This window comes from Mixophyes fleayi, chromosome 7, assembly GCF_038048845.1.
Source record: "Mixophyes fleayi isolate aMixFle1 chromosome 7, aMixFle1.hap1, whole genome shotgun sequence".
In the NCBI taxonomy this organism is placed as follows: domain Eukaryota; kingdom Metazoa; phylum Chordata; class Amphibia; order Anura; family Limnodynastidae; genus Mixophyes; species Mixophyes fleayi.
In genome coordinates this window covers 67,832,468-68,409,183 of record NC_134408.1, presented here as the reverse complement: position 1 = coordinate 68,409,183, position 576,716 = coordinate 67,832,468, and the positions used below count along the sequence as shown (strand labels likewise).

The following is a 576,716-nucleotide window of genomic DNA, read 5'->3' as shown; positions in this document are numbered from 1 at the left end:
ATTGCGAGTGTAGGTAAGCTCCTTCTCCTTATACTGGGTGTCATCTTAGCAATTGGTTTAGTTGTCAAATGTGTTCCTACTGTGTTGAAGTGTGGAAAATGGTCTAATAGGAGTGACACTGAGAAAGAGACTGAAAGGGTGGTACCAGATACCGAGATCATGGTCTGTGAAGAAGTATTGTATAATCCTGAACTTGAAACGGTGATTGGGTGATAGTTTATTACACTATCAAAGCGTGGAACTGTCGAAGTCAGCAAATTGGATAAAGTCATTTCAATTAAAGTCTAGCAAACTTGGTTGTCTTTGTTTGAAAAGATGCGTACGGTACGCATAGACGTACAAGGGCACGCTACGGCGTTAAAGGGCGTACGCATCCACTACACGTGGCAGCAACAGTAATTGGTCTTTTACCATACATTCGCACAAACACGCATACTTATAAAATAGTACACATTAATGGTAGTTGCAACACATAGTCAGTTATGTCGAAATATAGTAGTATTTATATGTTATATCTGAGTTACATGCATATTAGTGAAATACACGGAACGGGTTAAAGGAATAACATCATGAGTGGTATCATAATGAACCTTGTTACATATCCTACTGTTTGGTTCACTCTGCGAGGGAATCGCAGAGTGCATACACAAGTTATGAATGATAGGGAATTATGAACTACTTAAGACTAAGGAATCCTGGCGGGAAGAGCAGAGCATACCCCCTGCAGAGATGACCCCCTCCTTTGGATTCCTTAGGATGAACCAGCCAATGATTGACGACCCCTTGGACATTCCTGAGACCCGGACCAATAGATGCAAGCTATACCATCTTCATTGTATTACTGTATTTGATTGTGTATATAAGCAGCAGCTTGTGATCCAGAGTGCAGACATCTTGTCCCCAGACTTCAGGATTGAATGACTGCACTGGATCCAGAGCGCCTGCGATAAGTAACGGCTGTATTTACTATTACTTCGCTTGAGCATATACATATTCTATTATTTGCGAATAAATCTCTGTGCTTTGGAAACACAACTCGAGGTTCGACAATCGTTATTGGTTAGCGACAATACGCACATAACACTGGTCATACTTACCATGTCATTTTATGGATATTAAGTGATGTTATGCCAATGATGTAGTCATACAATTGTATATGCTATGTAGTCTCCTCTGATTATTGTCTCTATTTAACTCCAGTGTATATTGAAGCAATCTGCTTATTTTTATTGGGTATATTTTCCATATATTAAACTTTTATGCCGATTTGAATTCTGCACTCTTATGTTATTTTATTAGTTTCTATTCTACTCAACGGGTCCAGATCCCATTTAGACAGCAGCATCTTGATCCAGCATTTTAGGGTAACTAGCGCCCCGTATATGTGTGTTTGTTGTTTTAGGTAATGAACTTGCAGGTGTTTTAGGCTCTCTTGTGTTTTACATTTAAGTTTAACATGCCTCGAAAAAATTGTGTCATAAATGCTTATAAGCTCAATTATACCTAGAAAGTTTCCGTTATTATGGTCACCAGTGTGTTATGTACTTGTCCTTAGATTTGCCCTCATTCAAGATGGCCGTGATTGCCTCATGAAGTTTCCATCTTGGATCTCTGTTATGAACTTGCCCTTACAATAGCCCTTCTCCAAGATGGCCGGGACTGTCTCATGAAGATTCCATCTTGGATCCCATTTCCTGTTTGGGCCTAGAAAAGGCACTTCCGGTTATGAAGCCTTTGGACGAATATTGTGTTTGTATATGAACCAGATTCTTCCACAGAACCTTGCTTCCTTGTGATTTGGACTACAAGTACTTTATACTTCCACCAGACCTTTATCCTCTTGTGACTTTGGACTTTATTTGTTGGACACTGGAGATTTATTTATATACCAAAATAAATCCTGTTTATTTCAGAAATACCTGGCTATTGGGTTCCGTTTGTGATACCAGAAGTGTGACACAGTGTGAGAACTGGAACCAAAGAAAGCTAATCCCCACTCAGAAATATGAAGAACAACATGCAGGATGCACTCAAGAATTTGTTTTCAATAATTAGCTTTCGTAGTGACTTTGGTAAAGAGTAAATTCTCAGTTGAAGTTTCAGAAAATATTGCTCTGAAGGCTGACTTCCATGCCACATAATTTTCTTTGTGCAGCATTGAACTCTCGTGTCATGGTATTCAGTCGTACAATTTCTTTCCAACTCTACTGAAGGTCCATCCGGATTGAGCAGATAAAACCAAAGTGTTAGCTGCACTTTCATTAAAAATAAAGCAAGGCGCACATAGGAGATATTTTTTTTTCTACACTCCAGCATAACCAGTCTCGTGAGCAGGTTGCACCGTTCGGAAGGTTTCTCTTAAGTAGAAGATAAGGGAAAGCATGCTTACTGGCTTCTTGTGGAATGTTATTTGGTATTTCAAAACTAGGAATCTTAAGAAATTACTTAATTTGGGCAGCATCACTTTTGTTGATAATACTAGAGATGCTCACTGACCCCTGTGTTTTGGTTTTGGTTTTGGTTTTGGATCTGGATTACCGTCGTGTTTTGGTTTTGGTTTTGTTTGGTTTTGTTTTGCTATTTTGTTGAAAAATCAAAGTTTTTGGCCATAAAATAACCACATTTAATGCTCCACATGCTTCTTGGATAAGTAATGTATTGTAAAGCTAATAAATTATCCAAAAAACAGTTTAATTCCTGGTAGGTAGGCCATCATTAATTCTACACACAAACCAGATTGTCTTCCTCTCCATCTATGCATATTGGCAATGCAGCCATCGTCTTTGGGTATATATTACACCCTACACTTATAGTTAAATATGTAAAGAAATGGACAAAGGCAGTTTGGATTCTGTCTCTATATAGCCACCCCCCCCCTCTCCACTTGTAGTTGAATAGAAAAAAAGGAGCCTGGATAGACTGAACAATATAAAAAATAAATGGACCAAGGTAGTTTGGTATCTGTCTGCATCATAATCATCAACATCATCATTAGCGCCCTCATCGCCTACACAAATCTCCCCCTCATCCTCTTCTAATTCAGAGGTGGCATTCTCAATTTATGTATCACCGGCTACACTCGGGCTGTTCATGCACACATCAGCAGAACTGCTGAAATGGCCCTCCTTTATGGGTACATTATCAGAATGCTCACGATTAGACATACCACTGTTGGATGGACTCTCTACAGGGATTGGCCTTACTGTTTTCTTGCAACTCGGCTTTCACACGTAACAGTAGTTGTGCACCACTTTTGGAATTCAAATTACTTGGTATTGAAAATTCTATAGATGTCAGGTGCCGTCTCCGCGCTCTCCACAGGCGCCGCAGACGGACACCTTCTCTCCACAATCCTCGTCCTGTTGCCTAGCAGCAGAACTCTGTATCTACTCACCTGTCTGCAGCCAGCATGTCTTTACCGCCTAAATCTCCCTAACCCTATCAGGAGGCACCTTAGAGTACTTAAAGCAGCCTCTGACACATGTCTAGTGCCAGAGTATTGGTTCTAACCAGCTCCAGCATTTAGTTTGTATTCCTTTTCCTGACTTCCTGTGTATTTGACTCCTTGGCTTGTTTGACCTCTCTCCCGGATATCCCTTGTACTTCGCTGCCCGCACTGGTATTGACCTTTGGACCGTTCCTGACTACTCTTGCCTACTCTCCGTGGTACCTCGCTTCCTTGGTTTTGACTTGGCCTGTCTGACTACCCTCTAATCGCTGCACTGGTGACTTCCTGGGAGAACCGCGACCTGCACATCGCACGCAGCAATGCCAAAACCTCCTTGTGGGGGTCCCTGGTGAACACTGGTGGTGTGTTAGACTCCGCGCCTCTCAGGTTATTAGCGCTAATACCAGTCAGTGATATTCCTTGTGTAAAATTGTGACAGAATACTCTGGCCATGAGCGGACCGGACGAACCTTCGGCCCGTGACTTATTAATTAACCTGGGTCTAAGAGTGGAATGACAAGAATCCAACCAGGCCCAATTATTGCAATGTATTCAGGGAGTCATCTCCCGTCTGGACTCCTTGCAAGCATCACCATCTACCACTTCCTCGGCCGCCACTTCCTCTGCTGCATCAGATCCTACCATCCCCGCTAGGGGTACTACCGTCAGAGGCCTCCGTCTTCCTCCTCCCGAGAAATATGATGGCGATCCGTTGAAATGCCGTGGCTTCCTCAACCAGTTTTCGATTCAATTCGAGTTGGCTCCGGAGAATTTCTCGTCAGAAAGAGCAAAAGTGGCCTATTTAATTTCACTTCTCTCGGGGCAAGCATTGACCTGGGCTTCCCCTCTCTGGGAACGAGAGGACCCCATACTACAAAATTCTGTGGCCTTCATTGAAAGATTCTGCAAGATATTTGATGAACCCGGAAGAATCTCTTCAGCCGCCACTGGTCTCCTAGGATTACGCCAATGCTCTCTTACAGCAGGACAATATGCAGTACAATTTTGGACCCTTGCAGCCGAACTCCAATGGAACGACGAAGCTCTCATCGCTACCTTCTGGCAAGGCCTTAATGAGCGCATCAAGGATGATTTAGCTTTTCGTGATCTTCCTTCCAATCTGGATGACCTCATATATCCCTGTGTGTTATGGTGGACATCCGCCACAGGGAACGAGCTCTCGAACGGGACCGCACTCGCCGGCCATTTCCTCATTTGGCACCTAACTTTATTCCTCCTACTTCGCCTGCAGAGGAGCCTATGCAGATCGGCCGTTCCCGTCTGTCCCCAGAGGAACGTGAGAGACGTATAAAAAACCGCCTCTGCTTGTATTGCGGTGAACCAGGACATTTTCTCTCCGTTTGTCCCAAGAGGCCGGGAAACGCCACCTCCTAGGTGATAGTAGGGAGGTCAACCTAGGACCCCAGTCCCTTTCTCCCTACCTTCGGAAGGAGTCGGAGTTCTTGATGCCAGTCACCTTGGTTTTCCCTAATGGCCCATTTACTACCTGGGCCTTTGTGGACTCGGGGTCTGCAGGGAACTTCATCTCTTCCAAACTAGTGACCGAGATCTGTCTGGATACTATACCCTTGTCTCAACATTTGATGCTCACTGCGGTGGACGGAAATAGAGTCTCCAATGGCTCAATCTTTCTCTCTACTTCTCCTCTCCGGATTGAGGTAGGAGCACTTCACTCCTAGACTATAAGTTTCCTTGTGCTACCCCAATCCATTAACCCTATCATTTTGGGTCTACCCTGGCTGAAGCTCCACTCTCCACAATTCGACTGGCAGCGAGCTCAAGTTATCCGCTGGGGTTCATCCTGCAATAAAAGATGTCTGAGATCCGTTTTCCAATCTAAACCCAAGCTGGCCTGTCTCTGTACCTCTTCCTTGGTGGGCCTTCCTGAAGTTTACTCTGAGTTCGCTGATGTGTTCTCTAAAACCGCTTCCGAGATCCTTCCTCCCCATCGGCCTTGGGATTGCCCCATCGACCTCATCCCTGGAAAGAACATTCCTAGAGGCAGGGTATACCAACTGTCCTTGCCCGAGACACAGGCTATGTTGGAGTATGTTGCTGAGAACCTCATGAAGGGATTCATTAGGAAATCATCTTCTCCAGCAGGTGCAGGCTTCTTTTTTGTAAAGAAGAAGGACGGCTCTCTCAGACAGTGCATTGATTACAGGAGACAAAATGCCATCACGATTAAAAATCACTACCCCCTTCCTTTAATCTCTGAGCTCTTTGACCGCATTCGAGGGGCACGGATCTTTACTAAGTTGGACCTCAGGGGAGCCTATAACCTAATCAGAATTCGCAGAGGAGACGAGTGGAAAACCGCATTTAATACCAGAGACCGTAACTATGAATACCTGGTGATGCCGTTTGGGCTCAGTAACGCCCCAGCTGTCTTTCAGGACTTTGTGAACGCAATATATTTAGGGATTTTCTCTACCAATCAGTGGTTGTTTATTTGGACGATATCCTAATCTTTTCACAAGACCTGTCTACTCATCTCATGCATGTCAAAGAGGTGTTTTCCCGTTTACGTGCTAATCTCCTGTTCTGCAAGCTCGAGAAATGTCTATTCAATTGCTCTCAAGTACCCTTCCTAGGATATATTGTATCAGGCTCCAGTCTTCGGATGGATCCAAGCAAATTGGAGGCTATTCATAACTGGCCTCAACCTTCTGGGCTCAAGGCTACCCAGCGCTTTATTGGCTTCACAAATTATTATTGCCAATTCATTAAGGGGTTTTCTACGTTAATTTCCCCTATTACTCTTTTCACTCGGAGAGGCGGTCAATCCAAGTCTTGGCCCCAAGATGCTGTACGAGCATTTCTAGCAATCAAGGAGGCCTTCTTGTCTGCACCCATCTTATCTCAACCCGATCAAAATAAGCCTTATTTCTTAGAGGTGGACACATCCTCCGTTGGGATTGGAGCAGTACTGTCCCAAAAGAATTCTGAAGGCTTTCCTGTTCCTTCTGGTTTTTTCTCCAAAAGATTTTCGGCCAGTAAAGCCAACTATGGGATTGGGAATAAGGAACTTCTCGCCATCAAGAGCGCCCTGGAGGAATGGCGTTATCTGTTAGAGGGGGCACGCTTTCCCATCACAGTGTATACTGATCATAAAAATCTCACCTACTTACAGTCTGCACAATGTCTGAACCCTCGACAGGCCCGTTGGTCGCTATTTTTTAACAGATTCCAGCTGATACTAACTTTCCGGCCCGGAACCAAGAATTTGCGTGCTGACGCATTATCCCGATCTTTTGATTTCTCTGATGTCTCGTCATCCATGGTTGTCAAACCTATCCTCAACCCCTCTACAATTCTAGCCTTGACCAACTCCTCTTTCAAGACCCCTCCTTCTGGTCGTTCCTTTGTGCAAGAACATCTGCGCATTAAACTCTTGAGATGGGCCCACAACGCCAAATTCGCTGGTCATGCTGGAGTTAAGAAGACAGTTGCTCTCCTATCCCCCTTATACTGGTGGCCCTCATTATCCTCGGACGTCCAGAAATACATCCGTTCTTGCGAGGTCTGCGCCCAACACAAGATGCCTAGGAGATCCCCTGCTGGCCTTCTCCACCCACTGCCCATTACAGATCTACCATGGCTCAGTATTAGCATGGACTTCATTACGGATCTTCCTTCCTGCCAGCCATGGCTTTAACACCATCTGGGTAGTGGTGGACCGCTTTTCTAAACTAGCCCACTTCGTTCCCCTCAAGGGACTTCCCTCTGCTTCCCAGTTGGCCCACCTGTTCATTCGAGAGATCTTCCGCCTTAATGGCTGCCCGAGGGACATCATTTCTGATAGAGGAGTCCAATTTGTCTCCCGATTCTGGAGGTCCTTTTGCAAACAGCTGGGTATCAGTCTAAAATTCTCCTCTGGGTACCACACGCTAACGAATGGGCAAACGGAACGGACCAATCAAGACCTGGAAGCATTTCTAAGGTGTTACTGTTCGAACCAACAATCTTCCTGGAGTGAACTTTTACCTTGGGCAGAGTTTACTCATAATAACCACCAACACGAGTCTACAGGTAACTCTCCCTTTTTTACCATCTATGATAGACATCCTATTATCCCCACCTTCTCCGATCTATCTGATTCCTCCGTACCTGCCGCACAAGACTTGGTCTGCAATTTCTCCCAAATCTGGTCCCAAGTACGTTCCAGGTTACTACTGTCTTCAAATCGGTACAAACACTTTTCTGATCGTCACAGAAGAAACCTTCCAAGACTTTGGGTAGGAGATAAAGTGTGGTTAGCTACCCGTAACCTTAGACTCAAGGTTCCCACTATGAAACTGGCTCCACGCTATATAGGGCCTTTTCCAATCTCCTCTGTGATTAATCCAGTCACTTACAGACTTCATCTACCAGCTTCCCTACGGATTCATAATACATTCCATATTTCTCTGCTAAAACCACTCATTCTCAACGAATTTTCCAGTAAAACCTCTCCACCTCATCCTGTCAAGACCATTTGTGGTGAAGAATTTCTGGTAGAACGCATTCTGGAATCTCGGATCTCTAGAGGAAAACGTCAATTTCTCATCCATTGGAAGGGCTACGGCCCAGAGGAGAGATCTTGGGTCTATGAAGAGGATATTCATGCTTCACGTCTGTTGGCAAGATTTCTGCGGGATTCCTGCACCACCCGTAAGAAAGAAGGGGAGGATACTGTCAGGTGCCGTCTCTGCGCTTTCCACAGGCGCCGCAGATGGACACCTTCTCTCCGCAATCCTCGTCCTGTTGCCTAGCAGCAGAACTCTATTTCTACTCACCTGTCTGCAGCCAGCATGTCTTTACCGCCTAAATCTCCCTAACCCTATCAGGATATCAGGAGGCACCTTAGAGTACTTAAAGCAGCCTCTGACACATGTCTAGTGCCAGATTATTGGTTCTAACCAGCTCCAGCATTTAGTTTGTATTCCTGTTCCTGACCTCCTGTGTATTTGACTCCTTGGCTTGTTTGACCTCTCTTCCGGATATCCCTTGTACTTCGCTGCCCGCACTGGTATTGACCTTTGGACTGTTCCTGACTACTCTTGCCTACTCTCTGTGGTACCTCGCTTCCTTGGTTTCGACTCGGCCTGTCTGACTACCCTCTAATCGCTGCACTGGTGACTTCCTGGGAGAACCGCGACCTGCACATCGCACGCAGCAAAGCCCAAACCTCCTTGCGGGGGTCCCTGGTGAACACCGGTGGTGTGTTAGACTCCGCGCCTCTCAGGTTAGTAGCGCTAATACCAGTCAGTGATATTCCTTGTATAAAAGTGTGACAATAGACAAGCCTGCTTGTCTTCCTCTTCATCAATGACTCTTAGCAATTGAGCACTCGTCTTCGGGTGTATATTACACCCAAACCTTATTACTGCAAATTAGGAAAATACAGTTTAATCCCTGATAGGCCCTCCACCATCCTTTGCATGTCAATAGTAGGATTGGTTGGAGTTATTGTCAAGGTCACACATTTTTTTGACAAATCCTTCAAACCAGCCCAGATGTCAAACTGTTGTGGTTTGCCACCTGCGTCATCCCTGCTTGTGTTTGGAAAGTGTAAATTGGTGCCAGAACCTCACCTGCCACTGGTGCCACACTGCTGCAGGACTTACACAATGAAACGCATCCTCATCAGTGCCCTCGTCGGATACCCAAATCTCCCCCACATCCTCTTCTAATTCCAAAGTGTCATCCTCACTTGGTGTATCACAGGCTACACTCGGGCTGTTCAGGCACACATCATCAGAACTGCTGAAAGTGCTCACGATTAGACATCCCACTGTTGGATGGACTCTCCACAGGGATTGGTGTCATTTCTGATTCAGAGCAAACATTATCCTCTAATGCCTTACTGTTATCTTGCAGCTCGGCTTTGACGCGTAACAGTAGTTGTGCACCAATTGTAGGCTCGGTAACATTTTTGGATCTGCCACTAATAGAGAAAGGCGAATGTCTCATTCTCTCTTTGCCACTGCGTGTGTAGAATGGAATGTTGGCAATTTTTTTTTATCGGCAGTTAACTTTTCCTCAGTTATACTTCTTTTTCGCTTCAACACGGTAAAAAAAAAATTGGGTGTATGTTTTTTTGCCTGATTTTAAAAGACTGTGTAGTTTGACATCGCCTTTCACAGATGACATACTGGGAACACTGAAAACAGAGTAATGTTCGCACTAGGGAGGAAGCCTGCCTCCATAATATATCAAATGATAATTATATGGTATCACGAGTAGGGAGGGGTGCACCAACAACTCAAGTAATGAGTCCAAAAAAGGAAGGGGAGCAGAGAAAGTTGTAGCTCAAAGAGCAAGGGCACTCTGGTTTCCAAAATTTGAATAGTCAGTATATCATATGTAACTATTGCATCTAGGTTACATATGATATACTGACTATTTAAATTTTGGATACTGGGAACACTACCATCAGGACTGGTGACAGAACCTGGTTGCTGATTATGCTCATATGTGGACTACTTTGAATCCATTATAATGAGGCCAAAGCACTTGTAGTGCTACAAATTGTTTTTTATACTGCTGACAAATCTGACTTTTGACAGCCAGAACAATTAATGCAAAAGAATAGGGAACACCCCAAAAGCACTTGGACTGCTAAATATTTTTTTTTTACACTGCTGACAAATATGACTTTTGACAGCCAGAACAATTTATGCAAAAGAATGGGGGACACCCCAAAAGCACTTGGAGTGCCAGAAACTGAACAAAAACCCTCCTCTCTTCTCCTCTTACTGCTGTAACAACTGGTATTAAGATTACAATGGTATTGACTAGAAACAATAATGTGTCCAATTACTGCTCTGTCCCTGCGCTGATATAGCCAGTGTGACCTAACCCTGCTTTCTCCCTCTGTCAAATGGCGATGGATTGCTATGGAGGCTGGTATTTATGCTTTTCAAATCTCGCAAGAACCGAGCTCAGAAAAACGAATACGTCACGATGACGTTTTGCCTCGATTTCGAATCCGAAAGGGCGTGAGAGTACTGAGCATGCTCGGCTCGGTACTCGAATAGGCTAAATTCGGTAGGATTCGGTTCTCAGGGAACCGAGTCCGCCCATCTCTAGATAATACCAATATCGATCATGGTAAAACTTTCAGCAGCAATTAATTCTTCCTCATCTGGTTCTCGGCATTCTTGCTGTAGAGATTCTGTACTGTAAACTGGATCTTCTGCTGCTTGTCCCGTGTTGGTGTACTCGGCAGCATCACTGTAGGCACATTTCCATTTCAACAAATGTCTTCATTTGCATATTGTACTTCAGCCTCAGGCATTGAATTTAGAACAGAATTTTCCTCTTTTGCAGTTGCAGTGGTTTAACTGGTTTCACTTACAACTGGTTTTGAACCTGAAGTTTCTGATCCTTAAGTACTTGTTTATCGATCACTTGGGTAAGGAGCATTTTCCTGTACTGGTGATTTAAAACGTTATTGGCCTTAACTTTTTATATTTTCTTGTATTGATTGTTGCCATCGCCTTTTAGATGCCCCTCTTTCAAATTTCCACTACAACATCATATGGTTTCTTGTAATATTCTGAAACCTCAATTGTAGAAAAATTATTATTATTATTTTTTAATACACATATGCATGGGGGTTAAAAGCTTTATGTCACCCCATAGCTCACTCCCTCCCCCACAACTTACACTGCCCCATCACACCTCACTGCTCACCCCACAGCTCACTCACTCCCTCCACAGCTCCCACTTCCCCATCACTGCTCACCCCACAACTCAATCCCTCCCCCCACAGTTCACACTTTCCCATCACACCTCACTGTTCACCCCACAGTTCACACTGCCCCCCCACACCTCACACTGCCCCCCTCATTGCTCATATTGCTCCCCACATACCTCAAGCTGCTCCCCTCATGCCCTTGACATTTTCCAGCACCCCAAACAATTTCTCCCACTGCCTTAATTTAATTTATCCCAGCACCTCAATTGCCCCCCACACACACATATTTGCCTTAATTCTAGCCACAGGAGGGCTGGCAGACTTTAGCCCGGGGGGCAAGCACACAGCACTGGCCCATAAGTAGCGGCCTATCCTTATAAAAAGAGGCTATTTTAGTGTTTCATAAAGCATATATATATATATTTATGCCCAGGGCCAGAGCTGGATTAAGGCTCTGGGTCGCCTGGGCACTTTAGACAGGGTAACCCCCTATGATGTAGCATGGTTATCATTTTAGACAAATACACAGGCAATAACAGTAGTGCACACAGTTCTGCCTTCACGTGCAGTACACAGTGAAGCGGGACATTCCTCCCAACTGTCCGAAGCAAAACAGTCACCCAAACTCGGGACTGTCCCTCCAGATTCAGGACAGTTGGCAGACTGTCCTGTTTTCTCCTACCTGTTCTTGTCACTGTCATCACCTGTGGCTGCTGGTTACTTTAGCTCATTTGCTGGTTGTCTGGATCCTGGATCCTTGAATTTTGAAAAAAATGGCCACAGAAAAGTTACAAAAATCCAACCAGTCCCAGTGTTAAATCAATAGCACCCACGTTTTATAATTAGGCCTCCCTCCAGCCACAACATTAAAATAATATTCACATTTGCTAAATAGATCTTTCCCTCCAACCAACCCTGACATTAGAGATGAACAAGAGGGTGGGTTGCGCTATCTTAATATGTATAAAGCAGCCAAAGATTAGAACCTGCAAATGGACAGGAGGGAATCCCTACCCTCCCAAAAAGGGTTAATACATAGTATATCAGGTTCTGGGCGCTAGAGGTAAAGCATGTGTGGCAAAAAGGAGAGGTAATGTTATTTATTTAACATAATGTAAAAAATGGATGATCCGGCCGGAGCCGAGGTTGATATAACAAAGACAATATGTTGACAATAAAGTATATACATATATGGACAGATGGTGAAATAAGATCAGTCCGTGCACATAAATGTCCACTGGGTTTATAAAGCCCGTGTTACAGATTGTCCAATTTGTCGATAGACAGATGCCCTTTCAGCCCTGTTGAAAGAGATGATGTATCAAATGTCCCAAAAAGGTACTGACATTTAAATGAGTGCACTAAGCGGACCTAGAGGTCATGTCCATGGAGGTTTACATGAAAAGAAAAAGAAAAAGAAAAGAAAATGTCCCAAAACAATCTGTGTGGAAATCCAGGGTAACTTACTTGATGTCGCTCGATGGTAGATGTACGCTGAGCGGGGGTCCCTCCTATAGACTCACAGTGTCTCCTGTCTTTAGTATATACAGCAGTGCAAGGTGCAGACACAGAGCCTGTGTTTTACCGGAGGTAGCGTATGCACGCTAGGTGAATCCCTCGCAGACAGCGGTTCAGTGAGTTGAAGTTGATGTTGCTTAATAGTTGATGTGCGCTGGGCGGGGGTCCCTCCTACAGACTGATAGCGTCTCCTGCCTTCAATTTATGTAATGATGCAGGGCGCAGACACACAGCCTGTGTGTAACGGAGGTGGCGTATGCACGCTCTAAGTATCCCTCGCAGACAGCGGTTCGGTGAGATGAGATGAGCAATCTAGCATGCTAGAGTGAGGAGAATGAATAAGTAAGGCACTTAACAGTGCTGTATGGATAGGTGTAGGTGTGATCAACCAACGCGTTTCACTCGTGGCCAAAAAAAGCAGTGAGCTTCCTCAGGGATTGTTATGATGGAACTGGTCTTCCTTCTTTCACCCTACACCACAATTACTTTTGGTTTGGTGGAGGCTACTATGAACAGGTTTGCGGAACCGCTATGGGCGCAAAATTCGCGCCCAGTTACGCGAACCTGTTCATGGCTCATTGGGAAAACACAACTATTTGGCACAACAACCCATATAGTCCACACATTTTAAAATGGTATAGATACATAGACGACGTCCTATGCATATGGACGGGTACCATGGACATGCTCCAAGAGTTCTTGGGCTATCTCAACAATAATGACATCAACCTCTGGTTTACTGCCCAGATTAGTGATACCAGGGTGGAGTTCTTAGATCTGGACATAGCCATCGTAGACAATCATATCCAGACTAAGACTTTCCTCAAACCAGTGGACTGTAACTCCTATATTCCAGCAACGAGTGGCCACCTGAAAAGATGGCTCACCAACATACCAAAAGGCCAGTTCACCCGCATTAGACGAAATTGCTCTAACCTAGCGTCTTATGAGGATCAGTCCAAAATCCTGACTAAGAGGTTCCTCGAACGGAACTATGACAAGGACATCATTAACGTGGCTTTTGAACAAGTTAAAGAGTCAGATAGGGAAACTCTTCTCCTATCCAAAACAATTACCACGGATGCAGATGGCACATTACCACCAGCACTCATTACCCAGTACAGCTCCAATCATAGGGATTTTGAAAAAATCATACGGAGACACTGGCATGTATTACAAATGGATGACCGTCTGAGGGATATCCTTCCAGAACATCCAAGGATCATCTATAGGAAATCTGACTCCCTCAATACTAAGCTAGTGAAATGCTGTATCCCCACTGTAAAGGGGGAGCAAGAACAAAAACAGAAACAGAGCTGGCTTAAAGAGAACAATGGGGGCTTTTACTTTTGCCATAGGTGCCAGGCTTGCACTATGACCAACCAGAGGGGATTGAAACCCATTACCACTTTTAGATCTCATGTCACGGGGGAGTCATTTCAAATCAAAATCAAGGTTACATGTGACACCATAGGTGTAGTCTACTTACTGGAGTGCCCCTGTGGCCTCCAGTATGTGGGACGCACCATTCGGAAATTGCACATTCGTATCTCTGAGCACATACGAAACATTAAAAACAAGTCAGAGAACCATACCGTATCTACTCATTTTCTCAAATACCACAACCATGATCATACTGCCTTAAAATATATAGGGATCTGTAAAGTCACCAAACCCTGGAGAGGCGGAGACTATGTATCCCTTGTTTCAAAGGAGGAAGCCAGGTGGATATTTTACTTGAAAACCCTGACTCCAAAGGGACTCAATATAGATTTTGATTTGGGCTATTTCTTAAAATCTTGAGATTCCCACCTTTCCTCCTCCATTCTGCCTTCCTATTCACCCTATCGGGATGATTAAGTCATATTATTGTTAACTCTTTATTATTGTTATATCAGTATATATTTTATTTCATTGTATATAACTGACAGCCATGCATTGTCCGTACACTGTACAATATGTAAGATCAATACTAGACACCTTCAATTAGTGGTGTACTTCACTCCATTCCACTTTAAACATTCGGCAGCATTTCATCCTCTGTTCGTGCACAATCCAACTATCAGGTGTTCACACTTCAATGTCACCAGCCGAGCCTCCGCCCAGCTAATTGAGTTTGCTGCCGCCCAAATTGAAAAAACCTGGACACTATAAAAACTGGAAGGAAGACCAGTTCATCATAACAATCCCTGAGGAAGCTCACTGCCTTTTTTGGCCACGAGCGAAACTCGTTGGTTGATCACACCTACACCTATCCATACAGCACTGTCAAGTGCCTTACTTATTCATTTTCCTCACTCTAGCATGCTAGATTGCTCATCTCATCTCACCGAACCGCTGTCTGCGAGGGATACTTAGAGCGTGCATATGCCACCTCCGTTACACACAGGCTGTGTGTCTGCGCCCTGCATCATTACATAAATTGAAGGCAGGAGACGCTATCAGTCTGTAGGAGGGACCCCCGTCCAGCGCACATCAACTATTAAGCAACATCAACTTCAACTCACTGAACCGCTGTCTGCGAGGGATTCACCTAGCGTGCATACGCTACCTCCGGTAAAACACAGCCTCTGTGTCTGCACCTTGCACTGCTGTATATACTAAAGACAGGAGACACTGTGAGTCTATAAGAGGGACCCTCGCTCAGCGTACATCTACCATCGAGCGACATCAAGTAAGTTACCCTGGATTTCCACACAGATTGTTTTGGGACATTTTCTTTTCTTTTTCTTTTTCTTTTCATGTAAACCTCCATGGACATGACCTCTAGGTCCGCTTAGTGCACTCATTTAAATGTCAGTACCTTTTTGGGACATTTGATACATCATCTCTTTCAACAGGGCTGAAAGGGCATCTGTCTATCGACAAATTGGACAATCTGTAACACGGGCTTTACAAACCCAGTGGACATTTATGTGCACGGACTGATCTTATTTCAACATCTGTCCATATATGTATATACTTTATTGTCAACCCTGACATTAGATAGCAAACACATTTAATATATAAACTTATTTCCCTCCCTCCAAAAAGCCCCAGCAATAATTACATTTAACAAATTTTACCATTTCCCACAACAATCACAGGCATTAAAAAATACATAATCATATTTACTACATAGACCTCATTTTTCACAAACAGCCCACAATCAATAAATAGCTTTCAAACCACTCCAGCATTAAATTAAAGGTCTAATTACCCCATTATAAATTCATAAGCCCCACTATTAAATTAAATTGCCCCATCATCATCCCACAAATAATATAGCACTCCGCAATTAAATTAATAGCCTACCTCCCACATTATATTAAGACCCCCTCCTCCCTTCCACATTACATTCATTTACTGCCCCCCCCACACACACACACAAGCTGCATTCATTTACTGCCCCCCCCCCCCACACACACACTGCATTCATTTACTGGCCCCCCCACACACACACTGCATTCATTTACTGGCCCCCCCACACACACACTGCATTCATTTACTGGCCCCCACACACACACACTGAATTCATTTACTGGCCCCAACACACACACTGCATTCATTTACTGGCCCCCACACACACACTGCATTCATTAACTGGTCCCCACACACACTGCATTTATTTACTGGCCCCCACACACACATTGCATTCATTAACTGGTCCCCACACACACACACACACACACTGCATTCATTTACTGGCTCACACACATGGCATTCATTTACTGGACCCCACACACTCTGCATTCATTTACTGGTCCCTCACTCACACACACACACACACACACAATATACTGGCCACTCATTCACACACACACACACAAGCACAATATACTGGCCCCTCACTCACTCACACACACAATATACTGGCTCCTCGGTCACACACACACACACACACACACACACAATATACTGGCCCCTCGCGCACACACACACAATATACTGGCCCCTCACTCATACACACACACACACACACACACACACACACAATATGTTGGCCCCTCACACACACACACACACACACTATACTGGCCCCTCACTCACACATACACACACACAATATACTGGCCTCTCTCACACACACACACACAAAATCTACTGGACCCTCACACACACACACACACAAAATATATTGGCCCCTCAATCACACACACAATATATTGGCCCCTCAATCACACACACAATATACTGGCCCTATACTTATATATATATATATAAGTATCCAGATCCAACGAGAAGGTGGCTGGTCCCGGAGGGGGGGCCAGCCACCAAGTAAGTGAAATTAGGCATCGGGCCAGCTCAAAATAGTTTTTTTTGGTCCGTCCCAGCCCGCCCCTGATTCTAGCTCAGCACACACACACACACACACACACACACACACACACACACAGACACACGCACTTCAGAAAACAGTCTTTCTGGCTGTAGCTCCTCTTCCTCTCTGTGAGTCTGACAGTGGCTGCTCGGTATGCCCACATGCTCAAACATCACTCTCCCTCCCTCTCCTTTCCTGAAGTTTTGACAGCCCTGCAGAAGATAGAAGGAGACTGCAGACCTGGGCAAGCCGTTTATAAAAATATTGGCAAATGGACCCCGCCCTAGTTACGGTCCTGTAACCTATATTATTCTATTTACCTTTAAACGTGTTCAGTTGCTCACTTAAAAAAAGTTATATTTTAAAATGTATTAATAATAACAAAACCTGTTGAATCTACACAAGCATGAGCATTGTAATTATCAAAAATTATGAAATTAACTTAGCTAACAAACCAATTCTGCAATTCATCTATTCAACGTTAAACATCAAACAGCCCAGTCCAGTTTTGTAATTATAAACAAACTATTCCCTTGCGAAGTTGCAAGTCACCCATCCCGGCAAATCTCAAGGACATATGACGTTCTTATGTGTCTGTGTGTGAATAGATGCATCCTGCACAGAGAGAGCAATAAGCGCATGCACCACTACACGTTATGCCAATTTAAAAATGCTTATGTGCTAGGTCTAAACATGTATACACTTGGAAATTACCTTATTAACAAATGGATAATTCTAAATATATATATATATATATATATATATATATATATATATATATATATAAAATAGGAAAATAGGAACACGAAAACAATAAGTCCAAAAAAGTTGAGGCCCCCAGCCAGTCGGAGGCATGGGGAAATTTCCCCCCTAACCCCCTTCTGGTAGGGCCTGTGTGTGTTTACCATGTGCTTCTGCCCACCACTATGTTAAAGCAGAACAGCAACACTTTCAGGGAAAGCTGTGCACCTTAAAAGGCCCCCGCAGTGAGCTGCATCCTGACATTGAAAAGTTTTTTGACACCTAACAAGACTTTAGACTGACAGGAGGGAGCCGTTCACAGCATGCGGTCTTACACAAGGAGACCACGTGAGAATGACACAGATATTATTTTTCATAAAGTCTGCTGCCTCAGTTTTATGATGCCAATTTGCATATACTCCAGAATGTTATGAAGAGTGATCAGATGAATTGCAATTAATTTCAAAGTCCCTCTTTGCCATGACAATGAACTTTATGGCAAAAACAACATTTCCACTGCATTTATCGGATCATCAAAAACTTCAAGGAGAGAGGTTCAATAGTTGTGAAGAAGGCTTCAGGACACACAAGAATGTCCAGCATGTGACAGGACCGTCTTCTAAAGTTGATTCAGCTGCAGAATCAGGGCACCACCAGTGCAGAGATTGTTTAGGAGTGGCAGCGGACAGGTATGAGTGCATCTGTGCGCACAGTGAGGCAAAGACTTTTGGAGGATGGCCTGTTGTCGAGAAAAACATCAAAGAAGCCACTTCTCTCCATGAAAAACATTAGGGACAGACTGATATTCTGCAAAAGGTACAGGGATTGGACTGCTGAGGACTAGGGTAAAGTCATTTTCTCTGATGAATCCCCTTTCTGATTGTTTGGGGCATCTGGAAAACGCTTGTCTGAAGAAGGAAAGGTGAGCGCTACCATCAGTCCTGTGTGCTACCGTCAGTAACCATCCTTAGACCACTCATGTTTGGGGCTGCTTCTCAGCCAAGGGAGTGGGCCTACTCACAATTTTGCCTCATAACACAACAATGAATAAAGAATAGTACCAAAACACCCTCCAAGAGTAGTTTCTCCCAACCATTCAAGAACAGTTTGGTGACGAACAATGCCTTTTCCAGCATGATGGAGCACCTTGCTATAAGGCAAAAATTATAACTTAGTGGTTTAGGGATCAAAACATCAAAATGTTGGGTCCATGGCCAGGAAACTGCCCAGACCATAATCCCATTGAGAACTTGTGGTCAATCCTTAAGATTCAGGTGGACAATCAAAACCCACAAATTCTGACAAACTCCAAGCATTGATTAGGCAAGAATGGGCGACCATCAGTCAGTATATGGCCTAGAAGTTGATTGACAGCATGCCAGGGCGAATTGTAGAGGTATTCAAAAAGAAGGGTCAACACTGCAAATATTGACTCTTTGCATAAACTTAATGTAGTTGTCAATAAAAGCCTTTGACAATTATGATGCTTGTAATTTTACTTCAGTATACCATAGCAACATCTGACAAAAAGGTCTAAAAACACTGAAGCAGTAAACTTTGTGAAAACCCATACTTGTGTCATTCTTAAAACTTTTGGCCATGACTGTAAATGTGCAGGAGATTATGATTGGCTTATTAACAAGAGAGTTATGTTTCTGGGATATATCTGAGAAAAGTTAAGACAATTCAAAACTTAGGAATAGTTTTGAACAAACCCTAGTTGAAACCCAAGGGACATTTCCTCCCCCACATTCGCATCCACACTGCCCCTGTGAATGCCATCTCATTTGATTTTGCTTAAAAACCTGTGTTGTGAAGGGACAAACTGTCAGTCTTTTGGGAAATCACTCATTATTGATAAGCTATAAGCCAATTTCCCTTGGTGCAGAATATACCACTTATCTGTAAATTAAACTCTGGATTTAATCCCTTTATTTTAAACTGTTTTGCTTTTGTATGTACGTCAATTGTTTATTAATTATTTTTATAACCTGTAAGCATTATACTTTTTGTATATTAAATCAAAAAATTTACTGAGTGATGCCCTTATTGCTCTAAATGAATTCACTGCTTGTTTAGGAGAGAGATTGCTTGGCTGGTTTAACTCTTTAGATACCAGTGTGTGAAAGGTTGATTGTTTAGCTACTAGAGCACAGAGGGTGCGCAATTGGGTGATTAAGTCATAGGTATGCTACGGGTCTTATATGTAGTTGGTGGCAGTTGCGGAGATGTACGGAAGCATGTGTCTGTGTTGGGAAAGGGACCACCTAAATCTGTAGCTCAAAAGATAGTTGAGAGTGAGGATTAGGCTGAAATCCTGTGTGTTCCCTTACAGTTACCTTCTATGTCACAAGTGCAGTTTGCTACAAATAAAGGGGGTTAGGAGAGGTTTCCTGACAAACTAGAAGTGATATATTGTTTGACTATGATAATGTTAAGATTCCTAGTGAACTCAGGATGCAGATTTTCAGGTAGCAGCATAACCAGGTATAACTCCAAAACATAAATATGAACAGGTGTGATGAATGGCAGGAAAGTCCACAGAGCAACAGGTTCCAAGCAAGTGACAAATATAGTTAAAATGCAGGAACAAATATAGAGTTACCCTATTGCCAGGATGCACGAGTCTGTCCAGGGAAGCAAACAGAGTAGTCAAAATTGACCCTAGTCTCTCTCTCTCTCTCTCTCTGTATGTTAGGGAACTTAGACTGTAAGCTCCAATGGTGCAGGGACTGATGTGAATGAGTTCTCTGTACAGCGCTGCGGAATCACTGGCGCTATATAAATGGTGATGATGATGATGATAGAGTTACCCTATTGCCAAGATGCACTAGTCTGTCCAGGGAAGCAAACAGAGTAGCTGAGCCCAGTGACCAGGCAGAGGTCTGGGCAACAAAAGTTCAAGCAGAAACCAGTGTCCAGGCAGAGTTCAGGGTCACAAGCGAATAGGCATAAACCGGTAATCAGGCCGAGGTCACAACGGGAGATCAACAGCAGTAGAACAAACACTGGAACAGGGAGAAACAAGCAGCAGCCAGGGAATAATGATGAACTGCACAGAGAACAGATTGAGGCAGGTATTTGAAGCTGTGAGACAGGTGCAGTTCTAATTAGGCAAGGAGATTAACTCCTACAGCCATGGTGTACAGTTCAGGGGCAGGACAGCAGCACCTCTGGTGGATTTGAAGTACTGCTGCTACATAAAAAATATAGGCAGGGTTATAACAGATAAGATATTAAATCAGGGAGTAGCTTGAGGGGGCGATTTGTGACAAAATAATATATATATATTTATAAAAATATATGTTTGTGGGTTGGCCGGGGGAGGACTTTCCACTAAACACTTATTAGGTCCATCATGTCTGAAACCTGAGGAATGGCTAATGTTGCCTAGGTGTAGGGTATATTCCAGGTATGAAATCCACAATTTCTGATGACTACTCTTTAATGCTTGTCCCCCCATAACAAAAAATTACAAATATTGTTAACTCTAGATGCTTACATTCTTCAACAGCCTCCTCCTCTATGGTCGGCTCTGCAGCCTCCTCCTAGGCCTGCTCCTAGCCCTGCTACTTGACAGCACCCTCTTCGTGCTCCAGCTGCCAGACGGGTGAAATGGTTTGGAATACATATAACATTTTAGCTATTTACAAAATGGTGTTTCTGTTTCTCAATTATATCCAAACAGTCAGATAACGTAAGATATATCCATTAGAACCCATTGACAAGTTAGTGACGTAAAAAACAAAATTATACAAAACTTTTAGATGGACTTGTCCTGGGCCGAAAATATCAATCACATAGTGATTCTGACATATTATTAACACAGGATATGGTTGATGGCAGAATAATTGGCAGGTGAGGCAGACATGTTACAGCTAATGACTTGTAGTTCATCAAATGAAGCCTTAGCTAGAGCATAGCAGCAAACAAACCTATCAGTCAAGCTTGAAATTGAATTTTAAAAGTGCTATTACTAGAGAACTCACATCTGTGAATCTCAGACCAGAGATTTTGTAGGCGTTGCATTTTGAACCTTACACCGTTATTCTAAAATATTTGCAGACTGTTTAGGTATTCTCTTTTTACTGGTCAAAATTTCAGATGTATGCATTTGCATATGGTTTTGTTTTGAAAAATAATACACGGTTTGACTAATCACAAAAACAATTGTCTGTTTTGGATCTTAGAGACTTTAAATAGTAAGAATTTCACCAGATTCGAAAAATTAGTTACCTTAAAAATAGATCTCTAACACATATTGCCTGAAGTGGCCTGCCTCTACAGTTTCAGAAGGGATGGCTCTGCCTCTACCTCCTCCTCCACAGCAACCTCGATCTTCACACCTGGAGCACCACTCCTGATAGCAATGTTGTGGAACACCACACACAGAGCAATGATGTTGCATACTTTGCTCGGCATATACATCATTGCCCCACTAGACTCATCAAGGCACCAAAAGCAGTCCTTTAAATACGCCAAAAACACGCTCCACAACCTAACTAGTTGATATATGCGCCGAGTTGTATGTGACTTCATGTTCTGTGTGTGGGTTCAAAATAGGAGTAAGGAGCGTTATCTCCAACGCAGGGTGAGAAGAAAGACAAACGGCTAGATTTACTAAGCTGCGGGTTTGAAAAAGTGGGGATGTTGCCTATAGCAACCAATCAGATTCTAGCTATCATTTTGTAGAAAGTACTAAATAAATGAAAGCTAGAATCTGATTGGTTGCTATAGGCAACATCCCCACTTTTTCAAACCTGCAGCTTAGTAAATCTAGCCGAAAGTGACCAAACATTAGTCCAGACGTCAAATACAATTAAAAAAAAAAATGGAATATGGAAACATCATAGCGATGGACTGGTATAGTGCTAAATCTAAAATTTACATCTAAAGTTCGGATTCATTAGAGAAAGGAAAGTGAAAAATGATTACATATGCTCTATTGCCAAGCCATCTTCCATTTGTGGGCGAAGAAATTTTACAATGTGTTTTCAACTTTATAATTGTGAGAGGGCATGGCCACTATCTACTTCGTTAATAAATCCAGCCTTAAGTTCAGATTTTGTTTTTAAAGTAATTTTAAATATTGGGTTACTTGCACCTTTGCTTAGGCATGTGGGCTTGGAGAGGTAACAACCTTTAAAATGTGTTTACATATTGATCATGTCACAGACCATGTCAGTTTTATATATTTATAAAACATGGTAAAATAACATGAGTCTTGTTAGTTTCTAATCAAAACACAAGGAAAAAACATCTCTTGAATTGTAACATGCACTATATGACACAATGGTGAGATCTAGCATCCGAAGACAAACTTCTATTTCTGACTACAGTATATAGGAATATCATAAATGACATCAAAAGATTATTAATACATAATGTAAAAATATAATGTAAATTATCAAGAATCCACATGTCTTCATGCGGCCTTGCAGCCCCTTGCCTCTCTTGTAATCTGCTCCACATTCCTGATTATCTAAAAGCGAAGGAGTCATGGGTGCTCCCCCACCCCATATGGCAAACAGGTCATGAATGAGGAGAGACGGGTCACATATAGCCTGGACATTTATCGAGTGGAAATGTTTCCGATTCAAATAAATGGAAAAAATCCCACCCGACGGGAACAAGGCTACATGTGTCCCATCTAATGCCCCTATGATGTGCGGAAAGCTGACTATGGTGGCAAACTGCTGCTTTATGCGCACAAGGGACTCTTCGAGTGGCAAATGGATAAATTGCCTGAGCCGCAACAGGAACTCACTCTGCACAACCTTCAGTACACGACTGAAGGTGGCCTGGGACAACCCTGCCGTGACTCCCACTGTTGTCTGAAAAAAGCCAGTGGCGCAAAAGTGCAGTACCACCAACAGTTTGGTCAATGGTGGTACTGCTGTTGCGATGTGGCACATTTCTCTAGGCCACTCTGCACAATGCGCATGGTGTCCGTGATGACACGATGGAACACCTCAGCATCTGACATCCCAAAGAGGTTGACACATGGCCTGAAGATATGCTCCGTGGGCCGGCGAAGTTGGACCAGTCGCTGCTTTTGGAGGGGTGGACACCTCTCGTCCTCCTGAGGAGCAGCCACCTCCTGCTCAAACAGAATTATTCTAGTTCAAGAAGTGGTAATATGTGAGAAAGATGGATAAAGGTTGAATATATAAAAAATTACCTCATACCGTGCAATCTTTGTATTTGGCATTCTCACAAATAGCTCCCTCTAGCTACTCCCAAATTTAATGACTTATCCTATATTCACACAGTCAAACAATATATCACCTCTAATTTGTCAGGAAACCTCTGCTAACTACTGTTATCATTCACAACCCGCACTCGTGAATTGGAAGTGTTTACTGTATAGGGCTACACACGATTCCAGCACGCAATCTTCCTCTCACCTATCACACAGGTTACAGATTTGCTGAATCGCCCCCAAACTGTGCTTACACACATACTTCGGTTTGCTACCGTTTATTGAATAAGGGCAATAGGTCCCCAATATACTGACTCACACTGGCACACAATGAGAACTCCTTATACACAGTTAGCAAGGCACACACCAGCAATCAAAGGGTTAACACTTAACCCCTCAAGGCTCTATAACACAAATGTACATGCAGGCACACACTTGGCTTGGTACAGTCATGGCCAAAAGTTTTGAGAATGACACAAGTATTGGTTGTCACAAAGATTGCTGCTTTAGTGTTTTTAGACCTTTTTGTCAGATGTTGCTATGGTATACTGAAGTAAAATTACAAGCATTTCATAAGTGTCAAAGGCTTTTATTGACAATTACATTAAGTTTATGCAAAGAGTCAATATTTGCAGTGTTGACCCTTCTTTTTGAATACCTCTGCAATTCGCCCTGGCATGCTGTCAATCAACTTCTAGGCCATATACTGACTGATGGTCGCCCATTCTTGCCTAATCAATGCTTGGAGTTTGTCAGAATTTGTGGGTTTTGATTGTCCACCCGAATCTTGAGGATTGACCACAAGTTCTCAATGGAATTACAGTCTGGGAAGTTTCCTGGCCATGGACCCAACATTTTGATGTATTGATCCCTAAACCACTAAGTTATCACTTTTGCCTTAAAGCATGGAGCTCCATCATGCTGGAAAAGGAATTGTTCGTCACCAAACTGTTCTTGGATGGTTGGGAGAAGTTGGAGGGTGTTTTGGTACCATTCTTTATTCATTGTTGTGTTCTTAGTCAAAATTGTGAGTAAGCCCACTCCCTTGGCTGAGAAGCAACCCCACACATGATTGGTCTCAGGATGCTTTACTGATGGCACGACACAGTACTGATTGTAGCGCTCACCTTTCCTTCTTCAGACAAGTGTTTTTCCATATGCCCCAAACAAACTGAAAGGGGATTCATCAGAGAAAATGACTTAACCCTAGTCCTCAGCAGTCCAATTCCTGCTCCTTTTGCAGAATATCAGTCTGTCCCTGATTTTTTTCATGGAGAGAAGTGGCTTCTTTGTTGGCCTTCTTGAGACCAGATCATCCTCCAAAAGTCTTAGCCACACTGTGCGTGCTGATACACTCACACCTGCCTGCTGCCACTCCTAACCAAGCTCTGCACTAGTGGTTGTCACGGGCACTAGGGGTTGCAACCCGAGTTTCACCAGATGGCACTCTGCTGGAGAGGCGGGGATATGGCATGCACCTCAAAGCAGGCAGGTGAATGATTGGAGCGACACAACAGCAGGAGAGTAGAGATAGTCTGAGGAAATCAACGACTTGGAGTTGTAAACTGGAATCTGAAGATAATGTAGACACGAGGAGTGGACGTGGATCGGTGATGATAGGTAGAGGAGGAGTCAGTGGTCTGCGTACAGCAAGTTGTACCACTGCTCTGATGGGAAGAATAGGATTGGTGCAGGTAGGTAGCAGGGTAGTCGGTGGTCTGCGTGCAGCAAGTTGTACCACCGCTATGGTGAGGAAACGGGTCCAGGTGTAGGTAGGTAATAGGAAAGTCAGTGGTCTGCGAGTAGCAAGTTGTACCACTGCTGTGTGAAGGAGTGAGGACTTGTCCAGGTGCAGGAGAGTGAAGTTGAAAGGCAAACTGTGGCTGTATGGGAACAGCGCGAGTAGAGCAATGTCTTGGAAGGCACAATGAATAGTCTGTATATAGTTGGTGCCTTGCAGTGAGGAGAAGCTGATCACAGCAGATTATGCACAATGATGCCAAGTAGTAGCGTGAGAAGATATCGAGCTTGAGTGACAGCTTGTCCTAACTGGAGCAATGCGGAAACACAGTCTATATGGGTACCTGTACCCTGCGCAACAAACAACAATGGATGCAACTGGTATGTAAGCAGAATAGGTAATAGTCAATAGTTAGTAGAGCATACCCAGTTGTGTAGATCCGGAATCAGCTGAGAGGTGAAGCGTTGTAGCGGTCTTGAGAGAAGATTAAAATGTCGTCCAGATAGACTACAACGAATACGTATAATAAGTCCCGGAAGATCTCGTTCACGAATCCTTGAAAGACAGCAGGGGCATTACACAGTCCAAAAGGCATCACCAGATATTCGTAATGTCTATCCCTGGTATTAAACGCTGTCTTCCATTCGTCACCTGACTTGATCCGGATTAGGTTGTAAGCGCCACGGAGATCAAGTTTGGTGAATATCCGGGCACTCTTGATACGGTCGAAGAGTTCGGTGATAAGTGGAATCGGGTATCGGTTTTTAACGGTAATGGCATTGAGCCCCCGATAGTCAATGCAAGGTCTTAAGGTACCATCTTTCTTTTTAACGAAAAAGAACCCCTCTCCAGCGGGAGAGCTGGAAGGACGGATGAATCCGCGATGCAGATTGTCCTTGATGTATTCAGACATAGCCTGAGTCTCTGGTAAAGAGAGTGGATATACACGTCCCCTAGGAGGGTTTTTGCCAGGTAGCAGGTCTATGGGACAATCCCATGCCTGATGAGGTGGCAGACGTTCAGACCGAGCTTTATCGAACACGTCGGTGAACGGGGCGTACTGTGGAGGAAGGCCTGGAGGGCCAGGTGTTAAGGAAGATTTATTGATCTTAAGTGGAACCACTCGGGTTAGACATCTGTGATGACAATCCGGACCCCAGGATGTGACTTGGGGAGTATTCCAATCAATTTGTGGTGAGTGAAGCTGAAGCCATGGGAGACCAAGGACAATGGAACTGGTAGTAACCGGAAGAACCAGAAAAGAGATTTTGTCTTGGTGTAGCACTCCGACTTGGAGGATCAGCGGAGACGTACAGTGAGTGATAAGTCCATTGACAATATGAGAGCCGTCTATAGCGGTGACAGCTATGGCGGTTTTTAAGGGGACCACTGGTTGACTAGAGCACTGGAGATGAAGTTGCCGGCAGCGCCGGAGTCCAGGAGTGCTTGGGAACTAAAGGGTTTGGAGGAAAAAAGAATAGTCACATCAAACGCACACACTTTGACATCCATAGAAGATAGAGAGGAATCCAGGGCCCCTAACCTTACCTCTCCAGAACAGGTTAGGGCCTGGCATTTCCCGACTTCTTGGGGCATGAGTTCAAGCTGTGAGACGGGTCAGCACAATAGATGCAGAGTCTATTTTTAATTTGTCGATCCCTCTCTTGAGATGTTAATTTTGAGCGGCCTACCTCCATGGGTTCCACTGGAGGCGGAAGCTGACGAACTGGAGGTGATGGAGTAGTGGACCCTTTAGAGGTGCTGGTTCTTTCAGACTCCCTCTCACGGAATCTCTTATCTACCCTATGACTTAGGGAAATTAGGTCGCCCAAGGATGATGGTAACTCTTGTGTGGTCAGAGCGTCCTTGATCTTGTCTGCTAGACCCTGCCAGAAGGCAGTTATCAGGGCCTCTGTGTTCCACTGCAGTTCAGAGGCAAGTATTCGAAACGGAATAACGTACTGGGCCACAGAGCGTGATCCTTGGCGAAGTCGGAGGATGCTAGAAGCCGCTGAAACAACGCGGCCAGGTTCGTCGAATATTTTTCGAAAAGTGGAGATGAACAGTGCACTATCCTCCAATAAGGGGTCATTTCTTTCCCACAGGGGGGAGGCCCACGCCAGAGCCTGTCCGGAAAACAGGGAAATGAGGTAGGCCACTTTGGCACGAGGAGTGGAAAAATGATGAGGTTGAAGTTCGAAATGGAGAGAGCATTGATTAAGGAAACCTCTACAAGTTTTTGGGTCTCCGTCATATTTTGATGGAGTAGGCAGGTGTAGTGTGGAAGCTGTAGACACCTGGGATGGCACTGGGGGAGAAGATGGTGCTGGAGGTTCAACAGTCGCTGAAACATTTTGTGGAGGAGCTGCTCGGGTGGCCAGCGTTTGGAAACACTGGAACAGATGTTGCTGCCGGGCATCCTGTTGTTCTACCCGAGTAATCAAATGCTGCAGCATCTCCTTAGTTGTTGGTTCCAATCCTGGGTCTGTCATGGCCTGATCTTACTGTCATGGGCACTAGGAGTAACCCGAGTTTCACCAGATGGCACTCTGTTGGAGAGGCGGGGATATGGCACGCACCTCAAAGCAGGCAGGTGAATGATTGGAGCGACACAACAGCAGGAGAGTAGAGATAGTCTGAGGAAATCAACGACTTGGAGTTGTAAACTGGAAACTGAAGATAATGTAGACACGAGGAGTGGACGTGGATCGGTGATGATAGGTAGAGGAGGAGTCAGTGGTCTGCGTACAGCAAGTTGTACCACTGCTCTGATGGGAAGAATAGGATTGGTGCAGGTAGGTAGCAGGGTAGTCGGTGGTCTGCGTGCAGCAAGTTGTACCACCGCTATGGTGAGGAAACGGGTCCAGGTGTAGGTAAGTAATAGGAAAGTCAGTGGTCTGCGAGTAGCAAGTTGTACCACCGCTGTGATAGGAGGACTTGTCCAGGTGCAGGTATGTAGCAGGGAAGTCAGTGGTCTGCGTGCAGCAAGTTGTACCACTGCTGTGTGAAGGAGTGAAGACTTGTCCAGGTGCAGGAGAGTGAAGTTGAAAGGCAAACTGTGGCTGTATGGGAACAGCGCGAGTAGAGCAATGTCTTGGAAGGCACAATAAATAGTCTGTATATAGTTGGTGCCTTGCAGTGAGGAGAAGCTGATCACAGCAGATTATGCACAATGATGCCAAGTAGTAGCGTGAGACGATATCGAGCTTGAGTGACAGCTTGTCCTAACTGGAGCAATGCGAAAACACAGTCTATATGGGTACCTGTACCCTGCGCAACAAACAACAATGGATGCAACTGGTATGTGAGCAGAATAGGTAATAGTCAATAGTTAGTAGAGCATACCCAGTTGTGTAGATCCGGAATCAGCTGAGAAGTGAAGCATTGTAGCGGTATGGGAACCGCCGCAGAGTTGAGCAGGGAAGCAGCGTGGAAGCTGTAACACGATCAGCAGAGTGTCAGCGTTGAAGCGGTAAGAGGACCGCTGCTGAGTGGAGCCGGGAGCAGCATGGAAGCTGTGACACGATCAGCGGGATGATAGCGTTGTAGCAGTATGGGAACCGCCGCTGAGTTGAACTGGGGAGCAGCGTGGAAGCTGTAGTATGAGCAAGCTGCGCACAGTTTGGAAACTGTACAAACGAGTAAAGCTGGAAGCAGTTTGGGATCTGCACACACCTATCAAAGTTCACTGGGAATGAGACTTCAAGATCAGGCCCCTACCTAGGGTTGCAGGTGCCTCAAATAGGGTGAGGTGATTGATCTGTCAATCACCTCCATGGACAGGTGAAGTTAATAGCGAGACCTGCGCATGCGCAGATGGCAGGATAGCGAGCGGCCACGATTCCACACAGGTGTAGGTAGAAAAGATGGAGGACCTCGCACCAGAGTAGAGGCACTCACGGTCCGGTGAGTGACAGTGGTGCCCTGATCCGCAGCTGATTCAACTTTAGGAGATGGTCCTGGCATTTGCTGGACGTTCTTGGGCACCCTGAAACCTTCTTCACATCTATTGAACCTCTCTCCTTGAAGTTCTTGATGGTCCGATAAATGGTTGATTTAGATGCAATCTTACTACCAGCAAAATCCTTGCCTGTGAAGCCCTGTTTGTGCAAAGCAATCACTGCACATGTTTCCTTACAGGTTAACCATGGTTAGCAGAGGAAGAACAATGATTTCAAGCACCACCCTACTTTTAAAGCTTACAATCTGTTATTCTAACTAAATCAGCATGAAAGAGTGATCTCCAACCTTGTCCTCGTCAATACTCTCACCTGTGATAACGAGATGATCACTGACCTGATGTCAGCTGGTTTTGTGGCAGGGCTGAAATGCAGTGTGTCACGAATAGACTTGCTCTGAAGATCTCACCTGCCGATAATGGCACTGCTAAGCTAGGAGGCGTGGGTCTTCACCAGGGACCCCCAGTTTTAAATACATAATGGTTGTCTGTCATTGGTGAATGTGGGGTCAGCAGTCAGCTGTTCTAACCACCGACAGGAAGTACAGCTGGCGTCTCCGTTGCACGCGCCTGAACTTCTGGCAGGGAACCAGAAGTAGCGTTCCATTGCTTGGCAACGGGACGCCCGGGCAGCAGAGGAGGCGACCATCCCCTGCAGCTAGCGTGTGTGCGGGACAGCGCCTGACAGTACTCCCCCCCTCTCCACTGATAGATGCGTCCTTCAAGGATTCTATTTTGATGAAATCAGCCAGAAGACGAGGGGCATGGAGATCTTTCTTATACACCTAAGACTGTTCTACGGGTCCATAGCCCTTCCAATGGACCAAGTACTGGGAACACCCACGCAGGTCACGGGTATTCAAAATGTGACTGATCTCATACTCATTGCCAGATGCAGTTAAGAGAGGCTGTGGAGAAGGTTTGTGAGAAAATCTATTGAGGATCAGTGGATTCAGCAAAGACACATGAAAGGTATTGTGGATCTTCAGAGAGGTGGGAAAGCCCAGCCTGTAAGTTACCGGGTTGATGATCTCTATCACCGGATATGGTTCAATAAAACATTGAGCCAGTTTCATGGAAGGCACCCGGAGTCTCAGATTCCGTGTGTATAGCCACACTTTATCACACAGATGAAGAGTGGGAATCAATCTGCGATGACGGTCTGCAGCCAGTTTATACAGTTGTGAATCTTTTAATATTATTATTATTATTATTATTAATATTTATTTTTAAGGCGCCACAAGGCGTCCGCAGCGCCGTACAGAGACAACCAAAATTACAATACAATGGGAGACAGCACAGTACAGTAAACACAGCAACTCAGTAAGCTCAATGCACAGCTAGAGAGGGAGGGGTAGGGGGAGGGAGGATCCGCAAACGACGGGGCCCAAGAAGGAGGGCGCGGAAGACAGGGAGACCCCCAGGGGGGAGGAGGGAGCGAGAGTGGACGTGGGGTGGAGGACCCCTTGAGGAGGAGGACTAAGCAGCTGGAGAGCAGAGTTAGAAGTGGTGGAAACAGGAGGAGAGATGGCCCTGCTCAGAGGAGCGTACAATCTAAGGGGAGGGGTGGACAGACAGAGAGATGCAGGGGAGAGAGGGAGAGTAGGGGGACAGAGGCAGAAGATAAGGTAGGAAGTTAAGTGGGAGACAGAAAGGCTTTAAGAAAAAGGTGGGTTTTTAGGGCCCGTTTGAAACTAGTAATAATAGATTTTTTTTAGTTGAGGCCCAAATATGAGCAAAGTTTCGGACCAGAGAGTGGGCAGCCGGAACAGTAGGTGCCAAAGGAGGAGAGAAATCAGGTAGAATGGGGTGGGAGCCAGAAACCGTAACGAAGGGGCGGATCCAGTGGAATTATGCACATGATTATTATGGGCGAACTCAGCCCAAGGAAGCAAATTACACCAATCGTCTTGATTACTGGAGGAAAAACAGTGGAGAAATAGTTCAAGATCCTGGTTTACACAATAGATTTGGGGTCTCTCCTGCGCTCCTCTTTGGGCGGGGATAGGGTAGGGAATGCAGCCTTTAGATCCCTTAGGAAATACCTACTAGATTTCCACAATACAGAGATAAACATAAAAATATGCAATCTGGCGCAGATAGGGCGGTATTAGACAATGGGGTGCCTCAGTACCAATAGATGCCCGATTGGCATCAAACATACAAAAAAAAAAAAAAAGGTAAACAAATATGCTATATTTACAATGGCAGTTTTGATTTGTCCAACTTTCCAGTCCACCAGATAGTCTCAATGCAAACAAAATGATCGCGGGGTGTCCCTTCCTCAGTTTCTCCTGATTCACATATATATATATATATATCAGATGACAGAAAAGACAAATATCTCCAATGGTGCAATAGTCCAATTAAACACAGAATAAAGATCTACTTACATCTTGTAAGAAGATCTATGCATGTAAAGGTTTCTTTCACACATTAACTGCCAACTGTCTCCTCTCATCTCTCCTGATTAAAACGTGTATATATTCGGAAGATAAGAAGAATTTTTTTTCCAATGGTGCAGTACTTCAATAAAACGTTTATTAAACACAGGCTAAAAAAATCTACTTACATTTAGCAACGAGATCTGTACAGGTTTCTTTCATGCACTATGCTGAATATCTGACCGTCCTCCTGTGGCAGGTATATCCATACTAACTTCCGGGTTCCGTTGTCCTAGCAACCAATCTCGAGCTCTCATTGGAACCATACGCGTTTCGTCAGGAAGACTTCGTTTACACGTTCAGTCTGCCCATTAGTTTGAGGATTATACCCCAAGGAAATCTTTAGGTCAACTCCTAGATCTTTACAGAAGGCTCTCCAAATCGTAATATACATTTTACCCACGGTCCGATATAATCTCCTGTGGACAACCATGAAGCCAGAAAACTTCCTTAATAAAGACTTGAGCGAGCTTGGGAGCAGATGGAAGCCCCTTTACAGGAACAAAATGGGCCATCTTCGAAAATCTGTCTACTATTACTTAAATAGTATTTAAACCCTCGCTTGAAGGTAAGTCGGTAATGAAGTGCATGGAAACACTCAACCAAAGACACTCAGGAACTGGTAGAGGTAGGAGCAATCCTGACGGAGGGTGGCTAGGAATGTTGTTTTTTCGGTACATATTCCACAAGAGTCTATGAACTATTTAAGTTCAGTCCGGAGGGTGGCCACAATAGTGTCAGGGCAAAAGAGAGAATGACTTTTTGAACCCAGCGTGACCAGCAAATTTAGTAGCATTTGCCCAGCGGAGGACTTTGAGGTGAAGGTGACGTTCCAGATAGGAGCATCCAACTGGAGGTGTCCTGGAAGCACTGGCTAGAGCAATAATACTGGAAGGTTCGAGAATGAGAGGTGTATGGCTCCTTCAAGAAGGTGGCACCATTTTTCTAAAGCTGACTTGATGCAAGTAATTCCTTATCACCAATCCCGTAGTTGCGTTCCAAGATGGAGAATTTCCTAGAAAAGAATCCACAAGGACGAAGGAAACTGGAGAAAGATTCTTGTGAAAGGACAGTTCCGACCCCAACCGAGGAGGCGTCCACCTCTAGGAAAAAGGGTTTCCTTTGGTCAAGTCGAGTCAGGACGGGTGCAGACAAGGCTTCCTTCAAGGGAGAAAATTCTGAGATGGCCTATCCCAGACCTTAGGGTTCGCTGATCTCCGTGTGAGAGCTGTGATGGGAGCAATTAGTGTGGAAAACTGATTAATGAATTGTCTATAATAATTGGTGAACCCAATAAATCGTTGAATAGCTTTCAGACTCAGCGGTTGAGGCCAATTGGTGATAGCAGAAACCTTCTCCGGATCCATCTGCAATCCAGAACCAGAGACTATGTATCACAGGAAAGGAATTTGAGGAACCTCAAAAATACATTTCTCGAGTTTACAAAGGAGTACTAAAAGCAGTCTTCCATTCGCCCCCCTCACGAATCCGGATTAACTTCTAAGCACCCCTGTGACTGGATTAATTATAAATAACTTATGGTGTAAATTTATTTAAAGGAAATAGCGCAGGACGCTTATTTATATAATTGCCAATGCACTTATTTTTGATATTGTGTATATTTTGATACAGGAAATTGTTATTTCTGAGATCAGGGTAGAAAATTTGTTTTTTCTGTTTTAACCTTTCTAGAGGAAATGCCTTATTTCTGATGTATATATCTGATACAATAAGCCTTTGTTTTTTAAGCCTTTTTATATATCTTGGTGTAAGGAAATGTCTTGTTTGGGGTTTACAACTTTTACTGGGGAATTCTTTTCTTTGGAGGAAATGTGTATTCTGCAACTGTTGGAGGAAGGACTCATGCTAACCTCATGCTAATTAGACCTTTTGATGTCTGAGGGTCATAGGAAGATGTAATTAGACTTGCTGTCCACTGTAAGATGCAGGATATCACAGCAAGGTTTTAAGAATTTCATAGATAAGTGTAAATATTGTTGACTTTGCAATGCATGTAAATCCATGTTTGTGTAAACACATGGCATCCTGATTCTAAAAATAGACTGTGTCCAAATCAGTATAAAAAGCACTGTCTTGTACACCGAAATGTTTCATTCTGATGTTCCATCTGACCTGATCACCTGGTACCTTCAACCAGTGTGAGAGCAAATAAACATCACTTTGCTTCAAGACCCTGCTTGACAACTTCTTCAATATTGCTGTAATCCTGTGACCTGCAGATTAGGCCCTAAATCTAATCCGTTCTCCAGCTGTTTCTAAGGTTGGACCCATCTTTTCCGATACCAACACAATGCCTGCTACCCTGCAGCTCTGGTCAGTGTGATAGGCCAGGGGTGGATCCATCAAAAGGAACGTGGTTCTGGGTGCCATAAATGAGCCCAGTGGTGGCAGCAGTCTCCTCCTAGTGAGGCAAGAGGGATAACGAAAGAGGACGGTGGCAAAGTAAGCCCAGCCAGTTCCCAGCAACAACAGATAGGGTGGCATAGGCGGTCCATCCTGTCACAGATTTCTGGTGGAATAACCGCAGGCGGCTTTTCATGAACCAATCAGGAGAGCCGAGTTATTCAGGATAGGAATACCTGCAGCAATGAGAACACACAGGATGTCTGATTACACCAACGTGTCCAGGGCGGACTTCGAGACTCTGTGCAGTGCCAAGGGCATTGAGATCAGACATTCGCCAAACAGTGCGGAGATGAGAGAAGCACTGAGGGAATGGCACCGACGGCATGGTATCCCAGACGCCCAGACAGCGGAGATCCCTGCTCAACACCCTGCAGTGACCTCTACCCAGCAGACTGCACTCGCACAACCAGCCCCTCTATCCTATGATGAGTGCAGGGCTGCCGGGCTAAAGATCCAGCTGGCGGCCTTAGGGGACAAAGCATCTGCAGCTGAGTGGGCACAGGTCATGGTGCCAAGAGGGAAGAGCACCGGCCATGCAGCCCTGGGGGGAGGCACCAGCCTAAAGGATCAGGACTGTTATCTCTACCTTGCCCTAAATTTGAGGACTGTGTTGGTAATATTGATGAGCACTGCAGGTATTTGAAAGGCTACACGCTGTACCCAGAGAGGAATGGGTTAAGCAGCTGGTGCCCACACTGGAAGGACGTCCAGTGGAGGCCTACCGTGGGGTGCCCACAGAGGACTGTGTGAACTATAATATAGTGAAAAGGGCACTCCTTAAATGGTACACTATTACCCCAGAGACCTACCGTTTGAAGTTCCGGAATTTTACAAAGGACCTCCACGCCACCCATGAGGAGTTTGCCAACCTGCTGTGGGAGTCTGCCAGGAAGTGGGTGAGCGGAGCAGGTGCTCAGGTTCCCGAGATGAAGTAGTGGGTACTGAACCATAGCCCTGTAACCCTGAAAAAAACGGCTCAGTTGGCGGATCAGTATGTGGCAGTGAGGCCACACTGGCAGAAGCGCCAGGTTAACAGCCAACCCCAAAGGACTGTACAAACAGGGGGACACCCCTCTTCTACTCACCCCCAAAAGCAAGTACCTAACTCTTTGGGTAACATTCGCCAGCCACCGCCCCGCCCTGTCCCTGGGAGTTATTTAGAGGCCATCGGAGACCAGACAAAAGAAGAAGTGCTACCACTGCAGGAAAATCGGTCATTTAAGGATGGACTGCCCCACAGCCCCATCACCCCAGACTCGTGCCCCTAATCCAAGTCTTGGGGCCCGGCTGACTTGCTTAACTGGTGAAGGTGAGCCAGCAGAAACTGTTTTCACCCCTGTCAGCCCAATGGAGTGTGGCGTGTCTGAAGGTGACTCAGCGGACAGATTCACCTGTGTGTCCTAAAGACCCCCAAAAATATGTGGAGGAACCTGCAGCGGGTCCAAGTGGGACCCATGCAGGGTGAAGAACTGAGAGACTCAAGGACCTCAATAACTGTTATGAGTCCCCATCTTATTGATCCTGCTGCAGTATTGCAGGATCGCACTGCCAAAGTTACTGTGGCAGATGGACTGGAGAAAGAAGTGGCTGTAGCAAGGGTGTATCTGGACTGGGGAGATGGCCAGAAATTGCGATATTTTGCCGTTAAGGATGGCCTCCCAACTGATGTGATTTTGGGCAACGATGTTGGGGGTGGAATTGTGACCGAATTTTTCAACTCTATTACTCTGAGCCAAGCTGCTAAACTACAGTCTTCAGGATCTACACCTGCACAACCCAGCCCAGAGGAAAAGACCACATCTGCTATTTCTTCAGGAAACAGCCAGCCCTTTGCCTCTGAAAAGACTGCGTCCCCTAGCAATGCAGAGGATGTTGTCCCAAGCCAGCTTGATATTGTGGGGGTGCACTGCAATTCTCCTGTCCCTAGCAGTATGCCAGACCCTAGATTCCGAGCTCAAGTAGAACGATGAGCTACTCATGGCAACATTCTGGCAGGGACTTTCTGATCGCATTAAAGTGGAGTTGGTATCCCGTGAACTCACTGCAGAGCCTGATTCCCTTTTTTCCCTATGTAATAGGGTTGGCCTTTGCATCCGGGAACGTACTCAAAAGAGATCTTCTGCTAGACGTTTTGTTCCTCGCCTCGCTCCTCGCATTCAGAATCCGAACCCAGATACTTTGGACGAACCCATGCAGATAGGATGGTTTCGACTGTCCCCTGACAGGGAGAAACTATTTAACAGGCACATTACATTTGAAAATCTAGACTCCCAACAATTTAAAGTGTGCATCAACCAGTGTTTTAGAATGGTTTGTAATGAGAAAAGTGTATGAAGGTGTATATATGAAGGTGTAGTATGGTCCACTGTGGTATCAGATGACGAGACCTGCAGCTGTGTCTATGCATCGCTGTGTACTTTGCTGTGACCTAGTCATGACCCAGAGGTGAGATAAGTGTAGCGCATGGTTTTACTCAAATCGCTGTGCACATTTGAGCAATTATACGTATCCTGAGATAAACTCTTACTTTGAGTAGTTCACAGTGCTGTGGGCCCGTCTCACGCCCATTTTTACTTTGAAGGACATAGGGTGTCATAAGTGGTGTTTGCGCTTGTATACACAGGTACTTTGACTACTTATTTGTTCATTTCTCACTGTTTTGCGTACTTAACTCCCGGTTCTGGGCATGCGCAGTGTGGTTTTGTGCACCATACGCACAAAATCGGCAGATACGTTCACTAATGAATCAAGCCCACTGTCCTTATCTCATAACACAGAACAGCAGCATTGCATGCTAGCCAGTGCCGTAACTAAACATTTTAGTGACCTGGGCGAGACAGGACACCGGCGCCACCATCTAAGTGGGAGTGACATTTGTCAAGTGGGTGTGGCCTGTGTAATGTAGGGGTGTGGCTAGCACTTTACTGAAAAAATTCTGTTACACACATTTGCAAATACATTATATATATATATATACATTTATATATATATATATATATATATATATATATATATATATATACATATATGTCACGGGCACTAGGAGTCTTTACCCAGGGATCACCAGGTGATGGACTTACCAGAGCAGTATAGATGGTAATATGGTACTCTGGTAGCGGGGTGATCACGGAACAGGAGACAGCAGATGGTAGAGAATGCTCGTGGAAAGTCTATGACTAGCAGCACTGGTAATATATAGGTAGTAGTACACGAGGAACTGAATGGACAAAGGAAACATGAGGGTAGTCAGTGGTCTGCGGTAGCAAGTTGTACCACTCCTATAGTGAGGAGGAATGTCCAGAAGCAACGAGGAGGTGATGAGAGTCAGCGGTCTGCGTTTAGCAAGTTGTACCGCTGTCTAGGTGAAGGAATGGAATCCAGGTGGAGGTATCCGGGAAGTCAGTGGTCTGCGTTAGCAAGTTGTACCACTGCTATGTGAAAGGATACTGGAAACAGGTGACTCAGAAAACAGGGATCAGTGGTCTGCCTCTAGCAAGTTGTACCACTGAATATATATGTGAGGAGGAGCACGGGGGAGAGAATGCCATACAGAGTATACACGGGCACACTGAACTTGATCCCACGATGATATGCACAATATAGTAAGGACTGAACAGCACTGCACAATAATACAAAGTCACAGGAACTATCCGGGCAAAAGGTAACACAGTCAAATGATGGCAATAGTCTCAGCGGATAGTAAACTCCAGAGGAGAACAACTCAGTCCAGCAAGATATGCAATACACCAGCACAGTCAATGAGAAGTATGCATACCGTGGTTCAGGAGCAGGCTGTCAGACAGGAGTGCAGAGATACCTGAACGGCTGGAGGCCGGCAGGATGCGAAGTCCCAGGAGGGTAGAAGCGGTAATCAAGTAGGTGCAGCGCACAGATAGGTAGACCAGCAGAGATAGAAACAAATACTCAGGAAGCAGTAGTATATAGAACTGGACACCTGGAGAACACTGAAGAGTAGAGATGGTCTAGACGAGAGGCGTTGATCCGATGCAGACTGGCGAGTTGACACAGGCAGGAACACTGTAGAAGCACGGAGAGCTGATCAGCTGGCTGCAGACACGAGTAGAACTGAAGGGTAGCGGCTAGCAGGACACTGCAGGTACACGGAGGTAGCGGATAGGAATCAGCAGGTGCAGTCACGATGAAACACGGGAGAGTTGAGATGAGCTGGAACTGTTGAGCACGGAGGCAGCGGATAGGAATCAGCTGATGCAGTCTCGATGAAACACAGGAGAGTTGAAGTGAGCTGATAACTGTAGTGCACGGAGGCAGCGGATAGGAATCAGCTAATACAGTCACGATGAAACACAGGAGAGTTGAAGTGAGCTGATAACTGTAGTGCACGGAGGCAGCGGATAGGAATCAGCTAATACAGTTACGATGAAACACAGGAGAGTTGAAGTGAGCTGATAACTGTAGTGCACGGAGGCAGCGGATAGGAATCAGCTAATACAGTCACGATGAAACACAGGAGATTTGAAGTGGTCTGGAAACCACAGGAGAGTTGAAGTGGTCTGGAAACAACAGGAATCAGCTGAGCTGAATACACGAGGAAACACAGGAACACCTTCAGAGGCTCATGGGGAATGAGACTCCAAGATCAGGCAACTAGGTATGGAACTCAGGTGCTTTAAATAGGGAGTGTTGCCTAATCAACCAATTAACTAGAAGGAACATGAACAGAAGGTTTGAAAGGGCTGCACATGCGCAGACCCTCAGGATGGTGGACGGCCACGGTTCCTAAACACACGGGAAGAAGCACTCACAGTCTGGTGAGTGACAATATACATATATTGTGGCAAGAGCCCGCTACTGCTGAAGCACACACGAACAACTTCTTTTTATGCAGGTTTATTGTCAGGATGGAAAAATGTATATGACACCATATGAATTTCACAGCAATTCTGGAGGCCCTACATGCTAGCTAGACATAGACCAGCTCTCTAAGGAACAGCCAGCTTCCCCAGCGTTGGTCTCCCTGAGCAAATGATACAAGCAAGCTTTTATACATGATACTCCTCCCCCAGCCTTAGCTTGATGGGCAGGTGACACACCCACCTTCCCTTTAAGAGGAAACTCCCATCAGTGCTTCTTTTTGCACTAACAGACACACCCTGTATGTTTGCTATGAGGAAGTGTCACTCACCGGACCGTGAGTGCCTCTGCGCTGGTGCGTGGTTCTCTAGCCTTCCTGCCGGCGCCTATCCTGAGCCGCGGCTGTCCGCCATCTTGATGGACTGCGCATGTGCATCATCCAAGAACTCTTATGACCTTTGTGTCACGGGCACTAGGAGTCTTTACCCTGGGATCACCCGATGGTAGGCTTACCAGAGCAATGTAGATGGTAATAGGGTACTCTGGTAGCTGGGTGATCACGGAACATGAAATGATGGCCGATGAGATGCTCAGGAAAGTCTATGACTAGCAACACTGGTAATAATGAGGTAATGATACACAAGGAACTGTATGGACAAGGACACGTGAAGGTAGTCAGTGGTCTGCGATAGCAAGTTGTACCACTGCTATAGTGAGGAGGAATGTCCAACAGAAACAAGGAGGTGATGAGAGTCAGCGGTCTGCGGGTAGCAAGTTGTACCGCTGTCTGAGTGAAGGAATGGAATCCAAGTGGAGGTATCCAGGTAGTCAGTGGTCTGCGGTAGCAAGTTGTACCACTGCTATGTGAGAGGATAATGGAACAGGTGATACCGGAAACAGGGATCAGTGGTCTGACATCAGCAAGTTGTACCACTGAATATATATGTGAGGAGGTGCACGGGGGAAGACTGCAACACAGGATATACACAGGCACCTTATACACGATCCACAGTAATATGCACAATATAGATATATATATATGTAAATGACTGATCAGGTCTGCAATCTAGAAAGTCTCTTGAAGTAGTCCAGCACAATGATAACACAGTCAATGATGGCAATAGACTCAGCGGATAGCAGACTCCAGAGAGAACCAAACACAGTCCAGCAAGATATGCAATACACAGCACAGTCAATGAGAAGTATGCATACCGTGGTTCAGCAGTAGCAGTCAGATGGGATTGCAGCGGTACCTGAGCGGCTGGAGGCCGACTGGATAGGAAGTCCCTGGATAGGTGAAGCAGCGGTCTAGCAGGTGCAGCGCACAGGTGAGTAGACCAACAGGGACACGAATCCACAGGAGTCAGCAACACGTGGAACTGGACTCATAGGGGACCCAGGAGAATGGAGATGATCCAGCAGAGGGTAGTAGATGAGATACAAATCCAATGCTGACAGGAGGGTAGAGACCAGTGGAACACGTGAAGGCGTGGAGAGTGGATCAGCAGGAGATGGACGATAGCGTTGACCACCGCAGCAGGACTCAGCGGCACACGGAGGTAACCAGTAGCAACCACAGGAACCAACAGCGATGGGAAACAGGAGTGCAGCGCAGGGCAGGAGCTGTTGATCACGAAGTGTAACAGATGGTAATGAAAGCGGCAGTCTCGAGGAAGTCACAGCAAAGATGAGATGAGACTATAGTGCACAGAGGCAGCGGATAGTAATCAGCTGGCAGTCACGATGTTGAACACAGGCGAGTTGCAAGCAGGAGACTGTAGTGCACGGAGGCAGCGGATAGTAGTCAGCTGGCAGTCACGATGTTGAACACAGGCGAGTTGCAAGCAGGAGACTGTAGTGCACAGAGGCAGCGGATAGTAGTCAGCTGGCAGTCACGATGTTGAACACAGGCGAGTTGCAAGCAGGAGACTGTAGTGCACGGAGGCAGCGGATAGGAATCAGCAAACAGACTTGATGAGAAGCAGGTGAGTGTGGTAAAAGCTGGAGTGCACGGAGGCAGCGGATAGCAATGAGCAAACAGTCACATTGATATAAAATAACGTTGAAGTGATGTAGAAGACTGTAGTGCACGGAGGCAGCGGATAGGAATCAGCAAACAGTCATGATGATACAGTTGATGGTGGAAGTGGTATGGAACCACAGTAGTAGAAGTGGTTTGGAAACCACAGGAATCAGCAGCGCTGAATACACAAGTAATACAGGAACACCTTCAGAGACTCATGAGGAATGAGACTCCAAGATCAGGCAACGTGGTGGTGACCACAGGTGCTTAATATAGGGAGGTTGCCTGATCTGCCAATTAAGTTAAAGGAGTATACACTGAAGTATAGAAAAGGGCTGCGCATGCGCAGACCCTCAGGATGGTGGACGGCCACGGTTCCTAAATGTCCGGGAAGAGGCACTCACGGTCCGGTGAGTGACACTTTGCTTTTAATCTAATTGGTGGATCAGGCACCTCTCCCTATTTAAGGCACCTGTGCTCATTACATTGTTGCCTGATCTTGAGTCTCATTCCCTGTGAGTCTCTGAAGGTGTCTCCTGTGTCCTGCTCGTGTCTTCAGTTTCCTGCTGATTACCTGCTCTACTCATCAGTGGTTCCCATACCCGCTACTGACTCCTGTGTCCTGCTCGTGTCTTCAGCTTCCTGCTGATTATCTGCTCTACTCATCGGTGGAGCCCATACCCGCTACTGACTTCTGTATCCTGCTCGTGTCCTCAGCTGTCTGCTGGATTACCTGCTCCGCTCATCAGCGGTTCTCATACCCGCTACTGACTCTTGTATCCTGCTCGTGTCCTCAGCTGTCTGTTGGATTACCTGCTCTTCTCACCTGCGGTCCCCATACCCGCTTCAGCCGTTCAGCGCTCCTGCTGTGCCTGCATATCCTCGTGGACAAGCTTCTCTACTCATCAGCGGTATGCTTACTTGTTATTGACTATCAACTGTTACCTTGCATATCCGCTTAGGACAAGCTTCTCTACTCAGCAGCGGTATCCATACCCGCTATAGACTATTAGCTGATTCGCTGCATATCTGTTTGGAACAGTTCCTCTGTGCTTCCATTGTCTTCATACAGTTATTGACTCTTTTCATTCCTCCACTTATCCGCACCTGGACAAGTCTTCCCTACACAGCGGTGGTACAACTTGCTATCCGCAGACCACTGACGCCTCCTCTATCTACCTGCACCTGGACAAGCCTTCTCATCACAGCAGTGGTACAACTTGCTATACGCAGACCACTGACTTCCCGCTACCTACCTGCACCTGGACAAGTCTTCCCTACACAGCGGTGGTACAAATTGCTGAACGCAGACCACTGACTTCCCCACTACCTACCTGCACTTGGACAAGTCTTCCTATCACAGCAGTGGTACAACTTGCTATCCGCAGACCACTGACTCTCCCATTACCTTCCTTCACCTGCTCACGTCCACCCTGCTCTCCGTGGTTGAAACCTGCCTTCCACTATAGCTGCAAGTTGCTGACTCATCTACCAGTATAGCTGCAAGTCGCTGACTCATCTACCAGTATAGCTGCAAGTCACTAACTATGATCAATTCCATTGGCATCCTCTCTCCATCTGCTGTTATATATACGTTCCACTATTCACCCTGCTGCCAGAGGACCGCTGTGCAAACTCCGCCCCTCTGGTAAGCATAGTCAACTGGTGAATCCTGGGCAGAACTCCTAGTGCCCGTGACAGTAAGATCAGGCCATGACAGACCCAGGATCGGAACCAACAGCTAAAGAGATGCTGCAGTACCTGGTTACTCGGATTGAACAACAAGATGTTCAACAGCAACAGTTGTTCCAATGTTGTCAGGCTTTAGCCTCCCGAGGAATCCCTGTGAAATGTAGCAGCTACTGTTGACCCTCCAGTACCTCCTTCTTCTCCCCCAGTGCCATCCCAGGTGTCTACCGCTTCCACGCTACACCTGCCTACTCCTTCTAAGTATGATGGAGACCCCAAAACCTGTAGGGGTTTTCTTAACCAATGTTCCATTCATTTTGAACTCCAACCACATAACTTTTCTACTCATCGTTCCAAAGTGGCCTATCTCATCTCTTTGTATTCCGGACAGGCTCTCGCATGGGCTTCCTCTCTGTGGGAAAGAAATGACCCCTTATTGGAGGATAGTGCCATGTTTATTTCTATGTTTCGAAGAATTTTTGACGAACCTGGTCGTGTTATCTCTGCAGCTTCCAGTATTCTCCGGCTACGCCAAGGATCTCGGTCTGTAGCTCAGTACGTCATCCAATTTCGGATTCTTGCCTCCGAGCCCCAATGGAATACTGAGGCGCTGATAGCTGCCTTCTGGCAGGGGCTTGCCGACAAGATCAAAGACGCACTGACCTCACAAGAGTTACCTTCCTCCTTGGACGATTTGATTTCTCTATGCCATCGTGTAGACATGAGGTTTCGTGAGAGAGATTCCGAAAGAGTAATTTCTTCCAAAGCGCCTGTTCGCTCAGTATCCCAAGTTAGTCATCTTCCACCTCCAGTAGAACCCATGGAGGTAGGACGCTCTAAACTAACATCTGAAGAGAGGGAGCGACGAGTGAAGAATAGACTCTGTATCTATTGCGCTGACTCTACTCACATGCTGAACTCATGCCCTAGAAGGTCGGGAAATGCCAGGCCCTAACCAGTTCTGGAGAAAAGGTTAGGGTCCCTGGAGTCCTCTCCAAAATCTGTGCTTTTGATGTTACCGTTTCCTTTGCCGCCAAATCGTTTTTGTCTCAAGCACTTCTGGATTCTGGAGCTGCTGGAAACTTTATATCTAGTTCTCTAGTGAATCAATGGTCCCTACCAGTGATTCCTTTAAAAGCACCTGTAGCGGTCACCGCTATCGATGGTTGACGTATAATTAATGGACTCATCACTCAATGTACGGCTCCATTGACCCTTCAAATCGGAGTCCTACACTAAGAGAAAATTTCCTTGTTTGTCCTTCCTGTTACCACCAGTCCCATCGTACTTGGCCTTTCATGGCTTCAACTTCATTCTCCTCAGATTGACTGGAACACTCCTCAAGTCACTTCCTGGGGTCCGGATTGTCATCATAGATGTTTGTCTCAAGTCGTTCCACTCAAAATAAATCAGTCTTCCATTACACCCTGCCCACCGGGTCTTCCTCCACAGTATGCTTCCTTCGCGGATGTGTTCGATAAGATCCAGTCTGAACGCCTTCCTCCCCATCGGGCGTGGGATTGTCCGATTGACTTACAACCTGGCAAGAACCCTCCAAGGGGTCGTGTGTATCCACTCTCGCTACCAGAAACCCAAGCAACTTCTGAGTATATCAAGGAGAACCTCCAGCGAGGATTTATCCAACCTTCCACTTCTCCCGCTGGAGCGGGGTTCTTTTTTGTGAAGAAGAAGGATGGATCATTACGACCCTGTATAGATTATCGTGGTCTCAATGGCATTACTATCAAAAATCGGTACCCTATTCCACCAATTACCGAGCTCTTTGATCGCATTAAGGGAGCCCGGATATTCACCAAACTTGATCTTCGAGGCGCCTATAATTTAATCCGGATCAAGTCTGGAGACGAATGGAATTCAGCTTTTAACACCAGGGATGTTCACTATGATTATCTAGTTATGCCCTTCGGTTTGTGTAACGCCCCCACTGTCTTCCTGGGTTTCGTGAATGAGATCTTCCGGGACTTGTTGTATGTCTTCCAAATCATGTGAGTTAACCAAACTTTAAACTATTGTTTGTTACACATAAGTCTTTGCTTGCTTTTGCATCAATCTAGGTGCATAACTGCACCAATGTTTTGCTCTGCTTCCACGCTTTCTCTGCATATTGTCAGCTAAATGCCTTTCTTTGTTACATATCCCTCCCCCTAGTGTCTCCAAGTAGGGGGACGCGGACTTGGCGAGGAGCGCATATTTTCGTGACAATGCATCTGCATTCTTGTACAGAATTCCAGGTCTATGTTCTACTGAGAACCTGAAAGGTTGCAGTGCAAGAACCAGCGGGCTACCTTGGCATTTACCTCCCGGTTGTTCTGCATCCATCGCAATGGTGCATGATCTGTTATGAAAGTGAACTCTCTGCCTAGGACCTAGGTTCCCAAATTGTGCGCCGCAGCTCCCAGGGGTGCCGCGGCGCTGTCACAGGGGTGCCATGGACAGGAAGAAGAGGAAGGAAAAAGAAAAAAAACTACTTACCAATCCGGCGGCGCCCGGGACCCAGCATCCTCCTCCTTCCTCGCTTCTCAGTGAATGCCGGGCGTGATGTCACGCCCGACATTCAGTGAGAAATAAGGAAGGAGGAGGATGCTGGGTCCCGGGCGCCGCCGGATTGGTAAGTAGTTTTTTTCTTCTTCCTGTCCACGGTGGGGGCACAGCGAGGGGCAGAGGCTGAGGGGACAGAGCTGGCAGAGGCTGAGGGGACAAATGCTGAGTGGACAGAGCGGGCAGAGGCTGAGGGGACAGAGCGGGCAGAGGCTGAGGGGGCAGAGGCTAAGGGGACAGAGCGGGCAGAGGCTGAGGGGACAGAGCGGGCAGTGACTGAGGGGACAGAGCGGGCAGAGGCTGAGAGGCCAGAGCGGGCAGAGGCTGAGGGGACAGAGCGGGCAGTGGCTGAAGGGACAGAGCGGGCAGATGCTGAGGGGACAGTGGGCAGAGGCTGAGCGGGCAGAGGCTGAGGGGACAGAGCAGGCAGAGGCTGAGGGGACAGAGCGGGCAGAGGCTGAGGTGGCAGAGGGTGAGGGGACAGAGCGGGCAGAGGCTGAGGGGACAGAGCAGGCAGAGGCTGAGGGGACAGAGCAGGCAGAGGCTGAGGGGATAGAGCGGGCAGAGGCTGAGGGGGCAGCGGGCAGAGGCTGAGGGGACAGAGCGGGCAGTGGCTGAGGGGACAGAATGGGCAGATGCTGAGGGGACAGAGCGGGCAGAGGCTGAGGGGACAGAGCGGGCAGAGGCAGACAAAACAGAGCGGGCAGAGGCTGAGGGGACAGAGCGGGCAGAGGCTGAGGGGGCAGAACGTGGGGGCACAGTGTGTGTGTGGATGTAGGGGGCACTGAGTGTGTGGATGCAGGGGGCACGGTGTGTGTGGATGCAGGGGGCACGGTGTGTGGATGCACGGGGCACTAAATGTCTGAGTGTGTGGATGCAGGGGGCACGGTGTGTGTGGATGCAGGGGGCACGGCGTGTGGATGCAGGAGGCACTGAGTGTGTGGATGCAGGGGGCACGGTGTGTGTGGATGCAGGGGGCACAGAGTTGACTACTTATAAAACGGGACTGCTCGGTAATTATTTTGGAGAGGTGCCTTGAAAAAATTTTGGAGACTCTAAGGGTGCCGCGAACTGCAAAAGTTTGGGAACCACTGGCCTAGGAGATAATAGCACAGAGCTTCTGTAGCCCATTTTATGATGAGACATTCTTTCTCCAAAGTGGCATATGTTTGTTGCCTCGGAAGCAACTTACAACTTAGGTACAGGACAGAATTTTCTACTACATTCTTCTCCTGTGACAAGACTGCACCTAGGCCAACACCAGAAGCATCAATTTGAAGGAAGAACCTCTGGGTAAAGTCCGGTACTTGTAGAACTGGAGAGGAACAAATTGCTAACCCGAAGATCAGACCAGGCGACTTCTGCAGAGTCAGACCAGGTTAATCTATCTGAACAAATTTTTTTTAACATGTCCGCAAGTGGAGCAGCTCTAGTGATGAAGTGGCTTACAAACCACCTGTAGTAACCTACTAAGCCTAGAAAGCTTCTTAACTGCACTTTTTTTTCTGGCCTTGCCCAATTTTTGACTGACTCCACTTTGTCTAGCTGGGGGTTTACATGCCCTCGACCAACAACGTACCCCAAATACTTGGCTTCTCTCATGGCTATGGCACATTTCTCTGGGTTAGCTGTTAACCCTGCTGACCTTAATGAAGCTAAGACCGCCTCAACTTTGGCTAAATGTGATCCCCAGTCTGGGGTATAAATCACTATATCGTCCAAGTAAGCGGCTGCATAAGCTGTGTGAGGTCGTAGCAGTTTATTCATGGCCCTTTGGAAGGTGGCAGGGGCCCCATGCAACCCAAATGGTAGGACTTTACACTGATAGAGACCATCAGGGGTGGAAAATGCAGTCTTTGGCTTGTCCATGGAAGTCAGGGGAACTGGTCGATAACTTTTCGTTAGTGTTACGCCTCACGCCCCCAGGCATCAACTCCTAGAACTGCTTCACAGGTCTTCACCTATAGGAACAGTTTTTCCCGTAGAGCTAGTTGCGCTCACAAGTACTCTGATGCCCCCAGGTCTTGTACTCTAGTAGTAGGAACTGATACCTGAGAACGTAGCGCTGGTGTAACACAGAGGTGGAGTGAAAGTCCCGGCAAGGTATATATGTAGCCGGCAACGACAGCGTCTAAAGGTCACAGGCAATATAGCAGTGTCGAGGTCCAGGCTAAGGGATCAGGGTCACAGGCAAATACGTAGAGCCAGAATCCAGGCAAAAGGTCAAGGGACACAGGCAATCCACAAAGTCAATATCCAGGCAAGGGTTAGCAACGGTAATCAAACGAGGAATTAGGAAGCAATGAAGCAGAATATAGCAGTATAGTTTGCATGTAGCAGGGACTATAACCGGCAGGGGAGGATTGCCCCACCCTGCCTTATAAATGTGCACTGACCAATGAGAAAGTGACTGAGGGCAGGTCCTGTAATTAGCCACCTGGCTAAACTTTAACTAGTGCGCGCGCCCGGCTACCCTGAATTCCGGGACGTGGTGCTGCACCACAATAGCGTCCCAACCATTGCCTTGGCACCAGCCGGGGCAAGCCGGAAGTGACGTCCCAGTCGTCATGACGATGGCCGGCACACTGGGACATGGAGGGGAATGCCGGCACGGCTCGTAACAGTACTACCCCCTTGAGGAGGGGTCAAGGAACCCCGACAACCCGGTTTTCCGGGAAAATTTGTAAAGAATTCAATAAGCAATTTATCAGAATGTAGATTCCTTTGTGGTACCCAGGACCGCTCTTCAGGGTCGTACCCCTTCCAATGAACAAGAAAATGAGCTTGACCTTGAAACTTCCTTGAGTCCAAGATCTTCTCAACCTCGAATTCTTGATGTCCATCAATGGATAAGGGCTGAGGTTTAGAAGGCCGTCGGTGTCTGAACTTTTTGGAGGAGATAACGGGTTTCAACAGGGAGCAGTGGAATGTGTTGGGAATTTTTAATGACTCTGGAAGCTTCAGCCTGAAAGACACTGGGTTGATTTGTTTCAAGATAAAAAAAAGAACCAATAAACTTGGGCCCTAGCTTCTTGCACAGTTGTTGAAGTTTGATATTCCGGGTAGACAACCATACAAAATCTCCCACCTTGAAGGAAAATGCAGAACGGTGAAGGTCGGCAAAAACTTTGGACTTAAAGGAGGTTCGGAGTAGGGATTGATGTACCAATCTCCAGATCTTCCTAGGCCGGGTGGCCGTAGACCTAGGTTCAGCTGGTTTACCGGCAGACAAAGAGGACAACGAATTGGCTCTGGAATGATACCCAATATTGCAGTAGAAAGGGGAGTGTTGGGATGAAGAATGGCATGCATTGTTGTAGGCGAACTCAGCCCAAGGGAGAAGGTCCACCCAGTTGTCATGGCTTTTAGATATATATAAACGTAGGTATTACTCGAAGGACTGATTCACCTCTTCGGTTTGTCCATTTGAGTGCGGATGGTAAGCAGATGATAGGCTTAGACTAATACCCAGCAGGGAGCAGAACGATTTCCAGAAAGCTTCTATGAGCTGAGATCCTCAATCGGACACAATATTTTCCGGGAGGTCATGAATACGAAACACATGTTTAATGAATAGTGAAGCTAGAGAGCGAGCTGAAGGCAATTTAGTTAAAGGAATAAAGTGAGCCATTTTACTGAACCGATCCACGGTAACCCAGATGGTGTTGCACCAAGAAGATGGAGGTAGGTCGACAATGAAATCCATGGACAAGTGGGTCCAAGGTCTGACTGGGACTGGTAAGGGTAACAATAGGCCAGTAGGAGATTTCCGAGGAACCTTGTTTTTGGAGCAAAGATCACAAGATAATATGTATTCTCTGACATCCGCAGGCATAGATGGAAACCAGACAATTCGGGAGATGATTTCAATGGTCTTGGCAATACCAGGATGTCCAGAAGTCTGGTTGTCATGACATTCTGAAAGAACAGCTTTTCTGAGGTGAATGGGTACAAAAAGTTTGTCTTCCGGGGTTTCGGGAGGTGCCTGTGGTTGAACTTGTAGGAGGCTGGGATAATAGGACATGGCTCTGAGACAGGTGTTTGATATGAAACAAAACTACGGGATAGGGCGTCCGCCCTAAAATTCTTCGAGCCAGGCCGGAAGGTGATAATAAAATGGAAACAAGAGAAGAAGAGAGACCACCGTGCTTGTCTGGAATTCAACCTTTTAGCTGATTCAATGTAAGACAGGATCTTATGATCAGTGTAAATTGTGATAACATGTCTTGCTCCTTCAAGCCAGTGCCGCCATTCTTCCAATGCCCACTTGATAGCTAGTAGCTCTCGATTGCCCACGTCATAAATTTCTTCAGAAGCAGAAAATCTTCTGCACAAGTACGCACAAGGATGAAGGCGATTGTCCTCAAGGTTTTTTTGAGAACCGCTTCAGAGGTCTTCACCTATAGGAACCCCTTTTCCCGTAGAGCTAGATGCGCTCACAGGTACTCTGATTCCCCCAGGTCTTGTACTCTAGTAGTAGGAACTGATACCTGAGAACGTAGCTGTCACTCACCGGACCGTGAGTGCCTCTGCGCTGGTGCGTGGCTCCCTAGCCTTCCTGCCGGCACCTATCCTAAACCGTGGCCGTCCACTATTCTGATGGTCTGCGCATGCGCAGCTCCCAAGAACTCTTGTGACTGTTGCTTTTCATCCAAATTGGTTGATCCGGCAACTCCCTATTTAAGGCACCTGTGTGCATTACCTCATTGCCTGATCTTGGAGTCTCATTCCCTGTGAGTCTCTGTAGGTGTTCCCTGTGTTCTACTAGTGTCTTCAGTTTCCTGCTGATTCCTGATCTATTCATCGTTGGTTTCCATACCCACTACTATCTCCTGTGTACTACTAGTGTCTTCAGTTCCTGTGGATTCCCTGTGCTACTCATCACTGGTTTCCATACCTGCTACAGTCTCCTGTTTCCTGCTTGTGTCCTCAGCTGGACTCTGATTACCGGATCTACTCACCTGTGGATCCTACTCTCGTCTCTGCCGTCCAGCGTCTCTGCAGTTCCTGCATCTCCCGGTGGACAGACTGTTCTACTGAATAGCGGTATGCCTATCTGTTATTGACTTTCTACGTTTACTCTGCATATCCGCTAGGACAAGTTTCCATGCTCAACAGCGGTATCCATACCTGCTATAGACTGTTATTGTTACGCTGCATACCTGTTTGGAATTAACGTACTACTCAGTCGTTATATATGCATAACTGTGATTGACTATCCATTATTGGCCTGCATATCTGTGCTGAGCAAGTCTCTACCAAGCAGCGCCACACATACCGTTATATAGACTTTGTTGGATACGCTGCATACCTTTTGGGATCAATTTCCTCTGTGCTCTCAGTGTCTGCATCCTATTATAAGCAGTGGTACAACTTGCTATACGCAGACCACTGACTTCCCCGCTACCTACCTGCATCTACTCACGTCCATCCTGATCTCCGTGTTCAAATCTACCTTTCCACTATATCAGCTAGTCGCTGATTCATTGACCAAAGATTGCTGCAAGTCACTGACTTTCCAATTAATTATTGGCATTCTCTCTCCATCTGCTGTGATATATGTTCCGCTAGTCACCCTGCTACCAGAGGACAGTTGTGTGAACTTCACTACTCTGGTAAGCCCAGTCATCTGGTGAAATCCTGGGCAAGACTCCTAGTGCCCGTGACAGTAGCGCTGGTGTAACACAGAGGTGGAGTGAAAGTCCCGGCAAGCTATATATGTAGCCGGCAACGACAGCGTATAGGTCCAGGACAGAGGTCTAAAGGTCACAGGCAATATAGCAGTGTTGAGGTCCAGGCTAAGCGATCAGGGTCACAGGCAAATACGAAGAGTCAGAATCCAGGCAAAAGGTCAAGGGTCACAGGCAATCCACAAAGTCAATATCCAGGCAAGGGTCAGCAACGGTAATCAAAAGAGGAATTAGCAAGCAATGAAGCAGAATACAGCAGGGTAGTTTGCATGTAGCAGGGACTATCCCCCGCCAGGGGAGGATTGCCCCTCCCTGCCTTATAAATGTGCACTGATTAATGAGAAAGTGACTGAGGGCAGGTCCTGTAATTAGCCACCTGGCTAAATTTTAACTAGCGCGCGCGCCCGGCTACCCTGAATGCCGAGACGTGGCGCTGCACCACAATAGCATCCCGACCATTGCCTTGGCAATGGCCGAGGCAAGCCGGTAGTGACGTCCCGGTCGTCATGATGACGGCCGGGACGCTGGGACACAGAGGGGAGTGAGTCGCGGCGGTGCCCGGAGCCGCCACGGCTCGTAACTGTTAGATCAAAAGTTGTCAAATAGTTACAACCAGCAAGATTTTCTACCAGTTCATCCACACGTGGCATCGGATAGGCATCAAACTGTGACACACTGTTTAGGGGCCTAAAGTCATTGCAGCACCTAATTGTCCCATTTGGTTTTGGGACAAGCACAATGGGACTATTCCACTCACTAGTGGACTCTTCAATCACGTCTAACTGGAGCATTTTCTCGATCTCCTTTCTCACATCCACCCGTCTGGCCTCTGGAATGCGATATGGCTTCTGTTTTACAATGAATCCTGGCAGAGTGACAACGTCATGTTCGATTAAGGTAGTGCGTCCAGGAATGGAAGAGAAGCTATCCCTCTTCCGGCTAATCATTTCTTCAGTCTGTTGTCTCTGCTTAATAGACAAAGCTGGCTCTATGGGCACATCAGACTTTTCAATGGCAGTACTCACTACCTGAGGAGAGGTTTCCTCATCATGCCAAGGTTTAAGGAGGTTAACATGATATATTTGCTCCTCCCTTCTCCTACCTAACTGGCGGACTCTGTAATTGACAGGACCATCAGCTTCTAGAACTTCCTATGGACCCTGCCAATGGGCGAAAAGTTTGCTTTCCTGGGTAGGAACCAGGACTAGAACCTTGTCCCCAGGCTTGAAAGATCGAACAATAGCACTTTTGTCATAACTTTTCTTCTGTCGTTCCTGAGCCTCTTTTACATGTTGTTGAACAATGGGCCCTATTTTTTCCTAGCCTCTTATACATTTGGGACACAAATTGTACCAAATTTGGCTCCCTGGGACCTTGCTGCTCCCACCCTTCCTTTATCATATCCAAGATACCCCTGGGCTGTCTCCCAAACAATAACTCAAAGGGACTAAACCCTGTTGAAGCTTGAGGTACCTCACGGATGGCAAACATCAAATAGGGAATAAGAGTGTCCCAATGTTTTTTCTTGAGCCACGGCTTTCCTGAGCATGTGCTTTAATGTGCGGTTAAAGCGTTCCACCAAGCCATCTGTTTGTGGATGGTACACAGAGGTGTGAAGCGCCATCACCCCTAACAACTGGCACATGTCCTTCATCAGTTTGGACATGAATGGGGTGCCCTGGTCTGTGAGAATTTCCTCGGGTATACCGTAGAGTGTAAACATCAATACAAGTTATCTAGCTATGATGCTGGACTTTATGTTTCGTAGGGGAATTGCCTCTGGATACCTGGTTGCATAGTCAAGCACCACTAATAGATATTGGTGTCCACATACGGATTTTGCCAGTGGCCCCACAAGGTCCATGGCTATCCGTTCAAAGGGAACTTGTACTATTGGTATTGGAATGAGAGGTGCTCTGTACATGGGTTTGGGACAGGTTCTCTGACAAATGGGACAAGACCGGCAGTACTTTTTCACTGCCATGTGTACACTGGGCCAGTAAAACCTAAGTAGAACTCGTTCCCATGTTTTATCCTCCCCTAGGTGTCCCTCACAGACATGTGTGTGTGCTGCTTTTAACACTAGGGGTATATGGACCTGAGGAACAATTAATTGTTCTACTTTTTCACCCTGTACAATAGCAACTCTATACAGAAAATTATTTTTGACAATAAAATATGGTATACCTTCTGCAGGCTGGGCGGCTTTCGCTACCCCATTTACCTCAGTCACACTTTTAATAGCATGTTCCAAAGTGGCATCATTAAGTTGGTACCGAGCAAAGTCCTGCAAAGGAAACAAAATTGGTATTGCGGACCAGTCCGTATCCTCACTGACAGGCGGGGTGGGCTCATCTGCGACATCACAGACCAATGCTAGTTTGGACTGTCCATGTTTCCCCGCAGGTGGATGCTTTTGTGGAACTCCTGCTGTGACTCCCAGAATGGCATTCCGGTTTGGTGGTTCCCAAAGATCGATGTCCAGATGTTGTGGATTCTTAGGCGGTTCCTTTAAGACCGAGCTTCTGACCGTTGCATCAGTTGCCAGCATGTCCGGCCGGATCCGCTCACCGAGGACCTCATTAAACAGTGGGAAGTCTCGCCCCAAAATGAGTGGATATGGGAGTTTAGGTGCTATGGCAGCTACCACCATAATGGTTTTGTCTTTGAGTGTGACTGGTAGTAGTGTTCTTTCATACTCCTCTGTCGTCCCATGTACGCAAAGAACCTTCACCTTGGGCAACCGAGTAGTTATGGTTTCGGGTAAGGCAGAGCTGGAAACCAATAAAAGTTCACTCCCTGAGTCAACCAAGGCCAGGACAAGGTTTTGGTTGATTAGCACCGTCACCTGGAACAAACAAGGACTTCCTGACGTGGTACTCATGGTAAAATAGCTTGGGAAAGCAGGCCCAATATGTGCCACGGAACATTCCATGAGTTCCGGTAGTTTAGGACACTCTGTCTTAAAGTGGCCTGGCTCACCACATTCGAAGCACTTCAGATTAGACAAGGATTGTCAAACCTGGCTTTTGGCGTTGCATCGGCTTTGGCACGAACGCAGGTTCTTTAGTCATTTGCTGTAGCGCACAAAACCGCTCTACCACTGTGACAAGCTCTTCTTAAGTTTGTGGGTCTGATTCCAGCACCCACCTTTGCAAATCGCGGTTCAGCCCCCGGATGCAGTGATCTAACGCCAGAACTTCAATAATCCGAGAAGGCGAATTCTCCTCAGGCTGCAGCCATTTATTTAAAACTTTAGAAAGCTCAGCCAATTGCGCTCTGACCGGCTTATCTTTATCATAGCAACATTGGTGATAACGCTGGGCTCGGCCTGGCCCGGAAACCCCAATGTGAGCCAATATCTCAGACTTTAGACACAAATAATCAGAGGCCCAGTCCTCATCTAGATCCATATAATATCACTGATCTTCACCAGTCAGATATGGCGCCAGCCTCTCGCCCAATCTTTAGGAGGCCATTTTGCCTTTTATGCAAGTCTCTCGAAGGACACCAGATATGCTTCTATGTCATCACCTGCGACATTTTCTGCAGAGCCGGACCAGGTGGTTCATTTCTGTCATGCCTCACCTGGCTTAACTCTTCCCTTAAGAGCAGGCTGAAAATAAATAACTAAATGATATAAAACACTGAAAGAACACTCAAGCGCTTCCCTTTCACAATCATATATCTCAATACAATCTTAGTATATATAATAAATACATTGAACTTATCTATTCTTTATAGTGGAAGTCCTTTTCAACGTGTAAGTCTTGCAGAAAGAAATAATAAAACAGTAAGTTCCTCTGTGTCTTGTTTTTAGCATCACCGTATAATCCTCCCACCTATCGTTTCTCGTGTATGGAGTCTGTAAAAAATCTTTTCAATATATCTTCTGTTATAAAACCAGAGAATGGAAAACTCCTATACACGTCCTCATCAGCGGGCATATAAAAAACAGAGGGAGAGAACAAACATAGTGTAATTCCGTTTGAATCAACACAGGAAACTCGTGAGTAATAAAATTTAAACTCACATTTAATATATGAAAAAAAAAAAAAAGCTAAAATCCTCACACTGTGAGAGTAAACTCGTACCAGGTCTAAAATGGTATTAGGCATTCACCGCACAAAGGCTGACACATCCGGATTCTTGTCTTCCCAATGGGTGATTCCTAGGGAGTAACTCTCCAGGTGGACCTGCTCTGCACCAACGCGTTTCAACTATGAATAGTCTTTTTCAAGGTAGCCCTTAAGAGCCTGGTGTTTTCCGGCCACTTCCAGTAGCGGTGACACGCAAAAGTGACCTCAATATGGTTATAGGTTTGAGGTGATCCCGCTAAATAGTTTCTTTAAATGAGTGATTCAGATTATACCATGATTGGCAACCAATATGTTAGTAAGAAAGATTGAGAAAGTTTGCCGTCTTGCGCATGTGCAATGAGGATGTCCACTTTTGGGTACTTCCGGTTTGCGGACATGCTGATAATTGAACACACTATTTAAAGCAGCATGAGAGCTGCATCCATTATGAAATCCTCCTGAGGAAGTTTATTGAAATAGATTAAACGCATTGAGGTATTGTGCTGTGCTGTCCTTGTTGTCACTTAGGCTGCTATCATACAGATTGAGTCCACTGTGCCTGTATAGTGATAAAGACCAGACGTTTATTTATTGTTGCTGCCATTCCGCTGGGTACATTGATATGCTGTTTATTCTCCTGGCTGATGTGAGTGCAACCATTGCATTTTTATTGAAATAAATTTTGTTTGTACATACTTCACTATTTGGATTATTATTCCCTTCTATGCATCAACTGTGTGAATTTATGAGGAGATGTATGCAGGAGCTTGATGCAGGCATCCAGTTACAGATAACCACTATATGCTTATGAGCTTTGATTAAGCTTCTATCTGGTACGCATACTATGTTAAAAACTAGTCTCTATACCTTAATAATACTACACCATGAGGCGCCCTACTTTTCTATTGTTTTGGATCCATTCTCGTCCGGGTTGACGATCTGGTTATCTGAAATTGGACTGCCACTTGAACATAAGACTGTGTGTACTCTCATATTGCCGCCAATTGGATCAAATTCATTGAGACTGATATTGATTGAACTGGAGTTGGTGAAATAGCACCATTTACACCTCAGTGCTGTTACTTGTGTATATATATATATATATATATATATATATATATATATATATATCTCATGTGTATATAAATATATATATATATATATATATATATATATATATATATATATATATATACATATATATATATACAGTGGTGGGATTCAAATAAATTAACAACCGGTTCTCTGCCTTAATGACCATTTGAAGTATGCAAAAATATATACCGAAAGGTATTCTAATATTTCATGCACTTAATACTCAAATAAAAACAGTAAAAGAGATACACAAAACTATATTGTTATAAGAAAGAGATTTAAAATGTTAAAGAAAAAATATTAAAGAATACTTTACCTGACAAAAATCTGTTATTTAATATTATATTCATATTATGCCATAGTAATGGCTCTCTTCATCACACTGTACCATGTAGCCTTCCTTTGCCCCTGAAAATACTGCGTTGCCGCTTCCTTTACCCCTCAAAACTCTATGATGCAGCTTCCTTTGCCCCTCAAAACACTACGATGCAGCTTCCTCTGCCCCTCAAAACAATGCGATATGTAAAAAGGTGCTTTGGGCTATAGAGAATGCACTATTTTAACCATAAGGGGGAACACTAAAATCTAATTTCAATAACTACAATGTGCTTTTAGAACTAAATAGCTAACAATCTTTAGAACTGGCACTTGTATAAAATGTACCAGAAATGTAGAAGATAATGTTTAGACCATTTAATAAATATTCATATCAGTTCTACCTAAACAAGGTGTTTGTTCCATTGTCATTAATTTACAGAGGGGAGGAGTGCAATATTAGATCTCCCATAGAAATAAATATTGGATACGTCATATTAAAACGATAAACAACACATAACGAAACTTTCAGTCAAGCAAATAAAGTGACCACGAGAGAGAGAGAGAGAGAGACTAGTGTCAATTTGATAGCAGCCACTTAACCCAGTGCTGTGAGGCAGAAGTGATAACCGCTAAGCCAGTGTGCTGGTCGTATACAGTAGTGTGTACACATGAATTGGTATGATGATTGGGACTTTTTTTTTCTTCCTGTCATTGCTAAATCGCTAATCATTAGAATTTTGCTGCAGTGTGACCTAGCCATAATACATGCTGTACTTTGGTTTGTAGTGCTTTCCTAAATCTGTCAAGGACCACCTTTTACACAATCTGGGTGAATATTCTGATTTCAGACTCTTGTAATTGCTTGTCACTGTGGATCAAGTCATTTTTTTGTGAAATTAGTGGATTATTATCTTAAACACATCTGTTTGGTTTTCTGCTATGCTCACCCATGTGGGATCTCTTCTTGCATATCTTTGTACTTCTGGCCATCTTGTGTTCCTGAGGAATGACATTTTGCAGAAAAGCTTTCACCCTTAATGCTGGTGAGATAAGCTTAATAAGTGGAGTGTGGTCTTGCTGCATAAATATGAGAGAGAGAGAGAGAGATCAACCTATTACTTACTTCCGCAGTGGAACGCAAGTGCGCTCCACTGACAGGAAGTTCGGCATTTGGAATGCAAACTTGCATTCCAAATGCCGAACTTCCTGTCAGTGGAACGCACATGCGTTCCACTATCGGAAGTAAAAGCCTGCAGATACAGAGCAAGGTAGCGGGCAGCTGCTGTGCCCCCTTGGGCTTGTGCTCTGGGCGATGGCACCGCCCGCACATGCCTAGTTACAGCTCTGATGCTAGCTATACAACCAGAGACAGTCTTTTTCCAATTGTTAAAGCTCACACCTGAAACTCCTGCATTGGACATGGCCAGTCTACTCATATGTATCCAAAAGGTCTTTAATCTATAAATTGGTCTAATTACTCACACAGGTTTGACAAATACTAGCTCCATGCCATATTAGTGTCAGGCGCCGTCCCCGCTGAGCCTTGTCAGCCGGGGGAACGGACGCCCTCCTTCCTTCTGGCCGCAGTGGTCTGTTGCTAGGCAACAGACGCGCTGCGGCTTCCGCTGCAGAGTCCTGTCTCGTCCCATTGCCTAGCAACGGGACACTATCTGCCCCGCTGGATCCCCTCCTCCCGGCGCCTCCAATCCTCAGCTAGTCGCATCTATTTAAACCTGGCTCTGGCGCCATTAGGGTGCCAGAGTAACAGGTTATCCTAGTATCCTGGTTCCTGCTTCCTTGTTCCTCATTGTGCCTATTATTCTGCTCTCCGTGTGACCCGGCTTGGCGACCATCCTATTGTCTGTGACCCATCTTGTACTTCCACCTCGGCTTGCTGACCATTCTCCCGGATTCTCCCTGGTACCGTACATTCCTGATTGGCTTTGACCCGGACCGTCTGACGCTTCTACACTACACCGGCACCTGGCTAGTAGGACCGCGACCTGCATACCGTGTGCACCGAAATCCAAACCCCCTTGCGGGGGTCCCTGGCGAACACCAGGGGTACGTTAGACTCCGCACCTGCTAGTTCAGTGGCGCTAATACCGGTTAGTGTTCTGTTCCATATACTCCTCAGAAGGCCTGCGGCCTGACAGTTTACTCTGGCCATGACAGACGGCGCCGGTGAACCCTCCGCTCGAGATCTCCTCCTCCATTTAGGACAGCGAGTGGAACAGCAAGAAGCTAACCAGGTTCAACTCCTGCACTGTATACAAGTGGTAATGTCCCGCCTGGAAGCCCTGAACCTTCCCCAGGCGGCGTCTCCGGCTCCCGCTATCCCTCCTAGCGTGAATGTGGCTACTTCCCGGACACTACGGATTCCCACTCCCGAAAAATATGACGGGAACCCCAAGGAATGTCGAGGCTTCCTCAATCAATGCTCCATCCGAGAATTTCGCTTCTGAGAGAGCCAAGGTGGCCTACATCATTTCTCTTCTTACCGGACAAGACCTGGCTTGGGCCTCCCCGTTGTGGGAATGTAATGATGCATCCCTTTCAAATTCTGCCGTATTCCTCGAGAATTTCCGGAAAGTGTTCGATGAGCCCGGTCGGGTGTCTTCTGCTGCCTCCAGTCTTCTTGCCCTCGTCAAGGATCCCTTTCGGCTGGTCAGTATGCAGTACAATTCCGTACTTTCGCCTCTGAATTGGGATGGAATGATGAGGCCCTGACAGCTACCTACTGACAAGATTTGTCAGATCCCATTAAAGATGCTCTCGCTTCCCGGGATCTTCCGACCAAACTTGACTAACTGGTATCCCTAAGCATCAAGGTGGACATTCGGCACCAGGAACGCTCTTTGGAGAAGAATCAAGACCGACGCTCTATTCTCTTAGCTCCCCACTTTCAGTCTCCGGCCCTTCCGGTAGAAGAGCCAATGCAGATTGGGCGTTCCCGTCTGTCTCCGGATGAGAGGGAGCGCAGGATCAGGAACTAACTTTGCCTGTACTGCGGGGAGTCCGGTCACCTACTCTCAACGTGTCCTAAGAGGCCGGGAAACTCCACCTCCTAGGCAATAAAGGGGAGATTGTCCTAGGATCCAGTCTCCATACTCCCTACTCCCCTAAGGATAATAACTTTTTGATGCCATTCACCCTCAAGTATATGGATACCTCTTTGGAATGTTCCGCCTTCGTGGATTCTGGATCCGCTGGGAACTTCATCTCCGCCACTCTGGTGTCCAAGCTTCAGATACCCTCTCATCTTTTTCCGCAGCCCTTGGTCCTCACCGCAGTTGATGGTAACAGCGTCAGCAACGGCTCCATCACCTGTATCACGTTTGGTTGCAGGTAGGGGTTCTTCACCACGAGTGGATCAAGTTCCTGGTCCTTCCGCAGTCCGTTATCATTCTGGGTTTACCCTGGCTCAGAACGCATTCTCCACAATTTGACTGGCTTCATGCCCAAGTATCCTCCTGGGGCGCTTCCTGTTTCAACAAGTGTCTCTCTAAGTGTCACTCACCGGACTGTGAGTGCTTCTTCCCGGACATTTAGGAACCGTGGCCGTCCTCCATCCTGAGGGACTGCGCATGCGCAGCCCTTTCTAATCCTTCAGTGTATGTTCCTTTAACTTAATTGGCAGATCAGGCAACACTCCCTATATTAAGCACCTGTGGTCAACACCACGTTGCCTGATCTTGGAGTCTCATTCCCCATGAGTCTCTGAAGGTATTCCTGTGTTTCCTCGTTTATTCAGCGCTGCTGATTCCTGTGGTTTCCAAACCACTTCTACCTCTGTGGTTTCCAAACCACTTCTACTATTGTGGTTCTCATACCACTTCTACACTTCTGTGTATCATCGTGACTGTTAGCTGATTCCTATCCGCTGCCTCCGTGCACTACAGTCTTCTAACCACTTCAACTCTACCATATATTATTGTGACTGTTGGCTGATTCCTATCGCTGCCTCCGTGCACTACAGTCTTCAATCCACATCCACTCACCTGTTCATCATAGTGACTGTTAGCTGATTCCTATCCGCTGCCTCCGTGCCCTACAGTCTTCAACCTGCAACTCGTCTGTGTTTCATCGTGACTGTTAGCTGATTCCTATCCGCTGCCTACGTGCACTACAGTCTTCAACCTGCAACTCGTCTGTGTTTCATCGTGACTGTTAGCTGATTTCTATCCGCTGCCTCCGTGCACTACAGTCTTCACCCTGCAACTCATCTGTGTTTCATCGTGACTGTTTGGCTGATTCCTATCCGCTGCCTCTGTGCGCTTCAGTCTTCAGTTCATCTCAACTCTCCCGTGTTTCCTCGAGACTGCTGCCACTATTGCTATCCGCTACTCTCCGTGATCAACAGTTCCAGTTCAACTCTGCTCTCCCGTGTCCCATCGTTACTGCACCTGCTGGTTGCTATTGGCTACCTCCGTGTGTCCGCAGAGACCTGCTGCTGCTACTACTCAGCTCTACTCATCCATCTACTGCTGATCCGCTCTCCATGCTTTCCTGTGTTCCCGCTGGTCTCTACCCGCCTGTCAGCATTGGATTCGTGTCTCTCTATTTACCTCTCTGCTAGACCATCGCCATTCTCCAGGGTCCTCCAGGAGTCCAGTTCCACGCTCTACTGATTCCTGTATATTTGTTTCCCTGCTGGTCTACCTACCTGTGCGCTGCACCTACTAGACCACCGCTTCACCCATCCAGGGACTTTGCATCCTGCCGGCCTCCTGCCGTTCAGGTATCTCTGCACTCCTATCTGACTGCCTGCTTCTGAACCACGGTATGCATACTTCTCATTGACTGTGCTGGTGTATTGCATATCTTGCTGGACTGTGTTGGTTCTCCTCTGGAGTTTGCTATCCGCTGAGTCTATTGCCATCATTGACTGTGTTATCTCGTGCCGGATTACTTCAAGAGACTTTCTATTATGGCAGTGCTGTTCAGTCATATATATATATATATTGTGCATATTACTGTGGATCAAGTTTAAGGTGCCCGTGTATATCTTGTGTTGCAGTCTCTCCCCGTGCACCTCCTCACATATATATTCAGTGGTACAACTTGCTAGAGGCAGACCACTGATCCCTGTTTCCGGTATCACCTGTTCCAGTATCCTCTCACATAGCAGTGGTACAACTTGCTAACGCAGACCACTGACTCCCCGGATACCTCCTTGGATTCCATTCCTTCACTCAGACAGCGGTACAACTTGCTATCCGCAGACCGCTGACTCTCATCACCTCCTCGTTTCTGTTGGACTTTCCTCCTCACTATAGCAGTGGTACAACTTGCTACCGCAGACCACTGACTACCTTCACGTGTCCTTTGTCCATACAGTTCCTCGTGTATTATTACCTCCATATTGCCAGTGCTGCTAGTCATAGACTTTCCTGAGCATCTCATCATCTGCTATTTCCTGTTCCGTGATCACCCTGCTACCAGAGTACCATATTACCACCTATACTGCTCTGGTAAGCCTATCACCTGGTGATCCCTGGGTAAAGACTCCTAGTGCCCGTGACAGTAAGATCAGGCCATGACAGACCCAGATACGGAACCTACCGCTAAAGAGATGCTGCAGCATCTGGTCAGCCGTGTGGAGCAGCAGGATGCTCGCCAACAGCTGTTACTTCAATGTTACCAATCGTTAACCTCCCAAGGAACATCTGGACAGACTGTTACAGCTAATATTGAAGCTCCTGTGCTTTCCTCCGTTTCCCCAGTGCCATCCCAGGTGTCTACAGCTCCCATGCTTCACCTGCCTACTCCGTCAAAATACGACGGGGACCCCAAAACTTGTAGGGGTTTCCTTAACCAATGTTCAGTCCATTTTGAGCTCCAACCTCAAAATTTTTCTACCCATCGTTCCAGAGTGGCCTATCTTATCTCATTGTTTTCTGGACAAGCCCTGGCTTGGGCCTCCCCTCTGTGGGAAAGAAACGATCCAATACTACAAGATAGTGCCAAATTCATTTCCACGTTCCGAAGTGTGTTCGATGAACCAGGTCGTGTGACCTCCGCTGCTTCCAGCATTCTTCGTTTGCGACAAGGCTCCCATACAGTAGGCCAGTATGTCATTCAATTTAGGATCTTAGCCTCTGAACTTCAGTGGAACGCTGAAGCATTAGTTGCCGCCTTCTGGCAGGGGCTCTCCGATAAAATTAAAGATGCACTGACTACCCAAGAGCTTCCTTCGTCACTAGAAGATTTGATCTCTCTTTGCCATCGTGTAGATATGAGATTTCGTGAAAGAGAGTCTGAGAAAACAACTGCTGTTAAAGCACCTCTTCGTTCAACCCCTCAATTTCGTCCAGCTTCACCCTCTGTGATTCCCATGGAGATAGGACGTTCCAAATTATCTTCAGAGGAGAGGAAACGAAGAGTAAAGAATAGACTCTGTATCTATTGTGCTGATTCCACGCATATGCTCAGCTCTTGCCCTAAGAGATCGGGAAATGCCAGGCCCTAACTAGTTCTGGAGAGGTGAAGTTAGGGTCCCTGGAGTCCTCTCCATCGTCTATGAAATCTAAAGTCTGCGCTTTTGATGTTACGATTTCCTTTGCTACCAAATCCTTTGAGTCACAGGCATTGATTGATTCCGGAGCAGCAGGAAATTTCATTTCTAAATCACTAGTGAATCAATGGTCCCTACCAGTGATTACTTTAAAAACACCCATTACTGTGACGGCTATAGATGGATCACGTCTCATCAATGGTCTCATCACCCAGAGTACGTCTCCAGTAACACTTCAGATTGGTGTACTACACCATGAAGAAATTTCGTTTTTAATTCTTCCAGTTACGACAAGTCCGATTGTCTTAGGCCTTCCATGGCTTCAGTGTCACTCTCCCCAGATTGACTGGCGCACCCCTCAAGTTACGTCTTGGGGGTCTGAATGTCACCATCGTTGCCTTTCCCAAGTTATTCCTCTTAAAGTACAGCAATCTTCCATCTCATCTTCCTCCCCGGGACTCCCTCCTCAGTATGCTTCATTTGCCGATGTGTTTGATAAAGCTCAGTCTGAACGTCTTCCTCCTCATCGTTCTTGGGATTGTCCGATCGACCTTCTACCTGGCAAGACTCCTCCCAGGGGTCGGGTCTATCCACTCTCGTTACCTGAAACTCAAGCCACATCTGAGTACATACAGGAGAATCTCCAGCGTGGGTTTATTCGACCTTCCACCTCTCCCGCTGGAGCTGGGTTCTTCTTCGTCAAAAAGAAGGATGGATCACTACGCCCTTGCATAGATTTTCGTGGACTCAACGCCATTACTATCAAGAATCGGTATCCCATTCCGCTGATCACTGAGCTATTCGATCGCATCAAGGGAGCTCGGATATTTACTAAGTTGGATCTTCGTGGTGCCTACAATTTAATTAGAATCCGTTCCGGTGACGAATGGAAGACAGCGTTCAACACCAGAGATGGGCATTACGAATATCTAGTAATGCCTTTCGGGCTGTGTAATGCCCCCGCTGTTTTCCAAGGCTTCATCAATGAGATCTTTCGGGACTTATTATATGTATGTGTCGTTGTCTACCTGGACGACATATTGATCTTTTCACAGGACCTGCCTTCTCATCACCAACATGTGGCAGAGGTCCTCTCCAGACTACGGAAAAATTCATTGTTCTGTAAATTGGAAAAATGTTCATTCGAGTTGCCCCAGATTCCATTCTTGGGGTATATAGTTTCCGGAGTTGGCCTGAAGATGGATCCAGACAAAGTAAATGCTGTATTACATTGGCCCCAGCCAACTACTCTTCGTGCCATCCAGCGTTTTTTAGGTTTTGCCAATTACTATAGACGCTTCATTCAAGACTTTTCATCCATTGCATCTCCTATTGTGGCCCTGACTCGGAAAGGGGCTAATACTAAGCAATGGTCATCTGAGGCTCTCCAAGCCTTTCAAATTCTCAGAGTCCTTCTCGTCTGCTCCCATTCTTCGACAGCCTGATGTGACACTCCCCTTCTTCCTAGAAGTAGATGCCTCTAATGTGGGCTTAGGAGCCATTCTCTCCCAACGCTCGGAGCAACAAAAATTACATCCTTGTGCCTTCTACTCTCGGGGTCTTCTGCCCGCAGAGAAAAATTATACAATCGGGGACAAGGAGTTGCTGGCCATCAAAGCTGCATTAGAGGAATGGAGATACTTGTTGGAAGGAGCTCGCCATCCGGTGACGATCTTCACGGATCATAAGAACTTGTCATATCTGCAATCTGCCCAATGCTTGAACCCTCGTCAAGCAAGATGGTCTCTTTTCTTTTCCCGTTTTGAATTAATTATAACCTTCAAACCAGCCGCTAAGAACAAGAAAGCTGACGCTCTATCTCAAGCTTTTGTGACGTCCTCTGATGTAGAAGAGGTTCCCAACCATGCTATTCTAGACCCCAAATGTATTTCACTGGCTGCTTCATCCACCAAAATGCTACCATTTGGGAAGACCCTCGTGCCTCCTACTCTGAGGAGGAAAATCCTTTCGTGGTTCCATGCCTCTCGTTTTTCTGGACACGCCGGTGAACACAAGACCTTTGAGATTCTCTCTCGAAGTTACTGGTGGCCTTCAATGAGGAGAGACGTCAAAGAATTTATTGCTTCCTGTGATTTATGTTCTCAGTTCAAATCCTCCCGCAGAACTCCAGCAGGGTTGCTGCGACCACTACCCATTCCGTCCAAGCCTTGGACCCATATTAGTATGGATTTCGTTACTGATTTGCCACCAAGTAAGAATCACAATACTATTTGGGTAGTGGTAGACAGATTTTCGAAGATGGCTCATTTCGTCCCTCTGTCTGGTTTACCTTCCTCGTCTACTCTGGCTGAACATTTCATTAAAGAAATCTTCCGCATCCATGGATGTCCGTCTGAGATTGTGTCAGATAGAGGAGTACAATTCGTTTCCAGATTCTGGCGGGCCCTTTGTAAAACCTTGGGCATACGATTAGCACTCTCATCTTCTTACCATCCGCAATCTAACGGACAAACGGAACGAGTCAATCAAGATCTTGAGACTTTTATAAGGATGTTCTCTTCAGCCAATCAAGACAACTGGGTAGAATTGCTTCCTTGGGCTGAATTCGCCCATAACAACATGTACCATGAGTCATCATCCAAAACTCCATTCTTTGTGGTCTACGGTCACCATCCGTCTTTTCCGGAATTTCCTGCCCTCCCGCCCACCCAAGTTCCTGCTGTGGAGACTGCTTGTCAGACCTTCAAAAATATCTGGTCTCAGGTCAAAACCTGTTTAAAGAAGACATCTAACAAATATAAGTCTTTCGCAGATAAGAAGAGGCGGGCTATTCCACCACTAAAAATTGCAGATCGTGTCTGGTTATCTACCAAAAATATTCGTTTGAAGGTTCCATCTATGAAATTCGCCCCTCGTTTTATTGGTCCATATAGGATCATTCAAGTTATCAATCCAGTATGTGTTAAACTTCTTCTTCCTAAGAATCTTCGGATTTCCAATGCCTTCCATGTGTTCTTGCTCAAACCTCTCATCATCAACCGTTTCTCGACTCCTCCCTCAGCACCGCAGCCAGTTCAAGTTCATCAGGAGGAGGATTTCGAGATTACTGAGGTATTGGATGCAAAAATTTCGCGAGGACTTCTCCGTTTCCTCGTTCATTGGAAGGGCTTTGGTCCTGAAGAGCGCTCATGGATCAAAGCTGAAGATCTTAATGCTCCTGCCCTTCTGAAGAAGTTTTATTCCAAAAATCCGGACAAGCCCGGCTCCAGGCGTTCTGTGCCCACCTTTAAAAGGGGGGGTACTGTCACTCACCGGACTGTGAGTGCTTCTTCCCGGACATTTAGGAACCGTGGCCGTCCTCCATCCTGAGGGACTGCGCATGCGCAGCCCTTTCTAATCCTTTAGTGTATGTTCCTTTAACTTAATTGGCAGATCAGGCAACACTCCCTATATTAAGCACCTGTGGTCAACACCACGTTGCCTGATCTTGGAGTCTCATTCCCCATGAGTCTCTGAAGGTATTCCTGTGTTTCCTCGTTTATTCAGCGCTGCTGATTCCTGTGGTTTCCAAACCACTTCTACCTCTGTGGTTTCCAAACCACTTCTACTATTGTGGTTCTCATACCACTTCTACACTTCTGTGTATCATCGTGACTGTTAGCTGATTCCTATCCGCTGCCTCCGTGCACTACAGTCTTCTAACCACTTCAACTCTACCATATATTATTGTGACTGTTGGCTGATTCCTATCGCTGCCTCCGTGCACTACAGTCTTCAATCCACATCCACTCACCTGTTCATCATCGTGACTGTTAGCTGATTCCTATCCGCTGCCTCCGTGCACTACAGTCTTCAACCTGCAACTCGTCTGTGTTTCATCGTGACTGTTAGCTGATTCCTATCCGCTGCCTACGTGCACTACAGTCTTCAACCTGCAACTCGTCTGTGTTTCATCGTGACTGTTAGCTGATTTCTATCCGCTGCCTCCGTGCACTACAGTCTTCACCCTGCAACTCATCTGTGTTTCATCGTGACTGTTTGGCTGATTCCTATCCGCTGCCTCTGTGCGCTTCAGTCTTCAGTTCATCTCAACTCTCCCGTGTTTTCTCGAGACTGCTGCCACTATTGCTATCCGCTACTCTCCGTGATCAACAGTTCCAGTTCAACTCTGCTCTCCCGTGTCCCATCGTTACTGCACCTGCTGGGTGCTATTGGCTACCTCCGTGTGTCCGCAGAGACCTGCTGCTGCTACTCCTCAGCTCTACTCATCCATCTACTGCTGATCCGCTCTCCACGCTTTCCTGTGTTCCCGCTGGTCTCTACCCGCCTGTCAGCATTGGATTCGTGTCTCTCTATTTACCTCTCTGCTAGACCATCGCCATTCTCCAGGGTCCTCCAGGAGTCCAGTTCCACGCTCTACTGATTCCTGTATATTTGTTTCCCTGCTGGTCTACCTACCTGTGCGCTGCACCTACTAGACCACCGCTTCACCCATCCAGGGACTTTGCATCCTGCCGGCCTCCTGCCGTTCAGGTATCTCTGCACTCCTGTCTGACTGCCTGCTTCTGAACCACGGTATGCATACTTCTCATTGACTGTGCTGGTGTATTGCATATCTTGCTGGACTGTGTTGGTTCTCCTCTGGAGTTTGCTATCCGCTGAGTCTATTGCCATCATTGACTGTGTTATCTCGTGCCGGATTACTTCAAGAGACTTTCTATTATGGCAGTGCTGTTCAGTCATATATATATATATATTGTGCATATTACTGTGGATCAAGTTTAAGGTGCCCGTGTATATCTTGTGTTGCAGTCTCTCCCCGTGCACCTCCTCACATATATATTCAGTGGTACAACTTGCTAGAGGCAGACCACTGATCCCTGTTTCCGGTATCACCTGTTCCAGTATCCTCTCACATAGCAGTGGTACAACTTGCTAACGCAGACCACTGACTCCCCGGATACCTCCTTGGATTCCATTCCTTCACTCAGACAGCGGTACAACTTGCTATCCGCAGACCGCTGACTCTCATCACCTCCTCGTTTCTGTTGGACTTTCCTCCTCACTATAGCAGTGGTACAACTTGCTACCGCAGACCACTGACTACCTTCACGTGTCCTTTGTCCATACAGTTCCTCGTGTATTATTACCTCCATATTGCCAGTGCTGCTAGTCATAGACTTTCCTGAGCATCTCATCATCTGCTATTTCCTGTTCCGTGATCACCCTGCTACCAGAGTACCATATTACCACCTATACTGCTCTGGTAAGCCTATCACCTGGTGATTCCTGGGTAAAGACTCCTAGTGCCCGTGACACTAAGGTTCATCCACCTAACCACTTGCCTTGTCTTTCTATCGCTTCTCAAAGCAAGCTCCCTGTACCATACATGGAATTTCTGGATGTCTTCAGCAAGTCGGCTGCTGAGAGTCTACCTCCACATCGTGCATGGGCTTGTCCCATCGAACTTTTGCCTGGGAAGACCATCCCTAAGAGCCGAGTCTACCCGCTCTCTCTATCCGAGACCCAGGTAATGTCTCAGTACGTCTCTGACAATCTTCAGAGAGGAATCATCAGGAAATCTTCCTCCGTTGCGGGAGCTGGATTCTTCTTTGTTAAAAAGAAAGATGGCTCCTTAAGACCCTGTATAGACTACCGTCGCCTGAATGCAATCACCATCAAAAACCGCTATCCACTTCCTCTTATTACAGAACTTTTCGATCATATCCAGGGGGCCAAGATTTTCTCTAAGTTGGATCTCAGAGGAACTTACAATTTGATACGCATTCGGAAGGGTGATGAATGGAAAACTGCATTTAATACCCGCGACGGGCATTACGAAGACCTAGTGATGCCCTTCGGGCTCTGTAATGCGCCAGCAGTCTTTCAAGATTTCGTCAACGAGATTTTCAGGGATCTTCTCTATCGATCTGTAATTGTCAATTTGGACGATATTCTAGTATTCTCATCTGATCTACGTTCTCATCATTGCCATGTCAAGACAGTCCTCTCTCGTCTCAGGAAGCATTCCCTGTATTGCAAGCTCGAGAAATGTCTCTTTGAATGTTCTCAGGTACCTTTCCTTGGTTATCTGGTGTCTGGCACCGGTCTCCAGATGGATCCAGAGAAAGTAGAAGCCATCATCAATTGGACGTTACCTGCTAGTCTCAAAGCTACACAACGTTTTATCGGGTTTGCCAACTATTATTAAAGGTTTCTCTTCCATCATCGCTCCGATTACGGCCCTGACCCGCAAAAGGGTCAGCTGCAGATCATGGCCTGCTGAAGCGATAACAGCCTTCAAGACACTTAAAGAAGCATTCGTTTCGGCTCCCATCCTTAAACAACCTGACCAAGGGAGACCTTTTTTGCTCGAAGTTGACGCTTCTTCAGTAGTAATTGGAGCTGTCTTGTCCCAAAAATCTTCTTCTGGCTCTCTGGAGACGTGCGGATTCCTTTCTAAAAAAAATTCCAGCTGCAAACTGAATTATGGGATTGGAGACAAGGAGCTTTTGGCCATTAAAATAGCCTTGGAGGGATGGCGCCACCTTCTCGAAGGAGCATTACATCCCGTGGCGGTAATGACTGATCACAAGAATCTTACTTACCTCCAGGAGGCTTAGTGCCTCAACCCCCGCCAGGCTCGCGGGTCTCTTTTTTTTTCTCGATTCCAGATCATCCTGACTTTTCGTCCTGGTTCCAAGAATTGTAAATCTGATGCTCTATCCAGATCATTTGATAATTTGGATTCCTTGAGCTCGGAGGATAATAAAACCATCCTTAACCCCAATTAAGTGGTGGCAATCACCAACTCCTCCTCCATCTCTCCTCCTCCATCTCTCCTCCTCCTGGACGTTCCTTTGTAGACCCACATCTCCGGCCTAAACTTTTGTCTTGGGCACATGAATCTAAATTTGCAGGTCATGCCGGTTACAAGAGAACTAAGGAATTCCTTTCCAGATATTATTGGTGGCCTTCCCTAAGTGCTGATGTTCGCAAGTTTGTGTCAGCATGCTGTGTATGTGCACGTCACAAGACGCCTAGGAAAAGTCCTTCTGGTCTTCTACTTTCTACTTCCCATTCCTGACTCCCCCTGGACCAGTGTTACGATGGAATTCATCACCGACCTTCCCCAGAGTCACGATTATAATACCATCTGGGTCGTGGTAGACCGCTTCTCTAAGATGGCTCACTTCATTCCATGTAAAGGGCTTCCCTCAGCCACTGAGCTCGCAAATCTGTTTCTAAAGAATATCTTCCGTCTCCACGGGTGTCCTCAGGAGATCATCTCGGATAGGGGAGTACAGTTTGTGGCTAAATTCTGGAGAGATTTTTGCACCAAGATTGGAGTCAAACTCAAATTTTCTTCCGGATACCACCCTCAAACTAATGGACAAACGGAACGAGTAAATCAGGACCTGGAGTGCTTCCTGTGATGCTTTGCTTCTGACAATCAAGCTTCTTGGAGTGACCTCCTTTATTGGGCTGAATTCGCTCATAATAATCTCATTCATTCTTCTTCTGGATATTCTTCTTTCTTCATGGTCTATGGCAAACACCCCATTCCGCCTTTCTTGTCCGAAGCTCCAGCTTCTCCTGTACCTGCTGCTGACTCCCTCATTCACGATTTTTCACAAATCTGGACTAAAGCCAAGATGACACTTTCTACTTCTGTGCAACGACATAAGATTGCTGCTGACCGCCATCGAAAGAACCTTCCGATACAAAGAGTAGGAGATCGTGTATAGTTGTCAACTCGCAACCTCCGGCTCCGAGTTCCGTCAATGAAATTGGCTCCCCGGTTTATTGGTCCGTTTGCTATATCTCAAGTCATCAACCCTGTTTCTTACAAACTCTCATTGCCTCCTTCCCTCAGAATACATAACACCTTCCACATCTCTCTGCTGAAACTTTTAGTCCTCAACGAATTCTTCAAAGAACCTGTTTCTCCTCAACCCATCAAGACCTCTCTGGGGGATGAGTTTGAAGTAGAGAGAATTCTAAAGATTCGTTTTGTCCGAGGTAACCCTCAATATCTTGTGCATTGGAAGGGCTATGGTCCTGAGGAAAGATCCTGGATTCCGGAGGACGATCTTCATGCTCCCCATCTTCTTGCCAAATTCCTGGAGAGGACCGACCCTTCTTCGAGGGAGAGGAAGAGGGGGGGGTACTGTCAGGCGCCGTCCCCGCTGAGCCTTGTCAGCCGGGGAATGGACGCCCTCCTTCCTTCCGGCCGCAGCGGTCTGTTGCTAGGTAACAGATGCGCTGCGGCTTCCGCTGCAGAATCCTGACGGGCGCATGCGCCCTGTCTCGTCCCGTTGCCTAGCAATGGGACGCTATCTGCCCCGCTGGATCCCCTCCTCCCGGCGCCTCCAATCCTCAGCTAGTCGCATCTATTTAAACCTTGCTCTGGCGCCATTAGGGTGCCAGAGTCACAGGTTATCCTAGTATCCTGGTTCCTGCTTTCTTGTCCCTCATTGAGCCTATTATTCTGCTCTCCGTGTGACCCGGCTTGGCGACCATCCTATTGTCTGTGACCCATCTTGTACTTCCACCTCGGCTTGCTGACCATTCTCCCGGATTCTCCCTGGTACCGTACATTCCTGATTGGCTTTGACCCGGACCGTCTGACCCTTCTACACTAAACCGGCAACTGGCTAGTAGGATCGCGACCTGCGTACCCTGTGCAGCGAAGTCCAAACACCAGGGGTACGTTAGACTCCGCACCTGCTAGTTCAGTGGCGCTAATACCGGTTAGTGTTCTGTTCCGTATACTCCTCAGAAGGCCTGCGGACTGACAATTAGATGGGGAAGGGGAAACAAATTAATTTTGTTAATGGCTAACTATCTACTTGTTTGAATCTCTGAATGGAAACCGGAACACTATAATATTTTCCTGTAAATAAAAAAAAGAAGACATGGTTCTCACAGGTGAGATTGCTGAAAGCTCATGATATTTGAACTATTTTGCCTCTCAGAACGGAAAATAAAATAACTAAAAAAAACTTCCCTTGCATTGTCTACAAACTTTATTCAACATAAGGCCCGGTCCTTTAGGGTAGCCTGAAAGAATGAATGGCCCTCAAACCATTAGAGTACAGCCTAATGCTGAGCAACACTCCTGGTACTCCTGGCCAATGGGGCCAATAGGGTAATATTATGTCACAAAACCTTGAGAGCAAACAGTGTTCTTGCCTCTTGTGTACATATGTTTTTATAGGAAAAAAGAGAGATAGAAGGACAAAGGGCTCCTAATAGCATAGTAGTTTAGGAATTTATTTAAAAAAACAATATATGTCAATTAAAACTGTACCACATGTAGATATATCAAAGGCACATTAATACATCAGTCCTGGATAACTCAAGAAGGACCGTTTATATAGTCTTCAATCATGCATGCCCATAGGAACAAAGACAAGGATACCAAAGTTGGTGTAATACTTTTAAACAATTTGTGGAATTTATGACATCAAAATATAGGTATATGTCACGATCTGCCTACAGCTTATGCATTACATGCTGCTTTGCATGGCATCTCCTGCCTTTTTGTCCTTATTATTATGATATTTGTATTGGCAGTACCTCCATTCACCAGAGGTGCTGCTATTGTGCCTTATTGTGTGCATTAGGGGTTACCCTTCATGTTCGCCAATTATCCCATGCACCTGGGTGTGGTTTTCCCTTTATATACCTGTCACTCCCAGCACACATGGCTGGTTATTGTTGTCCTATTCTCATGTCATAGCCTGTGTTACCTGTGGATTCTTCCTCCTGCCTTGCTCCTCTGGTTCATGCTGCCTGGAGTCTGTTTACACCAGTGCTTCCCTGCATTAGCTGTATACCTGCTTGTTTCTGGACATTTATATTATTTCCTACATCAGCCTGCACCTGGTAATTACCACTACTCCTGACTACCTGTTGTTATACTTGTCTGCAAATAAACACAGAGTGTTTTCACCATACTCCTAGCTGTACTTCTGTTTGTAACCGTGACAGTATATGTGCGTACCAGAAATGATGTAAATATTAGCTTATCTGTACTGATTTTTGCAACTGCAGTGATATATCCAGGACACTCAGTTGCCAAATATAGAGAAAAAATGGTAATACCATATAGTGCAGTATGTTCTTAAAACCAGATTTATTACAGGAAATCTATCTATAAATCTATAAATTTTACACTTATACAAATTAAAAAAGTTTTAGGCTTATCTGTAGTCCAGGCAGGATACCATTGGAAGTCCCAGTTCATGTCCCATAGGTGAATGCATCCAGAACCACCAAATCACAAAGTGATTGTTAGGAACTCCCATGTCAGCACAGTGAAACTCGGGAACTACTCTGAAGGACAGGTGTTCGCTGGAGCCCCTAGTGGTGGGGACAGACTGGGCTGCGGGCCGACCGAGGGTCGAGTAACGTATACTGGCTTAAAGGAGTTCCCAGAAGTGGAGTGATTGGTGGACAGTAGTATAAGAAGAATCCTAGGTCAAAAGGTCACAGGCACAGATGCAATATCCAAGGGCAAGCGAAGGGTCAAACTCACAGGCAGAGAAGCAAAATCCGAATTCCAGGCAAAAGGTCAAGGTCAGAAGAGAAGGGTCACAGGTCCAATAACAAGCAGGGGTCAAAACACGGGTAGTCAAATCCAAGGTAGCAGGAACCAAAAATGGATAGCACAAGCAGGCAGCAGGACTGAGGACAGAACGCTATAACCGGCAGTGAGGCTGCAGACCTCACTGCCTTAAATACCAGTAACAGCCAATCAGAGCTTAGCTCTGATATCACATGAGCAGGTTCTGATAGCCACAACTAATTAGCCCATAGGCAACGGTCGGGTGGTTTCCGGAAGTGATGTCCCGGTCGCCATAGCGACGGCCGGGACGCCTGCAAGAGAAAGGTAAGAGTTGCGGCGGTGCCCGCGACTGCTGACAGTGATCCTCCAATTGAGTTGAAAAAACAGACCAGATAACTAGGAGAAGCAAGGTTCATAGTATTCAGAATAAACCTCAATGTGTTTCATCTGAAATAGACTACATCAGGAAGGTTTATAAAACACTGTAATTTACAAGCTTTTATAACAATGGCGGTCACCATTTTGCGCATGTGCGCACGGTGACTCTGCCGCAATTGTAAACAGCACATTAAACAGTAACTAGCACTACAAGGTAACTGGCACAACTAGAACTGTCTTGTGAGCACCATAAAAGTTTCCAAAACATTGTCATTTCCAGGTTTTTATAATAATGGCAGTCACATTTTGCCCATGCGCAGTAAGAGATGCACACTTATTGAAGATAAGCACTGAGATGCAGCGATCGCACTTATTGAAACCATTAAGAACTAAAAGGGTTTTGTTTGTTGTACTATTTGTATCAGATAGCATAGTGGGGGCCAATATATCTTTGAGTTTGTTAGTTTTCCTGAATAGATTCTCTGGTTTTCTGGAAGAGTATTAACAAGCACTGGGTCCATCCTTAGCATTTCCCAATGTTTAGTTATTGTTGACCTTATTCTATTTTCACAACAATTACATTGTGTGATGAATGGGATACTATCTTATTTTTTATCTCTGATCTCACCTTCAATCTTCTTAATGGCACCCATGATCATTTTCTCTGGGTATCCTCTATTTCTAAAATGTTCAGCATATAGTGACAATTGTTCCTTAAAATGAATCTCATTACTATAATCCCTCTTTACCAAACTGAGAGTATGGTATATTGGTTTTCCATCTTTTTACATGTCCACTTGCAGAGTAGAGATAGCTATACGTGTCCACTGTTTTAATAAATTCTTGGATGTCAACCTATTGCCTGTACCTAATAAAACCAAAACTAAGCACTTAATTTCTATGTAATCAAATTTAGCTGTAAATTTTAAATTGTATTCATTGATACTAATATATGCCAAGAAAACATTTATAATTATGGATTCTCAATCGCCCTTACAAACTATTAAATATCACCAATGTAGACTTTTATGTGATTAAAAAAGGGATTGGGGTCTAAAATATATTTTTGGTCCGAACTGCGATGTGGAGGATGGCAAATCTTGGCGCAAAAATTATTGCCATGGCAGTGCCACACACTTGTAAATAAAACATATTTAAAAATATAATGCATTAAAATAAAAAGAATCAATTCACAAATAAAATCTTTGTGTGCTGGAGATAGTAAAGAATCAGGACCTAAAAATTGTCTACAAGCGGCAATTGCGTTCAATTGCGGTATACAATTAAAAAATAAGGTGGAGAGTCATTTGGTTTCTAAACATTTTGTCCATAAACTTAATTCAAATCCAAGTTATATTACGTTCTAAGCAATAGAACATGCTTAATGATGCCAGAGAGGAGGGGAGATCCAGAACAAATGATCACAACTAGAAATGTTCTAGATTTACCAGCTAAATACTCTCACCCCACATGGTATTAATCAGGGCTACGATATTGCACCTTTTTTTTATATAAATGAAGCTATATTAATGGATCTTATCCTTTTCTTTAATTATATAAATTATTTACATTAGGAATAATGATTAAAAGTTTGAATAAGCAAAATGGACTCATTGCAATATATGATGCTTGGGAAACCATTGCCAGATTTTTATCTCCATTTCGTTTTTAATTGTTATTTCTCTTTAATATTTTTATTGTCAATTTCTATATGGGATATTATAGTAAAAACAAAATATTTTTGATTGTGGTTTAAACATGCCGTTTAGCCTAATTCATGCATAATGCTGATTATATATATTTTTATATTTTAGAAACATAGGAGTTTTATACTGTATGTGTATATATACAGTATATACTTATATGTGTATATATTGTGAGAAAGTACACCATTCACAGGAATCGAACACCGGTATGCTGAACTATTTAGCTGTTAATTAGCAGTTGTCAGGATGGTAAAACAGCTCTAATGCTGGTACAGTAGTCATATCCAGTAACAGTACATGAAAATTCCCACCACCTACATCTGGCTAGACCAGTGTTTCCCAACTCCAGTCCTCAGGGACCCCTAACAGTGCAGGTTTTCCAGGTCACAATTGACATAATTAGTACCACCGATGTATCTTTGAAAATGTGTCAGTTAGTAATGAATACACCTGTGCTCCAGCAAAGAGATATGGAAAACATGCACTGTTAGGGGTCCCTGAGGACTGGAGTTGGGAACCAGTGGGCTAGACATTACTTCCCTGTCTACTCACCGGCCACTTACTGGCATCGGTGGTCCCACCCACACATACAGACAGTTTCTTTATCCTCCACCCCAAACACTACAAACAAAACACAGCAAACCAATCATACCCATGTGGAACACACGTGTGTGTGTGTACCCTGTCTGCAGCCTGCTGTTGCAGACTATGTGTGTTCCTACCTGTTCCCTTACAGGGAACTGTGGCAAATATCCCTCTTTGCCACAATGTGTATATATATATATATATATATATATATATATATATATATATATATATATATATATATATATATATAGATATATGAATATATATTTTTATGCTCATGTGATATATATATATATATATATCCTTTCTATATATATATATATGCCTCATCTTTACTTTTGTATTGTTTTGCATTGTGAACTTGTTTCAGGAATTAAAGTGTGGTCAAAGTGTTATACACATATATAATCTATGTAATGGTCAGAGAAGAGAGTTGATTGAGCTGTCACAACTCAACCCACTTCTGCTGGTGCTCATGAGACTTAACTAGTAGTGCTAATCACTGTTTAATGTGTTACTTACAACTGCGGCAGAATCACCATGGACGCATGAGTACTGTTCATCTCTTACTGCGCATGCGCAAAATGGCAACCGTCATTATTATAAAGACTCATAAACTACAACGTTTTATAAGCCCTCCTGATGACGTGTATTTTAGACGAAACGCGTCCAGGTTTATTCTGAATACCATGAACTTTGCTTGTCCTAGTTATCTGGTCTGTTTTATCAACTTAATTGGAGTTTCACTATACTGCAATCCATCTGGTACCACATACAATATGGGATATACCGAGCGCGGGCTTGTTGCCAACCAGCTGGTACCATATATAATGTGGGATATACCGAGCGCGGGCTTATTTTTCTCTGGTTTTGTTTCAAAATATTGCCTTTTTGTCATAGCAACTGTCCATCAAGCCTATTTAAGGCACATTTGGGTGTGGCTCACAAGCCAGCCTTTGCTAGATGTAAACCCTTATACCTGGGAGGTGAGTGCATCTGCATTTTAACTGCATTTTAATAGTGTTTAAAGCATATATGTCAGTGTAGGACCTGCATATAATGAGGTACCCTTGACGTGGGATGCAGGCTTAAGTCTTTTGATCAAAATATGAACTAATACCTCATGTTTTCATTTTGCTAGACACACACAGATATGCAGTTTAAAGGATAAGCGCTGACAACTTTCTTTCTGTTTTGTATACATATATGGGCATTTCTATTGCCACGCAGCTGGTACCACATACAATATAGGATATACCGAGCGCGGGCTTGTTGCCAAGCAGCTGGTACCATATATAATGTGGGATATACCGAGCGTGGGCTTATTTTTCTCCAGCTAGTGTACCTCACTGGATTAATCTAGTTACTGAAGTATGGAGGCATGAGCGGTTCATGTATGAAAGTAGAAATGCCATACATAAATACCATAAGATGTGGCACCACTGGTATGAATCAAGTTATGGTATCCAGCCTCATCAGGATGATATGGTGGGTTTGGGCATTTACCAGGTGGATGATTAACTCTCAGCCCTTTGCAGCTTCAATTGATCTGACCTGGAGTGCAGTGAAAATGCTATGATGATATCATCACCCTAAAAATTCACTAGATACAGTGGCGGATCTGAAAGGATCTGCACATAGTGTGCAGCCGTCAGCAGCCTTAGGTGTCAAAAAGGGGGCGGGGCTAAATCGACCCCCCTAAATCGCCCCCGGTGCAATTAACTTCTGGATCCGCCCCTGACTAGATATCACTGTATAACGCTTATAGCGACATAGGCAGAGATAGATGTTAGTTAGATTAAATGTTAAATAATATATTTGTATGTTGTAACTAAAACATTTCAATAAAAATACTTTTCTTAAAATTTATATGATTTCCTGTAATAAATCTGGTTTTAGGAATATACTACACTCAGGGCCGGATTTACCGCTAGGCAACCTAGGCACCTGCCTAGGGCCTAGCGGCTCTCTGGGGGCCCAGATGGGGGGGACAAGGGAGGAAAAAAAAAATTGGCCCCTCCCCCAACTTGCGACCCCCCCCCTGCGTCTCGCTGGGGGGGGTTTCCACGAATTGGGTGAGGGGCACAGTGTTAGAGCTAGGAGTAGAGGCTGGGTAGTGGCCAGATCTCCTTCAGCGTAGGTACCCTGGCTCGTCATTATGACATCACAGGGTCATGTGATCGCAGCGGTCACATGTTACACACAGTGAAGGCGGGCTGCTGAAAGTCTATGTTAGCCGTGCAGGAGCTGCAGCATTTCTTTCGGTTCCTGGTTGTATTCGTGTAGAAAAATGTAAGAAGGGGTGCTAGTGTCTGTGTGATTGAATCAGTGCTGGCACAGGGGGCATGTGTGATGGAAGCTGCGCTGGCACAGGGGGCATGTGTGATGGAAGCAGCGCTGGCACAGGGGGCATGTGTGATTGAATCAGCACTGGCACAGAGGGCATGTGTGATGGAAGCTGCTCTGGCACAGGGGGCATGTGTGATGGAAGCTGCACTAGCACAGGGGGCATGTGTGATGGAAGCAGCGCTGGCACAGGGGGCATGTGTGATAGATGCTGTTCTGGCACAGGGGGCATGTGTGATGGAAGCTGCGCTGGCACAGGGGGCATGTGTGATGGAAGCTGCACTGGCACAGGGGGCATGTGTGATGGAAGCTGCGCTGGCACAGGGGGCATGTGTGATGGAAGCTGCAGGGCATAGGGGGAGTATGTGTGGCTAAAGGTGCTGGGCAGAGGGGGCATGTGTGAAGGTGCTGGGCAGAGGGGGGGCATGTGAGTTAGAAGTCTGTTTCTCACACGGCCCCTCCTCAGCCAACAATACCCTTACAACACTCACCAGCTTTTCTTTTATATTCCCCATGACACATGCTCATTATCTATTCCCTCACATGACCCGCTGCCTCAATCCTGACACTTCTTACCTCAAAATGAAAAGAAGCACCCTTTATATTAATATAATATGTGTGTGTGAGGGGCCAGTGTATGTATATTATGTGTGTGTGAGGGGCCAGTGTATTTATATTATGTGTGTGTATGAGGGGCTGATTGTGGGAGGGAAATAGGCTTATTTTTAAAATGGTAACACTATTAATTAAATGTTCGAGCTGGTTGGAGGGAAATAGGTATATTTTTTAAATGTGTATGCTATTAATTTAATGTTTTGGTTGGAGATAGGTCTACTTATAAAATGTGGGTGCTACATTGATTTAACACTGTGGCTGGTTGTAGTTTACTAAATTTTGTGTACCCTTTTTTTTTTTCCAAATAGGGCCTCCAACATTCCAGGATCCAGACAATCAGCAGCTGATCTAAAGACACCAGCAGCCGCAAACCGTGAAAGTGACGAGAACAGATAGGAGAGAGCAGGGCAGTCTGCCAACTATCCTGAATCTGGTGGGATTTATATTATGAGGAGGTCTGACTTGTTTAAATGTTGCACTATGGGATTCATGCAGAAGACTGACATATTAACATGATTATTGCATTCCAGTGCTTTTTCATGTTTCTGTAGGTAGATGGCTGCAGTCAGTAACTGTGGTGGCGGATGATCTGTGACGTGGTAGTTATAGGAGACTGCTGTTTTTATATTACTGGGCTTGCTAACCATGAACTGCAGTTTCTTGACATGTTAATTATGATTAATACCTAGGTTTAGTTAAAGATAAAGTACAATTTGTGTGAATTGAAAGGTAAGCAGTGGTGGAAGTGGGGTGTATATGGTAGTAGGCCATACCGCTACTTCTCGTACTGCCTTCATTGTAAAATAATAAATTTCCATTAAGTTGTTTACATTCTCATTACATTTTTCATACCGCCACTTCTAAACTTCCACTTCGACCACTGAGCTTAATATTCATTGTATGGAGCATATGACCAGCATAATTCAAAATTCTGGTAGATCCTTTTACAAAATATGGGGCCCATGGACATTATTCTTTAACTGCTGGGTCCACAGTGTGATGCAGTGTAATGATAAAGGAGGGCACAGTGTGATGAGAGGGACAATAATGAGGGGCCGCATGGTGATGCAGGAGGAGCAGCATGATGTCCGGCGGCACATAGTTTACCCTTCTACTTAACTATAGGAGTATATGCTATGCTAAAAAAAATATAATACTATGGATTGTTTCAGGGAGGCGGGGGGCGTGTGGGGGGCTGAGGGGGGCGTGTGGGGGGCTGGGGGGGGGCATGTGGGGGGCTTGGGGGGGGTTGGGGGATGTGCCCAAACCAATATCTTGCCTAGGGCACCATGAGGTCTAAATCCGGCTCTGACTACACTATGTGGTATTCACATTTTATGTCCGTAATGGAGTGTCCTGGATTTATCGCTGCAGTAGCAAGAACCAGTACAGGTAAGCTAATATATATGTCATTTCTGGTGCACACATATAACTATAGTTTGGTGTTATAGATTCCCCAAATTGGTTAAAAGTATTACACTATCTTTAGTATCCTTATCTTTGTTCCTATGAGCATTCATGATTTAAAACCATAGAAAACGGTCCTTCCTGATGTATCCATGACTCATGCATTGATGAGCCTTTGGCATATACACATCTGGTAAGCTTTTAATTGACACCTATTGGTTTTTGGAATAAATTCCTAAACTACTACACTATTAGACACCATTTGTCCTTCTATCCCCCCTTTCTCCTAGATTATTGCATGTTCGGATTTACCACCTGACACATTGAAGGAAGGCAGCCGCCTTATAAGAAGGCAGTGTTTCATGTATAAATGGGCATTATTTATTCATCATTTACAATATTGAATTGAGCACCATTGTTTTTTATGCACAGATTTTTTAAATATGTTTATATAGTCATCGTATCACCAACTACATGCATAAGTTCTAATAAATAATTTTAGGACTAGTATCTAGAAACCTAACTAAGTATTCCTAAGCAGTTTTAAAATATGCACCTGCTCCTTTTGATGCTAGGAGAAAATCATCCAATGTAATGATTATGACACTCGGAGCGTGTACCCTGAGCGAGACAGTTCGTTCTTCCATGCTGGGGGAGGGAGCGGGTACTAATTAATGGAGCCTGGGCATGCCAGGGGGCTCGGGCCTGCAGTGCAGACCACAAACTTTTTTTTTTCATTAATTTTTTTCCAATCACCCGGCATGGGGCGGGGATAATTGGGAGGGGCAGAACTAATTGGTTCAACCTGTCAGTGATTTGATGGAGACAGGCAGCCAGGCAATAAATTAGACTGCTGCCAGGCTGCCTCTCATTGCAGAGCACGGAGTGGAGCTATTATCCTCTACAGAGTATATCTCCAATGGATGTCAGCAGGTAAGTAGAAGGGGTCGAGGGGTGGGGGTGCTATCTGCCTGGCATTGTGTATGTATATTGAATTGTGTGTGTATGACTGTATATTACATTGTGTGTGTGTATATATGGCAGTAAATGTATGTCCATGTGTGTGTGTGTGTGTATGGCATTGTGTACGTGTGTATATATGGCACTGTGTGTGTGTATATATGGCATTATGTGTGTGTGTGTGTGTATAAATATGGCATTGTGTGTGTGTGTGTGTGTGTATATATGGCATTGTGTGTGTGTGTGTGTGTGTGTGTGTGTGTGTGTATATATATATATATATATATATATATATATATATATATATGTGTATATATATATATATATATATATATATATGGTATTATGTGTGAGTGTATATGAAAATTTCAAGAAGACATCTTGTGTTGGACGGTGCTGATAATTTTACATTCTTGATGTACAGACACAAGTGGGTTTTGTGTAAGTTTATTCACAAGAGGAGTACCACAGCTGCAATTTGACATGTGGATCACAAGAAAAAAGAAGTTTATTTGCACTAATTGTGAAGAACTTGAGTACATTTATATTTATACAGTGTTGCACTATTATTTGTTTTTTGTTGCTTTCTCTTTTATGTTTGTATCCAATATTGAACGGTCATTAGGAATATTCACTTCCCCCCCTTCACCAAATGTAAGTATTTTACTATTTAGTATTTTGTTTGTGTATGAGACATAAATAGCACTGGATTGGTTCTTAATACTTGTTTTAATTGTTTATCATACTAATTAGTGTGTAGTTGATTTAGGAATTTCTCAGCTTCAATTGATAAGTGAAGCGCTGAGGAAAATTTTAATGATTTGTTTTACACTTTGTCAAATAAGGTGTAGATACAAATGTTTCAGTTGATAATATGTTGTAAAGAAATCCTTAAGGGGGAATCAAATAGGAAGCAATGTGGCGCGTGGACATCGTGCTGCGCACATTGCGGCAATTACGGTAAAAATCTATATGATACACTGTCTGTGACACACTTCACAGCTATTTGAAATCCCCCCCTTAGTGTCCCCTTAGTGTCAATAAAGATCAAATTCAGTTTCACTTATACCACTTTCACATTGGCACCCCTGCAATTTCTTGGGTTTTTCAAGCTAGACTTTTGCCATGTCACAGAGCATCTGAGCTCAGAGACCCCGTTTAAACTGCACCTTGGACCCGGGCCGACCGGGTTCATACTGAACCCGGATCTGCCCTGTCAATAAGTGTGAGTCATCACAAGAGGCGCTTTGATTGGCTAAAAAATGGGGAGGTCATTTAAAGGGGACTTTTTTTTTGCACACAAAGATGAGGCCAAAGTGGGTGAAGACTGTTCACAGCATTGCTTTAATCATGTCATGTCGTATTGTGTAGCCAGGAGTTCCTGCTTCATTGCATTTTTTGGCTGTTTTATAAAGCGAATGCAAGCTTGATGCAACTGCTAACACTGTGCTACCTTGCACAGTGTCATTTCAGGAGAAAGGAGCAATTTATGGCGGAGAGGCAAAATACACAATGTCTTTATTTGCACAGAAGGGGAGCTTTTGTCAGGTCCAGCATTTCCTCCATATTGAGATTCAGTGCGGCAAGAAACTGAACAATGTGGGCCAGAGAATGCAGTCACAGAGAAGCTTTCTGGTCTACTGGGGAAGCTTTTGTGGACGTGCAGTGGATGGTACACTCAGGGGCGGATCTAGAAATTTTTTCTACCCCGGGCGATTAAGGGGGGGGGCGATTTAGGCCCCACCCCCTTTCTAACTTCTAAGGCTGCCGGCGGCTGCACAGTATGTGCAGGTCCGTTCGGCAGTGATAATGTGCTGTCCCGCTGCTCTGATTGTGTTTAAAACACAATCAGAGCAGCCGGGCAGCACATTATCACTGCCGAATGGACCTGCACAGTGTGCAGCCGCCGGCAGCAAGCCCCCCCTGGATCCGCCACTGGGCACACTAGATGACACCATCACTGGATTCCTGCAATGTGGATATCCACAGTGTGCAGGAGTCATAGACGAGACACACATCCCTATCATTGCACCCACAGACAAACCTGCGGATTACTACCACCGCAAAGGCTGGCATTCCATCATTCTGCAGGCTGTAGTTGACCATACCTATTGGTAAGCATCATTTTTTATTTTAATGTGACTATATCTTACGATGCGTATTGTAAAACAAAGTTAAATATATTATATTATTAGTTTCACAGATGTGTTTATTGGCTGGCCTGGACGTTCTCATGACACCAGCGTTCGGATCTGTACCAGATTGCAGAGGAGAGGCAAGATGGCTGGTTGTTCCCTAGAGAGGTAAATATCTATATATTTTTAGGATGTTTTCCTCAGCTAGCTAATACATTCATGTATTCATGTATTTGTTTGCTATTTGGTTACTGTCCCTGTCCATCTGTACATGTTTCGCTTTCCAAATTCAATTAAAACATATACCAACAGGTGTATTGTGCTCTGTAACCTACATTTTGGTAGCGTGTATATGTTTTTTTGGGTTTGTTTGGAGCTAGACATTATAGATTGCAAGATCTATACGTGTAGTGATTGCTGTTAAAGTTCCAATATTCTCTGTAAAGCACTACAGAAATTGAATCTGTTGTATTTCTTTACAGAAAACCAAGATTGTGAATGGTATGGAGATCCCAGAACACATCATGCCGCTTACCCTTTGCAGACTGACACAGGAATAACCATGCAAAAGTCCTGGGTCTTTAGATCCGATAGTTTGCACTGATCCCTTTTCACACTGAGTCACGACCCGGGTCGACGGAGCTTGCACTGGCAAAAACCCATGTTTTTTAGGCAGTGTGAATGGGGTATTACTGTGTTAGACAAGTAGATGGACTGTGTCGCATTAGCTCATAGAATTCTACTGTTGTACTGCTCCAATGAATCCTAGTCCTTAATCCTTATTGGAATCCAGAGGCTTGGTGTGTGTCCCATGTGGTAGTTCATTGCCCTAAATAGATACATCACTAGTGGAGTCATAGCTCCTACATGCATATAAGCTTCCTCGAGTCCATTTACTATAGTAGAAATGCACTTGGATAAATGTAAAGCAACGTGGATATATCGATGACGGAAGCAAGTAGAGGTTAACTTCCTTCAAGACCATCCTAAGAACGAGGTCCCCCATCCTAAGACTGGAAAAGGTGCCTGACACAGTTTTACAGAATATAAAGGCCTGATCTCCTGATTTATGACAATAAACCACCACACCTAGATGCTGGATAGTACAAGGATTTAGGATTAGGATTTATTGGAACAGTACAACAGGAGAACTTTAAGAGCCGTTCAACAGCTAACGGGACACACACCATCAACTTGTCTTACGCAGTAAATTAAAGACACTCTTATCTTTATTGACACTAAGGGGGGTATTCAATTGTTAGCGAGTTCCGCTAAATACTCGCGCTCTAAAAATATTACCGGTAATACGGTAATATGTGCGTAAATACCGTTAATACGGTAATTTACTTGCTGGATTTCAGCTCGCAGCTCCCTCTGCGAGCTGAAGTCCAGCGAGATATTACCGTATTAACGGTAATATTTTTAGAGCGCGAGTATTTACTGGAACTCGCTAACAATTGAATACCCCCCTAAGGGGGGTTTCAATTCACAGCGGGATCTCCGGAAAACGAGCGCTCGAAAAATATTACCGTTAAAACGGTAATATGCGCGTAAAAACCGTTAATACGGTAATTTACTCGCTGGATTTCAGAGCTGCGAGCTGAAATTCAGCGAGTAATTCCCGTATTAATGGTAATATTTTTCCAGCGCTCGTTTTCCGGAGATCCCGCTGTGAATTGAATACCCCTATAAACATTTCTTTGCAACTTAATATGGAACTGTTGTATCTATCACCTTATCTGACAAAGTGTGTCAATATCATCACATTGGATGATTTTCTCCTAGCATCACCTGTATTGTGTCTAAATGTTACACTACAGCAGAGAGTTTTCATTTGGCGTAATTTGGATCCAGAAATATTTTATGTTTAATAAAATAAACAGAGAGTTAGTGAGGCTATTTTCATTTATAAAATAGCAGTTGCTTTCTCTGAATACAGTGTTATTTTCTTTCAATCCTGGAGTGCCACCTGATACTTTCTGGATCCAGATTTAAGATAAAGAGAGGAAAAGTTGTATTTATTTTATTCTAGTGCACATAGGGATGACATTAAAACTTACATTTCATTGGTATAGTTTAAAATTATTCTTTGTGAGAATAACCCAATATAAAATACTCTATATAAAATTATAAACATAAAAGTGTGTAGGATAGAATGAACGTGGATAAAGGTATTAAAATACAGTGTAACCATGTAAAAATGTATGTAATTTAAGTATATGATTGAATTATCAGTCCTATGTTAAAGTATTCTCTTCAAATCATGACAGTTATGTGAATAAGCTTGATTATCTGTCAGTGATACTTATAGTGATTCAGACTCTCTGTGATAAATTTAATTGATTAATATTTTTTTTTATCCTCTGATAAGGTAGACATATTGGGTCAGTATGTTTTAATTATCTTGTTTGTGATATAATTATCAGCAACTATTAATGTTAATTATAAGAAGTATTCTCAAGGTTATCAAACATATAGAGAACACCATCATCAAAATTCCACTGTTTATTCGTATAGAAAAGCATTTTATTACATTCCAACAATTGTTATTGAAAGAGTATCTGTAAACATATATATATTAAGCAACAATACATTTTCAAGTTAGTTGTAAATATAGGTACTTCCTCCTGATCATCATCATCATCATCACCATTTATTTATATAGCGCCACTAATTCCGCAGCGCTGTACAGAGAACTCACTCTCATCAGTCCCTGCCCAATTCGGACTTACAGTCTAAATTCCCCAACACGCACACAGACAGACACACACACAGACTAGGGTCAAAATGTTAGCAGCCAATTAACCTACCAGTATGTTTTTGGAGTGTGGGAGGAAACCCGAGTACCTGGAGGAAACCCACGCAAACACGGGGAAAACATACCAACTCCTCACAGATAAGGCCATGGTTGGGAATTGAACTCATGAACCCAGTGCTGTAAGGCAGAAGTGCTAACCACTTAGCCACCATGCTGCCCTATCTATTTTTCTCTCAGTGTATCTCACTCAAGAAGTGTTCAATTTAAATAAAAGTCGTAGTTACTCCAAGATCATTATAATTAGAAATGAGGGTTATTGCGTAGGGTTGGATACACACTACAGTGTTTTCAGCTGATTATCGGGCCAATCAAACGATAAATGACCGTGTGGCCCGAAATATTACTGCAACAACGAACGATTATCGTTCCAAAGCACATCCAATTGTCTTATTTGATTTCTAAACCTGACTAAAAATGTTGTTTAATGATGGAACGATGTTGTTCCAATTCTGCAGTGTGTATGCACTCATGACCGGCAGTGCCCATAGATCTCTATTTAGTGTGCAGAGTCACAATCTTTTCAGCTAATGATTATGGCAGATAAAGAGCATAGACCTAAAGGTAAATCGTGTAAAATGTGTTTAATGTGTACACATGAATCGGCATGCTTATTGGGACTTTTTTTTAAATTGTTGGTAAAATCGTTAAGGGTATCGCATCAGTAGAAAGAGTGTGTACCCAACCTTATTGTTAGTTCGCTTTCACAGTGATTCTCTAATAGCAGGAATTCATTGACCCAATATGTACAGAGTTTTAGTAATCAAAGTCTGTACACTGACTTCTGCAACATAGATGATTCATTAATGGTTCAATTTTATCAGTGCCAATCACACTTTAGAGCTGTGTCCAATATAACTGTTACATAAGCTTGTATATTTGTTAGGAACCTCTCCAACCAGTACAACAAAACCCGGAGTCTGCTCTGAAAGTCTGGTGTTCACTGTTGCCCCTAGTGGTGTGGACAGACTTGGCCGCAGACTAACAGAGGGTCATGAGATGTGTACCGGCTAGGGAGAACCCAGGAAAGCAGAGTGAAGTTTAGGCAAGGGTTGAGGGCCGGCAGCAGACAGCGTATCCAACAAACAAGCCGAGGTCAGAGGTCACAGGCAAAACAGCAGCGTAAGAGTCCAGGCAAAAGATCAAGGGGCACAGGCAATCAAACGTGGTCAAATATCCAGGCAAGGGTCGGCAACAATAATCAGAATCCTAATGGTTAACAGAGAGCAAGGGATACAGCAGGCTAGTATGCAGCAAAGCAGGAACTATAACCGGCAGGGAGGGCTTGCCCCTTCCTGCCTTATATATGAGAATGGCCCAATGAGAATGCTACAGCCCCCAGAGAACTAATTAGCCACCTGAGGCTAAATTACACTAGTTTGCGCACGCGCCCGGCTCCCCTAGATGCCAGGACGCGGCGCTGCAGATAGAGCGTCCTGACCGTTGCCTTGGTAACGGCCGGGACAAAGCGGAAGTGACGTCGGCCGGGACGTGGGGGCAATGGAGGAAGCGAGTCTGGGCAACGCCGCGGCTCGTGACAATATTTCGTTTACCCAATAATATTATCTTAAGTAAACCATTGTTTAAATATATAGCATTCGTGGTTTATTAAAGTCAGTTTAGAGTGGGTCCTTATAAAATTGTTTTAAAGATTGCTTGTTTTCAAATAGACAATTAAAAGGTAATATAATATATAGTGTATTAACCCTTTTATTTTACTTATTATATTCCAGACTATATTGATCACTGGTGTATATATTCTCTGTGTGTAGTATCTAGGTTAAAACTAGAGATGTTCACTAACCCCGTGTTCTGGTTTTGGTTTTGGATCTGGATTAACTTCATGTTTTGGGTTTTGGAAAAACCGCCCTCGTGTGTTTTGGTTTTGGATCTGGATTTTTTACAAAAATTTGCTAAAATATGCTAAAATCTCATAATTTTGCTCTTTTTTTGTTTCTATATTATTATTAACCTCAATAACGCTAATTTCAAGTCATTTGCAGTCAATTTTGACCACCTCACTGGTCACAATATTATTTTCATACACTTTCGGACAAATACTGCAGCGACCTGGCTGGATGCTAAGCGACAGAGCAATGACTCAAACACACGGCAGTTCCTAGCACATCTAAGAAACACTGGCCCACAGCAGTGGCAGAAAAGAAAATTTGTGCAAGATGGAAATGTCCTTGGATCATGAAATCAGTTATGGTTCATTTGATCGCTCCACCCGTTCCTTGGATAACTGTGGTAATTCTACAGTTAAAACATGGACAGAGTGAAGCGAGCGGTCATGTACAAGGAGACCCTCAAAGGTGGGAAAGGAATCTTGGAAAGCATCTCTGGCAGAGTATCACTTGTTAGCCAAAAGTTAGTCACACATGTCCAGCTCCCAGGGTAGCCTCTTTTATCACCTCCTAATCCCACTTTGGGATCTGCCTGTCCAGGGGAGTTGCAAAAGGTCTCGATTGATGGTCTGCTTACACTATCCAGCCCCCTCTCCTACCTCCCCAGGTGTCTTCCCTCAAGTGACTCCTGCTGGGTTAGGCTCCTGGCTGTCTCTAGAGCTAACTAATGGACAATAGGGAGCAAACGGAAATAACAATGATAGCTTAATTCACTTAACTCCTGAGTGTTCCCTGTGGAGGTGGGATATAACCCATGAAGTACTTTCCAAGGAGATGTTCTAGTTCCATCATTGATACTTCCTGATAACAACATGGCTAAAAAGTGCAGTTCAGATATGGATTAGATTAAGGGGTTGTAATACCATACACCATGCCCGTTGCTTTACAATGACCATCCAGGACTGTCGCAGGCTGATCCACAGCCTGCTAAGAGATTATAATACCATTGACAGTTCTGCAGAAGAGGAAGATGATTCATTTCCTGTCTCCCTCTTCTCCTTCTCCCCCTATGTGTCTGTTTATTCAATAAAACCTTAGGCTTGTGTCTCCCCCTTCCTTACCCCCTCCAACCTATCTACACTGCTTTCATTCAGTTCCCACCAGGGCCGGACTGGAAATAAAAATCAGCCCTGGCATTTATAGCACACAGGCCCACCTGTTGTGGGCTCCATGCACTATATTGTTGCACACCGATGCTGGCGCAGTGCGCGTTGCTGGTGCAGTACAACATGATGTAGTATGAGTGTGTGTCTGTGGGGGGTATTTATTTCTCCTAATGACCCTCAACATTACATTGTTAGCACCCATATTACATCAATAAATACCATGACAATACATTATTAGTACCCGAATTACAGCAATAAATAACCCCCCCACACACACTCCTACTACATCGATACCCACCCACATTACAGCAACCGGCATCACCCTCCACATTACAGCAACCAGCATCACCCTCCACATTACAGCAGCGGCCTTATTCCCACATTACAGCAACCAGCATCAGCTCCCACATCACATTACAGCAACGGGCATCACCCCCCACATTACAGCAACCGGCATCACCCCCCACATTACAGCAACCAGCATCATCCCTCACATAACAGCAACCAGCATCACCCCCCACATAACAGCAACCAGCATCACCCCCCACATTACAGCAACCGGCATAACCCCCACATTACAGCAATACCCTCTCCTACTTATTAGCAATACTAAGCCCCAAACACACTACAACATTGTCACCACCACGCCACCCCATACTGCAGCAATACCACCAATTATAAAGGCGCCACTGTAGGAAACCAACGTTTTGCTTTTTTCAAATCTTCCACAAAATAGCAACAACAGAGTACTTACACACACATATAGGTAACAGGTACCCTTTTCCCTCAATTAGATAGTAATGGCAGAATTTTCATGAATCATTCCACATGAAATAAAACTAACAAATATATCAGAAAAAACATAACTATTGAATGATCATTTGAACCCACACGGCCGCATTACAAGTATTTCCATCTACAGCAAAATGTCAGAGAAAAATAGTTTTTATACTACAGTAACTGGATATGCGTCTTTTCTATTCATTTTTAAATAACACAGTATATTAAGGGGGATAGAGAAGGTGGGTGAGAGATAACAGGATTTATACTTACGATAAATCTCTTTCTCTGAGTCCATCTGGGGGACACTGCTTAACCATGGGGTTGAGTAGGGAGGGGAGGAGTCTGGCACCTAAAGAGTTAACTTTTTTCCTGCTGACAGCATATCCCCCCACCAATTCCCCACATACCTCAGTTTGATTACCAAAGCCCTAGGACGAGAGGCTAATCAACCAAGATACACCACTCAACAGAGGGGGGAGTGGAGAGAAAGAAAAACAATGAGAAGGGGGGGACCGCAGTGTCCCCCAGATGGACTCAGAGAAAGAGATTTATCGTAAGTATAAATACTGTTTTCTCTTTCATCCATCTGGGGGACACTGCTTAACCATGGGGACTTACTAAAGCAATCCTTCTGAAGGGTGGGACCGCTCTGATCTCCTTGCACGTAGAACACTATGGCCGAAGGAGGCGTCCCTAGATGCAAATAATACAAATAGAGAATATGTCTTACGTATCTTTGCAGATCTCTTAACATATATACGTAATGCCCTCACTATGTCCAAACATTTATTTGTTTTCGTTCCTGGAGTCTGAGGCTCCTATCTGAACACAGGAACAACTATTTCTTGATTAATATGGAAACCTGAGACCACCTTAGGGAGAAAGGACGGAATAGTCCTTAAACTGCTCTGTCCTCACGAAAGACCAGATAAGGTTCTTTGCAGGATAAAGCTCCCAGCTCAGAGACCCTTCTAGCCGAGGCAATAGCAAGCAGGAAGACTGTCTTCCAGGTCAAGAACCGCCACTCTGCTGAGAGTAGAGGTTCAAAGGGAGGCTCCTGCAACCTGCTAAGGACCAGATTAAGATCCCAAGGTTCCGCAGCATGAACATAGGGCGGCAGGATGTGAAGCACTCCCTGTAGGAAAGTCTTAACATCCGGAATTTCCGCCAGCCATCTGTGGAAATACACTGACAATGCTGATACTTAAACCATTAAGGTTCCCCGCTAAGACCCGCCTCTAAAGCACACAGTAAGAAGGCGAGAATCTAGCCAGACCAAAGGATTTTGAATTATAAGATTTCCTCTTACACCACTTTATATATCCATGCCAGATGCGGTGGTAGATCCTGGCCAAAACTGGCTTCCTGGCATTCCGGAGAGTGCCTATTACACCCCCCGAGAACCCTCTCGCTCTCCACAAACTGGATTCAAAAGCCATGCCATTAAATTCAGCCTGTTCAGATTTTAATGCAAGAACGGTTCTGGGTCAGCAGATCTCTTCGTAGGGGCAACCGGAACCTTCCTCAGAATGTCCCACTGAAGACATCTGGAGTGGATCCTTCCGTATGGCAGTGTCTCGAAAGATGCCACCAACTTTCCTAGCAGCTTCATACACCCGAGTAATGACAGCTTCTTGCTTGACAGGACCTTGCCTATCCACTCCATCAAGGACCTTATCTTGTCCTGTGGAAGAACACTCTGCTGCGTGCTGTGAGGAGCTGGCCCCATGAATTCTATCATGTAACCCCGTCTCATGATATCCTGGACCCACCAGTCCGCCGAGGACTTTGTCCACTGCTGGGCGAACCCAAGCATCCGTCCTCCCACCCCACCCTCTGTAACCAGAGGCGGGTGGTAGTCATGCTGCTGGTCTATCCGGCAGCTCAGCAGAAGAGGCCCTTCCTGCTGCAGCGGGAAGGGATGACCTTCCTCTACGGGACTGTCTCCTGCTTCCCACGGCCCTTAAACTGGTAGTCTGGCCTCTGCCAGACCCGCCCCCCGCGAAAGGGCTGTCTGAAAGAACTAAACCTAGGTCTAGGAGTATTCACAGGCAAGGACATATTCCTACCCCCTGAAGCCTGTAAAATCCAAGAGTCCAACTCTGGACCAAATAGCATCCCACCCGTATACGGGATGGATTCTAACGACCTTAGACTCTGAATCCGCATTCCAAGTTCTTAACCATAACGCCCTTCTTGCCGCTACAGCTGTAGCAGAAATAGACGATGATATGGAGGCCGAATTGTGGGCCGCTTCATATACATAACCCGCTGCCTCATTCAGGTGCATGGCCAGGGATAGTAGATCCGAATCCTGCTAAGCAGACTCTAACTGCCCTGCCCAGGCTTCCATAGCCCTAGCTACCCAGGTTGAAGACAATGCTGGTCTGAGGCTTGTACCAGCGGCCAAGAAGACCGATTTCAGCAGGATTCTAATTTACGGTCGGTCGCATCCTGTAAGGCCGCTGACCCCTCTGACTCTATTATGGACAAATCTGAATCGCCCAACAATTCCCCTTCCTCCTCCGAGAAACCCTCAGAATCAGACACAGACCACAGCGCATTAGCTGGTCTATGTCTTTTACTATGGCGTATATGTCTGGGATTCTCCAGTAACTGGCTAAGTCGGTCTAGGCCCCTAGCCACTGCCGACCATCCAACCTCCCCTATCTGGGGTGCCTCCTGGAGGGCCGGGGAGGGATTTTGTCCGACCCCTGGGAAAAAATTAATCCTCAGTAATTCCTCCTGTACACCCAGAGATGCCACCGATGTAGATGGGATCTCTACTGGTTTAGATAACAGTTTTACAAGGGTATTTACCCCTTGAGACAAAGCAGCCGCCTATTCAGGATGTTCTACCGTCAGAATGGAGCTGTCTTTAGGCTGTACCTTTGTAAATTTAGCATTGTATTTTGAACAGACAATATGTTTGGCACGTGTTGTTTTACTTTTATCAGTCATCACAAGATAAGGAAAAAACAAAATCACGTTTCATACGCACAAACACTTCCACAATGTCTATCAGAAAATACTGACTAGGTTATTTAACATATCATAGTATTTCTGATTAAATAAGACAGGTTGGGGAGCTTATAGTTTTCTTTAACCTAAAGCTCTCTCCATACATTATAGTCTTACAATACATATGCATACACAGAACAAATATAATGATTCTTAGTGGGGAAGATATGTGTCAGCAGTACACTTCTCTCCAAATAACTGCTGCATCTGTCCTCCTTTTGTATTTTGGCGCCATAAGGGATCTTCCACCTGCTCACTCAGCGGGGGAGGGGAATAGGTGCTTCTCAACACATTCCCTGGCATCTCCTTCTGTGTCTCTGCTAACAGCGATTTCCCCTTTCTACTTAGGTGAAATCCTGTTGCTTTATTTTTCTCACATTTTTAGTAGAGAACAAAACTACCACACCGCAAAATATAGGTACATATACAGAAGAATTTACACAGAACACTAATTCATCTATGAACCAGTAAAAGATAGTGTTTCTGTTCCTGAGAGAGAAATAATCTTTTATAAATATTATGCTCTTCTCTAAAAAATGCGGTCCGAATCTATACTTCTCTATCAATCCTTTATATAGAGAGTATATGGTATAATTAGCCAAGGAAAGGCTGCAGCAGGTTTTCCAGAATGACTGCAATTAGCACAGAGCACCTGGGCCAATGCTCACAAGCCAATTTATCATTACATTTGGAACAGACAATATGTTTGGCACGCCCAAACACTTCCACAACATTTATCAGAAAATACTGACTAGGTTATTTAAACATATCATAGCATTTCTGATTTGACTAAGACAGATTGGGGAGGTTATAGTTTTCTTTAACCTAAAGCTCTCACAATACATTTTGTTGTCTTACAATACACATGCATACACAGAAGAAAATATAGTGATACTTGGCGGGGAAGATATGTGTCAGCAGTGCACTTCTCTCCAAATGACTGCTGCATCTGTCCTCCTTTTGAACTTGGCGCCAAAAGGGATCTTCCACCTGCTCACTCAGCGGGGGAGGGGAAGAGGTGCTTCTCAAACACATTCCCCTACCACTGGCATCTCCTTCTGTGTCTCCACTAACAGCGATTTCTCCTTTCTGTATTTAGGAGAAATCCTGTTAGAATATGTTCCCCGTACAGCGCTAGTCACAAGTGCGCCATCCTTCATGTACCCCCTAGCATCCTATAGGAGGAGGGGACTTGGTATGCTCCAGCCTGGCTCCCGGGGAACGGCAGTAGTACTGGCGCTTTCTGCCTAATGGCAGCGCCTGACCCTGCTATCAGCGGGGAGAGTCTCTTGTCGAATGCTTCCCGCTGTGAGAAGCGTTTTACCTCCTCTGTCTGCGGGGCCGCCCCCCAGCTGACAGGCGCTTCTCCCACCAGTCAGCTCTGTTACAAAACAGAGCCTCTCGCCGCTATCAACAAAAAAAAACTCTGAAAAGAAAGAAAAAGCCTATTTAACAGTGAACAGTGTTCACCGTGGAGCTCTTCTGATGTGCAGCCCTTCTCCTAGGGCACCCAATTCAAACTGAGGTATGTGGGGAATTGGTGGGGGGGATATGCTGTCAGCAGGAAAAAAGTTAACTCTTTAGGTGCCAGACTCCTCCCCTCCCTACTCAACCCTATGGTTAAGCAGTGTCCCCCAGATGGATGAAAGAGAAAATTGGATGTGATCCATCAGTTTGACTAGATAGGAAACATTTAGATTATTTACCTGGAGACATCTACCCCCTTGACTCACAGGCAGGGCCGACAAGAGGAATTTTGGGCCCCACTACAGCAACTTCTTTGGGCCCCCGTCATATTCAACAATGAGAGCCTTTCCTTTGGCAGAAGTTCATATTATGCCACACCGTAGTGCCCCCAGGTCATATTATTCCACACCGTAGTGCCCCCAGGTCATATTATGCCACATAATATTACCCTCAATTCATATTTGGACATGCAGTAGTGCCCACAAATCATATACCATACAGTAGTGTCCCCGAATAACATTATGCCATACAGTAGTGCCCCCAAATAACATTATGCCTTACAGTAGTGCCCAGGCAAAAAACGCATTCACAAATAAAAATTGGTACAGCATATCAGATACTGAGAGTGTGAGTCCCAGGTGCAGCTTAATACACCTGTCGAAGTCAGCAAATTGGATAAAGTCATTTCAATTAAAATCGAACAAACTTGGTTGTCTTTGTTTGAAAAGAAGCGTACGGCACACTACGGCGTGAAAGGGCACGCTACAGCGTGGAAGGGCGTACGCAGCTGCAACACGTGGCAACAACAGTATTTAGTCTTTTACATACATTCGCACAAACACGCACACTTGTAAAATAGTACACATTAATGGTAGTTGCAACACATAGTCATTTATGTTGAAATATAGTAGTATTTATATGTAATAGTATAAGTTATATGCATATCAGTAAAACATATGGTACACGTTGAAGGAATCAAGTCATGTGTGTTATCATACTAATCCCCATCGCATTTCCCACTGTCCGGTTCACTCTGCAAAGGGATCGCATAGTGCATACGCAAGTTATTAATGTTAAGGAATTATGGACTATTAGGATAAGAAATCTTGGCGGGAAGATCAGGGGGTAAATGTATGAATCTCTGGATTCTTCATCTCCGGCGTGTTCAGCCTCTTCAGCGCTTAAATTTAAAACGGCGCTGCATTGTAAAGGGAAGTTTCCCCTGGACTCTCCTGATGCCTGGACCAATAGAAGCAAGCCACACCTTTGCATTGTTTTACTGTATCTCTGTTTGCATATAAACAGCAGCTCCTTATCCAGAGTTCAGTCACCTAGACCACAGACTTCAGGACTGAATGACGGTTCACTGGATCCAGAGCGCCTGCGATAAGTAACGGCTGTACTTACTATTATTTTGCTAAGATATATATACTGCTACTTTTTGAGAATAAATCTTTGTGCGTTGGAAACACAAATCGAGATTCGACAATCGTTATTGGATAGCGACAAAACGCTCATAACAATTTGGGGGCTCGTGAGTTTGGAGGTTTCGTTGCCGGACGATACACAAGACCAACGGATTTCGGTTCCGCAACAAAGGGTGGAGACGCGTCATATACGGGTAAGAGCGCAATGTGTTCAAAACCTGAATTTTACTCTGTGTTGTGAAAACGAATGTCCGTTTTGCATTATCTAAGGTACGCTAACTGAACCTAGGGACAAAAGAGAAAACTTTCTTTTTACTGTCATTGTGCGTTTTAACTGTATTACATTGCTTAGCGTATGTGTACTTCCTGCTTTGCGTACGCAAACTTCCGGTAGATTTTCCACGTGGTTAAACAATCGTTTTGATAGTTGTTATACATGCATAGTATAATTACTTGTTAAACCCTCTGGGACATTATTACTATTGTTGGGAACTTTGATTTTCTGCGCAGAAAAGGTGTATGTCGTGTGATTTGGTGACTTTAAATACACTGAGGTTTGATCTATTGTTGAATAGAGTGTCAGTTGCTGTCTGATGAGGCAGGTGCCCAACTGGTGTTAGGTATACAAGGCAGGTATACCGGGGGCGGAAACTGAATGAGTTTTCGCGATGTGCACCCAAGGGTAATCGCATCGCTTACGGATAAGCTTTAAGCGTTGCGATTGCACCGCACGGCAAGGAAAACCGTGATTGTGACTTGGGAGTAACCGGGAGAAATTACGTTGGTAAGGCTGGTAATTGACTTTACCGGATGCTGCCAGTTGTAATAAACTCAACAGATTTTGTTGGAGAGTCAGGGGTGATCGAGGAGCTGATAACCCTTTAGTCCGCATTGATATTTCTGTATTAGGGGTCCTCGTTCAATACGAGAGGAAGCGAGTGGACGCGGCTTGTAGCAAATACGTCCACGGGCCGGTAAAATATCTCTAGCGGTAGTGTTGAAATTAGTGGCAGGATATTGTGTTATTGCTGGAACCCTATTTTGTGGCAGGATATTGTGATATTTCTGGGACCCTATTGTTCAACATGGGTGCTAAGCAAATGCTAGAGATGGCCGAGGTACTGCCTAAGGAAGGGCCTATTGGTTCAGCGAGATTTCTCATGTGTAAGAAATATGGTGCATACGCAACTGCATATTGCGACACGTGGGTCAAGATGACCAAAGATTGTGATAGGCCTTTCCCAACAATAGGGAGTTTTAATGCAGAGGTACTAAATACTGTAAAAGATAAAGTATGGTTGATTAAGTCAACGAAAGTGAGGAATAAAAATAAGGATTGTTTGAAATTGGGGCAAATGGAAGGTAACACGTGGCAGAGTAGCGAATGCACAGCGGTAGTAGGTGTGGCGAAAAGCGTGCGTGCGGTGGAAGTATCCGTTGAGAAGCGTGGCGAACTCAGCGCAAGCGAGCCCCCGCCACCTTATGTGGCGGGAGGGGTAAGTACAGCCGTTATTAAAACTGAAAAAAGAGAAATTGCTAAGTTATATCCTGTTTTAAGTCAGTTTAAAACAAGTGTATCAGAAGATGAAGATGAACCCACTGTAATTTCAGCCATTGCTCATGCTGCTAATATGCTAGAGGTTCAGCGTAAGTATGGGAAAGGAGCAATGGCTGAGATAGGTGAGAGTAGTGTGACCACTAGGAGTGATAGCATTCATAATACTGAAACAGCAAATCCTGTAGTGTCTTCTGAAGACAGTGAACCAGTGGGTGCGTATCCAGTCCGCACAATATCAGTTCCCAATGGGAAGGCGGACAAGGATGGTGTAGTTCCTTTAAGGAATGTTACAATGCATTGTCCCTGGACTAGATCAGAATTACGTACTATTATGACTGAATTCTCAGATCCTAGAAAAGAGTTGGCTAAGTGTCAGAAATTTGTTAAAGACTTAGGAAATGCACACGAACCAACCGATAAGGATTGGCGTGTAGTGTTGAGGGCGTGTCTTCCTCCCAATACTGACATACAAAAATTTATTAAAGATTGTTTGTTCGATGAAGATGACACCTTGACGGATGAGATTAATCAAGAAAATATAGAACAAATTGTCAAACACTTAGCCATCTATTTTCCAGTAGTGGTAAACTGGAGTAAGATTTTCACCATAAAACAAAAAGATAGTGAAACTGCAGCGGACTATTTTGGTAGAGCTCTTGCATCAATGACACAGTTTACTGGGGTATCAGATATAAGGGAGAACCCACATCATAGGGAAGTAGCAGTGACAGTACTGATGGATGGTTTTAAGGAAAACCTAAAGACAAGATTACAAACCTCAAAACCTGGTTGGAGGGGCAGCACGGTAGATTCTTTTAGAGAGATTGCTGTGGAACATGACAAAAATATTTTTAGAAAAAGGGAAGAAAAGAGTGACAAGTTGATGACGGTGAGTATACAAGCATTAGAGGGAATGCATACACGACCACCAGCATTTAACCCACATGACAGGAAACGCAGAATGTTGAGATGTTATAATTGCAAAGAAGAAGGACATATGAGAAAAGATTGTACAAAGGGAAGACATAAATCTAATGAAGATAGATATCCTCCAAGGAGGAATTCACATAGACTAGAAGACTCATACCTGCCCGCGCATGTTACAGCAGCAAATGCTGCGCGGGAAAGCAATAGTCAGCGTTAGGGGTCAGGTCATACCTGTAGTCTACAGCCAGTGAGGTTAACTGAGAGTCTGAGAGAAGAACCAACAATGATAGTTGACATAGCTGGTAGGAAAAAACTTTTCTTGTAGATACAGGGGCGGCCAGATCTGTGATAACCTCTCCTTTTAATCTACAGGTGACCAGTAAAACTATTCCAGCTATGGGGGTAATGGGAAGAGTGTTACATTATCCTCTAACTAAACCCGCTGAAGTTACTATCAGGCCCCTGCATACTAAGCATTCGTTTCTCTTGGCTGCAGAGGCTCCTACTAACTTGCTAGGGACAGACTTGTTATGTAAAATGGGATGTGTCATATACTATACTTCAGATGGTGTATTCCTGGATATACCGGAGAAGGTCGCGCATTAGGTACAGGATATATTGGACACCCCTCAAAGGTTAATGTTACACTCTACTGTTATAGAACAAAGTCCATCTCAAGTAAAGGGGATGTTGCTGGAAATACCGGGTTCACTATGGACCAGAAATGGACAGGACACTGGACTGATGGCAAATGTAGCCCCTGTCATCGTAAATCTAAAAAGTGGTAGGATAGCTCCAAAAATCCCACAGTACCCATTAAAACCAGAGGTGGAACTAGGGGTATATCCTGTTATTGAAAGGCTGTTACAACAGGGGATTTTAATTCGTACATCAAGCACAGCAAATAGTCCCATTTTCCCTGCGAAGAAGAGTGGGGGGAGGGGCTATAGATTAGTCCAGGACTTAAGGGGAATTAATAAAGTTGTTGAGAGCAAATTCCCCGTAGTGCCGAATCCAGCTGTCATCCTCATGCAGATTCCACCGTCTGCTAGTCACTTTACTGTCATTGACCTAAGTTCTGCTTTCTTCTCAGTCCGTCTTCACCCTGACTGCCAATACCTATTTGCATTCTCCTACAGGGGATTGCAATACACATGGACCAGACTGCCCCAGGGGTTCATTGACAGCCCCAGTATTTTCTCCCAAGCCTTACATGACTGCTTGCAATCCTTTCAACCCTGCAATGGGTCTGTTCTAATTCAATATGTGGACGATTTGTTGCTGTGCTCTGATTCTTTTATGTCATGTTTACATGATACTAAATTGTTGTAGCTTCATCTCTAACAAACAGGGCACAAGGTGGCAAAGGATAAATTACAGCCATGTCAGACTAAGGTCAAATACTTAGGACACTGCCTCACCAAGGGGCTAAGACACCTGACAACCGACAGGATTGAGGCCATACAACACATGATTCTGCCGCAGAGCCAGAAGCAGATTCGTACTTTCCTGGGGATGTGTGGAAACTGTAGATCATGGATCCCAGGTTTTTCTATTCTGGCATTACCATTGCAGGAGCTAGTCTCTTCCTCAAAACCAGAACGTGTCGTACACACAGAAGAGTCAGAGCAAGCGTTCTTTAATCTTAATGATAGTCTGACTAGAGCACCTGCATTGGGAATACCTGATTATGAAAAGCCTTTTGAGCTATACTGTACGGAAGCTGATGGTTGTGCAGCAGTTGTCCTCACACAGAAACATGGTGACACTAGCAGACCGGTAGCATACTACTGTGCACAATTAGACAATGTGGCAAGATGACTCCCAACATGTCTCAGAAGTGTAGCAGCAACGGCTCTTCTGGTAAGTAAAAGCGAAGACGAAGTATTAGGACATAATTCAACTGTCTATACACCCCATGCTGTATCAGCTCTGTTAAATTCAGCCTAAACCAGACATGTTTCTTCAGCTAGATTCACAAAGTGGGAACTAGCGCTGATGGCACCCTCAAACATCACCATCAAATGATGTAGCACCTTAAATCCAGCTACATACCTTCCATATGTGTCTCTAGAGACACAAAGGGTGGGAGGTGAGGAGACCCTGGTTGATGATGAGTTAGGCAAGAGTATTGACACGCATGATTGTACCAGACCTTTACTGCAAGGCCCGACATACGTGACACCCCCTTAGAAAATGTAGATTTTACGTTTTATACAGACGGGAGTTGTTATAGACAGACAGAGACGGGAGAGCTATGTACTGGTTACGCTGTGGTAGACGATCAGGATGTGGCAGAAGCTGAACCCTTTGGCCCACCTCACTCAGCCCAAGTGGCGGAACTAGTAGCATTAAAGAGAGCGTGTGAGTTGGCAGAGGGTAAATCAGCCAATATATATACTGACTCTAGGTACGCCTTCGGGGTAGTGCACGATTCTGGGGCCCTTTGGCGTCTTAGAAACTTTACGACAGCAGCAGGTACGCCAGTGGCACACTCACAACACATAAAAGGACTTCTGACAGCGATACAATTACCCAGAACGGTAGCCGTCATAAAGTGTAAAGCCCATACCATTGAAGAAGACCCAGTGTCATTGGGCAACAACAGGGCAGACGAAGCTGCTAAATTGGCAGCAGGGCAACCTATGACTGTATCGACCGAGACTATGATGGTTTTTCAGACATTAGATATGCAGAAATTAATTGAAATGCAAGATTTGTGTTCCCTGCAGGACAAGGCGGTCTGGAAGGCGAAGGATGTGGTCGAGTCCTCAGGACTCTGGAGGGATGGACAAGGTAAGCCTGTAGCTCCCCGAACATACTATCCAGGCCTGGCTGAAGCAGCACACGGTCTGACTCACCTGGGTAAAGAAGGTATGTGCAAACTGGTGAGAGCATACAGGTGTGTTCCTGGATTTTCCTCTCAGGCTGGTAAGAAAGCAATGTCATGTCTTACTTGTTTGAGGAAGAATGTCGGGAAAACTATTCCAACTGAGCCATCCCACATCCCACCTACAGACGGACCTTTTCAGGTAATACAAATTGACTATATCCAATTACCACCGTGCAGGAATCTAAAGTATGTGTTAGTATGTATTGATGTGTTTTCCGGTTGGGTAGAAGCATATCCGGCAGCCACTAATACTGCTGTGTTCACTGCAAAGAAAATTGTACAAGATTTTGTGTGTAGGTTCGGTATCCCTAGAATCATTGAAAGTGATAGGGGTACCCACTTTACTGGTGATATCTTCCAGAACATGTGTAAGCTCATGGGAATCAGTAGCAGACTTCACACCCCTTACCGACACAAGCCAGTGGTAAGGTGGAAAGAGTAAATGGTACTATTAAGAACAAGCTTGGTAAGATAATGGCTGAAACTGGGTTGGCGTGGCCTGAAGCTTTGCCACTAGTCCTCCAAAGCTTATTCCTGGGTGACTCCGAGTTCCAAGGGCTTGAAACGCGTAGGTTACTGACTTTTAATTCATTTATTCATCGGACACTTTCTCTTATTGCATCCACCTATTGGAGAAGAATCGCTTATTATACTTCAGGCGCATGCGCGGACTCATTGCATCGCTTCAGCGGGTCCCGAGGAACAGTCCTTGACTGTGAGAGTTCTACACCCGCAAAGTGGATTTTGAAGCAGGAGCATCCGGACAAGACGACCTGGGGAGGAAGGTAAGTGCACTACCCACCCTTCCCAGATACGAACACGGACAGTTTCTTGCTTGTTTTCAACAGATGACATTTGATCTATCCAGTGACAGGCAGCTAGCATTTTGGCGTAGAGACTTTAACACCTCAGTTAGAAACTTGCAGCCTCCACTGGTATATTATTTATTGGTTTAGAAGTGTTTATTTGCACTATTTGCACATAATACTTTGTGTGGTTTGTTATTTGAATCAACTTCTGTTTAGTTTTGCCATAAATATAAGCAAAACCATATACCTATTTTGCATCTTAAAGTAATATATCCTTATAACCTTTCCGTTGCGCTGGAGAATTATGTGTTTTTGTTTCTCCCACACTTGTAACAACCCTGCCCCCCCCCCCCGCGCAAAAATCACGGTACCCCTGTGCGAAAATCGCGGCACTCCCGCGCCTCTCCATGCGAAAATCATGGTACCCCTGTGCAAAAATCACGGTACCTCCCGTGCGAAATTTGCGGCACCCCCTCCGTACGAAAATCACGGTACCCCCATGCGAAGATCGCAGCACCCCCCCCCCCCCCGCGATCCACTCCCCATTAAAAAAAAACAACAAATTGCAGGGCACAGTGCAGAGAATAAGGGGGAGGGAGCAGAGGAGCAATGGAGCAGTCCTCCGTCGCGCAACATAGGTGGCTGGTTCCTGGGGAGGAGCCAGCCACAAGAAATCCAAGAAGTGTCGGGCCGGCCCATCTAGCCATCGGCCCTTCTGGCATTTGCCAGAAATGCCAGATGGCCAGTCCGGCCCTGGTTCCCACTATTCAGTGACATGCTTTTTGTCTGAATTAGATTATCAACACTTTCTGGACCAAAATTAACTGAATTGAAAAATTCTCTGCTGAAGTGAAACATGCTGGCTGGGTTGGGGACACGGATGTTTCTGTCCCAACTTACTCCCATCTGGGACGGTCAAATAGTGGGCTTCCCTTGGCTGGGTCACTGGGCTAACTGCAATTTTTTTTTTCCTGTAAAATGTTCCTAATAAGACCCCAGGGCTAAATTTAGCCAGCCAGCCCCTGAGGACAAGATCTGACTTCCACCAGCTTTGAGCTGGTGTAAAATTTAATTCCTTTCACAGATTGGGAATTACCATGCACAGCAAGAAATTGCACATACAATGCACCTCATCATTTTACTTCAATTTCAATGATATCACTCCACAAAAAGAAATCTTGTGTCTGCACTACTCCTCAAAACCAGACACATGTACTGCAGGAGGGAAGCCTTTCTTCCTTTCTGGCCCTATAACTGTGAGAACAAAACATATATTTGATATCCGTAAACTCGGGTTAGCTGAATTTGCATACCTTGATGTGACAGCTTATCTCTTGTCTTTCACATTGTAAAGTCTATAGTTGCCAGGTATGAATTACTGTGTCAATTAATGGTTGTACCAAATCAAAACCTGTGTATCAGAGTCCAGACTGGAAGTAAAGTCATAGGGCCTAATTCATTAAGGAAAATAAAGCAAAAAAAAATGAGCAACTTTGTACTTTGGCAAAACATGTTACAATGCAAAGGGAGCAAATTAGTTTATTATTTTGCACATAAGGAATATACTAGCTGTTTTTTCATGTAGGACAGAAAAACTTGATAGCTTTGTGTTTACATACATTAAAGTTTGATCTTGGACATGCTCTACCACAATTATAAATCTGTTCCCGCATTTTAAATTTACCTCCTCTTAAAATGCATCAAGGTTTTGCCAAGGTTCAAAGTTACTCATATTTTTTGCTTTCCTTTCCTTAATGAATCAGGTCAATATTGTTTATAGTAGAAACATGTTGCTATGTAGTTATAAGTGGGAGAGCTAATATTCCTATTAAACAGCTAAAAGTATGATCCATACACAATTAATTTGGTATTTCTAAACTATGGAGTATGAACAACATACACACTTAACATTTCTACATCTGCTTCTACATAATGTGGCGTGGCCGAGTACATTACACTGTCTTCGTATTCAGCCAATGAGAAGATGACTGTCTCTGACCAATGAAGAAGAAGATGCTACTCACCAATCATAGCGTACCTTACATTTTTCCTATGCAACCCTGGTGACTGTTCCAGCATCTTAGACAGCAAATAATCTCACAGTGGAAATCAGGTTGTAGCCCAGGATTTCAGAAATCGGAGGTTTAACACTTGTATTTCAATTACCTTTTAGTCTGGATATTAAACGCTTAACAATACACGTTCTCTGTAAGGAAAAACAAGGTGCGAAGCTTAAACTGCAAGGAGCAACCCCATTTGTTTGCTGATTTTGCAGCTGTGTACGTGCACATCGTAGAATAGGTACGTATACGGCATTTCATTAGAGTCATCGTGCATTACTTATGTGTATGCTTCAATGCTAGATTCTATTTTTTATCCATCTAGTATTAAGCGAAATCGCCTTTATAGATAGATTGATAGATCTATCTATCTCTTTAAATACTTCGAGGTCAGTGGGCGCAGTATGATTATAGATGTACTTTTAAAATATTCTATTTTTGTTTAAGACGTTGTGAATATTTGTGTATGTTCCGTTCTTATTGTATTTTCATATTGATAATAAAACTGTATGTTAGGTGCTATTATTGCACATGTAATTGTCCCACAAAATGGGTATCAAAACTAGTGGAAATATCCGCAATAATGTTGTTGTTTGCACGATCTACAGTTGCATAAAGCATTTTAAATCATGCGACAGCGATTCTTGCCATCTGTTCAACAGTTACCAGTCGGTCTCACAGTGATGCTCAGGAATAGTTGCTCATACGATAGTATGACGACTTTGTTAACGGAGTATCACTCAGTATATGTTTAACTGGCATTCTGTGCAACCTGGACCTTCTATAAAAATGCATGCACTAATACATTGTTCACTTGTTATCTAAAACTGTTTACATGTGTGTTCTGATCTGGTGGCTTACTGCAATATACAGTACATGCTATTCAGCACCATAGGTCTTCAACAAGAGGGCATTAATGTACACAGATATGTTAATCTTACTTTCCTTTGACATATATATTGAATATGGCACACAGGCTGAATCCAGACTTATACCTGTCCGACAACCCTGATGTCTGTATTTTAAGATGTATGTTTATAAACATGGCATTGGTATTTAGAAAATCTCTTACACAAAATAAACATATTCGTTTTCCCCTGGAACAATAGTAGAGATTATTTAGCTACTCCGTAAAGAAGTTGTGTTTGAGTGTTCTAACTGTTATTCATAAGCAGTGCATGGTAATAAAGTGATCAATTGTGTATCTACATTGACTTTTATGAAAACTCATGTAAACTCCACCTATATGTGAGGTGTTAGATCAAGTTAAGATTTACTAAACTGAATCGTACTTTTTGTTTAAAAAAAATAATTGGATGCAATATAATGTTGACTACTTCTGCCCTACCACCAAGTTTGTATTCCTCTATATTATTTGTTTCAAACATGATACAATGGGGCATATTCAATTGTCCGGAAGTCCCGCAGCGTAAAAACTACTACCGTTCTGGATTCAGCGAGAAAATTACCGTAGTGACGGTTTTAGCGCGCACTATTACCGTAATAACGGTAATAGTGCGTGGACTGCGGGATTTTCAACGTTTCCTCCGACAATTGAATACTCCCCAATATGTTATAAAAGAAAACATTATTTGAGCTATGCCATCTGTGCATTGTACAGATTGCTCTGGCTACTTCATTTTAAAGTAGATCTCCTTCAGGCTCTGGATAATCAGTTGGTCACACTGTAGGTAGGGTATGATGTGCTTAAATATAATGTTTGCATACATCTACCTTATAAAGCTTACTGCTATTCACAAAGATAGGCCATTGCTGTTTACAAAATTGATTTCTTGTGGATTATTTTATTTATCAAGATAAAGTAATCATTTTACAACAAGTGTAAAGTTTGTTTTTTTATTATTATTTTAAAAGCATCAGTAGAGCAAAATGTGTATATTAGACAACAGAATTGGCAGATATGGCTATATTTTTTTTACTTAAATAACGTTAAGTTTTTAGTAGTTTGGACTTTTGAAATATCCCTCTCTTTAATTTAATGGTCCTAGAAACAAACAGTATCCTATCTATCTATCTATCTATCTATCTATCTATCTATCTATCTATCTATCTATCTATCTATCTATCTTCTTGATACCAGGTTGCCCTGGTGACCAATATATGTCCACTAGTATTTAGGGACAAACTCCAATAGTATCCCTCTTCACAGTCTTCTGTTTTAAATTATTGGTTGGATCAGGTTCCACTGCTCCAAGTCATTCCCACAGGGAACTCTGGTAGACAATCAGAGTAATAGTTTTCAAATTTGAAATGAGCACCCTGATATACACATAAACCATATTGCGGAATTAGTGACGCTTTATAAATAAATGATGATGATAACTTAGCTTTGTTACTATAGTCTCCACATTAACCTAATTTTACTAGTCACAAGAAGGGGTCTGATTGTTACACTTGTTATCAGGAAGTGATTTGTTATATATACTGGCCACCAGAAAGTTCTCAGTTTTGTATAATGGTTACTACAATAGGACTCTTTGTATGCTTGCCACAAATGGGCTCATTTTGTATAGCAGATACCAGAGTAGGCTCTACTTTGTTAATGGGTCAAGTGGGTACAGGCTGCATATTTGTACACTTGATTAATTGAGTTTTGCTAAGTGTTCAGATAATCCTGTGTATGTCAGTCCAAAAAAGTAAGTGTTACTTTAAATATATTTGTGGGTAAAGAATACACTGTTAGAGACACTTGTAATTGATTAAGAGACTTATGTATATTTTGTAAACGCTATGCAACTAATTTTTTTTTTTGGTTTCGACATTTTAATATTTTTGCTCATTTGCATAAACTGGAGGGACATTTTCCCAGGCATTATGAATACATCATGCAAATTCACTTGAAAGTTATGGTGGTAAAAGGTAGCGGGACAGAGTAACAGTTAGATTGACCGTTTAAAATTAATATAGTGTTAATTTGAACACTGACTCCTGCATACAGGCCTTATATCCTTAGTGAAACAGAATTAAAAACTGCACATACTAGCGGAACCACTGTTCCCTTTGCTATATGAATAGTTTATGAAAATGGTCTTTAGATAAAACACATGACATAGCATAGACTGTGATTCAGAAAGCTAGTTTATGCTCATAGAAACATAAGCCTTTCAGATGCTGCTAAATAATTCTCCTGTACCATGGAGCTTAAAATTACTTCGATAAAGGAAACTATATATCTTATGCATATGAATGTATTGTTGTGCTCTCTGTACTAGCAAAATGTGGGGTATTTCTATTCCTTTAGCATGTGCTGAAGCTTACAGTTATCTTGGTAGACTATTTATTAATGGCGGCAATCCCCCTACCCCACTTGATATTAAGTATCTCCTATTGTGATGATAAAGGATGATAAACTGCAGCCATTTATTAAAAAGTCATTCCGGGTCAACACATCCGATAAGAGGCTGTCCCAACAATGACTTTACTATACTAACAACTCCGGCATCTGACCTGGAGTCTTTAATGTGCAGGCACAGCACCATTTTTTTTATTTAACAGAGGCGGGAACACAAAGCCTGCTGGAGAGGAGTTAGACGGTCCCTCTCCTGCGATGCTCTCCCCATAGGGCAGAATGGCTAACACCCTACTACACCTAGCCTAGCTTTTCGAAGTTTGATAAGTTGTCCCAGACCGATGTCCCCATTGAGAATTATGGAGACTGCGGTTTAATGCGATACGTAGTCTAATGCAGGAGATATCTCCTGTGTTAGGCTTTTGTTAAATAGCGAGGATACTAAATTATGCCTAAACCATGGGGAAACAGTTAGGTAGGCCCCTTAATGTCTGTCTGTTTACATTAGCACTGTTTATGGGATGTGATTTCAGTTGTTTTTTGATAAAAGGATAGGGAAAATTCTACCACATCTGACTTTTTTCCACAGTCGCAATAAAAAGTCAAGCTAAGGCTGAACTGTACATTTCAACTTTTTTCTTTTAAATATGAAAATTAGCATTTTTGGATTTAGTTGTCCTGTAGTTGCTTGAGGTGTTCTTTTTTTTATTATTATTTTTTTATTTGTTTTTAAACATGGAGAATCTGATGTGTCCTAATCCTATGCTTCGTATATAATAGGCTTGATTTACAGTTAGGAGTAGATTTAAAGGTGCAATTTTTCACCTTGGCAAACCGTGTTATGTTACAGGAAGGGCAAATTTAACATGCGTGGACAGATTTAGATGGGCGGCGGGGGGGGGGGGGTGCATCTTAGCCCAACTCTTAAAATGGCAAGTATTTCTGTTTTGTGCTAAGTGCAGAAGCAGGCAGTATTTTCACTATGTGCAAATAAATTGAATTTGCATCCCTTGAATTGCAGCATAGATTGTCCTGGTGTTAATTTACACCCTTTAACTGGAATTGCTCCTAACACTAAATGATGCCCTATGTGTGTTGATCACTATTTTGATAAATTATGCCACTGTGTTCACCTCCTCTGCATGCAATATAGATAATGGAACACTGGTGGTTCTACAACTGACCATGAGTATTAGCCCTTTAGACAAGGACACCCCACTCGTACCATGAAACTAGAATTTCCAAGTGAAAGGTCTTAATTTACTTCTATTGGAAAACAGTTGAGGACATTTATGAAAAGTAGTGCACAGGTAAGAGTGAAAAAAGTAGCATATATCTGGTTGCTATGGTTACAGCTCCTTTTTTTGCATGCTTACCTAAATAATAAATGTACCCCAGTGACTGTTGTGTTGTAGATATTTTGCAAACTGGATTAAGTGGTTCCTAGTCACTTTAATGCAACTTTAATCTGTATTTGTAATGAATCCAGGGATGTGTACTTTAAGAACATATATTGAATATACTAACACTTTGAACAGAGTATACACAAATAAAACATGCATACACATGGCTATACAACCAGCGAAAAATGCATTTTAAAATCTACTTTAACTTTTGCTATTTTAAGCCATAGTTACTATATACTGTGTATATGGATACATATGATCCAGCTCTGTGGGTGCTTGAGCACAAACAATATTTTTGCTTTGTATGGTGTTATACTTTTATTTACTAATTTTCCTAAAGTTCAGTTTTACAAAAAAAAAAAATTTAAATGGCCTCACCATATTCATTTTCATGTTCCAAATTATGTGACATTGTCCCACATATATCTTTGATCTAACTATATGAATAAAAACTTAGCAGAATAGTGATTCCTTGTGTTGTAGGTGCATTGCAGTCTGAAAATAGCAGGTTCTTTTTGCTGAGTATTAACTGAATCTGTATCACGTGCATAACTGAGAAAGTGAGATCACATTATTAAAAAAACCTGTATAGTAAGGGATGAATTCAAACTAACAAAAAGATTCATACAGAAAATCAGGAGATACTTTTGTTCATATAGTGTATTTGGCCACACCTGTTAATTATTGAATTGAGGTGTTTCAATCAGACTCAATGCCAGAGGTGTATAAAATCAAGCACCTAGCCATGCAGTCTCCATTTGCAAATATTTTGTGATACAAAATGGGTCCTTCTGAAAAGCTCAGGGACTTCAAGCGTGGTACTGTGATAGGATGCCACCTTTTCAATAATGCGGTTTGTGAAATTTCATCCCTACTGGATATTCCACGGTCAACTGTTAGTGATATTATTAGAAAGTGGAAGCGTTTAGGAATAACAGCAACTCAGCCACAAAGTGGAAGACCACGTAAAATGAAAGCGGGGTTAACGACTGCCGAGGTGCATTGGGTGGAAAAGTCGCCAACGCTCTGCTGATTCCATAGCTAAAGAGTTCCGAACTTACACTGGCATTAATGTAAGCACAAAAACTGCCGCAAGAGCTTAATAGAATGGGTTTCGATTGCCGAGCAGCTGCATGCTAGCCTTGCATCACCAAGACCAATGGCAAGCATCGGATGGAGTGGTGTAAAGCACATCGACCCTGGACTGTGGAGCAGTGGAAACGTGTTCTGTGGAGTAACGAATCATGCTTCTCTGTTTTGCAGTCAGATTGGGCGAGTCTAGGTCTGGGAGAATGTCACCTGCCTGACTGCATTATGCCAACTGTGAAGTTTGATGGAGAAGGTATAATGGTATGGGGCTTTTTTTTCAGGGTTTGGGCTAGGCCCCTTATCTCCAGTGAAGGGTAAATTTAATGATTCAGCATACCAAGTCATTTTGGACAATGCTATGCTTCCAACTTTGTGGCAACAGTTTAGGGAATTACTTTTCTATTCAACATGACTGTACCCCAGTTTTAAGGAGGCGTCACCTGTGCAATGTTCTTTACAAAGCCTAATAGATTCTACAGGCGGCGCCTCCTTAAAAAGGCAGGTTAAAAGCCGCATAGTGTGCAGTTTGAAAGTGACGTCTTCGCTACCTGCCGGGTTCTTCATTCGTCGGCAGTGTTTCAGGTCAGTGTTTGAACGTGTCAGTATTACCAGTCTGTCGTGGAATACACTTTCGGTGTATTCCTGTCGGGGTATCTGTTGCCGAGGATCTGGTAATCGTTTTAATGAGTACCACCGCTCCATAGAACACTAGGCAAGAAAATAAGAGGGACAACGATTCCAGGGAGCAGGGATTATATAAAAAACTATAACATGTACAGAATACCTGTCACCTGCACAAAGGTGCACACTAATCAGGTATTGAAGCATAAAACATATAACTAATTTATGTTATATTTAATGTGTATTAAAAATTATGGATACTCCTGGCCAAATTGTATTATCAGCCTATAAGTAGATGTGAGCCAATCACGACACTCGCATCCACTTGTGACACTCATCATTCAAATACATAGCTTTTATTGCCGATACTCCTTAAAGATCACATTAAATAATGTATTTTATAATGCATTAATAATGTAAGTTTCTTAGAAATTGCTTGCATCATTTGGTACTCATTCTCATGAGTGGCTCAGGGCACTTAAGAGAGAAGGGCCCTTATGATCTAATATGGCTCTAATTTTAGACAAATACATGGGTAATACAGTGTGCACTATTGTTTGGTGCACACATCTCTATTTTCACAAGCAGAGCAGTGTCAGACCAAATCCTGACTAAGTAAGACAGTCACCCATATTTGGGACTGCCCGACGAGATTTAGAACAGTTGGCAGACTGTTCTGCGCTCTCCTACCTGTTCTTGCAGCTTTCTCTACCTCTGGCTGCTGCTGTCTTTAGGTCTTTAGATCTGTTGCTGCTTGTCTAGATCCTGGAATGTGGAGGCCTTATTTGGGAAAAAGACAGGTACATGAAATTTAAAAACCCCTACAACCAGCCCCAACATTAAATTAATATTTAAATATTTTTGGAATATTATAAATATTCAAATTTTATAATACAATTATTTGGCCCAACCAGTTGCAACATTACATTTAATAGCATACACATTGAATAAAAATACCTATTTCTCCTCATCCAGCCACAACATTTAATTAATAGTATTCCCATTTTATAAATTAACCTATCCTTCCTCCCACGCAACAGACCTAGCAATAAATAGCATCGGTACAAAGGGCGGCTTGATGTAGCAAGCAGAGTGCCAAAGGGAGTATCGTCTCACTATCAGGTTACAGCGGCAAAGTGCCAGGTGACTGCATCGGCGGGTGAAAAATGGCTTGCCGGAACAGGGAAAGTGCGGCATGCCCAGGGAGAAGTAGGGCATGTCGCTGCCACTGCTGCTTATGACACACATCATATGTGGCACTGTGTAGAGACAAACTTTGTTTACTTACTTTGATTATTGTGTAATTTTATTGCATTTTAAATACTCTTCTTTAATAAATATTACATATAAATTGCAGAGAATAAGAATTAATATCTCAGTATGAAAAGTGCAAATACACTCCAAGGCTGTAAAGTGAAGCTGCTTCTCACTGCTGCAGACCTAGAATTGTGACAGCCACATACATTAAGTCAAACAAAAGAAGATATAATCAGTATATTTATAAAAAAACATAAAGGTAGCAGAACATGGATGTTGTGATACCCCACAAATGTATTAATTAGGTGGTTGAATCCAGACAGAGCATAATTCTTGAGTCTGTACAGAATTTCTGTATGTCGTGAACATAGAAAACTTGCAGTTAGTTATAAGGGATAAATCATAACTGCAGTGTAAATAGGTTATATCAAATTAATCCATTGATAAGTTTAGTTAAAGTGTAAAATGTGAAGTCTGAGAGTCTGATGTAAATGTATTGGATGACTTTGCACATCCCAGTGTGAGAAGATAGAAGTGTCACCTTGGGGGCAGCTTCAAAGAGCTCACATGGTGAGATATAGCCTGGTTGTGACACCTGAATAGACTTTTAGGTACCGCTCGCTCAGCATGTGGTCTGGCTCAAAGAGGCCATGTGCTGACATAGGCTATATGTAATATAGACAAAAGGAAATCGGTTTTAAAATATGCCACTTAAAATCAATAAAAGTAGTGATCAACGACATATTCCTCAATAGCATGATGAAGAGCAGCTCATATATTGAATTAAGAATTCTGCCCCACAGAGAAATTAAAGAAATGTGTAAGCTCTGTGAATACACTGTATTTGATATCAAAAGATGGGCAGAGTCATAGGGGATTTATTAATGATAAAATTGGATCGATGTAACGCTCTACAAAAAAATTAGATCACATAGTATAATTGGTTAGTAAATCAGGCAACATGCAAATAGTGATGGAAAAAAAAAAAGTGTCCCAGGCCACAACCCACTATTAGCATTAAACATTGCCCCTGTGAAGACTATCCCATTTCATTTTGCTTAAAAACCTGTGTTTTGAAGGGACAAACTTCATTTTTGGGGAGTCAATCTGATTGAAGAGTGTCCGATTTTTCCTGCTTCTCCCAGCACCAGAAACTTGATTATAAGTTAGTTATCAATTCTGTGTTTTATCCTTTTTATTTTATAAGAAACAATTGTGTTATATTTCTATGCCTTTTATTACCTGTTTTATCTTAAGCATTGTGGATGTATTTTCCATATTAAATTACACTTAATAAGTTCAAGTCTCTGTGTTCTTACAAATTCACGCTACAGTTTGGTCAAGACGCTACATAATTGAAACAAGGAGAACATTTGGTGATTTATGTTAACTCTGATTAAAGTAAATTGTGCTAGATTAATTCTAGGGAGGACCAAAGGCTTCCTAAATAAGAGTGTCAGCTCTTCATAAAAACAACCTTGGTGGTGGCATAGTTGGTACAGCAAAGCTAGTGTGTGGCATAGATAGGGACAGATTTAATAATTTTAGACAGACCAGGTGGTTGTTTTTTGCTTAACCCTGTGTCAAACACGCGTCACACAGGCTCAGGTGAGTGCTCTTCGCGACAGTGTAGAAAGCTAAATCATAGAACATAAGAATACATTCTACATATGTGGCGTTGGTAGTCTGTCGGTGGATCAACGTTATTTGTGTGCTAGGAGAAGTTTGATCTGTGTAAATGTATAGTACTGGTTGTGCCTGAATGGGCTTACTTCACCACCCGGTCTTTTGGAGGAAGAAGGGTGAAGGGATGTTCTTCTTATGCGGGTTATCTGGGTTGTTTCTCAACATCAGTAGCCGACTATTACTGGCCACTCCTGATGGTGTCACCAGACACTTGCAAACTTGTGAATGCCAACTTCGCAATAGTTGTAGGACAATTCGGCTGCCACCACTAGGCTCATTCAACACTGCTTACTTCTGGGTAGCTGGTCTAGCTGTTAAAGTGCCTCTTTGCTGTGGGTCAGCTAGTACCTTCTGACCGCTTACTATGGATCAGGACTGCTGGGTAGCGGGCAGAGCATTGACACAGAGACATTGGGTTCAACACAGGACAGTTGGGTATGCATTAAAATGTAAGCTCTTATCTGTTGGTCACAGTATGCAGTAGGCATCAGTCAGAATCTTCAAGCAGTGATGTTTCTTTGCTCAAGGGGGTCTTACACAAGAGGGAGTTAGAGAGCAAAGTTACAATGGCTATTACAGCGACATGTACTAACTGAAGACTTACACAAAAAGTGACAGGAAACATTTCAGAGAGGAGTCTACAGTCTTATTCTCCACACAGCTAACTTACCAACATTCAGTTTGCTGCTCTTAAGGAGACGATGCGAGGACCCTGCGCCAGGACAAAGTAGAACTGTTACTCCAAAAGGTAAAAGAAAAGGTGTAGGGGGGCGGGGGGGGGGGGTGTTTTTTATAAACCGTATTAAGTTTGGCAGTGTTAAAGTTAATACTGTTTATAAAACAGACCCCTATGATTTTTATTTAAAGAAGACTGCTTCAGGACTCAATGATTGTAAGTCATTTAGGCCTTATTGCTGCAAATCAACCTCAAATCATCACTCCTCCACCACAGTGCTTGACAGTTGGCATGAGTTTCTTGTGGAGAAATGCTGTGTTTTAGTTTTCTCCAAACATAGACTTGTGCATTAAGACTAAACAAATACATGATTGGTCTCATCTGTCAAGAATATGTTATTTAAGATGACTTGAGCTTCATTCAGAGTCAACCTTGCAAACCTTGCAAACCTATGGTGTACTGTGATATGTTTGTTTGGAGAGAAGCAGCTTTCTCTGGGGTACCATTCCATAAAAACCATACTTGTTCCGTCTCATAGTCTCAGGTACTGTATCGATAGAGGCTTGTAGATGCCTTGAGTTGGAATCTGGGTTCGTTTACTATTCTCCAATCATCATGTGGTATGATCTGATCGGTACCATTTTATATACCATTTAATATCTTTTGCAATTATGTAACATTAAAACAAATTTTTGAACATATTATGGCGAATAATACTTGGAGCATGCTAGATAAAGAAAAACACAGCCTCCAATGGATCAAGTGCATGTTTCATTGTAGTAAATGTAAAATATCATGTGCACTTACAATTAGGAGAACATTTCATACTTCCAGACTATGCCACTATTTTCCTTTTATGAAACTACTTAGGGGGGGCATTCAGGAATGCCTCTTAAGCAATGTTCAGCACCCACTTCTGTTTACTTCTCTGTGATAAGCTGCACATCACATATATTGGGCCAACAGTGTTCTTGGCACTTGGCCTAGGTACATTTATGGCCAAGCTGTATACTCATTGTAATGCTTTATACATGGACACAGTTGCTAGATCTGTCCATGTATGGCCAGTATATGGGAAAGGTGTAGTATATGGGAAAGGTGTAGAGGGCTACAACTACTTTATCCATATAGATCATTACAGTTGTTCACCATAATACGAGGTCTAACTGGAAGTTAACAGGGCTATCGTTAACAGGGCTATCAATTGTTCAACACACAAGTCGTTTTCATTTGATGAAACAAATTGTTTTATTAGGTGCAGCTCAGGGGAGGGCTGCTAAATTTTAGCCAGGGGGCAAGACTTTACTCAGCAGCCTAATAGGAACATTTTAAAAGAATAAAATGTAGGTGGTCTAGTGACCCAGCCCTAGGTAGTTCACAATACACAATAGTACCGGCCCGGGGAGCAAATGCCCCCCAGCCCAACCTGCCCCTGGTGCAGTTTGAAAGAATACATTTACTTTGTCTATGGGATTCTAAATAATTGTCTTACCAGCCAGGTCTCCCACACCAATCAGTCAAAACTAGGAGAACTATTTATATAGTCAGGGAAGGGATATATTCATTGAGATCTAGAGAAATTACCTCTATAGGTTAGGCTCCAGTAGTATATATCTTTACTGGGTGAGGACAGATTTCTATTATTTGTCCAGCCTTGGTGAGTTTTTACTCTGATTGCTTCCCCTCCCCCCCCCCCCCACTCCCCTTACTTATACTGTATGTCATTTTTCTGTATCTGGCTAATTGGTTTGTTTTGATTGCAGTTTGGTTATGTTAATGTAATTTTTATTGCTTGAGTTATAGGTTGTTTGCTAATGGTAATAGTCATAAATAAAATATGAGTTAAAAGTATGTGGCAATTTTTATTTATTGAACAATCTTTTTTCCCAAAACTTGAGTTACACTTTTTCTATTTTGGAAAATGGGAGTCCTAAATTTTAATTAATATGAAAAAAGCACATACATTTGGACTGGCATGTTTTTATTTATTTACATTTACTATTTACATTTTCTCTTTCATCCATCTGGGGGACACTGCTAACCATGGGGTTGAGTAGGGTAGGGAGGAGTCTGGCACCCAAACAATTAACTTTTTTAGCTGCTGACAGACCATCCCCCCGCCAACTCCCAATAGAACTCAGTTTGAAGTAGGTGCCCAAGGAGTATGGGCTGAAGTTGAAGAGCTGCACAGTGAACAGGGTTCACTGTAATTAGGCTTTTTCTTTTCTTTAAAGAGTTTTTTTCTGTTGACTAGCACACGACTGGCTCTGTAATACAGAGCAGACTCGAGAACAGAGAAGCAGCTGTTAGCAGGGGAGCCGCGGCTCCCGCTGACAGTTTTTCACATGGAGCAGTGAGACTTCTCACAGTGTGATAAGGGCCGGATTAACGGAATGGAGGCCCCTGGGCTAAGGGGGCCCCCATTCCCCCATGAGCCCCCCCGTTAGCAGACTGGCCCCCCTGTAAGCCGACCGCCCCCTCCCCCCCAAGCACTTACCTTCTCCTGTCACTGCAGTCCTCCTTCCGCGGCGCGCTGTAAGCTGCTTACTGAGGAGATCTCGTGACACTCTCGCGAGATCTCCTCAGTAAGGAGATTACTGAGCGCCGGAGAAGGAGGACTGCAGTGACAGAGCTCAGCATTGATCGGGCCGGGGGCGCCCCCGCCCCTGTCCCGATCAATAATTTTGCTGAGCTCTGTCAAGGGCCCCCTGGATGCCCGAGGCCCCTGGGCTGTAGCCCAGTTAGACCTCGGGTTAATCCGGCCCTGAGTGTGATAAGCGGTCTACACAGACCGCTCTCACACTGCTAGCAGGGTCAGGCGCTGCCACAGGCAAAGAGCGACGGTACTCCTGCCCTTCCTTGGTGCCATGACAAGGAGTGGAGCGTACCAAGTCCCCTCCTCAGTGAAAAGAGGAGGTGGAACTTGGGGTAATGGCCGTGCTTTTCAGCGCTTTTCAGGGGACAGAGTAGCAAATATCACACGATTCCACTTACTGGAGAAGTGGAAATCGCTGATATTCTGGGCAGGAAATGCAGAGATCCAGCGGAGGGGAGCTGTGTAAGAAAGCCACCCCTCCCCCCGCTGAGGAAGCACGTGGTAGATTCCCTCTGGCGTCAAAATACAGAGGGAGGAAAGGACACAGCAGCCATTCGGAGGAAGTGCAACCGCTGACACACATCTCCCTGCTAAGTATCATTTATTCTCTCTATATATGCTGGATAGAGAAGTATAAGTATTGTGGGCACATATACGAAGTAGAGCTTAATGTTAAAAAGATTATAGCTCTCCCTTCTGAAAAGTATCTTGTGTATTTGTGCCTATTCTGTCTGTACGTGACTTTATTTTTTTGCTTCTCTTATGAGGGCTGATAAAAGTAAAGCAACACGTGCCAAATATATGGTCTGTTCCAAATGTAATGCTAAATTAGCTAGTGAGCATTGGGACCCAGGTGCTCTGTGCTGATTGCAGCCATTCTGGAAAATCTGCTGCAGCTGACAGCCTTCCCTTGGCTAATTATATCTTATACTCTCTATCAGGGCCGGACTAGGACTAAAAATCAGCCCTGGCATTTGAAGTCCACAGGCCCACCTCACCCCAACGCGGCACCGAAAAAGGCGTGACCACATTGTATTGTGGATGTGGCCAGTTAAAATAAAACATTACATTTATCACGCCACCCCCAAGGCACATTATGACACCCCCAGCCCACTGTAATTATCTATGCTTCTGGTGCTGCTGACATCCATCAGGGTGGGAACTTCCTGTAGAGTGAGCAGGGAAGCTCTTAGTCTCACAAGATTACCAAATGTTGTGAGACCTAGAGCTCATCGACTTACTCTGCAGGCTGTGTCCTATCCATAGACTTGGAGCAGCTATCCGCTCCCTCTTGCTAACCAGACTTGGATTAACACTTGGGGATCCTGGGGTATTTAAGACAGGGAGCCCCTATTATGCAACATGGCTATTATTTTAGACAAATGTTAGACAAATACACAGGCAATACTGTGTGCAATACTGTTAGTTGCACGTAGCTCTGCCTTCACAAGCAGTACAGTGTGAAGTGGGACATACCTCCCAACTGTCCTTGTAGTCGGACCAAATCTCACTAAACAAGACAGTCACCAAAATTCTGGACTTCCCCACCAGATTCAGGAAAGTTGGCAGACTGTCTTGCTCTCTCCCACCTGTCTTGTTACTTTCACCACCTGTGGCTGCTGGTGTCTTTAGTTCAGTTGCTGATTGTCTGGATACTGGAATGCTGGAGGCCCTATTTGGGAAAAAAATGGGTACTTGTAATTTAGAAAACTCCAACCAGCCCTGGTGTTTAATCAATACAACCCATGTTTTATAATTAGGCCTCCCTCCATCCCCAACATTAAAATACTAGTATTCACATTTAATATAAATAGCTGCTGCTGATAAATACACCTATTTAGAGATTTGGAGTAGGGTTAGGGCTTGTCTTAGTATAACTGAACATATTTTAGCTTTGTACTTTGGGTGGGCTACGTGAATATATTACCTTTTGTTTTTGTTTTTTATTAAATAAACACCTTATTTCATTCTCCCTTTCTATTGTGACATGGTTGTGCAAAGTTTCACATTGTCAGATTGGTAGTGCTTTCCTTTCCTTTACAACTCAGTCCTTCTAGGTCACAGCATGGCCATACAGTCATGGCATATTCCTCACCTAGTAGCAGAGCCGGATTTACACCTCATGGGGCCGTAGGCAAGATATCGGTTTGGGCCCCCCCCCCCCTCACACACACAGTGGCCCTTCGCACACACATAATACACGCACGCAGTGGCCCCTCACGCACACATAATACACGCACACATAATACACGCACACATAATACACGCACACATAATACACGCACGCAGTGGCCCCTCACGCACACAGTGGCCCCTCACACACACACATAATACACACAGACAGTGGCCACACACACACACACAGACAATACACACAGACAGTGGCCACACACACACACACGGGGCCTGATTAAGGGTTCTGGCAGCCCTAGGCTAATACGGCCGCAGCGCCCCCCCCGAATATATATGTGTATAGGAACACTCCTGAATATGAATGTTCAGGTGTATTCTCCAGCATTCAAATTTAGACAGATTGTGCCATTGTCTCTTACCTGTTCTTGCTCTTCTCTTTTGCAATTTTGTTATCCTCTCGCTGGCTTCTGGAAAGTTGGCGTCCTGTTTTGAAAAAGCAAAAATTTATTAAAATAAAATAGGGGCGTGGCCTGGACGAGCATGGAGTAGCAAGCACAGTTACAAGCTCTCCATCCCAGATATCCTGTTGATCTCCGTTATAGTGGAATAAAGAAACTTTTGGACCCAAAACTGTGCATCCGAATAGTTGCTGTACATAGTGTACCTGTTTTGATAGTGCTCTTGCCATTTTACCCGAGACTGGGAGAGAAAGAGTTGAGCATCTGGGTAGAGGAATACTACAGGCAGTCTGTGGCAGTTTGTGGCAGTTGACTGCTGGGATATAGCGCCTCTGTAATACCACATACTGGCCTAGGTGAACACAGCCTGTGATATCCATCTCATACAGGTACATTTATATCCTTGTACAAGTGAGGAGTAACTGAATTGGGCTCTGGACTTATTTGATTATCATTATCAGTGTTGTTGGAGGAGATATACCTTTCTCTGTGAAGATAACTGGCTGCAATGCACTGCTAGCAATACAATCTGAGCTGTACACCTATATGTAATTAAAGCTATACAGGTTACAGGGTTGCATATAAGCTTATAGGATAAATATCATCCCATCTTTCCTGTGAAATTATGGGCAAACATAACCAGTCCACCGCAGCGGGAAAATTGGACCGCTTTGCTCGCTCCTCCACTACAGCCTCTGGTTCAGGAGATGCATCACATCCCGTTACCCCCCCTTTGTCGGCTCCACTGGCGGACCCTGAAGTTACATTACAGCAGGTCCTGCAGGCCATTGGGGCATCTGAAAAGCGTGTTATGGATAAAATAGGAGAGGTGCAGGTGGACCTCTCTCTTCTCCGGCAAGACGTGCAAAAAATCAGGGAGAGAGTGGGTGAAGTGGAGACACGTGTGTCTACATTGGAGGACACTTCTGCACCAGTTGCGGGCCGGTTGGAGAGTCTGGAGTCGCAAGCCTCTCTGTTTAAACAAAAGCTTACGGATATGGAGGGGCGTTTGCGTCGCAGCAACATTCGGTTGGTTGGATTGCCCGAGAAGGCAGAAGGTGTCTCCCCAGAATCCTTCTTGGAAAAGTGGTTAATCCAACTGTTTGGTACAGATTCATTTACAGCCCAATTCGCAGTGGAGCGGGCCCACCGTATTCCAATTCAAGCACCCCCTCCTGGAGCCCCCCCACGCGCCTTCATAGCCAAATTGTTGCACTATCGTGACCGAGATACCATTCTACGCTTGGCTAGGCAGAAAGGTTCAGTGGAATACAATGGTCAGCGAGTAGCAATGTATCCTGATTTCTCTCTGGATGTACAAAAGAACAGGGCTCAATTCATTCCGGTGAAGAGAAGATTGAGAGATTTACAGATCCCATATGCCATGATTTTCCCTGCCCGGTTGAGAGTGGTTTCGGAGGGCCGTACATCCTTTTTTGATACTCCCCGAGAGGCTGCAGTTTGGTTGGACCGCTTAGCTGATGCTGGATGAGTACTTTTTTATGTCTCTCCTGATAGTCCTTTGGACATTGCTGATTTGTCATTGATATTATGCATGGTATTTGCTATACATAATGTAATTTCTCTTCTGTGGTACAAAAAAAAAATGTATTTCGCTCAGGTGGGGTCTGTGATTTTCAAACTAATATTGAAAGGTCCACTGTAAAAAAAAAAAAAAAAAAATGTAATGGGCTGGAGAGCCCATGGCTTTAAGGCCGTTCTTTTCCTCTCTTGTCTCAATTCGCCCCTTTTCCTTCCTTCCTTTTCCTTCCTCTATCTTATGGTATTTTGCGGGTTGGCGAGTGACCTTTTTTGGTAGTGTGCTGGCCTGCTGAATATCTTAAGGTAATTTTAGTTAGGGTTTAAGGTATACTTAAGTTGGGTGGAGTATACAGGGTGGGGGTATGGGTTTAGTATTAAAGTTATTTAAGTTGTGGGTAGTTTTAATGTTATCGCAAATATATAGACAAGGATTATATGTGCTTATAAGTATGTCAATGTATGCTCTGCAGGGGTGTGGGATGCGCGGTAGTGAGATAAGAGGGACTACTATTATATGTATTCTGGTACATCTGATAAGGAGCTGAAAATTCTCTCCTGGAATGTGCGGGGCCTAAATAATGCTGTGAAACGTTCTCTTGTACTAAGACAAATTAGAAAAAATTATCCTGATATTGTTTGTCTATTGGAGACTCACTTACACGGTGATAGAATACTCGCCCTTAAAAAAGCATGGGTAGGTAGGGCATACCACTCTACGTACACGACTAATTCTCGGGGGGTCTCTATATTGGTACATAAACGTCTCTGCTTCTCCTTGGAAAAAATTCAAGTGGATGCAGGGGGAAGGTTTGCACTGATGAAGGCTGTCATTAATTGGGTTCCGGTGATTCTGTTAGCTGTATATATACCCCCACCGTATAATGGTGAGGTGTTAAGGAAATGTGGAGAATTCATGGCATTGTTTCCAGAGGTTCCAGCCATTTGTATAGGGGATTTTAATAATGTGATAAATGGAGAGGTGGACAGATGGCGAGAGAAAAATGCTGTAGTTGGCAACTCTAAGTCGGCTTTTTCTGCTCTGGTTGAGGAAATGGGGTTAGTAGATGTATGGCGTTTGAGGCACTCAGAAGATGTCCAATTCTCCTGCTTTTCTACATCACATAATGCATTTTCAAGAATTGATCTGGCTCCGGTTTCACACTCTCTGGTACCGCTGGTAAGGAGCGTGGAATATAGGGCTAGGGGAATTTCTGACCACTCGCCCCTCTGCCTATCTATTGATTTTGCAATTGATAGAGGCCAGTCCTTTTGGAAATTAAATCCCTTCTGGCTCTCCTTGATGGGTACAGGAGCGACCTTGGTGACACAGTGGGAAGGCTTCTTTGTAGATAATCTGGTAACAGCAAGGCCACCTATAGTTTGGGACGCTTTTAAGGCTTTCCTAAGGGGGACATTAATTGCTGGCATAGCTGAAATTAAAAAGTCGTCCAGACAAAAAGAACAGATATTAGAGAAAAAGTGTAAATCCTTAGAAGCACAATACATTGCGGACAAAACTGAGGTTGCAAGGGGAACATGGCAGTTGGCCCAGAGAGAGTGGGTAGAGTATGTATTTGAGAAATCCAAAACGTAAATTTCTGTTTTCTAAGCATGTACGATATGCAGAGGACGATAGAAATGGTAGCTTCCTGGCTTATCTGACAAGGGCAGAGAGGGCAGATGCAGCAGTACCGGTTATCTGTGATGACAGTGGGGTTAAGAAGTATCTGATGCCTGATATTGTTGAGGTATTTCATAAATATTACACGAATACATATACATCACAGGTCAGATATGACATGGATACGTTACAGCAGTATTTGAATGGTATCTCCCTTCCTGTCCTCTCCGATGATAGTAGGGAGTTTTTGGACTCACCCTTTACTCTTGAAGAGATTGATATAGCTATTATGTCATTCCCTAATGGTAAAGCCCCTGGAGTAGATGGAATCCCAATTGAATTATATAAAAAACACCGGCCCTTTTTTGTGTCTAGGTTGTTGGATACATTCAGCGAGCTGGGTGAGATTGGCACTCTTTCCCCTTCAATGGCAGAGGCAATAGTGGTGGTGCTGCCTAAGTCAGGGAAAGATTTGTTGTACCCTGAGTCCTACCGCCCGATTTCACTTTTGTCAAATGATGTTAAGATTCTAGCAAAATTACTGGCTTTGAGGTTAAGTAGAGTGGTGCTGGAATTAATTCATCCGGATCAGACGGGATTTATGCCGGGCAAGTCAACGTCTATCAATCTTAGAAGGCTGTATACTCTCCTGCAGGTGCGGTCACCCTCTTCTGAGAGCGAAGTTGTGGTGTCCTTGGACGCAGCCAAGGCGTTTGACTCGGTGGAGTGGCCATACCTGTGGGAGGTATTGTCCCGATTTGGAGTGGGCCCGGAATTTATAAAATGGGTTAAACTTTTGTATTCACATCCAGTGGCGCGGGTCTGTGTCAATGGGCATCTTTCTCAACAATTTCAATTAGAGTGGGGTACTAGACAGGGATGCCCGTTGTCTCCGGCCCTGTTTGCATTAGCAATAGAGCCGCTGGCCTGTAAGATCCGGCATGATAGAGAAATTGTGGGACTTAGATCAGAGCACAGAGAGGATAAGGTGGCATTATATGCAGATGATATGCTGCTGTTCCTTTCAGATCACGACACTTCCCTAAAACATTTGCTGCGGGTGGTTGATGGATTTGGGGTTTTTTCCGGCCTAAAAATTAATTGGGATAAATCTAGCGTGTTCCCTCTGGGATGGGAGTGTCCTGTGACAATGCCAGAAGGCTTACAGTTAAAATGGGCATCGAAATTCAAATACTTGGGAATATGGATCTCTAATACCCCCGCTAAATATGTAGAACTTAATTTGCAGCCCCAGATCAAATACATTAAAGAAAAAACTCATGTATGGAAGAAGCTCCCACTTTCTGTCTCTGGTAGGATAAATTTAATTAAGATGATGGTGCAGCCAAAGTTTTTATATATACTCCAGCAGTCACCTGTATATATTCCACCCTCCATTTTCCGATGCATTGATAGCTATTTGATTTCATTGGTTTGGGGAGGGGGAAGGGCTAAGGTCAAGCTCAGCTCGCTGTATAGATCCAGATCTTCTGGTGGATTTGCACTTCCTAACTTGAAATTATATTATTTTGCCTCTCAATTGGTCCACCTTAAGGCATGGGTTTCGGACCCCGATTACCATGAGCTACATTGGGTGTTGGTACACCAATTTAATTCTAATCACACTCCCTTACAGTCACTGCTGGCGGGGCGGCTTGGTATGCGGGCTCCTCCGCTTCTGATTCAGGCAGTTAAGATTTGGACAATCTGTAATAAAATAGTGAAACAAACTGACCATGAACCATATACTCCTATCTGGGGGGCAAAGAAATTTGAGAAGTTGAATACAGTGAAGAGGGCCAGGAAGTGGTCTCAGTTGGGTGTGGTGTCGGTAGGTCAGCTTTATGATACAAATGTATTTAAATCCTTCGAACAGTTGGTTGGGGAATTCTCTGTACCCAGAACAATGTTTTATTCTTACCTTCAGTTACGACACGCCCTAAACACACAATTTAAAGGGGAGACTTTGGTGTTTGGGGTGGATCCACTGAGGAAACAATTACAGGCCTTGGGTTATAGAGGTCTGATCTCTCGAATGTATTCATGTCTTCTGTATGAATCCACTGCAGATGATTTGGATGGTTTGAGGAATCAGTGGGAAATAGATATTGGCCCTTTATCAGACAAGGAGTGGGAAATGGTTACAGACAGTACTAAAGGTTATACTTCATCATTAAAATTTCAACAAATACAGGTGTTTATCTTACACAGGGCCTACTTTACCCCTATTAGATTGGCAAAATTTCGCCCGGATGCTACCCCTAACTGTCCGAAATGCAATTCGATCAGTGCTAACTTTTGGCACCTTCTATGGGAGTGTTCATGTATACAAATCTTCTGGCGAAGGATCAGGAGATGTATTCAGGTTACTGGAATTGAAGTGTCTCTTAGTTCACCGGCCACTTGTCTCTTTGGGCTCCGATTGAAGGGGAAAGTTAATAAACTGACAAAAATGTACATTTCACAGTTATTGATGTTGGCTAAGGTCTGTATAGCGAGGCTGTGGTTGGCCCCGACGAGTCCCACGGTTAAAAATTGGAAGGCACTGGTCAATACCACCATAAGGCACGAGAGATTTGTTTGTACTAGCAGACAGGCTCTGAAGGAATTTGAGAATATATGGTACAGATGGTTAGTCTCCATTCTATCCTATGTCATCTAGTACAGATGCTCTATCTACTTAAATGTATGGCTACCACAGTTCTTATAATAAGTATCTGAGTCCATGTAATAAACCCTGCAGGTGTAACATACTTATGTATGATGTATTATGTATGATGTATGATCATATGATGTACGATGTATGATCCTGAATGAATATAGCACATTTATTATTATTATGCTTTAATGTAATCTAGTAAATTCCGTCATTTAATTCCGATATGTATGTGATTTGTTTTTCTTTTCTTTTTGTTGTTTAGTATGTTTATATCTTAAAAAATTTCAATAAAAATACTGGATTAAAAAATAATTTTTTTTATTAAAATGCAAAATGTTAACAAACCCTGAATGATTAGGCCCTTTAGTTAAAACAAAACACCCCATTATGGCAAGCTAAAAGTACCCCATTGTACAGGCATATATAAGCAATATCTAAATATTTGTGGTCAATCAAATACAAACCTCTACCAGCCTCATCTCACTAATATTTAGTATTCTAGTGATTGCTGAGACCACAGAGAGCATCCATGTGACAATCATGAGATTATGCCCTCCAAAGCTGCTCTATTTTTTAAATAACCCCTGCAGCCATTTTCCTTAACCACCCCCCCGCAGCCATTTTCCTTAACCCCACCTACAGCCATTTTCCTTACCTCCCACCCTGCATCCATCCCCCCTGCAGCTGTTTTCCTTACCTACACTCGGTAGCTATCTCCCGTCACATCAAAACTCGCCCAGTCACATATATCAGCCCCCCTCCTCTGCCCTCCTTCACACATATCTACCTCTCTCCCTCCCTATAGATTTTCATGGCAGCCCCCCCCCACTCTATAGATATGCAGGGCAGTTCCCCCCCCCTCCCTATAGATATGCAGGGCAGGTTCCCCCCCCCTATAGATATGCAGGGCAGGTTCCCCCCATCACTTACCTGTAGTTGAGTAGTGCTGGCCAGCGTCGCTCCTCTGCTCCTCAGATCAGCAGACAGGAAGTGAAGACGTCCTGCTTCCTGTCTGCTGCACAGCAACAAGCAGCCTAGCGATTGGCTGCCTGTTGCTAACCACTGACCACCAATGCATTGAGCACCAGTGAGTCGGGGGAGGGGCCGAATTTTTTTTTTTTATTGCTCCTGTGTCCCCTGCTGGGCCCCCCGAGACCCGCTAGGCCCTAGGCAGGTGTCTAGGTTGCCTAGCGGTAAATCCGGCCCTGCCTAGTAGTACTAGTGCTACTTAGGTAAAACCCTCCCATCCTTGGACCTAGACTGCACCAGTGTGAAGTTTCATTATGATTACATTATTTTGCCACACACACACACACACACACTTAGTGGAGGGAGATATTTTTAAATGCACATGGGTGGAAACCCCTATGTGTAGGGGTGGTGGAGGTTTCCCATCTCCATAGGGAATGTGTTGCAGTGGCGAGTACTCAGGACTTGTTTGCCATTCTGGAGGGTGGACACTATGCTATGTGAGGACACTTAAATTGTTGTATGAGAGTGCAATAATGGTAATCAGTTTGCAAGTTGCTTGCAAACTTAAAATTTGCACACATGTTGAAGCTGGGTTTCGAATTCCAATGGTAACATGTGGCCCTAACTATTATTTACAAACACAGTTTCAGCTGCTGCTTGCAGATATTAACATCCAGATTCTGGACTGAGTGAATGCTTTGATATTTCACTGGACAATCTCTATGTTAATTTGAAATAAGATCCATTTCCACTACTGGCAAAAAGATCCTATCTAACAGCTGTGTTTATTTACATTCAGATTGACCTAATAAACTGGTCATGTGATCCTGTATAAACGTTAACACTGTATATTCTGGCTGGTAAAATCCTTTCCCCTCTTAACTACAAAATAAACAAATACAAGGGACACCCAATACAAGCAGACCAGACCATAATTGCCTTTGATCACGTGGGTAATTATATCTAATAATAAATTACTAAATGTAAGAGACAAAGTGCAGTTTGGTTGTGATTTCATGTGGTTTACCATGAAAATATTCACCAAAATGCTAAGGTCACCTGTAACAAAGACTTTTTCCCACCAAAACACAGTTAAACATATGACTGGTGTGTGCAAGTGGTGACAGATAACGATCTGTCTACCCAGGGCCGCCGAGAGGGGGGGGGGGGCGGGTACTAATTACCCGGCCCGGGCATGTCAGGGGACCGCCCCGGGCCCTTGCGCCGACAATTTTTTTTTATTTTTTTTTCAAACTACATTTTTTTTCTTTATCTTTTCTTCTTTTTTTTTTTGCGGGGGGGGAGGGGGGCTCGGTCGTTGGTGGGGGTAGCAGGGTAGTTAAAAAGAAAAAAAAAACATACTCACGTGATCGCGGCGCCAGCGTCCCTCCTCTCTGCTGCTCTGTGCTCCATTCAGACTGTCTGAATGCCGGGTGTGACATCATCATGTCACGCCCAGCATTCAGTCAGTCTGGAGCAATGGAGCACAGAGGAGCAGAGAAGACCAAGAAAGTAGAGAGAAGAAAAGGTAAGTGAAGGGAGGAAAATGGGGGGAGGGGGGCACAGAGGGGTTAAAAAGCGGGGGGCAGCTTGACACAGAAGGGTAAAAAAATGGGGGGGGCAGCATGACACAGAGGGGTTAAAAAACGAGGGGGGGCATGGCACAGTGGGGTTAAAAAAACAGGGGGTGCATGTCACAGTGGGGTTAAAAAACGGGGACAGCATGGCACAGTGGGGTTAAAAAACGGGGGGCAGCATGGCACAGTGGGGTTAAAAAGGGGGAGAGGCATGGCACAGTGGGATTGAAAAAGGGGGGGAGCAGCATAGTATAGTGTGATGAAGGGGAGCCAGGTGAAGGGGGCAAAAGCAGCATGGAGGGCGCAGTGTGATCATAAGGCATGGCGATGATGAAGGGGCACATTATTGTAATATTGGAGCTGGAGGAAGGCCTAATTATTAATCGTGGATGCTATTGATTTAACGCCAGAGTTGTTTGGAATTATCTAAATGTAGCCATTTTTTTCCAAATAATGCCCCCAGCATTCCAGGATCCAGACAAGCCGTAACTAAAGAAACATGCAGCCACAGGTGGTGAAAGTGAGAAGAACAGGTAGGAGAGAACATGACAGTATGTGAAATGTTGTGATTCTAGTAGGGACAATGTCAATTTTTGGTGAGTGTTCTGCCTAATGTAAGGTGCAGGCCAAGACTGAACTCTTTGTGTACACACTGCATTTTTTTCTATACTACACTGGTGCTAGATGTCCTGAAAGTCAGGAGTGCTTGGACATAAGTGACGCTCCGGCGAATTGAGAGCCTAGTGATTTTGATGTGTTAGCCATGCCCCAATGACGCATTTCCCACGCCCCCAAATGCATGACCACACGTCCGAAAAAGGCGTCGCAATTTTTTTTAGCATACTCGACTATAAGGGGGGCCCCATGAATTTGTTGTACCGGGGCCCTGAATTTCTTTTGGCAGCCCTGTGTCTACCACCACCATTTAGTATGTTTCGAAGTGTGTATTTATGTGTGGCATAAATGGAACATTGCCTGAGCATGCATTAATCATTATTGCAGATGTTGAGAAATTATCTATTTTATGAAGCAGGTAGAATAAGAAAAGGGTGGATAGTGTCAGTGCTTTACTGGTGCACTCAACTGGACTGGCAGCGAATCTGGATGTGAGGAATTAAGTAGAGGGTTGTCTTGTGTATGACACAAAGGTTTTGGACTTGATTGTGTGTAGTTTGTGTTTTGGGTTGTTGGCAAAGTGCTGATTGTAACAAGAGTTACAATATTTAAATGTGGTTTTAACATGTCCAGCCCTAGGAAGCGTTGCCACATACAATTCTAACATTTACAGAGGTCAGGTGAAGATAGATAGATTTGACTAATACCAGCTGTGTAATATGTGGGAGTAGAGACAAATTCACCTAACGCGTGGCCCAAGAGAAGAGGGGTTAAATACTAACATAAAAAATATACCTACTACAAGCAGATTTGGAACCAGAAAATATAGTGTAAGTTAAGAGGTGTCTGTTGCTGAGGCCAAAACAATAAAGGATGTGTAAGACAGATAGTAAGTCTAAATGTGTCACAAAGGACAATGGAGTTAATGGTGTGTATGAGAAAAGGATGAACAGTAGCGTACTAAGCAGCAGAGAGATCATTAGGAATGATTGATGAGACTATTGCAGAATAATTTTAATTTATATGATACATTAGTAAATAATTAAATCACAATACATAGAAACTAAGACAGTGCTATTTGTGATTTCGTTTCTTGGGTGATGACCAAACAGTAATGGTTAATTCTCTTACATTTATTATAGATTATCTTTTATTCAGATAATAACACATGTATGATTTGCTAAACGTTTGTGTCCAAATTCAGTTTTTTTTCATTTTGCTTTTGTCATTTAAAATATCGTATAGCATTTGTGTATTCTACATTTGACATTTTGAAAGGGAACACATATGATAAATTTGACTTACCTTAAAAATATGTGTCAATCCTATACTGCCTGAAGTTGGCATCCTCATCTGTCTCCCGGGGTCTGTGTTCAGGCTCCCCCACTTCGTCCAGTCCCAGCAACCTAGTCCTCCACCCCTGGAGCCCCACTCCAGATAGCAATATTGTGAAACACCACACACACATCTATGATGTCGCATACTTTACTGGGCCCATACATCAGTGCACCACCAGACCGGTCCAGGCATCTGAAACGTGCCTTTAGAAGGCCAGAAACCCGTTCAATTACCGATCTGGTGGCTGTATGAGCCGAGTTGTATGCAACCTTACGCTCTGCGTGTGTGCTCAACATCTGAGTGAGGAACCAAGGAAAGGGATAAGCGTTATCTCTTATGTAGGGTGAGAAGAAATACATAAGAACCACATGTTAATACACTCTTAGACAAACAAATGACCACCCTCCAAATGCTAACATAGAAATATGTAACTAGTACATTATAGCAAAGGCAAATTGACAGGCAAGTCTGGAATATTTGCTACAAGAAAGAGTACATTATTGTTTACTAAACACATTTGCCAACCCACAACGCATAGGTGGCTGAAGGCTTTTTACAATGTGCTTTCTACGTGATATTGGAAGGATGTCATGGGCAATATCTAACTTACATGTAGAGAATACTTTTAAAATAGCTGCCTCTTTAACAATGTAACTACCAAAATATTATATTACATTTAGAAAAGACACTAATTTAACGAAAACTTGACTTAGGCATATGGCCTTCTTGAGTTTTATAAGTCTACATTGCGGTTCAAAATTGCTATTTTCAAAATATCATGTAACCTTAGATGTGATTTATCTGTTTAGTAAATCATGCTACATTAACTGGAGCATTTGCAAACATGTGCAAACAAACCAACCAGTGGGTAAATGTATCAAGCTGACAGTTTTCCGGCGGGTTTGAGAAATGGAGATGTTGCCTATAGCAACCAATCAGATTCTAGCTATCATTTTGTAGAATAATAAACAAAAAAGGGTGGTTCGCGCTCCCTTGTAGGTATAGCTGATGGGGGGCTGCCTGGGGGACCAGAAATGATAAGGGAGGTCCCAACCCTTAATAGATGAATAAATAAAAAATTGTGTGTGGGTCCCCTTGGTGCACAAAGCAAATTATAAGGTAGAACTTCAGTAGGAAAAAAACCTTTGTAAATTTATTTACAGTTGAATCAAACTTCCAAACTCTTGTACACAGAGATATTACAGACAAAGGTTGCAACCTTGCTATAGTACAATAAAACACATCCCAAACATATGGGTGAAAAGGACAAATCATTGACAGGGCATATAGGCACAACTAATAAGGACTTGTATTGTCTACGAATGACAACTACTGCAAACAAATGAAATGTCCAGTGAGGGAGGTAAACAAGCATCAGTAGGTGGATGTGGCAGAAGTGTCACCACAAGAGTTCAAAGGAATAGTGCCAATATTCGATACAATTCCGCCGTGGCTTTCCAAATGGCATGTAAACATAGGTGGCACAAAGCGGGGATAAAAATCACCATTCGCGGCTCAAAGCACAGTTTAGTAGTATGCACCAATGATATGCCTGTTCCGATATAGAGGCACAGTGAAAGTCTGTGATAGTGGGACGCAGAGAGGATAAGGACTTACCCTAGGCGGGTTTCTGTATAACCTCTTGCTTGTGGTGTCCCTCACGACGCTGTCCTCACATGGAGAGGTAAAAATGCTGAAGACGAGAGACCGCGGTCGCGGCTCCTTCGTCGTTTCGCGCATGTGGCTGAAATGGAAATGTGGAATGGTCCGGCACAGCGGGACAACCAACGTGTTTTGCCGGCGGCTTCCTCAGGGATAATAAGACGTGGGAAAGGAACAGGCATTTGAAGGTGCTGGAGAAGACGGTCCGCTCCATGATTGGTGGGTGGATGATGGTAACTGGTTGCATTAGTGATTGATGGGCAACGGAGCTATTGGTTTCAAAGTCATAATAAACAATGAATCAGTTCATTGATAAATACATAAAGTCCAAATATAAATCACAGGTTTGCAATCCTTTGATTACTATAACAGAAATAGAAATATGGAGAATATTCTATTTCTTTGTAAATGAGTCCTCAAGCAAATAGTGTAAACTAAACTAGCAAAATACGGTACCAGTAATTAAGAGCAAATGCAAAAGGGATCGTAGATAAAGGGTGAGTGGTAACAAACCACAAACGAACATGAGTGAGGAACTAAACTCATAAAAACTGGTTCATTTCAAAATCTATATTTAAACCCTGTGGGGTCAGGGTTTTGAGGCTGAAGATACATCAGACTCCTCTCACAAGAGGAATCTAGATTTAACCCCCCCCCCCTTTCCCCACCTCCAAGGCTTGTTAACTTTTTTGATTCCTATAAAATGGAGTAGGGAGGGATCCTGATTGTGATGGATACGGAAATGTTCTGAAACACTATGTTTTTCAAACCCATTCTTAATGTTTCTCTGATGTTCAGCAATTCTTGTGTGAAGCTTTCTAATTGTTCTCCCTACATATTGTAAACCGCATGGGCACTGTAGCAAGTATATGACCCCAGAGGTGTCACAGATGATCCTGCTGTCGAGAGTAAATTTCTCACTAGTGGAATGGCAGGGAAAAGGAGGTTAAAAAAAAGGAGGTTTGGTGTTGCGAATATAGCCTATTTTGCAAGCATGCACCTATTGCAATAGTAGAATCCCTTTTCTTTTTCTCCTAACCGGGTGCTCATCTGCAGGGGGTATAGTACTGCTAACCAGTTGTTTCTTGAGATTGTCAGCTTTGGTGTAGACAAATTTGGGTTTTTCAGGGAGTAGTTTTTTCAATTTGTCATCTCCTAATAAAATTTTCCAATGCGTTCTAAAAATGTGTTCAACTTTCTTTGAATCACGACTAAAATCTTGAGATGAAAGGAATGGAGGGAGATTCTATCTTTTTATCTTTTTTATCCAAGAGCAGTTCCCTATTGGTATTTCTGACGGTGCAGATGGCACCATCCACTCTTTCCTGACTGTAATTTCTTTCTAGAAAGTGACCCCTCAGGATTTTGGCTTGTATCTCATGCTGATCTAGTTTGGAAGAGTTTCGTCTAAGTCTTGTAATTGCCTTTCTAGGGTAAGTCCTTATCCTCTCTGCGTCCCACTATCACAGACTTTCACTGTGCCTCTATATATCGGAACAGGCATATCATTGGTGCATACTACTAAACTGTGCTTTGAGCCGCGAATGGTAATTTTTATCCCCGCTTTGTGACACCTATGTTTACATGCCATTTGGAAAGCCTTTACCACGGCGGAATTGTATCGAATATAGGCACTATTCCTTTGAACTCTTGTGGTGACACCTCTATCGCATCCATATACTGTTGGTTGTTTACCTTCCTCGCTGGACATTTCATTTGTTTGCAGTAGTTGTCATTCATAGACAATACAAGTCCTTATCAATTGTGCCTATATGCCCTGTCAATGATTTGTCCTTTTCACCCATAAGTTTGGGATGTGTTTTATTGTACTATAGCAAGGTTGCAACCTATGTCTGTAATATCTCTGTATACAAGAGTTTTGAAGTTTGATTCAACTATAAATAAATTTACAAAGGTTTTTTTCCTACTGAAGTTCTACCTTATAATTTGCTTTGTGCGCCAAGGGGAACCACACACAGTTTTTATTTATCATTTTGCAGAATGTACTAAATAAAAATGATAGCTAGAATCTGATTGGTTTTTCAAACCTGCCGGAAAACTCTCAGCTTGATACATTTGCCCCCAAATGTTTTTAAAAAACTAAAAATAAATGCCACATGCACTATATGACCCAATGTTGAAACATAACATCCCAAGACAAAGATCACATTCAGAGTGCAGTCACTTTGAAATTAATGATTGTGGAAAAAAAGGTTAGCAATAAATTGAGTTAATGCATTACTCCAATTACCAAGAATCCACGCGTCTCCATGTGGCCTTGCACCCCCTTGCCTCTCTTGCAATCTGTGCCACGTCCCTGATTGCCTAAACGCAAAGGAGTCATGGGTACTCCCACCTCATTTGGCAACCAGGTCTCGAATCTGGATAAACGGGTCACAAAGAGCCTGGACATTTATCGAGTGGAAATGCTTCCTATTCAAATACAGAGAAGCATCCCCACTCAATGGGACCAAGGCCACATGCGTCCTATCTAGTGCCCCTATGACGTGCAGAAAGCCGGCTATGGTGGCAAACTGCCGCTTAATGCGCACTCATCAAGTGGCAGTTGTATAAACTGTGAGAGCCACGACAGGAATGCCATGAGCGCAACCTTCAGAACACGACTGAAGGTAGCCTGGTACATACTTGCCGCGCCCCCCACTGTGGTCTAGAACGACCCAGTTGCACAGAAGTGCAGTACCGCCAACAGTTTGGTCAAATTCGGTACTGCTGTCGGGATGTTGCGCATTGGCTCAAGGTCGCTCTGCACAATGCGCAGGGTGTCCAAGATGACACAGAAGACAACGACATGAGGAGTCCAACTGAATAGTTCACCGACCTGCAAAACAACTACTTACCGGAATGCAGATTACTTCAGATCACGACTCGCTGTGTTGCCGGCTGGAGAAAATTATGTCATCACCAACCGCGAATTGGCTTAAAGCGGTGATGGATGGATCCGCCTGTCATTTATGTCATGTAAGTACTATTTTAGGGGTTAGGGGTGTTAGGGATATTAGGATTAGGGTTCCTAACCCTAATATCCCTAAGACCCCTTGACAAGCCCTACTATCCCTAACACCCCTAACCCCTAAAATAGTACTTACATGACATAAATGACAGGCGGGTCCGTCCATCGCCGCTTTAAGCCAATTCGCGGTTGGTGATGACATCATTTTCTCCAGCCGGCAACACAGCGAGTCGTGATCTGAAGTAATCTGCATTCCAGGAAGTAGGTTTTTTTGCAGGTCGGTGTACTGTTCAGTCGGACTCCTCATGTCATTGTCTTCTGTGTCGAGTAGTCAGTACAGTGATACTGACTACCACCGAAATGCTGTTTTAAACTGATTCATAATTAAAGAAGTGTCTGCAGGTGTACATGCTGTCGTGAATCAGATGATGAAAGATGCATATGCGTTAAGAGAGCGCAGTTAACTTGTATATTTGAAGAGTATCAAATGCATAGCTTGTATTCCGATAACTAAGAATGAGATTGTAGTAAGTGTCTGTGTTCATTTATTTTGTACTTTTTGCTCAATATTTAGGTGTTCCTTATGTGAAATGTATCAGTTCTCTCACTTGCAGACATGTATTTTTTTTTTAGATCAGTCTAGTCCAGTGGTTCCCAAACTTTTGCAGTTCGCAGCACCCTTAGAGTCTCCAAATTTTTTCAAGGCACCCCTCCAAAATAATTATTGAGCAGTCCTGTTTTAGAAGTAGTTGGGTCAAAAAATTGTAATAAGTATTTAGGTCAGGACAGAAATACTTATTTAGTTGTATGCAAAAAATGCCCCCTCTGCATCCAGACACTCTGCCCTCAGGCACTCTGCCCCCTCTGCATCCAGGCACTCTGCCCCCTCTGCATCCAGACACACTGCCCCCTCTGCATCCAGACACACTGCCCCCTCTGCATCCAGACACACTGCCCTCTCTCACACTGCCCCCTCTGCCCTCTCTCACGATGCTCCCCCCTCCTCTGCCCTTTCTCACGCTGTCCCCCTCCTCTGCCCTCTGTCAACCTCCTCTGCCCTCTGTCACGCTGTCCCCCTCCTCTGCCCTCTGTCACGCTGTCTCCCTCCTCTGCCCTCTGTCACGCTGTCCCCCTCCTCTGCCCTCTCTCATGCTGTCCCCTCTCACGCTGTGTCCCCCTCCACTGGCCCTCTCACGCTGTGTCCCCCTCCACTGCCCCTCTCATGCTGCGTCCCCCTCCACTGTCCCTCTCACGCTGTGCCCCTCCTCTGCCCCGCTGTGCCCCTCCTCTGCCTCGCTGAGCCCCTCCTCTGCCTCGCTGAGCCCCTCCTCTGCCCCGCTGTCGCACTCCTCTGCCCGCTGTCACACTCCTCTGCCCGCTGTTACACTCCTCTGCCCGCTGTTACACTCCTCTGCCCGCTGTTACACTCCTCTGCCCGCTGTTACACTCCTCTGCCCCTGTTACACTCCTCTGCCCTGTTGTGCCCCGCTGTCACCCTCCTCTGCCCCTGTTACACTCCTCTGTCCCCTGTTACACTCCTCTGTCCTGTTGTGCCCCGCTGTCACCCTCTTCTGTCCCCTGTTACACTCCTCTGTCCTGTTGTGCCCCACTGTCACCCTCCTCTGTCCTGTTGTGCCCCGCTGTCACCCTCTCTGCCCCGCTGTCACCCTCCTCTGTCCTGTTGTGCCCAGCTGTCACCCTCCTCTGTCCTGTTGTGCCCAGCTGTCACCCTCCTCTGTCCTGTTGTGCCCCGCTGTCACCCTTCTCTGTCCTGTTGTGCCCCGCTGTTTGCCCCACTGTCCTGTTGTGCCCCGCTGTCTGCCCCTCTGTCCTGTTGTGCCCCGCTGTCCTGTTGTGTCCTGTTGTGCCCCGCTGTCCTGTTGGGCCCTGCTGTCCTGTTGTGCCCCGCTGTCATCCTCCTCTGTCCTGTTGTGCCTTGCTGTTACCCTCCTCTGTCCTGTTGTGCCCCGCTGTCACCCTCCCCTGTCCTGTTGTGCCCCGCTGTCACCCTCCCCTGTCCTGTTGTGCCCCGCTGTCACCCTCCTCTGTCCTGTTGTGCCCCGCTGTCACCCTCCTCTGTCTTGTTGTGCCCCGCTGTCACCCTCCTCTGTCCTGTTGCGCCCCGCTGTCACCCTCCTCTGTCCTGTTGCGCCCCGCTGTCTGCCCCGCTGTCCTCTTGTGCCCCGCTGTCCTCTTGTGTCCCGCTGTCTGCCCCGCTGTCCTCTTGTGCCCCGCTGTCTGCCCCGCTGTCCTCTTGTGCCCCGCTGTCACACTCTGTCTGCCACGCTGTCATGCTCCCTCTCACTCCTCTGCCACGCGCCAGCCATAGAATAAAAAGAAAGAACACAGAAACTTACCAATCTGTCGGGCGCCGGGACCCAGCAGACTCCTCTCTCCCGCAGCAGCTTGTTACTGACGTCGATATTCAGTGACAGCTGCCGGAGAGAGGAGTCTGCTGGGTCCCAACGCCCGACAGATTGGTAAGTTTCTGTGTTCTTTCTTTTTTCAATGCTTGGCCCACGGCACCCCAGTGACAGCGCCGCGGCACCCCTGGGAGCCGCGGCGCACAGTTTGGGAACTGCCGGTCTAGTCTATATAATGTATGTAATTTTCAATCTGGATGTTACCGTAGTGGTTAGGCATTCCACCTGCGAACAGTAGGGTACTGAGTTTGAATCCTGAGTGACAAACGTATCTATGTGGACTTTGTATATCCCCATGTTTCTGTGAGTTTACTTCAATGTGTCACTTATAGAAGAGTACGTTAGTATGTGTTTTGGTGTTGGCTCTGTCTTTTACAGTGTTGGATCGTGCATTTATATTTATGATTATGCTTTATTAGCCGTTGAATGCGCATCCACATTTACAAAAAATTACAGATGACACATTGTTCATGTCAGAGAACAACACAATGTGCGTTTAATTCATTATTGTTTATTATTAAACCTTCATGTTGCCAGTAGTGCCTGTGTTGTGTTGTATGATATTTAGTTGTGTTGTATGATATTACCTTGGTTTCTGTACTCACATGTTATTATTTTACCTAGTAGGATTTTCAGCATGGTGGTTGTCATTCAAGTCTATATAATGTATGTAATGCTCAATCTGCATGTTGCCTTAGTGGTTAGACAATTCACTTTTCATCAGTGCGGTCATGAGTTCGATTTCTGATCCAGTTTGTGGAATATGTCTAAATTTCATGTTTAAATTTGTGTGCAGCTACAACACAGACAAGCAGCTGTTCCAAATAACTTGAATCCAAAGAAATAGAAAATATCCAAAGATAAAAGCAATAACCACCTAAGTGCTAAAAAAAAGAGAGACAAAAAATTTCAAATATTTTTAAGTCCTATTATTATTATTAATAGTAATTATTATTATATTATATATCAGTGAATTTCCATAGCAAATTATTTAAACTGTACATCTACCAAGGATTTAGGGCTATAATATTTCATTGTATAATTATTGACATTAATAAAAATTAGAAAAGAATAAAAGTTTGTTATGAAGTTCATGCTCAGCTTTTCGTTGTAGTCTATATCATGCACATAATGTTGTCACTTGCACGTTAGCTTAGTGGTTAGATAATCCACCTTTCAACAGTGGGGACCTGAGTTCTATTCCTCACTCCCGGGCTTATCTGTGTGGAATGTATATATCTTTCCCATGTTTGTGTGGATTTCCTATATGTCCCTTATGGAAGAGTATGCTTGGTTTAAGGTCGCACAATTTATTTGCATAATGTTAACAAATTAAGCTATGTCTTTTCATATTATTATCAGGCGTCTTTTAAAAATATCATAAAAGGTATAGGCTAATTATTTATAAATTACACATCAACCACTGTACATTGCAATTTTTTACAACTGTGCATCCACCATGGTTGTTTTTAATAAATCGTACAATGTTTAATGTTTGACATTAATATAAAATTATACTAAAAAAAGAAAAAACTAAATTTTAAGTGAAGTGTATTAAGATGTATGTTGTGCATATTTAGTTGTGAGTGTTTTAAACGAACAATGCATTTTGAACAGTTTAGTGTTATGCAGCGCTGCTGTTATAGCTGTTTTGGGACTTAAACATGACCCCGAGCTTCCTTAAGTGTTAAACAAGAAGTTAAGAAAAAGGCTAAGCATTTCTTCTTATCTATCCAACGGATCCGGAGGTAAACGCCTACTCTTAAGTCAGTACAATCTCCGCCCAATCTCTGTGCATTCCCTTCCCTTTCACAACCCTTTTTTCTTAAGTGTTCGGAGAACTTCCTAAGTGCAGTTAAAGAGGATTTTCTTAACTTAAGAAATTTTTAACTTGAGCCGCAGATTTTCCTTCTAAACTCTCTTTTCTGGACATGCGCAGAGACGATATTTGTAAGATCCGCAAAAAACGGCAGATAAGATCGGCTAATGAATCAGGCCCACTACGTCCACAACAAGGCATAGAAGGGATGCTAGCACTCCTTCTGTAGCTCTCCTTGTGATTTTGTACAGACAACTCTGAACAGCTGCCTGAGAAACGGATAAGGCATAGGACATTTATTAGAAAAGATTCAGGCAGTGTGCCTTGCTCAGAAGATAGACAAAATCATAAACAAGCCAGGTAGTGCATGCAGTGAACAACACAACCATCAGAGGATAGTACAGTAAAATCCTCAGCCAAAGAGGGCACATCAGCAGCATCTTTTATCAGATAAACCAGGGCAATAGCATCTGCCCAACTATTACATTGCTTTGTATGGCAAACTGGATGGAAAGACCATCTGGTACATAGTGTGGATAGCTGGCACGCCACATGGAATTGCTGGAGAGCATTTTGAAATGACAGGCGTTGTGGCTGGAACACCTACTGACACTAAAGGCTTGACAGATGGAGCATGGTCTTTCATGATCTGGGCTAATCCGCTAGAGCCTCCTCTAGCATGATAGACTGGATGGTGACACACCTTCTGGCAATGTAGATAGCAGTCCTCTTACACAACAGCGTGGGTGGCTGAAGCACCTTCTGTATGATGCATAACATTTTTGTATTAACCCCTTTGTTAAGTGCCCGCCACAGCATAGAATGGAGTACCAATAAATACATATGATACCTTCATAAATACATATGATCAGTCCATGTGAAGCAGTGAATCGCTTGACAATAAATAACAATGCTTCACGTAAAAATGGCATACATAAACAAAAACTCAAAGTTAAAAGCAGCTATAATAAAAAAAAAACTGTCAATCGAAAGTTACAAGCATGCACGTTGTACAAAGCATCAAGTGAAATTACAATGAATACAAACAACTGGTGGTGAAAAGCAAAGAATACCATAATATAAAATATCAAACTCTTCCTTCAGACCCATTTGTATAAATACATAGTTTATTAAACCATTTAAGTTCATGTTGGATAATTTCATCAAATTTTATCCCTCTGCTTGATTGTGCAAAAAACTATCTGTAACATTATCCAGTGTAACTGGAAGATAGCCAGTTTTGACTTGCACTGTCCTGACAAGCTTACATTGTCGAATAGTGCAGAAACCATACATTTAATCCCTACAATAAATAGCAATTGGAAATATTAGTTTTGTGAGGTTGGGGTATACATTGATAAATGGGTCTGTAAGTGTTATAGGTCATAACAAAATGGATACATTCCTGTTTTGAAATTTTATCATTGGAATATGTTTTAAGAACGAATGCAATTCAATTTTAAGATCCTTTTTTATCTTTCTCAACTGATTTCTTTTTAGAGTAACCCTTTTGTGTAAATTTAATTATTTTGTTAAGTCTCAATTCACAAAGTAAGTATTGTAAAACTACATACTCTTTGGCTGTACATCAGACTATGCATTCTAGACCTTGATTGGAAGCTACAATACAAATAAAAGATTATTACAGTCAGCTAGTTTACTATAGATGTTAGTTAAAATATTAAAATTATTTAATACGCTTCACGTCATCTCCATTTTAAGGAGTATCATTTTACTACCATGCCATGAAAAGAAAATGGAACTATTTAAATGGCTCTGTAGTACTGAAAATCACATTATAAACATGAATGTACACTGTTTATATATTAATAATCTGGATCATAATCAATAAGGTTAGAAAATGTACCACAACATGTGAGGGGAAAATGAGGATCACACTGTTATACCTTTCTGGATTCCTCATGTGCACTATGGTTACATCATTAAGTAGAGTTCTCTATTTTCATTTGCATGGGACTGTAGCCAATGCACAACAGAGCTGCGTTGTGTCTTCGAGTAATCTAAAATAATGAACTGTGTCTAAATGATATGAAGGTCTTGGTAGAAAGTACAGAAGGTTGTCTGAAGACAGAAAATCCCTTTGGTAACTAGGTTCATTTGTGTGACTGTTTCTATTTTCTGTTTTTTTTGGCAGGCGGCAGATAAATTGCAATCGTTATTCGCCCATGCTTTAATTTATATTCTAGTCTAAACATGGAGCACATTATTATGAGCAGAAGGGACTCCATTGCTAAAAACTAATTAGTAAAGCTACAGCTTGATAGCATGTCTAAAACCATGTTGCAAGTAAATCTATTCATTCTTTAGCAACATATAAGCTAAGGCGGCAGAAAAGAGCTAAATAATATGCCCTAATTTGTAAGATATGCAAACTGCAAAACATTGTTTAAACTCCTTTAAAATAATTGATCTAATGGGGAATCTATACCAGGATTCATATAAATTCTTAACTCTCCAACCATTCCTTAAAGGGAAAAGAAAGACACTATTTCACATTAATATTTATCAAGTGCTCTGTTTTATTACGCTGAAATAACAACATACATGAAATAACTGGAATTTTTGTACTTTAATAAATATATCCATCATGATGTCTTTCACTTCTATACAGCAGGCTGCCATGTTTGAAGTTAGGGGATTACTTTTTGGGAAGGGCTGCAGTATATTGTCAGGTTAATACATACTTGATAACATTTGAAAAATCATTTCAAGGAGATGGCAGAAGTAACAGGTAGGCGCAGTGCGTTGTGCTATACAGGTTTTACACAATTTAGTGTTCGTGCTGTGATTTTTGTCTTATAGCCATCATCTCAAAAAATCGTGACTTCGTACACACTTTACAGATATATAACCTCCCAGCAGCCATATGCTAAATTAATTTAAATAAATGCTGAACCTCAGCGCACACAACACACACAAACATAGATTCAAGAAAAGAAAATACATCATCGTCATTCATTCTATTGTACAGCTCTGTGTATAGTGTATGTTTGTCAACTTCGTTCAGAACTGCACACTTATTATGATCTATTTTAATATGACGGCTACAATAAATCACCAAAAAGCTTGTGGTTTCTTACTTCTCGCTATGGCAAGAACACTGCAAACACAGACCTGGAGAGAAAGAATCGGACTTGTTGGACAAAGGAGTGGTGAGGAGAGACTCTTTTTTTCACATATGCCCCTACTACAGGAGATATGGAAATACAATCCAGATGACTTCAGGATTTTCCTGCAGATGAATGATCCCATATTCCATGAGCAGCTCCAGCTCGTTACCCCTTTCATCCAGAAGGAGGACACCCATTTAAGACCCATATCTGCAGAGTAGAAACTGGTTGCTACCCTATGATTTTTGGCCACTGACAGGACACTGGCTGATCTCAAATACAGCACAGCAATTTCACTGCAAGCTCTGGGTTTGATCATAACTGAGACCTGTGAGGCTATCGTACAAGTTCTGCATGAACAATATATGAAGGTTGGTTAAAGCAATAGACTGATTTCAAGCATTTTTTTTTTAATTAAAATAGAAACTAAACATTAACATATTAAAAACAACACAAGCAAACAAAAAAATATACATATATAATTACAAGTAGTAAGTCTATTTGGTCTATTAGCCTGTTTGGTTCTTCTTTGCTCTATTCCCGAAAAGGGAAATCGAGGGAGGGGTGTGTGTGCATTGACATCCGCTGGTTTTTTACATTTCTGTCTTTACCAAGTCATGTTGTCTTTGCTAACTGTCAATATTTGATTAAATCTTGGTTTCCATGAAAATGGCCACCTGTATAGGCCTCAGTTCATAGAAATAGGACACAAATTTTGAAGGCGGACCCAAACACTTCTCACACAGCTTTAGAATCACAGAGAATGCCAGACTCTCCCTGGAGTCCGGGAATCAACCAACTGTTTTCTGAGTATCCCCGACATTCTCGGAGAGTTGGCAAGTATGGGTTAACACCGACCAATGTATTTTTTATATGGTTGATAGTTAAAAAAAATGGGGGATTTATTGGCGAGTTTTTGCACACTGTGTTCTATTACCAAAGTACAACGTATGGTTTCATTTGATTTTATAACCGGACTAAAAAACACTATGAATGATGTTGGTCAAATTATGAAGTGTGAATGCACTCATGACCAGCAGTATAGGCAGATCTCCATAGAGTTTACAGTGTCATAATCTTTTCAGTAGATGGGTATTATGTAAGATCGTGTAAGTATGTTTCCATGAATCAGCATGCTGAACGGGACTTTAAGTAAAATCGTTAAAGATATTGCATTGTGAAAAATTTTCTGTAGTGTGTACCTAGCTTAAGGCAGAATCATTGAAACCACCAATTTGAAGCAGCAATTGGTGACTTGCATTTCTGTGCAGCTACCAGTAGTCTTGTATGGTTGGAATGACAGTGGAAACATGAAAGATGAACTCATTGTAGAAATCTTAAAGTAGTGAGCTAAAATATACAGCTTATATACTCTTAGGAAAAGGGGCAGGAAAAGTTTGGATTGCTTTTATTAAAATTTATAACAAAAATGTAATTATTTTTAAAACTTCAAACGTTTTATAGTAGCAAATCCTCTTTTTTAGTATATGAAAAGTTTAATTCTTTCTTTTGTAGAAGTCAGGGCCATCTCTCCCATTGGGCACAATGGGCAGGTGCCCGGGGGCCCTGCAGCCCAGGGGGCCCGTCGAGGCAGCACTGCAAAATAAAAAATCTTGCCCCAAAAAAAAAAGAAAAGAAAGGAAATACTTACTTTGTGGTCAGCTGGCGATCCGGCTCCGTCCCTGGTCTCCTCTTCCGTGTGGCGCTCGCAGTGCATGTTGGGCGTGACGTCATCATGCCCGACATCCATTGCGGAGCGCAGCACGGAGGAGTCCCCCGGCGAAAACAGCATTCAGCAGGCAGCAGCAGTGACTGAAGAAAAGTGAAGAGGAGAAAAAGCCGATTATTTTATTTACAGGGACGCTGATATGGCTGAAAGAAAGTGATATATATATATATATATTGTGGCAATAGCCCGCTACTGCAGAAGCACACGCGAACAACTTCTTCCTTTTTATGTAGCTTTATTGTCAGGATGGTAAATGTTTTGACACCGTATACTTTCACAGCAGTTATGGAGACCCTAAACGCTAGCTATACATAGACCAGCTCTCTCTCTCAGGACCAGCCAGCTTACCCAGCGTTCGTCTTAGTGCACAAATGATACAAACAAGCTTTTATACCTGATACTCCTCCCCCAGCCTTAGCTTGATGGACAGGTGACACACCCACCTTCTCTTTAAAAGGAAACGCCCCATCACTGGCTCTGTTTGTACTAAAAGACACACCCTGTCTGTTTGCTGAGAGGAAGGATTTCTCTATCAGGTAGGTTAACCAAACTTAAACTATTGTTTGTTACACATAAGTCATCAATCTAGGTGCAGTACTGCACAAATGTTTTACTCTACTTTCTTTCATATTGCCAACTAAATGCCTCCCTTCGTTACAATATATATATATATATATATATATATATATATATATATATATATATATATATATATATATGGGCCCGGTGCACTGCTTTGCCCGGCGGCCCATAATGTTGTTAAGAGGGCCCTGGTAGAAATAGATTACATTCAGTATTTCTTCTCATATGTTGTGAACTGTGTGTGATTGTTAAATGCTTTGAGATGTTAAATCATGTAATGAGATGTTATCTTGAGATTGCAATAACCTCAGATGGAGGGGTAGATTAAAACAAAACGTATTAGTATAATGGTAAAAAACACAACTTTTTTTCACTTTAGCTAAACAATATGAAGGGTAGGGTGGCACAGAATTATGATTTGAACTTGATTTTAATTTAAAGACATATTGAAACAGGATGGACCTCCTATTCCACCCTGTCCCTGTTGCTGGGGACTGGCTGGACTTGCCTTGCCACCTACCCCTTTCTTTATCCCAAATGCGTCCTTCCTGTCACAGTAGGAGCAGCCTTCTGCCACCACTAGGCTCCTACACCAGCGCCTAGACCTGATTCCTTCTGGGTAACTTTTTCTGCTGGTGTACCCCCTCACTAGGCACCTGGGCTGGTATCCCTGACCTCTTCCTTTTGATAAGGGTTGTTGTGGATGGTTCCCCCTGGCCTATCACACTGGCCAGAGCTGCAAGGTAGCGGGCAGAGTGTTTTTACGGTAATACTGGATCCCAACCTTAGAACAGTCAGATTACTTCTTCGATTGGTTTAATCCAGTGTTGGCTAACCTGTGACACTCCAGGTGTTGTGAAACTACAAGACCCAGCATGCTTTGCCAATAAATAGCAGCTTATTGCTGGAAGGGTATGCTGGGACTTGTAGTTTAACAACACCTTGAGTGTCACAGGTTAGCCAACACTGGTCTAATCTGTAGGTCACAGGATTTTCCGCAGGTAAGTAGGAGTCAAAGCAGGATCTTGAAGCAGTGATGTTCATTCAAGCAGTCCTAATAAGGACATTTACACATGCCAGTTTGTGGTACTAGCAATCTTTTCAGAAGTTACAGGTGGTATGATGATACATTACATGGTCAAACAGTCCTTCTTTTATACAGATTTACACACGTTTTCAGGGGGTAGCCCAGCCCCCTGATCCGCCCAGGCACCGAAACATCTCATGTCACATTAGATGTTTTAAGATCAGGATATAATCTAATCTTGCATCTAACACAATTTGACTTTCACACCAACCTGATTTCCTCAAATTTGCTGTCTATATTGTTAGCAGGTTTCCTGTCTCTAACAAGACAAGCTAACAGGTAGCAACCCCTTGCCGGGCCTACAGGCCAAAGCAGGTGTTTGTGACTTCTGAGATGAAAATAATTAACTTAATTTAGGATATCCTTTACTTCTTTCTTACACAAACACATTTCCTTCACCATTGCTACAGTACACTCCCAATACACAAATATAACACAGTATTAAAATCAATACATTTGCAATTATATAAATAGGCACACTGTGCTAATTTAAATATGTTTATACAATAAGTTATTTATAAATGATCCAGCCACACATATGTCCTAGTTTTATACCTCTGCATTTCTAAAGGCTTGTATGGAATATTTTTTCCCTTTTTTTTTGTTAATATTATCTTTGTGTTTATTAATATATGGTACAGAACCTGTATAGTACTGTATGTGATTCATACTGTACAATAAAACAATGTGCCCATGGCAAAACTTTGTGCGAGTTACAACCCCAAGTGCTGTGTGCTGGACAGTGTCCCATTCTAGAAAATGTACTGTATGAACAAACTGCACATTACTCTAGTGGAACAGCTTGCGCTCGGCCTACCCTCTAGTGGGACAAGGGGACAGACTGTGGGGCATGACAACTGCTTTGGAATAGTGCTTGCACATATTTAGTGCTGTTCTCAAGTTGGTGTCTGTATGGTCTAACACTAAAGGACCATTTTGTAAAAGAACTTATGCTATGCAGGGAAGGATGGCTCATAGCATATGAAATATAGTGTACAGTAGGATACAAAATGTAATCCCAATAACAAAAATGCAGTAATGCAGATAATGGTGTTAATGCTTTGGTAGTTTGATTACTTTAATGGTATTATCTGGTGGTAGAAAATAGAGATTTAAAAGGTTATTGAAACGTGGTGATTTGTGAAAACTGGTCACATGATGCAATATGTTTCCTTAAATGTTTTTGGGCAAGGATTCTGTGATCATATAAAAACACAAGACTGCAGGCCAAGTTCTTAAACTCTGGAAGGAAACTAGAGCTTGCTTCAGTCAGCTTAAGGATTGCATTATTCCTTGTAAAACAGTAGTAATTTTAAGAGATGCTCACTGACCCCCATGAGATGGTTTTGGCTTTGGCTATGGATCTGTATTTTTTTTTTACAAAAAATTATAAAATCACATAATTTTGCTCTTTTTTTTTTGTTCCTACATTATTATTAACCTCACTAACACTAATTTCAAGTCATTTGCAGTCAATTTGGACCACCTCACTGGTCACATTATCATTTTCATACACTTTTGGACAAATACTGCAGCGACCTGGCTGGATGCTAAGCGACAGAGCAATGACTCAAACACACGGTAGTTCCTAGCACAGCTAGGACACATTGGCACACAGCAGTGGCAGAAAAGAAAAGTGGTGCAAGATGTTGGATGTTAAAAAGGACATGCACAGTTTAGCAAACCAAGTACTTCAACCACAAAAGTGCCACTCCTTGTTGCTGAAGTGCTTGGTTTGTTTGGGCCCCCACAAAACAAGGTAACAATGGCCTTAAGCCACCTAAGGTAACAGTGGTGTTAATGAACTCTACTGTGGCAAGATGTTGTTGTCATCATCCTCAGTCCCATCCTCAGCCTCATCCTCACCATCATCAGTGTGTACATTATCCTCACACATTATTAATTCATCACCGCTGGAATCCACCGTTATTTAGTAGTAATTGGCGGAAAAGGCCTTATCTTTTCCACATTTTGAGGAAGTAGCCTCCTATGCCGATCGCTGACAAGGTTCCCGTCTGCTGACAACTCTTTCCGAGTACACACTGGAGGGTGAGCAGCTTAGGCAGTGCAAAACAAGTTGGTACATGGGTCTCCAAATTCCCTTTTTTTCCTCCCAGTATGTAAAGGGACTGTTTGATGTGTCTATTTCTATGCTGTCATGAAAATAATCCTCCACCATCCTTTGGATGTTGATAGTAGGATCAGGTGGAGTTACGGCAGAGGTGTCACATTTTTTGGTCAATTCTTTTAGACCAGACCAGATGTCAAAATTTGGTGCTGGGTCACCTGCATCATCCCTGGGTCTCTTGGGAAAGCTAGGTTTTTTCTTAGCAGCAGTTGAGTGAGAAACTGAAGGAGGAGACATCGTTCTGTCACATAACACTTGAGCTGTCTTCTTGCTCACCAGGAGCTCCTTGCATCTCTTCAGATCTCGGTCAGTTGGAAACAAAGAGAAGACATAGGTCTTAAACCGAGGATCAAGCACAGTCGCCAAAATGTAGTGAACTGATTTTAATATTTTGATAACTCTTGGATCCTGGCGAAGGGAATAAAGTACTTAATCTACAAGATACTTAGCGGAATTGCTTTGTTTAATCTCCTTCAGTTTCTCAAGCTGCATCTCCAAAAGTCTAAGGGAATCAATTGACTCAAGCTAGCAGTGTGTGAACTCCCTTCACAGATGACTACTTCAAATGGTTTCAGCACCTTGCACAACACGGAACGTATTCTCCACTGTGCTTGACTAAAATACATCCCCCCTCCTTTCCCAATGTCATGGCTTGTGGAGTAAGCATGGATGGCTTTTCGCTGTTCCTCCATACGCAGAAGCATATATATATATATATAGGGTGGAATTCCACCTTGTCACCACCTCTTGCTTCAGTTGGTGGCAAGGCAAATTAAATTGCTCCTGCAGCTTTTGCAATCTCCTACACGCTGTTGCCGAATGCCGGAAATGTCCAGATATTTTACGGGCCACTGACAGCATCTCCTGCACGTCCCTGTCATTTTTTAAAAAGCTCTGCACCACCAAGTTTATTGTGTGAGCAAAACAGAGAATGTGATGGAATTCACCCCAGCTGTAATGCTTTCACAATATTGGTGGCGTTATCAGAAATGACATATCCTGAGGAGAGTCCAAGCGGGATAAGCCATGTTGCAATGACATCTCTTAGTTTTTGTAACAGATTGTCAGCTGTATGCCTCTTAGTGAAGCCGGTGATACACAGAGTAGCCTGCCTCTGACAAATGTGACGTACTTAGGTACATGCTGCTGCTATTCCTGCTGGTGAAGGCGAATCACCAACCCAGTGGGCTGTCACAGTCCTATAATCTTTAGTTTGCACAGTTCCGCTTGTCCATCTGTGGTTAAGTGTAAAGTGGGTAGAATGGCATTTTGCAGCTTAATAATAACATTTTTACGAACCTTCTGGTAAAGGTGAGGAATATCTTTTCTACTGAAATGGTGTCATGATGGAATTTGGTAATGGGGACACAAGATCTCAAGTAACTGTCTAAAACCAGCTGTATTAATAGTGCATGGCGTCTGTGATCCGCTTTGCGACTGGGTGACAGCTTTCATACTTGCTTCCTCTTGCAAAGGATTGTTTAACAGTCAATTGTAGTAAACTACTAGTAGTCTTCTTCTTGAACTGCTTCTGGGATGAAGATTCACCCCCAGCAGCAGCAGCAGTGTGACGAACGCTCAATATTTCTTCTGAGGAATCCAGGATAGTGGAGAAGTCATCTAGCCTTAGCAACTTGGATGCAGGACTAACTCCGATTGCTAATGAGGATATTGATGAGGACAGTGTTGTGGGTATAGATTGCAGGCGTCGGGATGTAGGTGAAAGAAGGGTCCTAGCTGATGATGGACTGCTTGTTGTTATTTTTTTAGCATAACTTTCTGATTTTCCCAACACCTTGCCATGAACTTGCGTCAAATGGTGTAACATGGATGAGGTTCCTAGATCGTTAAGGTCCCTCCCTCGACTAACTAACTGTGGTTTTACATACACTACTGGCTAGACAACTGTTGGCAGGATTTGGGTAGAAATAATTTCTCACATAAGAAGTGGCTTTTTTGGTCTTATGTCCAGGCATGACAATGGCCTTCTTCTTATCACGTGCCACAACTGCTTCCACTGGTGCAGGAATTACACAAACAACATCATCCTCATCAACATCATCCTCATCAACATCCTCATTAGCGCCCTTGTCGGCTAAACAAATATCCCTCTCATCCTGTTCCAATTCCAAAGTGGCATCCTCAATTGGCGTATCACCGGCTACACTCGGGCTGTTCAGGCACACATCAGCAGAAATGCTGAAAGGGGCCTTCTTTATGGGTACACTATCAGAATGGTCTTGATTACACATAGCACTCGTGGATGGACTCTCCTCAGGGATTGGTGTCATTTCTGAATCTGAGCATACATTTTCCTCTAATTCCTTACTGTTTTGTTCCAGCTCGTCTTTTACACGTAAAAGTATTTGTGCAGTCTGAATTACTTGGTCTTGCTTGGTCACGAGTGATCTTACAAGAAGATCAGTAACAATTTTGGATCTCGCACTCAGAGAAAGGTGAAGTCCTCATTCTTTCTTTGCCACTGCATGTGTAGATTTGGCATGTTGTAAAAAAAAATTTTTTCGACAGATAACTTTTCCTGGATTACAGCTCTTTTTTTTTCTTCACCATAGTAAAAGGTGTTTCTTTTTAATGTTTTTTTTCCCTGACTTAAAAAGACTATGTACTTTTACATAGGCTTTACCAGATGATGTAGAGGGATTACTATCATCAGGACTGGTGGCAGCAGCTGCTTGTTGCTCCTGCTCTTCTGTGTGCTGTGAATCCATGTGGATAACACCCTACACTTTTTGGTGCAAATTCAGAAGAAAAGCCTGCAAGGACTAGTATTTGTATTTCAGCATTGACAATTAGCAATGGAGCTCTTGTCTTTGGGTGTATATAACACCGTACACTTTTTGGTGCAAATTCAGAAGAAAAAGAAGCAAGGGCTAGTATTTGTATTTCAGCACTGACAGTTGGCAATGGAGCTCTTGTATTTGGGTGTATATAACACCCAACACTTTTTGGTGCAAATTCAGAAAAAAGCCTGCAAGGACTAGTATTTGTATTTCAGCAATGACCATTAGCAACGCAGCTCTCTTTTTTGTATTACCTATATAACACTGTAGAATTTTACTGCAGAATTACACCAACCCTGACAGCAATAGTTTTTTTTATTTTTTTTATTTTTTTTATTTTTATGCAATGAGCATTACCAATGCAGCTCTCCTTTTTGTGTGTTACCTATATAACACAGTAGAATTGGACTGCAGAATTACATCAACCCTGTAAGCACGATTATTTGAATTTTTCTGCAATGAGATTTAACACAGGAGCTCTCCTAGCTGTGTGTTACCTACATAACAAAGTAGAATTGGACTGCAGAATTACACCAAACCTGCCAGCAGCAATAGTATTTGTAGTGTTCTGCAATGAGATTTGACACTGGAGCTATGGAGCTCTCCTGAATGTCACTGATTACTTTCTTTAACACTGCTACCACCCTCCACTTTCAATGCTCTAACTTTGCCTGCCCAACCGCTCTACACTCTATGCTACCCCTTCTGTATCCCTCTCTCAAATGGCGCTAGATCGCCGTGGAGGGCGGTATTTATTGATTACAAAACTCCCGAGATCCGACGACGTCACAATGACGTTTTGCCTCGTTTTAGAACCGAAAAAGCGAGAAAGTACCAAGCCGACTCGGCTCGGTACTCGGATCCCCTAAGTTCGAGTGTGTTCGGTTTCCGAGGAACCGAGCCTGAGCATCTGTACTAATTTGAAAACACGAAATAAGCAATGGCTATTTCTGTTATCATGTTATTAAATGTTTCTGTATGCTTTTCATTGAATTATGTATTTCCTTTAATACAAGGAAAGTTTACACAGAGCTGCATTTTGTAATAGGCATATGGCTCCGCTGACATGAGCACAGTGTACAAACTATAGTGAAATGAAATATACTGTTATAATTGCTTTACTCTGTCATCCTGAACAATATAAAAAGAGATTACATTACATCAGTAAGCCCCTAACACTGGATGAAGGCTATAAGAGGTGCGTATTGTCTTGGGGCCCACACTCTTCCTGCACAGAGGTGCTCTGGGGCAGTTCGACAATTTATACAGCTATACATTTTTTGAAATCTGTATGAATAACATGCCATGTAGGGCAACTGTAATTCTGAAAAAAATAAGTTTCCAACAAAAACCCACCCTTACTATTAATAGGAAATAAAATAAAAATCTCAATTTGATTGCTCTTGAATGCCTTTCATTGGTTTAAATATCTAATCTTTTCATTAGTGTTGTCTTATAAATGATTCAGCACAAGCAGCAGGAAAGCATGCATGATTCAAGAGGTAAAAGGGGATAGAGACAAAAGCATTGCTAAGTTTTAACCCTTTTCCTTGGTAAGGATAACAACTACTCTATTCAGTAAAGGTTTAGATGTTTAAAACTAAACAATGTTGCAAAATGGAGGTGGTAAGACTAACACAAACCATAGTACCCTTATCTACCCATAATATCATATCAAACTATGTTTTAAGATATGTATTGGGAGTGATTATTTCACTTTGCTTACCTTTAATATTGTATAAGTATAAAGGAAACAGTGAAGAGGGAAAGGTGTCCCTTCGGTATAATAATTTCATTTTTATTTCCTGGCAAAATGCATATTCATCATTATCAACAGAACTGAAAAACACATTATATAGACTAATACTACTTTATGTCTGGTCCCTCCAAAATGGAATCCGGGAAATCTGACAGTATGACTGCAGCAGTTAAATAGGAGGCAGTAGGGAATCTATCACTGGATACTGGGACACTATAAGCCTGCAGGAAGGAAGGGTGTACTAAACACTTTACCATCTTTTAATGAAAAAAACAGACATGCACAATTCCACTGGTTGATTTGTTTTAATCCATTCAGTGATGCTTGCTGTGGTTAAAAGTGGGTAGATCAAGGTGTGTTCAGGGCTGCTATGCATGATAATATAAAAATAAAAATATAGTGAGCGCTCAATTGTCCCTATTAGAATAAGATGTTTATTAAGAGGATATAGTGAGTGCTCAGTTGTTCTATTGAAATAAGATGAATTACTAAAATGATCTAAAGGGTATAAGTATATATATATATATATATAAAGGGTATAAGTAAATATGAAATGATCTAAAGGGTATAAGTAAATATGAAATTAGTTGTTGGATGGACTAATACATAAATGGGTAGGATAAACATACATTTAATGAATAAAACCAATAAAATGTAATAACAAGGTAGCAGCTGCAGATAGATAAAACACAATGCATTGAGTGACAAATATGTCACTGAACAAATTGATGAACAAATGACAAAATCTGTGAGTAAAAGTCCATGTACTGCTAAAATGAGGTTGCCCGGGACCTCAATAATAGGAAAAAGAGACTAGTTTGTAAGTCCGATATAGTATCAGTCTATGACAAACCTTGATGTCCTGATTCCACTATGGAACGCACAGTGCTTCCACCGGTGTGACGTCAAAAAGGGGTGTGACCCAACGAGTTTCATTCGCTGAGTGAATTTCCTCAGGGGAGCATGAACGTATAATGTGAAGTATAGGCTTATATAGTTGTCACGTCAATTATGCAGGACTGTTAGTTACGAGAAGTCTGGCACATAATGTTTAAAACCATATATTAGAGGTATTGCTTGAGTCGATTTGAATCATAAGTATAGAGTCAGTAATTGATTAATGCAAATACATGGATACATATATAAATATGAAAAAGAAATGTATATGACAATAAATGTTAATAAGCTAACAGAAAAGTACATCATACTTGATACAATAAATCAATAAAAATTATATAAATATATTGGATGAGTAGAACACATAACAATCAGAATATAGAACCTGTGTATCTGTGACAGATGAGTTGATAAGATCTTATATATAAATTGACAACGATACAGCCAGGCAAAGTATGGCCCTTAATTATGGAGACATAATTTATGACAAGTAAGTTGTTCAAATAACATCCAGAGAGAGAAGGGGGTTGCATAATCTAAATAATTATTTAATTAATATGTATCAGAAAAAAGGAGAGTTTGTTTGTCATAATCGGGGCAATGAAAGGAGACTAGTCAGCAAGTCCATTCCTCACTGATACACCCCAATTGGGATAGTTATTCTCAGACATGTTTTCCTACTAAACCAGATATTCTGAAGCGGTCACCCATCTCGGTACTGATCTGGCAACACCCTGCTTGGCTTCCAAGATCGGCGGAGGTTGGGCATGACCAGGGTGTTATGATAGTAGTGAACATGGAGATATCACCTATGGGGGATTGGTGTATCGTGGACTTAAAGGTGACAGTCACCCATCAAGTACATAGGTACATGGGTATGGACAGGAATTCTCAAATGGATAGTAAGACGTGAGGCCAGTGCTCATGGTTCTGTTATACTGAAAGATCAAAATCCGCATTCAGCCCTCTCGGTGTAAGGGTATTAAGAAGGAAAATCATCCTGGATTCCTCTCTGTTGATCATTTTAATGTTATTACCTCCTCTCCAGTTAATCTGTACAAGTTTAATGCCAATGAAGCTTAGACCTTTGGGGTCACAATTGTGTTCAAGTTTGAACTGATGAGAAAGATGGTGTTTTTCGAAACCATTTTTAATATTTCTGATGTGCTCACCTATCCTGGTTTTCAACGGTCTAATAGTTCGGCCCACATAGTGTTTGGAACATGGACATTGTATTAAGTATATTACGTTCTTGGTATCGCACGTGATAAAATTCTGGATGGGAAAACTGGTCTTATAGTATGTAGAGTGAAATTTTGAGATGGTATTGGTAGACCTGTAGCTTAAAAGTTTGCAGTTACTGCATCTTCCACAATGGTAGAAGCCAGGATTATGACTCATAGTGCTCAGCCAGTCGCTTCTAGGAATGGTGCTTCTGGTGTGGTTTCTGACAAGAGTTCGCTTAAGATCGGGAGCTTTCCTGAACATGACCTTTGGATGTACCATCTCAAAATTTCACTCTACATACAATAAGACCAGCTTTCCCATCCAGAATTTTATAACGTGCGATACCAAGAACGTAATATACTTAATACAATGTCCATGTTCCAAACACTATGTGGGCCGAACTATTAGACCGTTGACTAACCGACGATAGTTCCTCAAGCAGAGACTCCTTTCTGGACGTGTATATTTAAATTTCTGATGATGCCTCTACCTTTCCCATGTGGTGCGGTGTCAGATGTCAGTGAAATGGGAATAATGTGCTTTTGAGTAGCAATATTAAACCTATTTTACACACTCCATATGACATTTATCTGTTCCTGTATGCAAGTGTATACAATAAGTACTCTTACCACATGTGAAAATAAATATTCTTATTAAAGTATCATTTATTTCCTGATGTGACATGTGTCCATCTATTTGATTTTGCATTATTAAATTTAATTGTTTATAAAATACGAAGCCATAATATTCATATATGTATGTATATTGATTGTATATATTATGGCCAGTGAAACCTCTGTGTACAGAAATTTCTTACAGTAATGGGGGAGGAAATTGCTAGACAGTCCATCTGCAACATGGAGATGAACAGTAGTTCCACACCTGAACTTATACAAACAGATGACATATCACCAAATGGAACAGTAAGTGAAACATACAACATTGTAAATGTGTAAAATATATTTACTTATGTATCTCACAATAGAGTTTACAAGAATACAATGCTACTGGCCATACATTATACAATGTCATTCTGCCACGGCACAGCAGCCTCACCATTAAAATATTTGTGAATAGGCTTCCCTGTTTAATTTTGCCATGTGACTGGCATTTTTTACCTGGGATGACTCTAGTGGTGTCAACCTTTCAACTTCTGCTTCTTCAACTGTGTTATCCATATTGCTAAGAATTCTTTACACACCGGGGCTTTTAAGTCTAAGGAAGTTTTATAGGACGCGACAAGCCGTCACCACTTTGTCAACTTTGTCTAGGCTTAGATTTATAGCAGAATGGAAAATTCTAAACCTGTTGCTCAAAATGCCAAACGTATTTTCCACAATGCGCCTAGCTGTTGTAAATCTATAATTTAAGATCTTTCTTTCTGTTGACAGATTTTGTTGTGGATAAGGTTTTACTACATTGGTGTGTAGCACATATGCTTCATAAGCTTCATATAGAAAATGGAGTCCATCTTTTGTGTAACTTTGTGTTGGCAAATTAAATTCATTGTTATTAAGTTTGGCATAGAAAGGAGTCTGCTCTAATGTTCCACCATCTGACACCTTTCCATTTTTTTTCAGTGTCCACAAATAGGCATTCATAGTTGGCATCCACTATGGCCTGTCACATACCAGGCTCTCAGGTCCTGTTACTTACCTCTTTGCTGCCTTTCCAAGTTGCCCCTGCGGTCCTCAGACTCTGCTGGTTACAGACCTCTCTGGCCAGTCTGTCTCTACTCCAGAGATCCCTCCAGAATCAGAGTATGGGCGTGGCCATCTTGGATTCGGGCACATGATTCTTCTCAGCCAATCGGGTGATAATAGCCTCCATTCCAGGTTTCTCTCCAAAACCAGTTCATGGAAGCTGCCATTAACTGATCCATCCCAGCAACTCAGAGTACTGCTTAAGTCTAGCTGACCGCAGTTTTCAATCAGGAAACAACTTTCAATATAAAAGGACTTCCTGGAGCCCTTACCAGTTGCCAGTGCAATGTTGTATTTCAGATGCCAACCTGGTTCCCAGCATTATGCAGTCTTGCTATCTATCTTGCTAACAGTGCTGCTATTAATCCAGCTCAGACAGAGCAGTCTGCGTTCCAGCTCCAGTCTGGTTCCAGCACTCTGGTTGCATTCCGTTTACCGCATTTCGGTTCCATTCCAGCAATCCAGTTCCTGTTTGCTCTCCTCTGCTAGTGTAATCACCATCTGCACCTGTCCTTTCACTACATGCAGAGGAACATTATCTGGCCACCCAGCTTTGTCCACGTAGTCACCAGTCCAGCTCCAGAGATGCAACCCAGTCTGGGTACAGACAGACCCTCAGGTGTGACATGGCCATCAGAATAATGCTGAAGAATCCTTTATAGTTGTAGTAATAGGATCCACATTTTGAGGATGGCATATTTCTAACATGTTTGCCATCAATGGCACTGCCTCAGATTGAAAAATTCCAAAGAATTTCAAAATCTTTCGCAATAATTTGCCATTGCTCAGCCGTTGCAGGAAACTAAAAGGGAAAGATTGTTCAAATGTTATATTGGTGCATGCATGTAATGTTATACTAACATTCTGATTTCATTACACAGCCTGCTGTCGTATCTGAAGCAGCAATCTCTGATGTGGCAGAGCACCAAGGCACTCAAATGCATGCCAGCCAGCAAGTCTGCCAGTGTATAACAGATCTACCTACACAGCCACAAGGGAATCACAGTGACAGGAGGAAAAAAAGGTCCGCAATCTCGAGCAAAGTGATGCGCTCACACGAAAGAAGGGTCTGCAACCCAATTGATATCACAACAACGACAAGACAAATTTGATCTGCTAGGAGCAACTATTGCAAACAAAATGAGAAGTGCAAATAGAGATGGAATATTTGGTGTATGACATAATTTGTAAGTCAATAAGGGGGCATCTCTCACCAGACACTGTATTAACACAATTGCCCCGCACACAGGAGCATGGACATTTTAGGTCGGGCCAATCATATAACTTTTGTCCACTACCACTCCAAATGCAACAACTCATCAAGGGAGGACAATCTGTTACCTTGGCAGCCTACAGGACTTCTACACCTATGGGTAGCACAAGTATGCTACAGTAAATAGGGAGTCCGTCACCATTTGAAAACCGTGAACATTTTCAATACGAACAACTGTGACTCCTGTGTTTTTTTTTGTTGTGTTTTTTTATAAATGTTTTTAAAATATTTTTATATGCTTTTTGTGTGCCCTATTTAAGTTAAAATATTCATTCTGCTTTCCCTTCTTCTGCCCATCTCTGGTCTGCACACCTGATACGGGTCTCATATCCCCATAGTCCCAAATCATTGTTTGCCCTCAGTTCTCATAAATATTTGTTCTGCTTTCCCATCTTTCCTATCTTCAACCCATACATCTCTAAAGTTTTTTGTACTGTATATATGGTTTGTATGGTTTAAAATATATGAATATGTTTAGGTTCTATTTTAATAAAATTTTTTTTAAAAAAAACAGACTATTTCTTTTACCAACCTTCATACATTGTCCACGCAGAGCTTTTGCGATAACATCACAGGTCTCAGATATGATCAAACCCAGAGTTTGAAATTAAATTGGTGTGCTGTATTTGAGATCAGCCAGTGTCCTTCCAGTGGCCAAAAATCTCAGGGTAGCAACCAGTCCCTGGTCTGCAGATATGGTTCTCCTTAAATTGGTATCCTCTTTCTGGATGAAGTGGGTGACAAGTTGGAGCAGCTTCTAGAATGCGGGTTCATTCATCCTCAGCAAATTTCTGAAGTCACCAGGGTTGTTGTCCTGTATCTCCGTATCTTCTGTAGCAGAGCCATGTGAGAAAATAAGTCTCTCCTCTGGAACCACTCTTTGGTCCAACAGGTCCGAATCTTTGCACTCTTTTCCCTTCGGGTTTGTGCGTGCAGTGTTCTTGCCATAGCAATAGCGCAAAACCACACGTTTGTTGTTGTTCAAATGTGTACATCATTTTGAAATAAATCATAAATGTGCAGTTCCGAATGAACGTAGGCTATACACACAGATGTGTTTATAGAATAAATAGCGATCACGTATTTTCTTTTCCTGAATATGAGTTTGTGGGAGTTTTTGCTGCTGATGTTCAGCCCTTTATTTAAATTTCTTGGGTATATCGCTGCAGGGAGGCGAAATAGTCAGGATAGATATAGGCATTTCAGTGTGTATGGAATTACAATCTTTTGAGACAATGTTATGCCTGACAAATATCGCCGGCCAGGCGGTTAGTCGGGCAAAAATTGTTTCAAATGTGTATAGTGTGTACACAAAAATTTACCGACCGATCGGAAATTCAGTCTTATGTAAAATCGTTGTAGATAACACATTGGTCGGAAAATTCTGTAGTGTGTACCCAGCCTTAATTAGCATGATTAGCCTACCTTCAGAAGTTGCAGAAACAAATTACATGGCATATCACTACATTTCCAATACAAAAATATAACCCAATATCAGAAATCAGTACAATTGCAAGGATATACAGCGGCGCACTGCACCGCTAATTGAAATATCTACAATAAGTTATTTCGACGTGATCCAGCCACAATATGTCTTATGTTTAGATAAAAATATTTATAGGATTACATTCATACAAATATTTTAGATATGGATCTAACCGTTATGCTGCCTTTAGGTTGTGAATCAGATGACCAATTTCTCTTTCCTTACACAAACGAATACTAGCATTAGTGTAGTGTACACTATAAAAGATTAATATTATCAATATTGTCACATTATTATTTAATGCATTTGTCATTCGTGCAGAAACTCGTAATGTAGTCTATGGCTGTAAGAAAATTAGATCTTGCCTAATGAATTCTGTTAAACATTTATTTACAGAGATACAAAGGTTAGTAGGTAGCATGCCTACTAACTGTGTTGCTTGTTTCAACTTTATTGTTTACTGACAAAAGATATAAACCAACAAATGCTGTTAATGTAAAACCCATATGTGAATACCCGTCTCATTCTGTTTAGAGAAGAGAAGAAGTGTGACATCACATAAACTATGTACAGGAGAGCAGATCACATACACATACAGATATATTTATATATATATATATATATATATATATATATATATATATATATATAATATATATAGTTTGCCAATTTATACTAAACGTGAAAATAGCCGCTGGTTTTGGTCTGGCTTTGAAATAGCTTTTGGCTACACTTTGATACCTTGCATTACTAGTCTAAACACATTAATTGACATGAAGATCACTCTTAAGTTGTTTCACCCATTTCTTTCCTATATTGGTTCAAACCATGCTGCATTCATTTTTAAGTGTAAATATTGCACAATGCTCAAGGGCTGATATGTCAAGCTAAACTGAGATTTTTCATGGCACTATTGTATGATGTATTTTTAACAGCATCCAATTTGCAAAATGCTTGAAATATTTTATGTTGTGTCAAAGCACAGAAACGTTCATATGCAGATTTGTGAAAGTATCCAAATGCTATTTTTAATTAGTATTTGCTTGTACTTGGTATAATTTCTTTGTAAGCATAGTTTTTTCTATGTTTCAATATGAGTTGGGATGGACTACTACTCATAACACTTCCTAAATGTCATACACTCACTAGTTTGTACTTTTATTCATACATACCGACTTTCTTCAGCTCTCTTCCGGGAGCCTGCCAGTTGAGGTGGGCGTGAGGGGGCGGGGCGCCAAAAATCGCGTCATTTTGACCCCGCCCCTGTGCTGTAATGACGCGAATGCGTCATTTGACAGCGGCGGGAATCGCACGCGTTTTGGACCTAATTCTGCCCACTTCACTAGTGGAGTGGGCAGAATTCGGGAGATTGCCACAATCGCCCGGAAGTCCGGGAGACTCTCGCAAAATGCGGGAGTCTCCCGGACATTCCGGGAGAGTTGGCAAGTATGCTTTTATTGCCCTTGATCATTACAAAGCTACTTCATTGTCTTTTTCTTTTTTCCTATTTTTATTCCTCATGTGTTCAGACTCCTACTCCTTTCCTGTACCCCTGAGTAACCTGTAACCTTTCAGCTTATTTGTTCATTTTAGTCCTGTGGTTTTATTGTTTCCCTCTTGTGGCTTTGTTGTTCCACCTCATGCAGACTCCTTTCCATCCTGTGGTTTATTGTTTCCTATATTTATGCATTGTTCCTTCTCACTCTTGGCTGCACTGAAGCTTTCTTTCACATTTGTTTGCCTTGTCCGAATATAAATATGAGACTAAGGAGCATATTAATCAATGGGCACAGAGCCATATACATCAAGGAGACACTTCCAAAAACCTATGTAACAGTGCAGTAGAAAATATTGAGAGAAAATGAGCAGAGACAAGATGTCTATAAAAATTTTCTTTTTGATTCTAATGCATTTTGAGCTTTTTGCCATTCTTTCCTTCATTTTCTTCTATCCCTTTGGGTCTAGGGTCTCCGCCATGTCCCCATTCCTTTTGAGTTCTTGATTGTCTATGCGTAAGCAAAATATGATAGAGGGTCAAAATAAGGTCTTTGGAATACGTTCTGCCTAAACAAAGAACTTCTAGGGTACATGGGCAGCAATCATTCAGAAGGTGAGTAAGGAGTTGTAGAAGTGCCTGATTTACAAGTACTGATAAAAGATGGATGAGGGCAAGTGAAAGTGCTGTTTAACTACATGAAAATTTGCACTGCAAGGGTTTCAAAGGCTTGTGGAATATGGGGAAATGTTGGGTTATTCTAGATAGATTTTCAATCAGGTTATATGCCGATGATGCAGTGATCCCAGATTCTAATAGAGATGTTCACTGACCCTCGTGTTCTGGTTTTGTTTCGGTTTTGGATCTGGATTAACTTTGTGTTTTGGTTTTGACAAAACCGCCCTTGCATGTTTTCAATTTGGATCCCTATTTCTTTTGTAAAATCTCTATTTTTTTTTTGTTTTTGTTAAAATGACATAATTTTGCTCTTTTTTTTCTTACATTATTATTAACCTAAATAACACTATTAACCTAAATAACACTAATGTCAAGTCATTTGTAGTCAATTTTGACCGGGTCACAATATTATTTTCATACACTTTCGGAAAAAGACTACAGCAACCTGGCTGGATGCTAAGCGACAGAGCAATGGCACAAACACACGGCAGTTCATAGCACATCTAGGAAACATTGCCACTGTAACAGTTCTGTAATGAGTGTAACAATGCAGTAATGTAGGTAATAAAATACTCTAGATCAGCGCTGGCCGGCCGGTGGTGCGGAGTCTAACGAACCCCCTGGTGTTCATCAAGAACTGCCGCAAGGCGGGATGGGCTTCGCTGCGGAGGATCGCAGGTCGCGGTCCACTTGTCTTCCTCTAGAGATAAGGATGTGGGAGGTAGCTCACAATCACACTGAAACCGGAAGATAATGTAAACCACTCCATGGTCAGGATAGCCGGATCAGAATATGGAAATGCAGAGCAAGACATAGTCAGGAATAGCCGAGATCTGGTACACTGGAGCAGAGATATAGCGTGGTCAGCAAGCCTGGGTCTGGTACACTGGAATCACACAGAAACGCCAAGTCAGGAACAGGAAGAAGTTGCTCTGACGATGCCCAGGAGAGGATCGCGGCGCTGGAACGGGACTGGTGAAATCGTAACAGCCACAAAGCAGTGGCAGAAAAGAAAAGTGGTGCATGGAATTGTCCTTGGGCCCTCCCAAACATTCTTATGTAAGATATTGAAAAGGACATGTACAGTTTAACAAAGCATGCACTCAAGCGACAAGCAGTGGCACTTTTGTGGCTGAAGTGCTTAGTTTGTTTGGGCCCCCACGAAACAAGCTAACAATAGTAATTAGCTACTTAAGCCTAACAGTGCTGTCAATGAACTCTACGTTATTAAACCATGTTGCATCTTTAATTTCCTTCTCCTCTGTGAATATCTCCCTGTCATCCCTGAAGAACTGCCAAACTTATGTAGACACAGGAATGGATATTACAACTAGAGTGGCAATAGATCTGCTTCAGACAGACTGACACGGAACATGTTGGCAGCATGGAATCTGTTATGTTGGAATACGCTGCATTGAACAGAGATTTAAACCAATATATAGACACAGTTGAGGAGGCCGTACTTAAGTTAAAAATGTGACCCACCGGATGAAATCCCTGATTTAAGAGAGCTTGTACAGGAGAGATACACTGAGCTACAGAAGAATAATACAGAGGAGGGCCTGAGGCAGAACGATACATTTTAAAGTTTAAAGAACAGCTAAGAGACCTGAGAAAATAAATGGGTGTGTCACTGGCCCCTGCAGAGTAAGCTTTGGAAGATGATGACGAGGAGACTGCCGTCACCCTGAGCACATGGCCGGTACAGTGAAACTGAGAATGAATCATGAAATCAGTTATGGCTCATTTGATCGCCCCACCCGTTCCTTGGATAACTGTGGTAATTCTACAGCTAATACATGGACAGAGTGAAGCGGGCGGTCATGTACAAGGAGCTTTTCAAAGGTGGGAAAGGGATCCCGGATATTCCCACCATGCTGCAAGCCTTCTTTGTCTGCAGCTGCATCCGCAGAACTCTTATTGAAAAGAACATTTGCTCTGCTGGGAAGTCCGTGTCTTGCTTTTCCCTCCTGCCTCTTTGGAGGACCCTTTGTTGGGACAAGTAGGAAAGCTCCTTCCCTTACAACTGGACTACACCTTGGTGTTACTTGGATGTTGGACAATTTGGGAGGGACTTAAACCTGACTTGTGGAAGCCAAAAACTGTCCACAAGCTCATCAGAGCTAAAGACATTATGGAGTCTGTTCCAGGGCTCCCTGCTGCAACAACAAAACGTGTGGGGGAATGTGGTCTCTAAGAGGCTGATTAAAAGAGACAAAGAGATTGCATGGAAGGTTATCCGGGGGTTTGCCTCTCAAAACATTCATGCACTCCTGGAACCTGTGCCGATATGTCCACTGCCCCTTTCTGCATCACCAGAAGGGAAACAGCACAGCATATTTTTTGGGACTTCCCCCACTGCACAGGCACTGAGCATCTCTAGATTCTAAGTGAAGGTAGGGGGAAGGCTTATAGCCGGAGGACTCTGTGTAATGTGTAAGGTGAAAAGAGGACCATGCAATCATACCATATCAGCCATAAGGCCAACATATCTGCCCACCACTGTGCATGGGCAAAATGTTCTGCCAGGTAATACTTTTGTTGATTTGGGGAGGCTTAAAACCACCACTTCCTTGGAGACTCCGGGGTTTATCTGACCATACAAATTTGGAGAAGTTGTGCAATAGGTCTCCCAGAACATGAGATGGCAGGGTCTAGAACAGGTATTGCAGTCTGTGGAGGTTGTTCATCTTAACTGTCACTATCCTTCCAACACTTTAGAAAAAGTGCGTATCCCAGACATGTCTTTTTTTTTTTTTTTTTTAAATGTTCTCGAACATTCTAGAAAGATGTCAGCCAAAAAATGTTTCTTGGTAGAAGTCAGATAGTTCCACAGATACCTAATTTTCACTTATGTCATCTACACTTTTAATTTTTATTTAAGAAGTGCAGCAGGTTAAGTTTTAGATTTAGCGGCAAGATCTCAATTCATTTTGATGTTTGAGACAGACTCGTATAAATACAACTCTTTGAAAAGTGAGGGGAGAGTAGATTGAGGCTTGGTGAGTGTCAACAGCACATCATCTGCATACAATGCCAATTTATTTTCCCTGACAGAGCTATCTTAACGCAGGGGCACAAGTATAAGGGCCTCATGAGCTTGCCAACTTTTCAGTATATTATTCAGAGAGATTTATTCGAAACCTTCAAACCCTCTTTATTAAAACGTTTAGGCCAACTAATCACCTCAGTATCAACAGTTATCTGTACATGCGATCTTGCTGTTGTGAATACGTATCTTGACCTTGACGAAAACAACATACACGTACTAATTGTATGTAAGCAAGACACAATCAACACACAATTTTTTAAGCAATTCTCTGCAAACAAATTTTGCAAATGTTTGTGTTGAACTCTTGAATTCGCCCGAAATATGAATGAACTGAGTAATACCCACATTTCGCCAAGGGGAGGTGAAAGCAGAATTATTCTCTATGGGAATGCCGGGTGATGTCAGAGCGGCATGAGCGGAGAAGGGGATGTTGTGAGTTCCTTAAAACGAAGGGTTTTATTCCATATGTCAAGTGTAAACTGCAAAGTGGGGTACGAGTAGCCCGAGGCTGGTCTTTGATTTCGAGGAAGCCAAGGAAGGAATTGCAGGGTGTAATGTGGGGTTAGCGCATTTTCAAGATCCACCCTTTTTTATGCCCCGGGGGACTTTGCCACAAAATAATCTGACTAAGGTTTACTGCCTGGTAGTAGCGTTCGAAGAGTGGGGAGTCCATAAGCCCCTGAAACTGTGGCTTTGGCTAGACAGTATCGTTTCAGGCGCGACTTCTTACACTGCCAGATAAATCTACCGCAAATTGTTTGCAGGGGGGTTAGGAATGTCCCTGGCACCATGATAGGGAGTGTCTGAAATAAATTCAAAACCCTGGGCAACCTATTCATTTTAACAACACTTACTCTCCCAAACCAAAAATCTATAGAGAGGATCCCAATTAACGAGGTCCCTTTTAATTAGAGATGGGCGGGTCCGGTTCTCCGAGAACCGAACCCACCCGAACTTTGGGTATCCGAGTACCGAGCTGAGCAGCTCGGTACTCTCCCGCCCATTCCGAATCCAAATCGAGGCCGAACGTCATTGTGACGTCGTCGGATCTCGGGACTCGGTTCTCGCGATACTTCAACTTTATAAATACACGCCTCCACAGCAATCCATCGCCATTTGACAGAGGGAGAGAGCAGGGTGTAGTCATAGGCTAATTAGAGCAGGGACAGAGAATACCATATTGTTCTTGCAATTGCTCTAACCAAAATCGCTAGTGCAGAGAGGAGGATAGAGGTTTATTATTTTTTCTTCATATTTGGCACTCCCCAGCGCTTTTGGGGTGTCCCCCATAATTGTGCATTAATATTTCTGGCTGTCAAAAGTCATATCTGTCAGCAGTATCTACTAAATAATTTGTAGCACACCTCAGTGTTTTTGGGGTGTCCTCCCTAATTGTGCATTAATATTTCTGGCTGTCAAAAGTCATATCTGTCAGCAGTATCTACTCAATAATTTTTAGCACTCCTCAGTGTTTTTGGGGTGTCCTCCCTAATTGTGCATTAATATTTCTGGCTGTCAAAAGTCATATCTGTCAGCAGTATCTACTCAATAATTTGTAGCACTCCTCAGTGTTTTTGGGGTGTCCTCCCTAATTGTGCATTAATATTTCTGGCTGTCAAAAGTCATATCTGTCAGCAGTATCTACTCAATAATTTTTAGCACTCCTCAGTGTTTTTGGGGTGTCCTCCCTAATTGTGCATTAATATTTCTGGCTGTCAAAAGTCATATCTGTCAGCAGTATCTACTCAATAATTTGTAGCACTCCTCAGTGTTTTTGGGGTGTCCTCCCTAATTGTGCATTAATATTTCTGGCTGTCAAAAGTCATATCTGTCAGCAGTATCTACTCAATAATTTTTAGCACTCCTCAGTGTTTTTGGGGTGTCCTCCCTAATTGTGCATTAATATTTCTGGCTGTCAAAAGTCATATCTGTCAGCAGTATCTACTCAATAATTTGTAGCACTCCTCAGTGTTTTTGGGGTGTCCTCCCTAATTGTGCATTAATATTTCTGGCTGTCAAAAGTCATATCTGTCAGCAGTATCTACTCAATAATTTTTAGCACTCCTCAGTGTTTTTGGGGTGTCCTCCCTAATTGTGCATTAATATTTCTGGCTGTCAAAAGTCATATCTGTCAGCAGTATCTACTCAATAATTTGTAGCACTCCTCAGTGTTTTTGGGGTGTCCTCCCTAATTGTGCATTAATATTTCTGGCTGTCAAAAGTCATATCTGTCAGCAGTATCTACTCAATAATTTTTAGCACTCCTCAGTGTTTTTGGGGTGTCCTCCCTAATTGTGCATTAATATTTCTGGCTGTCAAAAGTCATATCTGTCAGCAGTATCTACTCAATAATTTTTAGCACTCCTCAGTGTTTTTGGGGTGTCCTCCCTAATTGTGCATTAATATTTCTGGCTGTCAAAAGTCATATCTGTCAGCAGTATCTACTAAATAATTTTTAGCACTCCTCAGTGCTTTTGGGGTGTCCTCCCTAATTGTGCATTAATATTTCTGGCTGTCAAAAGTCATATCTGTCAGCAGTATCTACTAAATAATTTTTAGCACTCCTCAGTGCTTTTGGGGTGTCCTCCCTAATTGTGCATTAATATTTCTGGCTGTCAAAAGTCATATCTGTCAGCAGTATCTACTAAATAATTTTTAGCACTCCCCAGTGGTTTGCGCTCATAATGGATTCAAAGCAGTCCACATATGATCTGAATGAGCAACCAGGTTCTGTCACCAGTCCTGATGTTAGTGTTCCCAGTACGTCATCTGGCCAAGGCGATGTCAAACAACAGAGTGTTTTCAAATTAGTGCAAAAAACAAAAACCAAAAAAAAATTTACTGTATTGAAGCGAAAAAGAAGTGTAACTGAGCAAAAGTTAAGTGACGATAAAAAAAAAATTGCAAGCATGCCATTCTACACACGCAGTGGCAAAGAGAGAATGAGGCCTTCACCTTTGGCTATTAGTGGCAGATCCCAAAAAGTTACCCAGCCTACAATTGGTGCACAACTACTGTTACGCGTCAAAGCCGAGCTGCAAGATAACAGTGAGGCATTACAGGAGAATATTTGCTCTGATTCACAAATGACAACAATCCCTGTGGAGAGTCCATCCAACAGTGGGATGTCTAATCGTGAGCATTCTGCTGATGTGTGCCTTAATAGCCCGAGTGTAGCCGGTGATACCCAAATTGAGGATGCCACTTTGGAATTAGAAGAGGATGAGGGGGAGATTTGTGTAGGCGACGAGGGCGCTAATGATGATGTTGATGATTATGATGCAGACAGATACCAAATTGCCTTTCTCAATTTCTATTTATATTCTAGATTATATAACGGCTGAATAGTTTTCTATTTTACTCCTAGTGGAGAGAGGATCTGATGCAGACAGATACCAAACTGCCTTTGTCCATTTCAATTTATATTGTACAGTATATAACGGCTGAATTTATTAGTATTTTATACAAGTGGAGGGGGGCCTAGAGAGACAGAAACCAAACTGGCTTTCTCCATGTCAATTAATATTGTACAGTCTATAACGGCTGGATTTTTTTGTATTTTATACAAGTGGAGGGGGGCCTAGAGAGACAGAAACCAAACTGGCTTTCTCCATGTCAATTAATATTGTACAGTCTATAATGGCTGAATTTTTTGGTATTTTATACAAGTGGAGGGGGGCCTTGAGAGACAGAAACCAAACTGGCTTTTTCCATTTCTTTACATATTTAACTATAAGTGTAGGGTGTAATATACATTCAAAGACGATGGCTGCATTGCCAATATGCATAGATGGAGAGGAAGACAATCTGTTTTGTGTGTAGAATAGGCCTACCAACGAAAAATTAAACTGTTTTTTTGGATGATTTATTACCTCAACAATTAGATTACTTGTCTCTAAAACAGTTGGAGCACTAAATTGGGTTAATTTAGGCCCAAAAACATGGATTTTCCCAAAAAATAGCAAAACAAAACCAAACAAAACCAAAACCAAAACCAAAACACGCAATGGCAGTTTTGCAAAACCAAAACCAAAACCAAAACACGACGGTAATCCAGATCCAAAACCGAATCCAAAACCAAAACACGGGGGTCAGTGACCATCTCTACTTTTAATCGACTTGTATAAGGGAGTATAATTTGCTTGAAAGAGATGGTTATATTCCTTAGTGATGTGCACCCCCAGATACTTCAGAGACTTAGGACGCCATTGGAAGGGGAACTTAGATTCAAGAATGGCGTTACGGGACCTGTGACCTGGAGGGCTAGGGCTTCCGATTTTGTACTGTTGATTTTATAGTTTGAGACCTCTCCATAGTCCGCCAATTCTGAGAGTAAATTAGGTTGTGAAATCCACATGTTAGAGAGTGTCAGGAGGACATCGTTCGCGAATAGTGATAACTTGAATTGTCGTGGTCCTTTCTGAATCCCAGATATATCAATTTTGTATCTAAAAGCTGCAGCAAGTGGTTCGTTACAAAGCACATATAATATGGGCGACAATGGACATTCCTGTCTTGTTCCGTTACTCAATCGGAAGGTAGTTGACGTCGACCCATTAGTGAGAACCGCCGATGAGGGGTTGTGGTAAAGCGCCTGAATACCGGTGAAAAAGGCCCTCCTAAGTCCGTAATGGCGGAGGGTGCGAAACATAAAGGGCCAAGAAAGCCTATCGAAGGCCTTCTCAGCATCCAATGCTAAGACTGCCAAGGGAAGTTTGTATTTGTTTACGTACACAATTATATTAATTGTCCTTCTAGTGTTGTCTAGGGATTTTCTAGTCGGGACGAATCCCACCTGGTCACGGAAGATCAATGTAGTCATATATTGATTGAGGCGTGTTGCTAATATCTTTGCGAAAATTTTAACATCCGCGTTAAGCAATGATATAGGACGGTAAGTAGAGCAGCTGGTATTATCCTTATTCGGTTTGGGGATTACAACTATGATGGTCCGTGTAGTCTCGTCATGAAACTTGCCCTCTTGCAGTATATCATTATATACCTGAGTCAACTGAGGCACTAATTCTTTATAGAATGTCTTGTAGTAAGATACAATAAACCCATAAGGTCCCGGGGCTTTCGAACTCTTCTGGGAACTCTTCTGGGATTTAAGGGCTAGTTTAACTTCCTCCTCTGTAATGTCACTATTGAGTGAAGATACTTGGGAGGCAGACAATGTGGTAAGAAACATTCTTCACACGTTGCTCTTCCAGGGTGAGGAAGGTTAAGCCGGTGGATTAAGTCTTTCCCTTCAGTAATATTACGAATAGCTACCTGGTGCCCTTCAACCTCCACCACCAGGCGAAATGGGAATTCCCAGTTGTATTTATAGCCGTTGTTCCAGAGGGTGCTAGTCACATCTCTAAGGTCTCTCCGTTTAGCAATTGTAGATGGAGCAAGATCCTGGAACACCTGTATGCGGCTACCTTCAAAAAGCATGTAAGAAATATTCCGGGCTGCAGATGAAATAGCATCTTTGGTTTTAAATGAGAGAAGCCGAAGAATAACATCCCTAGGGGAATCAGACTCCTTCGGGCGTGGCCTCAATGCCCTTTGTACCCTCTCAATTTGTATGGTAGAGGAAGCCGGAGTTGGGACCAGAAAGGAAAATAACTTATATACATATTGTTCCAGATCTCTTGGTTGCACTGACTCAGGGATGTTGCGAAGTCTCAAGTTGTTACGGCATTCCCTATTTTCTAAATCTTCTAGCTTCTCTTTCATAAATTCATTTTCCTTTAGAACAAAGTCCAGATCTTGAGCCACCTCATTTTGGAATTTAAGAGTAGTGTCCATCTTATTTTCAAGAGTCATGTTTCTTTTAGAGAGGGAAACCAGTTCTGTCTTCAGGTCCCCTATAGCCTTCTGGAGATCTGCCGAAAAAGAGTTTGTACGGACTACTATTAGGTTTCGAAGCTCAGCAAAATCCGCTCCGGTGGAGGGAGCCGAAGTACCCCCAGAGTCAGAGTCTCCGTGGGCACCTGAGGGGGAATAAGGCGGTGACAAAGAAGTTGCTTTATCCTGTCGTGAAAAATGCTGGGTAATCTCCCCCGTAGCACCTCTCCTCCCTCTACCCGCTGAGGATTTATGCATGATGACCAGATTGCAGCATATTTAGATGTAGGTCGGTGACTATGTAATGGACAGGTGAGGGTATGGAGGAAGTTTGAGGTCATCAAAATTTTTTATAGGTTGTCCGGCAGAAGGAGGAGGAAGGGGCTGCTTCAGAAATATAAATATTATCAGATGTGCACAGTACCTTTGTTTCCACTTCTGTGATGATAAGTTATTTGGTTAATGTTGTTTCTATTCAAGATCAATAAGGAGCACTCGTCCTCTGAATAATTAACTCAGCAACACACCTTTTCCTTGTAAACACCTTCGGAAAGTATCGGCGGTGCCGGTCGGGTCACTGGCTGTACAGGAGTATGGAACTTTAATCACAACCACGTACTTTCACAGCTCGGAGTAAAGTCGAGCAGAGACATTGATGGTAGAAGCTGGTGTGATAATTCTGGTGGCCGGATGAAATTAGAAGCCTTCCAGCTATTCAGAGGATTTATCACTCCGACCAGAAGTTAGAAAACCCGAAACCGAAGTGCGGCCGGTGGGCTACAAGTGGCACTCCAGGTCGCGGCTCCTACCCAGAACACAGGCCCCAGGTGTTGAAATCAACTGTTGGAGAGCCAAGCGTTTTAAGGTTAAAGTGAGGATGTGTGCTCATACAAGGCTGCCAAGGAGGAGGTCCTGGGGAGATATTGTATAGTCCTGAGAGGGGGCCAGCTCCAGAGGCAACAATAACAACAAACCCCGGTGATGATAAAGTAATCCCGACTATATCAGCAGGGTGCCGTTCCGGACACAAGAGGGCTCTACAGGTGCCTAATTGTGTAGGCTACAGTTGAAGATGAGTTGTAGATAGGCCAGATGAGCTTCAACTAGTGAGAAAAGCACTTTTATTACGGAGCCCACTAAGATGATGATGTTCCGATGTAGTAAACAGAAAGATAGTTATTTTTAATAGAGAGGGGAACAAGAAGGGTGCCCCCGTGCTTTGAGTTTATATGTGAGGCTCAGAATTGTGTTCCTTCTCCAAGATCTGTTGATTTTCAGCCGATAGTCGCCGACGGGAAGTCGACTGCTGAGGACCGGAAGTCAGGCGGGCTGGTTGTCTCCTGCACTGAAGACCGTGGTTGCGAGGATGCGAGCAGGCCGCGAATCTCGGAGATACCGCTGGAGGGTCCAGACCGTCAACTTCCGAATAGGGTGCGGTACTTTCTCTTTTTGAGGATCTAGTAGCGCCAGATACTAGCAGTGCGCTGGGACCTTGTGGAGTGTCGTCCCAGGGCGATAGCCAGTTAATGCAGCTGGGTGTAGAAAGCTCTATCTGTGGCTCGTCCCGTGTGGCTCCAAGGATCACTATCGATGCCTGGAAGGCTTAGCCTCCGTTCTAACAAGGGTTCATTAGAGTACAATCCCCAATTTATACTTTAAATAGGAATTTGGTGCAGAGCTCCGTAAAACTCCGACCTATTAAGATGGCGTCCAAGCCACGCCCACTATCCTTTATTTTAATTAACGGTCGTATCTCTGGATACACTTTCCCGCTAAATATTTGTCTAAACCTTTCTTAAACATATCTATTGAATCTGCCATCATAACCTTTCCTGGCAGTAAATTCCATAAATTGGCTGCCTTTACTTTAAAGAACCTCTTTGTCAGGCGCCATCTCCACACTCATCAGTGCCAGGGACGGACGCCTTCCTCTGGCAGCTTGGTCCGTTGCCAGGCGGCAGGACGCTGTCCTCTTTCTTCAGGATCTCTTCATGGCCATGCGCATGTATGTCCGCTCGCGTCTCCATTTCCTTGCAAAGGAACGCTTCTCTACACTTCCTGTCGGCGGTCAGCTCTTCAGGCCCCCTCCTCATTTGCCAGGGATCAGAGTATGGGTTTCACTATTTAAACCTGCCTCTAACACTAGATAGGCGCCAGAGTATCTAGATCTTTCTATGCTCCAGCGTTCCAGCCTCTTTCCCTTCTTTCTGACTGACCTCCTGTGTTTTTACCCGGCTTCCCCTGGCTCTGCTTCTGGATCTCCCTTTGGCCTGATTGCTCCCGCTGTATTTGACCTTTGGCTTGCTGATTCCGATTTGTTTTACCCTCTGATACCAGGTTTGCCAGTGCAGCTTGACCTCTGCCTGCATGACCTGTCTGTTCACCATCCACTCTGCTGATAGCTAACTTGTAGGGCCGCGACCTGCACATCCCTTGCATCAAATTCCCTTGCGGAGGTCCCTGGCGAAGACCGGGGGCGTGTTTAGACTCCGCGCCTCCTAGCTTAGCAGCACAAATATCAGAAAGAGGCTTTCAGTCCCTGTCACTCGTGACATCCTTCCTTTGCTGGTTGTGAAATTTCCTCTTCTCCAACCTTAGGGGGGACCGCGTGTCTTGTGTATAGTCCTCGGGGTAAAAAGTTCCTATGAATGTTCTCTGTATTGACCCTTAATGTATTTGTACATCGTAATCATATCTTCTCTCAGATGCCTGTTTTCTAAAGTAAACATGCCTACACTGACTAACCTTTCTTCATAACTTAATGACTCCATACCCTTTATCAATTTTGTCGCCCTTCTCTGAACCCTTTCGAGTTCCAAAATATCTTTTTTTATAGAGTGGTGCCCACAACTGTACTCTATATTCAAGATGAGGGGTTTACCAACGATTTATACAGCAGCAGAATTACACTGTCTTTCCTTGCATCTATGCCCCTTTTTATGCATGCCAATACTTTATTTGTCCTTGCAGCCGCTGCTTGACATTGAGCACTATTGCTAGGTCTACTTTCTACGAGCACTTCCAAATCATTTTCCATTATAAATTCCCCTAAATGAATTCCATTTAATTTATAGATTGCGGTTTTGATCCCTAAATGCATAACCTTACATTTATCTATGTTAAACCTCATATTCCATTTGGCCGCCCAATCCTCCAGTTTATTTAAGTCCTTCTATAGAGAAGCTTCATCTTGCTCTGATTTGATTACCTTACAGAGTTTAGCATCAACTGCAAAAATGAGAACTTTATTCTCATCATCAAGGTCATTAATAAATATATTAAAAAGGAGTGGCCCCAGCACAGAACCTTGAGGTACTCCACTTAAAACTTTTGACCAATTAGAAAGTATTCCATTTATCACAACTCTCTGTTCCCTGTTCTCTAATTAGTTTTCGATCCAAGTACAAATGTTGTTTCCTAGACCAAGTTCCCTTATTTTGTAAACCAACTGTGACGGAATGGAACGCCTATGCACCCTGTCTGTTGTTTGTGGGACCTGGCTGGGATTAATTTGCCACCGTTCCCTTTCGTTATCCCAAATGCGCCCTCTCACCGCAGTAGGAGGAGCTTACAGATGCTGCCACCACTGGGCTCCTTACCGGCATCCAGTACCGGGTTTCTTCTGGGGAACTGACGCTGTGAGTGTACCCCATTACTGGCGTATCTGTGCTGGTACTCCTGACCTCTCTTTATGGATCAAGGTTGCTGTGGATGGATCCCCCCTGGCCCATCACACTGGCCAGAGCTACTGGGTAGCGGCAGAGCGGTGGTACTGAATACTGGGTCCCAACCTCAGAAACAGCCGGGAGCGGATTTCATTTTGGGTCTAATCTGTAGGTCACAGGATTTTTAGCATGGAAGATGTTTTCAAGCAGGTCTTTGAAGCAAGTGATGTTTATTTTCAATCACACTGATTTAAAGGTACCAGTGCTTAGGTGAGATGGAATCAGAAGAACAATTTTCAATACAAGACAGGGCTTTTTATACAGATTTGGATACAGCCTCACAGGCTATTTTTAGAATCAGGATGCAATTTGTTTACCTAAACATGGATTTACATGCAATGCAAAGCTAACAATATTCACACTTATCTGTGATATCCTAACACTTGCTGGATCTTGTTTCAGACACAGAGAAAATCTAACAGCAATCTAATTAAATCTTCCCATGACTTCAGGCGCGAGACCCTTACACATCAAAAGGTCTAATTAACATGGGTCCTTTCTTCCAACAGTTGCAGAATACACATTTCCTCCAAAGAAAATAATTCCCCAAGAAAAGTTGCAGAACCCCAAACAAGGCATTTCCTTACACCAAGATACACAAATGACTTCTTAAACAAGGGCTTATTGTATCAGATATATACATCAGAAATAATGCATATTCTCTAGCAAGGTTAAAACAGTAAAAAATGAATTTTCTCCCCTGGTCTCAGAAATAAAGATTTTCTATACCAAAATATTACACAATGTCAAAAATAAGTGCATTTGCGATTATATAAATAAGCGCCCTGCGCTATTTCCTTTAAATAAATTTATACCATAAGTTACTTATATGTGATCCAGTCACTCTCCTCCCCCCTTTGTCCATGAGGGCAACCAGCGTGCCATGTCCCAATGATTTGGCTCCTGCTCCTGCAGTTCTTAGGGTTTCCGGGGGTGACCAGGGGGATCTGGCTCCTCCTCCCGGGACAGTCCATCTGTATTGCTGTGAGCCTTTCTTTGTGAATTATTTGAAACTCATAAATTTGAAGGGTAAGGCTCCAGCGCAACAAACAGCCATTTTCAACCTCAGGTGTATTGTATCCACTTTAAAGGATTATGATCAGTCACCACAGTAAAATGTCATCCATACAAATAAGGTTGAAGTTTTTTCACTGCCCAAACAATGGGCAAACACTCCTTCTCAATTGTGGCATACCCCACCTCCCAGTTTAGCAGTTTTTTGCTCAAATAGGCCACAGGGTGCTCCTACCCATCTGGCCCCACCTGGCTCCCAGTCCATACTGTGACGCTTCATTTTGCACAATAAATTCCTTGTCATAATGTAGCGCCAACAGTACTGGAGCACAAACCAGGGCTTCCCTTAACGACTAAAATGCCAGCTCACAAGGGAGTGTCCAGTCAACTACTTTGGGGAGTTTCTTCTTAAGTCTTGGACGAAACATCTGTAGTAGCCTGATGTCCCTAAGAAGGCCAGTACTTGTCTTTTGGTTGTGGGTTGGGGCCAGTCTCTGATTGCCTCTACTTTAGCTGGTTCTGGCCTTCCTCCCCCCTCACGATGACCCAGGTACTGCACCTCTGACATTCTCATTTTACACTTTTCTGCTCTGATGGTCAGACCTACCCACTGAATTTTCTCCAACACTTGCCCTACATGTTTCAGATGGTCCTCCCAGGATTTACTGAAAATGGCAATGTCATCCAAGTACGCCTGAGCAAAACTTTAACACCCTACCAGCAGGTAATCAACCACACGCTTGAAGGTGACTAGCACATTCTTCATCCCAAATGGCATGGACTTCAGCTCGAACCAAATAGGGTGTTGAATGCCGACCGTTCCTGAGATTCGGGGTCTGCGGTATTTGCCAATACCCCTTGCTCGAGTCAATGGTGGAAATATTCTTTGCTCCAGCTAACTTGTCTGACAGAGCATCAATTCGGGGCAGGGGATAGGCATCAGAAACGGTCACCTCCTTCAACCGGTGGTAGTGTACGCAAAACCGCGTTGTCCTGTCCTTCTTGGGAACCAATACAACAAAGGACGCCCACGGACTATGCAATGGCTCGATCATCCCTAGCTCAAGCATTTCCTGTACCTCCTTGTATATACTTTCCTTGGCCTCTGTTGAGTTCCGATAAGCGGGTTGCCTGACTGGCCTCTTGCCATCAGTGTCCACATGGTGCATCACCAAGGAAGTCCGACCAGGCTTCCTACTGAACTGAGTCACAAAGGGCCAAAGCACTGCCCCAAGCTGCTCCCTCTTGCGGGCACTCAACTGCTCATCCCACTTCCTCTACACCACCTTCACCACTGGCATTCGCGAGGAGGTCAGGTAGTGGGTCACTTCCTGGTTCCTCAGTTAGTAAGCAGCAAACCGCTGCTACTGACTCCACACACTCGTGGTATGCCTTCAACATATTTACGTGGTAGATCAGATGCCGCCTACCTTCACTATCAAAGGACACCACGTAAGTGTTGTCACTCAGACGTTTTGAGCCCGTGTACGGTCCAGCCCAGGCAGCCTGGAGTTTGTTCTGGTACGTGAGCATCAGAACAAGGACCTTCTGCCCTACCTCAAACACTCTGGCATGCGCGCCCTGATCATACCAAGTCTTCTGTTGCGCCTGCGCTAGTTTAAGCCTGCACGAGACCAATGACATTCTATAACCGATCTTTGAGCTTCCACACATACTCCATCACAGACACATCCTAAGTGAGTAGCTCCCCTTCCCAAGACTCCCAGGACAGGTCAAGAGGTCTATGGACTCTGGGGCCATAAAGTAGTTCAAAGGGGGAGAAATGAGTAGACTCCTGTGGCACCTACTGAGAAGCAAACAGGAGGTGCGGCAGGTAGCGTTCCCAGCCCCCCCCCCTCTGAAGTTACAAATGCCCATAGCATGTGCTTCAGAGTGCCATTGAACCGCTGTGGCTGGTAGGTGCAGTACGGAGCTGCCGCACGTCGCACTTTGCCCAGAGACACTGGACCAGTTCACTCATGATCAGTGTCTCTTGATCTGCTAGGATCTTACTAGGGAACCATACTCTCCTAGCAGCGCATCCTCTATCTTTTCCGCAGTTATGGAGGACAGAGCTACAACATCTGGATATCGGATAGCGTAGTTCACCCCGGTGAGGATGTATCTCTTCCCCGATCTACTTGGCACAGGTAGGGGGCCTACTATGTCCACAGCCACAGTAACTTTGGCAGTGCGAGCCTGCAATACTGGGGGGACTCACAACAGTAATTGAGGCCCCTGAGTCTCTAAGTCCTTCACGCTGCAAGGGTTACACTTGGACCAGCTGCAGGTTCCACATGTTTTTGGGAGGTCTTTTGGACACACACAAGTGACACTCTCTGCTGAGTTAACTTAGACACGCCACACTCCGTTGGGCTGGCAGGGGCGGAAACTGTCTCTACTGGCTCACCTTCGCCAGTTAAGCAAGTCAGTCGGGTCCCAGGACTCTGATTAGGTGCACGAGTCTTGGGTGCTATGGCTTTGGGACAGTCCATCCTTAAATGACTGGTTTCCCGCAGTTATAGCACTTCTTCTTCAGCCTGGGATCCAGTGGTCTCTGATAACTCCCAGCGACAGGACGGGATGGTGGCTGGCGAATGGTACCCAAAAGGTTAGATGCTTGCTTTTGGTAGAAGAGGTGATTGTACAGTCCTTTGGTGTTGGCTGTTAACCTGGCACTTCTGCCAGTGTGGCCCCACTGCCACATACTGATCTGCCAGCTGGGCGGCTGCTTCCAGGGTGCCTGGCTTCCTGTCCAGCACGCATTCTGTCACCTCCGATGCGCACCGGCAGCGTAATTGTTTTCGGCACATCAAATATATTACCTCCTCCACGGTCTGGGCACCTGCCCCGCGCACCCACTTCCTGGCAGACTCCCGCAGCAAGTTGGCAAACTCCTCATGGGTGGAGTGGAAGTTCTTGGTAAGGTCCCGGAACTTCAGATGATGGGTCTCTAGGGTAATAGTTCACCGTTTTACAGAGTGCCCTTTTTACTATATCATAGTCGTACAGTCCTCTGGTGGCACCCCACGGTAGGCCTCCACTGCATGTCCTTGCATTCTGGGCACCAGATGCTTAACCCATTCCTCTCTGGGTATAGCGTGTAGCCTGCAGAAAAAAAAAGATAATAAACACACAGAAAAACAAATCCCCTTCAATAAGCACTCAGAATAATTCCCCAATGTATATCACTCTCTCAGCACAGCTCAGCACAGCACTTTTTACTGAATCTAACTCCACACTTGAAATCAAAATGCAGTGGAAATTACAACCTGTTGGTGAATAGTCAGATAATTTGGAATCCATGTTTCAACATTTCAGGATTCCTACCTTTGTTGATCACAACTACAGTCATGGCCAAAAGTTTTGAGAATGACACAAATATTGTTTTTCAAAAAGTCTGCTGCCTCAGTTTTTATGATGGCATTTTGCATATACTCCAGAATGTCATGAAGAATGATCAGATGAATTGCAATTAATTTCAAAGTCCCTCTTTGCCATGACAATGAACTACAACATTTCCACTGCATTTCAGCCCTTCCACAAAAGGACCAGCTGACATCAGGTCAGTGATTCTCTCGTTAACATAGCTGAGAGTGTTGACGAGGACAAGACTGGAGATTACTCTGTCATGCTGATTGAGTTAGAATAACAGACTGGAAGCTTTAAAAGGAGGGTGGTGCTTGAAATCATTGTTCTTCCTCTGTTAAGCATTACAGGCAAGGATATTGCTGATAATAAGATTGCACCTAAATCAACCATTTATCAAATCATCAAGAACTTCAAGGAGAGAGGTTCAATAGTTGTGAAGAAGGCTTCAGAGTGCCCAAGAATGTGCAGCAAATTCCAGGACGTCTCTTAAGTTGATTCAGCTGTGGGATCGGGGCACCACCAGTGCAGAGCTTGCTTGGGAATGGCAGCAGGCAGGTGCGAGTGCATCTGTACGCACAGTGAGGCGAAGACTTTTGGAGGATGGCCTGGTGTCAAGAAGGCCAGCAAAGAAGCCACTTCCCTCCAGGAGAAACATCAGGGACAGACTGATATTCTGCAAAAGGTACAGAGATTGGACTGCTGAGGACTGGGGTAAAGTAATTTTCTCTGATGAATCCCCCTTCTGATTGTTTGGGGCATCTGGAAAAACGCTTGTTCGAAGAAGGAAAGGTGAGTGCTACCATCAGTCCTGTGTCATGCCAAAAGTAAAGAGACCATTCATGCGTGGGGTTGCTTCTCAGCCAAGGGCGTGGGCTCACTCACAATTTTGCTTAAGAACACAGCCGTGAATAAAGAATGGTACCAAAACATATTCCAAGAGCAACTTCTCCCAACCTTCCAAGAACAGTTTGGTGATGAACTATGCCTTTTCCATCGTGATGGAGCACCTTGCCATAAGGCAAAAGTGATAAGTAAGTGGCTCAGGGAACAAAACATTGACATTTTAAGTTATGGCCAGGAAACTCCCTAGACCTTAATTCCATTGAGAACTTGGTGTCAATCCTCAAGATTCTGGTGGACAATCAAAACCCCACAAATTCTGGCAAACAATAAGCATTGATTAGGCAAGAATGGGCGGCCATCAGTCAGTATGTGGCCCAGAAGTTAATTGACAGCATGCCAGGGCGAACTGCAGAGGTGTTCAAAAAGAAGGGTCAACACTGCAAATATTGACTCTTTGCATAAACTTAATGTAATTGTCAATAAAAAAAACCTTTGACACTTATGAAATGCTTGCAATTCAATTTCAGGTTACCATAGCAACATCTGACAAAAAGGTCTAAAAACACTGAAGCAGCAAACTTTGTGAAAACCAATACATGTGTCATTCTCAAAACTTTTGGCCATGACTGTATATCTTCTCTGGTGGAAGACATTTCAAATTCCTTGCCCCTCAAAATTTCTTCATATCGATCAAGAAGCATCAGAGCAAGCACAATTAAAAAATTTGATAGAATAGACTAGAGAGTAAATATGTGGACACCATGCCACAGCACTTTTAAGTGATATGATGACCCGAAGAAGTACTTCAAAGGAGTTCTCCTTCCCCAGAAAGGCTTTTTCTGATAGCCGTGTAAGATGAAATGAGGACCATTAGTTTTTAATATTGTTGTTAATTTGACTGCGGTTGTGGGAGTTAATCTGCAAATTGTACTGCTCATTGTAAAAATGTTGGAAGAATCAGCAATACCCTGGGAATCACAAATCCAATGCCCTGCATGGTGATACAATTCTATTCCCAGCCTGCTTACCTCATAGACACTGAGCTACAATAGCATCTGCCTTCTCAGCAATCTCATACATTTTCGACATCAATTAGAGTAGGCTTTTTCCTTCTTTATTGGAAATGTAACTGATTGAGTTGTACCTTGACACCAAGGAACTGTAGTTACGGTTTGCTTTTGGGTTGTTGCTGATGCTGCAAGAGCCATTATCTGACTCTCAATCTCTCTGCATTTGAAAGTTCATTGTTGCTGCTAAGCTAATGAGATTTCCTCTGCCACTTGAAGAGCTACCTATCTGTTTGTAGACTCTTTGTTTAGGGCAATTAAAACTCATTTAAGATATTAGCAGTCAAATCCCTATTTTGTTTCTTTAGACGCAGGCTAATGTTGTTTGCTAGAAACTAGGTGTAGGGGGCGGCAAAATAAGATCTAGTTCTATGATGGCATGCTGAATGGCCCTACCAAGACACAGAGGAGACCTCAACCTCCAGGAGCTCTGAGCAAAAACATATCCAGACAAGTGTTAAAGCTATGTGGAACCAAATATTGCATAAAGTAGGTATGATTGGTGTACGGCCCTCCAAGTATTATAGACATTGTGGTGTCTAAGCCATGAGACCAGTTTATGCTCTGCATACATACTTTGGTAGTTAATGAGCGATCTAATTTGGATCAAACATGACATTGAAATTACCTTTCACCAGTATGACTGGATCACTGATAAATAATTTTTGGTATAAATTTATTTAAAGGAAATAGCACAGGGCGCTTATTTATATAATTGCACGTGCACTTATTTTTGATATTGTGTATATAGTGAGATAGGAAATCGTTATTTCTGAGACCAGGGTAGAAAATTTTGATTCATTTTGATTTATACATGTTCACTTTGTAGCCTGAAAAATAGATGAGTGCTTTTTACAATTGTAACAGCAGTTATAACATGTCCACACCAAATTGGGCAGTTTTGTTTGGTTTGTCCAATTTGTATTCATGAGTAGAAGGTCTTAGTTCTGAGTGCCTGGGCAAGTTGTTTTAGTGATAATTTGTAAAGAAGGGTGTGACAGGATGGACCTCCTATGCCCCCCTGTCTGCTGGGGTTCAACTGGGCTTGCCTTGCTAACTGTCCTCTTACTTTATCCCAAATTGTGCCCCTCTAAACTCAGTAGGGGGAGCATGCTGCTGCAACCACTAGGCTTCTTCGTAGGCACCTAGAACCAATTCCTTCTGGTTAACTCTCGCTGCTACTGTACCCCCCTTGCTGGGCACCTGGGCTGGTACACCTGACCTCTTATTTTAGATCATGGTTGCTGTGGATGGTTCCCCCTGGTCTATCACACTGACCAGAGCTACATGGTAGTGGGCAGCTCGTTGGTACTGGATGCTGGGTCCCAACCTCAGAACAGCCGAATAACAGATTAGTCTAATCTCTAAGGCAGGATGTAGAAATAGTGATGTTTTTGTTTTTGTTTAGCTCAAGTAGCCCTTATAAGGACCGTTACAGCCAGTTTATGGTACTACCAATCTTTCCAGGAGTTACAGATAGAATAATACATTCCAGGATAAAACCGCTCTTTTTATGCAGTTTTGGAGACCTAGCTTGATAGGGATGTAATCCAGCCTCTTTAACCAATCCAGACTGATTCATGCAGCCTGCACATGAATCAGCCTGGAGGAGTTAACACCTTTTTTCATTGAAGCTAGTGGCAGGCGGGAGTGTACTTCCTCCCAGTCCACGAGCTGCCAGAAAGAGGGGGACGCAGCCTTCTCTCCTCCCTGGTGCCAGAATGTCTAAAGCAGGAGATTTATCTTTTAAATCTCCCACTTAAAATACTTCCAGGAACTCTGCATTGGCATCTCGCTCTCCTCTCTGGCTGAAAATAGTACCAGAGGGAGAGGGACCAGATACTGGGGAAGCAGCCCTGTGAGCTCCAGTATGCAGTTTAGCCTGCTGGGTACCTCAGTGAGGCGCTGCACCTCTTGGATTCATTTGAATCCAGGAGGCTGCACTACAAGACTCTTCGACAGCCTCTGGAAGCTGGCTGCCGAGGGATCAACTCTGCGGTTGCCCCCTTGGCTTCCGCTGGACCTGGACTGGTTCTGCAAACCCCACTGGACCACCAGGTACCTGGACCTCAACCAGCTTTCCTGCACTCCGGTCCCCAAAAATGGGAGCCAGAGTGGAGGGTTGAGGGGTACAAACACCCCAGCGGAATGTGGATCGCCATTGGACCACCAGGGAGGTAAGAGCATATTTTATTAACTATACACTTAATTTACACAGTTAAACATTTTACATACCCCTAGTTACACTACCGGCACTTAGTGCTGAGATTTAACCCTTTCTGCGCTGCACGCTGGTTAACTATTGACACTGCAGTGCCTATACATTATACATTTTCATTAATTGCATTAATAATTTAAATACATATTTTTACACTCACCGGAGTTTAACCCATTCACTACTGCAGCGCTAGGTATTCCTTCCCCAGTGCCGCAGCACACATTTAAATATAGATTTTTACTTTAATAAATACATTTTATGCATAACTTATGCATGTAGTGCTGGTGTTTTAACCTCTCCGGTGCCGGGCATTAACTCTCCCGGTGCCGGAGGGCATTTAAATATAGTTGATACACATGTGTGGCGGTCGGACAATACAGGGACCTGGCCACGAAGGGGATATTGCGTGCATTCTTCACGAATCCCATGCTCTATATGTTAGATGCTGCGTCCACCATTATAATTTTTGGTTGTGGTGAGTTACATTTAGATAGAACTATGTTGAGATAGTTACCATGTATGCTGAATTTGAGAAGAGTGAACGTGAGGTGGTGCCAGCAGACATTATGAAAAGTGTCTTGTGTGAGATATGTGCGTATTCTGAAAATGTTTTTTAGATGTATGGAGCATGATTTAGATATACAGTTGATGTGGCGAACAAGGATAGTTCTTAGTCAAGAATCACGCCTAGGTAACAAGCTTGTGGGGTGGGACCTCATGTCATTTGTCAACAGAAATAGAAATGTTGGGTAGGTAACTTCTGTGGGAATATTATTATCTTGGGTTTTGAAATATTGATTTTGAGTTGGAGATTGGACATCCAAGATGAAATGGCAGAAAGAAAGTCAGTAACGTGGGCCAACACAGATTGTGATAGATAAATTTGGTTATCATCTGCATAGAGACAATACTGAAATCCAATGGTAGTTTATTAGTTTTCCAAGAGAAGTGGTATAGAGCAGAGCAGAGGGGCATTCAGAGAAACTAATACTGAAAGAGCAATTAGATATGTAGGATGAGAACCAGGGGTCTGATTCATTAAGAATCTTAAATGAAGAGGATCCTTATTTCAGTCTCCTGGACAAAACCATGTTACAATGGAAGGGGTGCAAATGTGTGTTCTGTTTTGCACAAGGGTTAAACACTAACTGTTTTTTCATGTAACACACGAAAACTTGATAGCTTATTTGTACACTGAAATTTAAAGTTGATATGTGTGTGTTACATGAAAAAACAGTCAGTATTTAACTTATGTGCAAAACAGAACACACATTTGCACCCCTTCCATTGTAACATGGTTTTGTCCAGGAGACTGAAATAAGGATCCTCTTCATTTAAGATCCTTAATGGATCAGGCCCCAGGAGAGCACAGTGTCTTGAAGACCTAGGGATTGTAGTGTTTGTATGAAAAGAGAGAGGTCAACAGTGTCAAATGCAACAGAGAGATCCAGGAGAATTAGAAGTGGCTAATGGCCTTTAGATTTAGCAGTGATCAAATCATTGACATCCTTAGTCAACAAAGTTTTTCAGGAACGTTGAGAATGAAAGCCTGATTGAAGGGGGTCCAATAGATTGTGTGAGGAATTAAAGCGTGTGAGGTGAGTTTAGGCTACTCTCTCGAAGCTTGGAAGTGCATGGGAGCTGAGATATAGGATGGTAATTTGAGAGAGATTGGATCAGAATTTGAAGCCTGAGCAGAGATGAGAGATTGGAAGTATGTTTGTTTAGCAGTGTTCAGAGCATTTCGATATGAGTGGTAGCAGTATATGTGAAGAAAACATAGGGATATGATATTTACAGTAGTGACATTTTGCATCACTAGTTTTTGAAGATTTCATTTTGCTTTAGCGTTCCACTGCTGACATTAAAGTCAACATGGAGTATGAAGATTCGCTGGAGCCACTTAATCAAGAACTTTTGCTAGGGTTTGTTGAAAATGAGCTAATGCCATAGCAAAGGAGAAGAATATAGAAATTGAGGAGAGAAGGTGTTGGAGAGAGCTGGAAAACTGTTGAAAGTTTATAGAGTTGAGATATCAAAATGTAATAACTAATAGGAAGGATAAACACTCACTACACAAGTATAAAATAAGAAAAGAAAAAAACAAGTATTTATTGAAGCAATAGCAATTATTATCATAATTATTATATTTATTTATAAAATGCCATCATGGTACTCAGTGCTGTACATCATCAAAAGGATTGTAATACAAACAATAACATACAGTGAAACAGTCACTGCTTTCCAAATTTTTACCCTGACAGCTGGGACGTCACTTCCGCCCCCTCATCCCGGCTGTTGCCCTGGTGACAGCCAAAACACTCTCTCATTCAAAGCCGCGTCCTGGCCAGTTTGACAGCCGAGCACGTGCTCACCACACTTTAACTAATTAACAGCATGTGACTGGTTGCAAGCTCCCCTGACTCCGTCCTTCTGATTGGCCTATCTGTGTAGTTAAGGCAGAGAGGGTTTAGCCTCACTGCCTGTTACAGCATTCTGCCTCACATTGCTGACCAGCTCCTGTCCTGTGGATACTCTGCTTACTGATATTGATTCCTTTTGTGACCATTGGCTTGTTTCTGGACCTGCTTGAATTCTGATTGCCCATGACCTCTGCCTGTCTTTTGTACTATCTTTGCTCGCAACCTGCCCTGACCTATAGTCTCTTCCTGTTTATAGTGTTTGCTACTGACCCACGACCTTCGGACTGCTCCTGGTATTATCTCCTGTATTCTGGAATATCCGCCTCATCTGTGTTACTGTTGCCATTGATTAAACTTTTACTATGCTAAAAGTTAAAGTCCAGTGAACTCAGGTACTCAGATGCGCCCAGTGAAGTCCTGGGCACATCTGAGTACCTGCTAGCTCTAACAACTCTACAGGAAAGGCAGCTGCTATAGGGAAAGACCTCTAGCCATCTGTTTCAAAAGTTTGACTAGTTAGCCATTAGCCGTAACCTACAAAAGGTAAAGATGATCCTGCCCATACAATGTAAGAGGTAGAGGAATCACTTGATACGTAAGGTAGCAGAACAACAATGGCTGCTGTTGGTGGTAGCTGTTAAGTCTGTGACTTAAATTTCAGTATATGTGTTCAGTAGCCATGACACAGTGGTTTATACATGATTCTTTACTTGAGAATTGCAGGAAACACACTACTCAGAATGATAGATTCAGACACCAAATATATATGGTACAAAATGAGATCTGGTGTATTCCTCCGCCAGATGCACACACAGTAACTGGGACTATATGCACCACGGTATCCTTGTATGTGCTTTGCGACACATTTTGATGTTCAATTTACATCTGAAACCTGAGGAACAAGTATTGTTCTTTAAAAGGCTTCATAGGACACATACTGTAATCTGTTTTCTTCACTGTTCATAAGCCCCAAAATGCTCTATATCTGCAAAAAACTCTAACCTGCATCCAGGACAGTTGGACAAGTTATCCAAACAGGGAAGTTGATTGCCAAAGTGCCAAGAGACTGCTTAATTTTGCATAGTTCTATCCTGCATGCAGAACAGGGGACAAGTTACCTAAAGAGATGAGGGAACTGACAAAAGTCTACTTTATAGATTTTGTAAAGCAGTCCAATTTTATTATTTTTATATGTAAATATTGATCTAGTAGATAGTCCAGTATTTCAATGAATATCCAAACGCAAAAGGAGGTTTTGTGTGTTGACATTAGATATGTGTAAGATGATCAAAGTATAGTCAGAAAGTTGAACTATATCTGATAATACTGTTCTGTTTAGCAGTTTTTTGAGGCATGGATATAGTCCATTCTAAATGTAGATTGATGGGCATTATAATAGAAAGAGAAATCCTAGTTATCCGATCTAAGCTTGTGGCATAATTTGTAAAGGTGTAGGAGGTTAGAAATTGTGTTGTATCTTTACATTTCACCTGTCCTGACAAATGTCTATGATCTCACCCCCTTAGATGATATTTCTCTGTGGGAGGGCTAAAAGTGTGTTAGCAGTAGATGAGAAGAACACCTGTTAGTTGCTCTATAAATACTGCTGATATAATATTTGTTATTAATGTTAATCCATTCTACTTAAGTGTTATGCCATCTCTGATGGATTCTTGAGGGATCAATTATGCCTTTATTTTTTTGTTGGTTAAAATAGATGCATCTCTATTTAGTGTCTTGCTGGAAAATAAAAAAACAGGTCCAACCATGACCTCATTGATTTAAAATTTTCCCTAGAACCAAGATGTGGTTTCAGCAGCATTGGCACTGCTTGTAGCAATTGGAGATGCTGTAGGAAGTGTGTACATTTACATGGAGTATTCACAAATACTTATTCATACATAATTATCTGCTTTGCTTATTAGCTCAATGGAATATTTTATAATATTGAAACATATTTTTATATATATTTTAGTTCAACTGAAGACTAGAAGAGTACTGGATCAGCATAGGCAAACAATTTTGAGTTCTTCAAACAGCACAAAGGACAGCAAGACCGAAGGGAAAAGGTATTCTGATGCCTTGCAAAGGTATTGTAAGCCCATAGTTTTATTTGATTTTATTAAATTATACAAAGCAAATGATAAATAAAAAAATGATAAATAAAGAACATGTATTAAAAAAGGGTAATATGTGACCAAGAAACATGGATTCTTGGTCATGGAGTTCACAATTATGCTGCATAATCTTTTTTTAGGCATGCACACTATTGCATCACATGCTATTATTTACTCCTAAAATACTGCTCATTTAAACTTTATTTATGTGTTAAAACAAGCCACGAGAGTGAGAGATCAACAACACTGTTTTTATTTAATGTGTCACATTTATATAACTTAGTGATTTTTATTAACATTGGTATTTGTGGGCATATAAATGTGCTTTCTTGTATAAAGTCTGGCTAAATGATGCAAAAGGGCGACAAAATTGATAAAGGGTATGTATTCATTAAGTTATGGGAAAAAGTTAGCCAGTTTAGGCATGTTTACGTTAGAAAAAAGGAGTCTAAGAGGGGACATGATTACTATGTACAAATACATTAAGGGTCAATACAGAGATCTTTTATGGGAACTTTTTCCCCAAGAACTGTATACAGGACATGCGGTCACCCCTAAGGTTAGAAGAGAGTAAGTTTCACAACCAGCAAAGGAAGGGGTTCTTTACAGTAAGGGCAGTCAAGATTTGGAATTCACTGGCAGGAAAGTTTGTGATGGCACATTCAGTTGCTATGTTTAAGAAAGTTTTAGACAAATTTTTAGCTGAAAAGGGTAACCAGGGTTATGACCGTTAATTAAAATGAAGGACAGTAGTGGATCCAGGGAGAAATAGGATTGAAATATTGGGTCAGGAGGGTTTTTCCAGATTGAAATAGATTGGCAGTTGCTTTATCTTGATCAATTTCAAATATAAAAGAGGGATTGCAGGAGATATAAATAGGTTGAACTTGATGGACTAGTGCAGTGGTTCCCAAACTTTTGCAGTTCGGGGCACCCTTAGAGTCTCCATAATTTTTTCAAGGCACCCCTCCAAAATAATTACCGAGCAGTCCTGATTTAGAAGTAGTTGGGTCAAAAAAACGAATTAAGTATTTAGGTCAGGACAGAAATACTTATTTAGTTGTATGCAAAAATAATACGCATAGGAAAAAATATTTTTATATATTTTTTTCAATTATTTTTCTGTCAAAGAATAATTAACAACTAACTCACACTGTGACCTCCTTCATCTCCACACACTCTGCCCCCTCTGCATCCAGTCACGCTGGTCCTCTGCCCCCTCTCACGCTGCCTCGTCTGCCCTCTCAATCTGCCCTCTCTCACGCTGCCACTCTGCCCTCTCTCACTCTGCCCCTCTGCCCTCTCTCACTCTGCCCCTCTGCCCTTTCTCACGCTGCCTCCTCTCACTCTGCCCCCTCTCTCTCATGCTGCCCCGTCTGCCCTCTCTCAGTGCTGCCCTCTCTCATGCTGCCCCTCTGCCCCCTCTCACGCTGCCACTCTGCCCTCTCTCACGCTGCCTCCTCACACTCTGCCCTCTCTCACACTGCCTCCTCACACTCTGCCCCTCTGCCCTCTCTCACGCTGCCTCCTCTCACTCTGCCCCCTCTCACGCTGCCTCCTCTCACACTGCCCCTCTGCCCCCTCTCACGCTGTCCCCGCTGCCCCCCTCTCACTTTGCCACTTTCACTCTGCTCCTCTCACTCTGCCTCTGCCTCTCTGCCACTCTCTCTCTGACAGTTTCTGGCCCTTTCTCTATGCTCCTCTCTCACTCTGCTGCCACTCTGCCCCCCTCCGCCACACTGCCCCCCCTCTACCATGGCCAGTCAAAGGAAAAAGAAAAAAAAATCCAATCCGCGCGGCGCCGGAACCCAGCATCCTCCTCTCTCCCGCAGCTTGTCACTGATTGTCGGGCGCGCTGTAGGAGAGAGGAGGATGCTGAGTCCCGGCGCCGCGCGGATTGGTAAGTTTTTTTTTTTTTTTTTCTCTGGCTGGTCGCGGCACCCCAGTGACAGCGCCGCGGCTCCCAGGGGTGCTTTGTTAACCGCTGGACTAGTGTATTTTTTTTTCAGCCTCATCAACTATGTTACTGTGTAAAATAAATGTCTTCCCGTAGGGGTAAATGTATCAGTCTGAGAGGGATTTTTAAAAGGCAAATTTTCTGCAATTTGCCAGCGGTATTTAAATTGCTGTTTTAATTACCACCGCTGTAAAATCGATTTAAATCTACAATTTAAAAAAAAAAATGCAAATTTATACATCTATAACAAAGTCTAATTTTTGCATTTGGTGTAATAGGTGTATTACTGTAGATAGCTGCATTGAAAAATAAATACCATGAACATCCCTGTTCCTTCCATTAGAAAGAAAAAAAAAATTACCTGCTTTAGCTTTTATTTGCACAACTAGACACACTCCTGTAAGCAGGTTAATTTCCAGAACAATGGCCAGAGCTGAGCCAGAAGTCAGAATCCAGAGAAACTAGTATTACCAACTAGTATTACCAAATTGCAGGACAAGAGAATAGTCAGGAACAAGCCAGGAGTCAGAACCGATACAACAATAGCAGGAACAGGGAACAGGAGACAGGATCAAGTATAGGAGAAACAGTATGCTAATGTGTAGAGAATTGGGTAATTAGAAATAAACATATTCAAAAGTTAGGTCATACCACCAGGGCCTGCGCCATCATTAGGCAGCTTTAGGTAGCTGCCTAGGGCTCCGGCCTCTGTGGCCGAGTAGACATTAATGTCTCAGAATGAGACATTGTTATTTAAATCAATGCTGACGGTGTGATCGCCCAAGGACGACTGCCCGCCAACAGTATGGCTTATCTGCAGACCATAGGTCTGCATTGTGTTGCTGCTACAGTGCAGCACCGAATTTTCAGATCTGCCCGGAGGATGCTACAGAAAACAGGGAGGGGGAGTGGAGGCTACCAAAAATAGTGGGGAAGACAGGATGCAACATAAAATGAATGGTGTGGTAGAGGAAGCTACAAAGTACGAGGGGGTGGGTGGGGTGTAACTACATAAAACTGGGGAGGGAGGCTGGAGAAACTGGGGTAAATGTGGCTGGAGAAAATAGGGGGAGGCTGGGGGAATACACTCAGATATCCCCATAAGTTGACTATGGGGTCTATATATTAAAATAGTATAAACCTTATGAAGCACCACTGTAATTCATCATACCGGGACTACTCTAGGAGCCCCGGCAAAGTCCCCCCTCCAGCACAAACTCTTTTTACTGAATATACAGAGTATTATAGCCTACAACCATACTATTAATTGAATGTTATTGCAATTGTTGAATCATGTTTGCACAAAGCATCCCAACTTGGAACTGTGGTTGGAACCCATTATGGGAGTAGGGACAAAAACAGAAGGGGAGGTGTAACAAGGTGGGTATGGGTGAGATGACCATCATCCCATGAAAAAGAGATTGATGTACAGACTCTCAGATCACTGGTAAAACTAGAGATGGTTAGGAGGCCAAAAAATTACCACTGCACCAGGTGATCGCTATTCCAATTCACCAGTTATCTTTAAGGGGATAATTATCTCCCAAGTAACATTTCTATTGAATGGTGTACCCACACATAGATATATATATATTATAAAAGAAGATGGAAAGGAGAAAAATGTGCGAGTGCCCCAATTTAGCACAATTTCCAGAAGTTGATAACTCTTCGATCCTGGCGAAGTGATTAAAGTACTTCATCTACAAGTCCGACATACTTAGCGTAATTTTTTTGTTTCATCTCCTCCTTCAAATTTTTCAAGGTGCTTTTCCAAAAATCAAATTAAGGGAATAAATTTGCTCAAGCTATAAGTGTCTGAACTCAGTTCACAGATGACTACTTTGAATCGTTTCAGCACCTTGCACAACACGTAAAGTATTTTCCACTGCGCTGGACTAAAATACATTCCCCCTCCCTTCCCAATGTCATGACTTTTGGAGTAAGTGTGTATGGCTTTTTGTTGTTCCTCCATCCTCACAAACATATAAAGTCTTTAATTACACCTTTTTACCACCTCTTGCTTCAGTTGGTGGCAGGGTAAAATAAATTGTTCTTGCAGCTGCTGCAATTTCCTACATGCTGTTGCAGAATGCCGAAAATGTCGCGAAATTTTTCGGGCCACAGACAGCATGTCCTGCATGTCCCTGTCATTTTTCAAAAAGCTCTGTACCACCAAGTAGATTGTGTGAACAAAACAGGTAATGTGATGGAGTTCACCCAGCTGTAGTGCTCTTACAATATTGGTGGCGTTATCATAAATGACATATCCTCAGGAGAGTCCAAACGGGATAAGTCATGTTGCAATGACATCCCTTATTTTTTCAAACAGGTTGTCATCAGATGGCTGGTAGATTGCTGCATTAGTTGCCAACTTGCCCCCCCCCCCCTCCCTTTTGAAAACAGTCTTTAAACTGTAATAGTAATAGATGAAAAGCCTGTTTGCATAATTTAGCACCGCTGAAATTCTTCACAAACACAAAATCACAAACTGTTATGCATAGACTCTTTAAAGGTACCATTTAATAAATAAATTGAACAAATTCTGTATGGAATTTTTTAGCATTGCCTTGGACTTTTCTATATACTTGCATGGCTTGCTTGTAGTGCAAGAACTACTATTTGACATATGAACTTATTATCAAGTACTGTCTGGCGGATATCTGTGCTATAATTATTGTTCCCACTAAGCTAATTGGTCTTTATATTATTAATTTTTTTACATCAATACATTTTTATTGAGTTTTTTTAAGTTAAATGGGGTACAGAAAAAAGAAAGGGCGACAAATACAAATGACGGAACAAACAACAAGGAAAAAAAGGGGGGGGGTCACTCCATTGAGACAGCATTCTTATAGCATGCACATTACTTTATAAGCAAAAGTAAAACATACACATTGGTCTTACTCATAGCGCACCAAAGGGGAACACAGTAAGTCCTAAGCAGCTCAAATATCACACAGGCAGAACCTATTCGTCATTAGGCTGGGGTTCCTCTATGAGGGCTTCTGGGAAAGAAGAGGGTGAAAGATTTGAGGCAACACGAACTCTACCGGAGCCCTCTGTGACATATTCATGCCAGCTAAACCATTTGAAAATTGGGTTGGAGGCAGATACCGTATAGGGCACCTCTGTTGTCTCCATCTCAAAACTATATTGAATTTTAGACACAACTTTAGCGATGCTGAGGGGAGTGGGGGACTTCCAATTTTGAGCTATTGCTGCTCTAGCAGCTATTAGTATGTGTCCTAATAGGTAACAGTTATGTCTAGGGATCACTGACTGATACATATGTAGGAGGGCTACACCCGGGTCAAGAGTGATAGAAGCCCCCAAAACCTCCGAAATCAAGGCGGATACCTCACCCTAGAACGCCTGAATCCCCGGGCAAGTCCAAAAGACATGATAAACATCTGCTATCTGACCACATTGACGGCAGCAGAATTTAGACTGATTTGGCCATATCTTATGAAGGCGATCCAGGGTGAGAGAGAGCCGATTGAGAAGCTTAACGTGCATTTCGGTGTGATTAATGCATCTGGACATGCGGTGTAAGGATATGAAGATATTTTCCTACTGTTGGAGAGTGAGAGGTAGGCCAATATCTGCCTCCCATCATAATTGGGTCGAGGTCTTGGATGCTGGAATCAGTGACTGGAAATAACGGTACCAGAATGTTATTCCCCCCCCTGACACCCGCCTCTGTTAATCTATCAAGAACCTGAGCCAGTAGTGTGGACAGAGCATGGGGGGTTTGGAAGCCGCCCCCAAACAGTGTCTAATTCGCATGTATTTAAACAGCTCGGATTGAATTATATTTGTCCCTAAGTACGGCGAAGGGAAGGAAAAGGGTCTGAGAAAACATATCTGCCAGAGAGACTATCCCACTGTCTTTCCATATAGTAATATTAATATCTGGCATAAGTTTCGACAATGCTTGAAGGGAAAGGTGGCGGGAGGGGAGAACAAAGTCCTTGTGTAGCCTAATATATTTATTTCAAACTCGCAGAGCATCAGAGATGGAGTAATTTACGGACACCCAATGGAATATCCGACTTGGAAGTCCAGAGGAGATCCAGCAAGGGGTAACCTTTATATAAGGCCCTCTCGATATCAACCCATGGTTTAGCTGCATGGGGTAACGACCAATCTCGGAGGCAGCTCAATATGCAAGCATCATGATAATGTTAAGCTGGGAAGCAATAGGCCACCTCTCGACTTCGGTAGAGACATGCGCTTGTGTGTTGTGTGCGGATGGGGCGTTTCGGCCTCCAGACATATGACATCATTAAAGTATGAAACCTATCCGTCATCCGTTTTGGAATGATGTAGGGTATAGTAGATGTACATAAGTTTTGGTAGCAACATCATCTTGAAAGCCGCTATATGCCCCAGCCAGGAGACCTCAAAATCCAATTCCTAGCCAGGGAAGAGAGGTGAAGGTAGATCGGGGAAAAAAATTATCTTCAAATACCGCAGACATATGGGGGGGAATATGGATAACTAAATATGACAAAGAATCTTTAACTCACACAAAAGGAAATTTCTTTTGTAGGTTTCTAAGGGAAGATTGCGGTATATTAATAGGGAGGGCCTCGGATTTTGTAATGTTCAATTTATAAAATGATGCTTCGCTATACCTATCTAAGATATGCTTCAGAGTAATCAGCGAGGTCTCCGGGCTGGTTACAAACAAAAAACATGGTCAGCAAATAAGCATACTTTCTGACTATGTAAATGGAAAGTGATACCTGGAAAGTCAGCCGCTTGCCGAATAGTATGGGCCAGGGGTGTTCTATTGCCAAGACGTATATTAAAGGAGAAAGGGGACACCCCTCCCTCGTACCATTAGTGATGGAAAATGAAGGTGATATAAACCCGTTACTGTAGACTTTTGCGGAGGGACCCTAGTAAAGAGCTAAAATAGAATGTAGAACCCTACACTGTAGGCCAAACTTACACAGTACCTCCTTCATGTACTTCCATTGGAGTCTATCAAAAGCCTTTTCTGCATCTAAAGAAAGTAGAATAACTTCCTCCAGGAGCTCAGAGAGGAGGTCCATTACATTTATTATGCGTCGTGTGTTATCCGAGGCCTAATGGCCTACTACAAAGCCTACCTGGTCCGTGTAGAAGTCGTATAATTGGATGAAGTAAAGTATATTGGTTTAATATTGGTTTGCCGTGCGTATTGCGAAGCGTACGCCACGTAACATGTGGCGTGATGCGATCGCACGCTAAAATACGCACGCACACACTAGCATTACAACATTTAGTTATTTATATAAATTCATATTGGTTCCGTTACACTGTAATTTATGAGCAGATAGCATTTGGTTTATTATTAGTTTATAGAATATGATTATATGTACATTTTAGAGTTATTAAAGGTTTAGGTTATAGGAAAGGTGTCATGCCTGATATCATATTGAAGCCCTAATCATCAGCAGCTGTCCGGTGCAGTCGGTGAAGAGATCGCACATTGCATACTTTAGTTATTGATATTAGGAAATAAACCTTTGTATGATGCTGCTATGAAAGGAGCAGACCCCCTGGAGAGACGACCCCCTCCTTTGGATTCCTTAGATTGAATCAGCCTATGAACTGTTTACCCTGAAGCCACCCTGTGCCTGGACCTATGGAAGCAAGCTACGTCATCTCTATTGTTCACAATGAAACACTGACTGTATATATTAGCTGCATCCCCCACCAGGGTCAGTCAACTCTGACCACAGTTATCTAACAGATACACTGTTCCATTGGGACCCATGGAAGTGCAGCGATTGCAGCGGTATGTATGTATGTAACTTTTGGTATTGGCTGTGCTGTACTGTACTTTATTACAATATAATAATGTATTGAATTGTTGACTATTTACATCTGCTAAAATAAATAACTTTGTGCTTTGGAAACACATACAATTGATTGGGCAATGCTTATTGAAAACGATAAAATTACTTTAATATCCGGATGGATCAATTGTGGTAATAGGGGATTCAGACGGTCCGCAAGCAATCTGGTGTATAGTTTCAGATCAGTATTAAGCAGCGCTATAGGTATATAATTCTTGCAATCTGCCTGATCCTTGCTGGGTTTTGGAATAGTTATAATCTGTGCTTCCAACATTTCTGATGGGAAACCCTCCCCCTCCGGAAACGGTATTATACAAATTGGTAAGAAGGGGGGAGACCTCGGTCCTGAAAACAGTATAAAATGCGTTAATGAAACCATCCGGACCGGGGCATTATCTTTTGGGAGAGATTTAATAACTCCTTCAACCTCCCCCTGAGTCCAAGGAAGATTAAGCGATTCTAGGCTATTTGCATCTTACACGGGAAGGTCTAAGTGTTATGCACGTTTTGTCGCTATCCAATAACGATTGTCGAATCTCGATTTGTGTTTCCAACGCACAAATATTTATTCTCACAAAGTAGCAGAATAATTCAGGCGAAATGATAATAAGTACAGCCGTTACTTATCGCAGGCGCTCTGGATCCAGTGAACAGTCATTCAGGTCTGAAGTCTGTGGTCAATGTGACTGAACACTAGATGAGAGCTACTGCTTATATGCAAACAGAAATACAGTGAAACAATGCAGATGATATGGCTTGCTTCTATTGGTCCAGGCTTCAGGAAGGTCCAGGGGGTTGCAGATCATAGGCTAGTTTAAACTAACGAATCCAAAGGTGGGGGTCATTTCTCCAGGGGATGTACTCCTTTCTTCCCGCCCAGACTCCAATTATTATTATTATTATTATTATCATTTATTTGTTAGGCGCCACAAGATTTCCGCAGCGCCGTACACCATACAAACAGTACACTATACAGGGTGAAACAGTACAAAACAATAAACAGAGATACCAGTACTTCAGGAGCTCCAGGCAGGTTAAAGCAATAAACACGGAGCAGAAGAGCAGGTGAGGAGACAGGAGGAAAGAGGGCCCTGCTCAAGTGAGCTTACATCCTAAGGGAGGGAAAACAGAACAGGCACAAGGGGAGCCAGATGAGGCAAGGGAGAGAGCGAGTGGAGGAGATGAAGGAGTTATGCGGATGGTTGGTAGGCTTTAAGGAAGAGGTGGGTTTTCAGTGCACGTTTGAAGGAGCACAGAGTAGGAGAGAGGCGGATGGAACGAGGGAGGTCATTCCAGTGAAGGGGGGCAGCACGGGAAAAATCTTGGATTCTGGAGTGGGAAGAGGTGATAAGAGTGGAGGAGAGGCGTCGATCATTGGCTGAGCGCAGGGAGCGGGCAGGAGTGTGAATGGAGAGGAGGTTAGAGATGTAGGGGGCTGTAGAGTGGGAGAGAGCCTTGTAAGTGGTGGTGAGGAGTTTGAAAAAGATTCTGTAGGGGAAGGGAAGCCAGTGTATTGATTTTGAGAAAACGCGCAGACATCCAGGAGGAGATGGCGGAGAGGCAGTCAGATACACGAGAGAGGAGGGTGGAAGAAAGATCAGGGGAGGAGATGTAGAGTAGAATGTCGTCAGCATAAAGGTGATACTGAAGACCAAAGGAGGAGATGAGAGCTCCAAGGGAGGAAGTGTAGAGCGAAATAAGTAGAGGGCCGAGAACAGAGCCCTGCGGGACTCCTACAGGGAGAGGGGAGGGGAAGGAGGAGGAGCCGGACGTGGATACAGAGAAGGAGCGGTTAGCAAGGTATGAGGTGAACCAGGTGTGGACAGATCCAGAGAGGCCGAAGGAGAGAAGAGTTTGCAGCAGGAGGGGGTGGTCCACGGGGTCAAAGGCTGCGGAGAGGTCAAGGAGGATTAATAGGGAGAAGTGACCCTTGGATTTAGCCGATAGGAGGTCGTTGGTAACCTTGGCCAGGGCAGTTTCGGTGGAGTGAAGAGGACGGTAGCCAGATTGGAGGGGGTCGAGGAGAGAAAAGTCCGAGAGGTGTCTGGCGAGGCGGCAGCAGACAATCCGCTCCAGTAATTTGGAGGCATAGGGGAGCAGTGAGATAGGGCGATAATTAGCGAGAGAGGTGGGGTCAAGATTTGTTTTTTTAAGGATAGGAGAGATCAGAGCATGTTTAAAGGAGGAGGGGACTACACCAGAGGAGAGTGATAAGTTGAAGAGGTGTGCAAGGTAAGAGCAGACGGTGGGAGAAAGAGAGTGAAGGAGGTGGGAGGGGATGGGATTGAGCGGGCAGGTAGAGGGAGGAGAGGAAAGAATAAGGGAGCGAACTTCTTCCCCTGTTGTGGGGCAGAAGGAGCACCAGAGTTGGTTGCTGGAGGGAGGCGAGGCGATGAGGGTGGCTGGAGACGGGGAGGAGGAGGTGTTCAGTCTGATGGCCTCAATTTTGGATGAGAAAAAGGTGGCAAAGTCAGTAGCGGAGAGGGAGGGCGGGACAGGAGGGGTAGGGGGAGAAAGGAGGGAGTTAAAGGTGGCAAAGAGGAGGCGGGGGTTGGAGGATTGAGAAGAAATGAGGGACTTAAAGTAGGATTGTTTAGCGAGGGAGAGGGCGGAGCAGAAAGAGGAGAGAATGAATTTAAAGTGAAGGAAGTCAGCCAGGGAATGAGATTACCTCCAGAGGCGTTCAGCGGTGCGAGAGCACCTTTGGAGGAAGCGGGTGAGTTTGGAGTGCCAGGGTTGAGGAATAAGGCGGCGCCTGCGGATAGCGGAGGCCGGGGCAACAGTATCGAGGGCAGTAGTGAGGGAGAGGTTGTAGAGAGAGGACGCCTGGTCAGGGCAGACCAGGGAGGGAAAAGGTGATAATAGAGTTTCAAGAGAGGAGGAGAAAGAGGTGGGGTCGATAGCATCAAGGTTGCGCCTAGTGAGGGTGGCTTTAGGCGGGGCGGGAGTAGGGGAGGAGGACAGAGTGAAGGAGAGGAGATGGTGGTCAGAGAGTGGGAGGGAGAGTTGGAGAAGTCAGAGAGATCACAGAGATAAGAGAAGACAAGGTCGAGGGAGTGACCAAGACAGTGGGTGAGGGAGGAGGTCCACTGAGTGAGGCCAAGAGAGGTGGAAAGGGCGAGAAGTTTGATGGTGGCGGGGTCGGAACGGTTATCAATGGGGATATTAAAGTCGCCAATTATTATGGAGGGGAGGTCAGAGGCGAGGTAGTTGGGGAGCCAGGCAGCGAAGTTGTCGAGGAAGAGGGACGTGGGGCACGGGGGACGGTAGATGACAGAGACACGGAGGTGGATAGGAGAGAAGAGACGGATGGAGTGAACTTCGAAGGAGGAGAAGGAGAGGGAAGGTAAAGTGGGAATTACCCGAAAAGTACAGTTAGGGGACAAGAGGAGGCTTACTCCACCACCTGGGCGCTCATCCGGTCTGGTGGAGTGAGTGAAGGAAAGGCCCCCGTAGGAGAGAGCAGCAGGAGAGGCAGTGTCAGAAGATGTAAGCCAGGTTTCAGTGATGGCAAGAAGATTTAGAGAGTTTGAGATGAAGAGGTCATGGACAGAGGATAGTTTGTTACGGATGGACCTGGAATTCCAGAGGGCACATGAGAAAGGGAGGGTGGGAGCGGTGGAGATTTGGATGAGATTGTCGGGTTAGTGGAGCGGGGGGAGGGTGAGAGGAGGGGTAGTGAGAGTAGGGCAAGAGAGGGGGGCTGGGGGAGAGGATAGGTATAGGAAAGGAACGGGGCGGCATTGTACAGTGCAATATCAAAGGCAATGGCAAAGACAATATGAAATATGAATTGCAATAAGAATAAGAATGCAGTAAAATACGGTGCAGTAAAATTAAGATAAAGTGCAGTTGGATGAAATAAATAAATGAAGATGAGATGAAATGAACTAAAAGCGAATAAAATTAAAATAAAAAATAAAATAAGGTGATAAATTAAAATAATACTAAATAGTAATAAATAGGATAAAATAAAATTACAGTGCAAATAACATTAAAATGAAATACAGAACAATAGGATAAAATAAAATAGAATACAATACAATGCAATACCAGTTGTGGGAAACAGAAGAGTCCAGGTAGGAGCGTCCAGAGACCAGGGAAGGGGAGAGTCCAGAGATAGGTCGCTGTAGCCGTCCAGAGGGACCGGAGAACAGGAACAGGCAGCGGGAGACGTGGCAGACAGGCAGGCCAGTAGTGGGGGACAGGAAGAAGACCAGGCAGCAGGAAGATGAGATGGCGGCAGACTAGGCGGCTGGAGTCCAGAGGAAATGGGCGGCAGACCAGGCGGTGGAAGAAACGAGGACGTGGCAGGCAGCAGGAGGATGTGTGAGGAAATGAGAAATGCCAGAGAACAAGTAGCCGTTAATAGAGCCGGGGATCCGAGCAGGGGAGCCTCCAAGCGGGACACAGCTGGCGGCGCCGAGACATCTGGAGCCAGGGATGGCAGAAGGCAGCAGACTGGAGGTGAGAAGCCAGCAGGACAGGTGGTTGGAGGTCAGAGGTCGAAGGCTGGACCGGAGGTAGGCCCAAGCCGCGGCCTGTAGTAGGTGAACGTGGCGGCGTGGGCGGGAGCAGAGTCAGTGATGAAACACGTGTTGAGCATGTGGATCGATGGGGCAGACGAAATTAGTGGAAGGCAGCACCACCCGACCGGAATTAGGGGCCAGATGGCCATCCAAGCTGAGTTCCAGGGGGAGCAGAAGAGCACCACCACACGTAGAAGATCCGCGATGAGGAGATCCAGGAGGGAGCGGTGGAAGCAGCTGGGCCAGGGCCGGAGCCGGAAGGTGAGCCAGGTAGGAGCAGCGGGCCAGAGCAGGGGGCTCGATTTGGAGGCACCGCGGGAGGCAGCCATTCAGAGGATCGCCGACGGGGCTGGAACCAGGAGTGAGTGGAGGTAAGTGAGGCGGGTGGAGGAGGGAAGGAAAACGGAGAGGCGCCGGGCTGCTCACGGGAAATCAGGAGCCAGGTGTAAGACCCCAGTGGAGCGCTCGCGTGGCACGTCCGTCCTCCTCCACAGCCGGATGCTATATACAATGCTATTACAACAAGTCTATTAGCATTTTATAGTCAGTATCATATTAAAGATTTATTCCCTAACATCAATAACTAGAGTATGCAATGTGCGATCTCTTCGCTGAATGCAGCGGACAGCTGCTGATGTAAAGGGGATTAATATATCAGACATGACACCTTTCCTTTAACCTGAACCATATGTATCACTAATATGCATATAACTTATAATATTACACATAAACTACTATATTTCGACATAACTAACTATGTGTTGCAACTACGATTAATGTGTACTATTTACAAATGTGTGTGTTTGTGCGAATGTATACTAAAGTGAAAAAACTGTTATTGCCACGTGTTGCGGCTGGATACGCCCTTCCACGCCGTAGTGTGCTCTACGCATAATTTCAGACAGACAATCCAGTTTGCACGATATTAATTGAAATGACTTTATCCAATTTGCTGACTTCGACATAAGTGATGTAGAAATGCGGAGATGGAGGCCTCAGATGGTTTAAAGATGTCAACATCATCCTGGAGGTTATAAAGTTTAGTGTAGAATTTAGCTTAGTGATTAGCTATGGCCGCCGGGTTGTATATCTTATTACCTCTGGAACCATGTAATACCTTGATGCGGTTCCTAGCTTGCTTACCTCTTAATTTCCGGGCTAAGAGACGACTGGCCCTATTGCCCATTGTATAAAATGTTTGCCTTAAGTAAGGAGGATTTCATGCTGGATATGAAAATATCACCTCATTTATTTATCTTTGTAAGGCTTTGCAAAGGACGTGTTTGGTTTTGGAGCTCTAGTCTTGCTAGATCAGACTCAAGTGTTCGTTGGCGTAGGATGTATTGCTTCTTTAATCGGGCCCATATTTGGATAGCAACGCCTCTAACAACCGCCTTCAGGGCACACCAATGTGTCGAAAGTGAAGTGTCAGCTGGGATATTTAACTGTATATATTGTGATAATGCCTCAGAGAGAGCAGCCCTAGCCTCCGGCGAGGAAAGTAGATAGGCTGGCATACGCCAAGGTCTTGGAGGCGCTCTGGCGAGGCACAGGTTCCAGGACCACTCTATCAGGGCATGATCAGACCACGTAATAGTGAGGATATTGATAGTCAGTGGGCTGAAGTGTCCACTTATGTGACAAGATCATATCTATCGTAAAATAGGTATTATGAACCATGGAATGGAAAGTATATTCCCGTGCACCTGGAAACTGCGCCCGCCAGATATCGTAGAGGTCATATTCAGTTAAGAGCTTGCGGAAAGCCGTAGAGGGACCAAGGGTGGGGTCAGGACCAGATGACCTCTGAGGCCTGGATTTATCAACCTTCGGGTCCAAAGTCAGATTAAAGTCTCCCAATAGGACCAGTTGGCCCTTCCGAACTTTTTGTACCTCCTCACACAAGGCCTTCAGGAAAGGAATATGACCGGAATTGGGCGCATACAATGAAATTATAGTTATTGGTTTATCCTCTAGGAGACCTGTCGGAATAATATACCTCCCTGACTTATCCTCTAATTTTGAGTGAAGTTGAAAGTGTATTTGGACACTAAAGAGAACCGCCACTCCATTTCTTTTAAAAGGACCATTTGCAAAGAATCCTAACGGGTATCTCGAGTCCCTTAGCTGTGGTGGGGCGTGAGAGGAAAAATGGGTTTCCTGGAGAGCTACAACGTCTGCTTTATGTTTATGAAAATTGGTGAGCGCTAAGCGCCGCTTGTTAGGGGAGTTAAGACCTTTAGTGTTTAATGTATAAATCTTAACCATAGTCTAGGGGGTCATGGTGAGACGATTTAACATACAAGGATACATATTGTACTTGAGATCTAAATCTGGAGTGACTGGGTGGAAGAAGGAGGGGCCTAGAAGGGGAGGAAAAGGGGGAAAGAAAAAAATGGTGGTGGGATAGACTGACCTGAGAAACTGGGTCAGAGTATTTGCCACATGGGTAAGAGTTTGACAAATTATTTAACATGTGGAGGGGTGGTTGGAGCAAAACCCCCACCTGCGGAACACCCAAAAAACAACAAAAGGGGATATAGAAATATTGCAACAGCCACATCAATAGTTTTAACCCAAGCTCCTTGAGACTCAGCCACCGCCGGACATCCACAGAAGCAGTCCGCACTTGACCCATCCCCCCGCAAAAGGACCAGCCTCCCGCGAACAGACGGGCCACCCCTGGGCACAACTGGCCCCGGGTACAAACCAAGACCACCACCTCCAAGGGTGCCCTGGCAGCTACACCCCAGACTAACTAAACCGGCTAAAACATAGCTGGTCAAAACAACATAACTGGTATTACTTATGATTATACTTATCAAGTCAGAATTAAGTCCCCTGAAACTTCAACATAGAGAACAGGAATGGAGCTCAGTCTCTGGTAACCTGGGGCCCTTAGCCTGAGGGGGAGGCCTGCCTGCAGAAGATCCAGATGGTATGACACTCCTCTAGCAGCTTGGTGCCTGCCTTAACGGAGAAAATAACATAGGTAGAATCTTCGTGGCAAGCCAACAGTTTCACCGGGAAGCCCCATCTGTAGGTGATGTTTTTCGCCCTCAGTGCCGAGGTGATTGGATGCAGACTTCGTCTTTGATTAATAGTGGTAATTGAAAGATCCTGGAAAAGCTGAAGGTCTCCAAGGGATGCCACGCTGCTGGGGTCCTGAGCCGCACTTAGGATCTCCTCTTTGACATGGTAGAAGTGGACCCTAAGCAGAGTGTCTCTTGGAACATTCCCTGGAGCAGTACTTGGACGTGGAAGACGATGTATACGATCAATAAGAAAGTCTTTAGCGTCCAGAGATGGTAGTAATCTGCTGAATAGGGAAACAGCGTAGCTCTGGAGGTCAGCATTTGCTATAGATTCCGATATGCCCCTAATCTTAATATTATAGGACTTGTACATCTTAGGAAAGCAAGCGCTCAAGCAACAAGGCATGCCACTTTTGTGGCTGAAGTGCTTGGTTTTTTTGGGCCCCCACAAAACAAGGTAACAATGGGCTAATAATAAGCATTCCAGCATCAGCTAGCTTCCTTCTCTCAGCTAGATCCCAGCACCTGCAGTCTACATTGTCATCATCCTCACCCTTATCAGTGTGTACAACATCATCACCCAATAGTAATTAATCCTGGCCGGAGTCCATCATTAAAGAAGTCTCTGGACTTTGATCTAAATGCCAGTAAAAGCCTTCCTTGTTGAATTTGTAGTTCATTTTACAACAGAGCTGTCACAATTTTTTGCCAATTCTTTTAGACCAAACCAAATGTCAAAATGTACTGATGAATCATCTGCATCATCCTTGGGTCTCTTAGAAAAGCTTAGTTTTTTCCTAGCAGCAGTAGCCTGAGAAACTGAAGGAAGGGACGCCATCATATCAGGTACCACTTGAGCTGTCATCTTGCTCACCAGGAGCTCATTGCATCTCTTGTCATCTGGGACAGTGAGAAATAAAGAGAAGACATATCTCTTAAACCTAGGATCAAGCATAGTCGCCAAAATTTGGTGATACGATTTCCAGAAGTTGATAACTCTTCGATCCTGGCGAAGTGATTTAAGTACTTCATCTACAAGTCCGACATACTTAGCGTAATTTCTTTGTTTCATCTCCTCCTTCAAATTTTTCAAGGTGCTTTTCCAAAAGTCTAATTAAGGGAATCGCTTTGCTTAAGCTATCAGTGTCTGAACTCAGTTCACAGGTCACTACTTTGAATCGTTTTAGCACCTTGCACAACACATAAAGTATTTTCCACTGCGCTGGACTAAAATACATTCCCCCTCCTTTCCCAGTGTCATGGCTTTTGGAGTAACCATGTTTTCTTTCCCAATGTCATGGCTTTTGGAGTAAGCGTGTATGGCTTTTTGTTGTTCCTCCATCCTCACAAGCATATAAAGTGTTTAATTTCACCTTGTTACCACCTCTTGCTTCAGTTGGTGGCAGGGCAAAATAAATTGTTCTTGCAGATGCTGCAATTTCCTACATGCTGTTGCAGAATGCTGAAAATGTCCCGAAATTTTTCGGGCCACAGACAGCATGTCCCTGTCATTTTGCAAAAAGCTCTGTACCACCAAGTAGATTGTGTGAACAAAACAGGTAATGTGATGGATTTCACCCAGCTGTAGTGCTCTTACAATATTGGTGGTGTTATCATAAATGACATCCTCAGGAGAGTCCAAACGGGATAAGCCATGTTGCAATGACATCCCTTAGTTTTTCAAACAGGTTGTCATCAGTATGACTCCTAGCGTAGCCGGTAGAGAATACTTTTTGTGTTGTGCAAGGTGGTAAAATCACTCTAAGTAGTCACCTGTGAAGTGAGTTCAGACACTGTTAGCTTGAGTCAAGTGATTTCCCTAATTAGACATTTTTGAAAAGCATCTAGAGATTTTGAAGGGGGAGATAAAAATAAGCAATTCTGCTAACTATGTAGGACTTGTAGTCGCTTCTCCAGGATCCGAGAGTTGTCAACATCTTGAAATCAGATCACTAGATTTTGGCAACTGTGCTTGACCCTAGGTTTAAGAGCTATGTCTTCTCTTTCTTTCCAGCTGACCCAAACCTCAAGAGATGCAATGAGATCCTGGTCAGCAAGCTTACAGTTCAAGTGGTACATGACACGACGACTGATCCTCCCTCAGTTTCTTTGGCAACTGCTGCTAGGAAAAACTTAGCTTTCACAAGACACCCAATGGTGATGCAGATAACTCAGCACAACATTTTGACATTTGGTCTGCTGTAAAAGAATTGCCCAAAAATCGTGACAGCTCTGTTGTAAAATGAACTACAAATTCCATGGGGAAGGCCATTACCGGCTATTACATCAAAGTACAGAGACTTCTGTAATAGATTCCAGCAGGGATGAATTAGTATTGTGTGAGGATGATGTACACACTGATGAGGGTGAGGATGATGTCAGTGTAGATTGCAGGTGCTGGAATCCAGCTGAGAGATGGGAGCTAGCTGATGCTGGTATGCTTGTTAATATTTTGGGTAGAATGGCATGTTGGCAATTTTATGTTCTTCTACAGTAAACGTTCACCTTTATTAGAGAGATTTTTTTTAATTTTTTTACATTTTTGTTTCCCTGACTTAAAACCACTGTACACTTGAACATAGGCTTTAGCACATAACATAGAGGGATTAGTATCATCATGACTGAGACTGGAGAGTGACAAGAACAATGTGACTGAAGACTGGAGAGTGACAAGATTCATAATGATGCATTTATATTCATATTACATTTTATATAGTAGAGCACTTTTACTTTCCATGCCTTTCTAAAGAGTACAATACTAATACTCAACATTCACTGTTATATTGAAAGGAGATTTGAACAGCCATTAACGTTAAATACAGGTTAAATATGTTTATCCAGCGGATAGGTTTTGTTTCTGTTATTTCAAAATGCATGCTGTAACACATTTTGAGTAATATTATGTTGCTCACATCAGAAGTACTTAAATGTGCTAAGCTGCTTACATGGAATTATATTCTGAAATTTGGATATGTTACACAATTAAATTAAGCCTACATGGAGGTTCACAAAAATATAATTAAATTGAATTGCTGTGGTGGCATTTGAAGCAAATAGGACAAATACTGGTTTATGCATTAAGTCAAAACAGGGAATCTCTATTACTATGAACTGTATTATGAACTCAAAACAGTGAATGATATGTAAGACACAGTGGTAAATGTAGTGGACAATGCACAAACAAGGATTTCATATCTGTAAAACTGCCCAGATAAACATTAACCTGATATTATGAGTTATACAACTGTTGTAGCGCCAAACTTCAAAATATTTGAAATATGATTTGTCCTGTAGTTTAATTAGCGTTAACTTGCATATCCAAAACAATACATACATAAATATGCAGCCAATTGAAAGGTAGTTTTGCACCATATCTGACACCAGTATGGTGCCTCTGCCACCGAAAATCAAGTACCAACTTATACTGTACTATCATTGACTGTGGAAACATGTTCTTAAAGGTGGTTACCCACTGGCATTACGTTAAATACCAATGACACCATATGTGATTATGGTCCGTAGTCAAAGTTGACTGGTGTACGGTGGTATGCCATTTCCCCATTTCCATACCTCCAATTTAAAATTCCAATTCAACCACTGATTGTACTAATGGTCCTATTTAAATGGAATAGGCGACTCCATTATATAATAGTTGTCACTCGCCGGGTCTCTGGCTCCTCTAAACCTAGACCGGTTCACTCACCCCTCTGCCGGCGTCCGTGCAGCGCCACACCCGTCCGCCATCTTAGGTATGGTTCTGCGCATCTGCAGACCGGAATGAGTTTTAAATACTTTCCTCACTCCTCATTGGCCCTCTGTAAGCCTCTCCCTATTTAAGGCACCTTCGACCTACTCCCAGTGCCTGTTCTTGGTCCTCAGTCTGCTGAGGTAGCTGTGGTTAACTCACCTCCTGGTTCCTGTTACCTACTCAGCTTCTCAGCGTCTCCTATCACCTCACCTGCTTCCCGGATAACCTCGTCTCCACGTCTGTGGTAACACCTGCTTCCTCTGATCATCTCCACTACTTCGGTGCTATTGCCTGCACCCCTCAAGTGCATCTCTACACCTCCTCTTACCTCATTTGCTACTCGCAGATCATCTCCAATACTACGGTGGTAATACCTGCACCGCAGAGCATCTCCGCACCTCCTCTTGCTTCACCTGCTATCCGGAGATCATCTCCGCTACTCCGGTGCTATTACCTGCAATCCGCAGAGCATCTCATCACCTCCTATTACCTAGTCTGCTCTAACCTTCTCCCTTAATAGCTGTAGGTCCGTTGACCCTGCCATACTCTCCTGAGGGCCGCGACCTGCACAGTGGAAGCCGCTAAACCCATACCCTCTTGCGGGGGTCCCTGGAGAAGACCAGCTGCTGCGCTATACTCCGCGCCTCTAGTGAGTAAAGACAACCATTGTCAGAACTTGGGTTGAGAATCCTAGTGACCGTGACAATAGTACTTTTGTTGGGGGTCTATAGACTATATTATATGACATTTTCTATAATAGTATTGTCACGGGCACTAGGAGTCTTGCCCAGGATTTCACCAGATGACTGGGCTTACCAGAGTAGTGAAGCTCACACAACGGTCCTCTGGTAGCGGGGTGACTAGCGGAACAAATATCACAGCAGATGGAGAGAGAATGCCAATGAATAATAGGAAAGTCAGTGACTTGCAGCAATCTTTGGTCAAAGAATCAGCGACTAGCTGATATAATAGAAAGGCAGATTTGAACACGGAGATCAGGATGGACGTGAGTAGATGCAGAGAGGTAGCAGGGAAGTCAGTGGTCTGTGTACAGTAAGTTGTACCACTGCTTATGGTGAAGAGACTTGTCCAGGTGCAGGTAGGTAGCGGGGAAGTCGGTGATCTGCGTATAGCAAGTTGTACCACTGCTTATGGTGAGAAGACTTGTCCAGGTGCAGGTAGGTAGCGGGGAAGTCAGTGGTCTGCGTATAGCAAGTTGTACCACTGCTTATGGTGAGAAGACTTGTCCAGGTGCAGGTAGGTAGCGGGGAAGTCAGTGGTCTGCGTATAGCAAGTTGTACCACTGCTTAATAGGTGAGGATGTGTACAAGTGTTGATGAGTGGAAGCATACAAAGATAATAGGATGCAGACACTGAGAGCACAGAGGAACTTGATCCCAATAGGTATGCAGCGTATCCAACAAAGTTTATATAACGGTATGTGTGGCGCTGCTTGGTAGAGACTTGCTCAGCACAGATATGCAGGCCAATAATGGATAGTCAATCACAGTTATGCATATAACGACTGAGTAGTACGGTTAATTCCAAACAGGTATGCAGCGTAACAATAACAGTCTATAGCGGGTATGGATACCGCTGTGGTGCGTGGAAACTTGTCCTAGCGGATATGCAGAGTAAACGGAGAAAGTCAATAACAGATAGGCATACCGCTATTCAGTAGAACAGTCTGTCCACAGGGAGATGCAGGAACTGCAGAGACGCTGGACGGCAACGACGAGTGTAGGAACCACAGGTGAGTAGATCCGGTAATCAGAGTCCAGCTGAGGACACAGGCAGGAAACAGAAGACTGTAGCAGGTATGGAAACCAGCGATGAGTAGCACAGGGAATCCACAGGAACTGAAGACACTAGTAGTACACGGGAGATAGTAGCGGGTATGGAAACCAGCAATGAGTAGATCAGGAATCAGCAGGAAACTGAAGACACTAGTAGAACACAGGGAACACCTTCAGAGACTCACAGGGAATGAGACTCCAAGATCAGGCAATGAGGTAATGCACACAGGTGCCTTAAATAGGGAGTTGCCTGATCAACCAATTTGGATTTAAAGCAACAGTCACAAGAGTTCTTGGGAGCTGCGCATGCGCAGTCCATCAGGATGGCGGACGGCCACGGTTCAGGATAGGTGCCGGCAGGAAGGCTAGGGAGCCACGCACCAGCGCAGAAGCACTCACGGTCCGATGAGTGACAAGTATATAGCCAGCAAGCACATAATTGTATTATACAACATCTTCATGTACCTACTTGGACAAAACTGTTCTACTGTTCTAGTATAACTAAAATCTTTATTAATATTGCAGTGATTAAAGAAATAGAGCCATAGATAAAAGTATAATGTTTTAACAAGTTGTTTACAGTAGATTTGCTACAGGGGTGAGTCTATTATTATTATTGTTGTTGCCTTTTTTTTATAATGCTAGCATACTTCTCAATAATTATAATTAGAAAAAAACCACAATAATAAAAAAGGATGGGTATTAACAGAAACCCGAAGAGGTAAGAGAGCCCTGCTCACAAGCTGACAATCTATGGAAAAATTGGCGTTTGATGCATATGGTGAAGGGGCCTTTTTATCAAGCCTAAAATCAATGGTCGAAGAGTGGTAAGCCATACCAACTCTTTTTCCCACTGCTCACCAACTCACCACTTGGTGGTCAATTGCCACAAACAAATGTGTCTCCAATACAGAAGCTATAGTGGCTGAGCTATTTGCGTAGACGTCAATGCATTTTGTTCTTAAGAAAAATGGCTGCCTGCTGATCTATTTTATTTATTATTTTCCTGTACATCTCATGCCTGGAGTTTGCAGGGATGGAAAAATTGGTGCCCTACAGTTTGTAAAAGATAAAACTAACATTTCAATTTAGCATTATTCTAAATCTGAGACTTAACTTTCAGTACCTTACACTGTAGTCATCAGCCACAATTGTAAAGTTAGAGGGAATAAAGGTAGGTGAAGCATCAGAGCAACAGCTGCTGTACTATTTGAGAGATTTTGGATACAAAGTAGAACAAAATCAGGCGCTAAATGATCTAAATATATTGTTAATAAAAGATCAGAGGACCGCTGCTCCCTAAGGACAGATATCTGAATCTAACCAATAAAGCATATAGTGAAAAAAATAGGGAAGCGCTGGTACAACTGCAAATGTATTTAATAAATATAAACAAAAAAGCCTTAGGTGGTCAATGCAAATATGGTTATACAATATGCAAGTGATGTTTATTTGCAGTCACACTGATTGAAGGTATCATTGATGAGGTCAGATGGAACAAGAAGAACAATTTTAAATACTAGACCGGCGGTTCCCAAACTGTGCGCCGCGGCTCACTGGGGTGCCGCGAGCCAGACATAAAAAAAAAAAAAAAAGACAGAACCTTACCAATCAGCGCGGCGCCGGGACCCAGCAGCTTCCTCTCTCCCGCAGCAGCTTGTCACTGAGAGAGGAGGCTGCTGGGTCCCGGCGCCGCGCTGATTGGTAAGTTTCTGTCTTCTCTTTTTTTTTATGTCTGGCATGGGGCAGAGTGAAAAGGATGGTGGCAGCGGAGGGGGACAGTGTGGCAGCGGAGGGGGACAGTGTGGCAGCGGAGGGGGACAGTGTGGCAGCGGAGGGGGACAGTGGACTGCGGAGGGGGACAGGGTGACAGCGGAGGGGGACAGGGTGACAGGTGGCAGCAGAGGGGGACAGTGTGGCAGCAGAGGGGGACAGTGTGGCAGCGGAGGGGGACAGGTGGCAGCGGAGGGGGACAGGTGGCAGCGGAGGGGGACAGTGTGGCAGCGGAGGGGGACAGTGTGGCAGCGGAGGGAGACAGTGTGGCAGCGGAGGGAGACAGTGTGACAGCGGAGGGGGACAGCAGGCAGCAGAGGGGGACAGTGTGACAGCGGAGAAGGACAGCGGGCAGCGGAGGGGGACAGTGTGGCAGCAGAGGGCGACAGTGGGCAGCAGAGGGGGACAGTGTGACAGCGGAGGGGGACAGTATGACAGCGGAGGGGGACAGCGGGCAGCAGAGGGGGCAGCGTGACAGAGGGCTGCAGATGGGGCAGCGTGACAGAGGGCTGCAGAGGGGTCATCGTGCCTGGGGGTAGAGGAGGGGGACAGCGTGGCAGCGGAGGGGGACAGTGTGGCAGCAGAGGGGGACAGTGGACTGCGGAGGGGGACAGGGTGACAGCGGAGGGGGACAGGGTGACAGGTGGCAGCAGAGGGGGACAGTGTGGCAGCGGAGGGGGACAGGTGGCAGCAGAGGGGGACAGTGTGGCAGCGGAGGGGGACAGTGTGGCAGCGGAGGGGGACAGTGTGGCAGCGGAGGGGGACAGCAGGCAGCAGAGGGGGACAGTGTGACAGCGGAGAAGGACAGCGGGCAGCGGAGGGGGACAGTGTGGCAGCAGAGGGCGACAGTGGGCAGCAGAGGGGGACAGTGTGACAGCGGAGGGGGACAGTAAGACAGCGGAGGGGGACAGCGGGCAGCAGAGGGGGCAGCGTGACAGAGGGCTGCAGATGGGGCAGCGTGACAGAGGGCTGCAGAGGGGTCATCGTGCCTGGGGGTAGAGGAGGGGGACAGCGTGGCAGCGGAGGGGGACAGGTGGCAGCGCAGGGGGACAGGTGGCAGCGGAGGGGGACAGTGTGGCAGCGGAGGGGGACAGTGTGACAGCGGAGAAGGACAGCGGGCAGCGGAGGGGGACAGTGTAGCAGCAGAGGGCGACAGTGGGCAGCAGAGGGGGACAGTGTGACAGCGGAGGGGGACAGTGTGACAGCGGAGGGGGGCAGCGTGACAGAGGGCTGCTGATGGGGCAGCGTGACAGAGGGCTGCAGAGGGGGCAGCGTGCCTGGGAGTAGAGGAGGGGGACAGCGTGGCAGAGGGCAGAGGAGGGGACAGCATGACAGAGGGCAGAGGAGGGGACAGCGTGACAGAGGGCAGAGGAGGGGGACAGCGTGGCAGAGGGGGCAGCGTGAGAGAGGGCAGAGGAGGGGGGACAGCGTGACAGGGCAGAGGAGGGGACAGCGTGACAGAGGGGGCAGAGTGCCTGCATGCAGAGGGGGCAGAGTGCCTGCATGCAGAGGGGGCAGAGTGCCTGCATACAGAGGGGGCAGAGTGCCTGGATGCAGAGGGGGCAGAGTCCATGGATGCAGAGCGGGCAGTGTCTCTGGATGCAGAGGGGCATTTTTGCATACAACTAAATAAGTATTTTTGTCGTGACCTAAATACTTATTACAATTTTTTGACCCAACTTTATTTTGGAGGGATGTCTTGGAGACTCTAAGGGTGCCGTGAACTGCAAAAGTTTGGGAACCACTGTACTAGACGGTGCTTTTTATACAGATTTGGACACAGCCTCAAAGGGTAAGCCAGCCCCCCTGAGGTCTGAGCTATTTTTAGAATCAGGATGCAATTTGTTTACCCAAACATGGATTTACATGCAATACAAAGCTAACAATATTTACACTTATCTGTGATATCCTAAAACTTGCTGTGATTTCCTGCATCTTGTTTTTGGACACAGAAAATCTATTAATACGTCCAATTAAACCTTCCTGTGATTTCAGGTGCTGGACCCTCACACATCAAAAGGTCTAATTAACATGCGATTAACATGGGTTCTTTCTTCAGACAGTCGCAGAATACACACTCCCAAAGAAAGTCACAATCCCCAAACAAGTAATTTCCCCACATCAGGATATACAAAAGATTTCCTCCACAAAGGCTTATTGTATCAGATATATACCTCAGAAATCATGCATTTCCTCTAGCAAGTTTAAAATAAATGAGTTTCTTCCCTAGTCTCAGAAATATAAAGATTTCCTTTACCAAAATATACACAATATCAAAAATAAGTGCATTTGCAATTATATAAATATGTACCCCGCGCTACTTCCTTTAAATCAATTTATACCATGAGTTACTTTTAAGTGATCCAGTCACACTCCTCCTCCCCCTTGTCCATGCAGGCAACCAGCGTGCCATGTCCCAACGATTTAGCTCCTGGTCCCGCAGTTTTTAGGGCTACCGGAGGTGACCCGGCAAATCTGTCTCTTTCTGCCGAGACAGTCCATCTGCATTGCTGTGAACTTTTCCTTGCTTGTGAATTATGTGAAAGTCATAAATTTGAAGGGTAAGGCTCCAGCGCAACAATCTGCCATTTTCCCCTGAGGTGTGTTGTAGCCACTTTAAAGGATTATGACAAGTCACCACAGTAAAATGTCGCCCATACAAATAAGGTTGAAGTTTTTTCACTGCCCACATAATGGACAAACATTCCTCATCAATTGTGGCATACCCCACCTCCCGGTTTAGCAGTTTTCTGCTCAAATATGCCACAGGATGCCCCTGCCCATCTGGCCCCACCTGGCAAGTACTGCTCCCAGTCCATACTGTGACGTGTCAGTTTGCACAATAAAGTCCTTGTCATAATTGGGCGCCAACAGTACTGTAGCATGAACCAACTTCCTTTAACGACTGAAATGCCAGCTCACCAGCGGGTGTCCAGTCAACTACTTTGGGGAGTTTCTTCTTAGTGAGATCTGTCAGGGGCTTCGCAACAGTACTAAAATCTGGGACAGAACGTCTGTAGTACACTGCAGTCGTTAAGAATGCCAGTATATGTAACTCTGTCGTTGGCTGGGGCTAGTCTCGGATTGTCTCTATCTTAGCTGGTTCTGACCTAACCCTACCTCCCCCCACACGACCCAGGTACTGTTCCTCTGACATCTCTTTCTGGCACTTCTCTGCCCTAACAGTCAGACATGCCCACCCAATCTTCCCTAACACCAGCCCTATTTGCTCCAAATTATCTTCCCAAATCCTACTGAAAATGGAAATGTCTTCTAGGTTACTCTGAATTCTGTCTTCCACAAAAGCGTTAATACAGGGCAAGGGGTAGGTGTCAGACATGGGCACATTATTCAATTGGTGGTAGTATACGCAAAACCGAGTTGTCTTGTCCCTCTTGGGAACCAATAGGACAGAGGACGCCCACGGACTATGTAATGGCTGGATCAACCCTAGTGTTTTCTTTACCTCCTTGTATATATTTTTGTTGGTGTGACCCGATAAGCGGGTTGTCTAACTGGCCTAAGCTCACCAGTGTCCACATGGGGCTTCCTACTGAACTGAGTCGCAAAGGGCTACAGCACTGCCTCAAGCTGCTCCCTCTTACTTGCACTCAGCTGCTTATAGCATCCCACTTCCTCTACACCACCTTCCTTTCTGGCCTCCGAAGGGGGTCAGGTAGGGGGTCATTTCCTGGTTTCTCAGGTGGTAAGCAGCAAACCTCTGCTACTAACTCTTCACACTCGTGGTATGCCCCGTCAACATATTTACACTGCTGCCTACCGTCGCTATCAAATGACGCCACTTAAGTGATGTCACTCAGGCGTTTTGAGACCGTGTACGGTCCGGCCCTGGCAGCCTGGAGCTTGTTCTGGCGCATTGGCATCAGAACGAGGACCTTCTGCCCTACCTCAAACACTCTGGCATGCACGCCCTGGTCATACCAAGTCTTCTGTTTGGCCTGCGCTTCCGCTAGGTTAGGCTTTGTGAGCCCCATGAGATTCTCTAACCAATCTCTGAGCTTCAACACATACTCCACCATAGAGAGGGTAGCTCTGGTATCCTGGGTCGGTAGCTCCACTTCCCAAGACTTCTGGAACAGGTCAAGAGGTCCACGGACTCTGTGGCCATATAGTAGTTCAAAGGGCCAGAAACCGGTAGACTCCTGCGGCACCTCCCGAAAAGCAAATAGGAGGTACGGCAGGTATTGTTCCCAGCCCCCCCCTCCGATGTTACAAATGCCCATAGCACGTGCTTCAGAGTGCCATTGAACCGCTTGCACTGTCCATTAGTCTGGGGATGGTAGGGGGCAGTACGGAGTTGCTGCACTCTGCCCAGAGACACTGAACCAGTTCACTCATGAACTGTGACCCTGATCGGTTAGGATCTCACTAGGGAACCCTACTCTGCTAAACACTCCTAGCAGCTCGTACGCTACCTTTTCCACAGTTATGAAGAACAGAGCTACAGCCTCTGGATACCGAGTAGCATACTCCACCACGGTGAGGATGTGCCTCTTCCCTGATCTACTGGGCACAGGCAGGTTACCTATTATGTCCACAGCCACTTGCTGTAAAGGTTCCCCAATTATTATCAAGGACCTGAGGGGTGCACGAGCACTGGGACGCCCAAGACGCTGACACAAATCGCAGGATCTAAAGTAGGCCCGGACATCAATCGACATTCCCGGCCAGAAAAAGATCTGTGTCAGGCACTTAAGTGTTTTGGTCTCTTCCCTAGTGTCCCTCCATAGGGATTTCGTGAGCAACTGACATCCATTGCGTGCGAAATCCCTGTGGTACCAACAGTTGATCTTGTTCCCGGACTGGTCTATCCCCTTCTACCTTCCTAGCTACACGATACAACAGCCCTTTACGCCAGGTGACACTCCCCACCTCCATCGCTTTAAGACTGCCGCCAGCCTGGCGCCTCATGCCTTCCAGTGAGGGATCAGAGATCTGAGCTGCCCTGAACTCTTCCCTGCGGCCCTCACTATCGTCTAAGTCAGGATACGCTGCAGGGGGGTCTAGTTTGGGGTCACTAGGGTCAGTTAAAGTGGTTCTCAGTCAAAGGGGGGGTCACTGTGGTCTGCTATACTCACCACTGGAGCTGGCACACTGCTAGCGACAGGAGCATCACAGGGCACCCCCACAAGATCAGGTTGGCAAGAGACAACATCCTCTGCGTTGCTGTTTCCTGAAAAAATACCAGATTTGGTCTTTTCCTCTCGGCTGGGTTGTGCAGGTTTAGATCCTAAAGACTGTAGTCAGGCAGCTTGACTCCGGGTAATAGATTTGAGAAATGCGGTCACAATTCCACCCCCTCACATCTTTGCCCAGAATCACATCAGTTGGGAGACCATCCATAACGGCAACATCTCGCAACTCCTGGCCATCTCCCCAGTCCAGATACACTCTTGCGATAGGCACTTCCTTCTCCAGTCCATCTGCCACAGTAACTTTGGCATTGCGACCGTGCAGTATTGTAGCAGGATCAATTAGGTGGGGACTCACACCAGTAATTGAGGCCCCTGCGTCTCTCAGTTCTTCACCCTGCTGGGATCCCACTTGCACCGGCTGCAGGTTCCTCCACATGTTTTTGGGGGGTCTTTTAGACAAACAAGTGACTGTATCCGCTGAGTCAACTTCAGACACGCCACACTCTGTTTGGCTGGCAGGGGTGGAAACAGTCTCTACTGGCTCACCTTCACCAGTTAAGCAAGGCAGCCGGGCCCCAGGGCTCGGATTAGGGGCACGAGTCTGGGGTGCTGGAGCTGTGATACAGTCCATTCTTAAATGACCAGTTTTCCCGCAGTTGTAGCACTTCTTCTCCAGCCTGGGCTCCGGTGGCTTCTGATAGCTTCCAAGGACGGGGCGGTGTCTGGCGAATGGTACCTGAAAGGTTAGGTACTTGCTTGTGGGGGTGAGTAGAAGAGGGGTGTCCCCCTGATTGTGCAGTCCTTTGGTGTTAGCTGTTAAACTGGCGCTTCTACTAGTGTGGCCTCACTTCCACATACTGATCCACCAACTGGGCGGCTGCTTCCAGGGTGCTTGGCTTCCAGTCCAGCACCCATTCTGTCACCTCCGGTGCGCACCACGGTCTGGGCACCTGCTCCGCGCACCCACTATCTGGCAGACTCTAGCAGCAGGTTGGCAAACTCCTTATGGGTGGCATGGAGATTCTTGGTAAGTTCCCGCAACTTCAGACAATAGGTCTCTGGGTTAATAGTGTACCGTTTAAGAAGTGCCATTTTCACCATAAAGTAGTCCGCACAGTCCTCTGTGGGCTCTCCACGGTAGGCCTCCACTGCACGTCCTTGCAGTCTGGGCACCAGATGCTTAACCCATTCCTCTCTGGTACAGCGTGTAACCTGCAGGTCCTTTCAAATAACTGCAGGTGCTCATCAATATTCCCAACACAGTCCTCAAATTTAGGGCAAGGTAAATAAAACAGTCCTGATCCCCTAGGGGGCACCTCCCCCCTAGGCTGCATGGCTGGCGCCCTTCCCTCTTGGCACCATGCCTCGATAACCTGTGCCCGCTCAGCTACAGTCGCCTTGTCCCCTAAGGCCAGCTGGATCTTAAGCCCAGCTGCGCATCATAGGACAGAGGGATTGGTTGTGTGGGTATAGTCTGTTGTGTAGAGGTTGCTACTGTCTGGGGGTCTGGTTCACCTCGTTCCTGGTCGTCAACTGGGCCGCTGCCTTGGCCACTGCCGCCATCAGTTTCCTCCACCAGAGTACCGTGCTGTCGGTGCCATTCCCTCAGCGCCTTTCTCATCTCCGCCCTGTTTGGCGAATGACTGATGTTAATGCACTTGGCACTGCACAGAGTCTGAGATCCACCCTGGACACGTTGGTGTAATCAGACATCCTCTGCATTCTCCTGGCTGCAGTTATTCCTCTCCTGAATAACTCTGCTCTCCTGACTGGTGCATGAAAAGCCGCCTGCGATTTTCCTGGCGCTTGCCACCAGAAATCTGCGACAGGATGGACCGCCTATGCCACCCTGTCTGTTGTTGCTGGGAACCGGCTGGGGTTTTTTGCCACCGTTCCCTTTCGTTATCCCAAATGCGCTGTCTCACCGCAGTATGAGGGGCTTACAGATGCTGCCACCACTGGACTCCTTTACCAGCATCCTGAACTGGGTTTCTTCTGGATAACTGAAGCTGCTAACATACCCCGTTACTGGTGTGCCTGGGCTGGTACTCCTGACTTTTTCCTATAGATCAAGATTGCTGTGGATGAATCCCCCCTGGCCTGTCACACTGGCCAGAGCTCCTGGGTAGCTGGCAGAGCGATGGTGCTGGTAAGCAAGGTCAAATTCTCAGACAGCCGGAAACGGAATAGATTTTGAGTCTAATCTGTATGTCAGGATTTTCAACACGGAAGACGTTTTTTGCCAAGAAGTGATGCTCTGCCAGAGAGGTGCTGTGGAACCTATCTCACTGGATTTATTTGAACTGATTTCCTCACTTCTTGGACCTGCTTTTGTTAAGGGGACCATGCTGTACCTCTCCCACTGGATTTATTTGTACTGATTTCCTTAGTTGTTGGACCTGCTATCGTTAAGGGGGCCATGGTGTATTTAATCCTGTTCTGCAGAATAATTCATCCTTCTATTTTTCCTCTAATACCGTGTCTGAGTGATTTGGGAACCATCACATTTGGTGGCAAGCGGTGGAATCACTCAGTGACAAGCACGGAATTGTAAACGCGCGACAGAATTGAGGCAGCAGCACAAACATACGGCAACACCAAGAAAGGAATCCTGCAGGAACTTTGTCGAGAAAGAAAATTTGAAATCTACTCAACGGATCCCTAATCGAAAAATGAGCTGAGTGGGACATAGAAAACCCTGGTGAGGTGGAGGAGGACGAGGTTCAGGACCCGTCAGGGGAACCCAGTAATGGAACCAGGGGGATGACAACCCAGGCAGCTGCAATAACCGTTGGCAACATGGAACAGCTGCAGATTTGGTTGGACGTACTTGGACCACGAGCTGCTGCACATGAGGGCATCATTATTGGCAACATAGCTGGGTAGACCGGTCATGGTACCTGCAATGACATCATTGTCAGTATTGGAAGAAAGACAGATGCTGCGATTGGGATATCACGATGTACCACGCTTTGTGGAAACAGCCACGGACATTGACACTTACCTTCAGTTATTTGAGTCCATGATGGCAATGCATGATATGTCTGTGGTAGAGTGGTCGAAATATTGATACCTAGTTTGATGGGCCAAGCGCAGGAGGCATACCATGCCCCTGAGCACAGAGCAAGGAAGAGACTACCAGGAGATTCGTAAAGTATTGTTTTCTCGATATGCGGTCACGGTTCAGAACCATGGCAAGAAGCATTGACTCTTCTTATGCGGAATTTAGCAGTTTATTGCAAAGAAACTGTAATCAGTGGCTAGAAGGAAAGCAAGCCACAACCGTAACGGACACAAAAAAACATCATTATATTGGAGCAGCTACTGAATAAAATGGCTCCAGAAATTACAGATTGGGTGGTGGACAGAAATCCCAGTACCCCAGAGAAAGCAACAGCATTAGCCAATGAATGCCTGACAAACCGTCCCCGATGGAGGGGACCTAGCGGAGATGAGTGGGTGACTATTTGAAGAACCCCACCCAATTGAGATACACTACCAGCTAAATCACGCCCCATGTCGCATTCTAGTTTGCCCAGACCCCGTAGTCCAGCAGTATCCGACCCTAAGAGGTGCTACACATGCCAACAACCGGGACACATACAAAGAAATTGCCCACGGGTAGGAAGACCGTTCCCTAGATTGAGACCAGCTGTGCCCCGAGTTTGTGTGCCAAGGAACATGAATTGAGGGTGGGGAGGGGTACTACGATCCTGATGCGCCAGATGCGGAGGAAGTAGTCTATCAGGTGGAGGTGGTAGCGACAATTGGGAAGGCTACCCCTGCAAATATGACGCGACACCTGCACCCTTTAAAAGTGAATGGCCAGAAACTGCAAGGACTCTGAGATTTGGGGACTTCTATTACTCTGATACGGCCCAGTTTAATCCTACCTAATCAATGACTAAAGAAACAGAAAATCTAAATTTCGATGACAGGAGGCCAGGTTACAGTTATCTTCATGACCAGGGTTAATTTAGATTGGGGCCAGGGTTTGGGGGGAGGTGAATGTTGGGACTTTTGGATAGATTACCCACCCACGTTATTCTGGGGAATGATCTGGGGGGTGGATTGGCTAGTTACTTTGTGGGCTCACATGGAGTCGAGCACGGGCTTTGGAGAAAGCTCCCGAGGACCCACCCATACCAGCACCAGAAGTCCCTGTTGGATCAGCTGCCACACAACCTGAACCACTGTCAGTGAGTAACGCTGTAGCAGACTTACCTGACATTGACATGAATCTGGGGGAGGTAGATAGGACTGCATTTAGGAAAGCCGAACCGACTGACCCATCTTTAGCTGGTCTCCGCAGTGCGGTGGAAAGGACAGATTGGTAACCTCAGGAGGATATGATCATGTGGGAAGAAGGGAGGTTGTACCAGGTGCCCGCCAAGGCTGATCCTCTAGAGCCAGGAGTGGCTAGTAAACAGCTGATTGTTCCCCAGCAGTACCGTCGCCGGTTACTAGCACTAGCCCATGACATTAGCTGGCCACTTAGGGGTTCGTAAAACCCGTGATCGGTTGCTGCGACATTTCTTCTGGCCTGGAGTTAACCAGTAGGTCAAACACTATAGGTCCTCATGCGATATATGCCAACGCCTCAGGGGACCCCCATGTCGGGTCCCCCTACAGTCCATGCCAGTCATAGGTGAGTCATTTAGGAGGGTAGCCATGGACATTTTGGGACCTTTTAAGAATCTAAGGGACAAACTAGTTCAGAGCCACTTTGGAGGTAGAAAACCCAAAGACTCCATTAAAGGTTCCTATCGATGTGGAGGCTGTAAAGCCTGTTACCACATGGAAAAAAACACTAATGTTACGGATAGATATGGAACAATACACCCCATTGATGGGTATATAAATTGTAATACCTCAGGGGTTGTTTATGTATTGGAATGTCCGTGTCCAAAAATTTATGTGGGAAAAACTAAAAGGAAACTAAAGTTGAGAGTCTTGGAACATCTGGAATCAATAAGGAACGCTCTGAAAGATAAGGAGCGGTTAAAACCGCTATCACCTGTGGAAAAACATTTTCTCAATGAGCACAATTGTAATTATGAAGGTTTGATGTGCTATGGTGTTGAGAAATGCAATCTAGGAATTAGAGGGGGTGATGTTGATCAACATCTGCTTCAACGTGAAAACAAATGGATTTTTCTATTGAATTCAATTTCCCCATGGGGACTGAACGAATATAACAGCTACGCCAGTTTCCTATAAATAGGGAATAGTAATTGAAGTCTCTTGCTCCAAATGACATTTCTGGATATGAGATCTTATGAACACCCTATATCATTGAACAATACATCTCCTGGTATTTGTAAGGTTCTATAGAACTGAAGAAATAATACTACCTACAAATCCTGGGATATATATGAATTCCGCTTGCTGTCTAATCACTCATATGGATGACAATATGTAGCCCCTCTATAATGATTGACTTTGGAACACTGTAGGTTTATTTAGATATATTTAGCCTTTTTTGCTCCTTGTTTTTTGGGTTTTTTTGTTTCTTATTAATTTTATTTTTGTTATGTCCTGTTTTGCTTTATTCTACTTTATTTACCTTGATCTTCTAAAACCTATATAGATGAGATTGAAATTAATAGATTTTCTCTATTTGATGGAGAATGAAAAATACCTTTTCTCCCCCTATCACCTGTATTAATATGAGTATTTGTCATCTATAGAGGCATCTTTATTATTATTCATATTTTTTCCACATACTTACCTTTCTGGATTGAGCTTTGGATCCAATTGATTATCATTTGGTGATATATGGTGTTTTACTGTATATTTAACTTAGTTATGGGACAGCTATATGAAGATGGGATGAGAGAAACTCGATCATGCACTATAATTTATTAGACTTGATGATCATACATTATCTGATTGGTGAGATGTTATGTCACTCACAACGCTATATATTATCTGATTGGTGAGATGTTGTATCACTCACAGCGCTATCTTTGATCCCCTTAGGCGTACCGTGATTGGAGAGGGGTCTTCTCAATCAAGATTTTCCTTGACGTGATTGGATGGGCGGGCTTTATAAGTAACCAGGGAGCATTACCTCTGGTTACTCCCTTTGAAAAAGCTTTATGCGAAACGTACGTTAGGGGAAGTGACGTCACCAGTACCCGACAAGTGGCACCGAACTCCGGCGTTTTGCCGGGGATGGGAGCTATGTATGGACAGATATGCGGGGAAGGTATCTGTTCCTTTTTCTATGAGATACCTCTCTGTATGATAGGTCAAATATGCGCTAAAGATCTGGTCTGTTTGGTACTAGCTAGATAAGCTTTGATGGATAATACCCGATATTGGTATCCATACTATTTATAGGGGGAGATATTTGTGTCCTTTGGCCTCCCCCCTATATGCATTGGCAGTACGAATTTCCATTAGGGGCTCATATTTATCCCTGTTTCCACCTATTTGGTTTTAATATTCTTTTCCCTATAATATTAGTAAGAATAGTTGGGGGCTTTGTCTTACTGACGATTATATAATCAGATTTTCCTCCATATATATGGTAGGCAGGGAAAATTACTATTGGTATATATGATCACCATAATATGATCCTTTAAGGTTAGAGGTGTATTCACAGATGATATGGTGATAACCTAAGGATTGTCCCCTACGATACCTACTCTTTCAATAGCAATAGTTACATTATTTTGTTGTGCATGTGCTAAATATTTCAGGTGACAAGATTTTCAGGGGCTCCATAATAGACCCCTGACACTTTTATAACTCATTTCTATGTAAGAAAGCCTCTTTATCATCAAATAAGACTCTATTTTGAGATTTAAGTGGGAATTTATCTTTTTAGGATAGTCACTCTCCCCTGTGTGTGTATCATTATAATATGATAACCCTCTTTTTGCCGTTTGTCGGGTACTTGTGATTTTAATACACAACATTTACACTTTTTATTTTAATATTTCGCTGCTTTTTAATAGGAAATTAATAAAGATTGAAGTATTAATATTTGTTATTTTTGTAAACTTCATAACTATGAATAATCTTTCTGGGAACTGGAGTGCCTCTTGTGTTCTTTTTCTTGTCCTTATGTGTTGTTGGTAACATATGAGAGTGCACCATGCCTATCTTATGGGAATGATATTTTATCACCCTTAAATAGAGCGAGGATTCCATAGCTGTGTGCAACTATGTACTTTTCTCTTTTCAAATTGGGATCATGGCAGTCTGCTGCCCACCTATGGACAACCCAGAGACTTACCCCATATCCGACATTCTCGCAGCAACCAAAAAGGACTTAGGGGTGGAGGCGGTGCCCATAGGCCAGCAGTTAACAGGAGCCCAGACTCAACAGATGAAGGGAGTATTCGAGGGAGATCGGCCTCAGTTCACCAGCAGGCCTGGGCACACTCATGCAGTGGCCAATCATGTCGACACCGGGGAGGCTCAGCCTATTCGGCAACCCGCGCATCGAGTTAGTCCCGAGGTGCTTCACATGATCAAAAAAGAGGTTGAGTAAATGCTGGCACTGGGAATCATTATACCATACAAAAGTCCCTGGGCGGCCAATGTGGTGTTAGTGCCCAAGAAAGACCGGAGTACACGCTTCTGTGTGGATTATAGGAAACTGAATGAAGTGACGGTGACAGACACGTTTCCCATGCCCCGGGTAGATGAGCTGTTAGACAGGCTGGGGGTGGCTCGCTATGTGTCCACGCTGGACCTTAGTGTTAGTCGCTGCGGCCGCGGGCACTGCCGCGACTCCTACCTGCCTCCTGTGAGCGTTCCGGCTGTCGCTATGACGACCGGGATGTCACTTACGGTTTCCGCGTCCCGGTTGCCTGGGCAACAACCGGGACGCTCCAGGCTTCCTGTCGCCACTCCCGGCCATCTGGTTAACAGGCGGGCACGCGCGCACAGGGCTAGTTAGTTAATAGCCAATCATGGCTATTCAGGTGTCCAGTAGGCAATTTTAGGTTTGGCTTATTTATTATGCAGCTGAACACTGTATTACTATTGGCCACCAGTACTAATATCAATTAGGCCACTCCTGTGAATGCTTGTAGGTCTCTATTCTGATTGGCTCCTTGTACTATTTAAGGCAGTGAGGACTGAGCCTCACTGACGGTTATAGCGTGCTGTTCCAGTACTGCTGCCTGCTCCTGTTCCTATCTTTGGTGTTGAAACCTGTGATTGATTACCCGTGTATGACCTTGGCCTGTTCCTGGATTCTGAACCTGTGCTTCTGACCCTGATCTTTTGCCCGTACCCGGATTCTGAACCTCTGCTAGTGACCCTGACCCTTCTGCTTGTACCTGGCATACCCTCTGGTGCTCTGTCCAGTCCGCTGATCTCTGGCCTGCCGCTACTCAGTGTGCAACCTCTTATACCTGTGTACTGCCGTGTTAGCATAAACTCATACTACTCTGAGCATAAGACCTGTGAGCATAACCAGTCTCTACGGGAAAGGCGGCTGCTAAAGGTGAAGACCTCTTCTACCTGTTCTATGAGTTTATGCCGCACTGGTGGCCATAACACTTAGTAAGGAGTACTGGCAGATACCCCTTACCAGGGAGGCACAGGAGCGGTCCGCATTCACCACTTCGTTTGGGCTATTTGAGTTTACTGCCATGACCTTCGGAATGCCCCGACCATCTTTCAGCGTACAGAAGATTGTTTGCTTTCAGGGTGTGAGGAGTTTGCCCAGGCATTCCTGGATGACATAACTATTTTAGTGAGACCTGGGAGGACCACCTACAACATGTGACCCAAGTATTGGCCCAGACTAGCCAGGCAGGGTTGACAATCAAACCGGACAAATGTCAGATGGGGATGGCGGAGGTATTGTACCTTGGGCACTGGGTTGGTGGTAGAGATAATCGACCGGAGCCAGAAAAATTTATGCCATCCTGAATTGGCCTCACCCCACCAACCAAATACAGGTATGCGCCTTCCTTGAGACGGGTGGGTGCTATTGGATGTTTGTGCCCCAGTACAGCACCAGTGCCAAGCCGTTGACTGATGTGACGACCAAAAAGTACTCCCGACAAATTGACTGGACCTCTGATTGTGAACAGGCTTTTCCCAGCTTAAGGATATCTTGTCCCGGTCCCCAGTATTAGCAGCCCCTGACTTCCTACGGTAGTTCATTATGCAATCAGTTGCCTCGGGCTGTGGAATAGGAGCTGTCTTGAGTCAAGTGGGGAGGATGGTTGTGAACAACCAGTGGCCTATGTCTCCCGGAAACTTGTTGATAACGAGATAGCATACCCCACTATTGAAAAGCAGTGCTTGGCCATAGTTTGGGCTCTCAAAAAGTTGCAGCCGTACTTATATGGCCACGAGTTTTTGGTGGTCACAGATCATAGTCCCCTTAGTTGGCTACAATGCACCCGCAGGGGACAATGGAGGGTTGCTGAGATGGCGCTTGGCCTTACAACTGTTTAGGAATGTAAAGAAACGGGCATGGTGTATGTAACCAGTATTACAACCCCTTAATCCAATCCATACCCAGACTGAACTTTTTAGCCATGTTGTTATTCGGAAGTATCAGTGATGAAACTATAACATCTTGGAAAAGTACTTCAGGGGTTAAATTCCACATCCACAGGGAACACTCAAGAGTTGAGTGAATTAAGCTATCATTGTTATTTCTGCTTGCTCCCTATTGTCTGCTAGTGAGCGCTACAGACAGCCAGGAGCTGGACCCAGCAAGGGTCACCTGAGGGAAGACACCTGGTGAGGTAGGGGAGGGGGTTGGATAGTGTGAGAAGGCCACCAATCGAGACCTTTTGCAGCTCCCCTGGGCAGGCAGTTCCTAAGGTGGGATTATGAGGTGATAAAAGAGGCTACCCTGGGAGCTGGACACGTATGTGACTGACTTTGGCCAAGAGGTGATGCTCTGCCAGAGAGTTGCTGTGGAACCTATCCCACTGGATTTATTTGAACTGATTTCCTCTCTTGTTGGACCTGCTATTGTTAAGGGAACAGTGCTGTACCCAGAGCCAGATTAACAATAGGGCTAAAGGGGCTACAGCCCAGGGGCCTCGGGCTGCTGGGGGGCCGCCGACATTTATTGGGTCTCTGTCTGTCACTTGTTCAAGGAAAATGGTAGGCAGCTAACAGCAAATGTTATGCTGTTAACTGCCTGCTGTCACTGTAGGACTTACCCCGTAATTGCTACAGGGAGTGGAACAACAGAAGGAGGTAAGTTCACGGGGGGGCCTCACAGTATCCTTAGCCCGGGGGCCTCCCTTCCCTTAATCCGACCCTGGCTGTACCTATCCCACTGTATTTATTTGAACTGATTTCCTCATTTGTTGGACCTGCTATCGTTAAGGGGGCTGTGCTGTATTTAATCCTGTTCTGCAGAATAAATCATCCTTCTATTTTTCCTCTAATACTGTGTCTGAGTGATTTGGGAACAACGTATCTTTACAGATAGCATGGCAATGGAAAACAGCCAGATGAATTCTAACAGGTACAGACCATGCAAAATACTTGCAGGCCAAGTCAGAAAGGATGGCTGTCTGTTAAAGACAAAATTGCTGTTGGATGTACTTTTTTGCAAACACCCAATTTCCAGCAAGATCTGGTTAATTTACATACTCAGCAATTAAGGAAGGAACAGATGAAAAGCCGATAAGCGAGTCAGGTATTGCTGGAATAGACTTGGCTGTGGTGAAACTGGATATGTATTAATAATAAATATGTAATGGGAAATGTATTAGCTGGAAAGTTATGGGGTTAATATCAGAAGTTTGTGAAGGCTGGTATTTTAAACTTTATTTTGGCCTCATTAAAAGGCAAAATATATGTTGCCTTTTAATGGTGACCCTTTCAAATTAAAATTATGTTCTTTCTTCATGTGATATTGCATTGCTTGGCCATAATCCTGAGTCCTAGCAATCACTTTTCATCCTCACTTCAATACAATTATCTTGCATTAAAGGAGGTTGTGCTTCTTCTGCATGATCATAATGTTTAATCCCAAACTGCTTGAAGACACTAAAGCAATGGGTGTGTCAGAGTGCAGAGTCAATTGTGACACCAAGTGGTCTGTTTGATTTATCACGCCCAGTCTCTCACATGGCATTATCCTCACCGTTGTATCCCTACTTCTGTCCTCGTTAAATCCACAGCAAGACTGATCTTCCTCTTTCACTGCTCCACATCCACAGCAGCAATCTGCAAATCCCTACACTGGCTCTCCATGTCTTCCAGAATACTATTCACATTACTCACCACCTTTTTATACATATCATATCTCATCTTGAAATCTCTCCTTGAGACGTTTTGCCTCATCTCTGATAATCACTCACTCCCGCCTGCATGCCTTTTTTTATGCTCCTACTTATGGAATTCCCTACCACATCCAAGCAGACTCCTCCACAGCCTTCAAATCTTGAAACACTCTGTTAGTATTTTTTCTTATCCCACATATACTTCTCACACTGGTGCACACTCCCAACTGTTTCAGTCTCCACTGTGAACCATGCTTACTCATCTTGTAACGTTTGTAAGCACCCTCTCTATGAGCATTTCCCTCCCTACCCTTTGTTTTCATGTCTGCATTTATTTTTCCTACATTGTATGTCCCTGTTTTATGTATGCCCTGTTTTCCCCACTGCCTGACACTACAGAGCACTGTGGTGGCTTCAAAATTGATGATGATGATAATAATTAATAAAGTAAACTCAAGGGAATTATTAAGGCTGACCGATTACAGCTCGGCATAGATTGTGAAGTAAAAATAGAAGATTTCATTACATTATTAATACAAATAATCCAATTATACAAATATTATTTTTCCAATAATATGGACTGTTTTCATACATTAGTTGGTTCAGCTTTAAATGCATTAACTCACTCTGGACAATAGGTGGGGCTCTTAAACAGGTTTGGATTTAGATATCTGATGTAAAGTTTGTGTTATAAATGGAAATGCATAGATTACATAAAACAAGCAGCTTGCCATCATTCATTTTCTAACATGGATTTTAAGATTTTACATGAATTCTCTCTTTTGTTTGTAGTATGTTCTGTATTTTCTTCAGTTTCTGTTTTTCCTTGTACAATATTTCCAAATACCTATAGACATTCAGGGCCTGAGTCATTGAGGAGAACAAAGCATAAAAAGGGTAACTTTGCACCTGGGCAAAATCATGTTGCATTAGAGGGGGAGATAAATTTAAAATGTGGGGACAGATTTATAATTTGGGTATGGCTTGTCCTAGATTAACTTTAAATTTCAGTGTACAATTAAATCTATCAAATATTTGTGTGCTGTCTGAATAAACAACCAGTATTTATCTTATGTATATATAGTCGTGCAAAATGACCAAGGAATATTGCTCATCATGGGAATACAACTAAATAAAAAATATAGTTGCCTTTTTTTGTGTGGAAGACACTGGACATTTGAAAGCCTCTTCATACCATACAGATAAACAGAGAAATTATCTGTTATCATTAATAGGTAACAAGTTGTGAAATTACATATAACCTTTTATTTTACAAATTCACCTCAAGTTTTACTACTTAAAACAAAAGGTATGCAGTATTTGCAGTAATTTTCAGATTTGTTACTGAGGATTAATATGTACCACAAACTGCTCCTCCAAACTCGATGAAGTAATGCATTTTCAGCTATTTCTTACTAGTGGCTGGAATAATATTCACATTGAATATAACTCTTAGTTAAAATGCAACTGAACAAAAAACATTAATATTAAAATCCCATGTGTGGGGCATCCATTTATGCCTTTGAAATATAAATAATATATTCTAATGTATATAAATATTGGTTCAAGAGTGCCAGGGTCTGTTAAATGTGGGTTGTGTGTGTCTTAGAATAAGGACAACTCTGTATTAATGTTAATTAATTATCCTGCTCCAATTGTGTTTTTGTTTTGTTTTCATGTTATTCAGAAACACTTTTCTCCCTCTACACCTTCTCCCTTGGTGTCCTCATCCGCTCCTTTGGCCTTCAGTACCACCTCTATGCTGATGATATCCAAATCTATCTTTCATCCCCTGACTTCTCCCCTTCCCTTATGTCCTGTGTCTCCTGCTGTCTCTAGGCCATCTCATCTTGGATGTCCCAACGCTTCCTTAAACTCAATATTTACAAGACTGAACTTATTGTCTTCCCCTCTTACAGGACTCTCCCACCGCCCCCCCCTCTCTATTTCTGTTAATATCACTACCCTCGTTTCTGTCCCTCAAGTCCGATGCCTTGGGGTCATCCTTGATTCCTCCCTCTCCTTCAAACCTCACATTCTGTCCCTCTCAAAATCCTGCTACTTCCACCTTCGAAATATATCCAAGATACGCCCCTTTCTCACCACGGAAGCTGCAAAAACCCTCGTTCACTCGCTTGTAATCTGTCGCCTTGATTACTGTAACCTTCTTCTCTGTGGCCTACCTGATTCTCACTTTGACCCTCTTAAGTCTATCCTCAATGCTGCTGCCCGCCTCATATTTCTCTCCCGCCGTTCTACCTCTGCTGTCTCCTGCCAACAGTCACTACATTGGCTCCCCATGGCCTACAGAATTAAATTTAAACTCCTCACCTTTAAACCTCTTAATCAATCCTCCCCTCCCTACATCTCCAATCTCATCTCTACCTACACTCCTAGCCGCCCCCTTCCCTCTGCCTATGACCACCGCCTTTCTACTTCACTGATCACCTCTTCTCACTCCCGTCTCCAGGACTTTGCCCGGGCTGCTCCCCAGCTGTGGAACGATCTTTCACGTTCCTTCAGGTTAGAATCTACTCTCAAAGGCTTGACGGGTGCCCTTAAGACTCACTTATTTTATCAAGTCTATCAGTCCTCCTCCTAACTATTTGTGTGTCCCCCTTTCCTTTAGGATGTAAGCTCTCAGGAGCAGGGCCCTCTTTCCTTGTGTGCTCCTTCTACTATTCCATCACTCTCTGTACCTCTTGGCCTGCTTCCCTAGCCCTATTTTCTTAAGCTTCGGCCTACTTCTCGCTGATTTCTACCATCACTTCCACTCATTGTCCCAGAAATAATTTGATTTGCATTACCATGTTACCTGTGTCTGTGTGTGTGTGTATGTGTGTATATATATATATATATATGTTTTTTTGTTCTTCCTGTATCTGTCACGAGTCGCGGCGGTACTCACAGCCGTCGCAGCTCGCTTCCTGTGCCCCCTGACGTCCCGGGCGTCGCCTTGACGGCCAGGACATCATTTCCGCTTAGTGCCCGACCGCTTACCACTGTAGCGTCGCGTCCTGGCAACAGAGGACAGCCGAGCGTGTGCTCATAGCTAGGTAATAGCCTGTAGGCTATTAGGATTAATTTTATTAGTTAGCAGGGGCCTGTGTGCAACTTCAGAGCTAGGCTCTGATTGGTTGACTGGCTGACTGGAGTATTTAGGGCCGTGAGGTCTGTAGCTTTACTGCCGGTTATAACTTGCTGTTTCAGTTTGCTGACTTGCTCCTGGTTCCCTGTGCTGTCCTGTGAATACTTTGTTTGGATCTCTCGTGTATGACCCCCTGCTTGGATTTTGACTCTGCCTGTTTGCTTGTGACCCTGACCCTTCTAGCTTGTACTTTGGACCCTGCTACTTTGTCCGTGACCCCGACCTCTGGCGTGTTAACTCGAGACAAAGTGGGATTCGCGCTTTTCTACCTATATATGTAGTGCAGCCATGGGAGTCTGACGGGGCTCGTCCTACTCTCTACCTCCACCATTATCTGGCGTGTTAACTGACTACCCTGCTTGCCTGTGACCCTTGACCTTGGCTATCGTTTGACTACTCGCTGCTTTCTACCAGTCTCCTGGCCTGCCGCTGTGGTCCTGCATTACCAACCCACACTACATCTGGAGCTAAGTCCTTGGGGCATCTCAGTACCGGAGAGCACATCAAGCGCTAAGGGAAAGGCGGCTGCTAAAGGTGAAAACCTCCGTCATCTAGTTCTGTGGGTTGGTGATCAGGGCCAGCAGCCTAACAGTATCATGTTGTGTTATGGCTCTCTGTTTTCTGTATATGTCATGTACAGCGCTGCGCACCCTTTGTGGCACCTTATAAATTAAAGATAATAATAATAATAACAACACAACCAGGTAGTTAAGATTAATAAGTCTATAAAACAAGCGGTGAAGAGACAAAATGCTGGCGGAAACGCTAGCAAAAAGCTCTTTCACTGCTTTTTCTTTTTTAACAAAGTGTTAATGCCTTAACCAATTTACCTGCACTTACTATGGCCCCCATAGACCTGTATGGGGACAGTGATAATAGGCAATTTATTAAGCTGCGAAAAGCAAAGTAACGCTGTCGCTGGATCCCTGCCAGGTCAAAGTGGTATGCATATGCGCAGATATTATCTGCGCATGCACATAACACTTCCTCCATTCACCAGCAGCATTAGACTGCAGATGAAGTAAAAATGTCTCTGTGGAAGAGGGGGGTCTTTGCAGGGGCTCCCAGAGCAGCCCCTCCATGGTAAATAGTAGCAGTAATTTGTAACGATACAAAATAATAGTTACCACCCCAATCATAAATAGACTGCTATATAGTACATATTTGTAAATACAGTATATGTCCACTTCAAGGTTTAATTAACCATTGTAATGCAGTATCAATATAATTAAATACCAATAATTGCAATTTTTATATTTGGTTTGTGTTTGCAGATCTCTGAGGTTAGCTTTACATCATGGCCAATTCCACTCGTGAACATCTTCTTTTTGTACGACAGCGAAACCCTCAGCTACATTATATGCTAAGTCCGGAGAATCTTGAAAGTTTTGCATCTCAGAACACAATGACAGAGAATTTGAACTTTCAACGGGCCAACAGTGATACTGACTTGGTGACCTCCGACAATCGTTCAAGCCTGACAGTCAGTATGTATGAGTACATACTTGGTCACTCTCAGGAACTTATTATCTTCTGGGATATAAAAGAAGAAGTGGACCCCACTGATTGGATTGGGCTTTATCACATTGGTAAGTCTATGTAATAGCTTATTTTACAAGTGTGCAAGGCACTACTGTTACTCCACTGTTCAATGGTCTGATTGTTTGTTTATACATGTGTTAGAGCTAAATAGAAATACTGTGAAGCTAAATGTTTGACTTTCTCAGTGGCTCAGGAAATTTTCATTCTAACCATAGGACCTACGATAACCTGGATTTTCTATCGCTGCTTGTTTCACCCCAATTTAACAAAAAAAATTGGACGGTTCAACTGAGTGATAATCAGCTTCTTGGCCATACTGGATGGCAGTGGTAAGAGGATTCCTAATGCTTTGGCCCAGTCTTCATTGCCTGTGCACATGCGTGACCCATTTTTAGACTTCCAGTTTCACTTTCCCAGAAAAATAAAATAATGATATTTTAGTACTATTAAAAAAAAAAAAAAAAAAGGAAATAATTATTCTTTGTAAAACAACATTATTATTTCATTTGGTACGCAAACCTGAAAGCCGGCTCCCGCATGCACAGATTGATTCCAGACTGGCCTGGCAAGCGGTAAGACTCTTCTTAGTGCTGCCAGCCGGTCTCGCCAGTGAGCTGATCATTGCTTGATAGGCATAGATAGGAGATCTTCACTATCATCAGAAATAGAGGACTTGGTGCTTGTTTACAGAGTTTCGTTTTTGTTGCTTCCTGGTTTCCTAGTGGACAAACAGTGATGCTGGAATCCCTAATAGAAAAGGTACTGAATGGCTCACGGACGTACAATGACTGCTTTCTTGGGCAGCTGTTTATAGCTTAAAAAGTTAAGTCTCTCCACATGTATTGTCTCATGCTGCATTAAAAATGCCAACTTTCAGGGGACCAACAGTAACACAGAATTAGTAGTATTAAAATGTCCATATAATAGCTGCAATACATTGATTTATTTTTTTTACAGGTGTTAATGAGAGATGAAATTTTATATCGGATAATGTTATTTAAATGAAATCTTTAATGTACGTTGGGTTACAGTATGTTATAGATTGAATTTCCTGTCATATGTCATATTGTATAAAATGATTGCGGTTGATAACATAACCAATAGACCTCAGTCTTAACCTTTAAGTTCTATAATGAAAGACACCACACCTACTTGTTGGCAAATAACTCTTATTTATTTAAATTAAACCGTAACTGTTATGGTGGCGGGAGAACACTGTACTCGACCTTGTCCATCCATAAGCACACACTGTTTCTTGAACTTAATGGAAAATCCGTCCCCAGGCATCCCGGAACCCGCACCCCTCTGGGCTAATCGTATCGCACCGCAAGTCAGCCTAAATGAGCTGTACTTGCACTGAACCTAAGCCAACTATTCGAAGGGCACGGGTTACAAACGCCTGTCTACCATGAATGCGCTTTACCCACTTTGCTTATCCTGTACAGTGTTCTCCTGTCACGCAAGGTTCCCTCCTGAACCTAACACCTTATAAATCTCTGCTATAAAGGTACCTAGCCTCTCATCTGTTAGGTGCACTGCATCAGACCTGTAGAGGCCTGGGTTCTGAAACCTAATTCCTGGGTGCTTAGTTCACAGTCCACCAATTGACCGTAGATACTTTGCCACGACCGCATGCACATTCTTGCATGCACGGTCTACCATTCTTCTGTCTGGAAAAGATCTCAGGCCTGATTCATTAAGGATCTTAACTTGAGAAACTTCTTATTTCAGTCTCCTGGACAAAACCATGTTACAATGCAAGGGGTGCAAATTAGTATTCTGTTTTGCACATAAGTTAAATACTGACTGTTTTTTCATGTAGCACACAATAGACCGATTTCCCTCCAACCAGCTCCAACATTAAATTAATAGTGTTCCCATTTAAAAAATAAACCTATTTCCCCTCCCACAAACAGCCCCTCACACACTTGCATAATATAAATACACTGGCCTCTCGCACACTCACATAATGTAAATACACTGGCCCCTCGCACACTCACATAATTTATATACACTGGCCCCTCGCACATACACATAATATAAATACACTGGCCACTCACATAATATAAATACACTGGCCTCTTGCACACTCACATAATATAAATACACTGGCCTCTCACACAATCACATTATATAAATACACTGGCCCCTCGCACATACACATAATATAAATATGTGCAGTCTTCTTTCTCTGCATACACGGGACGGCACCTGTCACGTGGTGCGCGTCCCATGTGACACTGAGCAGGCCACACATAGTGGAGGAAGGGAGGGGACCAGCCACCTAGCAATATAAACCCCCCCATCCGAGCAACTCACTGCTTCCTCCTGTGTCATAACACCAGCAAGCACCAGCCCCTCCCCCAACTCGCGGCACCCTGGCGTGACTCGTGGAGGAAGTGGAGTCCCGGTCGCCACTTCCTCCACGAGTCACGCGTGGGGGGTTTTTGCGCGAGTCGGGGAAGGGGATGGTACTTGCTGGTGTTATGACACGGCCAAAATATATTTTTTTTCTTGGCTGGCGCCCCCCCATCTGCCTTGCTGCGGGGCCTCCTGAGGACCCCCCCCTGGGCCCTAGGCAGGTGCTTAGGTTGCCAAGCGGTCAATCCGGCCCTGCGTATCGCTGATATGCAGTGGACTTCCAGCCTGACTGGGCCTGACACCCCGTCTACAGCTGCAGACGTGGCCGCACCGATTCTAAACGAATGTGTGCCAAATTAACTGGTATTCAATCCAACGGCTTCTAGCGTGCACTTAAAGACCACTGTAAACTGATACACTGATACTTCGTGAGGGGGGACCCGTCACTATGCACCAGCCAATGCAACGCATCCTTTGGCCACAGTCCAGAAAAGCTAGCGGCCACCTGCACCAGGCAAACCGAGCAACCGCACCGAGGCGACAGTGTAACCCATCGCCCTTTACCCAGCTGATCCATTTTGGACCGCCACACCTTGCAAGATAGTGAATGAGGGGTATAACAACATCTTTAGCTAACATACTGGAGAGCAGAGCTCCCCGCCCGGAGGCAACCAACTTGCTCACCCTCCAAAGAAGATCATCACAAAGACTTAGCTAAAAAGACTGCTCTCATATTGATCACCAGAGATCGCACCTAGAAAGTCTTTCAATATTCCCTGACTTATAGGTGTCCTGCCATCAGGAAGAACGGGACGCGTCCTTGCCCAGCCACTCAGCACTTTAGAAATTAAGAAACCCCTGGTCACATCAAACTAAACCATGCAGTTTAGAGAAATAGGAGATGCCTGCCAGTGTGGCGGACATAGCTGACTTAGACTTACCACGTTATAGCCAGCCCACACAAAGTCTTGCATTCAGTCGTCCCCATCTCTACTACCAACAGGAACTACATTCCGAAAAGTGAACCATTCCCGCCAAGCATCCAGATATCTACGCAGCGTAGCAGAAGCTAACAAGGATTCTGCCAGGTTCCTTATTCAGACTCACAATCTTCCAGACATAAGCGGGACAGGGAGAATCGTTGAGATCCGCCTGCGGGGCAAGCATCCGAAACTTGTCTTAATTTCCCCTAAACAGAGCACCCTCCTGACTGTTTTTAACACCAGGCACATGTCGAGCAATAAAGGAGATGTTACATGACAGGCAGCGCAACACCAGTCTTCGGAGCAAGCTGATGACTGGGGAAGAAGAAGTGATTTGCTTATTAATTGTTTGCACCGCTCCCAGGTTCTTACACCAAAAGACAACCTGCCTGCCCTGGAATCTAGCTACCCATAGCTCTAGCGCAACTGATGGGACACAGTTCCAGCAGGACCAAATTAGCCATCCAACTGGAATGGACCCAATCACTGGGCCAGTATGATATGCACTAGTCACTGGCGAAGTAGGCCCCAAACCCAACTGCGTATGCGACATCTGTGAACAGCTGTAACTCCCGACTTAAAGTCAAACACGGACACCATTGAAATCCTGGAGAAACAGATTCCACACCTGCAAGTCTTCCCTAACCTCATGGGACAGAGGAATATGACAGTTGGGCCAAGAGATGCAGTAGGGTGAATTGGCCACTTAGGATAGTTACCTCAGTCCAAACCATGTTCTTCATGATACCCATTCTTACCAGATAATCACTGCTGCTTCCTTTGCTTCTATATAGGAGGATAGTCAAAAGGCGAAAATGGAGGGGAAAAACGGTCACAAGGACTCAGGTCAGGGTAAGTACCTGCATTATATTTTAGCTAGTTACTGTGCAGGCTGATATTAGTCTACAATATTGTCTGTAGGTAATAAACCCAGACTGGAAGTGAGAAGGTTGAAGAGAAAAAAAACCCAGAAAATTCATAGTTGTGGGATTTGTGACAAAAAATTGCCAGAAGGATTTTCTGGAAAGATGTGTATTAAATTTTCTCGTGAACAGCAACAGCCTCCCCCTCATATAGTTGAAATGTTAAAATGGATTAATATTGCATTAGCTTTTAAAACCTTTATTATTAAGAATGATTGACAGCAGCTAAGATTTAAGAGGTCAAGATCAGTAATTACTGTTGCTTCAGAAGTTTTTGAGGCTGGTGTGCAGCAGGTGAAATCAAGAATGTCTGGACTACCAGCTGTGTGTGAAGAGGATCTTAATTTCAGCATGGATTCGTTGGAAAAGCTGATCACAAGGTGATGGAAATTGAAAATGTTTCAGAGGGGCAGTCTCTGCAGGAAGCATTGTTTGAGGGGCCTAAAAAGAAGGGTCGCCTTTTCCATTAAATAAGGTTATCAGCAATATCATATCAGGAGATCGCAACTTCCCAGATAGACGTTTTCTTAAAATGAATAGATTTTGTAGAATGTAACCCCCTTTCTCCTGAGGAGACTATGGTTTGAGATACACCCACTGGGGGGGGGGACACAGCAGTAGATGCTAACTCCTTAATGGATGCTATGGATTGAAGGATGTGCTTTCTCAGTTGTTATACCGACCATGGTTGGTGTACTTGCAGTCTAAGAATAAATTGAAGGAGATTATCTGTTTGCACAAATATTCAATGCCATTATTTCAAAATTGTCTAGGGAAAATCAGACTGGCTTCCCCAAGATAGACCTATCAAAAAATTACCCATCAGGCTTTTAAGGAGACTAAACCCACGTTCAGAGTATAGCAAGCTTTTATAGACCTGGAATAAGATTAACAAGATGCTGTCAGCCTGGCACTTCAAGGCAGTTTTTTGCACTAGCAAAAAGACAAGGAGCTGTAATGATCTCCAAAAATGTTTTTTTCCCAATGATGCCAGAGAGACCCACTTGATGGTAGATAGATAGGAGGAAAAATTATATATATTTTTTTTTTTGCAGAATGGGCATTAACCACAACAGATGAGTGGGTATTATCTACACTACAACAAGGTTACAGACTGGGGTTCCTATCACAACCTCCACTAGGGGGTAAATGTATCAAGGTCCGATTTTGCAAATCCATCGATTTTCTCGGGAGAGTTGAAACTCGCAGATGTATGAAGCTGAGATTGCATGCAAAATCACCAGAATTGTGCTTCTGTCAAAATCGCTATTTGCAAAATGGCTAGAGATCAAATTCGCGACTGTTTGCCACTGCAGCTATACAAGTCTCAAATGTATGAAGCTGCGATTAAGCAAACTCAGAAGAGTTTGCTTTCAAAGACGCCAGATACAACACGCTGCTTGCTAGCAGCGTGTTGTATAAACCCATCACTGTTACACTGCCTGTCAGCTCCGGCAGCTGTAAAAACTGTAAAGAATAGATAAAAGTAAAAAAAACATGAGGTCCCTCTAATGCAATGAACTAAGTTAATTGCGTATCGGAGCTTCTACACAGTAGGAGCTCTGATGCGCAATGGGTTTAGCTCATTGCTTTTGTTCTATTTATAGTATTAGGGGATTTTTCCACCAACGTGGGAAAATCACCTAATACTAGAAATAGACATAGCGCAATGAACTAAGTTCATTGCGTATCGGAGCTCCTACTAGGTAGGAGCTGTTTGCGGCGGCTCCTCCCTTTTTTATTTTTCTTCGAGCAAGCAAGAAGAATCTTGGATCTTACAAATATGGGCCACCCCTGGGCAGAAGATGTGAACAGATTTCAAGCAGGACTTTTGGAAGTACAAATTTGTTTTGGACTTTGTCAAGCATGGACTTTGGATACAAATTTATTTGGGACATTAGTGACAGCCATTTTTGGATTGAAAGCTGCTTGACAACAGATGAAAACTTCATTGGTGAGTATAAGGTATTTATTATTTTTAATAAAATTATGTGGTGTAAATGAGGGTGTTTACTGTATTTATTGTGGGTTTATTAAATGTATGTGGTTTTAACAAGGGTGTTGTGGATTTGTAAACATTTTCTTTTGTGGAACTACAGGTCCCAGCCAGCCGTGGATGTCAGTGCATGTTGGCACTTGTGGTTCTCCAAGTGCCAACATGCCCTGGCTGCCATGGGTATGCTGATGCTTGTAGTTATACAAGTAGCAGCATGCCCACACTATTTAAGGCAACCTGCCTGGCTGGCACTTGTAGTTCCATAAAACAAAATGGCTTCCTTTTGTTTTTTTAACTCTTTGTCCGTTATTACTCTACACCCACCGCCCAGGGGTGTAGGAAGAGCCCTAGTGCTATCAGCACTGGGCTGGATGTCCCTAGGGGGAGGGCCCGTTCATTTTTTTCGGCAGACCCCACTTCCTAGGGAATCCAGCCCAGCGCTAAACAGCCTGGGGTTGGTTAGTCATTATGGCAGGGGGACCCCTGCCGCGTGTCCCCCTGCTATAGTGCCTCCAACCCCGGCTGGTTTGGCCTAGTGCTGGTTCCATGAAAATCGGGGGGACCCCACGCAATTTTTTCCCCCAATTTTCACAGAACCAGCAGTAGTCAGGCAGCACTAGTGTTAAGTATGAATAGAGGGGGGACCTCACGCTTTTTTTTTTCTTTAACTTTGATCACTTCTTTACAGTATTTACAGCTGCCAGAGCATAAAGTGACCATTTAAGTATGGGGATATGAAAAGAATGGAACAGACTGCTGGATTTTTTTATTTATTTTTTGTTATGGGGGAAAAGGACTATAAAGGGTGGGGGGGAGAGAAAGACTCTCTATCTTCGGTGTTCGTCTCTATACATAGGGCACTCTTACCCATGTAAAATGAAGAAGAGAGAAACGAGGGGAGGGGGTAAAGAGAGAGTAGAGAAAGAGGAGAGTCTCCTTGGCAGAAAGAAAAGAGGCTCAAAACCAAGTAAGAGCCAAAAGGTACAGTCAGAAAAAGAAAAGAAAACATGAACGGCTTACAGATAACCTGGTACATTGCTGCTATTAAAACTATACCAAGGGCCCCACACTTTGTGAAAAGCGGTAACTGTATCATGAAGGAGACTTGTCACATATTCCATAGAGGCAGTGTGCCAGATTCTATTTATAACAGCCTCTCTAGAGGGCTGTAGAGCTTTCTTCCAGTCACAAACTAACTGTCGCTTAGCTGCATTATATATGTATCGAACAAGTTTGTCCGATAACTTAGAGATCCCTTTGGTAGACTGGTACTGGAGCACAGATGACGGGTCCTTAGGCATATTAATAGAAGTAATCTGTTTAACCAGTTACATTACATCATCCCAAAATCGTGATATTAGGGGGCAATCCCACCATATATGGAGGAAAGTGCCCACTGAACCACAATTACGCCAACATAAGTCGGAGGCGTGAGGGTAAATAGAATGCAATCTCACAGGGACCATGTACCATCTAGTATAAATTTTGTAAGTATTTTCTCGAATGGCTGTATTAATGGAAGATCCTGAGTTCCTTTGTCGTATGAGGGACCATCCCTCCTCATCCAAAGTTACTCCAAGATCCTGTTCCCAAGCCTGCTCAAACGGTTCTGTTGAAGGGGATGAGGAGGACACGAGAGAACTTACAGGCTTCATATGTAGCCACGACGACCCGGGCTATAAATGCAATAATGTTCAAAAGGCGTTGGTGGACGAGCTTAGATGATTGTGACTGGGCTTGTATAACATTTTTTGTTTGCATATAATGAAAATATAGATTGTTCGTAAGGTCATATCTCTCACTTAAGTCCATGAAGGAACGTGGTGCATGCTCACCCAAGAGGTGAAAAAAACGGTCAAGACCCGCTTTCCTCAAAGGGTAAGCAAAAGCCTTAATGCACCCTTTGGGAAACGAGGATGTCTCCACAGCGGAGTGCGTGGTGATGGATAAGGGGCCAGGGCGTATTGTTTGTTCAGTTTATCCCAGACTTCCAGCGTGAAGCGAATGGAGGGGATAGCAAAGGCTGAGGCTGGTCTGATACCCCTAGGAATCAAGGGCAAAAAACACACTCCCATATCAGGGGACAACAATTCCTCGATATCCACCCATTTTTTTAAGTCCTACAGGCAAGTGCCAAGAGATAAGGTGAGTCAATTGTGTGGCTTGGTAATATTTATCAAATAAAGGAAGTCCCAAACCCCCATTACATTTGGATTTGGTAAATAAAGCCTATTACGTCTGGGTCTTTTACCCTGCCACACAAATTTGCCACAGAGAGATTGAATAGAGCTCAGGAAGAAATCTGGAACTTTGACAGGGAGGGTCTGAAATAGATATAACAACTTAGATAGGACATTCATTTTAGTGGTGTTACTTCTCCAGAACCATGAGATATAAAGGGAATTCCAGGTGAGCAAATCTTGTTTAATTATATTTAGCAAAGGGGGATAGTAAGCTTGAAACAAAATTTCATAGGACGGTGTGAGGAAGCGCCCAGGTAACGAATAGCACGGGGGCGCCACTGGAAATCAAAGTTAAGTTCCAATAACTTCTTCGTATGAGGTGGAAGGTAAAATGCGAGGGCCTCCGATTTATAATTATTCACTTTATAACCGGAGAGAGAACCAAAATTCTGCAACTTCACAAATAGATTAGGGAGGGAGGTCTGAGGTGAGGATAGAGTGAGTAGGACATCATCTGCAAACAGAGAAATCTTATATTGATTACCACTAACATGGATTCCCTTCACATATAGGGTTCAGTCGAATCAGAGCAGCCAATGGTTCAATACATAGTGCATAGATGAGAGGGGAGAGAGGGCATCCTTGTCTCGTCCCATTACTATGCCAAACACGGATGAACTCAAGCCATTTGTCGAGACCGAGGAGGACGGGTTATGGTATGAAGCTTGAATGCCCTGAAGAAAATTACCAAAGAATCCAAAGGTTTTAAAAGTTTGAAACATAAATGGCCAGGAGAGCCTATCTCTGCATCTAATGCTACAATTACAGAAGGAAGTTTGGATTGATTTATGAAGGAAATCAAGTCTCTTGTCCTCCTGGAATTATCCAGGGCTTGCCTGTTAGGAACAAACCCAACTTGATCTGGGTCTATAAGTTGTGACAGATGGTTGTTCAACCTGTTAGCCAGGATCTTAGCAAATAGCTTAATGTCCGTGTTTAGCAAAGAAATAGGCCGATAATTGGCACAAATTGTGGGATCTTTATTGGGTTTGGGTATAACTATAATAATGGAACGTGTAGTGTCTTTATGAAATTTCCCACCATGAAGAACCAAATTAAAAGTAGAAAGTAAATGCAAAAGTAGTATGAAATAGTAAGTCCATCAGGACCAGGAGCCTTACACGCTTTTTGGGACTTAAGAGCTATTTTAATCTCATCCCCAGTGATATTCTCATTCAGTTTGGAATCTAAGGTTTTGCCTAGTTTTGGTAAATTACAAGTCTTTACAAATTGCTGTATTATGGTCGGTGAGGAAAGCGAAGGGGCCCCATCACTATTAAGTTTGTATAGGAATTTGTAGAATCTATGAAAAGAATCGTTGATAACTGTTGGATCATAATTCAACGTACCCTTTTTATCTCTTATTGCCACGACTGCCTGTGCTGCTCGTTTAGCTTTCAATTTATTTGCTAACATAGTGTCAGACTTATTGCTTTTCTAATAGAATCTTTCATTAAGCCAACGAAGGGTCCGTTCAGTTTTTTCTGCTAGCAGTGATTGGATTTCACCTGTAACAGAAAGAATTTGCTTATAAACTGAATTTGAGTGATCTTGTTTATGGGTGTTTTTCGAGCTGTTGCAATTGGGCATTAAGAGTATTTAATTTTAAAGATTGTTGCTTTTTGCGGAAAGATGCAAATTTGATAATAGACCCTCTAATGACTGATTTGTGTGCTTCCCAAATGGTAGAAAGAGAGGATTCAGGGGTCAGGTCAAGGTCAAAGTATTCTTGAAGGTGAGAGCATATCTGTTCTTTAAACAAGGGAAGCTTAAGCAGAGATTCATTTAATCTCCTGAACAAGCTACTTTTAGAATTATTCAGGAGATCTAACAAAGCTGTGACTACCGAATGATCCGACCAAGGGTTGGGGAGTATATCCGTATGGGTAAGAAGTTGAATAACTTTACTACGGCCCATTGTCATGTCAGTTCTAGTGTCGGATTTATGTGGAGGTGAGTAGAAAGTGTAGTCATGAGCTGAGGGATTAAGGGGCCCTCCAGGAGTCAAACAGACCAGCCCTAGCCTTATGTTTGATTAACGCTTTCAAATGAGTAGTAGGTGTGGGGCTATCCCGCATACCAGACCTGTCCAGTTCCTCTGACAAAATTGTGCTAAAGTCCCCACAGATCAAAAGAATACCCTTCTATATTTTATGTAATTCTAAAAAAAAATTGTTAAAGAAGCTAGATTGCCCTGTATTGGGAGCGTACAAATTTGCCATGGTAATAGTTTAATGTCCTACCTGGCCCACCAGTATACTGAAGCTGCCCTCACAGTCTAGACTAGAAGCTGTAAGCTGAAAAGGCACAGAATTCCTGATCATGACAGCAACTCCACATCTCTTGGCGGGCAGGGAAGCATATTCCACGGTGGGGAAACTATGAGAGGACAAAGAGGGATGTGTTTCCTGCAAAAATACAAAATCTGCTTTCAAATGTTTTACAGTTCTATGTAGCAAAGACCGCTATTGGGGATGTTAAGCCCTTTAACATTGATAGATACAAAAGTAAGAGACATAGCTCACTGTAAAAGCACTACGAGACTTACAAGAATGAAAGAAGGGAGTAAACACAGGTAGGGTTAGATTATCAAGAAAGGAAGAAGGAGGAGAAGAAGGGAAAAGGATATGGGTAGTGGTAGAGGGATAGGGGTAAATAGTGGTCAACTACTCCCCCCAAAAAAGAGAATGAGGGGAGGAGTGGTCACTGAGTTTGAACCCACGGAAAAATGGGGATTCGATCCGTCCTTGATGGAACGGGTCGAATGGGCCTGAAGATTGGGTTTGCAAGGATTTGGAAGAAAGGTTATGGTAACAAGGAAATAGTGAGGACTCTACAGTCCACACACTCTTAAAACCCAAAATGTGAGAGGGGAAAGGCCAGACAGGTAAATCCAGCCCGATCCACCCAGAAACACACAATACAAATAAAGATAAATGTAAACCCTGTAAAGTGTAACAATAAAACGGCAAAGTAAATGCAAGAGCGTACTGACCAATAGTAAAGACATGAAATAAAAACTATGAACCTGGAAAACCATACATTTCCCGCAACACGATGTGTTGAGATGCAGTCATGCCCTGTATCCGACCCTACAAAATCCCAAACCTTGGATGGGACCACAATCATTACTTGGATCAACCCGCGGTAATCGGATAAGCTAGAACAACGGGAGGGACAAAGGACATGACCACGTTCCAAGCTATGGTTGGCTACATTAGAAAACAAGTAAGAAAAGAAAAGAAAAAATAATTTTTTTGTATCAAAAGCATGAAGACACTAGACATATAAAAACAAGTTTAACTAGTGAATATATAAGCACCAAAAATGCTTAACAGTATTAACAAACAAGATAACTAAGCTATAGCGGGTAAATTTGTTTATTCAAATTAACTACAAAGAACTCCTCTTAGTAGAACTGCTGGATCCGAAAGTACTTGCCCGAGTAGCCATAACACGAGGAATATAACCACAACGAGTGCCAGGAAAACACAAGAAATTGAGTCCCAGCCTGGGGGGCTGACATGTAGAATGGTATGACAGAAAAAAGGAAGAATGTGTAGGATGCACAAATGCCCTGAAGATTGTAATACTAATGAGCAATATTAATATTATAGGCATCAGCAATAATTGATCCTAGAGATCGATATGTATCTGTTTTGTATATATCTATTGTTGTTACGAATGACACTATGGTTACAAGGAACCAATTACCAAACGATAGGATGAGTTTCTCAGTTGTGATTAGCGTCTTATTGCATACCTTCGCTGGTTACTACAAGAAGGTTATTGCAATTAGACATTTATATCATATATGATGTAGTGGTAAGTTGTATACTATCAGTATTTGCTTAAAATGTTATGGTCGTTTTCCTGTGTCTGCAATGATGATAACATATAAGCCAGAGTTGCTACCGGTTCCGCTGAGAATGTGGCAGACGGGTATTAATAGTCTTGATCCTCAGGTATCAGCAATAATTGATCCTAAGGATCGACATGTATCTGTGTTGTGTATATGACATTTTCTTCTATATAATGGGAGCATATATATCCCTGAATAACAATTGCTACTAAAGAGAAAACCTCTATTGTTGTCACAAATGATACTATGGTTACAAGGAACCAATTAGCAAATGATGGGAGGAGTCTATCAGTTGCGATTAGCGTCTTATTGCATACCTTCACTGTCAGTCACGTCTTGACTGTGTGATTTGCTGACAGCTTTCATGACAGACTGATTAGCCCCATACTGACGATATTTAACAGCTGTCAATTCAGTCCTTATATTTCCACGACTAAGCATACAGCGAAACGCGCGTCGGCGTTCCGCTGGTTGAAACCTAGCCTAAGATACTTTGAAGGAAATATATTTGTTTGCTCTATTTAGCTCCTAAGGTAGATAGAGCAATATATAGGTAGTTAGCAAGACATAATCTACAATCCCTAGCAGACTTAAATAGATGCGTATGCAGCACTTGCTTCAATAGAGCCACAGTCAGTTGAAGCATTATACAGGCAGAGAGCAATAGATTTTCTGCTACGATATCGATAGATAGCAAATGACCACCTTATTATATTATTAGGTTAAAATGTTTATTGCTGGCCAGCAATAGTAACTGTGCTATCTATTCTACAAAACTGTTATGTGAGATAGTGTACAATCTGGGGGTAAATGTATGAAAGTCCAGTTATTTCATCTCGCCGGAAATCGGCGACTTTGCAGCTAAAATTTAAAGTGGCTATTGCTTGTAAAGGCCATCGCCGCTTTAAATTTTAGCTGCAAAGTCGCCGATTTACAGCGAGATGAAAAAACTGGACTTTCATACATTTACCCCCTGGTCTTTTTTCAGAGCAATCCTCAATACATTATTGAATATATGGCTATGGCACAATCAGCGGATTTTAAAGCACACAGTTGTTTTTAAAGTTTATTTTATTTTATATTTCGCTGACAAAAAGAGCTAATAAAAGTTAAGTTTTATACCACAATTACATTATTGCTCATTAGTATTACAATCTTCAGGGCATTTGTGCATCCTACACATTCTTCCTTTTTTCTGTCTTATGAATTAATAATGTGATTGCACTCTCTGAATCATGGTACCATTTGAGCAATAAAGACTATGATATAGCAATAGCTGAGAATATGCTCTGTATCACTGGTGCGATAGTATTAGGTCTATCCATCTTTTTCCTTTCCCATTAGATATATATTAAACTATGTAGAATGGTATCCGAGGAGGAAAGAAGCAATGAAATAACTTCACGGTTGCGGGACCGGATCCAATGCCTTACTGTAAACTTCCTCTTTTCTAACCTTAGAGGGTGACTGCGTGTCCTGTATACAGTTCTTGGGGTAAAAAGTTCCCATGAAAGTTTTCAGTATTGACCCTTAACTTATTTGCACATAGTAATAATATCCCTTCTTAGATGCCTCTTTTCTAAAGTAAACATGCCTAAACTAGCTAGATTTTCTCATAACTTAATGACTCCATACCCTTTGTCAATTTTGTTGCCATTCTCTGAACCCTTTCTAGTTGAAGAATATCTTTTTTTAAAGAGTGGTGCCCAGAACTGTACTCCATATTCAAGATAAGGTCTGACCAGCGATTTATATAGGGGCAAAATTACACTGTCTTCCTTTACATCTATGCCCTTTTTTATTCATGTCAATACTTTATTGGCCCTTGCAGCTGCTGCTTAACATTGAGCACTATTTCAAAGTCTACTGTCTACGAGCGCTGCCAAATCCTTGTTCCCTTATAGATTCCCCTAAATTTATCCCATTTAATTTATAGATTGTGTGCTTGTTTTTGATCCGTATGTGCATAACCTTACAGTTATCTATGTTGAACTTCATCTTCCATTTGGCCGCCCAGTCCTCCAGTTTATTCAAATCCCTCTGCAGGGAAAGTTTGACATGCTCTGATTTTATTATTTTGCAACGTTTGGTGTCAGCTGCAAAAATAGAAACTTTGCTCTCTAAACCATCAAGAAAGGCCTTAAGGTATACAAGAGAGAACACAACTAAGCTACCACTTGAGGTACACCACTTAAACCCATTAAGCTTCAGTTAAATTATATGATGAGGCCCGCCCTAGGTGAAATGCAGCTTTGGCCCATAGTGTATACTGCCATGGAGGAGGAAGATGAAACGGCGTGTTATTATACTGGTTTCCTTTACTCCTCTATGGCAGCATTCTTTATGTGCAACCCAAGTTCTTTTTTTATTTCTAATATGAGATCAAGCTGGGAAATATCTTAGGGAAAATCAGAAGACAGAGAGAGAAATGAGATATGGCTCTATATTCCCTCCAGGTGTGTCTTCTTTTCAGTTCTGACTCATCTGCAAGGGGGGATTAACCCCCATAGTGTATGCTGCCATGGAGAAGTGAGGGAAACAAGTTTGAAGGCTAATAACTTGCTGTTATTTGTCACAAGAGAAGCTTGTCAGCATTGCAGCTGACACAACGCTGCATTTTTGGTGCAATCTTAAAACTCTTGTGTGTTACCAGATTTAAGTAAATCAATTTCTAGTAATGCCACATTTCATTAACTTAGGTGTGCACTGCACATTTTATTAGGGTGTGCATCCGGAGAAGACCTAGAGAAGAATGCTGTGTGCTGCAGCTGGCTGCTGGAGGGGTGTGTGTTTCACTGCCTCGGGGGTAGGGGTATCTAATCATGCCCCCTGATCATATTATGCCACACAATAGTGCCCCCAGTTCATATTATGCCACACAGTAGTGCCTCCAGTTCATATTATGCCACACAATAGTGCCTCCACTCACCTCTGGAATCCAGGTGACTTGCAGAATGAGCAGCTTAATACATTTACTACCAGAGCTCTTCAATTTGGCAAAGGAACTTGGGAGGAGCTGCTGCAGTTGAACATGCGAAGCAGCTGCATTTTCTGCCCAGTTGTATATTTTGCGTCTGCTTGACAGAAGCAAAAGCAGCGCAGTTGTTGTATATAGACCTCTTGTGCTCCAACCTTAACTTGGATGTGCATTAAGGTATGCCTGGACATTTCTGGCACACCCTGTGTGCCTTGAAATGTAATCTACATCAAGCTGTGCAAGATTTCTAAAAGGTTGAGGTTATGAATGTTCAAGAAAAATAGATTTGCCATTATATTGCCAAAATTGTCCATTTACTTCTTAGTGTTAGGCTGCTGGCCTGATCACCAACCCACAGAACTAGATGACAGAGTTTTTCACCTATAGCAGCCGCCTTTCCCTTAGAGCTTAATGCGCTCTCCGGTACTCAGATGCCCCCAGGACTTAGCTCCAGATGTAGTGTGGGTTGGTAATGCTGGACCACAGCGGCAGGCCAGGAGACTGGTAGAAAGCAGCGGGTAGTCAAAACGATAGCCAAGGTCAAGGGTCACAGGCAAGCAGGCTAGTCAATTAACACGCCAGAGGTCGGGGACACAGACAAGGTAGCAGGGTCCAAGGTACAGGCCAAAAGGGTCAGGTTCACGAGCAAACAGGCAGAGTCCAAAATCCAAGCAGGGGTCATACACGGGAAATCCAACAGAGTATCCACAGGACAGGTTAAGCAAACAGAAGCAGGTCAGCAAGACAGGGTCAGAACGCTATAACCGGTAGTGAGGCTCAGACCTCACTGCCTTAAATACTACTGGCAGCCAATCAGAGCCTAGCTTTGAAATCATCCACAGCCCCTGCTAATTACTGCCACACTGATTAATTAGCCCACAGGCTGGTGAGCACACTGCGCGCGCGCCTGGTTTCCCTATTTTGCCAGGAAGCGGCTCCGGAAAATTTAGCGTTCGACCGTTGCCTTGGCAACAGTCGGGTACTAAGCGGAAATTACGTCTCGGTCGTCAAGGTGACGACCAGGACGCTAGAGGGCACAGGAAGCGAGCCGTGGCGGCTGTGAGTATCGCCACGGCTCATAACACCCTTTAAACATCCCACGTTAAATTTAATTTGAATGTGGCAAAGAGGGATATTTGCCACAGTTCCCTGTAAGGAAACAGGTAGGAACACAGTTAGTCTGCAGCAGCAGGCTGTAGACAGGGTTAAGTTTTCCCTAGGTTCCTCTTTGAGCACACACACATACACATACACATACACACACACACACACAGGTGTTCCACATGGGTGTGATTGGTTTGCTGTGATTTGTTTGTAGTGCTTGGGGTGGAGGATAAAGACACTGTCTGTATGTGTGGGTGGCACCACCGATGCCAGTAAGTGGCCGGCGAGTAGACAGGGAAGTAATGTCTAGCCAGATGTAGGTGGTGGGGATTTTTGTGTACTGTTATTGGATATGACTGCTTTCACGATCTGCCTGCAGCATACTGCTTTGCCTGGCAGCTCCTAACCTTTTATGTGTTAGTAGCAGTACCTCTGATCACCAGAGGTGCTGCTATTGTGCCTGTTCCTAGTTCCTTAGGAGTTAACACTCCTCACTCATTATTCCATGCACCTGAGTGTGTTCCTTATATACCTGTCACTCCCAGCACACATTGCTGGTTATTGTTGTCATATCCTGATGTCACATCCTGTTATTACTTGTTCCTGCCTTCTGATATGCTTCTGGTTACTTGCTGCTTGGGATTTGTTCATATTACCTCCTGCTTTCTGCATCAGCTTTGCACATGGTACTTACTACAAACTTGATTACCTGCTATTTGTACATTTCTGCAAATAAACACAGAGTGTTTTCACCATATTTGTGGCTCCTAGCTGTATTCCTGTATGTAACCGTGACAACTGCTGTACCAGCATTGGAGCTGTTTTACCTTCCTGACAACTGCTAATAAACAGCTAAATGGTTCAGCATACCTGTGTTTGATTCCTGTGAATGGTGTTCTTTCTCACATGAAATACCAATAACAATAATAGCTATCTTTTTATCACCTGTTGCCGAAGCAATTTATTAATATTTTGGGGGCGTTGTTTTTCAGGCTCGTCACATCTATCTTTCTTTTCTATAGTAATGACTAATTTTCAGTATTCCACAGTGACTCAGGATGGAAAACTCAAATATGGTATAGTACAGTATGTCTGTTGTTGCTGTGCAGGAACTCAACTTATGTACTTGTGCATTATTCAAGAGCACCATCTGTGAACTTGCCTTTTTAAATGTTTAATATATCAGTAAAAACAAGACCTGCTATGAATCAACTGTTAGATAAGATAAGATAATACATCTTTACAGTTGATTGTGATACAATATAGATGTTAAATGTCCTACTAAAATCATAAACTGAATCAGGTGAAAGGCTTATAGCTAAATGGCTTTACAAAACTAGAGTGTTGAATTCAAATGCATCTCTTCATTGAATGAGCCACAGCACCCACACACTTAAATTGGTAAAAACAGGGATCCTGATACTTGAGAACAGTTGGTAAGGTTCCAGGGGACAGACTCAGACACTACATACACTAAATACTGTTAAGTAATAAATCCTCTTAATAAATAGAAAGGTACATTTTCTATTACCTTCCCGTTTTTCACTTAGCTATAGTGTCCTGAGAATTATTCTCTGAAACTAAAGTGAAGTCGGGATCCTAATGGCTAAAGAGGGGTACCTTGCAAAGGGGAAGAAAGGCACAAATGAATAGAGGATGAAAAAGTGATAAATTACTACAGTAAATATAAATTACACTATATGTGTGTGGGATTTTTGAGGCTAAGATAAATGATAAAAAATTCATTCTGACCCTGCTTTATTTGAATTATGTTATTTGCTGCTATATGTTACATGTTTTGTTTTATTTTTTTAACATATTTTATTGAAAGGTTTTTCAGGTTTTAACAGCATAATGGTTAGATTAGAAATCAGACAATTTTCAAACTTAAAAAAAAAATGTTATTAAGAACTTTGTTATAAAGCTAAATCAGGAAATTCAGAGTGGAAAAAAAGGTAAACCCTAGGAAGGGGATGAGGGGGGAGGAGGAGGGGAGGGGTCTTAATGTATGATGAGGAGAGAAGATCAGGCTTAAGGGGCTAAGAGAGGGAAAGGAGGAGAGAGTAAGTATGGGGCAAGGAGGGGATTGGAGAGGATTCAGCCTGGCATTCTGGGGCTTGTGACACATTTAACGTGTGACTTAAAACTAATTCAGTGATGTCAAACTCCGCTTTAATGTGCTCTTGTTTGATCTACTCTATAGGTGGCAAGCCAGGGTTGCCAGATATTTTGAAATTTGGTGGGCCGATCATTGATGATACTTGTAATATGCTCACAGCGATAAGTCTGCAAGATTCTATTGATCACTTCCGGTAATGTAGGAGGTTAAGGCTGTTTTCAGTTTGCAGCTACTGCGCGTTTGGCGACGTTAAGTATATGAGCACTGTTGTGTCGAAGTCAGCAAATTGGATAAAGTCATTTCAATTAATATCGAGCAAACTTGGTTGTTTTTGTCTGAAAATATGCGTAGAGCACGCTACGGCGTGGAAGGGTGTGTCCATCCGCAACACGTGGCAATAACAGTTTTACACTTTTGTATACATTCGCACAAACACACACATTTGTAAATAGCACATATTAATTGTAATTGCAACTCATAGTTATTTATGTCGAAATATAGTAATGTTTATGTGTAATATTATAAGTTATATGCATATTAGTAATACATATGGTACAGGTTAAAGGGAATAAACCTTTATTATGATGCTGACTATAAAATGCTAATAGACTAGTTGAAACTGGAGTCTACGGAGCACATCCCCTGGAGAGATGACCCCCACCTTTGGATTCTTTAGTTTGAACTAGCCTATGATCTACAACCCCCTGGACCTTCCTGAAGCCTGGACCAATAGAAGCAAGCCACACCATCTGCATTGTTTTACTGTATTTATGTTTGCATATAAGCAGGAGCTTTTCATCTAGTGTTCAGTCATATAGATCACAGACTTCAGACCTGAATGACTGTTCACTGGATCCAGAGCACCTGCGATAAGTAACAGCTGTAGTTATTATTATTTCGCTTATATTATTCTGCTACTTTTTGAGAATAAATATTTGTGCATTGGAAACACAAATCGAGATTCAACAATCGTTATTCGATAGCGACAAAGCATGCATAACAATTTGGGGGCTCATGCAGAGGTTACGTTACCGGATGATACGCAAGACCAATGGATTTTGGTTCCGCAACAATGGGTGGAGACGCGTCATATACGGGTAAGAACACAATGTGTTCAAAACCTGATTTTTACTCTGTGTTGTGAAACTGAATGTCCGCTTTGCATAATCTGAAGGTGCGCTTACTTGAATCTAGGGACAAAAGAGAAAACTGTTTCTTTTTATTGTCATATTGCGTTTTAATATATTGTATTGCTTAGCGTATGTGTACTTCCTGCCTAGCGTATGTGATCTTCCGGTAGATTTGCCACATGTTCAAACAATCGTTTTGATAGTTGTTATACATGCATAGGATAATCACTTGTTAAAACCTCTGGAACATTATTACTATTGTAGGTAACTTTTATTTTCTGCGCAGAAAAGGTGTATGTCGTGTGATTTGGTGACTTTAAATACACTGAGGTTTTGATCTATTGTTGAATAGAGTGTCAGTTGCTGTCTGACGAGGCAGGTGCCCAACTGGTGTACGGTATACAAGGCAGGTATACCAGTGGCGGAAACAAAGCAAGTTTTTGCGACGCGCACCCAAGGGTAATCGCATAGTTTACTGATAACTAGTATCTTTAAGCGTTGCGATCGGACCGCGCGGCTAGGAAAGCAGTGATTGCGACTTGGGAGCACAGGGAGGAATTCTGTTGGCAAGGCTGGTAATTGACTTTACCGGATGCTGCCAGTTGTAATAAACTCAGCAGATTTTGTTGGAGAGTCAGGGGTAATCGAGGAGCTGATAACCCTTTAGTCGGCATTGATATTTCTGTATTAGGGGTCCTTGTTTAAGACGAGAGGAAGCGAGTGGACGCGGCTTGTAGCAAATACGTCCACAGGCCGGTAAAATATCTCTAGTGGTAGATTGCGGGTGGCAGAGTGTTGAAAGTAGTGGCAGGATATTGTGATATTTCTGGAACCCTATTGTTCAACATGGTTGCTAAGCAGACGCTAGAGATGGCCGAGGTACTGCCTAAGGAAGGGCCTATTGGTTCAGCGAGGTTTCTCATGTGTAAGAAGTATGGTGCATATGCAACTGCGTATTGCGACACGTGGGTCAAGATGACCAAGGGTTGTGGTAGGCCTTTCCCAACAAAAGGGAGTTTTAATGCAGATGTACTAAATAATGTAAAAGATAAGGTGTGGTTGATTAAGTCAACGAAAATGAGAAAGAAACATAATGATTGTTTGAAATTGTGGCAAATGGAAGGCAACACGTGGCAGAGCAGCGAGTGCACAGCAGAAGTAGGCGTGGCGAAAAGCACGCGCACAACGGAAATAGCCGCTGAGAAGCGTGGAGAACTCAGCGCAAGCACGCCCCCGCCACCCTATGTGGCGGGAGGAGTAAGTACAGCCGTTATTAAAAGTGAAAAGAAGGAAATTGCTAAGTTATATCCTGTTTTAAGTCAGTTTATGTTACGAACCGCGGCTCTCCGACGGGCCGCCGCGGCTCGCTCCGGTCTTCTCGGACGCCCCGGCCGTCTCCATGACGACCGGGGTGTCACTTCCGCCTCGGACGTCCCGGTTGCCTAGGCAACAACCGGGACGCTGTTATCCAGAGGCCGCAGCGCCCGGCCAGCAGGCTGACACCCGGGCACATACCAGCAGGGAAAGGTAGGACTATTTATGTTATGATGTAGACTCTGGTGATAGTCTTTCTGATTTTTATTTATTGTGCTGTCTTGTGATTGCCAGTATTTCCTCGGGGCAGTGATTATGCAGTGGGAGGGGTTTTATTACTTTGACTCCTATTGGATCTCCTTGCTATTTAAGGCAGTGAGGACTGAGCCTCATTGCCAGTTATAGCTTCCTGTTTAGCTAGGCTCCTGTTCCTGTTTCCCTGCTCCTGTGCTTATTCTATTATTGGATTTCCCGTGTATGACCCCTGGCTTGTTTTTGGACTTCGTTGTATTGCCTGTGACCCCTGACTTCGGCTCGTTTTCTGATATCCCTGTCTGCTGCCGGCCCTTGACCTTTTGCCTGGATCTCACATCGCTGTGTTCTTCTACGCTGCCTCAGGGTTCTCCCCAGTCAGTGCACACTACACGACCCTCCGTTCGTCTGCAGCCAAGTCTGTCCCCACCACTAGGGGCTCCAGTGAACACCAGACATCGGAGCAGATTCCGGGTTCTGTCGTGCTGACTGAAGGAGTTCCTAACAGAAAGTTGATAATTGTGGGCAATGTTAGAAATGTCATGAGAAACAAGAATTATGTAAAAGAATTGATGTAAGTCATTGTTTCCAAGAGAAAGGGAGACAGGAGTGTAAAAAAGCGTTGTTTTTGGACGGCAATGAAGAAATGACTGTTTTGCGATTTTTCTTGCTCAGAAAGACTTAGAAAGTGTTACGAACCGCGGCTCTCCGACGGGCCGCCGCGGCTCGCTTCCGGTCTTCTCGGACGCCCCGGCCGTCTCCATGACGACCGGGGTGTCACTTCCGCCTCGGACGTCCCGGTTGCCTAGGCAACAACCGGGACGCTGTTATCCAGAGGCCGCAGCGCCCGGCCAGCAGGCTGACACCCGGGCACATACCAGCAGGGAAAGGTAGGACTATTTATGTTATGATGTAGACTCTGGTGATAGTCTTTCTGATTTTTATTTATTGTGCTGTCTTGTGATTGCCAGTATTTCCTCGGGGCAGTGATTATGCAGTGGGAGGGGTTTTATTACTTTGACTCCTATTGGATCTCCTTGCTATTTAAGGCAGTGAGGACTGAGCCTCATTGCCAGTTATAGCTTCCTGTTTAGCTAGGCTCCTGTTCCTGTTTCCCTGCTCCTGTGCTTATTCTATTATTGGATTTCCCGTGTATGACCCCTGGCTTGTTTTTGGACTTCGTTGTATTGCCTGTGACCCCTGACTTCGGCTCGTTTTCTGATATCCCTGTCTGCTGCCGGCCCTTGACCTTTTGCCTGGATCTCACATCGCTGTGTTCTTCTACGCTGCCTCAGGGTTCTCCCCAGTCAGTGCACACTACACGACCCTCCGTTCGTCTGCAGCCAAGTCTGTCCCCACCACTAGGGGCTCCAGTGAACACCAGACATCGGAGCAGATTCCGGGTTCTGTCGTGCTGACTGAAGGAGTTCCTAACATTATAACTGGCCCAAAAATAAAGACGATCCTATTTTCCACTGATGGAACCCAGTCCGGCTCAGGTCCTAGCAGGGCAGATCCAAGTTGTGTCGCAGATGGTTCAGGATCTTTCACACAGGCTTTCTGCTCAGGAAGAAGCCGCCAAGGCCTCACAAGCAACTCCGGCACCTGAGCCAAAGTTAAATCTTCCGGACCGGTTCTCTGGAGATAGAACCTTATTCCGAAATTTTAAGGAGGGCTGCAAGCTGTATTTTCGTCTCAGGCCCCGCTCCTCGGGCTCGGAGCAACAGAGGGTCGGCATTGTCATCTCCTTACTCCAAGGCGATCCCCAATCCTGGGCGTTCAGTCTGACTCCTGTTAATCCAGCTCTGCAGTCCGTAGACGCCTTCTTCAACGCACTTGGTCTCTTATATGATGACCCAGATAGGGTGGCCTCGGCCGAGTCCCACCTAAGAGCGCTGAAACAGGGACGGCGGACAGCGGAAGAGTACTGTGCCGAGTTCCGACGTTGGTCGGTCGACAGTCAGTGGAATGACCCCGCACTACGGAGTCAGTTCCGGCTTGGGCTCTCGGAGCAGATAAAGGACTCCTTAGTCCAGTATCCTTCATCATCTTCCTTGGAGGCCTTAATGCAATTGGTTATTAAAATTGACCGCAGGATCAAGGAAAGAAGGTCCGAGAAGGAGGCCGCCTCACCATCCTGGTCCTCTCCAGCCGTCTACCCAGTTCCTCAGGATTTACCAGAGCCCATGCAGTTAGGGGCTTATCGCCTGTCCCCTGAGGAGAAATCCAGGCGGCGGTCATTGGGGCTATGTCTCTATTGCGGCAATAAAGGCCATCTCCTGCGTAGCTGCCCGAACAAGGCGGGAAAAGACCAGGCCTAGGAGTAAAGGAGGAGGTACACCTAGGTCTCCAGATGGTCTCCTCCAAGAATTCTGTTTTAATCCCTGCTCGGATCATGTATGGTAATCAATCCGTTTCTATCCCTGCCTTTCTTGACAGTGGGGCAGCCGGAAACTTTTTGGATATAAACTTTGCCAAGACTCTGGGCATTCCGTCCATAAACTTGGACTCGGAGATCACGGTCTGCGGACTGGATGGCAGACCGTTAACTGACGGAAGGGTCTCATATCAAACGCCTCCTCTGCAGCTTACGGTGGGAGCTCTCCATTCTGAAGTCCTCTCGTTCTTTCTGATTCCTTGTTCCTCCGTACCATTGATCCTCGGGCATCCCTGGCTTCAACTTCACAACCCTCACATAGATTGGAGCACGGGAGAGATCATACGATGGAGTAAGGCTTGTTCCTCAACCTGTCTTGCTCTTCCTCTCCGGATTGTTCAGCCTTGCCCTGGATCTCTTCCATTGCCTTATCGTGAATTCCACGACGTGTTCTCGAAAAAAGAAGCAGACTCTCTACCCCCACACCGTAGCTACGATTGCTCCATTGATTTGGTTCCGGATGCCAAGCTTCCTAAGGGAAGATTATATGCCTTGTCTATTCCCGAGACCAAGTCTATGGATGATTATGTGGAGGAAAACCTACGTAAGGGATTCATTCAACCATCCAAATCACCCGTAGGAGCGGGTTTCTTCTTTGTAAAAAAAAAAGATGGGAGCCTCCGGCCGTGCATAGACTATAGGGGTCTAAATGGGATTACCGTGAAAAATACCTATCCGTTGCCACTCATCTCCGTGCTGTTTGATCAGCTCAAATTAGCCACAATATTCTCCAAGATCGATCTGCGGGGGGCATATAATCTGGTTCGAATCAAAAAGGGCGATGAGTGGAAGACGGCCTTCAACACTCACTCAGGCCATTATGAATATCGGGTCATGCCCTTCGGCCTATGTAACGCCCCCGCAGTGTTTCAAGATTTTATTAATGATGTCCTACGAGAATTCCTGGGGAGATTCGTTGTAGTGTATCTTGACGACATTTTGATTTATTCCCAGTCGTTGGAGCAACACCGTACTCATGTCAGACAGGTACTTCGGAAACTCCGCCAGCACTGCCTCTTCGCTAAACTCGAGAAATGCGAGTTTGAAGTCACTCAGGTCACGTTCCTCGGATATGTCATCTCTCCTCGTGGCTTCTCCATGGATCCCAGTAAGGTACAGGCCGTTCTCGATTGGATCCGGCCAAGCAATCTTAAAGCCATTCAGAGGTTTTTAGGATTCGCTAATTACTATAGGCGATTCATCCGGTCATTCTCGGTATTAGTGGCTCCAATTACAGCCCTTACCCGAAAAGGGGCCGATACCGTTAATTGGTCCTCTACTGCCTTAACGTCTTTTCAGGAGTTAAAAGAGGCGTTCATCTCTGCACCTGTCCTCCGACACCCCAATCCAGAGTTACCCTTTATCATCGAAGTGGACGCTTCTGACGTCGGGGCAGGTGCCATCCTTTCTCAGAAAGACCTCAATGATCACTGCCTGCACCCCTGTGCATTTTTCTCCAGGAAATTTTCCTCCGCTGAGACCCACTACGACGTTGGAAATAGGGAGTTGCTGGCAATCAAGTGGGCATTTGAAGAGTGGCGCCACTGGCTGGAGGGAGCTAATCATGTTGTTACAGTATATATCGACCACAAAAATCTACAGTACATTCAATCTGCCAAGATTGTTAACTCCAGACAAGCCCGGTGGGTCCTCTTCTTCTCCCGTTTCAACTTTACCATTACCTTCTGGCCCGGATCCAAGAACATTAAGGCGGACGCCTTGTCTCGCAGTTTTTTCGCCTCTCATCCTTCCCTCGCAGAAACCACTTTCATTATTCCAGCATCCAAAGTAGTCCTTGGCCTAACTCAGGATCTTGGCACAACTCTCCGTGGTCTCCAACAGTTGGCACCATCAGCCACTCCCAGGGGTAAATTATTCGTACCGGATTATCTGAGGAGGACGGTCCTCACCGAATGTCATGATAATAAAACCTCAGGTCACCCTGGAGTATCCAAGACTTTGGAACTTCTGTCTCGTTCCGTCTGGTGGCCTTCCTTGGCAGCAGATACCAAAGAGTTTGTGTTATCCTGTGAAACCTGTGCCAGGAACAAGTCTTCTCGCAAACGTCCTGCCGGGCCTCTTATGCCACTGTCCATTCCAGCGAGACCCTGGACCCACATATCGATGGATTTCATCGTGGAATTACCGCGCTCATCCAGCTTTAACACCATCTGGGTGATAGTGGACAGATTTAGTAAGATGGCACATTTCGTCCCTCTTGTAGGATTGCCATGTGCTAAAACCTTGGCATCTCTATTCATTCAGCACGTTTTCAAGCTCCATGGACTTCCTGTTAACATTGTCTCTGACCGCGGCTCCCAATTTGTAGCCACATTCTGGAGAGCATTCTGTGCCCAATTAGGAATCAAACTATGTCTGTCTTCGGGGTATCACCCACAGTCCAACGGACAAACGGAGAGGGTTAATCAATCCCTTGAGCAATTTCTCCGTTTATATGTAACTAAATGCCATAGTGATTGGGCTGCTCTGCTTCCATGGGCAGAATTCGCCTACAACAACTCGTGCCATTCGTCTACTCTGGTATCACCATTCTTCTGTAACCTCGGATTCCATCCTCGGTCCAACTCGCTGGAGGTCTGGAATCAAGCTAAATCTAGTTCTTCGATTTCTTATCTGTGCCGGATATGGAGAAAGGTTCACCTTGCCCTCAAACAAGCTTCATTTAAGTCTAAACATTATGCTGATCAGCATCGTGGACCATGTCCTTTCAAGGTCGGGGACAAGGTGTGGCTATCTACCCGCAACATTAAACTTAAGCAACCTTGTAGGAAGTTGGGTCCTAGGTTCATTGGACCCTTCGCCATTATTAAACAGATTAATCTTGTGGCTTTCAAGTTGAAACTTCCTCCTTCACTCAAAATTCCTAACACATTCCATTGTTCCTTGTTGAAAGCAGCCACATGGTCACATAAATTCAGACCACGTCAATTGCACAGACCTCGTCCTGTCTCAGTCAGAGGACACCAAGAGTTTATTGTTGAAAAGATCCTAGACTCCAAAAGGGTGCAAAGTCAAATCCACTTTTTGGTCCACTGGAAGGGCTACGGCCCGGAGGAGCGATCTTGGGTGCCGCAAAAGCATCTTCATGCTAACCAACTCATTAAGGACTTCTTCAAAAAGTATCCTGGGAAACCTGGAAGTCGGGGTGCATTGACCCCTCCTCAAGGGGGGGGTACTGTTACGAACCGCGGCTCTCCGACGGGCCGCCGCGGCTCGCTTCCGGTCTTCTCGGACACCCCGGCCGTCTCCATGACGACCGGGGTGTCACTTCCGCCTCGGACGTCCCGGTTGCCTAGGCAACAACCGGGACGCTGTTATCCAGAGGCCGCAGCGCCCGGCCAGCAGGCTGACACCCGGGCACATACCAGCAGGGAAAGGTAGGACTATTTATGTTATGATGTAGACTCTGGTGATAGTCTTTCTGATTTTTATTTATTGTGCTGTCTTGTGATTGCCAGTATTTCCTCGGGGCAGTGATTATGCAGTGGGAGGGGTTTTATTACTTTGACTCCTATTGGATCTCCTTGCTATTTAAGGCAGTGAGGACTGAGCCTCATTGCCAGTTATAGCTTCCTGTTTAGCTAGGCTCCTGTTCCTGTTTCCCTGCTCCTGTGCTTATTCTATTATTGGATTTCCCGTGTATGACCCCTGGCTTGTTTTTGGACTTCGTTGTATTGCCTGTGACCCCTGACTTCGGCTCGTTTTCTGATATCCCTGTCTGCTGCCGGCCCTTGACCTTTTGCCTGGATCTCACATCGCTGTGTTCTTCTACGCTGCCTCAGGGTTCTCCCCAGTCAGTGCACACTACACGACCCTCCGTTCGTCTGCAGCCAAGTCTGTCCCCACCACTAGGGGCTCCAGTGAACACCAGACATCGGAGCAGATTCCGGGTTCTGTCGTGCTGACTGAAGGAGTTCCTAACAGTTTAAAGCAAGTGTTTCTGAAGAAGAGGATGAACCCACTGTAATTTCAGCCATTGCCCATGCTGTTAATATGCTAGAGGTTCAGCGTAAATATGGAAAGGGGTCAATGGCTGAAATAGGTGAGAGTAGTGTGACCACTAGGAGGAATATCATCCAAGGTACTGAAGTAGTTAATCCTGAAGATAGTGAACCGGTGGGTACGTATCCAGTCCGCACAATATCAGTTCCCAATGGGAAGGCGGATAAGGATGGTGTAGTTCCTTTAAGAAATGTTACAATGCATTGTCCTTGGACTAGATCAGATTTACGTTCCATTATGACTGAATTCGCAGATCCTAGAAAAGAGTTGGCTAAGTGTCAGAAATTTGTTAAAGACTTAGGAAATGCACACGAACCAACCAATAAGGATTGGCGTGTAGTGTTGAGGACGTGACTTTCTCTCAATACTAACATACAAAAATGTATTAAAGATTGTTCGTTGGAGGGAGACGACACCTTGACAGATGAGGTTAATCAAGAAAATATAGACCAAATTGTCACACATTTATCCATCTATTTTCCAGTAGTAGTAAATTGGAGTAAATTTTTCACCATTAAGCAGAAAGATAGTGAAACTGCAGCAGACTATTTTGCTAGAACTCTTGCATCAATGACACAGTTTACTCGGATATCAGATATAAATGAGAATCCACATCATAGGGAAGTAGCTGTAACGGTACTGATGGATGGTTTAAACGAAAACCTAAAGACAAGGGTACAGACCTCAACACCTGGTTGGAGGGCAGCACGGTAGATTCTCTTAGAGAGATTGCCGTGGAACACGGCAAAAATATTCTTAGGAAGAGTGAGAGGTTGATGACCGTGAGTATACAAGCATTAGAGGGAATACATACATGACCACCAGCATATAACCCACATGACAGGAAACCTAGAATGTTGAGATGTTATAATTGCAAAGAAGAAGGGCATATGAGGAAAGATTGTAGAAAGGGAAGATACAATCCTAATGGAGGGTCACATAGATATTCTCCAAGGAGGAATTCACATAGACAAGAAGACTCACACCTACCCGCGCATGTTATAGCAGCAAATGCTGCGCGGGAAAGCGATAGTCAGCGCTAGGGGTAAGGTCATACCTGTAGTCTACAACCAGTGAGGTTAACTGAGAGTCTGAGAGAAGAACCAACAATGATAGTTGACATAGCTGGTAGGAAAAAACTTTTCTTGTAGATACAGGGGCGGCCAGATCTGTGATAACCTCTCCTTTCAATATACAGGTGACCAGTAAAACTATTGCAGCTATGGGGGTAATGGGAAGAGTGTTGCATTATCCTTTAACTAAACCCACAGAAGTTACTATCGGGCCCCTGCATACCAAGCATTTGTTTCTCTTGGCTGCAGCAGCTCCTACTAACTTGCTAGGGAGAGACTTTTTATGTAAAATGGGATGTGTCATATACTGTACCCCAGATGGTGTATTTCTAGATATACCAGAGAAGGTCGTGCATGAGGTACAGGATATATTAGACACCCCTCAAAGGTTAATGTTGAAATCTACTGTTATAGAACAAAGTCCATCTCAAGTAAAGGGGATGTTGCTGGAAATACCGGGGTCCCTATGGACCAGAGATGGACAGGACACTGGATTGATGGCAAATGTAGCTCCTGTGATGGTAAATATAAAAAGTGGTAGGATAGCTCCAAAAATCCCACAGTATCCAATAAAACCGGAGGTGGAACTAGGGGTATATCCTGTTATTGAGAGGCTGTTGCAACAAGGGATTTTAATTCGTACATCCAGCACAGCAAATAGTCCCATTTTCCCTGTGAAGAAGAGTGGGGGGAGCGGCTATAGATTAGTCCAGGACTTAAGGGGAATTAATAAAGTTGTTGAGAGCCAATTCCCCGTAGTGCCCAATCCAGCTGTCATCCTCATGCAGATTCCACCGTCTGCTAATCATTTTACTGTATTTGATCTATGTTCTGCTTTCTTCTTAGTCCCTCTTCACCCTGACTGCCAATACCTTTTTGCATTCTCCTACCGGGGGGTGCAATATACATGGAACAGACTGCCCCAGGGGTTCATTGACAGCCCCAGTATTTTCTCCCAAGCCTTACATGACTGTTTACAATCCTTCCAGCCAAGCAATGGGTCTGTTCTAAATTCAATATGTGGACGATTTGTTGTTGTGCTCTGATTCTTTTATGTCATGATATTAAATTGTTGTTGCTCCATCTCTCGCAAACAGGACACAAGGTGGCAAAGGACAAGTTACAGCCATGTCAGACTAAGGTCAAATACTTAGGACAATGTCTCACCCAGGGGCTAAGACACTTGACAACGGACAGAATTGAAGCCATACAACACATGACTCTGCCGCAGAGCCAGAAGCAAATCCGTACCTTCTTGGGGATGTGTGTATACTGTTGATCCTGGATCCCAGGTTTTTTTATTCTGGCATTACCATTGCAGGAGCTAGTCTCTTCCTCAAAACCAGAACGTGTTGTACACACAGAGGAGTCAGAGCAAGCGTTCTTTAATCTCAGAGATAGTCTGACTAGAGCACCTGCATTGGGAATACCTGATTATGAAAAGCCTTTTGAGTTATACTGTACGGAAGCTGATGGTTGTGCAGCAGGTGTCCTCACACAGAAACATGGTGACGCTAGCAGACCGGTAGCATACTACAGTGCACAATTGGACACTGTGGCAAGATCACTCCCAACATGTCTCAGAAGTGTAGCAGCAACTGCTCTTCTGGTAAGTAAGAGCGTTGACATAGTATTAGGACATGATTCAACTGTCTATACACCCCATGCTGTATCAGCTCTGTTAAATTCAGCCCAAACCAGACATGTCTCTTCAGCTAGATTCACAAAATGGGAACTAGCTCTGATGGCACCCTCAAACATCACCATCAAAAGATGTAGCACCTTAAATCCAGCTACATACCTTCCATATGTGTCTGAATAGACACAAAGGGTGGGAGGTGAGGTGAGGTGGTGTGGTGATGAGTTTGGCAAGAGTACTGATACACACGATTGTATGGAATATCTGAACCAGACCTTTACTGCCAGGCCCGACATATGTGACACCCCCTTAGAAAATGTAGATTTTACGTTTTATACAGACGGGAGTTGTCATAGACAGACAGAGACGGGAGAACTATTTACTGGTTATGCTGTTGTAGATGATCAGGATGTTGTAGAAGCTAGACCCCTTGGCCCACCTCACTCAGCCCTGGTGGCGGAACTAGTAGTATGGAGAGTGTGTGAGAGTTGGCAAAGGGTAAATCAGCTAATATATATACTGACTCTAGGTACGCCTTCGGGGTACTGCACGATTTTGGGGCCCTTTGGGAAACTTTAGGACAGCAGCAGGCACGCCAGTGGCACACTCACAACACATAAAAGGACTTTTGACAGCGATACAGTTACCCAGGATGGTAGCCGTCATAAAATGTAAGGCCCACACTTCTGAAGAAGACCCGGTGTCATTGGGCAACAACAGGGCAGACGAAGCTGCTAAATGGGCAGCAGGGCAACCTATGACTGTATCGACCGAGACTATGATGGTTTTTCAGACATTAGACATGCAGAAATTAATTGAAATGCAAGATTTGTGTTCCCTGCAGGAAAAGGTGGTCTGGAAGGCGAAGGGATGTGGTCCAGAGTCCTCAGGACTCTGGAGAGATAGACAAGGTAAGCATGTAGCTCCCAGAACATACTATACAAGCCTGGCTGAAGCAGCACATGGTCTGACTCACCTGGGTAAAGAAGGTATGTGCAAACTGGTGAGAGCATACTGGTGTGCTCCTGGATTTTCCTCTCAGGCTGGTAAGAAGGCAATTTCATGTCTTACTTGTTTGAGGAAAAATGTCGGGAAAACTATTCCAACTGAGCCATCCCACATCCCTCCTACAGACGGGCCTTTTCAAGTAATACAAATTGACTATATCCAATTACCACCTTGCAGGAATCTAAAGTATGTGTTAGTATGTATTGATGTGTTTTCTAGTTGGGTAAAAGCATTTCCGGCAGCCACTAATACTGCTGTGTTCACTGCAAAGAAAATTGTACAAGAGTTTGTGTGTAGGTTCGGAATCCCTAGAATCATCGAAAGTGATAGGGGTACCCACTTTACTGGTGATATCTTCCAAAATATGTGTAAGCTCATGGGAATAAGTAGCAGACTTCACACCCCTTACCGACCACAAGCCAGTGGCAAGGTGGAAAGAGTAAATGGTACTATTAAGAACAAGCTTGTATAATAATGGCTGAAACTGGGTTGGCGTGGCCTGAAGCTTTGCCACTAGTCCTCCATAGCATCAGAACTACTCCTAGACCTCCTCTTAATCTGTCCCCCTTTGAGATACTGTTCGGCCGACAACCTCATTTGATCGTGAGTCCGCAAGACGACTTAAAGTGTAATAATGAAGTGACTGTACAATATCTTATAAAAATGAGCATACAGCTAAAGCAACAACAACAAAAACTCAAAATGCTGTCACCTGGTATGCCAGAAGCGAATGATGTTAAATCTGGGGACTATGTTATGATCCGCAATTTCTTATGCTCAGGTTGTTTAACAGACCGTTGGGAAGGCACGTACCAAGTGCTGTTGACCAGTACCACATCACTGAAGGTTGCAGAGAGAGACACTTGGGTCCATTCCACCCACTGCAGGAAAGTCAGTAACCCGGAGAAAGTGTGAGATAAAACTGAGACCGATGACACTGATCTGTCACTCGTAAACCTGTTCCGGGAGACCTAAAGCCTGCAGTCAAGACACCTGAACCAGAGACGTGTCCTCAGAACTATCTTTCCAGCGATGGAGTGGCGGTTTTTTTTTTCTTTTGTTCCAGGATTTTCCTTGTTTTTACTTTTTCTAGGACACTCAATTTTTGTGAAGGAGGATGGAGGACATAGACAGGTTCTGGTAGTGATACCGATGAGATGGATATCGAGGAAAAGTTACTAGAATACCCAGAGCAGCCCATTATCAAGCTTGGTCCAAACGTTATGAAAAGGTCTGCTAGCCCTAGAACTCAGAGACAGTGTGAGGGGCTATTGTCTGATGAGTATTGTATCTGTAAGTTCTGTGACTCCCTAGTTGAAGAGAAGTGCATCCAGCGATGCCAGTCCACTAGTAATTTGGACGGGGGCGGGCATCCTCTGGAGGATTATCACTCCTTAGTGGGTAAGGTCCTAAACCAAACTGAGTGCTGGTTATACTCTCATGTGCCTCAGGGACGGCATAACATAGGATTAGTGCCGTTCCCACTAAACATCTCTGAGGTACTCGAATTAAGGAGAGGGAGGACCATAGAAGGGAAGTACAATAACACTAGGTCCCCTAGTCTGAAGCTTTGACAATACTCCTTAGACAGATCTTTACTGTGCCTAAATATCTATCATGCACCGCGTCTGGAGAATTGGGAAGCTGACCTATCAGATCAGACAATGGCTCGACACACTCATTTTGGAGGGAGACTTACAAGGTCACCAATAGGCAGGAATGTTGATGGACATCACAAATTAGGACGTGTGACCAAGCATAAGAAAGTGTCCATTGGGAAGGTCTCTATAGGTAATTGTAAGAATGTGATCCATGCTGACACACGTGTCTTGAACAAATGGAGACACTAGGCATGGGTAGTTTTGTCAAAACCTTATGTGAAATAATGGGCATACTGTTCCTTATGTTCTCCCTGATGATGTGAAATTGTTTTTGGGAGAAAAGCTTATTCCTGGGTGACTCCGAGTTCCAAGGGCTTGTGTTTCTTAGGTAAACTGGTTCCTGAAATCATGACTATTACTCATGAAGAAATGGTTGGTATTCACAAGACTACATCACAACCATAAATACACACAAAGTATGAACACCCTGGCAAGAGAAATATGATTCCTGGTGAGGAACCCATAGCTACAAAATTGATTAGTGAAACCGCTGGTTTTCAAGTTATGGTTGCTCTAGATCTCACCAGGACCGCTCGGGGACTTTAAATTTTAAATATATTCAAGACCTACCAAAATAATAGAGAATATCACTGAGATGTATGATGACACTTTCAGGTATACTGGAAGGGAGCTACAAGCGTACAAAAAGGAGTTGGTGCAACATAGTTTGGTACTGAATTATCTCACTTCTATTACTGGTGGATACTGTGTAACTTTGGCCACCCAGTTTGGTGTCAAATGTTGCACGTACATCACCAATAATACAGATGACTCCAAAGGGTTTATAGACCGGAAGATGGTTGAAATTCTGCAACTGAAATGGGAATTTCGAAGGAACCATAATTCTTCGTTATATGAGGTCATGGAAAAGGTGGCAGGTTAGTTCTCGTGGTTGAACCCTGTAAAATGGTTCTCTGGTCTAGGGGAGTGGGTACAGGAAATGGTTGCTAGTGTAGGTAAGCTCCTTCTCCTTATACTTGGTGTCATCTTAGCAATTGGTTTGTGTGTCAAATGTGTTCCTACTGTGTTGAAGTGTGGAAAACAGTCTTCTAGGGGAAACACTGAAAACGAGACTGAAAGGGTGGTGCGAGATACCGAGGCCATGGTCTGTGAAGAAGTGTTGTATAATCCTGAACTTGAAACGGTGATTGTGTGATAGTTTATTACACTATCAAAGGGTTGAGCTTTCGAAGTCAGTAAATTGGATAAACTCATTTCAATTAATATCAAGCAAACTTGGTTGTCTTTGTCTGAAAATATGCGTAGAGCACGCTACGGCGTGGAAGGGCGTGTCCAGCTGCAACACGTGGCAATTACAGTTTTACACTTTTGTATACATTTGCACAAACACACACATTTCTAAATAGTACACATTAATTGTAGTTGCAACACATAGTTATTTATATTGAAATATAGTAGTGTTTATGTGTAATATTATAAGTTATGTGCATATTAGTAATACATATGGTACAGGTTAAAGGAAATGTGTCATGTCTGGTATCATATTAATCCCCTTTACATCAGCAGCTGTCCGGTTCATTCATCGAAGAGATCGCACATTGCATGCTCTAGTTATTGATGTTAGGGAATAAACCTTTAATATGATGCTGACTATAAAATGCTGATGGACTAGTTGAAACTGGAGTCTACAGAGCACATCCCCTGGAGAGATGACCCCCACCTTTGGATTCTTTAGTTTGAACTAGCCTATGATCTACAACCCCCTGGACCTTCCTGAAGCCTGGACCAATAGAAGCAAGCCACACCATCTGCATTGTTTTACTATATTTCTGTTTGCATATAAGCAGGAGCTTTTCATCTAGTGTTCAGTCATCTTGACCACAGACTTCAGACCTGAATGACTGTTCACTGGATCCAGAGCGCCTGCAATAAGTAACGACTGTACTTATTAATTCGCTTGAATTATTCTGCTACTTTTTGAGAATAAATATTTGTGCATTGGAAACACAAATCGAGATTCGACAATCGTTATTGGATAGCGACAAAACGTGCATAACAGTTGTATGTTTGTCAGTGTCAGGTACAGGTCTGTGTAGAAGAGAGTAGGAAGGGCAAGGGGGATTTTGCAGCGAACTGACTCTAAGGGTTAGATTTACTAAGCTGCGGGTTTGAAAAAGTGGGGATGTTGCCTATAGCAACCAATCAGATTCTAGCTATCATTTTGTAGAAGGTACTAAATAAATGAAAGCTAGAATCTGATTGGTTGCTATAGGCAACATCCCCACTTTTTCAAACCTGCAGCTTAGTAAATCTAGCCCTAAGAATTAAGTTACCGTATATACTCGTGTATAAGCCGAGTTTTTCAGCACATTTTTTGTGCTGAAAAAAGCCCCCCTCAGCTTATACTCGAGTCCCACTTACCTGGTCTCCGTTTTCCAGTCTCCCCCGCTCATCTGCAGGCATCTGCAGCCTCTGTGGATCACTGTCAGCCACCATTTTATTGTAGCCCGTTTTTGTGTGTTCATTGCACATGGAACAATAAAGTTAAATGAAAAGAAGCCTGTCAGTCAAAGCTAAAGAACGGGACATTTCCATCTAGCCCCGCTGGACAGAGACACATGTGAGTACCCTGACTTGTCCACTGCAATTATTTGCAGCAGTTTTATAAAGTCCAATATTTTCATTTTTTGTCACCTATTAATAAGTGTCTGAAGATTCTTTTGCATAACTGAAATCATTGAAAAGTCTAAAAACATCCCAAACTTCAAGTATAATAAGGGTTAAATCACACAAAGCAAATTGTATTGTTCTGTTAAAATGTTTCTTCCAGCAAACAAAATCAAACTTATCTTTATCTGAGCTATTATATCAAATTCTATTTAGTGTATGTGCAGCATCTTTTGCATTACTAAAGCCTAAATTACTATACTGTTCTGAACACTTAGGAGTAACTGCTCATCACCTTCTAAAGGCGAATAAACTTAACTGGCACATGTATTTAGTATCCACAGACTGTCTCATTGATTTATATATTAATGATCTGAGTTGTCTTTAGTGAATGTTATTTATATCTGTGTTCACCTATTAGGCTTGATACCAAGTGCAGAGGATTTAGTTTAACCATTTGTGTACAATTTATTAGGATATGGGTATATATTATGTACTTATAAAATGTTATTGATGTTTAATAACAATAAATTTTGATATATTCATTTACAACCTCACGTTTGTATTATTGGGAGCCCAGTGTTAACGATATCCAGCACTGTTTTTATTTTTGAAACTTACCAGTAGCTGCTGCATTTCCCACCCTAGGCTTTTACTCGAGTCAATAAGTTTTCCCAGTTTTTTGTGGTAAAATTAAGTGCCTCGGCTTATATTCGGGTCGACTTATACTCGAGTATATACGGTATGTATCTTACCATCTTAGGGCTTGACCACCATATGTGGTGAAACGAACCTTCATGTCCACTGGATCTCCAGCATAGGCTAGATGAGTCAGGATAAATAGCTTTTAAACGGGTAGGGACTAAATACCATCTATAAAGTAGTTTATATGCATTCTCTTTGGTCTTCGCACAGATAGAGCTTAAGTGCTGGGATAGAGTGGTATAAATGTCTTTGCTATAGATATTGATAGAAAAGATTGTGAGGAATATCATATTGTTGTTGGAGGTCAGCAAAATCAGGGAAAATATGTGTAGGAGATATGTCTGTTAGGAACCTAAGTCCAAAACACGACCAGGTTCGGATAAAAGATTGTTGTCCAGAGGGGAAGGCCGGGTTGTTCCACAGTGGGAACATGACTTCGTGATTTGTCACCAAGTTGAACTATAGTCCTATATCTGAAGCGAAAAGCGGGTAGTGGGTGGGAGAAGGGAGAGTGGTGGGCGGTGTTTAATTGATATTCGTAAGAGGGGTGTAGGATGAGAGCAGATGTATGAGGATGCATGTTTTATATAGGGACCACCTACAAGTATGCATTATTTTCCCTTTATGGGGTGTTAATCATTTTGCAACCGTACACTATGTATATGTAAGGTGGATGATGGTCAGTTTTTTTTCTGCACTGCATGTGTGCCCATGCCATATGTTACTGTTACATCTGAAAAGAAAATACTGTAATATGTAGTAAAGTAGGTCAGTGTCTGTACTCTCAGTATTACTTTTTGTGCTTGTGCAGACAGGCAATTTTTTTTCATACAAAAAAGCATTGTTTCTTTAAACGTGTACAGTAAATATACACACATTTTGTTTGTGCTTAGTACTTCATTCTTTTTAAGGAACCAGTTGTGTGGGTTTAAAATAATAATAAATATATATATATTATGGTCCAAGAAATACAGTAGCTTATTTGTGGTATGAAACCTATAATTCGTAATCAGTTTTCAATAATATTAGAAAATAGTTATTTATCTTTGCTTAAAATAAAGCACTAATAAATTACATGGGGGTTTTGCATACTTGTCAACTCTCCCGGAATGTTCGGGAGACTCCCGCATTTCGCGAGAGTCTCCCGGACTCCCGGGAGAGTGTGGCAATCTCCCTGATCTGCCCACTTCCTAGTGAAGTGGGCAGAATTAGGTCCAAAATGCCGCTATTCACCGGAAATCGCTGCGTTCGACCCCAAAAATGACACGATTTTCGGAGCCCAGCCAACTGCACACACAATTTCCCCGGCAGGCTCCCGGATCATACTTGCCATAAGTTGGCAAGTATGGGGTTTTGGTAAAGAGTAAGAGTAAGAGTAAGAGTAAGCTTCATGCACCTCTTTTACCTGTACTGACATTTTTCAGTATGGAGTTAAATGCCTGTAGGAAAGTGTAATTAGGTCAATTAGAAAATGTCTTACGGAGCACTAACAGTAAATTGACCGGTTCTACACTTTTTACCTGAGGGGCAGTGTAGGTAACAATAGTTATTTTATTTTTTATACTTGTAAAGTATATGATAATTTTTTCTTCATAAATATTTTAATCACTATCCTCTTTGCCATTGTGTCTTGTCAAATATTTTGACCTATAGAAATATGTGAAAGTTTAACTGATATTATGTATTTTCACATTTTCTTATGCATTTTTAACTAGCATTTAATTTAATTGTTGTGTGACTAATATTTAGTCAAGTAATCTACAAAAGATCTTTCACACTTTGGAGCCTAAATTGTAGCAACAATTAGGATGACATATTCAATCTTTGTGGTCAGCAGCAATTGTATATATTTGATCTTGTGTTGGTTAATTTAAACGGGGCATCTGTTTTCGGCTGTAACCTGTAAATATGGTTTATAGTTTACTAAATATAAATCAGTCTGTCTCTGAGTTAAAACGGTTTATAAGAGAGATCTTGTGAGGCAAGTTCTATATAATTTCAAATTCTAATCTGTTCATACGTCAAAGGTTGTTTATCGTACATTTCATTCATCAACCTGTCGGTCCATATTTTGTAACTGATTGTCCAGTCCTGTGGAGTGTTGTGGTGCCTTACAAATAAACAATGATTTTGATCATTCTTGCCTACTCTCCCGGAATTTCCCGTAAGAGTAGGCATCCTCCCAGATTGTTGAAGAGGCGCGGCTTAATGATGCACTTGCACCCATTAAGTGAGTTTCAGCATTCCATAGCAGGGGATGGGACCATGGTGAAGTGATGGCATCACCACGCCCCCTCCAGGTAAGCAGACTGGTTGACGTAGCGGTAGATCTCTTCTTACTGCAGTCATGCAGTATCACCGGGGAACTGAATTTCACTCAGCTGTTCGCCTATATATTCTATGTAAATTACAGCAATACAAAATTTTCTGTCTGTGCAATAAGCAGCAATAGTCAACATAACTTATATGTCTTAATATATTTGCCTGAGCAATTTATACCTATTTTACTTAAACAAGCTAAAGTGTTTAAATTGCGGGCCATTATTCACTTTTAAGCACATGAAACAGTTAGAGGTCAAAAACAAGCTTTCATGGTTAAAAAGTGTCTGACTAAAAAAGAGTCACATTACAATTATGACTCACTTCCTAATATCTTCAATTCTGTGTTCATCTGAAAGATACAGACACTTCAGGAAATGAGCCAAAACATCCTGGAAGTCCATTGTGGACACTGAAAGAAACAAGGCAACACACTTGCAAGCAATGCACCCTTTCTGTGCTAGCTTCAGAAAAGAGTGTCCTACCTTCTATCAGCAGTAGCTTCTAGTATAAGCAGTGGGTGAAGTGTGGGTGTATATGGTGGTATGCCATACCGCCACTTCTCTCAATGCTTTAGTTGTAAAACTATCAGTTTCCATTTACTTATATTCCCATTACATTACATTTTCCATACGGCCACTTCTATTTTTGCACTTTGACCACTATATCAGTATATAAAATCTAAATACCTTCATGATACTTTTCACTCCAAAGTCCTAATGGTGAAAATGTTAGTTAAAGCATTTTTATTATTAGAATCATTATTTCACCCATACTTATTACTACCCATACTGACACCACTCCTGAACTCGCTACTTTCAAAATCTCAAACTGTCTTTCAGCCATATGCTTATGGATGTTTCAGAAACATGTCAAGTTAAACATAGAAAAAGTACAGTATCTTCCCTCCCTGACATTCCAAATGTATGCATGATAAATAGCAGTCATTAGCACCATCATTTTACCTATTTCCCAAATCTCATGCCTCTCAGTTACCCTCCACTGCACATTCCCCTTTTCCCACACATTCAGACAATCTCCAAGATATTCTGCTTCCACCTGTGCAACATGCCTTGACTATATCTTGAATGCTACCACAAGATTCATCTACATTTCCCATCTCCCTTATTTTGTGCCCCTCCCTGTCCCTTCATAAACTTCACAATAAAATTATAAGTCCTGAGCGTTGTCTACAAGTCCCTCCTTATCTCTTGCCACTCCTATCCCACCCATAAACTCTCTCCTAGCTGCTCTCTTTTTTTTCTGAATAAAGTATTTTTATTATTTTAGAAATACATAACATGTACATTTTGAATCTAACTAAATAAGCATAGCTCGTTTGACTAAGACATAATCAGGGTGTGAGAACTTGCTTATGCAACAGGACATAAACGCTATAAGCAGGCAAAAGTCTCCTGCTTTGAAAACATAAAATTCCACACATATATATATAAACTCAACAGATTTGTAATTTACTAGTAATCAGCAGAGTGACATCACAGAAAGGCTGCATATCAGCATTATAGCGCTGCGCAGTGCTGGCATATCCAACAAGAATAGTGTGAGGAATCATTGAAGGGGTCATCAAAACTGGCTCCCATCTCACCCCCCCCCGTCTCCTAATCGGCTTGATGAGGATGGTTAAAAAATTACCATTATACCAGGAATGCCAAATTAATGATATTTGCAGAGAGCCTCCCTACTCTCGTACATGAATCTTTCATGTTTCCAAACGTCATTCACCAGAGCAATCCAGTTTGGACACTGGGAGGCTCAGGCTGCATCGATACCCGTGCTATGTTTACCTTAGCAAGTGAGCTTAAATCGAATATATATTTAAACACTATCTTATTGAAGTATTTCTCTAATGTGAGACCAAAGCAACAAACTCGTGGACACAAAGCAGGGGTAACACCGGAGCACTGCATTTTGGACAATGGGAATTTTTATGACGTTCCAATTTCTGTAATTTAGTGGGAGTAAAATATACTTTATGGAAAATATAAAAATGCACCAGTTGGAATCTTAAGTACGAGGTGGCTTCTCTAGTGCTACTAGTCATGATACTCCAATCGGGTTTGGTAAAGGAAATGCAGCATTCAGAGTTAGTATCATTGCCATGATCTTGACAGGTTACTACTGTGCATCTGCATATTCACACTGCCTGTGTGAATATGCAGATCTCTTAATGATCGATCACTCAAATATGTTTACTCAATATCAGGCCCTTTCCAATCCAGTGTATTCAACATGGATTGAAGGGATAGCATCACAGACAGACAGCATACAAATCATACAAAATATAGTTGCACATAAAAAGAGAACAAGTAGAGACATGGTTAACCATGGGTATGCAGACTTGAGACAAAGGGTAGAGAGGGCCTTGCTCGTGAGAGCTTACAGTCTATTGTTGTTGTTGATTTGTAAGCTGTCACAGTGCCAGACAGAGGGGAAAACAGGACATTATATAAAACAAGGTAGACATAATAGTTGCAGAGTTGAAAACACAGGGTGGGTAGTGCTCTGGTCACAAGAGAGCTTACAATTTAATGGGAATAGGAGGATGAGTATAATGAAGTCACCCTTAAGTAGTTCATTTATCACTTTTGTGAGAGTGGCCTCAGTGGAATGGTATAGGTGAAAGCGAGTTGAGAACTAAGTGAGAGGAGAGATATTGCGATAGGCGGTTGTCTAGAGACAAAGGGGAGGAGAGAGATAGGGAAATAGTCGGAGAGAGTATCTCAGTCAGGAGATGGTTTCTTTAGGATTTGTGAGATAAGAATATGTAAAACCCCTTCAGTGCTAAGGACGACTGGGGCTTGGCACCTAGAAACTCATGGGCAGCCTTGTTTGAAATAGGGGGACCCTACTTAATGTTTTTTTATCTGGTGATCATCAGACAATAATACCCTATACTACATATGGAGTGATGGAGGAGGAGGACACAGATCTTCCCTATCCTGGTTTGAAAAACAAACAAACCACGGGCACACTTATTTGAAAGAGGGATCACATGTGAGCACCATACAATAACCGCTTACACTACAGAAAACATTAAGGAGTTCTGGGTGGGGCAGGTTTTAGTTTTGGTTTTTTTTAATGCACAGATCTCCCCTATACTGGCACCTAGAAATTCAGGGGTGCCATTGTTTGAAAGAGGGTAGGCCTCCCTCTTTAAAATAAGGTGTCCCCGTAGTAGCTATTTACTGGTGATCACCAGACAATAATACTACAGAAAGCATTAGGAAGTCCAGAGATGGGGGTTAGCCTATTTCATTAAGCTAGCATAAATAAATGCTTTTTCATTTTCAAGTGCAGGTTTTATTATGAAAAACTATGTGTAAAATCCTGAATTTTGCTGTTTTGGAAAGGTGGATTGATGCTAAAGCAAGAACTACAAAGTTTTTCTTGGTTTTGTTTAGTAAAAAACATACACACAATTGGTTTTAGTTACATTTCTTGCTATTTCAACAACAAAAAATAACTAATGGTATTTTCTGAACATCAAAGTCTTCTGAAAACAACAAGGTATAATTTATTTGAGTACCACACAAACAATTTACTAATATTCATGTTGGAATGTGACCAAGCCAAAAAATGCCATAAGCGGTGAATGTGTTAAGGGAGGATGAGACAGTGCGAGGGGAGAGAGACAGATTGAAGATATGAACTAGAGGTAGGCATACAGTGGTAGAGAGGCAGTGGATAATTTGGTGGGTCAAGGGTATAGGTTCTAATATGAGATGAGTTCAGATACTTCATCCTTCATTACTAGGTATAATGAAGAAGGTGCATTGTGGGGTGACATTGAGAAAAAATAGTTTGTTTCTGTGGTGCTCATACAGTCTCATATTTATTACTAATAAACTGAAAATTGTTCATCATTTTCTATAAAAATTACTTAATTATGCATTAGTTAAATTAAAACGTATAAAATCAGCAAATTATTAAAGTAATATGTGAAAATTAACGTGATGGTTAAAATCACTGAATGCACCTACAGTTCCTTTATTATCTATAGTTTATAATCTGATAAATGGATTATATTAGATTTCTACTTCTGTTAAATATTTTTATGTTCCTAAATTAATATATTTTCTGTACTCCTTATCTGTAATGCAATTTGCAAACAGTATTGGTGTATCTATATGCTTTTGATTAATAGCTATAATTCTTGTATTCATAGATGCACTATACCTAGTAGTAGTCAGATATGTTAAAAGATAGTGCTTGTGTTCACGAAATCATGTAGGGTTATTAATTCTACACTTCAAATAAGTAATCTTGAATCAAGTCACAAAAAAGGGGTGTCATCTCTATGCAGTTGAGAGCATAATTTAGCCCCTTAAGTAAATGATCGGGAGATCTCAGGTGAGAGAATTGTATTATACAATGCTTATCAGATATTGTACCTTCGATATGCATAGCTGTTAATTATTACTCTCATTCTATAGGTTGATTGTATAATGGTACTTTTTAAATATAGTCTATATTTAAACCACCTATCATGTTCACATGCAGTGAATTGCTACTACCTCTTGTAGTGTTACTCCACTAGTTTTGAAGGCTAAAAGGAGCTTATAACCCTGTATGTTACCCTGTATGTTAAGGCTGATATCTCAGGGTCACACTGCAAACTGGATTTGGGAGTGTAAGAGAAGGCTGGTGAGATGTGCAGGATCTAACATAAGGAGATATCCTGTTGATTTTGTCCTTGAGTCTAAGTCATGGGCTGTGAAGGAATAAGGGAGGTCATGTGTAGGTGTTCAGAGAAGCGAGTGGAATGTGTCAAGGAGATGTTAGAAAACTGGGTAGACATTCGAGAAAAGAAATAGGCTTGCTTGGTACGTGAAAGGATAAGTGGTATAAGATGAATAAATGAAAGGATAATTTATAGTGGAGAAAGTCCCCTTTAAAGGGAGACTTTAAAGGAACACTTTTGCAGATAGTGGGTATAGTTTATTTTTGGCTCAATGGAACTGTATTGTCTAGGGTTGAAGTGAGTGAGTTGTAGCAAATTTAGCCTGATCATGGCAGGACATGGTAGTTATAGGTGGGTGAAGTAGTTTTAATGAAGATGGAGACAGTGGCTGATCCAGGGGCTTGCTGCCGACAGCTGCACACTGTGCAGGCCCGTTCAGCAGTGACAGTGTGCTGCCCGGCTGCTCTGATTGTGTTTTAAACACAATCAGAGCATCCGGGCAGCACACTGCCACTGCTGAACGGACCTGCACATACTGTGCAGCCGTCGGCAGCCTTAGACATCAGAAAGGGGGCAGGGCCTAAATCGCCTCCCCCCCTAAAATCGCCCCGGGTAGGACAAATGTCTAGATCCGCCCCTGGATGTTTCAAGAGTATTTAAGAATTTAAGTCTGGAGGAGAGGAGGTTTTGGTTGAAGAGTGGGAAGGCCAAGTTGTTGTTGTTGTTTTTGTTTTGTGTTTTTTTTATTATTATTTATTTATAAAGTACCAACATTTTAATTAGCACTGTATAATGAAGGGATTGAGATACAGATAACATACAATGATATGAAACAAAAGGTAAAGATGACCTAATCCAAATGAGCTTAAAATGTACGAGATGTGGGAAACACTAGATGCATAAAGTAGTGGAATAATATATTCTAGCTGTTGGTGAAGATATATTTTCAGGGATACAGGCACTTTATTAATTATTGGAGTCAAGTAGTTGGTGTATATATGTACTATGTGTTAGGAACCCCTCTAGCCGGTACAGTGCAACCCGGAGTCTGCTCTGCCAGTCAGGTGTTCACTGGAGCCCCTAGTGGTGGGGACAGACTTGGCCGCAGACTAGCAGGGGGTCGTAAAGTGCGTACCGACTAGGGAGAACCCAGGAAAGCGGCGTTAAGTCCAGGCAAGGGTCGAGAGCAGGCAGGGCATCCAATACACAAGCCGAGGTCAAGGGTCACAGGCATGGTAGCAAGGTCCAGATACAGGCAGGAAGGTCGGGGTCACAAGAAACACAGGCAGGGTCCAAATCCAGGCAAGGGGTCATATACAGGCAATCAGTCCAACAGGTTTTCACCAATACAAAACAGGAGCAGGTTAGGCTGACAGGCAAACTGTACGCTATAACCGGCAGGGAGGCTAAGCCCTCCCTGCCTTATATACAGGCTGTGGCCAATCAGGGCTTAACCCTGAAATGCATCACAGGTAAGCTACTGACATTTATTAGCCCGCAGGCCATCCTAGCGCATGCGCCCGGCTGCCTCACTTGCCGGGGCGCACCGCTTGCTACACTCGGCGTCCGGCCGTTACCTCGGCAACGGTCGGGCCCGAGAAACCGGAAGTGACGCCCCAGTCGTCATGGAGATGGCTGGGACGTTCACTGACCCAGGAAGTGAGTCGCGACGGTGCCCGAGGCCGCGACGGCTCCTGACACTATGCTAGTTCTTTGCTCCGTATAGTTGATGACCATAAGAAGAGTGCCAGTTCCCGGCCAGTTGGTGATTATAAACACTCTGCTGGCTTCTCTTTCCAGGCATTTGGTGACTACAATAACTATACCAGTTCCTAACTCCAGGTAGTTGGTGATCACAGATACAATGCTCCTTACTGGCTCTAAGCAGTTTCTAGTTGCAGGAACAGTGCTAGTTTCTTTATCAAAGCAGTTAGTTATTACTGGCACTGTGCTAGTTTTTGACGATCACAGGTGCAGTGCTACTTTCTGACTCCAGGAAGTTGAGAGAAACTAGAGAAGGAGCAGAAGTGGGAGAAGGCAAAGTCAAGAAAAAGTCTGGGTGGATGAAATTCACTGGAAGATACAGAAAGAGAAAGAAAGCAAAACAAGATTTGTGGTAGCAGACTCTAAAAGGGTACATAATTTGGGGTCTGATTCCCAGAGAGTCCTCTACTGCTCTCTGTTAACACGGGGGTCCAATGGTGAGGTAAATATTTCAACACACTAATGAGCATTTAATATCTACTTTTCGATTTCTGCTCAATATACTCTGATTCCTACAGTATAATACAGGGAATAATGTATATCATATCAGGAAAGGTTTTCCATAAAGTCGTAATTTAAGGTAATATGTATTCTTATTAACAATATGTATTTTCAGTAAAAATCTTTACACATATAATAACACAGTGTAGAAAGCATAATATATTTTGCCTCCTTATATAAATGTGTCTTTCCTATCTATATATAAATGTAAGTATCTCAGATTTCAGTGTGTATGTGTGTGTGCGCGTGTATATGTTATTAGCAAGAGCTTGTGTGCAAGATGGAGGATAGACCACATAGCATAGGAAGATGGTGGACAGACAAAGACAACATTACAAAATGGAGGCACATGGCTCTGGTAGGCATTTTTATCCAAGACCCAGATACCACCCAAACCATTCCTCCATGTTGCCCTACACTTCAGCTCCTATATAATCCATAAATACTTGCTTGTCCATGGAGTCTTAGATGTGTGTGTGTAAAAAGAGAGAGCTAGCCTTGTGTGTGTGGGATTTTAACAGATTTCTAAGGGGAGGAGAGATCCATGTATCATGATGACTCATAATATTTGATATGAGTGATGTCAAATTACTTGTGTGAAATGGAAAATGTCAAATAGTATACTCTTTCTCATACACACAGTGGGGTTGTCAATGGGAATGTTGAAATCCCCTAGTATGAGAGTAGGCCATAGCTTATAAACTAAGTTAGCAAGACAGCTAAGTTGTCAAGGAAGTAGGAAACTAGACTTGAGGTGTGATGACAGCAACATGAAGGTGAAGTGATGGATGAGAATAGATGAATGGTGTGGACTTCAAAAAGGACAGAATGAGAGGGAGGTATCTGGGGTATGACTTCCAAGGTGCAGAATTAAATAAGTAGGTTATCTACTCTGTCATCTCTCTGTTACTGGGTCTAAGAGTGTGGCTGAGGATGGGGTACCCCATAGGCGTAGTGTCAGAGGAGGTAAGTCAGATTTGTTTTATGACAAGGAGAATTTTGAAATTAATAGATCATGGATAGATACGAGTTTGTTACAAATAAATATTGCTTTCCAGAGTGTGCAGGAAAAGGGCATTAAGGGTATTATTATTATTATTATTATTATTAATTTTTATTTATAGGGCCCCACAAAGTATCCGTAGCGCCATACAAGGACAAACAATGGCACAGTACAAGGTGAAACAGCACAGTACAAGTAACAGTAAGCACTATAACTCTGGGGGCTCAGGCACAGCATGAAAGAGAGGGAGGGAGGGGAAAAGTGAGTATAGGCAGGTAACTATGGCCCAAGATGGTGGGCATGGATGACAGGTTGAGAGTCACTGAGGGGAGCGGAGAGAAGCGAGAGGAGATAGAGGACAGAGGGACTGAGAGGAGGTGAGCTGAGCAGCTGGAGAGCGCAGTTAAAAGTGATGGAAACAGAAGGTAGGAGAGCCCCGCTCAAAGGAGCGAACAATCTAAAGGGAGGGGAAGACAGACAGACACATGGATGAGATGGAGAGACGGGAGAAACGGAGTCGAGGAAGGGGGAGAAGGGAAGAAGGGATGAGAAAGAGAGGTAGCCGACCGGTGGGAGTTTAGGCATGAGACTTGGAAGGCTTTAAGGAAAAGGTGGGTTTTTAATGTTCGTTTGAAAGAGGACAGATTAGGGGAAGTTCTGATGGAGCGGGGGAGCTTGTTCCAATGGAGGGGAGCAGCGCGGGAGAAGTGAGAGGAGGTAATCAGAGGGGAAGAGAGGTGACGATCATTGGACGATCGCAGTGAGCGGGAGGGAGTGTGAATAGAGATAAGGTTAGAGATGTAGGGAGCAGTGGAGTTGGCGAGGGCCTTGTAAGTCAGAGTGAGGAGCTTGAAAAGGATTCTGTAGGGGAAGGGGAGCCAGTGAAGGGCTTGGTAGAGTGGAGATACAGAGGTGGAACGGCGAGAGAGGAAAATAAGCCTAGCAGCGGCGTTAAGTACAGATCTAAGGGGAGCGAGATGAGAGAGGGGGAGGCCGATAAGGAGAAGGTTGCAGTAGTCCAAGCGGGAGATAATCAGAGAGTGGACGAGAGATTTGGTGGCATCCTGGGAGAGGAAGGGCCGAATGCGGGCAATGTTGCGAAGCTGGAAACGGCAGGATTTGGCGAGAGAGTGAATGTGAGGGGCAAAGGAGAGAGAGGAGTCGAGGATGACACCTAGGCAGCGGAGTTGGGGAACAGGGGAGATAGATGAGTTGTCAATAGTGATGGAGAGGTCAGAGGGGAAGGAGGTACGAGAGGGAGGAAAGACAATGAGTTCAGTTTTAGCAAGATTGAGTTTAAGAAATCTAGAGGACATCCAGGAGGAGATGGCAGAGAGGCATGCGGATACCCTGGAAAAAAGGGAGGGAGAGAGATCAGGAGAGGAAAGGTAGAGTTGAGTGTCATCAGCATAAAGGTGGTACTTGAGGCCGAAGGAGCTGATGAGAGCACCCAGAGAAGAGGTGTATAGTGAGAATAGTAAGGGTCCAAGGACAGAGCCCTGAGGGACCCCGACTGGAATGGAGGAAGAAGGGGAGAGAGAATCAGAGGTGGAAACAGAGAAGGAACGGTCGGCAAGGTAAGAGGTGAACCAGGAGAGGACGGTACCGGAGAGGCCAATGGACTGAAGGGTGTGAAGCAGGAGGGGGTGGTCAACGGTGTCAAAGGCCGCTGAGGGGTCGAGGAGAATCAGGAGGGAGTAGTGGCCCATGGCTTTAGCCGAGAGGAGATCGTTCGTAACTTGAGCCAGGGCAGTTTCAGTGGAATGGAGGGGGCGGAAGCCTGATTGGAGAGGTTCAGGGAGGGAGTGTTCAGAGAGGTAGGTGGAGAGACGGTTGCAGACAAGTCTCTTGAGTATTTTGGAGGCAAATGGGAGAAGGGAAATGGGGCGTTAATTAGAGAGTGAGGTGGGGTCAAGATTGGGTTTCTTGAGAATGGGTGAGACAAGAGCATGTTTAAAGGCGGAGGGGAAGATGCCGGTGGAGAGGGACAGATTAAAGAGATGAGCGAGGTGGGAGCAGGTGGAGGCGGAAAGGTAGCGAAGAAGGTTAGAAGGGATGGGGTCCTGGGGGCAGGTAGAAGGGGGGGAAGAAGATATGAGAGAGTGGACTTCCTCACCCGAGGTGGGGCGGAAGGAGAGAAGGAGTTGGTTTCTGGGGGGAGAGGGGGGGAGAGTGGAGGGGGGAGGAAGGGCGAGAGGGGGGGTGGCGGAAGAGTGGGTGGAGGAGGAGATTTCAAGTCTGATGGCTGCGATTTTAGAGGAGAAAAAGGAGGTGAAGTCAGTGGCAGATAAGGAAGAAGGGAGGGGGGGAGGTGGGGAGACAGGAGAGTGTTAAAGGTAGCGAAGAGGCAGCGGGGGTTGGAGGACTGGGAGGAGATGAGGGATTTAAAGAAGGATTGCTTAGCGAGCGAGAGGGCAGAGCTGTAGGAGGAGAGGATAAGCTTGAAGTGGAGGAAATCAGCCAGGGAGCGAGATTTTCTCCAGTGGCGTTCGGCAGTACGAGAGCATTTTTGGAGGAAACGGGTAAGTTTGGAGTGCCAGGGTTGGGGATTGGAGCAGCGAAGGTGGATGGGCTGGGCAGGGGCAACCGCATCAAGGGCAGTGGAGATGGTTTGGTTATAGAGGGAGGCCGCCTGATTAGGGCAGGACAGGGTGGAAAGGGGAGAGAGGAGAGTTTCGAGAGAAGAGGATAGAATAGCAGGATCAAGGGTGTCGAGATCGCGCCTGGACCGGGTAGATTTGGGTGGGGGGAGGGGTGTAGGAGTATAGGAGAGAGAGAATGAGAGGAGATGGTGGTCCGAGAGTGGAAAGGGGGAGATAGAGAAGTCGGACAGACTGCAACGGTGGGAGAAGACAAGGTCAAGGGAGTGACCAAGGCAGTGGGTAGAAGAGGAGGTCCATTGGGAGAGGCCAAGGGAGAAAGAAAGGGCAAGGAGTTTGACGGAAGCAGGGTCGGTGGGGTTGTCAATAGGGATATTGAAGTCGCCAAGGATAATGGAGGGGATGTCAGAGGAGAGGTGGTGTGGGAGCCAGGCAGCAAAGTTGTCAAGGAAAAGGGAGGAGGGCCGAGGGGGACGGTATATGACAGACGCGGAGATGGATGGGGTAGAAGAGACGGATAGAGTGGACTTCAAAAGAGGAGAAGGAGAGGGAGGGTTCAGGAGGAATGAGTCTGAAAGTACAGGTGGAGGATAGGAGAATGCCCACTCCACCGCCTGGGCGGTCTCCAGGTCTGGCGGAGTGGGTGAAGGAGAGGCCGCCATAGGAGAGAGCGGCAGGGGAGGCAGTGTCGGAATCGGTGAGCCAGGTTTTGGTAATTGCAAGAAGGTTAAGAGAGTTAGATAAGAAGAGGTCATGGATAGAGGGGAGTTTGTTGCGGACGGATCTAGCATTCCAGAGGGCACAGGAGAGAGGGGAGATGGGGATAAGGTTGGCAAGGTTAGCGGTGCGCGGGGTAGTGCGGGGACAGGAGCGTAAAGTTGGGCGAGGTGAGAGTATGGCAAGTGAACAGGGAGGCATGGTGAGGTGAAGGAGGGGTGGGGGAGGAGTGGAAGAAGTAGAGGGGACCGAAGAATCGTCTGAAGCAGAGGGGCGGGAGAGGAGGACAGGGGGAGTCAGAGGGTAGTTGAGAGATCAGGGTGGAGGTTAGTTTTGGGGGAGCATGAGCAGATAGTGGGCATTGCATGAGGCCCAAGGTGATATGGCATCAGCAGAGATAATAAAGGGAACATGAGAGGATGATTTGTGGGTGTGAGCTTTGGATCTGTTTGTGTAGGCTGGTGAGAGAAGTGGGTTCAGGAAACAAAACAGATTTTGAGTGCAGATTAATGAGGGATATAGTGAAAGGGAAAATATGATGGGGGAGTTTGAAATAGTATTCTTGAAAGAATTCACATAAGCAGCAAGGTAGCACCATGATCAGATTGGGCCTTGGGCCTTTTTCCAACCAGGATGTACGTTCTAATTGCATCATCATGAATTTTCTCATGATGCATCTCCCAAATATTTGTAAGTTGTTTGGCTTGTCACCAGGGCCTCCTGTCTTCTTGGTGGCTGGTTCCTGCCCGGGAACCAGCCACCTATGTTGCGCGCTCCTCAGCTCCCTCCCCCGTTATGCTGTGCACTGTCTCTCACCCCCTCTCCCAGCAGACCCTACCCTACTGGCTCTCTCACACTCATGATCCCCGCGACCCCCCTCCCCACAAAAATTGTGACCCCCGTGGGAAAATCGCGGCACCCCCGCGAACCCCCCCCCCCCCCCCCCCCCCCGGTTTCATGAGTGTAGGAGAGCCAGTGGGGTAGAGGCTGCTAGGAGAGGGGTTGAGAGACCCAGGGGGGAAGGGGGTGCTGGGAGAGTGGGTGAGAGAGACAAAGGGGAAGGGGGTGCTGAGAGAGGGGGTGAGAGAGCCAAAGGGGAAGGGGGTGCTAGGAGATGGGTGAGAGAGCCAGGGGGAAGGGGGTGCTGGGAGAGTGGGTGAGAGAGCCAAAGGGGAAGGGGGTGCTGGGAGAGTGGGTGAGAGAGCCAAAGGGGAAGGGGGTGCTGGGAGAGTGGGTGAGAGAGCCAGGGGGAAGGGGGTGCTGGGAGAGGGGTGAGAGAGCCAGTGGGTAGGGGCTGCTGGGAGAGGGGGTGAGAGACCCAGGGGGGAAGGGGGTGCTGGGAGAGTGGGTGAGAGAGCCAAAGGGGAATGGGGTGCTGGGAGAGGGGTGAGAGAGCCAGGGGGAAGGGGGTGCTGGGAGAGGGTGAGAAAGCCAAGGGGTAGTGTGTGCTGGGAGAGTGGGTGAGAGAGCCAAAGGTGAAGGGGGTGCTGGGAGAAGGGGTGAGAGAGCCAAATGGGAAGGGGTGTTGGGAGAGGGGGTGAGAGAGCCAAAGGAGAATGGGTGTTGGGAGAGGGGGTGAGAGAGCCAAAGGGGAAGGGGGTGCTAGGAGAGGGGTGAGAGAGCCAGGGGGTAGGGGCTGATGGGAGAGGGGGTGAGAGACCCAGGGGGGAAGGGGGTGCTGGGAGACCCAGGGGGGAAGGGGGTGCTGGGAGAGTGGGTGAGAGAGCCAAAGGGGAAGGGGTTGCTGGGAGAGGGGTGAGAGAGCCAGGGGGATAGGGGGTGCTTTGAGAGGGTGAGTGAGCCAGGGGGGAGGGGGTTCTGGGAGAGTGGGTGAGAGAGCCAAAGAGGAAGGGGGTGCTGGGAGAGGGTGAGAGAGCCAAAGGGGAAGGGGGTGCTTGGAGAGGGGTGAGAGAGCCAGGGGGTAGGGGCTGCTGGGAGAGGGGGTGAGAGACCCAGGGGGGAAGGGGGTGCTGGAAGAGTGGGTGAGAGAGCCAAAGGGGAATGGGGTGCTGGGAGAGGGGTGAGAGAGCCAGGGGGATGGGCGTGCTGGTAGAGGGTGAGAAAGCCAGGGGGTAGGGAGTGCTGGGAGAGTGGGTGAGAGAGCCAAAGGGGAAGGAGGGGGTGAGAGAGTCAAATGGTAAGGGGGTGCTGGGAGAGGGGTGAGAGCCAGGGGGAAGGGGGTGCTGGGAGAGGGTAAGAAAGCCAGGGGGTAGGGAGTGCTGGGAGAGGGGGTGAGAGAGCCAGGGGGTAGGAAGTGCTGGGAGAGGGGGTAAGAGAGCCATGGGGTAGGAGGTGCTGGGAGAGGGGGTGAGAGAGCCAGGGGGTGCTGCGAGAGAGCTGAGAGAGCCAGGGGGATAGAGGGTGCAGGAAGAGGGGTGAAAGAGCCAGGGCAGTAGAGGGTGCAGGAAGAGGGGTGAGAGAGCCAGGGGGGTAGAGGGTGCAGGAAGAGGGGTGAGAGCGCCAGGGGAGAAGGTGGTGCAGGAAGACATGTGAGAGAGCCAGGGGAGAAGGTGGTGCAGGGGTTTAAGTGAGAGGGACAAAGGAGAAGATGGTGCAGGGGCATAGGTAAAAGAAAGTGTAAAGGGAGAGACATCTTAAGAATGGGAATGTCAGGGATGCAGCCATCATAATACACAAGTAGTAATGAAGAATGGGAATGCACAGAGGGGACAAGTGTTAAAAAAAATAAAAAAATCAAGCCTTCATACTCCATTCTCTTATATTTTAAATAACCCCACTTCTAAATTTCCACTTCGACCACTGACCTCTGTTCCTGCTCCGAACTGCCTGTGTGAGTTGACAGCTGCGGATCCCTCCTCGCCCAGCGCACCCAGTAGGAGAACAGAACACAGAATGCCATAATCAGGTAAGTTCATATATTTTCTCGTGTGCAATAAGAACTGAGATCTGCATAGGAGCGAAGGATAATAAAAGCTTTGCTGTATATTTAACTGAACTATTCTCTGGAGTGTTAACAGTTAATTTGGTGATACACCCATCTGGTGTCATAGGGGAGGGGTTAGGACTATAAATTGGATGGGCGGAGTTTGCTCAGTCCTTTGCAGATGTGGAAGTTGCCCACCCACCCTCCCTGTTACGTTCGTGAGATAAGGAGGCGACTAGATGCTCTGAGGATGGATATCAGCGAAGAAGAAGGATGGAGTATGGCCGGAAAAGCAGTACAGTCGACGGCCAGTGGTTTGGGCGCACATTTACGGTATTGGGCATGGTGAACCCGCCTCCCTTCGAGTGAATCGGCTATTAGTCTCAGGTTTCAGGCACCGCCCTTGTGGGCTGCCCTGTGGTTGCTTTCCGTATAGCCCAGAGGAGGGGCGGGTTCGGTAGATTCAGGACGTGGTGCCCCGTCCAGGTAGATATCTGCGCCCGGGGTTTGATTGGTTGGTCCCCCACTTGAACCCAGGGGTTTGGTTGTTCCCCAGTGTGTAGTCCTAAGGATATGCTAGGACAGTTGGGTTTTGCCTGGCTCACGTCGGTCTGACTGCTTATTTCACCTCCACCATGTTTATGAATAAATCATTTTTATTTGTGCCCTATTTCAAGTCTCGTGTCATGATTTCAGGTTATAGTGATAAGATGAAGAAGGTAGAAGAGGTTAAGGTATCAGACATAAGACTTTTATGTGTTTTTAACCATCCTTTCATGAACTGGGGGCACTACTGTGTATCCAATGACGTTTAAAACACTATGTATTGCTTATTATTGCGCTGTAATGTTTCTTGTATATCTATCTGTACAGAGATTTTTGATTAAGAGGAAAAGACATTTCTTGTTACAAATTTTATCTGTGATTGTGTCAATATATCTATTTTTGTTTGCATTGTAAATGGTGTATTAAGCTGCTCCTGGGACTCACACTCTCAGTATCTGATATGCTGTACCAATTTTTATTTGTGAATGAGTTTTTGTCTGGGCACTACTATGGCATAATGTTATTTGGGGACACTATTGTGGCATAATATGACCTTGGGGCACTACGGTGTGGCATAATATGAACTTCTGCCAAAGGCAAATCTTTCATTGTTGAATATGATGGGAGCCCAAAGAAGTTGCTGTATCGTGGCCCAAATTTCCTCTTGTCTGCCTGTGAGTCAAGGGAGTAGACGTCTCCAGGTAAATAATCTAAATGTTTCCTATCTGTTTTCCATGAAACTGATGGATCACAACCAATTATCTCTCACCCACCTCCAATAAGCCCCTTAATTTATATACTGTGTTATTTAAAATGAATAGAAAAAACGCAAATCCAGTTACTAAAAAAAAGTTAGTAAAAAATATATATTTCTCTGACATTTTGCTGTAGATGGAAATACTTGTAATGCGGCCGTGTGGGTTCAAATGACCAGTCAATAGTTGTTTTTTTTTTAGATATATGTTAGTTTTATTTCTTGTGGAATGAGACCACAACGCGTGGGCCTGTGTGCTTTAAATGCCAGGGCTGATTTTTAGTCCCAGTCCGGCCCTGCTTGTCACTAAAATTGGGCCTAATGAGTGATTTTGTGCATTTATTGTAGCATATAGGATGTGGTAGGGAATTATATTCTAAGCTCAACTGGGGAACAAACTGACATAATAAACATTCTATGACTAATTAGTGATGTGACATATGTTGGCACTGTATAAAATAAATTACGTTAATATTCGAGACAGGTGGAGGGGGGTTTTGGTAATCAGTTGCCCTAATTCCTGTGTCCTGATAACATCAAAAGTAGTCATTTTAACCAGCCTAGTTCCAAATAATTCTTCCTGTATCAAAACTTATTTTGATTTACCATGAAGCTTCGACAGAATCAAGCTCATAATCATGATTATTTCTTGTTCTGTGATAAAAAGAAAATCAGTTGGTGATCGGAACATAAAAAGAAAATGGTCTACAAACTACCTATCAAATTTTCTGTAATGAACTAAATGAAAATATAGTTATGTAATCGCTGTTTTGCTAATGTTGAAAGGGAGTGTAAAAAGGATTTGGGAGACTTTTATGCTCCTCTCTAATGGCTTTTTACAAATAAGTAACTTCACTGCGTGACTTGTTACTTATGAGAATGCCATTTAATGCTGCACTTTCACCTTTGGTAGTTATTAACTGATTTGATTCTCCCCCTAACTGGAGTGCCAGGGCCTGCAACATGCACCTTTTTTCTCAGGGCTCTAACAGTTCTGTAATACATAACTGTCAAATCAATTTAGTCACCAACTTTAGATGGCAGCAGACAGGGGATGTGAGAGGACTAATCAGATGCCGCATTCTCTTAATTCTGGCTTGTTATTGGTCCTCCCGCTTACTTTCCCATCCCTAGGTGCTCCAATTACGGGTAGGAGCACATAATAAAATCTATTCTGTAGGTGTTAGTGCAGCTTTAAATGGTGGTTCTTTGACATGGTGCTTTACACATTTGCGGGTATATTTACTAAACTGTGTGTTTGAAAAAGTGGAGATGTTGCCTATAGCAATCAATCAGATTCTAGTTATCATTTATTTAGTACATTCTACAAACTGACAGCTAGAGGCATCTCCACTTTTTAAAACCTACAGTTTAGTAAATATACCCCTTGGTATTCGGCCAGTTGGGTCTAATCATATAAGGAACTTTTTGCTCCCAATATGGAATGATATAGAGACTCTGAGACAGTGAATTTAAGTGCAGGACTTCTTATTTCTTTCCTAGTGACAATGTGCAAATAAGCATGAGTGTTGCTGAGAATACTATTTAGTTCTATGAGTTGGTATGTTTCCCACAAATGCTCGTCTATGTCATTATTTGAATGCCCATTGAGTAAACTACTGACCCATTGGGTAAACTATTGATATAAATGCTGTTTTTTAAAAGTGACAACTCTTAAAATGAAGAGGCTTATTTGGGAAGTAATGACTGGAATAATTGAATAAATCTTTTAGCCAGTTCACTACTAACATACATTTTTAGGTTTAATAAATAACAGAAAAGCAGTTTGCAGGTATCTTCTCAAAAGTATAGGCATACAAAGTTTACTATAGGGCAGTCACAAAAACTGATTCACATAAGAACCAGCTCTGAATGTTCTCAGGGCAAAGGAAGGAAACTTCAAGAGGATGGGCTATTACATCCTGTACAAGCAATGAGGGATGCATTTAAGTCTTAGTCCATACATGTTTTATGTAAGGAAATTACATAGACAAGGTGTTCAGAAATGATGAGCATTACTTAATAGTATGTATAACTGATACATTTATTTTAATCGTTATTTTAAACATTTATTTTTTCCCTTCCTTTTAGACTGACTAGAGGAAGAGGCAGGAATACAGGGTTAACTTTGAAGTCGTTAGCCTACTGATTTTTTTTACAGTTCCTTTCCCAAACTATACTGGAATTTTTTGGCGGAACTGGCTCAGAGACTCAGAATGACCGTATGTAAACTTGAATCAAATCTTTACAGAGGAGATCAAAGTAAAATCAAGCAGATGCAAGCATAATAACTTAGAAAGTAGATAGAAATACATGAAGATGTTCATGTTAGGAGGATCCTAGGACTTTCTGTAAGATTTTCCTGCTTTAAATAAGACAGTGATAAACAAGTTTTATAGGCTTGCAAGTATAGAATCCAAAGTGAACCAAAGAGCCTGGATTGCTTTGGTAAGTGTAAAAAGCACTTAAATCAAGCAGTATTTTTTATATGTGTGATAGTTTTGTATGTCAGATAAAAAATAGCTTTTTCAAGGCCAGCTTTTATACAGTGTGTGTTTGTGCATGTAACTAGCGTAAACATATTTGCCTATATTTATTGATCCTAATATCTGAATATACATATATTTGTGTATATCTATTTATCAATCTATCTATGCTGTTGTACGAAGTGTATGTTGGGGTTGTGTAGTTTAATTGCTGTTTACTGTTCTGTGAGATTTCTAGGACAACCTTAGGAAAGATATTTCAAGATAACTTAGAAGATATTGTGTTACAAGTGACACTGAAGAATTTTCTGGCAGGATATAGTTTCATACGTGTGTAAGACTTCAAATATCCTGTACAGTAAGTGAGCCGTGTCGATTCTTTTTTTTAACAATGGTACATTTGGGTGTGTAATATACAGTGAATTGTTCTATAGTTGCTTATTTATTTTGAAACTCTATATCATCTTTGGTTTTTAAAGTTCAGTCAAAGATCATACAAATATTATCAATTTCCCTTCAAACACTGTTGAGTGTTACATCATGAAGTTGACTAATGTTGGTCAGAGAAGCAACAGCAAACACTACTAGGGTCTTCTGCAGCCACCCTCGCCATAATAACCACAATGCACTGTTCAGCATTTTGTATATATCTTATAATACTTACAAGAGGCATACATGTTTGAACGATTTATTTGAGTAGTATCAGTTTACATATTATTAGGATAGCTGTATCAGAAAGCACTTAGTTCAGTTTAATTTTAAATGAACCTCAAATGATACAAGATTTTTTTCAGATTTCTATTTTTAGAATCTGTAAGGATTGTCTCCCCTCTCTGACGCCAAATTGGCACATATCTCAAGAATTTGTCTTGCCTTCAACAACACAATTAGAATTTATGAAAGTTTTGAACTTTATGGCCTTTGTCTCTTTTCAGCCTTACTATGTAACAACTGTTAATACTTCAATATCACAGAGGTTTTACACACTTTATATATGTAATAAATAATATTAGGGATGAAATTAGAGATCATTGAGACAGGAGATTAGGATCTATTGCTAAGGAAATTAGGCATAAGAGCAAAACAATTATTAATTATTCTAGATAAGTGGTGTCCAAGTTTTGCTTGACCAAATCCCAATAATAGGAGAGTAACGGTAAAGCTGGTGGCCACAAAAAAAAAACCCCAAGCATTTGGGAACTACATCCTGTGTTACTGATGTTGATGTAATATTTAGTAGCCGTGAGAAATGTGTGGTTAACAGAGTTTAGGTAATGCAAACAATTAGTAAGAGATGTGTGTTGCAATGTGTGCAAATAGTGACATTTATTTTAAGGATGATGTACCTGCATGGTTTATGGGAAAAAGTATACACAGTTTTAAGAGGGTGTAAGCAGTACAGTAATACAGTCTAAAGTCATAGTACCTAGATTTTTGCTGCTTTTATGTAAAACCAAAGCCATGTCTCACAACTTTACTGGTCCTTGAATCAGGACAGACAGTGAAAATCCCCCAGAAGCATTAGAGTGGCCTTTATCTCTCTTCCCTGCAAACACCCATTAATTTACAAACACACCAGTGGCAGCTGCGTATGGCACCTAATCACCACTGCTCTGCATCAGGCCCCCAACTAGTTGGCATGGACTCCATAAGAACTCTGATGGAGTCCTGTGGTACCTGGCATCAAGATGTTAGCAGCAGATTCTTTAAGTCCTGTAAGTCGCGAGGTGGTTCCTCCCATGGCTCTTGTATTTCCAGCACATCCCACAGATGCTCAATCAGATTGAGATCTGGGGAATTTGGAGGTCAAATCAACACCTTGACCTCTGTTATGTTCCTCAAACCATTCCTGAGCAATTTTTGCAGTGTAGCAAGACGCATTATCCTGCTGAAAGAGGCCACTACCATCAGGGAATAAAGTTGCCATGAAGGGGTGTACTTGGTCTGCAACAATGTTTAAGTAGGTGGTACGTGTCAGAGTAACATCCACATGAATGTCAGGACCCAAGGTTTCCCAACAGAACATTGCTCAGAGCATCACACTGCCTCCCCCGGCTTGCCTTCTTCTCAAAGTGCATCCTGGTGCCACCTCTTCCCCAGATAAAGGAGCAACACACATCTGGCTGTCCACATGATGTAAAAAAAACCGTGATTCATCAGACCAGGCCACATACTTCCATAGCTCCATGGTCCAGTTCTGGCACTTACGTGCCCATTGTAGGTGCTATCGATGGTGGACAGGGGTCAAGCTTGTTGCACTGTGTATTCTGACACCTTGCTATCATTGTTCAGGCACCACTGTCTGTATACATATAAGAGACTAATATAGATACCTCGGCTGAATATATATCTTGTGCAGCAAGGAAATGTTGGATAGTTTGTCTAATGAAAATGAAACTTGAGGGAATGAAGGACATGATTGCTACAAATCTATATTCTAACCCTAGATTGGACTATGACTGGTGCAATATAAGTGAAGGTTAACGTCATAAGAACTGTATCTAATAGTAGACTCAAGTCCAATTAATATAAGCAGTTATCCTTCAGTTATTTCAGTTATTCAGGAGTTATAAAGTAAATGCATTCAGCGATTTTAACGACTTTTTAGCGACTTTTGTCTATTTTATTTTTATTTTGTTTATTCACGAGCACTTTTATATTTCGCTATTTTTATTTACTATTGTATTTTAATTAAGTCAATAAAAGTTATATTTTATTTTATTTATCTTTATGACGTCCGCTTATCAAATAAGATTTCTTGATTGAGGATTCTTGGGATTCTATGTGCACCTGTTTTGCAAACAAATTTATCGTCTTTTTTATGCACATGTATAGTCAAGATTTTTGGTTGCACCCCTTATACAATTAATCAGAGGACTCTTGGAAAGATGTTAAAATAAGGGTAACTCCCTACAATCAGTGCAACAGAGCAATTCTCTTTTCTCTTGTTTACCTTGCTATCATAGCCAGCATTACCCTTTACAGCAATTTGTGCTTCAGTAGCTCTTATGTGGGATTGGACCAGAAGAGATAGCTTTCACTCCCCACGCAAATCAATGAGCCTTGGCCGCCCATGATTGTTGCCGGTTAACCTGTTGCCTTCCTTGAACCACTTTTGGTAGGTTCTACCCTCCCCTTAGATTGTACGCTCCTTCGAGCAGGGCCTCCTCTCCTCCTGTTCTCCAACACCTTAACTCTGCTCTCCATCTCCTTGTTTCTTCCGTGAGGCCTTTCTGCCCTTCTACCCCTCTAGCTACCCCGCTGGGGCTCTCGTCTGTCATCTAGCTGTACTTTGAGCTTCCGAGTTACTGTGCTTTTTGTTAACTGTTCCGTGATGTCTCACCCTGTACCGTATTTCTGTCTGTCCCTGTACAGCGCTACGGATACCTAGTGGCGCCCTATAAATAAATAATAATAATAATAATACTAACTGCTGCATTCTGGGAGCACCCCACAAGTCCTGCCATTTTGGAGAGGCTCTGACCCAGTCGTCTAGCCATCACAATTTGTCCCTTGTCAGTGTCACTCAGATCCTTAAGCTTGCCCATTTTTCCTGCTTCCAACACATCAACTTCAAGAACAGGCTGTTCACTTGTTGCCTAATATATCTCACCCCTTGATAGGGGCCATTGTAACAAAATAATCAATGTTATTCACTTCACTTGTCAGTGGTTTTAATGTTGTGGCTGATCAGTGTATATATGTGTGTGTATATACACACCTTCAGCTCTACAGTGCTACTCAAAGCGCTTAGAGGAGACTGCCAGCGATACCTGAGGGTAAGAGGGGCACTTGAGGAGGGCTGCCAAAAGAGAGAAGTCACTGCCCTAGTGTACCAGCTACAGTGAAAAGGAGAGATTAGTGGCAGACAGATTGCCAGTAGAGAACCCATCATAACCATAATACACATTTGCTCTGGATGTGAGAAGTGTTTTGCCTGCAGCTCAGAACCTGTCAGAGACCCGAGAAGCAGCAAGCAGATGGATTAAAGATTTTATCAGTGTACAGTGCAGAAAAATAGTTGAAGTACTCACCTGAGTCCCTCTCAGTGATTTCTGCTCCCAGCACTCGCCGATGTGCCAGGTGAACACAGACCTTCAGTCTGACTGCTTCTCTCTCTCACTGATGCCCGGTACAACACAAAATAATAATAAAAACAAATCACTTATACTCAGAATATACTAAGTATAGAAAATTTTCCCTCACATTTTACTTCTTCGCACCATCTTTTCTCATGTTCTATCCGATATGCCCTCTAGATTTTTTCTCAAATGCCACTCCATATGTCCACCAGCATTTCTCTCACATGTCACCTCTATGCACCAGCTTTTCTCACATGCCACCCTATATGCCCTACAGCTTTTCTCTCACATACCACTCTATATGACAGTAGGATTTCTCTCACATGCCGCACTATATGACCAAAAAGATTTCTCTTCCACCATCTCTACCCACCAGCTACTCTATCACATGCTTCCTCTTATGACCACCAACTACGTCATCCATGCGCAGCAGCTTTTCTCATGTTCCACCACACTTGCCACAAGCTTTTTTCTCACATATCACAGCAGGTGACTGATGTGTTGTCCCTGTTCTACAATCATCCCATTTGAGTTCTACAGCTGAGTTTTACAGCACTGTGTTGGCCGCGGCTACTGTGGTTCTGTGTGAATGGAAGTTCAGAACTTACACACACATATAGTATAGCAGAGGAACTGTACTGCAAGTCACTTGCACACAAAAGAAGAGAGCTTTTTCAAATGTCAGTGTTTTGGACCTTGGCCAGACTTTGAGTTCAGTTAGTACTCCAGGAGCAGCACAGGCTTTGGATCAGAAGTGTAACTCTAGCATTGAGCAAGCTGCAAGAATCAGTCTTATGGTAAGGTAGAGGAAGTGACTTCAGTGGGATGTGTTTTTCAGCCTCTGGACACTAGGAAACTGACTGCTGGCTCTGTGCACAGTGCTGGGCCCACAGTGATGGAAAAAGAGGACTGCAATCCTTATAATGTATATAATGAATTAAAAGTCAGTAACCTACACGTTTCACCCCGCTGGGGGCTTCCTCAGGGATATTATGATATTATTTGCTCTCATAATATCCCTGAGGAAGCCCCCAGTGGGGTGAAACGCGTAGGTTACTGACTTTTAATTCATTTATTCATCGGACACTTTCTCTTATTGCATCCACCTATTGGAGAAGAATCGCAGATTATACTTCAGGCGCATGCGCGGACTCATTGCATCGCTTCAGCGGGTCCCGAGGAACAGTCCCCGGCTGTGAGAGAGTTCTACACCCGCAAAGTGGATTTTGAAGCAGGAGCATCCGGACAAGACGACCTGGGGAGGAAGGTAAGTGCACTACCCACCCTTCCCAGATATGAACACGGACAGTTTCTTGCTTGTTTTTAACAGATGACATTTGATCTATCCAGTGACAGGCGGCTAGCGTTTTGGCACTAGAGACTTCTGCACCTCAGTTAGAAACTTGCAGCCTCCACTGGTATATTATTTATTTGTTTAGAAGTGTTTATTTGCACCATCTGCCATAATACTTTGTGTGGTTTGTTATTTGAATCAATTTCTGTTTAGTTTTGCCATAAATTTAAGCAAAACCATATACTTATTTTGCATCTTTCAGTAATATATCCCTATATCCTTTTCGTTGTGCTGGGGTATTATGTGTTTTTGTTTGGCCTTTCTAGGAGTTTTAGACCATCTCCTCTATTTTGTTCCCCTATCTTTTTCTATTCCTTACAAGTGTGGTAGAGCCAGGGGGAAGGGGGTGCAGGAAGAGGGGTGCGAGCCAGGGGGGAAGGGGGTGCTGGAAGAGGGGTGAGAGAACCAGAGGGGAAGGGGGTGCTGGAAGAGGGGTGAAAGAGTCAGAGGGGAAGGGGGTGCTGGAAGAGGGGTGAGAAAGCCAGAGGGGAAGGTGGTGCTGGAAGAGGGGTGAGAGAGCCAGGGGGAAGGGGGTGCTGGAAGAGGGGTGAGAGAGCCAGAGGGGAAGTGGTGCTGGAAAAGGGGTGAGAGAGCCAGAGGGGAAGGGGGTGCTGGAAGAGGGGTGAGAGAGGCAGAGGGGAAGGTGGTGCTGGAAGCGGGGTGAGAGAGCCAGAGGGGAAGGGGGGTGCTGGAAGAGGGGTGAGAGAGCCAGGGGGAAGGGGGTGCAGGGGGTTAAGTGAGAGGGACAAAGGAGAAGATGGTGCAGGGGCATAGGAAAAGATAGTGTAAAGGGAGAGACATCTTAAGAATGGGAATGTCAGGGAAGCAGCCATCATAAAACACAAGTAGTAATGAAGAATGGGAATGCACAGAGGGGACAAGTGTTAAAATAAAATAAAATATCAAGCCTTCATACTCCATTCACTTACATTTTCCATACCCCACTTCTAAATTTCCACTTTGACCACTGCCCTCGGTCCCTGCTCCTGACTGGCTGTGTGAGCTGACAGCTGCTGATCCCTCATCGCCCAGCGCGCCTAGTAAGTAGGAGAACTGAACACAGAATGCCATAATCAGGTAAGTTCATATATTTTCGTGTGCAATGTGTTTTTAACCATCCTTTGTTGAACTGGGGGCACTAATGTGTATCCAATGACATTTAAAACCCTATGCATTGCTCATTGTTGCACTGTAATGTTTCTTGCATATTTATCTGTACAGAGACTTTTTAATTAAGAGGAAAAAACACTACTTGTCATAAATTTTATCTGTGATTGTGTTAATATATCTATTTTTGTTTGCATTGTTAATGGTGTATTAAGCTGCTCCTGGGACTCTTAGTATCTGATATGCTGTACCAATTTTTATTTGTGAATGAGTTTTTTGTCTGGGCACTACTGTATGGCATAATGTTATTTGGGGGCACTACTGTATGGCATAATGTTATTTGGGGGCACTACTGTATGGTATATGATTTGTGGGCACTACTTCATGTCCAAATATGAATTGAGAGTAATATTATGTGGCATAATATGACCTGAGGGCACTACAGTGTGGCATAATATGACCTGGGGGCACTACGGTGTGGCATAATATAAAATTCTGCCAAAGTCAAGTCTCTCATTGTTGAATATGACGGGGCCCAAAGAAGTTGCTGTAGTGGGGCACAAAATTCCTCTTGTCGGCCCTGCCTGTGAGTCAAGGGGGTAGATGTCTCCAGGTAAATAATCTAAATGTTTCCTATCTAGTCAAACTGATGGATCACATCCAATTATCTCTCACCCACCTCCTCTATCCCCCTTAATATACTGTGTTATTTAAAATTAATAGAAAAGACGCATATCCAGTTACTGTAGTATAAAAAATATTTTTCTCTGACATTTTGCTGTAGATGGAAATACTTGTAATGCGGCCGTGTGGGTTTAAATGATCATTCAATAGTTATGTTTTTTCTGATATATTTGTTAGTTTTATTTCATGTGGAATGATTCATGAAAATTCTGCCATTACTATTTAATTGAGGGAAAAGGGTACCTGTTACCTATATGTGTGTGTAAGTTCTCTGTTGTTGCTATTTTGTGGGAGATTTGAAAAAAGCAAAACATTGGTTTCCTACAGTGGCGCCTTTATAATTGGTGGTATTGCTGCAGTATGGGGTGGTGTGGTGGTGGCAATGTTGTAGTGTGTTTGGGGCTTAGTATTGCTAATAAGTAGGAGAGGGTATTGCTGTAATTTGGGGGTTGATGCTGGTTGCTGTTATGTGGGGGCTGATGCCGGTTGCTGTAATGTGGGGGATGATGCTGGTTGCTGTAATGTGGAGGGTGATGCCGGTTGCTGTAATGTGGAGGGTGATGCCGGTGGCTGTAATGTGGAGGGTGATGCCGGTTGATGTAATGTGGATGGGTATCGATGTAGTAGGAGTGTGTGTGGGTTTTTTTTATTGCTGTAATTTGGGTACTAATAATATATTGCCATGGTATTATTATTATTATTATCATTTATTTGTTAGGCGCCACAAGGTATCTGCAGCACAGCACACAGTACTAACAGTAGACTATACAGGGTTAAACCATATAGAGCAATGAACAAAAAGTACCAATACTTCAGAAACTCTGGCTAGTCATATGCAGTAAAGACGGAGCGGAAGAACAGGTATGGAGACAGGAGGGGAGGGGGCCCTGCTCATACGAGCTTACATCCTAAGGGAGGGTAAACAGACCAGGCACAAGAGGAGCCAGTTGAGGCAAGAGGAGAGAAGGGAGGACAAGCAAATGGAGGAGATGGGGGTTAAGTAGATGGTTGGTAGGCTTTGAGGAAGAGGTGAGTTTTGAGTGCACGTTTGAAGAAGCACAGAGTAGGAGAGAGACGGATGGAACGAGGGAGGTCGTTCCAGAGAAGGGGGGCTACACGGGAAAAGTCTTGGATTCTGGAGTGGGAAGAGGTGATGAGGGTGGAGGAGAGGCGGCGGTCGTTGGCCGAGAGCAGGATCGGGCAGAAGTGTGAATGGAGAGGAGGTTAGAGATATAAGGGGCAGTAGAGTTGGAGAGAGCCTTGTAAGTGGTGGTGAGGAGTTTAAAAAGAATTCTGTAGGGGAAGGAGAGCCAGTGTAAGGCAAGGCAGAGAGGGGAGGCAGAGGAGGAGCGGCTTGAGAGGAAGATGAGTCTTGCGGCCGCATTGAGTATAGAGCGGAGGGGGGAGAGACGGGAGTGGGGAGGCCAGTGAGGAGGAGGTTACAATAATCAAGGCGGGAGATGTTGAGTGCGTGGATGATAGTTTTGGTGGCATCCTGAGAGAGAAAAGGACGGATGCGGGCGATGTTGCGTAGTTGGAAGCGACAGGCTTGGGCAAGGGAATGAATGTGGGGGCAAAAGAGAGAGAGGAGTCGAGGGTGACACCCAGGCAGCGAAGTTGGTTGACAGAGGAGATGGTGGTGTTGTTGACCACAATAGAGAGGTCATCGTGGGATTGGAGTCTGGGCGGGAGAAAAAACAATTAGTTTATTTTTAGAGATATTGATTTTGAGAAAGCGCTCGGACATCCAGGAGGAGATGGCGGAGAGGCAGTCGGATACCCGAGCGAGGAGGGTGGAGGAAAGATCAGGAGAGGAGATATAGAGTTGAATGTTGTCAGCATAAAGGTGATACTGAAGACCGAAGGAGGAGATGAGATCACCAAGGGAGGAAGTGTAGAGTGAAAAGAGTAGATGGCCAAGAACAGAGCCCTACGGGACTCCTACGGGGGGAGGAGGAAGAACCAGACGTGGATACAGAGAAGGAGCGATTAGCGAGGTATGAGGTGAACCAGGCATGGTCAGAACCAGAGAGGCCGAGATAGAGAAGAGTTTGCAGCAGGAGGGGGTGGTCCACGGTGTCAAAGGCTGCAGAGAGGTCAAGGAGGATAAGTACGGAGAAGTGACCCTTGGATTTGGCTGATAGGAGATCATTAGTAACCTTGGCCAGGGCAGTTTCGGTAGAATGGAGGGGGCTGTAGCCAGATTGGAGAGGGTCAAGGAAGGAATTGTTCGCCAGGTGCCTGGTTAGGCGGCTGCAGACAATCCGCTCAAGTAATTTGGAGGCATAGGGGAGAAGAGAGATAGGGCGATAGTTAGCAAGAGAGGTGGGGTCAAGATTGGGTTTTTTGAGGATAGGAGAGATAAGAGCATGTTTAAAAGAGGAGGGTACTACACCAGAGGAGAGTGATAGGTTGAAAAGGTGTGCTAGGTAAGAGCAGGCCGTTGGAGAGAGAGAGAGCGAAGGAGGTAGGAGGGGATGGGATCGAGAGGGCAGGTAGAGGGTGGAGAGGAAAGAATAAGGGAGCAAACTTCTTCACCGGTTGTAGGGCTGAAGGAGCACCAGAGTTGGTTGATGGGGGGAGGTGAAGCGATGAGGGTGGCGGGAGAAGGGGAGGAGGAGATGTTCAGTCTGATGGCCTCAATTTTGGAAGAGAAGAAAGTGGTGAAGTCAGAAGCGGAGAGGGAAGGCGGGGCAGAGGGGGAGGGGGGTGGAGAGGAGGGAGCTGAAGGTGGCAAAGAGGCGGCAGGGATTGGAGGACTGAGAAGAAATGAGGGACTTAAAGAAGGATTGTTTAGCGAGGGAGAGGGCAGAGGAAAAAGAAGAGAGTATGAATTTAAAGTGGAGGAAGTCAGCCAGGGAGAGAAATTTCCTCCAGAGGCGTTCAGCAGTGCGAGAGCATCTTTGGAGGAAGCAGGTGAGTTTTGAGTGCCAGGGTTGGAAAATAATGCGGCGTCGGCGAATAGAAGAGGCCGGGGCAACAGCGTCCAGGGCAGTGGTGAGGGAGTGATTGTAGAGAGAGGCCTGGTCGGGACAGGCCAGGGAGGGAAGGCGTGAAAGGAGAGTTTCGAGAGAGGAGGAGAAGGAGGTGGGGTCAATAGCATCCAGGTTACGTCTAGTGAGGGTGGCTTTGGGCGAGGCAGGAACAGGGGAGGAGGACAGAGTGAAGGAGAGGAGGTGGTGGTCAGAAGGGAGAGTTGGCGAAGTCAGAGAGATCACAGAGATGAGAGAAAACCAGGTCAAGTGAGTGACCAAGACAGTGGGTGGAGGAAGAGGTCCACTGAGTAAGGCCTAGGGAGGAGGAAAGGGCGAGAAGTTTAATGGTGGCGGGGTCTGAACAGTTGTCATTAGGGATATTAAAGTCGCCAAGTATGATGGAGGGAAGGTCAGAGGAAAGGTAGTGGGGGAGCCAGGCAGCGAAGGTGTCAAGGAAAAGGGGGAAGGGGCCTGGGGGACGGTAGATGACGGAGACACGGAGGTGGATGGGGGAGAAGAGACGGATGGAGTGTACTTCAAAAGAGGAGTAGGAGAAGGAGAGGGAAGATAAAGTAGGAATGACACGAAAAGTGCAGTTAGGGGATAGGAGGAGGCCCACTCCGCCTCCTGGACGCTCGTCTGGTCTGGTGGAGTGGCTGAAGGAAAGGCCCCCATAGGAGAGAGCGGCGGGTGAAACGGTATCAGAAGAAGTAAGCCAGGTTTCAGTGATGGCAAGAAGATTAAGAGAGTTGGAGATGAAGAGGTCATGGATGGAGGAAAGTTTGTTGCAGATGGACCTGGAGTTCCAAAGGGCACAAGAGAAAGGGAGGGAGGGAAGAGGGGAGATGCGGATGAGATTATCAGGGTTAATGGAGCGAGGGGGAGGGGGAGGGTGAGGGGTGGGGCAGTGAGAGTTGGGCAAGAGAAAGGGGCTAGGGGAGAGGATGGGTATTGGAAAGGAGCGGGGTGGCATGGTGAGAGACAGGGGGGACTGTGAATGAGAGAAGGGGCAAGAAGAGGGTAGGGGCAATTAGCGCTGAGGTGAAGACAGCAACGGGAGCCAGAAGTGGGCCAGAGTGGTCGAGTAGGTATTTATTGATGTAATATGGGTGCTAACAATGTAATGTTGAGGGTCATTAGGAGAAATAAATACCCCCCACAGACACACACTCATACTACATGATGTTATACTGCACCAGCAACGCGCACTGCGCCAGCATCAGTGTGCAACAATATAGTGCATGGAGCCCACAACGCGTGGGCCTGTGTGCTATAAATGCCAGGGCTGATTTTTAGTTCCAGTCTGGCCCTGTCCTTCATACTCTTTATCAATACCTGCACAGAACCCAAATCATTCCCCCCAATTAATACCTCAGTATCCAAACAACTTTAACCCACATGTTAATAATAATATACATTCATGGCCAAAAGTTTTGAGAATGACACACATATTGTTTTTCACAAAGTCTGCTGCTTCAGTTTTTATGATGGCAATTTGCACATACTCCAGAATGTCATAAGGAGTAATCAGATGAATTGCAATTAATTTTAAAGTCATGACAATGAACTTTATCCCCAACAACATTTCCACTGCATTTCAGCTCTGCCACAAAAGGACCAGCTGACATCAGGTCATAGATTCTCTCGTTAAGACAGGTGAGAGTGTTGAACGAGGACAAGGCTGAAGATCACTCTGTCATGCTGATTCAGTTAGAATAACAGACCGGAACCTTTAAAAGGAGGATGGTACTTGAAATCATTGTTCTTCCTCTGTTAACCATAGTTACCTGCAAGGAAACACGTGCAGTTATCATTGCTTTGCACAAAAAGTGCTTCACAGGCAAAGAATCATCTTTCAGAGATCCCGGATTGTGCATGGGTGTTCATCATCAGTTTAGAGGTGTGTTGATAGGTTCTGACTACAGTCCACATTGTTCCCTTTCTGGGCTTGTTCCCTGGGGATTATTGGTGCCAAGTGGGCATACAGAGCAGAAAACATTTCATATATCTTATTCCCACAGTGATCACTGCTCCGTATGATGAGTGCAGGAAACGCAGAGCAGTTTTAAATTTTCCACCCCCAGCTCAGTGCAGTGAATAAATTAACTGTCGTCACTAACAGACACGAAGTTTAAAATGAGCTTTGTAACAGTCGCCTCTTGCACCACACTGACCCATTAAACTTTATTATGACAGCAGTGCCAGGGCTAAAAATATTAGTGGGCATCCACCACAGCCCCAAAACCCCAGCCATCTTCCCTGTAGCCTGCAGATATGGCTAATTCCTCCAGCTTACAGAAGGAAATCAAGAGGAGTCAGCCATGTTTGACATGTGAAATTCTATGAAATCCCTTACTTTTAAAATTGGCATAGTTTACCAAATTGTAAAAAAAATTGTAACTTTCTCAAAATTGTCACCCCTCAAAAGCAGTCCAAATTATTCCTCATTTTTTTTTTTAATCTTTTTGTTCTGAAATTTGGCATGCAGCACCCGTAGATGGTTCTCCATTGTCAAGCCGCATTTCAGTTTGATAGCTTTGATACCTTTTAAAATGTAGCCCCTCAAATACCATTCCCCCCTCTCACAAAATTAACATGGCGGAATGCGATTTATTAGAGACAACCTTAATATAAGGACATGACTGTGTATATATGAGAGTGCATTGAAATGGTTACTTACAAACTACACTTTTATAACATGCTTGCTTTTTGTGTTATATTTTTATGAAATTATTTAATACTGATACACTGTACTTTAATTTTTAGATGAAAATTGTCCAGCAAACTTCTGGGATTCCAAGAATAGAGGTGTAACGGGAACACAAAAAGGGCAAATTGTCTGGAGAATTGAGTCTGGCCCCTATTTTATGGAACGTGAGTACAATTATGAAGTCTGTTGTTTTTTCTAAAAGAAGATGTTTCGAGAAGTTTATGTACTAACCTGTTAATTATCATGATGCTTTTTATATGCGCATCAACATATAATGAAACATATGAGTCATGATGGCTTTTGATTAGACCATATATATCCAATTCAATATATATTTTGGGGCATATTCAATTCTCGGCGGAAATACCAAAAATCTCGCGCTCGTCGCGCTTTTACCGTTACTACAGTAATAGTGCGCATAAAAAACGTTATTACGGTAGTTTTCTCGCTGGATTTCAGCTCGCGGCTCAGGGAGCTGCGAGCTGAAATCCAGCTATTACCGTAATAACGGTAGTAGTTTTAACGCGCCGCGGAAACTGCACAATTGAATATGCCCCTAATAGAGTTCTATAAATAACTCAAAGCATCTCTTTTTACCCTTCTAGTTAGTAATGTATTTTTATTCCCAACAGGTTTCCTATTTTTGTTTGAAGTACTTTCTGTTTTAAAAAAGTCTACTTTAGAAAAAATTGAAGATTTTATGAAATTAGATTTTTTTGCTTTCAAAGTCCAATGATTCACTCTATATAAAATGTAATATATTTAAAGTAAATGATTTTTTTAGACTTGTGGCAACAAACTCGTTTTAACTTATTGTACCTTATCAATTTTATTCTAAAGTAGATCACAATTCAATTGATACTACTCAGTATTTGTGTGTATAAAAATGTTTAGGATATACCAATTTAAACGTTTATTTCTTCATCTTTTTATTCCAACAATGTGTTTTCATATTTTTAGGGGGAGGATACAAAAAGTAAGTGTTAATAGAAGAGAATTACATTAAACATGTTATAAATAAAACAAACAAGTAAAAGTAAAATAGAAGAAGATAAACAGTATAATTTATAGCAGCATATTTTTCGTACAACATACACTATATGAACAAAAATATTTGGCCATACCTGTTAATCATACCTGTTAATTATTGAATTGAGGTGTTTCAGTCAGACCTATTACCAGAGGTGTATAAAATCAAGCATCTAGCAATGCAGTCTCCATTTGCAAACATTTGTAATGCAAAATGGGTCGTTCTGAAGAGCTCAGTGACTTCAAGCGTGGCACTGTGATAGGATGCCACCTTTGCAATAACACGGTTCGTGAAATTTCATCCCTGCTGGATATTCCACAGTCAACTGTTAGTGATATTATTAGTAGTGGAAGCATTTAGGAACAACAGCAACTCAGCCACGAAGAGGAAGACTTCGTAAAATCACAAAGCGGGATCAACCACTGCTAAGGCGCATGGTGCGTAAAAGTCGCCAACACTCTGCTGATTCCATAGCTGAACAGTTCCCAAATTCCACTGGCATTACTGTAAGCACAAAAACGGTGCGACAGGAGCTTAATGGAATTGGTTTTTCACGGCCAAGCAGCTGCATGCAAGCCATTTTGGACAATGCTATGCTTCCAACTTTGTGGCAACAGTTTGGGGAAGGCCCTTTTTTTTCCCAACATGACTGTGCCCCAGTGCACTAAGCAAGGACTACAAAGACATGGTTTGATCTGTTCGGTGTGGAATAACTTGACTGGCCCGCTCAGAGCCCTGACCACCATCGAACACCTTTGGGATGAACTGGAACGGAGAGTGCGAGCCAGTCCTTCTCATCCAACAACAGTGCCTGACCTTATAAATGCTCTACAAAATGAATGAGCACAAATTCCCACAAAAACACTCCAACGTCTTGTGAAAAGCCTCCTAAGAAGAGTGGAAGCTGTTATTGCTGCAAAAGGGAAACAAACTCCATATTTAAGTATATGTATTTGAATACAGTGTCATTAGAGTCCCTGTTGGAGTGATGGTCAAGCGTCAAAATACTTTTGTCCATATAGTGTATATAGGGTAGTACACTGGTAAAGTGCAGAATAGCAGGGATGGTGCTGGGTTCTCCGACACCACTCTGTCTGGGATTGGTACTTCACTGAATAGTCATTGTGCATGCTTATTCCAATGGCAGACTCGGAATGTGGAAAGGCACTTTCTTACTGGACCACGTTGGAAAATATTTTTTATCGGCACATACAGGCCCAGTGGGGTGCCCCAATAGTGTGGCACCCTCCTGCCACGCTTGCCAGGTTTACTGTGTTCCATCATTCCTGTCCTCAAGGTAGATGAGATTCTGCAGGTCTAGGAGTGTGTAGAGCCTGATTGCAGAAATTAAATCATAGTAGAAGCCCAGCTCAGTGCTAGTTTATATATAAAGCTTAGAGAGGGTAGCCAACTACCAGACATGTTGACATATGTGAGTGTATGAGAAAAGTTATCCCTATCCCTCCAATATTGGGTCCTATGTGAAAAAGGTGAGTTCACTTGCAAATAAATATTTTCCATAGATTGGCAGAAGTATACTCTATTAAAATTTTTAGATAGAGGCGACGTGGTATGTTTTTAGTGTTAATATGGAAATTATGTGGCAGAGCAATCATATAATCTAGCGGTGTGCTAGAGCTCATAAATTTTTATATAGGTGTAATTACACATTGCCACATCGGCAGCACCTTTGGACAGTTCCCCAAATTGTTTCCACCACAAAGGGAAGCCCCTAATTTTATGCAGCCTTGGTGGTTAAGTGGACCCACAGATGATTAAAGTAATAAATCCTTCAATGTGTTATGAGCAAAAAGAGGCATGACCACATTGAAGAAAATAATTTATACCCAGTTAAAGTGGACAGGAAACATTGTAGGCACTCTTCCCATTTTATAATTGGAGCTGTTTTACTGAACTCTAATGGATCTAATATTGGCCAGAGGGATATGTATCCCTTTTTTGTGTAGTAAAAACTACTGATCTGTTATTTTTCAGAAGACGGTCTATCAACTTGTAGAGGTTACCATAATATTTTGCTACTGCATCTACACTGCGAGAGGGGTTATTGTCCTTTTAGCCTCTTGGGGTATTAATGGTGCATATGCACACTAATCAGTAGCCTCTGCAATATTAGAGGAAGAACTTTCTAGAAACTGTTGTTGCAAACTTTTGTGCAGTATACAGGCAGTGTGAGGACTTGTTAACAGGGACTGTAGGAATATATTGTAACCAAAATGGACTAGCAGCCTTAAGTGTATTCAGTAATTCTGGCTAAAGGTTTTACTTGTTCTCTGGTATGAGGTGGAGCTATCTCTGTGTAGAAGTTTAAACCCTCAGTTATTACAGGTAAACCTTGTTTACATGACTCAGTTCAACAAATCACTTTTAGTAGCCAAGGGATTTGTATAGCAATATACAGTATACAGTGTAGCTATAATGAACACATGAGAGTTCACCTGCCCATCTTATGTTTGTTTTGCTTTCCTTAAAAGGGGTAACTGTTTTAAAAAATAGAGCCACTCCTTTATGTTTAATGTTTAATTGCAATTAACTGAAAAGCATTTTGGGTAGTTCTTATTGTAAAACCTAGGAAGCTTCATGGATGAAAACTATGGTTTCAAGAATCAAACCACATAGGCTTTATATAACTTTAAAACTAGCCGTCCGAATTGAGTTCCTTAGAACTTAGGAAGACATTTTAGAGAAATGCTCAAGGCCCAACTACAAGGACTCTAAGATCCTATTGCTGTATGAATGAATGATTAAATGATTTTACCGAGTGAAAAAGGAAGCGCTTGGGAGATTAATTAAGTTAATTAAAAGTTGGGAGATTGATTAAGGTTGGGAGTGATTTTATTGTACCTATACCTGGACAAAAAGGATGAGGAGGAGGGTGGAGACAATAGAGATAAAGGGGGACAGAGAATTAACAAAGAGAGAGCTTTTAAACACAGTACAAACTGCTAAAAGAATGCTTAAAAAACAATTAAAAAAACAGTGTTCACCATGATACAATCAACCCACATGGAGACATAATTATAAGGCACACAAATTGTCAACTCATGACCAGGCTTCGTTACAACAAGGAACTATAAGCTGCTGGAAACAAACTGTAGTCCTATTAACAGCATACTCAGCAGGAGGCTAGCTCTGCCTCTCTGTTTTCTACATCATTTTAAGCTAGGTGGTACATTTATATGTTTGTGCCACAATGCGTAGGCATGTTTGTTGGCTGAAAACTCATTTCAGGCAACTGAATGAAACACTGGATTATTTAGCTCTGAACTGTGGATGCAAGAAATCAGCAAATGATAAACAATGCCCTTAGGTCACTTAGGTCACCATCACTTACAAGGCTCTCTCCCAGTCTACTGCCCCCTATATCTGTAACCTCCTCTCCATTCACACTCGTGCCTGCTCCCTGAGCTCGGCCAATGACCGTCGCCTCTCCTCCACTCTGATCGCCTCTTCCCACTCCAGAATCCAAGAGTTCTCCCGTGCAGCCCCCGTCACTGGAACGACCTCCCTCGCTCCATCCGTTTCTCTCCTAATCTGTGCTCCTTCAAACGGGCACTTAAAACTCACCTGTTTCTCAAAGCCTACCAACCTTCCACCTAACCCCCTCATCTCCTCCGCTCGTTCTCCTCTCTCTCCTCCCGGCTCCCAACATACTTCAACTGGCTCCCTTTGTGCCTGAGTTTTGTTTTCCTGTTATCCTCCCTTAGGATGTAAGCTCGTTGAGCAGTGCCCTCTTCCCTCCTGTCTCCATACCTATTCTTCTGCTCCGTCTTTACTGCATTAGCCTGCCTAAGTTTATGAAGTTTTGGTATTTTTTGTTTATTGTTCAGTAATGTTTCACCCTGTATAGTCTACTGTTTGTGCTGTGTACGGCGCTGCAGAACTCTTGTGCACCTAACAAATAAAGGATATTAATAATAATAATCGGTCGAGACAGGAAACAGCACCGCACCCAGGTAATTTATAGTGCAGTTTTATTCCCTGGCATCTTTGAGAGATTTCCCAAGTTGCTCCTGGAACATAAAAACATAAACATATCGTACAACATGGGTGGGAATACCAGGCTGCCATGTAAAAAAGGAATTAATGTTAAATATAAATAAATATAATTTGCTTATTTTCTTCTCGATCCTAAATGGTGGCTTTAACAATGGGATGTACCCAAATAATAATAGTGAGGGCCCAAAAAAAATCATATCAGCCAGGTATGCTGCATAATCCAATTTCTATTAAGTAGCTGTGTGAAGAATTTGTCTCCAAAACTAGGCATCAGTAGAGGATATCACATCCAGTAGATAATGTGTGGTAAGAGTAAGAATAGATGACCATCCGCTGTCTTGCAAATATCAGCTGTTGAGGCCTGAGCCTTATGTGTCCAAGAAGTTGCAACTGCTCTTGTTGAGTGAGTTTTAAGAATTGCTGGCACTTGCGTCCTTTCCTCTAATATACCTATATGATGACTTCTGTAATCCACTTCACGATGGTCTGTTTGGATGAAACCTGTCCTTTCCAGGGTCCTGTCGGAATCAAGAGCTGTTCCTTGTTCCTAAAATAGACTGATATTGCTCTACAGGGTGAATTTATCAAGCTGCAGCTTTGAAAAGGTGGAGATCTTGCCTATAACAACCAATCAGATTCTAGTTAGTTATTTAGTGCATTCTACAAAATGACAGCTAGAATCTGATTGGTTGCTTAAGGCAACATCTCCACTTTTTCAAACCCGCAGCTTGATAAATGTATCCCTAAGTGTATGTAACTTTCTTTTCTTTGTCATCAGCTGATTGCAGACAGAAAGCTGGGAGTAAAATTTCTTAATTAATATGGATGGTGGACATGACTTTATGCCAGAAAGTTGGGTTAGTCCTTAGTACCACTTTTAGAATAGTATAGAAATAAACAGGTTCTGGGCGCTTGTAAAAGAGATATGTTACAATTTAATATTGGTAAGACTTGGTATACGATGCGTTCCGGCCGGAACAAAACAACATAGGTTGATGTTATAAAAACAATAAATATACAAACATATAATTGCAGTGCCAAAAAACAAATGATGAATCAAACTCCAACTGATTGCACATAAGTCTATGGTTCGCTTGTAAGCCGGTGGAGTATGCAGTGCAACAATGGATGTGTCAACAGATTGCGCAAAAAAATATATATAAATCCAACGGTGTTGATTGGCACAAATCACTCTAGGCCTTTGAGTGTTGTCGTACAGATCAATCTAGGACCGCATAATGAATCACAAATGCGGGAATGTAGATGATCTGTGATTGGGTGACAATGATCCCGCAATAATGCTTAGTGCTGTTGTGTGATGATGACGTCTGAATGCTGTGATTCATTATGCGGTCCTAGATTGATCTGTACGACAACACTCATATGCCTAGAGTAATTTGTGCCAATCAACACCGTTGGATTTATATATATTTTTTGCGCAATCTGTTGACACATCCATTGTTGCACTGCATACTCCACCGGCTTACAAGCGAACCATAGACTTATGTGCAATCAGTTGGAGTTTGATTCATCATTTGTTTTTTGGCACTGCAATTATATGTTTGTATATTTATTGTTTTTATAACATCAACCTATGTTGTTTTGTTCCGGCCGGAACGCATCGTATACCAAGTCTTACCAATATTAAATTGTTACATATCTCTTTTACAAGCGCCCAGAACCTGTTTATTTCTAAACTATTCTATCTCTGGTTGGAAGTTTAGGGGTCTCCCACACATTCTCAGGTTCTCATTTGGCTGCTTAACATATTTAGAGGCAGCGCAGCCTATTCCTTTTTTCAATCTTAGTACCACTTTATCTAAATAGACACTTAGGGGCATATTCAATTAGCCACGTTACTCGCAAAAGTAACGGGGCGTTAAAAGTATTACCGTTATTACGGAAATTCTAACCCGGCAGCAAAAAGTCGGCGTTAAAGGTATTGTAATAACGGTAATTCCACGCACTATTACCGTAATAACGGTGATAGTGCGCAAGCCGCATTACTTTTGACAGTAACACGGCCAATTGAATATGCGCCTCAGAAGAGCTCCTTCAACGTAACACCCGTAGTTATTCAGTGTTGGCCCAGAAGATAGAACATGAGGAATCGCTGATGATGAACTGCAATTGGGATATGAAAGTAAGCATCCTGAAGATTTATGGATGTCATAACATTTCCTTCACCTTTATGGTGGCACTATATAAATAAACATTATTATTATTATTATTATTATTATTATCATTATTATTATTATGAAGGGAAAGTATTTACTAAATAACTAGTAATCAGTGATGCATCCACCAAGACACCCATAATTTAGGGGATTACCTGGGTTATATGTTCTTTGGCTGTTTAGTGGTGGATTCAGGCTTCAGGAATATACTCCTCTGCACCAGTACCCTCTCATGTGGCATTCCACATGACTTTATCCTATCTCCCATACTATTTGGCGTATCATACTACTACTGGGTGAAATAATCAGACATCATGGCCTGGACTACCACTGCTATGCAGAAGACACTCAACTGTCCTTTGCTCCAGGTACTAAGAACCCAATACTAATCCTAAATGACTGTTTAGCAGAGCTCCAGGAGTGGATAAGTGGCACTTGACTGAGATTGAATTCTCCTAAAAAAAAAAAGAGGTCCTTATGACAAGAGCTCAATGCCAAACAACAAGATTTTTGGCTGTGCTTGGGGATTTGGAGTTGCAAATCTCTGATTATGTACGGAATATTGGTGTTATACCTGATTGTGTCTTCAAATGTAGACATCTGGTTTCAGCCATGATCAAATCCTCATTCTTTCATCTAAAGAACATTGCCAGAATAAGGCATTTGATTCCCTCATAAGATCTTTTTACACTCATACATGCATTTGTATCCTCACTCTTGGATTACTGCAATGCACTCTACTTGGGTCTCCCAGAAAAATAGCTGCACCACCTGCAGCTGGTATAAAATGTAACAATTAGGCTGTTAACTAACCAGGCCCATTCTTGACACATAACACCTGTTCTCCATTCCCTTCACTTGCTGCCTGTAAGATGTGATTCTGTTTTAAGTTTGTCTGATGCACTATCAAAGGCCTACATAACCAAGGTCCTAGAAAATTGAAGCAGCTTCTGTGTACTTTATTCTCCCACGTGCTCACTTTGATCCACAGATGAAGGACTATTAACAGGTCATAGAATTTCCTATACTTCATTTGAGGCTTGAGCTTTTAGCATTGCTGCTCCTATTCTCTGGAACTCGCTGCTTTGTACAATCTGTGATGCCCCCACTCTAGAAATCTTTAAAAACAGACTAAAGACATACCTTTTTTCTCAAGTATTTCATTAGCGTCCCTTCACTTTCTAATATTAACAAATTCTTAGCTTTCTTTATATGGTTACTTTTGTGTTTTTTTAATCTGCAAATGTAAAGCGGACAATGGGAGAAAAATCACTATTTTAATACATTTCTTTTTCCTTCTATTTTTTTGGCTATCCCTGTAGAGGTTTGTAAACCTCTACTTTTTTATTTCAAGTTTATTTTTCATTTTCAACTATAATACAAAACAGTTACATATAATATTCATTTATTAAGGATATGATACTCAAAGAAAACACACCATGAGCGCAAAGTTTTTTGCAATCCCTTATGACGACAATACAGATAACCAGCTCAGCAATTTCTAACCATATGTTTCATAAATAACAGAATAATTAAACATACCAAATTATCTACAGTATTGTTTGATTGCTGGGCGCCCACAAATTCAGTCATAAAATGCATTTGTCACGGCAATAGGGTTTCTGGGATCCGTCTCGGGACCCGAGGGAGTAGCTGTGGCAGGAGTGTAGTGGAAACTGGGGGGCTGGATAAATGTCTTGCTCATAGAGCTTGCTTGCAGGTGCAAAGAAGGTGAATCCACACGAGGAATAACTACCAAGGTATTTATTTCAGCAGTAGAATGAATCTGAATTCACACAAATGGTTAATGGTTGTAATTCAGATAACAACAAAAGATGAAGTTGAATTCACACGAATGGTTAATGTTTGCAGTTCATATAACAGCAGCAGATGAAGTTGAAATCACACAAATGGTTAAGGTTTGCAGTTCATGTAAGAGCAATAGAATAAGTTGAACTCACTGAGAGAAGTACATAACACAGCAGCAAGCTGAGGTTGAATTCACTCAGAGGTAATGGTGGAAATCTGTACAGGGCGTGAGAATAGAAGCATTAATCCGGATGAAGCTGAGTACACATGAAGGGTAAATCTCTGTATTCAGCAGGTAGTTTGGAGCAACAGAAACAACAACAACTGTAGATCTGGAACTAGGAAGTGTTGCACTGGCAACTTGCTGAGTGTAGGAGGGGACTCTTATAGTCTGCAGAGGAAGCCAATTGGGGAATGGGATCAGGTGTTCAGACTCAGCAGGAAGCTTAGCAAATGTCTCACCCAAGATGGCAGCCTCCAGTGCTGCAGACAGAAGTCACGATAGTCCCAGGATAACATGCTGCATACGACCAGGAAGAAGATGTACGGTAATATGGTACCGCCGAGTGGTGTAAACAGGTCTAAGACCCCGATTTGTGACAGTACTTCCCCCCCTCGAAGGGTGGCCACTGGCCACCTAATATGGGGCTTAGCATGAAATTTCTGATGGAATCTTTTGACTAAGGCGGGACCATGAACATCAGAAGCTTTGATCTAAGACCTCTCCTCAGGACCATAGCCCTTCTAATTGACCAGATATTACAGATGAATTTGTCGAAAGCGAGAGTCCATAATGGCCTTTATCTCATATTCCTCGCTCTGTTCAGTCAGAATGGGGAGTGAACCAGCTTTAGGAGAATAAAATCTGTTCAACACCAGCGGTTTTAGAAGGGAAATGGGAAAAGTGTTTGGAACCTTGAGATACTATGGCAACTGAAGTTTGTAGGAAACAGAGTTAATTACCTTGGAGATTTTGAATGGACCGATGAAGCGAGGAGCGGACTTCATGGAAGGTACTCTGAGACGGAGATTGCGGGTAGATAGCCAAACTCTGTCCCCATTTTTCATGTCAGGAATGGCTCTACGTTTCTTATCCGCTCGAATGTTATAGTTATGAGAGGCTTTGAGTACGGACTCACGGACCTGGCACCATTTGTTTGCCAATTTTTTTTCAGGGCTGTTTCAGAGGCTGGAACAGAAGTTGCAGATAACGGGGAAAATACTGGTATTCAAGGATGAAGTCCATAAACTGTGAAGATGGAGTAGAAGAAGACGACTCATGATAGTGAGAGTTGCGAGTGAATTCTGCCCAGGGAAGCAGAGTTGACCAATCGTCCTGAGAGGAGGACACGTAGAGTTTGATGAAGGGTTCTAGATCCTGATTGATTCTTTCAGTCTGACCATTGGACTGTGAATGGTATGAGGAAGAGAAGTTCAGTTTAACTTGGAGAGCCTTACACAGGGAACGCCAAAATTTAGCTAGAAACTGAACTCCTCGGTCAGACACAGTCTCCTCAGGACATCCATGCAAGCGGAAAATCTCCTTGATGAAAACTTGGGCAAGTATAGGAGCAGTTGGAAGACTTTGGAGTGGGATAAAGTGTGCCATTTTTGAAAATATGTCAACCACTACCCATATAGTGTTAAAGGTGTTAGAACTCGGCAGATCACTAATGAAATCCATGGATATGTGGGTCCATGGACAGTAAGGAATCGGCAGGGGTAGTAGCAAACCGGCTGGCGCTTGCCTGGAATTCTTATGTTGGGCACACTTGGAACATGCTGCGACAAGCAGTTCAACATCTTTAAGAAGAGTTGGCCGCCAATAACTCCTTTGAATAAGAGCATGAGTTTTCCGCACACCAGCATGTCCTGCAAATTTAGAACAATGCGCCTAGTTGAAAAGTTTCTTGCGTAGAGGTTCTGCCACAAAAGTTTGCCTTGAGTAGGGATTGGCTCAGGTTTGGTGGCTGCGATGCACGTAATACTGATAATAGGTCATAGTTCAGAAGGATTGGGATCCTCATTCTCTACTATTGACCGTGACAGGGCATCTGCCTTACAGTTCTTAGAGCCCGGACTGTAAGTAACATGAATGTCAAACTGAGAGAAGAACAGCGCCTAGCGAGACTGACGAGGGTTCATACACTGTGCAGTCTTCAGATACAATAAGCTCTTATGATCTGTATAAACTGTCACTGGATAACGAGCCCCTTCCAGCAAATATCGCCATTCTTCTAGAGTCAACTTAATTGCAAGCAATTCTTCGTCTCCAATGGCATAATTCCACTCAGCAGGGAGAAATTTCTTAGAGAAGAATCCATATGGATGCCATTGTTCGCGCAGAGACTTCTGGGAAAGTACGGCCCCCACACCAACCGAGGAAGCATCAACCTCCAAATAGAATGGGCAGTTAATGTCAGGTTGCAAAGGATAGGAGCCAAAATAAATGCTTTTTTCAATTGCTGAAAAGCTGTCTGTGCTTCGAGAGACCACTTAGAAGGGTTGGAACCTTTTCTTGTTAAAGCGGTAATAAGCGCTACTACCATAGAGTAGCCTCAAATAAATTTCCGGTAATAATTAGCGAACCCAAGGAATCGTTGTATTGCTCTCAAGGTAGTAGGTTGAGGCCAATTTATAATATCTTATACCTTGTCTGGATCCATGCGTAGACCACTTCCTGAGATGATGTAACCCAGGAAAGGAATGGTGTTAACCTCGAAAGTGCATTTTTCCAGCTTACAGTACAACTTGTTCTTACGGAGGCGTTGAAGGACCTCCTTGACATGGGTTCTATCAGACTTGATATCTGGAGAGAAAATAAGAATATCATCCAGGTAAACTACTAAGGTGTTGTACAAGAGATCTCGGAAAATTTTGTTCATGAAGCCTTGGAAGACCGCGGGAGCATTACTGAGTCCGAAGGGCATAACGAGATACTCATAATGTCCATCCCTGGTGTTAAATGCTGTCTTCCACTCATCACCTTGTCTAATCCAGATCAAATTATAGGCGCCACAGAGATCAAGCTTGGTAAAGATGGTAGCTCCTTTGACCCGATCAAAGAGTTCTGTGATAAGAGGCAGCGGGTATCTGTCATTAAGTCCCTGATAGTCTATATAGGGGCAAAGACCACCATCCTTCTTTTTAGCAAAAAAAAATCCGGCTCCAGCAGTTGAAGAAGATGGGCGAATGAAGCCACTTTCTAAATTCTCCTTGATATATTCAGACATAGCCTGTGTCTCAGGAACAGAGAGAGGGTAAAACCCGTCCATGGGGTGGAATCTTTCCTTGTATCAAATCTATGGGGCAGTCCCAGATCCGATGAGATGGCAAAGTCTCTGCAGCCTGCTTACTGAAGACATCTATGTAGTCTCGGTAGGGCACAGGAATAAGTGGAGTCTCTTTGTTGGAGGTTTTGCGATGAGGAAATATCTTCTGAAGACAAGTTTTAGTGCATTCCGGGCATCAGGAGAGCACTTGGGGAGAAGACCAGTCGATACGGGGGTTGTGGCGTTGGAGCCACAGGAAACCCAGAACAATGGAATTGGTGGCCTCGGGAATCACTAGAAATTGAATGATCTCAGCATGTAGGACCCCTGCAAGGTCACTGGAGATGTAAAGCAACAGATGGTGCCACCAGGGATACAACTCCCATCTACAGCTTTTAGAAAGATGGGTGGAGACATCTGGTCCAGAGGAATGGCTAACTGAGCCGACATGAAGTTGCCTGCAGCTCCTGAGTCCAAGAGAGCAGAGGTGCACACTGAATTTTGACACAGTCTCAAAGTCACAATGGAGAACACAGTCTCTAGCTTGAGGAGGACGAACAGTAACTCCGAATCCCAACCTCCTCACTGTTGGTTAGGAGGTGGCGTTTCCCCACCTCTGGGAGCAAGATTTCAGAGAGTGGCTGGAAGCACCACCCTAGATGCAGAGTTTCAGTTTAACCCTCCGCTCACGCTCGGTGGGCGTGAACCGTGCCCTGCCAATTGCATGGGTTCTTCTTGAGGGGGAGAAGGAGACTGTATTCGAGGAGTCTGACATGGCTTGATATAGTCTGAACCCCTTTTCTCTAAACTTCTTTCTCGGAACATCAGATCTATTCGATTGCACAACGATCAGATCATCCAGATTGGTGGGCAAGTCTCGTGTGTGTCTAACTCATCCTTGATGCGGTCAGAGAGACCTTGCCAAAAGGCTGCCACTAGTGCATCATTGTTCCATGAAAGGGATCTGAATTGGACTACATATTGACCCACAGATGATTGGGCTTGTCGCAACTTGTAGAATGTCAGCAGCGGCAGATAATGATCTCTCAGGCTTGTCAAATTTTCTCCGGAATAGGGTTAGGAACTCATTGACGTTGGACAGAATGGGATCAGACTGCTCCCAGAGGGGAGATGCCCAAGCTAAGGCTTGCACTGATAGAAGTGAAATAATATAGGCAGTCTTAGTTCGATCTGTAGGAATATTAGCCGGCTGTAGCTCAAAGTGAATACTGCATTGGTTCAGGAACCTTCTACATTTCTTTGGGTCTTCATCATATTTGGCTGGCATAGGAAGAACCAACCGGTACGGTGGACCTGGTACAACATTGGCGATGGTACTCTCTGAAGGGATTTGGGTAGGTGTCCGTGTCAAAGCAGTCCTAAATTTTGCCATACAGGCAGATAGCTCCTGCAAATATTTCATCACTTGCTCCTGAGTAGTTTCCTGCTTTTCCATGCGTTCAACTAGACTTCGGACTAAGTCTTGGGGTATGTTCCCCTGCCGGATCCATTGGGCCAGTTCAAACTGTCACGGCAATAGGGTTTCTGGATCTGTCTCGGGAACCCAGGGACTAGCTGTGGCAGGAGTGTAGTGGAAACTGGGGAGCTGGATAAATGTCTTGCTCATAGAGCTTGCTTGCAGGTGCAAAGTTGGTGAATCCACACGAGGAATAACTACCAAGGTATTTATTTCAGCAGTAGAATGAAGCTCAATTCACACAAATGGTTAATGGTTGTAATTCAGATAGCAACAAAAGATGAAGTTGAATTCACACAAATTGTTAAAGGTTTGCAGTTCATGTAAGAGCAATAGAAGAAGTTGAACTCACTGAGAGAAGTCCATAACACAGCAGCAGGTTGAGGTTGAATTCACTCAGAGGTAATGGTGGAGATCTGTACACAGCGTGAGAATAGAAGCAGTAATCTGGTTGAAGTGGAGTACACATGAAGGGTAGATCTCTGTATTCAGCAGGTAGTTTATAGCATCAAAAACAACAGCAACTGTAGATCTGGAACCAGGAACTAGGAAGTGTTGCACTGGCAACTTGCTGAGTGTAGGAGGGGACTCTTATAGTCTGCTGAGGAAGCCAATTGGGGAATGGGATCAGGACTCAGCAGAAAGCTTAGCAAATGTCTCACCCAAGATGGCAGCCTCCAGTGCTGCAGACAGAAGTCATTATTGTCCCAGGATAACATGCTGCATACGACCAGGATGAAGATGTACGGTAATATGGTACCGCCGAGTGGTGTAAACAGGGCTAAGACCCCCATTCGTGACAGCATAATTTTGCTCCATCACATATCTAGAATTGATTCACTTACCCCATATTTGGTCACATTTTAAAACCCAGTTTTTGCTAGAATACACAAACTTCTCATGTCCAACCGTCTCATTTACTAAGGTTATCCAGTCTTCTATTTTAGGGAGACTGTTGGCCATCTAAGTACGAGCTATGCATACTTTGCCAAGTATTAATATATTTATCAGATATTGACTAGTTATTCTATCTACAGCTTGAGTCAAGAATAGACCAAACAAACTGGATCTGCAAGTAGAATAGAAATACAAGTTCCCACAATATAGCTTATAACCTTTTTACGGAACTTTTGTGTCATAGGGCACTCCTATAGCAAGTTCCAGAAGGAGCCTGACATAGATTGACATTTAGGACATAGTGAACTCCTATTTCCCCAAAAATTACCCAGCCTTAAAGGGGTAAGATATACCTTATGAATTATATATAATTTGTAGAAATCTAATCAAGGTGGTAAACTCATTATAACTGCACAATATGCTGTCCCTTTCGTCGTATCTCGGGGCTCGGTTCACGCGATACTTGAAGATTATAAATACACGCCTCCACAGCAATCCATCGCCATTTGACAGAGGGAGAGAGCAGGGTGTAGTCACAGGCTGATTAGAGCAGGGACAGAGAATACAATATTCTGATTCCAACAAAAATCCTTAGAGAAGAGAGGTGGATAGAGGAGGTTTTTGTTTTTTTCCAATATTTGGCACTCAAAGTGCTTTTTGGGTGTCCCCCATTATTTTGCCTAAATATTTCTGGCTGTCAAAATTACTATCTGTCAGCAGTATCTACCAAATAATTTTTAGCACTCCCCAGTGCTTTTGGGGTGTCCTCCATAATTGTACATAAATATTTCTGGCTGTCAAAATTACTATCTGTCAGCAGTATCTACCAAATAATTTTTAGCACTCCCCAGTGCTTTTGGGGTGTCCTCCATAATTGTACATAAATATTTCTGGCTGTCAAATTTACTATCTGTCAGCAGTATCTTACCAAATAATTTTTAGCATTACAAGTGCTTTGGGCTCAGAATGGATTCAAAGCAGTCCACATATGATCAGAATGAGCAACCAGGTTCTGTCACCAGTCCTGATGTTAGTGTTCCCAGTACGTCATCTGGGCAAGGCGATGTCAAACTACACAGTGTTTCGAAATCAAATAAACAAATAAAAAATTTACTGTGTTGAAGCGAAAAAGAATTGTTACTGAGCAAAAGTTAAGTGCCGATAAAAAAAAAAATTGGCAACATGACATTCTACACACGCAGTGGCAAAGAGAGAATGAGGCCTTCACCTTTGGCTATTAGTGGCAGATCCCAAAAAGTTACCGAGCCTACAATTGGTGCACAACTACTGTTACGCGTCAAAGCCGAGCTGCAAGAAAACAGTAAGGCATTAGAGGATAATGTTTGCTCTGATTCACAAATGACACCAATCCCTGTGGAGGGTCCATCCAACAGTGGGATGTCTAATCATGAACATTCTGCTGATGTGTGCCTTAATAGCCCGAGTGTAGCCGGTGATACACAAATTGAGGATGCCACTTTGGAATTAGAAGAGGATGAGGGGGAGATTTGTGTAGGTGACGAGGGCGCTCATGAGGATGTTGATGAGGATGAGGTTGTTTGTGTAAGTCCTGCACCAGTGGCAGCAGTTCTGGCACGTGACAAGAAAAAGGCCATTGTCATGCCTGGGCATAAAACAAACAAATCCACTTCTTATGTGTGGAATTATTTCTACCCAAATCCAGACAACAATTGTATAGCCATTTGTAGTGTATGTCAAGCCACAGACAGTCGAGGGAGGGACCTTAACCATCTTGGAACCTCGTCTATGTTACACTATTTAACGAGAGTTCATGGCAACATGTTGGGAAAAGCTGAAAGTTCTTCCCAAAAAATTGCAAGCACTCCATCATCAGCTAAGACCCTCCGCTCACCGACATCCCGACGGCTACAAAATACACCCAACACACCATCCTCATCAATATCCTCACTAGCGCTCGGAGTTAGCCCGGCATCCCACCTATTAAGGTTGGATGACTCCTGCACTATTGATTCCTCTGAAGAAAGCGTTAGTCCCACTGCTGTTGCTGCTGCTGGGGGTGAATCGTCAGCCCAGAGGCAGGTCAAGAAAAAGAGCAGTCCTACATTTCAGCAATTAACTGTGAAACAATCATTTGCTAGGGGAAGCAAATATGACAGCAGTCACCCAGTCGCCAAGCGAATCACAGACGCCATGGCTGCAATGTTAGTGTTAGATCTGCGTCCAATCTCCACAATAAACGCAGCTGGTTTTTCACAGATAATTGAGGTTTTGTGTCCGCGTTACAGAATTCCATTGCGACACCATTTCTCCTGTAAAGCAATTCTACAACTATACCAAAAAGTGTGTAAAAATGTAGAGATTGCGCTGAAAAATGCCATTCTGCCCACTGTCCACTTAACCACAGATATGTGGACAAGTGGAAGTCGCCAAACCAAAGACTATATGACTGTGACAGCCCACTGGGTTGGTCATTCACCTTCACCAGCAGCAACAGCAGCAGCATTTACACCACTACGTAACATTTGTCACAGGCAGCCCACTCTTTGTATCACCGGCTTCACTAACAGGCATACAGCTGACAATTTGTTACGCAGACTGAGAGATGTGATTGATACATGGCTTATACCACTTGGACTCTCCCCAGGGTATGTCATTTCTGATAACGCCAACGCTATAGTGCGAGCATTACAGCTGGGTGATTTCCAGCACATTCCCTGTTTTGCTCACACCATCAACTTGGTGGTGCAGAGCTTCCTACGAAATAACCGTGAGGTGCAGAAGATGCTTTCGGTGGCCCGTAAAATTTCAGACCATTTCAGGCATTCAGCCACAGAATGTAGGAGATTACAGCAGCTCCAAGAGCAGTTTAACTTGCCCTGCCACCAACTTAAGCAAGAGGTGGTAACTAGGTGGAATTCCACCCTGTACATGTTTTAGAGGATGGAGGAACAGCGCAAAGCCTTCCAAGCGTATTGCACAAGCCATGACATTGGGAAAGGTGGGGAAATGTATTTCACTCTTGCACAGTGGGGAATCCTTTCAGTGCTGTGCAAGGTAACATAGTAACATAGTTGATGAGGTTGAAAAAAGACACCAGTCCATCAAGTTCAACCTATTTTGGATCTCCTGCGATCCTGCACTTATATTTGAAATTAATCCAGAGTAAGCAACCGCCAATCTGTTTCAATTGTGAAAATCCCCCCAGACTCAATATTGCAGTCCTATTTTTACCCTATATCCACTACTATCCTTCATTTTTAATTAACGGTCGTATCCCTGGATACACCTTTCTGCTGAAACCATTTGAAGTTGTGACGTGTAAGGTGAGTGCAGACTCTGCTAGTTTGAGCCAAGTCATTCCTTTAATTAGACTATTGGAAAAGCTGCTTGAGAAAATGAAGGAGGAGCTGAAAGCAAGCAATTCAGTATGTTGGCCTTGTCGATCAAGTACTTCATTTGCTTCACAATGATCCTCGAGTATTAAGATCTTGAACTCGGATCAGTACGTTTTGGCCACTGTGCTTGATCCAAGGTTTAAGACCTACATTGAGTCTTTACTTGTAAATGAGCGAGATGTGAACTTTTGCAAGGAGCTATTGCTCAGCAAGTTGGCCGCTGAACTGGGCCTCTGCTTGAAGACGTGTCCTCCTTCACTTTCTCAAGCTGCTGCTGCTCGTAAAAAATTAAATTTTCCAAAAAGAAGCAGGGAAGATGCAGAGGGCAGACCAGAACAATTTAACATCTGGGCTGGTTTGAAGGATTTTTCAAAAAAAATGTGTCACTTTGCCCATAACTCCATCCAATACGAGTAAAAACATGCAAAGGATGGTGGAGGATTACTTTCAACAGGTAATTGATATGGAAATGTCAGACAGTCCCTTTCCTTACTGGGAAGAAAAGCAGGCCATTTGGAAACCCATGTACAAACTTGCTTTGCAATACCTAAGCTGCCCACCCTCCAGTGTGTACTCTGAACGAGTGTTTAGCACAGCAGGGAACTTAGTCAGTGATCGCCGTAGAAGGTTACTTCCCAAAAATGTGGAGAAAATGATGTTTATAAAATGAACTACATCTTCCACGAGGAATGCCTTCACCATCCAAGACATCCAAGCACTGACTCTAATGGCGGATTCAAGCGGCGATGAATTGATAGTCTGTGATGATGACGTACACACTGATGAGGGTGAGGATGAAGCTGAAGATGATGATGATAACATCTTTTTAAAACTTTCTATGTAAGTGTAGGGTTCAATCTACCCCCAAAGAGGAAAGGGACTTGTGGCATTTCCATATCACGTACCGTCTTGAAAGGCTGCTGTTTGGGCAATTTCTCCTTAAGGTTGGGTTGGGTGTCATAGACAGAGTGACCCCAAACTGGCTTTGTCCATTTCTCTTAATATTGTACAGTCTATAACGGCTGAATTTTTTTGTATTTTCGACAAGTGGAGGGGTGCCTAGAGAGCCAGAAGCCAAACTGGCTTTGTCCATTTCAATTAATATTGTACAGTCTATAACGGCTGAATTTTTTGTTTTTTTCAACAAGTGGAGGGGGCCTATAGAGACAGCAAGCAAACTGCCTTTTTCCATTTCTTTACATATTTAACTATAAGTGTAGGGTGTAATATACATCCAAAGACGATGGCTGCATTGCCAATATGCATAGATGGAGAGGAAGATAATCTGTTTTGTGTGTAGAATAAATGAAGGCCTACCTACCAGGAATTAAACAGTTTTTTTGATAATTTATTAGCTTTACAATTAGATTACTTATCTATGAAACAGGTGGAGCACTAAATTGGGTTATTTTAGGCCCAAAAACATTGATTTTCCAACAAAATAGCAAAACAAAACCAAACAAAACCAAAACACGCAATGGGGTTTTGCAAAACCAAAACACGACGGTAATCCAGATCCAAAACCGAATACAAATACCAAAACACGGGGGTCAGTGACCATCTCTACTTTATAATGACGAAAGGAAAATTGTCAATAAATGTGCTTGGTGGACCCCCTGGCTTCAAAGGGTAAGAGGGAAGTCAGACTTTCTTCTGTGAAATGTAGGGTAAAAGCATTTCTTCCAATTTCCCTAACCAGCCAACTTTCCAGAAAAGTCTCAGGGCTTGATTTATTAAAGGTCGGTTTGGTGAAACCGACGGTTTTCGGCTATTTTTCCGGTGGTTTTGAATCCGCCTGATTTACTAAAGCCCAAACTGCCGTTAAATCAGCCAGAATTGAAATTTTTCAAAACCACCACTTTACGAATCCCAATTTTAACAATTATGAACATACAAACCTGCATATTTACTAAGCTAGGGTTTTCAAAACCGCCGCAAAACAGCCATCCAAGCGGCCAAAATGAGAGAGGTGGTTGTGAGTGGCAAGATTGCTTAAACTGTATGCTGTTTAAGCTATTTTGCCATTCAGAACAAAGAGGAAGTATCAATCATGTATAAATTCTTGAGGCAATCATTATTTATTGATTAAAGTTCAAAATTAATTTATAATTTACTTTACTTTTTTTTTTATTATTTAAGGGGGCAAAATTATGAATTATTATATTATTTTGGCATTTAATGCCAAACTGCAACAAATGTAATATTATTAATAATATTAAGTGATTGCTAGTGGTGAATATTATTGTTTTGAATGCACAATTTGGCATTACATAGTGCCAGATTAATATAATAATTCAATAATTTTGCCTCCTTAAAATTAAAAGAAAATTGTTTTCCTCATAAGTAAATTATGAACAGCCTTGGGTTGGTTTGTCATTATGGCAAGCCTGCAGCTTGTCCTCCTGCTATAGTGCCATCCACCCCGGCTGCTTTGCCTGGTGCTGGTTATGTGAAAATCGGGGGGACCCGAGGAAAACTTTTCCCTGATTTTCCTGCAACCACCAGTAGGCTGGCAGCACTATGGTTAATAGTGGTCGGACCGGGGGACCCCACACATTTTTATTTTATACATTCATCTATTTTTAATCTTATGACAGCAGCCGGGACCTGCGGCTGTATAGCCCTGCAGTGTAACAGTGCTGTGTTTACTAATCTCGCAGCTAGGAAGCAGCGTGTTGTATCTTGCGAATTTTACTGCAAACTCGGGAGAGTTTGATTAATTGCAGCCTTATACATTTGGAGACTTATATAGCTAGAGTGACAAACAGTCAGGACTTCGATCTCTAGCAATTTTGGAAATGGCGATTTTGACAGAAACACACCTCTGCCGATTTTCCATCAAACCTCAGGTTAATACATCGGCAAGTTTCAACTTGCCCGAGAAAATCAAGGGATTTTCAAAATTGGAGCTTGATTCATTTACCCCTAGGAATCTCAGAGCAATGAACGCGGCTTTTAGAAGGAATATGCATATGAATCACTAGTGAACAAGAGTGTAGGATTTTTATATAAATTATATTTAACATGTTATTTTAGGATTACCAAATCGGATTGTTCACATTTCACTAGGAAGATAAATCAGATATGTGAACCGTTTGATGCGGTAGTGCTTGTGTTCCTCTACGGAATTTCTGCACAGTATAGCAGAAGAGAAGGAAGGAAAGGTTGTGTAGTTAACAATAAATATTACAATATGATTTAGTTGTTATTGCTTTTTATAATAAATGCCCAAAGATCCCATAGATTGTAAGCTTTCGAGCAGGCTTCTCTTACCTCTCTTTCTGTATGTATTACCCAGTATTGACTTATTAATGTTTGTTTCCAATTGTAAAGCGCTACGGAATTTGCTGGCGCTATATAAATAAATGATGATGATGATGATGAAAGATCTATTTTTATCATGCTTTTCCCTTGCACAAATTCTAAATGAGAATATCTAATAAAAATTGTCAGATGGGGCTAAGGGGTGAATGGGAACGCCCTGCTGTTTGCAGAATAGTCATGCATAATAGATATAGCTTTTAAGTTGAAGAAAAGAATGCTGGCAATGAATGGTTGCATACTGAGCTCTTAACAGTGTAAAGGCTCTAAAATTATTGACTGCATGATCATTATATTTGTTTCATGAATGATAAATTATTGCGATACTTTAGTAACATTAATTCACCCAATTGTTAAACTGTGCATTAAGGGGTAGGCAACCAGCTAAACTATGTAGGCTGCCATGATAAAACAAAAATCTATTTAAACTTGCATACTGTTTTCTTGTTAACAATGCTAATGTTAAGAACTACATAGTGAATTATCTTAGTTTATTAATTGCAAAGGGAATTTCTTCACCAGACTTGACGTCTGCAACAGCTCAGTACTGGCATACAGATCTGGTTCCATCCTATAATTTTAATGAGACAAATGTGGAGAGAGCTTGGGTCTCTGGAGCTGGTATAACACAGAGAGAGAGTAGTATCAAGTGGGGTAGGTTAGTCTATAGTGAAGAGATGAGTTTTGAGAATGCATTTAAATTACTGAAAATTGTGGATGCGTTTGGTCAGGCTGGGTACAGAGTTCCATAAGAGGGGAGCAGCATTGGAGATGTTTTGGTGGCAGGTGTGAGTGGTTTTTACCAGAGAGGTGGTCAGAGGCAGATCAAGGAGGGAGTGTATCTCGATGTGGAACGGAGGAGTTGGTGAGGGCTTTGAAGGCGAGTGTGTGAAGATTGAATTGACTTCTAGAGGAAATAGGGAGTCAATGAAGGGATTTGCAGTGTGGCACAGTGGAGGTGGAGCCACAGTAGAGGAAGTTCAATCTCGCCACGTCACTTATGACAGATTGTGGAGGGGAAAACTGGGCCAAGATCAGAGCCTTTAGAAATTGCAATAGATAGGAGTGGAGGAGAGGATGGGTCAGTAGTAGAGACACAAAAGGAGCATTCAGAAAAGCAAGACAACACCACACACTCTGTTGCCCTTGATACTGCAGCCACAGCCACCCCTACTCGTTTCCTCCAAAAGTGCTCCCAATTCTCCGAATGCCATTGGAAGGTCTTGCTCCATTTCTGACTTTATCCACTTTAAATTCATGCTTTCTTCCTACTATTCTGCCCTCTCTCTTGCCAAACAAACCTATTTCACATCCCTCACCTTCTTCCTGTCCAATAAACCCCAACGCCTCTTTGCTACCATTAATTCTCTATTGTGTCCTCTGGAACCTCCTCCACCCTCATCCATCACCACTCTAGACTTTGCCACCTACTTCAAAAACAAATTGACTCTATCCACAATCATATCTGTTCTCATCAGACTTGCCTCCATCCACCTGTCCTCTCTATCACTCACTGCCAACCTTGGCTCCTACCATCCTGTAACTGTGCCTGAGATCTCTCTCTTCTCTCTTCCTTGTCTTCTACAACCTGTCCTCTCGATCCTGTCCCCTCCAAGTTCCTCCGCTCCTTCTCTTCCAATGACTGTTGTCACTTTGCTCACCTCTTTAACATCTCTCTCCCCACTGGTATCTTCCCCTTAGCTTTCAAGCAAGCTCTCATCTCTCCTATTCTCAAGAAACCTTCCCTTCACCCTTCCTCTCTCTCTAACTATCACCCCATATCTCTGCTTCCCTTTGCTTCTAATATTCTCCAACAACTTGTCTTCAATCGTCTGACTAACTTTCTCTCTTTCCACTCTCTTTTTTACCCTCTCCAGTCTGGCTTCCGTCCCCTTCACTCAACTGAAAAGTAACAATAGATTTACGCTAAGCTAAGTCCAAAGGTCACTTCTCCTTTCTCAGACTACTCGACATCTCTGCTGCTGTTGACACCATCGATCATTCTCTTCACCTCACCACCCTTCACTCCCTAGGTCTTCACAATTCACAGTTCTCTCCTGGTTTGCCTCCTACCTCTCTGGCGGCTCTTTTAGTGTATATGCTTCTGACTCTTCCTCCCCTCTCTTCCCCTTTCTATTGGAGTCCCACAAGGATCTGTCCTTTGTCCTTTGCTCTTCTCTCTCTACACCACCTCGCTTGGCGATCTCATTCAATCATTTAGCCTCCAATACCACCTCTATGCTGACGACATGCAAATTTATCTTCCCTTCCCTGAACTCTCTCTCTCTGTTCTAACCCAGATATCTGTCTGTCTCTCTGCTGTAACTACCTGGATGTCACATTTCTCCCTGAAACTCATCATCTCCAAATCTGAGCTCATCATCTTTTCTCTTCCCAGTGTTGCTATTCCTCCCTCTTGATTGACAACATCACTCTTTCTCCTGTCACCAGGGCCGGATTAACCCAAGGTCTAACTGGGCTATAGCCCAGGGGCCTCGGGCATCCAGGGGGCCCTTTAAAGTCCTCAGCAGCATTATTGATCGGTCCAGGGGCGGGGGCGCCCCCGGCCCGATCAATGCTGCTGAGCACTGTCGGTGCAGTCATCTGTCCCCGGCGCCGCTCAGTGATCTGCTTACTGAGGAGATCTTGCGAGATCTCCTCAGTAAGGAGCTTACAGTGCACCGCGGAAGCAGGACTGCAGTGACAGGTAAGTGCTTGGTGGGGGGGCCTCACGGGGGGCGGCGGGCGGCTCACATTGGGGGCCTCACGGGGGAATGGAGGCCCCCTTAGCCCAGGGGCCTCCATTCCCTTAATCCGGCCCTGCCTGTCACCCTAGCCCGCTGCCTTGGAGTCACCCTTGGCTAAGCCCTCAGTTTTACCCTTCATATGCAGTCCCTCATCCTCCTCCGTAACATTTCAAAATCCGTTCCTTCCTCACTCATGAAGCAACCAAAATCCTGGTCCATTCACTCATAATTTCTTGTCTCAACTATTGCAACTTCCTTCTTATTGGCATTCCTCACTCTCGCATTTTTGACCTTCAATACATACAGAATGCTGCGGCTAGGCTCATCTTTCTCTCGCACCACACCTCTTCTAATTCTCCTTTGTGTAAATCCATTCATTGGCTCCTTATCCATTTCAGAATTTAGTTCAAGCGCCTTACCCTCACTTACAAAACCCTTACCAACACTTCCCCCCTATACATCTCTGACCTTGTCTCAAGGTACATACCAACCCGGTCACTCCGCTCCGCTTATGACCTCTGCCTAAATTGACCTCTCATTACCTTCTCCCATGCTTGCCTCCAAGACTTCGGCTGTGCTGCCCCTAATCTTTGAAACTCCCTATCTCGTCTCACTCGACTCTCTCCCAACATATAGTACCTCAAACACTCACTCAAAACTCGCCCTATCCTACCACTTCCCTACCATTCTATCCATCACCTCTTCTTCTTCTACCATCTCCATTTTCTCCCTGCTGGTCCTACTGTCTGTCACCACCCCTCCCTTTAGAATGTAAGCCCCCGCGGGCAGGGTCCTCTCTACCTATTGTCTCACGTCTGTCTACTGTCCCTCATATGTACTGTCATGTCTTTCTCTGCCCTCTGTGTAAATCCACATAACATTACTCTCACTCATTTGTGCTACTTTCGTGTTACTTTCATTACCTCATCTATTTGTGTCTTGGCTCTGTATCCGGCTATACGGAATCTGTGGCGCCAAATAAATAATAATAATAATAAAAAGAAAGCCATTAAGAAAAAAACTTAAAGTGCCTTTGTTCAGACAAATGAAAGTCACTGACACATGGATTGTCTGTTTACTAACAGAAAACAATTGCAGGCAGTCAGCTAATAAATCCAACACCTCATATCTACAGTTCTGTCAAGGTATGAGAACTTTAGCATAGTGGTTAGTATGGTTGCTTACTGTTGCTGTCTGAATTTAATTCAGAGCAGGTGCTGTAAGCATGGCATATGTGTGATCTTTCCATGTTTGCATGGATTTCCTCAGTGTACGTTGGTTTTCTCTCCTGGTCCAAAAACATACTGGTAAGTTAAATAGCTTCTGACTAAATTGAGAGCGTCATGTAATATATCAAAACCATTTGATTTTTAAGAATCTTTTAAGAGAAAGTAATACCAGGTGAATTCTCACCTTTCATTACAATTTGACTTTTTTTTATTCATAGATGAGTGTACTGTGAATTTACTATTTTACAATTTTTTTTTATGGTTGTTACGCCTGTTTTAGGATATAGATATAAAATATATATATATATATATATATATATATATGCTGTAACAGAAGAACAAGCAGGGAGACTCTGAGTGTATTATCAATTGTATAGTGTGGAATAGAGCAATAACTTGCATACCATGAAGTTGTAGATTATAAACTTTACAGAAGATAATGGAGTAATCTGTGCTTTGCCTTTAGTCCTCCAGATCTCCACCGATCCATACAAAATACAGGAAAACAGCAAACATAGTGTAATACTACAAAAATCACAGCAATATCACCAGGTTCCCCACAATGCTATGGGGTATATGGGATAACTATCCCAAAATAGTAATAGGACACCACCACGAGTGCACAAAATAAATATTAAAATCTGCGTACCAGATATAGTGATATATTCCACTTCTGAAGGGTATTAAAACATGTCTAACACCAATGTCTTCACGATCACAACCTCATCCATATGGCGAAAATGCCAGTGCAGTGAATGGAGAGTAGTCAAACAGGCCGAGTCGAAACCAGAGGAGCACAGTACAACGGAGAGAAGGCAAATCGTAGTCAGGAACAGTCCAAAGGTCAAAACCAGTGCGGGCAGCGAAGAAGGGATGATCCGGAAGAGAAGTCAAACAATAGCCAAGGAGTCAATACACAGGAGTAACTTGAACAAGCATGCTGGAGCTAGAAGAACCAATACTCTGGCCTATATATATATAAAACGTGGGGTATTAAGTACCTATTTAGGCAGCACACCTACTTTTTTCTCTAATATACTATTATTGATTTATAGTTCATTTCAATAAGGTATCCTTAATTGCATTTTTGTGTCAGCATATACTGGTGTAGTGCTAACTTTACTATATGTCTTAAATTGTCCCGAGTGCCTTTTTGTTATATTTTTTTTTTTTGTGCCAAAATAAACTTCTGTAATTGTACAATGTACAGGATATTGCTACTAGGGGCCGGAACATACCAGTATATACCAGTACAGGCCACCGTGCTGCAAGTGGCCTGTACTGGTATATATCTGGTGGCTGCTGTGTGTAATGAACTTATCCAAACTACAATATATACTTCCAAAAGTGCTCAAATCACATATTTTTAACTGATTTATTTTATTTTATCCTTAGTTAATGTGTTGTCTAAAACAATTAATATTATGTCAGCAGCTCCTCTGTATCAAAATTGACGATACTAATAAATTGCAATAATGTAATATTCTAAAGTGGTATAGAGAATCATTGGTGATATTAATACCTTTGGTCACTACACAAAATGTATTTCTCTTAAAAAGTCCAACACATAATTCCACTTAAACAAAGTCGCTAAACCGTATAGTTCACATTCTAACTCCTGTGGATATATTTATTAAACATTCTAAGAGGAAAAAGTGGTGGTGTTACCATTAGCAATCAGATTCTAGCTATGATTTATCTAGTACATTCTGGAAATGGGCAACACTTCCGCGCTTCCTTTTTAGAAGGTTTGATAAATCTGTTCCCTGGTCTGGAAAAAATCACTCAGTAAGTATTACACCACTTTAATACCTCAAATATGGAGTTCTGTTCCCTAGTCCTGCAGGGCCACCTTAACAATAGTATGGGCCCCCGGGCACAGCAGTGCACCAGGGCCCCTATATATAAATATATAAGTAAAAATAAATAAAAAAAAGGATATATATATATATATATATATATATATATATATATATATACCCAACTTAAACGATCCATACAATTTCAACTATAAAAGTAAAGTCCTTTTTTTTTTTTTTTTTAAATCCCCCTCTTAACTTACCTCCATGCTGTGCTCGCAGTAAATGTCTGGCGTGATGACGTCATCACGCCCGACATTCACTGCAAGCGCATCACGGAAGAGAGGACCAGGGAGTTAGCTGGATCGTCACCTGACCCGAACGGTCAGGTGACCGCAAAAGGTAAGTTTTTTTTTTTTGTTTTTTTTTTCTTCTTTACAGGATTTTTTTACAGCAGCAGACCTGCCAGGGCCCCCTTTCCCCCTGGGCCCCCGGGCACCTGCCCATCGTGCCCAATGGGAAAGACGGCCCTGTAGTCCTGCATTGGTGTTCTTAATTGTATCTACTCAATATGCTCATTGTTTCTCCACTTGGCTCTGTGGTTGTGCAACGCAATTTGCATGTAGTTGTGAAAAACAGTGAGAGAGTATATAACGTGTGTAATATTTTATTTTTATTGATAAAAGTACAGACATATTTTTTCGTGAATATTAATAGTTCTTAGTGATACTTTAGCAAATTGAGCTTTCTTAATTACTTAACATTATGCTGCATATGCTAGGTTGTTGTTTGCTTAAATGCAGCAAGCTGCACCAATGTTAAAGTAAAAAAAAAAATGGATATATTTATAGCAGAGGTTCTTAACCTTTCCTTTGGGACCAAAAACATAAGTTGCCATATCTTTAATGTGAATTGATAATCTGTTTGCAAATTGTTTGTTTAAAACCATTCAATAAACTAATTATTAATATTGTCTTAATATTTTAAGTCTCAAAAAAAAATTCATTTTGTAGACCGACGGTTCCCAAAGTGTGCGCCGCGGCTCCCAGGGGCCAGACATAGAAAAAAAGAACACATAAACTTACCAATCCACCGGGCGCCGGGACCCAGCAGCCTCCTCTCCCCGCAGCAGCTGTCACTGAATATCGACGTCAGTAACAAGCTGCGGGGAGAGGAGGCTGCTGGGTCCCGGCGCCTGGCGGATTGGTAAGTTTATGTGTTCTTTTTTTTTTTTTTTCTATGTCTGGCCCGTGGCAGAGGAGTGACAGGGATCGTGGCAGCGGAGGGTGACAGCGGGGCAGAGTGAGAGTGACAGCAGGGGCAGAGTGAGAGTGACAGCAGGGGCAGAGTGAGTGTGACAGCAGGGGCAGAGTGAGTGTGACAGCAGGGGCAGAGTGAGTGTGACAGCAGGGGCAGAGTGAGTGTGACAGCGGGGCAGAGTGAGAGTGACAGCGTGAGAGGGGCAGTGGAGGGGGACACGGCGTAAGAGGGGCAGTGGAGGGGGACACAGCGTGAGAGGGGCAGTGGAGGGGGACACAGCGTGAGAGGGGCAGTGGAGGGGGACACAGCGTGAGAGGGCAGAGGGGGCAGTGTGTCTGGATGCAGAGGGGGCAGAGTGCCTGAGGGCAGAGTGTCTGGATGCAGAGGGGGCATTTTTGCATACAACTAAATAAGTATTTCTGTCCTGATCTAAATACTTATTACAATTTTTTGACCCAACTACTTCTAAAACAGGTCTGCTCAATAATTATTTTGGAGGGGTGCCTTGAAAAAATTTGGAGACTCTAAGGGTGCCGCGAACTGCAAAAGTTTGGGAACCACTGTTGTAGACCATTTTAAATTAATTAAAAAAAAAATGTTATTATTTAAATCAACCATAATGAACAAAGCAAATTCAGACACATAGCCTAGGTTCCAGTAAAACATTTAAGAACTGCTGTTTTATAGTTTCTGTACTATTAGTAAACATAAACACAAGATTTGCTTTGTTATATAACACAAATTAAGGATGTGTTGTGTGTTTCTGTTTTTGGAATGCTCATTTTTTTCTGTGTAAGTCCACAAAACCAATAAGCACTATTGTTGTGCAATTTTAATTTGCATTACTGTTAGAAAGATAGAAAACGGTGCTATTTATACAAGGTTATGCTTATTAGAATTTACAATAAACTGGTAAAGGGAATGAATAGGGGATCTAATATTCCAACTTTTACACTACACACAGAGCTGAGAGGTAATCCAGTAATAGAGTGATAACAGATATGGCTGTTGACCTTTTATTATAATATTGATTGTAGTATACTTTAGCTGAGTGATCATTACACGTTCTCTAACCTAAGAGTAATATGATTTCCTGAAAACATGACCGTATGGGACTTTAGGTCAGAGTGTTTCTGCAGGATGCTAGAACATATTAATCTGGAAGCTATTCTGTTTTGTACCAGAGAGTAAATGTAAGACATTTATACATGCACTTTTTATACTTAATGTGTAGGTGACACTTTCACCATAATTTAAAATAAAATCATGGATTACATGTTTCAGCATGGAAAGTAATTAAGACTTTACAGTGTTAGGTTGATGACTGCATTACAATTAAATGGATTTGATGTAAAATAATGGTAGTTGAGCTTTAATCAGGTGGCATAGAAGTTGCTGCTAGGCATTAAAATATAAATACGGCATAGCTGCCAACTGTCCCTAGTTTCCAAGAAATTTTTGTCCCTGAAAATATTTCCTTACCAATGTATCCTTCTTTAACTATCCTCAAATTCCGACAAGCACCTGAGATAGAAATCAATGCTTCCACACTTTACCTTGCTACGAATCTTGGCTCCATGATAATCCCTGCTACATTTCCTTTGTTTGTCAATACAATGAAACACAAGTGGGCTGATAGGGACTGTTGGTGCCCTGTGTAATAATAAATATCTAATTTTAAAAAAATGGTAGCAATAATCCCCTTCCCAAATCCTTAACCAGGATCAGTACAAGACAGCTTGGACTATGTGCAGTATTACAGGGAGACCACGTGTGTGGGGTTTCACTGTTATAGTATATTTTTATAAGCAAGTTAAGCGTCCTTCAGTAATTGAAAGATTGAAAAAGACTACAGAGAGCAAAAAAATAGCTGATAACACAGAATAATAGCTTGCATGAAGCAGCATTGCAAATGTAAATACAATGTTAGATAGCTCACGTTTTGTATAAGGGGACATTTATCTTTTGTTTTGTGACCCTCTCTTGTGTGTCGTAGGAACAGACTTTTATTTACTACATCTTAATTTCAGGTTTGTTGATATTTATGTTCCTGTAATTGTATTATAACTAATCTGACCTTGTCTTTTCAGCTGAAATAAAAATTTGTTTTAAGTATTATCATGGTATCAGTGGATCTTTGAGAGCTACAACACCCTGCATCACTGTGAAAAATCCTGCTGTAATGGTATGTTTAGTTACATTAAAAATGTGTTGTAACCTGAAACTTGTCTTTTTTAAGCTCCATTGCTTAAAACTTAGTACAGGGTAGCAGGAATTAAAATGAGATCTTACTAAAAATATAATCTCAAATAATTAAAAAGTAAACCCCTGTTTTGTTTATTTTTTTGCATTATTGGTGCCATAAATCTGTAAGTTAGACTACTGTGTATGTACACTAACAATACCAAAAGTCAGGCAAAGTAAAAACAATGTACAAAGTAAAATCAATGTAGGGAGTCATATGTAACATAGGGCTATATCATCATCATCATCACCATTTATTTATATAGCGCCACTAATTCCGCAGCGCTGTACAGAGTACTCACTCAATTCAGTCCCTGCCCCATTGGGGCTTACAGTCTAAATTCCCTAACATACACACTCAAGCACACAGACTAGGGTCAATTTGTTATCAGCCAATTAACCTACCAGTATGTTTTTGGAGTGTGGGAGGAAACCAGAGCACCCGGAGGAAACCCACGCAAAATCGGGGAGAACATACAAACTCCACACAGATAAGGCCATGGTCGGGAATTGAACTCATGACCCCAGTGCTGTAAGGCAGAAGTGCTAACCACTTAGGCTCGTTATTGCTTTGTCCAATACAAGAAAAGATTTACCGCTGACAATAAGATTGTTCTCCCTGCTGGTAAGTTGCATGGGGTTTGACTGGCTAAGGCTTACACTGCCTTTGCATGGGGAAGCCTGTTCAACAAGTATTGCGGCTGTACTTGTAATGTTGCAATAACTCTTATGTTATCGCAGTCGCAGGATGATGATAGCAGACCAAAAGCATTAAGAAAATGCTTTGTTCATAGAATAATGCAATACAATTTAAAACTATTTAATTTTTAAATAAATTGGATCTATTTTTAAATTTAATTAATTAATTTCAATTAGTGGAACTGAAGCCCGAATCTGGCAAGAAGGCTTATGCACACGCACATCCCCAGAGTCTGACCCACCAGTAAATTAACTATTACTGTTCGGGGCCAGTATTCCTGGGGCAGCCGAATATCACTACAATCTATATTAATATCTATAATTATAAATATGCCCTTAGATCTCAATAAATTCAATCCTTGTACATGCTGTGTAGGATTGGTTATTTCACCCATGGGTTATCCCACACTTTTTTCCTGCATGGTTGCAGATATGAACATATGTTCAATACCCCAATATATGTACTAATATTCTCTGAGATCTACAAAGGCTTCAATCATTGCACATTTGAGGGGCTATTTAATGACAGAGAGTCATTCACCACCTGCTATGTTAATCATTTAAGTAGCACAGCTGTAATTGTTATACTATGGGGTACTTTAAGAAGAGTTGTTATGGTGGAAACCATTCTCGGCTTGTTAAGTTGTAAGACTCCACATTGCTCTGCAGCACCAGGCAGTGAAGAAACTATGAACATACAAGGTAAACAAAATAAATGCAGACCTGAAACCCTGATCCAGACAGAGCTTGCAATCCAATGGGAAAAGGGCATAGCCAGGGCCACCTTAACTATATTATGGGCCCCCCGGGCAATGCAGTGACCGGGGCCCCCAAATAAATATAACATATACATATATATATATATATATATATATATATATATATATATATATATAGTGTGTGTGTGTGTAAAAAAAAATATATATGTATGTAAAAAAAAGTGATTTTGTATATATAATCACTTTCTGTTTACACATATATATATATATATATATATATATATATATATATATATATATATATATGCCTCCTTAACTTACCTTAAGTCCGATCCCCTTCTCTTTTTTTTTTTCCGCACCGTGGAGTCTCTTCTGCGCTCCTCCATGCTGTGCTTGCAGTGAATGTTGGGCGTGACATCACGCCCAACATTCACTGCGAGCACAGCACAGAAGAGGGGACCAGAGAGGGAGCCGGATCGTCGCTGATGTGACCACAAGGTAAGTATTTTCATTTCTTATTTTTTTCAGGATTTTTTTTTTTCAGTGCTTCCTCGGACGGGCCCCCTTGCCCGCAGGGCCCCCGGGCACCTGCCCATTGTGCCCAATGGAAGAGACGGCCCTGGGCATAGCTGAGAAAAGAGGCGTGTGCATAGATTGAGTGAGAAATGTGAGGGTAAGTAGTATAGCTGGTGGAAGGGTCCGTTTGAATAAAGAGATGGGTTTTGACAGCGCATTTAAAGATTGCAAGGCTGTGAAAGAGTCTGATTGGGCATGGTAGGGAATTGCATAAGTGGGTAGCAGATTGTGAGTAGTCGTGCAGGCGGGAGTGAATGGTGGTTACCAGAGATGAGGTGAGATGCAGGTCAGAGGTAGATCTAAGAGGGCATGGGAGAATAGATGAGATTTGAGATATATGAAGTGGGCTTTGTAGGTAAGGACAAAGCCTTGTGGGACACCAACAGATTGGGGGAGTGGAGGGGAGGATGTGCCAGAAGTAGAGAGATTGAAGGATTGGTTTGATAGGTAGAAAAAACTGTGTCACAAAGGTGAATGAAGTGAAGGGTGGCAGGAGAAGATGGTGATCATCCGTGTTGAAAGCAGCTGGTTGGTCTTGGAGGATGAGTATGTATGAGTATGTAAAAGTGACATTTAGACTTTGCTGAAAGTAGATCATTGATCACATTTGTGAGGGTAGTCTAAGTAGGATGCTGAAAGTGAGATAGGAAGTTGTACTAAAGTTGTTCAAATAGTATGGAGGTAAAGAAGAAATAGGGCAGTAGTTGGAGAGAAAGTCTGGGTCAGAAAAGTTTTTTGGGGATTGGTGAGATGAGTGCATGTTTAAAGGAGGCTGTAAATATGCCAATAGAGAGAGACTGGTTGAAGAGATAAGATGAGTTAAAGATGGTCATGCAATGGTGCTGAGAGAGCTGAGAAGTTAGGAGGGAAGAGTCTAGGGGGCAAGCTGTAGAGTCAGATGATGATATGAGTGCAGTAATTCATCATTGTTTATCAGCTCTCTGCAATAACAAAGTTATTTTTCTAGAAGTCATATGGTCAAGCACTCTTTCTCATTGCACCTCTTCTGGAAATGTGCACACCCCACTTGTGGATTACATTACAATAAACTTGCTTAGCAAAAATAAGTCTCGGTTCTGCAATACTCCGTAAAAGGAGGTGGAGTAGTGCCCCTTTTATACTTGAGAGCAGTCCCATTTACTCCACTCACTGCTCCCTCTTTGTCTATGCATACTTCAGCTCCTCCAGAAATCGAGGTATACTGCAGGTGCAAAGCTGTATTTGCTTTGTAAAGTGCAAACACAATACCAGGTGGGGGGCAGTGTGTGAATATTGTTCAGCCATATAGCTGTGGTCTTTGTGATCAAGAGAAATACACAGCGCTGAGAATGGCAAACACTCTAAAAAATGAGTTTGTGGAAAAAGTATACAGTATAAATAGAAATTTATTGGTACACCATTAATTAAAAACATGAGCCTATTCATAAATAGAGATTCTTAATAATCAGTGCACTGATATGCTATACAGCTGGATAAACAACTTAAACCACTATAATGACCATTATAGTGGACAGTGCATTAGTTAAAGAACACTCCGTATGCTAGAGAGAACAGAAGTCAGATTATATTCAAGATATCATCATCATCATCATTTATTTATCTAGCGCAACTAATTCCGCAACTCTGTACAGAGAACCCATTCACATCAGTCCCTGCCCCATTGGAACTTACAATCTAAATTCCCTACTATAGACACACACTCACAGACAGAGAGGGAAAGACTAGGGTCAATTTTGATAGCAGCCAATTAACCTACCAGTATGTTTTTGGAGTGTGGGAGGAAACCGGAGCACCAGGAGGAAACCCACGCAAACACCGGGAGAACATACAAACTCCACACAGATAAGGCCATGGTCGGGAATTTAACTCATGACCCCAGTGCTTTGAGGCAGAAGTGCTAACCACTAGGCAACTGTGCTGCTAAGATATGGAAAAAGGAAGACCGGTAATTTTTTATTTATAACAAGAAAGAAAGAAACTGCAGGAGACAGAAGAAGAGAAGAGAGAAATAGAGAGCTAGGAAATGAAAGAGGTAGATAGAAGGGTGGTGTGGCAGGGACCACCCCAGGGTTAGGGGGTAGAAAGCATAGATGGGGAGAGGGAGAGTGGGAGGAGAGTGTGACCTAAGTAAAGGGGGAGTGGTACTGAAAGAAGGACATCCATGGATCCCAGACTTTGTTAAAGGATTTGGAGGAGTTATGTAAAATGCTGGTCATGTACTCCATGCAGTGGGTATGCCAGATCCTGTTAGTCACAGTGATGAGGGAAAGGGGAGTGGACTGCCTTCATTCAATGGCGATTTGACATGTGGCAGCAGAAATAACATGGCGAGCTAATTTATTTTGGTGTCTAGTGGCTGAGAGAAACCCAAGAGGAAGAAGGAAACATTTTGTATCAAAGAGTAGGGAAATTTGAATCACAGTTTCTATCTGGGATTTAACCTTACGCCAGAAGGGGATACATTTTGGGCAATCCCACCATATGTGTAGAAATGAGCCTATGCCAGAGCATAAAAGCCAACATCTGTCGGAGAATTAGGGTAAAATCTTATGAAGGCATGTAGGGACGTAATACCATCGATATAGAATTTTATAAACATATTCTTTTATTCAAACACAAATTGAACTAGAGGCGCAATTTTCCCGTATTTCCAACCATTCCTCTTCATCAAGTGGGTAGCACAGGTCACGCTCCCATGCCCCCTCACAAGGGTCATGAGGAGGAACAGAAGGGAAGATCAAATCGGAATAGATAGCGGAGACGAGATCTGATGATGCTCGGCGCAGACACAATGCCTCGATGGTAGTGAGTAGGCGAGAGATAAGGAGAGATTTGAGGGTAGAGTGAAGGTTGCGAACTTGTAAGTATTGATAAAACTTCTGTGTAGGCAGACCAAATTTTGCTTGAATGTCGGCAAATTGGGGGAATAATGCGTTGTAGGTGATGTAATTTAAGAACCGTGTCCCTCGGGTGTGCCAGGGAGAGAACGAGACATGGAGCAGGCATGGAGGGAACTCTGGAGAGTTTAAAAGGGAGACTAATGGGGAGGGGTATGAGGAAATACCATGCAGCCTGGAAGATGAGTCCCAAATCGCCAGGGAGAGGGAAACTGTGGGATGAATCAGGGCTTGTTTGGGACAATGCGCCCTTGGGAGTTGCAAAAGAGAAGCAGGTGTCAGCATTCCCAGACCCTCTAGAGTTATCCAGACCCTAGTAGATGTGGGACCGTTCCATAGGACACATTGAGTGAGTTGGGCTGAAAGGTAGTATCTTTTGAAGTTTGGAATACAGAGACCTCCACTTCTCGAGAACCTCTGGAGAACTCTAAGAGGTATATTTACTAAACTGCTGGTTTAAAAAAGTGGAGATGTTGCCTATAGCAATCAATCAGATTCTAGTTATATTTTATTTAGCACATTCTACAAAATGACAGCTAGAAGCTGATTGGTTGCTATAGGCAACATCCCCACTTTTTCAAACCCGCAGTTTAGTAAATATAGTCCTAAGTCTTATACGTGAACATCTGTCTACCCAAATAAATTTGGATGTCTTCTGTTGAAGAAATTGAAATACATAAATAGGAATGCAAATGGGAAGGGTTTGGAAAATGTATAATAATCTATCAAGTATATTCAGTTTGACAGCATTAATGCGGCCTATCCAGGAGATAAACTGATGCGACCAAATGTTCAAATCTGCTTTTATTCAGGATAGAGTGTGGGGAAAGTTAGCTTGGAAGAGGTGGGATAGATTTTTTTGTCAGAAAGACGCCCAGGTATTTTATTTTGTGCCGGTGCCAGGTAAATGGGAATACATGATCTAGAATTATTTTGTCTCCCTGAGGGATGTAAAATTCTAATGTCTCAGTTTTGGTAGGGTTAATCCTATAGACTGAAAAGTGTCCATATGTGTCTAGCTCAGTCTATTGTGTGCTTGCAAGGGGAGTTGAGGCCGTTAACATTGATTGAGAGGAGTTTCAAGTCCATTGAGGTTGAGGAGGGTTGATCGCTGTTAAAAAGAACGTACTGTAATAATGGAAAGGATTAGTCCAGATGTGCTTAGAGGGAAAGTAGAAGAGAGGGGAAGGGGGGAAGGAGAGAGGAAACCACAAGAAAAGAAAAGAAAAAAGAGAGAGAGAGGAAGAAGAAAGAATGAGAGGAGCCCAATTGGGCTATAGACTGGATGTGGTAATTGGCAGTTTTAGTCATTTACAACAGGTAATTATCCCACTGCAAAAAAAGGTTGTGCAATGGGAGGAAGGAAGGGGAGGAAGGGAGTGGAAGAAAGGAAGAATGTTAAATGGGGAGGAGGGAGTTGGAGAAAAAAAGGGGGAGGTGATATATGTAGAGATATAATACGAAAACTTTTTCTTAAAGCTATAAATGACAAATAACAGTCAACCAGAATTTATAATCAGGAACTAGAGGTTCTGATCTGATGGTTTCAGGACTTTTGAAAAAAGGACATCTAGTTGGTTGTAATTAAATGGCAAAAGGAAGTTCCAAAACCGATATCCATCATGAGGTGCCAAAAGAAATGCCAAAAGACAGTTAAGGCTAGCAGACAGGTGCGAGAAAAGTAATCTCTGCAGCGGCAGTCTGCTTGACATAGGAACTTTAGGAAAAGTGAAATCAGGAAGGAAGGTATGTGAGGACATTTGAGCACATCAGGTTGGGGAAGTGTCTCTAGTTCGACACCGGGAAACTTTAGACCACTCAGGAGCTGGAGGTGGCGAACGACCTTGCCTTGATGTAGGATTGGGGAGTGAGACGGAATCAGGGAGAATGTCAAGCTTGGCTAGGATTTCTTGGCCTTGGTCTAGGGTTTTGACATAGTGAGTTGTGTTTGCCGCAAATATTTGAAGTTGAAAGGGAATTTCCAAGGGGTAACGAATATTGTGTTGGCATAAAATCCTGGTGACAGGTTGAAGAGCTCCTCTTTTCTGAATAGTGGAGGGGCAAGGTCTTGCAATAGTTGTATGTCTGTCTCTAAAGGAAATTGAGGAAGAGTTCCTTGTAGATGCTAGGATGCACTCTTTGATGTGGTAGTAATGGAAGCGCACAATAATATCACGTGGAGGTTGGTCTGCCGCTGGTCTGGCCCTGAAGGCACGGTGTGTGCGATTCATCATGCGGTCGGAGTCAGACTGGTCTGGGAGTATTTACGTGAAGAGGCCTTTAAGGAAAGGTTGAATCTCAGATGGTGAAATATCTTCTAATACATTATGTACACGAATATTGTTGCGCCGGGAGCGAGTTTCTTTCACCCCTAGATTCATCATAACAGCTTGAATCTGGGGGTCGAGATCAGAGGCTGGAGATGGAGAAGCTGGCAAAGTGTCTAAATGATCAGAGGAAGGTTGCAAGCCTTTTTCTCCCAAAGAAGTTGGGACTAGAGTTGCGGGATTTTTTTTGTTCTTATGAGACATGCTGATGACAGCGGAGGAACATAGGATGTAGAAGGCAAACAGGGAGCAATGAGATTGTAGGAAGGAAAAAAGGGGACCTGCACAATAGCGCTTGGAAAATCAATCAGGGCACATCGGGCCCCGGGTAGAGGGTGAAGGCTTACTGCATTGTGTACTCTGAGTATTCAGGGGGAATTGTGAGGGTACTGTTTTTGTTTTTTTTATAACTCAAATTTTATTCAAACAACCTGGGTGACAGCCAGTATACAATGAGATAACAGTAACAGAATACACATACAAAACAAGGCAAACACTGTCACAATACATGTTAGAAATTGCTGTACATAGCAACATGTAGCACAAAAACTGGAAAACTGTGTTGACACAAGCAATATCCTTATTATTAAAAAGGGCAATGGGTGGGGAGGGGTGGGTGGGCAGGAGGGGGGGTGGTCGTCTGTGCTAGTAAGATAATACCGGCCGACGTCTCAAATCTCAGAAGGAGTAGCTTTCTCTCTATCTATAGGGTTATTATGGATAGAATTATCTAGGACATACGAGACAACCTCTAGGAGGGGGAGTATTAGTGGCTTCAGTGATGTAGCCAGGGGGCCCAGATTTGGTAAAACTTGTCGTCTTTATCCCGTAGGTGAAAAGTGATTTTTTCCATGCTCGCAATGAACCAAATATAGGATTTTAGAGAAGAGACGCTGGGAGGAGCTGCACTTTTCCAGGATTTGGCTATCAGGCACTTAGCGGCTGCCAAGACGTGCGAAGCCAATTTTGCAGAGGGGACGTCAGCATCTTGTATAGGGTAGCAGAGGATGAAGGACCAAGGATCCTTCTGGATAGGGAACTGAAGAAGGGAGGAAAGGAAAGTAGCTACTTTATCCCAGAAGGAGGAGATGACAGGACAAGACCACCAGATATGGAAGGAGGTACCTCTATGTCCGCATTCCCGCCAACAGGCCGGGGAGGCAATTGGGTACATTTAAGCTAGCCTGTCAGGCGTAAGGTACCATCTGTAGAGAATCTTGTATGCATTCTCTTTAATTAAAGTGGAGATAGAACTAGAGGCTACAATCGATCTGATGGTCTCCCAGCAGTCCTCCTCCGGGGGGGGGGGGGGGGGACCCAAATCTCTCTCCCACTCTCTTTCATGGCTATTCCCGGAAATCAATAATTTGTCTAGAAGTAAATTATAGATTGAGGAGATCATGCCTCTCTGCAGCGGAGAGGAGAGACAGAGGGTCTCAAAGGAGGAGGCCAATGGAGGTAAATTGCCCGACAGGAGAGAGAGGACGAAATGTCTGATTTGTAAGTATTGGTAAAATGGTGGGTTTAGTGTGGGAAATTTGGAGCAGAGAGTATCAAAGGTTATAAATCCTCCTTGGTCTAAAAGGTCACCGACAAATCGGATGCCCACGGCGGTCCATGGCAGGGAGAAGGACTGAAGTCCGCCGGAGGGGAAAGCAGTGTTGTGCCATAAGGGCATGATATTCAAAGAAGTTGAGGGGGTAGAGAGGTGGCATTTGCAGGTCTCCCAGTTGCGGGCGGCAAATAGTAAGGTAGGGAATCGTTTGATCCGTGCAAGCCTAGCTTGTTTAGGTAGTCCCCAGATACTAGATAGGTTTGGTAGGGAGAGGTGAGCTACTTCTATATCTGCCCATGCGTGGGAGGCCGGAGGAGCAAAGGAAGTGACAATAGAACTGAGATGAGCTGCCCAGTAATACACCTTCAGATCCGGAAAGCCCCTACCTCCGCATTTTGTAGGTTTCTTAAGCTGGGCTAGTCAGACCCTGGGAGTCCTGCCCCACCAGACAAATTTAACGAAGTGTCGTTGCATAGCAATTAATTCAGAAATGGGGACCCTAACGGGGAGTGTCTGGAATAGATAAAGAATTGGAGGGAGAATAGACATTTTAACAGCAATGATCCTGCCCAGCCACGAGATGATCAGGGACCTCCAAGAGAAGATGTCAGATTTAAGTTTGAGGAAGAGAACCGGGTAATTCTCTTGATAGAGGGACTCATAGGTGGTGGTGACGTAGATCCCCAGATATTTTAACTTCTTCTTTTGCCATTGAAAATTAAATTGGGAGGTGGTATCGTGACAATCACGGGGAGGGAGATTAACTAAGAGTGCCTCAGATTTGGTGATATTAATTTTATAGCTGGAGAGTACCCCGTAGTGGGACATGATGGAAAATACATTGGGCAGGGATATTCTTGGCTGCAGAAGGGTCAAGAGCACGTCGTCGGCAAATAGAAAGATCTTGCTCTCTAGGTCCCCCGTGTGCACCCCCCTCACATCCGGTGAAGCTCGGCTCGTGACCGCCAAGGGTTCAATAACAAAGACGAAAATAAGGGGGGAAAGGGGGCACCCCTGGTGTGTACCATTGTTGATCGTTATGTAGTCCGAAGGAGAGCCATTGACCATAACCATAGCAGAGGGAGAGGAGTATAAGGCTTGCACTCCCTTCCGAAAATCTCCAGTCAGGCCAAAATGCTTCAGTGTATGGGTCATGAACTGCCAGGAGATCCTGTCGAAGGCCTTTTCGGCATCCAGCGCCAAGACAATCGAGAGGGTTTTCCTTGCATTGAGTATATGGATAAGATCAACGGCTCTCCTCCTAAAAACCCACCTTTTTCTTAAAGCCTTTCTGTCTCCCACTTAACTTCCTACCTTATCTTCTGCCTCCGTCCCCCTACTCTCCCTCTCTCCCCTGCATCTCTCTGTCTGTCCACCCCTCCCCTTAGATTGTACGCTCCTCTGAGCAGGGCCATCTCTCCTCCTGTTTCCACCACTTCTAACTCTGCTCTCCAGCTACTTAGCCCTTCTCCTCGAGGGTCCTCCACCCCATGTCCACTCTCGCTCCCTCCTCCCCCCTGGGGCTCTCCCTGTCTTCTGCGCCCTCCTTCTTGGGCCCCGTCGTTTGTGGATCCTCCCTCCCCCTTCCCCGCCCTCTCTAGCTGTGCATTGAGCTTACTGAGTTACTGTGCTTACTGTTTACTGTACTGTGCTGTCTCCCATTGTATTGTAGTTTGTTTGTCCCTGTACGGCGCTACGGACGCCTTGTGGCGCCTTATAAATACAAATTAATAATAATAATAATAATAATAATATTAATAATAATAATATTGTCCCTAGCTTGCCTGCCGGGGATGAAGCCCACCTGGCCGTAATGAATTAGGGAGGGGAGTACAGAGTTAAGTCAGTTGGCGAGAATTTTGGCGTAGAGCTTGACGTCATTATTAAGTAGGGATATTGGACGGTAGCTAGCACAATTATGCACGTCCTTTCCCTCCTTATAAATCAGGGAGATCCTTGGACTCCTTGGGCCAAGGGGCTCCTTTAAGAATGGAGTTAAAGAGGGTGCACAAACGGGGAACCAACTGCCGAGAACCCATCAGGTCCAGGTGCCTTGCCGGCTTTCTGCGCCTTTACCACCTGCTCAACTTCCTCCGAGGTAATACATTCACTAAGACTGGAAGCCGCCTGACGGGAGAGTTTTGGGAGATGAGCATTTGCCAAGAAATCCTCTATACATTCTTTTTGCCTCTGGCGGGCAGCATCATTAGAAGGTTGTGGCAGGTTATATAGTTTTAGATAGTATTTTTGGAAAGCGGCCCGGATCAATTTTGGGTCATACACCATCACCCCGGAGGAGTCCCTAATAGCCAAGAGATTACGAGCTGAAATTTTGGTGCAAAGTCGGGTGGCTAAAATTTTGTCTGCCTTGTCACCTTTTTCATAGTACTGTTGGTTTAACCAATTTAACTTATTGGCCACCTGGTGTGATAGCAAAAGGTTAAGCTTGCCTCACGTTTTAATAATCTGTTGGAGAAGCAAAGGATCTGAGTTGGCCTTATGCTGCGCTTCTCTAGTTGTTTAGGGAATTAGTGAGATGAATTGTTTTAGCGAGTCTCTCTTTCCTGGCACTAGAAGCTAGGGTTAAAGATGCCCTCTGATAACAGCCTTATGGGCATTCCATAGAGTTGTGGGTGAGATGTCTGGGGAATCATTAGTTTTGAAGTATTCTTCTAGAAGGGAGTTGAGATGAGCCACCGTGTTACTGTCGTGAAGCAGAGATTCATTCTCCACGTAAAGGAGGAAGGTCGCAGGGCCAGCTAGGACAGGTCAGAAGAAATCGGGGCATGGTCCGACCAGGTGATTGGGTGGATGTGCGAATTAAGGAGTTTAAGGGTGAGGTCATGGCTGAGCAGGATCATGGATTCTGGAGTATGTGTTATGCACAGGGGAATAGAAGGAGTAGTCCCTGGCTAGGGGATCGAAGATGCGCCACGAATCATATAGGTTGTGCAGTTTTAAAAAATCTTGTAGGGCCTTAGAGTTCAATCTGTCTCTCCTGTCGGGTAGGGTGGTCGGGAAAGTGGATCTATCTAAGGAAGGAGTGAGGACCGCATTAAAATCCCCCGCGACAATCAGTTCCCCTTTACGAACCCGAGATAGTAGCGTACCCAGACGTTTAAAGAATTTGTGCTGGTCTTGGTTAGAGGCGTAAATATTGACCAAGGTGCAGGGCAGATTGTTCAAATTACCTACTGGGATGAGAAATCTACCCTCATTGTCGCTATGTGTATCCTGTAATTCAAAATTAAGGTGGCGTGCAAATAGAATAGCCACCCCGCGTCTCTTCTGGGTATAGTCACATGCATGGAAGGTGAGAGGGAAGCGTTTAGAAGGAAAATTAGATCTCCCTTGAGGATCTGCAGGGATGTGAAGAGTTTGCCTCGTTTTTGGGGGGGAGTTAAGTCCCTTTATGTTGTAGGATAAAAGGCGGAGAGTCATGAGAAAGTTAGGGGTGGTGTATTAAATAAGAGACACAGAAGCTGAATGGCTTGGAGCACATGGTCTGAGGAGATAGAAAAATATGACGACCCGGTTAGGACGGGTGTGGGAGAGATGGTGAGGGATAGAGGAGGAAAGGCTGGGTGTGGTGAAGCTATGAAGCTGGTAGGGAGAAGGGTGCAATACTCTGGGTATCTGGGGACCAGCTGAGAGCAGAGACCTCTGAGGGGAACATGACTAGCCGGCATAAATCTGGTGACGTGAGGAAGGGTGCCGACAGGGGGTGGAGGAGACACAGCATGTCTCCAGTGGGCTCAGGGGGGGAGGGTGCATGTCCAGAACCTTTCTGTGTGGGATAAAAACAAAACAACAGGAATATATGACAGTGCATCTACTAGACATACCAATAGAGTTCCAAATTTCAAATGTAACAGATAAGAAGAACAGAAAAGCACATGGCCTTAGGTAAAAATAGAGACCAATAACGTACAACCAAATGTAGTGGAGAAATAAAAACAAAAATAAAACATCAATAATAATAGATACAAACAGGCCTGAATGTTGGTGAAGCAGGAGTAATTGGAAGGCCTGAAGAGGCAGCATACTTGAAGGGCCGCATTCTCAGTGTACAACCTATAAAAAGGAACAGGAAGAAGAGAGAAACAGCCACACTATAACATCTATACAAAGCAACATGGAACCAAAACTAGTAAGTCAGTGACAGGACAGGACAGAGCGGGCCCGTTGCATTTTTCCTATGCCTGCTCATGGGGTAATCCAATGGACTACAGGAGTCTATAGGGACCCGCTCTTATATAGAATTGCCTTCTCTGGTAAGGAGACAGAAATACTCAGCTTTAAGAGGCAGGTCTGTGTGAGGTGGACGGTCTTCTGGACGTGTGCCATTCGCTTCTATGAGCTCTTTGAAGTCGAGGGGCAGCCGAGGTAGTTTCTGATCCAGATGCTTGCGAGGCTCCAGAGGAGGACCCTGGGGCAATGCCCAGTCGCTGGAGAAGTGCCTGAGCTTCAGGTAGGGATCTTGCAGAAATCTGGCGTTCTTCATACCAGAGAAAGAGACGGAAAGGGAAGTCCCATGTGTACCTAATATTACGGGCTCTCAGGATCTGCGTCACTGGGGCCATCTCCCTGTGCCTGCCTAGAGTAACCGGCGAGAGATCCTGAAAGATCTGTAGAGTGTGACCTTCATACATGAGGTTGGGCAGCTTTCTGGCGCCTCGCAGGATCATCTCCTTTGCCGTGAAGAAATGAAGGTGCAAGATAACATCTCTGGGTTGTTTTTGATCGGGTAGCCTTGGCTTTAGTGCCCTATGGGCTCTGTCCAGTAGCAAATGTTCCTCCAGGACCTCAGGGGCAAGCTGAGAGAAGAGCTTCTTGAGGTATAAGTCGAGTTGCGGAGGCTCAACTGATACGTAGATTATTCCGTCTGGCCCGGTTATCCATGTCCTCCTGGTGCTCCTGAATTGAAGTTAAGTCGTTACGGATAAGTCGGATGTCTTCCTCCATTCCAGTCTGGAATGTCACCACCGGCTCCAATCTCTTTTCCACCTCATCGGTATGATTCCCTATGGGGGCCACTTCCGCCCGCAGTGAATGCAAGGCAGTTTGTACCTCCGAATGGACGGATGACTTGAGCTCCTTCATTTCTTTAATCAGAGTAATTAAGTCCCACCTAGTAATAGGAGCCGTGTCATCTTCTTCGTCAGAATCAGATTCAGCAGAGAAATGTGGAGAGTCCGTTCTTTCCTGGTGAGAGGTGGGAGTCTTTTGCTTTGCGAAATACTGGGGTAGACCTTTGGAGTGGGTCTTTTTGCCCTTAGGCATAGTGAAGCAGGGTATGATTAGAAGCAATAAGGTGTTCTGGGCCGCCGCCTCGGGCTAGAGTAAAAGAGTAAAATGCAGTAGACGAGCCCACGTAGATGGGGAGACTCAGAGAGATATAGAGTAGTACATCAGCATATAAGAGGCTCCTCCCCCTCTCAGCATGTAGTAGGTGATTAGATCATTTCAGGCTTGCAGGGGCCAGTGGCCCGCGGCTCCTTTTAGACAAATAGCAGAGTGATCCCAGTGAAATCGAAAACGCAATGCAGTGGGAATATAGTGGGGAACAGGCTTTTGCACAGGGGTGAGAAAAATGACTATGTTGATGAAGGCTGCAGTATATGTAATCGACCACCAGGTGGCAGTGATTCCACAGTTATATGGGAAAACTGACAGTCCGCATACAAACTTCACTCAGTGTAAACTGCAGAGTAACGAGATGTCCCAGGACTCTACTAACTGCAGAGACCAGTAGAAGAAAGTGCTCACCTGAGCTCCAGGCACAGCAGACCCAGGATCGATCTGGCAGGCAGCTTACAAGTGGACCACAGCGTGTACCCTTCTGGGCTAGGACCACAGGCTTCCTAGAAGGCACAGCTTCTGATGGGGGATGCAGTCGGCAGACAGGCAGCTCAGCGCCTAGCTGAACGCAGGTAATGGGGCACAGACGCGGCAGCCAGCTGAATCAGGTACTCTGCAGGCGCAGGCAGCAGCAGGTGTGGGTCTCCGCCTCCACTGGGCCAGCGAGCAGCCGAGCTGACACTCTGAGCGGCGGCTCCCACTTTCCACTGCCGCAGCTCTGTGGGATCTGATGACCGGAAGTGCGGGCCGGGCACTTCCGGTTCGGCGGTCGGGAAGAATCTCCGCAGTGGGGGTCCTCAACTTCGGTGGAAGCACTGCCCAGCCTCCCGGAGGCTGTCAGCGCCCAGGTAAGATCTCGTAGAGGCTCCAAAGGGGGGGGTCCTTCCCGGCGGATACCTGCGGAATGTAGCGATCGGAGAACCTCGGCGAGGAATAGGGTGATTGGTGTTGTGAGCGGGCTGATCTGATCCCCTGGTGTTTCTGGGGTCAATACCGGGCTGCAGCTGGTGCGGAACCGGTCCAATATATCCCGGAACTGCCAATTCAGGGCCAAAATATCAGGAGCTCCTGTATCCCACGTCTGCCAAAGATGGCCACCAAGCCACGCCCCCTCAATGTTCGTGAGGGTACTGTTTTAACTTGCCCGAATATCACAGGTAGAAGTTTGAGAATACATCTACCAAGTCAAGAGGCGCTATTTGTACAGGGAGCAGGGTCCAATCAGCAATATGAGCGCCAAGCTTTTGCAGTATTCAGAGCCTCCGTGAGTGCGGGAGACCTGAGGGGACCACAGAATCGGCTGCGTCCTGGTGAGTGTTAGAGGGATTCACCGTTGCTGTGGGGGTGACCGCAGAAAGTAAACTGCCATTGGCAGCTAGGCGGGTTTAACCAAAGCAACACTTTCAAATATCGAGGAGTGATGAGTCCTGGCATTTTCGCGCCCTAGTTGCCCACGTTTAGATGTCTAAAGCAACTGCAGATTTCAAAGTGGACTCTAGGTGTCAGCAGTGCTTAGCACAAAAGAGAACAGCCAGCAAAAAATTATGTGTGACAGGGATTGTGCAGTTTAGGGAAAATACACACCTGGCCACGAGCAGTATCAAGTATGAAACCTGAGCAGGCTGAGATAGGTCAAAGGCAGTTCTTATCCTCGGTGCTAGTGAATACTGGAGGACGTACTCAAGGCACGGGCAGTCACAATCCGCTATACGAAGGAAGACACAGTCTAGCAAGTGACAGCTGGATTTATGCCTCTTGTGTCTGGTTACAGAAGACTGTCTGTTACCTTATGTACAGTCCCGACTGCTGTGAAGACGCATCGGCTGTCAAAAGCTGTTGCATGTTATAGCAGGTATGTCCGGTAGAAAGCAGTTCATGCAATCTGCTGGGAGTATGAGCTGGTTGTGACCTCTGTCTGTGTGGCATTTGAGCCAAAACAGCATTCCTGACAGTTAGTTAGTTAGGTTCTATGGCTTTTCGGACGTCTATGATCCCCTCAAATAAAAGCTCTGTTGCTCCTATAGGACAACCTGCAGGTTACACTGAGAATAGAAGCCATCTGTAGCAGATATCATCAGATTAAGGCATCAACTGCAAGGAACCATTAGAAAGTTCATGTGACCATCTTGGCTGCCAACTCACGCCCCACCTATTCTAATTTTTATGTAATCATGCAGACATGCAAGGACTTGTAGATCTACAGCAGCTGAACATCCACAGGTTGACAGTTTTGATGTATACACTACTGCTTCAGTCCCACCCATGGGTCAGTCTTGCCACTTGGCTCAAGTGCCGAGAGACAGGACCAGTGGACCCGCACTTAGCACAAAATATGGCCTGATGCAGCTTGAGCAGTGCCTGTTAGGGCAGATGATAGATAACTTTACACACAGGTAGTAGCATCAATCTGCAATCATTTTCTGATTGCATTTTTTAACATGTGCATTATTAATTTGATTGATTTCAATCAGATAATTATTGGGCATTGCAATACATTTTGTCCAAACATATCACATTTGTGGCAGCATTAGGCAAAGGAAAATATTTTGAGTCAGTTTCTAACCACATGTATACAACAATAATGAAAAGGAGCACCTTGACAGGTTAACCAAGATACACTTGTGTAATGGTGAACATGACACTGAAAGCAAGTGTAATTTGTATTTTGTTAATCAGTAAATGTTCAGTATGTTAAGTCTTCTCTCCAGCATTACCGACTGGGGTTTCCATGTTGTAGTTTAAACCAGCCCGGGCTGTGTAGCCCTTGGGCTGGTCAAGGTTTTTAGAAATGGCCATACTTCCCTTTTCCATCCATCTGACATGTGCAGTACATGTCTGTCAATTTGCCATCTAGTGGCAGAAAAAATAAATTGTATGGAATTTCAATAGTACACTTTGGAAATCACAATCAATGCAATGTGATTCCTTAAAGAGTCAATGCTCATTGCGTGGATGAAATTATGGCATTTTAAATTTTAAAGTTCTTCCTGTGTGAAGACAGATTAAAAAATATATTTGTAAAAGATGTCTTTTCAATTTATCCACAACAATTATTTCTACTAGTTTACTAGTTAATTTATTGGTTTTATTTTAATTGCTGCTTATTTACTTGAAAAACATTTTGGCATTAGAAGTTTTTCATCTTCAGTCTTTACTAGCCTCATTTCATTTTAACATATTTTGCTACATAACTTGCATTTCCTTTCCTTCGATCTACATCGAGAGGGAGAATAACTAGAACCATTCCTCATTTGCAAACATGTAAATAACCACATTTTAGTTTTTGTTATGTTGTATAGCCCATTGGAATACGGACACCTGCAAATTAAAATATGACAACATTAAAAATTGCCACTGAATCTACAAATATATACATATGTAACAAAATTAAATAGGAAATGTGTAAACAAACTTGGAGCATAGCTGCTGAGACTGCCATGACTAGAGTTTCCTTACAATATTGTAACTTACAGCAGAGTATACGATGGCTATCATATCACAAAATCCTTTCATCTTTCTTTTCTTTTTAGATGGGAGCAGATGGTATGGAAGGATTTTCTCCTGCTCAACAATGTCGAAAATTAGCTGGCTTCACTTTATCAGGTATTGCTATGTTTTTACTATGAGCTGCTTATGTAGCCCAACATTAATATGTATTTGTTAGACTATACAAATCTTGCCCAAAATCATATTTTGGGAGAATTACAGTACATTCAACAAAGATATAAGTGAAACATACTGATATATGACAACGTATCATTATAAAATAGATTTAAGAGACTAATAGGGATAAACAAACAAACAAAAACAAATCAAGAACTGAATATTTCAGCATGTCTTAAAAATGTAAATTAAATGTTTGAATGGCAGGATTCAGTATTGAGTTGTCAGTGCCATGGTTGCTTTTCCAGATATATTTGAATAATGTTTTTTACAATATGGATCCCTCAAGAGCAATATTGTATAAATCATATAACAAAGTTAAATACTTTCTTGAATTTGTTGTCCTCAAATAAAAGTTTTTACTATGCTTAAACTACTTGTGTTTTCATATCAAACTAGCGGATTAAATGGCTCTTTCCTTTTTATAGTGCAATGTGTCATGAAATAACTTATGTATTAGTCAATTAATTCATGGGAATCTTTTTATTTGGGAAGTGGAGAAATGATACTTTCTTTTGGTAGCAAATTACAGTATATATAGTTCCCTTTTTATTTGGAAACATGAAGTGGGAAAAAATTAATTTGTTCAGCCCTTTCTTATTTTCACATATTTTTCAGAGGAATCACATAGATATATTCCTATATTTATTCTACAATTGTATCCTGATATATGTTTGATTTCTAGGCTGTGCTGAATTTCTTGTATACCAAGCAACCTATTTTACAGGCACTCTCTTGAGTAGCTTGGGTCACCAAGATACAACTGGTTTTGCTCATTCTTGACTGGTGACAGGTTCTATGTAACTTTCAGCAGTACTCCTCACAGTAACTGGAGTATGAGCCGATCTGATAGGCAGGCGCGGGCTGGCATATATCAGCCCGGGGGGAGCACAGGTGGCCGCATCACATGACAAGCGATGTGGCCGCGTCCAATGACGCGGCCGCATCGCGTGTCATGTGATGCGGCCGCATCCCGTGTCATGAGATGCAGGCGCCGCATCTCATGACACGGGATGCGGCCGGAATCAGGAGATTTTGCAACTGAGGGGCAGCCCTAACAGCGCTGAATCTGAGCGGCCCGGGGGACCGATGCCCCCCTGCCACCCGGGCCAGCCCGCCCCTGCTGATAGGGGGTCATGTCCATGGGTGTGGCATTATTACTGAACAGCAGCAATTTCTTCTTGTTTCTAGATTTAAGATATTTCTGGATAGTAGGTCTCTGGATAAAAACAAGTTGTATAAATGTAAGAAAAGGCCACCTCAATAGCAATATACAAAAAAAACACAGCTCTGGGACTGACAAACACTGATCAATATAAATTTGTGGAAAGGATTCAGATCAAGTAAAAACCTTTAATAATAAACAATGTTGATACAGGCCCATAGGGCAACATACATGTAAAATGCCAGAGCGTATTGTAGAACCGAGAGAGCTGTAATACTCTCCACTTATATCTAAAAAGGTATATAGAAATCACATGCAATTAAGCAAATATCTGAAATAAGTCAAATGACTGTGTAATAAACTGTGACCCCACACATGGATATTGACCTATATAGGGCTCCAGTGTAACACTGCTAAATAATAGTTATGTATCAGCTAGTACAGAGATCGGTGTGTTCTCTATACAAAACGGCAGTGAGTGAGCTCCATAAGTCTTAATCAAATTATCCCAGGTGGTAGGCTCATAGAAATACAGAGAATCTCTATTCTCTGTCTTCAAACAGTACATCTCTTAGCTAAAATAGTATGTGCACAATTAAAAAAACCAGATAGTAATTGGATTCATGGTAAGTCCACTTCCGTGATCACTCAGAGAACTGTGCTTATAAAAGCAGGTAGTGGTATAAGTAGGTTAACTCACGATACCACACCTGGTTTATTGGAAATCCGGAATCCGGTAATTAGCGTCTTTTAAGTTCCAGCGTTGTTCTATTAATAGTGTGAGGGCTCCCGTGTATAACCCGCTCCTGCCACTTTCAGCAGTTCTCCTCACAGTAACTGGAGTATGAGCCGATCTAATAGGGGTCATGTCCATGGGTGTGACATTATTACTGAACAGCAGCAATTTCGTCTTGTTTCTAGATTTAAGATATTTCTGGATAGTAGGTCTCTGGATAAAAACATGTTGTATAAATGTAAGAAAAGGCCACCTCAATAGCAAAGTCAACTAAGAATTCAGAGAGTTAAAGGATTTATAGTTGAGAAATTGACTATAATAAAATATTATTGCTGATAGATGTGTAATGGTACTTTTAGGAATTGTCTTCAATTTCAATATTTAAAAACAATAATATATTGGGGGGTCAATTAGATCAAATTCTTTGCATATGGAATTTAATGTACCCACCTGGCATCCATTCTTAATATTATACTTCCTTCCATAATCATTAGATTTTTGAATGCTTGTTATATGAATTCCCAGAAAATGTAAATTACATAAATTATAGATCTTCTCGACTCAACATAAAAATGTATTTTAATGTCAATCTGGCACACATGGATCTTTGAAGTGTAATCTTGCTTTCCTACTTATGTAACCCAATCTGCATATCAAAAGAAATCTTTTTATTGTCACATTCCAAATAAAGAGTATTAAAAATCTTGTAGTGAATAGAGAAATAATTCAAGAAATGCTATAATAACACAAGTTTTATTTTTAATATGTCAGAAATATTATTCTAAGGGATAAATAATATTAAACAAAAAGACAGTTGTCAGCGCTTATCCTTTTCACTGCATATCTGTGTGTGTCTAGCAAAATGAAAACATGAGGTATTAGTTCATATTTTGATCAAAAGATTTAAGCCTGCATCCCAACGTCAAGGGAACCTCATTATATGCACATAACATCCGAATGTGTTCTGGCCTTATGGTTTTATTCATTTGCCTTATGCTTTTATTCATTTGTGTTCATAAATGTATTTGTCCTAGCGAATGTATATGTTTGACTGAATCCAGACCTTTTATAGAATACTTGGATGAGTTTTGACCATTTAAAATTGTACTTTGAAACTTAACCTCTTTATGTCAAGGATGGGCTAGATGATTAACCATGTCACTGCTAAGTAATGACAATATGTAATATTTATGCCAAAGTTAATAAATATAATACCCCATTACAATACACAGTACAGAGTTGGAAGGAGATAATGTATTGTGTGGTGATAGATGAGAATTAGTATGGTAAGTTCAACAGAAGCATGGTTGTCTTTGACCTTACAGGAAAGCTCTTTATATTAAATTTAAGACCGTTCTGTAGGTTTGTGAATTCACTTGATTACCTCCTAAACAATGTATTCAGGCATATTTTTATTTTAATTTTTTTGCTTAATCTCCTTAATGACCATGTTTCATGGTTCATATAGCAAGACCACCTTTCATATTCTCTCTATAAGTCATGTAAGGGGGCAGGCACATGCGCAACAGTGTAGCCCCTTTAGGTTTCTCAGTTGTACTATGATAAATATCACAGACCAGGGGCTTCTGATGAGGTAATTAAATTTATTATTTCTTATTATTTATTTATTTTATATTTATCTATTTATATATCACCACTACATTATGCAGCACTTTTCATAGAATATATAATCATTCACATCAGTATTCAGGTCCCTGCCCAATTGGAGTATACAGTCTAAATTCTCTTCCATTAAACTCACACATACTACGGTTCATTTTGTTACCAGCCAGTTAACCTAGGGGTGCAAATTAGGCTATTTTGCACATAAAGTAAATGCTAGGGGATATGTGTGCTAAATGCTAGCACACATATACCTCAACACTTTATTTTTACAAGTATAAATCTGTCCCTACATTTTAAATTTACCTCCCCCTCCAATGCAACATGGATTTGCCAAGGTGCAAACTTACTCCTGTTTTTTGCTTTGCTCTATTTAATGACTCAGGACCTGTGTGTATATGTCAGTATTTTTTTAATATATTTTTTACCTTTTTAACTGCATGTAAACAGTTTGGACCTGATTTGTTAAGGAACGTAAAGCAAAAAAGTAACTTTGAACCTTGTATTGGAGGGGGGGGGGGGGGGTTTAAAATATGATGGCAGATTTATAGTTGGTATAGGGAATCAGGGGTGGCCAACCAGACAGTGACAAAGAGCCCAAAAAACATAGGTACCGCAAAGAGCCAACTTTACCTTCTATATATGTGTGCATATACATATACCCAGTATAAACGCGTGCTTACATACCGGACACAGATACATTGAAAATATAACATAATTTACAATATCGTGCTAAGCAAAAAAGAAAATATCGAACACATTGCAAAATTTTCGGAATAATTATCAAATTAGCACAGTTCTGCATTGTACAGCTCTTGCCTCCCTACTTTGTCCAGTGGAGGAGGGTTCACAGGGCTACTAGTAGTCTCTTCACAGTAGCTCACACTGCTACTGCATCCACAATACCTTAGACTTCTTTACATGCCCATCAGATCTGCCCACATGCCATGAGATCTTCCCACATGCCTATCAGACTACTCCAAATGCTTATCAGACCTCCCCACATGCCCCTTACACACCCATCAGCCTCTCCACATGCCATCAAATCTACCCACATGACCCAGAAATGATTGTCAGATACTGTCACATGCCCATGAGACCTCCCAACATGTCCCTTACATGCCCATCACACCTCCCCAGATGCCCATCAGCCTCCCCACCTGCCACCAGATTTCATCATATGCAATTTATATGCCATCAGACTTCCCCACAACCCCTTACATGTCCACCAGATCTCACCACATACCATCAGATCTATCCAAATTCCCCACACATGCCATCAGACCTCCCCACGTGCTCCATTCATGCCAATCAAACCCCCACACATGCCAACAGACATCCACATATTCCATCAGTTCTTCCCAAATGCCATCACATCTCCTTTAAAGCCCTTTAGCCTCATCACATGCCATCACATCTCACATGCCCCTTACTTACCTCTCCCACCTCCAGCCCTTAGCCACTGGAGCTCGCGCAAACGAGGGAGAAAGAGCACACTACACTCTCTCTACCTCCTCCTTCCCAGATTTAATTGTCTGTGACACTGTGACCTCCCTACATTGTGCAGAGGAGGTTACCAGACATGGCTGCTCTCGGTCAGTCAAGCAGGTGAATGATTTCCAATCTGCCCCTGCCGGAGCCTGGAACGCTGTACTTTGTTGATGTTCTCGGCCAGGAGCCACATTTCAAAGCTCAAAGAGCCACATGTGGCTCTAGAGCCACGGGTTGGCCACCACTGTCCTAGATCAACTTTAAAAGTCAGTTTGGAAATAAAGTTATTAAGTATTTGTTTCCTACATAAAAAAAATCAGCCAGTATGTTCCTTATGTGCAAAATAATAAGCTAATTTACACCCCTTACATTGCAGCATGGTTTTGCCAAGGTTGTTACTCATTTGTTGCTTTACTCTCAGTAATGAATCAGGCCCCTTATATTTACATGTAAAACAATTAATTTATATGTCCCTGATATCTAAACTAATTTTAACACATGCTATAGAGGTAGAGTGTAAAAAGCCTCTCTGTATCTTACTAGATCCAAGTGCTTTTCCACCTGTGTGGAAACACTGTTGATGACATAGACGGGGGACCCTCACTTCTCGGGTTGGGTACGAATTAATGACGATGATAGTACCGAAATCATGTATGTAGACAAAAAAAATGTCTATTACGAAAAAGACGACATGAAAAATATATAGACTTACTGGAACACCTACAGTCAATATTTCTGGCACAGATGATATAAATTCCGGCAGCTGAAAATGATGGCAAGTGGCATTCCCGTTATTTACAAATCCGGCAGTGAATTTTCTGATTTTAAAGCGGTAACCAGTCACTTATATTGTGTCCAACTCCTAACCCTAATCCTAACCCTTCAATGAGATAATATATGCGGCGGGATACGGCTGGTCCAACAACTGCCGCTAGTCTCAGTGTCGCTCTTGTAAATGACGTCCATCCCAGCGGCTGTGATTTTCAGCAGGTGGAATTAATGTTAGCAGTGTCGGAGATTTTGTCTGTGTGTGTTTTCTTAAGTCTATATATTTTGTCTGTCAGTTTTATTGTAATAGGGTTTTTTATGTCTACACAGGTTGTTTCATTATTATCAGCGACGCTATAACGACTACCACCGCACTTCACATGCACATCATTATTTATTGAAAGCTGTGCATGAGCGTAACTGTACTGCATGATGTGCAAAGGGGTTACTCCTCACTTTTTATCTTTCAGATCTCAGAGCAGTGGGATTAAAGAAGGGGATGTTTTTTAATCCTGACCCTTATCTAAAGATGTCCATTCGACCTGGGAAAAAAAGCACATTTCCAACATTTGCCCATCATGGCCAAGAAAGAAGATCAACTATTATTGCAAACACAACAAATCCAGTATGGCACAGAGAGGTAAGATGCAAAAAGTCAACTATATATTCCAACTCTTTGCATTTCAGTTGCCCAGGTTTTTCATGAAATGGGAAGCAAGTGTTGCAAATTCACCACATCATATAAATAAAAACACTAGCCCAATTTTTTTGCCTTTGTATTTGTCTAATGTATGTAATAAAAGTTTAATGCTTAAAATATTAATGTCTTTGAATATTGACACACCTGCCACCATTGTCCTGAGGGTAATCAGGAAAACTTGAGCCAAAAGAGGTATGATTTTTCAATACATTGGGGTGTTCTCAGTATTTCCAAAGAGCTAGGCCACCCCTACCATCCCTGCAGACCCCCCAAAAAGCTTTCAATTGCCACACACATATGTCACCTGCCCATTCACTATTGTGATGTCCACATCACCATCATCAGCTATACCTCCCAACTTCCCTGGAGTTGGGACAAAAATGCTGTCTGGTGGTATGGAGGGACAGTCCCCACATATCAGGACTGTCACTTCTAGATCAAGATAGTTGGGGAGTATTCAATGTCCTCAGTAAAAATGCTACTAAACCTGCTTGCAGATCATGTAATCCAGTAATAAGCTATTATTAATCGGACCTCCTCCCAAAGACCTTTTGTCAGTGTTATTAAGTTTAATAAATCTCTAACAGTACAATGGCAAGTAAGAGGTATAAAAAAGCCTCGTTAAGTCTGGAAAAAATAAGAGAAGGTAGTAGAGCATAGAAAAGGCTGTCACAAATATCTACACTTGCTCATGGGACCTTATTTACACTGGATGAACCTTAAGTATTTGTGTGCTACATTAAAAAAACATCCAGTATTTAACTTATTTGCAAAATAATAAACTACCGTATATACTCGAGTATAAGCCGAGTTTTTCAGCACATTTTTTGTGCTGAAAAAGCCCCCCCTCGGCTTATACTCGAGTGATGCTCCAGGACCACACTTTTTTACTCTACATCCCCGAGTTTCACATACCGCGCATGCGTGGCCAGCAGCGCTCATTGGAAGCAGTCAGCAGGGAGGTCACACTACGCCCGGCGTCCAACCACGCAGCCTGACCAGAACACCAGCGCCCGCCTGACCCCATCATCGGCAGTCGTCCACGGGCAGACCGCACGCAGCCTCTACGGGACCCTACACAGCATCCAAGGCATCCCGCATGATGGTAGCTTTAACGCATTTACCACCATCTAAAGGTAATTGTACAATATCACCACATCTGCAAGTCTGGAAGTCACTACCTTTTGAACATTATTCCACTTTGAACACTATTCCACTGTGCACCTACCTCGCAGACACAAGTGCTGCAGATCCATCTGTTTATCGGCACATCCAATTACTATTTCAGTAGCAGTATTACTTTTTTGTTTTCACATACTGTTTTACTGTATACCACTGTATTTATCCAGTGTATTATCTATTTCCTTGCCCATCACCTTAACCCCCAATCCCGCTGCTTCTAATGAATGTGCTTCCACTGTAGTGGAAGCATGGGATCTCAGCTGAATGTATAAAAGTAAAGTAAAGTAAAAAAATTTACCAGTAGCTGCTGCATTTCCCACCCTAGGCTTATACTCGAGTCAATAAGTTTTCCCAGTTTTTTGTGGTAAAATTAGGTGCCTCGGCTTATAATCGGGTCGACTTATACTCGAGTATATACGGTAATTTGCACCTTTTGCATTGCAACGTGGTTTGTGCAGGAGAAAACTTACTTTCCTTAATGAATCAGGCCCTAGAAGTCCTAAAACACTAATTTAGCCTTATTTATGGCTAAAATAATTTAAGTGAGTGAGAGGACATCTTAAAATTACAGAAAATTACATGATCTCTGTCAACTCTGATGTAAACGCCTCCTTCTTGCAGCAAACTGATGTAATTTGGTGGAAACGTACAAATTTAGATGTGCAATGTCTCCAAAGAAGATTTTGCTTTGTTATTTAGCGTGTTGTAATTTAGGCCCATAGTTTGTACAGTGAGAAAACATAAAACTATTTTTGATTTATGCATTTCCTTATAATAGACTCAAATAAGCAAATTCATTTTTCATTTTATAGTACATGTAAAATGATTTTATGCAATAGCGTCCATGAGTCACAGAAAAGTGTTTGTGTACAGCTCTCCTCTATAGATTGCAAGTCTGTGTTCACTTGGTTGGGCACTGAAAAGAATGAAACAAATGTGGAAGATCCCCTGTCTTTTCCCCTAACTACATTACTATTATGCTGCATGAAAGGGCACCATGTGTTTTTACTCTATTTTTGATGTGTCTAGTTTATGCAGTAAGCCTGGGGACTTTAACTTTTGTATATATATTCTTTATATATTAAAAATATACTTTATATATTCACAATGTTTTTTTCTAAAGTTGTATTTACGTGGTTTTCTATTATTATTTATTATTAATTTGTTTCTAAACCACCATGTTATGGACCTCTGTACAGAGTAAGTAATACATACAGTAATGAAAATCCATAAATAAAGAGCTTACAATCTAAAGCAAGAGGAATAAAAACAAGATTTGAGGAAACATTGTAGCTGACAGAGTTTGTATGTTTAAATTAGTTAGTGGTGGGGAAGAATAGATAAGGTGAATGGAGATAATTATTTTGCAATCATATTCTATGCTTTTCTTGAGAAATTAGTTTTGAAAGTTTTTGAAAGAGCTTCAGCATTCTGAGAGTGCCTGGCGACATAAGGAAAAGATTTTCATAGAGTAGGCGCAGCATGAGAAATATCCTGGAAGTGTATAACACTGAATTAAGCTATAATTTATTTATCTGTTGATTTATTGGATATCTGACATACTAAATGTCACGAACGCCCAGCCAGTCCCAGATACAGCAATCTGAACAGCTGGCCGTGGCTGGCGCAACCTTAGTCACTTAGCAATGAATACACCTTTTCTGCCACCACAAAGGATTTATTATGGTGTTCTTCCATTCACCAAACCACTTATTAATGTTTCACACTTAAATCACATACACATGTAACATGAGCCTCCCTGGGCTTCGTAAGTTCACAAAGAATCACGGAGAACACGCTAGATTAAATTTATTTAATCTAAAAGATGTTTCCAAGGCTTAATTGCAAAAATGAATAACAAGACATACAATATATTGCACAAGTAAGTTTCAGAAATAAAATAGAAAATATAATCAGAATTACTACTTACTAGTTAGGATCTGGTGTGTAAGGGAACACAATTGAGAAGGATAGGACATTTCAGTCTTGATAGACCCCTCATGAAAATGCACACATTATTGCCTAAGTCAGGAGATTTTAAACCTTTTCACCACATAGCTTTCACCCCCCACCTTCGAAGTTTAGCTGTCAATAAGGACATATTGATCTCCCAAATGTCACAGGGCTTTCAAAGGGAGCTAGGAATGTCCTGAGATCGGAATGTTCACAGGACCTGATTTCCCACCTTTGCTCATTCTGCTTGGCTAGATGGTTCACAACTTTGGGGCTTCAAACTCCTCCATGATCCTATCTCTCTCTGGTCTGGCTATTGTTCAACAGATTAATGACACTTGCATAACTTTAAACTCATGTCATCTAGCAAAGCACACGTTGAGATTACATTACAAGAATACATACAATATACATTAATTCAACAGAAAATAACAATCAATCATTAGATATACTACATAATCATCACACTAAAGCATACCAATCTATATAATATGGGTATTGATTAACAGTATGTGAATTGGAACTGTGACATCATCACTAGCTACACAATATATCCTTTTTCTTTTGAAACATTGTATTTAGGACATTAGAATTAGACTATATGGTCAGTCATATTGATCGGTGACTACCACCTATGCCTTTCTTCTCCCTTTTTATTCTTCCTTTTTAACGATTCCAAAAAATCTGTTTGAAAATGACAACCACCAACCTACCAAAATGTGCCATTATGTGAAAAAACATGACAGTAATTTTTATTTTGAAATCATATTCTATTTAGAACTTGCACAACACAACCAAAGTTTATAATATGACGATTACATTGCGGTAATGCAGAACGGTAATTTGTTTCATAATGTATTAAATATTAATGTTTTTTTCATCAAATATTTTGAACAATCACCAAGTTTACTTTGTCACTTCGATAATGATCTCTTGATGGCAACAGTTTTTGTTGGCGTGCAGAACTTACTGCAATGCTCTTCCACGACCTGCAAAAGGAACTGCTTCTGTTCCTCGTTTCGTGTTATCAAAGCATTAAATTTTTGGATTAGCGCCACACCTCTGTCAGCAAGATTATTTACTACCTTCACTGAGTCTGAAATATTCTGACTGTTTTGGTATGATTCAAGGTTTTGCCATTCCGCCGGGCCATACTCCAAGAATTTTGAACAAACTCAGCGTTGATCTTGTGACAAAGTTATTAAACCCTTTGTTGCTGGCTGAAGAACTGGTGGAATATGTTTCAGAGGATTGTCAGATCCATCTGAGTGTTTGGTAGCAGCAGACATAAGTTTTTGTTTTCTGTTGACAGTTCATCATCAAAGAAACTGAAACCGACCAGTATTTCTGAAAGATACTAGTAATGGTTGTAAAATGCCTTTTTGACTACTGTTGCAACTTCTTTGGATACACAGACAGTGCATGTAGCAAGGCAAGGTCATTCCTTGGAGCTGCAGTTGGTGATGAGCTCTGGAACCAATATCTCACATAAATGGCAGTAATGAACAGACAAACTTCCTGCAGATGATGCCAAACTTTGTCACATACGATATCCTGCGAGTCTTCCGTGACTCGCTGAACCCTGGCTGCTGTGGATTGTTCTGGTTGCGGAACAGCCACATCTTGATAGAGTAAATGGCCTGGGCCATTCAGCGAACCCGATGGATAGCTCATTTGCTTGGGAGGCATTCCTCCACGTGGAGTACATTTCATATTTCCTATATGAAATGTACTCCACGTGGAGGAATGCCTCCCAAGAAAATTATGGTGAGTTCCAATAGCTCATGGTAATCATATCTCGGTTGGATTTTCTCCAAATGAGCAACTGCAAACTTAATGATGTCAACTTTCCAGGGAGCAACCACAGCTGATGTCTTTTCATCTTCAATTGCTGTGCTGAATGAAGCTAGATCAATTATAGGCCAAAAGTCTCGGAAGTGTACGAAAAGCTCCATGTTTGGAGATTTAGAGACATCATGGATACTGAAGAACTTTTCCAGCATTATTTCAGAGATGTGATGTCGACAGGCCACATTTAGTAGTAGTCGGCCAATCTCAGACTCCAGCAGCACACTGTCACGAGCCGCGGCGGTACTCACAGCCGCTGCTGCTCGCATCCTGTCGGCCCCAGTTCCCGGCCGTCGCTATGACGACCGGGACGTCACTTCCTTCCAGCTCCCAGCGTCGCTGCAGCCAGGCGCGCCTGCGCATTAGGGACTAATAGTTAGATTCAGCCTGTGGCTGAATTAGCAGTCTTTAGCATGCAGGTGTGAGATTCAGGGCTAAGCCCTGATTGGCCTTTTAGTATCTGGCAATTAGTCTGCAACTGTGGCTCTGTTTGTGATTGGCTCTGGGCTGCATTTAAGGCAATGAGGGCTGATGCCTCATTGCCGGTTATAGCGTTCTGTCCTCAGTCCTGCTGCCTGCTTGTACTATCCGTTTAGGTTCCTGCTACCTTAGATTTGACCACCCGTGTTTGACCCCTGCTTGTTATTGGACCTGTGAACCTTCTCTTCTGACCTTGACCTTTTGCCTGTAATTCGGATTTTGCTTCTTTGCCTGTGAGTTTGACCCTTCGCTTGCCCTTGGATATTGCATCTGTGCCTGTGACCTTTTGACCTTGGATTTCTCTTATATACCGTCCACCAATCACTCCTGGGAAACTCCTTTAAGTCAGTATACGCTACTCGACCCTCGGTCGGCCCGCAGCCCAGTCTGTCCCCACCACTAGGGGCTCCAGCGAACACCTGGTCTTCTGAGTAGTTCCCGAGTGTCACTGTACTGACTTGGGAGTTCCTAACATTATAACCGGCCATGGACGGAGAGGAGTCGAATCTGTCCCCAGCCCAGATTCTGGCCAACCAGATACAGGCGGTTTCCCAAGTGGTGCAGACTTTATCCCAGCACCTGGCAGTCCAAGAAGAGGCTTCCAGAGGCCGCCAGCCCCAGCAAGTTCTCGCTGGTGACACACCGGAGCCTAAAATGAATTTGCCTGACCGATTCTCTGGAAGCAGGTCAGCCTTCCGTAATTTCAAAGAGAGCTGCAAGTTGTACTTTCGACTGAGACCACGTTCCTCTGGTTCCGAACAACAGAGGGTAGGGATCATAATCTCATTACTCCAGGGCGACCATCAGTCTTGGGCTTTCTCCTTGCCTTCCACAAGTCCAGCCTTACAGTCTGTGGATGCCTTTTTTCAAGCTCTAGGGTTATTATACGATGACCCGGACAGGGTAGCCACAGCTGAGGCTCATCTCCGTACGCTAAGGCAGGGACGTCGCTCAGCGGAAGAGTATATTGCGGAATTTCGGCGATGGTCCACTGATAGCGCCTGGAACGACCCAGCATTGCGAAGTCAATTTCGCTTAGGACTTACCGAGCAAATTAAGGATTCCTTAGTCCAGTATCCGATATCCGACACGTTGGAGAATTTGATGCAACTTGTTATAAAAATTGATCATCGGATCAGAGAGAGGAAGGCTGAACGGGAGTCCTCTGCTCCTATGGACGTTTTCGCTAACCTCGATAACACTTTGCCCGATTCCTCTGAACCCATGCAGTTGGGCGCTTACCTCCGGAGGAACGCTCCAGAAGACGCTCACTAGGCTTGTGTATGTATTGTGGTCAACCAGGCCACTTAGTTCGTTCATGTCCCAACAAGCCGGGACACTCTAAAGCCTAAGTGCAGGTGAAGAGGTGCGCTTGGGTCTTCAGATTACCTCTTCAGAAAATTCTTTATTAGTCCCTGGACGTCTAACTTTCCGTGAGCGATCCATGGACTTGAAAGCTTTTCTTGACAGTGGTGCGGCCGGTAATTTCCTGGATATACATTTGGCTCAGTCGCTTGATATTCCGCATATCAAGTTAGGATCAAGCATCACCACATGTGGTTTGGATGGTAACCCCTTGCCTGCGGGAAGGATTCTCGCTAGGACTCCAATGGTTCGGTTGTCTGTAGGAGTCCTCCATACGGAGGAGCTCTCCTTCTATCTTATCACTTGTCCCTCCGCTCCGTTGATATTGGGGTATCCCTGGCTTCGCAGTCATAATCCCCTGATTGACTGGAAAAGTGGAGAGATTACTCGTTGGAGTCCCGAGTGTTCCACGTCTTGCTTGACCCTGCCGCTTAGAATCCTACAGCCTAGTCCAGACTTGTTGCCGGTACCTTAACAGGACTTCACTGATGTGTTCTGCAAAAGGAAAGCTGATTCCCTTCCACCACATCGAGAATATGACTGTGCCATTGATTTAGTCCCTGGTTCCAAGTTGCCCAAAGGGCGATTATACTCCTTGTCCATTCCGGAGACTCAGGCCATGGAGCTATATGTGGAGGAAAACCTGAAAAAAGGATTCATACGTCCTTCTAAATCTCCCGTAGGCGCAGGTTGTTTTTTCGTGTCAAAAAAAGATGGCAGTCTTAGACCATGCATTGATTTCCGTGGACTGAATAACATCACTATCAAGAATATGTACCCGTTACCGTTGATTTCGGTCTTGTTTGATCAATTAAAATCTGCCACTATATTTTCGAAGATTGACCTCAGAGGGGCTTACAATCTTATTCGAATCAGGAAGGGGGATGAGTGGAAGACTGCTTTCAATACCCAGTCGGGACATTATGAATATCTCGTGATGCCATTTGGGTTATGCAACGCTCCGGCAGTTTTCCAGGACCTGATCAACGATGTCTTACGAGAGTTCCTGGGTAAAACAGTAGTTGTGTATCTGGATGATATTTTAATCTACTCTGAGTCTTTACTCCAGCACCGTCAGCATGTTCGCCAGGTTCTGCTGAAATTACGGGAACATCACCTATTTGCAAAAAGGGAGAAATGCGAATTTGAGGTGGCCACTGTGTCATTCCTAGGATATATCATCTCCTCATCAGGATTTACAATGGACCCTGCCAAAGTTCGAGCAATCCAGGATTGGGTCCTCCCTACTAATCTGAAGGCGATCCAGAGGTTCCTTGGATTTGCAAATTATTACCGTAGGTTTATTGACTCTTTTTCTTTGTTAGTAGCTCCGATCACTGCCCTCACTCGAAAGGGAGCTAACCCAGCAAAGTGGCCTTCGGAGGCATTGGCAAGTTTCTCGGCACTCAAAGCTGCCTTCATTTCTGCTCCAGTGCTGAGACATCCTGATCCGGAACTTCCGTTCATTGTAGAGGTGGACGCTTCAGATATCGGTGCTGGCGCCATCCTTTCTCAGAAAGGCCAAGGAGCAAAAAATTACATCCTTGTGCATTTTTTTCTAAGAAATTTTTGTCTGCCGAATGTAATTACGATGTCGGCAATCGTGAATTGTTGGCCATTAAGTTGGCACTGGAGGAATGGCGACATTGGTTAGAGGGAGCTACTCATACCATCACCATCTTCACGGACCATAAAAACCTCCAATACATCCAGACCGCTAAAACCCTGAATCCTAGGCAGGCCCGCTGGGCCTTATTTTTCACCAGATTTAACTTCATTATTACATTCCGTCAGGTTCTAAAAACGCTAAGGCCGATTCCTTGTCTCGAAGTTTTTTGGCCCATCATCCTCAGTCTCCTGAACCGTTGCCTATTGTTCCTACAACTACTGTTCATCTTGGACTCACCCAGGATCTAGGGGCAACTATCCGGCGTTTCCAGAGAATCGCTCCAGTTCAGACACCGGTCAACAAATTATTTGTTCCAGTACATTTAAGGAAATCTGTTCTCATTGAAGGTCACAACAACCACTCTGCTGGCGATCCGGGAATCCGTAGGACTATTGAGGTTCTTTCTCGTTGGTTGTGGTGGCCCACTTTGTCAGACGATGTGGAGAATTATGTTCGGGCTTGTCCTGAGTGTGCTAAAAACAAAACGGATAGGAATCGTCCTTCTGGGCTATTGTTACCCTTGCCGGCGCCGAGCAGGCCTTGGACTCATTTGTCGATGGATTTCATTGTCGACCTAACAGTATCCGCAGGACATAACACCATCCTGGTAGTTGTCGACCGGTTCAGTAAGATGGCACATTTTATATCTTTGCCCAAGTTGCCGGATGCCAGAACCCTGGCCACCTTGTTTTTGACGCATATTTTTCGTCTTCATGGGACTCCGGAAGATATCGTATCAGATCGAGGATCCCAGTTTATTGCCCGGTTTTGGAAAGCCTTTTGTAATTCCATTGGGATCTCTATCAGCCTGTCCTCAGCATATCATCCTCAGTCGAATGGACAGACAGAGAGGACAAACCAAGCTCTGGAACAGTTTCTGCGCATCTATGTGTCTAAATTCCACGACAACTGGTCCTCTCTCTTGCCCTGGGCAGAATTTGCGTACAATAATTCCTGCCATTCCACTATTCATACATCCCCGTTTTTCTGCAACTTCGGGTTTCACCCAAAATCCAACTCATTTTCTACTACTGTTCCCTGTGGGGATTCCGGAACGCCTGCTTTTACGGCCAGGTTAAGGTCCGTCTGGAAAAAGGTGCACGTTGCACTAGGTCACGCTTCTCGAAAATCCAAGATCTTCGCTGACCGTCACCGTAGACCTTGTTCACTGAAAGTGGGAGATCAGGTTTGGTTATCTACACGGAACATCAAGTTGCGACAACCTTGTAGGAAGCTGGGGCCCCGATACATTGGACTGTTTCCAATTGAGAAGAAAATTAATCCAGTGGCATTTAGATTAAAACTACCCACTTGCTTAAAAATACCGGCGACCTTTCATTGTTCGCTTCTAAAGAAAGTCGCTGCTCCCAGCAAGTTTAATCGGTCTCGCTCTAACAGGCCCAGGCCTCTGATGGTGAACGGGGACCACGAATATATTATCGAAAAAATCCTTGACTCAAGGAAGGTTCAAGGCCAAGTTCAATTCCTCGTACATTGGAAGGGTTATGGCCCTGAGGAGCGTTCTTGGATACCACAGAGGCGCCTTCATGCTGGAAGGCTCATCAAAGAGTTTTTTAGAAAGTTTCCTACAAAACCTGGATGTCGGGGTTCCTTAACCCCTCCTCAAGGGGGGGTACTATCACGAGCCGCGGCGGTACTCACAGCCGCCGCGGCTCGCATCCTGTCTGTCCCAGCGTCCCGGCCTTCGCTATGACGACCGGGACGTCACTTCCTTCCAGCTCCCGACCGTTGCCAAGGCAACGGCCGGGCAGCGTCGCTGCAGCCAGGCGCGCCTGCGCATTAGGGACTAATAGTTAGATTCAGCCTGTGGCTGAATTAGCAGTCTTTAGCATGCAGGTGTGAGATTCAGAGCTATGCCCTGATTGACCTTTTAGTATCTGGCAATTAGTCTGCAACTGTGGCTCTGTTTGTGATTGGCTCTGGGCTGCATTTAAGGCAATGAGGGCTGATGCCTCATTGCCGGTTATAGCGTTCTGTCCTCAGTCCTGCTGCCTGCTTGTACTATCCGTTTAGGTTCTTGCTACCTTAGATTTGACCACCCGTGTTTGACCCCTGCTTGTTATTGGACCTGTGAACCTTCTCTTCTGACCTTGACCTTTTGCCTGTAATTCGGATTTTGCTTCTTTGCCTGTGAGTTTGACCCTTCGCTTGCCCTTGGATATTGCATCTGTGCCTGTGACCTTTTGACCTTGGATTTCTCTTATATACCGTCCACCAATCACTCCTGGGAAACTCCTTTAAGTCAGTATACGCTACTCGACCCTCGGTCGGCCCGCAGCCCAGTCTGTCCCCACCACTAGGGGCTCCAGCGAACACCTGGCCTTCTGAGTAGTTCCCGAGTTTCACTGTACTGACTTGGGAGTTCCTAACACACACATACTCCACCTTTCACTCCAGTGTTAGATGCTGTGGTATCAAAATATAGCCCTTGGATGTTGTCCTGCAATCCCCACTCATCTATTGCTTCCACTCATTGTCTTAACCATAGTTTTTGCGGTTCCATCCTGAAGTTTCGGAACTGAGAGCAGCTTTATTACATGCTGTCCTGAAACCGAAATAGGGAGCCTGTCAACCCGTTTTTGGGGAAACACGGTAATAACAATGAATATCTCCCATATTATCACTCATTGACATGACTGCAGTGCATTAGGTTATTAATGTTCATTTCTATTTGTTCCTGTAATTATACAGCATTAATTTAAATATTTATAATGCATATACTTAACATAAATTGGGTATTGGCAAAATCACTGCATCTGATATTGTGGAAAATTGTATAACATCAAACTTTGACTATCTTGTGCAAGTTGGAAATATGCACTGAATAAAAAATATATGTATGATTCAATGTCAGTATACCAAGTGGAACCGAATGATGGGTTGGAGAAGTATGAAAAAAAATAATTAACCATTTGAGATGGAATCACCCTAATATACATATATATTTTTTGTTCTATTTACTCATATATTTCATCAATACTTTTGCTATTAACCTTTAAGGCTGCAGCAGCACCTGATTCTATCTGTTTCGTTTGCTTAATTACTGTAAAGGGCTGAAAATTCCCTTATAATTTGTCATTAGGCAGCAGCTGGAATATTTTCACTCTCTTCCCTCTCTGCCCACTCTTCCCTCTCTGCCCGCTCTCCTCTTAATGAAATAATATGTGTTGATGTGATTAACAATGTCCCCCTAAATAAAGTAACCAGCACCAGTATTATAGACTGGACTGGTTACTGCTAAAGCCCCATGGGGGACATCCCCCTGCAAAAGAATCAATCTGCAAAAGGCAGGGGAATAGAACATATAGAAATTATAATAATAATAATAATAATAATAATAATGGAACATATATTATTATTATTATTATTATTATTATTATTATAATAATAGAAAATATTAATAATAATAATAATAGAAAATATAGAACATATAATAATAATTCTAATAGTAATAATAATAATAGACCATGTAGAACATATAATAATAACAGAACATATAGAACATTGACTATATGATGTTGATGACCACCAAGCAAAATGCAATCATATCTAGAAATTCAGCATATTACGTAAAATAGCAAATGCAAGGTATAGAACTAATAAAAGGCATAATACAAGGACACATAGGTGTATGTGGTAGGAACGGGCAAGAAGTCAGGAGTAGAAAGGGTCCTGCTAGTGAGAAGTTAAAATAATTGAAAATATGAATTACCTACAGCAGCTGGGGTGTCAGAGTGCCATCTTGACAGCCGCACTTATTTGGTTTTTTTGACACTGGTTTTTTTTCTATTTCCACAACGTTCGTGGTCAGGGCTTTAACTTCTTTCTTTTTGAGGTTTGGTTGCCTTTTTTTCAGCAGCTTGGGCCCCGCTTCTTGATTAAGAGCTAGTGCCCGACTTCAAATGGCTAGACAAAATAACCGTATGCTTAGTACGGTTGGATGAGGCAGAGAATTTAAGCCAAAGGTCTGTACTGTAGAACAGACAAGTCCAAGAGATATTGGGAAATCACACACAAATAATTGCTTGATTAAAGGCATAAAGAGCACACTAATCTAGCAATGATGGCAGATTCTTTTCCACTGTATATTATTTTTTTGCACACGGGAAATTTTACATAAGGAAATTTTTCATGTCAATTTTGTATTTCTCGTGTAAATTGTGATGCATTGTGCAACAGCATGGTAAGTGACTTTATGATTTTGCATTGGCTCTCCACCTCTGTAGAGGTGGACGCTTCAGATATCGGTGCTGGCGCCATCCTTTCTCAGAAAGACCCAAGGAGCAAAAAATTACATCCTTGTGCATTTTTTTCTAAGAAATTTTTGTCTGCCGAATGTAATTACGATGTCGGCATTTGTGAATTGTTGGCCATTAAGTTGGCACTGGAGGAATGGCGACATTGGTTAGAGGGAGCTACTCATACCATCACCATCTTCACGGACCATAAAAACCTCCAATACATCCAGACCGCTAAAACCCTGAATCCTAGGCTTCGAGGCAAGGAATCGGCCTTAGCGTTTTTAGAACCTGACTCCTACTAATTAATAACATCACAAATACTTGTTGTGACACTTCATCCAATCTTTGTATTGTGTTTTTAGATGTAAATATGAGGGCAACTAATTTTTCATAAAATATATGGATAAATATATCCTTCCTCGTACCCTTAATCCAGTAAACACACAGAAATGCATAGAGGGTGGCTAGGAGGAATATCCTTCACAAACTGCATATAGCGTGATCTCAATAGATGGCAGCTACATGCTATAAGAAGAAACAGGAAGAGGTGTGCAAGACACATGCTTTAATATTCAGAGGTGTAGATAGGATCCATGCCCCTCCTCCCAAAGATTGCAGAGGACACGTTGTAGCCAGTATGTAGGGGCAAATTCAAAGTACACTAAAATATTAACCAGCAAAAAAATACTTTGTGATTCTTGATTTGGCACCAATCCAAACGGCAAAAAGCAGGATTCTACACATCAGTAGTTACTAAGGGGGCACATTATTTGAAAGAGGGAACTAGCTGGCTCACATTGTAAAGGAGCTATCTATTACAAATAGATCAGTGGTATGAATGCACTTTTGTTTTCTATTTACTGAAATTCCTCTCATTCCCATCATTAATTAAACCATACATTATCAATTAATTCAATCATATTCATTAAACATCTCATTACTTCCCCAAGACTCATAAAAATAACTCATTCACCATAATTAACTCCATTACAATTTTGTACCAGTTCACCCTCATAATCAAAGCATCATCATAACTAAACCCCTCATGCTCAACATTAACTTCCCTCAATTATATTCCTTCCTTGCAGCACTAATAATCAGTCATTATGGTGGACTGGAGAACTGCTCCCATCGGCCACATATCGATGATACTTGAGGCTAAGAAACTTCCGGCGGCTGAAAAGCTCATATGGAACGGAGGAAGGGATTAAGGATGCTTTAAAGCAGGCCTGTCCAACCTGCGGCCCTCCAGATGTTGTGAAACTACAAGTCCCAGCATGCCCTTCCAGCAGAGCCGGATTTAGACCTCATGATGCCCTAGGCAAGATATTGGTTTTGCCACCCCGTCCCCACCACGACCCCCCCAGCCCCCCACCTCCCTGAAACAATCCATAGCATTATATTTTTTTAAGCATAGCATATACTCCTATAGTTAAGTAGAAGGGTAAACTATGTGCCGCCGCACATCACGCTGCTCCTTCTGCATCACCATGCGGCCCCTCATTATTGTCCCTCTCATCACACTGTGCCCTCCTTTATCATTACACTGCATCACACTGTGGTCCCAGCAGTTAAAGAATAATGTCCATGGACCCCATATTTTGTCAAAGGATCTACCAGAATTTTGAATTATGCTGGTCATATACTCCATATGATGAATATTAAGCTCAGTGGTCGAAGTGGAAGTTTAGAAGTGGCGTTATGAAAAATGTAATGAGAATGTAAACATATGAATGGAATTTTATTATTTTACAATGAAGGCAGTACAAGAGGTAGCGGTATGGCCTACTACCATATACAACCCACTTCCACCACTGCTTACCTTTCAATTCACACAAATTGTACTTTATCTTTAACTAAACTTAGGTATTAATCATAATTAACATGTCAAGAAACTGCAGTTCATGGTTAGCAAGCCCAGTAATAAAAAAAACAGCAGTCTCCTATCACTACCACGTCACAGATCGTCCGTCACTACAGTTACTGACTGCAGCCCTCTACCTACAGAAACATGAAAAAGCGCTGGAATGCAATAATTATGTTAATATGTCAGTCTTCTGCATGAATCCCATAGTGCAACATTTAAACAAGTCAGACCTCCTCATAATATAAATCCCACCAGATTCAGTATAGTTGGCAGACTGCCCTGCTCTCTCCTACCTGTTCTTTAGATCAGCTGCTGCTTGTCTAGATCCTGGAATGTTGGAGGCCCTATTTGGAAAAAAAAATGGGTACACAGAATTTAGTAAACTACAACCAGCCCCAGTGTTAAATCAATATAGCACCCACATTTTATAAGTAGACCTCCCTCCAACCAAAAAATTAAATTAATAGCATGCACATTTAATAAATAGACCTATTTCCCTCCAACCAGCTCCAACATTAAATTAATAGTGTTACCATTTAAAAAATAAACATATTTCCCTCCCACAAACAGCCTCTCATACACACACATAATATACATACACTGGCCCTTCACACACACCTATTATACATACACTGGCCCCTCACACACACATATTATACATACACTGGCCCCTCACACACTCATGTTATACATACACTGGCCCCTCACACACATATTATATTAATATAAAGGGTGCCTCTTTTCATTTTGAGGTAAGAGGTGTCAGGATTGAGGCAGCGGGTCATGTGAGGGAATAGATAATGAGCACGTATCATGGGGAATATCAAAGAAAAGATAGAGAGTGCTGTAAGGGTATTGTTGGCTGAGGAGGGGCCGTGTGGGGAACAGACTTCTAACTCACATGCCCCCCCCTGCCCAGCACCTTCACACATGCCCCTTCTGCACAGCACCTTTAGCCACACATGCCCCCCCTATGCCCTGCAGCTTCCATCACACATGCCCCCCCTGTGCCCTGCAGCTTCACACACACACACATGCCCCCCCTGTCTCCTGCAGCTTCACACTCACACAAGCCCCCCCCCCTCTGCCCTGCAGCGTCACACAAGCCCCCTCTCTGCCCTGCAGCATTACACATGCCCCCTCTCTGCCCTGCAGCATCACACATGCCACCTCTCTGCCCTGCAGCGTCACACATGCCCCCCCTCTGCCCTGCAGCATCACACATGCCACCTCTCTGCCCTGCAGCGTCACACATGTCCCTTCTCTGCCCTGCAGCGTCACACATGTCCCCTCTCTGCCCTGCAGTGTCACACATGTCCCCTCTCTGCCCTGCAGTGTCACACATGCCCCCTCTCTGCCCTGCAGTGTCACACATGCCCCTCTCTGCCCTGCAGAGTCACACATGCCCCCCTCTTAAACTGCAGCTTTCATCTCACACACACACACTAGCTCCCTGACACATTACCCCTCCTCTTACCTTTTTCTAGACGAGTGACTCCAGGAACAGACAGAATTGCAGCAGCTCCTGCACTGACATCCATACAGTTCCATTAGCCCGCCTTCACTGTGTACCATGTGACCGTTGTGGTCACATGACCCTGTGATGTGGGAAGGTGCCTAAGCCTCTAATCCTAGCTCTAACACCAGCCCCTCCCCCGATTGGGGGGGGGGGTGCCGTGAATCGGGGGAGGGGCCAATTTTTTTTTATTTTTTTCCCTTTCTTGTCCCCCCCCCCCATCAGGGCCCCCAGAGAGCCGCTAGGCCCCAGGCAGGTGCCTAGGTTGCCTAGTGGTAAATCCGGCCCTGCCTTCCAGCTATCGACAGGTTGTCTACTGGCAAAGCATGCTGGGGCTTGTAGTTTCACAACATCTGGAGGGCCGCAGGTTGGACAGGCCTGCTTTCAAGCAAAACTTACACCTAATTAAAAATGCTTTTTACCAAGGGTGTCTGATTCTATAGTTATCCTGTTGGACATTGGTATAAAACTCTTCAGAATGGTCTACACTTTATTTCTGCATTATTGTTATTTACTGCCCAGTAATGTGGTGCACTGTGCCATTTTTGGAAAATGTATACATTTTTTAAATTACCCACTCAATTACCCAATCAGCAGAAAATAGAAAGCAAAACAAAAATGTGTAGTACTGAGAGCCTCTTCCTGCATATAGCAATCATACTCTGCACATTAGTCTCGGCGCTAGCAAGGCAAGTTCTGTGAGTCAATAGGAAAACAGGAGGCAGGAGTTATAAAATTATGCAAAGTAATAAAATAAGAAACACTTCGAAACTTACACTACGCACATACTGCATTATACACTATCACACGGACGGATAGTTAGGGCCCTACTCTAATTTGGTCCACCTTGACAAAATAAGCAAGCTCACCATTATGTACCATAAGTTTGCCTTACAACTGTAAAAAAAATTGTGCTTCTGTTCAGCCAATGGGTAAGTTTATACTGATAATAAATTGGGTTAATATAAACACTACATATATTATCATTATTTTGAACAATTTGGACCCATATAATTTGTTTCCCAGAGAAGTTCTGATCCTAGGAGCACATGCCAGCTATTGAGTTGACCTCATTGAATTTTTAACCTATAAAAAACAGGCATATAAAAATCCCTGTGCAACAATTAAAAATAATAGTTTATTAACTGATCACTTATATATTATAAGTTTGTAATTAGGAGAGAGAATAGAAACTTATCATGGTTAATAAAAAAACCTCTACATCTCAACAATTGTTATAAATCTGTATTTCATAGTAATGCCACTAGCTGTCCTTGCAATGAAAAGTATTCTAGCACCTGTTGCTTCCACATATTTGCAAGCACAATAAAACTTCACTCATCCTCATCAGTTCATATACAGCTCACAAATTGATTCTTCTGTCATGCTTCTAATAAACTTGGTCGCTTTGTGAATATGTCATAAAGAATAGAGCATGCTGGGATGTGTAGTTTTCACAGTGTGCTTTAGGATGCCATGTCAATAAACCTGTGTTTCTCTATACCTCCCAGCATGTCTGTCCCTGGCAGCGGGACAGAGGGTTTGGTCACGTTTGATCCTCATAATCAAACCCCCTATACACGGAGAATAAGGGAGAGAGGTAACTTTGAATTCAAAAAGCCATGAGTTTCCTCCTCAAGGGAGGATAAATACAATTCAAGAATCAATAATAATAAAGATGTCCAAAAGAATCAATTTAGTGACTATACACATTAAAATAGGTACATGTTATTAGAAAGACAAGGGGGGGACATGAGGACTCTCAAAACTTTCAACAAAAGGGAGCAAGGCCAAAGAGATCAAAATTATTGGATGGATTATCTGGATGGCAAGATAATGATGTCTCTTGATTTTTTAGAGAAAAGTCGAGTTTCCATGTCAACATACCCCCAAAAAATTCATTGTCGAAATCCACCAATCATGAAAAGAAATCAAGAGCTAGAAGTAGAGGATGCAGAGGAGGGACCACCCAACAGATCCAAGAATGTAAGATTAATATAAATAAGGGAATATTCAATCTTTCCTCAAAGATACTGACCCCCTATGAAACTAGACTTCTAGAAAGGGATTTGAATTTGCCCCAGCACCTAAGCCTAACCTTTATTATTATTATTATCTTTGACTTATAAGGCGCCACAAAGGGTCCGCAGCGCCGTACATTACATATACAGAAAACAGAACCAAGACACAACATGATACAAAAATATATACAAACACAGGTGACAGGGTAAAGCAAATCAGATTATATATGGGACAGATAATGAAAGGGATGGTAGAAATCAGCGAGAAGAAGGCCAATGCTTATGAAAACAGGGCTAGCGATGCAGGCCAAGAGGTACAGAGGATGAAGCACACAAGGAAAGAGGGCCCTGCTCATGAGAGCTTACATCTTAAAGGGAAGTGGGAGACACAAATAGGGTGGTACTAACTGGGGGAGAGAGCCAGGACAAGGAAGTTAGGAGGAGGACTGATAGACTTGAATAAAGAAATGAGTCTTAAGGGCACGCTTGAAGCCTTTGAGAGTAGATGCTAACCTGATGGAACGTGGAAGATCGTTCCACAGTAGGGGAGCAGCCCGGGCAAAGTCCTGAAGACGAGAGTGAGAGGAGGTGATCAGTGAAGTAGTGAGGCGGCGGTCACAGGCAGAGCGGAGGGGGCTGGTAGGAGTGCAGGTAGAGATGAGATTGGAGATGTATGGAGGGGAAGATTGACTAAGAGCTTTAAAGGTGAGGAGTTTAAATTTAATTCTGTAGGGTATGGGGTGCCAATGTAGTGACTGTTGGAGGGAGACTGCAGATACAGAGCGGCGAGAGAGAAAAATGAGGCGGGCAGCAGCATTGAGGATAGACTTAAGAGGGTCAAGGCGAGAATCAGGTAGGCCAGAGAGAAGGAGGTTACAGTAGTCAAGGCGAGAGATAACAAGCGAGTGAACAAGGGTTTTCGTGGCTGCCGTGGTGAGAAAGGGATGTATGTTAGATATATTCCAAAGGTGGAAGTAGCAGGATTTTGAGAGGGACAGAATGTGAGGCTTGAATGAGAGGGAGGAATCAAAGATGACCCCAAGGCATCTGACTTGGGGGACAGAAACGAGGGTAGTATTATTAACAGAAATAGAGAGGGGGGGTGGGAGAGTCCTGGCAGGGTGGAAGACTAAGCTCGGTCCTGGAAATATTGAGTTTAGAGAGGGTTGGGACATCCAAGATGAGATGGCCGAGAGACAGGAGGAGACACAATGTATATTGCACCTGTCTGGCTGCAGACCATTACACTTGTGTAAAGCACGTGTGTTATTACCCTTTGCGTCTATGATGGCAATGTATTCATATTTACTCTTCATACACTTATACCTTTATAACCTATTAAAGCTATATTAACCTCAAAGAAGTGGATTCAAACAGCTACCTGCATTATGATAGCTGTCATCTTGTTAAGTGGAAAAATAATATCCCTAGATCTCAGTTCAACCGTGTCAAACTGAATTGTTCTGATGAAACTATATATAAAGAACAATCACGTGTTTATGTTGAAAGATTCAAAGAAAGATGTTATCCTGATCAGATTATCTTGGATGCGTTATCCAAAACTGATGATGTAGAGAGAAAAGATATGTTGGTATATAAAAATAAAAATGAAAATGAGAAAGGGAAAAATTATATTGTTCCATTCATTACAGAATTCAGTAGGGACGAAAAGAGGATTAAATCAGTTTTAAACAAGCATTGGAAATTGATTCTTATGGATCCAGTTTTAGGTTCTGTCGTTTCACAAAAACCGGATATTGTGTTCAAGAAAACAAAAAATTTGAAGTCATTTTTAGCACCTAGTCTTCTGAGAGATGCGAAGGGTACTAAGGGAACCTTCTTAGATAAATTAAGGAAAGGTGCTTACAAGTGTAACAACTGTAACATGTGTAGATTATTATCCGCTCAGAATAAAACATTCATGGACTCCTCACATCAAAGAGAATTTAAAATTCAAGACCAAATTGATTGTAAAACCACCTCGGTCATCTATTTGTTAGAATGCCCCTGTGGAAAGGCATATGTAGGAAAAACAAAAACGGCTTTAAAATTGCGCCGCCTCCAGGAACATGTGAGGGCTATTAAAAATAAGTCTGAATTACATACTGTTTCTAGACACTTCCTTACATCTCATAATGCAGACCCGAGTGGTTTAAGGTTTAAAGGTATTGAACACGTGGTGCTGGGTGCACGGGGTGGAGATTTGGCTAAGAAACTGAGTAGTAGAGAAATGTATTGGGTCTATAGACTTGACACTCTAGCACCGAAAGGCTTAAATGAAGCGTTTGAAATGACATCTTTTCTCATCTAATGTGTTTTTTATGAGATGTCCCTACTTGATATGTTACGAACTGTCTCCTCTCTTTGTAGGTAACTTCTGTTGTATGATGGGTAGTTAGGGATATCATGTATATGATGTGCTCTGTTATCTGATTTATTATTGGATTTATTATTGGTATTATCATTAATGTATATATTCCATCTGTGTTAGTAGTCATTATGACATATTTATATTACTGTTTTTACTCTCTATTGTAATTGTTACATACTATGTATGGAGTATCATTTGTATAGATAGGAGTTTCATGTATTAGATAGGAATGCTTGTGTTGTATGGTACTAATAACCCTATTGTGGTAGTCACACCCACTCTATTTGCATATGTATGAGATGTATGTTAAGTAATCTTTGCCTTGCATGCTGTTTCATTATTGCACGAGAAACTGGACAGATAAGCTGTTTTTTTCTTGTTTTATGTACGAGCATAATATATATAAGCCGCAGTGTGAGGCTTTGTTGCCTCTTTTTTATTAAAACTCTTATCAATTTCACTTCTTGTGATGGTATTATACTATATTGGCGTTTTCTGAGTTGTAGTTATTCCGGAGTGGTGCTATTATTTTGGGAGGTGCATCTGCCGGAGATAGGACGTTTTACTTCAGCGGTCCGCAACAGACAGCACCTAACTGAAGGTTTATGAGCACATATACCAGGCTATTGATATATGATCTTCTGGTACGGGAATTGCACACATGTGGAATATGTTGATGATATGCATTTAATGCACTATGTTGTCGCCCCTTTCTCTTTTTGTATTTTATTAGGCTGATACCTGCAGATAGGTGTTGAATGTATTGGGAGCTGCCATCCTATGTACTGAGTATACGAAATTTTCACTATTGTCACTTTTCTATGTTTTTTTTGCACTTAAAAGCGCCTGTAGAGCTTAGAAATTTGTTGGGACTATATTAACCTTTATTAACTTATAATTGTGAATTACCCAGAATAAAACACACAGTGTTCAAGCAACATTTTTATTGCAAGAAAAAGGTACAAAAATTTTAACACACACAGCTATCAGAAAGATCCGCATGAGAAGTGAGAGCGCCCATACCAATCAGAGAGCTGAATACTGCAGAGTATTATTTTTAAGGTATTCTTAAAGGTGCTACTGGTTTGTGGCAGAACAGGTCTTGATGTCGTCTCTATTCCATTTGATTTCTTTATCTACGAAACAAGGAAATAAAAAATGTTTATCATTTAACTTCGATATCTGTAATTTATATTCTACGACATAAATATTCTAATTTTCTCACCTTTCACACTGCTCGAGATCAGTTTATATTTATATTTTGGTCCCTGTGGCGAAATCGCAATAATAGCGGGCTTAACCTCCATACATTCTGGAAAACGGGCGCCAATTTGGTTATTATAACGGTACAGGTATGTGCCCAAAGCATTTACATGTCTACACATGTTCACTGAAATACCTTCGTGTAGAACTTCTTTAGTATATTTTTCTTGTTCAATTTTTCCTTGTTTGCTAACATTAGTGGTATCAGTGGTATCTAAACAGGCCTTCTCACCATTAAATCTTCGTTCTGACATAAAAAATTATATATAGTTATAAATTAGCATTTTACATTGCTTTATGTGACACTACATCTACACTACATCTGCTACTGACCTTTTTTAATGTCGTTGTCGTCCTGGTCCAGTACTTTGACCATCATCTCCACCTCTCTTGGGCTCATTGGATTTGCTCTTTCCTCTTCTCGAGTATCTCCATTTCCCACCTTAGCTTTTCCAACATTTTTTGGCCCTTCCAGCACCATCTCTGACTCTATCTCCGTCTATAATGACTATTATAAGACAATATAGATACTATAATCCAATACAATCATAACTATACTAATTTAAAAGGCAGCATACACTTTAGTTCACTGTAGGTCATTGTTTTCAGTTGGTGGTTTAAGAATTTATTTTAATCTCGGTCCCCTAAGGACCGTCTTTCCTAATTCAGTCATTTTTGAATTGTGTAGCACAATATAGGTCAATACACCCCAGTATTACTATCTTATTGTAATTTAATCACAATATTTATTTGGTTTTTTCACTCATGCCATTTCTCACGTATAATCCAAGCTATAGATCTTGGTCCAAATTTCCGCAACCCAACAATTTTTTTCATCACTTTACACCTTTAGAAATCTAATCATCACAAACCATTTTTCCTGACCCTAATTAACCAACAATACTATATTTTTTAGTTTATAAGTATATATTTGTACAAGTAGCAAGGGAATGATATGGGATAAGAGGTAATAGAATGCTAACCCTGAATAGATCTGTCATATAATATGAATTTATTACAACTTTGGTCCATAATATACTTTAATTTCAGTGTACAAACCTGATCTCAACAAATTGGGATCTTTAATTTTGAAGAAAGTGGCTGTATCAATAGAACGTATCTATATGGGACGATAATAATGTTGTTCTCTCAGTATATAAGATCTTACATACATGACCAATTATCTGATATTTTCTTAATATATAAGATCTCACGTATACGAATAAGCATTAATATATTTTCAATTGACAAGATTTTACATACAGAAATAATTTAGCAAGCACCTTTATATACATGCAAAGTTAACCTGTTTCCATAATTATGCATTTATTCCGTTAATAGTATGCTCTTAACATCATATGAATAATCCTCTAGATACTTACCAATTTATAAGATCATGAATACTCCAACAGCCTGGAAAATCCTTTTTCTGAGGAATGTTACTGATGCTGTAATTCTTTTTAATTTCTATGTATCTGTAACATAGCGGTTTTACAGTATCTTCCATTGAATAGGTTTTCTGATGTTTTATTTCCTTTCAACAATAGTATTATACTGTACATTCCCCTGTCCGTCAATCAGAGACGTATATCCGGTGGAGGCGTGGCAGCAATCCTGTTGCCACCAACGTTACTAACGACCACGTCATCAAAGGGGAGGGCTTCTCACTATAAACAGCCAATCAAGTCATATCCTCGGCTTGCCTAGAATAAGCTTTTAGCGAAACGCGCGTCGGCGGACGCCGCGTTCACTGTTCACACAATCGAATCCTGTTAGGTTTAAAATATGTGCCAATTTCTTTAGAAATGAACTAGTCCCTAATGCACTTAGACGCTGATATTTTAGGTCTGGTATAGCTAGGGGATTACTATACTGATCCCGTAAGAATTGCAGCCTCATACGGCTACTCTTTTACCAGCAGCCCTGTCATAATAGTTACAGCTGACAGCTTTAGAACAGGGTTTCTCCTCGTTGGAGAAGTGGTGTTCCTACAAATATCCTAGGTATCATTTATATGTTTCCCACTTAGTTGATATAGCTTAATGTGGTTTTGATACAGGATTTAAAGGGGATATGCCAATGGGATTAAACCCTTATACATAAGAGGAGACAAAAGTCACTGAATAAGCCTTATTAAGGACAGCTTATAACGGATCAATTTAGCCACATATGTTATGCCTCCTGGGCAATGAAACAATCAGTGTACTTTATGTAATAAACACACCTGTGTGCAGATTGGGGTTATTATGTTGGGAGCTACATTCTGTGCCCCAACAGTTGGGTAGATAATAAATATATTCAATCAAGGCTTAGATTGAATTGCCAAGTGGATAGACATATCATTGAAAACGGGGCCATTATGATTTCATCAAGGTAGTGATTTTACAACCTAGGAGGTTCAATACTTAGCCTACACTCCCAACATAAGAGACCAAATACATAGCACTGTTATACAATACAATAACCAGGTATTTGATTAACCACTGTAGCAAATCTTATAATTGATATTCAAGACAATAATAAAGATAAGTGGACATGGTGCAGTAACGCGGTTGGGCAATAGTTTTGTCCTTTTATCAGTTTATATATTCCATCAGTTTCATCCACTATTCACGTTTTATATTTTGCTATTAGAATGTTTTAATTAATAACAATAAAGAAGTATTTAACAGAATTTATAAATATCTATTATAACCATAATACTTAGTTCAATTGAGTGCCCCACTTGATCATTCTTTCTTTTCTCTCTAACTGTGATCTCTATCTCCGTCTCCGTCTCCATAGCTGCAACCCCCACTGACATCTTCTCCTCACCCGCAACCCCCACTGTCACTTTCTCACTCGCAATCATCTGACGCTCCACGGTGCCAAACAGGTTCCTCTGTCATTTTATACACACAGACATGGGCGTTTGTTTCTGCTGTGGACCAATCAGCGATGATGCACGCCGAGAATGGAGCATTCCATTACATACGAAGGGGTTTTATTATTAGGGAATATTCATTGCATTCCACTTTAGCAGTTAAATGTTTTTCTAAATTTAATGTATATTACTAAACTTCTATTTCATAGAAATTAAGGGAGTGAACTATAGCTAAAGCTCTGCCTCTTTATGCTAATGTCTTTGGTATCTCGTACATTTCCCGCAAATGTCGCTGCAGTGTGTACGAAATGTAAATCATTGTTCACGACAACATGGCTGTAAAAAGTCGCTAACCCTTTCTCGTCCTAAACAAGGCTAGTGTGTATGCAGTCCATGGACCGAGCGATCGGACCATCGATTGCATGTAAAATTGCTTGGCATAAAAAGTTGGTCGAAATTTCTGTAGTGTGTACCCAGCTTTAGAAATCTGAGTCGTAAAAGATATTTTGCTAGCAAAATATTGAAAAATACAAAGGATAAGATAATGGCAGTATTATTAGATAGAGATGACTGCATAGCTTTACAAGAACTTGAAAGCCTTGCCTCAGAATCTACAACTTCTCAATCTATAACAACTGTGGAGGTTTATAATGTTTAATCCTTTGCCCCAGTTAGGCTACTGAAAAATAAATCTAACTTCTACCCTCTCCAATATAAGGGCCCCTTTGTGGAAAGTTTCTACAAAAAAACTATGGAACATTTTAGATAGCTTTATGCTCGAGCAGAAAAAGAACTCTTTTGAGACAATTTGACAAGACAAGAGAGACTAGCTTTAAATAAACTAATTTCAGACAAAACTGTCATTATAAAACCAGCAGACAAAGGGGGTGGTGTGGTTTTGCAAAATATTGAACATTATGTCACTGAGTAATTCTAATTTTTATAGTAGATTGAAAACAGATCCCACCTCTACATACCAAGAGCAATTGAATATTCTTCTTGATGATGCACTTTTGAATGGAGTAATTACTAGAGATATCTCCAACTTTATATACATTAAATATCCGGTAATACCCACATATTACCAATTCCCAAAATTCATAAAAATTTGAAATTACCACCAGGCAGACCGATTATTTCAGGAATAGGTTGCCTTACAAGTAATTTATCGGCATTTGTAGATACATATTTACAAAGATTTTTATTTGCTTTAAAGTCCCATCTGAAGGTTACAACCAGTTTTTTACATCTATTGGATGGGTTGGAATGGAAAGATTCTGCTGCTCAGTAAGCTGAGCAGCATTGCTGAACTCACAATCGGTGACTGGATCTATTTGTTTGAGGACCTTGATGGACCATCAGACTGCCTTCGGCTCCTGTCCACACTACGCCTCTGTTAATATTTACATTGATGATTGCTAGTTCCTAGTTATGGTTTTCTAATAAAAATATTGTCATAATGATATCATGTAAAAATAAAATAATATTGTATGACAACTGTCTAGTGACATATGCGGCTATTATAGATAGTCTCACCAGAGGTCACTTATTCAACTTATTCTTAAACTCACCCTTATCCAAGATGTATTTACACAAAAAGATTCTGTTATGGAGGTACTCTATAGCTGCATTTCAAAAGTGTGCATGTGAATCTCAATATATTCTTTTTTTCTCTACCAATCTACGCTCTGAACCACACTCGCTCCTCTTGTTTTAGCTTTGTCCTCTTACAATTAGAATATAAGCTCTTGTGAGCAGGAAACTCCCCAGCCTTTGTTTTTTTTGTCTGCATTTATTTTGTCGATACAGTATGTCCCACTTTTATGTATGTCCTGTTTTCCCTACTGTACTGCGGAGCACTATGGTGCCTCCAAATCTACTATAATAAAAATAATAATGTATTAAAAAAATATTTTTCAGGCTGCACAATTAAACTCCTACATTTTCACATCTGAATTTTAAGATATCACTATGTTGACCCTCTGGGTATGCAACGCACAAGTTCCTCTTTCAGTACTGCTCTGGAAACATTTTCTATTAACAACTACATCAAATGGAATAAAAATGTCAGTGTCATAAAGCCCTATGTAACCTAACTATTTTTTTTGTATTCAGAAATATTCCTTTGTTGCTCTACTAACTGATGTTTTGGAAGTTGAAATAAAAGATAAATTTGCCAAAAGTCGTCCTATCATCAAGAGATTTCTTGGAAAATTAACTATTCCAGTGCAGAGGCTGTTGGAAAGACATGCAATTGGGTAAATATATCTCTTTAATTCAGACTTATGTTAAGAATTCCATGTTACGTATTGAGTTTTTGTTATTGAGAAAGCAAAATTGCTTTAATATTTTGGACATATTTAGGACCGGTGCTAGGGTTCTCAGTGCCCTAGGCAAAATGTCAAAATACGCCCCCCCCTCAGCCACCCAAAGACAAGCCAAATACCCACTTCCCAGACCCTCACACAATTCACTTTTGGTAAAAAAAAAAAAAAAGATAAGCCTTACCTCCTACAGCGGTCTGGCTGCCGTGATGTTTCATAGAGAACGTTGTCCAGACTCCACTGCTATCCAGGGGCAATCACATGATTTCTAGAGGGGAAGTATCCAAGTATCAGATATGGGAACAAAAACTTGTGAGAATGACCCATCACACTGCTCCCCCTGCAGCACACTGCCCCCCCCCCCACTGCTTGACCATGTCCAACCCTGCAGCATACTGCCCCCTGCTGCTTGACCATGTCCTCTGCCCCCCCCCCCCTGCAGCACCATGTCCTCTGCCCCCCCCCCCGCACCACCATGTCCTCTGCCCTCCCCCCTGCAGCACCATGTCCTCTCTCCCCCCCTGCAGCACCATGTCCTCTGTCCCGCCCCCTGCAGCACCATGTCCTCTGTCCCCCCCTGCAGCACCATGTCCTCTGTCCCCGTCCCCCCCCTGCTGCACCATGATTTTATTGGCACGTCATGCTCTATATTTGACTTGCAGAAAGTCAATAATAGAGCATAAGGTGCCAATAAAATAATTATTTTATCCACCATAGTGTTTAAATCAAAGATAGAGCATGAAGTGCAAAATTAGTCATTTTTCCACCGCATATTTTGCAAATCAAATATAGAGTTGCAAATAGTAATTTTTATACCATTGAAAAAATACTATTTTCCACCTCATGCTCTATATTTAATTTTCAAGCTATTTGGGAGAAAAATGTATATTATTTGCAACTTCATGCTCTATCTTTGATTTAAAAACTATGGTGGATAAAATAATTATTTTAACCACCATAGTTTTTAAATTGAACATATAATAAAAAATCCCACCCCCAACATTTTTTTTTACTACACACTTTAATTAATTAAATTAACTTAATAATACCCCCCAAAAAAAGATAAATACTTACTGTTTTGGATCCTGAAGGCTGGGAGGCTCTTCTTTAATGGCTGCCCACCGCTCCTCGGCTTCTTTACCACAAAGGAGAGGGGTGGAGCAGCCGATGCATGCTGGGAAGGGAGGGGGGTGTTGGGTATTACAAAACTTTATTTACACTGTCTGCCAGTGGAAGACAGTGTGATATATTGCAGCACAGGCGCCGCGGCCGCTGGGAATATTTGACACCTGATCACTGACGTGAGTGATCAGGTGATCAGCTGTACGATGCGCTGAGCAGCCCGGGCGGGCGGACATTGAAGAAACAGCACCTCTCTCACACTTTTCTCCACTGACTAGATTTTCAAATCTAGTCAGCGGGAGCAGCGCCCTGCAGGTCCAGGCGCCCTAGGCAACTGCCTAAGGTTGCCTAATGGGAGCGCCGGGCCTGGACATATTCAGTGCCCCCTCTCTGCTTACTGTCTTCCGTCACCCAAACAGCATGAATTTAGTTAGTGACAATCTCTTCACTTTGTGCTGTGTGAGACTGAGAGTTCTAAACTGGTACCACTTATATTCATGTTACCTGTTTTTTAAGCGTAGACAACTGTGTCTATGGTTAAAAATCTAAAGCCATAAATGGCCTTAATTGGGATAGTGCAGTACGTGCGCATGAGACGGGGTGTGGTTACATTACATGGGGGGCATAGCAATAATCCATGAACGTCCTGCCCCTCCCATAAAAGCAAGTCTTCAGTGCCATGGGTACCTGCCGCTGATATGTGCGGCATAACCTAACTGTCGTAGAAAAAGAGCAAAAGTACTGATGTGCTGTATTGCAGAACTATCCCCTCAAACCAGGACTGTCCTGTGTAAATCATAACAGTTGGGAGGTATATCTGCAAGCACACAGGAAGCGATTGGACATCTACAAAGTGATAGTGAAATAATATTTATTAGGAATTACTAGTGCACAATATTCTTATGTTGGCCGGTGATTTTCATAAAAAAATATATATTTTCATGATATTTTCTGGTGCTTCCTTTTTAACCACAATTTGAAGATATTGTCATTTTATACAGATCGAACCTCTGTAATCCAGGGGTCCAGCTATTTAGCCCCGGGTAAAGACATGTAAGGGGAAAATACAGTTCCCTGCATTGTGCCATGGAGTGCTTTTGGAACGCACTCTGCGGCAATGTAACATCACAGATTTTTTTCTTACACCCCTTAGAGGTACACAGGAAAATCTGTGATGTTCATCGCGGGGAATTTACTACTTTTATTGTTTATTATTATTATGATTATTAGCCATAATTTATATAGTGCAGTCATATTTCACAGTACTGTAAATATATTATATCAGAATACAGAAAATCCATTTTAAATTTTAGATTGCTGGACTAGAGAAATTATGTTTTGACATGTAGTAACCTACCAATATTTGATAGACAATTTGGGATAGAGTGCACAAGAAGGGGGCATTGTCATACTAGAAGGGCAATGTCCATGTCCCATTTGGGGCATGCCGCTCCCCCCACCCTGGGATGTGCGATGTTTTTCGAAGGCAGTAGGCCACCTCCAACCCCCTTCCCTAAAAACACCCCTTCAATACTGCGCACACCGACTGCTGGTACTCTGATTCCTCAGTGGGACATATCTCTTAACAGTCATAGAATATATGGGGACTGTCCTGTCTAAACCGGGACAGTTGTATCACATTTAATATTATGTAAATGATGTTTGAGATGGGTAAAATTATATATTGCTCAACTATACATTTTTCATGAAGGTCTGACATAACAAAGGGGCCTTTTAAAAACAGTCGTCTGCCCTGTCTGCATTATTTTACATTTAAAAGTGCATTATCCAGCTTATATGAAGGATAAGACATACCTATATTTTAATGTTGCATCTACATTATATCTGGCCAACTTGTGGCTCTCTAGTTGTCCTGAAACTATGTGTCACATTATACCTTCCCAGCTATCTATCGACAGAGCATGCTGGGGCTCGCAGTTTCACAACACCTGGAGAGACATTTTTTGCCCAGGCCTGATCTACACTATATAAAATCGATATTTGTGAAATAGTTTTTAGAAATAAGGGTAAAGCTGTTAGGAGCCGCAGGGGCCACGGCCACCGCCGCGGCTCTCTTCTGCCTCCTCCTGGCGTCCCGGTCATCATGGAGCCACTTCCTAACTTCGGCCCAACCATTGCCATGGCAACGGCCGGACACCGAAATGACTGAGCTTGCACCCCGGCAATACAGGGCAGCCAGGCGCGCATCTCCAAGCCTGCGGGCTAATTAAGCTTCCTTTAATTTAATCACCACTGCCTGGGGGTGTTTACAGGGCAAAGCCCTGATTGGCCAGTATCAGTATTTAAGGCAGGGAGGGCTTAGCCTCCCTGCCGTTTATCGAGTTCTGATACTCAGTTTGATTACCTGCTCCTGTGCTGTGTTGGTGTATACCTTTTGATTGCTTTTCTGTGTATGACCCTCTGCATGTTACCTGGACTCTGAACCATAGCTAGTTGCCCTGACCGTTTGGCTTGTATACTGGACTCTGCTATTTGCCTGTGCCCTGACTTTGGCCTGTTTCTGACCATCCGCCCCAGCCTGGGCCAGCGCCCCCAATTCCACCTGCGCTGAGGCCATCTTTGATAAACTTTTACTATTCTGAGCCTAAGACCTGGGGGCATCTGAGTACCTGTGAGCATATTAAGCTCTACGGGAAAGGCGGCTGCTATAGGTGAAGATCTCTATCCTATCTGTTCTAAAAGCTCATCTAGGTGGTCGTAGGCCATAACATTATAACCGGCCAGTGAAAACTCTGGAAGAATTTAATTCCATGGATGAATCCGTGACGAACCCATCTCCAGCTTAGGTGCTGGCTGGCCAAATCCAAACCTTACCCCAAATGGTCCAAAGTCTTTCTCACCACTTATCTGCACAAAAGGAAGCCGCCAGAAACCCGAAGATCCCTCCGGCAGCTACCGTGGAGCCCAAGTTGAATTTACTGGACCGTTTCTCTGGGGACAGAAGCTTGTTCCGTAATTTTAAAGAGTGCCGTAAACTTTATTTTCGGCTACGGCCCCGCTTCTCCGGCTCTGAGCAGCAGAGAGTAGGTATAGTAATATTGCTCCTTCAGGGTGACCCTCAGTCCTGGGCCTTCAGCTTGCCTACTGACAGTCCTTCATTAAGATCAGTGGATTCATTATTTACTGCCTTAGGACTCCTGTATGACGACTTGGATCGGGTGGCTTCACCTCCGATCATTAAAGCAAGGCCGGCGCTCTGCTGAAGAGTACTCTGCCGAATTTCGGCGGTGGTCCACTGACAGCGATTGGAATGACCCAGCATTGCGCAGCCAGTTCTGTTTAGGGTTGTCGGAACAAATTAAGGATTCCCTGGTACAATATCCTTCACCAACCTCCCTGGAGAGGCTTATGCAGTTGGCTATTAAGATTGATAGATGCTTCAAGGATAGAAGAGCTGAGAAGGAAGCACCTACTTCCAGTGCATTTCTTTATGTCTCTCCTCCTACTATGGAAACTGGGGAACCTATGCAGCTAGGGGCCTACCGCCTCTCCCAGGAGGAAAGAACTAAGAGACATGGTCTTTGTTTGTATTGTCAAACCAAAGGTCACCTTCTTCGTTCCTGTCCCAACAAGTTGTGAAAATAGGCCTAGAAAATGTGGAAGAGGTTCATCTAGGTCTGCAGTTAATTTCTTCCAAAGATGCATTGCTGGTTCCATTTGATCTTTTACGGTTACACATCATTATGTTTCAAAGGACCGCCCCTTGTGGGAAGTGTCCGATACACGCATTGAAGTTATCCAAATAGACTTGAGGTTTTTATTTTTAAACTTTGTATAGATTTAGGATCTCCACATTGATACTTTTTACTTATCGGATCATCATTGTGTATGCTTTGTAGCGTTGTTTTATGATGTTTTTATTTGTTTTTGGATCCGATCATGTGATTGGATATGATTATTTGACACGTCACCTTAAAAAAGATCCAATCATTTAGGATAGAAACGCGTTAGTGTGTTTGTGTCATCTTACTGAAAGGACTTCTTACCAGCCATATTTTCCATCTACGAGGACTTTCATCAATCGTCCGCTGACATTGATATTATGCTGATTGTCTTTTCCTATCTGGTAGGAGTACCTTTTGTTAAGCGCTTTGTTTATTAAAAGTTTTTTACATGCTACCTTAGAGAGATTTCTATTTTTACTTTCATTACACTGCCTTGGCTGTGGCTGGAAAAACCAAGTATATCGTGATGGGCAACTGTTAAAGAGAGCAGTTTGTGAGTAGAATCCCTTAGGGGGCGTTGTCACCATTATAAGAAGGAACCTCCATTACACTGGGTGAAGTGCTGTTATTCTTCATTTGTCTGACACTGACTTTGAATATACATCAGATTGGTGAAGGTTCTATCCAGGAACACCTTGCTATATTCCTTTGGTGGATGTCACATCTCATTCTGCTATAAAGATTGTCTATTATACAGCATTATGCTATGATCTTTTTTTCTCTTTTTTTGTTTTGAGATTCAATAAGAAGAAAAATTTGGATTGACATGGTGTTTGTAGCGCTATAGGGAATCTGTTATCTTTATCTTTATTATTTTTTACTCGTTTTAACTTTCTCCTAACCTACAGACCAGGTTCTAAAATACCAAGGCGGATGCTTTGCCCAGGAGCTATATTCCTCATCAACTACCTGCTGGAGAACCGCAGCCCATTTCTCCATCTTCCATTATTCATGCTGGTTTGACCCAAGACTTAGGTAACACCGTGCATCAATTCCAGAAGTTAGCCCCTCTTGAAACACCTGCAGGACGCCTATTTGTTCCAGTGCATCTACGAAGAGCTGTCCTCTCTGAGGCCCATGAGAACAAATTGGCTGGGCATCCGGGTGTCTCCAAAACCCTTGAAATCCTTGCTCGCTCAGTATGGTGGCCTTCCTTGTCCTCGGATGTCAATAGTTTTGTCCTGACCTGTGAAGATTACGCAAAAAATAAAACTTCCAGAACCTCTCCTGCAGGGTCACTTATGCCCTTGTCTACTCCTACGAAACCCTGGACACATCTGTCAATGGATTTTATTGTAGATATGCCATATTCTTTATTCTTCAGGAAACAACACCATTTGGGTAATAGTGGACCGTTGTAGTAATATGCCCCATTTTGTTCCACTGACCAAGTTCCCCAGTACTCAGTCTGGCTGTGCTATTCGTACAGCATGTTTTTCATACTCATGGCCTACCTAGCAATATTGTTTCTGACTGTGGCTCCCAATTTGTTGCCCAGTTCTGGAAGTCCTTCTGTAGCCTCCTTGGGATTAACATCAGTCTCTCTTCAGCCTATCATCCTCAGTCTAATGGACAGACTGAAAGAGTTAACCAATCTTTGAAACAATTTGTAAGTTTTTATACCACTGAATTTCATGGTCATCTTTGCTCCCGTGGGCTGAGTTCGCATATAATAGCTCGTGTCATTTCTCCACTCAAACCTCTCCATTTTTCTGCAATTTTGGTTTTCATCCAAGATCTAATTCCCTCTCCTTTCTCAACCATTCTGGCCTCCCAGAGATGCGGTCCAAGGCCTCACATCTCAAGACTTTTTGGAAGAAAGTTAACGCTGCGTTACTTCGGGCCTCCTTCCAGTCTAAAAAATTTGCAGACCGTTATCGAAAAAATTGTTCGTTTAAGGTGGGTCAAAAGGTCTGGCACTCCACTCGCAATATTAAGCTCAAACAGCCCTGTAGAAAACTCGGTCCTAGATTTATTGGTCTATTTCCCATTGTCAAACAGGTCAATCCTGTTGTCTTCAGGCTAAGGCTTCCTCGTTCACTTAGGATTCCAAACACTTTCCATTGTTCTCTCCTGAAGCCTGCTATTCCTGTGTGTGTAAATCTAGGCTCCGGTACCTACAGAAAACTCAACCTGTCATCTTGGAGGATCCTCAGGAATTTGTGGTGGAAAGAACTCTGGACTCCAAAAAGGTCCAGGGGAAAATCCATTTCTTGGTTCAGTGGAAAGATATTGGCCTGGAGGAACGATCGTGGGTTCTGTGAAGACGTTTACATGCCCGCAAGCTCATTAGGGAATTTTTCAAACAATTTCCTGATAAAGCAGGGTGTTTGGGTTCCATAACCCCCTTCTCAAGGGGGGGTACTGTTAGGAGCCGCGGCCTGCCTGGATTCGACCTGACCATTGCCAGGGCAATGACCGGACGCCGAAATGCCTACGCTTGCGCCCCGGCAATACAGGGCAGCCGTGCGCGCATCTCCAAGCCCGCGGGCTAATTAAGCTTCCTTTAATTTAATCACCACTTTTTGGTAGGGGTGCACATTTGTATGTTTTTCCCAGAAAGTGAAAAGGGCTTAACTGTGTATAATCATTGTTCAGTAGACACTGCAGGTATAGGCAAATTGTGGTACTACATTGAACTAAAGTATTTGTTGGGGATTAAATAGTTTGAGGCACATTTTTGCTTTCTATACTGGGGCCCTATGCTGTCTTGGACCACCACTGATGGCATGTATTTTGCACTTTCCAAAACACATCTAAAATGTACGATGGTAACATACGAAGTAAATCAATACCAATGTCTCCTCACTTTCATGATTAATTTAAGGCATAATTGAGGTGTGTCAGTATTTTAGGATAAAAATAAAATGTTGTAGTGAATGAAAGGGGTGGTCCTGAAGTGACAGCAGGAATAGGTGCAAAGTGATTTTATGTGGGTAGTTACTAAAAATGGAGAGAGAGAATATCAATTTGGAATGCTTTTCAGTCCAATTTTTTTTACACTAATAATAAACTGGTATAAGCATTTAATAACGATAAACTAAACACGTAATGAACAAATTTGAGAACTTGATGTCACTGAATTCCTGACATAAATAGATCCAAAATCTCTTTTTTAAACAGTACACTGAATCCAGCCAGTAGGGACAACTTTCTGTAGTCTAATTTATTTGTTAGTGGTAACAACAAAATGTAGGATCTCATATCACTTTTCTTTAAATAGCATACTTGACGTCTAAAATTATGCATTGAATGCTAACGTTCAGCCTCCTTTCAGTGACCAGATTCTGAGCTATAACCTGGGTAGAAGACTCCCGACCGATCATGTCAGTGGATATTTACAGTTTAAAGTTGAAATAACATCATCAATTCATGATGGTAAGAAAATTTTACTTTGCTAACACACTATTCACATATTTGAGCTCATTGGAGTTGGACGTATGCCTTTTTTTTCCATAAGATAAGTTTTTCTGTACTGCACATGATATGCACTAAAGATATGTACACATAAGTCCAAATGTAGACTTTTGTGTATCATTGTCTTGCACCTCCTTACGCGTGGAGAGGCCAAACGGAGACAGGCAGGAGATAACAAATGTAGGTCAAGTACATAAGGGCATGCTTACGTAATTGCAACACAATTGTAAATGAACACATCAGCAGATACGTCTCTTTTTGAGACGTGTCTCTTGCGGACGTTGAAAGGCTGGTGCAACGATGCACAATGGAGACAATAACTTTTGGCAGCACTTTCTAGCTGCTTCTGTTTGGCGAATTGCGTATTGACCCTTACAGCACTTAATTATTTAGCAGGGTGGCTATATTATATGAAGCCATTGAGATCTATTTGCATTAGTTAATTGTCATTTCCATTTGTACAAGAAAGAATATTCTCATTTGAATTTTAAAGGTGAAAACTACAGATGTTTGTATTTAATTTCATATATATTTGTGTTTGTATTTAATTACATTTTATATGGAACATGCATTTTTCTCATCTATTAATTGCACTGTTAAGATAATATCTTCTCTTGTGTATATGGCACTTCATTGTATTATATTGTGTACAAATAGGTTAATGCAATTTATTTCCCTATTGACACTATTAGTCACATCTATATGCTTTCTCTATGCCATATGTATTATTGTATGGCACAAGTGTATACACTTGTTAAGCCTGATGCAGATGCTTCTGTTTTTGAGATAGACACGTCTTGAAATGCATCCGTATCAACATATACCTGTAAATACTTTTTTTTTCCTGCTTCTTTTATCTATGTATATACTGAGTACATATATGTACACCCCTAAGTAATCTATTTTTAGTTAGTAACTGTTTTCATTTGTGTCATTCACGAAAACATGTTTGTACATAACCACTATTTAAAATATCACTTAGAAGTTATTAATGGCAATTATTATTAATACAGAGATGAGAATGTTCTTACCTGTCGGTATCAGAAATAAGGACTCCTGATATAACTCCACATAGAAACATAATATGCAGTGGATCCAGCGCACAAGAACCTCAAATAGATACAGAAAGTCGATATGGTGTGTGTCAGGATCCCGAGTTTAACATAACCTTCTGCGCTACACAGCTGGCCTACCCAGTACCTACCCAAGGTTCAAAATCATCCAGGCAAATATCCAAAATAAAATAAATAAGTTTATTTAACAAAATGGTAGCACCAAACAGCAATAAACATTTTTAAATAATTACTTGAAACACTACAGTCTGGCACAGACAACATACAGGGTATAATGAAAATATCATACCAGTATCCTAGTCACTCTCAGGGACTGCTGTCTATCCATTCAATCTTCTCCCCCTCGCTCCTTTAAGGCTACCAGCAAATGTAGTGGCCCTGAATCACTGTCACTCCACTTTTGGCAGACACACAGTTCCCCAAGACCTGGAGAGGTAGCTCAGAGCAAAGGCAGTACTCCAGGGGCCAATTGTCAATTTCCTGTCAGGGGCAGAGATCTATATCTCAACGCCAGCCTGACTTAAGCTATCATTGGGTAGTGAATGCCAATTTGCTGTTTTTTTGTTTTTTTTTAAAGCTCTTTTTTTATTGAAAATTTAAACAGCTTTTACAAACATCCCTGTCTTGCATTGAGCAATAAATTGAAGGTATTACAGAGTAACAAAAAGAAAAGGTGGGGACAATAGTCCGGCATATAAAATACTATTTAGTATTCAGTAGTAAGACATGTAGGGATGGGGGAAAGGTAAAGATGGGTAGAGGGTGGGGAGGAAAGGCAAAGCTGAGGGCAGGTGGGGTTAGAAGGGTTCACTTATTCCACTGAGAGTATAATGGTGAATCCTTGAATTCAAGCCATTCAAACCATATATAGTAATATTCCCTATGTTTATCCATTGATGAATTAAGTATATTGTCTATTATCCTATAGAATTCTAATCGTGCAAACCACTCTTTAATGGTAGGGATATTCGGGGATCTCCAATGAACCGGAATCACGGCCGTTGCTGAGATTTTTAATTGTTGATTTTTTATATTGGAAGATGGTCATTTTATTGTCGTTTAATAGCCAGTATTTGGGGAAATTGGGTAGCTCGGCCCCAACTATTTCTTTAGCAACTAGAAGGACTGCATCCCAAAAAGTTCTAAGTGCTGTGCACTTCCACCATATATGTAATGGAGTACCCGGCGCCAACAAACATCGCCAGCACATGTTTGACACCCCGGGAACCATCTTACCCAACAGGCTAAGGGGAACGATACCACCTAGTCATCACCTTGTACTGTGTCTCAATTACCCGTATACTGACCGAGCTAGACTGAGTACGTAAAAAGATGTCATTCCAATCTTGGTCGGTTATTGAGCAGTTCAATACCCTCTCCCAGTCTCGCATGAAGGTCAGGGCCATCTTTTCCATTGGGCATGATGGGCGGGGGCCCCACTGGCAAGGGGGCCCCATAGGCAGGGCTCTTAATTAGAATAAAAAATCCTGCAAGAAAAAAACCTGCAAAAAAAACCTTCAAGGGTCACTGAGCAAGTACATATATCTATCTCTATCTCTATATATCTATATCTGTATCTCTATACATCTATATCTATATCTGTATCTCTATACATCTATATATATATATATATATATATATATATATATATATATATATATATATATATATATATATATATAGATAGATATAGGGGCCCCGGTGCACTGCTTTGCCCGGGGGCCCATAATGTTGTTAAGATGGCCCTGATTAAGGTGGGTTGTTTACTAAAGGCATGTTCAATGAGGATCCTGTAAATGAGCGATAAGCTATGTCTAGGATATAGTGGGGTGGTACATAAAGATTCAAACTGGGTAAGAGGCCGCCCCGCAGATTCCCGTATCCCCGATGAGCCTAGAAAGTGACAAAGCTATATGTGTCTCCAAATCTCCGCTGGAGCTGGTTTTTAATTAAAATAATTGCCTCCTTAGGAGTTTAAGGACCTGCCTGATTGGTTCTTTTCACAGGTTAACATACAGATAGCAGATGATCCACTCTTGAATTTATTAGGGACAGGTATTGTTCTGTGGCTATACAGCAGAAGTTGTTTAAACAAGTGAGATCACAATCCAGACACATTACATGTAAATACACAATGCAGTTCTCTGCAATTAAACATCTAGATCTGTCTATGGACCTTTTCCCTATGCTAGCACACACAAACACGCAGCATAGCAAAGATAAGAGACCCCCTGGTGTGATGTACATTCATACAGGAGGAGTGGACAATAATCCTTTTGCCTAGGCTGAGATAATGGACTAGTTTGCAAGATAAGAAAACCATGCTGGCAGACATTTTAACTACGTACAAAATAGAATATATACAAGTATAAATATGACTGGGAAATATGGGGAACCAGAGGGCTAGAAAAAGTATATGTTTTTATAGTTCACAGTTTGGATGAAACGAGGTGCAGACTGGTTGAGGTGAATTAATACTTCGTTTCACCACAGTGTGTAATGTTAAATTAAATATAACAATGAAAAAACGTTGTGTCACAAACTCATTCAACATAGGTGCTTTCATAGCATTTAATTAATGTGTACTCCAATAATGCCTTAGATATATAAATCCATTAAGGAAAGCAATACATATGTAAATTGTGTTTTTTAAAAACGCACGTAAATCGGGCATTCACAGCGGATCTGAAGATATATCTCTTGTTGAATGTACAACAAGTTTTTTCGACATGCACAGAGCAATTTATGCAAAATATGGAAATAATAATGTTTCATACTCCCCTTACTCAGGTGATAAATATAGACTTTTTCAAAATTCAGTCTGAAATTGTCATTTGTTTCAATCATCCATTTTATGTAAGTTCTCAAAAATATATAGCAAAAAAGTATGGTATGTACTGCAAAAACAGTGTAAATGAAACTGTGGGGTGTGGTTTGCACTCGCCTAAACCACATCTTGACCAAGGTTTTTCTAGTGAATTAACAACCACAAACAGTGCATTATATTCTAAGACCATAAATGTTGTGTAAAAAGAAGATCCCTGCTGAAGCAGGCTACTTGCCTTGGAAATGCATTGAAGTGGTGTTTTAGAGAATCATATCACTCTGCAAAGGCTAAAGTTGGGACTATTATTGAAAAAAAAAAAAATGTTTTATTTACTGAAATGTGTGTGTATTTCCTTATTATGCAAAATGTATGGTTTAAGAATGTATTGTGGTTTTTAGTTTACTTCATACTTGACAACTTTTGCTGCCTCCCCTCCAAGACATCCTGCAGGGAATGTCAGCAAGCAAGTTGTGGATTACACCATCATATCACCATAGCATCGCCTCAGACAGTGCTTCATTAAGCCCTACCCCTTCTGAGACCTGGGAGAGTACATGCTTGTCCAGGAGTACTCCACAAAACTCAGGAGTCTCCCAGACATTCTGGGAGAGTGAGAAAGTATGATAAAATAAAGGATTTACTCACAGAACATGTTCACCATATTGGCTTTATTTATTTATATGAGGTTCTGGTGTGGAAATTCGATTTAGAATAAAGCTAACTACTTAATATCATTATTTTATTATCATTATAATCTCAATATCTACGCAATACCATATCATGTGCTGTTGCAGTTATGGCTTTTACCAGTTCTTTGATGCAAAGAACAATGGTTTAGTGGAAAACCGAAAGAAATATAAAATGCTTTCCTACCTAGGCAAACTATTAATAACAGTTGAATTGTATTGGCTAAGACTGCCTGGAGATTAAAATGGGGAAAGCAATGTAAAGGTAATACAGGTATGAGATCGATTTTCCAGAATGCTTGGGAATTAGGGTTTTCCAGATAGGACAGTTTCTCTCATTTGAAGCCAAATGCCTGAAATATATTAAATTGCTCTCTTGCATTTCTCTCCTAACTAAATTATGACTGTTGATCATTGCTTCTGTACAGTTAGAAGTACATCCAGCATGAAACTACAATTATGGCAAAACCATGGTGCATATTGGGGGGTGGGAGATTTAAAATGTGTGAAAGGATTTAGAGTTGGGAGTGGGTGTCAATTCTAAATCGCAGTGTAAAAATAAAGTTGTCCTGTAGTTTTGTGCGCTACTAAGCAAAAGCAAGTAGTATAGTCACTGCAAACAAAAGCAAAACAAAAAATTGCATTTGGATTTGCTCCTAACTCTACTTATTAATTGGAGAAAATCCCCAACTCCTGCGAAAACAGATGTCTTCACGACATAGGACTTCTCCCTATGTCTTATCACTGCCGGCCAGTATGGCTGGGGCAGCTGAGTAATAATAAATTGCAGCGATAGGACTTTTTCTATCTCTCAATAAGTAGCAATAGAAAACTAGTCCTATTGCTGCTTAATAATAAATAGGCACGCAAATGAGGCCCGGTGACTGTAGGAGACACTTCATGATCATGTCTGCATGTATGACATTTTCACCAAATAGCATCAATAATTTAATTTATTTTTTTTCTCTGTTGTTTTTTGGGACTTTCTGTAAAATATTAATATACTTAATAAAGATATATTGATTTTGATATTGTTTTTAGATTAGTTTAAAAAAAAAGTTCCCCCAAAATATTTAGGTAAGTAATATTTAGAAACGCTGTTTAAGATCATAATAGCAACTACTAGCATATTAGCTTGCATTATTAATTATCCAACTAGTTCTGTTTGGATAATATTACAGATTTGTCTCATCTAAAAGACAGCTTCACTCTATTGTGAATAGCACATTACTGACTTCTGTTGTATTTTCTTTTAAAGCACATGTAGCCAACCTTTAGATTAAAAAAAAAGTATGATCATATATAATTAAATAACCTTATTTTATATATTTGTTTTTGATCAATATGCACAGATGCTTCTCCAGAGGCAGTTGGCACACTACTTGCAGCAAACAATATAAACGGAGATCTTGGTACTCCTTCTGATGATGAAGATAGTCCTGCTGGCCATGACACTCCTTCTACATTTTCCAATGGCCCATTCCATGCAGAGACTTTGCTAGATGGGGTAAGATCTGGCATAACTACTGAGACAGACTTTGAAGAGGTAGCTAGCACTGTTTCAAGGACATCGCCTATCCGTAATCGCCAAGACTCCCTTAATGACTACCTTGATGCACTTGAACAAAGCAACAATGCCAAAATCAGTGGTGCTGCCTCTGCTCCCAGTGATCATACATTTGGAGCATCACCAAAGCTAAGGAGCAGTTTCCCCACTGACACTAGACTCAATGCAATGCTTCACATTGATTCAGACGAAGAAGATCATGAGTTTCGGCAGGATGTGTTGTGTCATTCACCGTTAGTGGAGGAAGGTGGACTTGTATTAAGTTGTGGTACTAACAGAAAAAAAGACAGTTACTTTAATATAGTGTCAAATCAAGTGCAAGATAGCAATTCTGAAACACAAACATCTGGTATCGCGGGAGGTAATACTGAGATTTTTATTACAGATCTCTCACCTTTCGGAGCAGTCGGAGAGGTGGATGAAAACACTTTAGAAAGTAAAAGTGTTAATGAGGAGGTAGAAACTGAACTATGTGTTTGTGAGGGGGAACAGGAATCCTCACCCGTAATTGCTGAGCTACTTGAGCAGAGCAAAAGTAACATAGAAACAAATATAAATGAATATATGACAAGTACACCTTCTCAGGTAGATTCTGAAATGGGTGCATGCAGCTCTACATGTACACAGACTTTGTGCGAAGCTAGCAGTGTCGCTGAAGGAAGGACAAATAAAGATGGGGATGCCATCATTTTCAATTTTAATGTTACTTCTGGGGATTTTACACACACTACATATTCTTCATCTTTAGAAAGTTCAGAAAGCCCCATATTTTTGTCAAATGATGAGGCATGTGGGGCAAGTTTATTCAAACCTGGGAGTACCAGTGGTTCAGAGGTGCAAGCTTCTCTATGCAATCCTTGTTCCCTTCCGACTGTAAATATCAACAGGAATAAAGATGGAGACCAAGTTGGAACAGAAATGTTATGTGAAGGAGAAGGGACAGAGGAAATTTGGCAGAGAAGGAACATGCAAGCAACCTCAGGCAGTAGACAACAAACTCAGGAAGAGGAGACTGGTGGAGCCCAGGCAACATCCAGAGACATAATACAGACCACCTTGCAAAGCGAGGGCACCACAGCAAGTAAACAGTTCTAATTATTCTATAAGACACCACAAACAGTTGACTTATAACTTGTGATTCAATAAAGTAATTTATATGGCATGTATATATTTGTCTACAAACTTTTCACGTGAGTTTTAATATATTTCTGTGATTATGTCTTTAGTTGAGTCTTTGCTGCTTGAGCAGTCCGTGGCACTCCAGTTAATGATGAACTGAGCAAGCTCAGGCCATAGACTGCTAACCTTGTGAAGAAAATCTAATGTTACATACTACTAATTCAAAACACCCATGTCCATGCAGTGTTGCCTTCTGAATTATATATCCAATCAGTAGAAAATTAGACATAATACATGATAATTAGAAGGAGCTATTCTTATATAAAAAAGTAAAATAACCTTTAGAGTAGTTATAATTAGCTTTATTTATAAGCAATTTTCGTTGATGAAGTACAGGTTTTGCAGGAAAGATTAACTTGAAAAGAGACTTTACTTTTTCAACCTCACACTGGAAAGCCTTTTCAATGTGTCTGTATTGCTCGTAGGTTCTCAAGCAAATGGCCATCAACCATTACGGTCACTCCCTTCAGTCCGACAAGATGTCAGCAGATACCAGAGAATAGATGAAGCTTTGCCACCTAGTGAGACATTACTTCATTCAAAATACTAATTATTCAGTTTTTCACAATGTTGCTTTTCTAGCATTTGAACTATAAAAAAACATTACATTTTAATAACTGGTATATGAGGGATTGCTGTTAAAAGTCAATATTTTTGGTGTAATTAACTATTTATGGCAGAATACAGTTTAGAAATAGCTGGTTATAATATATTTTCATGGCTCTGATTTTGGGAAAAGCCATGGTCTTCCTGACCCACCCCTACCTGTTGAGAATGAGCAAAGAGACAAAAGTAACATGTGCCACAAACACATTGGACCTCTGATTTTTTTTTTCCTGTTACAAAGTGTTAGTTATTATCAATCAGCAAAAACAAGCTCCAAATAAAAATCCAAAGAATCAAAGCCAATACTTACTTTGAACAATGGACTGATGTAAGTGTAGCGCTGGACTGATATCCTAGTTGTACCTACCTCCTCATTTATACACTAGAAAGCACTACTAACTAAATTATTGAATCAATTTGCACCAGTCGCAGTTTGTTTTTGTACACTGGGTTAGAAACAAAGTAAGCAAAGCTTTTATTTGATTTGTAGATTTGACATTCCAGTGAACAAGTTTAGAAAATGTGCTGAACTCAAGCTTTGGACAGTAAACATTGTATTGCATACAGCCACAGATTTGCATTTTATTATTTACAGATTATGTCTTTATAATAGACCTAGGTTCAGCTTCAGAGTTTAATATTGTATAGTGATAGATTTAGGGATTTCTGAAACTGGGCATTGTGATACTTGTTTAACCTCAACAGGGTGGGAACATTATAATATAGTCAGTTTATTCACAAACAAATATACACATATGTTAAAATAACTTTAATATCTAGAATTCTGTTGTGTTAACCAATCTCTCCCCAAAATATGGATTTTGCACTTTTTAGCATTATTTCTAAGGCTGCATGCTAAAGAACCCCCCAAAAATTCAAAGATTTCACTTAGAGGTATCAAATCTGTTCACTTTATTTATTTTTTATTTACAGACTGGGAGGCACGAATTGACAGTCATGGAAGGATATTTTATGTTGATCATGTAAATCGTACAACAACATGGCAACGTCCTACAGGTCCTCCAGCTTCACAGATTCTACAGAGATCAAACTCTATCCAACAAATGGAGCAACTTAATCGAAGGTGAGAATTCTTACATTCGAATTTTATAAGCAATATTAAATGAAAAATGTACAAACTCTAGTGCCAATAAACATGTTGCCAACTTTTTGAAGAAATATATTTGTGTATATATTATTTTGTCTATAAGATCATTTTGTAAACTTATCTCAAGAGACTATGATGAATTTGTTGAAGTCATTACCACCCAAATGTCTTTCATATGTCTCTCTAAAACATAAAGGGGCATATTCAATTAGAATTTGTGGCTGTGATTACGCAAGGCTGCACGGGTCCCAGTACCGCAAAATCGCAGCCGCGAATACTAATTGAATACCCCCAAAATATTCAATTAGGATGCAGTTATAGCTACTTCTAAATTTGGGATATATTTATCAAATGACAAAAAGTGTGCTCTATACATCATGGGATTACCACCTTGACAGGTAAGATACGCCAGCAATAGCTTCCCCATGCTTTCCCTGGAAAAGCCTATTCAACAAGGATCACAGTGGTACATCTCAGGATGGCTATAAGAGGAGAAAATAATAATAAAAAAAGAAAATGAAATGTGTTTTTTAGTTATCCCCCCTCTATTTTTTAACTATTTGTTTGTTTGTTTTTAATTTCTTTTTCACCAAGTGGAACTGAAAGCTCAAGTCTGGGCTTTTTAGTGTGGTAACGTAACTCTTAGCACAGCAGGCCAGTGAGTCATGAATGTCAGATAGAATTGACCTCAAACCTACAAAACATGCCCTACCCTTCCTCTCTCCATTTTGTCTGCCAACCTCCTTTACACCAATGCTACGTTATTTTGCACACAGGTGCTTTGCACTTATGTATAGATGTGACATACCATCAGGACTTCATGTCTGAGAGGTTCCTCTATGTTGTGCTATTTTCCCTGCAGATGTTTTGCTTTCCTTTACGTTTTATAATAATGGAAACCAATAAACCTTGGTTGTCTTTTGGAGATCAGTTGGGTTACTTGATGCATATGCTAATGATTTGACCACATTTTTCTAAAATACATTTACAAAGGTATACACTTTTTGATGCGTCATGGATCAGTTTTCCAATGGTGTTCCTCAAATAGTATGATGAATTGAAGACCAAATGAAATTCCCAATGAGTAAGGATACTCGATGAAATGGATATAGGTTTAATCATATAGTGCAGTTTCAAACTGTGGTGCATTTATCAGATGTTCAACTGTATTTATTATTATTATCATTTATTTGTTAGGCGCCACAAGGTTTCCGCAGCGCCGTACATAATACAAACAGGAGACCATACAGGGTGACATAGTACAGAGCAATAAACACAAAGTACCAATACTTCAGAACTCCGGGCAGACATATGGGGCCTGAGTCATTAAGGCAGACAAAGGAGTAAATGTTCTCTGGGACAAACCATGTTACAATACAAGGGGTGCAAATTAGTTTATTATTTTGCACATAAGATAAATAATGGCTGTTTTTTCATCTACCACACAAATATTTGCTAGCTATATTATTACACTGAAATTTGAAGTTGATCTAAGACATGCCCTACCCCAACTATAAATCTGCCCCACATTTTAAATTTACCTCCCCCTCCAATGCAACATGGTTTTGCCCAGGTGCAAATGTTACTCCTTTTTTATGCTTTGCTCTCCTTAATGACTCAGGCCCATGATGTCTGTATGATCTTCTATATGATCTTCCTCTTTGCATAAAATGGCCCTAGACGGGGGTTATTGTAAGATAAAAGGCAAAAAAAAAAAAAGTTAATTTCAAAAATAAAAAAAGAGCTAACATAATACCTCTGTGTGATACCTGTATAGTGACATTTGACACAATTTTTAATTAGTTCATTTTAATTCATAGTGACAGAGACACTTTATTGCTGGCAACCAATATAAAGAGACACTTATCATCTGTTTACTCTATTGGCAATGTTAATTGGATTCCCAGTTGTGTGTAATCCTGTTTTAATAATGTCAGACACATGTTATTCATTGCAATCAGCATATTCTTGTATTTCTGCGCTAATGGTGTATCTTGTGTCTCGCTAAAAGATATAGATTTCTGTAGCTTGATATTTTTATGTACTTATTCCTTAAGGTTACAGGGGACGTTTCATGAAACAATATATGCATTTAATGTCATGTAATGTATCATAAAGGATTGGTATCTGGTTGCTCTGATAGTGGAATGCCAACAGAGAACAAACAATTTGTCCATCTCATTTCTCCTGCTTCTTGTAAGAGAGCCTTTCTGTTCCCAGGCCCTGTATGATGTCAGTAATAGCATGTGGTTTGAAGGAGGTTAGAGAAAGTAATTCACAGATCAGAGAATCCTGTGCATATTACATCCCTTTGGAGACACATGACTAGTTTACACAATCATCATTTTTTCTCTTTTACAAAACTTTATATACTGAAACATTGTGGAGGAGGTGAACCTTGAGCTGGAACTTTAAGGTTGTGATGTATCTTGCTTAGTTAACTTTCAGAAGAGCATAGAGAAGATAGGGTGAAACATGCCTCAAATGGAATAGAGCACTGGAAGTGAAAAGTGCAGAGAGGGTGAACTATAGGGTGGAGCAGAAGATTGTAAGGCTTTGTATGCCAGTAAAACATTGTCCTAAGATGGAGATGGGACAGACACAAAAAGGGAAGTACAATAAATAATTTTTTCAGTAGCATTTTAGGTGGATTGTGGGAGCAAGATGGGAATCGGGGAGATCAGATAGGGGAGAATTAAAGTAGTCAATGTGGCACAGAAATATGGTATGCACTAGTGTTTTAGCGGTTGGGTGTTAGAAAAATGGTGCATCTGAGCAATGTTTCAGAGTAAAAGCAGCATGATTTTGTGATTATTTGAATGTGGGAAGTAAAGGAGAGTCACAAATCAAATACAACACCAACACAACAAGCCTGGGAAAATAACTAGAAAGAAGAGATGTTAACTCTTATTTTTGATTAACCTTTTGGACCAGGGTTGAGGGGGATCATTAAGGCCTCTGTTTTATCCATGTAAATATTTAGGTGTCGGAGACCCATTTTCTTACAAATTCCTGATGAGCACTTGGTGATTCACATCAGGATCTTTGGAGCACACAAAGAAGCAACTTGGAAAAATCCTGAATAAACCATCAATAGTTGCTGGAACTTAGGAAATAATTTAATTCAGTCACAGAGTGGGGTGAGCAAATTGTTGTACTGCTGCCACCTTGAATTTGTGAGGTGTAACCACTCATCCATTACTTTATGACGCAACTACTTAATACTGGGCCACAGAATTGGCACTTACTAATTTTAGCCCATGGTTCACATGGTGGTGCTTTTATCCACTCCAGGAATTCTAAAGTAAAAAACACAATAACATCATTCAGGTACATCAAAATTTAGCTCCTTTAAGCACTAAAATGTTGCTGGAATGTTTGTTAAACCAAAAGGCACCTGATAAAATTGAAATAAACACATCTTGGTATGAGGTAGTTTTAGGTCAGTCTTTTGTGCGTACAGCTTGCCAATTGCCACTGGCAAGGGCGAGCATGGAGAAATATTTGGACGACCCTAGAATCCTCCCCTCATGGCAGTGAATAAGCAGTCCAAGCAGTGGAGACATTTGACTTTTGAGAGACCACACAGAAGTAAAAAAAAATTCTCAATTATTTTTTTTTTTTAACCAAAAACTATGAGCCTCACTCCAACTTTTCTCAATGTGGGCATACACTTTGAAATGTACAATTGCACATTTTAGCCACTAGCATTTACAATAGGGCTGCAGCAGTATACAGTCTTTGTCCTTCCATATCCATGGCTGTAGCAACTTTGGCTTGCATGCTGTACAACCAACCTAGAGAGCATGTGATCATGTGTTTCAATAGGAAATTGCAACCCCCGGGGCTACCGTCACCATTAATTAGGCTTTTTTTTATCTCTTAACTGCCGCTAGATTCAGTCTTATTTTCCGTTTAAGTCAGGGGTACAGAACTTAACTTTTAAGGTCTCTACCCATCAGCCATATGAACATTTCTTCAACTCTTCTTTGCTGCCTTGGAACATTATATTCTTTTCCTTCTTATTATTTCTTTCTGTCCTTTTTTACATTCACCATGTCTGATGTTTATTTTACCTTCATTTCTTACTCTCTCTCTCTCTCTCTCTCATTTTAATTATAACTTCTTCACTCTGCTTTTTTATGGCTGCCACTTCTCTCCTTCCACAACAACACACATTCCTCCTGCACCTGTGCCCTCCCCCTTGACTGCCTCCTTCCTCTCACACGCCCTTGAAAAACGTGTGCTGAATCTGCATTCTGTGTGTAGGACAAACCCACACACATAAAAATACACACCTGACAATCGCTACACACACACACACACACAAACACACACACAAACACACACACACACACACACATGAAGTTTCATATAAGTATTCATACATTTCTGACTATAATTATTTTTCAACTTTATATAACTATACATACAGTTCTTATTATCTAACTTAATTATGTTTAACTTTATATATAGTTCTTATTATCTGATTACCGTAATTATTTTTAACTATGGTACACAGGGACCACTTTCTCTTTAGTATATGGAAGAGAGGTGAGGAAATGACAAGTGGATTGTCTCCTTGAAACGGTTCTACTTTGTTTAGAAAATATTCTGCAAAATCATGGGGTGTAGTGAGAATTGCAGCTGTGCATACTTGCCAACTTTTCCTCGTTGGCTTCAGGCAGATCCTGGGGGTGGTGGGTTTGCAGGGACAGAGCTTGACGAATCGCATCATTTTTGCACCGCCTCCTAAACGATTGTCACAATTTTGGACAATTACAGCAGGGCTAAGATGACGCGACATTTGCGTTATTAATCCCTGCCCCCACCACTTATCTATTGCGGGGGCAAGAACTGCCAGGTTGCCCTGCTTTCCCAGGAGGTCTCCCAGAAATGCATGAGTCTCCCGGACATTTCGGGAGAGTAGGCAACTATGCTTTAAAGAACAGCAGCTAATGAATCTCTAGAGACTGAAGTGTCTTTTACATTTCTGTCTCCATTACTGAAGTCATGTTGTCTTACCTGTCAAGTCTTTGATAACATCTTGGTCTCCATGAAAATGGCCACCTCCATAGGCATCAATACATGGACATAGGACACAATTTCTGAACTGTGTCATCATGCCACAGATGGCGAAGCCAACCACGTCTTGTACTGGCTCAGCATAAGGGAGAATGCCAGACTCTTCAGGGAGTGAGGGAGATCACCCCTATTTCAGGGAGTCTCCCTGACATTCAGGGAGAGTTGGCAAATATGGCTAAGAGGTGGTTGAAATAGAAAATCAAAAACAGAGGTGATATGATTTTGTGTTTTTTGATAAGTGATCTCAAATATGTGTGCTTGGATTGTGAGAGAAAAAGCTTGACAGGAAAAATTGGTACAATAATGGCCAAAATTAGTAAGATTTGCAGATAAAGCCGAGTTATCGTTTCCTACCAGAATGAATAGGTAAAGTTGAAAGTGCATTATATCAGAGTTTGGAGACTTTGATCAATAGACTGCAAGTTATGAGTATAAAACCAGAGGAAACTGGTAAAGGACAATGTTTTCTGTCCATAAAAAGATAGACAACACTGTGGTCAAAAAGTGGGAAAGGAGCAATTGTAAAGTCTAATGATGATAAATGCTTAATGAATTACTGTAAGTAGCCATCCTTATACGTGTTGGAGTTGGTTCACTGTTGAAGACAAGAGGAGGAAGTGAGAATTAGTTGGTGATAGCCCCAAGACAAGGAGGGATCATCAATATTAGTCACTGACTAGCTGAGAAAAGGAAAAAGTTAGCTAGAACTCTGAAGGAAAAGCTGAGTGAGAAAATGTAGAGGTGGGTGGCCTTTAAATAACTTCTGGGGGAACATACAAAGTAAAAGAGTAATGATGGACCTCAAAAGAACTGAAATTGAGGTATGGGGAAAATGTATATTTAATATAAATAACCACACCATCTCCATGACCAGATGAGCGAGATTGATGTTAGAAGTACAGTCTGGCATAACAGTCAGCTTCCAGGGCAGTAAAAGTATAAATGCCAGTATGAATAAGCCCTTACAAACAAATGTTTGAGAGGTCTTTGGAGGGCATACCCCATTGCATTCACTTGCAATAAGCACAAGTGAATGGAGCAGGCAGCATTCAGAAAAATACAATGCTACTGTAACATTCCCAAGCTTGAGTTACATCACGAATGGGAATGAGTGTGTATATTTGGACTTGCTCTTATGTATTGTACTTGCGTTAAAAAACACTAGTACAATGCATGGAATTGAGTTGGTGTAGCACCTATATCCGGTCTTAGTGAGAACAAGGAGCTGTAGAGAATTTGTGATAAAAAGGTCTTGCAAAGCAACTGTCTTATTAGCTAATGATCTAACATTCCAGAGTGCACATTAGGAAAAGGAAATTATGTAACTCAAAATTAAAATATGATTTTTAAAATTAATGTAAAAATGACTTTAGTTTGATGGAAAATTTTAATAAACACACTCTTTTCTTGACTAACCTAATTAGTATACAAAGAGTTTAAGGAAAGGTTTCCTGGAAGTTATTAGTAAGCAAATTGACAAGAGGGGATACCAATTACTATCAAATTGAGAATTCAATAATGATAAACAATAGTGATGATTATTCCGCTGGGCAATGTCTAGAGCCGTAAAACACATTCTTTAAACATTTAATAGGCTCACACCCACCCTGAGACCGCAGCATCTGGCCAGATCTGTACAATTTCTTACCTCCCAACTATCCCAATTTAGTCTAGACAGTCCCAATTTGAGTGACAGCTTTTTGCTGATTGGGCTGAAAGAGTAGATTCTGTGTTTAAATCCATTCACTGCTGCTCTGCAGAATGGTTGCCCCATCCACGCAGCACTTTCATGCTCTTTTAAGGGATCAGTGGTTAGTAAGGAGTCCCCAAATGGCAAAACCACATGGCCATGCCCCATCACCCTCTCTGGCCCAATTTGCTTATCCTCATTGTTGGGAGATATGTAGTTTGGCCTCACTAAAGGCCTCACCCCAAATCTGCCAATGTATGATGACTTTTAAATGTATGCAGGTGATCTGTACTTAATAGGATCTGTCTTAGTATTTATGTAATTAAAATTACAGGTATCAAAGCATCCGACGAACAATGACTAACGATCAACCTGAGGAAGTAGCAAATCCAGTTGAGGGAGCTGTGGCAGGAGAGGATGTTGATTATCATCATTCGACTGCAGGTTTGTTAAAGATTTGGTAAACAATGTTACAGTGCAATGTACGTTTTATTTAGTCTTGCTATAAGCATTGGTGTCTATGTGACCCTAAATGCAGTCAGCAGTGCTCTTTATTGATCCTGTAGAGAAATTATAGAATAGTCACCAACTGAATATCATGTGCACTCAATCTTTGTCAAACACTGTGAAAAATGTATTGTACATGAGAAGTAATTGATTACAAGCTTTGAAATAGTGACTACACCAGAAGTGGTTTGTCTTCTCCATAGGTGCACTACCAACTATGGAAAATATTTAACTAATGTGCCGCACCACCTAACTTGAGCCCCAGGGGCTGCTACATCATCAGCTATTTATTTTGTCCTCCTGCTCACACAAGCCACCTCTGGTTTTTGACAGAGACTGTGAGCAAAACAATCAAAAGCCACAATCACCCCCTCCACCACTATTTAAAAGTAGTAAAGTAGTTTGACTTGCTGGTTCTGTATTAAAGAACCAACATAGCTCTTTGAAAACTGGCTGCATGTAACAGCTCCTCTGGATTCCATCTATGGAGAGTACGCATTATTAAAAGATTTTGTGTAGGGTGGTAGTGCAACTTGAAAGGATATTTAGAATATTTGGGTATTTTCCTGGCAACGGGACGCTAAGCAGAGGCGTCACCCTGCGGCCGGACCTAATGCCTGTTGAACGGACGCCCGTCCCTGTGCGGATGGGAGAGTACAGGGCGGCGCCTGACAAAGTGTGTTTAAATAGTTATATATTAGAATAATGTTTAGTTCATTCTACACTGGTTAGGAGAGAGACTACATTGGAGACTCCATCTGAATATGAATGGATTTTGCTACAGAAGGTATGTGTGCATTTAGTATTTATAGACTTGCAAATAACAATGTTCTGCAAAGCAGTTTCCATGGAGTTATGAGGGGTGCCTGTCCCTGATCAAATGTATGCAATGTATTATGAAAAATCTACAGCATTATAGCTCCCCTTGGTGAGAATTTTTGACATACCTGGATGGGCACACTGCAAGTGTTCAAAAAGCTACTTAAGTGCACAGCAATTAGCAACTATTTTATTAGGACATTAAGTTGTTAGATGGAAAATGTGTGTGATACTGTTCCTGTAGATTACAAGTTTTAAAGGCATTTTCCCAATTAATAATGCTGGTTTCACTTTCAGATTTCCGCAGAGAGAATGCACTTCCACATTCTACCTCAAGGTCCAGACTTAGTTTGCTGCTTAACTCCCCACCTGTGAAATTCCTCACTAGCCCAGAGTTCTTTACAGTTTTGCATTCAAACCCTGTAAGTAGACCACTTATGGTTATTTTTAAAAAAAAATTTAAACTCTTTTTTTATTTTCGTCAACAACATGGGTTCCAGAACAGTATATGTAGAAAATACTGAATAATTTATAATGAGATGAATCAAACCATGTGGGAAAAAAGTGATTCATATATTTATATTAAAACTCTTTGTTGTTGAGAATTACGATGGTGTTGTTTTTTTTTTTTTCATTTTTACTTTTCTGTTTTCCTTCCTTCAGAAGGAAGGGTGGGGAGGACGGGGAGAGAAGAAAAGTAAAAGAGGGGAGAAAAAGAATCAAAAAGGAAAGAAGGTAGAAAAAAGAGGCTCAATGTGATCCTGGGAGGGGATGCGACCGGCACGCCGATCCCCCAGGGGCCCATAGACCTCTAAGGAGATAATGAAGAATATTTTGGGGATGATTAGTATCCACCCCATGGGGTCTTTTAAGTACATTAATACCAGGGGTAAACACAACAAGAAAATGTAAGGACATATAAGACAAATAAATATAGGAGGTGCAGATTTCTGAGTAGCAGGAATTGGAGACTGGTGGAAAGAGTACCAGGGATCCCATACCTTGTGAAAATGTAGAATTATGTCATGGAGGAGACTTGTGATATGTTCCGTTGAGGCGATATATCAGACCCGAGAAATTATTCTTTGGAGGCCTGGAGGGCTAGGGGACTTCCAATCTTTAGCTATTTGCAAACGCGTCGCAGCACATACATGTTGCACAAGATTATTGCTGTGTTTGTTGAGGGATTTGATCGGAGAGCATAATAACATATCCATTGGATCCGGGGACACCTCAATCTCCAATATTCTAGAAATAAAAGCAGAGACCTGAGACCATAAATTAGAAATGCTAGAACACGTCCACCATATGTGATAAAAAAAAAGACCCCACGTCACCACAGGCCCTCCAACAAAGATCTGATGTACCTGGATAGATTTTATCAAGTCTCGCAGGCACCAAGTACCATCTTGTGTAAACCTTGAATGTGTCCTCTCTAATCGATGTGTTGATGGAGATCTTGGAGATCCTAGCTCTGAGCTGGGACCATCCCTCCTGATGCATAGTTTTGCAAGTGTCAAGTTCCCAAGCGGTCTCGAACGATTAGTTGAGGCCATTTTCTGGGTTCAAAAAAGCGTGGTAGACCAGACATATCAACCCTGGAGCTCCAATCTGGTCAATACAACTCCTCTCAAAGGGTGTGGGCTTATGTAATTTGGTTGACCTGCAAATAGTTTGTATAAAGCCTCTAATTTGAATGTAAGCAAAATACAAGGCCGAAGGGAGTCTCGCCTTCTCTCTTAGATCCGGGAAAGTCTGGGGAACAAATTCCCCTAGTATGTAGATAAACTGAGTAATACCCGCTTTCTGCCACGGTGATGCATACGACTTGGAGTTACCAGCCGGGAAATCTGGGTTATGCCAAAGCGGAGTGAGAGGGGAGGGAAACAAAGTAATTTTCCATCTCTTATTAATTTGTCCCAAATATCAGGTGGAAATTGTTTGGTAGGGTGAGAGTAAACTGCAGCCAGCCTCTGACTACGGGGGAGCCAAAGTAGAGAGTTCAGAGTGTAAACTGGTGTAAGTGAGTTCTCCAGGTCCACCCATCTCTTAATCCCCGGGGTCGACTGGCAAGAAATAATATGGCTGAGATTGTCCGCACGATAATATTGGTCAAAAAGCGGGAGCCCACATCCTCCCGATTGAGTGTGCTTGGCTAAACAAGACTGTTTGAGCCTCGATTTTTTTCCCCCTGCCAAATGAATCTGCCGCAAATTAGTTGAAGATTTGCTATAAACGTCCCTTGGACTGGTATGGGTAATGTCTGAAACAAATATAAAACTCGGGATAGAATATTCATCTTTATAACATTAATCCTACCAAACCAGGAACTAAAGAGCGAATCCCATTTTGAAAGGTCTTTTTTTATGGAATCGAGAAGCGGGGTATAGTTAGTGTGAAACAGCTGCCTGTATTCTTTCGTGATTTGGACCCCTAAATAACGCAACGCTTTGGGCCGCCATTGAAATTTGAACAAAGACTCTAGTATGCTTTTAACTGTGCTGGATGCTTGAAGCGAAAGGGCCTCCAATTTAGAGTTGTTTGTTTTATAGTCCGAGAGGGAACCATACTCCTTAAGCTCCTCAAGTAAGTTTGGGAGCGAAATTAGGGGGTCGTCAGCGAATAATGATATTTTAAAAAGACGGGGACCAATCCGAATCCCAGTGACATCTGGGTTTTGCTGATGGTAGCAGCTAGTGGCTCAATGCATAAGGGGTACAGTAAAAATGACATTACCCAGGGAGAAAACAGGGGACAATAATCCGTTCGTCAAAACTGGCGAAGAGGGACGGTGATATAAGGCCTTAATTACCGATATAAATGCCCAGTTCAGGCCATATTGGTTGAGGGTACGGAACATGAGGGGCCTGTTGAATGCCTTTTCGGCATCTAAGGCCAGGACAACTGTTGGGATTTTATTCTGATTGACATGAGCGATGATATCTATGGTGTGTCTAGTATTGTCCAAGGCCTGCCTAGAGGGGACAAATCCTACTTGGTCAGGAAACACCAGGGTTGACATGTAGGAATTTAGACGGTTTGCCAATACTTTAGCGAAAAGTTTTACATCCACATTAATTAATGAAATAGGGGGAGATAACTAGAACAACAGGTTGGATCTTTATTTGGTTTAGGGATGACCACTATAGTAGAACGTAGACTCATTGTGGAATTTGCCTCCCTGTAATATGTTGTTAAATATGTGGGTCAAATGAGGCACAAGCTCTTTAGAGAATGTTTTGTAGTATAACATAATAAAGCCATCAGGGCCAGGGGCTTTTTTTTGTGATTTCAAAGCAAGTGTGACTTCCTCATCAGTGATATCTTGGTTCAGGGTTGAAATCTGATGAGGGGACAGTGTAGGCAGTGAGCATTTGTCTAAATATAGTTTGATGGCCCGAGGGGAAGCTTCTGGAGTATTCTGAACTTTATGGAGAGTATATAGGTTTTCATAGTAGTTATGAAAGGTGTCGTTAATGACCCTGGGATCATAGGATATATTCCCTTTTTTATTTCTAATTGAGGTGATTGTTTGGGAAGCCCGTTTAGTTCTTACTCTATTGGCCAGAAGTGTATCGGTCTTGTCTCCCTTCTCAAAGAAGGATTGGTTAAGCCAACGGAGTTGACGTTCGGTCCTCTCCGCATGAATCGATTGAATTTCCCCTCTGATCTTTTGTATCCGCTGCATTAATGAGCGGGAGTTAGATTGCTTATGTAATGTTTCTAAGTTTTTAAGTTGGGAAGATAAATTGTTAAGTGTCTCATTACGCTCCTTTTTCCTACGGGAAGCAAGTTGGATAATGTCCCCCCGAATTACTGCTTTATGGTCCTCCCAGATTGTGGGAGTCGGGACCTCAGGGTTTGAGTTTATATCAAAATATCTTGTTATAGCCTCAGCTATATGCTCTTTGAAATAAGGAAGTTTGAGAAGGGTCTCATTAAGCTTCCAAGATGTTCTGCCCCGGGGGTTCTGAAAGAGGTCAACCAAGAGGGAAAGTATGGAGTGATCAGGGCAAGTGTTAGAAATTATATCAGCCTTCTTTATGTGTTGAAAAAGATTAGTGCATCCCATAAACATGTCTATTCGGGAATAGGATTGATAGGTAAATGAATCGAATGTATAGTCCCTGGATGTGGGATAAAGTGCTCGCCAAATGTCAAAGAGACCGGCCTCAGTCATTTGTTTTTGCAAGTTTTTTGTGTGCGAAGATAATGGAGAAGTGTGTCTAGATGCTGATCTGTCCATTAAGGGGGACATAACAGGAGAGACTGGCAGACGGAGCTCTCAGAGAACACGTCTATCTATCATGGCCCCCAAACCACCCACTTATGGTTATTTTTTTAACAACTATAAGTCTCGCATTTCCTGTTTGTAAAAAACTCACATTGATCCATGACTTATTCATTTCAAAACCCCTCAACCTCCTTGTCGTTTAATTTTATTTGTTTTGCTAGGGAAAAATGTACTCATCCTGATTTTTTCTAGACATACCTGGCCAAAAATGGCATCACCAGGATTGAATGTGAGTGGCATTTGATCCTCTTTGGCCAGGTATGCCTGCCTGCTGATGAATCCCCCAGACAGTCTCAATAAATATTGCAGTGTGGCTACTCTCTTCAGAGTCTCAGTGAATAACTGATCACTTAATGACAGGGCCGGGCTGGGACTAAAAATCAGCCCTGGCATTTAAAGTACACAGGCCCACCTGCTGTGGGCTCCATGCACAATATTGTTGCGTGCTGATGTGGCGTTGCTGGTGCAGTGCAATATAAAGCCTCAGCACAAACTTATTTATCACACTTTGTCTTCTGCCCACCCTGATCAATTCCCTTTTTGTGTAAAGCACCAGGAAAATGCACAAAACCACAATGTTTTTATTGTTTTAAAAAAAAAAATAAAAAAAAAATTATATATGGTTAAAATACAATGTATAGTGTGCCCATGCTACTTCCCACTGAACCATATAAGACAGTAATTTTTTGAGATGCAATGACCATAGTAATTTTTTGAATCATAATATACTATATGTAAGCCACAGCATCAAACTAAAAATAACTTAAGTATTTTATATAACTAAAATTAACATGTAAAACATAAACATTGCACAGAACTGAAATAATGTACCTAATTACAGCAATTTAGGCAAACCATAAGTCAGCAGACCCTCCAACATGACCCCTTCCACCAGGTACAAGAGGCTCTGCCCCTGGACTTCCCACATCATTTATGATTGCTATTACCTTTGCTGTAACTTTTGTTAGGTATATTTAGTATATACTGAAATATATACTGAAATTACCTTCAAGTATTAAAATAATAATTATTTGGAAATCAGACAGTATAAACAAGCTTAAGCAATATCTAAAGGATACAACATTGTACTGAATTATATAGCGGTATAGTTATTGATTCTAATCTCTCCAGTGTGGGCGAGGAGTGATATAAATGTTGTATCCTTTACATATTGTTTAAGCCATTTCCAAATAAGTAACGTTGGATCATTTTAATGCTCTAAGGTAATTAAAGTCTATGTTAAATATACCTAATGTAAGTTACATTTTACATTTACTGTTTACGACTCTATAAAATATAACAAAAGAGCAAATTCTGGTGCTGAGCTTACTTCTTACCAGTTGGAATATTAAGTTGCATCTGTAATAGAGGACCATGTTGTATGTCCCAAATCAAGACAGAAAAACTAATAAATACAGCTCTGCAAAAAACTGGTGCAAATAATTAAATACATTTGATTAAATTCACTAAGGCAGAATAAGTGATTTGAATGGTTCTCTGCAAAAATTAAACATATAGGGCTTGAGTCATTAAGGAGAGTAAGGCAAAAAAAAAGGTCACGGGTGATTAAGGGTTCTGCCCGCCCTAGGCGAATACACTGGTTCCCCCCCCCCCCCATCCTAATGTATTAGGAATACTCATGAATATGAATATGCAGATGTATTCTCCAGCATTCAAGTTTAGACAGATTGTGCTGTTGTCCCTTACCTGTTCTTGCTCTTCTCTCTTGCTTATTCATGCAGCTTTGTTGTCTTTTCGAGTTTCGATTTTGGAAAGCTGGAGTCCTGCATTGAAAATTGTATCATATTGTATTATAATGCAAACTATTAACAAACCCTGAATGATTAGGCCCTTTAGTTCAAACAAAACACTCCATTATGGCCCAATAAAACTACCCCATTCTACAGGCATATAAAAGCAATAACTGAACATTTGCGGTCAATCAAATATTAACCTCTACCAGCCCCATCTCACAAGTATTAAGCATTCTAGTGATCGGTAAGGCCACAGAGAGCATCCATGTAACCACCAAACAATAAAGAGATCATGCCCCTCAAAGCTGCTCTATTTCTTAAATACCCCCTAAGATATTTCATTACCCCTGCAGGGAATACTCTCCAGCGCTAATAAGAGTAAACCAACGTAAAAAAAAATAATAATGTAATAAACTCATCTATACACAAAAATAAATTGTGTACTTCCAAAAGAGTTAATACTTCCTGCTGCAGCTTTTAAAAGGGACTATTGCTCTTCCTCTAACTAAACCACACATCTAAACACAAGAAAAACAGCGCTGTAGGGAGTAAAGTGTATAAAAATGTATACAATTTATATATATATATATATATATATATATATATATATATATATATATATATATATTCTTGATTAATAATAGAAAAATTAATTTAATTACCCACCTTCGCCCATTTTCATTACCCTCCTGCAGCCATTGCCACCCCCTGCAGTCATTTTCCTTACTCCCCCCGCAGATATTTTCACTACCACCTCCAACGGTCATTGTCCCCTCATGCAGGTATTTCCTTATCTCCCCTACTACAGTCATTGCCCCGCCTGCAGTTATTCTTAGTTGCCCCCCCCCTCATTCATTTTTACTTACCCCCCCCCTGCAGGTATTTCCTATCCTTACTCCCCCTCCCACCCCCCCCCCCCTCAGTCATTTTGACTTACTCCCCGGCTGCAACTATTTCCTTAGCACCCCCTCCTACAGCCATTGCCACCCCTCAGTTGTTTTTATTTACTCCCGCCCCCACCCCCCAGGTATTTCCTTACGCTGCCGGCATTCACTCGGCGCCTCCAGAAGCCAGAACGCTCTTCTACGCTGCTCCGCGTGACGTCTGCATCAGGACGTCACATCGGGAGAGCAGGGAAGCGCCGGGAACCAGAACAAGGGGGACCCGGGAGCCGAATCGGTGGCAACTGAGAGTCGGACTGGCCCATCTAGCCATCGGTCCTTCTGGCAAATGCTAGAAGTGCCAGATAGCCAGTCCGACCCTGCTTAAGGATCGCTAAACCTTTCCCAGCCTGTCAACTTGTAAATATAACCTCGTGATCCAGCAAGATATTTGCAAATAAAAGTTTCAAACAACATAATGTAGCTAGTTAACTGGTCCCTGAGATTTTGCTATTACGTTTATAGTTGTCTCAATTTTTATAATAACTCTTGAAAGGGGCTAAGCTTCAGAACCTTTTTGTCTCACTTTTTACTATACATCCTAACCTCATTACATTAAAAATGTCATACTACAGAAGAAGCCTTTTGGCTTGGTGAAACCACAGTAGCAGCTACTGGTCAAAGTAAACAGTCACAAAGGACAAGTGTGCATGCTTTTTGCTATTCTTCAGTCCAGCACTCAGTAAGTGGACAGCACTCCAGGAAAAATATGAAGTTGGTGGAGATAGAAGCAAGTAACAGTCTTCTGAAAAAATATCTAATTATGCTCAACCATATATTTAGTTAAATTTTTTGCCTATAGTGTTCAATTAAGCTTTTAGACTAATTGTGTTAGCATTACATAATAGATGAGCAAGTAGTATCCATGTGGCAGTGATCTGTGTAACCATTTTCAAGGGGCATTATGCATTGTTATCGTTAAAGTGTTTCTCTATTGTACTCAGTTAGTGCTGAACTATTTTTTTGACTTTTGTCTTGTTGTTAGATTACTGACCGTTCATGTGTATGTTCTTGTATATCTATAGAGTGCCTATCGCATGTTTACAAATAATACTTGTTTGAAACATATGATCACCAAAGTTCGAAGAGACACGCACCATTTTGAACGCTACCAACATAATCGGGATCTTGTAGGATTTTTGAATATATTTGCCAATAAGCAACTTGAGTTACCAAGAGGCTGGGAAATGAAGCATGATCATCAAAGCAAGGTATTAAAACAGTAAAATGTATTAAGAGTTTTTTTTCAGTTTTACTGTTCCACAATGTGACGGTCTCAAATAAAAACAACTATTTATGTTTATTTGGTTTTGGAATTTATATATATTGTTTTAAAAGAATGTGTGAAGAATGTTATTTAACATTGCTATTTAATGCTGTATTAGCTAAACATGATACTGGGCTATAGCCTATTTATAAAATGTAAACCCATCAGAGATTTACAAATAGTCCTCGGCTGTTTCCAATATCTATTAACTTGTGAAAACCGCACATCTTTTTGTATAACCACAAAATAATACAGTTGGATCTCTCATTTAAGTGCAACTCCATAAATTTTAATTTACTTAGTCAAAATCAAAGAATAATATTAGCAAATGAGTACAAATAGCTATTGAATATGTTTTTATTTGTACCATAAATCAAGGCCATAGTGGCAAACAATATACACATAATAGATTCCCTAGTGTACAATGAATAAAAGAACTTCTGTTAATTAACTAAATTGTATTATTTGTCAATATCATATACTGTGCATTCATATTTCATCCTCAGCAACCTTTATTTTTTTTTTCTGTCTGGTTATAAGCAATTTGATTATTTTGCAACTGACCCTGCATTTTGTTTTATGTGACAGAATAGATCTAAATTTGGACTTCCCTGTCAGTTTGCACATATCTAGGTAAACTGGATCTAATATTGGCTTCTCAGTTACCATTCAATAAATGTCATACTTAATGCTAGTAACAGGGAATACCTATTGTAATGTGTTTTGACTCTGTGTGGTCTCCCCTGGTTTAACAAAAATCAAAAACTAAAATAGTAAAATTGTTTCTGGAACTATCACTGTTCAATTTTTTGCAGAGTACACATATTTTATATGTTTACACTCAGAAGTAGCTAATTATGGTTTTGTTGCTTTCTTTTTCAGCCTTTTTTTGTTGATCACAATTCTCGGAGCACTACTTTTATTGACCCTCGTCTTCCATTGCAAAGCAGCAGACCAACAAGTGCATTGCTTCATCGACAGCATTTAACAAGACAGCGCAGTCACAGTGCTGGGGAGGTTAGTCTGAAGTGTAATGCATGACACTATATAATTTTGCTTTAAATGAAATACAAGTAATGATGGATATAAATATGGATTCCCTGGAATACCAGATATGGATACCAGAAAAAGCAAGAAAAACTCCATTGAGGACTTTTTCAGTTAAAATGTAAAAAGGGCAAAATTTGATTGCTGGACCTCCTACACTTTCCACTAGCATTGTAGCCCTGTCCCCTGACCCCTTCCCTTGACTCCTGTAACCTGACATCCTGGGATACTGTCCTCTGACATCTATTTACCATCTCTGCTCTGCTCTTATACAGAAACCATATGGGTTTCTCCTTTATATGAGCAGTGCATCTGCTCCTTTTTCATCATCACTGCTGGTCGAGGTGGTATCAGGGCCTTGGGTGAATCCCAGACACAGCTGCAGATATCCCTGTCTGGATCCATATCTTTTTTGTTTTTAAAAAACGGCATTCACTTCCCAAAAGTAATGCAAGTACCAGCATTCATACCCAGTGTCGGACTGGGGCATGCAGGGCCCATAGGGGGAATATATTGGTAGAGGCCCACCAGAGGGGATGTGGCCAGCCACTAGAGAGGTGTAACCAAACTACTAGAGGGGGTGTGACAAGCCCACGAAGGACAGCTAGCACCATAGTGTAGTATATCAAGAATGCAGTGTATTTATAAAGATTACACAGTCTTGGCCTGCCCCTTAGATTGGGCAGAACAGTCACCAAAAATCAGGACTGTCCTACTAGAATCAGACCATTTGACAGACTTTCCTGCTCCCTCCTACCTGTTCCTATCACTTTCACCACCTGTGGCTGCTGATTTCTTTAGTTGCGGCTTGTCTGGATCCTAGAATGTTGGGTGTCCTATTTGGGAAAAAAGTAGTCACATTAAGAAAATGCCAACCAACACTGGTGTTAAATCAATAGCTTTTACGATTAATAATTAGAGATGTTCACTTACTGGTTTTTGGTTTAGATCTGGATTAACTTTGTGTTTTGGTTTTGGCAAAACCGTCCTTGCGTGTTTTGGTTTTGGATCCCTATTTTTTTTTTCTAAAATCCCTATATTTTTGCTAAAATCACATTTTTCTTTTCCCCCCCTACATTATTATTAACCTCAATAACACTAATTTCAAGTCATTTGCAGTCATTTTTGACCACCTCACAGGTCACAATATTATTTTCATACACCTTCAAACAAAGGCTGCAGCGACCTGGCTGGATGGATAAGCGACAGAGCAATGACACAAACACACGGCAGTTCATAGCACATCTAGGAAACATTGCCACACAGCAGTGGCAGAAAAGAAAAGTGGTGCAAGATGGAATTGTCCTTGGGCCCTCCCACCCACCCTTATGTAAGATATTGAAAAGGACATGTACAGTTTAACAAAGCAAGCACTCCAGTGACAAGCAGTGCCACTTTTCTGGCTGAAGTGCTTGGTTTGTTTGGGCCCCCACAAAACAAGCTAACAATGGACCTAAGCAAACAGTGCTGTTAATGAACTCTACTGTGGGAAGTCATACACCAGTGGAAGCAGTTCTTGCCGGTGATAAGAAGAAGGCCATTGTCATTCCTGGGCAGAAGACCAAAAAATCCACCTCTAATGTGTGGAATTATTTTTACACAAATCCTGACAACAGTTGTCTAGCCATTTGTAGCATTGTAAAGCCACAGTGAGTATAGGTAGGGACCTTAACCATCTAGGAACCTCATCCATGTTTCGCCATTTGAAGCGAGTTCATGGAAAGCTTTTGTGAGAATCAGAAACTTATGCTAAAAAATAACAACAAGCAGTCCAGCATCAGCTACCTCACTTATCTCAGCTAGATCCCAGCACCTGCAATCTACACCCCCAACACCTTCATCATCAATATCCTCACAAGTGATCGGAGTTAGTCCTCCATCCACATTGCTAAGGTGAGATGACTCCTTTGCTATCCAGGACTCCTCAGAAGAATCCATGAGCGTTAGGCCCACTGCTGCTGCTCCTGCTGCTGGGGGTGGTCCTTCAACCCAGAAACAAACCAAGAAGAAGACTACTAGTAGTTTACAACAATTGACTGTTAAACAATCCTTTGCAAGAGGAAGCAAGTATGAAAGCTGTCACTCAGTTGCAAAGCAGATCACAGACGCCATGGCGACTATGCTAGTATTTGATCTGCGTCCAATATCCACTATTAATGCAGCTGGTTTTAGACAGTTACTTGAGGTCTTCACTCCCAATTACCAAATTCCATCATGACACCATTTTACTAGAAAAGTTATTCCTCACCTCTACCAGAAGGTTTATAAAAATTTAATTATTGGGCTACAAAATGCCATTCTACCCACTGTACACTTAACCACAAATATGTGGACAAGCGGAAAGGGGCAAACTAAAGATTATATGATTGTGACAGCCGACTGGGTTGGTGATTCGCCTTCACATCACATTTTTCAGAGGCAGGCTAATCTGTGTATCATCTGCTTCACTAAGAAGTTTATTATTATTATTATTATTATTATTATTATTATTATCGTAGATTTGTAAGGCACCACAGTGCTCCACAGCGCTGTACAGTAGGGAAGACAAGAACATACATAAAACAAGACATATGTAAATGAAGCACAGACAAGTTAGACAAAATGAATGAAGACATGAAAACAAAGGGTGTGGAGAACCCTGCTCATTAGAGAGCTTACAATCTAAAGGGAAGTGTGCACAGCCGAAACAAGAGGAGAGAGTGTGGCTCAGAGTGGAGATTGGGATAGTTGTGAGAGTGCATTTGTGTGAATAGTATTATCATGTATAAGGTCACCTCTAAAAAAGAGATGGGTTTTCAAAGAGCATCTATGATTTGAAGGTTGTGGGAAAGTCTGATTGAGCGTGGTAGAGAATTCCATAAGTGGGGAGCAGCACGGGAGAAATTTTGAAGGTGGGAGTAAGAGATGGTTATCGGATACGAGAAAAGGCGCAGGTCAAAGTAATACCGCTGACAACCTGTTTGAAAAACTAAGGGATGTCATTGCAACATGGCTTATCCTGCTTGAACTCTCCTGAGGATATGTGATTTTTGATACCGCCACCAATATTGTTAGAGCATTACAGTGGGGGTACAGAACTTTTTAAAAAATGACAATGACATGCAGGAGATGCTATCTGTGTCCTGAAATATTTTGAGTAATTTTTGGGATTCTGCAACAGCATGTAGGAGAATGCAGCAGCTGCAACAAGAATAAAATTTAGGGGGAATGTACTTTAGTCCAGCGCAGTGGAGAATACTTTCCGTGTTGTGCAAGGTGCTGAAACCACTCGAAGTAGTCACCTGTGAAGAGAGTGCAGACACTGTTAGCTTAAATCAAGTGATTCCCCTAATTAGACTATTTGAAAAGCAGCAAGAGAAATTGAAGGAGGAAATTAAACAAAGCATTTCCGCTTATTATGTTGGACTTGTAGATTAAGTACTTTATTCACTTCGCCAGGATCCAAGAGTTATCAACATCTTGAAATCGGATCATTACATCTTGGCAACTGTGTTTGACCCTAGGTTTAAGAGCTATGTCTTCTCTTTCTTTCCAACTGACCCAGATCTCAAGAAATGCAATGAGCTCCTGGTCAGCAAGTTGACAGCTTAAATAGCACATCACACAATGACGTCTCCTCCTTCAGTTTCTCTGGAAATTGCTGCTAGGAAAAAACTTAGCTTTCCCAAGACACCCAGTGGTGATGCAGATGAATGCACAACATTTTGACATTTTGGGGTAAATGTATCAAGGTCCGATTTTTTCAGCGTGTTAAAATCGCGGCAAATCACGGGTGATAACCCTCGATTTTGGTCAAAATTTTCTCAAATGTATCAAGCTATGATTTTTACCCTGATCTTCAAAATCGCTGGTCATCTCTGGTGATTTGCTGCGATGTAAAACACTTCCGAGTTAGCTAACTCTCCTGTGTTGTAGCAGGGAGTTGTATAAACACATCACTGTTACACTGTCCTGTCATACAGCAGCCGGAGCTCCGGCAGCTGTCAAAAATGTTAAAAATAGATCAAAGTTAAAGAAAAAATAAAGCATGGGTTCCCCCTTCTATTTAGTCTTAACCCTAGTGCTGCCAGACTACTGCTGGTTCCGTGAAAATCGGGGAAAAAGTTTGCGTGGGGTCCCTCCTATTTTCACGGAACCAGCACTAGGCAAACCAGCTGGGGTTAGTGGCACTATAGCAGGGGGACACGCGACAGGGGTCCCCCTGCCATAATGACTAACCAACCCCAGGCTGTTCAGCGCTGGGCTGGATTCCCTAAGGAGTGGAGTCCGCCAAAAAAAATGAGCGCCCCCCCCCTAGGGACACCCAGCCCAGTGCTGATAGCACTAGGGCTCTTCCTACACCCCTGGGCGGTGGGTGTAGGGTAATAACGGTGATTTAAGTGTTAAAAAAGCAAACGCGCCATTTTGTTTTGTGGAACTACAAGTCCCATCCAGCCAGGTTGCCCTAAATAGTGTGGGCATGCTGCTACTTGTAAAACTACAAGCACCAGCATACCCACGGCAGCCAGGGCATGTTGGCACTTGGAGACCCGCAAGTACCAACATGCCCTGACACCCACGGCTGGCTGGGTCCTATAGTTCCACAAAACAAAATGTTAACAAAATCACAACATCCTCATTACAACCACTAACATTTATTAAAAATAATAAACCCACAAATTACTCACGAATGAAGTTTTCTTCTGTTGTCAGCAGCTTTCAATTCAAAAATGACTGCCACCAAGGTCCAAAATAAATTTGTAATTCCAAAAGTCCATGCTTGACCATGTCCAAAATAAATTTGTAATTCCAAAAGTCCATGCTTCACCATGTCCAAAATAAATTTGTAATTCCAAAAGTCCATGCTTGACCATGACCAAAATAAATTTGTACTTCCAAAAGTCCTGCTTGTAATGTCTTCTGTTCTTCTGCCCAGGTGGGGGGGGGGGGGGCATTGTTGATTGCAGTCTTCTGTTCTTCTGCCCAGGGGGGGCCCATTGTTGCTTGCAGTCTTCTGTTCTTCAGCCAGGGGTGCCCCATATTTGTAACATCCCCGAATCTTGCTTAATTGAAGGGAAATAAAAAAAAGTGAAGGACCACCGCAAATAGCTTCTACACAGTAGACGCTCCGATACACAGTGCCGTAACTAGACATTTTAGTGCCCTGGGCGAGACAGGGCATCGGCGCCCCCCATCTAAGTGTGAGTGGCATTTGACAAGTGGGTGTGGCCAACCTAATGTGTGGGTGTGGCTAGCACTTTACTGAAATAATTCTGTTACACATATTTGCAAATGCATGATATATATATATATATATATATATATATATATATATATATATATATATATACACACATATACACACACACACACACAGTGGTGGGATTGTTCCTGTCATTTCGTCCAGCTGCACAAAACATAGACCATGGATTAGAAAGTGTGCACACATACCTGTCGTCCTCTCAGGCCTTTGTACTGTTCACTAGAAAACACACTCAGGTTCTACGTCCACATAACTAGAGACAAGTACAGACTTAGGCAACGTCAGGCTCTGCAGCTGCTGTTTACAATTACAATTCACACATCACACCCTGTCAGGAGCTCATCAGAAATTAAGCTATTGAAGTTGTAATCATGGGGGGTGGGAGATATTCTTCCATGCACAGCAGACTTCCTGTCAGTAATCCTACTTGAAGGACACTGCCATCAGCCTCCCCTCAGCCTGAAATGACTGATAACATAAATCAATAGCTTGCACTGGTCAGAACTTGACACATTTCACATTGCATCTACAAGTTCTAGGACTTTTACTTATACATTTGAGAAACTTACTAGCAGCACTTTCATACAAGGCAACTTGGATATTAGGTTTAATGGTCTTGTGTTCAACCCAATAATTGAAACACCTCTCTTTGATTTGTGGGCTGCCTTAAAGCTAATGTAGTCATTGCTGGGCTTTGCCTCCTTCAATTCGACTTTAAGTGTAACATACTCTTGCAAGGAAATTATTATTGCAACCATAATTCGAATATTTTTGACAATATTGCCAAAAGTAATGTGCAGATAACCTGAAAAAAAAGCATAAATGAAAGAATGAAAAGAGCTATATTGTGCAAATGATGTTTGTATTGGATGTAGTTTCCTAAAGGGATTTATACTATACAGCATATCTCTGATAGTGGGAGTGACGAACGTTCTGGGAAAAATATACTAGTCTTGTGTCTGCTGTCTGAGCACCATTACAAAATACCTACTGACCTGAACTTTAACCCTGAACCGTGACCTCTGTCCTTGCCTGCAGCTGGTAGGTTTAAAGCACTACGGGGGACAGAGATGGATGATCTCCCCTCCTCTTTCAAATCCCTAGTCTCTTCTTACCTCGCTCTTACTGTCGTATATCTTACTAAAAAGCAACCACTGTACACATTATAGAGGGGCAAGACAAACTGGCTGTTTAACATCACAGAGGCAAAGAAAGTAAGTAAATCAAAGTTAGATGCAGTATTAGAACCAAACTGTCTCCAGCTCACCGACATCCAGCTCTGAGCCGTCAGTCGTGTAAAATATTACATACTGAACGGGGTATAATGACATTACAGCAAGTAACTGTGAAGTTACAAAAAAGGTAATATATCACTTATTGGGAAAATATACCAAGCAGTAATTAAGGTTTGTGTTATAAAGCACCATACATGTGCTAAAAAGTCAAATCATTTTAAAACAGACTTACAGTTACATTATCCTTTCCATCATGCTAGTTCACACAATTCTGCTTTTAAATAAAGTTTACCTAGCATTTCTCCCTACTGTACATGTCGCAGTGCTACTCACCCTACTTCCTTGTGAACTTCCTTTTCACCTCGGGATAAAGTGTGCGGGACCCTAACAACAGGAAGCCAGGTGCCGGAAACACACTTATAGCATGAGAAGGGCACACAGACTGAGCATAGAGGGAGAACGAGACAAGGGAGAAAGAGAGAGATATTCTTCATCCCCTAAGTTCCGCAGTGGAACACATATGCGTTCCAAATGCCAAACTTCCTGTTAGTGGAACGCACATGCATTCCACTGCGGAATTTAAGGGCTGAAGGTAGAGGCAGGTAGCGGGCGGCTGCTGCGCCCCCTTGGCCTTGCGCCCTGGGCGAGGGCACCGCCCGCACCGCCCTCGTTACGGCTCTGCCGATACACAATGAGCTTAACTCATTGCGCTAGGTTTATTTATAGAATTAGGTGCAACCTGGCTGGCTGGGACTTGTGGTTCCACAAAACAAAATGGCGTCTGTTTGTTTTTTTAACACTTAAATCGCCGTTATTACCTTACACCCACCCCCCAGGGGTGTAGGAAGAGCCCTAATGCTATCAGCTCTGGGCTGGGTGTCCCTAGCGGGGGGCCTGCTCGTTTTTTTCGGCGGACCCCACTCCCTAGGGAATCCAGCCCGGAGCTCCGGCAGCTGTATGACAGTGTAACAGTGATGTGTTTGTACAACACGCTGCTAGCAAGCAGGGTGTTGTATCTGGCGTGTTTGAAAGCAAACTCTCCTGAATTTGCTTAATCGCAGCTTCATACATTTGAGACTTGTATAGCTGAAGTGACAAACAGTCAGGAGTTTGATCTCTATTGATTTTGCAAATAGCGATTTTGACAAAAGCACAACTCTGGCGATTTTACATGAAATATCAGCTTGGGACATAGCTTCTTCATGTACATTTTGTAGTATGAAATGGAGAACCCATCCGGGCCAGGGCTCTTTCCAAGAGGGGAAGACTTGATTGCTTCATTATGTTTGTTAAGAGAAAAGGGGGAGTCTAGGAGATCTCTTGTCTCTTGTGAGATTTTGGGAAAATCAATATACTGCAAATACTTTTCTATTTCTTTACCAGAAAGGGCACTGTCTATTTCTGATAATTGAGGGCGGATGTGGTAAAGACTAGCATAATAAGAACGGAAGGCCTCAGCAATAGACCTATCAGTATGCATTATAGTTCCTCTGGTATCTTGGATACTATGTATATAGGTGCGGGTGCGTTGAGAACGGAGAGCTCTGGGCAAGAGACGACCAGGTTTATCACCCCTTTGATAAAATTTGTTTCTGCACAACGCCAGGCCTTTTTCATACGATCGTTTAATAGGGAATTAAGTAATTGCCGTTTATTATGTAGTTCCACCAGAGTCTCTGAGGACATGGAGCTTTTATTATTGGTTTATAATTTTTTAATGTCTGATAGACGTGCGTCTCAAACCACCTCCTTCTGCTTCTTAAGGTATGAGCCTAGCTGGATACATCTTCCTCATACTACACATTTGTGAGCTTCCCAGACTAACAACTTGGACGTCTCACCGTTATCATTAATAGATAAGTATTCATCAATCGCAGAACTCAATTGTGATTTACAGTATGGGTCCTGTAATAGCAGTTCATTAAATCTCCAGGACCACTGTCTAGGGGGAGGGGAGACCAATCTAATTGTCATATATATATAGGAGCATGGTCAGAGTCAGTTATTTGACCCATCCAAGAGTCATATACAAGGTCAGAGTACCTATGGTTAATAAAGAGGTAGTCTATGTGCAAATAAGAGGAGTGAGGGTACGAGAAAAAAAGTATAATCCCTGTCTGAGGGATGAAAAATGCGTCGGCCAGCTGGTGGTCATGAAACTCCCTCCTAACCTTGCAGGCGTCCTTAAGAGATGTCCTAGGGGCACCAGTAGAGGAATCAATCTGTGGAAATAAGGCCCAATTCAGATCTCCACCCAGAACCACCACCCTTTCGAGCTGATCCTCAATCTGTGACAGAGTTTTGGATAAAAAGGGAACCTGAGAACTATTGGGTGCATAAATATTAACCAGTGTGAATTGTTGGTGAAAAGTCTTATTTTTAAGAAGCAAAACCCTACCCTCTACAATTACACTTGAGGAAATTTCCGATAGACGTTGATGCTTATGTTATGTGCGTATTGTCGCTAACCAATAACGATTGTCGAACCTCGAGTTGTGTTTCCAAAGCACCGAGATTTATTCGCAATAATAGAATATATATATGCTCAAGCGAAGTAATAGTAAATACAGCCGTTACTTATCGCAGGCGCTCTGGATCCAGTGCAGTCATTCAATCCTGAAGTCTGGGGACAAGATGTCTCCACTCTGGATCACAAGCTGCTGCTTTTATACACAATCAAATACAGTAATACAATGAAGATGGTATAGCTTGCATCTATTGGTCCGGGTCTCAGGAATGTCCAAGGGGTCGTCAATCATTGGCTGGTTCATCCTAAGGAATCCAAAGGAGGGGGTCATCTCTGCAGGGGGTATGCTCTGCTCTTCCCGCCAGGATTCCTTAGTCTTAAGTAGTTCATAATTCCCTATCATTCATAACTTGCGTATGCACTCTGCAATTCCCTCGCAGAGTGAACCAAACAGTAGGATATGTAATAAGGTTCATTATGATACCACTCATGATGTTATTCCTTTAACCCATTCTGTGTATTTCACTAATATGCATGTAACTCTGATATAACATATAAATACTACTATGTTTCGACATAACTGACTATGTGTTGCAACTATCATTAATGTGTACTATTTTATAAGTATGCGTGTTTGTGCGAATGTATGGTAAAAGTCCAATTACTGTTGTTGCCACGTGTAGTGGATGCGTACGCCCTTTCACGCTGTAGCGTGCCCTTGTACGTCGATGCGTACCGTACGCATCTTTTCAGACAAAGACAACCAAGTTTGCTAGACTTTAATTGAAATGACTTTATCCAATTTGCTGACTTCGACAGCTCCACCCTTTGATAGTGTAATAAACTATCACCCAATCACCGTTTCAAGTTCAGGATTATACAATACTTCTTCACAGACCATGATCTCGGTATCTGGTACCACCCTTTCAGTCTCTTTCTCAGTGTTACTCCCATGAGACCGTTTTCCACACTTCAACACAGTAGGAACACATTTGACAACTAAACCAATTGCTAAGATGACACCCAGTATAAGGAGAAGGAGCTTACCTACACTAGCAACCATTTCCTGTACCCACTCCCCCAGACCGGAGAACCATTTTGCTGGGTTCAACCATGATAACCAACCCGCCACCTTTTCCCCGACCTCATATAACGAAGAATTATGGCTCTTTCGAAATTCCCATTTCAGCTGCAAAATTTCATCTTTCTTCCGGTCTATAACCTCTTTAGGGTCATCCGTATTATGGGTGGCCAGTGTCACACAGTACCCACCAATAATATAGGTGAGATAATTTAGTACCAGTCTATGTTGCACCAACTCCTTCTTGTACGCTTGTAGCTCCCTTCCAGTATACCTGAAGAGTGTCATCATACATCTCGGTGATATTATCTATTAATTTGGCTAGGTCTTGGATATATTTAAAGTTTAATGTTCCCCGAGCGGTCCTGGTGAGATCTAGAGCAACCATAACTTGGAAACCAGCAGTTTCACTAATCAATTTTGTAGCTATGGGTTCCTCACCAGGAATCATATTTCTCTTGCCACGGTGTTCATACTGTGTGTGTATGTATGGTGGTGATGTAGTCTTGTGAATATCAACCATTTCTTCATGAGTAATAGTCATGATTTCAGGAACCAGTTTAGCTAAGAAACACAAGCCTTTGGAACTCGGAGTCACCCAGGAATAAGCTTTTCTTCCACAAACAAAATACACATCCTCAGGGAGAACATAAGGGACGGTATGCCCATGAATTATGTCACACAGAGTTTTGATAAAACTACCCATGCCTAGTGTCTCCATCTGCTCTAGACATGTGTCGGTATTAATGACATTTTCACATTTATCTGTAGAGACTTTTCCAATGGATACCTTCTTATGTTTGGTTATACGCCCTAACTTGTGACTTCCATCAACATTCCTGCCTAGTAGTGACCTTGTGAGTCTCTCTCTAAAATGAGTGTGGCGAGCCATTGTCTGATCTGATAGGTCAGCCTCCCAATTCTCCAGGCGCTTTGCAGGAGATATGTTTAGGCACAGCAAAGATCTGCCTATGGAGTATTGTCGAAGCGTCAGACTAGGGGACCTAGTGTTATTGTACCTCCCTTCTATGGGCCTCCCACCCCTTAATTCGAGTACTTCGGATATGTTTAGAGGGAATGGCACTAGTCCTATGTTATGCTGCCCTTGAGGCACGTGAGAGCACACCCAACACTCGGTTTGGTTTAGCACCTTACCCACCAGGGAGTGATAATCCTCCAAAGGATGCCCGCCTATATTCAGAGTACTGGGGGACTGGCATCGTTGGATGCATCTCTCTTCAACTAGGGAGTTGCAGAACCTGCAGATACAATACTCATCAGACAATAGCCCCTCACACTGCCTCCGAGTTCCTGAGCTAGCAGACCTTTTCATAACCCCTGGACCAAGTTTGATAATGGGCTGCTCAGGATATCCTATTAACTTTTCTTCGGCCTCCATTTCATCCGTATCACTCCCAGAACTCTCCTCCGTCCTCCATCCTCCTTCACAAAAATAGAATGTCCTAGAAAAAGTAAAAACAAGGAAAATCCTGGAACAAAAGAAAAACAGAAACCGCCACTCCATCGCTGGAAAGATAGTTCTGAGGCAACGTCTCTGGTTCAGGTGTCTCAACTGCAGGCTTTAGGTCTCCCGGAACAGGCTCACAAGTGACAGCTCTATGTCGTCGGTCTGAGTCTTGTCTTGCACTTTCTCCGGATTATGGACTCTCCTGCAGTGGGTGGAATGGACCCAAGTGTCTCTCTCTGCAACCTTCAGTGATGTAGTACTGGTCAGCAGCACTTGGTACGGGCCTTCCCAACGGTCTGTTAAACAACCTAAACGTAAGAAATTGCGGATCATAACATATTCTCCAGGTTCAACATCATGACAGTTCGTTTCTGGCATACCAGGTGACAGCATTTTTAGTTTTTGTTGTTGTTGTTTCAGCTGTCTACTCATTCTTATAAGATATTGTACAGTCACTTCATTATTACACTTTGTCGTCTTGTGGACTCACGATCAAATGAGGTTGTCGTCCGAACAGTATCTCAAAGGGGGACAGATTAAGAGGAGGTATAGGAGTGGTTCGAATGCTGTGGAGGACCAACGGCAAAGCCTCAGGCCATGCCAACCCAGTTTCAGCCATTATCTTACCTAGTTTGTTCTTGATAGTACCGTTTACTCTCTCCACCTTACCACTGGCTTGTGGTCTGCTACTGATTCCCATGAGTTTACACATATTTTGGAAGATATCACCAGTAAAATGGGTACCCCTATCACTTTCAATGATTCTAGGGATACCGAACCTACACACAAAGTCTTGTACAATTTTCTTTGCAGTGAACACGGCAGTATTAGTGGCTGCCGGATATGCTTCTACCCAACCGGAAAACACATCAATACACACTAACACATACTTTAGATTCCTGCACGGTGGTAATTGGATATAGTCAATTTGTATTACCTGAAAAGGTCCGTCTGTAGGAGGGATGTGGGATGGCTCAGTTGGAATAGTTTTCCCAACATTTTTCCTCAAACAAGTAAGACATGACATTGCTTTCTTACCAGCTTGAGAGGAAAATCCGGGAGCACACCAGTATGCTCTCACCAGTTTGCACATACCTTCTTTACCCAGGTGAGTCAGGCCGTGTGCTGCTTCAGCCAGGCTTGGATAGTATGTTCGGGGAGCTACAGGCTTACCTTGTCCATCCCTCCAGAGTCCTGAGGACTCTTGACCACATCCCTTCGCCTTCTAGACCGCCTTCTCCTGCAGGGAACACAAATCTTGCATTTCAATTAATTTCTGCGTGTCTAATGTCTGAAAAACCATGATAGTCTCGGTCGATACAGTCATAGGTTGCCCTGCTGCCCATTTAGCCGCTTCGTCTGCCCTGTTGTTGCCCAATGACACTGGGTCTTCTTCAAAGGTATGGGCTTTGCACTTTATGACGGCTACTGTTCTGGGTAACTGTATCGCTGTCAGAAGTCCTTTTATGTGTTGTGAGTGTGCCACTGGTGTACCTGCTGCTGTCGTAAAGTTTCTAAGACGCCAAAGGGCCCCAAAATCGTGCACTACCCCGAAGGCGTACCTAGAGTCAGTATATATATTGGCTGATTTACCCTCTGCCAATTTACACGCTCTCCTTAGTGCCACTAGTTCCGCCACCTGGGCTGAGTGAGGTGGACCAAGGGGTTCAGCTTCTACCACATCCTGATCGTCTACAACAGCGTAACCAGTACATAGCTCTCCTGTCTCTGTCTGTCTATGGCAACTTCCGTCTGTATAAAACGTAAAATCTACTTTTTCTAAGGGGGTGTCACGTATGTCGGGCCTTGCAGTAAAGGTCTGATTCAGGTGTTCCATACAGTCATGCGTGTCAGTATTCTTGCCTAACTCATCATCAACCAGGGTCTCCTCACCTCCCACCCTTTGTGTCTCTTGAGACACATACGGAAGGTATGTAGCTGGATTTAAGGTGTTACATCGTTTGATGGTGATGTTTGAGGGTGCCATCAGGGCTAGTTCCCATTTTGTGAATCTAGCTGAAGAAACATGTCTGGTTTGGGCTGAATTTAACAGAGCTGATACAGCATGGGGAGTATAGATGGTTGAATTATGACCTAATACTACATCTTTGCTCTTACTTACTAAAAGGGCCGTTGCTGCTACACTTCTGAGACATGTTGGGTGTGACCTTGCCACATTGTCCAATTGTGCACTGTAGTATGCTACCGGTCTGCTAGCGTCACCATGTTTCTGTGCGAGGACACCTGCTGCACAGCCATCAGCTTCTGTACAAAATAGCTCAAAAGGCTTTTCATAATCAGGTATTCCCAATGCAGGTGCTCTTGTCAGACTATCTTTAAGGTTAAAGAACGCTTGCTCTGACTCTTCTGTGTGTACAACACGCTCTGGTTTTGAGGAAGAGACTAGCTCCTGCAATGGTAATGCCAGAATAGAAAAACCTGGGATCCAGGACCTACAGTATCCACACATCCCCAAGAAAGTACGAATCTGCTTCTGGCTCTGCGGCAGGGTCATGTGTTGTATGGCCTCAATTCTGTCGGTTGTCAGGTGTCTTAGACCTTAGTCTGACATGGCTGTAATTTATCCTTTGCCACCTTGTGCCCTGTTTGTGAAAGAAGAAGCAACAACAATTTAGTATCATGCAAACATGACATAAAAGAATCAGAGCACAACAACAAATCGTCCACATATTGAATTAGAACAGACCCATTGTGGGGTTGAAAGGATTGCAAACAGTCATGTAAGGCTTGGGAGAAAATACTGGGGCTGTCAATGAACCCCTGGGGTAGTCTGGTCCATGTGTATTGCACTCCCCTGTAGGAGAATGCAAAAAGGTATTGGCAGTCAGGGTGAAGAGGGACTGAAAAGAAAGCAGAACATAGATCAATGACAGTAAAATGACTGGCAGACGGTGGAATCTGCATGAGGATGACAGCTGGATTCGGCACTACGGGGAATTGGCTCTCAACAACTTTGTTAATTCCCCTTAAGTCCTGGACTAATCTATAGCCCCTCCTCCCACTCTTCTTCACAGGGAAAATGGGACTATTTGCTGTACTGGCTGTACGAATTAAAATCCCTTGTTGTAACAGCCTCTCAATAACAGGATATACCCCTACTTCCACCTCCGGTTTTAATGGATACTGTGGGATTTTTGGAGCTATCCTACCACTTTTTAGATTGACCATGACAGGGGCTATGTTTGCCATCAATCCAGTGTCCTGTCCATCTCTGGTCCATAGGGACCCCGGTATTTCCAGCAACATCCCCTTTACTTGAGATGGACTTTGTTCTATAACAGTAGATTTCAACATTAACCTTTGAGGGGTGTCCAATATATCCTGTACCTCATGTGCGACCTTCTCCGGCATATCTAAGAACACACCATCAGAAGTACAGTATATGACACATCCCATTTTACATAACAAGTCTCTCCCTAGCAAGTTAGTAGGAGCCGCTGCAGCCAAGAGAAACGAATGCTTAGTATGCAGAGGCCCGATAGTAACTTCGGCGGGTTTAGTTAGAGGATATAATGTAACACTTTTCCCGTTACCCCCATAGCTGGAATAGTTTTACTGGTCACCTGTAGGTTGAAAGGAGAGGTTATCACAGATCGGGCCGCCCCTGTATCTACAAGAAAAGTTTGTTTCCTACCAGCTATGTCAACTATCATTGTTGGTTCTTCACTCTGACTCTCAGTTAACCTCACTGGCTGTAGACTACAGGTATGACCTGACCCCTACCGCTGACTATTGATTTCCCGCGCAGCATTTGCTGCCGTAATATGCGCGGGTAGATGTGAGTCTTCTAGTCTATGTGAATCCCTCCTTGGAGGATATCTATGTGACCCACCTTTCTGTGTATTGAGTCTTTCCTTTTTACACTCTCTCGCGTAATGTCCTTCCTCGTTACAGTTGAAACACCTGATCACTTTAGGTTTCCTGTTATATGGGTTGTATGCTGGTGGTCGTGTATGCACCCTTTCTAGAGCCTGTATACTTACCATCATTAACCTATCACTTTTCTCCTCCCTTTTTCTAAAAAGGTTTTTGTCATGCTCCACAGCAGACTCCCTAAGAGAGTCTACCGTGACGCCTCTCCAATTAGGTAATGTGGTTTGTACTCTCGTCTTCAAATTTTCTCTAAGTCCATCCATCAGTACCCCTACATCTACCTCTCTGTGATGTGGGTCCTCACTTATGTTGGATATCCCAGTAAATCGTGCGATCGCTATTATAGCTCTAGCAAAGTAATCTGAGGCAGTTTCACTATCCTTTTGTTTAATGGTGAAAATCTTACTCCAATTTACTACTACTGGAAAACAGATGGCTAAGTGTTTGACAATTTGTTCTATATTCCGTTGGTTAATCTCATCAGTCAAGGTGTCATCTTCCTCCAACAAACAATCTTCAATAAATTTTTGTATGTTAGTATTGGGAGGAAGACACGCCCTCAACACTACCCGCCAATCCTTACTGGTTGGTTCGTGAGCATTTCCTAAGTCTTTAACAAATTTCTGACATTTAGCTAACTCTTTTCTAGGATCTGGGAATTCAGTCATAATGGAACGTAATTCTGATCTAGTCCAGGGACAATGCATTGTAACATTTCTTAAAGGAACTACACCATCCTTATCCGGTTTCCCATTGGGAACTGATATTGTGTGGACCGGGAACGCACCCTCTGGTACACTGACTTCAGGAGACACTACGGGATTTACTGGTCCTAGATTTAGAACGCTTTCACTCCTAGTGATCACGCTACTCTCACTTATCTCAGCCATTTTCTCATACTTGCGCTGAGCCTCTAGTACACTAACGGCATGGGCAATGGCCGAAATCACAGTGGGTTCATCTTCACTTTCAGATACACTTGATTTAAACTGGTTTAAAACAGGATACAACTTAGCAATTTTTCTATTTTCAGTTTTAACAACGGCTGTACTTACCCCTCCCGCCACATAAGGTGGCGGGGGCGCGCTTGCGCTGAGTTCGCCACGCTTCGCAACGGTTACATCCGCCTTGCGCGCGCTTTTCGCCACACCTACTTCCGGTTTGCATTCGCCGCTCTGCCACGTGTTACTTTCCATTTGCCACAATTTTAAACAATCATTATGTTTATTCCTCACTTTCTTTGAGGTAATCAACCATACTTTATCTTTTACGGTATTTAGTACCTCTGCATTAAAACTTCCTATTGTTGGGAAAGGCCTATCACAAGTTTTGGTCATCTTGACCCACGTGTCACAATACACAGTTGCATATGCACCATATTTCTTACACATGAGAAACCTCGCTGAACCAATAGGGCCTTCCTTAGGCAGTACACTGACCATCTCTAGCGTATGCTTAGCACCCATGTTGAACAATATACCTTCTACCCGGAACACAGACACACCGCAATGCTCTGTTCCTTCCGGCCAAATGTGAAATACAGACACACCGCAATGCTCTGTTCTTTCCACCTAATAACTTCAACTTTGTTGCTACAATCACACCTAGAGATCTCTAATGCTCGGTGAACGTATTTCCTTTAGCCGCGTTCACTCGCTTTTCTCGCCCCTGGCGAGGATCCCTAATACAGAAATATCACTGTGGGCCCCAAGGGCTATCAGCTCCTCGATACCCTGGCTCAACCACAAAAATCTGCTGAGTTTATTATCGCTGGGAGCGCAAGTTAATACAATCAACCTGCCTTTCCAGTATAATTCCTCCTAGCTGCTTCACCAATTCGCACTAACGGTGCGATCGGATCGCACTGCCTACCAATACTAATTATTAGCAAACCTTGCGATCTATTGGTAGCGCTTTGCGAAAACCCGGTTTTCGCATTCGGTATACCTGCCCTGTATACCGTCCTTCAGTTGGGCAATCCGCCTCGTCAGACAGCAACTGAGCACAATGAATAATGAACAGTGTATCTACGTTACAACATCACACACTATACACCTTTTCTGCGCAGAAAATCAAAAGTTCCCAACAACAGTAATAATATCTCAGAGGCTTTCACAAGTAATTATACTATGCATGTACAATGTACAAAACGATTGTTTAACCACGTGGCAAGTTTACCGGAAGTTCGCGTACGCACAGCAGGAAGTACACATATGCTATGCAATGCAATACAGTTAAAACGCACAATGACAGTAAAAAGAAACAGTTTTCTCTTTTGTCCCTAGGTTCTAGTTAGCGTGCCCTAGATAATGCAAAACGGACATTCGGTTTCGCAACACAGAGTAAAATTCAGGTTTTGAACACCATGCGTTCTTACCCGTTTATGACGCGTCTCCACCCTTTGTTGAGGAACCGAAATCCGTTGGTCTTGCGTATCATCGGCAACGAAACCTCCAAAGCTCACGAGCCCCCAAATGGTTATGTGCGTATTGTCGCTAACCAATAACGATTGTCGAACCTCGAGTTGTGTTTCCAAAGCACAGAGATTTATTCGCAATAATAGAATATATATATGCTCAAGCGAAGTAATAGTAAATACAGCCATTACTTATCGCAGGCGCTCTGGATCCAGTGCAGTCATTCAATCCTGAAGTCTGGGGACAAGATGTCTCCACTCTGGATCACAAGCTGCTGCTTATATACACAATCAAATACAGTAATACAATGAAGATGGTATAGCTTGCATCTATTGGTCCGGGTCTCAGGAATGTCCAAGGGGTCGTCAATCATTGGCTGGTTCATCCTAAGGAATCCAAAGGAGGGGGTCATCTCTGCAGGGGGTATGCACTGCTCTTCCCGCCAGGATTCCTTAGTCTTAAGTAGTTCATAATTCCCTATCATTCATAACTTGCGTATGCACTCTGCAATTCCCTCGCAGAGTGAACCAAACAGTAGGATATGTAATAAGGTTCATTATGATACCACTCATGATGTTATTCCTTTAACCCATTCCGTGTATTTCACTAATATGCATGTAACTCTGATATAACATATAAATACTACTATGTTTCGACATAACTGACTATGTGTTGCAACTATCATTAATGTGTACTATTTTATAAGTATGCGTGTTTGTGCGAATGTATGGTAAAAGACCAATTACTGTTGTTGCCACTTGTAGTGGATGCGTACGCCCTTTCACGCCGTAGCGTGCCCTACTACGTCGATGCGTACCGTACGCATCTTTTCAGACAAAGACAACCAAGTTTGCTAGACTTTAATTGAAATGACTTTATCCAATTTGCTGACTTCGACACTTAGCAAATAAGATCGCAACACCCCTAGATTTAGTCATTGAGTAGTTGCTAAAGAAACCAGTAGGATAATAAGGATTGGAGAGAGAAGGGGCATGGCCCTTTTTAAAGTGAATTTCATGAATAAATGCTACATAAACCTTATCTATGTGTAACGTCTGTAAAAGGCAAGAGCGTTTTTGTGGGACATTTAAACCTCTAACATTAGTAGAAATAAATTTAAACTTATCCATTGAAGATACAGTCGGTAACAGCTAGACCGTCTGGAATATGAAGAGATGAACCAGGAGGCGGTGTTCAAACTTCCAGGCTTGAAAGCATTAAAGAAGCTCTGTGGGGTGGGGGGGGGGAGAGGGAGGGTGAGAAATCAGGGGAAGGGTAGAGAAAGAAAAAGAGAAAAAAAACCCACACACAATAATTGAAAAAACATTAGCAAACAGTACTTATAAGGCAAACCACCGTCATGAAGACCAGGGGGGAAAATATTATCCCCTGGACAAATCTAACAGGACAGAAAAACCGTGGGTATACTTGCGTGTCAGGGCTACCCCAGCCAAGGATGAAGTGTTGAACTATAACTATAACAGGTGTATCTGTGTAAACCAACGTGGCTCATGGAAAAAGACATGGATAGAGAGGTCCATCCACTTAATAACGTGTGTAGCAAGGTAAATGTAGGAATAGACTTCTCTAATATGGAGTATATCTATTAATAATGTGACACAGGAGAATAGGTGCAAGCGGCATGTTCAATACCAACATTTAGAACAATATTGCAAGATTTGAATCAAACAATAGAGGCATATATAAGAGACTGATATTCAAAAAGAACATAACATCAAGTTCAGGTCACACTCTCGACTCCAGACGCATTTAGCGGTCGGGTTCTCCTGCCGTTTCTTGAGACCTTGCGCAAATCCTTCCCTATTAGATGAGGGAAATGGGAGTTGCATCGAAACTGGATTGTCCCAATCCGGTATCTGTAATTTAGGGAGGTTGAGTTTTTCGCAAAATGATCCAATGTCTGAATGATTGTGGAGCGCAAAAGCTTTTCCCTCATGGTTGACTTGAATGCTCAGCAGAAATCTCCATCGTAAACGAATGGAACGTTGTTTGAGCTCATCAGTGAGGGGTTTCAGAACACGCCTTTGTTGCAGAGTGTACCAAGATAAGTCCTGGAATATTTATACCCCATGGCCGTTAAAATCCAGGCTTGTCAAGCCACAAGCTTTTTTAAGAATTGCTTCTTTAACCGAGTAGTAATGGAGTCTGCAAATAATATTGCGTGGTTTATCAGGCTGTGCACTTTTGGGGCGAGGGGCTCTATGGGCCCTGTCAAAAATTTGGTTGTTTGGATCAGCTTCAAGAAGCTCATTGAATATCTTGGTTAGAGCATCTATGATCCCAAGTGGGGGAACATCTTCTGGGATACCTTTTATTCTCAGATTACTACGACGGCCTCTGTTGTCAAGGTCATCAAGTCTTTTGCGGAATTCAGCAGATTCTTCGGATTACTGCGCGACAAGATTTTGGAGACTATCAATTCGTGAGTTCAGACTCTACGAGTAGTCTTCCATGGAGACAATTCTTTCTGACATCTGAGACAGTTCGTATTGAAGCGAGGCAATTTGTGACTGTAAAGTCTCTTGAATCTGAGTCTCAAGAGCCTGAAAATCCATTTTAGTTGGAAGCATTTTCAGACGAGATAAGATTTTCACTAGGTCCCCCCTCTCCGCCATGATGGCAGTAGATGTAGGGGTTGTGGATTGCGGTGAGACTGATAGATGTTGTGTGGGCGGGTATGATGTCGTAGAAGAGGGTGATGCAGAAGCGCTGTTGGCAAAAAGTTGATGAAAGGTAACTCGTGGGGTAGATTCTCTAGTTTTGCGGGGGTTTTCTTGTCTTTCCCTATTTAACAAACCGCTACAAACACAAAGCCATCCTTGGATACATATGCTATTTCACGTAGCAGAGCCTGGCTGAGAGACACCCCGAACCCCCTCCCCAGAGGGACGTATTAGACGGACATATTCAAAGTAGCATGGTTATGTGTGGGCTGCTTTTTGGGATCCCGCCAGTCCTCCGGCTGGAGTGGACAGGGACACGCTATATGAGTAGTGCTGAGTCCTTTTCCCGCCTAGATGGAATATAGCGGGGAGATAAGCCAGGGTACCTCAACGCTCCTCTGAGCCACAGGAGCCACTCCAGATATAATTAAGGCGTCACTCCGAATCTCCTTAGTATATTGCAAAGGGGGGTCACGTTCTGCAGAACCCACTCAAGCCGAAGAAGCTCACAGGTCTCATGGCTGCATGGAATGGCGTCCCGGTGCAACGATTTTAGAGCAGGAGCAGGGGTACCCAGCAGAGCAGGCAGTCTAGGCAACCAACGGGTCTGTGAGCCCAAGAGTCGGATCGGCGACACTTGGCAGGCTCCGTTCCGTTAGCCCCGCCCACCAGAACAAGGCGTCCCGCGGCCCTGTTGGAACTCAAGGTCTGGTGCTCTGACCGGAAGCTGGCCTGTCCCTGGAGGCACCCTCAGACCGCCGACATGATGGAGCCCACAGGTTAGGGGAAGGTAGCGGGCAGCCGCAGAGGTCACAAGGGGGCTTAGCAGTAGTTTCGGGTGGACAGGCAGGCACTCATAGGAGAGGGTAGCGGCGGTCGTCCGCCAAGTCGCTGTGGTTCAGACGGCGTGGGTGCGTGGTCTATGAACCCTGTGCCACCGGAGACTGCACAAATACTTCCCTTATGACATACAGTCAGGCCAGATGGATTTTAGGAGCCTGATAGCCCCGATTTTAGAGGGTTATCAAGCCTGGTGGACGGAGCCCTCAGCAAACACAGCCACCCAGAATGGCGTCCTAGCCACGGCCCTCCCCAAGCAGGTCTTTGAAGCAAGTAATGTTTATTTGCTCCCCCTGGTTGATGGTACCGTGGAGCAGGTCAGATGAAACGAGAAGAACAAATTCCAATACAAGTCAGCGATTTTTGTACAGATTTGAACACACATCCTCAAAGGGTAAGCCAGCCCCCTTGAGGTCTGAGCTATTTTTAGAATCAGGATGCAATTTGTTTACCCAAACATGGATTTACATGCAATGCAACGTTTACAATATTTACTCTTCTCTGTGATATCCTAAAACTTACTGTGATTTATTTTGGACACAGGAAATGTAATAACAAATCTAATTAAACCTTCCTGTGCCGTCAGGTACTGGACCCTCACACATCAGAAGGTCCACCTTAAAATTCTTCAAAGAATCTCCCAGGGTGGCAGTCTAGCCTTCGCCAACTTTAAAAGAAACTATCAAGCTGTGCAGCTTGCCCAGTGTGTCCAGTGGAACGAAGCTTCTCCACCAAGTTATAGATTTCCTTAGAGGCCAAGTGACTTCATCTACCTACCACGTGTTCTTATTATGTCTACCCCTATCCCGTCGTCCTGTGCTAGTAAAGTCACACCTGGTGGTTGCTCTCTATCTTTTGGTTTGGGACAGGGCCAACAAGATCTATAAATTGGCTCCAGAACCCTCTCCACTCATCCCTATATTTGGAAACCCGTCATTTACCAGGGGTCTTGCTCCTTCTTTCTCATCTCCCTGGCTGGCTGGTGGTTTTCAATTTCTCTGAGCCATATCTTGTACGCCTGTTTTTCCTTAATTTTCAGACCTCCAATCCTTCTCATTAACACCAAAACATTTCTTTCAATTTTTGCAAATCTGAAATCTCCACACATCTCATATCACCCCCTCCACACCAGACCTTTTTCTACATTTCAAACGCTCTGTCTGCAACATTCCTGTGCTAACGGCCTGGTCTCAATGTTATATGCTGAGTTTACACTCCTCAGTCCTATGGTGGGAGACTTTGCATGGGAAAATGACTTTGGCGTATCCTTGGACCCAGAGGATTGGTCAGAGATCTGGGAACACACTGCCTCCATCTCTGTATGTGTTAAAATTAAGGTAAATGCATATAAAATTACTGTACCGTTGGTATTACATTCCTACCAGATGAAATAAGATTTTTCCTGACACACCAGATAGATACTGGAGAGGATGCCCAACCTACGGGACCATCTTGCATATGTGGTGATCCTGCCCTAAATTATCATATTTTTGGTCCTTTATACTTACTTTAATCAGCCCTGTCCTGCTCTGTAACCTCCCACTCCTGCCTAAATTCTTTCTGCTTCCCCTGACCTCCCAGATGTATAAAAACATTAATTTAAACTCATACGTCACTTTGTCTCTTTTGCCACCTGCTAGCTTGCGGCTAATTAGAAATCTCTCGCTCCCCCATCTTTTGCAGCTTTGCTCACAAGAATATGGTATTTGTACTACATGTAATACATGGCGGCTGTTATCAATAATTCTGCTAAAATATTCTGTAAAACCTGGTCTATCTATAATAATATGCACCTCCCATTTCACACTTAGCAAAGATACTTTTACTTAATTCCTCCTTTCTGCATGTTTGATACATTACCTCCATCCTCCCCCTGGGTCTCGTTCTTTCTTCGCTCTCTGTCATCGCTCAGACCCACTGATCAGAAAGGCACTTACTTACCTCTCTCCCGACGGCTCTCCTCCGGTCAAAAGCCGCAGTCTCTAATGTGACCGGCATCTTGCCGGATTCTGCGCATGCGCAGACACAGCGTTTTCATTCATCCAGGTTCCGGGCTCCAATTAGCTGCAGCTTCTCTATAAAAGGCACCTCCTGTATTGGATTGGTGCAAGATCTTTAGGTCTCTCCTCCTGGTTAGACGTGTCCCAGTACTGGCTCTGGTATTTTTGCTTTCCCATTGTGTTCCTGATTTAAAGGCTCTAACCAAGCTCCACAGGATTCCACCAGTAGCCGCCGCTGCAGAACCTCTTTGCTATCTGTGTTCCTGACCCAAAAGCGCTACCAAGCTCCACAGGATTCCGCCAGCAGCTGACTCTGCAGAACCTCTTTTCTATTTGTATTCCTGACTTAAATGCGATACCAAGCTCCACAGGATTCCGCCAGCAGCCGCTGCTACAGAAGCTCTTTACTATTTGTATTCCTGATTTAAAGGCGCTACCAAGCTCCACAGGACTCCACCAGCAGCCGCCGCTGCAGAACCTCTTTACTATTTGTATTCCTGACCTAAAGGCGCTACCAAGCTCCAGGTTCCCACTAGCAGCCGCCGCTGCTGGTGAGAGGAGCGCGACCTGCGGTTATTGAGTCACCATGTCCATACTCCATTGTGGGAGTCCTTGGTGAAAATCTCCCTCTCCGTTAGACTCTGCACCTCAAGGAGGGTAGCTCTTAACCGGGCAAACACTTCGGGTACTCCTAGACCTCTGAGCTGTGACACCCTCTATCCTCTCTCCCTTCTCTCCCATCTATTCCTACTTCCCTTCCCATATAGCATTTAAAAACTCCTGTTTGCTAATTTTATGACTACTCTGCTGATACAGGTGCAATTTAACGATATGTTTTGCACACGTTCTATTTGTTTTGCTTTGGATACTATTTCTCAGGAATGTCTCACTTGTGTGTGGTTTTTGCTACCTTAGATGTTATTCTCCAACCTTGTAAAACTTACAACCATCAAAACTACAATCAAAATGTAAATTTGTAGCCTTTTTATGTAGTGTAAATTATTGCAACTGTGAACATATGTATTTGAAATCTTAAAATAAAAAATGACAAATGGTGAAAAAAAAGTTAAAAGCACTAAATAAGAAAAAAAGAAAAACTTTTAAACATTGAAAAAAATAATTTATTCAAAGAATAAAGAATTTGTTTACGTGGTTTTCATATGCTATCAACATGAGATGGCAATAACATAACAAGTACTGCTGCAGAATGAATACTGCTGGGATATTTGTTAAACAGGCTTCCCCATGCAAAGGCTAGGAAAATTTGCTGTTGGCGATCACAGTGCCCTTTGATGTATACAGTAAAGTAAGGAAAAGCCCTATGGCAGGCTAAAACACCTGTTTTCGCTGGCAATAGGGCCTTTGCCGTTTAACAAATCAGCCCTAATTTTTAATATTATAATGGTTCAGTTTTACCAAAATTTGGAGGTGGTTCAGCGATCCGCTCAGGAGACCCCTGTTCTGCTTTTCTGAGCATGTACCACCAGGGCAGTTTAGTTCTGGAATGGGGCTTCACTTTAGGTGGCTCCATAGGAAATGGACCAGCATCGCTGGGCCCGCCTCATTGCTGGGCCCCATGACAGCCTTATGGGCTGCTCTGGTGGTAGTTCCACCATTGGTTCTTATGACACACTCACATGTTTTGTAGATTTACGCTCAGGAGAAGGCAGATTAATCACTAGGTCATACCGTTTGATATGTTAGGTAGACTAGTGTGTCAAGGAGGAGAAAACATGCCTGAGATCATGTGTAAAAACTTCTGGAAAAAATAAATAATGATCTATTCTGTTTCAACCCATCAACAGTACTTTTACCTTTGTACAAATTAATGAAACAATTTGATTTAATTTTATCTTAGATAATCTTTTATATTTTCTTTGCAAATAATAAAATAAATCAGTGCAAATTACTGTTTGGATAAAAAAAGGAACCTACAGCATATATTTAATTTTTTTAAATCCCACTTTTATAAATAAAAAATCTTTGCTTAACATTTAATTTGTGTTTCTCTTATTAAATATACAGGTGGGGGAAGATGCACGTCATTCAGGTCCCCCTGTTTTGCCAAGGCCATCTAGCACTTTTAACACAGTCACTAGAAGTCACTATCAGGATATGATCCCGGTTGGTATGTATTGTGTTAAGCACATTGACCACATTAGGTTAAAGTGGAATTATCAGCTGTAAAAACGAAGATTGTATTTACATGCCTTTAAAAAAGCTAGAATTGATTTGTTTAAAATGACAAGTATCTCTCATATTTACTTTATTTGTATAGTTACTGTACTGTACAGCAAATTACACGATTAACCTGATTACCCTTTTCTGTACTTCCGAAATGCACCCTCAATTGCATATTATAAATTAGTTGCAACATCTGTAAGCTATCCTTTTACATAAGAGTCAGTAATAAATTGTAACAGTTGCTTTGCATTACTGCTTAATCATCTCTATACTAATTTTGACTACCTTTAGTATGACATTGTATGTCTTTTTTATTATGTCATTGACACTTTGCTATATATTTGTTAAACAAAAACTTGATTACAATGTCCTTCAAATGAAGCAGCAGGCTAATATGACATGGTTAAAATAAATGTGTACTGTACAAACATATTACACCTAAGTAGGGATATGGCTATAGAGGTATAATAACAGACAATGTTAACTCCAATATATAAGAAGTACATCATTAATATAATATGCATATGAATATCTTAGCAGTTTAAATAATGTATATAAAAATGTTTATTACATCAGCTTTACATTAAATCTTTTTAGTCCTCCATTTCTCTACTTTACTCCACCCATTTCTGCCATATGACCTGACAGGATAATGCTAATGTTGAATATTACAGTTCCACTGCTTCCATCTCAAAACTCATCTGACTTGTTGCTATAATTTTGGATAATGTGCCAGCACATTTAAACCCAATTTATTTGCAATTTAGCCTGCAATAGAATTGGAATGAGTTTTATGACAAAACTGATTGAAAATATAATATTTCAACTTTGAAGGAGAAAGTATTGGCAGCACTTGTATGGTTAAATATATGAGATTTAGGTATCACATTCAAATAAAATGTGCTTTATTTACTTATTATTATTTACTAATTTTAACATTAAACAGGGCTTGGACATGCACATTGGAGATCGTTTACAAAATGAAAAATGGGCAATGTGCAGCTCAAAACAGTCTTGGTTCCACTGTGCACCTCTTTTTCAGCAAAATTTCCACCAGTGCAATTATGTTTGCAGAGGAGCAGATTTTTTCACAGACCAAGGTTAGCAGCTGGGTAAAGTGAGGCCAATCCTTGCAAAGTACGAAGTAGGCAAGATTTCAGTTTGTAGAGTGAGATTATTGACATAACAGAAATTGGTAAAGAAGAATGCATCTTTAGAGGTGTTCTTTGCTGTGCTGAGTGGTACATGGAACTTTGTACAGACAATTAGGCTAAACTGAGCAGTATATTAATACAAACACAGTACGGTGACACTTTTGCACGGTTCATCTCTTCAAAATTTTCCACCTCCATTTACACTTAGGTGCACCTGTAGGCATCTCCTGGGAGCGGAGAGAAGACACATATTTTGATTGTGCGCAGGGCCATCCAGGCTCTCTGGTACTCAGCCAGTGCACTTTGTAATGAGGTTCCATCATATATAAAAATTGGTATTCAATCTGGTCTTGGATTACAAAACTAACAATAAATTGAGATACAGATGCAAATTATATAGAACTTTTTTTTAAACTAAAATGTGTGTGTAAGACATATGAGCATGTATTTATATAGTTTTAATGTTATCCTGTGAATGTGAAAAAAATCTGTCATGCTCCCCAAACCTTGTTACACTTTAAAGGCCAGTCTCTGTATTTTGTACAACAATGTTTCCCTGGTGGTCATTTCATTTACTGAATTGATCTATTGCTGACAACTAGGAGAAACATCCAGCATTAAGAAGATATTTAACAGAAGTTAAACCTGCTAATCCCAGACATTTTATAGAATAATCTCAAGGTTTGTGTACTTATCCAAGTGTTTTACCATCCACCAAATAAGGTATCAAGGCGTTGTATATCTATATTGTTTGGTGATAGAACATATATTGACATTAAGTGCATATTTATTATACATTACCTTTCTTTAATGTGGAATAGCATCGCTCACCTACACATAGTTGAGACAGTCATTTGGATTAATGAAAATTCAAATACTCTATATCAAAGTTGTCAATAGTTGCTGTTGATAAAGTGAAACTATTCCTATTGTGCTACAATTCCATTCATGACTTGTTACTAAGGGGTCTGTTTATTAAGCTGCGATAAGCCAAAAATTGGAAAATGGCCATCACAGCCCTTCTTTCAATTTCATCTAAATATGGCATTAGCATGCCTTTCCAATAGTGTTCATGGGTGTTCATCGCTGCCAGGGAACTTCTCTGGATCCAGCGCCGGTTTCCATTGCTATGTGCATGCGCAACCTTAGCTGCGCATGCGCATTAGCCACACAGCTTTAGGCTGTCGGTGAAGGAGTTTTTATTTACATTAGATTGGGGGTCGCCAGGGCTGGTTGGTTGCGGTATGCAGCAATACAAAATGATACAGCTGCCCACTATTCACCAATGATAAATAGACCCCTAAACTTGATATCTAGTTTGTTTTTTTTGTATGTTTTAAATCTGTATTAAATAGTGATATATAGAGGCCTATGTATCAATTATCAGGGTTTTTCTCCATTACTTTTCAACCTAATTTGCAGCTTTTTTGTTTGGCCAACTTGTATGTTCTGCGCATGCATGGCCAAAAGGCCAATGTACGGACAGATTGCACTCTCCAACTGCCATAGAATAAGGTAAGATGTGCTTCAAGTCATCTTCAGCTTTGCTTTTTGCAGCTTTGTAAATAGCTGTCCTTATATCATCATCATCATCATCATTTATTTATATAGCGCCACTAATTATAGAGATAGAGATCTTTGCAGAAACCCTCTAACCCTAATTCCAGTTTCAGGACCATACCTGGATTTAGGTATGAGGTGATATTCGAAATATACAGTATATGTAAATCTAGGGCAAGTTACAACAGGGCAGATATTTTATGCTAATTAGTGGGAAAAGGGACTTTCTATATCATAATAACTATAAGGGTTTACACAAGCATTTTTTCCTTTGTTGCTTTCTGAGCAGAAAACAGAAAAACAGGAGTAACAGTACAATAAGAAACATTGTTACTTGCCATGTGCTCTCTGCACATGGCAAGTAACAGCAAGTGTTGAAGGAGCACAGACCAACATGGGGGACATTTGAACATAGTTCGAACTTCTTCTGTTTTGGTCTATGCATCTGTAAGGTTCTGCCCCAGATCAATGGGCGTGTAAATAACACAAGCATATTTTTTAAATCAATCGTTATGCCTTGAGCACCTATTAATAAAGAGAAAATTTCACTTAAACCAATAATAAAAAAATATTTCCTGAATTTTGCTTGGAAGAGCTACATTATTTACTGTTTGTATTATATCCCTTCTCTTTTTTTTTTGATTATTTTTAGGTTATAATGAAAAAATTGTTGCATTCTTGCGTCAACCAAACATTTTTGAAATTCTTCAGGAGCGTCAGCATGAGCTCTGCAGGAATCATTCACTCAGGTAAAAATTACTCTACCCCCTTTTTTGAAAAATCTTAAGTATAGTGGTTATTTTTGGTTTAATGGACCAAGCTGATTACCTATATTTATCGAAAAATATTGAATTCAAATTTACTTACAAATTACATAGGAAACATCACCTTTGGACTGTAACATAGCATTATTGCCATGCACTCTGTGCAGTGTACAATACAACTGATTTATGCTTGTAGTGTATGTTCTATAAATATGTGAACTGGCTGTGAACGTTTGGGGCCTGATGAGTTGTTTTCAAAATGGTCATACATTACGCTCCAAAACAACGTACACAAAAATAGCGTATTTCTGCCTATAAGCAGAGACGTTCAAATATCAAGCTGCATCCAGCTCCGCATCAGCAGCATATGCACTTTGATTATACCAAGTTATCCTCATCAGCATGTATTTGCACCTGCCCTCCAGCAGGTGCACGAGATACAACTCCTTAAAGGCGTATATGCGTGTTTCAGCAGGTCTGCATGAGCCGCATTTGGATGAACACGCCCTTAATTTACTCTGGCTGCATTTGCACACCCCTTCTCTCCACTGTTCCGCCACTCTAGTTGTATGGACATGCGAGTGCAAGATATGAGCAAGTCTGCATTGGTGCATATGCGTCCAAACCTGAATTAAGGCTTTGGGGGGCCTGGGGCACTTTAGACAGGGGTACACTTATGGTCTCTCCCAATGCCCCCTCATATCTCTCTCCTCCTGTATCTCTCTCTTATTCAAAAACACTTTTTTTTAAAAAAAATGCATAAAGCTAATGACTTTCACTGGTTGTGAGTGATAGGCTCTGTATGTGTCTATTATCTTTTTGAGCATGTACAGTGTGAAATTGCACAATTAAAGCTATGCAAATTGATGTAAGTTTATCTTAACATCAGCCCCTTGATATAAGTGCATTTGATGTAATCCATAGTAAAACAAAATACACTATTTGCACTGAATAGGGAAATTGTATTTCTGTCACCTGCCCCCTCAGTCCATAAAAATGCTTGTGCCTCTCAAAGAAGAAAGCACAGAGAGGTGTAGATTGAACTACAAGAGGGTAAAGAGTTTGTTGTCTTGTGTGAAGTGTGTAAAGTGGTAAATGGCAGGTTAACATGGTGGTTGAGGAATTTTATAAGCTTGCCTAAAGCTGTGAGCTTTCAGAGAATGCTTGAGGATTTGAAGACAAGAGGAAAGTATTATTGTGTAAGGGAGGTAATTCCATAAAGTGGGTGCAGCACAAAAAAAGTTCTGTATCCGGGAATGGGAGCAGGTAATTAGTGTGGATGAGAGATGCAGCTCAGTTCAGAACTGTGTGTCAAGATGGAAGATTTTTCAGACAAGTGAAGTGATGTATGTTGGTACAATTTTGTTGATGGCCTTGTATGTTGATAGAAATATTTTATGTTGGATTCAATAATAAATAGGTAACCAATGTAAAGACTGACGCAGCGGCTCAGCATTGGAAAAATTATTTCTAGCCGCTGCCTGCAAGACTGTAGGGGTGACAGTCTGATTCGGGGAAGAACAGTAAGGATGGTATTGCAATAATCAATGCGGAAGATGATGAGTGCATGAATGAATGTGAATGAATGGAAATGTTTTTTTAGATGTAGATAGAAATTGGATGTGGGGAGCTTGTGGGGTAGGATTTATTTTCATGTTGTCAACAGAAATAGAAATGACAAGATAACTACTGTTGGCTAGTGGGAATATTAGGTTTGGTTTTGAAAGATTAAGTTCGAGTTGGCAATAGGACATCCAAGATCAGATGGCAGAAAGACAGAAACATGGACTAACACAAATGGTGAGGGTGAGAGATCTGTAGAGGATATATAAATTTGGGTATCATTTGCATAGATATGATACTGAATTCCAAAGGAGATTATTAGTTTTCCAAGAGAAGTGGTATAGATAGAGAAGAGTAAAGGACCAAGGACCGATCCTTGTGGTTCTCCAACTGATAAAGGAATCGAAAAGGTGGTGGATCTAGAGAAACTAACACTGAAAGAGCGATTAGATAGGTATGATGAGAACCAGAAAAGTACAGTGTCATGAAGACCTAGGGCTTGTAGTATTTGTATGAGAAGATGTGTTCAACAGTGTCATGATCCAGGAGAATTAGAAGCGAGCAATGGCCTTTAGATTTAGCAGTGGCCAAATCATTGTCAACATTTGTCAGTGCATTCTGAGTGGAATGTTGGGAACGAAAGCAAAGAAGTGAAGAGGGTCATATAGGTTGTGTGAGGAAAGAAAGTGTGTGAGGCATTTTTCTTGAAAAGCTTGGAGGGGCATGGGAGCAGAGAGATGAGATGGTAATTTGAGACAGTGTTTGGATTCAAATTTTGTGTTTCAGAATAAAAGTAATAACTGCATGCTTGAATAATGATGGAAAGATACCAGTTGAGAGAGAGATTACAGATTTTAGCTAAGGTTATGATAAGCACAGGAGACAGTTGATCGACTGATTTGTGAGGTTGTAGGATCAAGAGCACTGCTAATAGAGTATGCAGATAATAAAAGAGTAAATATTTAATCTTAATTTGTGGGATCAAATGAAGAGAGGGCACCAAGAAGGAATTGAGCTGGTTGTTTGTTGACGAAGAAGATAACATTTCAATTTGGATCTTATCAGTCTTGTCTTTAAAGTAGGAAGCAAGATCTTGGGCACTGATAGTACTCTCTACCTATTGACCCATGTCTGTCTACTGTCTGACTCCCTCATATGTCTTGTCATGTCTTTTGCTGCACTCTGTGTGAGTCCCCATAGCATTACTCACACTCATCTGTGTCAGGGCTGGATTAACCCGAGGGCTTTCTGGGCTGCAGCCCAGGGGCCTCGAGCAGCTGGGGAGTGCTAGAAGAGGTTTGTTTTTTTTTAGGTTTTTAATATGGGCTCTTTTTAGAAAAAAAAAAATCTGTGCAGCGCCGGCTTCTTCTGCATCAGAGCCGGGGGCGGTCAGGTTAGGGAGGCTGCCAAGCAGCTAACAGCAAATGTGATGCTGTTAGCTGCCGGCTGTCACTGTAGGTGCAGACGTGGTGCACAGTAATCTCCTTAGTGAGGATATCTCATGAGAGTGAGACTGTGAGTCATATTCTCACTCTTACGAGATCTCCTCATTAAGGAAATTACTGTGCATCGCGCCCGCACCTACAGTGACTGAAAAACAACTGCTGCAGTGAAGAGAGGACGGTGATGAGAACCAGTGGGCCACAAGTAATTAGGAGGTAAGAGGTAAACCATCAGTAGGGGGGATAGAGGAGGTGCGGGGAGCAGAGCTAATGCATTATGACTAGGGGGAGATCATCATGACTGGGTGGGGCATCATGACTAGTAAAAGGGAAGAAATATAAGACAAAAAAATATATTTTAATGTATTCAAATGGTTTATGGCTGGGCCTCACAGTACCTCTTGCCCAGGGGCCTACAGTATCCTAATCTGGCCCTGATCTGTGCTACTTATGTGAATTCTCTCATCTGTTTGTTACTTGCTTCTGTATCTGGTGCTACGAAATCTGTGGCACCTTATAAATAAATAAAGTAATAATAATAGTCTGAGGGTTTGGTGTGAGAGGGTTGAGAAGAGATTCAAATGTTTTTTTTAGCAGTGTCCAGAGCAGTTCGATAGGGGTGGTAGCAGTATATGTGGAGGAAATCATTAGAAGATTTACACCAGTGTCATTCTGCTTTGCAAGAAAGTTTTGAAGATGTCATGTTACTTTAGTGTGTAGTGAAGTTCTGCTTTGCAAGAAAGTTTTGAAGATGTCATGTTACTTTAGTGCCATAGCTGACAACGTAGTTGACACAGAGTATGAAGAGTATCTGGAGCCACTTAATCAAAGGTTGTTGCTAAGGTTTGGTGAAAATGTGGCACTTCCATATCAGGAGAGGAGAATGTACAAATTGGGGCGAGAAGGTGTTGGAGTGGACAACTGTTGGGGTATGATGTAAGAGTAAGCTTGATGGAGTTTGACAGTAGAGGAGTTATAGTACTGGGGAGAGCTTATAGCTGATAAGGTGATGATCAGATTCTAGTTATCATTTATTTAGTACATTCTACAAAATAACAGCTACAATCTGCTATAGGCTCCACTTTTTCAAACCCGCAGTTTAGTAAATATACCCCTTAGACTAGTTTGCAAGCACAAGTAGAATATGGATTATCAATGGGGATGTGGAAATCACCCATGATGATGGTGGGGATGTTAGAAGATAAGAAATGAGGGAGCCGTGTTGAGAAATGTTCAAGAAATTGCTGGTGTTATTCAGTGAGGCAGTAGATAAAAGCAACACTCAGAGAATAGGTTGAAAATCCAAATAGCATGTACTTCAAAAGATGTGACCATGAGCGATGGGATATATATAGAGCTGTGAATGTGCAATATGGGGAAAGAAGTAGTCAAACCCCAGGTCTGGAAGTATGGATGAAATGGAGGCCACCATGTCAAAGGGCTGCAGGTGCAGGAGTGTTAGAGTAGAGTGGAGTATTAAGAGTGTAATGTGGACAAAGGTGTGTGTTGCAGGGAGGGTGAAGGATGATATAGTTCTAATAATGCAGTGAAAGGATAATAAGAAAAGCAATTTGTTAAACTTTAAGAATACAGGGAAAAACTGAGGCAAATAAGCTTTAGAACTGCAGAGAAAAGGGAAAAAAAACAAACCCTAGTTGCCAAGGGAAGGCTGGCAAATTTTAGCCTGGGGGGCAAGACTCGACTCAGCAGCCTATTTTCAAGGAAAAAAAAGTGCATATGGCCCAATGACCCCGCCCAAGGTAGCCCACTATGGGACCAACTCGGGGGGCAGATGCCCCCCTACCCCCGAGGCCAGCTTGCCCCTGCTAGTTGCACGGTCCAGTGATGTAGCTTATTTCTGAATACCTTCAAATAGTTAACTGTGCATTTCTAAAAAATTGTGAGAGAATCCCACTTAGTGTAGGAGAACCCAAACACATTTCCCCTTAGATTGAATGCTAACATATAGGTGGGAAAAATACATACAAGCTACACCTGTGCTAATTGGTCAGCTGATTAGAGAAAACAAACAACTATCTACTGTCATAAACTATGCTTCACTGATCAGCAGCACAACACAGATTATAGCAATAGATAAGAAATTCCTGTCACAGTTGCATAGATGTGAAGCACAAGTTACAATTATTATTATTATTATCATTTATTTATATAGCGCCACTAATTCCGCAGCACTGTACAGAGAACTCACTCACATCAGTCCCTGCCCCATTGGGGCATACAGTCTAAATTCCCTAACACACACACACACACATAGGCAGACAGACACATACAGAGAGACACAGACAGAAACACAGATAGACTAGGGTCAATTTTGTTAGCAGCCAATTAACCTACCAGTATGTTTTTGGAGTGTTTGTATGTTTTTGGAAACCGGAGCACCCGGAGGAAACCCACGCAAACACGCGGAGAACATACATACTCCTCACAGATAAGGCCATGGTCAGGAATTGAACTCAAGACCCGAGTGCTGTGAGGCAGAAGTGCTAACCACTTAGCCACTGTGAGGATCAGGTTAGCAGAGAATGAGAGTAGTAGCAGTTGATGGGCATACTAAATATAGTTTGAGTTATTAAACATTATTATTAATTTCCAAATTACATGCAGAGCAATTGTAAAATTGTTAAATTACTATTTTCTTTATTTTTTGCTGTTTTGCACATAATTTCAGGTAAAGCATGGTAATACATAACATCAATATAAACATAATCATGTAATGATTCATTTTGAAATCAGGGAAAAGATACAATTTATTCGGGCAGAAGGACCCTCGGGACTCGTCCGCCTATCTGGTGATGCAGATCTTGTTATTCTTTTGAGGTAAAAGAACACATCATATACATTATGTTAGTGTAACGTTCATATTTTGCTAAATTATTGATACAACTGTCTGAATAATAAAATGTATACCAACATGTACATGACTAACACAGTGGTGAGGTTTGCATAGCCACATTTGTTTTATTCCATTGTGCAGCTGGTGGTCCCACTATTGGTATCTCTTTTATCTCTGATTCAGTAATGATTTTAAAGCCATCTCCTAATTTAAATTTAAATCATTTATATATGATGTAATATTTGACTGGTGTGTTATTTGTGCATGCTCACTATTAAAACCAATGACACAGTAACATTTAAGAAAAAACAGCTAGCTACACTATCCCTCTCGGTTATACGTTGTCTGATATAAATTCACATTCTGTATCATGTCAGGCATTACCTTCTCCATATACAGAAGCTGTGTTTTCATTCATGCATTGCAGTAAGCTTTGTTGCAGAAATTCAGTGGAGCGCCACATGATATACAACCCATAGGTAGGAGGAAGACTACAAAGGGCTAGAATTTCCTTGGCATATTAATTATGATAACTAGAATTATTTGATGTATTCTTGAGAAGTATATTGGTGAAAACACACTTAAAATTGTGGCAGCGCTGTGTATGTTTTTATGCAGATTTGCTCTTATTTTAATGTGGTATGTATAATTCACTTTCCATAGAGAGATTTCATGACCTAGATGTTTTGCACAATCTGTGTGAAACTTACAAATGTAGAAAAGTAAACTAAAAACTCATTGGTTTAAACTTTCCTATTTTTCCCCCTGCCTTTATTTCAAATGACACAATTTAACTACATTAACGTCCAAGTACTGATTATCTGTTTCTCTGGTCTGAAAACCATTCACAGTCTCTACTCGTTGCAGCTCATTTTCATTATCTGTCCAGAAAAGTTAAATAAAATTTTTAAAGATGCATACCTGGTGTATTATTACTTATGTCCTGTATTCCATCAGGATAGCCTTTCAGGTCACAACTCATCAACAAATATTTGCTCTCTTCACAATAGAGGACATGCTACTATGTGCAGAATTCTGTAAAAATAGGAAGAACCTCTAAAAAAGGCATACGACACAACACAGGAAGTATAAGTTTTCAGTGTTATAAATGATAAAGAAGTACCATTTTATCTAATTAGAATTATATATACTGGTTTCAAAAGACTAAATATAATTTTCTGACAAATGTATTTTTAGTACACTATATAATATTCAATATTACCAAATTATCCCCATACTCTCAGCATGATGCTTCAGAAAGTACCAAGAATCAGCAGTAAAACATATTAGTCTATTAGAGTGTCTGTAGAGATCTATATGTTGAAAGTTGGTATTAGTAAAGTTAAATATGCTGCTTGTTTTTTCATGCCTTTAAAAATCAATGTGCTTTTTCTATACCAGTCTGTTTGAAGAAGAAATAATGTCATACGTTCCACCACATGCCTTACTTCATCCCAGCTACTGTCAGTCTCCTCGTGGTTCTCCAGTGTCTTCTCCACAAAACTCACCTGGTATAGTATTTTCTGCTATTAGCTTTGACACTGTTGCATTTTCAAAAAAGATGCAGGAATGTGACATATATGGGGGTATTCAATTGACGGCGGGATCACCAAAAATCCCGTGCTCAAAGAATATTACCGTTAATACGGTAATCCTGCGCGTAAATACCGTTAATACGGTAATTTACTCGCTGGATTTCAGGGAGCTGCGAGCTGAAATCCAGCGAGTAATTACCGTATTAACGGTAATATTCTTTGAGTGCAAGATTTTCGGCGATCCCGCCGTCAAGTGAATACCACCCATAGACAGGCCCAGATTTTAGCAGTACTTTCCAGCCACATCCCATAGAGCATGTGTAGCATGTTTCTTCCAATGGGACTCATCTCTTTACACTGTTGAATAGAGTAAGGTAGCTATGTTGGGTGAGCACAGCTGTTGTTCTGTGGAATCATTCACTTCAGCTCCGGCCCCATTGGAGCTTACAATCTAATTTCCCTAGCACACAAACACACATGACTTTTTGTCAGAAGCCAATTAACTTACCATTATGTTTTTGGACTGTGTGGGAGGAAACCCAAGCCAACACGGGGAGAACATACAAACGCCACACAGATAAGGCCATGGTAGTAATGGAACTCATGACCCCAGTTCAATTAGACAACAGTGATAACCACTGTGCTTTTGTATAAAATGAATCAAATATACAATAAGTTATTCTACTACTACAGTATTTGATTTTATTAATGCAGATAGGCATATACATAAGAAAACTAAAGATGAATCTGCAGCCCAGTTCTGTCACTTTAGGCCCAGGCCTTTGTGACCCTTCCTCGGATTTAGCACAAGCTATTAGTTGATTTGTTTTGAATGACATTCTACTTATTTATTTCATCTGCAGTAGCTATTTATATAGTGGCACTAATTCCACAGCGCTGTACAGAGAACTCACATCAGTCCCTGCCCCTTTGTCTCACAGCACTGTGGTCATGAGTTTGAGTTAGTTAATTTGACAGCAGCCAGTTAACCTACTAGTATGTTTTTGGAGTGTGGGAGGAAACCAGAGCATCTGGAGGAAAACCATGCAAACACAGGGAGAATATACAAACTCCACACAGATGTGGAATTTATCATGGTCGAGAATCAAACTCATGACCACAGTGCTGTGAGACAGAAGTGCTAACCACTAAGCCACCGTGCTGCCCTTAATCCACCCCTATCATAATCACCACTGCTGGGTCCCCAAGAGATGCCTGGGTCCATGTGCTTTATACCAGTCACCCTCCTTCTTCTCAATGCCCCTGCGTGCAGATAACATAGATATTATCCACACCCTTATGAATGTAACTTGCATTGGAGGTGAGAACAGGCACTTTATTGTATATTAACAAATCAAGCTGTGTAGTATCCTTTCTAAAGCACTCCTAAAGGTGAGTGCTGCCCCTCCTCGGAAACATAGTTGCAAGAGATGAGTATTTTACTGCAAGGCAACTCTGTGACTGAATGTGTTGTGTCTTAACGCTGGCAGCCAATGTAGTTTTTTTATTAAATTCAGGCAAGTGAAGATTTTCACTGCTATAAGCAGTAATAGAAAATCTTCATTACATTTTAACTTTTGAATAGAAAAATGCTATCATGTTAGACAGATAAGAAAGCTTGATTTATTTCTACTACAGTAGCTGTTATTTTCATCGCTTATGTACTGTGTAATAAATGTAAATGTAGCTCTGATTCAGAACATGAAGTAATGTGACCTGTTTTACAGAATGAAATCTGATTCTTACAGGTACCCAACGCGCCAATGCAAGAGCACCAGCACCATATAAAAGAGATTTTGAAGCAAAGTTACGAAATTTCTACCGGAAGCTGGAAACTAAAGGTTATGGTCAAGGTCCTGGGAAATTAAAGTGAGATTTCTACATTTTGTACTGTATAATCTAGAATCTAGAAGACACAATTTTAAACAGGAAGAAGGTAATTGGTAGAGTTGCTTTTGGATTTGTCAGCATATACATTAGACCATCAATACAGTTACAGTACAAAAGAAATGCAAGGCCATGTTTCATGTGTCTGTTATTATAGACTTATAGGTGTATATTTACTAAATTGCGGGTTTGAAAAAGGGGAGATGTTGCCTATAGCAACCAATCAGATTCTTGCTGTCATTTTGTAGAATCTACTAAATAAATGATAAATAGAATCTGATTGGTTGCCATAGGCAACATCTCCAATTTTTCAAACCCACAATTTAGTAAATCTAGCCCAAAGTCCTTAATTACCAGTGATTCTCAAACCTAAAAAGGTCCCTATCAATGTTTTGTTGGACCCAAAACTATTTTTGCACAAGTTCTTAATTTCCTAATAGAAATCAATAAAAAAAAATAGCACTACAATTGGGAAAATCCAAAGCATATAAAACTATTTGTGTGTTGAGAAGGGTGTGCAGCCACATGAAAATAGGTGCTAAAGCCCATATATTATACATATATGTCCACCAGTATTCAAATGTGCACACCCTACCAAATTAGCAAAAACATTTTCGTTAAAACTTAGTTAGTGCAATCTATAATTTATATCCGGTGTATTCAGAAAGCAAGTGCAAATGAGAACAGATATAGCGAAGCTGAAGTGTGGAAGAGTTTTAAATAGTAGTGCAGGAGATTCAGAATTTTTACTGCATCTTTGGTAAATCGTTAACATCACACTTTCTTAGAGAGGCACTCACTGACCGTCCAAAGAGGGAGAGCTGAAAGCTTGCTGCCTTGTGGAAAATTTATCCAACTAAGCCAGGGGAAAGGCAGCCCTTTTTTTAGATAGGGATGGGCCAGTACTGCTCCATAGCAACGCTCCTTTGGTGCTCTGGATCGGAAAACAAACCCCAGAAGATTAGACCAATCTTGGGTTTAAGCAAATCAGGCATCATATTTTAAACCTGGTATATACATGATGAATGTATTTCTAGGCTATACCATTTTCATTTAAAATTGATTTGCGAAAAAGTAGCAAAAATAATTTAGAAATCAAAATTCATATCAAATAAGCAATATTAAGCTTCTATCTGTATGTTTTACAATTACAGCATATTGCATTAAAACTAGATGCATACCTGTGCAACAGAATTATTCCTTAAATGATGTATTTATGTTTATATTCTTTGGCACAAGTAATGATAAGTAAGTATGGAACAGTAACAGCATCCATGTTTTACATTAACCCAATGAAAAAATTATGTCACAAATGTAATAAATGAGAACACCACAACATATGTCTTATAACACTTGAGACACGTGGCTGCTCTACGATAGTCTGATTATGGTTTACTCATTTCATAGAAGGTCTTTCCTAGATTTTTCTACAGTAGGCATTTGTATGTTATTTTGTTTATCTTAGATTAATCATAAGAAGAGACCATTTATTAGAGGATGCCTTCAACCAAATAATGGGATATTCAAGAAAAGATCTTCAAAGGAATAAACTGTATGTCACTTTTGTTGGGGAAGAGGGGTAAGTGCTACATATCACAATGAGTGTATGATTATAAACCTAATAAACACTTGCATATTCTTCATTGTCACTTTGCCATCTTAGAAAAAGTATAGTATGGTATAAATGCAACTCTAGTTAAGAACACTCTTCATTTATTTAGTACCATTAAACAAAATACCGTTTGTGCTGTAATATATGGCAACAAAACAGGCGTTACCTTTCTTGTTCTATTGCAAGTGCCTTGGTCTTGTATACTATAATTTTGACAATGAGAACAAATTTCTAATTACTTGCCGTGGTTTTAGTAAAAATGTGCACCTTTTGAGTACTGTTTTTTTTTTTTTTCTTTTTAGTGCCTTTTTTAAGATTAGTGGTGACAGGAATTGGAAATCACAGTTTCTTAGATTAGTTACTAAACAAATGTGAAGCAAAACTAATTTAGAAAATATTCCTATTACGTATCAATATTAATTTTTCTACATTACCTTCGTTAAACCCCCTTACATTTTATAATCAGGTCCAAAACTTGTGACTGTCCTTCATTGCTATATACTGTTATGCACCCACTCATCTCAGAAATATTCAAACAAGATACACCAAACCAACTTCCTAGCTTTGATGGGATTGTTCTACTTTTGCATAACAACACAGTTTTAATTTTCCCACACTGCTTCCACCAAAGGACCTTCCAACCCCTCCATATACAGCAATAAATAATTCTCAATACCTCAAAACCCTTCTGTAACAGCACTTAAAACAAGAAAGTGTTAGGTGGTCCAGTATCAAACCTCTTGCACTCTAAACAGTTTTATTTTCTGTTTAGCGTCACCTGGTGTTTTTGATGGTATTCCCTTTTACCTATTTTGGTTGTAAGCTCTTTACATTGACATTATCCTTTAGTTTTGTTTGTCCTTTACTTATCAAAATATTTGTTTTTATTCCATGCCTTTTAATTTATTTCATACTTTATCCTTGTATGTTAACAGTTTTTTTGTAAACAGACACTATATAAATAGATGTATTGCCATGTTTTTGCATCTATTCACATATGCCCATACTATTATACATTTTTTTCTGGCAGCTATCCCCAAATCATTTATTTTGTAAATATGCCTGCTGTTTTAAATTGTCTGATAGATATTCTCTCTAATAGAATGTTCCTAACAGTTGCCTGTTATGCCAAGCTCTCCATATCCATGGAGCCGGTCGAATGCAGTGCTTCGGGGCGTATTCCAAAGTCATTGGGTCACCCTTGCAGATAGCTATTAGATGTACTTATTTTTCTCTAGTGGGCCCAGAAAAAAGCATTTCCATCCAATTAATCTATCTGCACACTGACTTATTCAGGGAGCAGTCACATTCTGTAGCTACAGAGGATAAAATTAACTTATATGTATGAAAGTGCACCAGCAATGTTGACTTACCCCACCACCTGCAGGATCCTCATTTGTATCTCCCTTGCACTTGCTGGACAGAATCTGCAGCAGCAGAAGAAACACAAATTAAGAGGTGCACATTAAAGATGGGGATGAAGACACTTGGCCAAGATGAGGAAAGGTATTCTTCATCTCAAAGGCATGGAACAAGATGAGGAAAGCCTGGAACTTGTTTTATTTTTAGCCAGCTGGAAGAACCAGGCAGCTGCAGTGGAGTACCAAATAAATGGCCTTCCATCCTACACATAGGGGACCGCTGAAGGGTACAGGGTCATAGCCAACAATCCTCACTGTGTTGCAGAATACCTACACTGCAACTGGGATATCTAAATCCTATAATAACCTGCCTACACAGACCTAACGGCTACTACCTTGTTGCAGACTAGACTAACAATGCAGTGAGAACAACAGCAGTGCAGTACAATAAAAACAATATGTAAACAACAACATAAAAATCTCAAGGTACAAGGCAAGTGCAAAGGGCCTACCAAGGACTAAGGTATTATGGGAATCCATTACACTGAGGGGTGTCCGCACTGGCCCATTAAGGGTGGCAGGAAGACTTACCTGTTCCCACCGCTTGGTAGGAGACTGCCAGGGGCATAGTGATAGCGCTTTTGCATGTGTCGCTCGACATAGACTCCAGCTGGTTTTATGCTTCTTGATCATCTCCGCTGGCACACTGTTTTTTTCCTCTGGCACCTGGACTTCTCATCTCACCATCTCTACTCTGGTCCTTGGTAATGGCCAGCAACAAATCTTGCAACTCCTTCCCTGGGCAGCCAAACAAGATAAATTAGGTGAGTATTCTATGGTGTGGTGCACTCTGTTACTGTAGACCTAAACTACCTCTTGCACAGACTCAGGCCATTGTCATTGCTGTAAAATGTATACGAGATGCACACAGGTGAGGATTCCAGCAGGTGTCTTGCCAGAGCAGCTGGATTGTATTGTACAAGCTGATTCAAACCTTGTAAATATTGAAAAGTAAACAGGATGATGATCCAGCGCTAATGAGCAATACTCTATATGGGTTTCCTGTGTGTCAAATAATTCTTACAATTGATGTCTGCACAAACTGTTATAGATGACAAAATAGGGTGAATAATGCCAGATGGAGTCTATAGTGTTCAAATAGTTTATCCGATTGGTTAGCCAAAAATACCATACATTTGATCATCATAACAACATATTGGGTGAAAAATGCTAATGCATTGGGGTTGATATCCACAGTCCAAAGTTCTTTTGTTGGAGATAGACGTCTAACATAAATGTTCCAAACAGATATAAGGGCTGTGCCCAAATACTTGCAGTCTCCATGGTAAATAAGGATAGACTCCCAATTGTAGACATTCCAAGTACATTACAAGAAGACAGATTGGTCTGTGCGGGATGAAGTGCTTGCTGTGAGATCACCAGCGTGTGTTTCGCTGTGGAACGCACTTCACTGCTTCCTGTGTCGGCTGAGAGTGTCGAGAAATGTGGGCGTGACTCACCGGTTTTGGGTTTTGTCATCAGGTGACCTTCTCAAGTTGTAAAGTTGTGTCCATAGGTTCATGCTAGATATATCGGCTTTATGCAAACCTGGTGATTCTAATTGGGTGGTGATAATTTCAGTGAACCTTCTAGTCATATCATTGTGTGTGGTCTCCGGCTAGTTATTGAGACAATGGAGGTTAGAGGTCTATAATCACCCCATTTGGCTTACAAATTCAGAAGGGTTTGGGCTGGTGAAAAGATGATATTCCAGGATATATACCACAAATTTCTCCTCTGAATCTAAACATAGCTAAAGACCTCAAAATCTATGTTCAGTCTGTTAGGTGTAAATGTTTGTAATTCGGAGCTCCATATAATTTCTTCCTTGTTTATCTTTTTAGCGAATTAGTCACCTCTCCAGTCTTTTTGTACTGTTTTTATAGCTATAAATAATGAAAACGTTGAATCCTGATTGTGTTTTAGTTTGAAATGATGTGACACGTTGTGAGTCTCTAAACCTTTCTTTATATTGCGTGTGTGTTCACTTAAGCTTACAAACAAGGGTCTTGTTGTTCGTCCTATGTATTGTATAAGACAAGGACATTCTAGGAGATAAATAACATTTTTTGAGTCACATGTTAAGAAGTCTTAGATGGTATATTAAACTTCTGTTTCATCAATTTGAACTGATGTATATACTCAAAGGACTAGTCATCAAGAAAAACCCCACACACCATTTAGATAACCCATCATTCATGCAAAAGTGGCAAGATATCCTTAAACAATGTTCCCTAAAGTTGATAGAACTATTAATAGATATGAGATCACAGAAACTAAAACAATTAGATGAAGCTAGCACAAATCTAGACCTTTCACTATAACCCTTCAAAATTCATAATGACTATACAATATTAGAAAATTTAATCAAGAATAGATTAGACAAAAAAGAATTGGAAATCATTCAAATTAAAAAGAAAAAGGTATTATGATACAAATTTGGGATTAAAGGGAAAACAAATACCAGTGTAATAAGAAACTGAAACCAGGACCAACAATTCCAAAAGGTAAACATTCGCACCTTGATGATGCACCCATTCACACTTACAGACAGCTGAATTTGACATAATCGAACAACACAGAAGTTCAATATACCATCAAAGACTTCTTAACATGTGACTGAAAAAACTTTATTTATCTCCTAGAATATCCTTGTCATTAAAAATATATAGGACGAACAAGACCCTTGTGTGTACACTTAAGAGAACACATATGCAATATAAAGAAAGGTTTAGAGATTCACAACATGTCACAGCATTTCAAACTAAAACACAATCAGGATCTAACCTTTTGATCATTTATAGCTATAAAAACAGTACAAAAAGATTGGAGAGGGGACAAATTCGCTCAAAAGATCAACAAGGAAGAAATTATATGGATCTACAAATTACAAACATTAACACCTAACAGACTGAACGTAGATTTTGAGGTCCTTAGCTATGTTTAGATTCAAAGGAGGAATTTGTGGTACATCCCTGGAATCTTCGGTCATACCATCTTGTCACCAGCCCAAACCCTTCTGAATTTGGAAGCCAAATGGGGTGGGCCAGGCCAGTACCCTACCTGAAAAGACAGGGGAATACCTGGTACCATAGAAACTGGTGATTATAGACCTCTAGCCTCCATTGTCTCAATAGCTAGCCGGTACCTCTAAAGGTTTCTGTCCGAAAGGGTCCATAACATAAACTATTAGAGATCCATTAGCAGAAAATAGATGAGCTACTATTAACCAAAGTAGAGTACAAAGAGCTATATATGTGTGGCTATATTGATACACATATGAGTGGATGTATGTTTATGGATGTAGATACATATATGGTCACGTGTGTGTATATGTCTATACACATGTCTGATATCTCCAATCACACTCTCTCAATACAGGGCCCAATGATCAGTTGTACCCTTGTAACACTTCCCTAGGTTATTTCAACCATTCATTGTCCCAATATCGGCCAATGGCATCACAACTATGATCATTAGAATGCACCATCATTATCAAAGTCATAGAATGTTTGACACCTAAATTATTCTTTTATTTTTTTTGTGTGCATGTAATCAACGATAGAATAAAAAGGCTAATTCTAATTCTGAGATACATAATGATAACTCAAGCTTTTAACAAGACTGAATAATTTGTTTACATGAACATTAGAAAATGGAGATATCTGTACCTGATATAAAAGTCCTATAGCAATGAGCAAGCAATTCTTCTTAGGGGATTCTTTCTGTTGTAAATTATATATCATGTATATATTATTGTTATTTTTATTTATATCAAGGTGAGCCATTTTGGCTTTATTGTTTTTATTGATTATGCTAATATTATTTTCATGAGAATAGAATTAATTTAAACACCTAGGAATGCTTTCGGGTAATGGACACTTCTCACATCAAGCCTATTGATCGTAATTAGGAGACCACACACAATGATATGACTAGGAGGTTCACTGCAACTATCACTACCAATTAGAATCACCAGGTTTGCATAAAGCCGATATATTTAGCAGGAACCTATGGACATAACTTTACATCCCTTGAGAAAGTCATTTGATAAAAAAAACGGTGAGGCACACCCACATTTCTCGACACTCTCAGTCAACACAGGAAGCAGTGAAGTGCGTTCCACAGCGGAACACACACTGGTGATCTCACAGCAAGCGGCCAACACTTCATCCCGCACAGACCAGTCTGTCTTCTTCTAATCTACTTGGAATGTCTACAATTAGGAGTCTATCCTTTACCATTGAGACTGCAAGCATTTGGGCACAACCCTTATTTCTCTTTGGAACATTTATGTTAGAAGTTTATCTCCAACAAAGGAACTTTGGACTGTGGATATCAAACCCGATGCATTAGAATTTTTCACCCAATATGTTGTTATGATGATCAAATGTATGGTATTTTTGACTAACCAATCAGATAAACTATTTAAATAATATAGACTTCATCTGGCATTATGCACCCTATTTTGTCATCTATAACAGTTTGTGCAGTCGACAATTGTAAGAATTATTTGACACACAGGAAACCCATATACAGTATTGCTCATTAGCGCTGGATCACCTTCCTGTTTACATCGTCATTCCTGGTCTACCTCCAGATTCCTAAGAATCTGCAGCATCATCTTGTTGAACCGCTTGCATGATTTGTTGTCTTGGGGGTAATATGGGGTGGTCTGGGACTTCTGCATAGGTCTGACACAGATCATTCATCAGGTGTCGCTGGATACGCTTTTTTTATTTAGCATTTATTTATTTATTTATATTTTTCCCTGATTACTGCCAGAGGGTCGAATCCGGACCCACACGCTTTGCCGCTTTAATGCCGGCAGTGTGACTATCTGCATTTTCACTGTCGGCAATCACACTGTCTGTATTTTATACGTGTTGATATTTTCTCCAAGTAGCTATTTAGACCAATGATGGGCAAACTACGGCCCGCGGGCCAGATCCGGCTCACTTAGAGGTTCTATCCGGCCCGCCAATATTTTAAAAAATTTCATTCAAATATGCATAAAATTATTAGGGCCGAGCCTGTGTGTCAGAACCTTCATTGTTATGCCTTCCCAGCTATTTCCTCCATTACACTTCATCCTCCTTCCTAAAAGGACACTTCGTATGTCAATCACTCAAACACCTGCCCGCCCCCTAATGGCTGAAAGTCATGTGAGAAGAGATGGGCTGGGCCATATACTAAGGCGGATTTCGATTGGCTGCTGTGTTGTCAGTTAGTGGCTCACCAGAAAGACGGATCTGCAACAACCTGCTGAAATGCTGTTTCTGTACGATTGCTGCACTTATAGAGGTAACACTGCTATATAACACCCTCCCGTCCCATTCAAAAAATTTCTATTATATATTTCGATATTTGAGTTTTTTAATAAATTATATTGGCCCGCCTAAAGTTTTTCTTTTTTATTTGGCCCGCTCCTGAAAAAGTTTGCCCATCACTGATTTAGACTATGTATTTTCTCCATGTCAGTATTTACGCTATCGGGATTTTCATGTCAGTATTATTTCTGTCTGGATTTTCACCATTGGATATTCGTACCCTATCTTTGCAGGATGGAATCTCTAAGCTCAGTCAGTAGATGGTCCAGATAAGTCACAGAGTTCCAGCATCATCCTTAATTTGTTAACAACACCACACCATTTGCTGCAAGATAACCTATAATGGTTGCTGAATAGAAACTGCTTCCTTTTGCTGGGTCCCTTCTCTTGATAGAGCAATTTGCCAAGGTCACGGAATATATTTAGCGTCCATGCTGACTAGACCATTATTGAGGCTGAGCTTGTCATTAAAATTATACCATTTTGTCCTAATGGCTGTCCCCAGAACTCAATATATTTATCCACATGACACCAATCACAGGAATGGGGGAAGACTATTGGCCTCTGTCCAAGTCACCCAGGCGCTGGTCTTCGTCCTTTCTAAATGAGAGTTGTGCGGTTGGAAACACTAGTCCATTACGGTGGCGACCTTGTGTCCTGGAGACACTACTGTGCCTTCAATCCTAATATTTCTACAACAATTTGACACTCCCCAATCAACTCTGCAGAAATAAAGATGAATCCTTCGTCTTCTGCTCCCGCAGTCTGTACCCTGATCGCAAAAGATTCAAGCTTAAAGGTTTCGGTGCAGCTGTATCTTGGCATTGCTGGGGGAAGTATCTCATCTGTCCACACCTCCAACACAGAACTTCTTCTGCACACTGCCTTCTGGGCCTCCTATCCCAACTCCTCTTCTGCCTTTGCTGTGTTGATTTCTGCTTCAAGTGGGTGAGCTTTTCTTTGGTTGCTGCCTCTGAATCACTTAACTCATGCAGCTTTCCAATGGGCTCACTTCTTCCCTGATGCTCTTCCCAGCTGACTATACCCACTCTTCTGGAACTGCATAGGGGCTGAGTATTGTCATCCTGGCTCCGCAGTATGGCGTACATTTGCACCAGATGAAAGGTCAGCATTGCATCCATCGAGAACTTGTTTAACAGGATCTGGCTTAAGAGAATGTTGTCAAGTGCTATGGCTTATTGGTCCCTCAACAGGGTCTCTAACTCTCCAGAAGCTTGGAGTCCTTTGGTGTCCCGTCTCTTCATATTTGTCATCAATTCCTGCAAGGCATTGGCATACTGGGTAATGGTTTCGTCCTCTAGCTGTACCTGGGCGAATCACCTCTTCATGACCACAGCGGCAGAAGAAACACCAGTTGCACACGTTACAGATGGGGAGAAGGGTGTCTGAAATACTTGGCCAAGGAGAGGAAAAATATTCTTCACCCCAAACGCCTGTACCTCATTTTAATAGTAGTTGACTGGAAGAACCAGGAGCCTGAAGTTGAGTATTACTCAAATGGCCTTCTACACTCCTTGGTTGCTGGGATGAGGCCTGGAACTGGCACATAGATGGATATGGAAGACTTACCTGTTACCAGTGCTTGGTAGAAAACAGCCAAAAGCGTTGCCTCTGGATACTCCAGCTGATATTGATTGGGCCTCTTATGAAATCTTTCACGCCACCTCAATGTCCTCTGCCACATCCGATGTGTTTTTCACATTTGGCATCGTTCTTTAAAAGTGGGGCCCGGAGATGAGTGGGGTTCCGTAGCCACTGCATTGCATGCAACTGAGGTAGTTCTGCCCCATGCCCCATGTCTCCATCCTATCTTTAAAAACATATAACATATAAAAATCATGACACTCTCCCTTTAAGTAGGTTCACTTAACTTTAGATTTCAAGTATTGCCAGTAGAGGCATCTAGCTAATTTCAATGGAAAATAAATCAGTAATTAATACCAATTATTTTGTTTTAGTTTAATACACTGTATTGATAACACAGAAGTCAGTCAATTAATCTATTTCTTTTTTCTTGTATTCAAAGGTTGGATTATAGTGGACCATCTAGGGAATTTTTCTTTCTCGTGTCTAGAGAGTTATTTAACCCATATTATGGTTTATTTGAATATTCTGCAAATGACACTTACACAGTACAAATAAGTCCAATGTCTGCATTTGTTGACAATCATCACGAATGGTAAGTTTTCTTATTATGGAATTTTTTTTGTATTCTAAAAACAGACATAACTACAGACTGTATGCTGATAATGATAAGAAATAGCATTGAGAGAGGAATCCAAGAGTTATCTGGCTTTAATAGGACAACCACATGTGATATACAGTAAATTCCAACCCTTGCACAGTGAATTTATGAGGATGCGCCACACAAGTAAAATTTAAATGATGGATGTACAAAGTAGGAATTGGGTAACACACAAAGAAAATCACGTTGCAGAGATTAAATTAAAATATTCAACCGCAGTAGAGCTGAGAAAATGTCAAGTAGGGTCTAACTATCACTACACAAAGAAGCTTCCACTAATTCCGCAGCACTGTACAGAACACACTCTCAGATCAGTCCCTGCCCCATTGGAGCTTACAGTCTAAATTCCCTAACATGCACACACAGAGATAGAGAGGGAGAGACTAGGGTCAATTTAAAGAAGCCAAATAACCTACCAGTATGTTTTTGGAGTGTGGGAGGAAATCGGAGCAGAGGGTGGAACCCCACGCAAACACAGGGAGAACATATAAACTCCATACAGCTAAAGCCATGGTTGGGAATTGAACTCATGGCCCCAATACTATGAGGCAGTAGTGCTAAGCCTCTGTACTGCCGCTAATACTAGCTCATTCATTACTAAACATAGTAGTTTAGACAGGGTTCCTATAACAGTAGTGAAATGTTGTTCTTAATAATAGAGTAACATTATAGACAGAAAAAATAACAGTTTATATGAGACACTTCTCCATACTGATCCTCCTGGACCTCTCTGCTAAATTCGCCTATACAGCCTTTGGTCCATTTGTCTTCATCATACAGTTTTATTCTGGTTCACTTCCAACCTATTTTAACTGCTGATTTTTTGTCTCTACCTCTGGCACATCCTGCCCCCCACTCAATCTGTTGGGGTCCCACAAGGTTTTGTTCTCTGCCTTCTGCTTTTCTCACACCTTTTCTCATCGTTAACTAATTCAGTAATTCACTCATTCGGACACCCAAATCTACCTCTTCTCCCCTGATCTCTCCCTTTCTGTACTATTTTGTGTACCCATCTGTCTCTTTGCTATCTCCACATGGATATATGCTACCTAATGGTCGACATGTCCAGAACAGATTTATCATCTTCCCTCTTCCCAGAATCACCACCTCCTCTCAAAACTCCCTCATAGTCATCAATAGGATAATTTCATTACTTTCCTGAACACGCTACCTTGGTTTCACACTTGATTCTGGTCTCTACTTTATTCGTCACATTCAGTCTCACTTTCTCTCCTGTCGCCTCCTCCTTAGAAATATTGCCACAATTTGGCCTTATAAGATACTCAGGATGCTACCAAAGCACTCTCATCATATACCGCCTTGACTATAATAATTAGAATTCTTTATTTATATAATACCTTTCTCCCAATAGGACTCAAAGCTCTTTACATTGTTGTAGAGAGAGAGTCAGTCATCTTTGGTGCCCTCTGCGATATTCTATGGAATTAGTCATCATCATTTATTTATATAGCGCCACTAATTCCGCAGCGCTGTACAGAGATCTCACTCACATCAGTCCCTGCCCCATTGGGGCTTGCAGTCTAAATTCCCTAACACACACGCACACACACACATACACACACAGACAGACAGACAGACTAGGGTCAATTTGTTAGCAGCCAATTAACCTACCAGTATGTTTTTTTTGGAGTGTGGGAGGAAACCGGAGCACCCGGAGGAAACCCACGCAAACACGGGGAGAAACACGGGGAGAACATACAAACTCCAGATAAGGCCATGGCATGGTCGGGAATTGAACTCATGACCCCTGCTGTCAGGCAGAGATGCTAACCACTACGCCACCGTGCTGCCCCATTGGAGTTTGCAGTCTAAATTCCCTACCACACAATAGAATCCATATTTGTCAAATCCCAATTAATGTTTTTGGACAAACACGGGGAAAACATACAAGTCTAAACTGCTATGGCCAGGGTAGGAATCAAACACATGAACGCAACACTACAAGGCAGCAGTGATAACAACTGTGCTGCCCATTCTTTACTAAACCCTCCTCCTATCTGCATTCCCCTTGCCTACCTATCCCTGCTTCAGTCCAACTTTAAATGCTACAGCAAGGCTTATCTTCCGCTGTCGCGGCTCACATCTGCCACACCACTTTTGTCAATCATTACACATTCTCTCAGTGTCCCCCAGAATCCAATTCAGATTACTCACTCTCCTGTTCTACTACCCACTGATACAATTTCCTACCATGCCGATCTGTCTCTATCACAGACTTCAAGTCTTTAAACACTCCCTGAAAACTGGTCTTTTTATTATAACTGACCCGATTCCCACCTATATTGCCCACACTAATGCACCCTCGTAACTGTCACAATCTCCACTTTGAACCACAAATTTTGTTTCAGCTCTGCCCTCTTCCAATTAGAATGTAAGCTCTCTCACAAGCAGGACCCTCCCTACCATTTGTTTTTATGTATGTATTTATTTTGTCTACATTTGGATTTTATCCAAGTTTAATGCATGTCCTGTTTTCCCACTGTCTGGCATTGCAAAGCACTGTGGCGCCTTACAAACCTACAATAATAATAAATACATTTTAATACATTCTTCATTTTTATTTTTTTCGGTCTGAAGCTTTCCATTTGCAAAGGTACATATCCAATAATATGCATTTAAAATTAAATATTGTCTTTGTATTTCAGGTTTAGATTCAGCGGTCGCATCCTGGGACTTGCACTTATACATCAGTACTTATTAGATGCTTTCTTCACACGTCCATTTTATAAAGCTCTTCTTAGAATGTGAGTTCATAGTTGGTGCACTTTTCAGTGACAAAGAAATGTTGACATTTACACAATTGAAATCTGGTGCTTTAAACCAAATGGACATTTGTTGTGTTCATGTTATAGTTCAAAAGAATATTAGTTGCAAAAAAAGTTGTAAGGTACATGCAAAAATGTCAAAAATGTTTAACAATTTACTACACAGGGAGGAATCATTTACAAAATCTTCAAAATGCATTCCTACGGCAATAATGCATACTTGTCTACTCTCCCCGAATGTCCAGGAGACTTTCAAACTTTGGGTATGTCTCCCGGACTCCCGGAAGTGTAGGCAATGCTCCCGCATCCTGTCCCCGACTGGCCAAAATGACAAGATTCGCCATGTCCCGCCCCCTTCCGCCCTCTCATCACACCCCTCTTCCGGGATCTCCTGGAGGAAGACACCCCAAAGTAGGCAAGAATGCGATAATGCTGTAAAAAATATGATTGTGGGCATGGCTATATGATGATTCATTTTGCTATGGGGCCTTGATGTTTCTAGCTACACCCTTTATTCACCAACATTTGTGCTTAATATATTGTTTATATGCCTGTAATGATGTGAAACATATCAGCAGAAATTTGTATTTGGGGACACTGTGATTATGGAGGTATAGCAGGATGACCTGAAGCTAGGGCACTTCAATAGTTAAGTTATGCAGATTGTAGCACATCTATATAGGCCCATCCATGTGGAGCTAGCTTCAGTTTAATTCACGTGGAATTAGCTGCCTCAAGTGTCGTTAGCCTCCCCCTTGGTAATACGAGCAGTCCTTCTTAGGAAGAGAACGATTTGTAGTGGGCAGAAAGATCCACGTCACAAAGAGAGAATGGCTGAGCTAGCGACAGAACAGTGAGTTTACAGGGGGAACAGGAAGCTCTGTTAGAGAGAGAAGAATTTGTTGACTAGGTTCTCCACTACTGTGGGTTTAAAAAAATACAGGCTTCCTCAGCAGTGGCGCAGTTTTTCAAAACTGGATTGTCTTTCCTGTTGGTTCCCTATCGGTTTTAATTGAAACAAAATAGACTTTAACGTTGTTTCTGTTTACTTTTCTCTAACTTTCTATGGGTATACTTGTTTCAGAATCTGTTTATCTAACTAAATTACCTATTTGTCTTTATATATAAGCATTCAGTGATTACTGGAGCATTTCACCTTTATAGGTGGGGTCAGTTTTTGTTGCTATCTTTGTGAAAGAAAAAAAACTTACTCTATTACAAAGAAAGGGACTTCCAAGGCTAAAGGGTCCGCTGGAAGGTCTGTACAACATATTATACTTATGCCAAATGTTATTCTAAAATTATATTTTGGACAGTCTGACCCCGATGCCCTGTGTGCAGCATATTAGGCGAAGTTCCGTGTTCAACGTTCTCCTGCGCCTGCATCTGCTGCCGTGGAGGAGATGGTGTGGGTTAAGTCATTAACATCTTCCATAGCCAAACTCACTCATGTAATGTCTCAGATGAAAGAGGTAGGTGAGTGATTTCATTCTCAAATTGCACCACATATTTCGCCTTCACAGCCTGTACATCCACTTGTGTGGCTTTCCAGGCAGCGGCTGGTCTGGCGTTATCATTACCTGAGTCTGCTCAGGGTCTGGCGAAGGCTTCTTCCTCCTTGGAACACCTTTTTTGTGCTCCCCATAGGGGAAATAGAGGTAAACACCACAATCCTGAGACATTTTTTTACCTATTCTCTCTGATTCAGATCTTTCTTCATAGGAAGAAGGGGAGTTGTTCCCTGAGCCTGAATTGTAAGACACTTATAGATTGGAGGATATCTCTAAAACACAAAGTGTGGATGAACCCAAAGTACAGACCTTTCTGACTTTTCTCTTTTTCTCAAAAGACAGGCACTCAGACAGTGTCACACAGTGTGTGTCCGCTGATCCCGGAGGCCTTCCCTACCAAGACTCTCTCTTTTTTTCACTTACCTGGTCCACGCTGCTGCAGCCATCCAGCGCTGTCTCTCCGTTCGGCGCTCAGTGGTTCTGCGCATGCGCAGAACTGTCTAACTGTTTTATGTGTTCTCACTGCCCGCTATTGGCTGTCCAATAGGAACTGCACTATATCTACCTCCTCTGACCAGAACTCAATGCTGGTTCTTTCAGTCAGTCCCTGACTTTAAGATTGGAAACAGCTCCTGTGTTTTTGCTATTTCTTCAGCTCCCAAGCTACATCTCTCCGGGGAATTCACCTCTAGGTGGCTACGCTGCAGAGATTCCAGTGAAAGCACTTCCAAGTGGCGACACTATCTTTTCCTGCTAACCAGCTCCCTAGTGACTACGTTGCTGAACATCCCAGCTATATTCCCTCTCCCAAATGGCAACGCTACCAAACTTCCCGGCTAAACGCCACTATCAAGTGACAGTACTACTTCTACCTGATTCTACGCTCCGTCTGTTGTGGTTCGCTGAGAACTTCTCCAGGGGACCGCGACCTGCAAGTGGAAGCCGCAAAAGCCCATATTCCCTTGCGGGAATCACTGGTGAACACCTTTCACTTGTTAGACTCCACGCCCCTCGCTGAAGTAACGTCAATCTCGGCTGAACTATCAGGATCCAGTTGAAGTCTCTCTGGTAACGTGACACTAAGGACCAGCCATGTCAGATCTTGATAGAGAACCTTCCGCCAAGGACATGCTTCAACACTTGGTTGGAAAAGTGGAGCGTCAGGATGCAGTTCAGATGCAACTTTTGCAATGTTTGCAAACTCTGGCTACCCGTCTAGATGCATTACAGGAGGCCACGCCTCAGCCGGCTGCTCAACCACAAGCAGCCGAGGGTCCTTCTACAGCCGCTTCCTCTCTGCGTTTGCCTACACCCTCCAAATTTGATGGTGATCCTAACTCTTGCCGTGGGTTTTTAAATCAGTGCTCCATCCAATTAGAGTTATTACCTCAGAATTTTCCTACTTCCAGGTCAAAAGTAGCTTATATGGTCTCCTTCCTATCCGGAAAAGCCCTGGCATGGGCCTCTCCTCTTTGGGAACATAATGACGATCTCCTCAATGATGTTTCAGCCTTCACCTCGGCATTCAGGAGGATTTTTGATGAACCAGGACGAGTGACATCCGTGGCTACCAGCATCCTAAGACTACGTCAAAATTCTCGTTCTGTGGCTCAATACGTTATTGAGTTTCAGACTCTATCTTCCGAGCTCCAGTGGAATGATGAGGCTCTTGTTGCTGCCTTTTGGCAAGGGCTGTCAGATAAGATCAAGGATGCTCTCTCTTCTCAAGAATTGCCACCCACCTTTGATGCCCTAATTTCTCTCTGCAACCGGGTAGATCTTCGGCTTCGGGAAAGATCGTCCGAGAAAGACCTTCCTAGACGGTCTACCTTTCGTCTAGCTCCTCGTTTTCAACCACCCACATCTACGGACAAGCCTATGCAACTGGGGCGCTCCCGTTTAACTCCGGATGAAAGAGAGAGAAGGATGAAGAATAAACTATGCCTATATTGTGGAGATTCTGGTGTATATTGTGGAGATTCTGGTCACCTCCTGGCTTCTTGTACCTGACGTTCAGGAAACGACAAACCCTAGCCTGCACTGGAGAGGTCAGTCTAGGGACTCTTACTTCCTCTCCAACTTCTTTTCCAGACCTAACATGTTCTTTTCCTGTCCCCTTACATTTACTTTCAGGGCCCAAGTCGTCCAAGGCCTTGTTGGATTCAGGAGCAGCCGGGAACTTTATGTCACAATCTCTAGTTACAAGACTGGCGCTGCCCACTGTTCCGCTGAAAAAGCCCATGGCAACTACTGGCATTGACGGTTCCCGTCTCCCTAATGGCAGTATTCTTAGACGAACAAAACCTATCTCCATGCAAGTTGGGGCTCTCCACTGGGAAAAGATTTCCTTTCTCGTTCTCCCACTGACCATCAGCCCAATCATCCTAGGTCTACCATGGCTTCATCTACATTCACCCCATCTGGATTGGCCTTCATCACAAATCACTGCATGGGGCCCTGCATGCTCTCGCCAATGTCTAACCCCGGTCAAGCCTCTCGGCTTCACACAGATTCCTTTAGAATCCACTACGGTTATCTTACCGCACCAGTATTCTTCCTTTTCGGATGTCTTCTCTAAAGCCTCCTCTGAGCGTCTACCACCCCACCGAGCTTGGGATTGCCCCATCGCTCTCATTCCGGGGAAAACTCCTCCTCGAGGCCGAGTCTATCCGCTCTCACTGCCCGAGACAGAGGCTATTACACTCTACATCAAGGAAAATCTGCAACGTGGCTTCATTAGACCTTCCTCCTCACCCGCCGGGGCCGGGATTTTCTTTGTGAAAAAAAAAAGATGGAGCCCTCCGTCCTTGTATCGACTACAGAGGCCTGAACGCCATCACTATTAAAAACCGCTACCCCATTCCATTAATCACCGAACTCTTCGATCGCATTAAAGGTGCGAAAATCTTCACTAAACTTGATCTACGCGGAGCTTACAACTTGATCCAGATTCGCTCTGGGGATGAGTGGAAGACGGCTTTTAATACATGGGACGCCCATTACGAATATCTAGTGATGCCGTTTGGCTTATGTAACGCCCCTGCCGTTTTTCAAAGTTTTGTGAATGAAATCTTTCGTGATCTACTATATTCCAATGTAGTAGTATATCTGGATGACATCCTAATTTTCTCCAGGGACCTTTCCACTCATCATCTACATGTGGCTGAGGTTCTTTCCAGATTACGCACCAACCATTTATTCTGCAAATTGGAAAAATTCATATTTGAGGTCCCTAAGTTGCCTTTCCTGGGCTATTTGGTTTCTGGATCCAGTCTACAAATGGACCCGGGAAAAGTTCATGCTATAATCAACTGGCCCCAACCAACTACACTCAAATCCATTCAACGTTTCCGGTGTTTGTCCAATTATTATAGGCGGTTTATTGCTGGTTACTCCTCTGTTGTGGCACCTCTGACAGCTCTTACCCGAAAAGGGGCGACTCCGCAAAATTGGTCCTCAGAAGCATTAGAAGTGTTCCAATTTCTCAAAAGAGCCTTTTCATCTGCACCTATCCTCCAGCAACCCGATGTCTCCCTTCCTTTTTTCCTAGAGGTGGATGCATCTTCCACCGGTGTGGGGGCAGTTCTTTCTCAAAAAACTATTCAAGGCAAGTTCCATCCCTGCGCATTCTTCTCCCGCAAGTTCCTGCCAGCAGAGAGTAATTACGCCATTGGGGATAAAGAACTCCTGGCCATGAAGTTGGCTCTAACTGAATGGCGTTATCTTCTAGAGGGGGCTCGTCACCCAGTTACGATCTTCACGGATCATAAGAATCTACTTTATCTCCAGTCAGCCCAATGCCTGAATCCACGTCAAGCCCGCTGGTCCCTTTTCTTTACCCGCTTTGATCTGCGGGTCACTTTCAAACCCGGTATCAAAAATAAGAAGGCAGATGCATTATCCCGGGCTTTCCCAGAAAATTTGGGATCAGACACCTTGCTGGAACATCCTATCCTGGACTCTAAATGCATTAAATTATTCTCAACTTCCTCAACTCCTATTCCCCCCCAGGGAAAAACATTTGTTCCTCCTCATCTACGGAAGAGTCTTCTTCACTGGTGTCATTCTTCACGATTTACAGGTCATCTTGGCTCCCGTAAAACATCTGAACTACTCTTTCGACAGTACTGGTGGCCCAAATTCCACTCCGAAGTTAAAGATTTCGTGGCTGCCTGCCCTACCTGTGCTCAAAACAAAACCCCCCGCCAGGTTCCACAAGGGCTACTTCACCCTCTTCCACTACCTACCAAACCGTGGACCCATATTAGCATGGATTTCATCCCTGACCTACCTCCAGCTAATAAATTTAATACCATCTGGGTTATTGTGGACCGTTTCTCTAAAATGGCACACTTCGTTCCACTCATCGGTCTTCCGTCCTCAGCATGTCTAGCTCAACATTTCATAAAGGAAATTTTCCGACTACATGGCTGTCCTGCTGAAATTGTCTCGGATCGTGGGGTACAATTTGTCTCAAAATTCTGGAGGTCCCTTTGTCATCTTCTGGGTATCCGTCTGAAATTCTCTTCCGCATATCATCCCCAGACCAACGGCCAGACGGAAAGGGTCAATCAAGATCTTGAAACGTTTCTCAGGATATTTTCCTCAGCCAACCAGAGTAATTGGGTGGATTTGCTACCCTGGGCAGAATTTGTTCATAACAATTCCTTTCACGAATACACATCAACCACTCCGTTCTCCGTGGTATTTGGAGGCCATCCTCGTATGCCAGAAATTTCAGCCCTCCCTCCCACCCAAGTTCCAGCGGTTAACACTCTTCGACAGGACTTTCTATCCATCTGGTCTCGAGTTCGGAAGGCCCTTCAGAAATCCTCTACTCGCTACAAGCTGGCGGCAGATAAAAAACGCAGAGCTATTCCTCTTTTGAAGGTTGGCGACAAGGTGTGGTTATCTACAAAGAACATTCGTTTTAAAGTGCTCTGTATGAAACTTGCTCCTCGCTATATTGGTCCTTATAGGATCATTCAAGTAATCAGTCCCGTTTGTTTTAAGTTACGGCTACCACCCACTCTATGTATTGCCAATGCCTTTCATATTTCCTTATTGAGACCACTCATTATTAATCGATTCACTGTTCCTGTCACATCTACCACTCCTCTTTCTCTCCAACAAACTGATGAATTCGAGATCAGCCATATTCTGGATTCCAAAAGTTCTAGAGGAACAATCAAGTATTTAATGGACTGGAAGGGGTACGGCCCCGAAGAGAGCTCCTGGGTACGGGCTGCAGACATCTGTGCTCCTCTTCTGCTGAAAAAATTTCACTCCAGATTTCCGAAGAAACCAGGTCCTAGGTGTTTGGTGCCCACCTCTAAAGGGGAGGTACTGTCACACGCCAGACTCCCGCTGTCTCCCCGGGAGCCGGCGTGTGTGTCCGCTGATCCCGGAGGCCTTCCCCACCAAGACTCTCTCTTTTTTTCACTTACCTGGTCCACGCTGCTGCAGCCATCCAGCGCTGTCTCTCCCCTTCTTCTGTTCGACGCTCAGTGGTTCTGCGCATGCGCAGAACTGTCTAACTGTTTTATGTGTTCTCACTGCCCGCTATTGGCTGTCCAATAGGAACTGCACTATATCTACCTCCTCTGACCAGAACTCAATGCAGGTTCTTTCAGTCAGTCCCTGACTTTAAGATTGGAAACAGCTCCTGTGTTTTTGCTATTTCTTCAGCTGCCAAGCTACATCTCTCCGGGGAATTCACCTCTAGGTGGCTACGCTGCTGAGATTCCAGTGAAAGCACTTCCAAGTGGCGACACTATCTTTTCCTGCTAACCAGCTCCCTAGTGACTACGTTGCTGAACATCCCAGCTATATTCCCTCTCCCAAGTGGCAACGCTGCCAAACTTCCCGGCTAAACGCCACTATCAAGTGACAGTACTACTTCTACCTGATTCTACGCTCCGTCTGTTGTGGTTCGCTGAGAACTTCTCCAGGGGACCGCGGCCTGCAAGTGGAAGCCGCAAAAGCCCATATTCCCTTGTGGGAATCACTGGTGAACACCTTTCACTTGTTAGACTCCGCGCCCCTTGCTGAAGTAACGTCAATCTCGGCTGAACTATCAGGATCCAGTTGAAGTCTCTCTGGTAACGTGACAGACAGGCTATCCAGAACTTCTGGCGTCTAAATTGATAGCTCCGGTTCCAACTTAAGAAAAAGGTTTGGGGTTTTACTCCAATCTCTTTTTGATCCTAGAACCGGAAGGATCATTTCATCTGATCTAGAATTTCAGGACCCTCAACAAACAAGTTTGGGTTTTACCTTTCAAGATGGAGTTCTTGTGGTCAGTCATTGCCATCATGTTGAAAGGAGAGTTTCTTACCTCCTTAGACATAAAAGATTCCTTTCTACATATTCCCATATGAGAAAGTCATCAGTGTTTACTCCGTCATGCATAGCATAATGAACATTACCAGTTCAAGCTTTACCCTTTGGCTTGGCTACATCTCCAAGAGTCCTTACAAAAATGTATGTTCATTATGGCAAGTCTCCTGCATTCTCAGGTAATAAATCATACCTTACTTGGACGACTTGTTATTAAAGACGTCAAAAGATTCTGCTCTGCTTTGGCACATGCATCATCATCAGCAGCAGCTTTTTATATAGCGTTGCTAATTCTGCAGCGCTGTACAGAGAACTTGCTCACATCAGTCTCTGCCTCATTGGAGCTTATAGTCTAAATTCCATAACATACACATACAGACCAAGAGAGACTATGGTCAATGTAATAGCAGCCAATTAATGTATTAATATGTGTTTGGAGTGTGGGACGAAACCGGAGCACCCAAAGAACATCCAGTTGATAATTCACATTTTTGAGAGCTATGGCTAGATTCTCAATTTCCTTCACTCTATCTCAACAAGTAAGGTTTAACCAACCTTAACTTCGACACAGAGTGTCAGAAGGTTCCTCCCAGAGGACAAAGTCATTTCAGTTCTAAACAGAATCATGGCCTTATTAGGCCATATGGGAGGTGTCCCTTCTCTCGCTGCATGAAATTGCTGGGGACCATGGTGTCTGTTCGAGGCAGTGTCTTTCAATAAATGGTCCAAGTCCACGTTTCACCTGGACAGTTCATCACTTTGTACATATTACAAAGTAGTCACTCATGTGGTGGTTGAGAACAACAAATCTATCATAGGGTCAGTTCTTCCATAGTTGGGAGTGGACCTTAGCCACCATGGATGCCAGTCTGGGGAAGGGTCATAGGTCCTCTCCAGTTCCAGGGACTTTCGTCTCTTCAGGACCCCTTAATGCCCGTCAGTGTCCTGGAACTAAGAGCGATTTACAGGACGCTCTTAAGGAGTCAGGGGATTCTGGCTGGAAAGCCCCTGAAAGTCCAGTCAGACAGTGCAACTGTGATAGCATACCAATATTATCAGGGGAAAACATGCAGTGCCATGACCATGCAAGAGACAGCATGGGTCATGTCCTGGGCAGAATGTCATGTTCCAGTAATATCAGCTGTCTTCTTCTCAGGGGTGGAGAACTGGGAGGCAGATTACCTAAGCAAAACCAAGGTCCACCCGGGAGAATGCTTCCTTCTCAAGGAAGTGTTTTCTCAGTTGGTCTTGCGCTGGAGTCAGCCAGGGTTACATCTCCTGGATTTTAAGGTTCCTCAGTTCTGCGCAAGATCCAGGGACTCGAGGGTGAGGTACACGGATACCATGTAGTTTCTGGGGAGGTTACGCCGGGTGTATCTGTTCCCTCCAATCACAATACTTCAGCGGGTATTAAAGTATGTGTATAGAAAGCTTATGTTCGATGGTGTTGAGAGTCAGTTTTCTCACTTTGCGATTTAGTCTTTCCTGCTTGTTAACCTTTTTTGAAGTTGTAGGTTTCGGCGCTCTCAATTTTCTTTCAGTGCAAGTTGGCATTATTGAGAAATGTGCAAACATTCATTCAGGGGGTCCAACATGTTCAGCTCCTCTTTAATATGGCCTGTAGAACCTTGGGATCTTAATTTGATGCTCAGAGCTCTTAATTGAGCCATCTTTTGTGCCTAAAGTGGTATCTCCATTTTTTATTTGAACCAAGATCTTATTGTTCCTACGTTTTTCCTAGGTCGTCTTCTTCTGACTGTTCCTTCAAATGTTATTTAGAAAGTACTGTTTCAGTTCTCAAGACTAATAGTCTTTTTGTTTTGTATGATGCATACAAGCGAGGCAGGCCTAAAGCTAAGAAGTCTGTTGCTTGCTGGATTGTTTAGGCTTAAATTGAGGTGGCTAGACATGTGCCGGCTGGTTTGAAGGCTCATGCAGACATAGCAGTGGGTGCGTCGCAGGCGGCCCATCAAGGTCCTTTCGCCGAACAGTTGTGACAGGCAGCTACATGCTCTTCTGTCCACACCTATTCTAAAATTTACAGGTTGCAGGGCTTTGCATCTCAGGATGCTAACTTTGGGCACAAGGTCTTAAGTGTAGCTTTTTAGAGCAATCACACCCTTAGGGGCAGCTTTGGGATATCCCCATGGTCACAGTGTCCCCCAATGGCAGGAAATAGGATTTTTTACTCACTGTAAAATCCATTTATCTGAGTCCATGGGGGTGTCATGCGCCGTCCCCGCTGATCCCCTGTCTGTCGGGGACGGACGCCGTCCTTCCGGGCCGGAGAGCGGCTTCCGCTTCTGGGGCCAGTCGGGCGCATGCGCCCTGCCTCGCCTACTTGTCTCGCTGGATACCCGTCTCCTAGCTCCTCCAATCACCTCCTTACCTGTCCTGTTTAAAACTGGCTCTGGCGTCATTAGGGTGCCAGAGTAACAGATTCTATACCTAGCATCCTGGTTCTCCTGCTCCATTGTTCCCTATTGTGCTTCCACTGTTCCTGCTCTCCCTTGTGACCCGGCTTGGCGACCATCCTATTATCTGTGTGACCCATACTGTTCTGTGACCTCGGCTTGTTGACTATTCCTCCGGATTCTCCCTGGTAACTTGCATTCCCGATTGGCTTGACCCGGACCGTCTGACCCTTCTACACTACACCGGCAACTGGCTAGTAGGGCCGCGACCTGCTTACCCTGTGCAGCGAAGTCCAAACCTCCTTGCGGGGGTCCCTGGCGAATATCAGGGGTGCGTTAGACTCCGCACCTGCTAGTTCAGTGGTGCTAATACCGGTTAGTGTTCTGCTTTATTATAGTCCTCGGTAGGCCTACGGCCTGACAGGGGGACACTGTGCGCCCTCCCTTTGCTCTTACTGTTTGATTCTATATATTTCATCAGGTTTTTCTGTTCTTATGCCTAGTTAGTCCTTCCTTCTCTGTTGGGCTTTGTTATAGAACAGAACAAGGAAGGGGCTAAATAGGGGATGTGCTACACACTGAATAGTTTAACTAATGAAGTGAACTAGCTTCAGGTGCACCTGATATACCCCCATGGTCACAGTGTCCTCAAATGAACTCAGAGAAATGGATTTTACGGTGAGTAAAAAAATCCTATTTTTTATTGTATACATTTATTACACATGTTAGTATATAACTGCATGCAAAGCTTAAAGATTCATATGTGTAAGCAATTCCAGTCTATCCTCCCAAGTCCCATGCTATGCTCCTGAGGTGTATATAAGTGTATTATACACAGTACTGACTTAGCATATATTTTTTATTATTATTACTATTATCATTTTATTTATAAAGCACTGACATATTACTTAGTGCTGTACATTGGGATCACTACATGCAGGGCCTGAATATCCAATAGGCTGACTCGGCTGCAGCCTAGTGCGCAAGGCTTTTACAGGGGATGCAACATTTTTGGGAATGCAAAATTGTAACAGGGAGAGTTATAAACCAAATTCATTTTGAAATAAGAAAATAAAAAAAGAGAGTTGTTGTTCTCCAAAGTAAAAAGGTTTTAATCTTGATGTATTGCCATGTTAAAAGCTGAAGACAATGAGCGGACACTTGAGGAAAAATGAGTAGGAGAGACAAGGATGGCAACAGGCGCAGGCATGACAGCCCCCTCCACCTTCACATCTTAACCCTCAGTAGTGCTTGTTCATGCCTCAGTTCTGAAAAGAGTGACAACCCTTTTAAAAAGTAAAGTGGTGCTGAGTTTTGAAAACACTGGAACATAAACATTGGTTGGGGGTGTGTGATGGAAGCCAGATTAAAAATTGCGGGTGAGTTTGTTTTTACTTACCTCGTATTAGCCTGGCGTGGAAGGCGAGGGAGCGCTATGAGCATTTTAGCCTAGGGTGGCCAGAACTCTTAATCAGTGCCTGAGGACACATCGCAAATAAAATACATACAGTGAAACAGGAGGTAAAGATTGTCCTGCCTAAACATGCTTACAATCTGAGAGGTGTAGTCAGGCCCCCGATTAGCCCGAGAGCTTTCTGAGCTAAAGCCCATGGACCTCGGGCAGCTGGGAGGCCCTAGAAAAGTTTTATTGGCGCTTTTATTGTGTGTAACTTCTTCTTCATTGGGTTGGGGGCAGTCCCGACGCTGGCTCTGACTGTCAGGTTAGGGAGACTGGCAAGCAGCTAACAGCAAATCTGATGTATTTAGCTGCCTGCTGTCGCTGTAAGTGCGGGCGCGGTGCGCAGTAATGTCCTTAGTGAGATCTCCTGAGAGTGAGACTATGAGTCATAGTCCAACTCTCACGAGATCCCCTCACTAAGGAGCTTACTGTGCACCGCTCCTGCACTCACTGTGACTGAAGAACTCCTACTGCAGTGAAGAGAGGATGGGGAAGAGGATCAGTGGACCACAAGTAATTATGACTGGGCCTGGGGACAGAAAAAATAGCAAAAAGGATAAAAAAATAAGAGAAAAAATGTATAGTTTAATATGTGCAAATGGATTATGGCATTACCAGAGGGGGAGGGGGCCTCGTGACTGAGCCTGGGGACAGATAAAAAGGGGGCCTCACAGTACCCCTAGCCCACAGTGTCTTAATCCGGCCCTGGGGTAACACATGATGCAGGAGGTCGCGAAATAACAATTGGTGGGCAAAGTACTGACACTTTGTTAGGCAGCGGCCATATCAGCCTACAATAATAACTAATAAAGCAGTCATTGCAACTGCCATTACTGTGTATCTAGCGGTGGGATATTATGGTTAAAATTAATAGAGACATCAGAAGACAAAAGACCTGAAAAATTAACAACTCACTGTAGAGTAAGCTACTGGCAACCATAACTGAGCTTAATTTCTCTGCTGGTTCTATTGGAGACATTTGCTTTTATACTGCATGGACACTCTTGTTGTTACCTCTCCGTTTGAAGTAACTGTGTGTAGCTCTGTGTTCTTCTTGAGTGTCATGCCCACAGCTAGGACAGTTTTTCTCCATGTTTGATGGCAGCTACTCACCAAGGAGGTATCAGAGATCACCAAAAGAGAAATAGAGATGGTAACAGCAATGACAATGGACAGCAGTTACACTCACTGGGCCTGAGTCATTAAGAAGAGCAAAGCAAAGAAAATGAGTAACTTTGGACAAAACCATGTGGCATTGTGCATTAGAGGGGGAGGTAAATTTCAAATGTGGGGACAGATTTATAGTTGGGGTAGGGCATGTCCTAGATCAACATTAAATTTCAGTGTAAAATTAAAACTAGCAAGTATTTGTATGTTAGATGAAAAAACAGCCAGTATTTAACTTATCTGCAAAATAATAAATTGATTTGCACCCCTTGCATTGTAACATGGTTTGTCCCAGAGAACATTTGCTCCTTTTATTTGCCTTACTTTCATTAATGACTCAGGCCCACTGTGTCCAGAAGTGAAGATGGTGTTTCAGTAGATCTTCTAAAAAACCTGTGGTGTGATGACACTCCTTGGCACCACTGCAATCATTTCTCATTGCCTTCACAAATTTTTAGATGTTTTATATTTGTGGAAAGATCAGAGGCGGAACTAGCGAGCTGTGGGCTCCAGTGCGGGGAGGAGGGAACCGGGGCCCCCAACCCTCTGCATCTGCCATGCAGCAGGCCCGATTATCTCCATGTGCCCCATTAGACTACATCTGCTGCACCAATGGTAGTTCCACTACTGGGGAAGATGATTTATGCACTACAGTCCTCTACCATAACTTGTTTTCTAAACTTGGCTACTGTATTTTTAGCTATATTGGTTTCACTTTTTAATTTTCAACTTATAAAATAAGAATAGGGTAGTGAACATTTCTTAAATATGCAGAATAAAGATAATTGTACTGTGCAGTAGGTGATATTTGAAAAATTGGGCCATTTCCAGGCACTCATTTTAAAATCTTGGACTGTGCCTGGGAAATAGTGTCAGTTTGCAACTATGCCATAGAAAGTATCAAAAAAATATTTGTATTATTTTAAATAAATGAGTCAGTCTGATATTTCATCTCTTTACTGTAAGCTGATATTTTTGCTCATGTACTGGTAATAGAGAGTGAAGCTCCTCTATCTTATATTGCACCAGAATGGGTAAGAAAAGGTGGTGAGTACAGATACCTAAAGCATTGTGCATCTGAGAAAATAGCTGGATGTCTGTTCAAAGGGACATAAATAATTATATTTTAATTTAAATAAGGCTGCTGTGGAAAGTCAAGCTAACAATAAATGTTTCATTTTCCTTTATCTAAAAAAACATTTTCTTTCATTTCTATAATGTTTCAGAAGATGGACATAGTGGGGATTAGTGCTGTGTCAACCAGTATATCTAATTGCCTTTATTTTATGCACTTGTAGACTTTGTGATTTGAGTGATTTGGAGTATCTGGATGAGGAGTTCCATCAGAGTCTGCAATGGATGAAGGATAACGATATCCATGATATTCTGGACCTTACATTCACTGTCAACGAAGAAGTATTTGGACAGGTATAGATATTTTGTTGGTAGTCTGATCAATATATGTAGATGGCTAAATAAACAATGTTTCTCCTACATCCTATATGGGGGACACAAGGGTTAAACATTCTGAAGATTGAAGTTCCTCTCCTCTCCCAACCTCACTGATAAGTTTTTAATTATGTGCCCAAAGGTTTTTATGGGGCTGCTAATGGCCTTGTTAGGGTTTTTCCTTTTTTCTTTGTTCATTAAACAGGTGTTGTAATTGCAGCATTGATACTACAGGGATTGATAGCACTTAAGACCCTTTTTTTTATGTAATCTCTTTTTATTGAAGTGAAACAGCATATACATGTGTATGCAACAGTATTAACACATGAATATAGTACTTCAAGTATTTTGTTGCATATCAACAATTGCAAGTTCACCTAAAGTGGCATATATCTGCTTAACCTTTCTTATATAAAAATAATAAAAGAAAGTAAGGGGGATGGGGGATAGAAAGATATAAGGGAAGGTTGGGAGGAAAGACATGGGGGGGGGGGTAGTTAGGTTTCATACATTCCACTGAGCAAACAACACTGAGTCTTTAAATTCAATCCATTCCGACCACATTACGTAGAAAGCTCTATTTTTATCCTCTGCCGCATAGATTATTTCATCTATTACCATATAAAAATCTATTCGTGTAAACCATTCTTTTATAGTGGGAGCTAACGGTGATTTCCAGTGAACCGGAATCACAGCCTTGGCAGCACTATTGAGAAATTTTACCGAGGACTTTTTGTATTGAGAGACTGGCATGTTAGTATCGTTGAGTAGCCAAAATCTTGGGCAGTTTGGTAAATCGGTTCCCACAATTGATTTGGAGATAAGAATAATCGCATCCCAAAAAGGTGTGATTGCCGAGCATTCCCACCATATATGTAAAGGGGTGCCCGAAGCTCCTTGACATCTCCAGCAGAGATCTGGGACCCCGGGGAACATCTTTGCCAAGAGGCTTGGGCACCGGTACCACCTTGTTAATATTTTGTAGTGTGTTTCAACCACTCTTAAACTAATTGAACTGGCTTGAGTGCACTGAAATATGACTCCCCATTCTGACTCAGGTATGTCCATGTTTAACTCCCAGTCCCTGGTGAATTTGGGTAGCGCTTTGAATAGATGTACTATCAAGATCTTATATATAGATGATAATGTATGCCTGGGGCGTTGAGCCGCCGTGCATAGGGTCTCAAACTGCGTGCACGTCCTACCTGCCTCCTCGCGGACTCCCCTACAAACCTGCAAAGTGTCTCAATTGAATATGCCTCCAAATTTCCACATTGGGTAAGCCCCATTTTGCCTGTAAATCGGCAAAAGGTATGACTCCAGACCTGCCCACCAGCTGGCCGACACGGGCTTTCCCCACTTGGATCCAATGTTGGAAAGACTGTCTTGCGAGGCCCGGGGGGGAATCTGGATTGTCAAAAAGTGCTGTCAGGGGAGAGTGTTTTGTGGAAATGTTTGGAGTAGTTCGCAGCTTTGACCATCTGGCCAGGGTATGAGAGATAGTCGGGTGTTTAATCTTTGGAAGAGAAGACCGCCATGGGACAAGATCAATAGCTGTGTCTAATACATAATCCTCAATCCAAACCCATTGTCTGTCTCCTCCTCCTCTTGTCCAGTCAAGAACCCTGTTCAGCATAACCGCATCATAGTATGTTGAAAAATGTGGCAGCTGAAGACCACCGTCACATTTGTGCTTATATAATATGTCATGCTTGAACCGAGGTTTCCTGCCCCTCCAAACAAAATGTCTGATGGCCTTATGTAGCTCATTGAACCATGAAGTGGGGAGATGGATTGGGAGTGTGTGAAGGAGATATAGAACTCTCGGGAGTAGGTTCATTTTTACAATATTAACTCTACCCATCAGGGAAAAGTCCTTCTGTAGCCAGTCCCTTAAGTTGGAACGTATAGTTGCAGTAATGGGTAGGAAGTTATCTGCAAAAATCTTTGAGTTGTCTTTATTTATGATCACTCCCAAATACTTAATATGTGTGGGGTGCCAGGCAAAGGGGAAAGCCAACTTCAAGCCTTCAATTACGTTAGGTGGAGAGGAAATATTGAGGGCCACTGACTTTGAGAAGTTAATTTTAAAATTGGATAGCTCTCCGAAAGTACGGAATTCCGAAACTAAGTTCGGAATAGAGACAATTGGGATCGTGAGGATTGCAAGAAGGTCATCCGCGAAGAGTGCTAGTTTAAATTCTCTCCCTCCCATCCGGACTCCGGAGATATCCGGGTTTGCTCTAATTGACCGCGCGAGTGCCTCCATACATAAGATGAAAATCAAGGGAGAGAGGGGGCAACCCTGCCTTGTTCCGTTGCCTATTTTAACGGGTTCTGATAGATCTCCATTAACTCTAACTCTGGCCGTCGGGAGTGTGTACAATGTTTGGATTCTTGCCAGTCCCACGGGCCCCAAACCCAAATGCCTGAGTGTCCTCTGCATAAAATCCCAGTCGACTCTATCAAATGCCTTTTCCGCATCTGTGGATAGTAGGACGGTTGAATTACTGGTAGAGGTGACATGCTGGATCAAATCAATTATTTTAGTGGTATTGTCACTAGCCTCGCGCCCTGGGACAAATCCTACCTGATCTGAGTGGATAATTTTAGGTAACAGTGACTTCATTCTGTTTGCTATAAGTTTAGCGTATAATTTAATGTCCACATTGAGCATATAGGTCTATAGCTTGGACAAAGCGCTGGGTCTTTTCCCTCTTTAGGCAATACTGTAATGTGGGCTGACAAAGAATGATGTGAAAAGTGGGATTGGGCGGAAATCGCATTAAAGGCTTGAAGCATGAGTGGTATCAGTTTGGCTTTAAAGGTTTTGTTGTAAGATATTGTGAAACCGTCTGGCCCAGGACTTTTTCCTGAGGGTGTCGTTTTGATTGCTTCCTCTAGTTCCGCAGACGTGAAAGGCGCCTCCAACATTTGTATGGTATCTATATCTAACGTGGGAAACTGAACCCTCTCTAGGTAATTAGCTATGCATTCCATCTTAACAGAGCGCTCTGTCGGCGACACCTTACTGTTGAGATTATAGAGATTAGAATAATATGCGTGAAACGTCTTAGCTATGTCAGAGGAGGTAACGCATAGCTTCCCGGTTTCTGATTTAATGTGTGGTATATACAGCTGGGCTTTCTGAGTTTGTAGGGCTCGGGCCAGAAGTTTTCCCGGCTTGTCACCCCACTGATAAAACTGATTTCGGCATTTACGATAGTCCAGCTGTATCCTACCCAACATCAATCTATTAAGGGTTTTTCTCACTTCCGCTAGCTCAGCGAGAGTTTCTGACTCTCTAGAGACTTTGTGTCTCATTTCAAGAGATTTAATTTTTTCCAGTAGTAGGTCACGTATGCTATCTTTTGTTTTTTCATGAATGTGCCTAGCTGGATCATCTTTTCCCGAATAACACATTTATAGGCCTCACATAGTGAGATTTTGGATATGTCAGGGGTGTCGTTATGAAGTATATAGTCATCCAGTTCTGTCTCGATTTGGGATTTACTATAATTCTCCTGGATCAGAAGCTCGTTTAACCTCCACGTGAATGGCCTGTGGCCAGGTTGGGGTAATGAAAGGGACAAGTATACCGGAGCGTGGTCCGACCAAGTAACCTGACCTATTGTTGCTTCCCTTATCAGATCTAAGTGATTATGTGATAGGAAAAGGTAGTCCAGTCGGGAGCAAATGTTGTGTGGGTGGGAGAAAAAAGTATAATCTCTCTCCGTTAGATGTTTAAACCTCCATGTGTCGATCAGCTGCTGCCCATGCATGGTGTGTCTCACCTTGTGGTAAAATTTGCCGGAATATCTAGTCAGCCCTGATGAGACATCGATGGCAGGATGAACCACCCAGTTGAAATCTCCTCCTAGAACAAGAATACCTTCCCGCAGCGGGTCCACCCTGTCTAAGATGGTTTCTAGGAAAACAGGTTGATTGTGGTTAGGCGCATATAAAGTCACCAGGGTAAAGGACTGGTCAAAAATTTTGCAGGTCAGGGCTAGACCTCTGCCAGCTTGCAATTTGTGAATTGCCATATCTTTGACCTGTAGTCGCCTGGAAAGAAGAATGGCTACACCTAATGTGTTGCTGTCGGGGTTATTGCATGTGAAAATGTGCGGATAATGTTGGCTACGAAGACGAGGCTCAGCACCTTGCTTAAAGTGTGTCTCTTGTAAAAAAGCCACATCTACTTTTGTTGCTATGAGATCCCTTAGAAGCCTAGATCTCTTCTCTGGTATGTTAAGACCCTTGACATTAAGGGTCATACAATTAAGTTTATCCCTTTTCATCTGAGTGGAACATGGAACATATGATGGTGCGGCAGCTGCTCTGAGGGGAATGTGTCTGTGTAACCCAGGGAAGTGGTAGCGGAGTATGATGAGAAGAGGGAAAAAAGGGGGGTAGGAAAGAGGGACAAGGAGAAGAAAAATGCATATAACAAAAACATTTGTAAATAATATTAGCTACTTTAAACAGGAATATCAGCCCGCTCCGGGGAAACATGAGAGGCCATTGACCTCTGAAGCCTCAGAAAAAAACTCTTGCGGGTCAGGGGGTACTGGGGGGGGGGGGTGTAACGTCAGTGATAACTTTGTAAAACAATTCTTCTGTACTGTTATTTAAACTTATTAGTGAGAAAATGTGTAACCTAACATATCGAAAACTGAAAACAGGCGGTCAAAGAATATATATATATATATATATATATATATATATATATATATATATATATATATGTATATATATATATATATATATATATATATGTATATATATATAGGCAAGGACCAGAACAGTCATAACTTTGCAAATATACTTGAAAAACATTCTGCAGGGAGCAGCCTCCCCCCCTCCACCCAACCCTCCTCAAAGAAACAGACCACATTTAGCTGTCCGTTCTTTTCTGTGGTTTGCTGACCCTTCTCCTGATGATGTAGCACTTCCGACCTGTGGGAACAGATACAGGAAGGAGAGAGAAGGGGAGGGGTATGGTGGAAGGGAGAGACAAGGAAACAGAGGACAACTGGCTTGTCTGCGAGGCTTCTTTACTGTGTCCATTGTTTAGGAACACAATGTGGCAAGCAAATCAGGTCCTCCTACATCCACTCCCTGTAGCATTTGGACTCTTGAGTCTGTTATTAGTTGGTGAAGTGCCTTCCTGGCTCGGTTGACTTTGGCGCTTTTGAGGGCCCTTCCTTGACCTGCCCACCTGTCGGAACCTTTCCGCTCCCTGAGGAGCCTCCATCAGCGTCGAGTGGGAGAAGGACTCTTTCCACTCTGGAAGTGTAACCTTTGGGATACCCAGTGATGAGCAGAAATCCAAGAGGCCTGACGGTTCCACCAGCGCAGCCGATTTCCCTTCATGGACCACCTGCAGCTGGAAGGGGAAGCCTCTGCGATACGTAATGTTATTCTTCCGTAATTCTTCTGTGAGGGGCTTTAGCATCCGCCTTTGCTGGAGCGTGTGCCATGATAAGTCCTGAAAGACCTGGATCTCATGACCGTTGAATTGGAGGCCATTCAAGCATCGCAGCTTCCGCACGATCTCATCTTTTTGTGTGAAATAATGCAAGCGGCATATGACATCTCTGGGTCTTTCTGAGGGAGCCCCTCGTGGACGTAATGCCCTATGTGCTCTATCAAAGGTGATGACATTCTCCGATGGCATTTCTAGTATCTCATTGAATATTTTCGTGAGAGCGTCCACCAGACCTTGTAAGGGGACGTCCTCAGGCAACCCCCTTATCCTCAGGTTGTTTCTGCGACCTCGATTGTCCATATCATCCATCTTGTAATGCAGCCACTGTAGGGCTTTTTTCTGAGCTGTAACTGTGGATTGGAGGGTGGTATAACAGCTTTCCTCTGCCTCCTTGCTCTCCTCCAAAGCCACCAACCGGTGACCCATGTGCGCCAGATCCGCTTGGAGTGTAGCCACCTCTTGGCGGACCGCCTCCTTCAACCTGGTCTCCAACATCTCTAAATCCTTCTTGGAAGGGACCTCTTGTTTGGTAGGCAGGGTCCGAAGCATGCCCATAATCTGGGATAGCTCTAGCTGGTCTTTGGCGGGAGAAGTTTCAGTGGCCTGGGAGACGGCTACTGGGGAATCGGGTGTGGATGCCCGCTAGTGGATGACGCCATGTCGCTTGCTTCAAATCCAGATGAAGATTTCAGAAAGGCACGTAAATTCGAGCGCTGGGGTGTAGCCACAGGTTGTGTAGAAGCTTTCTTGGTGGAACCTTTTTTATCCTTGCCCATCTGGGCCTCCGACCGATATCCTTAGCAGGTTACAAAAACTGTTTTTCTTCGTCCGTACTATAGCATTTGGATTAGTTGTCACTAGACCCCCCCCCCCCCCATTTGAGGTCTAGACAGCCATGTCATGCACAGGAATACATGAGGTGTGCTTGCAGCGGCATAACAGGAGTAGCCGGGGAAACCTCAGCATCTGCCCATCCACTGAACCGCTGGGGCACTAGGTGCCATTCTGATACAGTTCCTTTTTGAGGAAATGATCGATGTAGTATTGTTTGGTCACCACTAGGTGTCAGCAGTGTTGTATAATGGAAGGGATATCAGGCAGTGTAGTAACCAAAGAGTTCACACGATAGCAGTAGCTCTCCAATCAGGATAGATGTGGGTAAAAAAGACCAGGTCGGCCGACCATGGATCACCACTTTTCTGTGTGTCTCCCACGCTATAAACCTGCGCCCACACTGTATTTTACCGTTAGAATATTCACCAACCTGTCAGCCTGTGAGAGTCCTGCAATAAGGAGCCCGTCCCAGGGTGCCAGCATGTAGAGGTGGTATCACAATGATTATAACACATCAGCCCCTGTGCACTCGCAGTGTCCAGCGCCCAGTCTGTCCACGGAACAGTGCCTCAGCTCAATGCCTCTCAGCAGGCCTCCCCCACCGGAAGTGGGCAACCCGCGGCTCCACAGGCACTCGAGGTCCGGCGCTGAATTGGAAGTGGGTCCGTTCCCGGAGATGGTCTCCGATTGGCGGCAGATGGAAGTCCGCAGGTACAGGGGGGCAGCGGGTAACTGCGGTGACCGCGGGGAAGCCGGGTAGTGGCGTTGAACGGCCGCTTAGATGTTGTTGCGGACGGGCGACAGGCCGGCCGTCCCCGTTCGGGTGGTGCGGTTGCGTTTAAAGGAGTCTATCCACTTCAGTTGTTTCCTCTGCTGGGATGATAGCAATCAGAGGGGTTTTTAGGGGACAGATAAACCCTATTTTTAGGTTGTTTTCAGCCAGTTGTACAGAGCTCTCTTAGAATGCTGCCTCGCTTAAGACCCTTTTGTAATATATGTTAAATGTTTGAAATGTCTGTATACTATTATAAGTGTGTTTGTGGTACATTTTGGGAACAGTCCATATCTATTTCAGTCCGGCACCTTGATCAACAACTCCAGCAGTGCTTAAGAAAAAATCCTGGTTCGTCACAAGAACCACATTAAGGCAGAAGTAACACAAAAGACAAGAAAAGGACCATAATAGAAAAAGTTTATTATAAGAACCTCCATTCTGTTACCAAAAAGCAGACCCCTCCCACCTAGGGATACCCAACCCCATTAGTAAAGCACTAGGGGCTCTTCCCATCCCCTGGTTGGTGGATTTGGGGTAAAAAAACATATTTACACAGGATTTACAGCAAGCCATAAAAGGCATAAAAACGCATAAAAAATATAATAAAGCAGGAAAATATAAAAACCGAATACATTACATTTTTGCTAGCATTTCACCTGGCTCCAGGTCCATGTAGTCTGCAGTCAGGACGGTAGAGAACAATGGGCCAAGGAAGCTTGCTTATATGCAGTTTGAATTAACATAAACAGTGATGATGTCACAATTATGCCAGATAATACTATGAGAGGTCTTCATTGGTGCAGGGTTCAGGTCAGTCCAGTATAATGCAAATCATAGGTCAGTTCAAAGGATTCCTCACTCCAACAGCTGAGCACATGTTATGCCTAAGGGAACTGACCTAATCTAGTTTTTACCAAAATCTTTGCATTCCAAACACAATATCATTTTGAGCATAAATCCTTTATCTTTCATAACTAGCGATCCCATGAAGCGATCGTTTCGTTGATAGTAGCGGATTCCTCATGGTAATGTGTAGATCAAAATGTCACTAACATGACACATTTCCTATATCCTTACCCTTAGATACCTTTAATATATTATCATTTATGTATAAATAATCTCTAATACATTTTACTAATAAATAAATGTAGATTGGAACTTTAATAAATGTATATTATTTACAAGTGTAAGTGCAAATTTAAATGTGTGTATTATTAATATGTGCGATTGCGTCATTACACATGGTGTACTATTCGCAATAGCACGGTAAAACATTATTCATTTCATTTACTTCATCCAATTATTTGACTTTCACATAGAGCAAGCCTGTCCAACCTGCGGCCCTCCAGGTGTTGTGAAACTACAAGCCCCAGCATGCTTTGCCAGTAGACAACCTGTTGATAGCTGGAAGGGCATGCTGGGACTTGTAGTTTCACAACATCTGGAGGGCCGCAGGTTGGACAGGTCTGACATAGGGCATTCTGAATAAATCGATATATAAACCGTGGGAGCGATCTGAGGCATCCTTTGCTCTATGGCATGTGTTTGCTTAGTTGCTGGGCTCCAGAAGTGTGTCTAAAGCAGCTGCCTTGGGCAACCAGGTCTAGAAACTCTGCCCAAAAGAAGCACAGAGTGTTCATTTCGTATGCCAAGCCTGCTCAATAGAGCAGAGTGGAGACCTCTTCAGAGACAGCACATGAGCAGAGGGCACATATGCCAAACCAGACATTCTCAGAAATGGCCACTTCTCTGCTCAGATCAGAGGGGTGGTGGGAAATCTGCAGTGGACTCCTACCAAATGTTCCTATGGGGCCCAGAGATGCACTGTTCCGCCCCTGTTACTCACTAGTAATCTGCGGAGTACGAAACTTACAAATGAAAGATACCATAGAATTCAGCTATTGCTTCACAAACTGCACATTCTTAGGACTAGATTTACTATCAGGCGTGTTTGTAAACCCGCCGACTTTCGGAGGGTTTGCCGGCGGTTTAGCCATCGCCGGATTTACTAACGCTAAACCCGCCGGCCAGAAATGATTTTTTCAAAGCCGCCTCTTTAGAAAGCGCCATAACGGTTTCAACAATGTTCAACATACAAACAGCCGGATTTACTATTAGGGGGTTTATAAAGCCGCCGGAAAACCGCCATTCAAAAGACCAAAATGAAAGAGCTGCCCAAAATGAAAGAGCTGCTTGTGAGCGGCGAGATTGCTCAAACAGTATGCTGTTTGAGGTATTTTGCCAATCAGAACATAAGAGAAAGGCCTATTTCATGTCCAATAATTGCTCCATTAGGACTGTGTTTAGAAAATGGCCAAAGTGTCATGTAATTTCAGGGTACTGTTTTTTTGTTTTTCTTTGGTTTTTTTAACCCTGTATGATTGCATAGTAAATTCTCATTTCAACATTCCTTTTCTAGTTGTTTTTTCCTTTGAACAAATCCACTATAATACTGCTGCCTCAAAGAAATTAGGATGCACAATGTTTCATTACATAGTTAACCCTTAATTTAATACTAATGCAATCCAAATGTGAAAAATGTTTTTTCTGGATGAAGAAATCACAGACAATCACCGTCTATTGGCCAGCAGTTAATCATGATGCTTACAAAAAGTCCCCCTCATTATTTTTCAGGTGTGGGTTTGTTGGAGAATGGCTTTTGCAGGTAATGTGGTGCATTCTTGCCAGTGTATGTTTGCAGCTTTTTATCTGATGGAGGCACAAAGGCACCAGGAGGAGGAGAATGAACAGCAGCTGGCATCTGTTCCGCGGAGCCTGCGAAGACCCCGCACTCCACGTGCATTTACAGTGCGTTTGAATCTGGAGTCTTTGGCTGATGTGGAGGTAGTACAAATGTTTCGTCTCAATTGTACTAACCTCATGACACTTTGAGCAAGTGAAGGAAGATTTGGAGCCTACAACCAGCCGCTCTAATGCAGTGTCAGGACTACACAAACTACTGTGTGCAGTTCACTTTTTGGCAACAGGTTCCTTTCACTCTGTGTCCTCCAGAGTGATTGTCATAACGCAGCCTACATTTTCCAGGCATTTTGGACAGGTCTTAGGTGCCCTTAAAAGAGTGTGCCCTACATATATCAGCTTCCCCAGCCAGGAGTCACAGTGGCATGAACTCAAGGGAGCTTTCTATAGGGTCGCAGGTATCCCAAATGTAATGGGAGCAATAGATTGCACTCATATTGCCCTGAGACCACCTCACCACAGGGCAGAGGTTTTTGTTAATCGCCATCATTACCACTCCCTGAATGTGCAGGTTGTGTGCGATGCTAACCAGCGTATAATGAGTGTTGTTGCAGGCTATCCTGGGTCATGTCATGACGCCTTTATCCTCAGACAGTCTACCCTTTATGCCAAACATGAAAGTGGTGAAATGCCGGAGGGATGGCTTTTGGGTATGTATTTACCATGTTTTATATATCCCTTATCATTGGTCAAATTGCCTCACATGTGCGTACTGCTGTACAACATTCTCAAATTAAATGGTAGCTAACATTTTTGTTTTATTGCAGGAGATTCAGGATATGGGTGTCGCTCCTGGCTCATGACTCCTCTGCTGCATCCTCAGACTCCTGCACAGCACAAATACAATGAGGCACACATAGCCACTAGAGGTGTCATAGAACGTACCTTTGGACTCTTGAAAACCAGGTTCAGGTGCCTTGATAAATCTAGTGGGGTGCTTATGTATGCACCTGAAAAGGTATCTGAGATTGTCCTGGCTTGCTGTCTGCTCCATAGCCCGGCTTTACATCAACTTACCCCACCGATTATTGCAGTAGACAGTGAAGAAGAAGGGCTCCCTGTGACATCTGGTAATGTGCAGAGCACAGAGGGCGGAAGGCAGATTAGAGACCGTATCATTACAAACTACTTTACATGTAAGTGCATAGTAGGATAAACATTTATTGCTGTAAAATGTGTTTGATGTGAGTGCAATGTTTTTTTTTATTTAAATTGTTTTGGAAATTGGAACCTTTAAAAAGAGGATAGTGTGTACTCCTCATGTGGTAAATGTGAACATCCCTGAAAAGTTACAGGCAGAAGTCAATGTGTAAGTGGAAATAGTGCATTGTTTTTTACAAGCAGTATACTCTTGTTTCAGTTGCAGAAAAGAAAGACAGTGTGCATTGAAATGTAACTGCATTTATTGCATTACAACACAATAGAAATAAATGTATAAAACATAACCCCCCCCCCCAAAAAAAAATTACACTAGCGACGCCTTTTTGCTGGCATATCTGTAGGTCTGGAGCCACTCCTCTCCCTCGGCCACCCCTGGTGCGAGCACCTCTCCTTGGAGGAGTACTCAGCACAGATCTACTTGGCGTGCTAGCGGTACTGGTGGTGGCTGATGACATCGGTGCAGGGAAACGGGTCACAATTTCCTGTTGGATTTTCCCTGCCAGGCGGATCACATTGGCATTACCCTCCCTAACTGAGGAATGTAAGGCCTCCACATCCCCAGTCATTTGTGTCATAGAGACATTAGACTGCTCCATAGCAGATGCAATCCGGTTCAATGCAGCAGGGATCTGGCTACTGGTGCGGTGTGCCCGCCTCAAATGGGCCACAATGTGTGACATGTGCCTAGTTTGACTGTCCATAAAGCTGGATTGCTGCTGCTGAAAAAGGCCAATAGCCTGCGCCATTTCTCTTGCTGGGTCCATAGTTGGAGGTGCAGGTTGCTGGTGTGATGGTGGTTCTGCAGGCCCAGGTGAAAGCTCGTGGAGGCCAGACACAGGGGCATCCACTGTTTGCAGGGTGATTAACGTTTGATCCTCTGGCTCAGGGGACATTTGCAGGGACTCCGGCTGAGGTGCCTGATATGAAGACGGCCCTGTGTATGAAAAATCACAGTAAGTGTATATGATATAATATGTTTGTATATTGCATTCTGAACACTGGATAGAAAAGAATAATCTTGTGCAACTACAGATTTTTTAACAATGTTTGCATTCCTGATTTCTTGTCCTATGCTACCTGCTTAAGGATGCACTTTTTTTCACTTGCGTACACAATCTCATTTGGACTATGTATGGCTGAGGGGACTAAAAATGCAAAGTTTTTTTGACATACAAATATGATGATGCAGACAGCCAAATGCTGCTAGACCGTGCTTTGGGGTAAGCTAATATTATTTTAGTACTCCCTCTGTGTAGTACATGCTGGGGTATTTTGACTAAACTGCGTGCTTGAAAAACTGGAGATGTTGCCTATAGCAACCAATCAGATTTTAACTGTCATTTTTAAGAATGCAATAAATAAATTAAAGTTACAATCTGATTGGTTGCTATAGGCAACATCTCAGTTTAGTAAATGTAGCCTTATGTTCTCATTGCAAACCATTTAAAAGTAACGAAATATAACATTAACACCAACATTTGCACAGAAAATCTACTAACTCCATTATTTCTCTCCAAAACAGAAATCACGCACCTGCTTGCTCTTCTGGGACAGAATCTCTCACTGAAGGTGGAGGTGTAGACCTCGGACTGGGAGTTAACTGCGGTCCTGGCGAATCTGGATGTATTAGAAAAAGCATACAATGTATTTGCAGCAAAAAGCAATTTACAAATATACAGTTGTTTGGAAAAATGTGTTTGCAAATAAAAAAACAGTTATAAAAAAAAAGTGTCCTTTTAAAACTGTTAGAGTAAAAAAAGGCAAATAACTCACCAGCTACTTGGGCAAACGAGGGTGAATCTGTATTTATCCCCTCGACAATCTCTGGCGGCATTATCTGGCGCAGATCCTCCTCATAAGTGATGCGAAGAGGGGGGCCACCACCCGTGCGTCTTGTTGCCCTCTTTTCCTCCCCCATTTTCTCTTTAAGCCTTCTCTTGATATCTGAGAAGCGCTTGCGGCAGTGCGCCACTGCCCGCTTTAGTGGGCCCACCGCATTCACTGCATCACATACTCTCCCCCACAATTGGTGACGCAGCCTTAGAGGAGTCTGGGCTGCCAGGTTGCCTAAGATGAGCTCATAGCACGGAACTATGTTGTGCACCAGCACACAATTTTTCATCATGGGAGAAACGAACATTCCTCCCTGTCTTGGTCTTCCTGCCCTCTCCTGACTCCTCAAAGGCTTCCCCACCCTCCTCTGTCCCCTCAACCTCCATCTCCCTCTCCTCAGCCTCTGCTCCCCTCCTCTCTCTGGACATATTTACAAATAAATGTGAAAAACACAAAACACAGAAAGACTTACAAACACAAAGGACAAACTACACTAACTACAGACACACTCTCAACATAATCATACACAAGTAACACAGACAAAGGACAAGTCAAATACAAAAAATACAAGACAGAAAAAAAAAATTAAAATAAATGCACGCAACTGAAAACTAGCACAGGACTACTCACAGTTCAAGCAGAAATCGCACCACCAAACCACTTAACTCCAACTCTCTCAAAAGCACTAACCACCAAACTCCTCTCTCAAAACTCCTCACAACCCTATCAAAGAAAAAGTGGCAGGCCAGTGATTTATATAGGGCTTGTGATGTCAAATCTCCTGACTTTGAAAGTAGCCAATAGTAACAGGCCATGAGACAGGTGTAATTTTCAAAAAAACCGCCATCACGCGAAAGCGCCGTCATTTAAAGCAAAAGCGCCATGTTCTATTTAAAGCTGCCGGCGGCTTTGAGCATTACATCCCGCCGTGACATCGCCGGCGGCTTCAAATTGAAGATGAAATGCGCCCATTCGTAAATCCGCGGCTTCAAGCCGCCACGCATCCCGCCTGATAGTAAATCTAGCCCTTAGCCTCATTTAGAAAGAAAATTAAGCTGAAGAGTGCACATTTGCAGCTGGCTAGACCATGTTTTGATGCAAGAAAAAAAAAATTAATGGTCGGAAAAATAATGCCTGCAGGCGCTGTGTAGCTTTATTTTCACACTGCTATTTAGAGTTGAACTATGATATGCCCCTCTCCCATCTCCAAATCTGTCCATACATTTTACATTTGCCCCGCTATTATAGCTAGGTTTTTACCAAGCAGAATTAAGTCAAATTCATAAGCAAAAGCACGGAGCAGCATTTTGAAGAACAATTAATGTATTTACAGTCTTATATAACTTTCCTGTTGCTGGGCAGATTTTAGTTACACACCCTTTCTAGAGTCTCCCCCCATACAGTGTTTTGCCTTGCAGGGGTCTACAGTACATCTGGTTTTATCTGGTTTCTCTTGTATCTTGATATAATCAGGTACAGAAATTTGCCTTATCTCCCTCTTTGTTAGTTTGAGCAGACTATTTCTCTGCAGGCTATTAACTTTTATTAACTATTTAAGCATAAACATAAGTACATGTTTATTATTTGAATTAATCCAAGTTCCATAAAATTCATAACACCATGCACCATGGCTTTCCGACCTTCTAGCGAGATTTGCTCTTAAATCAAAATGAGGCCCAGAATTGCAATATTGAGTTATTTGTAATGGATTAAATATGCATTTACTCAGGGGACCTTAAAAACACATTCTGTGAACCCCTACAAGTTGTACACTTCTGTTCTACATTATGACCTTTTGTAAGAGGAGCCATCTTTATCTAAATCAGTCCTATTTGTATTTTATGTTCCATTAAACTAAGTTTTGTACAGTGCTGCAAAATATTATAGTCATAAGTAAATATATGACAATAATACTTGTCCAGTTGTGTCTAAGTAAAGCTTACAAATAAAGTTAAGATTCAACTATTATGTGTTTGCCTTTTTTAAGATTACAGAACGAGAACTTAAGCCAGGGGGTGCTAACATACCAGTAACAGAGAAGAATAAGAAAGAATACATTGAAAAAATGGTCAAGTGGAGAATTGAAAGAGGAGTTGTACAGCAGACAGACAGCCTCGTTCGCGGCTTTTATGAGGTAAAATAATTCAAGGTTGATTGTATGTCACATGACAGAAGGACTGCAGAGTCAAACATAATATATATATATAGATATATACACACATATTCATTGTTCAAAGTGGGCTGGTGTACGGTATGCCACTTCTCTTACTGCTTTGATTGTAATACTATCAAACTCCATTATCTTACCTTTTCCATACCACCACTTCTAAATGTCCACTTTGACCACTGTAGATATATATATATATATATATATATATATATATATATATATATATATATATTTATGTAAAATAACTGTAAAAGATATCTTTATTATAATACCTGCTAATTTTACAGCAGTTTTGCAGTTGTAGGAGGTAACATTTTGCAGGTGTAGATGTACTGTTGTATTCCCTTCTGTTCTTATATTTATACAGATTACTTAAAGCATTTATATGTATGCTCTCAAACTTACATACTCTGTGACTATAATGTAATTTTTGACTAATAGAGAAAAATTATCCTTTTCAATATGGTTTATTTCTTATCTTTTTCTCTACAAATGTTCAGTCCTGTGCACAGAACCTTTTTCACGTTTATATTTTCACTGGCTATTATAAGTTGGGAGCTGTAGTATTGCCTTTGTCTGCTTTGAACATATCTAAAATATCATTCATAGGTTTAGTTACAGTATGATACCATGTGACCATACTTGCCACACATTAGCCCTAGCCTGTGGCACAAAACTACCGGGGGCAGCTTCAAAATGGCGTGAATCACAGCATTGAGTCCTCACATCCCGCCCACGTCACAAGGATAGAGCACAGGATGCAGAAGGGTGGCCTGCTCTCCTGGGAGTTCGGGAGAACTACTCAAAATTCTGGAGTCTCCCTGACTTTTCAGGAGAGTAGGCAAGTATGCACGTGATGGGACATATTCAGGATCATTGTTGTATTGGTTGTTTTCTACTGCAAAATTGATCCGGCATTTATCAAGACTTATACATACAAGTATAAAATAGATGAATGCAAACTATTTGTTAGTCTAATAATTTGTAGTGTTGAGTTTTACCAATAACATTGAAATAAGCAGCTATTTGTTTTCATAATATATAATTTGTCATACACATTAGAGCAATGTTGACCACATCAAGGGAAAATGATAATAGTAAAATAAAATGAACACAGCATGAATGTTATTGACTAAACAGGCAGTGTGCTAAGTCTCATGTCATTATGCATTTCATCTATTAAAATCCCCCAAATTTAAACTTGAGACTTTGGGTTTAATCCACAATAAAAATGAGGAAAGAAAAAAATTAAAGGAAAATTGTAAACATTCAGGGGTAAATGTATTAACCTCCGGATTCTTGAACTCCCGCGAGTTTGGCGTCTTCAGCGCTGAAATTGAAAGCGGCGCTGCCTTGTAGAGGGAAACTTCCCTTTACAAGGCAGCGCCGCTTTAAATTTAAGCACTGAAGACGCCGAACTCGCGGGAGTTCAAGAATCCGGAGGTTAATACATTTACCCCTCAGTGTTAGTCTTACTTAGTTGTCTTACTAAAAGTTTCTGAAAGGTTTTTGATTCCTTTATCTTTTCCAGGTGGTAGATGCTCGTCTGGTATCCGTTTTTGATGCAAGAGAGCTAGAGCTCGTGATTGCAGGAACGGCAGAGATTGATTTGGGAGATTGGAGAAACAATACAGAATATAGAGGAGGTAAAGGGTTTTCCTAATGATGTTTAAAATAGATATGCATCTAGATAGATATGCCTACCCACAGCGGTGTCTGTGGGTAGGCAGGATTAGTGTTATATTCTGTGTCAAAGGGTAAGCTTTCCTATAAGTGTAAGACATCTTTGAGAGCATAGTAATACATTATGGTGTCTGTAAATCAAAGGGTTAATTTTTGCTATTTATTAATTGCTCTTAGGTTACCATGATAATCATATTGTTATCAGATGGTTCTGGGCTGCTGTTGAAAGATTTAATAATGAACAGCGTCTCCGATTGCTACAGGTAAGAACATCCTATATATCCTCTGTAATACCATCTGAAGGTTGAATGCATCATTATATAGTATGTTGCTATCTTGACTAAATATGTATACGTATTTATGATGTGCACTGGCATAAACTTTAATAAAGTGGAAAAAAATTGATTAATTATATTGTCTTAAAGGGAAATAAGAACATTTATTAATAAAGTGATTGTTTAAAATTGAGTTATGCAGCAAGTAATGAACACTTTGGGCCTGATTCATTAGTGATCTTATCCGCCGTTTTTTGCTTATCTTAAGCAAATCCACTCTGTGCATGCTCAGAAAAGGGAGATAAGAAGCAAAATCCACTGCGTAAGTGAAGAATTTCTTAAGTTAAGATGAAAATCCATCTTAACTTCAATCTTATCTCCCCGTTTCTTCTTAAAAATAAGCATCTTAACTTTTGCACAAGATAAGATCACTAATGAATCCGACCCTTTGTCACTGATTGACAGAGTGTTTTTGTTTTTTTCATAGAACTTTTATATTGGATTTTCAAAGGCAATAATACAATAGTCATGTAGGTATGTCAACGATATACATCACAACATGGAGAAAAATTATACAGCAATATATGATACCTCTGGGCCAAGTTGTAAGGGAGACAGACTAAGGAGGTAGGGGATCATATTGGGTGGAGAAAGTGGAGCAGAGGTTTAATCAGTAGTCATCAAGTGATTTATCTAAGGTAGGGGGTAAAGGGGAATGGCATTACCCCTTAGTAAGGATCAGGTGATGGGCATGGGAGGGCTCGCGTCACAATAATTTGTCAAGGGACTCCATATGGTACGAAAATTAGATGGAGTGCCCTGCAATGTGACCGTTATACTCTCCATGTGATAAGTTGCCCATATATTTTGAATAGTCTCTGATAGCGAGGGTGCAGTAGGTTGCTTCCAACAACTTGCGATGAGACATTTGCAGCATCAAGGATATGACGTATGAGTTTCTGTGTAGGGCGGGAAATGTTAGGGATAGGTTTAGGCAGAAGCGCATATAGTGCTGTATCAGGAATGTTAACGTCCGTTATGGATGTTATTAAGCCTGTGGATAGCTCTCCAGAAAGGACATGTCTTTGGGCAGGACCACCATATATATGCAGCAGGGTGCCTCTATGACCACAGTCTCACCAGCAGAGATCAGTGGATGCAGGGAACACAGAGTAGATGTGTGTGGAGATCCAATACCATCAATAATAAATTTTATAGGTATATTATTTAATTCTGACTGAGATTGATGTTTTTGCCTAGTTCAACAGAGTGGGGCTTTTATACTATTTGCACAATTTCTAGGGGATGGGAAAAGTTCACAAGTATACATAAAGTATTACAATGTTATAATACGATTCACAAAATAAGTTAATTCTAATATCTAATAGTTCTCTCTTCGGGTGGATCATTGGCGTATCTATTTTGGTCACTCAGGCAATGTTGATACCTGGACCTTTTGTTCCATCAGATAGTATATATCACAGATATATCTTAAATGGAAATATTACAATTAGTGAAGTATTTTCATCTTGAATAAATACGGATTTAACAACAGATATGATATTTTGCAAGTCTCTGGGCCTTATGTTTATTACTTACATTTTATATTACAATACAGGCTAGGAATTCTAGATTCTCAGAATGTTATTTAAGGTAAGGCTTCCACATGCACTGAGGACAATGTTTTGAACTTCACTTTCCAGACCTAGGTGTTGCCTCAGCTTGGAAACCTTTTTAGTATTATGTTTACATGTGACTTGTGTGTACCAACTATATGTGCTATTTTTTTACATATAGATTAGGTTTTACACGTTTCACTCTGATTAATATTCAAAGTAGCTTGTTTAAGACTGGGTATTTGATTCAATATAAGAATCTTGTTTTTATCGAAATTATTAAGGACACATCCAACATCATAATAAAATACAATGAACTGACAATTAAGGATACAACCATATTGCTTTATTAAAAATTACACTTTAACAGCTTGTAGGGTATTCAAGTGAACATGTTCAATATCTTTAAGTAATATATTTCAATAACTTTTGCCACCTCCTTTGCTTTGCTATAGAATCAAGATCATCATATTTTATTAAACTTTTATATCGGTGGTATAGCAACAGGGTTTGCAACTGGGTCTCGGGAGGACAGATCTTCAACCCCATATGCACAATGTATTTATTTGTGGAACGTAGAGGTGCAGGTAATACTTTCCAGCACCTATGCTATTACACATAGCACTGTTGGCACTTGGTCCTCTCTCCTTTACCTTGACTACTGTCAGGTTGGGGAATGGGGCACAGTGATCAATATTGTATGTAAAACGAGAGCAATGTAATGCCTCTACTTCCTCATGCAGAGGTTGATGCAAAATGGGCATAAAAAAGAGAATGTAAAAATAGTGTATTTGCACACATAGGTAGAGTCATGCACATTTTGAGATGCACTTCAACTGCATTGGAAGAATATAGCCTGGTTTACGACAAGTCATCGTAATCATTGTGTATTTGTACCTAGCCTTTAGATCTACTACTCGTACTGGTGTCAATCCCACTGGGCATCAACACTGGAAGCTCTTCATGACTGCGTGGAGCTTTTCATCATTCAGGGCTATGTGCATCTCTTCAACCACAGAGATGCTCAGAGCTCGATGAGAATCTGTAATGGCAGAGACTGTCATACAAGTGCATGGGCTCGGAAGCTCCGCACAGATATGTGCAGGTTGCAGAGATACTTGGCACCTCACCACCAGGTATTAGTAATGAATGGGGGGAAGTAGGTCTTTACAAAAGGAAAGTGACTGTATATCAATAGCTTTCTTTTGTTGAAGTTGTGAGCATAGCCTTTTTTCATGCTTTTTTTTTTTTTTACTTCAAAGAAAGTGTGCAGTGTGTTATTACGTAGAGTGGAATGTGCTTGGAAATGTGCTTCTCTGCTGCACTGTAACGTGCAAGCACAAAATGGGTCGCATTATAAATATAGATGAGACCTGATCTCCTCTCTGACTGTGCTGCTTCTCCACTACCATCTTGCCCCAAAATCTATGCACTCCGGCTGAAATCTATGCACACCTGTACAAATTGAGGGGTCCAAAGCTACACTTGATCTGTGAAGCCTTGTAAGTTACAACCTCTATTCATAGCACAATTTGTGTAAGCAAAGGGCATATTTGAGCAATGTTCTTGGTGAAATGCAGATTCCGTTGTCCATTATTTATTACAGCCTTAGACTTGCACTGCATTATACACTGGGCAATGGATCAGTGTTGGCAAATGAAGAAAATACTCTGCTAAGATTTTGCAAATCTCTAGCTACATCAATGCTTATTTTTATTTGTTATAGGATCCTGTGTTCTGCCATAATAATAATACAATGCCTTTTGGTCTTATTAATAACAAATCTCATTAATTATTGGGATATAACACAATTTGCGTCTTTTTAGCTATTTAAGTCACGTTGAATAATACGTACCCGTGACATCTCAGATGTACTTTAGAGATATTATTTTACACAACCTTTTTGAGCTTTTGTCTCGTACCACGCTTATTGTAAACAAGGAATCCCAGTTGTTATGCTTACGCATCCCAACTAGTAATCCGTAAGAGCGACTTACGCAATCCCTCTGTTTGACAAGGCTTTATACCGCCTAAATATTACACATCTACTGGCCTCCACGTCAGATAGCCCACCATTATGTGTTAATCGCTAAATATATCAGTATATGAGTGTTTATCAGTCACTGCTCTTTGTGTCATGTGTGAATAAATGTAATAAGAGAAAGAGAAAAGCATCTATGAAGAGAATGTGTTTAAGCAAGCACATGTTTGTGTGTGCTTAAATAGGATTTGTGCAAAGAGGATGTGTTTTAAGTAGGAATAAAGATAAATGTCTGTTTGTAAGCGTGTGTAAGAAAAAAAACGTGTTCAGGCCTAAGGGATAATACAGGCCAAGCATAGAGAGAAAGAGAGATGGGTGGAAGGAAGCTAGAGTCCATTGTAGTGTAGATAGTAAGCATTCCTGAGATGGGGAGGAGCAAGCCTTTGTAAAGCATGTGTGAAAAGGTTACTTAAAGATTCAGACTGTCACGAATCGGGTCTTAGTCCTGTTTACACCACTCGGCGGTACCATATCAACACACATCTCTCTCCTGGTCGAATGCAGCATTCTATCCTGAGACGAGTGCCTTCTGTCTGCAGTACTGGGTGAGACATTTGCTTAACATCCTGCTGAGTCTGAACACCTGATCTCATGCACCAATTGGCTTCCTCTACAGACTATAAGAGTCTCCTCCTACAAATTGCCAGTGCAACACTTTCCTAGTTCCTGGTTCCAGACTCCCACAGTTTCTGTTGGTTTGTACTTCAATCCTGTCTGCTGTATACAGATGTCAACCATCATCCTTCGTGTGAATTCAGCTTCACCCTGTTTGTTGTTCTGTGGATCTCTGCCATTAACTCTCTGAGTGAGTTAAGATTCATTGTGTATGCTGTTATATGGAATGCAAACCATTATTATTATTATTATTATTATCCTTTATTTAGTGGGCGCCACAAGGTTTCCGCAGCACCATACACAGTACAAACAGTAGTACAAAACAGGGTGACAAAGTACAGAACAATAAACACAAAGTACCAATGCTTCAGGAACTCCAAGAAGACATATGGAGTAAAGACAGAGCAGAAGAACCGGTATGGAGACAGGAGGGGAGGGGGGGCCCTGCTCATAAGAGCTTACATCTTAAGGGAGGGTGAAACAAAAACAGGCACGAAAGGGAGCCAGTGAAGCAGGGGGAGAGAAGAGAGGGGCCAGGGGAGAGAGGGAGAACGAAAAGAGTGGATGAGGGTTAGGTGGCTGGTTGGTAGGCTTTAAGGAACAGGTGGGTTTTAAGTGCCCGTTTGAAGGAGCACAGGTTGTGAGAGAGACGGATGGAACGAGGGAGGTCATTCCAGTGTAGGGGTGCAGCTCGGGAGAAGTCCTGGATTCTAGAGTGGGAAGAGGTGATCAGTGTGGAGGAGAGGCGACGGTCATTGGCCGAGCGCAGGGAGCGGACCGGAGTGTAGGTGATGAGGAGGTTAGAGATATAGGGGGCAGTAGACTGGGAGAGAGCTTTGTAAGTGGTGGTCAGGAGTTTGAAAAGGATCCTGTAGGGGAAGGGGAGCCAGTGAAGGGCGTGGTAGAGAGGGGAGGTAGAGGAGGAGCGGCGTGAGTGAAAGTTGAGTTGAGCAGCCGCATTGAGAACGGAGCGGAGGGGGACAAGGTGGGAGAGGGGGAGGCCAGCGAGGAGAAGGTTGCAGTAATCGAGGCGGGAGATGATGAGAGAGTGGATAATTGTTTTGGTGGCATCTTGAGAGAGGAAGGGCCGGATGCGGCCATTAATCCTCTGTGTGAATTCAGCTTCATCCTGTGGCTGTTATGAAATGCAAACTATTAACTCTTTGTGTGAATTCAGCTTCATCCTGTTGCTGTTATATGAATTGCAAACCATTAACTCTTTGTGTGAATTCAGCTTCATTCTGCCTGCTGAAATAAATACTTTGGTTATTTATTCCTCGTGTGGATTCACCTTCATTCTATCAACTTGTGTACAGATTCCAGCTGTTATATTAAGTGTGGATCCTCCTCTCATCAATCTATTCCTATCTCTCATACTGGCTATCTGGGGTAGTAGGTTGTTGTTCTGAGTCATCCACCTTCTGAAGCCATTTCTGTGTCTCGGGGTACTGACTTCCAGTTCCAGGCCTAAACCAGGTTCTGAGTTGTCCAGGGCCAGTTCCAGGCTTTGACTGTTTATGAGGTTGCCAGCCCGGTATATCCTCTGCTTGAGTTCTGAGTCATCCCAGTTGTGGTACTATATTTGCCTGAGTCTCTGAGTTCTTGGAGGTATTGAGTCTCTGGTCGTGGGTTCAGGCCCCCTCTGTTCCTTCGTCCAGGTTCTAGTCCATCAGCTTCAGATTCCAGGCATTTATTTCAGTTCGGAGTCCAGATCAGCATTCCTCCTCTTAACTTCCAGTGTACGGGATTAGAGCAGGTTCTATGAGCAAGGCATTCATTCAGCCTCCCAGTTTCCACTACACTCCTGCCACAGTTAGCCCCAGGGTTCCCGAGACTGATCCTAGAAACAGTATTGCCGTGACTCAGATATTATAAATCAGGACAAGCAGAGTTAATGGATGGAATAGATGCAAGCAGAGTATAATAAGAAAATAAAAGTTAACAGAAAAGATGGATAAACTGCAGGCAGAGTAGATAAGATGCAGGCAGATACAGACAGATAGGGTATACGCTTACTGTGGAGTGTGTCCCCTGTAGGCTCAGGATAAAGAGATGCCCCGCTTCCAGGTGTGTATGTGGTGTGGTCAAAAGAGACTGATTTCAGGTTGTCTTAAAGTTTATAAACCTTCACCCAAAATGCATTGCTTCAGGTAGGGGGTGGTGACCTCCACAAGTGGACACTGAACGATGAGTCATTATTTTGAGCTTAGCTGTCCTTCCTGTCCAATTGAGCACATGCATTTCTTTCTCTGATCTAACTTACTGTGAAGCCTCATGTTTTTCCTTTGTCTGAAATGCTCCCTGCCCAATGCAACGTTAAAGGCAATTTCTTTGTTTGAAATGCTCTGGCTTTCGTCCAGTTCTTGATCTGTGGATGTGTTCGGCACGTGTAAACAGCAGTGGAACGCTAGTGGCTATTATGTGTGGCCCACCCCCATTGCATCATCACATGCATATAAAGGAGCTTCTTCACATTCCCCCTGTTGTCCGAAATCCGACACTACAATCTGGAAGGTGTACTTAAAATCAATTGACGCTATTTAAGTGTGTTTTGTACTATTATTTACTCACTAATGTAGTAATATAAAACATAACATTATAAGACAGTTTTTAAAGGAACAAAAAAAAATCATCAAGTTCAAAGAAAGTCCACAAGAATGGTTGTTAATCTTCAAAAGTCCACAGTCCAATCAAAATTCTTGAGAAAGTCTATATATATATATCTTGGAAAGAGTCCTTGAGTAATACTCATTTTAAGTCCTGAAGCATTGGAATAAAATTAATTGTTCATTAGGAATTAGGATGTAAAGTCCAGAAATCCAGAAGGTAGAAAATCAGTTTTAACCTTTTTAATGTCTAGAAAAATTATTGTTTAGAGTCTATAAGATAAAAGTCCAGAAGTATGAAATAGTCATTAAGTTCTATAAAAACGATTTCTCTATTCCATGGTTAACAGAGTCCTTTTTCAAGTTATAACCAAGTCTTTTCACAAGCTCTGTATAAGAATTTTCGAGCAGAAATCAGATCTAAATGATTTTCTTTTCGAAGGTTAGCAAAGACTTTGAACATTCTATTAGAGTCAAGTCCAGATGGATAAGAATCCAGGAAGAGGGAGAGAGGGACCCCGATGATCACCAACTCTCACTTGTCCTCTTCCTACCGCCTATGGAGGAGATAAAAAAAACCTCTATTCAATTGGCGACATCCCAGAGAAAAAAAACCCTAAATGACCCATAGTGGAAAAAGTATCCCCTCTCTCAAGGGATATTTTATTAAAAAAAATAACAAATCTTAGGGGCGTGGCCTGGTAGCCACCTAGTGCAGACGTGTTTCAGCGGAGCTCCTCTCACCCACTAATAAAATCGCCATTTATTTGCATTTTATTGCGGCCATAATAACTGGAGAGTGCCACAGAGGTGAAAAAAGATCTAAGTGGTCTTAGTGGGCTTCATTGATTACTTGTGATGGAGCTTGGCCAGGTGTTTTGCGGTCATGGTGGACTGCTCGCTGGGTGTCGTGAACCCTTCTGACCTTACTGGAGAATATATGCTGCTGGTTCTTGGCCTCTGGTCCACCGTTTGTATGCTCCATCTGGGGGGACACTGCATCGCAACCTGCAGCAGGGAGACAGCGCGTGCGGCAAGCTGGTGGAGGCGCAAGAGCGGGCAGTACCTAACCGAACTGATCTCTGGTGAGCGGCAGCCCGTTGGAGGGTCTTTCTTTCCTTGGCCTGGGTGTATGTGAGTGGCTGATGTGGACCGGATGCTGCGGGCTCCATTGCCACCTTCATTTCTGGTGGTATAGTCGGAGCAGTGCCTGCTAGGAAGTCCTCGGTGAGAAGTGGAGCGATTGTTTCACCTTTCTGGGTGGTCCAGAGGTGTCCCTGCGCGGGAGTCTTCCCCAGCAAACCAGGTCAGCACAATACAACATATTAAAGAGCACCTTCTCTGCTAGTGTGCCTGATTGCCTATTTCCTGACCAGTGATCGAGAGGAATAGTTAACCACTGTATATTGGACTGGAAAAATATCTTTAGAAGCTGCAGCTCTGCTGACACTTAGTGGCCATAATATAATACTACAGTTGCTGCTATTCTGGCTCTCATCTGAAACATGTTTGTACTGAAGGAGTTATTATGTTGGGTCCCTCGGCCCATGTCACCCGAATTCTCTATTCAACCTACTAAAAGGTTAACCATAAAGGAAATACACCCGGAAGTAACCCAACTTGGTGGACGCACCAGTCATATTGAAGATAAAATGGAGGAGTTGGTAGCCTCTCACAATAACCTTATAACAGAGCATGAATAGCTGCGAGATGAAGTCTATTCGAACCGTGATAAATTTGCGGATATGGAAGACAGATCCAGACGTAACAATAGTAGGATTAGAGGTATTCCAGAAGCAGTCGCTCCATCTGAATTGCTCCCATATGTCACTGAACTGTTCTGCAAATTACTTCCTGATGCAACGGAACAGGATCTGATGGTAGACCACATCCATAGGCTCCCAAGGCCCAGGTCAGCTCCAGAAAATGCGCCTAGAGACACTCTTATGAGGATCCACTTCTTCCAGGTGAAGGAGCGTATTTTGGGAGTGGCTAGATCAGAGGTCAATGCTGATTACCTAAAGAACCTTCAGATTTTCCAAGACTTATCATATGCTACGATAACTAAACGAAGATCTTTCCACGCCATTACCAAAGCTTTTGAGAGACTAAGATATTACATATAAATGGGGATTCCCTGTTAAGCTAATTATCCGAAGAGACAATGTTACACATGTTGCTTCCTCAGTGGCTGAAGGTATGTCCTTATTGAAATCTTGGGATATTCTGGTTCCTGATCTGACCTCAACTTCGAGATTACGCCTTGGACTGGATTGGTCAAAATAAGCGGAGGCAATATATAGCCTCTCCTTACTTCACTTATCAGCACTTGGACAGATATTTCCATTATTAGTGCTACAACCATATGTTAGTCATATACTCATCACCACAGACTTTACACAATGATGCGGGGAGGATACATATCTAGTTGGCCTGTCTCTAGCAGGTGAAGTGGCTACCTCTCTCTATTTTGGGTTATTTCAGTTTCACTCTTCCTAATGTTTCTTTTTTCCTCGCCTTCCTTCTTACCTTTCTTCCTTTCTGTCCATGGAACACTTTAACACAAATAGATGGTCCTGTACTTTGTCACTGTCTTATTTCTGTTGGGCAACATCGGTTAGTCAGACGAGAGTTTCTACAGTCAGTAATACTACTACAGATGGTTAACTTTCTGACCCAAAACGTTAGGCGCTTAAATTGCCCGAATAAGCGGAGGCTAGCCCTCACATCATTTTACAAACTTAAAGCGGCCATAGTGGCATTGCAAGAGACACATTTTATGGCTGCGACCCCTCCGATGTTACGAGACAAACATTTTCCGATTTGTTTTACTGCCAACGGTCCTCTTAAACGCAATGGGGTGGCTATATTATTCTGTAATAGAGTAGCATTTATTCATAAATCGACTATAGCGGATAAGGCGGGTAGATATTTGATCTTGATTGGTTAATTGGATAATACATTAGTCACTCTAGTCTCATTATATGCTCCAAACTCCAGACAGGTCCATTTTTTGAAGCGAGTCTTCCAGGAAATTGAGAAGCATAGAGGGGGGGGTTGATCGTAATGGGTGACTTTAATATAGTGGCTGATCCAAAACTAGATAGGTCCTCCTCGTCTTCGACTCCTACCTCTTCTGCGGATACATCGGGCCCTTTCCTAGCTTTTACTAAATTAATGACAGAATATGACCTTTATGATGTGTGGAGATCGGCAGGCCCTGTTAGAGTGGTAGAATGGTAGAGATTACATATACTTTTCCCCTGTTCATAATTCATACTCCCGTATAGATTTAATTATTACTGATAAATAGACACTTCAAGCTACCAAAGAGATTAAAATCTCACCATTAACATGGTCCACGCCCCAGTAATTTGGTCCTGGAGGTGTGATAGAGTTTATGTACCTCCTAGACCGTGGCGTATGTCGGTATATCTCTTGTCCCTTTTAGAAGCTAAACTAGACCTTAAAAAAGTTATAGAGCAATATTGCCAAACTAATGCCCCAGCCGACACGAACATTTTTAATTTCTGGTCTGCTTTGAAAGCAGTTTTGAGGAGGGTGGCGATCCAGACGGGGTTTCGGTTGAAGAGAGCAAATGCCCATCTCCAAAACGAACTGGAGGTAAAGTTGCATAAGCTAGAATCTCAAAACAAAAAATGTCCCTCTAAAGAATTGAAAAAGGAACTTACTCTGGTCCGAGGTCAACTCCAGAAACTGCTATTGCCTAAAACCCAATTAGCATTGACAAGACTTCGACAAAGATTCTAAGTCGTAGGAAATCGGGCGGGGAAACTTTTGGCTAGAAAGTTTAGAGGCCAACGTGCTCAGCATAGAGTTAAACACTTGATAGATAACACAGGAAAAAAAAGTCTCTAATCCTAGGGACATTGCAAACAGTATTATTCCAAGCTTTATAACTTAAAGAATGATAGCTCTACACACCAGCCAAGCCCGGCAGATATAGAAAGTTTTTTGGGTACATATTCCTACAATTGATCCAGAGACGGAGGTTGCCCTGTCTGCCCCCTGGTCCCGAGCCGAAATCTCGGCAATTATTAAGAGCCTCCCTAAAGACAAGGCTCCAGGACCGGATGGATTTATAAATGGTTTCTATGTCACCTTTCAGGAGGAGCTCCTTCCGATGCTTGAACAATTGTTTAACGAGGGGACAACACAAGGGTCATTTTCACCTGAAATGCTAGATTTTCAGCTGGTTACTATTCCCAAGCCGGGGAAAGATCCTGCCTTATGTTTTAATTACCGACCAATTGCTCTCTTAAATTCGGATCTTAAAATTTATGCTAAATTGATAGCTAATAGACTCAATTGGCTTCTCCCAGATTTAGTCTACCCGGATCAGGTGGGGTTTGTGCTAGGGCGCCAGGCTTCAGATAATACCAGGCGGATGCTTAACATCTTGAAGTGGGCGTCAGAGACCCGATCAGAACTCCTTGCCCTCTCCCTTGATGCAGAGATGGCTTTCGATAGGTTGCATTGGGGATTTATGGAGAGGGTCCTTCTTTGGTTCGGTTTTCAAGGTAAATTTTTGACAGCCATAAATTATGCCTGTTTGTCGATGACGTTTTACTCTTTGTGTCTAGTCCGGAGGCCTCGCTACTGGCCCTACTTAATATCTTAGATTCATATACTCGTACTTCCTATTATAAGCTAAATCCATCCAAATCGGAAGCCCTCCCAGTGAATATCCCCTCTTTGAAGGTAGGACATCTTAAAAATATTTTCCATTACTCTTGGAAAACAGCTCTTCCGTACTTAGACATTCAGATCACTCCAACCTTAGATAATACAATTAATCTAAATTTTATGGTTTTAATACAGCAACTCCTTACCTTAACCAAATCTTGGGTCTGCTGCGAGGTCTCCTGGCTGGGAAGGCTGGCGGTCTTCAAGATGCTTTTGCTACCACAAATGATGTACCTATTTTGAACAATACCTGCGATCATCCCTAAACCATTGTTAGATAAATTGCATTCGATTATGACAGCATATGTTTGGAAACTTAATGCCCCCCGTATGATGAGCTTACCTAAACAACAAGGGGGCCTGGCTCTACCAGATTTACGTAAATATGGATAGGGATGTTACAGTCATCCAGATGTGGCCTGACTGGTTCTAAGACTTCTGTTTCATAAGGTATTCTGACTACAGTCACACATACTTGGACTCTCACTTTAAACGGATACCACTGGTCACTATCCCCTGGTTGTAAGGAGAGATATTTAACAGGTTTTGTTTTAGAGAGATAAATCCACCGAGAGAATGTCTAACACCTTTCATCTGCTACGTCACAGAATGGCCGTTTATAAGGTCCATCAATGTTGATATCAAATTAATATCTCTGCCACTAGGGTCCTTCCAGTCAACAGACACGTCTGTTCCCGTACTCATCGGTCATAGGGGTACCATCCATCCATACATCAAATTACCGGAGTATCTATGCCATTACATACTATATCCCACCTCCATGGGTTTAGGTCTAATATAACCATTTGTCTATCTGGTTCCCAATGGGCATTTGTAATAAAATAGTATCCAGCAACTTCTGGTACACGCTTATCTCTCATAATTGTTATCATAATAGACCGTATAGATGGTGATCCCTCTACCCGAATGTACTTCTTATTTTTAGCATCTGTTCTAATTTTCAAAATGGCAACTCTGAACAAGCCTTTCATGTCTACTGGCCCATGGTTGTTATTCCACATATCTTGGGCCTGTGCTACTACAGTTCAAATTCATTATCATAACACTAGTTTGTAAATAATCTGTGGGAATGTGACCTTGGGCATATTTGGATTCTCTTGTGATTAACAATTGGGAATCTCTCAACATCAGTATCCTTTTATGGAACCTATAATTGGAATAGGTCTATCAAAATATGTTCAAACACGTAGACTATCCTGAGCATTAGATCCTATATACCACCCATCATATTTTCCCCCTGTAGTATCTTCTGGGTCCAGTACTCCCTGCTTTGTACACAGTACCTCTGTTACATTATTTGGTGTTTTCTTAAAGGGTGGTGAAGGAGGATTCTTTCATATCCACCTGACAGATTTAGTTGGCACTAAATCAGTATCCTTATAATGGTTATATTTTTTACAGCAGAGTGTATACAGATCATGTTGATTGACAGACACATTTTCTTTGTGAGTATAGTGTCGGACCTCATCCCAGCAAAACATATATCCAAAACCCATACAAATACCATTGACCCGCTACAAAGCTGTATTTAGAGTAGGGCTCTAGGATTTTCACTTCCTTACATTCTACTACCAAAAGCTCTATCTGGTTAGTAGAATTAGATCTTTGGGAATTTCTTATCTGCTTCAGACAGATGAAACGCGTCAGCAGTTGTCAATACCTTACCTCATTTGAAAGATCCGAGAGACCCACTTGCGCTACACAGTGTTATTGGAGGGCTAGGACCTTCCTTTTACACTACATTGTGTTTAGACGGTAATCTTAGGGTGCACACCCAATTTGAATGCTTGTCTGCCGTCTTCACGGAACACTGCTGGTTGAGCACGTCTGTCAAGAAATCGTGAGTTATACACTCTAATATTGCTCTGCACTGTTCCCTTTACGGTTTTTCCACTTGGCACGGAGTCTCCGGACATTCTATCATTGGAATTCATTTCCCGAAGTACTGTATATCGAGGTCTGGATCTAATATATGTATTCGTAACTCAGTTTCATGGTGGAATTGGTTTTACTATGCAATTTTCTCATTTATGTCAAGTCTGGGAATACTACACTTGATTTTATAGATTTTATAGAAATCTTTCTATGTTGTTTAGGAGTGAATATCTACACTTCTTGTCAGTATATTCCATTTGATTGTGGCTTTCTATTAAACGTATTTATCCACTTACGCCGGCTGGGATTTTGTATATACGTTTATTGACATTTAATTATATTTATTATAGTTTCATAGTGACTATATTTATACATATCACAGATTTCAATTGTGTTTATTTATTCCTCTGGTGAATACTTGCGCTGGTTATCGTTTTATTGTATATCCTTCCTTTGTGGGCCCGACCTAACCCATTTACAGCTGCACTGTTCTCCAGTCACGTCCAGTATATTAATTTTCACATAGTAGAGCGCCTGATATCTTCTGCCTTTTAATTTCTTATCTGTGTTGCATTTGACCCACCCCTGTCCTCCTCGTTACTCTGAGGAGTAGCAAAACCCACTAGTACCACACCTACCAGTAGTAGCAATGTCTGTAATACTAGTTTGCTCAGAGGGCAGTATACTGAGCACCTATGGGATCCTACATAGGAATGAGATTTTTAATGGTGTCCTCTGGGTGCTGGTGTTACAGATCTTTCCTTGGGCTCTGTGATCTGCTAAGGAAAAAGCCATGAGACTTGTTCTTTTCAATAAGGACAGGTTTTCATTTTCCTGACTAGAACCTTTAGAAAGATGGTTTCCTTGTCCCACACACTCCTGTTGTTCCCAACTCAATGAGCACTCAAGTGCTCTACTGGGTTGAGGAGGGTCGGGTGATTTTTAGTCAATATGGACCCACAATACCTTGTGCCTCCTCTGAGAGTTTTTCTTGGTAGTCATTGGCCTCTGTACCTTCAGCATAGTATCACCCATTATCTTGAGAACCTGATATGATCCCTCCCAGTTTGCATCCCAAGGACATGCCTTACAGAAACTTTGACCATTACTAAATCTCCTACAAGGGGCATTGGGGTCTCCCCCTGTAGATAGGGTTTGTGTAGCCGTATTGCTGCGTATGGCAGCAGTCCCTTCAGGTTATCTTGTACCTGTTGTAGGAACACATCTCTGGCAAGTTTATCCTTAATGGGATTTGACAGCTGAGGCTCATTGTGGAAGCAAACTGGCATTTGTGACCTGTCATGAGCTCAAACGGAGTGATCCCTGTTGTGGATGCTTCCGTTGCCCTAATATCCATAAGTTTTGCCGGCAAAGCTATTACCCAAGAAGAGCCCTTCTGTAACAATGCCTTGGCTAACCGGGTCTTGATGGTCCTGTTCATGCGCTCTACTATCCCTGCTGACTGGGCATGATAAGGAATATGAAATTGTTGCTTTATGTCCAGTAGTTCACAAAGTGCTTTCATGACCTTGCAGTAACATGAGTTCCACGATTAGATTCTATGATCCTAGGGATTCCCCAGCATGACAAAATTTGCTCCCATAGGACCTGTGCTGTAGTGGTAGCTGAGTCATTCACTGTTGGAATGGCTTCTACCCACTTCGAGAACACATCAGCAACTACCACATACAAGACATTGTTGAGTAACACACACTACTGCTTTGGACATTCCTGGCTAGTACAATTTACTCTTTAGCAGAGACAAAACTTTATCCCAACAAGGGTGCCCCAGAAGCTGGTGATTGAGCTGTGTGAGCTCCACTTGGAGATGTGAAGGGACTACTTGGAGTGGATCTAAACTTTCTCCTGATACATGGTACAGGATACCCTGTTTGATAGACTAGGGACCTGTGTTGAAATTCTGTGAGTCATAAGAAGAGGGTCTTTCGCCTGTTCCTCTTCAAATGACAGTGGCCCTTCTTTGAGGACTTTCCCTGTGTACAGCCACCTGGAATGAGGGCAAAAATTCTGCATCTGGATCACAAAGGATACCAGATACTGCTGCCATTTTTGCTGCTTCATCCGCTGCATTGTTTCCTAGGGTTAAGGGGTTGATCCCTTTCTGGTGTGCAGGCACTTTGACGATTGCAGCCTCATCAGGATGTGACTTACCCCATTCTGAAAGTTCTTTTAATACTGAAACGTGCGCCAGAGGTTTATCTGGCAGTCCACGAATCCACATTTTTGCCAGGTCTCTAAGTGTGATGTTAGAGATCGCACTACATATGAACTGTCACTGTACAGTCCTGGCCAAAAGTTTTGAGAATGACACACATATTGGTTTTCACAAGGTTTGCTGCTTCAGTGTTTTTAGACCTTTTTGTCAGATGTTGCTATGGTATACTAAAGTAAAATTACAAGCATTTCATAAGTGTCAAAGGCTTTCATTGACAATTACAACAAGTTTATGCAAAGATTTAATATTTGCAGTGTTGAACCTTCTTTTTGAAGACCTCTGCAATTTGCCCTGTCAATCATCTTCTTAGCCAAATACTGACTGACCGCCCATTCTTGCCTAATCAATGCTTGGATTTTGTCAGAATTTGTGGGATTTGTTTGTCCACCCGCCTCTTGAGGATTGACCACAAGTTCTCAATGGGATTAAAGTTTGGGGAGTTTCCTGTCCATGGACCCAAAATTTCAATGTTTTGATCCCCACTTACTTATCACTTTTGCCCTATGGCAAGGTGCTCCATCATGCTGGAAAAGGCATTGTTCGTTACCAAACTGTTCTTGGGTGTTGGGAGAAGTTGCTCTTGGAGGATGTTTTGGTACCATTCTTTATTCATGGCTGTATTCTTAGGAAAATTTATGTGTGAGCTCACTCCCTTGGCTGAGAAGCAACCCCACACATGAATGGTCTCAGGATGCTTTACTATTGGCATGACATAGGACTGATGGTAGCGCTCACCTTTCCTTCTCTAGACAAGTGTTTTTCCAGATGCCCCAAACAATCTGAAAGGGGATTCATCAGAGAAAATGACTTTACTCCAGTCCTCAGCAGTCCAATACCTGTACCTTTTGCAGAATATCAGTTGGTCCTGATGTTTTCCTGGACAGAAGTGGCTTCTTTGCTGGCCTTCTTGACACCTGGCCATCCTCCAAATGTCTTCGCCTCACTGTACGTGCAGATACACTCACACCTGCCTGCTGCCATTCCTGAGCAAGCTCTACAATGTTGCCTAAGAACACAGCCATGAATAAAGAATGGTACCAAAACCTCCTCCAAGAGCATCCTCCCAAACCCCTGCTGAGAGACTCCTGGAAGTGTATCCCAGAGTAGGGAAGTTAATGGAGAGTGACGTGTCTGCCCAGTAAGTGGCTTGAACCCTACAATATGCTCTGTCACTTTGACAGCATAATGTATGGCTACCATCTGTTTTGCACACTCATCAAAACCCCTTTCAAAAGGTGATAAAAGTCTTGAGACGTATCCTAGTGCTCTAATTGTTGTACCCACCTCTTGCAGGAGAGCTACTGATAAGGACTTTGATCCAGCATGTGCTTGGATGGCCAATTACCATCTGGGTGGGGGATGGCTAGTACCAGGGCAGAGGAGAGGTCTCTCTTTAGTGTTGTAAAGGCCTTCTCCTGTGCTTCCACCCAACCTTTCAGTGAGGATTTTTTACCTCTGAGTAATTCATAGAGTGTATTTGCCCTGGTAGCAAAGTCCTCTGTGAATTCCCTCATGAAATTTGCAACCCCCAGAAACTTTAAGCAAGTCCTGCAGGGTGCCAGGCCTGGGTAATTCAAGCATTGCATCCACACGGGCGGCCATGATACCCTTTGTTCAGTGAGCAATCTTAACCCCTAGAAATATTACCTCTGACCTGGCAAGATTTCCCTTGTGAGGGCTCACCTTCAGTCCTGCATGTGACTGGAGTCCTAACAATTCCTGTAAGAGGGTTAAGTGCTCCTCCATGGTCACTGTATGGAAGAGTAGGTCGTCAACATACTGTAACAGCCATTCTGGGCTTGAGAAAAAACTCAGCACTTTTTGCCAATGCCTGATGAAAATAAGTCGGGCTACTGTGAAAGCCCTGGGGTATAAAGGCAGAACATGTATTGCGTGTCACGTACAGTGAACGCAAACTTTTACTGGCAACTTTCTGTCAAGGGTATAGAAAAAAATCCGTTTGCCACATCAATGGTTGAGAACACCTGGCTTTTGCCATTTATCCTTGCCATTATGTCTAGGGTTTCTGCAACTACCTGCGCTGACATGGGGGTATTTTGTTCAAAACCCTGAGATCGATTGTCTCCAGGTGTTCGTCTCCTTCTTACTAACAGGGAATAAGGGATTGTTGAATTTCCCTTTATGGCAATCACCCTTGACTCCTGTTCATATACAGCTTCCACTACAGAGTCCATGGCTTCAGGAGGGAAGCGATATTGATGCTGTGGTGGTGGGTCCGGCCCTTGCATGTCCACCTCAACATCAACCATCCTTCCACAATCATTTTTCCCTTGTGCCCATAATTCCGGATACCTGTACACCAGGGTTTCCCAAACCCAGTCCTCAGGGCTCCCTAACAGTGCAGGTTTTCTGGATCACATGTGACATAATTAGGACCACCTGTGGATCTGTTACAATGTGTCAGTCAGTAATGAATACACCTGTGCTCCAGCAAGGAGATATGGAAAACCTGCACTGTTAGGGAGCCCTGAGGACTGGGTTTGGGAAACCCTGCTGTACACAATAGGTTCAAAGTCTGTGTTGTGTGAGACCTCTGACCATCTATGCACAAGCCCATTGTCATTTCTGTCATTTGCATGTATGAGTGGACCCAGATCATGTTGCTGTATCACACAGATCCTTGGTTTTCTGGGACCTTTACACACCATACAATTTGTCAGATCTAGTATCCAGCCCTGTTGTATCATTACATCAGTTCCGATAATGTTTTTTCGGATCCTGAGTAAATACCACATTGGGATTTTTAAAGAGAAATCATTGATTTCTACAATCACTTTATCAATCATGTGGCTGTCACCCCCCCTTGTTGGTGATCAAATCCAATCACAACACAGTAAGGGCTATCTGGATCCAAATCATGCTCCACATTGGTGATGGAAATTTCAGCTCCAGTATCAAGCATGATTTTTACCCAAATATTTTTTATTTTAGCCATATTGTGGGGTCTCCCAGAAGGATCCAATACAAGGCTACATAGCGGAATTAGATCCTTTGGGACCCCTGACCTTCAGTCTATCTGCACCGGATTTGCTATTGGAACCTCTACTGCAAACCTCTTTTTTTTGTGGTGGTACCTGTGAAGCAGACTGTTTATCTGCTTGCACTTTTACAGCTGCTACACACTTCCGTGGTTGTGCAACTGATGGACCTATTGTTCTTATAGTATTATTATATCTCTTTTGAAAACCGTTTGTATTTCCAGTTGTATAAAGAGATTGCTTAGGACTGTTTCTTCTCCTATGTCCTTTCTGTCTGCACTTGTAGCAGACCAGATCTTCATCCTCTGCTGGCGGAGCAGAAGGCTGAACAGCTTTAGAGTGATGTTCAGTATAGGTCTGGCTGCGATCGCGCGTTACTCCACTTGTTCCCTAATTTGTACCATTTTATTGGATCTCAAAGTTTCCTCTCTGAATTCCTCAATAATTCTAGCTGAACCTGCAAGTGTAGTTTGTGTTTGGAAATTTTTCTACAAATGTGCAAATCATGCCTGGTTAAATATGGGACCTATGGTCGTTAGGTACAGTCCTATACATAGCTTCAAACTGACCACATAAAACTAAAGGTTCATGATGTATTGTAGGTTTGAAACTATCTAGGATATTGGGAGCTATGCCCTATTGTCAGTAACCTAAGAGCAGCTATTCTTTACTTTTTGTCATGGTAGCGACCATTCCTGGGGGCTGAGTTCCTAGTGGTCTCATACCCTTGACTAAGGTAAGTTGGTAGCCACAGCTTGAAGACAACCATGCAATCTTCTGGGGCCACACTAAGTTGAATGCAATGGCCCTCAAAAATATTGCATGAGATGAAAGGGTCTAAACTGCCATCATATTGAGGAAATTCTTTTTTGAGTTCCAAGAGGATTTTTGTGCTCTTTATATCAATACCTGTAAAAGGTTGATTTAAAAAGACAGAAGACGCCGGCTGCACTGGATGACGTCACTGACCACGCTAACGCTGTTCACACTGCTCTTAAGGGGGTAATGTAACTATGGGGCCACGTACAATATACTTTACAAAGGGTTGTATATTGTACATGGCCCCATAGTTACATTACCTCCTTAAGAGCAGCGTGAACAGGGTCGGCGAGGTCAGTGACATCATCCAGTGCAGCCGGCGTCTACTGTCTTCGGGATTCATTGAAGTCGCTTCAGTGAAGAGTCGTGATGGATCCTCGTCGCCGAAGTAGCCAGCCAGACTCCAGATGTCGTGGTAAGTGTTGTCGGTGTAGTCAGCACGGAAATTCCGTACCCCACCCATGCACCACCACTTGAACTGCTGTTAAAGTGATGGTGCAGTGAGATCCAAGCCAGATAAATCTGCTTGATACCCAGCTATACTACCACTTTCCCTACTAAAACACAAACTTGTTTTGTGGGTATTAACCTGAGGATTACTTTTAGATAGCTATTTTATCGAATTTGAGACATCAGTTATTAAACCCTGCATATTCATGATTATTTGGGCTTTACTTTCTAAATCCTGTTGTAATTGTGCCATATGTAATTCAGTAGAAGCTATCGATCATCTGCAATATTATGGTCAACGTATAACGCAGCGATTTCCTTATCTTTATCAATACAATTTTTACAGCTATCTTCCTGATTTATTACATTAACTTTCTTAGTCAACATACTTCTAGTTATCATTTCTCCATTTCAAATTGTTTCCTCAAAAACCTGGACTAATTTAACCAACATTTGGACCCTTGTATGAGTTTTCTTAAACACACTCCGCTTATTTATTAACCATTTGTCATGATTGTACACCTGGTCTAGCAGTAGTGTCCATAAGTTTTCTGCAGATGTATAACTAGCTGGTATGACAGGATTAAACATACTACCTTCTACGAGTTTAATTAAATCCATAGCTACCTGTTTGATGATCTTAACGACTGGTTTAATGACCAGTTTAAATACTTCCTGGTTTGTTGCGTGGAAATTAAGTCAATTGGTCTGTCTTGTAGACCTGAATTCAGCCAGACAAAATAGCGACTAATGGCTGTACGCGGGTGACCAGTGCATGCAGTCTACTCAGAATTCCAAAGCGTCAGCGAAGCACATGCCCTCTAGACAACTTTCAAAGATGAGTTTCTGATGGAAATATGAGGTTGAAGTATCTTTAATGGTTCTTTGCTATTCAGGGTCAGTGTGGTGTTACCCTGAAATGGAGAACAAAATAACGGAGTATCGTATTCTACAAAAGATAAACACATAGTCATTTAATAAAAATATTGCATTTCCCAAAAAATTCTCAAGTTAGTTCACATTCAAACCTACTAGTGTACAACACTCAATCGCTAGTCCACCTAGAGAAAAAAATGTTAACATTAAATAGGCAGATTGACCCTATTTTCCATTCAGGAGACAATTCAGTCATTAAAGGTTGTTTGTTTCATCATTATGAAAAATGTAAAAATACTGAAATAAATATAGATTTGCTGTAATTAATTATGGGTCTTCTTGGCCATTGAAAATCATAATTAACGCAGTTTGGTTGGCTCGCCATTTGTTATAGGATCCTGTGTTCCGCCATAATATTGATACAATGCCTTTGGTCTTATTAATACCTAATCTCATTAATTATTGGGATATAACGCAATTTGCGTTTTTTTCGCTATTTAAATCATGTCGAATAATAACCACCTGTGACATCTCAGATGCACTTTAGAGACATTATTTTACACAACCTTTTTGAGCTTTCGTCTTGTACCACGCCAACTGTAAACAAGGAATCCCAGTTGTCATGCTTACGCATCCTAAATAGAAATCCGTAAGAGCGACTTACGCAATCCATCTGTTTGACAAGGCTTTATACCGCCTAAGTATTACACATCTATTGACCTCCACGTCAGATAGCCCACCATTATGTGTTAATCGCTAAATAAATACCAATCTATCATTTACTTCACTATACTGCATTCTCTATATAAACATCCATTCATATAAGCAGACACAAGGTACAAATCTTTTACTTTACAAAGATAATCAAACATACAATGCATAAATGCATATATACAATGCAGATAATAAATGATAGATTCAGCAGGCATGATGTTAATATAGATTAATTCAGAAGTGAGTTTATAATATCCTATTCTGATTTTGTTATTAACCTTATACTTCAGCAATCCTAATCTGTATATTTAAGGTCAGGGTTTCCTTTGTGTGTGTGTGTGTGTGTGTGTGTGTATATATATATATATATATATATATATATATATATATATATACCTGTGTGTAATATTGTTTATGCTGTAAGACAAAGTGTATATGAGTGTTTATTAGGGATGTGCACTGGCCACTTTTGGTGTCTCGTGTTTTGGATTCGGATTTGTTTCGCAAAACACTTGACGAAAGGTTTTGGTTCGGATTTAAGGTTTTGGATTCGGATTTTTTTTTAAAAAAACATAAAAAGTGTTAAAAACAAGTTTTTTGGTTTATTTTCACTCCTATGCTATTATTAACCTCAATAACATTCAATAACAATCATTTCCACTAATTCCCAGTCTATTCTGAACACCTCACAATATTGTTTTTAGTCCAAAACGTTTCACTGAGGTAGCTTTCTGGACTGCATAGTGCAGTGGTCCCAGTACACAATTTGGTACCGGGGCCACAATACCTCCGCCTTCAAATGGTCTGAATTCCACTGCACAGCTGCCTGCTCCTACATCCTCTGCAGCATATATAGGGTGTAGTTCGAGCGTGTCAATACCTCTTGTTTTTGACGATGACAGGTAATTTTCATTAATTTATGATTTGGCAGCAACAGTCAACGTTGTTTAATATCTGATATGCCTCTATCTGAACTGCATAGTGGAGTGGCCCCGGTACCCAATTTGGTACCGGGGCCACAATACCTCCTCCAACTTTCAAGTGTAGTGTTTATAATTTATAAAAACTACAGTAGTTATAGCACGTCAATAACTCTTGTTTTAGACGACCATGGTACAGAGCATTCATCATTGAGATCCCATCAAGTATGTGAAAGACAGACATGGTCGAAGTGTTATTTGTTGACTTTGTTAACCCAAAAATTGTCGCTGTTGCAAATATTCGTGCAATGAAGAGTGACTTTTTCTATTGAAGGCTCAAGCTTTCAAGTGTAGTGTTTCTAACTTATAAACACTACAGTAGTTCAAGCACGTCAATATTTTTTTTAATTTGTTTTAATTTTGTTTTACTTTGTGCTCATGGCAAACGACTGTTGAATGGTCACATAATGGCAATAAAAGAGTTGCAAGATGGAATTGTCCTTGGGCCCTCCCACCCACCCTTATGTTGTTGAAATAGGACATGCACACTTTAACAAACCAATCATTTCAGCGACAGGGCCTACCAAACTGTGCCTGAAATGATTGGTTTGTTTGGGCCCCCACACCAAAAAATCTATTCATCTCTCCCTGTACAAAATAAACAGGCTCTACTGAGGCAAGATGTCGTCCACATCCTCAACCTCTGATTCCTCTCCCCCTACAGTGTGTACTTCCTCCTCCTCACACATTATCAATTCGTCCCCGCTGGACTCCACAACAACAGGTCCCTCTGTACTATCTGGAGGGCAGTGCTGTACTTGATTGAGGAATTGATAATTCATTTTTATGAACATCATTTTTTCAACGTTCTGAGGAAGCAACCTCCTTCGCCGCTCACTGACCAGGTTCCCCGCTGCACTAAAAACTCTTTCCGAGTACACACTGGAGGGGGGACAACTCAGGTAAAATAGAGCCAGTTTGTACAGGGGCTTCCAAACTGGCTTTTTTTCCTGCCAGTAACAATATGGATTGTCTGACATGTCTATTTGGATGGTGTCAGCAAAATAATCCTCCACCATTTTTTTCTGAATCAGTGAACTTTGTAATAGCAGTACCACTGGACTTATACTGCTGAATCAGTGAACTTTGTAATATAGCAGTACCACTGGACTTATACTGCTGAATCAGTGAACTTTGTAATATAGCAGTACCACTGGACTTATACTGCTGAATCAGTGAACTTTGTAATATAGCAGTACCACTGGACTTATACTGCTTAATCAGTGAACTTTGTAATATAGCAGTACCACTTGACTTATAATGCTGAATCAGTGAACTTTGTAATAGCAGTACCACTGGACTTATACTGCTGAATCAGTGAACTTTGTAATATATCAGTACCACTGGACTTATACTGCTGAATCAGTGAACTTTGTAATATAGCAGTACCACTGGACTTATACTGCTGAATCAGTGAACTTTGTAATATAGCAGTACCACTGGACTTATACTGCAGAATCAGTGAATTTTTTTTATAACTTTTTTTGAAATTTTTTATAATTTGGGAATAATGGGGAAATAACAATGCCCTTAGAAGGACAGAGCACAGGACACAGCACCACTGGACTGAACAGGACACAGCACAGGACCCAGCAGCTCCACTGAACTCAGAAGGACAGAGCACAGGACACATCACCACTGGACTGAGCAGAACACAGCACAGAACTGAACAGCACAGCACAGAACTGAACAGCACAGCACGAGATATAGCAGGACAGAGGACCACCTAACACAACCTCTCTCTACCCTGATCAATGCCCGAGTGAAGATGGCGGCGACTAGCGGGGAATTTATAGGATCCGAGTATCGCGAGATCCCACATCGGGATTATGACTCAGAGCCTCGCTTTTAGTTTTGCAATTGGCGGGAATACCCGGATCTGTCTCGGATCCGGCTCGGATCCGCAACGTTCGGGTGGGCTCGGATTTCAGAAATCCGAGTGCGCTCATCTCTAGTGTTTATCAGTCATTGCTCTTTGTGTCATGTGTGAATAAATGTAAAAAGGGAAAGAGAAAAGCAAGCACATGTTTAAGCAAGCACATGTTTGTGTGTGTTTAAGATTTGTGCAAATAGGATGTGTTTAAGTGGGTATAAAGATAAATGTCCGTTTGCAAGTGTGTGTAAGAAAGAAACGTGTTCAGGCCTAAGGGATAATACATGCCAAGCATAGAGAGAGAGATGGGGGAAGGAAGCTAGAGTCCATTGTAAGTGTAGATAGTAAGCATTCCTGAGATGGGTGAAGGAGCTAGCCTTTGTAAAGCATGTGTGAAAAGGTTACTTAAAGATTCAGAAAGTTAATAGAAAAATAATCTCTACATGTACATGCAAGCAAAGTATATTATAAATCAGGACAAGCAGAGTTAATGGATGGACTAGATGCAAGCAGAGTATAATAAGAAGATATAAGTTAACAGAAAAGATAGATAAAATGCAGGTAGGGTATATAAGATACAGACAGATAGGGTATAAACTTACTGTGGAGTGTGTGTCCTGTAGGCTCCAGGTTGAAGAGATGTCCCCGCTTCTAGGTGTGTATGTGGTGTGGTCAAAAGAGACTGATTTCAGGTTGTCTTAAAGTTTATAAACTTATACCCAGAATGCATTGTTTCGGGTACGGGGGTGGTGATCTCCACAAGTGAACGATGAGTCATTACTTTGTGCTTAGCTGTCCTTCCTGTCCAATTGAGCACATGCATTTCGTTGTCTGATCTAACTTCCTGTGGAGCCTCATGTTTTTCCTTTGTCTGAAATGCTCCCTGCCAAATGCCACATGTGTTTCATCCAGTTCTTGATCTGCACATGTGTTCGACGGGTGCAAACAGCAGTGGAACGCTAGTGGCTATTATGCGTGGCTCAAGCTCCGCCCACCGAGATTGCATCATCACAGGCGCATAAAGGAGCTCCTTCAGATTATTATTATTATTAGCCAAAGATTCCATAGCACTGGATAGACAAACAAGTAACAAATAGATGAGGTAATAAATATAAATAACACAGATGAGTGTGAGTAATTCTATGGTGACTTACACAGAATGCAGCGAAAGACATGACAGAACGTACAAGGGAGTCAGACAGTAGACAGACATGGTACAGTAAGTATAAAGGGACCCTACCCGCGAGAGCTTAATATTTTCTGTCTGTGTGTAACCCCTACAGTTTACACTTTGTGTATGTGTGTATATACTACATAGTGATGCAAGGTTAGAGGATATGCTTAATATTAGTCCCCCACAACAAATGAAAACCATTATGTGTAGAGAGTACTGAATTTCAACAATTGCCCTTGGTGACCGGAGAATGAACTGTTAGAGAGGCATCAGGAAGGTGGGGGGTAATCCTGAGCATTAGCCCATGCTGTTGTGATATTTGGGTCGGGGAGGATAAAAAAAATTTTTTTGGTGATCATCATTTTTAATGATGACCTTTGTTACCTAGTTAAAAACAAACTAAATGATAAATAATCTGATGTATGATAATAGATTTATCCCTTTTCTCAGTAGGTTTGCATTGGAAATCATTAATATGTTTTATATTGTTTTCACAGTTTGTTACTGGTACTTCCAGTATACCATATGAAGGCTTTGCATCTCTCAGAGGCAGCAATGGGCCAAGGCGATTCTGTGTGGAAAAGTGGGGAAAAATCACTGCCCTTCCCAGGTATCAAGTTGCTCATGTAGGGTGATGCTCTTATGTATGATAGTTTTGTACATGACTACTACACACTGAAACATTTTAAAAATGAATTGCTGGGTCTTGCTTATAGAGTACATATATAAGACAAACTGGAGAAGTGCAAAGCACAACTAATGAGATAGAAACATTTTATTATCATATATAAAAATATTATAATCATATATCACAACAGCACTGAAATGCTGCAACATGTATCATCTAGTTTTCATGATATTGTTTGTCCCTTTTTTATCCACATACATACAGAATGCAGTGTACAATGTAAGAAATAAAATGTGTTTAGTTTTGATTATGTTAAATCTTTTTGTTCTTATGCTTCTCCTGTTATACCAAAGAACAGAAGGTTTTCTAGGCATAAAACAGTTTTCAGAATACACAGTTTAATTATGATGCATCTCCAAGCATTGTGCTACCTGAACCTCATCCTGCCTCTCCAAGCGTACCTGGCTGTATCTTGGAGTCAGAAGGTTTTTTTTTTAACCTGGGATATGAATCATTTTGTCTATGTAGACAAAATTCCACAGTGAAAAGATGTAGCTCTGTGTACAAAAGTACTTAAGGTGTAAAGCCAATTTGTAAATGATTATTTAGCATTGGCAGCATCAGTCATATGTGTCACTGTTTTAATGCAAGATAATATACTTAAAATATATTTTTTATTTCCTTTTACAGAGCCCATACATGTTTCAATCGCCTTGATCTTCCTCCATATCCTTCATTTTTAATGCTTTATGAGAAGCTTTTGACAGCTGTTGAGGAAACAAGTACATTTGGCCTTGAGTAATTCTTTTTTGGCTTGCAACACAAAGTTGTGAAATGATCATAAAACATCAAAATTACACTAATTTTATAATACAGAACTTTTCAAATTGATTGTGTCTAAAGCCACAAATCTGTGATACTGGGATGTCAGCGTTATCACAAGCGTATCAAGAATGTGTCCAGTACGAGAACATGTACAACATGAAATCTGAAATGATCAAAGGAGTAGAGGAATGGCAGAAAGACACTCTTCAGCATCAGGCTGTCAATTTAAGTTTGTAATCCTAGCAGAACCTAAATAGTACAAACTGGAACCAATGGAAAATATAATAATAGATAACATATAAATCTAGAATGCATTCCAATTTCTACAGGTAATTTTGAGGTGCTTGCATGGTATGCATCTTAATTTTAGTTAGACTAGCAGAGATGAAACAATAAGGGTCAGAATCCTCAAATAATATTAATGTGTCAAAACCTATGCATGACTATATATCTGCAAACACCTTTAGTGAAATTATCAGCAGATTTATCTTATCTAACACATGCAAAAAAGACCTGCACACACACACACACACACACACACATATATATATATATATATATATATATATATATATATATATATATATATCCTCTGAGATTCACATAAATGTTGTTGCTCTCTACACATACATGTATGTTGTACCTATTTTTAAATATACACTTATCTTAGCACTATGGATAAGTATTGTAAAATATACATTTTATTTATTCTTTGCATCTATGTAAGATGCAATCCATCATGTGTTTTCTTTTAACCTGATTGCTACCGTTACCAGGACTCATGGAAAGCAGTTTCATGTTATTGAAATGGACAGAAGGCCTGGTGACATCCTATGTAATGGCATAAATAAAATGCAACTGCATAAGAAAGTACCTTCTGTTATATAATACATTGTACCACCTGGTTCTGCATCTGTTCTTATTACTAATTATTATTTATTGGATATGAAATTGATTTTTAAATAGATACACCCATGTTATTTTTTTACAAAATTTTCACAAATCATTAAGAGAAAAGGGAAAAATACAAAACGTAAGTTGTGAAATACAGACTATACATTTTAATAAAGCACTTTTGTGAAGGATTTCATTTTAAGAAAATATTAATAGCACCCTGTTTGCACCATATGAGCGAGACCAATATTGTAAGTTTCATATTTAATTACTGATGAATGTTACATAAGTATACTTCTGGCTTGTGCTATCTGCAAAAGTGTGCAATTACACAGCAGTCTGTTGAAAGTATGCAAAGCAAGTATGCATTTTACATTAAAAGTGTGTAAATGATTGATACTACTTTATTGCCAAGTCCCTTACTGTAAAAAAACAAATGTACTGAGCACTGTATAATTTAGGCTTTAGAATACATAACTTCCAGTTCTACAAGTGGGAATTCTGATTTATGTCAGACATGGTAATGGTCAGTAATGGTCAGTACTGACCCTATTTTGTACACAATTTCTCATATCATCTGAACATACTTCATAAAAAGCTTCCATACGTTTGTTAGAATTTTTCAAAACACATTCATCAGAAGCTGAATGTGTGGATTTATTGCAGATTAGACCTATCATTATTTTTAATGGTTTAATGCTCATAACGCATGGATGTTATTATGGTGTGCAGTTAATTTAACACATACATACAGTACTATGAAAAATATAACCCATTTGATTACTTTTATATGGTTATTGTACAATTTCCAATGGAATATTTTAAATTAAAATTTAAGAACACACATTTTCATGTCTATAATAGCATAAATGTGCTTGTATGTATTACACCTTCAATAATAAAGTTTTTTTTATTAGACTTTTCTCTTTAAAATAAAGTCTCTCTTATTTTTTTTTCTTTTAAGACAGATATTCCCTTAAATACAAAAAATTGCAACAGCTATTGTTTCATTTTATTCTTTTACTCAGCTTGTACTAAATAAAAACTATTTGGATCATATCACTGAATCACCTTCACTGTCCTCCATTTACTAAAGCCATCTCAGGAAGGCATTACTCAGGGGACAGAAGTTGAAAATATGTTTTATTTAAAAAGAATAAAAAGGTAAAATGCTGTTCACACAATACAATCATTAATAAAAACATGCTTCTGATCATGTCAGAGTGAGTTCTCCAAAACAATGCACAGGTAGTAATCAACCATCCTTTCCTTTGCTGTTCCATATGGCCTACCGATAGGAACTGTGATTGTAATATTCTATTGATCTCTTCCGCTTTACATGCCCACATAAAAGAGAATTAGAAAATGGCAACATTGTGAATGTACCATCGGTCATTGTAGAATAGGTTTATAACCTATGCACTTGCATCGTTATCGTATATAATCTGCAACCTTTGCTAGTATTGGTCGGTGGTCTCCATGGGCTGGCTGGCAAATTTTATCAGGGGGGGGGGGAATCTGCTTAGTAGCATATTAGGAATATGTTAAAGAAAAATATGCAGGTAGGCCAGTGAACCAGCCCAAAGTAGCCCTTTATGGGACCTGCCCAGGGGCACTACATGAGGTAAGTACTATATTATATATTTATAACTTGTTTGTGTACGTACTTATCTTACGTGGTAAGATGGGCATTAACAGTTTCATCAAAATGTGCACTAAGAACCTCATGTTTATTCTAGAAGTTATAGACTTTATATTACTGCAGAAACATATATCTCTCTTTAATTGTGTACACATATGTTCTTTGTACATAAAGTGTGCACCTGCATCGGCATTTCCTATTGTGTATTGTATTCTAAGTTATAGCAGTGTAGCACCTATATATATTTGAGAAGGATAGGGCACTCAGCAGTTCTTCATGATTTTATTTAATTACATACTGTGCAAACAAAGTTGACATCTTGGTTCATATAGAACAGTGTTTTCCAAACCCAGTCCTCAGTGGCCACTAACAGTGCTTGTTTTCCATATCTCTTTGCTGCAGCACAGGTGTATTCATTACTGACTGACAAATTTTGAAAGATTCACAGGTGGTACTAATTAATTCACTTGTCACATGGAAAACCTGCACTGTTAGGGGCCCTGAGGACTGGGTTTGGGAAACGCTAATATAGAACCTTTCTCAAGACCACAATAGAAACATTGCACGAATAGCCTTACAGAAGCCCAGTCAGCTTATTTAATTAGCCTTTGTTACCCATGCTGACACTGTCTAAGTACCCGCCCAGATGCGACGTCATCACATCTAGTAGATACCACATGTCTGCATGGAATGCATAACATGATAGCCATCCCACTAAAAAACCTCCCATAAGTGTACCCACAGTGGTATGCACAGTGCAAATCGTAACACTAGGTATCAGAATAAGTGATATCTTCCTTAATCCTAAATATATATATATATAGAGAGAGAGAGAGAGAGTTCTGTTGATATTTCTCCAAGATGATTTCTTTCTTAAACGTTGATGGCAGCTACCACAGCTCACACAATCTCCCAACTGCTCATAATGCAGTATTCTTTTAACACCAGCCAATTTGTAAATCTCACTAAAACTGCGTACAATGAAACAATAAATTTTAGCTTATCTGATGTCCGCATTTGTCCCAGAGGAAAACACCTTGTTTGTCACCTGTAGACTGGAGTGAATGTGCCACACCCATAGTCCCAGTATGAAAGAAAGGTGGGGAGTATTCAGATTTGTGAAGGCTTTAAAACAACTATCAACCTCATACTCCACACAATACAGTACCCGCTACCTAAGATTAAGGGCAATTTTGCAGCTCTCTTGGGTGGGGATCTTTCACAAAAATAGACACAGCTTAAGCTGCAGATATGTAAAAAAAAATGTATAATTAACACTAACAACCATCTTGTTTTCAGAGTAGCTTCAGCTCCAACTATTTGGCAAATAACAATGAATCAGGATTACAAGGAATATCTGGCACATAGTGCTACCTCAACAACATCATAGTACCTTGGTAAGACAATGAAGATCATTCAAATAATATTAGAAATGTGCGGGATGGGGCCTGATAGCCATACTGAACGGTCAGAAATTTTACTAGCTGTCCTCCAAGGCTTCCTAAATCCGCTGCCATCAGGATCTCTTGGCTTTCCAGGTAGCCCCTATAGATGGATCACATCGGGGTCCCTAAGCCCCATAAAGCAGAGATCCCAATTTACACTCTGGGGCTGCCCTACCCAGTTATATCACAACCTGGGCCTGCATACACGTGGAACCGCAATCTGGAGTTTTTGGCAACCCGCCTGACTTAGTGCAGCCTAAAGCCACTCCTGGATCTCCCTACTCCCTACCTGGCATATTAACACTGCCTGCAACACCTTGGGTCCCGTTGCGGTGCTTCTTAGACCGGTCCGATCGGAAGTGGACAGGCGCCTTGAATTGCTCCTGGGGAACGCTGTCCCTGTGTGCGGACCTCTTCTGGAGTTTTGGCGGATCCCGGCATCTAGCGCAACCCTTTCGCTCCGCAAGTTTTCTGATCGGCAAACTGGAAGTGCCTGTCTCGCCATCGCTTCTTCACTTCCGGTGCAATCGGTTCCTTCACTGTGCGGCACTCATCGGCTCTCTTGGAGACCAGCTGCAGTTCCCTGGCGTACAGACTGATTTCCGTTCCCGCCGGCAGCACTGACAAGTGGCCTCTTTTACATTTCATATCTCACAGTGCTGTTGCCACGCTTCTCCACTGCTGGCTTGCCTCCCATCTCTCGCTGTTCCATTCACACAGACGCCACCAATTACAGTGAGGAGCGATCACAATAGTGTCACATGATCTCTGATCTACAGCCTGGTGAGTAAGGGTCAGGCCCCCTCTCATTGTGCTACACTCACTATTCTGAGCCATCTAGATATCCCCCTAACTCCTGGGACCATTCTGGAAATTGGCGTCACTCTCCTCATCCTGCCTCTCAGATCCTTTGTGATTAGCACCAACCTAGAAGTTCATACTGTGCCTTGGCCATGTCATATTACCTGTGACATTTGTACTTTTTTACTCAGTCGCTTTTACTGTTTGTGACATTAGTAGCTTTCCTGTACCTACACACTAAGCTACTCACTGCTAATACACAGCCACCTAGTGACTGCTTCTAAGAGTACACCAACTGCTATCCTCCATAGCATTCATCAAGCTTTGTCATTTACTAATTTGTCTGGCTGGTGGGATTCTCTTTGTTGGCACTGACAACCAATCGCTCACCATTAACCTGAGACCGAGTATGTGATTTTCCCCACTCATACTGGGCCGGAAAAGACCCTTCTCATACTAGCCGATGTAAGAGCGTGGCCTCTTATCTCCTTCCTTCCTCTCCCCAGCCTTTCCATGCACTCTCCATCACTCTCAATAGGCTGACGTTTCTCAGTCACTTCATTATGTCCAATAAACCAAAGAAATTGACCTCTGGGTCCTCTGCCAACTTTTTTGGATCAAAGAATAAACCTTCTCCTCACTCGACTCGTACAGAAATGCCCAGCTCTCTGTGGCTCCCTGAAGTCGAGCTGGACCTTCAGATCCAAGCTGTGATGACTAGTCTCTTGGAGGGGTTAAACAAGCATTCTATCAAGAACTTTCTAAAGTTGTTAACGATTTCAAACTGACCTAACTTCATTGGGCAATAGAATGGACACACTGGAGACAAAAACAGACTACCTTTGCCGCTCTCAAACTACGATGGACCACAAACTTGCCCGTCTTCGTAATGAAGTTGAGGCCCTGAAGGAGAAGCAGGAGGATTCTGAAAACCGGTCTCGCCGCAACAATATTTGCATCCGTAATGTTGCTGAAGAAATCTCCCTGGCGGATCTAAAGGCCTTTCTCAAAGGCCTTTTTCTACACATTCTCCCAGATCTTTCTGACACTGACTGTCTAATGGGTCGCGCCCATAGGGTCCTACGGGCTCGTCCTGCCAATGGTCTACCTCCTCGAGACATTATTGTTCGCTTGCACTATTTCCGCACAAGGGACCGCATTCTTTCTGCTACTAGAGATCTATCTGTTCTCTCTTTCCGGAATATGGATATTCAGCTATTTCAGGACCTTGCTCCCTCCACGATTCAGAAACGGAGGGATCCTACGGCAGCATAGTATCCGATATCGTTGGTGTTTCCCATTCCAACTCCAGGTGTTTGCAGCCAATTCCTCCCATTTCATCAAAACGCTGAATCAAAGACAGGAATTATTGGCTAAATTGGACATTCTCCCAGTGACGACTGCCTCGCAGCCCGGCTCTCCGAAGGCCCAACGTTCAGCGCCCCGCAGCAAGACTGGTCCGGGTTCTCCCACGGGAAAAGCCTGAGATGCTACGGCACCATGATGTGTCTGTTAACGTCATTTGGTATTTGCTGTCACGAGCCGCGGCCATACTCACAGCCGCCGCAGCTCGCTTCCTGCCTGTCCCAGCGTCCCGGCCGTCACCATGACGACCGGGACGTCACTTCCCTTCAACTCCCGACCGTTGCCAAGGCAACGGGCGGACGCCCAGCAGTGTAGCGCCGCGTTCCGGCAACAGGGGACAGCCGGGCGCGTGCGCAGAAGGACCTAATAGCCTGCTGGCTATTAGGCTGTAATTATTTTATTAGTCAGCACCTGGGAGTAGTTGCAGAGCTAGGCTCTGATTGGCTCACCTGTATATATTAGGCAATGAGGTCTGCTACCTCATTGCCGGTTATAGCGTTCTGTCCTCAGTCCTGCTGCCTGCTTGTGCTATCCGTTTGGTTCTTGCTACCTTGGATTTGACTACCCGTGTTTTGACCCCTGCTTGTTCTTGGACCTGTGACCCTTCTCTTCTGACCTCGACCTTTTGCTTCGATTTCGGATTTTGCTTCTCTGCCTGTGTGTCTGACCCTTCGCTTGTCTCTGGGTTTTGCATCTGTGCCTGTGACCTAGGATTCTGCTTAACTGCAGCCCGCCAATCACTCCACTCCTGGGTACTCCTTTAAGCCAGTATACGTTACTCGACCCTCGGTCGGCCCACAGCCCAGTCTGTCCCCACCACTAGGGGCTCCAGCGAACACCGGGCCTTCAGAGTAGTCCCCGAGTTTCACTGTACTGGCTTGGGAGTTCCTAACATTTGCTTTGCATATGTTTTGTCTTCACAGATGGACTACCTACACTGATTGGAGCCCTGAGTTCTTTGTTTTTGTCTATAGTTACATTAGTTTCTCCATGTTACTAGCTTATTAGTATATTTATAGTGGTATATATCTACTATTGCGCTTAACTTGGTTTAATTTGTAGCTGCTATGACCTCTTTTGATTCCCCTTGGAGAGGTGATCCCTCTTCCCTACCCTCCCATCCATACCCTCCCCCCCATTCCTCTCCCTCCTTCCCTTTCCCTCCTTCCCTTTCCCTAAATGTATAGAACTTTAAAGTTTTAGTGCTAATATTTTGCTGTTGATGCACACTGTTTATCGGTTAGTTAACATAGTTATATTTTTATCTTAAGACTCTTCTGTGGGTCTACGGTCCTGATCTTATTTCATTTCATACACAGGACCACCCCCCACACACCCTTCAATATTGTTTACTTCTATTTGTATTAAAATTTCCCTATGTTATTGAACCCCTTATGGGTTCCTTTCACACAGGGTTTGCGCCCCAATTGGGCTTTTCTGCTTCTCTTCTTCCTTCTTTTGCTCCTGACTTTCTTTCTTCACCTCTTCCCTTATCTTCTCTCTTCTCTCAAGGACGGATTAATAACTTATCTCTTTTTACCCGATTATTAGTAAAGCTGCCGGGATTTAGCATCCTTCCAGAGCCATGGTCCTAAAAATCTTCCGCTTCACCTAGAATCCTTGAATTTGGACATTAGTCTGACTGAGGTTTTGGCGGGCCATCGAATCCCTAAAAGTCTTTTCAGCTCCAGGCTCTGATGGTGTTACTCCACAATATTTTAAAAAGTTTGCTGCGGTTCTGGGCCCCCACTTGACATCTTTCTTTAATGATATTCTAGAAGGGGCCACATTCGACACTGCTACTACTAGAGCTAATATCATTGTTATTCCGAAGTCAGGGAAGGACCCTTCCCTTTGCTTTAGTTACAGGCCAATATCTCCTAAATGTAGATCTTAAAATTTATGCAAATATTTTGGCCTCCAGACTGAACCCCCTCCTTCCCTCCCTTGTCCATCCCGACCAGGTGGGGTTTATTCTGGGGCGTCAAGCCCCTGATAACACTAGGAGAGTAATTGATTTGATTCATACAATTCACAGTAGTAAGCTCCCCTTCCTACTTATGTCGCTCGACGCCGAAAAAGCGTTCGATCGCATTTCCTTGTCATTTATAGGTGGGGTGTTCGGAGCGATGGGATTTTCTGGTAAATTTATGATTGCCATCTCAGCCCTGTACCGCTCCCAGTCGACCTCAATATCTGCAAGTGGTCTGACCTTGGATCCCTTCGCTATTGCCAACGGCACACGGCAGGGCTGGCCCCTCTCTCCAGTCATTTTTGCCCTTATCATAGAGCTGCTAGCAGCCAGAATCCGGGATAATCAAGAGATAGCAGGTATTCCGGTGGGTAGTTCTTCTCGTAAGATAGCATTATATGCAGATGATGTTCTGTTGACTATTGCTGACCCGACTTATTCCGTTCCTCCCCTCTTGGATGAACTTGACGTCTATGGCCCTTTCTCGGGATCTAAGGTTAACACTGATAAGACAGAAGTCCTGGACTTTTATGTTTCCCCTGCTGACAAATTGTTACTTGAAGGCTCCTTCCCATTCAATTAGCGTCTTCAAAAAATTATCTTGGGGTATTTCTCTCTAAACATCTCCACCAGGTTTTTCAGGCTAACTTTCCTCGTGGATCTCACTACATGGTCACAACTATACATTTCTTGGATAGGTCGTATTAATGCGGTCAAGATGAATATCCTCCCTAGACTCCTTTATCTTTTTCAGACCTTTCCCATCCGTGTCCCCCCTTATGTTTTCAAGTTCCTCCACTTTCACATGTCTAAATTTATTTGGTCTGGTAAGCACCCGAGCCCGTTTTAAGCTGCTACAGAGGTACCCGCGGGGAGGGGGACTGGGAATCCCTGATTTCCAATGCTACTACCTCTCCGACCAACTTGCTCAATGCATTCTCTGGTGTAGTTCAGCACCCTCTAGGGTCTGGGTTGAAATTGAGGCCGAAAGTCTGGGTATGCTCTCTCTATCCAATCTCCTCTGGCTCCCACGGGCTCGTTGCCCAAAACGTGCCTTACTTTATCCGGTCATTTCACACTCCCTGGCGGTTTGGGACTCATCCTCTCAGAAATTTGACCTCTCCCCCCATCCCTCTCCACTGATACCTTTATTTAACTCTTCTGACTTTGCCCCGGGCCTTTCCCCCAAAGTGTTCTCTCCATGGATCTTGCGAGGAGTCCGATTTTTAAATGATCTCGCCTCCACGGCAGCGTTTCCTTCATTCTCTGACATTCAATCTTGAATGCATATTCCCTGTAAATTTTTCTATCAATACCTGCAGCTTCGTCATTTTCACCACACAGCTAAAACTCGCCTCTTTTCCCGTCCCCTTACCATGTTTGAAAATTTCTGTTTCCGCCAGTCTTCTACGAAAGGTCTTATTTCCACACTGTACTATGCACTCGTCCCGCCTACTTCAGACCTTAGAGATTCACATGAACTAGCCTGGGAGCGTGATTTTGGTGAAACTCTTTTGAGCAAAGAATGGTCAGAGATCTATGAAAATGCTGCCTTCATTTCAATCTGTGTTAAGATAAAAGAGAATGTTTACAAGGTGTTGTACCGATGGTACTATGTCCCCTCCCGGATTCATAAAATCATCCCAGACTCTTCTGATCGCTGTTGGCGGGGGTGCTCCCACGAAGGTAACTTTCTCCATATATGGTGGACTTGTCCCAAATTGACAAATTTTTGGCCCGAGGTTAAACAGCTGATCCAATCAGTTCTACATAGCCATACCTTTAGAACCTAAATTTTGCCTCCTATCCCTGGGGGCGCCCTTAGCGACTCAATATCAGAATAAGCTGGCTAGTCATATTCTGTCAGCAGCCACCTGCCAAATCGCAGGAGACTGGCGGCAGCAGTCTCCACCATCACTCTAGGCTATTATTAATAGAGTGTGGCAAGTCCAGCGCTTGGAATACGTGACTAGCATCATTAATAGGTTTGGAACCCATGGCTCTCATTCTTTCAGCCTTTTCCTTCTTTCACTTGACACTATACCTCTTTAGTCCATCCTTTTCCCATTATCTTTTCCTCTCCCTCTCTTCCCTTCCTGTCTACTCTACTGTGATCTAGCTTCCCTTCTTTACTCCCTGTTTCATCTCTCTCTTCCGTGTCTTTCTTCTCTGTCTCTCTTACTTTTTAAAATACTTGGTCACCTTCAATGTACGTAATTTGACACCTCTGCATTGATTAATTATGACAATATGCTGGTCGTATCTCATGCTCTCTATTCATTTATATGCTTGTTTTCTCTGCATGTTGGTTATAATGTTATCTGACCTTGCAAAAATGAACATTTAAAAATAAAAAAAAAACATTGAACAGTACTTATATTTGCGGAAATCCTCCCCAAAAATAATTGATAAATAGGCCCCTATGTCACTTACTATTTATTTCACCACTCATACATTTTATTGATATTGATTAAACAGTATCCTGAACAACACAGAGGCAAAAAAAAAAAGAAAAGTGCACTCAAGACTATGTGAATATCTGCTCATGGACAAATGCAAATTCTTCAAAGAGGAAAACTTATTTTGTACACGTGATCGACAAGAGTGCTTTGCACAAGTCAGATGACAAGACTGAGGCAGTGCCTAGAGAACCATGGCTCCATTCGGTGTCTCAGTTGAGATGATATCTAGGTCTGGTAAACTATTATAAGCTTCTACAAAACTTATTGACCATGCTATATCCATTGAACGCACTGATGCAGAATAGTCAACATTGCAAGTGGTCTAAAAACTGCAAAATGCATTTCAAGAAACAAAAAGACTGATTACATTAGACAAGGTTCTCACCCACTTCGACCCACCTATACCTACGAAGCTGGCATGCATTGCTTCAACCTATGGAATTGGGGAGGTCATGTCACATAATCTGAGGGATGGTAGTAAGATCAATTACATTTGCATCAACGTCATGTTCAGATAGACTGAGAGGATCGAAGTCTTGTATGGGCCGGTAAAAATGTCACCATTACCTGTAGGGACCGAAATTTTCCCATAAGTTAAATACTGCATGTTTTTTCATGTAGCACGCACATATCAACTTTAAATTTCAGTGTACAAATAAGCAATCAAGTATTTGTGTGCTACATGAAAAAAACAGGCAGTATTTAACTTGTATGCACGACAGAACACTCATTTGCACCCCTTGTAATGTAACATGGTTTTGTCCAGTAGACTGAAATAAGAATCCTCTCCATTTAAGATCCTTAATGAATCAGGCCCCTTGTTCCAATTACCTTACAATCATGTAATGTGTATAAATTTCTGATTAATCCACGACGAACTGGCGATAGTTCCTCGAGCTGCGACTCCTTTGGGGTCGTGTGTATGTAAATTTCTGATGCCTGGATATCTCCCACGTGGTGCGGTGTCCGCACATCAGTCTATTGGTAATTAGGTGCTTCTAACAGTAAAGCAATAGCAGCTGCCTACTTCATTGATGTCTATAGCATGTCTGCTTGTTTAATTATACACCTTTGTCAGTACAGTCTACAAGAAAAGTGCATAGGTTTGTTTTCTATATATGTATATGGCCTATATCTGCCTTTATAATTATGCTCCTTAGTGACTCTAGTATAGAGTGACTATACTAGAGTGACTTCTTTCTCTTCGGGTCTGTACTTTCAGTCTTTTTGCCATAGTGAGTAGCAAAAGAGCAGTGGCTTGCTGTTCTTCAATAGCATCCATAATAGTAAAAGAATTTGCTGTTGTGCGGTTGCAAATGAACATGCACATAAACAAGTATGTGGTGCAGAATGAATGAAGAAGAGGTGTTTCCTTCTCCTTTTAAGAGTTTTTGGGTGTACATGCTCGGCCCATTATTTAAATTTCTTGGGGATATCGCTACAGGGACCACATATGTCATTTCAGTGTGTACGAAATTCAAATCTTTTAACACGATATTATGGCTGTTAAAAGTCATTGCCGGGCCGGTCGTTATTTCGTTAATCATTTAAAACGTGTCTAGCGTGTACGCATGAATTTGAGCAATTGGACCATCAATCGTTAGTAAAATTGTTGTGGATAACACGTCGGTCTGAAAATTCTTCAGTGTGTACCTAACCTATCTGTGTCTTGAGAACAATATTCTCCCAGAACGATAGACTGGATCAGAGTTTTTCTACAAGAAGAATATACCGCAGTAGGTAGACCCAACTCCTCCTAGATGGTTGATTTGAAACAAGTATCACAAGGCTTTATATCAACCAACATATTATCAATCATCATAGGAGTGGTGCACCCACACATATTGTCCAGAAAACATAAAGAAAAGGGAGAAAGAGAATGTGTATATTGGGGCACTCCGGGGCCCAGTTTATTAAAACATGTTTCAAAGTTTATTGGTTTGCATTAAAATATTACTGCCATAAATCTTCTGTGTTGTTCTTTAAAAACAATCGAAATTAGTGAAATATTAAAACGTGAATATCGAATTGAAAACCAGAAAAATGAACTGTTAAGACTAGCAGATAAACACTGCTATAAAGCGCCACAAGCCCCTATGATATATACTTCTATTTGTGTGGGTTAACCACTATTAATCATTTGCAGGGTATTAACGTTGCCTCAATGTTATGAGCAAAAATGTTTTAATGTCGTTCCCGAATCAGAAATAGGTATAGTTAGTTTTAGGAGAATCCATGAAAATCCATGGACAACCTAAAGCTTAATTTTGTTATTGGGGTATCCTAATACAATAACTTTTCCCTTACCATCACACTGCAAAAGGCAAACTGTTATGTATTGACCCTGGCAAATGCATCTATGCCGTTACAAATACGTACAGCCTGTTAAAAGAGTCTGTAATTATATTAGCCACCCCAAGCTTAATCATGCGAGTGGGGTATCTCTGATATGATATTCTTATCCCCCTTTATTCACACTGAAAGAGCTCCTATGATAGTACTTTATACTCGGAGTTAGAGCAACTATTCTAATCAGGATTCAATTCATCTCACCTAATTGGTATGTCTGGCAGCACACTAATGGTTTGTAGATATTACTAATAAGATATGTCTAAATAGAGTGGCAGAGTGGCATAGGTATAGAGAGCCGGCGGCACGTGTGTAGCCGACACACGTTTCGCTACTAATAGCTTTATCAAGGCAACCCAACTAAGCCTTCCTATTGGTTATTTACAGTGGAGGGCCCTTCCACCCATTATTTCATACCTAACAACGTGTATTGGTAACCAGTACGTACACCCATTGACTGAAACTGCTGTCGACCAATGGAAAGAAGGCACCCACCCTCCAGTTACTCTGATTGGATAGCACAGAAATGTATACAAACTATGATATATCACAAACTCAGACCCTAGTATTATAACTGAATAGTTATCTTTGTCACTATATAATACATATATATCGGGTACGATAAGTGAATTAAAAACTATATTGTTTGTAGAGAACACTTGTACTGTTCATAGTAAATAATTCAATAAAATTAAAATAAAGCCAAGAGGGAGGATGATTCTATTATATCAATTCATACTAGACGATCACAGATTTTATCAGTATGTAAAGTACTTATAATAAATATGGAATAAAATAAAATGTCTGTCAATTAGACTTAAACAATATAAATATTGTATCTCAACTGTTGATATGCCATAAAAAGAAGAAAGAGTGTATTGGATGGCATATATATATGGATCCTTATCAAAAGCTAGTGCACAAAGTAAATAGATATATACACATAGAAAGATATGTAAAGATGGGTGAAAATAACTAAATACAAATCCATTGTCATAATTAGCCAAGATTAGAACATTAGTGCCAGTGGTTATGAGCCATATAAGTATTAAGGAACAACAGTAAACAAAACAGCTTCCTCAGAAACACTTGTTAGAAAAATAATATTCTTTATTTCAGTAAGGATACCCCATGTAACCACCTTACGTGATGTCTATTTACTCAAAAATTCATCTATATGAAATAGAAGTGTAGAACCTAGAGAATCATGATTATGTATGGCAGTAAACAGGGAAGACATAATGTAATTTTAATGCTGAACTGTAATTAGTTAAGTATTATCCTGTTTTATAATTATACCCATAAATGTATCATCCACAAGTTATAAAATTGCCATGAAATTGTCATGGTCATTAATACCCCGTGGGGCCAAACTATCCATAAGGGAAATTCTCTTCTATTCTTTCCTTGGAAGTTCCTGATTTAGGTCTCCTCTCAGACCCATCTTGATCTGCTCCATAGCAAAGGCCTGGAGTCCATGTACAATACCCTGATACGTGATGCACTCTCATTGGGAGTTTTATCGCAGTCTGATTTTGATTGTCTCTGGATTAACCATCCAAGGATAGCGACATTTTATGTCTTACCTAAGGTTCATAAGGACGAAAATAACCCACCTGGAAGACCCATAGTATTGGGTATGGCAGCCTCACAGAAAACGGAGACACGGAGAGTTTGTCCCTAATACAGTCGGCTATAATTCTGATCTTCCTTGGATCGTGGATATACTGGTACAATAACTTGCAATTTGGCTTGATATTATTTCAACTAAAGCCTCATTGGACGGGCGCGATTCAGCGCAAAGGAAAAAGTTTTTTTACAACCTGATCCACTACCGCTGACGAGCGGAAAACATCTGAACCCTGGCTTGGGTGTGCCGACTATAAGAAGAATCAATTAGTGAGTATAGTAAGTTTTGAAATCCCTGTATTTCCATTGACTATAAATCCCTCCGGAGGGTTGAAGACGTCGAATGGTAAGGAAAATACTGCTGAATTTGAATTGCGGTTTTTCCAAAGAATTTAACATATGTTGTTGAGAAGGTGCTGATTATCTTGGTCGGATTTGAACTGCTCCTTATTATAACAAGTGTTACGGAGCACATCCTGACTGTGTCTATACAGTTGATCGCTATATATTGAAAATATTAGACATAACATGAAGTGAAAGAGAATCTCGTGATTGTCATCGATCCACTTGTGATATTGAATATATACGAGCTTTCTCTATAAGAGCTCTTGATCAATATTAACCATCTGTGAGAAGCACGGTCACTACATTGGACTCCCTTTACTTAGTTTTTTGGGGTTTTTTAGTTTCTTACTTTTTTAATTTATTTTTTAATTATTTTTTAAGGTACCCTTCAATTTATGCTGGCCAGCTATACAGTTTTATAATTGATGTAATACTTATGACTTATTCATTAGATTATACTGTTTGTGATTAAACATATATTCATGTGATATTAATCAATTGTTTCCTTATTGCTATGGGAGGATCCTCTAGGTCTTTTTATTGAGCTATACCAACATACCTTCTCCGCAGCGCAATCTGTCTTGTCTGTTCTGGTGAATATACATTTATGTATTTTTGTGGTTGTTGTGCAATAAACCACGACAGTGCAGCAGTGGAGATTGGTGTTATCCCTTTTCTGTATATATATCTTTATAGATAAGTATCATCTCTTAAAGAGATCTCCAAAAAAACCCTTATCGGTGGTATTCCTCCGCCTACATAGTGTGCGCCATTAACCCTTCACGGGATTATTTTAGCCTCACAGAAAATGCCAGTAAATTCATTAACAGACTGTCACGTTCAGAGAGAATCACTAGCTGGTATTGATGCAGCGCAGCTGAACAAGGAGGCGCGGAGTCTAACGCCTCCTCGGTATTCACCAGGGATCCCCGCAATGGAGTTTGAGCTTTGCTGCAAGAGGATGCGCAGGTCATGGTTCTCAGAGACAGCCACCAGCGAAGTAACGGAGAGGACAAAGCCTAGTCAATCAATCCAGGCCGGAACCAAATGGGCAGCAAGGTACAAGGGATGATCCAAAGAATAGTCAGAGGCAGGCCAGAAATCAGGAAACCAAACAAGCAGCAAAGTACAAAGCGAAATCCACAGAAAGGTCAAAGAGATAGCCGGGTCAAAACACTGGAACAGGATCAGGAACTAACAGGTACTGGAGCAGGGTGGAACCCTAATGGTGCAAGAGACTCTGATTTATCCCCCAGAGTGGTCCCTGACAGGAAAATGGATCTGTTAGAGTCCATGGACGCTGACTGCAGAGCGGAATCTGCAAGACATCCCGTTGCTAGGCAACGGGACAAGGGACAGACCGCGCATGCGCGGCCGCAACTGGAAGTGGGGAAAGCGTCCTGTTGCTAGGCAACGGGACGCGACGATCGGCAGAGTACAGTCGGCTGCCTTTTGCACATATTGTCGCTGCGGAGGCGGCGCCTGACACAGACATCTCCACCATGACGTTACCAGCATTGACTCATATGTTAGACACACATGATGTGCTAGCAAGACTCAATAACATCACTATTAGCGAAACAACCAAGCTGGCATCATTTGATGTGGAATCCCTTTAATTTGTGTATCTCATCTCTGCAACTGTGTGTTTAAAAAGTATGTTCATCCTCTGCTATTCTGAACTTCATTAATTTGTGTATCTCATCCCTGCAACTGTGTGTTTAAAAAGTATGTAATAGGAATGTGTTATCTATTGTTCTAACTTATGTTGGCAGAGTCTTTTATTGATGCCTAATTTATGATAGGTATCTGGCATCCTCTAGAGTATTCAACAAATGTCTTTCCTTTCTTTTCTTTTGATTAGCTGACCAATTAGCACAGCTGTAGTGTATTCCTAAATTAGCCTGACTACATATTAGCTTCAGTCTATGGGTTGACGTATGTGGGGTGAGACGTATTTGTGTTTTCTGCACTAAGTGAGTTTTCTCACAAAGTGTATGAAAACGCACAGATAGACAAACATTGGATTACATTTGATTACTTCCAGGAATAATCTACATCTGCCACAGCCTATTTCTACATTACTTGTCTATCTACACGGAACACTGAAAATAGGTAGTTCTTTTAAATCCCCTAATTTTGTGGCTGTCACTCTTGAATCACAATGTTTATCAAATTGCTTTTCTTGGTCTCCTTCCATGGCATTATCTTTAGGACTGTATGATCTTTCACCTCTCTACCAACACAAACGTGTCCACATTGCACCTTCATTACTCCATTCACCTCTAGTTAACACCCATGAACTGTTGTCCTATTTATTATCTCTAACAAGTACTCCTCCTGTCGCCAGAAAATAAAAGGTCAGTGATATATCTCCTAATCCAGGTCCCTTACACTCCTCACACACACATACATCAGAACACTACCGCTCTATAGCAAAACTCAAACACATCACCTGTCTCCCCTCTCTTCCAAAATCCCTTAAATGTGCCCTTTGGAATGCACGCTCTGTTTGTAACAAACTTACCTCCATACATGACCTCTTCTTTCTCAAAAAACCTCAACCTTCTGGCAATAACAGAAACATGGCTCACGCAATCAGACACTGCCTCACCTGCAGCCCTTTCACATGGTGGCCTCCATCTCACCCACACCTCCAGACCTGAAGGCAGACAAGGAGGTGGGGTTGGACTACTTCTCTCCCCACAGTGCACATTCACAATTTTACCAAATGTCCCATCACTGGCGTTCACATCTTTTGAAGTACATGCTATTTGCATTTTTAAGACATTCTCTCTACGTGTTGTGGTGATCTATCGCCCCCCTGGAGCACACCAACAATTTATTTAGGATTTCTCTGCATGGCTCCCTCACTTCTTATCTTCAGACATCCCCAACATCATCTTGGGTGATTTCAACATCTCCATTGATAACCCACCTTCCAAAGCTGATTCCAAACTACTCTCTCTAACCGCCTCATTTGACCTCTCCCAGTGGATTGACTCATCTACTCATCAAGATGGCCATTGCCTTGATCTTGTTTTCTCTAGACTATGCTCAATTTCTAATTTCCTTAACACACCCTTCCCCCTCTCTGATCATCACCTTATCAGCTACACGCTCACCCCCACTGCTCTAACCTCTCTACTGTCTAACTTTGCCAAGCCTCCTCATACTCGCAGAAATCTTTACTCTATTAATCTTCAACAATTTTTCACCTCTCTCTAACACCTCCTCTCCCCTACCTCTACTTTATCCTCCCCTGAGATGGCAGAACCTCATTTTCATAAAACCTTAGCAACAGCCCTCGATCAAGTGGTTCCAGCGACTCTTCATACTACACGTCGACTTAGATGTCAGCCGTGGCACACTACAGCAACACAAAATCTTCAAAAACTTTCCCGTAAAGCAGAACGTCACTGGCGTAAATCTCGTACCTCTAATGACTTCTTCACATATACTTCTAACTACCGCTCCTTATCGAAATGCTCTGGACACTGCAAAACAAACATACTTTAAATCTTTCATCTATGCTCAGGCTTCTAACCCCAAATGCCTTTTAAACACATTTAAATCTCTTCTCAATCCTCCCACCCCAAACCCCCCACCTACTATCAGTGCCCAGGATCTTGCTTCCTACTTCAAAGACAAGATTGATAAGATCAGGCTAGAAATGGTATCCTCTTTCTCGACAAGCAATCAGCTCAATTCCTTCCCACCACCCTCTGAAACCCTCACAAATGAAGAGGAAATTTCCACTCTCTTCTTATCTTCCCACTCTACCTCCTGTCCTCTTGATCATATTCCCTCGCAAATTGGTAGGTCCCTGTCTCCTGTGCTCATTTCACCTCTATCTAAAATCTGTAATCTCTCGCTCTCTACTGGCATCTTTAAATCACTATACAAGCATGCAGTGATTACTCCTATTCTGAAAAAACAAGATTCCGACCCAAACTCTCTCTCAAATTACCGTCTCATCTCTCAGTTCCCGTGCCCCTCCAAGCTTCTAGAGAGACTTGCCTATACTCGCCTCACATGCTTCCTTTCTGCAAACAACCTGTTGGATCCTCTACAATCTGGCTTTCATTCTCAACACTCCACAAAGACTGTGTTTACTAAGGTTGTCAATGATCTGATCACTGCTAAAACTAAATGCCATTACTCTCTCCTAATTCTCCTGGATCTCTCTGCTGCATTTGACACAGTTGACCACTCTCTTCTCAGACAAACACTGCAATCCCTAGGTCTTCAAGACACTGTCCTATCCTGGTTCTCACCCTACATTTCTAATCACTCTTTCACTGTTAATTTCTCTGGGGCCACCTCTGCTCCGATTCCTTTATCAGTTGGAGTACCGCAATGCTCAGTGCTAGGTCCTCTGCTGTTCTCTTGGAAATCTAATTAGCTCCTTTGGATTTCAGTATCATCTCTTTGCGGATGATACCCAAATTTATCTATCCTCTCCTGATCGCTCAACATCTGTGTTGTCCCGTGTAACTGACTGTCTTTCTGCCATTTCATCTTGCATGTCCTCTCGCCAACTCAAGCTCAATCTTTCTAAAACAGAGTTATTAATATTCCCACCCACCAACAAGAGCATACCTGACATTTCTATCTCTGTTGATAACATAACCTTTAACCCCACTTCTCATGCTCGCTGCCTAGGTGTGATCTTTGACTCAGAACTATCCTTTGTTTCTCACAACGACTCTATATCTAAATCATGTACATCTAAAAAAACATTTGCAGAATACGCACATCTTACACAAGACACTGCAAAAACCTTTATTCATGCACTTATCATCTCCCGCATTGATTATTGCAATTCCCTCCTTACTGGTCTTCCCCAAAACAGACTCAACCCCCTACAATCTATTTTGCATGCAGTGGCTTGATTGATTTTCCATATTCCTCTGCTGAATCACTCTGTATGTCTCTACACTGGTTGCCTGTTTTCTACCAAATCCAATATAAAATACTTTTATTAACCAACAAGGTCATCAACAAAGCTGCACCAACATACATCTCCTCTCTTGTCTCAAAATATCTCCCAACTTGGCAACTCCATTCTGCGTCTCTCATCCACCCTCATTACATCCTCCCATTCCCGGCTACAGGACTTTTTTCGGGCTGCACCCACTCTATGAAATTTACTCCCTCGCACAATAAGACTCTCCTCTGGTCTACAAACTTTCAAGCATTCTCTGAAAACCCACCTCTTCAGACAAGCTTATAATATTCCTCAACCACCCTCTTAACCTCACTAGATTACCCTATTACCACCCTTTACACAATTTTACACAAGACATCTACCCCATGACCAACATTGTTGTGTGACGGGATCATTTAGCTTACAAATCACTTTTACCTTTGCAGTCTGGCTGGACCAAAATGCAAAATGTAGACTTAACCTCATGTATCAAACTCCCATTGTCCCATAGACAATGGGAGTTTTCACCGGGGAATAAGATCTTGGCCAGCGGTATCCATCGGGCCGTATATCCTTCCATTGAGGACACAATCTATATTACATAGTGCATTCCTGAATATACGTTAGCTTCAGCGATTTCGGAGAACAGATTCCGATATTGAACTATCGCCGAAATACAGCTCCAGGATGTTTACGATATATATCAGTGACTCACATTGACCAGGATATTTAGTTCACCAATCCTCATTTTGAAGGAGTATATATGTGCTCATACTACAATTCTACAATACTGTGTATGCTATTTACAAAGTTTTCTTGTGCATGTGTTGATGCATGCAAATAATTTTTTTCTTCACACAAATTAGTTTGTGTGCATGATTGCACACAGCATCATTATTTTAATTTGTTTATTTTCACATTCATTTTGTGTTCATTTTTATTTTATTTTTCTTTTTTCTTTATTTTTTATTTGTTTACTATTTTTAATTGTATATATGTTGTTGTTCATAACCTGGTACTGAGCGCTGTAGGATTGAATCATTTAGATGCCTTCTCACCTCTTTGTCTATTTTACCCAGTTTGTTTCTTACTGTGTTTGTCCCCAATTGTAAAGCGCTATGGAATATGTTGGCGCTATATAAATAAATGATGATGTTGATGATAATACATGAACAAGGACAAAGCAATTTCATTCTAACATTATTGAAATTTGTTTTATAAAGCAATTACTTTGTCTTTGAAGAAAAATTCTATATACAAATTAGAGGGACCGTGATGGGGAGTGCCCATGCGCCCACGTACGCTAACCAATTCCTGAGATGGTTGGAAAGAGAGAGAGTTTTCATTAAAGCCAATGCTGTATATACTAGCCACATAAACATGTGGCTTAGATATATAGATGATGTATTTATTTTGTGGGATGGAGAAGAGACTCTTTTTCAGGAATTTACTCAAGCCCTCAATTCCAATGATCTAAACCTTAAACTGACAACTTAGATTCATGATGCTAGGATTAACTTTCTTGATTTGACAATATCTAAGACATTGGGTGGCCAACTAAGTACAGATATATATCGTAAGAAAACAGCCACCAATAGCCTACTGCACTCCACCAGCTCACACTATCCAGCAGTGATCTGGGGCATACCAAACTGCTTAGGATGAAACGCAATTGCTTGGATGAACATGTTTATGTCCAGAGAGCAGATAAGCTTAAAACCAGGTTGGAATGTAGAGAGTACAGTAAACGGATTACACGTAAGGCTGAAATATCTGATAACAAAAGAAATAGAGAGACCCTCATTTATCCATCCCCAAAACCAAGAACAATGACCCGAAGGTCCGCATGATTGGCACGTTCTGCTCTGAGTGGCAGCAAATAACCAACATTTTCCTGAAACATTTGGATGATTCTCTTGGGAGGTAGGATTTCAATGACGTTTAGGAATTTGAGGGACAGCATTGTACACAGTACTTTACCTTCCAAAACTGGAATCTCTAATAGACTCATGTGCTTTTTTTAAATGCAACACATGTCAGGCATGTCAATACATGGTCCAAACTAAAAAATATAGGGACCGCTATTCCAAGACATGGAAGATCAAAGGATTTTTTATCTGTAATTCACCCAATGTAATCTATTGCCTGACTTGTCCTTGTCACCTACATTATGTGGGCATGACAAGTAGGCCTTTCAAAAAAGGAGTTTTGGTACATGTGGCCAACATTAAACAAGCTCAAAGCGATGTGGATAATTTTAAACAACCGACGACGGTGTTGAGACATTTTATGAAATGACATGATGTTAGCCCACATGGATTCCAGACCTTTGCTATGGAGCAGATCAAGATGGGTCTGAGAGGAAAAGACCTAAATCAGGAACTTCGAAGGAAAGAATTTTCCTTATGGATAGTTTGGCCTCACGGGCTCATAATGACCATAACAATTTCATGGCATTTTTATAACTTGTGGATGATACATTTATGGGTATAATTATAAAACATGATAATAATTAAAGAATTACAGCCCAACATTAAAATTACATTACATCTACTCTGTTTACTGCCATACATAATCATGATACTCTAGGTTCTACACTTTTATTTCATATAGATTAATTTTTCAGTAAATAGGCATCACGTAGGGTGGTTACATGGGATATCCTTACTGAAATAAAGAATATTATTTTGTTACATGTGTTTCTGAGTAAGCTGTTTTATTTACTGTTATTCCTTAATACCTATATGGCTCATAATCACTGGCACTAATGTTCTGATCATGGTTAATCATGACAATGTATTTGTATTTAGTTATTTTCACCCATCTTTACATATCTTTATGTATATATCTATTTACTTTGTGCACTAGCTTTTGATAAGGATCCATATATATATGCCACCCAATACACTCTTTCTTCTTTTTATGGCATATTAACAGTTTAGACACAATATTTATATTGTTTAAGTCTAATTGACACACAATTTATTTTATTCCATATTTATCATAAGTACTTTACATATCAGATGATACATATTGATAAAATCTGTGATCATCTAGTATGAATTGATACAATAGAATAACCCTCCCTCTTGGCTTTATTTAATTTTATTGGATTATTTACTATGATCGGTACAACTGTTCTCTACAAACAATATAGTTTTTAATTCACTTACTGGAACCAATATATACTTCTTAGATAGTGACAAAGATTCAGTTACAGTACTAGGGCCTGAGCTCATGATATATCATATTTCGTATACACTTCTCTGCCATCTAATCAGAGTAACTGGAGGGTGGGTGCCTTTTTTCCATTGGTCGGCAGCAGCGTCAGTAAATGGGTATATGTACTGGTTACCAATACACGTTGCTAGGTATGAAATCATAGGTGGAAGACCCCTCCACTACAAATAACCAATAAAAATGCTTAGTCGGGTTGCCTTGATAAAGCTATTATTAGTGAAACGCACGTCGGCTACACATACGCCGCCAGCTCTCTATAACGATGCCACTCTATTTAGACGTATCTTATTAGTAATATTTACAAACCATTAGTGTGCTGCCAGACATACCAATTAGGGGAGATGAACGGAATCCTGATTAGAATAGTTGTGCTAACTCCGAGTATAAGTTCTATCATAGGAGCACTTTCAGTGTGAATGAAGTGGGATAAGAGTATTATATCAGAGATACCCCACTCGCATGACTAAGCTTGGAGTTGCCAATATAATTACGGACTCTCCTAACAGGCTGTACCTATTTGTAACGGTGTAACGAAACGAGTGTGATAACACTGTAACCCGGCGGTTCCCAAAGTTTGTGCCGCAGCTCCCAGGGGCGCCGTCACAGGGATGCCGTGGCCAGAAGGAGAAAAAAACCCAAGAAACTTACCAATCTGGCGGCGCCCGGGACCCAGCATCCTCCTCCCTCCTCACTGAATGTCGAACGTGACGTCATCACGCCCAACATTCAGTGACAAGCGTCAGGAGATTGGATGCTGGGTCCCAGGCACCGCCGAATTGGTGAGACAGAAGGAATAGAAGAAAGAAGGTCAAGTATGGTAAGTAAAGAAATGGAGGGGAATGGTGATAGGAAACAGCAATGGAGGGGCAAAAGAACAGTGTGTGGAGATGAAGGAGGGCACAGAGTGTGTGGAATGAAGGAGGGCACAGTGTGTGTGGAGATGAAGGAGGACACCGTGTGTGTGGAGATGAAGGAGGACACCGTGTGTTAGCTGAAAATAATTCTTTGACAGAAATATAATTGAAAAAAGTATATAAAAATATTCTTTTCCCTTGGATTTATGTGTATTATTTTTCATACAAGTAAATAAGTATTTCTGTCCTGACCTAAATACTTATTACGTTTTTTTGACCAAACTACCGGTACTTATAAAACGGAACTGCTTGGTAATTATTTTGGAGGGGTGCCTTGAAAAAATTATGGAGACTCTAAGGGTGCTGCCTGCAAAAGTTTGGGAACCACTGCTGTAACCTGTTCTCCTTTCTCACATAATGTGGATTAAAGCAAGTACTTTTTATAGCACTTGCTTTTGTTCCCCATCTCCCAGACTACAACTGCATTGTCTAATTACATGTGGCTAAGGTGACATTGTAGTTCAGTGTAAATATGTATATTGTGTATTGTATATTGACGCAGCAGTGAGGTTGTTTTTCATTGTCTTTAAAGTGAAGCCAGGGGGTTATGGGTAGGGATCAGGTTGAAAGATTCTGGCTGGGGCTAAACTAATTAGTTTCCATTGTTCTCAGAAGACTATTCCAGACAGGCCATCTAGCAGGGGAGGTTCTGTGGAAGGACAGCTCATCTTTACTCCCCTCTCCAACCCCCCTAGTCCAGCACTGACCAATGGTTAAGAAGAATAGACCCAGGAGTTTACCTAAGGAGGGGAAAACGCTGTGGAAATATAACCCTAGATATAAGGAGCCACTCCAGGGGAGGGGAGGGGGTGTTCATTCTGGGATTTCATTCATGGAAGGTGCTGGATTTGGTTTTGAGTTGTCGTTGTCTACTAGAGTCTACATATGCAGCTGAGAGAGATCCATGGGTCATCAAGTCGGGACATCCAGGTGAAATATCTGTAAACAAAAGGAATAGAGAAACCCTCATTTATCCATCCCCAAAACCAAGAACAATGACCTGAAGGTCCGCATGATTGGCACGTTCTGCTCTGAGTGGCAGCAACCATAGCTACTTAAGCTAGTGGGGTAAGGGACAAATGATGTGGTAAACCTGCCTGGCATTTATTTACTGTATGTACATAATAACCTAGTGATTGGTTTTGTTACAATAAATGTATTGTTGTGCTTTCTAACTGCATTTGCCTGAGTGACTATACAAATCCTAGAAGGTACTGGGTAGACTTCCCTGGCATAGTGAGGCACCCGTGGGTGGCCAGCCAGCGTGAAGTGGGTAGCATTAGGCCAGAAAACTCGGTCTCTTCACATTTTTGGTGGCAGCGGTGGGATCACTCAGTCCCAGGTCCTCTCTGGGTAGAGCTGCAGTGGAACTGCATCGTGATACATTCCAGGGCTCTGTAACACAGTTAGCACTAGAAACCAGTAACCACATTATCCTGAACTCATTCCTAAAGGCTTTAAGGTAGAAAGGGTCACGAAAAGCGTTGTGGACTTTAGGTGAGGGAAGATGCTGCCAAAGTGCCGATTTGATAAGGGGAGGCACACCCCGCCAGTGGAGAGCGGAAGATGGAACCGTGTCTCAAAAAGGGGAAATCACAGCAAGGTGATCCCTGGAAGTAGAATAGGTTTGAGCTCTGGGAAGAAAAGATCAGGTCACAGCCCAGTGTTGAAAAAGTTCCCAAAGAAAGGGATGAAGCAGTCATGTGCAACCAGGAGAAAGGTTTACTGGGATGAAGGACTGTGGCAATGTCTGTAGGATGGGGTTATGGGTGTGTTGCACCACCCACCACAATGTAGCACATTTTGGATTATTGGGATGAGGAGTGCCCTAAGATTATTATGTGGAAAGGAGCCAGTCTACAGGAGAAATTGGAGAACCTGTTGGATGTAATCCTAATGTTGAAAGAGGAAGCAAGTGCCTGGAATTTTCGGGATGAACCAGAATGGATTGACTTCTGTGTATGACCCCTACCTGTACCTTGGTCCTTGCCTGTGACCCTGACCCTTTGGCCTGTATCTCGGACTCCGCTGTTTTGCCTGTGACCCTGATCTTTGGCGTGTTATCTGACCATTCTGCTTTGCTAGTGACCTTGACCTCGGCTTACGTCTGTCTGACCATCTGCTGCCATCTACTTAGTCTCCTGGCCTGCAGGTACGGTTCTGTATTACAAACTTACACTACGTCTGGAGTTAAGTCCTGGGGGAATTTGACTACAGGTGAGCATATAAAGCTCTATGGGAAAGGTGGATGCTAAAGGTGAAGACCTCCACCAACTAGTTCTGTAAGTTTGTGAACAGACTGTAAGCCTAACATTATAACCGGCCTGAAAATTTCCAGGAGGAAACCCTTGGGATGGATGAAAGTTGAACCAATCCGACTCCAGCCCAGTTTCTAGCTGGCCAAATTCTGTCTCAGGTGGTTCAGGGATTGTCCCACCGCCTGTCCGCTCAAGGGGAAGCCTCTAGGTCCTCACAAGTCACCTTGGCTCCTGCGGTAGAACCCAAGATGAATTTGCCAGATCGGTTTTCTGGGAACAGAGCCCTGTTCCGGCATTTCAAGGAAAGCTGTAAGCTGTATTTTCGTTTGAGACCTCGGTCTTCTGGTTCAGAACAACAGAGGGTCGGGATCGTCATCTCTCTCCTCCAGGGTGATCCCTAGTCATGGGCTTTTAGCCTGGCCCCAACAAGTCCAAACTTGCAGTCTGTGGAAGCCTTCTTGAATGCATTGGGTCTGCTCTATGATGACCCGGATCGAGTGGCCTCCGCTGAGGCTCATCTGAGGGCCTTGAAGCAAGGCCGGCGCTCTGCAGAGGAGTAATGTGCTGAATTCCGTCTGTGGTCGACTGACAGCGAATGGAATAACCCAGCGTTATGCATACAGTTTCGCTTAGGGCTGTCAGAGCAGATCAAGTACTCTCTGGTGCAGTATCCTTCTCCATCTTCTCTGGAGACCCTCATGCAGCTCACCTTCAAGATCGATAGGAGAATCAAGGAGAGGAAGGCGGAAAAAGAGGCACCTTCTTTCTCTTCTACTTTTGTTCCCATACCTGCAGTCACTGAGGAGCCCCTGCAACTAGTGTCATACTGTCTCTCTTCTGAAGAAAAGAACAGAAGGCGGTCACAGGGCCTCTATCTCTACTGTGGTGCTAAAGGCCACTTCTCCCGCAAATTGGGAAAAGAGCATGCCTAGGGAATGAGGAGGAGGTTCGCCTAGGTCTGCAAATCGTTTCCCCAAAAAATGCTGTATTGGTTCCTGCGCATGTCACTTTTTGTGCCTGTTCCGTGGCTGTCTCGGCCTTCATTGACAGTAGTGCTGCAGGCAAGTTCCTGGACATCGGGTTCGCTCACACTGTCGGAATCACTTCTGTAAAGCTCAATTCCGCAATTACAATTTGTGGCCTGGATGGTAGTCCACTGCCTGGAGGCAAAATTCTTTGGGAGACCCTTGTGCTGCAGCTAAGTGTGGCTGCTCTTCATTCTGAAACTCTGGTCTTCTTTCTCATAGACTGTCCGTCTGTTCCTTTAATTCTGGGCCATCCATGGCTTTCCCTCCATAACCCTGTAGTGGACTGGGTTAAAGGGGAAATTGCTCAATGGAGCCCTTATTGCTCGCAGTCCTGCTTGACCTTGCCCCTTCAGATCTTGCAATCAGTACCAGAGCAGCTTCCTACTCAATACCATGAGTTCCGGGATGTGTTCTCTAAAAAAGCAGCTGATTCTCTACCTCCCCATACATAGAGGAAAATCTGAAAAAAAGGGTTTATCAGGCCATCTAAATCTCCGGTAGGAGCCGGATGCTTTTTTTTTGTCAAAAAAAGATGGTGGATTGTGGCCCTGCATTGACTACCGGGGTCTTAACCAAATCACGGTTAAGAATACCTATCCTATTCCCCTCATCTCTGTACTCTTTGATCAGCTAAGGGGTGCCACCGTCTTTACTAAAATCGATCTCCGGGGAGCATACAACCTCATCCGCATCAGAGAGGGAGATGAATGGAAAACGGCATTCAACTCAAACTCTGGCCACTACAAGTACCTGGTCATGCCGTTTGGTCTCAGCAACGCACCTGCCATGTTTTAGGACCTTATTAATGAAGTACTCCGTGAATTCCTCGACCAATTTATTGTTGTAAACCTGAGCAGTAGCTTTATCAGGACTGAATTAAGATGGGTGGGTAGGAGATTTTGTTTCATTATATCATTAAAGAAATCTCGCAAGCACACAGAGATAGGGCCCTGGAAGATCTTTTAAAATTCCCCTGACATACCATCAGGTCCGATGCTTTCAATGTTTTTAGGAATTTGATGGCTTGTTGGACCTTGCCTAATGTGAAGGGGGCAGTAAGTGACTCTGCTTGTTGTTCTGTGATCTGTGGTAATGAAATGCCATCCCAGAACTTGTGTTTATTAGTGAGGTTTGCAGCGTCTTGGGATTAAAGGTCTGTGTAAAAGGTCCATAATAGTTCCGCAATCCCTCTCCCATCATGAGAAAACCACTCATCTCAAAGGGCAGAGATGACATTTGGGGCCCTGTCTCCCTGTAAAAGATTGGTGATCAAATGGCTAGATTTATTGGCAAACCTGTAAAGTATGCGTGTCACCGATTTGTGACACTACACTATAAAAATAGGCCTTCTTTTCTTTGTATTGTCATCTGGGGTAGGGGACGGATTGGTTTTTAGATTTTGGTAAGCAGAGGTTAGCGGAGTCTGTGCTTCTAGATACATTTGTTTAGCAGTTTGCCAAAACAATGAAGGATTTTCCCTATTTTGAATATTATCATTGGAATATTTATGCCAAGCGGCAATCAACATGCGAAATTTCAAAAGTTTGCAAGTTTGGTAGGGAACCTCCACTGTATTCAAATCAACAAAAGCCAATGTGTTTAAATGGGGCACTCTTAGAACAGGAGCATTATAAAACTTAATAAATTTTATTGATATTCATTAAAATAATTATTAATAGAGTAGTGAAATATTAAAAATTGTAAATGACAAATAACACCAAAATAATTGATATATAACTGTTAAGACTAGCAAACTCTGCTAGTACACGCCGTTCTTGCTTATAATATATTCAATCAGGTATATATTAAGAATATATTCGATAAATTACCTATATCATATAGTGGGGATGTGAGGACTATGTGTGGGTGTGGGTTATAGAATCACGCTAGGTAATACTACTCGCCTAGATTCTCATGTACAATCTGTTAGTAGTAATGATAACTGTTTGTTATATACCAGATACATCGTAGATGCATATGTGGTATTATCATTAGGGCATCGTACTGCTATATAGCTAGCCTGATATAGCAGAATCCTTATAACCTCTGCTTATAGCGTTCCCAGCACTCGATAAAAATAAATGCTGCCCTTGTGACAACTTGAGCTGGTAATATCTCTACAATTTGTAAAGGCTCATGAGGATAATAACAGGCTTGGTCCTCAGACTATATACAATCTAAATAGAATTATCCATACTCAATAATAAAGGAACTATTAACCGTATTCCAAACGCTACTCTGAGGTAGCAAATCCTATAAATGTAGTAATTGCCGTCACCTGGGTTATAGAGTCACGTTAGATATTACTATTCCCCTAGATTCTCATAAACAATCTGTTGGTGATAATGATAACTGGTTGTTATATATGAGATACATCGTGGATGCATATGAGATATTATCATTAGGGCATCGTACTGCTATATAGCTAGCGTGATATAACAGGATCCTTATAACTCCTGCTTATAGCGTTCCCAGCACTCGATAACAACTGCTGCCCTTGTGACAGCTTGAGCTAATGATATCTCTACAATTCGTAAAGGCTCATGATTATAATAACAGGCTTGGTCCTCAAACTATATATAATGCCTTTCCCAAGTCCTCCACCCCCTGTGGATATTAATTATCTTATATGTTTAGACATTGAGACAAGTCAGAAATAAGTATATAGGAAAAAAACAGCGTGTGAATCGCCGACGTGCGTTTCCCTATGCTTAGCTTTTTCAAGGCTAACCCGAGCTGACCCGGCGTTGTTTCCTTTATAGCGGGGAATCCTCCCCTCTAATGACGTACTAGCTATCTCCCTTATGAAATATACATGATATTGTTATATTATTATAATAATCATTAGAGCTTAATCATCTGGCGGTTTCATTGAGACCTAATTGAATTATAATTTGAAGTTGAGAAGGATCAAATTAGCACTCCTTATGTTTATTAAAATATAACTTTTATTAATTACTGATTAATAATAATATCCTCCCGGAAGACAAGGTGAAATATTTTAAAACATAACTACCAAATACACACACACACACGTAAAATAAAAACAAAGACACCAACTGATAGGGATCTGCTATGTAAAGGATTAATCATATGAATACAGAGAATTATCTGTGTGTATCCTTGCAGCGAACTTTACCATGTACAGGTAAGTAGTGGTTGATTGGAACACAGGGTGATTAATAGAGTGAATGCAAACCGTGTCTCCTATGATGTAAATACTGTAAATCTTCTAATAACCACTATGACTGTTGTTGCAGGCAAATAGCGGAGAGGAGTGTATGTTCTCCGTTGATATGATAAGGGGAAACACCTAGCTAAAGATAGCGTTGACCTTCTTTATAATAATTACAGTATGGGACTAATATGGCTGGTTCTGGGTCAATGAGTATGTAAGACACTGCACATTATACATCTGTGCTGATGTATCAAAAAACTCATATGGTTCAAGTGGTTTGTGAACTTGTCAACTATGATGAATGCAGTTTACTCAATTATAAATAGAAGCTCTGTTATACCGAGCGATATGAATTACATCAGAGTAGAGTGGATTGAGAAGTACTAATCTCATTATATCAATTAGCAGGAAAAGTCAAGCTGTTTAAAACAGACAGACTGATTGCTGATTTAGAAGTTAATCCTGCACGTTGATTAAATAAAAGCAAAAACTTTTTGCATTGTGTATAGCTGATTATAACATAGTTTAGCTATGATAAATATCAAAAGCTATTTACACCAAGATTGATAGATGGTGTCTAAAACTACTGTAGAAAAACCACCCTAACAGAGTGTTGGTTCTAAAATAGACCCTATAGAATAAAAGCCATCTCACTAATTTGCCATAAACGAGGGGATAAAGACAAACGAGTGTGGCTAATAACGGAATGAGTATTGTCCGTAATGTAGGCGGACTTGGGTAAAACCTCCATGAAGGAGAATGTTCTCCGCAGCCAGACTCAATTTATCTATATGAATTATATCCCATGTAATATTGTGATCTCATATGTGACTGATCTACAATAAACGAAGATAGACAAGTGTAACTAGTAGCGTGATGAACGTTGTCCCTAGTATCAGCGGACTTATGTATAGCCTCCGTGGAGGGCAGTGTTCACCACAGTAAGACTTGTTATAACTAAATAAGTGAGCTCCCATAAGGTATAAAGATCTCGTGGTAAACTATATCTATGCCTGCTGTTTATTGGTAACGGCTGCTACATCCCTATTACAATTGGTGTTGGCGCGAAATAACGCTGGCCCCAACGTACGTTTCACCCTCAGGCTTTTTCAAGGGGAATTACCGTTTAAACCGATGAGAAGATCTTTTATAATCAAAGAGCGGAATCAGATGTTGTGATTGACACTGTGTTCAACCAGTAACGGATGGGATTCCCGTGACATCATACATAATATGGGCCACTCATAGGTTACTAGGAGAGACTGGTCTCTACACAGAGAAAACCCTTGTAAGTGGCAAATCAGAAAACGAAGATAATGATGGACAGGTCAAACAGCCAATTCACAGTCTTTGAGCGTTTAGATCGAGATAGAATCAATCTGACCAGAGATTCATATGACAGAGAAAACGATGATAATGGAAAGTAATCCTTTTATCCACCAACGGGTTTCAACACACGTCAAGAATGGAAACAAGGTGATATACAGATCGTGCCAAATAACGGAAGTACGGCAGGCTGGATTGAAGCTGCTCCTATGTTCAAAGTGACAGATATGGTATGTCTCCCATTTTTCAGGCTATCATAGTTACAGTTGCCATGATATCCCATAGCAAATCAACCAATTGTAAGTTGGTAGAGAGGAGTAATCATTACACATGGAAATCCTTTATAAGTGTTGAATCAGGGAAAGGGAGCAATGATGAACAGGAGAAATAAACATAATAAAAAATGCATAATAATTGTGCATTTGGATAGAGATGAGGTCAATCAAATCACACATACATATGACAGAGTGAACTCTACTGGCAGAAAGTAGAGTTTTTATCCGTTCACAAGTTTCAAAACCTGTTAGGAATATAATGAGATACCAAAATGCTCAAAAAAAGACTACGAGAGTGCCACCAGCTAAATTAGGGTTGTTACTGTATTACCAAAGAATACATGATGATGTTTCTCCTGTTTGTTTGGCTATATTAGCCGATAATTAGGCAATAGTCATAGAGAGTCATTCTGGAAAATCTCATAAAAAGCAAGCATAGCTGTTATTTTCATTGAGGCCGAGAGGTTGTACTGAGTTAAGTAAAAATATCCATTTGTTTTCTGTCTGCAGGAGTATTCTGTCTAAATCTCCACCTCTAATGCCCATTTTTATGCTTTCAATTCCTGTGACAGTGAGCAGACGAAAGTCACCGTTATGTGTCATATGAAAATGTTTGGCGCTAGGCGTTATATTTCTCATTCGTTCCTTATCGCGTACAAAGTTCCGAATATAGCCAATATGTTCTAAGATGCGCCGCTTCAGTAAGCGATTGGTCTTCCCCACATACAGTTTATTACATGGGCAGGAGAGCAAGTACACCACTCCTTGAGTATCACATGTTATGAAGTCATTTATCACATGCGTCAAACCATACCTATCTGTGACTTCATAGGTTTTTTTCATATAAGGGCAAGCTTTACACCTGCCACATTTGTGTGAACCTTTAAACTTGTTTTCAGGTTTTTTGTTGGTAAAGTGGCTGTGTACTAATCTGTCCTTTAAGTTCTGTGCGCGTCGCCAGCTAAAATTAGGTCTGTTATTGAGAGCTTTGCACAACACTTCATCTGTTGTGAGGATGTGCCAGTGTTGCTGTATTATATTCTGTATGGAGCGCCATTCCTGGCACAGATCCCCCACAAATCTGATAGTGGTGGGATTATCCTCTTTCTTCTTTCTGTATATGATCTCACTGCGGGACTTTCCCTTACTCTCTGCCCAGGCCTTAGAAACTACTTTGTTACTGTATCCTCGATCTCGTAGGCGTTGGCTAAGTTCTTTTGCACGGGTATTGAAGTCCATGGGATCTGAACAATTCCTACGCATTCTCAAGAACTCTCCTTTGGGGATATTCCTTATTGTAGGTGGAAAATGGAAACTTGTATTGTGTAAAATACTGTTAGTCGCAGTGGATTTCCTATATACATCTGTTGATAACTTTCCACAGGAGTCTTTCTTGATAATGAGATCAAGAAAGAAGATTTCATTTCTGTCAATGGAGTATGTTAATTTTAGATTTGTGTCATTGTCATTAAGACAATTGATGAATTGTACAAAGTTATCACGGGTACCGCTCCATATGATCAAAATATTGTCTATATACCTAATCCACAAAGTAATAGACTCTGTATAACGATTGTATCTTTCATGGAAGACGGTTTCCCGTTCCCATTGACCTAAATATAAATTTGCAAACGTCGGAGCACAAGCCGCTCCCATGGCTGTGCCCCGCGTTTGCAAATAAAATCTGCCCTCAAAAACAAAAAAGTTATGGTTCAAAACGAAGTCCAGGAGTGATAATAGGAAAATATTGAACTGTGTATTATCTTCAGATCGCAGGAAATACTCAACTGCGTCCAGGCCGTTTTGATGTATAATGCTCGTATAATAATGACTCTACATCACATGTGGCTAGGAATACCTTGTCATCCAATACTATGCCATCCAGGATCTTAAGAACATCAGTTGTATCTTGAACGTAGGAGGGAAGAGTCATCACATGTTTACGCAAGTGTTTGTCTAGGAAAACACTCGCCTGTTCAGTAAGGGAACCGTTCCCAGAAACAATAGGTCGGCCTGGAGGATTCTCCTTATTTTTGTGTACCTTAGAAAGGAGGTAGAAGGTTGGGGTGCGTGGGTGTTCAACTGTTAGAAAGTCATGTTCTGTTTTGAGTATGGTTCCTTCATCTAGTGCCCTTCTAATTAGGGTGTCATATTGCTTTCTAAAATCGTGAGTGGGATTGCTAAAAAGTAGTTGATAACAAGACTGATCATTAAGTTGTCTCATGGACTCTTTTTTATACAAATAACTATCTTTGAAAACTTAGTGTCTCGTGACTTGGACCAACTTGCCCGCAGGAAATCCAAAATTAATATGGATAATCTCACTAAGCAAGAGAGATCCTCTCTTGCAGAAATAGAGAAATGGTCTGATGTAATCATCAAACCCTCCGATAAAGGGGGCAATATTGTTCTCTGGCCTGTGGAGATGTATAAAAAAGAGTCCATGAGACAACTTAATGATCAGTCTTGTTATCAACTACTTTTTAGCAATCCCACTCACGATTTTAAAAAGCAATATGACACCCTAATTAGAAGGGCACTAGATGAAGGAACCATACTCAAAACAGAACATGACTTTCTAACAGTTGAACACCCACGCACCCCAACCTTCTACCTCCTTCCTAAGGTACACAAAAATAAGAAGAATCCTCCAAGCCGACCTATTGTTTCTGGGAACGGTTCCCTTACTGAACAGGCGAGTGTTTTCCTAGACAAACACTTGCGTAAACATGTGATGACTCTTCCCTCTTACATTCAAGATACAACTGATGTTCTTAAGATCCTGGATGGCATAGTATTGGATGACAAGGTATTCCTAGCCACATGTGATGTAGAGTCATTATATACGAGCATTATACATCAAAACGGCCTGGACGCAGTTGAGTATTTCCTGCGATCTGAAGATAATACACAGTTCAATATTTTCCTATTATCACTCCTGGACTTCGTTTTGAACCATAACTTTTTTGTTTTTGGGGACAGATTTTATTTGCAAACGCGGGGCACAGCCATGGGAGCGGCTTGTGCTCCGACGTTTGCAAATTTATATTTAGGTCAATGGGAACGGGAAACCGTCTTCCATGAAAGATACAATCGTTATACAGAGTCTATTACTTTGTGGATTAGGTATATAGACGATATTTTGATCATATGGAGCGGTACCCGTGATAACTTTGTACAATTCATCAATTGTCTTAATGACAATGACACAAATCTAAAATTAACATACTCCATTGACAGAAATGAAATCTGCTTTCTTGATCTCATTATCAAGAAAGACTCCTGTGGAAAGTTATCAACAGATGTATATAGAAAATCCACTGCGACTAACAGTATTTTACACAATACAAGTTTCCATTTTCCACCTACAATAAGGAATATCCCCAAAGGAGAGTTCTTGAGAATGCGTAGGAATTGTTCAGATCCCATGGACTTCAATACCCGTGCAAAAGAACTTAGCCAACGCCTACGAGATCGAGGATACAGTAACAAAGTAGTTTCTAAGGCCTGGGCAGAGAGTAAGGGAAAGTCCCGCAGTGAGATCATATACAGAAAGAAGAAAGAGGATAATCCCACCACTATCAGATTTGTGGGGGATCTGTGCCAGGAATGGCGCTCCATACAGAATATAATACAGCAACACTGGCACATCCTCACAACAGATGAAGTGTTGTGCAAAGCTCTCAATAACAGACCTAATTTTAGCTGGCAACGCGCACAGAACTTAAAGGACAGATTAGTACACAGCCACTTTACCAACAAAAAAACCTAAAAAACAAGTTTAAAGGTTCACACAAATGTGGCAGGTGTAAAGCTTGCCCTTATATGAAAAAAACCTATGAAGTCACAGATAGGTATGGTTTGACGCATGTGATAAATGACTTCATAACATGTGATACTCAAGGAGTGGTGTACTTGCTCTCCTGCCCATGTAATAAACTGTATGTGGGGAAGACCAATCGCTTACTGAAGCGGCGCATCTTAGAACATATTGGCTGTATTCGGAACTTTGTACGCGATAAGGAACGAATGAGAAATATAACGCCTAGCGCCAAACATTTTCATATGACACATAACGGTGACTTTCGTCTGCTCACTGTCACAGGAATTGAAAGCATAAAAATGGGCATTAGAGGTGGAGATTTAGACAGAATACTCCTGCAGACAGAAAACAAATGGATATTTTTACTTAACTCAGTACAACCTCTCGGCCTCAATGAAAATAACAGCTATGCTTGCTTTTTATGAGATTTTCCAGAATGACTCTCTATGACTATTGCCTAATTATCGGCTAATATAGCCAAACAAACAGGAGAAACATCATCATGTATTCTTTGGTAATACAGTAACAACCCTAATTTAGCTGGTGGCACTCTCGTAGTCTTTTTTTGAGCATTTTGGTATCTCATTATATTCCTAACAGGTTTTGAAACTTGTGAACGGATAAAAACTCTACTTTCTGCCAGTAGAGTTCACTCTGTCATATGTATGTGTGATTTGATTGACCTCATCTCTATCCAAATGCACAATTATTATGCATTTTTTATTATGTTTATTTCTCCTGTTCATCATTGCTCCCTTTCCCTGATTCAACACTTATAAAGGATTTCCATATGTAGTGATTACTCCTCTCCACCAACTTACAATTGGTTGATTTGCTATGGGATATCATGGCAACTGTAACTATGATAGCCTGAAAAATGGGAGACATACCATATCTGTCACTTTGAACATAGGAGCAGCTTCAATCCAGCCTGCCGTACTTCCGTTATTTGGCACGATCTGTATATCACCGTGTTTCCATTCTTGACGTTTGTTGAAACCCGTTGGTGGATAAAAGGATTACTTTCCATTATCATCGTTTTCTCTGTCATATGAATCTCTGGTCAGATTGATTCTATCTCGATCTAAACGCTCAAAGACTGTGAATTGGCTGTTTGACCTGTCCATCATTATCTTCGTTTTCTGATTTGCCACTTACAAGGGTTTTCTCTGTGTAGAGACCAGTCTCTCCTAGTAACCTATGAGTGGCCCATATTATGTATGATGTCACGGGAATCCCATCCGTTACTGGTTGAACACAATGTCAATCACAACATCTGATTCCGCTCTTTGATTATAAAAGATCTTCTCATCGGTCTAAACGGTGATTCCCCTTGAAAAAGCCTGAGGGTGAAACGTACGTTGGGGCCAGCGTTATTTGGCGCCAACACCAATTGTAATAGGGATGTAGCAGCCGTTACCAATAAACAGCAGGCATAGATATACTTTACCTCGAGATCTTTATACCTTATGGGAGCTCACTTATTTAGTTATAACAAGTCTGACTGCGGTGAACACTGCCCTCCACGGAGGCTATACATAAGTCTGCTGATACTAGGGACAACGTTCATCACGCTACTAGTTACACTTGTCTATCTTCGTTTATTGTAGATCAGTCACATATGAGATCACAATATTACATGGGATATAATTCATATAGATAAATTGAATAGTAAAATGAATGTTCAGCGCTCCCTATTAAAATATCAGTGGGTAAGCAGCCACCTGGGAGTAGGGGGATAGAGGGATAGCTCGACCCTATTGGAGTATATAATTGTATAACTCCCTGGCGCTTGATCAGAGGGGATAGCAGGTAATTTTAGGGTCAATACAGGGGTACCAACCTCTAATTGCCGCACTTAAATGTGGTATATCTTCTCTGTCTGTCTTTATGCTTACAGCTTCATATGTGCCATCTTTTAATATGTCAGTGCTATGAATACTGGAGGGTGTTACCCACCAATACTGCAGTTAATAAATTTCTCTGCATTTATCTATACCTGACTATTATTCCTAGTGCCGAGGCATATACTAATCCTAGGAATTACAATTAGAGGTTGGTACCCCTGTATTGACCCTAAAATTACCTGCTATCCCCTCTGATCAAGCGCCAGGGAGTTATACAATTATATAGATAAATTGAGTCTGGCTGCGGAGAACATTCTCCTTCATGGAGGTTTTACCCAAATCCGCCTACATTACGGACAATACTCATTCCGTTAAAAGCCACACTCGTTTGTCTTTATCCCCTCGTTTATGGCAAATTAGTGAGATGGCTTTTATTCTATAGGGTCTATTTTAGAACCAACACTCTGTTAGGGTGGTTTTTCTACAGTAGTTTTAGACACCATCTATCAATCTTGGTGTAAATAGCTTTTGATATTTATCATAGCTAAACTATGTTATAATCAGCTATACACAATGCAAAAAGTTTTTGCTTTTATTTAATCAACGTGCAGGATTAACTTCTAAATCAGCAATCAGTCTGTCTGTTTTAAACAGCTTGACTTTTCCTGCTAATTGATATAATGTGATTAGTACTTCTCAATCCACTCTACTCTGATGTAATTCATATCGCTCGGTACAACAGAGCTTCTATTTATAATTTAGTAAACTGCATTCATCATAGTTGACAAGTTCACAAACCACTTGAACCATATAAGTTTTTTGATACATCAGCACAGATGTATAATGTGCAGTGTCTTACATACTCATTGACCCAGAGCCAGCCATATTAGTCCCATACTGTAATTATTATAAAGAAGGTCAACGCTATCTTTAGTTAGGGGTTTCCCCTTATCATATCAACGGAGAACATACACTCATCTCCGCTATTTGCCTGCAACAACAGTCATAGTGGTTATTAGAAGATTTACAGTATTTACATCATAGGAGACACGGTTTGCATTCACTCTATTAATCACCCTGTGTTCCTATCAACCACTACTTACCTGTACATGGTAAAGTTCGCTGCAAGGATACACACAGATAATTCTCTGTATTCATATGATTAATCCTTTACATAACAGATCCCTATCAGTTGGTGTCTTTGTTTTTATTACACGTGTGTATGTGTGTATTTGGTAGTTATGTTTTAAAATATTTCACCTTGTCTTCCGGGAGGATATTATTATTAATCAGTTATTAATAAAAGTTATATTTTAATAAACATAAGGAGTGCTAATTTGTCCTTCTAATTTGAACCTTTGTTCATAATTTCTTTGTCCTAAATATAACAGGACCAGCACCCCCACATGCCACTTGTTAAAGGTTTATATCCTGTTATATATTGCATGTGGCTGTTTCTTTTCAATCCCTGTGCAGAGCATTTTTTCCCCCCCCTTGCTGACTTTTAGTATTAGCAATGACCTCTTTAAAAGACAAGAGAAATGGCAGGGAAACATTGAGGAGGATTTTCTCCGTAATACACCTAGCCACAATAAAAAGGCAGGGGACTGGACACAAGTATTAAATGAATTAAAAAATATCATGTACAAACAAGCAAAAGTGTTTTGGAACAAGACCATGTTTAATAGTTACTGCAAACAACATATGGTCCCAAGGGGTCTAAGACCCAAAATATACCCGGCATTTGAATTATATAATGGAGATCTTAAAAAAAAGTGGGAAGAGACATTAACAACATGCTTTAACGACTTGATTCATATATTGATAGAACACGATAGCTTACTACTACAATCCTATACAGAAGAAATAGGAGAAGAAAATCCTAGGAAACAAAATATCAATCACGTGGCGTCGCTCCAAAAACCTAAAGGACACTTTGGTCCACAGTAACTTGTCTCCAATGAAGAGGTTCTCTAATAGACCCATAGGGTTTTTCAAATGTGGGAAATGTGTGGCGTGCCAATACATGCTAAACATCAAAGAATATCAAGATCGTTATAATAAAACATGGAAAATAAATCAATTCCTCAATTGTGATTCATTAAATGTGATCTACTGCCTAATGTGCCCCTGTAAGCTCAAATATATAGGTATGACAAGTAGGCCCCTAAAAAGAAGGGTGTTAGAACATGTAGGAAACATCAGAAAAGCCGAGAGGGATGTTAACAATATGAAACAGATTACCACGGTAGCCAGACACTTTTTCAAATGCCATGGGGGAAAACCACAAGGACTACAAGCATATGCAATGGAACAAATCCATATGGGCTTGAGAGGAGGCAATACTAATCTGGAACTCCTAAAAAAGGAAACTAAGAAAATTTTCCTTATGGACAGTGTGACTCCTAAGGGGCTGAATTACCGTAACAACTTCTCGGTATTCCTATAATTTACAAACAAGATCAGGATTTTTCTGATCCTCTCATAGATATTGGTTCTAGTTAATTGTTGAACAGGTTGAATTCAATTTTTCACGTCACTAAAAGACACACACATCACTAATAGGGCAAATAAGTTTATTATTGAGATGATATACACTCAATTCACATTGTATAACTTATGATGAATTTTGAGATTATTCATATCTATATTGCACTCAATCACTCACTAATTTACACTATTAGGGTAAATAATTATTAAGATCACCCTCATATATGTGTTCAGCACTTACAATTGAGACCGTATTAGTCTCATATTTTAATATATCAATTATTATTAAAAAATTGTTTCACAATACCTATTTATAATCTACTTTTGTTCTGGGACCTATAGGATGAGTAATAATAGGAATGCTAGGGTATCATGATAAATAAGTCATTTTTATCAGTGAACCGGGATAATAATGCCAATATAGTACCATAAATCATCTCATAAGTATACCATCAGAAATCTGGATACTATGTTACTATTATATTTTGTTAATTTTGATCCCCGAACCTCTCGATATAACGTTGTAGATCCTTCTCAACTTCAAATTATAATTCAATTAGGTCTCAATGAAACCGCCAGATGATTAAGCTCTAATGATTATTATAATAATATAACGATATCATGTATATTTCATAAGGGAGATAGCTAGTACGTCATTGGAGGGGAGGATTCCCCGCTATAAAGGAAACAACGCCGGGTCAGCTCGGGTTAGCCTTGAAAAAGCTAAGCATAGTGAAACGCACGTCGGCGATTCACACGCTGTTCTTTTCCTATATTATTATTTCTGACTTATCTCAATGTCTAAACATATAAGATAATTAATATCCACAGGGGGTGGAGGACTTGGGAAAGGCATTATATATAGTTTGAGGACCAAGCCTGTTATTATAATCATGAGCCTTTACGAATTGTAGAGATATCATTAGCTCAAGCTGTCACAAGGGCAGCAGTTGTTATCGAGTGCTGGGAACGCTATAAGCAGGAGTTATAAGGATTCTGTTATATCACGCTAGCTATATAGCAGTACGATGCCCTAATGATAATATCTCATATGCATCCACGATGTATCTCATATATAACAACCAGTTATCATTATCACCAACAGATTGTTTATGAGAATCTAGGGGAATAGTAATATCTAACGTGACTCTATAACCCAGGTGATGGCAATTACTACATTTATAGGATTTGCTACCTCAGAGTAGCGTTTGGAATACGGTTAATAGTTCCTTTATTATTGAGTAGGGATAATTCTAATTAGATTATATATAGTCTGAGGACCAAGCCTGTTATTATCCTCATGAGCCTTTACAAATTGTAGAGATATTACCAGCTCAAGTTGTCACAAGGGCAGCATTTATTATTATCGAGTGCTGGGAACGCTATAAGCAGAGGTTATAAGGATTCTGCTATATCAGGCTAGCTATATAGCAGTACGATGCCCTAATGATAATACCACATATGCATCTACGATGTATCTGGTATATAACAAACAGTTATCATTACTACTAACAGATTGTACATGAGAATCTAGGCGAGTAGTATTACCTAGCGTGATTCTATAACCCAGGTGACGGCAATCACTACATTCACAGGTTTTGCTACCTCAAAGCAGCGTTTGGTATACGGCTAATAGTTCCTATATTATCGAGAAGGGACAATTTTAATACTTATACCGCAACGCTGCAATAGCTTACTATCCCATTTAGTCCTCACATCCCCACTATATGATATAGGTAATTTATCGAATATATTCTTAATATATACCTGATTGAATATATTATAAGCAAGAATGGCGTGTACTAGCAGAGTTTGCTAGTCTTAACAGTTAATTATCAATTATTTTGGTGTTATTTGTCATTTACAATTTTTAATATTTCACTACTCTATTAATAATTATTTTAATGAATATCAATAAAATTTATTAAGTTTTATAATGCTCCTGTTCTAAGAGTGCCCCATTTAAACACATTGGCTTTTGTTGATTTGAATGTATGATATTTTGTGTGGGAGCACCACCTTCAGGATCTATGGTATCATATAATCACAATATATAAATATCAGGAACAAATGCAAAGATACTAATTATATTTATTAAAATAAGATACTAATAATAACCATATCCTAGAAGGATTTAGAACATTCCTGGTGCGATTTATACTAGTTTGTTGGTTGTATAGGCTTATAGAGTGTTTATCACTCAATTAATCTGCACAGGATATACTATATCTTATAAAAGGAAATATAAACATAAACTACTCCGAACTGATCCTATGGCGACTTTTAGTATCAGCAATGACCTCCTTAAAAGACAAGAGAAATGGCAGGGAAACGTTGAGGAGGATTTTCTCCGTAATACACCTAGCCACAATAAAAAGGCAGGGGACTGGACACAAGTATTAAATTAATTAAAAAATATCATGTACAAACAAACAAAAGTGTTTTGGAACAAAACCATGTTTAATAGTTACTGCAAACAACATATGGTCCCAAGGGGGTCTAAGACCCAAAATATACCCGGCATTTGAATTATATAATGGAGATCTTAAAAAAAAGTGGGAAGAGACATTAACAACATGCTTTAACGACTTGATTCATATATTGATAGAACACGATAGCTTACTACTACAATCCTATACAGAAGAAATAGCATCGCTAGGAGAGAAATTGAAACAATATGAAAATTTGGATAGTTTCCAGAAAGCATAAGATAAACTCAAAATAGAATTGGACCAATTTGAAGGCATGATAATGGATAAGAAACGCCAGAAATTTGCCAGAGACTCTCATGATTATGCTAATGATAGGGTCTTTAGGTGGGATATAAAACAAACAAGAGCTACAACGGGTTATAGCACGTCGGAAATTGAGTCATCAGGTAATGAGACCTCTGACCAGTCCCCCATAGCTAGGGATAACCAAATCCCCATGAAGGATTTTTTAGAACTAAATCCGAGACGCAGGGAAGGAGGAGGTACCCTGAATACAAACCGATACGGAGCGGGGGGGGGAGGGACACAGACCAAAGAAAAGGAAAGGTCTGGAAGAACAAGATCCCTTGGGAATACCATTACCACCCAGGAGACACAACAGGAGACCACGGTACTAAATGACACAATGAGAATTGTTAATTTGTCAGATCAACTTATCACTCCGGATCAGATTTCACTTCTAGAAAAGGGACTATCTTTTTCTCCTCAAAAAATTTTCAACAGATTTGAATGGGAAAGAGACTTGACCCTTTTTTCAAGAAAATTGCTTCTTAAAAAAATCTTTTTTACAAAAACAAGGGAACAAGCTATTACCTCAGATTTGTATTTTAACCCAGAAAACCTGGGATTAGATACAACAGAGGAAATTTTAGCACTCCAAATTTTGGAGGAATTAGATACATCCATATCTCCTCTAGATGTAAACAGTGAGTCCAAAGAACAAAAAATACCATTCAAAAATAAAAAGAAATCATATTTTACCCCAGACATCAGTATCTGTCCACAGGTAAAAACTTACATTGATCTAGTATCAAAAGATCTTGATAAATTATACCAACAAGAAATGTATAGACCAAAATATAAACATAATCTCACCAAAGGAGAATGGAAAGCCCTAAAAGAAATTGAGCAATGGGAGAATATTGTAATTAAGCCATCGGACAAAGGTGGAAACATTGTCCTATGGGCAAGAACAGATTATGTAAAAGAAGTGTATCGTCAACTAAACGATACTGATTGTTACAAACGGCTTATTTTTAATCCAACGGCAAACTTTCAACAAACATATGATAGACTGATACAAGACGCGTATGCAAGAGGTGTCATCATGCGTGTTGATCTGGATTTTTTAACAATACAACATCCTAAAGTGGCTACTTTTTATGTCATTCCCAAAATCCATAAGAACCCTTTGACTCCACCAGGCAGACCGATAGTCTCTGGCATTGGTAATATTACGGAAAATGCAAGCAAATTTATAGATATACAACTACGAGAATTTGTGACCAGCTTAGATTCATATGTTAGAGACACTTTGGATGTCCTAGCTAAAATTAATAGCATTACAATAAATAACAATACCAAATTAGCCTCTCTGGATGTATAATCTTTATATTCAAATATTATACATGAACAAGGTGTACAAGCAGTAAGGTATTTTTTGGAGATGAGAGCACATAATGATCTAAATGACTTTATCATAACTCTATTGAGGTTCGTCCTGACATGTAATTACTTTGTCTTTGAAGACAATTTTTTTCTTCAAATTAGGGGAACTGCGATGGGCAGTGCTTGTGCGCCCACGTATGCCAACCTCTTTTTGGGGTGGTGGGAGAGGGAGAAGGTATTTATTGATAACAATCAACAATATACCATCCACATCACTCTATGGCTGAGATACATAGACGATGTATTGATCCTATGGGATGGGGAAGAAGACCTCTTCTTTGAATTTGTTGAAGTACTTAATCATAACGATCTGAATTTAAAACTCACTTCAGAAATTAGTAAAGAACATATTCATTTTCTGGATCTCACTCTGTCTAAAACATCAGACGGTCATCTCAAAACAGATCTATTTAAAAAGAAGACGGCGACAAACAGTCTCCTCCACTCAGCCAGCTCTCATCATCCGGCGGTCATTAAGGGCATCCCTAAAGGAGAAATGCTTAGGGTTAAACGGAATTGTTCCGATTTCCAAACCTGCTCCAATAGAACTAGAGAACTCAAGATCAGATTACAAGTGAGAGGTTACAACAAGCGCACTATACGCCAAGCAGAGAGGTCGATTATGAAGAGAGACAGAGATACCCTTATTTTTCCACCCCCAAAATCTTTAATACAAGACAATAAAGTCCGCCTCATTGGCTCCTTTTGTACAGAGTGGAAACAAATTACTGACATTTTTGAAAAACATTGGAATGTACTTAAGTCGGACAAAGACCTTAACAAAATCCTAGGAAACAAAATATCAATCACATGGCGTCGCTCCAAAAACCTAAAGGACACTTTGGTCCACAGTAACTTGTCTCCAATGAAGAGGTTCTCTAATAGACCCATAGAGTTTTTCAAATGTGGGAAATGTGTGGCGTGCCAATACATGCTAAACATCAAAGAATATCAAGATCGTTATAATAAAACATGGAAAATAAATGAATTCCTCAATTGTGATTCATTAAATGTGATCTACTGCCTAATGTGCCCCTGTAAGCTCAAATATATAGGTATGACAAGTAGGCCCCTAAAAAGAAGGGTGTTAGAACATGTAGGGAACATCAGAAGAGCCGAGAGGGACATTAACAATATGAAGCAGATTTCCAGATGTCCAGTTATCTACTTTTTGGGCGTAATTAAGACAGCGGCATATCACAGTCCAGGGTCTTCCTGAGTCAGAATCTCTGTACAGACCCAACCTGTGAGCATGTTCAACGTTTATTGGATAGTTGGCATTTGAAGCAATGTTGGCAAGGTGGTAAATAAAAACTTAATGTACCTTTTACTGATACAGGTAAGCCGACAAGGCGCTGGTTATTTCCATATTTGCTTCTGGATCTTATCGGCTGCGACGACTGTAGCTTCAATTGTGCCACTTTGTGATTTTTACTGATTCGTTGTTCATTCACAAGAACCTGTTGTGAACTTTGTAGTAGCTGAGCTTTCAGGTCTTGTATTGCTGAAGTAAACTTGGAAGCACATTTCTGTAACATAGGTTCCATCGTTTCCCTTATAACTTTAACAACATCTAGATACGAGATAGGAGTCGTGTATGTATCAGAAGCTGGAAAATATATGAAGAATTATCTCTTGGGTCATTAAGTCGATGTTTCTCTGCACTAGCAGCAGGTGGGTCCTTCTTGGATTTTTCACCTTTTGTTCGTTGAGGTTTACCAAAGGATTGCGAGTTGACATATATCTCCATTGTGTTCTACAATTGTGTTGTTTGATAGTAGCCAATTAACCTACTAATATGTTTTTGGAATGTGGGAGGAAACCGGAGCACCCAGAGGAAACCCACGCAAACACCGGAGTACCACGGCAGCACGGTGGCTTAGTGGTTAGCACTTCTGCCTCACAGCACTGGGGCCATGGTTGTGAAATAACCCCAGTGCTATGAAGCAGAAGTGCTAACCACTAAGCCACCATGCTGCCCTAATGACATTAGATAAAAGTGGGTCCACTAGGTTTACTCGCCACCCCGCATGTTAAGGGTTTAAACACTTGACCTACGGGGTCCCGACATTGCCGCTTTAAATTAACATCGATGGAGGTCGCACTGATGTCAAACTCTACTGCCGGAGACCTATCATCATCATCATTTATTTATATAGCGCCACTAATTCCGACCTATCCATTCGGAATGAGTTCCTGTCAGCCTGCTGGTGCAATCGGAAATTTGCAGAGTCTGTGTATATTGCAATCGTTTTTGCTGAAATCTGATTTTTTTTGTAGGTCTTCTCTTTATTGGATTTATCGGCATTGTTCAAGCGTACCCAACCCCTTGAAACAACGCTGTGGAGAATGCGTGCTGAAGACATCCAGCAAGTGAAAATGAAAATGTGCGGTGACAGGGAGTTGCCCAGTTATCACAATTTGTCTAGGGGAATCTAAATGCTGGGTAACTGATGTGTTTTGACAGGTAAGGAGTGCCGATGATTAGACTGCAGCCCTGATGTTAAATTGAGTGTGAGTGTAGCCTGTGTTATTTCTGATGGTGATTAAGTGTCTCACCTGTCAGGCAGCACTAAAATAGGTTTCACAGTCTGTAAAGCAGTCTGACACAGCTTGTAACGGCAGCTTTAGCAGCTGTAGAGTTGACAGGAAATAGCCTCACCCCGGTCCAGCCATTGGATGAGCAGCCTGTGTACCTTATCTTCAGCCAGACAGCTCAGCAGGTAAGGTAAGAAATATGATTTTTTGTCTGCTGGTATAGGGCACAGCGTTCAGAACTGAGAGGGGAGAAGATGGTCTCCCTAGAGAGGGACAGAAACCACAGGATATTTTCGCGCCAAAATGGTGCTCGAGTGAAGAGTGACAAAATACAGCATAAAAGTGGCTATCTGACAGCCAATATGCTCCTGGATTGGGTGCTCTCCTGTTCCTGAATCACAGGCCAGTAGTTTAAGGAGAGATAGCCTCTGATTTGTGCAGATGAGGTCAGCTGAATATTCAGGCTGCATGGAGCTCTTAGATTTTGCCTGTGGCCATCCTGGTTGCCAAGCCATGCCTCCAACTTTCTGCTATTCTTAATTGGTCTAAACCCTCCGACTTGAAAGTAGTGCAATGTTTTATTGGATTTGCCAATTATTACAGGCAATTTATCAAGCAATTTTCCACCCTGATTGCCCCCATTACTGCTCTGACCCGGAGGTCGGCCAATCCTAGGAACTGATGTCATCTCTGCATTTGCCACTCTGAAGGAGGCTTTCATTTCTGCTCCTGTCCTTGTCCAGTCCAACCGGGAGAAAACCCCTTTTTTCTGGAGGATGCCTCATCAGTTGCAGTAGGGGCTGTTCTCTCGCAAGAATCCCTTTCTGGTAATCTCCATTCTTGTGGTTTCTTCTCTAGAAAGTTCTCCATGTCTGAACATAATTACGGGATTGGTGACAAGGAATTGTCTGGCAATTGTCTGAACAATCTGGCCTCCCCCACTCTCATCTCGATCCCCTTCGATCCGTCCTTAACGCTGCAGCTAGGCTTATTTTCCTCTCTCGTCGCTCCTCTTTTGTCTCCCCCCTCTAGCTAGCCCTTCACTGGCTCCCATTCCCCTTCAGAATCCTCTTTAAGCTCCTCACACTCACCTACAAGGCCCTCGCCAACTCCACTGCGCCCTACATCTAAACCCTCCTCTCTATTCATGCTCCATCCCGCCCTCTCCGTTCTGCCTCTGACCGTCGCCTCTCTTCCCCCCTTATAACCTCCTCCCACGCGCGTATCCAAAACTTCGCCCGCGCTGCCCGCCTCCACTGGAACAAGCTCCCTCCCTCCATCAGAACTTCCCCTAATCTGTCCAGCTTCAAACGGGCCCTAAAAACCCACCTTTTTCTTAAAGCCTTTCTGTCTCCCACTTAACTTCCTACCTTATCTTCTGCCTCTGTCCCCCTACTCTCCCTCTCTCCCCTGCGTCTCTCTGTCTGTCCACCCCTCCCCTTAGATTGTACGCTCCTCTGAGCAGGGCCATCTCTCCTCCTGTTTCCACCACTTCTAACTCTGCTCTCCAGCTACTTAGCCCTCCTCCTCGAGGGTCCTCCACCCCACGTCCACTCTCGCTCCCTCCTCCCCCCTGGGGGTCTCCCTGTCTTCCGCCCCCTCCTTCTTGGGCCCCGTCGTTTGCGGATCCTCCCTCCCCCTTCCCCGCCCTCTCTAGCTGTGCATTGAGCGTACTGAGTTGCTGTGTTTACTGTACTGTGCTGTCTCCCATTGTATTGTGATTTTGTTTGTCTCTGTACGGCGCTGCGGATGCCTTGTGGCGCCTTATAAATAGATATTAATAATAATAATAAAAAGGAATTGCTAGCCATTAAATGTGGACTCGAAGAGTGGAGTCATCTTTTAGAAGGAGCTCTTCATCAGGTTTATAATATACCGACTATAAAAATCTTGTCTTTCTTCGGCATGCTCGCTGTTTGTACCCCCGTCAGGCCTGGTTGTCCTCATTTTTTGCTCGCTTTGACTTTAGACTTAACTACCATTCCGGTGCTCAGAATTGCTGGGCAGATGCTTTATGCCGGTCATTTGTTAGTCCTGCCTCGAAACCTCCTCGTATATTTGAATCCTTCAATATTGCTACTCTCACTAGGACTTTGTCTAGGACCCCTCCTGTTGGTTGTTCCTATTTGGAACCCCATCTTCTCTTTAAAGCTCTCCTTTGGGCTCACACCACTAAATTTGCTGGCCATACTGGGTTTGTGAATACTCTTTCTTCTTACTCACATCTTTACTGGTGGCACACCCTTCATGCTGATGTTAAGGAATTTGTCGCCGATTGTGCTATATGCGCTTAAAATAAAGTACCCAATGTCTGGCTAAGAGAGCGCTGTGAACTCAAGATGCTCAGAAACCACTAACTCGTATTAACGCCACTGAACTAGAAGAAGGAGACTAACGTACCCCTGGTGTTCACCAAGGAGCCCCACAAAGAGGCTTGGGCTTAGCTGCAAAGGGTACGCAGGTTGTGGTCCTCCTTGACAGTTACCAGAGTAGTGATAGAGAGTGGTCAGAACGGTCCGGGTCAAACTAAACAGGAACAGGTCATGGAGACCCACAGAGACATGCCGAGGTCACAAGGATAGGACAAATAGCGAAATCCAGGAGAATGGTCGACAAGCCGGGGTCACAACAGAGGCAAACAGGTACAATCCAGGAGAGAAGTCAGATGAAGCTGCGTCAAAACCAAAACAGGAGCAGCAACATACAATAATGCTGGAGAACAGGTGACCTGATACTCTGGCACCATTTAAATAGAGGCAGCCGAGCTGTTAATGGAAGAGGAGAGGGGCGGTCAGGCACGCTGTCCGCTGAAGCAAGGAAGCGTCCCGTTGCTAGGCACTACGTGTATCCTAGTGATGAAAAATCTAGTTCATTTTGAAGATTAGTTCATTCTGATCTA

The 576,716-nt window shown here is 42.7% G+C and overlaps 1 protein-coding gene across 3 annotated transcripts; it reads left to right on the top strand.

Annotated features, from left to right (window-relative positions):
- Positions 1-104,733: 104,733 nt before the first annotated feature.
- HECW2 (HECT, C2 and WW domain containing E3 ubiquitin protein ligase 2) lies at positions 104,734-528,718 on the top strand. Of its 3 annotated transcripts, XM_075179946.1 has the most exons (30): positions 104,734-104,970; positions 186,661-186,775; positions 230,296-230,610; positions 300,246-300,353; positions 330,692-330,786; positions 348,510-348,582; positions 354,896-355,065; positions 381,901-382,043; positions 390,255-390,355; positions 396,333-397,628; positions 398,152-398,247; positions 399,266-399,416; positions 406,550-406,659; positions 407,839-407,963; positions 415,556-415,741; positions 416,680-416,814; positions 442,198-442,300; positions 445,723-445,819; positions 451,594-451,677; positions 453,095-453,204; positions 454,977-455,097; positions 456,581-456,694; positions 465,526-465,678; positions 468,411-468,509; positions 482,719-482,848; positions 497,711-497,857; positions 499,425-499,539; positions 499,754-499,839; positions 525,951-526,063; positions 526,772-528,718. In XM_075179946.1, the coding sequence occupies exons 3-30, from the start codon at positions 230,319-230,321 to the stop codon at positions 526,881-526,883; spliced, it is 4,665 nt and encodes a 1,554-aa protein (XP_075036047.1). In that variant the 5' UTR covers positions 104,734-104,970; positions 186,661-186,775; positions 230,296-230,318; the 3' UTR covers positions 526,884-528,718. The 3 variants fall into 3 exon arrangements, with proteins under 3 accessions (XP_075036047.1, XP_075036048.1, XP_075036049.1); XM_075179947.1 differs by lacking the exon at positions 398,152-398,247; XM_075179948.1 differs by lacking the exons at positions 104,734-104,970; positions 186,661-186,775; positions 230,296-230,610 and adding an exon at positions 286,835-287,239.
- Positions 528,719-576,716: the final 47,998 nt, after the last annotated feature.

Coding starts and splice junctions, on each gene's coding strand:
- HECW2 (XM_075179946.1), top strand. CDS start 230,319: ATGGCCAATTCCACTCGTGAACATCTTCTTTTTGTACGACAGCGAAAC. Junction 451,678..453,094: donor GATCTTGTTATTCTTTTGAG/GTAAAAGAACAC, acceptor TTTCTATACCAG/TCTGTTTGAAGAAGAAATAA. Junction 456,695..465,525: donor ACTTTTGTTGGGGAAGAGGG/GTAAGTGCTACA, acceptor TTGTATTCAAAG/GTTGGATTATAGTGGACCAT.